At 38.3% G+C, this 576,716-nt stretch overlaps 11 protein-coding genes across 46 annotated transcripts in view; 4 read left to right on the forward strand and 7 right to left on the reverse strand.

The window, feature by feature from the left end:
- Positions 1-4,755: 4,755 nt before the first annotated feature.
- Positions 4,756-22,044, forward strand: LOC102227490 (tetraspanin-33-like). Of its 2 annotated transcripts, XM_005795867.2 has the most exons (8): positions 4,756-4,953; positions 13,697-13,754; positions 14,226-14,353; positions 14,512-14,586; positions 17,564-17,659; positions 17,918-18,046; positions 19,841-20,002; positions 21,127-22,044. In XM_005795867.2, exons 1-8 carry the CDS (start codon positions 4,858-4,860, stop codon positions 21,193-21,195), a joined length of 813 nt encoding a protein of 270 aa, XP_005795924.1. In that variant the 5' UTR covers positions 4,756-4,857; the 3' UTR covers positions 21,196-22,044. The 2 variants fall into 2 exon arrangements, with proteins under 2 accessions (XP_005795924.1, XP_023204716.1); XM_023348948.1 differs by lacking the exon at positions 14,512-14,586.
- Positions 21,299-35,888, reverse strand: ttc38 (tetratricopeptide repeat domain 38). Its single transcript, XM_023348933.1, has 14 exons — positions 35,789-35,888; positions 35,440-35,517; positions 34,102-34,183; positions 33,164-33,335; positions 30,627-30,800; positions 28,684-28,759; positions 28,309-28,428; positions 28,140-28,199; positions 28,004-28,042; positions 26,018-26,099; positions 25,560-25,725; positions 24,143-24,302; positions 23,712-23,785; positions 21,299-21,684 (listed from the first exon to the last, which is right to left on the reverse strand). Exons 1-14 carry the CDS (start codon positions 35,816-35,818, stop codon positions 21,597-21,599), a joined length of 1,401 nt encoding a protein of 466 aa, XP_023204701.1. The 5' UTR covers positions 35,819-35,888; the 3' UTR covers positions 21,299-21,596.
- Positions 35,889-37,148: 1,260 nt separating this feature from the next.
- LOC102228008 (protein-methionine sulfoxide oxidase mical3a-like) lies at positions 37,149-132,486 on the reverse strand. 30 transcript variants are annotated; one of them, XM_023347945.1, is made up of 50 exons: positions 132,358-132,486; positions 132,045-132,182; positions 91,618-92,020; positions 89,581-89,788; positions 89,357-89,473; positions 89,142-89,243; positions 87,896-88,051; positions 86,813-86,913; positions 85,419-85,676; positions 84,670-84,785; positions 84,215-84,341; positions 83,349-83,442; positions 83,181-83,210; positions 82,547-82,694; positions 79,697-79,893; positions 78,711-78,829; positions 78,536-78,598; positions 78,252-78,428; positions 76,603-76,704; positions 76,404-76,487; positions 74,764-74,874; positions 74,488-74,544; positions 74,296-74,409; positions 74,072-74,176; positions 73,649-73,759; positions 73,302-73,397; positions 71,142-71,255; positions 70,091-70,277; positions 68,950-69,050; positions 68,748-68,838; positions 65,189-65,384; positions 64,082-64,347; positions 63,721-63,813; positions 62,254-62,385; positions 61,796-61,858; positions 59,838-59,912; positions 59,188-59,301; positions 58,712-58,791; positions 56,795-58,634; positions 56,618-56,712; positions 55,851-56,027; positions 52,107-52,214; positions 50,643-50,736; positions 49,753-49,803; positions 48,975-49,025; positions 44,631-44,696; positions 43,062-43,103; positions 41,473-41,572; positions 39,547-39,620; positions 37,149-38,781 (listed from the first exon to the last, which is right to left on the reverse strand). In XM_023347945.1, the coding sequence occupies exons 3-50, from the start codon at positions 91,894-91,896 to the stop codon at positions 38,597-38,599; spliced, it is 7,467 nt and encodes a 2,488-aa protein (XP_023203713.1). In that variant the 5' UTR covers positions 91,897-92,020; positions 132,045-132,182; positions 132,358-132,486; the 3' UTR covers positions 37,149-38,596. The 30 variants fall into 30 exon arrangements, with proteins under 30 accessions (XP_023203713.1, XP_023203784.1, XP_023203775.1 ...); XM_023348016.1 differs by lacking the exons at positions 55,851-56,027; positions 132,358-132,486 and adding an exon at positions 53,523-53,573 and having other exon boundaries at positions 132,045-132,272; XM_023348007.1 differs by lacking the exons at positions 55,851-56,027; positions 132,358-132,486 and adding an exon at positions 53,520-53,573 and having other exon boundaries at positions 132,045-132,272.
- A 12,962-nt stretch (positions 132,487-145,448) lies between these two features.
- Positions 145,449-183,589, reverse strand: kiaa1549 (KIAA1549 ortholog). 3 transcript variants are annotated; one of them, XM_023350479.1, is made up of 22 exons: positions 183,402-183,589; positions 181,366-181,609; positions 169,099-171,234; positions 168,906-168,994; positions 167,910-168,069; positions 167,697-167,827; positions 166,655-166,847; positions 166,517-166,576; positions 166,289-166,434; positions 161,256-161,433; positions 160,985-161,169; positions 156,510-156,745; positions 155,250-155,359; positions 154,343-154,357; positions 153,708-153,916; positions 153,001-153,230; positions 152,752-152,893; positions 152,344-152,661; positions 149,913-149,965; positions 149,378-149,526; positions 148,228-148,382; positions 145,449-147,951 (listed from the first exon to the last, which is right to left on the reverse strand). In XM_023350479.1, the coding sequence occupies exons 2-22, from the start codon at positions 181,490-181,492 to the stop codon at positions 147,751-147,753; spliced, it is 5,223 nt and encodes a 1,740-aa protein (XP_023206247.1). In that variant the 5' UTR covers positions 181,493-181,609; positions 183,402-183,589; the 3' UTR covers positions 145,449-147,750. The 3 variants fall into 3 exon arrangements, with proteins under 3 accessions (XP_023206247.1, XP_023206243.1, XP_023206252.1); XM_023350475.1 differs by having other exon boundaries at positions 152,749-152,893; XM_023350484.1 differs by lacking the exon at positions 154,343-154,357 and having other exon boundaries at positions 152,749-152,893.
- Positions 183,590-192,193: 8,604 nt separating this feature from the next.
- Positions 192,194-284,459, reverse strand: LOC102224465 (homeodomain-interacting protein kinase 2-like). 2 transcript variants are annotated; one of them, XM_023345615.1, is made up of 15 exons: positions 284,063-284,459; positions 261,291-262,401; positions 221,141-221,264; positions 219,872-219,991; positions 217,416-217,502; positions 210,350-210,534; positions 210,099-210,261; positions 206,732-206,861; positions 205,449-205,570; positions 199,442-199,572; positions 197,254-197,436; positions 196,199-196,519; positions 195,465-195,718; positions 195,218-195,378; positions 192,194-194,107 (listed from the first exon to the last, which is right to left on the reverse strand). In XM_023345615.1, exons 1-15 carry the CDS (start codon positions 284,079-284,081, stop codon positions 193,643-193,645), a joined length of 3,576 nt encoding a protein of 1,191 aa, XP_023201383.1. In that variant the 5' UTR covers positions 284,082-284,459; the 3' UTR covers positions 192,194-193,642. The 2 variants fall into 2 exon arrangements, with proteins under 2 accessions (XP_023201383.1, XP_023201377.1); XM_023345609.1 differs by having other exon boundaries at positions 206,732-206,957.
- A 68,478-nt stretch (positions 284,460-352,937) lies between these two features.
- On the forward strand, positions 352,938-362,290 carry tbxas1 (thromboxane A synthase 1). The gene is made up of 14 exons (XM_005795770.3): positions 352,938-353,005; positions 354,310-354,440; positions 354,703-354,796; positions 355,093-355,145; positions 355,950-356,046; positions 356,152-356,268; positions 357,012-357,100; positions 357,182-357,330; positions 357,415-357,545; positions 358,232-358,564; positions 359,115-359,203; positions 359,332-359,469; positions 360,126-360,288; positions 361,126-362,290. The coding sequence occupies exons 2-14, from the start codon at positions 354,340-354,342 to the stop codon at positions 361,231-361,233; spliced, it is 1,662 nt and encodes a 553-aa protein (XP_005795827.1). The 5' UTR covers positions 352,938-353,005; positions 354,310-354,339; the 3' UTR covers positions 361,234-362,290.
- A 26,843-nt stretch (positions 362,291-389,133) lies between these two features.
- Positions 389,134-443,087, reverse strand: LOC102228515 (neuritin-like protein). Its single transcript, XM_014472112.2, has 3 exons — positions 442,826-443,087; positions 402,590-402,740; positions 389,134-391,621 (listed from the first exon to the last, which is right to left on the reverse strand). The coding sequence occupies exons 1-3, from the start codon at positions 442,881-442,883 to the stop codon at positions 391,324-391,326; spliced, it is 507 nt and encodes a 168-aa protein (XP_014327598.1). The 5' UTR covers positions 442,884-443,087; the 3' UTR covers positions 389,134-391,323.
- A 2,241-nt stretch (positions 443,088-445,328) lies between these two features.
- Positions 445,329-478,915, reverse strand: edc4 (enhancer of mRNA decapping 4). Its single transcript, XM_014471928.2, has 30 exons — positions 478,683-478,915; positions 473,269-473,413; positions 473,052-473,163; positions 472,785-472,884; positions 472,072-472,258; positions 470,747-470,894; positions 469,931-470,035; positions 469,666-469,778; positions 469,496-469,579; positions 469,315-469,410; positions 468,662-468,761; positions 468,163-468,343; positions 467,856-467,922; positions 467,442-467,533; positions 465,663-465,847; positions 464,893-464,972; positions 464,674-464,809; positions 463,409-463,698; positions 462,659-462,886; positions 461,613-461,714; positions 461,373-461,516; positions 461,118-461,154; positions 460,198-460,345; positions 459,942-460,097; positions 457,663-457,778; positions 456,520-456,685; positions 453,386-453,572; positions 452,069-452,288; positions 449,218-449,381; positions 445,329-445,614 (listed from the first exon to the last, which is right to left on the reverse strand). Exons 1-30 carry the CDS (start codon positions 478,768-478,770, stop codon positions 445,431-445,433), a joined length of 4,161 nt encoding a protein of 1,386 aa, XP_014327414.1. The 5' UTR covers positions 478,771-478,915; the 3' UTR covers positions 445,329-445,430.
- Positions 478,916-480,833: 1,918 nt separating this feature from the next.
- On the reverse strand, positions 480,834-487,554 carry nutf2 (nuclear transport factor 2). The gene is made up of 5 exons (XM_005795771.2): positions 487,446-487,554; positions 483,914-484,035; positions 483,035-483,106; positions 481,936-482,034; positions 480,834-481,571 (listed from the first exon to the last, which is right to left on the reverse strand). The coding sequence occupies exons 2-5, from the start codon at positions 484,010-484,012 to the stop codon at positions 481,458-481,460; spliced, it is 384 nt and encodes a 127-aa protein (XP_005795828.1). The 5' UTR covers positions 484,013-484,035; positions 487,446-487,554; the 3' UTR covers positions 480,834-481,457.
- A 4,504-nt stretch (positions 487,555-492,058) lies between these two features.
- On the forward strand, positions 492,059-518,941 carry ranbp10 (RAN binding protein 10). Its single transcript, XM_023350671.1, has 15 exons — positions 492,059-492,422; positions 499,132-499,243; positions 501,861-501,913; positions 506,943-507,110; positions 507,199-507,221; positions 507,933-508,117; positions 508,302-508,414; positions 508,481-508,589; positions 509,099-509,247; positions 509,325-509,532; positions 510,642-510,781; positions 511,357-511,505; positions 513,215-513,326; positions 514,441-514,595; positions 514,699-518,941. Exons 1-14 carry the CDS (start codon positions 492,221-492,223, stop codon positions 514,569-514,571), a joined length of 1,854 nt encoding a protein of 617 aa, XP_023206439.1. The 5' UTR covers positions 492,059-492,220; the 3' UTR covers positions 514,572-514,595; positions 514,699-518,941.
- Positions 518,942-575,511: 56,570 nt separating this feature from the next.
- The window catches only part of det1 (DET1, COP1 ubiquitin ligase partner), a 7,815-nt gene continuing 6,610 nt past the window's right edge, over positions 575,512-576,716 (forward strand). For all 3 annotated transcript variants that reach the window (XM_023342698.1, XM_023342702.1, XM_005795873.2), the window contains exon 1: positions 575,512-575,682. The gene's annotated coding sequence lies outside the window, so the exon portion shown is untranslated. The remainder of the gene's footprint in view (positions 575,683-576,716) is intronic.

The raw sequence follows: 576,716 nt of genomic DNA on the forward strand, positions 1-576,716 counted from the left end.
ACCTCAGCTGACCAACAAACACAACATCACAGGTAGATAAATGACAAAATAGAAATAAAATTAAGTTTAGTAAAAATATAAATATATATAAAATTGGCAGAGATATGAAAAGCTAATACTATGAATAAAAAATACCAATTTTGAAATTTAGCTGCAGCGATTTTCTTCCATCCTTTTCTTTTTAACTGGTCTTGAAGGCAAAGAATAAATGAGTTTTCAGTCTGGACTTAAACTGACAGAAAGTTTAACAGGCAGAGGGAGACAGTTTCTACCTGATGGCAATAACAAAACTAAATGCAATCAAAACAACCATTAACCATTATAAATGATATACAGTATGTGAGAATGTGGCTGTTCTTATTTTTTGTTTTTTGTTTTTTTTTTGTTTATTTTTTTTTCTGCCAGTTGTTTGTTGATTCTTGCGTTGTGTGTGAATTGTGAGACAGTTATTTTTTGTTTTTGGGCATGTGCACCAACTGATGGCACCTTTTGAATTTCGTTGTCCTTGTGACAATGACAATAAAGATTTATCTTATCTTATCTTACTGAGCCACAGTCTAGATGCCCCACAGAGGCTCTGCCCCCTTTTAGCTCAACTTTAGGGACAGATAATAAAAACTGGTCAGTTGACCTCAGGGCTCTGGGTGGGGTGTAGGGCTGCAAAAGCTCACTTTAGTAAGAAGTTCCCATAGAGTTTAAACACTTAAAACCAATAAAACCTTGAATTTTATCCTAAAAGCAACAGGGAGCCCATGCAGGTTGCACAAAACCGCAGTAATGGATTCACATCTCCTTGTTTTTGTCAGCAAACAGGCTGCAGCATCTTATCCCCCAAGAAGATAATATTTTATCTTAGCAAAAGTCCTTAAATGAAGGAAACTGGCTTTGATAACAGCACTAATATGTTTATCAAATTTTAACATAGGAACAAAAATAACACCCAGATTTTTCTTGAATGGACGACAAAAGGTCCATTCATGTCCAAGAAGGGGATCATATGACCAAACACAAAATCAGTTTCTTCCATAAGTTCAGAAGATTTGCTCTTAACCACGTCTGCACATCCTGAAGACAGTCCTGTAACATCTGTACAGCAGACATTTGTAGTTTCAGTATTTTGCTGGATTCTGGTCAGAAACTTAAACCACATAAAGCAAACAGTAAATTCTGGTTTTAGATGAGTCGATATCTCTGTTAAAATGTTTTCTGTTATTTATTGATTATGTCCTGAATATCGTCAGAGTATAAAAACTTGTGAAGTTCTAACCAGAGGTGGGAAAACTCAGAACATTGTGTTAGAGCAGCACTACGTCAATATATTTGTACTTATAAGTAAAGTTAAAAAGAAGCCGAACAAGATTTACTCTAGTAAGTATGAAGTAGCTGATCATAAGATTAGACTTAATATTATAACAATGTCATCAGACAGATAATACATTAATAAGTTTGGTATTTTAAAGAATGAAATGAAAACAAGACAAATAAAATGATTTCATAATAACTAGTTAAAGCAGAAGAAACACATTTCCAAATATATTTTTATATAAAACTTGAAAAACTAATGCTTACAGTAAATACTTTTTGTGTGAAAGTATTTCCAGTGACTGTATATAGTTTTTACTGTTTCTGTTTGAACTACAGGAAAATAACATTAATTCATCAAAGCTTGTGTAGAAACAAGAGGTCTCACTTCAGCATAAACTGTAGGTTTGTCGTTGTGTTTCCATGTACTTTAAAATTAAATTAAATTAAAATATGTTTGTTCTTCATTCAGTGCAGTCAGTCACTCACTTATTTTACTTAAATAAGAGTAGCAATACTTCATAATAATATTGCTCAAGTGTGGTAGAGTAAAGTGTGCTGTTGTTTTTTTCCAAAAGGTTACTCATGTATTGTAATTACATTACAAGAGATTGTAATGTAATGTAATGTAATTACATGAGTAATGTAATCTATGTAATCTGATTCTATCTAAACAGCATTAGCATCTGGGTTTGGACCCGTTGGCAGACAGAACTGCAAAATATGCAAAGTTCAAATGGGTTGATTAAAAACCTTGAGGGCACATCATGTTATACTAATGAGGGTTAAATGCTTTGGTTTAAATATAGAACTAGGATTAATATTCCTGTTTGGGGTACCAACACGTTTCAGAGTTACAGACAGCAGACTGAATCTCCTGACTGTCAGAAAATATTGGAAATATTGGAGATCTTCTTTATCTAAAGAAGGAGAAAAAGTTTCAAAGTTTATCCAAGTGCAGTTGCAGGAACCACAAGGATCGCCCCAGGAAAGAATAATCAGGCTTATCGTTGCTGCAGGGTATAAGTCCAGTGGAGTTTCAGCCTCAGGAATGCGGCGTCCCAGGACAGAACCCGCTTCAGAACTTCCCAGCAGAACAGAGCAACGTGTTTATGTCGTTATTCAGAGGAAGAGAAGATGAGAATACATCAGTCATTTCTATTTAGTGGAATGTGATTTTTTTTCCTGTGCAGCTTTGAAATCCATATGTTTTATTTTTCTCTCTATTTTCAAAATCAAAACCTTTACAAGAGTTTTTTTAAACATAACTTGCTTTATAACTTAAGCTGTAAATAATTCTTATATTTATTTTTAAGCAGGCAGATATTCTTGTGATGTTTTAAGATCTATTTGGCTCTTATCCAGGTCCTGACATGTTTCTTGAATATGATGCCCCATCATTGTTCAACGTCTGCTAAAGAACTGGAGAAAAAATGATTTAAAAAGCTGCAAAAAAAAGCCAACAACTTTCCCACTGATACAAGAATATGTCGTTATGTAAAGCAGAAAGCTGGACACTTCTGTTGTGCTGCCGTTTACATCCTTAATTAAGGCAGATTCATCTTGTCGGCTTATGTTTCTACATCGTCGTGTTTTCATAGCATCAATATTCTTCTCAGAACAAATTCCAAAACGGCTTTCAAAATACGAGAAGGTCAGGCAAATTAAGAAGGGCCGACTTGTCGCAGTTCAGTATCAGGGGGATAAAAGTCTGAAGTTTCTGCTACAAAGGAAACGCAGATCAATCTCATTAAGTCTTCATGTTCTGCTGGCTTGGCAGGAAGTCAAGTTTATTTCTATAGCAACAAGGCAAATCAAACACTTTACAACATAAAGCAGCTACCAAGATGAAACCAGCAATAAACGTTACATTTTGTCAAATGCCATCAAATTCATCAAGCAAATATACATAAAATATATTGATAAATGTTTCAGTTATTATTAATCAAAGGCAAATTTAAACAGGCAGGCATTTAGCGCTGATTCAAAAGAACTCAGTGTTTCAGCAGTTTTGCAGTTTCCAGAGTCGTAGTGCATAAAACTGAATTCTGCTTCTCCATGTTAGGTTCTGGTTCTGGTTCTGCTCTGCATAACCAGAACCAGAAGACCTGAGGGGTCTGGAAGGTTGATGCAACAGCAGATCTTTAAGCCATTCAGATCTAAACTAAGAAATGTTTTAAAGTCTGTCCTCTGAGCTCCAGGGCCAGTTTAAGGACTGTGGAAATATCTTCTATCTTCCTGGTTTTAGTGAGAACTCCAGCAGCAGCGTTCTGGATCAGCTGCAGCTGGAGGATTTTTTAAATGTATTTTTTTAGATCTGTGAAACACTGCTGCAGTAATCAATGAGAATAAAGATAAATGCATGGAAGAGTTTCTCTAGGTCCTGGTCAGACATTAGTCCTTTAATCCTGGAAATGTTCTTCAGGTGACAGAAGGCCGACTTTGTAACTGTCTTTATGTCATTCTGAGGATTCAGGTCTGAGTCCATCACTAACCCAGATTTCATCCTGATCTCTAGTTGCTATCTGTAGTAACTGAAGCTGTGTGCTGACTCTAGGTCTTTCCTCTTTAGGTCCAAAGATGAGAACTTCAGTTTTGTTTCTATTCAGCTGGAGAAAGTTGTGGCGCCTCCATAACTATGAGACACTCCAGGACTGAACCTCATGTTGCTCCACATGTGACTTCTGTTTGCTCAGATGAAAAGTTACCTACTGACATGAAGAAGTTTCTGCTCTTTAGGTAAGAATCGAACCGGTCCAGTACTGGACCAGAGAGTTTGACCCACTGATTTATCACTTCAATAATAAATCATGGTCAACAGTGTTAAATGCTGGGAGCCTAATGCCGCTCCACAGGAGAATAACCAGGGAAGAAAATATGTGAATATGCTTCCAGAATCTCGTCAGAGGAAATGTTAGAAACTTTAAGGAGACCTGAGTGAATCTTTAATGTGTGTTTAAATCCTGACTCCTCTGCCCTTTTCTTTTCTGTGGAAATCTGTCAATTTTCCCCTAAATCAGAAACAGAGGAACTAAACCGGATGTTTGACGACAACATGCCTGATTAGTTTTGTGTTTTTTACTCTAACTCCATTAGATGTTCCTGCTCAGTTGGCATTGTCCAGCCGGGGTCTGCTGCTGTTCTGCTTTACATTTCACAGAGTCACGTCCGTCTTCTGAAGCTGCAGTTTGTACTTTAAAAACTCGAACCTTTTAGAAGCAATAAGCTTAAGTACAGAAACAAGGAGGGGATGTAAAAAGGATCTGAAACTCTGATGCCACACAAAACAGGAGGCAAAGTGGAGCTTGAGTTGAAATGAGACTCACACTAATGGAGGCTCCCAGCTGTTCAGCTGCAGTCACCCACACACACACACACACACACACGCGCGCGCGTTTAGTGGAATCTGACCTGTCAGCCTACATGGACACCCCCACTGCACCCCGCGCCACCGCAGCCTGTAAACAACCCAACATAACACACTGACATGGTGGCTGGTCTGCACAGCGAGGGGCTGATTCAGTTAAATGTCAGATCAGAGAGAAAAAATCCAAAATGGACAGAGAATCGAATCTGAACCGAGCTGAGACGTTCTCCTTCGTCAACCCATGGATCAGATATTTCCTCTTCTTCTTCAGCTTCTTGTTTTGGGTGAGTCGAGTCGAGCTGCCGTCCCAGGACGTTTGAGACTATTTTTAAACGTAGAAATCTCAAGCTGTTAGAGTTGTACCTCTTTAAAGAACAGGTGACTTCTAGAAAGAAAAACCTTATAAATAATGAGTGAGGAAACATACTGCAGCCATGGTGGTTGGTTGCAGTCTCCCAGCTTCTCCATTACGACTTGTTTTAGCTTTACTACAGTTGGAAATGGAGCGAATGGAGCGGCGTTGACTCCCGCTGAGGCAGAAACACCTGGCAGCTGCACTGTTAGACCTTTTATTGTAATTTTTAAGTTACTGTAATTACCATTCTACAGTACCCTTACTGGCAACACTGTTGCCAGCAAGTTACTGTAATTACCATTCTACAGTACCTTTACTGTTATGATATTTCACAGTTAATTTTTACTGAGTGTGCTTTACAGTTATAACTGCATTACTGTAAATGTAGTTTATAGTATAATACAGTAATTGTATTTTATAGTAAAGCTGGTCTACTGTAAACTTGTTTCACAGCATAATGTCAGAGTTTTACTGTAAATTAAAGTTTACATTTCTTTAACATAAGAATATTTTACCATAAACCGAAAAATTTCATAAAAGAAATTTTAGTCCAAGTACTGTGAATAACAGGTATTTATTTTCAGCAGATTTGTAGAAATAAAATCCATTTACATATTCGCAATGTCATAAAAAACAATGTCACAATACAATATAATGTGCTGTAAAACAACAAAACCATAGAACACATTTCCTACATCAGAAGAACTTTTATTCCATTCGTCAAACAAAATCAGTGGGATCCATCTTGTGGAAGCTGAACTGTAAAGAATAAGACAGACAATGTGGGAGGTCATGAGATGGTCAGGAAGTTATCTACATTGTCAAATCGACAGGAAGTTGACAAATTAAGCTGAAGTGACAATGTTCACATGCATAAAATCTTTGTCATAAAGCAGCATTAAGTTGATAATTTGTTTTTTAAAAAATCAATTGGACTGAAGTGATAATAGAAGCTGCATAAAGAATGAGCAGGACTGGCTTCACTTCAGGTTTTTGGACTGTTTATGGCAAAAGCAGTCAGTCAGTCTTCAGTAATTCAAAAGATTGCGTACTACAAATGTCCCCAAGGGGACGATGAAGTACAACAATCTTTTTAGTCATTTTGTTGGTGCTGACGGATTACTGCAAAGGTGTGCCTAATAAACTGAAAACTGCATAGTATAAAAATACACCACACTTAAACGACTACACACTTATACATTTCTGTGATTTATTATGAGATGCAGCGACATCCACTGTTTACCACGGACACAGAAAAGATGCAGGCTACTCTAAAGGGCTATTGTGTAGGAATCACATGGCATTTATAAATAATCATTAAAATCATTTTAAAAAGGCTAAAGTAAAGTCAGAGCATGCAAGATAGGAGGAAAAGACAACAAAATAATAAACATTTACATTTGGTAAAATACTTACCTAGTTGGAAGTCCTCCATTCAAATTCAGCAAGTTGTTGGAAGAAGGTGGTGATCTGGGAGTTGACACTGACTACTTTCCTCTTGACAAGACTTCCCGTCTTGCGGCTTGTACCGACTTTGGCTGTGCATTTGGTACCAACATCTGGATTGATCCTCACAAAGAATCTTTTAACAGAAATAAAATATATTAATTGTATTTTTTAATGAAGACGTACAATACAGCAATCAGCTATGGTTCTTCATCATCAGTCAAACTGTCATTAAATTTAATTCATAAATGGCTTGGTGTAGAGTACTTGCCATTGTATCATCTCCAGCGTGGTGGATGCTGACTCCTGATACTCCAGATTGAAGACAGAATATGACCCAAAAAAGACAGCAAGGACGCTGGCAAAGTCATGTAGTTGCTCAGGCTCGAAAAATACCTTCTCCTCCATACTGACCATCCACCGGGTTGCAGACATCAAGCTATTTCCTAAAATAGACAAACCCTTGTCAGGCTAACGCTAGTGAGTAAAAGTACAGACTACCATAACAATTACATACATTGCTACAAAAAAATTATAGTGATAGAAAATATTCCTCTTACCAAGCATGATTACCCTTGGTGTAGTGGGTAAGGTCATTTCCATTTCAACAGACATCTTGGTGGAAGATACCTTTAAAACATAAAAGGAAAACTCTCTTAAATATGAATTACTGGTAGTAATTTATATTTAAAGGGCCAGTTCACCCAGATTACAACAGGTTTTTGAGAACCTCATCCCGGAGACTAGACTAGACTTTACCCCTACATCCTGCTACCACTCTGAAACAGCGGATGTGAATGACAGTTTGTGGGGCTAAATGCATTTTTTAAAGCATTACATTCCACAAGTGTTCAGTCTGACTTCTGCAATGGCGGTGACTCCTGTGCATGTGGGACCTGAATGCAGAAAATGTTCTGAAGGAAGCAGGACATTGCTCTATTCCACATGCAAACCGATAATTAGCTGTGTGTTGATGTTTCTTCACATGACTACAAAATTCTGTAAATTCTGAAGTACAAATGCTGCAGAATTTACACCTGTACATAGTTGCACCTGTTAGTACTGACTTAACTTTAAATTTACAGGAGCATGGTTTAAACATGTGAACAGTCCTTATATGTAACCAGGGTTGGAAATTAACTTTTTTGTCCACCTGCCACTGTGGCTGAACAAACTCAAAAAATAACAGAAACCACTTTAATGTTTTTCACCTTTGTCCTCATTTACAGACTCTTATACACTATGTTGGAGATGTAATGGTACTTTTGCAGGCTAACCAGCTGTAGCAAGCTCAAAGTTATAGATTAGGTTAGCTGCTCCTCTACATTTCCAGACTATTTTGTGGCTTCAAATATGTTTGAAGAGCTGTGTTTTTACCTGTTGTCTTGTCTTTTGAAGAGATGAAGCTATGTTAGCAGTCAGCAGGACAGAACTGCACAGCCACTTGGAGGGAAAAAGCTTGGGAGTTAAAACAAAAAGTCATCTGAAGAAAAGAAAAAAAAAGAACAATGTTAGAAATTCATCCTTGCTGACCTACGTAGCTAATCTGCACTTTTAACATTTGCAAGATCATGGTTTAAACAAATGAACAGTCATTACATGTAAAATAAAGAAAAGGGGGGGAGGATCAATTATCAGTTAAGGTTATATTGTTCGACAAAGGATGTAGCAACAATGCTAACAGACACTCAGCACTGAGCTCATCTCAACCTAAAGCCGCCCGAGGAAGATTAAGCGGCAAAAGTCAAGCTAAAACCTTCAACGGTAAAATTAGCACATTAGCTAATGTTAATTCCGAACCAGCTCAAAAAATAACAACATGATATTTTCATTTCTTTCACCTCATTTACAGACACGTAACTTATAAGGTTGCAATATACCAGTTATATAAAACACCAGAGTTAGTAACGTAAAGGTAACGTTATTTTACCAGGCTAATCAGCACAAACCAGCTCATGCTATAATGCTAAGTTATAGCATGATGCTATAAGCTACGTTAACTCCATCTAAAATGTACATTTCCAGACTAGGTTTTGGCTTCAAACAGTTTTCTAAGAAGTGGTTTTTTACCTGTCTTGAAGAGCTGAAGCAGTGTGAGCCCACAGCACGGAGACAGAGCTGCACTTGGAGAGAAAAAGCTTCGGAGTTTAAAACAAACGTCATCAGAAAACAGTTGGAAGCGAAGCCACGCTTGATGACGTAGCTAGATAAACTGCATGTTAATGTTAGCTAGGATGTGAAAAAAACAAAAGTACATGCTCTCTTTCTGCCTTAAAAATATGTTAACTACTAAAGGAGTAAAAATACAGAAACAGGGAACCACGATGAAGCAGCTATGGTGACGGTTGGAAATCAAATATAATTCTTACTGTATATTATCAGTACAGTACCACTACTGTAATGTGTAAACAGTAAATTACTGCAACTTCAAAACATACAGTAAGTTACTGTAATACTATGTACTATACCCATAATGCAATGCAAACTACAGTAACTACTTGTAAAGATGTCTTATGGTAGGGTGACCAAACGTCCGTATTTCCCGGGACATGTCCGTATTTCACGTCCTGTCCCGGGCGTCCCGGGTTTTTTTTAGAAAGTGAGGAAATGTCCTGTTTTTTAAATTACCTTCATTGGACCATTAAATTTACAGGCACTAGGGCACTGCGCACGGCGCTGCGTGTGACGTAATCCCTGAGCCGCGTCAGTGCGGGCAGCCCTGTTCTTAATCAGAAGATAGATAGCGTGGCTGTCAGTGGCCAACAACATACGAAAGCGCAAATGTATGTTTACCTACTATTTATAAAAGAGTTTCCCCGCTTTCAGACCCCCCCCCCCCCCTCGCTACAACGTGTCCTGGTTTTCCCAACTGAAAATATGGTCACCCTATTTATGGTAGTTTTACTGGGCATTTTGTGGTATTTAACTGTAAAAAATACAGCAAAGGCTAACAGTGTATGATGACCGTTGGGAATCAAATATAATTCTTACTGTATATTATAAGTACAGTACCACTACTGTAATGTGTAAACAGTAAATTACTGCAAATTCAAAACATACAGTAAGTTACTGTAATACTATGTACTATACCCATAATGCAATGCAAATTACAGTAACTACTTGTAAAGATGTCTTATGGTAGTTTTACTGGGCATTTTGTGGTATTTAGCTGTAGAAAATACAGCAAAGGATAACAGTGTGTGCATGCCTGCTGGTAGTCGTCTGAAAGCAACCGTTAAATGTGCCGCGTTCCTTCACTGAACATTTGCATGGATCTTAATTCTGCATTTTACAGACAGGTGACTCATATTTGTGGGTACGCAGCACAAACAGGAATTACTGCCAGAAATGAAACGCTGTGAGAACTGAGCTCATTCTGAAGGCCTGTGGTCAGGATGGCTTTTCATGTTTCAGGATGAAATTAAGTTATGGTTCAGAAAAGATATCAATTCACTTTATTTCTATTGCGCCATCTATTCACCATCTACAGATACTTTAACAAAAAAGTAAAACAAGTTAATCTATCACACATACATTCCAACTGATTCTAATATCAATCAGTGCATTAAGTTTAATTTATTATTGAAATGAATTGAAAAAGTTTCCATAAGGAAACCCAGCAGTGTTCAGTCCTGGATGCTGCAGCTGTAGACGATCGTTTGTGTTGTTAATATTCATACTGAGTGTAAATGGCTCTGCTCAGAACTTTTGTATGTAAAAAGGAAAAGAAAATCAGTTATATTAAAATCTGTCATTAACTGATCAAAATGAACACATTAAAGTCTCATTCCTGCTCTGTAAGCTTAACTTTACTGCAGATGAACTGTTGCTAACATCGTTGCCTTGCAGCAGCAGCAGCAGCAGGCCTGAGTCTGAATCCTGACCGGAGGTTTACCAAGTCTTCTCAAAGAGTGGATGTTTTTCTGGGTACTCCAGCTTCCTGTTACTGTCCAGAACCTCCTGGCTGAACCTCCTGTCCGTGACAGATAGGAACCCAGCTTGCCTGGGACTGTCAGGATGACATTTGTATAGAAAATAGATGGATTATGTTCGCCTTCAGTCTGCTCACCACTGGAATCTGTTTTCATATATATTCAGGATCTTAAAATGCACATAATTATGCATATTTGTTTCTCAGGGAGTGGGAAGTCTTCAGCATAATAAACTCTGGCTCGAATAACCAGGAATCTATTGCATTTACATAAATAGATATAGGCACTGAGGAGCTCTGATGACCTGTGTGTTAGACCTGAGTTCTCCAATACACACACACACACACACACACACACGCACACACACACACACACACACACACACATATTAAAACTCTATCTGCCTTCATTTTCCTCCGCTCTCCTGCTTTACACACAGACCACACCTGTCCCTCCCCTCAGCTCCGTCACACCGCGGCTCGTCCAAAGCAACACAAAAACACTGCAGCGCACCATCACTGCCATCACAGCCAATCAGCAGCAAGCGCCGCACGCCCGGGCCGTGTTCACTTTGTTTATCAGACACGAGGCTCCGGAGTGAGCGGCGCAGCCCTAATCCATCAGGCCTTTGTCCCGCGTCCCGTGGCTCAGCTCACCTCTGCAGCAAAATCCTCTGGGAGAAGCTTGAATCATCCTTTTGAAAAGGCTGAAAAACAGAGCTGGAATACAATCACTGCGTACATAAGCATGCCTCACCGCCACCCGTGTTCACACACACACACACACACACACACACACCCACACACACACACACACACACACACACACACACACACAAGCCGACCAGTGGTGGAAAACAAGACAGCTGAAAATGAAGTGGAGTTGAGGGTTCTCCTGCACAACAGATGAAGCCTCTTTAGAAAAGTCGTCCCCTTTTCAAAAGCTTTGGGAACAGAAAACACATCTCCATGTTTCTACAGCTATTGTTTTGTCAAGGTGCTTTTATTGATTCTGTATTTGTAAAGAAACTATTTAAAAGCAACAATTTCCTCCTTCAGAAGTTTTAAAGAGACATTCAAGCTTCTAATTAAACCACAAACCGAATCTTCAGACCTGCAGAAATCCAAAATGTGCTTTTCAAATATAATGCAAGTTTATTAAGGATGAAACAAAATCATTGTTCTCAAACAGACACACACCTCTAATCATCAGACAGGCTGTGGATCTGCAGGCTGCAAATAACAACCAAGCTGAGCAGGTTGTTGTTAAACGTAAGACAAAGAATCGAAGCAAACGGGAGAATTAGAGCCGCCAGCCAGAATCAGCACCTGTTTTCCTCCTGCAGCCGTTTTATCGGGACGATTATTTAAAGTGAACTATCATCTTCAGCAGCTTGCCAACATTTCCTGGAGCAGCTTTGATGCACACAGAAGAAACAAAATAATGTTTCCCCCAACCAAGACTGACCTTACCTCGGAAAAAAATCCTTATAGCCAAGTAGATTTTTGTATATTTCGCATTGCAACTCTGTGACTTTGCTTTGATCTATCAGATAAAATCCCCCTAAAAAACATCAGTTTGTTTGAAAAATGTGTTTAAAGTTCTTTAGGAAAAAGCTGTAATATTAAAAGAAAGTTTACCACCAACATGTTTCAGATTCAGGTGATAAAAACGGAGGGTCACCATTTCCAACCTTCCATCTGCTCATTTATAACAATAAAAACTAGAAGGAGTGGTTGCCATGGCTACAAAACTTTCATATGTACTTGCATCCTTTAGCTGTATAAACGCCTTGAGCTGTTTTTTATTAATATTCTGCTTCAAATCAAACAGATTTTCTTATCCTAACGTGTTTTTTAGAACCTGTTGACCCGGGTTTGAGAATTTATTCAGTCCAGTTCTTTTATTCGGTCATTTTCTGAGAAATTGTATTCTTCAGATTTTGCAATATGCCATAAATCTGTAAATAATTTCAGCAAAAAAAATAAATAATTCAATTTTTTTTTTTTTCCCCAGAACACAAAAACTCTTTCATTCATGGTTCATGGCTCGGTGAAGCTATTTCCAGTAAAACTGCTGTTTACTCTTTTGAAATAAAAATTACAGAAACTACTAAAATAACAGTGATCAAATATTTACAGACTGTGGTGATTGTTGGGATCACAGCGTTTCAGAAATGTTCTGAATTGACGTTTCTGAGTCCTGGGGAAAGCGAAAGATTTGTTAAAAGCAGCGTTCAAACTTTAAGAAGTGGAAAATGAGGGATTCTGTTGAAACCAAACCACAGTCAGGTAGACCAACAAAAACTTCAGCAACAACTGCCAGGATAGAAAAATCCACAAATAACGTCAGCTGGAATAAAGGAATCTCTGGAAAAGAAAAAAGAAAAGTGGAGTGGCAGAAGAAAGTCATTACTATGCAAATCCCTCAAATGTCCCACTTCCAAGGAGAGGAGCTCAACATCTCTGGAAAAAAATCATTTGGAGAAATGAGACCAAAATGTAACTTTTTGGCCACAGACAGGAAATCAACAAGGCTTATGATGGAAGGGGGAGCATTCCTACTGTGAAGCACGGCGGTGGACCGGTGGTGTTTGGGGATGTGTGTGCCACAGAGGCCACAGGAAACTGGATTAAAACTGATGGCAGGACGAAGGCAGCATATCAGAAAATACTGGAGGAAAATTTTCACTCATCAGCCTGGAAGCTGCTCATGCAGTTGGACGTTCTGACGTGACGGCGATCCAAAGGCCGAGTCGACCTGTGATTGGCTACGGCAGAACAGAGTGAAGGTTCTGGAGTGGCCATCAGTCTCAGCCACTCTGTTCATACAAATCAGCTCAGGAATTTACAGGAACTGGAGGCTTTAACTGAAGAATGTCTCATCACAACCAACACAAAACACTCCAAGCTCTTATTAAAGTGGAACTAACCACCAAATCAACTTTTCCCCCTGTTAGTCTAAATGGGTTATTTATGGTTCTCTCTTTATTCTGTGCAATTTTTAAATATTTTTGTATAATTTTTTTTGTTCTGTCATATTTTTGCCCAATCCTCTCATTGCTCATTTAAAAAAAATTTAAATCTGAAAGTAAATCTGTTGTGTAAAAAACAGATTTTATTTTTAAGCTTTAGTTTAGTTTATCACTAAAAATGTGGATAAATCGTGTTTTTTGTGGCTGTAGGTTTGGGGGCATTTTACCAAACTTCAGATTAAAGCTGACATTATGTCATTAGGTCATGTTCTGTGTTCAGCTGCGATGTGACTCAACCTGGTTATCTTGTGTTTCTGCAGGTTTTCTCGTTGCTGATTGTTGGAATCGGGGTTTATGCCAAAGTCCAGAAAGCTACAGGTACATTAAACAAAATCACAGATTAAAAAGTATAAAACAGCATTAAAACTAAAATCCATTAGATATGTAATCATGCTTACAGGCCTGTTTGGATTGTGTTTACATCCCAGTAAAAATAGAACAGAGATCTTGTTTACAGTCTGGTGTGAAACACGGGGTGGGGGGGTTAGCTTCTAGCTTCATCCTCCCTCCTCCCAATTCTCACATTTAATTTAGGATGTATATAGTTCATGGACAACAGAAAAGGATTAACCTGTGGCTAATCCCTGCGATCAAACCTCTGCATCTGCATAATCCTTCAGTTTCAAATCATCATTGATGGTTTCACAGCATCGGGACAGTCAGTCCAGGAAGGGATGCAGCAAAAATAGGAAACTGTTCTGCAAACAATGAAGTTGACAAGAGATTAGAACCAGGAAGTCTAGAGGATGGCAGCTTTTTAAAGGCAGGCTGTGTTCCCGTCTCTGCCAGACACGGTGCGGGACACGTTCCTCATCGACCCAGCTGTCATCCTAATTGTGGTGGGGGTGGTGATGTTCTTCATCACTTTCTGCGGCTGCATCGGCGCCCTCAGAGAGAACATTCGCCTCCTCAAGACGGTAATTCTCCAAAAAGACGCATCACTTTTACTGGCGGCATGTTTTCCTTCCAGTAGTTAATATGGCTCTAAATCTGGAATCATGTTTCATATCAAACGCTTGACAGGAAATGTGTCACTTGAGATGAAATATTTTGGTCTTTTAAATTTCTCCTCCAGTTTTCCTTCACGCTGACGCTGGTCTTCCTCATCCAGCTGGTTATAGCAGTTCTGGGCTTCTTCCACTCTGGTCAGGTACAAACCGTTCTGGAGACACTTTCTCTTTTTCCTGATGGCACTTTCAGGGCCTTAAAGCTGCTGTATGTAACTTTTATTAAAAAATATATTGTTGGTTTTTTTAACATATTTGTTAAGAGGGTTGCCATGTTGTCACAGTATAATATGAGACAACTTTGTGTACTTTCTGCTAAACATGCTAATGGTGGAGAACCAACTTGCTGTTCCAGGAAAACTGTTTCATCCACTGTCAGCAATGGTCATGCTAACTAGCTTTAGCATTTCCGCCTGAGAGCTGGACGGGAAAAGGCAGGTTATGAGCAAAGGGTGTGCAAGCATGATTGACAGCACTGAGGCTACGTTCACACTGCAGCCTAAAGTGGTCCAAATCTAGATTTTTTATTTTTTATTTTGCCTTAATGTGACCTGTATCTGATCTTTTCATGACAGTCTGATCAACACGGAATCGATTTCATTCCAATGTGACTCAGGCCACTTGAATATGTGTTCCTACATCCGATATCTGATCTTTTTAAATGTGACCCGAGTCTGAATGTCATTAATACTCGACCATCGTCAATATTCTGTGTCCTGATTCCCCAATCAGGAAAAACAACAGCCATGTTGGACCATGAAGTTGTTAATGTTCTGGCTCTGAATGGACAACAACTTCAGAATCATAAGATATTCTCCACCATTAGCAGCCATGTTTACTTCTGCCAACACTGAACTCTTCTTCTTCTTGGTGGCAGTTGGCAAAACGCTGATTATGCTCTCTATGTTTAACCTTATTGTGCATGTGTGGCACTTTCAGGTCGTTTGCCGTTCATACTGGAGATCACATAAAGCTTGTATTTATTTGTTGTTAATGACCACACCAAAAAAATTCCGATTTCACAAAAAACCCTCTTAGGGTCACGTCGGGCAGCAGGGGAACGTAACCTAAGACCCTCCCCCTCCTCGCTCTGATTGGTTGGTTGTAGTTAGCAGAGGAGCTTGGGGTTTTTTCTCCAAAGATTATCTAGTGACTGTTTCAACAAATCTAAAAAAATATTTTTTTTTATGCAAGTTAAATACTGCAGTATTAACAAATGCATTATTCATGATTAATGGATAACTTAGGAGTGTCCTTGACTTTGGTTTTTGAGGAACCAGGTTATTGCAGGAATGAATTTTTAATTTTTTAAAAACTCTTTTCCACTGCATATTTCCTTCACAGAAAAACAAGTAACAGGTTCTGTACTAAAGGTTTCTGGGTATTTGTTTCTCATTTTGATTTTTCCCTCATAAGCTACAGATTAATGCATCTCTCAGGTTTATTCTGGAACCGTGTTTCATCCCAATAGCGGCTCTCGCTTCACTTATCCTCTTCAGTAGCTTCTCCATTAAAGGTCCGCTGGGAATAAAAGTACAACAGCCAGCAGGGGCGCCGCTGCCGCACATCAGCGCACGGTGGTGATGTTCCTGGTGTTTGATGGCGCCTCTCCACTGTCAGCGCTCAGACTGCCTGCTGCTAAACAGAGCAGTTTAACAACCTCCCAGCATCCTTCCTCGCTAAATGATTCAGATGCTTCGGCACTTCAAAGTGAAACCAAATGTTCCATTTCAGCAGATCCCTTAAAGGAGACTTTCCCGCTAATGACACAGTACAACGGTGGGCTTCAAAGCCCAAGGGCCAAGCTGGGAAACAGGAGCGGAAGGAGGCGAAGAGTTGAGGAGGGGTTTTAAAAATCCTCCCACGATTCAGTAAAACTACTGCAGGATAATAGTATTTATCAACATAAACTGTTTCAACACCGTTTGTAATTTGAACAGTTTATGACGCCGTTAGCAAACAGATCAGAGGTTCATTTCCAGCTTAATGAAACTTTAAAGTTCAGCAGGTCATTAGCATATAGAGCCCCGTTAGCATTTATTATATCTGAGCAGTATTGTGATTCTAGCTGTGACATCATCAGTATGTTAAAATAAAGAAATTGAGAAATAAAATGCAAAATTCTGTGCTGCAGATTAAAATAAACCTTTAATGGACCTTTATAATCCATAAACACCATGAAGCAGCTTCATTCAGATTTATACAGATTGTTCAATCGGATGCATTTATTCACTTTCTGAGGAACTGATCAAAATTACATTACAATAACTACTGTGGAAGTTTAGGCTGTGGTCATTTTGTTAAGCTCCTTTTACTAAGAGATTGTGGAGGAAATGTTCTGGAGTGAATATTTTCTCAAGTTAATTACTGGCTTAGATTACAGCTAGAATATACGTACATTCATGTTTCTTTTTTTTTTTCCAAAGGCAAATAATTAAAAAAATCTGAGCAAAATGCTAACCTTTTTTTTAATCCCTCCAGGGGGTCTTTTGTGGGCTCTAGTGTCCCTTATATGATAGCAGGCTGACAGGAAATGGGGAAGGAGAGGGGGGAAGACATGCAGCAAATGTCATCGGGTCCGGGAGTCGAACCCGCGACGGCCGAGTCAAGGACTCAAGGCCTCCAAATATGGGTCCCGCTAACCCCTACGCCACCACAGCACGCCCAAAATACTAACATTTGAACAGAAATCCTTCAGGCTTTCAGGTTCTGGGTTGACTTGTAAATTTGCAGCACATGTTTTGAGGAGGCCCTTCAGGTGTGAATATTATGCTTCATTGTTGCCTTTATGCAGATGTAAATAACCCAAACTGTTGATGAAAGCCCTAGATCGTCATGGAAACCGGTGAATTACCCAGGAGTACCTGGCTGACGGCGAAGTGGTGGCAGCGCCGACGGAGTCTGAAATGATTCCAGTTATTATCCATCACCGGCTCTGCTGGGATCTCCCAGCATCTGCAGCAAGACGTTTTCCAGTGTGCCATTAAACCTCCTCCTAATTACCACAGGCTGGAGTCTTCTGACGCTTCACAGTTTTAAGACTTAATTTCTTTTAAGAGATGGAAATTATAATATCAAGCTATCTTTTTATTAAATCTTTTTTCTCTCTTTCTCTCATAGACCCGAGATGCTCTGGGGAAGTTTGTGAAGAAAGCGATCGTTCACTACAGGGATGACCTGGATCTGCAGAATCTGATGGATTACATCCAGAAAGAGGTGCTGAGGTTTGACACAGACACACCTGACTGCACCACACTGCCAGCTCTGTTTGTGTTTATGTTGGCCTCAGTGAGGAGTTTCCACATGAGAAGCTAAACATGCATTTCCTGCAGCTCCATGGGATTCCTCAGGAGATATTCCTGCGCCATCTGCACATCCTGGCTCCAACTGGGAGCCCGGGTTTTCCCCTCGTAGACGGCCGGCACGACACCAGACTGTTTCTAAATATACACCTCTGCTCTGTGCTTGGCTCAGTTTAAGTGCTGTGGATGGAACAACTACACCGACTGGTCCTGGAACCTTTACTTCAACTGCTCTGAGGAAAACCCCAGCTCAGAGCGCTGCGCCGTGCCGTACTCCTGCTGCTCTCCGGTTCCTGGAGAGGTGGGTTCACACAATGCAGCTTAAACAATAAACTACAAAACTGTAACAGAGTGGAATATTGGCTTTAGGTACATAAATATCAGCATATTTGTTATAGATCATTATTTAGTATCTGGTGAAGACAGAACTGTGTAAAATATGCCAGATTTCCTTCCTAACCCGGGTCTCTGCTCAGTCATATGTAACATTTAAATATAACGCCTTCATGTAGCTAAAACCAAGAGGATTAGCCAGGTTTATAACTGCAGCTTAAAGTTCAAAGTGTCATGCTGGATTAGAGTTCAGGTCTGTTCCAGGTGATTAACCGATCACTTTTCAAAAGCATCAAACTTTATCCGTACAACATGCTGTACAGTCAGTGGAAAACAGCCGCAGCTTCTTGACTGCATCATTTGATTTATATTGACCCAAAATATTTCTGCTTGTTTGTCGAGACAGCAACTGCTTGTTGCCTGGAGGCAGCAACATCACATCAGATGGAAAGCGATTTGGCTGAACCAGCCGTCCTCATGATGAATCACCTGGTTTCATCCAGGACAGAAAAACTTTCCTCATCCCAAAGTGAAATGAAATGTCTTCATAACTCAGATCATCCAAACATCTTCAAAGAATTGATGTGGCTGGTGATGCTGTGGGCCAGAAGGATCTCCTGTAGCAGTCAGTCTTGCAACAAATCTGAAGAGGCCTCTGACTGAGGACATTGTTGCTGTATGACAGCTGGATATCTGGCCATAACGTGTCCCAGTTGTTGGCTTGCTCTGCTAATCTGCCTCCTTTGCTTTTGCTGCTCCTCTTATTTTTAGGTAACCCCTGGAATATTTAAAATTCTGCAGAAAGAATGTAAATAATTATAGATTCCCCTCAAGAGCCGCAGACTCTTGAAATAAAAGCTTCTCTTTTTTTCTCAGTGTTGAAAGGCAACATGTCAGCTGCTACAAACAAAGATGATTATTTGTTCTGCTCCGTTTGCAGAGGAAGTTTGGGACAGGCTCATGTTTACCACCCAGTTGCATCAGCTCTTTGAAGAACACAGCTAGATGTTCTGACAGCTCAGCTGATCTGTGGCTCCTTTGGAAAACCGTCCAGTTAACAATGGGAACAGAAACTGTGTGTGTTACTGTCTAACTGTTAAAGTGATGCTGGTTGGCCTGACATGGACACATGCAACATGTGTTCATAGCTTAACTGATCTGCAGCAAGTGAAAGCATCACAGGCCTTTATAGCAGCACTGGCTGTGATTTCACTGGATTCTAATGAGATTTCATGTTCTGAGCATCAAAGCAAGCTGTCTACACATGCATGTGTAAGAGGTGTGTGTATGGATGCTGCATACCAGCCTTCATAGGTCCTGCTTCTGTGCATGAATGCTCAATATCGTCCCTATTATTATGCAGACGCAGCGGCGCATCATGAAGGTACAACTGAGGGAAGCTAAAGAGTTCATGTTGAGCCATCAGGCCAGTATTGATTAAACATCAAGCTGCACAGAAAACGGATCACAGAACCTACTCCAACATGGTTGAAAAATCAGTTAATTAAACGGCAGAAGAGTCGATGCAGTGCTGCGACCTGCTGGTGGCAAACCGCAAGTTCAGGCTGCAGACTGCTGCAGGAGCTTCCAGTCGCTGCTTCAGCCTCACCTGCTCCCTTCATGTTTGTTTTTGACTCATCAGCCTTTAGGTGCCACAATGACCATCTTTAGTTTTTCCAGCAGCAGTCAGAGAACGGCCCAGTGTGGAGTTTAATCAAGCATGTCGCTGATATTCTACTGAAGGTCTCTTTCTGTTCTGCAGATGGTGATCAACACCATGTGTGGTTTTGGCATTCAGACGCAGAAGTCCCAGGAAGTAGACAAGTCCATCTACTCTATGGGCTGTGCAGACAGCGCGGTGATGTGGATGGAGTCTCACCTGCTGCTGGTGGGAGCGCTCACCCTGGGCATGGCCTTACCTCAGGTGACCTCCAGCGTAATCCACCTCAGAATCAGAAACAAAAGTAGCTCTTTGGTTTTAAATAAGCCACAACGGGTCAATGAACGCATCGATGGAGGCTTGCTGGGTGGAGCGGCCAGTAATCAAGCTATTGAGCGGACCTTCTACCTCACAGGCTGGATGCTGCGTTCAAGTAGTTTCAGCAACACTTAATCAATCTGTTCAGAAGCAGCAACAGACTTTTTCTTTCTGAGGATTTTCTGAAATTTACTGATTCAGGGTGAAATTTCTGCACTATAATGGAAAAATAAGCAAATTTAATAAAAACCTGAGGAAAGGAATTATTTAAACCAGGTTTATGCCAAGAAATAACTGTAAAGTAACTACACTGTGATTTAGTGCAGGATTAGCACTATGTGAAGCAGTAATACGGTAACATTGAGTGTCTGAGAAGGGAAATGCTGACAACTCCCTCCCACTCATGGAGAACGGCTGCGCAGCACGCTTCACTCCCACAGCAATTAGTCCCTTAATATCTAAAGTCAGATTAACGTGTCGGCTGTTATCAGGAGCTGCACACATCAGATCAAACCATCACGCTGCAGGAGCGCTCACATGCTTCTGACTGCATTTCCCATAAATCCCGTTGGACCAATCGTGTCAGAGCTGCGATTCCTTTGATGTTTGGGGAAACAACACTGATTGGTCACTTTAAGAACAGCAACCTGTAATGTCAGGTTTCCACCCAGCACTACGAACAGAAACAACTTGATTAATGTAAAAATACCAAAAGTATAAAAACCTCTTAACATTTTTAACAAACTGATTTGTTGAGAAAAAGGAAAACTTTTCATATTTGGAATTATTAGGGCAAACTAGGTTTATGTTTTTCATGTTGGACTAATAGTAAAATTATTCAGGTAATAAGTTTATCTTTGCATTAGTTCAACTTTGTTGTTTCCTAGTTTTATGCTGCTGCCTGTTCTCCAAACTACTGAGGCATAAAAGGCCGAATGCAAAAGGTTTTAATGTGAAAAAGTTTAAGATGTAAATGAGATTATTTTCCTGACTGTGCCAAACAGAGCAGCAGCGTTGGTTCCAACGGGACCTTGAGACGCTCATTACTGCCGTGTTCTGATGTTTTCTAGATTGCCGGCATTGTGCTGTCCCAGATCCTGATCACTCAGATCCAAAATGAGATTGCTTCGCCGTTTTGAGGGCAGAAGGAAGAAATTCTGGTGCTGAACTCGTCCAATCAGAGTCAACACATCTAGATTACATATCCTTTGGCAAAACTGTTTTCATGCTGTGACACACATGCATAGTGCAAAGTATTTATTGGTTCTCTCTTTAACTTTTTCAATACACATTTCTATTAGTAAACATTTGCAAATAAATGTGCAAAATGCTTTGAATTGTATAATATAACAGATTTTTCAAACAATTTCTTCATAATGTCACATTCAATGAGGAATGTCCAGGGGCATGAAGCATGATCTGGTTAACGGTGTGGAGCTCCTTCCTGTGGGTTCGATGTCTCTAAACCCAAACAACAAAATCAGATTAGAGCGGCGCTTTGATGTTTTCACGTGGGACCCGCCCGCGCGCTGCTATCCTTCTAGCCGTGAAGAGCCAGCGCTTTCTGCGTGAGGCGCTGGGTCAGAGGGGAGTTGGGCCGCACGGCGTCACGCTCCACCAGCAGACATCTGGGGAAACACAGCAGAGCAGAGACCAACAGATTCAGCCAGACTTCAAGCTGGGAGAACAACTCCATCAGTAATTAAAGTGCAACATGGTGTCAGATATAGAGAAAATAGCTGGTGTTGTGCACAGAAGACGGGAGGTGGACAGTGAAGAGTAGAACCAATCATGTCCAGTAACTTAAGGTCAGAGCCCAAACGTCCTTACAACGTCTCTCCAGCTGACCATGGAAATGCATCCAAAATGGCCAAAACATTCGGTTTAAATTTAACTCCTACCTGCTAACAAGCTAATTAAGGTTTTGAAAGAATATGTTTTTCCTCATTACAAAGTGTTTATTTATAAAAACAAATATTTATAAAGTATCATGAAATCTGTCATTTTTATTTCAAAAGATCACAAAAACAATCCTGAAGAGACTGATTATGTTTTCCTGCAGTAACAGGGAACCAGTTCTGGCCAGTTAGTATAAATTACATTAAATGCCAATAGGATTATTGGAAAAAACCTGAAAGATGCTAAATGATTAGTTCAGGTCCAGACCAGTTCTGTGCCAACAAAGATCCACAGAAAAGATCTGGAATGAGAAACTTTAAAGTATCTCAGTTAGGCTGAGATACTTTGCTGTTGTTGATGCAACTCTTTAAGTGAAAGAAGCTAATTCTATAAAATATCACCCATAATTTGTAAAACTTGCATATTGTGGAAAAATAGGAAGGTTTTTTTTCTCATTCCAACCACTTTTTGTTTATCAGACATTAAATGAACCAGATGTTCCACTGAACCCAGATGTTCATTGGTTGAGACTCACAAGAATAGATCTTATAAATCTACGACATTTTGGCCGAGATAACTTAAATTAATCTAAAGAAAAATAAACAATGTTGAAACGTTTCTAATGTAATAGAAACGTTGTGCAAAGTTCTGGAGAAAGCAGATCATGAACCACCAACTCCTCCTCCTCCTCCCATATAAGATCTATTAGTTTTATAGTTTTCCTCCAGGCTGATTTGTAGCACTAATTACACCCAGAAGTTTAGTTTTAGGTTTACATGTGGTGCCAACATCTGTCCTGAGTGACGCACTAATTACAGGTGTGCATACAGGCCTCATTCAGAGCTTATCCTTGAATTACCAACATTCATTAACTGTCTGAATATAATTATATCCTGACTGCATTAAGGAATTAACTACTGCACTGATATGACTCTACATGCTGCAAATTTGATCTCATATTAGAGTTTAGAGACGATTACAGCTAATGTATGGATTTATATTTGGAACTAAAAGGATTCAGGACCTGGTGTGACGAGACGCACATGAAGCATCCACCTGTCCACCTGACAGATTAGTGAATATGAACATTAATATAAAGTCTGGATCAACACAGATACTGAAAATATGAGTCAGGAGGAGGAAAGAACACCTGGAGGTGGTTTGTGTTTTATAAGGGAAGAAAGAACTGAATCTTTTAAATGAATGAGACACAGTGGTGCAACAATTAGCTGCACTAACCCTAAAGCACTAATCAAACATTAGTTCTGCTAAACTGCTACAGTATTTAGCAGGAGCTAAAAGCTGTACTAAGCTACTTGTCAAACTTTATTCAAATAAAAAGTTTACAAGACAGCCAAGTAAATTGCACTAATTGGTTCCAAAGTTTGCAAAAATACTAATCAAAAACTTAGCTTAGTGTGCCCACCACTAACCAGAGCTAAATATATTACTGATATTCATAACTGTTGAATGTTCCCACATTTTATACTACAAACTCAAATGTATTTTGTTGGAAGTTTATGCCCAGATGACACAAAACAGAAAATTTACAACTGATAATACTAAACTATCAGAGTTATAAAAGGGCTTGAATTTCTTTTCCACTTAGCAGATCAACACAAAGTGCCAGAAAAATGTAAAGAAAGCTGGTAAAGGAAAACATTAACAATGTAAGCTGGGTTGGGTTTCTTTATGAATTGTGAACAAGCAAGTAAAAATAAGAGAAACATGTAATAAGTGGCGAGTTGAAGATTACCTTCCCAGTTTGTGATGTTGCTTGTTGTCAGACTTCATGGCTGCATGAATAAGCAGCTGGTTGAACAGATCTCTCTGGAAGAAGCAGCGGAAAAAGCCATTAGTGAATGCAAACCTCTGGCTCCACTACAGCAGAGCTGCTGCTCCGCATACATCGTCTGTTCACTGCAGGACCTCGGAGAACTCGTCTGAACATGGAAGATAAAATGCATCAACGTCCATCACAAAGATTTATTATTCATACGATGGTGCACTGCGCTCTGCATCCTCACACCACATGAAGCCCAGCAGGCTTTACTTCTGGAAAAAATTATACAACAGATTTCTAGTTTTTCCTTCAGAAAAAAACCCTGTGAGGTTAGAAGTTAAAGGTTAGCTGTTTGCTTTGTTTTTACTTTTCACTGTAAAACTTATCCAATCTGTTCACCTTACCTGAGCGTCGCTGCCACCGATGTCCACCATGCGGTAACGTAACGGGTGCAACAGCGCCACAGCTTGGCTGAAGTTGCCCTGCTTGTACTCCATCATAGCTTCACACATCGGTAAGCCTAAGCTCTTTGCCAGCTGATGCTGCTGATTGTCGCCTGGTTCCCTGTGAAGGGAAATAGTTTAGACACAGGAAGTGGAGGAACTGTAGAAAAAAACATTTTACTTTTGCAGATTAAAGAATATTCAGGCATTTTTTTCTATCTCTAAAAGAAGAAGGTTTAACATCACTTAAGGCCAAGCACTCCACACCACAGCAATGTGATACGTCAGAAGTACTAAAGCTGTAACCATGAACGCTGCTTAAGACGGGAGATGCAAAGCTGGAAAGTGATGAACTGAATACACTGCTGTAAAAAATATTCACCTCCATACAGACTTCTTTCTGTTTTATTCTTTTCGTCTCACTAAAAAGTTGGAGATCAAATTAATTTTGATACCAAACAAAAAACAGTCCACTTCATCACTCATATCTGAAAAATTAAGAAATAATTTAGACCTGACTGACAGCTGGAAGTAGGCCAAAAAATATGAAAGCAGCACATCTTAACCAGATCTAAATTATTCAATAACAGATGAGGAGCAAAGTCTAAACAGAGCAGAACCATTATCCACTCAGTGAGGAAACATGGAACACTCTCAGCTAAGGTCAGAGGTCATGTTCCCACAGCAAGACAGAGAGACTGGAGTTTTCACTGGTCCTCCGTGCAGCGATTCAACCTTTACTGCACAATTAAAATAAAAAAAATATTTTAGTAATACATTATTCTGTCAATCAGCTAAAAATATTAATCAGGCACATTTGGCAAATTCTTCATTTGTGCCTATTTATGTACAGCTAAAGGCCTTTTTGAGTCTGTACACTCAAGCGATTAATCGATTACTAAATTATTTGACAATTTAAATAATAGATTAATCATTATTAATTTCATTGTTTTAGCCCTAATAATTTTCGCTCTGATTCCTGTCAGTAAAAGATTGTTAGTGCAGCAAGAAACTGTTTGAAAACCTGAAACATTTAGATGTGACAAAACGAGCAAACAGGAGATTCTAGAATGGATCCTGTTTCAGTTCACTGGATCACAGCTCAAGATAGTTTCTTTCCTAAAGTTGTCACAGTTTTAATTTAGCAAAGACTAATTATTTTCTATAACATAAGCTAAAGCCTGTCTGTTGATAAGTGTACAGCTGTTGCAGAGGGAAGCCCCGCCCCTTCCTCCAGCCGATGAAGCTGCTCAGTCTTCCTCAGTCTTACCTCCCACGCTCTGCCTTGTTTGTTTCTGTGTTATATAAAAGTCGTGTTGCTCGAATGCAACCCGACAGCGGGGAGGTGTGCAGTGAAGAGAACTGGGACAGAACTAACCTGGCCAGTTCCTGGAGGCCCTCCAGGAGGCGCTGGGCGGCCCCGTCCTCGTCGGCCCCCAGCGCCACCATGAGGAAGTGGAGGTCGTTGAACAGCGTGACGTGGTCATCGGTGTGAGGCTGGGTGACCTGCAGCAGCTCCCGCCAGCGCTCCTTCACACACACACCTGCAACAGGAAGACGTTTCCAACCACGCATGATCCAACCAACACGGATCATTTCTGCTGCTGCACTTCCAATGTTGTTAGTAAAAATAAAAACCGATCATCTCACCTCATTAAGTCTTTTTGATTTCAGACCAAAGTCTTATTTGTGTTAAATTAGACATCACAGCTGGTCATTAGCAGAATATTAAAAAAACAACTCAATTTATTTCTGCAAAATTATTTCAATTAGAAAACAGTCAACAATATAAACATTATTTTCCATATTCTGGCGATCCCTTCATTTAACACCAACCTTCCATCTCCAGTCTGTAGAGCATTGAACAGGCGTCTACGACGTCGAGCATGGCGCCGGAGGCTTTACAACGCTTGAAAATCTTTAAATGAAATAAAAATCATCAGTATTTATATAAAGACTCTGAAGGACAGAAAAATTACAGCCAAAGGGGAAAATTACTTCCATGATGTGGCTCTTTGCGGTAACTTGGTAAAAATGTGGCTCTTGGTCTTTGTCTGGTTGGCCACCCCTGCATTACACCCTACCTTCCCTTTAGTTGAAATAACTAATAACATGTTTCAAGCCTCCTAATAACATCCAGATCTGGGCTTTGACTAGACCGGGACGTCTCCTGCCATGTTGTAGGTCTTTCATTTTCATTCAGACGGTAGAATCCTGGACGGTGGGCTGCACTGGTTCCGCTGCAGCTAAACATCCCCAAACCATGACACTTCCACCACCATGCTTTAAGGTTACTATGAGCTTTATTTCCTGGAATGCTGTGTTTTATTTAGGCCAAAAGTTTCCTCTGTTCTGGAGTTTGAGATATTCAGGTCTGTCCAAACGTCGTTATTCCAGATGTTCTGGTTTTTCTCTATGATCTCTCTGCTGAACTTTAGTCTGACCTTCATGTTTTAAATATAGAGCAAAGGTTTTCTCCACCTGTGTGGAATTTTTGGCTTTTAGGAAGGAGTAAACTATTTTATCCTCATTTTTTATACAAAAATGCAATGTAATTTTTATTATCTGTTAACTTGAAATAGCCAGATGTTTAAATATATTAATAAAAAACTTTTTTTTTCTTTTCCACATCTGTATAAATCTTAGTTTGTAATGCAGCAGAGCAGAATCTGCTGCGTTACAAAATGTTTTTTCCAGGATTCAGAAAATAACCGACGTTCGTCTCACAGTCTTCTCGTCTCATCCTGACTAAATCAGACCTGGCAGCCGACGCCGAGACGCTGTGTGGGGGTGGTTCTTTGGCTCTTACATCTTAAATTTGGATTCAACATTCATCTGCAATTAGCTCTCGACTCACAAGAGGACTACGCCTTTCTCTAAATCTGCACGCCTGGTGTTTTGATGCTCTGTGACTCAGGAAGCTGCAGACATGAATCCAGTCTGTTTGTGTAGACATCAATAACATCCTGCCGTAGTTCTGACTGGATGTTTGAAGCCTAACTTTGTCCTATTTACTTTTCTTCAGGGAAAATGGGCCAAAACAACAGATTGAACTGAAAACCGAAAAATGACCAGAAGGCTTGCTAGACACGCGTTTTGAAAAAGGAGCCAGTTATCTTTTATTACTGTTCTACTCCATAACTGCAGCCTACCTGGAGTACTGAGAAGAACACGATGTTCAGAGACACGGCTGAGGTGAGGAGGCTGATAACGGCTCCCAGAAAGCCAGAAATGGTTTTTTCTTACATATTTTCTTTACAACAGCATTCATAGTAAAAGCTAATAACCAAAATGGCTGAAGCCTCCATGTCATGTTTGAACTGATTTGCCGGAGACAAAACTAATTAAATGCAGATAAAACTGAACAGATATGATTCTAAAGAGAAGTTTGGTTTTGTTGATAAGATCACTAAGATCTCCACAAAATACTCAGTTTCCTTCTTTAATATTACTTCTAAAATGTGACTAATAAAGTGCAGTTGGTTTGATGCATGTGTGATTTTACAAAAAGTGGGTCATGATTACATTTTTATTAGCATATAAAGGCAGGTAGCTGAGCTAATCCTTCAGAGGAGATATTTTATTATACTGGGTTGATGTTTTACGGTTATTGAAAACAGCGTCAATGAATGTTGGAGTGTAACAACATCCATGATGTGAGAAAACAGCCTCATCTTTGAATTTAATAAAAAATATATTGGCTGTAATTAAAATGAGGGTCAACATATATAACATCATAACATGATATAAAGCTCAAACAGTTGATTTTTCATAACCTCCCTCCTTTAAGACTTCAACCTGAACCTGGGAACTCAAACCCACCTGGGAGTCGTAGATCTGCAGAGCAGCTTCATATTCCCCCTGCAGAGGATGAAGCAACAAAAACGTCACTATAAACTAGAACCTAAAGATAATAAAATCTAACATTTTCCTTAAATAAAGCCATGATTATCCTCACCCCCTCGATGAAGCATAAAGCCCAGTGCCAATAGTTGTGACTGGCCAGCATGTCAGACCCCTAGAGATAATAATGGCAGTTTTTTCATATTTATTTTCCAAATATTTAAACCTTAAACTCTGAATTTTCCACAATGTTCCAGATATGGTGTGATGAAAAAAAACACCACCTGCCAGTCTTTCTCTCTGCTATCCATGAAATTCAAGACTTTGTCCACCTCTGCCTTCATCTCATAGACGTGGGCCACGGAGTGGACGGCCCAAGCATCATCAGGGGTCAAGGCGAGACCCTGGAACAAGAAAGATGAATTCACACACACACACACACACACAAATAACTGCAGTCCTCACTTTAAATAACTTATTGTGAAATTTCTCAACTCTTTTCTCCTGGAGACTCTCATGTCAGCTGCTTTAAATGCATGAGGCTTTCAGTGTGGAGGGTGGACTGACACAATCAGTCAAGGCAGATAACCTCAAACACACAGCTGCTGTGTTGTCAACAAAGCGCACAAAAGAAACCCATTACCAGCAGAGTCGCTCACCTGCATGGCCACTTTCAAAGCCTGGTCGTAGAAACGAGTCTCCAGGAGGCCGAAGGAGTATTGTCCCTTCAGGTAACTGAATGCAAACAAACTTTTAGAAAATACTGGAAACAATGTACTTTTAACAGAAAAACAGACATAAAACACAATCTGATTCAGAGCAAATAAGCTTCTTATAATGACACATTGCATTATTTAAAGCATCTCTTCCCACACACTGGTAAACATGTGTTCCAATTAAATTCATAGTTCATAACAATGGAAAAATCTCACATTGAAAATCCCTCATTAAGAAACAAATATAAAATTTCAAAATCTCTGGGGCAATTCTTCACACCACTATAATTTCTAATTAAGGAAAATCTTTGACTTCCTCCATTTCTGGGATTTAAATGATACATGGGCTCATTTCTCTGGGCCCTTTCATACGGAGCCCTCCAGGGGACATGGGGATTTTTTTTTCTTTTGCGTTCCGTAAGTAGGAAAGAAATAAAAATACATCCTAATTTGGATTATTTCTGAGTTATTATAATAAATCATCTGACAGTTTGATTGTGTCTCTGTGTTGCTGGTTGACTGAATGGTTTAAAGGCCGTTTTCATGTTCAGTTCCATCTCAACCTTAACAGACATAAACATGCAGTGAATAAATCGACTTTCAACCAGTTTTTTGCACCAAAGACTTAATAATAATAAACATGTTTTATTATCATAAAACACAACAAACTAATGATGGTAGAGGGCCGCACTGGGTTAACTCGGGGAATCTCATCTGTCCGTGTATAAATCAACTCCAAACCATTTCTTTGTTCTGTCCCAATTATCGATTTATTCCATTTTGATCATCATGCTCCAAACTTTGCAAGGACTGACCGCCCCGCTCACCGTTTCCTCATAAACACAAAGCCAGCAGGTCAGAAACCTTCACATTCATACCTGGTGAGGCCACGCCCACATCGACACGCCCACCACCCAGGTGTCAAAGCCTCCTGCTCCTGTCATATCAATAATTACTTATTTCATTCATAAGGTTCTTACAGAGCCTCAGTGAAAACTTGTTTATTATTATTAACTGTTTGGTGCAAAAAACTGGTTGAAAATAAATGTATTTATTGCATGTTTATGTCTGTTAAGGCTGAAATGGAACGGCACTGAAAGCCCTTTAAACCATTGAGACTAGAACACAACAGACACAATTAAAACTGTCAGATGATTTATTATAATAACTCAGAAATAGTCCAAATAGTTTGGATGTATTTTTATTTATTTCCTACTTATGGAAAGTTTCTGTTGATATCATAGGTTTGTGGTGAACTTTCTATACTAAAGAAAAATGATATAAAACTTCAGATATTTCACAAAGAGATATTAACATTTATGGAAAACCTTCACATAACCTTATATTAAAGCAGAAAATACGGCGGCCACCGTAAGAAAGGCTTACAGGATCCAATTATGCCGCATAACTGATCAGAAGATTATTGCGAGGGAACGCAAAAGAAAAAAAATTCCCATGTCCCAAGGAGGGATCCGTAGTTTCAAAATGGGGAACACAAGAGAAAACTATTATTCAAGTTAGCGGTGGTGGACACCGCTAACTAGCCTAGCTGTGCTAACCCTGAAGCTCTAGTCATTAAGATTAGTTCAGACAACAGTAAAGCAACAACAACATGGTATTTAGTAGAATGCCAACTTCAAATCAAATTATCTGTCCTTGAAAGACTCTAGCACTAATTTCATTTTCATATTATAGTTAACATTTTCCAACACGCTTTTAGATATCATCTTTATGTGTAGATCTTGTTCTCTGTCTCCGTTTTATTTTGTTGCTATATGTTTGAAATAAAGTCACTGAAATGTGGGGAGACAAACTGTGGTTAAACTCACAGTTACAACAGCTTCACACTAAACCAGCATGCAGAACCAGTAAGCTGGACCGGCTACCTGAACAACGGCATGTGAGGCTTCCAGTGGGGCAGCACCCTGGCCACCGAGTCCCTCATCTGTGTTTGGACCCCCATGTAGAAGTAGGAGTCATGGGCGAACTTCAGAGCCAGCATGTCAGTGGGATGATCAAGCAGGATTTCCTCCCACACTTCACAGGCTTTTGGGAAATTCCTACAAGAGAAATGTGTCTCCTTGTTAGAAAGAAATCAAAAAGTTGTGGAAGACAGGAACTGTTCAGAGAACAGCAGGAGGATCACAGCGCTTTGGGGAGAAATGAGAATCCTCTGAGGCGACGTTAAGAAACCAAATGTATGTTTAACGTTTCAGGATATAATAAACGTCCAGCCGTCATAGAGTGACTGTCATGAATACTGAGTTGGATTCTGCTAATCTGGAGCGTATGACTGAATCACATGCAGACAGAGAAAGAGCAGCTTCATGAATAGAAACTATTTCCTGATAAACTATTTCTAATCCGCTCACAAGCGACCAATTTCCTGTGGCACAATGGAACCCACGTCTTATCGAACGGGACTTTAACAGACCTCAGTGGTGACATGGACTGGTGGAATACTGCACAGAGTCTCGTTTCAAAAACACATCAAGATTTCAGCAGAGAGCATGAAAAATAAACCAGCAGTTCCTGGTTTGCAGTCCAGACTTTTCTTCTTTTATTCATAAACTCCAGCATGAAACGGAGACTGCATCCTGCCCACATGGCAGCTACTCTGGTTAACAACAGGAGCTCAGGTTTCACACTCGAAAGAAAATATAAAAAATAAAATAAAAATCAGAGAGTAATGATTACCCTAGGCATGCACAATACCTTCTCATCTAAATAAATCCTTTACTTAAGTTTTAACGATGACATACTGTTGCATTTTTGATTGATTGCAGAACAGCGCCGCTCTAGTGGCAGCTTGTTGGAGCAGCTCTGTTACATTAGCTCTGATTTTGGGTTTTCTAGACTTTTGTTCACTTTTTGGTTGCTACATGTCATGGCTGCAGTTTGGATGCTCTGCAGCCAGCAGGATTTTGGTTCTCTCTTTTTATTTTATTTTGAAACAGTCATGATGTGTAACCGTGGCAACGAGGTATTGTTTTTACAACTGGGAAGAACCGTAACATTTCAAAAGCTCAAATAATACCTGAACTCTGACCCCAAATCCCAGATGAGGAGGAAGTTCAAATCTTCTCTTCCATCCATGATAATGAACAGATTTAAAGAGGAGTGGCAAAAGCAAAGGAGATGGATGAGCAGAGCTGTCCAACAGCTGATTGTGTCATCCTGGACGTGTTACCTGGAAGTTGAGCTGTTAGCATGTCATGACATCATCATGCAGCGACAACCTTCAGTCAGAGGTGTCTTCTGATTTGTTGCCAGACTGACTGCTACTGGAGATGCTTCCTGCATCACCGTCCACAACGACACTTTGCAGAAACTTTGGTCATATGAGTTACGACAACATTTCATTTGTTGTCTTTACTTATCTCTTTGGGATAAGTAAAGCAATTCTGAATAGAATTTCAACAAGTGTAATAATTATCTTGCAGTTAAAAAAACAAAACTACTAATTTGCAAACCAAGTTCTTGGTATTTTATTAATCTTGAGGATTATGGCTTATAGATGATAAAAGAGCAAAATTCACCTTCTCAGGAAATTATAAAATAATAAAACAAAGTTCCTTTAAATTATGGCTAAAAACCCACCTGTTTAAAGTTGACTTTAATAATAACCCAAACATTAATTAATATATTTGAAGATGATTATTCTTGATGATTAGATGATGGAATTTGACAAAATAATGTTTGCTGATTTCATAATTAGTTACTCTGTTATATGTTTATGGTGTGAAGAACTTTGAACTGCTTTGTTTCAAGTTTATTTTTATACAATTAAATACAAACAAGGCAGCTCAACATCATAAAAACACAAAAATACAAAGTCATACATTACATTTTGTCAAGTGCTATCATTACACATCAGAATGTTGATTAATGTTTCATTTATGATTTTTCAAAAGCAACTCTTAACAAGTGGGTTTTAGTCTAGATTTAAAGGCATTCAGTGTTTCGGCTGTTTTGCAGTTTTCTTGTCGCTGAATTGCAGGAATAAACCTGACTGCAATATTAAAATGTCAGGTCATAACCACATTATGGCTGACAATAATGGCTCAAACATGTTTATCACAGCTAATTCATGATTTAATGTAAAACTGCTTTCAGCATTTCTTCAGATCATCTTTGGTAATAAAAGTACAAATGATATAATTTGAGTAAATAAAAAAGCTTTAAAGCATTTTAGGACTTTAAATTAAACTGATAAACAGCCAACAATTTTTTACTCATTTTTTTTTTATAAACTAAAAATTATCTAGTTGCTCTCAAAATTACTAAATTGAAGTTTTAAAAATGCTACATTTTCAAACATCCAGCTGGTTCTTGGACAAACGAGGCCTCTTTAACAATCACCCTCCCATCCCTGATCGAACCTTTTTGGGTCGGACCGCCTGCAGCCGGTTCTGGATCTTACCCGTGTGAGAAGAGCTCCACAGCTCTGACATGGAGCTTCTCCCGGGGAGAAATATCCTGGCTGCTGGCGAGCTCCACCGTTCGCCTCACAGCGCTGGCCAGACGCTCGTCCAGCCGGGGGCTGCTCGTCGTGGCAACCAGCTCCAACCCAGTGCTGATCACATGACCCATAACTGTGGCATCAAGAAATGAATAAATATAATTTTTTTTTCCTTCCCACGGTGCAAGAGTCAACATGAAAAATCACATGGAAAAATCACATGAAATCACGCGCTCTTCTCAAGGTTCTGTGGTTTTGTTTCGGACCCAGAAGGTTCTGCAAACTTCCTAAAGCTTCATTTCTGTCTCTGACTGTAAACAACAGACAAAGTGATACTAAAAATACAGAAAAGGTTAAAAACAACAACTACTGGTCGATCTATACACCAGACAGATATCCTACATTTCAACAGTCATCTGAAAACCACGACTTCATGAGCTTTAATATTTAATATGCAGCCAATAACTTTGCTAAATGTTGTTATAAAAGCAAGAACCATAAACACTTCAACTAAATTTGATTTTCAGCCTGGTGCAGCTCAGTTGCTTTGCATCTCCTCTGTCTGTTTTAAAATTAAAGAACGTTTCCATAGCAACACAAGCTAAAGTAATGCGGACCAAGTAGAACCACCTTTTGCACCAATAACTTCAAGTATCTTTTTCATGTCAGAGAAAGTGTCTTCTCTTCTTTCTGAACAATAAAACTATTTAATTCAACCTGAAAACTATTTTTGCTAAAACTGAAACTCACAAGAAATGCACTTGTTGGTCCTGTGGAGCCTTCAATGATTAATCTTAGCATTAAATTTAAATCCAACGATTGGATTTTATTCTCTGGTCGACTCCCAGTGAGGGAAGGTTTTCTTTTAGTAACTTGTAAAGAATAAAGAAATTATTTACCAAAGTTAGGATCAGCTGTCTGGATAGCAGAGATACATCCTTCAATTCCTCCCAGTGTTTCATCATTTCTCCATTTCACATACTAGACAAGCAGAAACAGGTTTAACATCACAGAGCTCATTTTTAAAGATGCACTGAACTTGGGGAAGAAAATTATAATCCTTTATGTGTGCAACGACATGTAAATAGAACTAAATAGAAGAGGAATGAAATAAAAGAAATGAGAAGTTTCTGTAACCTAAAGAGAGATTATGATACTTGGTTTCAGTCCATAAACCTCTGCAAAACACTATGATCATAAATTATGTCAAGCAGCTTCCATTAGATCTCCATATTTAACTCAGCTTGACTTTTTAAGTCAAAGCTCAAAACGTTTTTATTCAGGCAGGCTTTGGACATCTAAAACTGTGGCAGCACCTCTGACCTCATCAGACCTTATCCATTTAGTTTCAGTTTTTAAGCCTGATTTTTAAAAACTGTTTTCTTTTATATACTGACTTGCTAAATACTTTGATCACCAATATTGTGGCTGTGTAAAGGACTATGTGAATAAATATTGACGGTGTTTTAATCAGTATTAAATATTAGATTATATTAAAATACAGACGGTCTGTTGGAGGTTCAGTGTTCACCGTCATCATTTCAGCTCAACAAAAGCTAAAAAAATATTTTGATGTCAACAGAAAACATTTTCAGCTTTCCAACGTTGGTTCCCATGGATACTCTAGTACCTTCACTATTATTGTGTAAATGAGTATTTTGAGTGATTCAAACATTTTTCTGCACAGTATTAGAAAATCTTGTGACGATGATGATAATATTAAATGATCACTCTGTGACCTTTGACCTGTTAGGTGATATCTTTTGTGTCCGTTGTGAAGATCTGCCGCCTTTTGACTCTGTCCAACTGGTTAAATATTAATTAAATACATTCACATGAAAAATGAAAATATGGCGCTTCAGAAAGTCAACTGAGATATCAATATTGCAGTCATGATACACTTACATGTATTCTGCAGCTCTGTTCTCAAAATATGCAAATTCATTTTTCATAATTATCCTCATCTCAGCTTATCAGTATCTTAATATATTTAAATTTATTTCTTCATTTTTGGTGGTGAAATGTGTGAAAGCACAGGTGTAGAGGAGAAACGGCGCCTCCTACAGTCAAGGCGGCGATATAATCATGTTTCCATGTAGAAAACAGATCTGCAGGTGATTACTAATTGAAACAAATTTAAATTGTCCAGCAATCTATTTTTGACCACATATTAATCATAATTATAAAATAGTCACTTGTGGGTTTTCTGTTTTCTAATTCCATGTTTGGAAGGTTACCTGTGTGAGAATGGCGTCATACAGTTTGGACGCCTCATTGCTGCTGGTAGTCAGAGGGAGAGCCTCATCTTTCCACGCCTGCAGAGCAGATAACAAAACTGCGCATCTTCCAACAGAAAACTTCCTCAGCACAAACATCCAAAGTTCAGTTCAGATGGAAAACGTTGTTGCTTCACTTTCCAGACCAGCTGACTTTGATTAGGCGGTCAGCAGGAAAGTTTAAAGTCTCTTTAACTTTAGCGACGTCCTTCAACACCGACTGCAGCTTCAATTCACAGCGAAAAAACTCTGAATTTAACTAAAATAAGATTTTTACTGTATCGGTGGTTAAAACAGTCTTAATACTCACCTGACAGTCCCTGAAACTCGATGCAATCATTCCCGACGTTTCGTCTGCAGCTGCAGAAAATTTCCAAAACTTCAAACAGATGTTTCCTTTACGGATTCCTCACCGGAAGTCATATATTGCTTCATTCGTTTTCACAATAAAAGCACGAATAAGACGCTAAAGCTGGGCAGAAATGCAATTCTTAGCCTTTCGGCCTGCAATGTAACAGTTAATGATGATATACAAGTTGATCTAAAGCAACAAACGGAATATAATAAAAGTGGCGGAGTGTGATTGCAGACCCTTATGTCTTTCTATTGGACTGCAGATAAATGCTGCAAGTGTCAGAAAAACTTTTAAAGAGCGTTTTAAACCATCAAGCAAGGTGATTTCATAAAAAATGATCTGGTGTCCACGCAAATCAGTATTTTTTGTGCATTTTTCCTTATTTGGTGGGAAGTAAAATTCATGAAAATAACTAATTTCAAGTGGGAATAAAAGGAGGGAAAAATAAAGCACAATGAATGAATGGCAGCAACAGAGTGTCATACAGAACTGGGCTCATTATATAAAGTGATGTTTTTGCATGTTGCCAACCCAAAAAACAACTAAGAGGCCCGACAGCGGTAACTGACCTATATAATCACAACAGGTTTTGTTTTCATGTGGAAGATTCATTAAGAGCTTATTAAAATCATAAAATCCTCAGTCTTTTACTTTTTATTTAAGTTATTTTTGATTAATAAACTCTATATTGGCTGTTCAAGGTAAATTTTGAATCTGACTCTGTTGCTTTTGTATTAATCAGTTTCCATGTTTCTCATTTGTTCCTAGGAGTACATTGTTGCTTTAATAGTGAATAACTGCATGAAAAATGATGCTTTGCTACTTTATTTTTTGTCTACAACAGTAAAATAATTTAGATGATTCATCCCGTTTCTCTCCCTCCCAGCTGTGAGCATCAGCACAAAAAATGTTACTTTTGTTTATCTATAACAAAATGTTTTATATGTTTTTATTAAAATATGTTATGATTTTTTACAAGTTGAATATTTTGTGCCCCTCAGCACCTTGTGGATTCTCAAGGTGCTGAGGATCCAGGATCCTCCTGGATAAAAACATGAAGCTGAAGTTATCGCAGCTCAAAAGCTCCCAGAGCTTCAGGCTCCATTTCAAATCTGCCAAAAGTCGATCAGCCATCGTAATTTCCTCCACTGGTCAGCTGACTGCTCTCATGATGTCAACAACCAAACCTCACAAAAAGCAGAATTAGCAGTTTGTTAAATTAATTTGTGACGTCCATTCACCTGTGTTTTTTTAGCCCCTCCCCACACAACTGGACCCGTCCCTTTAAGGAATCAAGAGTTCTGGCCCAAACATGTAAAAGAACAACTGCATTGTTTTATTGCATACATCTATGCATTCTAGCTACATGATGAAGCATTTACATTGCAGTCCATGTGTCAGCAGAACAGTTTTACAAATTAGGATTTTCTTTACATATGGTACAGTTTTCACACGTTAATAAATATCAGTACAATCACGTCAAACGTTTCACACGCCATTGAAAAACAACAGCCTTTAAAGTTGTGTAACTGTATCCACTGATCACGTCGGGGTTTTCAACCGTACCCTCTGCTGCACTTTTAACAGTTTTGGATTCTTTCTAACTGATTTGCATGAAGCAGAATAGATTTAAAAACTTAGTCCTACCTTAAAAACAAAAAACTGGAGTAGTGGAGTAATTAGTGTGGAAAAGAAAACTTCAAAAGGCATCTTGTTCAAATATTCAGCATGAGCCTCGATTCGTCTGTAGTGTAACCGAGAACTTCCTGTGGCACAGAGTGAGTGACAGGAACTCCAGACCTCTGCTGGTATAACGAGATCACACCGATAACTCTGCTCCCTCCACCAGCCGAACGCGTCCCGCCTCCCGCAGCGCCATCAATAGCCACCCGATAATCAAACGCGTTTCTGTAAACTTTTAACTGTCAGTGTGATTTACCGTAAAACGGCGCTTCTCCCGGAGAGGCCGGGCGTTATCGAGTCTGAGAAATGATTAAAGACACGTCAAGTTGCTCTGCTGCATGAGCCTGCAGCCGCATTACTGACACACAATGGCTTAGGAGTGCAGGGGGCTTATGCAGAAGATAATGAGATCCTGGGCACTCTCCTGTGAATGCAACAGAAAAAAGTGTTCATCTTTTAAAAGCAAACATAGAAATATAAAAAAGAACTAAAAAAGGTGGCCAGAGTTAATGAATTCTTAGTGTTGACTCACTAAACACAGTTGAGGAGGACAAAAACATGGCCGTTCAGGGCTGTGTGGTTCATTAGGATAAACACTCTGTCACTGGAGAGAAAGGCAGCTGAATGTTTCAACACACCTCTGCAGAAAATGTTGTTCAACACATTTATACACAAAAACTTTACAATTTCTTTACATCAGCAGGACTGAACTGATTCTTCCCTTTATAAAGTCTCCACACATCCTCCTTGTGGGCCCCGGGGCCTGAAAGGATCCTCTTCAAGGCTGCGATGATAAACTAGTGAATATGAACTCGGCTCTCCTCCCACACAGAGGGAGAGGAACCCAACTGCAGAGTGATTAAGTTGGACCGCCTTCAGGCGGGGATCTGGGAACGCTGCGTCAGTGTCGGAGGCAGCAGCGGCGTGTTTGTTGTGTTGGACACATATCTACACATTCAGTGCTGTAGGTGTGACAGTTCCGGATCGTTTGCTCGTGTCTATCTTCAGACAACTTGAGTGGAGTTTGCGCTGCTGCTTGACGAGACAAACCCTGTGTTTTTCTTGCTTGTGTGTCAGCTTTCAGGCCCAGTTCAGGTTGAATCCCTTAGAGAGCATGACTGCCTCCAGGTCCTTGTCCTCCTCCTTTTCCCGAAGTCTCTGCTCCTCCAGCAGGGCCACCAGGGCGTCGCGCTGCTCCACCACCTCCAGCATTTCATTCAGGATCTGCTTTTCCTGAGCCAGCTCCTTCTCGGTTTTCAGATGGTCTGAGGAGAGAAAAGTGAAAGAGATTTACAAAAACATCCACAGTTCAGGAAGTGACCAACAAACCAGGAACATCTCAATTAAGGCTGAAACTATTCATCTGATTAATTGTGATGAATCAATTATTGAAATAATTGTCAACTAATTTAGTGACTGATTAATGGTTTTGGAGTATTATACAAACTCCAAACAGGCAATTTGCTGTAAAGACACTAAAACACAGTAATTAAACCCAAACTGTACAAAACACACATATACACTTTGCATATAAGATCATCTAAATATGTTTTAGCCAAAACTCCTAAAGTGGCAGTTACAGCTTCCCCTGGTTCAGATTTACTACAGGAATGCTGCCATTTTCTTATTTTAAAAATAACTGAACTATATGTTTATTCACTTCTTTTAATGTATTTTAATACTGTATAAAAAAGGTTGAGGTGGTTAAATGAGAAATCTGTTTTGATCCTGGTTAATTGATTACTAAAGTAGTTGCAGCCCTAATCTCAAAAGATTAAAATACCAACTATAACAAATAAATGATAAGCCATTTATTTGATAAGATGCTTAAAAACTTTGAAATAATTTAAATATGTTGTTTTCAGTTCTATTTTAAATAAAATGAATTTTAATTCAATTTGATTAAACATACTTTATTGACCCCAAAAGGAAATGAAATGTTGTTTTAACTCATTATATTAAAACCAATAATATTTGTCTGCAGTATTACAGTGAGATCTCCTTCAGATAACCAGCATTCATGTTTTCACCTTCCACAGCCATCCGCTCCCGGAGCTCCTGCTGCAGCCGACTCTGCCGGTCCTCCAGCTCCAGCTCTCTGGCACTTTGACACAGAATCACAGAAGAAGAAATAAGTTTGAGGCTTTAACATGACAAAATATGATAAAAAGTTAAAAAGAAAACATATTTGATCAGCAGAGCAAATTTCAAATTATGGTTTTGAGAGTTTATTTAATAGATCAACACAAAGTAGAGAAAAACCATTTTGGAAATGAAACCTGGAAAGTGTGATGGAAGTCGAAACTTTGTCTGCTGCAGATCAATTCTCCAGCTCAAGCTCAGATTGGGTGGAGAACATTCTCCCAGCTCTGAATAATTACAGTTCTGTCATAAAATCTAATGACAATAAACTGAAGTTTGTGGTTTCAACATGAATAATTCAGAGGATGTGAAAACTTGTGCCAGGCCGTAAAAATCCAGCGGATTCCAAGCAAATTTACTCACTTGTGTTAAATTCAATAAACAATTATTAGTTCTTCAAAGCAAGACAGATGCTTGATCCAGAAGCTTTCAGAACATGTAACAAGATAACATCATAATTGAATGAATTTGTTTGATAATATAATACAGTTACTTCAGTAAATAGATAGCAAGTGGAATTGTGTTCTCATAAAAGAAAGCAGAGATTAGATAAAAAATGAACAGAATAAACCCTGACGGTTTTATGATGATCTGCTGAGCCGTCCCGGTTCAGGACTCCGGGGAAGATGATATTTATTGGCTGACAGTGAAACATCTTTATTATTATTGCAGACATTAGCAGCCGGCTGCTGAGACCTGGAGCCGTCTGAAGGCTTCGTTGATCTACAGTTCTTCTCAAACCAGAAACTTCAGTTGAGACTAATAAAACTAAAAAAATCAGAATCTGGAGAAAATTTAAACAAATCAAACACAAATTACATTAAAGCTGAAAATTTCTTCTTCTACTGTCATTGAGTTCATACATGTTCCTTTAAATAACCATATTTTTAAAAAACAATGTTGCACTTTTTTTTACTTTGTCACATTTAACAGCACATTTTAATGTATTTCTTTATTTTTAGGTCTGGACTTTGAGTAGGCCATTCTAACACATGAATCAGGTGGTTTTCCTGCTGGAAGGTGAACCTCCATCCCAATCTCAGGTCTTCTGCAGCCGTCTTCCTGCTGCAGAAAACCATCCCCACAGCATGATGCTGCCACCACCATGTTTAACCACTGGGACGGTGATTTTCAGGGGCCAAAAGCAGAGAGCCTTCTTCCGTATGTTTGGTGGTTTGTGACAAACTGCAGACAAGAAGACTTGGATTTCCCATGAGAATGTATTTTACATTCAAACCTCTTTATTAAGAAGAGATTTGTGGAGAATTTTTACTATTTTAACAATTAGGGGACATTCAAAGACAGATTTCATTAACATTTTGTTTTCTGTTGAGGAAGTAAAACAAACAACCAAAAAAATAAAAATAAAAAAATCACAAAAAAAACACATTTTTGCCTTTAATTTAATGAATGTTGTGGTCCGCAAGTTGCTTAAATTTCCCAATTTTGGCCTTTGGGGCAAAAAAAATCTTAGACAAAACTGATGTAGAGTCCCTCATAACTCTCCTCAAAATGATAAATAACAGTTCTGCTTAGCAACACTTTTACATCATGTTGAATGCATACCATTAGGCCTGTAACAACCATACATGCTTTAATTTCTCAGGTCTGAGATTGTTGAGTGGTGTTGTAAAATGTAAAATGACAACAGCACAATAAGATTTTAATTTAAAAAAAATTTCAAGTAGTAAAAACAAAAAATGAAAAAAGAGGGACAAAAAACAGTTGCCATATTCCAGTGTAAACTGTATCTTCTGTGGATGCAAAACAGTTTAATTACATAAATAGGTTTTTTTTTACAATAATTTACTTACAATATCATGAGTTCCGACTCATAGCGGACCAGGGCGTTCTTCTCCTGCACCAGCTTGAACCACTCCTGCATCAGCTTCGGGTCGTCCTTCTTGCCCATACCTGGAGGACGGGAGCAGAAGGTGAGGACAGGAAGTCACACAGACAGACAGGCAGACAGAGACAGCCAAGCCGGGTGTCCTTGCTGAGGAATGGTTGGTGGAAGGAGGAACTGACACCAGCGTGCTGAGTGGGGCCATACATGACGATGATGGCACGCAGAGTGGGGGAAGAGCCCATGGTTGTAGTGTATGTGTACACTTCTGCTTAGTGTACACACTAAAAGCAAACAACCCACATTCACCCACACACACAACCCCCTGTTGCTGCAATGTTGAGTTTGTGTTACCCAGTTTGGCCAGTGTGCTACATACAGCTGCCCCTCCTGGGAAGATTTCAGTCTTCTTTTCAAACTTAGTCTTAAAAGGTTGAAAAGAACAAGAAAATAATCAACTGCATGTTTTGAGAAAATAAAAACCACAATAAATCATTTCCAAACATTTTCCACCTTTAAAGTGACTTAGATCCATTTACAATGCAACTCAAAATAAGCAAACGTGTTAGCAGGAAACATAAAGAGCTGCTGTAAAATGGCTGCCACTTTTTGAGGCCAGGCTAATAAAGTTACCTTCACACAACAGGCGAATGCGACACGAATCCAAATCATGTCAGTGTGAACGGCCCAATATTGACTGTTTTACACCCCCCAAAAGATTCGCCCTGTGTCACGTCTGTTTGTGGGACTAAATCAGATACATATCCAATCGTTTTCAGAGCACCTGCAGTCTGAACTGTCATTTATCCGACTTTTACATCGTAGATATGATGCATTTTGTCAAAGTGGATTAGAATAGTCTAAATACTAGTCGCAACCTTTAGATGTTCAAAAGCTGAAAATTATTTAAATTTTTTTTTAAATCAAACTGAAGAATATAAAATACTAGTTTGCTTCGCACAAACAAATCACAAACAGCTCTCCAGTTTTCCAGTAGAGCTGTTACAGGAGCTGCATCACATTAAGAAGGTGGAACCAGCCTGGAAATTATTTACCGTCCTAAATCTTAAAAGAAAAAAAAATAAGTAGAGTCTATGTAAAATTTCCACAAATGTTTCACATAAAACCCCACAACTTGGAACAAAACCATTTTTAGACCCCATTAATGCTCAGCAGTTAGAGGGCAGAAAGTAAGAAATCCCATCCACTCTTTGCACCTGTTCTACTAAAAGTTTAAAATGTTCATGAAATGACTCGGCTCTCGTATTGAGTCTGCCTCAGGGGAAAGCATGGTCAGAGCCACCGGCATCATGCACTGCATTCAGAACAGCCACAATCTCCGACTTCATTCCTGCTTTGTTCTGCAAAGAAGACCGGTGTATGCAGCATGCCTGGGGAGGTCTGATGCTGGTGTGATGAAACTTTTCATTTATCTCCCTGCAGCAGGTGGAGCTAAGCAGTTTCAATCAAACACCAGAAGGGAATCCTTGATGCAGCATGACATACTTAGCTGGGTTAAAGGAGACTCTTGCAAAAAGAAAAAGAAAAACCTCGTACACAAATAAACGGCATGGCTGTGGTCTCCAGGATGGAGCTGAGCTATTGACAGAAACAGAGATGGACACAGATGAGGAAGAGCGCCTCAAACTGAAAGCAGAACAATTACCAAATCAAAACTGATCTTTCTAACATAGTCTGCATTTTTTCTTTCCTAAACCACAGAACAGTTCCACCACCATCAACCCTCAGCACAAACTGTTCAAATCTGGGACAAAACAGCAAAAACAACCCACAGAAACACACCGGTTTCCTCACACTTTGAAAGCTCAGGCAGAGTTACGTCTCACAGCTGTTAGATACAAAGACAAACCAGACGACGCATTAAATTTTAAGACTTGCTCTGGGTAAAACCTGATTGTTAATGTCAAACTGTCACAGCATGCAACTTTTCAGTCCTCAAATACACACTTGTCTGTGAGCTTCCAGGTATTCATATTGAAGAAAGCATATGCATATTTAAAGGGCACAATTCCCAACAGCAAGAACAAAAATGGGATAAATGCAGATTAACCAAACAGCAAAAAGAAACATGCTGTTAATTGAAAACATGTCCGGATAGTTTTCCCCTTGATTTGACTGCAGCGTTTCACAATTAAAGGAGGGAAATATTTTCTCAGCCAACATTTTAAATCTGCTGAGAAATACTCAAAGTTGCATTAAGTTTAATTGCTGTTGAACATTTACAGTAAAAATAATATCATTAAGCCTCATTGTATAACAGCTAAATGTGTGGTTCCAATCATACGTCGGCCATTTTGGAGGACAAGGCATAGCAACGCCACCAAGATGTTTGTTCGATATACAATTATTGACTGTAGAAATTTAAGACACTATTAGAAGATCTTTTAGTCATTTACCAGCAGTTGTTACTTAAAGGGCTGAACTTTTCACATGTTGATGTTAAGAATGTTTTTTCAGCTCCAGACGCATCCTCTGCTACAAATGATTAAGCATACCTTAAAAGAATAATTTATTATTGCATTTTAGGAAAGAAAAGGCTTTTTTATTTAAAGAAGGAATTATTTGTATTTTTCATGTATTTCTAATATTGAATAAAATAAGTTTAAATGGTTAAATGACAAAGCTGCAAAATGAGATTTTTTTCTAATTCAATTAGTTGTCAAAATAATCAATAGAATAATCTATTACTAAAATAAATGCTAGTTGCAGCAATACTTTAGATTAGACAAAAGTTGTAGATTTGCAACTATATACACCCTGTCACATAAAACCAATAAAATTCTTCATGTTTCTGGTAATAACAGTCCAGTTGATCTTTAGGTCGGTTCCCAACACATTATTTATGCTGCTATAAACACCAACTGAGGCAAACAGTTTGGACAACATTTCCTCTTTAGCATTCCTTACATCTGGTTTACTGATATGTTTAAACTTTAGCAGCATCACCACTAACTTTTGGTACTCTGACGTGTTGCTATTGTTTCTGTTAATGTGAGTAAGTGAGGTCATACATTAGGGAAAACAAAGTAACCCAGAGCTGCAGAGCCTTACGGCTGACAAGGCGACCTGCCACAACTCTGGAAACATGCGGCAAGGTGGCGTTACCTTCAGAGGAACAGCAAGGGCAGAGGGAGAGTGGTCTCCGACGAGGCATCCCCACAAAGGGCTCAACTTCCACAAGACATGGGGAAATAATGAGAGGGAGGGGCACAGATGGTGCAGAAGCCAGGGAGAAGGAAGCATGAGAGGATAATGTAGAAGAAAGAACAGGACACCACAAAAGCACAAAGAAGGGGAAGGAAGGGGTAAGAGAAGGGTGCGGTGCAGAAGAAAATATCAAGGAGAAAAGTCAACAGAGGACACAGATATGGAGGAGAAGACCAATCCCCTACAGAGAAGAGCTGGGAGAGATAAGCTGTGGTGTGAAAAATGAAAAAGGGTAAAAACACCGAAGGGAAACAAGTGAAAACAACAAATCCAGACGACCAAGCTGGAAAAAAATAAGCCTCCCGTTTGATCTTCCATTTGCAGCTCCGCAGATAAACTTCAATTAGGTAACAGCTCCCTGTCAGTAATAAAATGGGAATAGCCTACAACATATGGTCAGTGTTTATCAAAGCACATAAAATAATTTAACAACATTACTCCAGCCATTACTGATCACCAGGGTCCATGGCGTTCATACACACACTGATAATTGCTTTGTCTTTAAAGAGCCTCTCCGAGTAAATACCTGCTTCAACACGTTTAGACCACCCACACTAATGTGTTGCCAGACTTTTGAAGTTTGGAGACTTTTGAAGTGCAAATTGGGATTTATTTTTCTAATTTGCTTTCAGTGAAGAGTTTTTCCAAAGAAAAAGAGGAACGATTGTAAACAGCAATGGCTCCTTTAATTAAAGTCCAAATAATGAAGGTAAAACATGTTGCTCAGAGAATTCAAAAAGGATGCAGAGCTGATTGTGTGGGACGTAGTTAGCAGGTTTTACGGCTGGTGGTTGAAGAGTTTTAAGGCCTGAATGTTAGATAATAATGACAAGAGACTATCACAGAGAAAAAGAGAAAAGCTGCAGACTAGAATATGTGCTTTGGAAAGACTGGAGTCCTAATGGCTTTTTAATGGCTTCCTCAGATTATGCAAATATTTTTGGAAATGCATGCTCAATAGATTTTTATCTGAACAGGAATAATTAACTTATCTTAACTTATTTGATTACATTTTTATGGAAATCTACATTTAGGTGACAGAATCTAAAGGAAAACAAATAAATGGTTCCTGTATCACCTGAAGGGCTAAAATATAACACCAATAAATCAACTACGTACACTACAGACTCCGTAGCAACCGGTGTTCGGTTGTCTTGGTAACAGAGTGAACTGTGTGAGTCCTGGTTCTCCTATAGCTCAACAGTCAGTTCAATTATTTTAATATCTTCTTTGGATTGTTGTGTTTACTGGTGATAAACTGGAGGGATTCAGATATAAACTTTTTGACTTCCAAATTATTCAATGCATCCTCATTACAAATAAACAAACCTTATTTTAAGATGCACCTCTTTGGTTTGGGTTTCAAACTAATCTATATCTCTTTTGCTCTCATAATGATACTTTCACTTGTGTTCAACTGTTAACTATTTTGTTTCATTTCTAATATTTTTTTATTCTTCTTACTCTTATTAAAGCTCTGCTGTTTTTGAAGTGTTTTATAAATGATGTTGACTTGGTGCGATAGGAACCAGAAGAGAAACTCTGTTCAGCATTCATGCATAGTGCATGAGCCCAACAGTTAAATGGGAAAACAAGCTGGTTCTAAAGAGATGAAACAGCACGCCTCAGGTCAAGCGGATACAGCGAGAAACATTAAAATGCTCACCTTTAAAATCTCCACACATTCACCTGTCAATAAGCAGCGGGATGAAAACACACAAATATCGTGCAAACTAGAGGAAACACACACGTCTCCGGCCGCTCGCTGAGAAATTCCCTGACTCAAAATCAAACTACTGGCCTCTTGCAAAAAACACTGCTGAGCTCACAGAACACATGAGGAGAAAAAGATGGATTCCTCCACAAGGCGACAACAACAGACGCAACATCAAGTCTCAACCCAGACAAACAGAGACAGCTTCCGTGTTGCAACCACACTTCAGACTCAGCCGCCGCCGTGAAAGGGTTAAAACATCGATCTATCAGGACGCACAACGGAAACACTCTGGGAATAAAGAGACTGAGCAGGTATGAGGAAGCAACTGTTGGGACATAAAGCAGAACTACAGCAGCACAGAGCCAGGCCAGCAGCTTAGTAGGAGTCAGTTCATGGAGGTTATATAAGACTTTTGTAGTGTGTGCAGGGGTGTGTGTGTGGGTGGGTGTGTGTGTGTGTGTGTGTGTGTGTGTGTGTGTGTGTGTGTGTGTGTGTGTGTGTGTGTGTGTGTGTGTGTGTGTGTGTGTGTGTGAAGGAGGGCTGGGTTTCATGTGCATTTCCAATTTACATATTCTATCTTAAATATGTAAATGAATTACGGAAGGCTGAGATGAAACAAACTGGAAAGCTGGAGTAATTGGATATATTTAATCACAAGAATATAAATTTTAAAGTCAATCCAAACAGGTAGCTTAGAGCTCATGTATCAAAAATCCCCGTCGTAAAATAGTTTGATGTTTTTTATTTATTTTTGAATAATCTCTTTAAAAGATAAGGCTTGCAATTCCCTGTTTTAAAATTTAAAATGATGAAAGAAAAGAAAAGATCAATCCTATCTGTAGATCAATCCTTTCTGTCGGTCCATGACAGGATTGGTAAAAAAATAGATATATTTTTTACCAATCCTGTCAGAGGAATTATATGCATCCAAAACTCAGAGCCGTTTGGGGCAAACAGGGTTGTAAAAAGTGCATCTATTACAAACAGACCCAGAAAAATACACACATTTATGTTGCTGAGCGGGAAACCTTTGACTGCGAGGCTGTTGCATGATTGGCTGAAAGAGTTTCGACAGTAAAACTCTCCTCATGAGTATTAAACTGGAGGCTGATTAAAAAATCAGAAATTTTTTAATGAGTTTATGACAAAACTTCCTGCCTGTGACTTTGTCCAGCAGATCTCCAGTAAGCCTTAGAGGTAAGATTTTTACTGCTCATGTTGTGCATGATGGGTTAGTTACCTTCAAACTAACCCATCATGATGCCAAATGTTGAGGAATCTGTTGATCTTTCCTCCCAGCAGCTGTTAGACTTAATTAGACTTTATAACCAACTAAATCAGTGTTTACATCCCTGCTGGCATTCGTACAGTCATTTATTCTGCTTTTACTCATTTTACATACTATTCCTGCTGTTGTTGCACATCTGTTTTTCTGATACTCTAAACACTCTGTTGTCTTTTTAATGTTCAACACATAAATATTATGTACAGTAAACAAAACCTCATTTGCACATCCTGTGGATTGCGAGTATATTTCTATTGATAAATACACAATATTATATGTTATAATCTTGTACTGTATATTATTATTATTGTTCACCTTGTTATTTATATATATATTTTCAACACTTTTGGACCTTTGGTGTGATCCTACATGTCTTGATGCAGCTGTTACACCTGAATTTTCACTTTGTGGGATAATAACAGTAATTTTTACTTTATTCTACCTATAAATCTCAGCAAATATCTGCAGCATTTCACACCATAGTTGACATTTCCCAACCCATAGCTCTAACTTTAGAAGCATTCTTCTCTAAACTGTCCATAGTTGACATATCCTCAACTATGGATATGTTGAGGATCCAACTATGGATCCTCAACATATCCATAGTTGAGGATAAGTCTAGAGATAGACTTTTTTAAAAGTCTATCTCTAGACACATTCAGTCCCATGTCTGTATATCAGGAGCTTTGCACTCTGCTCAGAATTTGATTAACTGTAATGTGTTTTTATGGCATTTATTTATGGCTTTCAACATGCAATAAATTTATCAACTTCAAATGAATTTCAGACTGGGACAAAAACGAATCCTCATTGGGGAATGCCTCCTTTTCTGCTTAAAATAGATTTCTACAGTTTTACAGCTATAAGAAAATGATTTAGTGTTTTGCTTGTTTTCCTTATGCATGTTGCTCAGATTTCTGCTGCAGTCTGTACTGAACAATCTGCATAACAAGGACTGACACAGCAGCTAATCTTCTACTCCCTCATTCCTTATTCATAACCTCATGATCTTTATAAAAACAGTGTCTGATCTCTGGTGTTACAAGTGTCCCGAATAGAAACCCAGCGATGGATGAAGGCGGAGGGGTTAAGGAGCACAAATAGTGCAAAGGCTAAAAAGCCACCAGGCACTAAAGGTAGACACGTGGGGTACAAAGCTCAAGTAGTAAAACAAGTAGGGGAAGGAGAGATTGGGTTAGCTACTGGATTAGTTTTAAAGCGACAGATTTGAAATACATACCGCCCAGATGCAAGTCCAGGATTTCACTGTAATTAGAATCTCCCCAATAGTCTACAATGACAGGGTAGATTAGAGATAGGAGTTACTTTACACGACCCCAAACTGGGCATCCAAACACAAACACACACAAAACAAAAATCTTCAACAACAGCATGTCATGCAAACACACAGACACGCTGCAGCGACGCTCAGAACAAAGAGAGTTCAGCAGGACGCACCACAGTGTGTACTGTAGTGCAGGAATCAACGCAAACTTGCATTTTCCAGATATAATAAACAGAGTGTTGCATAGATTTGCTGTATTGCTGTTTATGGGGTGAGTTTGGGTTCAGTTTTAGAGTCAAATGCATTGGAGAAATTCAGTTTTAAGGTTAGTTTGGATGGCAAACTAACTATGAAAACCAGTTATAACAGATAAGCTTCAGAGGGCTCCAAACAAATCTCAGCAAATATCTGCAGAATTTCACAAAGATATTTGCAGAGACTCTTCTAAAACAGAAGAAGCTGTCAAAGTTCTAACTGGCAAACTGGATCAATCAGAAACTCTCCTCATTGAGAGGCAGCGAGAGGCTAAACATCCAGATTGAGCACAGACAAATCTATGTGGGAACACACATTCTCCTGATCGCATGCAGCGTTGCACTTTGACGATGGCACACGTGTGATGAACAAACAGAGATCAACATGTTTGGAGATGGAGAACTGCTGCTGTGTGTCACCACAGATGGAGTCCACATGACAGTGCAGTGCAACACAGAAACCCAAGTAAATCTAATACCTGATCTTCTTTTGTGCTGTTTGGGTAATGTACAAGTACCTTTATACAAGCCTTTAAGAGAGTAAAGCAGTGCACTCGTTAAAACACATTGCAACATTCGATTGTATGAATATTGGATGGGAGAAATAAATTTGGCTTCTGGAAAATGGAAAAGATTTAAGTAACTTTATATTATGCTAGTATTAGAGTTAACAAAACACTGGTGGACTCCCTGCTGCAACATGCTTGAACTAAATTTTTTTTTGTTTGCGGGTTCCTTTAAAACCTGACGGGACGCTGAGTAGCTAGCTCAGCTATTTCAAACCAAGGACACACCTGGAACATCCAGGACACCTGTGGACACTCCTGGAATATAATTCGTTTGAGCAACAAGCTAACTGAAAAGAAAATGATGATAAAGGCCCTTTAGACAGTGGAAATAATAAATTGTGTTACAGATTATTTGTCTGTGATAGCCACTTGCCAACATGACTTTAAGATCAACAACAGATTCATTTTCTGTCTGATTTTACGTTGGTAGAACTAAATAAACTGTAAATGTGGACATGTCTTTCAGCGCAGTGAGAATCATGACCACAGCAGCAGACTGTGTGGTTTACGGGTTTTCAGATATAAATGTTATTCCCTTTGGAGCATCTATAAAAGGTTTAACTGATAATGACATGAAGATAAAATGAGGTCTTGGAGGGGGAACCAGTGGGACACCAACTGTGAAAGAAGATTTAACTGTCAGGCATGAAAGAAATCCCTTTAAAATATTAATAAAAAGCAAATAATAAAAGTGGTGACAGCAATTAGCTTTCTAACTGCGATGTCAAGTCGAATTTGTGGTGATTTTAAAAGATAAGCTTGTAAAAATGAGCGAGTATGAAAGTTTAATAAGTTGTTACCTGCTTCTCCCCTCAGTGCTTTCTCCACGGCTACACCCCGCTCCTCCAGCTGCCGCTGCTTCTCCTCCACCTGCTCCAGCTGCCTCTGGATGATCTGCGCAGACATATCAAGAATTAACGGCTCAAAGGAAGGAACCAATATACCAAATATTCAATTCACATGCACTTATTTCACATATTCAAATAAATCCACCTCAAAGTACATCTCACTGCTGCTATGGGGAGTGAAGTGCAATCTGGCCCTTCATCACCACCATAAACATCGAGGAGGATCTAATGGTCCATATTGAGCCAGGAGTGGCCTTTTTAAACGGGACTTAAGGCGATTCAGAGTTTAAAAAAAAAAGCTGCTGGAAATGGGAGAAAAATTGAGCAACAGCAGCTGCAATGAATTAAGACCGAAATTTACCAGTTACCCCAACACACATAAAACGTTTGGTATTAAATACATAAGGTTGCATCTCAGTAAAAAACTAACAAAACTGAACTTTTTACACACAAAGTGATATATTTAAAGTGTTTATTTGTGTTCATTTTGATGACGAAAATGAAAAATGTCAGTTTCATAACAAAACACCAAGGATGAAGGCTGTTCAGTGGGGAATCATAAACACTACAAAAGGCAGGTCAGCAAAAGAAGCTGGCTGGTCCATGGAAGGTTTAGTGGAAGGAAAAACTGTGGAGGCAAGAGGGATAATGACAGCCCTGAAAGGATTCTGAAGCAAAACCCACTAAGCCCTTCCTGAACCATACCAGCTTCAATCACCATGGTAACACCAGCAAACCAACCCAATGTAAACTCAGTTGTCAAGATGCCAGAACCAACAATGCAGGTGAGCTGATCAAAGCAAGCTGGACTTCCTGAACACCTGAGCAGAACCAGAGGCTGGTCTGCTCCATGCCACGCTGCACTGATGCAGGAATTCATGCAAAAGGAGCCCAAACCAACTACTGAGTGCAGACACTGTTCACATTTCTGCATTAAAAATCAGATTTTTATTCCAGTTTTCAGATTTTCCTTTAATAGTTAAAATTAACTCAAAAAAAAAAGCATGGAGTGAGTGTGAAAATGTGTAAAGTCTTACCTTTTAAATTGAATTACTGAAATAAATTGCCTCTCAAAATTTTAACGTACTGACATAAACATATATAAGAATGCAGAAAGTTTTTCTGTTTGGCTATGACAGACAGTAAAAACTCAATGCTGAGCAGAAACAAGGCAAAACATCCAAACAGCCTCAGGGAAGCAGGCAGCTGAGAGCTGAGTCAGAACCCTGAAGGTCCGAATCCAAACACTTTCCTAAATAAGACACGCAGCTGAGCTCAGGCCGCAGCAGCTGAGTCACACCGAACAGCCCGTATGGTATCAAGACGCAAGAGAGAAGAGAAAAGCAGCCTCAGCTACGATAATTCAGCTTAAAATCCTGAGATGACATCAGGACAGATTCATTTTCAGCCGTGTACCTGAGCGCGATGCAGCCTTTTGAGCTCCTCCTGCTTCGCTTGCCGCCGGGCGGCTTTCTGGACTCTGCGTGTGAGCTTGGCATTCAGCTCCTCCTCTGTGTAGGTTTTCTGGTAAAGAACAGAAAATATGACTCAGAGAATCTCTTTTATAAATGTTTCAGACTGGAAGCCTTAGAAAGAGCCTGAAACTTCAGAACATCAACAGCAGGAAGGGAAACTGGACGGTGGGAGGGTGAGGCGCGGTTTCACCGGAAATCTACTGGTTTTCTAAAAGAACATAAATTTACTGAAAAACATCTTGAGGTTTGAATTAACATGTAATAAAAAAGCTTTAACACCACAATTTGCAGAATTGCTAATTAAAGTAAACTCATAATAATATGAGAATAAAGTGTTAATATTACCAAAATAAAGTCACAAGAATATCGGAATATAGTTGTAATATTGCCAGAAAAAAAAATATATATATATTAGGAGAATGAAGTAGTAATTTTATAACATCAACAACATGTTGAATGTTAAAAATTAAAATGAGGAATGTTGAGCATGTTGTAAAGCCATACTTCTGAATAAGTTTTACAAATATGAAATTTAACTCATCAGCATCAAATTACTATCAGGATTTTGTGAAAATGAATGAAACTTTTCAAAGAAAGAGATACAAACTTATCCAAGATTTTTTATCATTAAAATGTCTTTTTCTCTCATAATTTTATAACTTCTATTCTGATAAAATTGAATGTTTATTTTGCTAATGTTATGACTTTAATCTCATTCTTTTTTTAACACTTCACTGTGCCGGATTAATGATCCTTTACAAGCAAATGCAAGACAGTACCATTTTTGTAATAAATTGATTAATATAAAATTCTGTCAAATTTTTATCTTTTAGGTAATTGAAATGTTTTGATAGCTACGGCATCTTTTCCGTACTATGAGTCTTGAAAAATAATGAAATCACACATTTTCAGACTCAATAGAAACCACATATTGGACCTGCTCTTTCATAGGATGAATTACAGTTTGCTTATAAAAAAAGCTGAAATGTTCTCTTTATCAGATGACTTGTTGGGACAAGAAAAGCTTTAATAAATCAGAAGAAAGGAGTAAAGGCAGCGAGGCAGAACAAGCTGCTCCAGTCGGCTCACTGAAGTAAATCCATACGACAGATGAATATTTATGACAAACGTCAGAAGGAAGAGTAAGACAGAGATGCAGTCTTATCAGAGCGACCAGTAGAGTGAGCGTTTTAGGAAGAAGAAGTCACGTTTTAGAGCATCCAGCAGTGACAGAGCGAGCGCCGTTTATTAGTTGTGGACCAGAAACACACAGTTTGTTACGACAGGGAACTGTGCAGGAAATGGAACAGCGAGGAGTGGAGGGAGTTTTCAACAGGAACGGATGTAATACTACTACCTTTGTGGCGTACGATCTCTTGAACGCCAGTGCGTGAGGAACATAAACAGACTTGATGAAGACAAAACAGAAAACAGGGAGGAAAACAGACATAATACAGACGATATGATTAAATGGGTTAATGATTATGTTAAACAGCTCAAAATCAGAACAGTAAGGGACAACTTAGGTGGTAAAAAATCAAAACAGGCAATGTTAACCCGGGACAGCTAGACACAGAATCATGACAAAAGTATTTCTTCCCTTACAGATTTCTTCATTAAAAATTTAAATATCAACTCCCTTGTTAAATCTTGAATTATCAGTGATTATCCAAACTTTTTTGTTGAGTTTTAATAGCCAAACAGGCCTGATGAGGTAGAAGCTGCCTGACAGCATAAAGTTGGCTAAGATCTAGAAAAGCAATGCAACATATACACCGAAAAAAAAATATCAAAGAACAGATGAGAATTAAGTCATTAACATTTATTCAACTGGAAAGATTACAAGTGTGGATGCAACAATAAATCGGCCCCAATTTCCTAGATATCGAATGATTGCTGATTGGCCAATAATATGAGAAACCAATCTTATCCACGGATCTGATCTACTGCCGCATCAATCTGAAACTCAGCCGCTGTTCCCTTTTGCTCTGCAGTGAGAGCGCCGCCCAACAGGTCACATCTACTTGTGTGAAACCTTTCAGGCAAAAATAAAAAAATTTAAAAATGGTATCAGCAAAATCAGTGTCACCAGGTCAGTCTTTTTAAAATCGGTGTTCGCTCAGAAAGCTGCAATCGATGCACTCCAAGTTACAAATTTACAAAGTTGTCTAGCTGTCGCAAAAATTACTCCAACAGTCCCACATGTAAAACTCTGCAGGGCTCACTTGGTCATGGTTTACCAAAAAACATCTTGATGAGCTGCAAGACGTTTGGGAAAATATTCTCTGGGGCAGAAATAAAACTTTTTGGAAGGGTTTTATCTCAAATTACTAGCATTTCAGAAAAGAAAATCAAACCTATAGCAAAATACAGATGTGGCGTCTGAATTTGTGTGTGATCAAATGTTTCAGGGTTTTGATGTTGATCTGGAGGATGAATCAGAGATCTGCTGCCACGATGGGGATGATAATTACAACCAGAGTTTTGAAATCAGGGAACATTTCTCCTGTTGAAGTGATCAGAAGTCAGGAAGACGGAAAATATTCAGTTAACGCGACCCTTGACTGGCCTTGATTTAGCAACTTTAAGCTCAACAGCATGAAAGCAAATCCACTTCCAGATGGCTTTGGGGTGTCCTAGTCAAAGTATATACTTTAACACAAACATTTATTTTTGTGGTTATTTGGCATTAAACACGACTTGCATCCTGGAAAACTCTCAATATGGCTGAATTTAAACAATTCTGCCAAAAATCCACCCCAGTGATTTTAAAGACTCACTAAAAGTTAATCACAAGCAGCTATTAGGTTACATTAGTACAGCAGACGGTTGGTTTGCATTGCTGTGTTCTCTTATTACATGAAAACTTTATTTACTCAGCTTACGTTTACGTGGGACAACAACAGAAGAAATCTGTAGGAGAGTAAATATTTTCACAGCTGTACAAAACAGTACAAGATCAAATCGGATAGTTTCAGCTCTAAACCTACATCTGAACAGATCTACTGACAGGAAAACTGCAACCATGACAGTGACTAGAGTTCACCAGATTCCCGTGAGACACGAGGCCTGGGAGGCATGCTGCTGTGAATTCAGATCACTTTTCACAGACCGTTACAATATCCATTTCTTTCTTCTAGCATCGTCATCACAATGCAGAAAACTAAAAGGGAGCCTGTCAATAGTTCCACAATGGTTAAAAAATTCATGCCTCTGGCCCTGAACTCCACTGTGTCTCTAGAAAAACAAGGACACACACGGACTGAGCTGCAGCGGGAGAATCATTCTGAATTTCACAATTTGATGAATGCAAATCCATTGAAATGAAAGAACTTGTTCTAAAATGTGAGGTTTTTGTGAACCTCATGATATATTGCAGCCTGCATACAGAAAAAAAAAATCAGCCCTTGGAAGAATTTTCCCAACTTTTCCCCCAATCAAGCATGATTAAGATGTTAGATCTCTTATTGGGTTTCTCCAGACCTTGGAGATGGGTCCATGTCCTAATTTGGTGCCATGATTAGTTTTGGGATCTCTTGAGGAGAAAAAGGTAAACATTTCTCATTATGAGGCTTTATTATAAAAATGTTAAAAAAAACCTGAGGTGAGATTTAAAAGCCAAAACCAGGCTATGTGGGGTGAATATTTGAAACTCAGAATCATTTCTCCTTACGCTGCGTAATACCTCCTCATTGTCTTTCTCCTTTTCTTGGCCAACCTCCTTTTCAGGCTCCCTTTCTTTCAGACCCTCTTTTGCCCTCTTTTTCCTCTTTATCTCCCTCCTCCTCTCTTTTTCCAGACTCTCCTCCTTTATTGCCTCCTTCTGCATGCCTGACACTAGGTCAAAGATGTCCATGTGCCGCTAAGAGTGGAAGAAATTATTAAAACAAACATGAAAAGAAATGAGTTTTTCAAAACAAGCAGTGGGTATGACAGTAATATTCCAGTTCCTGTCATTTACTGAAGGCAGTTTAAATCAGCAGTGATTTATATTTTCTATAATAATCTGATAAAACGAGGGATAAATTTAATACTTCACTTAACGTTTTCAACAAATTCAAAACATCTGATGTTTACTATGTTTGGATTATTCTGTTGGAATAGCACCTGATAAAGTATTCACTCCCCTTGGACTTTTATATTTCTTTCAGATGTATGAACAACAGAGGAAAACTACTTTCAGTTATTTGGTGGCTAAATATTTTTTGGGATAACAGATTAAACTGACTGAATACATATGCACAATACAACCAACCACTGCTCTGTTTTGGTCAATCACTTGAAATCCCAGTAACATTAAAGTTATTTGTTTGCAATCTTCTGAATTAGTTTAAGCAGTTTAAGTGTGAACACTTTTGTCAGGCACTGTGCCGTAGTGAGTCTGTGTAAATGCTCTGCTGCCTGAGTCTTCCTGGCTTGGCAGACGGAGCTGATTTGTGAAACTTTACTCACATCTGCCTTTGATTTCTGGGACGACCTCTCCAGAACATCATCACAGGACAGGTCCGAGTCCTCAGAAAAGCTCAGGTTCCTCCGAGTCTTTAAGTCTGTTCAACGCAATGAGAAGAAAACATGAACCTACAGAATACAAACATTCAGAAACACCGGACTTCTCAACGCGGAACTGACCTGAGGATTTCCCCAGAGGCGACATCCTCTTCTTCCCCGAGTCCTGGGTGGTGGAGCTGGACGACGGCGTGCTCGGACACGACTTGTTGTCCTTCTTCTTCTTGTCCTTTTTGTAGCCAGAGAACACGGCCTTCCACAGCGACTTGTGTTTGGGCGGCGTCTCCTCGGCGCCAGAGTGCCTGCTGCCGTCGTTTTTGGCTTTCTTCTCCTTCTTGTTCTTGCGGGGTGAGAAGAGGGAGCTCCGCTTCTTGCTCTTGCCCGTTGATGATCCCTCTGACGACGCCACTGAGCTGTCCAGACTCTTGTTGCTGCTGAAGAAACGCTCAGGAACAGACTCTTTCTTTGACTCCAGCGCCTTCACGGCCGACGTTTTGGGAGATCCGGGTGACTTTTTGGTCTTTCCAGCTGAATCCGGAGTGGCGCTCCAGGCCATCTTAGGGGAGACGCTCCTGTTCAGGTCGGACTCTTTCATTTTGTTCAGCTGCTTGGCCATGGCGTCTTTGAGAGCTTGGCTCTTCACAGATTTCTCTCTTGCTCTGATTCTCTCTTCAGCGATCTCCTTGGCCTCTGGGGAAAACCGAGTGGCCCTCTGGGATTTGGAGACTGGGATTACTGGGATGTTCGGCTTACCGTTCTCCATGGCTAACGCCAGGTGCAGCGGCGGCTTGATGGCGGGAGGCGCCTGACTCTTCTTCTGGCTCGTTTCTGCCGTGCGCTCATCGTACGTCTCCTCCACGTCGTCGGCAAAAGGAATCTCCTCAACCGTCTCCACAAACGATTTCCTGACCTCAGCCGGCCGAGGTTGCTTCTTCTTCTCCCTCATTATCACAACCGGGGCGGTCTGTGGCGCTGCCTCAGGGGACGACAGTTTCCTGGGTGCGGGGGTGGGACTCAGCTGCGTCCTGGGCGCAGGAACCGGAGCGTCGGCTGGAAGCTTTTCTGTGCCGTTGCTCCAAGACGCCTGGTGTCTCTTCTGCCTGAGCACCGCCGGAGACTGGTTGGCGGGGACGGGTGGCGGTGGACTGGAGGGCGGGGTGAGCATGGTGGAGTCCGACGTGTTGCCGCTGTCACCGTTCGCCGTTAGGTTTGTGTCACTCTTGGCCGGAGCGGGAGCGATCGGCGTGATGACTTGCCCCTCCAGGGTGATGTTGAGTCTGCGTATGACGGTGCGGCCGGTAAACGCCGGCTTTGGCTCCCTGGTGGACGGCGTCTTCACAGGGGTCGGGTCCGGTATCGGGGTCTTCTCCAGGATTTTACTGCTTCGGTCTAAAGGAGAGAGGCCGAGGCTCTTCCGGATCTCTGCACTCTTCAGCCAGAACTCCTCGATGATGTCTGACTTTTTCGAGGCGTTTTCCTCAATGGAGGAGTCGGCGGACCTGAGCGGCTCGGGCGTTGAGCTGACGGGCTGTGTCCTGACGGGGGAGTCAGAGGTCAGAGGTGAGGAGGCTTCCTGGCAGGGCAAAGGCTGGGCGCAGATCGGGGAAAGGGGGTTTCCTGTCAGAGGGCAGATGGAGCGGTGGGGGAAGACCGGGGATTTAGGCGTGCGTGTTTCTGGAAGTGAAATGGGCTGGGAGCGAATCGGGGAGCTGAGCGGCGACTTGACAGGCGAGCTGACAGGCGACTGGCCAGATGGCTTCAGCGGAGAGGCGACGGGTGAGACAGGAGGGGAAGAAGAAGGGGAGACAGAGGGGAGGGTGACGGCAGGAGCGGGAGACAGGATGGGAGCGGAAAATGAAACGGATGAAGGGCTGAGCGGGTTCCTGACAGCCGGGGACACAGCTGTCTTCTCTTCCTCCGGTAAGAAGGGAACCGGGAAGAAACGGATGCCGGGAGATTTCACCTGCAGGAGCAGGGAAAGTTAGAGTTCCTGAAAAAAACATCCCATCATTTTAACTTTGTGTACGTAGAATATCTTACTGGGCTGACAGGCTCAGCCGGCGGTTTGAGGGGGGAAAGAACGATGTCGTCCTTCAGCAGTGAGCTGGTGCTGGCTGGGTCTAAAGTCACAACAGGAATGAAACCGATCATCCATTACCTCCACACAAATATAAACTATTTTAACTGGATGGAGTTAATTGGAGTTAACATGACCGACAAACACAAAGCAGCTCATAACTTTAAAACAAAAGGAAAACGATGTTTTTTAGGTGTTTATTTACAAATGCAAATTTGCGTTCAGCCCCATTTACTCTGAAAACCCTGAAACAAAATCCTGAGACGCCACCTACCTAGCACCCCCAAACAGCATTAAAACGTCTACATAATTCACTCAAGTGTATTGTTGCAATGTGAAAAATACAGAAAAGATTCAGTGATGTAAGATACTTCTGTAAGACAAAGTGTGTAAAATATCTCCAATATATCAGCGTGACTGAACAACTTGTGTTTTGTACCAATACTGGAGTCTTTCCCCAGACTTTCTGTGTCCTTGTTTTCCTCTGGAGGAGCTTCGTCTTGCTCTGACTGGTGCAGCCGAGCCTCAGCTTCTGCATCCGAAGGAATGTCATCTGGACAAAACAGTTGAAATCATTGAGGTGAATGAAATACTGACTGAATTTATCTGACCAATCACATTCAACAGGGAAGCTGCTGCGAAGGAACAAACTCAACGTTTACTGCAGCTTATGTAGAATAAGTTATTCAACTTTTCATGTTTCTGTGATTATTTGCTGCCACTGGCAAATATCTCTGCGACAGACAGGTGACCTGTCCAGAGTGACCCCGCCTCTCAACCGAAACGTTCGCTGGAGACGGGCACCAGCCCCTCTCCTGACCCCACAAGGGACAAGGGTGTAAATGGATGGATGGCAGATATTTACATATGCAGAATAAAAAGACATCCAAATGTTTTCTCACCGTCTTAAAAATAAAAAACATGCATTTTTATTCTGTGTCAAGAATGTAAATAACAGGTTTCCAATGTATCTTCATGCTTTTGCTTAACAAGCAATAATATTTTAATACATAACCTTCTTTTTATAATTCTGATATATGAAGAAGAACAGATAAATTAGCGGACATGTTTGATTCTTCGGCTCTTTACCTTGGTCCAGCTCCGTGCCGGGCTCCATGTCCGGACTGTCTGCTTCAGCTTCCAGCTCTTCATCCTCACACGGTTCTGGTATGAGACCAAAATGGAGAGAAATGAGAAATCTGGCTGTTACAGACTGACTGAAGTCAATAGTGGGTGAGAACATTTTCCAATTCCCTGACAGCCTAAGAGCCTGAATGAACTTTTCTCAGAAAGTCTGTTGCTCCAAAGATATAGGGATTAATTTGAACAAAATAGTAAAAACAATAAATCATTGAAAAAGCATGGATAGGTTTCAAAGCCAGAATTCATTTTACTCCATTCAGCACTAGGAAATTGATGTGCCAAAGAAAGGTTTAGTGCACAGATGACAGTTGCAGTCTGTCATCTGTAGTTCATGAACAAAAGAAAACCAGAGTGAACTTAGTGATGAAGATGCATGCAGACGTCCATTATGTTTGATCGAAGCAGAAGCAGAAACTAAACTGTTAAACTGTTCAAAAGCAGCATATTACAGGAAACGCTGCTTTCCCCAAACAAACCTGAAGCAAGAAAACAAAAAATAAGCATTTCATGCAATAATTCAGTCCAACCACTCCTCCAGTCATCACTTTAATGAAATGCACTAAACTAAATCTGTTCACATGAATGCATGGATGCACAGGAAAGGAATTAGTCATTCTAGTGAGTCTGATCTCAACTGAAGTTGGGCTGTGCATCAATACGGTGAGTTTTTCACTCATTCATGCTTTTAATCAGCAGATTAAAGGAAACTTCAACAGGTTCATACCAGTAATTTATGCATGTTCAAGAGGAGTTGGTCTGCTAATATCTGGACCATCACAGCAGTGTCTGATAGAAATAACTGCTGCATAAGTGAACATACAGAGGCTCTGCAAAAATATTCATATCCCTCAAACTTCACATGGTGTCACACAAACTTTTATGAATTTTATTGGGATGTTATGAGACAGACCAACTATTAACAGGGCTGCAGCTAATGGATATTTTACTAATAAATTATTCTGACAATAAGTTAGATTAAAAAACTAACACATTCTGCAGATTTTTCATTTGACCACTTATGCAAATAAACAAATAATTTAGTTCCTTTGTAAAATAAGAAAATAAACATTTTATTACCTGAACTTCAATAACAGCGCTCCTTTAGTAAACTTGGATCAGGTGAAGCAATGGATGCATCAAAAAAATCCTTCTAACATCAAACATGTGAACAGCTCAGCGCTTTCTGCTGGACTGAACATCAATACAGTGCAGGGATGATTTAAAGATTGTTTTTTCACATAACCAGTTAATAACTAGAGAGCAAAAGATGCTTAATAGGAGACTTTCCAAAATTTATACCAGGTGAAGCTAAAACTGCCACTAGAGGAGTTCTGGGTAGAACAGATTTTACAGATAATGAAGGTTTTTCATCTTAAATGCAAAAACTGTATTTTTTGTACAGTTTTGGCTTAATCATTGCTCTGATTGTGTTGTTCTTTCAGAAAACTCTGACTGTGTACTCCAGTTAATAATTATTTGATTTCGGAATTAGTTAACGATTACTTCAATAATCAATTCGTCACAATTAATACGATTAATTGACCAAAATCTAACAGTGAATCATTGGCAAGTGCTGAAAACGATTGTTAATCAAATCCCAGTAAAATCCGTTGCTGTTTGTGGTTGTAATGTGACAAAATGTGAAAAAGCTGAACACATTTGAAGACATTGGAAACGTTTTCAGAGCTCAGCAGCTCATTCTGTGAAATAAACGCACATGAAGCCAAGAGAAAGCTTATTTCCAGAAGGCAGCGGGTGAAATGAGAAGCTTGGTGAGATACAGATGCTGGTCTGATCGCTGGCTGCGGCGCTGCATGCATGCTCGTGAGTTTTTCTGCATGCTGCAGGGAAAGGCCAGCCGACAGACAGATAAAAACACAAATCCCTGTTCAGGTCTGTGCTACCTCCAGACAACGACTCCAACCAGACCCTCACTGCCTCGTGTCGGGTGGATGTGTGGGCGGGGGCTACGCTCAAACCAGAAGAACAACAGAAAGATGGCGGGGGAAATAACGGCAAAGCAATTAGACACATGGGAAAAGAACTGAGCAGAACACAACAGAACAAAGCAGAACCAAAAAATATCAAAGGAACAGATGGGGGGGGTTACATGGTGCACTGGGAGTAGGTTGGAGAACATTACACAGCAACTCTGGCTGAAACATGAAAAAGGCTCAACACAAAATTAAACATTCCAGAAAAAAATATAAAACAAAATCAAAGATGGTTAAAAATAGCAGATGGGTTAGTGGAGGGTGGACCCTCCTGTCACACAGATGTTCAAACAGAACCGCCGCGATGAGATCAGATCCTCAACATGGCGGGGACTGCGTCCGGACGACGGCGCCTCTGGGTGGGTTACCTGTGGAGGGGGGAAGAGTGGGCTCAGAACCCACCGGGCCGTCCTGGTCAGAATCCCGCCGCGCTCTCGCCAAACTCGGAATGGCGCTGGGATCCACCGGCTGGAGGAGCTGCTGGATCTGTATGTTCCTGGCTAAACGTTTGTCGTGTTTTTCAGTAATGAGACGCACAATTGGACAGGAAGATGAGCAGAAGAAAAACAAGGACAAAGGAGGAAACACAGACAAGAAATGAAAAGAGAGAAAAGGCAGAAAGAGTCACTGAGGGGGTAGAACGATCTCCTTATGGAAGAGTTACAGGAAGTCTGCATGCATTCATACGCTGCAAAAAACACTAAACTCTAAAAAATAAGAAAATTCTGAGTTAAAAAGAAATGCACATTTGTTGAACACACAGCAATGCTGCCAATCAATAAAAAATCATAACAGCAGCGCCTGGAGGAATCTGTGGAGTTTATTAGATTAATATTTCAAAGCCAAATAAAAATAGGCTTTAATAAGCAGGTTAAATGGTCTGCAGTAGGCATGGGCCGGTGTCAGTAAAAGTATCACAGATTCACAAAAAACATAAAACAGAATGTAATTAGTTGATTTATTAAAGGAAAACCAACAATTATTCCCACTGGTGCTAAAATATTATGACACAATGATATTTAAACCTGTGAGAAAACAGCTGCAGTCAGGCGGTCACATGTTTAGATGTAGTGTTGTTGAGGCTTTTTGAAATGATTGATTTTTTTACCATTATATTATTGAGTAAAACCAGCTCAAACTTGTCTACAGCTCGTTTTTTCTGTTAAACTGCAATAAAGTCTAAATTACAGATGTGTGTTTACAGCCATCTGTGCTGAACAAGGCAGTAAATCAGTAAAAGGGATATTTCAGAGTTTAAAGTATTATGTATTTTCCAGATATGTAGTCTCATTTTTTAGCACAATCAAGTGAGCTTCAGTTGTTATGGAAACGCTTTAAATATCAAAACAACTTACAGGAAGTCTGACTTTGCAACAAAGCCTTATCTGATGCCTTGAAATTGGTCTCTGTCTCTTTAAGAACAGCTTAAGACATATCGTTTGTGGCCAACTGCTGTTTTAAAACAGCTGCTCATCGAGTTGCTAAAGGGAGTTTTTCCTTTCTGTGGGTGACAGAAAGGTTGTGAATTTTTCTTTCAGCCAGCTGACCTGCTGTGTGCAGTAACATGTGGGGAAGAAGCTGTGCTGCATTACGACCCTCTCAGGTATCTCCGCTACAGTTATGACAGAACGTTTTAGCGGTTCTGATGCTGTTAACCGACCCATGCCTAGTTTTTAATTTTAAAGAAATGGAAAAACTTCAACCAACAAACCACGACAAAAACAAAAACACAGCAACAGAAACGGAGCGCCTAGAGTAGAGAAGCTTAGGAACTGAAATCAGCCAGAGTTATGTCAGCTTTCTGAAAACGCCACCGCAAGCACTTCTGTTGCTACCTTTGAATTTACCAACATCCTCTTCATCAGTGAGGTGCTTCTCCAGCCACAGACCTGACTGCAGCTCTCTGTCCCAGGGGCAGTAATCCCCCTCTGACAGCAGGGGGAGACAAACACCCAAAACAGTACACATATACACATAGGATGAGGAGGAGGAGCAGGAGGAGGAGGAGGGGGGTAAAGACAGAAAGTAACAGGATGAGGACAGCGATGAAGGTGACATTTAGACAAAACACTTCTTTTGACAAACAGCAGATGGAGCTGTGGCTTGTCTTGACAACAGTGTGAACATGATGTAAACATACATAAAAACAGGATTAGACTAGAAAAAACGACCAAATAAATAATAAAAAAAAATCACCATCACTGGATTCTTCCTCATCTTCCTCCTCCTCTTCTTCTTCTTCCTCGTCTTCCTCCACGTCTCCATCCCTGCTGGCAGCATCCGCCAGAGCTTCGTCCTCCAGCTCACCGCCTCGCAGTTTGGCGTGGAGCTCCACGGCTTCCTTCCAGGGAACGCCACCGAGGTCCGACGGGCTGGCCGGCTGCTCCTCCACCTCCGCCTCTTCCTCCACCTCTGCCTCTTCCTCCTGCTCATCCTCTTCCTCCATGTCAGACTCAGAGCTACTGTTAAGAAAATAAAGAAGCAAAGCACAAAAATTACAAACCAAAATAAAAGAAAAAGGACAATTCATCAATAACAATATAAATCACAATAGACAATTGATCAAGATCAATAGACAGTACATCTGATAGAATATTCAATTTAAAGAATATTCACTGAACTCTGATTAAGAACCTAACAGCATTCTGGGAGATGGATTTATCTGCTCAACCTCTCATTAAGCAAGGTGGGTGGCATCAACTAACTCAGACTTTATTTGCTTAGCAACAACCTAACTTGTGCAGGATTCAGTTTCATGTTTCGCCTCATAGCTGCTTAAAAATAAAAAACAATGAAATCGAGTGAACACTGTGGATAAAACAGAAAAGTCACGCCGACAGTATGCCAGTATTTCAGGTATTTAAAACAAAAAACTAATCAACAATTATCAATATTAACAGTTATCGACATCAAATGATATTAAATGCTTATATTGTGATAAGTTTTTCGCTTATTTTGTCCAGCAATAATATCGTAGCAGTTTAGTGTTGCTTCAGTCGTGAATAGCTGCATTTAAAATGATGCTTTGCTTTGTTGTTCTGTTAATAATAGTAAACTAATTTCAGGGTTTTTCCAGTGCAGAGAGAGTTTAGTTCTTTTCACAGATTACATTAGTAAAAAACCGGAGAAATTATCCCCATAGAGAAACAGTTGAAACAGAGAAGGAAACGACGTTCAAACTGCAGCGCAGAAGACGTCCAAAAAGTACAGAAACCTAAAATTCACAGCGCGTAAAAAAGAAACTAATGGCTTTAAAAGAGCGTGAATTAAGCAGAGTTAACGCTTTAATTCACAGGATCTAACCTGGAGCCCAAATCGACGTCGGTGGCTTTGTCCAGCACGCTGCTCAGGTTGTGCTCGGCCAGCGTCTCCTCCGGCACCTCCTCCAGCTCCTCCTCCCGCTGCAGGGACAGGCGGTAGTTCTCCAGCTCGATCCTCTCCGGGGTTCCACGGAGACGTTTAGCCATGCTGGGCTCCGGCACCCCGTTGACCTCCGGTGCTGTGGTCCGGCGTTAAACGCAGACCCCAGGGTGGAAACGAGCCGGAGGAAGAAAAAGAGCAAAAAACACACGGCTGAGAATCGACTGGATGCAGGAGAGGAGAAACGGCGCCATGCAGGACCAACTCCAACAGAGACAAACTGGACATGAATCAGAGTTAAAAAATGGCACATTCTACTGATTTTTCATCTAACTCCTTATGCCTTTTTAAAACATTAGAAATATGTAAATAAACAAATAATTCAATTCCTCTTTTAAATAAGAAAAAAATGTTTTATTGCTTAAAATTCAATAACTTAGCATTCCTTTAGTAAATTTGAACTGAGTGAAGCTAAAACTGGAGTTTTGCCTAAAACATATTTACAAACAAAAATAGTTTAATTTAAATACAGTATGTATATATTTCTTGTAGTTTTATCTTAACTCCTCCCCTGAATATGTTTTTTTCTTACAGTAAATTGCCCTTTTGAGACTGAATACTCCAGTTAACAATTAATAAATTACCAAAATAGTTGACGATTATCTCAATAATCAATTAATCACGAATAATCAGACTAATCATTTCAGTCTCCAGGCTTTGTTACACCTGATCTCCATTCAAACGGCTCACACCAACGTTAGGACAAACCCACAAGGACACAACAATTTCGCTTTTGAATTTATTGGATTAGATTATATTCCTACAGCAAACAATAAAAACAAACATGTAATCTTAACACACTAAAGTTATCTTATGCTACAGTTTAATACAAAAGGCTGGTGCCTTTCCTTAATCCCATCCTGAAAAGCAAACCTTAAAACTGTTCAGATCACACAAAGTGTGAATGAATTCTGAACTAAAACAAGATTCTGATGCCTCAGAACCTTGAATCTGGCAACCGAATCAACTGAGGATTCAGGAAAAGGTGCAACACAATGACACTTTCATATTGAATCCCTTATTATCTGTTTTTTTGACACTTTCATTTTAAAATTCCTTATTATCTGTTTTTTGACCATCTCTGATTTTGTTTTATTTCAGTTTTTTTTCCTGGGATGTTTAATTTTGTGTTGATCCTTGTACTAAGTTTATTCATTGTTGATGAATTGTTTAATTCTTACAATTATTAACATCAAATTAATTTATTTTAAGTAAATATAACTGAAGCATTTCTTTAAAATTAAACTATTGCCAATAAAGCTGGAATTATTTTTATATTCCTCTTTTATCTGGTTTTAATTTTTATTGTTATGTTGAAAAATACTTACGATACATTTTATCACTAAATGAATCAAATTTTCCCAATAATTTCATATGAAGAAGTAAATAATTGATTGTTAGTGAGCAAATTCCTGTTTTTCTGCGGTATAAATATCCAGTAACAAAAGACCCCATTTCTCTTTAGAACTCTTCAAAAGGGGAAAGACAAGAGAACATGTTCAAATAGGGGAGATGTGCTGATCTTCAGAAATCAGGAAATGGCTAAAATACACATAAATGTTTAGCAAATATTGCACTTCATATTACATGTAAATACTATTCAGGCAAATTATAGCCCATCTTTTTAGGAACAAAATGAGCCACCGTATGCTGATGTACAGACCTATAATACAAGATTTTTGCTGTTTTGGGACGAGGCACCAAATATGGCTGCAGCCCAGGGACCAACATCCTTCTAAACCCGGCCCTGACCTGGGGTGAAAATAACTGAAGGACTTTGTGTATTTGTTTTCAAATGATGCAAATAAAATATAACATCTCATGTAAAATATCTTACACTCTAAGCTATCTCCAAATTATTTAAGATAATAATTTGTAATACGTTATTATACCATAACGCAATTACTTTAAAGGTTAAATGTCGTGATTTCTTTATATCTGAACACCAATATTAAACTAAACCACCATTTTTATTCTTATACTATTTTATTTACAAGCATCCTACATTATCTAAATGTATCTAAAATGTAAAAAAAATCAGTTTTTAGATGTTTTTTATATATATATATTAACTATGTTTGATAACAATAAATCTCATAGATCAGTGGCTAATTTACCCTTAAATGGTTCCATGTCTGTGGACTGAGCAGCAGAGCTGAGTTTGCTGGTTGCAGCAACTTCAAACCTAACCAATGCTAACAGCTGTTGGTAGAACCAGTGTGATGATATGGGCTGGAATCTCTCATGAGAAAAGATGAGAACCAAAGTACTCAAATCTGCTGCTAGACTCACAAATCAGGCAACATTTAATGGGAAATAAAGAACCCTTTCAATAGTTTAAACTTTAAGAAGAAAGTAATTAATCAAACATTTAAATTAATTCTTTAATTAAGATAAGACATAAAGCACAAAGTTTGCACAAACCAAAAACGATACTTTTGTTTATATTCTGTATATTTTCAGCAAAGTCTTCATTATTTAGCTGCATCTAGTCCTATTTAACATGCAGAAATGTTACGCTGCACTGAGAAAAAACAAAGCTTTGAAAGGGGGATAAAAATCAGCCAATCAGAGGGCACAGCTTCCAGCACTAACAAAGCTCCCAGTTTTAAGATGCTCCAGTAGGAGAGGGAAAGGTAAAGCTCACAAAGCACTGATACAGGCACTTCATTACAGCACGGTGGGTAATGTTTAGGTGCAGAACAGCTTACAGAGAAAAGAGAAGATCACACAGCACGCATGAAAGGAAACACATCACACAAGGAGGAGGTAGAGCTAAAAAAAGAGCAGTCACAGGCTAGTGCAAGGTTACAAACACAAAACAGGGACTCTTGGCTTGGATCTTCATAAAAACAGGCAGAAAACCACAAGCAGCTGATAGTTTAGTGGGTTTTAAATTAATATGATTCAGTTAAAATGGAATACAGCTGCCTGAAGAGCTGATCAGCAGGAATCCTGATCAGCTCACCTGAATTTCTAAGCCAAGAGAAAAAGATTCATAATGCACCATTCAACTCTACGATTTTACTACAAGACCTCTACCTAACTTCCTCTGCCAATTACAAATCCTAAATTGGCAAAAGGAGATGTGGATGATGCGTCTTCAGGAATAAATTAACCAAAAAAAAAAAGATCAACATGAACACATCCAGTTCCGTTAGTAATCCTTAAATCTCCCTCAAATTAGTGAGTAGAGACTAAAACAGAGTGAGATCAAATCAAAAGGAGGTTTCATGCTAGAGGAGGCTCAGAAGGATGTTGACAGTGAAACAGCAGAAGAGGTAGATGCAGTAGGTGCAAAGGAAGGGAGAATCTAAGGGGTTGAGCGCCACCTGGTGACAAGTCCAGGACAGGGAGTAGCGGAGGGCGCGCAGAGGGACTCCCACCCCCACGGCCAGACGGCGGGACACAGCCACCACATCTACAGAGGAAAATCTGGTACCTGAGGGCGGGATCTCAGCCGAGGGAGCCGCCGCCGCCGCCCTGCTGGGGCCGTCCACGGTCTGAATCGGAGTTAGGGGCATCTGGTTTTCCTGCGATCCAGAAAACATGTGATTCTTCAAACCACAGTGTAACAACTGTCTGATTTTGTAAGGAAGGAAGACGCATTAATCAGCGTAAAAAAAATTAATAAATAGAGGCACCTTAGCTGAGACCGGAGCGGGAGAAGGAGAAGGAGCCGGCCTCTTCCTCTGGGCGTAACCAGACAGTCGGTAACAGTAGTGAGGCTTGCAGTAAAATTTCCCTGGAAGAAAAAGAGAAGAACAGAAAATATAATCACATGAAACAGAATAATGTTCTGCAGAAGGTGGACTGTGTGCAAATTAAAATAAAAGAGAAGTGCCTTTGTGTTTCAGCTCAGACCCTCAGTGGGCAGCAATCCCACAGAAAACAGTGAGAAACAGCTACTCTGTCTCACCCAACAATCTGCTGCCTGTCCGTCAGAACAATGGAAACCTCGAAGAGAGAGAAGGTCCGCGATCACAGGACCGGCAGGTTCAGGGCGAGAGCACAGACTGTAAACCCCGACACAAACAAACTAATGTTCTGATTTCTGCATTTTTAAACGTTAGATTAAAGAAAAAGTATCAGCACACTTGCTATAATTCCAGAGTTCATTGAACAATTCAACTGAAAAATAACTATTAGATGAAAAACTAACTGAAAAAAGGACATAAAAACATAAACTTTGGTGTAATTTAAACTAGGGCTACAGCTAGCGATTATTTAAGAAATTGATTATTCCATTTATTATTCGCATTAAAAAAATTGCCACATTCTGCGGTTTTTCATTTTACCACTTAAGCTTATTTTAGGAAATATTAGAAATACGTTAAAAAATACAATACTTACAATACTTTCCTAAATAAGAAAATAAACATTTTATTGCCTACAATGCAACACTACACTGTCAGTTATTTTTTGGGAAAATTGTACAGGATACATTGTATGAAAAAAAAACCCGTTTTGAAACTATTTATCAGTTAAATTCTTAACAAAAAAAAAATCTGTGATTTAAAAAGGAGCTTGTTCACACACACATTGCTCAAAACTGACACTAGAGGGCAGCAGAGTTACACTGCTTCAAACCCTGCAGTTCATCTCGTTTATCATTCTGATTTTCAAGTAATTTTGTTTTCAGGAAAAAAAAAGTTCCTTTTATTTCACCAGCAGCTGAAATATTTCCAACTGTCTCTGGGTTGGTTCAGTAACACTCAAGCCGAGGAATCTTGTGTGTGTGTGCATCTAAAATAACAGCATGATGCTTTTGAGTGTTGGCCTCACCGTCCTCCACATCAAATGCGTAGGAGGAAAGTCGCAGCGTTGTCCCGCAGTAGTCGCATTTGAAGCAGCTGCGGTGGAAGAACTTCCCCTCCGCGCTCAGCCTCTCCATGACGTAGACTCTCTTCCGGCAGAAGAAGCAGACGTCGCTGCCGCCAATGTTGACGGGGAACTCTTTCCTGAAAGAACCCTGCAAGAAAAACAGTCGCATCAGCATTTAGATGAAAACACAGAACAAAAGGGAAAGCCAGGTTATTATGAGTTCAATCCTTGAGTATTTATGTCCTTTCTAAATGAAATACAACAATGAAAAGTGACCTACTTCCATATACTTTCACCTAGAGACTTTAAAATGCAGTCATATTCTTCAACTACTTCTGCATATCTCTGCTTGTTCATATCTTTTACCATTTTCATAGAGTCCCTCTCCAATGTTTTGCTCGTATTTCATTTTCATCATGGATTTCAATGTCAGAATTCTTCTGATGCTACAGTGTCTCTCCAGCTTTATAAAAATTTGCTCATCCCTGAGCGACTCCTGCTTACATCCTCAGTTTTCATTCTTTCTCCTCATATCACACATGGAAACGCAGGAATCTGTCGGGATTCAGGAAATGTAGAACTCATTGATGTGGGCCTTGAAGATTTCTGGCAGATCACCCCAAAGTAACAAGGATTGGGAATCGGATACTAAATTGTGAAAGACAACATTTAAAAAAAAAAAAAAATCCGCTCTGATGTTTTCCAAATGTTTTATTTCCTAAATGACGCAGCATAAAGACAAAAACTTTTGACATTCCTGACACAATTCATTAATTTTATTGAGTCTTGTCACTGTTTTGCCATAAATATTCCATATTTGTTTTTTGCCAAAACAGCTCAGATTGCGCACTTGCAAAATGTTTGGGATTCAACCCTTTTGAGTATTTATGTTCTTTCTAAATAATAAAAGAAGAACAGTCAAACTGTGGGTGGATGATTTGTAATAATTAGTCAGTTGATTAAGCACAAAGGATTGCTTTGGTGTTTTCTACCCTACAGACAACATGCTTACCAAATCCCTCCTTTCTGGTACATGTGTGGGTTTGGACTCTTCCTGAGACTGAAGCTGGCCGGCTAGCTGCTCAGCCAGGGTGCTAACTCCCCCTGTGTACATCCTCACCAAGTGCTAGCAGCAGCATGAGAGACAGTGAAGAAACATTACAAATGACTGGAGGACAGGAATGGGACATGGAGAACAAAAGGGAAAAGGTGTGTGTACGAGCAGAGGGAAAAAGGGAGTTGACACACGACAGAGCTGCGTTTCCATGCTTGACTGACCAAGCGTTAAGAAGAGCTGCAGCCGCCTCACTGAACAAACGGCAAACAAAACTCAGCTCATGACAACAAACCGAAACCCAACTGAACTCCTGCACTCCTTCACACAGGTGAAACTCCCTTATTACACACAAAGTGATAAATTACCAGTAGATATTTCTGTCAGTTTTAATCATCATGGCAAAGAAAACAGCAAATTCAGCTTCTCAGAAAACTTAAGATTTACATGAAACAGACTTAAAGTAAGTATTACTAATGTTGAAATATTATGGTATAACCTACAGGAAGTCATTGCAGGCGAAGCTGTCTGTTCACAGACACTGTATCCACATTAAATGAAAGTTGAGTGGAAGGAAAATGTGGCAGAAAAAAGTGCACAAGCAAAGTGGATCATCTGCAGACGGTATCTGCATTCAGGACACGGTCTGGGCTCCTTTTGCATGAATTTCTGCATCAATGCAGCGCAGCATGGAGGCCAGCCTGCGGCTCTGCTGAGCTGCTCAGAAAGCTTTAACACTGACCTCTAGCGTTTTGGTTCTGGTGTCTCTTGTCACCACATAGATTCTATGTAGGGATCGGGTCAGGTTGTTTTGTGGGTGTTGCCATGGTTACCAGGTATTGGTACTTTTAACAGTACCAACACCTACCCTAACCCTAGTCCTACTGGGACTTAAATTAGCCCTGCCTGTGAAACTTGTCAGCAGACAGAAACACGACGTTCTTTAACATATCCTGAACTTATTTTGGACCAGAAACATCCTAGAGGAAGAGAAGACAACATGGATTATCAAATCATCATGACACTCCCCATGTTCCTCCAAAATGGGAGGAGTTTTGGCCTCTCAGCACCGTAATGCCACAGCATTTTTCCTTCCACTAAACATTCCTTTTTTTTTTTGTAAGTCATACATAATATTATCCATTTCAGAGAAGCTGAATTTTGGCTGCAAGACATATTTACTCAAATCAACAGAAATAAACACTTGAAGTTTATCACTATGTCTCAGCTTGAGCTTCACAGATGACAAAATAAATTAACAAAGTTTCTAAACAGGAATCTAATCAGTGCTTCTGCAATGCATATGGATTATGCTTCCACAGTCACTTGAAGCAGCATTTTTCACTCACACACACACAGAGATGATAAAACACACACGTTATTTGTTTCTACCTTCACAAGGACTTTGGATTGACTTCTATTCATCTCTGAACTCTAACTGTGACCTTTAGCCTAAACCAAACCATTACTAGTACATATATAACTAACAATTAACCTAACATAAACTCAATCCTTAATATTATCCATAAACAGCAACCTTGTGGAGGCCTAGCTTTACAATGTACTATTTGTTAGAAAAAATTGGCTTTACAAAGTGAGAAATGCTCAAATAAAACACACACAAACACATTTACTTAATGACTTTAACAAGGACTGAAAACCAAAAGCAAAATGGAAGCCAGTTTCCTGCTCTTAACTAAAGCTGATAGTTCATCTAGATTTGACACAAATATCTTCAGTACAATAAGATTTTATCCTATTAAACCTCTCAGATACAATTTTTATCCACTATAGCACCAGAATTTATTGCAACTGCAGAATGAGAACTGCCAGTACAGATGAATGGAACCGCTTTCTGTGGTGATAATATTTAGAGTTCAGAGCCACAGTTACAGAAAAACACAACACAATTATTAATCACAGCAACAACAATCAATGTGCAGCAGGTTGCAGCTCAGTTTGTATTTTCATTTCTCAGCAGGATGAAAGTCTGCAGTGAGTTTAGTCGTGTTAAGCCATTTTGAAGCTAACTGTGGTGATGCATCTTCCTGGAACACCAAATGCAGGTGCAGTGTGTCAGCATCAGCAATCCGTGCCCTCCAGGTGCGAAACGACTACCTGTCTGGAGCAGGCGGACGGGGGGGTGTCGGGGGGGCTCTGGGCGCGGGCCAGGTGCCATCGCTCCATAAAAAAACGAGAGGGTTTTTTCTTTGGCTCAAGAGGGAGAGAGGAAAGTTTTCATGGGTTTAGTTTACATGAAAGAAAATTGATTTCATTTACAATCTAAACTGCTAAATAGTTCCAAAAGGCGTTTTTTGGACTCTCTTGACCCGTTTCCTTCTACAAAGTTCTATGAATTTCCTGCATAGATGATCTTTGCAAAGATGCTCACTACATCCTTTTTCTGTCATCAATACGCATCAGACATTCTTCATTTACTATTTTCAGCTGAATGGGGGATTCACCTGCGGCCCGACTTGCTTGCCTTCCAACTGAAATTCAAGTTGTTCGGCTCTTTCCTGAATACTAAGCACATATATGGGCATCTGCTCAGAGTCCAGAGGCCTCACTGGCTCCTGCAGAAAAGCAATTGATTTAGTTACCAAGGGGAACTGCAGGAATAAAGCACCAAGATTCAAACTTCTCAATCAATTAGCCTAGCTTGTGGCGCAAACTGAGCCTTTCATTCATGCAGTAATTTAAAGCAGGGTGTGTACATGATGCCAAAGGATTAGTAGGCAAATACGGCACAAGCATGTCTTACAAAACTAGACTTCACTTTAAATAAACTCAGAATGTGAAAAATTAAGGTGAAACTTCAATTACAGTTTTATTTTCAAGGAAAACTGTTATTTTTCAGCACTGCAGAGGGTGAGTCTCAGTCTGACCTTTCTGGAAGCTTCAGAGGAGGACAGAGGTGACACTGGGCTCTGACTCAGGCCTCGGGTCAAGAACCACTGCTCTAAAAAGAAACGGGATGGCTTTTTCTTAGGCTTCCGGGAGACAGAGGAAGGTTGAAAGGGGAAATTAGATGTGCAGACTCAGCAGAAAAGTTTTGATCTGTGCAACAAATGAGCCCAAAGGTAGAAGAATGTCCATGCATGCTGAGCACCTTTGGTGATTTATCAGCTTTGCCCTTAAACTTGGAGATGAGGCGGTCGGCCCGCTCCTGAATACCAGGGATGTGAATGGGAGCGAGGTCAACTGTGAGTGACTGCTTCCCTTCCTGTTAAAGGAGCTCTGGTGAGACTTCAGGGTTGGCTCTAACAGGTTTTTAACATCTTATAGAGATGCAGTACTGTACCCTGTGTGTCAGAGGCCTTTCATAGTATTCAAGCTCCTCTTCCTCTGAGGGTAAATTCTTGAAAACAGAAACGAATAGAAAAGGGTTTCTAAAAACAATTCTCCCCATCTTTTACAGACAACCTGATCTCTCCACAAAGTTAACGTGACACTGACGGGAAAACACGGAGAGCAGCTGGAGTAAAGGGAGGCTAAAGGGAGGCTAGGGGAAGGTCTGCTGCAGATTTATAGCTAAGGGAGGCAGACAAATAGAAACAAACAGCAGACTTTATGTCACCTCTGAGTGAAGAGAGAGCGAGGAAGTGGAGGAGGAGGAAGGGAGCAGAATGGTTTTCTTTGGGCAGCTCCGAGAGCCCGAGCTGGACGTTTGATCTGCAGCGCTTCTGGCCTTGAAAAGTGAGGGACAGGAACAGCAAATTCAGGAGAGGAAGAATAAAACGATAAGATGTGCAAAAGTAAATAAGTGAAGAAAACAAGTCATAATAAACCAAAAGTTTATTATAGTATTAAATGCAGCAGAGCTTCTAAACCAGATGTGGGGTGAATCGACAAGTTGGATAGGAAAACAACTGTAGTGAGCTTTTAGTTGGGCTGCAACAATTACAACCAAGACTAATTAACACCAATGAAAAACAACCACACACACACACACACCCCTCACACACACAGGGATTTGTTTCGATTGGAGATCAAAGTTGCAACATTTGTTACATTTTCAGCTGCTACAGTTCTCTTTCACACCTCACTGAGACACCAACCAAATCCTTTAAAAAACCTGTTCCCCTCCTCGTCTGTGGGGGCGCTGTACCAAAAACCACTGAAGGAAACGAAGAAAACACTGAGCTCAACTTCCTTTTTCACAAAATGGAAACAAAAATAGAGTGGCGTAGGACTTCAGCGGTTGTAGGATTTTTCTTTTCTGCTGCTAGTGCCAGACGTTTGTTTTGGTTGTATTTACCCAGAATGCCCTGCGGTGTAGTCCTCTTCCTGTTTTTGGAACGGTCACCAATCTGCTTAGATTCAAACCACGAAGAATTCACCTCAAGCGAACTGAGACAAAGGTTTGTAGGCAGACCAAAATTCACTTTTTTACGCATTCACGCCTTCCTAGTCAAACTAACAAGAGTTCAGTGTGAAGAATCCATCTGATAACGCGGTGGATTTCACACTACTAATTAAATGCGACCGCAATCGGACATTTGTCTGAATGGTTTATGACTCCAAGGCGACTCGTCATGACGGACTTCCAAACAATCAATGAGCGTGTTCCCTCCTGTAAAGCCACACAGTTTGTCGTCTAATATCGCTCTTACTTCGTTGATTTCACAGAAAAATGGTTATAGAGTGCTGCATGATCAGCTGCACAAACAGACAAGGATGCAAACTAAACGTGTAATTTATTGAAAACCATTTGATGAGGAAAGATATGGCGGCCATGGAGAGCCGTCAATCTGGCAGACAAAGGGCTGGAGGATCTCTGAGTATTTGCAGCAAACACTTTTCTACAGAGTAAGAATATTAACGTTCATATACTTCATACATAAGTAAGATTAGCAAGATGAAATCAAATATTACGGCAAAGGTACGCATCTAATCATTAGTAGAAGCCAAGGCTATCCTGGGAGAAACAACCAGAGAAAAATCCTGTACTTCCAATACGTCTTGGCGCCTCAATGTGATTAGAAAGAGTCGATATTGGAAATCGTAACTGGCTAAAATCAGTATCGGCAGATCAGAGCATCACTTGTTATCGATCTCATAACAGTATTTTTTTTATGCAACTGCAGAACTGTTTATCCTTGTACACTAAATGTGCACATTCTATATTGTGCTCTACAAACTTTGATCTATGATGCATCATCTAAGGATGTGAAGAGTTTCTAAGGGCTGGAGAACTACGGCGCTAATTAACCATACCTGATCCCCTAGGCTGGGTAGCGTCTGACATTTGACCATTTCTTTGTAGCGAATGCTCAGCTTCTCCTGCTGTTGGGTGCGTCTCTGAATCAGAACAGAACAAGCACGGAAGAGATAGCACGACAGACACAACGTTCTCTCAACAAACACACAACGCAGCACAGCTTCCTCCCTGCTGGTTAATCAGATCTGCAGCTACCTTTCTCCATGCAGGGACAGGAGCCAGGCGCACTGGCTCGTTCACAGGGTTTGGTGGAGGGCAAAGGGGCAAAATGTGGTCCAGGTTGGGCAGAGAGTCCCCCTTTAATGGTCAGGCAAACATTGCAATGGCCAGAATGAGAGACAGAACAATCATGCAAGGCGTCATGGAACGGTCCACAGAGAGGAGGTGAGGAGAGGCCAGGGAGAAAACAGACAAAAAAAGAGTCACAGATGTGTGGAGGAGAAAATAAAGAGTTTATGATGATGGTGTCAACATATCAGGCAGCAGATGCAGAAGGAATGTCATACAGGAGATGAATCTAAATAAACAGAGAAAAACATAGGAAATGTGTTTGGTCCATCATTTGTAAATTATCTTGGCAAAAGGTTTAACTTGTTACTTCAATTCATTCTCAACAGGAAGAATTTCCTTAAAACTAACCTAAAAAGAGCCTTGTTTTTTTAAGATAAGGTAAAAGAAACACCCTTTCCACACAGAGTTCGGATACAGCAGTAATAAGCTGTAAAGCATGGAGATTGCATGGTTTAATTTAATCCCATAATGTGGGATTAAATTATCAACCTCAGCCAGGTTTTACATGCAGTTACAATAATAATGCCGAGATTTTAACACGGTTAAATTCTGCTTCATCAACTGATCTGAGATAGTGGAAAAGACTATTACTGTGTTAAAGTTATACTAAAACGAGTTAGCCTATCAGCGCAGCTATGAAAGCCTAAAATAACATCTCAGTGCTAAAGATGTAGCAGCTAACGCTAATGTCAGTGTCCACAGCCCAGATTTTTAAAGAAGAGCCACAAATGATCAGGAGTCACTGAAACACTGGGAAGCTGAATGATAGAAAAACACATTGCTCTAATCTGATGGTTGAATAATCTGAAGAACAGATTAAAAACAATATATAACACTGTTCTTATGTGTCTATTCAATAATTCAGCACTAAAAAGGGTTTTTGAATTGAGAATGTTGGTTATGTTGTCAGAATATGGTGTTCAATGAGAATGTGATTAATTAATTATATGCTGCAATTATTTTGGTTAAAAATGTTAATCGAGTCCCACCACTAATTTTGATATAAAATATTGACTATTTGTAGAGAGTTTTGTTTATAGAGCCTCATTTAGGAACGTCTCCTACCTTCTTTATTTACACCCATTGGATGCTTTAACGAGGTTGTGGTGAAGATAGTCTGGTGTTTTCACATTAGGTTGGGATGTGCAAAGGAATCCAAGCAGAAGCAGTTTCAACACAGGGATTTCTTATGCAGTTTTTCCCAGTTTAATCCACTCCATGTTTCCATAGGAAACCCAGGAGCTGACATGTCTCCTGTTCGGAAACTTAACCCTCCCATTGTTCCTCACATTACACATCATCAGCAGCCAGCAAACCAAAGCACTGTGAATCAGACGGTGCATTCAGGTCCAGTCAGCACAGCGAGGTCGCCCACATGACCCAGAAACAATCATCTGCTTGATCGGTAGCGTTCTGGACTTCAGCTCATTAATACCGTGGTCTACTGCACGGCCGCGTCAAACAGAAGACTCTGTCACATCAAACCAGATGTGACCATGTCCCGCCTGCAGCTGCAGGAGGATTAAAACACATCCTGCATTTTTCCTGCATACCTGTCGTTTGAGGCCTGAAGGCTGAGCCGGGGCGTTCTCTTCGAACTTGGCCAGCAGCTGGGTGGCCATCACCTTCACTTTGTTGTGGTTTCCTGCAGCAGCACAGTCCATTTTTCTCTCTGACAGGACAGCAGGGACAGACGGCCGTTCTTCCCGACAGGACCTGGAAACGTCCTCCTTTGGAGAAGCAAAATAATCCAGATTTGGTCAAGTGAGAATAATTAGTTCATTCCAGATGGATGGACGTCTGAACTAACAATCACAAGCTTCTCTGTCAGACTCACATCTTCAGACTGACTGGTTTTCCTCCTTTTGCCCAAACCGTCCACATCCTTTTCCTTTTTATCCTGTTTACAAAGTGCTAGGTGTTATTTTGGCCTGAAGCATGAGCTTAAAGATGAAGAGTTGAAAAAAGGAGCTGAAGGTGTTGCAGTTTAGGTTTTTTTTGGTGTGTTTTACCTTGGGGTTTCTCTTCCTGGAAATAGCGATGCTCTGACCCAGCTTGCTGAGGAAGGAGATGGGAGACTTTGTGCTGGAAATCAGCGCAGCTTTCTCCTCTGGACTCAGGTTGTGGTTATCTAAACAGATTCAAAGGCATAAAAGTAGATCGCATCAGAAATGGAGCAGAACACTTTTCCCACAGTAAAATTCAAGCAATTTTCACACATTTTAAGAGATATATTGAAACCTTTCCACCAGTACACTTTGGAGATAAAAACAATACAAGTGAAAAAAAAAAGAAGATAATTTTAATCCACAATTATGTGATGTTCATCACTGTTATTAATGATGTCTTGTGATAATATTCTACATTCTACAGCAGAAACAAGAAACTAAAATATAATATGCTTTGAAATGACTCACTTTGTACACCCAATTAATCTGAGAACAAATCACCAATTTAACAAAAAATAACCCAATTTCATTATACTTTAATGTTGCTTAATGTATAAAATATAAGATGAACATTAGAAATAATAAATATTAATTACTTTGAAACAATCCAAACAAATTGTTTTAAGGTAAATGAACTTCCTGCTCAAATAATATGCTTAAGCAAAAAATACAAAGAAATTTTCAAAAACATCTTTAAAAATGTTCTCACTAAGTTCAGAACTGGCATTCAGAAAATACAAATAATTTTATTAATTTTAACTAACCTAAAATAAGAAACGTTTAGTTCAATTCAACTTCGAACGGTGAGAAAAAAAAGTCTGTCTTTTTTATTAGGTGTATGTAATATTTGTTTTCAATTGTGTAGGAGGTTTTAAAATTTAGGCTTTAGAACAAAATTGGACTTTAATGGAAAACTGTGCAGTTTGAATATCAAGCACTTAGTTAGCGCCTAGTTGAAAGTATCAAGGATTTTAGCAACCATACAAACCCTGAAAACAAACGAACCAAACAAAATCAGTCACAAAAACAAGTGTTATAGTGCCACTCACCTCCAGGTGGCACTGTGTCTCTAAACATCTCATAAAACTGGCTGAGGTACATGACCATGGAGAGCTTGTCTGGCTCCACCACTGAGGACATCTCCTTGCCGGTCATGCATGGCGAAATGCCAAACTCCTTCTCTGCCACGTCGAACGCCAGCTGATTGTTCCTCTCATGGTTCTCCTCATCCAGACAGTCAAAGTCTCTGAAAACAAAACCCGGAACAGGGAGGAACAGTGAACATTGAATTGTGCATAAACAGCAAAAATCAACCTGGTCTTAATAGTTTAGAAATATAAATACCAATAAAAATATGTTTTCTGTTGCTAATCCTGAGAGATGTATTAATGATTAATGTTCGTGATTAATTTCTTTCCTCCAAAAAATCAGTTGGCTAAGTTTGGTTTTTATTGCATGTCATAAATATTACCACAATAAAATAAAATCCTTGTTATATAAACATTTAAAAATAAATAGCTTAAATATTTAGCATGCTTTAAAAATAAAATATTAATATGACTCTGTAATGAGAATAGTCAGTTTTTAATGTTGTTATTGTAAATCAGCTTTATTGTCACATTTACTGCATATAGTTTATGAATACAGTTAAAATACTCTGATGTGGAAATGTTAGTTTTTATTATTATGTTTCTATTTAGGTTGAAGTTCCAACAACTGAATCAGAAAGAACCAGAAACCAAATCAAAGAAATCAAATAGATCAATTGAAAAAAACTCCTGTTGACTAAAATCATTGATGCTGACAGATTATTACTGTAGGCATAGCAACTCTAAAGCAGCATATCACATTTAAAACTGAAAAATAAAAATTAAGAATAACAAATGATTTTAGGTGGCAAAAAGATCTCAGTAAAATCCAAATTATGAAGGAAATTTAATCCCAGTTCCAGTGATATTATCTAAAAGGCAGATGTGAAGTTGCTCAGCAGGATTCTTCAGTTCTTTGGAACCGATTCCTTTTGTTTTCAAACCCACATCGTCCTGTTTTTAAGCCGTTTCACCTCACCGCTTCAATAAATGAGAAAACAAAGAGGATTTCTGTGTTCTTGTGACTGGAACGTTGAGGCAAAACAGTAAATGCTGTGGGCTGTAAACACAAAACAAGCAGCTCAAACTTCCAGAGAGCTGAAGGATCCTGCAGTTCTCAATGTTTTTACCAGATGATCTCATGATTTGCAACGAGATTTCAAACCAAAGTTTGGCTTCTCCAACCAAGCAGACCCTCTAACTTCTCATGTGGACGAGGTGCCAGGGAGTCTGGACTAATACAACCACTGACGACGCAGCATTTCTGCACTAACTGCTGTATACTTTGTGGAAAAGCCTTACTGTAAATGTCATCATACTTCAGCCTAAAATACTCTTAACATGCATCATCGATACATCTCAGCTCCAACATGAAGTCCATTTAAAACCATAAGCATCCGAACATCACATCAGGGAGAGAGTGAGACCTCCCTCTGAACCCTCTTTACATCCATCTTGTACATGAGAACGCACGAACGCGGTTCTCTTGAACCTCTGCTCATTGCTCCGTTCCTCCCATCATCTGGCCAATCCAACGCAGCCGAGCATTACTGTGTAAAGGTCAGGTAGGACGCAGCCACTAATAGCTTCTAATGTTAATTGCAGCATAACCTCCAGAGGGTAGTAAACCCCATTAGACACAGCGGATGGAAACTGCGCTGTTTATGGTGCGTGTGATGGTGAGCAGAGTGTTTATGCATCTAAAGGCTGCAGAGGAAGGTTTGGTTTGAGGAAGACTCCAGTAACAAACCCGGTGGGACTTCGTTAGCCATCAGTTTAAAACCAAAAGCCCTGCTGGGTGATAAAAACCGTTTACAAACACCATCACTGAAGGCTGAGCACCAGGCTAACCACATGCTTGGCCGTGTTTGCAACCAGGAATAGAAGAACAAACAGAGTGAGTGTTAAGCAGCTGACTGCAGGCTCCATCAGAGCAGGAAGCCAAACTACTTAACATACTACACAGAACAGAACAGAACAGCACAAAGGCATAATACTACGCCTCAAATTAGCTACGGAAAATAGCAGCTTATTAGCCTTTATGTTAAAGGGGAACACAGTGCCATTTCATAGAATAATCATGCAACTATATAAACTTCAGTTATTAAAAACTTAACTACATATAAAATATGACTTAAAGGAAATTTTACTTTGTAATTTAATGCCATGAAATTGGGTCTCTGTTTCTTTAAAAATTCATGCTCTTTCTGAAACTCCTCCTTCAGGAAGTCATCACGACATCGCTCCTCTTAATCCTTTAGCAAAGTTTTTTACTTTTCTGACAAGTAGCTCCTATAATGAGCTCAGGAGATCTGCAGTTCCACCAGATGTTTGCTAATTGCTGCTGGCTAGTCTGAAGGAGCCGAGTGGGGGAGGAGTGCTCTGTGAGGCGGAAGCTGCAGCTCTGAGGAGGAGCTGCGCCTCGAAGGCAGGGCTAGGTCCAACCAGGCGGTTTGCACAGGTTGCTACGGAGATTAAAGGATTTCTTAAATACGCATGAAGGAATCAAACAACACTACAGGTATGTTTGATGAGAGATTAACATTATAATATGATGCAAAACTCAAAAAAGTCAATTTCACATAATCCTGTCCCTTTAAAACTGGAAGTTTTTCAAATATGCATTTGGGAACATATTTTGCTATTTTGGACAGATCAGTAACACCAAATAATAATGCAGTGGTCATATAGCATAATTTATTCACTCCTCAGGGACCTTATTAATTAGTAAGTTTGTAACAGAACAGCAGAAGAAAAACAAATCTGCCATCTTTCTTTGTCACTCTGCAGGTTCTGACTCCTGCTACTCACATGAGATCGGGTCTGTATCGGTGAATGAGGGCGCACAGCGCCAAGCCGCTCTTCCACGACATGGTGAGGTCCGTCACGCTGACGTTCCTGTATCCTTCCGTCTGCCTCTGGCACCAGTTCAGCAGCTTACTGGATCGAGCAATGGATTCTGGGAAGAAAAGATCAAAAGATAACTAAATAAAATACTGGAGTTAAAGTAGCAGGTTGAGTGAATTTGAAGGATTAAAAATGGAAAGAAATGCAATCAGCACAACATCAGCAGAAAACAATCAACAACCAGCAGAAAAATCATACGAATATTGTCATCCGCAATCCTAAAGGTAGCGTTAGTATCGATCTTAAGAAACTCAAATTTACTGACTTAAGGGGAAATGGATGCAAACAAGAAGTTAGAGGTTGCAGATTTAAGAGGGAATCTTTAAAACAAGCTGCTGAATAAATCCAGGAAGACGGCAGCATATCTGGCCGGGTTAGTGAGTCATGAAAGGAAACATTTGCAACTCGTCCACAAGGTTCTCACATTCCACCATTACCTTCACATTTCTTTCTTTATGAATACAAAGCAGGGAGGGTTTAAAACTGTTAAAACTATTAGAAAACTTGAGGAACACCATGCATTCAGACTTTGTGTTACCTTGAAACTGTTTGTCAAGCAGGTAATTGTCTGGAGTGAAAATACAGTCATTCATTATTTCATTTAAACAAAGTGATGTCTCTCTTCAACACATTGTAGATCCACTGCTAATGTTCAGCTAATTAACATAACCCCAGAAAGGAAAATGGAAAGAGAAATAATACAAACCATTCCGGGCTAACTTCGGCGTCGACGAGTTGATCACATTCTCAATTTCAATTCGGATTTCCCTTCCTTCTCCCGTGTCAATGAGGTGTCGCACCTGCAGCATAAACACTGTTGTCAGACTGCAGACTGATGTTATTACAAAATGAAGTGAAGCTTTCGTCATTTTGTCACATGACAACCACAAAATTTAAAGAGAAACTAAATCCCAAATCAATCTTCTCTTGTAGATGAATGGTCTAGATTAGTTCTTTAATGTGCTATCTATGTTTCTGTGCACACTGCCATATTTTCATTTAAACTTGTTTAGTTCTGCATTATTTTGACTCAGACAATCTCAGCGCCCTCTATGGGTCGAACAGTGTCTACTGCAGTTGAATTTTCCTACTGGTCACAACAGCATAGCTTGGTTGATATCTACATCACACAGTTCGGGTATGAAACCATCTCACTCAGACACACGCCCCCTGGTGGTGAGTCAGAAATAGGATTATCGAGTGCAGCGAACGTTTCTCAGCTTTGTACATGTAAGATTCATTACAATGGAGATTTTCTGTTGTTCGATGATTTTTTTGTTTTTTTTAATTGCTAAAGGAAGTTATGCAGAAGACGATTTTAATTTTGGGTACCAAATAGAAAAAATTCTACTCCAAAATTATCATCTGCTCTGTTTTTGACTTTCACATAAAGTGCCAATGAAGTACATGTAATTTTATGGTTCTAACATAACAAAATGTGATAAACTTCTAGGAGCTGCTACTGTAGGTCATCATGCTGAAAACATCATGAGAAATGTTTTTCAGAGCTGATTTTCTGCCTGAATGGAAAAACCAAAATTATCCTTGTGGTTTGTGAACAGTCAGACTCACCTGACTGGGCCTGAGGAAGTTCAGGCTGATGTTGGGGTAGCGTGTGGTCGGATCCACGCTGTACTGACTGAAGTTCTTACTGACATTTTCCGGTGTTGTCTGAGGCAGAAGCCGGTATATGCTCTCCCTAAAAAACAGAGCAACACAGTGAGCTATCCTGCCCTGTACTGGACCGGCTCATCTCAGTCCATTAACAAACCATTAAAGCACAGCAAACAGACATGCTGCACGACTGGGGAGCCACATTCAGGCCGTATCAGAGCTTCTTATCCCATTAGTACTCAGAGGTGGGACTGAAGCTTTAAATCACAAGCGGGTACAGTTCCTAGTAAAGCACTTAGAGATAAAAGCGTGTATCTGAAGAGGCGGCTTAGGAATGTGGATCTGTGTGTAAATCTGAACGCAGGAACAATGTGAATCTTGGCACATGTGTACGAGTGTTTCCACATCCGCACCTCTCGGCCAGAACCTCCAGAGGAGTTTTTCCCTGCGCCCAGCTCTTCACCATCCAGCCGGAGTCCATGGCTGCCAGGAAACCGCGCGCAATACCGGTGCCCATGGGCCAGAACGGCTGCAGAGAAAAGCACATTCATTTACCTAATATGGTCACAGCGCAGGAGAGGGAATTAAAACTGTCCTACAGGATTTCACTATTGATTTTTAGGTTTTCTTCCAATCAAATCACTGATTTTTGGGGTTATACTTTAGAAAATTTGGCAAGAAATTTTCTGTGATATTTTGTCCTCATCAAACATCTTTAAAAGATTTTAAAAATGACCAGACAGATTATCAGAAATATTTTGCACTTATGTATGATGCTAAATGTGACTTTTTGTAATTCGCCATAGAAGAATCAATTATGCTACCTGTAGGTGGGAGTTAGCAAACCTAATGTTTTTGACTATTTTTGACGAAAATTTGCAATAAAGTTAGAATTATGCAGTAACATGAAAAAATACAGGGATCTATTGATTTTGCTTGAATTTCAAAACTGGAGTAATTCGAAGATATACATTTTATTTATTTGTTATTTATTTATGGTAATGAATTTCTAAAACAGTTCAATGATGTAATATTTTTCAGATTTTATGGTGACCAAAGGAGCTTTTCATAAAAGGTATTTTACAATTCCTCTACCAGCTGCTCTTGTGGTTATATTTGATTATAATTGTAATTGAACAATTAGAAAACAATCGGTTCTCACCTCCAAAAGGCTGTCGCCCACTAGCGCCACCAGCAGCTTGTGGCCGTTGCGCTGGCGGACCATGGCGGCATTCTCCGAGGCGTACATGCATGTGAAGTCAAACATGGCGACATCGGGCTGGCCGTAGTGGTTGATGGCGAAGTCCAGGGTGGGCAGCTGGTGGTTGGTGGAGAAATCTGCAGCTTCACGCGCGTAGGACAGCAAGGCAGCCTGGTCTACGTTAGCCCTGGACAGGAGCAGCTCAGTGTCTGCATAGTCCTGCAGGACAACAACAGAGACAAAACGGGGAAACTTAACAACAGCAATCAGAGGGGTAAAGATTCAGACGCCTTTTTGTTTCCATTTTTCCATTGTTTCCCAATTTTGAGCAAACATTTGAAAGGTCGCAACTAAGAAAATGCGAATTAGGCGTGTTTCCATCTCTTAGTTTGGAGTTAACCAAATTACAAAAAGCGTAATATTCATCTGATGTGGAGATTACACAGGGCTGCAATAAACAGGAAGTAGAGGCTGCAAAATAGCATATACCGGTACTACACCCTGCAGAAAAGTGGAGAGAGCTGGATTTTTGGATTTTGAAATTTATCTAAATTTTGTGCCTACCAGCACTACATCAGAACTTATCCATCTAACATGTTGGTTTAGTGCTTTAACTCTTTTTTTTTTTAGAAAAGCCAAAAAACAATCACCAGCTTTCTTTAAAACATTTTTTTTTATAAAACTGAGGAAGTCATTTTGAATTTTTGGCATTTCCATCAACCGTTTCTAATGCAATACATGAAAATGTGCATGTAGAGCATGGCTATATTATGCATTAAGATGATATTTTAGGCTTTAATAGGTTTGCTGATAGGCTAACTCCTTTTATAAATATTAGATTAAAATGGGGTAGAAATCACAACAAAATGCAATGAAGTTTGGGAAAAAACGTGAAATATTCTGAATGTGTGAAAACCTTTTCAGGTAACAGTGCAGAATGCAACTTTTTCATAACTCAGATAATCATTTAAAGAGACCCAAACATCCTGACTCAGCCTTTAAAAAAACTGAACCAACTGTAAGGAGTTCTTCCATAACACACAGCAGCATTATGTGTTCACATGACGGCGGGCATTTAAAGAGTCTTTCCTGTTTCCTGAGGAAAGTGCCCAGAGAAAGGAAGCCACCGTCTACAGTGAAGACATCAGCAGTCAGCGAGCTGCTGAACCCTGTTGGCTCGGTTTGGCCATTAGACCACCGCTTGGCGAAGTCACACAAAGAAGAAAAAAAAGACAAAATAATGAAAGAGAGCCACAGGAGTGACATGTTTCTGACTGGGATTGTTTCTGCGTGTTCGCAGCTTTCATACTGGGTACAGAGGAGCAGAAAGAGACTCCAGCGCTTTGATCACTCACATGCAGAATAACTCCTTTCTCCAGCAGGCTCTGTTTTTTGGCAGTCATCACAAAGTAATGTGTGTCATCCTTGTAATACACAATGTTTTCCAGGTCAATACCTAAAAAGAGAAGAAGAAAAAAGATGGATTGACAGAAACAGAACACAATTCTTCTCCCTGCTGCCAAGGCTGCCAGTCCTGTCGTCATTTCAGGACCGGAGCAGCAATTATGGGATTCAGAGCGCCAAGGACATTGTCTAGTCAGCAATAAAACAGCAGCAAGGCTGGCAACTCTAACAAAACCCAGAATTATTCAAACTATTATAACATTTTTATTGATATCAATTTTTTTGCATGCGCTGCTTCCATAATAAGTGATTTATAAAATGAACGCCTATATCATCCTGATCTCTATTATAATACACTCATTATCATTGAGAACATTAGTTTTATTCTAGCCTTTGCAATGAAATAGTTCCAATAATTTTCTAATGATGCAAATTTTTACTCAAATTAATTTGTTAACCCTAAATAAAATCCAGAGTGACAAATAGTATTGTCACAATAACAAATTTTCCTGGACGATATATTGTCTCAGTAATTATTGATAATTGTTAATTTTGTTGTTTTGAGACCAACTCATCATAGTCCAAAAACATTTTTTCAGAAATAGTGTGTTTCCATTAAGCAAATTTAGTTTCGTAATTCCAGTTTGCACAATTAATGGTCAATAGAAACGCAGATTTTGATTTTTGTCACTACAGAGAAAAGCTACAAGTATTCATCTGCTTGATGAAGATTCTAATTTCAGCGTTTTCAGATTGAATACTAATAAACTGAATATAAATTAAATGTTAATATATCAATTATAGAAACTGATGGGTAAAACTAGATTATCACAGAATTTCTTTGTTGTTTGCCAAAATGACAGACAATGAAAAAGTCTAAGTCACCGTTTTACATGTAGAACTGGTTTCTACTAAAATGTGGAGCTGTATTACAGGATTACAGAAACCTGCAAGATTTATTCCTCCAACTTTCACTCCAAACTTCGGTTTCAAGCGAAATGTCCGCAGAAACTAAGCAGCTGCCTGTCAGTCACCTGTTGCCTCCCTGAGATCTTGAAAGAACTTCTGGTTGAAGATGAAGGCCACGCCGCTGATCTCCTCCACCTTCGCCTCCGCCGTTGTGTTCCTGTTGATGAAGTTGGCGGTGATGGCGATGGCGAGCTTCCCCCGGAACTCCTTCCGTCGAAATCCTGCAGAAACAGAGGAGTGGATCGGTTCAGCAGCCGTGGCTAACGGACCCGAACGGTTACATTTCAGAAGGAAAACATACCACCAGCTAGAGCAATTCACAAACAATATCTGGTTTCAGAACGCTTAAATGTTACCAGATGTTCTGTTTCCGGACAATGTAAACAGTTCCCAGCTTTTCACGCCGTATGCATGTATTTTACTGTAAGTGAATAGCTCAAGCGGAGGACATGGGTTCTTTTTATGGAGTCAGTACTCAGTAAAGGCTCAGCACTCAGACAGAAAACAAACAGCCACCTCAACCGTTCCTGTTCTCTTGTTGCAGGACAGCAAACACGCTGGGAAGTTTAATGTAGCAGCTCAACACAAACATGTAGATGCGCACAAGCGCTCATGAGGAGCAGAGTGAGGTCAGCTGTCCATCTGCAGCTGTAAACCAGTGACATCATAATCACTGATGACCTACGAGTCGGAGAGGGAACAACAAACAGCTCTGTTTGCTGTGTTTACTTAAAGGGGACATATCAGGCAAAATCCACTTATTTAACACTTTTGATATGCTTTTTGTATACTTTGAGTCTCCAGAAGTACAAAAAGGTTGAATTTAGTCTTCTGATGCTGCACTGATCTCATTGTATTCAGTTTGGGTCATATTTTCAGTCTGTTCAGGTCTCTCTATTCTCTATTACATATTTTGAATTATAACGTCAGTAGTTGCTGCAGAACCTCTAAATGAGATCTTGGACTTTATGCTAATCACCATTTTTATCATCCAAGTTAAAGGTTGCAGAAGCTACTAACAGATAAGTCAAACTGTTCGGTTGTTGGGGGGGTCATTCCACCGTCCCAGCAGTGCCTGCTGCTTTGTGACATTATATTAGGAAGGCTTTTAAAATGGCTCATTTTCCTGACACCAAAAAAATACTTATTGCCAAGAAACAGCTAAATGCTTGGGCTGTTTTTAGAAGCAGTATAAACCCAAGTGGAAGTACAAAAATGTGGAAAATGTGAAATTTGCATAATAGGTCCTTTTAGTGGAAGACAAAATTGCAGTACTAATGCTTTTCCTCCAGTCTGTGCATGCAGACTTGCCTGGTAGTGTGTTCCTCCTTCCATCTGCTCCAATGATGACATCGAACTCCAACTCGCTGACAGGGTGTGTCCTGGGGTGGACCTCAGCCCTCCAGCCTATCCCTGAGAACAAACAGCGTGTAATCAGATTGAAATGCATCCGCAGCGCCAGGCTTACAGCAACCCAGAGATATTTGCTTGATGAAACCGATACAAAGCAGCAGTTTGAGTCTTACTCTCACTCTCCTGGTCATCAGGCGGCTCGATAAGTCCCTTGAACTCTACGTTGACATGGATCTCGATCCCCAGCAGGAGGGCCATTTTGAGCAGCATTAGCTGAAGCTGACGAATACCTAAAACCCACAGAGAGAAAAAACAGTGTGGATTAATCTGAGCAGGCACCAGTGTCTTCATGCATGGCTCTGAGGGAAACAAGAGCTGGAGTATCAAATGCACTCACTGATATGATCGATAGCACCAGCGCAGAACTTCCCATAGAACTTCTTGGCCCCAAGGCCTCTGAGGTCGTGGATGGTGAAGGGCCAAAGGTGCAGCACGTTGTTTCTGGAGAAGGCATCCCTCTTCTCCAGGAGCACCACTCTGGCCCCCAGGAAAGCCAGCTCGATGGCAGTCCGTAAACCACATGGCCCCGCACCGATGATCAGACACTGAGGAGACGGGGAGCAAATTTACTGAGACGTCTGTGATTAACGGGCAACAAAATCCATCCACCTGGATCCATAAATAAATAGAGCTTATAGTGATACAGATTACACGGATTGGCTGTTAATTTTTCAATTTAGTGATGAATGCTAAATGAAATGGCAAAAAGAAACCATAAAATTTAAACAAAAACATTTGAAAAAACTTGCAGGAAATTTGCAGCAACTGTTCAATCAAAACAACAGCTGAGAAACCTGCTATCAGTTACAATATTTAACAGACTGAAAATATTGAGGCGCTCACCAGCTTAAATTACACAGAATGTCAAATACATTTCATAACACTGCTTATATCAAATAAAGTCAAGTAAAAAAGGAAACATTCAAAGTCAAATGTAGATTGGATTCAAATACACAATTCAAAGTTACAGCTAGTTTTTTAAATGAGAAAACTCTTTTGTAATTTTGACAGCGCTAAGACCCGCCTCCTGGTTCTGATTGGTTGTTTTGACCAAGCAGAGTTTTACTATAGATGACAGTAGGACCACATGGAGGAGGCAGGGAAGCTTCAATATGTCTCATGTTATAATGTCATGACATGGTGAAAGTTTTAATATATATGTAAAAAATAAAACTTAAAGTTATCGCCGAACCCAGAGTTGTTCATCCCTGAAAAAGGCTGCTCCACTAGGTGATAAGTTTAATTATTTTTCAGGTTATTTGCTCAGCTACCTGACTGTCACGCTCATACCGCTGATTGCTGTCAGTTGAGGCTTGCTTTAACTGCTCCAGGTGTCCCTTTTATTCAGCGCAGTGAGCCTCAATAACTCACCATTCTCCATCAGAGGCTTGGTGTTTAAGTGTCATATTAAATTATTTGTGATGATACATCTTGATGTGCTCACACAACAAGGCATTTTTCTATCACATGTATTGCAAGATGCAAACTGGACATCATTCTGTAACTGAAGGTATTAATTCAGAGGGACAGAAGACTGAAGATTAGAAATAAATTATACACAGGAGGACTAACAATATCTTAATAAATGGATCAAAATTTGTGATTATAATGCAACAGAAAGAAAAAGATCAAATAAATACTTCTGCGAGGCAATATTCTCTTCATATTTTCCAGTATTATTGCTGGTGATTTATTAAAAGTGACCTTTCACACTTCCCTGAACAAGCACAAGACAGCTTCATTAAATTTTTTCACTTAATGAGATTTTAGCCTGCTCCGTTCTGCCTATTTTCAGCTGTTTTAGGGCCTTTGTCACTTTAAATTCAAATAAGCTACTGTATAATATACAACTGCACATCTTTGAGAAACAGAAGTGGAGCCTCCTGCACAACCAATAGGAATGCAGCAAGTTGTTTCTGGCTGGTAAGTAAACTATTGAACACTTGTCTTTTCCAGCAGTCATTGTACAGCACATACAGTAGTAAAACCAGATGATGAAATGTGCCAGAGCTCAACTCGGGACTTAACATTTGGGAGGTTTTTCAAACAAACATTAACCTATTGCCAAAACACAGCTAGTTTTTTTTTACTTAAGCGCTTGAGTTGTTTTTAGAAATAGTTTAGACCCAAATGCAAGTAGAAAAACGTGCAAAGTTTGTATTTTCATAATACATCCCTTTTAACATAAGCTAATGTTCTGAAATATGACAAATAAAAAATGTTTGAGTGAAACTGTCTTCTCATCCAAAGCATGTTGCCCCGTCTCTGTGATCTGATTGGTAAACATGAGCATCTAATGATACGAGACTCTGCCTCAGGAACGTCCTGCTGCAGCTTTACAGGAACGATCACGTTTCCGGAGGTTCAGGCTCACCTTTGTGTTGGCACAGGCACGTCCCTTCTTGTACTCCTTCTGGCAGGCCCTCTTGTCTAACTTCACCCAGAGAGCCTTTGCCTTCCAGTAGTTAAGTTTGGACTTGAGCTTGTGATAGAAGATCCTGTGCTCACTGGGCTTCACCTCCAGGCGCTCACACAGCTCCTGGAAGGCCTTCAGGGTGCCTTTACATGTCGTCGCCTGGACAAAGTTGTCGAACAGAACATGAGACTGGTTGGCCCCATCTCCTCCAGTTGCACCGACACCTCCATCACCCATGGTCCAGACCCGCAGGGGGCCGTGAGGGCTCTTCACCCCCACCTGAGGCAGGGGCCCAGCCCCAGCTGTGAACCAGCTTCCCTCTGGTGGAGGGCTTTAACTCCCAGCCCCCAGCATCTTCATTCTGAAAGACACACAGACAGGATAAAAAAAAAGAGCTAAGAAAAGTTCGGTTTGTTGCAACCAGTAGCCTCATATTTTAGAGTAACAGAGTTTTCTCTGTAGTACCCAGAATGCATCACTGTAGAACGACAGTAAACGGTTTAAACCTTCTTGATGCAGAAGTTAGTAAAACTCAACTATAAAACTGAAACAATGAGTGAAAGGTCGATTCCAAACAATCACTTCCTGAGCGCAAACTGTACAAGAAGGTGAGAAAAAATTTGACTCCATTTAAGATGACATGCTGTAAAAAAGGTTTTGTAATTGACATATGGTTCATATCAATTTAGCGCATTAGCACTAGTTTCTGCCAGATAGCATGGTGGTAAAGTCATTTAGCATTAGCAAAACTAATGTTAATAATTAGCACTTTAGTGTTAGATCAACTACATATTTAGCTAGTGGTGTCCACCATCACTTACTAAAACTATTACTTTGCTTAGCTATGGTTAGGATTAGGGTTACATACATTTTCAATACCTTACAACCATGAAACTTGTGTTTCAACTCATTATCAGATTAGCAGCATCCTAAACTGTCCAAAGAGTTTAGGTTTAATATTTTTTTCTGTGTATATGACATTAATTTTGTATTCTGAATTCACGAGGTGGAAAAGATACATTTACAAGAAAACTCACTATTTTCAAGTTCAGTGGTCTTTAAAATGAGATATTAGACACTGATGCTACAGAAAGCTAAACATGAAGTACACAGACCAGTCAAAATGACTCCAAACAGAATTTAAACACCAAATTTTCAGCTCAACACCAAAAACAAACACATCCAAGAAGCAAAAGGCTGAAAACTACATTTACAGTGTTCTTTCCCGTTGGAAGCATTTAAACGTGCAACAACATGCTGCAGTTAATTCTCATGTTTTAACTTTTTATTCCTCATGGGGGCAAGACCATTCATGTTCTCTGGCATGTGTGGCTTTGCTGATACATCTGGAACGTCTCGTTGGATTTTCTGTCTGAGTGTCTGACAGGAAAAATGCATCAATACAGCATTTAAATGTCAGCTTTACTCCACAGTTAAACCAGAACAAAAGCGGAACAACAATGCAGAGAGAATGAAGGGAGAGAAAACATGAGAAAACCACGTCAGGTTGATCTGTGTTTAAAACCAGCAGCAGCTCTGCTTTGGCTTCAGTCCCTCAGGGATGAAATGCAGAAACTCGTCCGGCTTGTTTGAAGTTCATAATGGTTTTTAAAAAATGCATTGTTTCACCACAACTGTGATGTGTGATCATCAAAAAATATATAAGAGCTTTACTGATTAAAATGAGCATAAATTTGGATTAAAAAAATCCAGAATATCTGCTCATTTTTAGAAAAAGTTGGATAAAAGAGGAGAAAAATTATGCAACTCTCTAGTTAGGATGTAAAAATCAGTAAAGAAATTCAAAACACAAAACCACTAGTGATACAAAATTATTAAATTATTTTTAAAGGAAAACCCACTGACTTTAAAACTCGTATAAATTGGAAACACACTTCAGATTTCAACCTAATTTAAAGTTATCAAAATACTGATCTGAAAATAATCTTTATGATTTAATCCTCTGTGCTCTCCTCATGAGTTTGACATGCAAAGTCCAGCATGCTGAGGTAATTTATGAACATAGTCGAAGTCCTGGCTGCAAAAGGTGTTGAAAAGAAGGCGGGTACAAAGGTCAGATGAGTGCAGTGGTCAGAAGGATGAGAATGAAAATATATGCACTAAATGTCAACTTGATGCTTCGTTTCTTCTTTAAAATCCTTTTATTAGTGCATTAAAAAAAAAAAAAAAACAGGCTTCCAATAGGGGAGGAGGAAGCAAATAATGACAAAATGACCTAAACTTTTACACACCATCAGGTCCAAAAACCAAAGATCTTAAATCTAAAATATCAAACAGTGAATTTCCCACATAAAAGCAACGTACGTCCATCAGGAAGCAGCCATTACAAAATATCTGATGGGCTTCCCTCCCTCTGTTTATTCCTCATTGCCTTAATTGATTTTATTTTGTCACCTCTGTCTGGTCACCTTAGTTCATTTTATTGTTTGTCTCCAAGAGTTTTATGTATGTCTGCATATTCTTAATCACCATAAAGCACTTTGTGTTACATTTGACTGCACAAACAGACTCTATAAAAAAAACGTTGTATTGATAAATCTGAAGACGCGGTGAGTAGAAATGCTTTTGAATGATTTGGGTGAGCTGGTTGCTCATTCTGAGCACCTGAAGGAACTGAAGATGTTTCTCAGGCAGGTTGTTGTGTTGTAATGATGATGCTCCTGAGTCAGACATTAACGACAACAAAGGTGACCTGTAATTTGAAAAATAAAAGCCTCCTGCGATGGGAGCACACTTACAACAGGAGAGGGGCGTCAAGCTTTTCTGTCCTAAAAACGTCAGCAATAAAAGAAGAAATCTCTTTTGTTAGATCCAGATTTCCCTCTGTAAACGGCAGGATTTCACACATCCCAATGATTCTCCCAGGAATTACACACATCCATGTCATCCTTCACACACAGCAGCTGCCCCCTCCTCTGTATGCAAACACACACACAGAGAATGCCTCTAGTTTTGTTGGCTGAATTACATCATCCATCTACATCACCACCTAAAAATAGATCTGGAGATTAGGCCACGAGGCTGCACGTTTCACATGGCCGCTTCTGAGTCACAAGCTGCACAAACCAGACATTCAACAGATATTCTATGCAGATATTACCATGCAAATAAATTTACAGATGACTGCGTTTTGACCTGATTTGATCTTTTACTTTTTTAGGGTGTTCATATTTTTCCTTCTATTTCAGATTTCTGCTGTTTCTTTCTTTCCCTTGATTCTAATATAAGCTACAAACCTAAAAAGTTTGAGATGAAATAACAAAACACTACATTAAGTTATATGAAAAAATAATTTTACAGCAGAAAATTAATTCATCATTTGCATTGTCACATTAATGTCCTGAACAGTTCAAATCTGGACCTTTCTGGGACGGTAATAAGGGATGAACCAATATAATAATTACCAATAACGATATCCAAAATCAATACTGCTTCTATGACTCATGACCAATATTTATCAATATCATACCATATTTTTTTCAGAAACTTCCCAGACCATGTAAAAACAAACAAACCGCCTACATTGTTTCTCTGCTTCATTTTAGAGCTGCAACTAATAATTATTTTAATAATTGATCAATCTGATGACTAATTGATTAAATGGATTTTAAAAAATGGCACATGATGCATATTTTTCATTCAGCCACTAAAACTTTTTTTTATGTATAATGTTAGAAATACATTAACACGTTAAAAATAAATAAGAATATAAACCGGGTGAAGCTAAAGCTGCCACTCGAGGAGTTTTGGGTGGAACATATTTACAGACAAAAAAGTTTTTTATTTTAAATGCAAAATTTTTGTTCAGTGTTTTTGGTTTAATTGCTGCTTTGACTATGTTCTTTCAAGAAATGGCTTTTTTGTCTGAATATATCAGTGAACTCTTATTTGATAACTAAACTAGTTAACAATTATTTCAACAATTGATTCATCACAATTAATCAAACTAATCCGATTAATCGTTTGAGCCCTAAACACTCTAGAACCCTGTACTAAATCAGTATCATGGTCATATGATCAACCTCTTCCTGAAACATAACACACAAAGATGGAACAATCATCGGTTGTTCATATTGGCCCAGTTTATATATGTCGGGCTGATACCAGTATTCTAGAAGGTGACCAACATCAGCTGATACCAATGCATGATACATTGTGTGTCTGTAGTAATGATGCTTAACCTGTCAACTTTGACCTCAGTTTCTGTCTCTGACACTCAGGAAGAAGTGATATAGACAGAGAATATTCCCACACTGTTAGATTTAAAACCAAACTATCAGTTAACATGGGCTGGCATAGTTTTTGGCTCTGATCCTGCTAGTTAATGAGCACCTTAAGAACCCACTCATCATGACAGAGGCTGAGAATTACAGTAGCACCATAACACCAATTACAGAGCAATGTACCAACAGGTGTGGCCTCCTCTTGGACAGCAGGTAGGCTGTAAAAACATCAGAGTCGTTAATAACTCTCACTTCCTGTTACTGGCGGGTCATTCTGTGTGGCTCAGTTAAAACAAACCATATGGCAGATTTTAGGTTGTTACTGTAAATGAAAAATGCTACACACATAGCACTTTTTTTCTTTACCAGAAATTTGGTTCATGTTTAATTTTTGAGCCTTAAGATGAATCATCAACCGAAAGAAAAACATTGTATGTAAACGGAGTTAAAGTACTCACACACCTAAAGTCAACAGAGGGATTAAGCTTACACCAAATGTGACAAACACGTCTGGACTAGATCATTCACCGTCTATCATTATAAAACAAATCAATTATCTAAACAAAAATTAGAATTCTGTTATTTTACCTTCCAGTTAGTCCAAAAGGGATGCACCAATATAACAATCTGGACTAATATCAATAGTATTGCTTTTATAGCCAATAACTAATAATCTGCATCAGTATCACCAGCTACATTTTCATAGACCATAAAATTGCACAAATTGAAATTACAAAAATAAATTCAGCTTCATGGAAACATGCCAATTTCGCATAAACTCACCTTTATTGATAAAAGGCACATTTCTATTAGACCAAATGAGTACCATTGTCTGATACATTGTATAAATTGTACCATTTATCATTTATTGTAAAAAATGTATCAGGATAAGAATTTTGATTTATTGTTGTCTCAAAAATTGTCTATTAATCATGTAAAGATGTTATTTCTATAATTTTCTCCACTGTTTATTCCACAAGAATATCAATAAATATCTGCTAATTTGAAAATATGACTAAATAAAATTATTGTGTGCAGCTTAGTGATATAAAGAACCAGGATTTGATTGAGAATCAGAGAACGAACTAAAACATGGAGGACAGCTTCTCTCCAGGACTCACTTTGGACACCAGACTTTCAGCAGTTGCGACTTTTGACTTCAAGCTGAGTGCAAACATTTGGCAGAAATGAAGTTAGCTTCTGGCAGAAGCGTCTCAGGACCATCTGGCCTTTGAATCACTGCAGCTCACAGCTGAACACTTCAAAAATTGAGGAAGACTCCCTCCAATCAGCATGGAAGTCTGCGCAGCCCTGTGGCCTCCACTGTTCGAGTCGTTTCAAAAACTGACATATTAATGCTCAGCAGTCTGAAAACATGTTTTCAGTCAAATGAATCACTTCATTTGGTTCCCCTGGGAACTGAAGCTCAGAAAGTGCAAGAAGCATCCGGTACATGTGTTACGTGTTTTCATCTTTCTGTTTGACTAATACAAATGAAACACGGAAAGTTAAGCTTAAGTCTTTTTTCAAAAGTGAATATCTGAGACTATATTTGTATAATGTCCTGATCTTTAAAAGATGCAACATGCAGTTTTCATTAGGGGTGCACCAATTTATTGGCCAGCTGATTTATCGGTGCCGATTTCCTTCATTTTGGGAGATCGGTGATCGGCCGATTTTTACATGTGAAGCCAATCTTATACACTGATCTTATCTACCCTGTCAAAGAATCAACCGCTGTCCTCTTTTGCTCTCCAGTGAGAAAGGTTTGACTGACAGACCAGCTCACAAAGTTATGTCTACACATTTACAATTAATAATAGTTACCCCACTGTTGCCAACTCAACAACTTTCTTGCTATATTGAGCAACATTTCATAAAAAATTGGTATCGGCCAAAATCGGAATTGGCAGGTTAAGTTTTTTAAAAGGTCGTTTATCAGCCAGAAAACTGCAAACGGTGCACCCCCAGTTTTCATGATGCTGATTGTTGCCTAATGTTCTCATAGCAGCCAGATGTCTGACTGTGTCGTATTTAGTTAATAGTGTGACCGATCACACAATTTCAACAAATTACAAATTTCAGATTTCAGTGACAAATTGGAATTCGTCTTCCTATGGGAACGTAGCTTAAGAAACCGACATTAAATTACTCACAGCTGCACTCTTTACTAATTAAGTGGCTTCTGAAGTCAGTGAGTGGTTAGTTTTATTTAGTTGTGCCATAGTAGCGGGGGTTGAACATGCAACACTTTTCAGATTTTTATTCACAGAAAAATTTCTGTATCTTTAACTTTTCCCTTTTAAATCACGCACTGCTTCATGTGAGTCTATCACAATAAATTCAGTCAAAATTTACAATATATCCTCTTCCAATACCGACCAGTATTGATCCAAAAAGTAAAACTGGGAAAATATTATTAAAATGAATATTAATAACATATTCATTTTCACCTTGTTCACAATAAATCTTAATGAAATACAATGAATGTTCTGGCTGCGAGGCAACAAAGATGAGGAACAGCTGGAGAGGTGGTTAAATGTTTGTAAGCCAACGCAGGTCGAAGCCAGTTTCTTCACATTAGCTTGTGTTTTTTTCACAACATAGAGATTGTTATTTTAATACAAAAAAGTAAAGACAGAGAATTTCATTTCTCTTTAAAATGCATTGAAGTAGAAAAACTAAGCAAATCAAACTGGATTCTCAGCATCTCCAATAAAATCCTGTGTTTGCATTTGGGATCTTCAAACTCCTGCTGACCTTCTTAAAATATACCTCATATAAAAGGCTAACATCACCGCAGGGGAGACGGGCTCCAAGATCAATACTGGATCATTTCTACTTACTTCTGCTCCCAAGACAATCCGGTCCAACCCAAAAGAAACAGGTCCTGACTCGGACCGGGCCTCGTTTCATCTCCAAGTCTAACGAGCTGCATCAAGCCCCTGCTGAGCATGACGGCGTATTTAACATGGACCAGCTCCTGAAGACAGGCCCCAGAGGGACAAGCATGCAGATGACAAAGAGTCTTTCTATTGAAATTCTTCTCAGTTAAAGCTTCAACTCCACTCGCTTGAATGTCAATCCTGATTAACAGGCTTCCTGCCAGAACCTGCAGCAGCTAATTCACATTAGAAACTTTCTAAAACGTCTTTTCTTCTAGATCTATCACATGCAATGCAGCCATAAACACTGAATCTCTACAACACAGCACCACATAAAAACCTCCAGTGTTTCTTTAATATTTGGTTATCTGACGTTCATTTGAATTTTGCTATGCTTTGGTTCTATTCATCACAGAGAAAAGGATGTGTAAACTGAGATTATAAAGCAACACAAACAAGACTCCAAGTATTAGTCATAGCCCATGTATTAGTCATACATGGGCTAGGATGAGGTAAAAAGCTTTAAAATAGGAATATAATTTATGTTCCACAACGGAGAAATTTCAGTTTAACATTAACAAAGTGACAGGCAACAGCAGCAAATAGAATCAAACAAAGATAGAATATAAAAAATCATTACAAAAAACAGAATAATAAAGAATAAAATACTGTACAGTAAAAGCAAAATTTCAACATAAATAGCATTCAGTTTTTTATTACTGCATGCTCCATTTAGGAGGAATGTGCAGCTAAGTTGGTTAAATAAAAGATGCTATCATAATTGAGGTTTACTTGAAACATTGACTAAATAATACTAAAGTTGCATTCAGATCAGTTCTAGGTGAAGACCTGAAAAGATTTAAATGAGAAAATATCAAGGTAAAAATAACACACCCAGTCCTGACACAGCAGATCATTCCACAGACTTCATCTCAGTATACGTACATTATCTAAGACCGGGCACAGCGTCAAAGACAGGACAAAGCTAGATGTTCCATAAAATCCCCTTCAGCTCCTCATGGTTAGACTGGACGATAGAAAACCTCATCAGTCAGCTGCATGTTAGACACACAAAGCCTCACCCACTGTATGCTTCAGTTCTGGCATGCAATGATAAAACTACAGTACAACTAATGACTGCATCAACACACAGTTGCTTTAACAACACTAAAGGTTTGGAATTAAACCTTTAGCAACAAGGCAATTCAAAGACTCTGCTGTTTATTTTTTTTGGAATTAACTGAGATATTAAATATGTGGCTAAGAGTCAACATTACAAGTTGTGATAACACACCTTTCACCTGCCAGAGCTCATGACTGTTTACAAACATGATAAGGAAACATTGGATATACGTATGTGTTAGTTTTATTCATATTTTTGATTTAAAAAGGAATAGTCATAGATAAATGAAGTAAAAACAGCTAAACTAGTTTAGGTATATCCGATTTGCATATTGTTTACATAAGTGAAACATTCTGGGACATTTTCTCTTCGGATTTGTCATATGAAACAATTTTAGGATCCAATATAATCTGATAAGGTCAAAGTGCATGCAGGCTGCTTTGCAAAGCCTTGATGGGACATGCAACAGCAAACCATCACAAGGTCTAATCCTGTGTCATGAAGACTTGCTCTCTCTAATCTCAGAGAACGGGCGCGGCTGTGAGCAGGTCTGATGGTAAACAAGTAGCGTGTTTGTGTAGACAAGTGAAGCGCTAGTCTGACCTTTTAACCAAGGTTTAAAAATCCACCACATCTGGATACTTACAGCCTGTTAAACAACTGCAGGACTCAGGAAGGCCAGGATGACAAACTGACCGAACTAATGGGAACAAAATATTTATGGCATTTTCAAGAAAGAAAACAAAAAGTAAATCAATATAAAACACTGTTAAAGCTTTTACTTTCTCCTGGTGTATCTGAACTTCTGCTAAAAATTGAAATAAAATCCTATTTATCTTCAGCTGTCGTTACTTGTAGAACTCCAAATGTCTCAGTAGTCAATTTAAGAAGAAACCTTCAAGCAGGAATCTGGACCTGTTCTGCTTCGTTGTGTGTTATGTAAGGGCTGATCTGGAACGGGTGTTGAAGCTGACGCTGAGCCTCAGAGGAAGGGGGTCACAGAACAGAGTTTATGAATAAATATCAGTTCTGTACACGCAGCAAAGATCGATTAGTGGCAGAAACAAACTATTTTCAGCCTAATTTGCCTTGACCAGTCACCGGCTGGAAAGTCAGTCAGTGAACGCACCACACCAGGGAAGGCAGGTTTATTTGTACAACACATTTTAGCAACAAGACAATTCAAAGAGTTTTACACTATGAAAACAAAGCAAAAGAAACATTGCAGTAACAAAACATAGGAAAGGGAAAATAAAGTTGGACTACAGACCAGAAATAATGATGTTCCAGTTAGTGTTATGAACAGACAGTCTGTCAAAGTACTGCAGGAATCAGTGAGCTAAAAATTGGTTTTTAGCCTCGAGTTAGTGGAACTCAGAGTCTCAGCAGTTTTCCCAATGTTTATCCCAGATTACAGGATAAAAACTGAATGCTGCTTCTCCATGTTTGATTCTGGGAATGCAGAGCAGACCAGAACCAGAAGACCCGAGAAGTCTGGAAGGCTGATACAACAACAGGTCTTTAATGTATTTTGATGCTAAGCCAATCAGTGATTAATACACACAGATGAGTTTCTCTAGATCCTTCTGGGACCTTAGTCCTTTAATCCCAGAAATATTATTCTGGTGAGAGAAGGCCAACTTTGTAACTGTCTTTATGTGTCTCTGAAGGGACAGGTCAGTGTCTATTGCTACACCCAGATTTCAGTCTGATCTCTAGTTTCTATCTGTAATAACTGAAACTGCCTCTTTCAGGTCCGAAGATAATGACTTCAGTTTTATTTCTGTTCAGCTGGAGAAAGCTACGGCGCCTCCACATCGAACAAAATGCTTTAGTTTTGTTTGATAACTAAAATCAGTTTGATTGTGTGACTGAAACATTTGCTGTCAATTAGTGATAAGCTGAATTGAATCCTCAACAACAAACACATGGAGACTTGTGTTTTCATGACACTACCCACACTAACTGCACTAATCACCAGTTCAATAATTTAGCTTTAAAATATTTGTTACAAACCTGTTTTACAGTGTCTGCCCTCTCACACAGGAGAGCCATCACCTCTGCTCAGAACTGGTTAAAACAGACAAACAGGTCCAGAGATCTGATTACAGGACATCCGAACTTGGTCGCAAAATTCTTGAAAAACTCATAAAGGACGAGTTAGCAGAAAAAAATGCAACATAACACAGATTTTATTTCTATCTAAATGTTTAAAGAATCAAGTAATATATTAAAATATGTCACATGTCAGTAGTGTATAAAAAACAAGTGTGACCTTCCTTGCTTGAATCTTCTTCCTCTTTCCTAGACCCAGTGAGCAGCAGAGGGAGGCCAGCCGGCCGGCCTTCAGTGTGAGAACAGAGCGACTGCAGCAGGAAGGTAATCCAACACTGATACAGAGCTGCAGAGCATGCTGATAAGATTTACTGAAGAACGAATGAAAGTAGATTCCTCCTAAACTATGCTTTAATCCCTGTCACTTATTACAAGATGCAGGCGGGAGTCAAATCATACCCGACAGGTGGAGTACAGATCATGTTTAAACACTTGATGAAAACTTGCTTGGCTTGAATTCATGTTTCAGTAAATAAATATAAAGGATGGGTTAGAGAGGTCGGTTAACAGGAAGCAAGAGGAGAATGGAAACTCACAGAAGCCGAGTCTCAGAGTAATTCCTGTATTTTACTGTAATATTTAGATAAGGATTGTTACCATGAGAAATGTAACAAGATGCCATAATCACCTACATTTTTACTTTATTTGACAGTTTTTCTTTCTATGCTTATTGGAGCCATGTGTATTTGATAAAGTAAAACACATAACCTTTTCTCTTCTATCATCCCAATGACCCAACCAGCCTCTGAGCATTTTACTCACTAATGTATACAGTGGACTAGTGGTGCACCGAATTTTCTGGCCAATTATCCATCTTTAAAAAACCTCACCTGTCGATAACGATTTCGTCCAATACTGACGTTTATTTTTTTTCTACATGCTAAATACAAAGTTGCTCAGTTGGAAACAGTGGGGTGACTATTGTTACTACAGCAAGAAGTGTTATGTTGCTTCTTTAGATTTGCTACAACATAAAGAAGAAACCAGATAAACGTTTGTTCACTTTGACTTAAAGAAAACGCCTTGATGATCATTATTTACTATGATTGTGATCATTTATGGCTGCACTACCAAACCTGCCTTGATGAGAATCCCAGGTAGTTGCAGTGAGAGAACGCTGGGATCTGATAGCGGTAATTCAGACTTCAGCCCTCAATATTAAAACAGAAAGAAAAACTCTCCAGAGAGTTTGGTTTTGACTTTTTTTTGGAAAAGAACCATAACTGGGCTTGTTTCTCCATCACTCCTGCCAGAGAAGAATTTGTGACTTGTTCACATAGGCAGATAACGAGGACTTTAAGCTCCTCCAAAGACAAGCGCAGAGAATGTGAAATATGATGTGGTCTTCGGGGAGAAAAGGCCCGGCTTGCTTTGGTTCAGCACCAGCAGATCCTGCCTGAAAAGCACAGGATGTTTTAAACGGGCATGAAATGAAGACAAATTGGTTTCAACAGACTAATCATGCTGCTGCAGCTGCTGCTAGGTAACACCCTGGCTGCTCAGAATAGCACAGCTCATGCAGTAATGATGTTTTGGTTATTGTGTGGACTTCTAAACAGGCTTGACTTTTCACAGGTTTATTGAACCTCAAAAAGGAGCGTGTAGATTACCTATTCCAATAAACTACAGCTCATAACTAATGAAGGGTCGCCTGTGGGATATTTTTAAGCACGTTTTTATTCTTTCAACGCAGAGGTACAGCTGAATTTATGTTTCAATAACAATAAACTTTAGTTGATGATGTTTATCTGTTTGATCTTCTTTTGTTTCTTTAGGAGCATCAATAAAAAAACATTTTTGAAAATATTCATGCATACAATTATTGTGTATGCATAAATATAAATCAAAATTATTTTATTAGTTTGTCTTCATTTATTCTTTGAAGTGCAACTGTGTTTGAGAGGCATTATCCGATTTATGGCAAAAGAGACGGTTATGAATTTTAAACACTTTATTTAAAAAGAACAGAAAGAGGAGGAGAACGGCCTGGAATCAAATCTTTTCAGTTCAATTCAAAATTTATTTTATTGTTATTGCAATAAATAACCTAAATAATAATAAATAACCTATAAAATACCTATATAAATACTGTCTGACTGACTGCAGGTGAAATTCAAACGATTAATTGGATTAATCATGGTGAATCGATTACTAAAATAACTGTCATCTATAGTAATTGACAAATCGTTAGCTGAAGTAATTAAGCCAAAGCTGCACAAAAAAATTATACATTTTGCAATTGAGATTAAAAAAAAATGTAAAAGCTGTTCTTTTTCTGTAAATATGTTCTATTCCTCTAGTGGCAGTTTTAGCTTCATCTGGTTTAAATTCTGAACAGAAATATCCTCAAAAAGTATTTCTTTAGCTCCATATTCATCCTTTGATGCTAATAATCAAGCATTTATTAATGGAATTCAATTTTATTGCATTTTAGTTAATAAAATGTTTATTTTCCTCTTAAAAATTAACTATTTTTTTTATTTGCATTCTTATGCATTTTTTAATATCGTATCACATTAGCTTAAGTGATACAATGAAAAATCTGCATTTTGTGCAATCTTTTTATCCAATTAATCGATAGAATAATTGACTCAGTTCACAGGGACAGTTCTTTTCCTCTGAATAGACTCCAACCAGCTCGCTGCCACCTTACTCACTTTGTAGGTGAGAACCAAACATCACATCAAACAGAAAATGAGAAGCTGAAGTTTTCTTCAGACGCTTTAGATAAAACTCCGTCGTTCATTCAGGAAAGTAAATCTCCTGCTGAGCTGAAACGTTCCAAGGGTCAGCAGACTCCCAACACGTCAACAATCTCATTGGCCTGAGCTCAGGAATGCATCTGTCATACTGACCCACTTCTGACCTCAAAGGTGCAACCAACTGCCAAGTCTTTAATTCACTGCCCAGACGGGGAAAAAACAAAACAAATTTTAAAAAAAAGAAAATCACTAAACCAGATGAACCGAGGTCATCTAGTGACTCTCACACATACTTTACTGTCAGTCGTCATGTTACTGTCTGACTGGCTGCAGGTAGAATTCAACCATCTCTCATTGTTCTAGCAAACAGGACACAGAACCGGATCTTTTCACGTGGGCTGAAATAATTAATTAATTATGATTAATTGATTATGATTACCGTCATAATCGTTGTTAACTGGAGAATACAGACTCTAAAACATAAAAGAACAGCAACCTCAGACCAGTTTTAAATCAAAACTGTGCAAAGAATATTTATGTTTTCCATTTAAGATAAAATAAAAATAAAAAACTTTGTAAATCTGTTCAAGCCAGAACTGCTGAAGTGGCAGTTTTAGCTTCACCTGGTTGGAATTCTGTTAAAATAAAAATATCAAAAATATATCCTGTTAAGCATGTTTTGCTATGTAAATTTTAATCTGTGAACTGAAAAGTTCTTTCTGCATGTTAAGATGTTTTTTTTATTTTAGCTGATATGCTTCCTTTGCTACAAATTATGTTATTACATTTTACGTAATGAATGTTTATTTTTGCTCATGTATCTTTCATATTGTATAAAATAAGATTAAGTAGTTAAATGAATGTGCAGAATTGTCAGACCAATTGATTACTGTCATAACCGTTAGTTGCAGCTTTAATTTTTACATCTTTTATCTTGTTAAGGAAAAGTTAGCAACCTGAGCAGCATCCTGATGTCCTCCTTCACTCTGACTCCTCCCTGAGGAACACCATGACCTCCTCCTGAACACTACTCAGCTAAAAGCAAACCAGGGCAATTGCACCTTGATTTATTTTTATTTCCGGTAATCGTCTGCTGAGGAACTTTAACCTCGCACAGTTAACAGCGTGCCATTAGCATGCTGGTACCCACAGCTCTCCTTTTAAGGGCTTACAGAAGCCCAGACCGGCTAGGAACCGTTAGCTACACATCAGCAGGAGGAACCGCCACAGACGGCTGTTACTGGAAACACAGCAGCAGCTGATTTCAGACGACTTCCTTCCAACTAGGCTTTTCATCTAGCGGCCACTTCCAGATCCATGAGGCCGTGTAGGGCGACGGAGAGGCACAGTAAAGAAGGGACGAACGTCTCCCCTCTGAGAGACGGCCTGCCTCGTCCTCTGCAAGCTGCTTCCAACACCTACACACCAAGGCAGGCCTTTTATTTAAGTTATTCAGTTGTTAGTATAGGACAGAAGGTATAATCAGGTTGTGAAAGAACAAGAGTTTCACAAGATAACAGGAAGGCTGAATGGTAAGCAGCAAAGTAAGTCCGTCTGTTACGGAAAGTCCTGGAAGGCTTGGAAGTTTCAGATTTCAGGTAAAGATGTGACTTTTCCAGGGAACAAACATGGAGGCTGCTGATGGTTTTAATTAGGGGCGTTCCAAAAATAGATTCACGTTTATCACGACTCTCATTTACTACAACTCAGAATAGATACAAACATAAAACAATTTAAAACTTTTGTAACAGGGTGGGATGGTCTGACGTTGCCATGGAGACGGTACTGGAATATACTAATGTCCGGAAAGTACCACAACAAAGAGAAAACTACAAAAGTTAAGTGAGAGATTCAACCCATCAATGTTGAATTTAGAATCATTTTGGTTTTTACCAAATTCCCAATAAAACTGAGCTTTACATGAACTTGACCGTGAGCAGCAAAGTTCACAAATGAACATTTAGCACTTCGGAAACACTGCAAATAAGCAGAGACGAGCTAAAACTGAACCAAGGTACAACGTCCTCTCAGATAGGAGGCATGTCGTGTGATTGGTCAGAAGTTTGTTGCCATGTTTTATATATTTATACGATATGTCGCGTCAAGTAGTCCGCTTCCACCTGAATACTTTGGACGAATTATGTACGTTTATACGATTTTTCTCTAAATAACTACAAAGACTGTCAAAGGGCTAAAAAAAGTCTAGATGAAAACTGCAAAGTCGTTGTACACAGAGGAGGGTGTCTGCAGAAAGGTGGCGCTCTCTCTGTCCTTGGAGGGAGTAATTCCATCTAAGCATGGCTTAATATTTAAAAAGGAATGAAAGTGACACTTTAATGCCTCCATTTGTCATTCTGTCTTCCAAAGCAGACGGGAGTAGATAAATAGGGTTAGGGTCATTGTGAATAATTGTTTTGACTCAAACATTTATTCTGAATTGATACAAAAATCAGAATCTAATCACCAGATAGGAAACGGTTCCCATCCAAACTGCATGTGAACCCTCACTATACTTAATGTTGACCAACTGGGAAATGACTGTAATCTTTGTTATGAAATATGTCCACACATGGTAGAACTGCACAAGCAGTAATTATGAGTAATGAATTTAATAAAAACCAAGCCACTGCTGCCTCCTATTCTGTCTGCTGCTGACTCAAACAACAAGCAAACATCCTCCTCCTTCACCGCTCTCCATCCTGATCCCACTCTACAGCCAGCAGCAGACCCATCTGCCTTCAGAGACGTCCAGCTTTACGTCTGCTGCAAACCAAAACTCACTCAAATGTAAGCAAAAAGTAGAATCAATACCGTTGGTCAATAAAGCAAACACACCCTCACTCAACTGAGACGGATAAGAGTATTTGTCTGACAGAAATGCCGTCGGCTCCCGACTTTCCGCCTCGTTGAACCACAGAATGACTCTTGTTGCTGTGACATAATGTATGGACCAAATCTGGGTCAGGTAGGAGCCATTTGTTTTGCAATATTGAATCCAGCATGAAGTCAACTGCAAGGCTGCAAACAGGAAAATAAAGGCATGCATCCTTCAGGAGTTGAATCTTTGAATCAACATTTTAAAAACTCACTTTTCTCTCGTTGCTTTGAATAGGTTACACATTTAACTTGGCTTATTTAACCTTCTTATAGGTTTCTCTTGTCTAAACCATTTTATACTATTGATACCAATTTTGGCCCAATTCAAATGATTTACACAACACAGAGAAAAGAAATGCTGCAGTTTCTTTCATAAAATTAAATTTCACAGAAGATTACAGAATTTCAAGATCATCCCTGTTTAGAATTAAACCATCTGTTCCCAATCTGTCATATTTTCCATTCTCCTGTAGTAGTTAATCTTTGCATTTTCTCTCCTCATGTTCTCTCCTTATCTGTTTATTTACAGATTTCTTTGTTGTTTTTCTCATGTTTTCTTTTCTTTTTCTTCCTGATTCTGTAAAAGGTAAAGTGACTTTACCTCTGTTTTTACTACTAATTATGGCAGGATCAGTCTTTCATAGAAACTAAGGAGCCACTAAAAACTGTTTAATTAATTAAAGAAAAATGTATTCTGGAAAGACATGAAGCAGAGACAGAGGAAGAAAGAAGAGATGGAGGTGAGAAAGAAGTAGACAGCAAAACGATTACAAATAAAACCCAAAGAATTGGTGAAAGAGACATTAAATTATTTTTCTCATTATTATTCAGTAAAGTGGTTACTATAGAGACGGATACCACTGAGAAGGATGAGAACAGGAAAACGTTATATCATGAAACAAAAGAGAAAGGGAAAGAAACTGTAATTAGTATCTTCAACTACAGTAAGAATGTGACTAAATCTATATCTAATCCCACAAGTAGTACCATTTTATCCTGAATAGTTCCCCATTGTTACAAATGTTTTCCAACAAAAGTTAACTTTAGGCTAAATAAAGGGTCTGCCAAAGGTCATTTACACAAAACACAAAATGATCGCCAATATTTGCTGAAGGCTTCAACAAAACATAATTAAGCCATTTTTCTGAAAAAACTTTAGAGGTTTTAAAGTAGATCAGGGTAAAAACAGCAGCACATAATTTCAAGTTTTAAAACACTGCAGATGGCTAAGGTTTCCTCACACATCTCATCTTGGCATCATGTAAAATTTATGTTGATGCTTTCATTTGAAATAGTTTGTTCTGACATTCAACTCATTCGAAAACATGCCTATTAATCGTTACTACAGACTTCTGTCCAGCTGCTGTAGCTGTTATTGATGTAAATAAGATAAAAACTTCGAAACATTGCACAGCCTTAGAAATCAAATTCTGCTAAAAACAGATTGTTTTTGACACCTTTATGACCTTGCCCCTGCATTACTCATTTCCTATTTGCAAACACGAAACATACACTTCATATTTCATTATGAGACTGCATGCTGTCACCATGCAACACATTCCACAGGCTGTCCCATTAAAACCGTGGCTGGCAGAAAACCAGAGCAATGCACAAGACGAGACGTGCATGTGTAAAGTAGGACATGTCAGATTTATTGCAAGTGGATGCAGTTAAATCGTTAGTGGCTGCACTAAAAACCACCAGCGCGTTTAATTCGCCAAACGTGCAAAAGGTGCAGTCCACTGATCCCACGGCAACCTTAGGAAAACACACCGCGTTAGTCCGGCGAGTGGGAGGAATGTCATCCTACCTCCGAATCCTTCCGCTGTTAAAATCCACTCTTATGCGGTAAGAATACATCCATTTTCGTGGGAACGTCAGCGTTTTACGAGGGAATGAAAACAATGATGATATGAATTAGTTAGCTCCGGCCGTTGAGCCCGGAGGAGAGCAGAGAACAGCAGAGAGAGAAGGCGCAACTTGAAACTGACACAGAGCGACCGGTCCAGACCATAACGGCAACCATGGAGGGGGAGTTCGCAGTTGTTAGCTAAAAATCACCGAAGCAAGAGACAAACTTCTACAAACAGTCATTTAAAACTACAAACAAAAATTAAAATAGTCCCTATATGACGCATAAACTGTTGTCTACGAACTTGTAACCTAATGTTTTTGTTAGTAAATTGTGTCTCACCCCCTTGCCCCGTCTCTGACTTCTCCTGCATGTTTTAGCTCAGTTTAATCCGATTGGTCTCTGCCAACGTGACGCAGCACAACTGCTACGTTTGCTTGGTGTCGGAAACAAGACAGACACCCAATGTCAAAGAGAAATAATGCGACAGCGCGTCCGCCATATTGTGGATGGCAAACTCGCTTTTAATGTAAGTTTACTGATACAAAAAATAGCTCAGCAAATCAAATTTATATATCTTTCACTTAGTCTATTATTATTATTATTATTATTATTATTATTATTATTATTATTATTATTATTATTATTATTATTATTATTATTATTATTATTGTTATTGTAATCATCATCAATAATAATAATATATTTTATTTATAATACCCTTTATATAATTTTATTATTGTTTTCATTTCTGTTATGTTATTTAATTATTAAAAACAGAGCGGAATGACAACTAAACCAGGTGCAAATTGTAAAAAAAAATCTTTCTTAATTTCTCTTTGTTGCTTTTTGTTTATGATCTACATAGTATTTTTCTATTTCGTAATGATGCCTAACATATTTAGATCAGGGGTTTTCAAACGTATTTTTGAATGTAAATGTTCAAATCTGATTATAAGATAAGATTGAAGGTCTGGAGGACGAAGTCATAAACGGATCTCTGAAGAAAAATGATACTTTATGTTTACACTTGTAACTCTGATATTTAACAGTAAAGGGCAATAAGTAGTCTTTAACATGATAAAATAATTTCTTATGCCTTAACAAGTAAAGAGCCTTTCTTTATGAATTTGAATGAAAAACATTCATGAACTAGAGTTAAAGTGCACAACGGCACTGTAATATCAAACCAACTGAGGTAAATGTTAAAGATACCTGGAGTCAGGTAGAAATCTTCAGTAAAATAATCTTTTCACATGCAGATGTTTCCCAGACTTTCTCTCTGTTTTAATTTGCTTTGATAATTCGTCTCATTACATCTAAGCAGACTCCACACATTCTGGACACATTGGTTTAGAATTTTACTTTCCGCTTATTTGCACTACCACAACCTGCCATTAAAAAATAGATAATTATTGGGTGAACAGAGAAATATATTTATAAATTGTTTCTTTAACTTTTATTTTGTTTAATCTATATTTATAAATAATATCTGTACGCTGGGAGGGCTTGAAATCAAGTCAAATTCCTTGCTTGTGTGTTCAATCTGGGCCAATAAAACTGATTCTGATTCTGCTGCACTGTTATCAGGTCCCTCCCACATGGTTGTTGGTTCTAAAATAAGACTTGGACCGGGTTTGGACCGAACTGCCATTCGTCTCAAGTCAAGTTAGAAGTTTGGACTAAAGAATCACTGGTTGATAGAGCTTTAAATTCTCATCATCAGTACAGAGTCATGTTAACCGCGGTGCATAACTACACCATAGAAAATATCAACCACTTATCTTAGCAGGAAATTCAGAAAGGTGAATGTTATCAACAGAAGACCATAAAAAGGCATCATAAATCAATAAAATAATACAAATAAACTGCGTGCCACAGGGAAAATCATTTATGATGTGTTGGTTCTAATGTCTGAGTTCTTATGAGTTTTTTGTTTAAGGGTTTTTATAACACAAAGAATCTATAACTCCCACAAAATGTCAAAGTCCATTCGTCTGCTTTCACACACAGATTGTGCAACGGGTTTAAGTGAGGCTAAAGTTAGCTTCAGTGGAAGACCATAAGATTACAACTCTGGAAAATTATAACGTCCAAACAATTGCTTTACAAGGAAAGACGTTGCATAAAAATGATTTACTGTAGCGAGCCTTTGGCTGCTCCCTGCAGACAGAAATATGCGCCACTGATAAACTGCTTTGTTCTTTCTCAATCACAAAACAATCTTACATTTGTCTTCCTGCTACAAAAACATACAGTATTTTCTTTATCAACGCCTCACCAGTTTTGATTATCTAAAGAATGGAAGGAAGAGATAACTCAGAATCACTTAGTGAAGCCTCTGCTGTTTGTCAAAGGAAATGTCTTCTAAGAAAACCTCATAATCAAATGTTAAATTAAATAACAGGAAAACAAAAAGGAGACAATCAGATCACTTTCCTTCACTTTGATCAGAAAAGGGCTTTTATTTTTGTTCTCTGCTTTGATTGGACTGTTACAATCTTCTCTTAGATCAAACTCCACATTAGGTATTACAGTACATCATCATTCTCTCCTTCTTTAACTTTCTTTCAACTTGTTCATAATTTTGTTTGGTTGTTTTTTGAGACCAAAGACTTAAGGAACTTATAATCCCTCTCAAACAGTTTAAAGTTCAACTTCTATACAACCACATAGCACAACTGATACATTGTTCTAATGATGAAAGAAATTTTTCAGTGCAAAATGTCTATTCCACCTAACTGCATGAGATCAATAATAAACAATATCTGAAACTTTCATTAAAACTTTGACTAATACTTTGTTTTTTTCCATCTAATAGTTCTTACTGCATCACTAAAGAAGGATGAGTTGTAATTATTTAGTAAACGTGTTTCTGTCAACGTGATTCTTGCAGGTAAATTTTGCATTACTTCCCTGTTCAGTTTTTTTCTTTACCATGGAAAGTATTCCTGGCTCAGAGCTCAGGTGTTTAGCCGTCTCTTCCCTGTGTCAAAGCTACTGCTGATTTAAAGGGGCAGTGTCATGTAAAACCTACTTATTAAATGAATTTACATCATGTTATTCCCTCATCAAAAATATACCTTTCATATGTGTTTGAGAAATCCTTTAATCCCCATGGCAACCATTCAGCTATGCCAAACACCTGGGTGAACCTAGCTCCGCCCTCCACCTTCTCCTCAGAGCTGCAGTTTCCAAGCTTCTGAGTTTCTGCCTCAGAGAGCAGTGAGCAGCCCTTCTCCAGAGAAACTCCCCCACCCAGCTCCTTCAGACTAGCCAGCAGCAATTAGCAAACACCTAGGAGAACTGCACATCTGCTGAAATCACTCCTTTAGAAACTTCTCAGTGAAACACAGGTAAAAATGTTGTTAAAGGTTAAACAGAGGAGCCATGTTACGATTAGTTGCTGAAGACAGAGTTTCAGAAAAAGTAGGAGTTTCTAAAGAGACATAGGGCCAATTTCAAGATGCTACATTACAAAGTAAGGTTTCTTTAATTTTTAAGTCATTTCTGATATATATGTCCTTTTTTAACAACTGAAGTTAACAAAGTTACTTCATTGTGCTATGATATGGCACAACGTGTCTGGTAAACAAGCTTCCTCAGTCAGGTTCAGATTATTTTATTTCCATTTTCCCAGCTGCGTTAGTCGATTGGTTCATGGCTTTCTCCTTGAACCAATCTGCAAAGAGACAGTATAGTTGCCAAGATGGTGAGCAGCACATTGGACCATTGATCACAGCTCCTGCATGTGCACGGTCCAACCAAACTCCTGCCCAATCGGTGACAACTGGACAATCCACAACGAACAATTATACCGAAAGATTTCAGTTAAACTGGCTGCCCAAGAGTACACACACAAAATGACATCATCGCAGCCCGCACACATTCCTGTCCTAATTCACGCCTATAAAGAGAGGAAGGCACTACCAATGGAGACCCAACTGAACCAAGCATTAACCAGAGAGAGTGAAACCTGACTTTCTAGTACACTTTTGTGTTTTCTATGTGATTTTTTTTATGTGGCTGTTTTCTTTCCTCTCCACTCCAGTCAGTCCTAACAGATGGTCACAATGAGCCTGTACCTGCTGGGTGTTTCTTCCTGCTAAAAGGGAGCCATTCCTCCCCCCGTCACCACATGCTTGATCAGAATGAACTGTTTTAGTTAGATAACCTTTTATCAAGAAGCTTTGGTTCTCTGAGAGTTTTCAAATCTAACTTGAAAAAATAAATTAAAAACTGCTCAGATATGTAAAAATTAACTGTATGACTGTGTGTGTGTGTGTGTGTGTGTGTGTGTGTGTGTGTGTGTGTGTGTGTGTGTGTGTGTGTGTGTGTGTGTGTGTGTGTGTGTGTGTGTGTGTGTGTGTGAAAGTGATTAAGTCTGTCAATGTGCATTTCTCTGTGTAATGTGATTAGAAAGCAACTTGTAGTGTTATATTTTCTGCTTTATTTTATTATTTTATTGTATATTAATTTTTGTAATCTGTCAAGGGAATGCAGATGCAAATTCAGTCTGGACACAAAACCGGATCTGGATTTGACCTGCTTGTCTTGCTAAGTGCCTTCCAGTAACATTTACTGCAGATTGATGTCAAACTGAACTGTGCACCCGTATCTCTGTAAAAACAACTTGCCATTTTTTAAACTCTAAAAATGTCTTCTTATCAGGAAAATAATGTTTGTACACGCAGTCAGTTACAATCTAATAAAAAAAGGCACCAGCTGAAGCGTGATTTAAAACATCTGAACTCTAAAAGTGTTTTTAAGCCAGGAAATCCCACTGTTTCCAGAAGCACAAGGACATTCTACATATGAGGTCTCCAATCAGAACAAGCTGCCCTAGTTGGATTTGCACGGATTTGCTAATTAAACAGAACCACAGGAGGATGCAGAGAAGCAAACAGGTCTGCTTGTGTGAGAGTGACTTGGATAGAGAGAGGAAGACGGCAGATTTAAAGCAGCAGGAATGAAAATAAAGGCTAAATCACTTGCTGCCAGACACAATACATCAGAGAGAGTTTCACCACATTAAGGAAGTGCCTTTATTAGAGCAGAGCTGCTTGATCTCACCACGCCTCTGTTCACTATAGAGATCTGTCATTAAGGATGAGCGGACGCTGACTAAAGCACACAAACAAAGGCCGTCTCCCTGAGGTGAGGCGCGCCGCGTTCTCAGTAGATCACAAAAAATTCACATGATGTCACCTGCAAAATCCTTAAAGACACACCGTCGGATATTTATCTCAATAAGTAGATGCAAGTCAGTCATCTGGGTCAGCTGTGGCTGGATGAGAAGAAAGGATAGAGATGACTTACAGCATGGAGGGAAAACGGGAACAGGCACCGGATTTGAGAAGGTTTCCCTCCTACGATTTTCCTCCTTCCTCTCCGTCTGCCTCCTCTTCTCTTGCTTTTCTTTCTCACCACAGCAAGATGCTGCCTGGACCAGGGCTCGTTGTCATGGCAACCAGGGAGGGGAGCGGGGGACACACCATGTGACCAGATCTTTCTGTTTACTGATTGGCCGGATGCAGTGAAGTAATAAGGAAGAGACGAGGGGTGTCAAATCGCCCACCAGATCCCAGATTGGAGGAATCCTCAGCGAGGCAACACAAAGGCTGTCCTCTGAGGTGGAGGTGGATGAGGTGGATGATTCCTGACTGACTTCTGGACATCTGTCATGTTGGGATGTCAGTTTTATTCAGGTGTTTTCAGATCACGGTAAGTTCATCTGTTATTCTGCTGAGCAGCATATGAGGGTTCAGTGGATGTAAAAATAACAAATCTGCTAATCCATCACATTATCCTCCTACATGGGCTGCAGAGGAACACCGAACCAAACCGGATGTACAACAGTCAGGAGTACAAGAAACGGAAAAGTGACTAAAACATGAATCAGAGGGAGAATACGTACACACAGAGGACTAGGGCTGCAACCAAGATGCCAATTAACAATTCAATTCCTTTTTTAAATAAGAAAATAAGCATTTTATTGTCTAAAATGCAATAACATAGCATTTCTCTACTATGTGCTTGATCATTTATAGCAAAGGATGAATCTGTAGCTAAAAAATACTTCTATGTAAAAAGTTCAGGCCTTTCTGCTTGAAATGACATTAATACAGTGCAGGGCTGATCTGGTGATGAATATTATTATTATTATTTGATTGACCAATTAATAATAATAAACTGTGCATACTTGAAGCTGAATGTGTAGCATTGGAATAAAATGGAATAGAGTATAATTTATCTGAATTACACATTTATATTTGGATACAAACTGAACCCGTTTGTACATTTAAATGACATTTGGTGCCAAATAAATAAAACTGAATAAAATGAAATTGTATCTGAAACATCATGTTATTAAACTAGTCAGAGATATACATTATGCAGATAAATGCTTCCAATGCCATCAGTGGGCAGGGAGCTGTATTAATAAAACATGCACTACTGACTCCAAAGCCATCTGGTTCTCCAAACAGAGGCTATAAAGTGTTGTTCAGTAAGAACAGTTTACAAAATTACTCATAATTTGTCACAAAAAATCCCCTTTCAAATCCATGCTCCTACATCATCTATACTATACTGTATTTAGTGTATTTCTGTTAAATAAGAGGCCTTTAAATGTCCTTTTATTTCTTGTTTATTTAGATGAAAGATTTTTTTTCATAAAAATATAAATAATTATTGTTCATAATTCTAATTCTGAAAAAAGCCCTGATTGATATTAAATATTATAGAAAGTAAATAAAACAGAACTAAACTGGAGCGTTGAGGCTGGATCGCCACTCTGTTGTCCTTCATCCTTGAGAAAAAGATCAGTAGGTGGCAGAGATAATGAGAAACAGTTAAGCTAATAGATGATCCCGTCATGTTAACGGGCCAATGAGCATCGAGCTGCAGAGGAGGAAGAGGAGGAGGAGGAAGGGTGCGAGTGGTAGAGGAATGTCATTCATTAACATTTCTGATAAAACTGATCTCTTCATGAGCTGAGATCAATATTTATAGCACATGGAAGAAAAAAGAAATGATTTTTCAAGAAAGAATATGAGATTTGATAAGTTTAAGGTGGGAAATCATTAAATAGTTCAATATTTAAAAAACTGAAAATAAGTTTTAAATCAGTGTTTAAAAAATCTAATATAAATGACTGAAAAGTAAATTGGTAGGAAGAAAAAAGTTGGCAAACAAACTTAGCGGGTCAGAGAAAAGGTCAAGCATTGTTAGTCTGCTTGACGTCATGATTAAAACAACATTCCTAAAAAAGTCCAGTTGCATATGAGGTCAAAATTTAAGGAACTAAATAGAGAAACAGAGACTAAAAGTTTAACTGTGAGAGAACTAAACACCTTAGACACTGTATCAGATTAAAGGTTTGTTGATGTAACAAATCTGGGTTCTTCTCAACAGTCTGAGGTTTTGTTTACATGACAGAGCCTCAAAATGTTGCTAGAAAAAAACTCAGAAATGAGCAAATTTTCAATTTTTCAAACTTATACATTTCTAAGTTTTTTTCTAGAAAATTTCTGAAATTAGTCTCAAAGTTTTTGAGTTTTTTGGTGGAAATTTACTCCTCTTTTTTTTTTAATCTACAATGGCCCTAATAAGCCGTCGTATAAAGCAGCCATAAAAGAGAGGAAAAGAAACTGGAATTTGCAGGTGAAGCAAGATGGATTTTCTCTGCTTAGAAAGCCAAGAAAAACTCAAAAAAGCACAACTATAACTCCATCTTCCATTAAACTGTCAATGTATAGAACAGTAGGCAGGAATAAAAGGTTTGGATGAACACCATGAGATCGCTCTCTGTTCAGACAGGAGTTCTTCCAGGAACTGCTCCAGTATTTTAGGTAACCTGAATCAAGCCGGGATGTAACTCGAACATTTAATTTCCTCCAGAGCTATGAGCGCTAACCCTGAGCAAACACCACGTAAGTCAGCCTCGCTCTGTCGCCCCAGAGCATGATGGGGAGTGGAAGGCCTGTATGCGGTGGTAGGGGGTCCTGAGGAGAAAACGAGTCAGAAAAGTAAATAAAAAACCCACAGACAGTGGCCGAGCGAAGCGAGAGAGAGAGAGAGAGAGAGAGAGACGGGGCAAACAATGAAAGCCAGATTTCAGGAGGTCTGACTGTGGTCAGTCTGAGCCAGTCTAAATTTAACTGCATGTGTTTAGGAGACCTCAGAGCTGTGTGAGCAGCGCAGCAGCCAGCAGTGGTCAGGGCGCGGCTGCAGCAAACCCGTTTCTCACCCCGCCGTCCTCTTACTGCGTCCACGAGCTGCTCTAATGCCACGCCATAAATCCTGTCATTTCACAGAGTTACAGGGATCATGGTGACCCTCTGCCCTGTGTTAAACGTATAACACCTTCACAGTTACGAACCAAAGCAATTATTCGTACTGTGGGCTTTTAAGGGCCCGGAATGACTCCAGTTGTGGTCTGTAGTTAGAAAAGGCCAGGGGTATTTCTACACAGGTCAGTAAGAGGGACCCAAAGTTACATAAATCTGTTCCTATTTCACCTGGATTTCACTCTAACATATGCAGTGTGCAAAATGTAGACGTTCTTAGAATTAGTGGTGAGATTCAATTAAAATTTTAGGGTCTGTAATTAATATAATTGAATATATTATCAAATAAGCAACATTCTCAATTCTAAAACCCTTTTTGCTGCTAAATTATTGAATAAAGAAGTATGAGCTCAACAACAAATATATTTATTGTTTTTCATCTGATCTTCAACCGTCAGATTGGAGCAAACTGTTATTCTAGCCATTCAAATGCCTTTTTTTTTTCTTACTCATTATATAAGTGTTCATCTGGTTGGTTGTGGTAATTCGTCTTTAATGCTGTCTGACTTGCCCTGGAGGTTCCAGTAAAAGATTATTAATTAATATTAATTTGATCTCTGGTTAAATACAAAATATTTGCATTATTTAAGATTTATTAACTGTAGCTGAAAGATTTGCATCACCTCTCTTAAAATTCTTTATAAGATCTGTTCTGTTTACCTTTCACCAAATCTCAAAACCTTCCAGATGGTTGTTTCTCTTAAGACAGTTTTAAATAATATTTAATGTGTTATTATCCAAGTTTCAGTGATAATATCTCCCACAGGGCTTTGAGATTCCTGTTCTCTTGTTTTTAAGAGTGCAACAGCAGCCTCTCTGATTCCAGCTCATCTTGCACTGCACTGCAGTCACTCTCTTTAGTTCATCAGCGTTACTCGCGATGTTGGTTGTTGTGATGAAGCAGCTCCAGATCAAATACCAAACAATGACACAGAACATTCTGTGCTTCTGTCTAAAGCAGGGATCTCAAACTCCAGTCCTCGAGGGCCACTGTCCTGCAGCTTTTAGATGTGCCACAGGTACAAAACACTGAAATGAAATGGCTTAATGACCTCCTTCTTGCGTAGATCAGTTCTCCAGAGCCTTAATGACCTAATTATTCTATTCAGGTGTGGAGCAGCAGAGGCTCATCTGAAAGTTGCAGGACTGCGGCCCTCGAGGACTGGAGTTTGAGACCCCTGGTCTAAACCATCATCAGAGCTGCTTTTGAGCCTCTAGCTGTGTCGTTTTCAGCTCCGCTGCTCCAGCAGATCTATCTGATCTACCTGTGATCCGATCCGCAAATGAATAGACGCAAAGCTTCTGGAAAGCTAAGTTATTGTCAGTAAAAATACATTTTCTTTTACAGCAATCTGAGGCCCTATTTATGTGACAATGTTTCCAAAAACATCTTTCTGTTAAAAGCAACCTATTTTGCTTCCTTGAACAGGTTAGGATGGGTTAACGGGCGATACTAAACGTTTGTTACATTTTTTGCACAAAATCGTTCTTAGCTACAAACAGATGCAGTTATACAACCATACATCTTTGAAAAGCATTAGCAGAGCCTCCTGCACAACCAACCAGAATGCAGCAAGTGCTTTCTGGAAGGTAAGTCAACAACCAAACTTTTGTCTTTTCCAGCAGCCATTGTACATTGTCCATTGATTATAACTCAACAATTGGGAAGGTTTTGAAACTTCTCATTTTCCAGACACCAAAAAACATTGACTTATTGTCAAGAACTGTCTGGGTGTTTTATTAAGGGTTTGTGCTGCTTTTAGGAGCAATAGAAACTCAAATGGAATTACAAAAATGTGCAAAATGTGAATTTTGTACAATGGCTTACCTTTAAGAATAAAAAAAATAAGTTCACAACTCCACTTTTATTGACACTTCTGGCAGTTGGTGGCTGCACAAAATGAGCTTGTTAGCGTAGCTTACATGAGCAGGTGCTGGCTCTGTCATTTCCCAAAAGGCCGGTTTCTTGAACGCGACACGTTCTGCAGCGTTCACAGTGTGTCTGAGAACAGAGACTGCCTGAAGACAAAAGCTAAATGCCATTCTGTCTTGACAATGGGAGTAAAGAACATCATGAACAGATGCATCCACACATCTGACTCATCAGCATTCATAACAACCAGCAAACACAAAGTCACACTGACACGTTCCTGAAAGCCTCATCCTGTCAGGATGTTAAAGCACGTGGGTTCAAAGCAGGTTTCAAACTCAAGGTCCGTGGACCAAATCCAGCCCTCCAGATGTTTTTATGTGGCCTTCTAGCTCTAGACAAATTTTAGCTGCATGCTTAAATATTATTTATCAATCAAATCAGCAATTGTATCTGTATCCTGCCAAATTAAGTCAAGGTGTTATTTAATTTCAAGAGATAGTTTTATCAACACATTCTGCCACAGTGGACCCTTTAAAAACAGTCTTGATCTTGTGGCCCAGCATTAAAATGAGTTTAACACCCCTGGTTTAAAGCATTTCTTGACTGGTGATTCTTGTGGAGAAAACATAGGTTGTTTTCACACCAGATAGTCCTGTAGACTCGGTTTAACTGATTACCAAACAACATTTGATCCATTTGCAGCTGCTGCAGTTCTTTTTCTCTCTGCATAACAACTAACCAAACCCTTTGAGCAACCTGTTCCCCTCCTCACCTGTGGGGGCGCTGCACCAAGAACCACTGAAGGAAACAACACAAAAACCTCTGAAGACACTGACAGATGGAAACAAAAGATTTATCTTTTGTCTTTGGCTAAAGACCCCAAGTCATTTCTCCACCTAGTGCTAGACTAGCACATTTGCTTTGGTTGTATTTACCCAGAATGCCCTGCTCTGTAGTCCACTGTCTGCTTTTGGAGCGGTCTCTGGTCCACTAGGTGTTCACATATGCATCTGAGTCGCACCATAGTTCATTTCAACAAAACCAAGACTGAGGTTTGAGTTTGTTTTTCTTAGTCCGTATCAGAGTTCGGTTACACGTTCACACCTCCCCAAACTAACCCGGCTTTCTGGACTTTTATTACTGGGTCAGGAATTTAAAAATAACCAGACTCCTATCTATGTGTTGTAAATTCATGGTAGGCAAAAGTCGGGGAGAATTTCCTGATATTGACAGATTGAGGTCAATGAAGAGAGTCAGAAGTGACAACATGCAGTCGATGCCTTTTCCAACAGAACCCATTACTGGTGTCCAGTAACAACAAACTGGTCTGTGTCCAATTAGACATGACTCATCCACCTGAGGCAGATTCAAAGCCGTCACTCACTTCTCAGATCACAGCTCACAGCACAATAAGTTTTTAAAATGAAGTTCAACTATTTAAACAAACATTTCTGTACTACTGAACAACATAATGGACTCCTGTCAGGTTTCCAATACGGTTCTCCAAATTTTCTCTACTGGTATACTGTAATATTCATGAAATTAGAATATGCTAAGATTAAAAATTACAACCTTTATGTAGGTACTTTTCATTACGCACAATTTAAAAATATATATTTGTTATTAGTGTGGTGTATTATTCTAATCTTAAATATTGTATTTTTACTAAAATCATCTTAAAAGATGAAGCTACTGAAACTGTCAGGATCTGTGTTTTTCTTTGTTTATTTATTTAGAGTGTTCTGTGTCCTTAAGTCTCTTCGTTGTCCTGTCCTCCCCTTGATTGTTCCCAGGTGTGTCTCGTTTCTGTGATTACCCTCCCGTGTATTTAACTCCACCTGTGTTCCTTGTTCCTGGTCGGGTCCTTGTCGTCGTCAATGTCTAGTCTGTTCGTTGTCAGTGTGTCCATGTGCCTGCTGCTCGTTGTTTTGGACTGTGAGTTTCATCATTAAATCATTATTCATCTTACCTGGGTCCACTGCGTCTGCCTCACCACCCTTCACCGAACCACTTCATGACAGAAACGAACCTTTCAATAATATCCTAATTTATTGAATGGGTTTGTATAATTCTGGGAAACTGTGAAATTACGCAGAAATCAGAACATGGCGTTCTGTTCTGTTCTGTTCTGAGGTTGAGAGCAACAAAGTGACTTTTATAAAAATAACAATTAGGAAGGATTTTTACTGGTAACTCCTGATCCATGGGGGAAATCAAATCCTGATGAATGATTTATCTCAATGCTGTTCCCTCTGAGGTTCTGAAGATCCTGACAACACGTTCTGATTATTCTGTCTGATGTGAAACCATCTTGTTCAAACATCTTGGAATATAACATAGATCTTTCACCTATCAACACTCTCGTAAAAACTCAACTTTTACACCAATTCACCAAGGATTAGTGATGGGAACTGCATGTGGTCAGAATCTATCAGTTAAATAAATTCTTGTTGCTCCAAGCTTTAAAAATGCTCAAGTGGCATAAAGACCATGCAATTTATGCTCTGTATTCAGTAAGTGGTGTTCACCGACATTTTAGACACAGAATTGTGTGAAAAAGAAAATATCCAGTGAGTGGCAGCAGAGTGGACACAAACGTTCTGCTGATGTCAGAGGGAAATGGGCTGAGCGGCTCCAGACGACACTCAAGCAGCATCAGAACAAATAGCTACTCGCTGCAACCAAGCTACACAAAAAACATCATCTCTGAACGAGCAGCAACACGTTGAACCTTGAAGCAGCTGAACTACAGCAGCAGAAACCACGGCAGGTATCACTCCTATCAGCTAAGAACAGGAAACAGAATTTGTTAACTATTCTGTCTTATTTTACTGAACACAATAACTAATAAAAATACAATATACTGATCATTTTCTGCACTAGTAAAATGTTTCATTCCTGCATGCTGAGCAGTTCATTCCACATTCTCACATCTAATCAAACGGATTCCTGCTCTGAGTGTCAACAGACCAGCACAACCAGACACACCATACAGTCCGCAGCTGTTCAAATATTGTGAGCCGAGTTCTCCGCCCGGCACAAAGAGGGTTTGTGATGAACGACCAGAACACAATGGCTTGGAGAACAAGGATCCCGTCCCTGTGGGTCGTCCTGTACGTTACACGCTTTCATGTGAAGCTGCATCTCTGAGAAATGTCTGCCGTTCAGCTCGAGTCACGCTAAACAAATATGAGGAAACTAAAGAATAAATGACATATGATACTGTGGTTTCTAGACTTAAATCATATTTTTTCTGTCTTTCAGGAAAACAAAGCTGCTTTTGTCTTGATGTTTTCTTTGTTTTTCATTCTTAAAAAAGACGTTTAAAGCCATTTACCCATCCTGGGCCCAAAACCCAAAATCTCTGCGATTCTACGCAGCTGGTTTTGTAACTTTATCTCTTCACAGTGATTCTTGGTTGTTCTATTCAAACAATAAGTTCCCGCAAACAAAAAATCAAAGATACTAGTAAAATTATTCTGCAGCCTTTCAGCAACACTGTATGGCAGACAGGGCTTCAATTAATGATTTAGTAATCAGTTATTCTGATGATTAATCACATAAAGAAAACTGACACATTCTGCTGCTTTTTCAGAATTTATTTAAACTATTACAGTTGACGAGTTCTGGGAAAATATTTATAGACATACGTTGTTTTATATCTTAGATGCTAAATGTAAGATTTTGAACAGTTTTGGTTTAATTACCATTCTGTCTGTGTTGTTAATAATGTAGCAATAAATTAATTGTTAACTAGAAAACAAAGACCAACATACTCAGAGCAGTAATTAAGCCAAACTGCACAAAAAAATTTACATTTTGAATTTAAGACAAAATGAAACAAGTTTAAATGAAATGAGTTTAAATGAAATATTTAAACTCGTCTTTAAATATGTTCTACCTAAAACTCCTCAAATGGTAGTTCTAGATTCACCTGATTCAAATTCCTTATAAAAAATCTCATATTAAGCACATTTTCCCTCCAATTACTAACCAGTTAAATAAAAAACATAATCAACAGATCAACTCTACATTGAACTGATGTTCAGTCAAACAGAAAAGGACAAACTTTTCACATGTTAACGTCAGAAGAATTTGTTTAGCTGCATCCTTGCTACAAATGATCAAACATTCACTAAAGGCAATAAAATGTTTATTTTCTTATTTTAAAAATGAGATGAATTAATTATTTATTGTTTAGTATTTTCTAATTTTGCATAAAAAGGGTTAAATGGTTAAATGAAAATTTTTTCTGATTGTGCCAGTTTTTTAAACGGATTAATTTTCAGAATAATTGACAACTAAAGTAATAGTTGCAGCTCTATTTTTTGTTAGGTATCAAGTAAACTTTACTTTTTCAGTCATTCCACCTTAAAGCAGGTTATTTTAGAAGCTAAACTCCTTTAACTTTAAGAGAAAAGTCCAGACTACCGGACCGAACGCTCAGACGATAATCACAGCATCTGCCTCTGAATGCAGACATGAACTCAGAAAGAACGGCGTTAATTTCAGCCCGAGCCGCCGTCATAATCTTCTCACCCAGCTAGGCGTGTGTGCATAACACACCCTCAGGTAGCTGTAAATCACCTAGTCGGCCTTCCAGTGGTTTCATTTCACTGGTAACCATAAAAACGGTAAACGTCACACAGTGTGACGATCTGCTGCTGTATGCAGCAGGAGCAGATGTGGAACCAGGTCGGTTTCACTGAGGTAATCGGACTCTTCGTCGTACCTTCAGGACTAACACAAACACAAAAAGGAGAGGAGTTTCTTTTCTGCAGACAGATACGTTATCTAGCCTGAAGTTCATGTTTCTGAGGAAAAACCTCACGAGTCCCTGAATCAAACCAGAACCAAGTAAAGAGCCTCTGACTTTCTCAGGATGACTCCGGGCAGAAAACGTTTCAGGGGAAGGAAGATTCCCACAGAGCCAGAGAGGCTCCAGGTGAGGATGATGAGGATGATGAGGATGGATGAACCTCGTCCCGACCCGTTCTCCTGACGTCCGGCTCTGCATCGCTCCGAATGCCCGGCAGGAACCTGCACCATGACCCGACCGCTCTGATCTCGCATTCAGTCACGACTGTTTATAAATCCTCTGAGCACAACTGAGACATGACCGTCCCTCAGGCGTTCACTCACCTTCAGCTTCCTCTGCTGCTACACTAAAAAATCTTACCAAGTATTTCTGGTCTAGTTTATAGTGAAAATATCTCAGTACAAGATTTGGGAGCCTGTTTTAAGTAAAGTAGTGGTTCCACTGGCAGATTGTTTCACTTAAAACATGGGAAAATGTCTTGCTGTAGGTGAAATAATCTGCCAGTGGAACTACTACATTTTCATCAATATTCCTTTATCTTGCTTAAAAGTTACTTATCAGCTAGTTTTGTCTTATTTCAAGTGTACTAATATATTTGGACTAGAAACTAGGCCAAAAATACTTGGAAAGATTTTGTGTTTTTGCTTTGTGTGCTTGTCTTGCTGTATTACTTTTGTTCAGGTTTGTCTTATCTTCATGACATTTTCATGTTTTTCTGAAAAACATGAAAATGTTTTTCATGTTTAGATTTTAGAATAACATACTGAAACAATTTTAGTTTTATTTTCAAAATTTAATTGAATTTCTAACCTTAAAACAAGACCAATGTATCTGTGCGTATTAAAAAAGGAATAACGCTCGTCATTTTGTCACACTGGATGGTAGTCATTTAAGTTTCCTGAAATCATTGTATAATATCCTGAAATAACAGAGATATGAGGTAGGAGGGCCTAGTCAAAGTCCAGGCCCAGTTTGAAGGGGATTTTTCCTTATGGATAATCGTTCCAGACTGGAGTCTCTCCTGGTTGCCATGCCGCTTGTGTGACAGCTGATTCCTGTGAGTTTGGGAGCAGAAGCAGAGGAACAGGTGAAGCCCAGAAAACCTCCGCCCGGTTTGTCTCCATCTTTGTGCATGAATGTGTCACGTCCGAATGTGTGTTGCATCTATTTATGAAGATCTGCCCTCCGTATCTGACCTCCTGCCCTTCCCCCGCCGACCCCTGGCCTGTGTTGGTGTTGTTGTGTCCAACTTGCTCCTTCAGTTCTTCGCACTTCAGAGATGCCGTCTCATGTTTTCGACCTCTTCGCCCCGCGAGTCGCAGCGCTTTGCTCTCTGCTTCGCTGCTTTATGCACAAACCCATTCATCTATCTGTCATCCTTTAAATAGTGATGAGTTAGAGTGGCTGGAGACTGTATGGGGAGCAAGCTATTCAGCAAACATTTTGAAGCTAAATACTTAGCTAGCTCTGAGAAAATAATTTAGTTGGTTAAAAAAATAAATATTTAGTTTTCAAACTAAGTGTTTATTTGGAAAGTGCCATTTATAAATGAATGCATCGCATGATGAACAGGAAAATGAACCCAGTAAATAGCCCAACTTATTGATGTAAAGTTTTGACTGTGTGAAATGGTAAACACATACCGTCCTACCTGGACCCATCATTGCTTAATTTATGAGCAAAGGTCACAACAATCGGTTATAAATGACTTCAAAATAACAAGAATTTGTTTGAGGTCTCGTTTTATCTGGATTTTAGCATTAGAAATAAATCTTTAGACCCTGAAGCTTCACAGTCAGTCACCACAGCTCCAGGAACCTGAGATATCATCAGTTTCCCATCAGATCTGGTCAGAAATCCGAAACAGACAGTTCTTTGTCAAGATCTACCAACTGTATAATGATGCTGACTGGCTCAGTCTGTTATGAATTTAAAATACGACGTGAAAAACATCCACCAGCCGGGCCAGATGGATTATTTTGTCAGTGTTTAATTTTCCTCCAAAGAGTCACATTTTTCATCTTCGCTCCAGTTTAGCATCTGTCTAATCAAATGTCGCCCACATCTGTAACAAGTTAGTGTGAAAAACAAAAACACAGATTCACTGGAAAACAGAATCATCACATCTGAGATCTACCAACATTCATGGCTGCTCACCAAATCACAGCACATGCACTGCAAAAAACAATCTAACCAGGTATTTCTGTCTCGTTTCTATTGCAAATATCTTAGTGCATTTGAATTAAGACAAAACTAACTAAAAAGTAACTCATCATCAAAATATAGGAGCTGGTTTTAAGTAAATAATTCCTTCATACTGATGAAAAATACTAATTCCATTGGCAGATTATTTCACTTATAACGTGGAAATTTTCCTGTTATAAGTAAATTTGGAAGTAGTATTTTTTTCATCAATAATAAGGAATTATGTACTTGAAACAAACTCATATCTTGCTGAAAAGATAGTTGCAAGTTAGTTTTTTGGCTTATTTTAAGTGTACTTAGATATTTGCACTAGAAATAAGACATAAAAAATACTTGGAAAGGTTTGGTGTTTTTGCAGTGTGTGCTTTGCTTCAATAGAAAAGTCCTTGTTCAGTTTAGTTTTACTGACATGCATAACTGCTCTCATATGTGGTTCTACATGAAGCCACTGACGCTGCTAATGGTTTTAGCTTGTGTAGTTGCTCTGCTGGTTGTACCGGTGGACGTGACATGGTTAGAAACCTGATACAGATGTCAGATGGAGACCATATGTCCGCTCACAATCAAACATCGACCCACCTACAGCGTGCCCCCCAGAGCCTGATCTACGTTCAGAACCGTTCTCAATCATCAGGAGCCAGTCCGGCGCTCCTGACTCAACTCCTCCAGCGCCGGAAGAGCATCATGACAGACTAACAGAGGGGAAGGATGAATCAACTTCCCTGAGTTTTCCTTCCACCCATCCTTTGGAAGTTACAGCAGAGAAAACAGATGATGTCAGTGTAAACCGAAGTAATCCAGACATTCAGAAAAATCAACACAAACTACTCCATTGAATCTGAGTAATAACATTAAACGGCACAGGGAACCACTAGCAAACAGGATTACCGACATATATTCAATACTTAGCAGACTGCTACAGGATGTCTCATTTATAGAGAAATTATCTTCATGCATTAATCGGGTCAAATTTTAACCCATTTTTCCAGCCAAACTGCTTTGAGTTCAGCAGAGCAGCAGGTTCTCTGTGATGTAAACAGTTACATTTTGGTATTTTTCCAGTTGACCAATAAATTGTCCAAATGTTATTTAGCTTCAAGCTCAATATTAAGTTAGCAAGCTAAATAATCTAAATATTTGGTTAGCACATATTCAAATTAAATATTTAGATTATTTAACTTGCTAACTAAATATTTAGCTTCCTAACTGCATATATAGTTTGAAGCAAATTTTAAAAAAATATTTAGCTTACTTAAAAGCTAAGAATTGTGTTTGTAAATTAAATATTATCTTATTTAGCTTGCTAACTTAATATTTAACTTACTAATTAAATGTTTAGTTTAAAACTGTGACATTAATAAATCAATGATTACCATGGTGAAAATATGACTTTGAAAAATAAACCCCCACTTTTATTACTTATTACAGCTAAAAAAAAACAAATTGTTACTGTTGATGCCTGACTATATAACTTTACAAACAGCAACACAAAAATATGATGTTTTTTGTGTTTCAAAATGTTTTAAATTGTTTGATTTTATATCTATGCCTTATTGTAATTCCTGGCATATTTTAATTACACATTCCTGTAGTTATTGTGCAATTTAAGTCATGTATTCATAATTCTGAGTGCTCCTACTTTTATTTCTATGTGTGTCCTTAAAACTTTTAAGCTCTAAAGAGTTCTTCAACCCTTCTTCACAAACTCTCCTAAAAACATGTCTAAGAATAGAAATAAAAGAAAAAAGGTGAAAAAGTAACTAATTAATCAGAATTGCCTGGCTTATTTGGTTAACCTCTGAGCAGGTCGAACAATTACAACAAACAGAGGAGATCTGTGTTGATCTAAACTCATTTACTGCTTGAATTTCTCATTGTTCTTTCTAAAGTATCAGATTTTAATAAATAAAATAAAGTGTTCACCTGAATTACAAAGTGACTGTACTGTAAACAACAGATTTTTGAATGTGGAGCTACTGTACATTCCTATCGCAACTTTTCAATAAAGACGTTATTTCCTTCATGGGTTCCTGAAACTTTGCTTCCCTGGTCGTCTTTTCACCCACTTGTCCTTCGCTGGATGCTGAGCGCAGCAGCCTTTCTCATTACGCTGATGTCTGCTGATGAGGTCAGCTCTACTGCATCTCCCTCATCAGTAGGAACAGGAAGCAAACAGCAGCAGCACAATGCTCAGCAAAACCTGATCTTTATATCAGTCAGTCACAGGCGGGAGTTTATTTTTAAATAAACGTCACTGGTTGTGTTTCTGTGTTCAGGAAGTTATTATCCGGCCTGTGGCTGTTTAATTTTCTGAATGGTGAATCAACAACAAAACACTTGTCTTTTCCAGCACCCATTGTACAGTGCATACAGCAGGAAAACCAGCTGACCAAATATGCTGGAGCTAAGTTTGGTTGCTAGGTAATGGGATGGAGTTGCTAGGAGACGAGCTGTGCCTGCTGATTTGTGATGTTACATTCAGACGATTTTTTAAATGGTAAAAAAAACTTATTGTCAAAAAAAGCTGGTAGGTTATTCTTAAGCGCTCGGGTTGTTTATGGAAGCAGTGGAAACCAAAATTACACAAAATATGAATTTTGTGTAGTAGGTCACCTTTAAAGATGAGAAGAGATCTATATGAACATGGCTTAGAGATTCATTGATTGCAGTTTTTAAATACTGGCTGATACTGATTTTCTTTGTCTGAAAAGTTGCTAAATATAGCAACAAAGTCAATTAGTTAGCGACAATGGGGTGATTGTTGTTACCCACGCACGTACAGGCGTGACGAAGTGGGCGGGCTGTCAGTCAGCTCTCACTCACAGCAGAGCAAACGGGGACAGTGGCTGATTTTCAAGTAAGCATCAGCCGATCTCCCAAAACTAAAGAGACTGGGGTCGATTTAACGGTTGGTGTACACCTAGAATCGTTATTTGTGTTGTTGTCTACCCTTAAAGCAGGAGCAGGAGATGATCTGTGGGACAATCCTGTAGAAAAAAGTGTTTGTTTGCAGAGAGCAGCTGTGGCACAGCAGGAAATTTTCTCACTACAAATAAACGTCTGCATTGCAGAAAAAGATGATTGAAACGTACTGAAAACATTCTAGTTTTCATCTAAATCAAAGTGAAGAGGCAGCAGCTCTGCTTTGAACTTTGAACCAGGCTGCTCTTAAGGTAGAATAAACATGTTTATCATGTCCCGTCCTCTGGGAACGGGGTGGGGGCAACGGTTTGGAGACGACTGGCAGCAGCTGACAGGCAGGATCAGTGTCTGAAGTCAGAGGGCAGCTGCTGAGCAAATGGTCACTTGGTCATGAATGACAGCTATTCACCTCCCCCTTTATGCATCACATGAGTGTTACCTCCTACTCAGTGCAGCGCAGGACACAATATCACTCTGTGTCCTCTGATTACAGTGGAGCCTGGTAGGAAGGGAGGAGAAACAGATGATCTGCTTCTTTGACCTTGAGGCCCGATGGAAACAGGAGACGGGTGAGTGTGAGCCGGAGCTACCTGACCCGACGGCCACAGTGTCACTGTGCATCCAAAGCAGCTGATTTAGGCTGGCTCTGCGTCAGGCAGACGCTGTCTTCTGCTCCCACAAAGAGAGAAACATCCAAGCATCCCTGGTGTGTTTCTACCGACTGCGGGAAACACACCGGCTGTGTTTCCTGCAGCCGGTGTGACACAGCAAAACTAGAAAATGACCCAATTACAGAGCAAGCATAACCTGGATAACTGGAAGGAGTTTAAAACCCGGCAAAGATCACTGACATGGTAGCTTACCAACAAATGTTCTCAATTTGATTTAAAAAATCAGATTTTCAGAGCTTTCTAGTGAGGTTTCTAACCAAATGACAGGAACAGCTTTAAATGACAAACATCTTAATATATCTAATCCTTCTGTGTTCTCAGAGCTGCTTTTTGATGCAATAAGACAAAGATTGCATGTAGGGTTCCTCAAGGCTGTATTCTAGGGCCACTTTTATTCATAAGCAGATAATCAGACAGAATCAGTCCTAAAACATCTTTTACACTGATAACACAAAACTTTATATTTTAGTATTAAAACATAACCACACTCCGTTAGAGTCAGTGACTTAGTCTGTCTATAATACACATCAGAAGACGGATCAGAGTGGAAAAAACAGAAGTCATTGGTTTTGGTCCCACAAATAGAAGAACTCAACTTGAGTCTGGAAACTAACATAAATGCTGTAATGAACTCCTAAAGACATAAAATTTAACATTTAAGTACAACAAATTATACATATAAATCACAATAAGGGTGCCTGAGTCCTGACCAACACCGTGAAAATGAATCATCATCTCTAAGATGCTAAACGAGAGATCACCTCTCACCAGAACCAGAATCAAACAAGGAGAATCCGCACTTCCGCTAATACCCCAATCAGCTAACAGCAGAGCTAATGTATTTCTTTAGTTTCTTTAGTTCTTTAGCTAACTTTGAAAACGTTTATCGCACTAAGTTGCCCTTTCATTTATTCATATAAATTCTAAAGCGCTATTTTACTTGTTTTGTAAACTTTGAGTTGTTAGATTAGCACATTAGCTACCTAATATCTACAATTACTGCTTTAGGGTTAACGCTACTAACTTCTTAGCAAGTGGTGCATAAACACTGGGAGTTTATGTGTTTCTCAGTAGTGGAACAAACTATGTGAAAACCTGAAACATGTCTAAACTGTTAGCTTACTAAAATCAGGACTGAAAACATTACTCTTAATTGTGGTTTCCCCTTATTTTTTGTTGTTTTCTTTCCATTTTACCCACCTAAATGTTGCTTTTAATATATTTTATTCTCTTCAAAGTGCATATCTTTACCTCTTTTCAAGCTGCAAACATCCCCAGTGACTGACAGCAAAGAGGCTTTAAACAGTGGAACCAGTGCCAGTTGGCTCCTAAGCTACATACTGCAGAAGATGCCTGGATGCTGCAGTGTGTTGCAGCCAACCAGCCAATGCTGCAGCCTTGAACATATCCTGGATGATATGCAAGAGAATTGCATAATAGCAAAAAGCTCCAGTGGTAAACAAGGAGAACCACATCCTCCTCCAGCAACACCACCGCAACAAATGCATCCATCCACCAATAGGCTGTCAAAGAAATGCTCCTTTTTTCTGGCAGTCTAGTTAAAGGAACAGTACCTGGGATGTAAACAACTCCAAGACGTCAGCAGTCAGACTGCATCAAGTGCAGTCAGCCCCAGGAGAGCCTGGTTACCAAAGCAAAGCGTCTGATTGAGAAACTCATCCCAGAAATTCTTGCGCTGTGCCTCTCATTGCAACACCTCCCTCACATAAACACACATGCACTCACAGTGAATGGCAATGCGGTGGTCGGCTCCTTCCTCAATCTGTGCCGAGGTCGCAGCGGAGAGAAAGAAATCCTCTCCTGTCATCCGTCAAAGGCTTTCCGTCACGCTGATCCTATCTTTCTCCCTGAAAGCGAGAGCAGCTGGAGAAACAGAGAGAAAGAGTCAGGACTCTGTCAGGGAGCTAGCGCCGCGATCTGCCTCCTTCGGCTCATCTCCTCCCTCCCCTCATCGCTTCTCTCCAAGGTCAGTGGGCAGAGGCGCCGCTCTGACTCCTCCCTTACCCGCTTACGGGCCGGACACCCAGGCGGTAATTACCATCATGATCCAGATTAACTCCTGGGTGCTCCTGTTGTTGCTGGACGACATGCAGACGGGATTATGTCTCAGGAAGAGGGGTGGAGGTGCCGACCCCACAGAGAAGGACAAAACTCTGCAGGAAACAGGAGAGTGAAAAACATACATTCATCACACAGACACATTTAAGCTTTTATTTGTATTATTTCTGTAGTATAACAATGTAATATTGTTTATTTGATAGATACAAAAATAGATCAAAATAATCTAATGTCTGAATGCACAGCTAATTTGCAAAAATGGTCCCTTTAACAGTTGATGAAGGATGAAAAAAGAGATATAAAACAATGTACTTAAAACTATTACAATATTTAAATACAAGTTCAATTCTGGTTAATGTTTAGTCAATTCTTAACTTTTGAAATGATCATTTTAATGTCAGCTATGGTCTTAAAATCAGATGGTAATCAATTCCAAACTCCTGGTAGAGAAGTCAGTCTGTCCAACGGTTGTCCTGTGAAAAACTACTTTAGTCATGATTTGTGATGCTTCTAACAGCTCAGGTGATGCATGACTGATGCATTTATGCAACAGTTTAAAAAAGCAAAAACCAATAAAGATGTCAAAGCTCATTAGATTATAGAAAATCCATAAAATAGTACAGTGATGACAACAGATTGGCTTTTTAACAGCCTGGTTGTAAAAAAAGGTGATGTGTTTGGTTACAGTTGGAGTTGATGATGATTGTGGCTTAGAGTGAATGAAAACTTCAATGTTTCATGAAACTAATCAAATCAATGATTTGAATGCAGAAATGTTATAATATTGTCTAAAAAATAGCCACAAATCTCATTGTTAAAGAAGCCAGATGTTTGCAGCCCAGCGTATGGATGGGAAATTGAGTGGAAGGAAAAAATGCCACAGAAAATGTACCTGACCATACTGACAAAAGTACCATGACCTGCTTTTGTGATCATGCACTTGACTGGCCAGCACATTTTGCAGTGGAGGAACTATGAGCTGCTGCACTGATGCCATAATTCATGCATAACAAACTGAATATACCGTACATGCACAGTTGTGTTTATAAAGCCCTTTAATATCGCCAAATTTCATACAATACATAGATTTACAAAAGAACAATAAAGACTAATTTAACTTTGTTTTATTTTTGCCAAATTTTCCTCACATTTCAAACATTTTGCTGCTGACAATCACAACACAAATAAACACCATAAAGCAGGAATTCAGTTAAAAACAAGTGAGTAAATATAAGAAACAAAACGAACCCAAAAATGGAGAATTAAGAGACGTTGCCTTATGTGACGTCAGCACACACGCATGTGCAGCTTGTTTTAGCAGGGTAGATTTTTTTAAAATCAAGAATAAATTTACAGCAGCAAAACAAAACATGTAGAAAACCTTATAATGATAACTTGGCGACAAGCTACACGTAAAGTAGAATTGATTAGAAGTTTGGCTTTAAACATGGAAAAAGCTGGAATAAGGAATAATTAAGGGTGCTATTTTAGTGGCTTTTGGTTCACCAAATAAAAAGAAAATCGACATTTTGTGTAAGAGGAATAAAATAAACGCTACCAGTGGAGTTTAATACCTTCTGGCTTGCAGAGAGCCGCCCCCTGTGGAGGCAATTTAACGAGATTTGACGGGCCTTCAGCTGCTTGAAGTCCAGTGATGGGATGAAACAGAAGTGAAGAAGTTCAGCCTGAAACCAGACCCATATCTTACTACAGATAATAGTCACGGATTTTCTAAATTTAGGTTTTATTTTGCAGAGAAATAGTAGCTTGTTTCAGGCAACAACAAAAATGTGGTTTTCACCGAAAGTATTCGTAGATTTTATACCCAGCCATGTAGTCATTATATTTTATTACTAATACTGATTCATACAATTAAATATTTAACTTTAAGGCTGCCGTTTTAAGAAAACTAAACCAGTTACCTTCAGCAGGCCGTCCTGCTAGCATACAGCCAGAGCAGCACTCCATAATCTGCTGCCACCTGCTGGCTGTTTGTGGTAACTACCAAACCTACTTTACAGCAAAATATCTCCAAAAAGTTGATTTCACTAAAAAGTGAAACTCATAATAAACATTGATTAAGCGTGGAGGGATAAGTGATGCATAAGAGTTTGAGTTTTGTAAGATATTCGGTGACATAACACTTAATAAACGTAAACATGCGGCAAGTAGTTTTGGGGTTTTTTTAACCTTTGTCAAACAGCAGAGGGCGCTGCTGCATTCATATTTACTCAATGGGTGTAATTCATATTCCTTTATTTAATCAGGTAAACCCCGTTGAGATCTAGATCTCATTTTCAAGAGGGACCTGAGCAAAAAATTTGCAATACATAGCAACCTGGTTACAAGATAAAAAACAATTAATACATATGCACAAGTATAAAACAATAAAAACAATGACACTGTTTCATAGAATCTTGTTGCCTATCTTTAATTTTTTTTTTTAATGTCTCTTCTCTACCGGAAAACAAGCCATTTTAAGGTGGGATGTTCTCACAATCTGTGGAAAATAAAAATGAATAAAAACCAGAAAATCCTGGGAGTTTGTCTTTGAATGTGAAGATTCGACATGAAGATGACAGAAAAAGAGCTACAGAAAATAAAACAATTGAAATCTGTATTGCTTTAAATGAACCCTTAGCTTTTTCTTTATCTTGAATATGTTTATCTGTATTTGTTTTTCTTGAGGCAGAACAAATGAGGCATAACTCTGTCGTTATACAGTGTGTATGCGAATAAAGTTTAAAAAAAAACAACATCCGCCCCCCTCTCCCTCCCCCTCACCCAACAGACTTCTTGTGGCTTTGACGTGAAGCTGTGATGTCACTCATCCTGTCTATGACATCACAGGCGCCTGCCAGATTCCACAGAGAAATTCATTTGCAGTCTTCAATCTCAAACAAAACTCAACGATGGCGGGACAAAATGTATTGCTGGAGAACGTGGAAAGTTTGGAGAAGAGCTGCCGGAAGCTTGCAAAAGACAACAAGAAGCTTCAGAAAACTGTTGAAGATCTGAGGCTGAAAATTGAGCGACTGACTGCCAGGAAAAAAGATAACTGGCAGGTAGAAAATGAAAGGCTGGTCAACAAAAATGATTATTTGAAGCAACAATTCAGCACTTTGAATAGTGAATTGGACGAGGCTAAAGGGACAATTGAACAACTACAATCAGAAAGCAAAGCCCTGTCAAGCCATAATAGGAAGGTAAAATGGGGAACAATGGTAGATAAGAAATTTTTTAACAATTCAATGAAAGAGAAATCACAACAGTTGTACTGGATTGGCAAGGTGAACAAAGAGCTCACTCAAGAAATTGCTGGACTGAAATTAAAGATGGACAGACTTAAAGCCAGGGAAGAAAAGTCAAAGGTTGAGCCACAAGACAAAGAAAAGATGGACAAAACAAAGAATCAGACCCCGGAAGAAGAAACTAAAGAAGAGAAATCAAATATATTTCAGACAATTGGGAGAACGTTCATCAAAATGTACCAATCAGGGACTTTGAGGTATTGGGTGCCACCCTGGATATTTTAATTTCGAAATAACATTAAATAACGACCACAAAAGCAGGGTAAGACTCAGATGAAGCTTGAGATCAGAGGCAGAAATCTGCGGCTTCCAGAGGGAGGAACGGACATCAGAAGACCGTGACCACCGCAGGCTCCTAGGAGTCCCACAGATCCTTTCCAGGACTGTGTCTCCGACCCGCCTGCTGGAAACTATCCGTCGGACAGTCGAACCTCGGATCCAGGAAGAGCAGTGTGGTTTTCGTCCTGGTCGTGGAACACTGGACCAGCTCTACACCCTGCAGGGTCCTGGAGGGTTCGCCCAACCAGTCTACATGTGTTTTGTGGACTTGGAGAAGGCGTTCGACCGTGTCCCTCGGGGAGCCCTGTGGGGGGTTCTCCGGGAGTATGGGGTACCAAGCCCTTTGATACGGGCTGTCAGGTCCCTGTATGACCGATGTCAGAGTCTGGTCCGCATTGCCGGCAGTAAGTCGGGCTCGTTTCCGGTGAGAGTTGGACTCCGCCAGGGCTGAGCTTTGTCACCGATTCTGTTCATCACTTTCATGGACAGAATTTCTAGGCGCAGCCAAGGTGTTGAGGGGATCCGATTTGGTGGCCTTAGGATCCCATCTCTGCTTTTTGCGGACGATGTGATCCTTTTGGCTTCATCAGATCGTGATCTGCAGCTCTCGCTGGAGCGGTTCGCAGCCGAGTGTGAAGCGGCCAGGATGGGGATCAGTGCCTCCAAATCTGAGGCCATGGTCTTGAGCCGGAAAAGGGTAGAGTGCCTTCTCCGGGTCAGGGGATTTGTCCTGCCCCAAGTGGAGGAGTTCAAGTATCTCGGGATCTTGTTCACGAATGGGGGAAGAAGGGAGCGGGAGATCGACAGGCGGATTGGCGCAGCGTCTGCAGTCAAGCGGGCGCTGTACCGGTCCATCGTGGTGAAGAGAGAGCTGAGCCAAAAAGCGAAGCTCTCGATTTACCGGTCGATCTACGTTCCCACCCTCATCTATGGTCATGAGCTTTGGGTCGTGACCGAAAGAACGAGATCGCGGATACAAGCAGCCGAAATGGGTTTTCTCCGTAGGGTGGCTGGGCTCTCCCTTAGAGACAGGGTGAGAAGCTCAGTCATCCGGGAGGGACTCAGAGTAGAGCCGCTGCTCCTTCACATCGAGAGGAGCCAGTTGAGGTGGCTCGGGCATCTGGTCAGGATGCCTCCTGGACGCCTCCCTGGTGAGGTGCTCCGGGCACGTCCCACCGGGAGGAGGCCCCGGGGAAGACCCAGGACACGCTGGAGGGACTATGTCTCTCAGCTGGCCTGGGAACGCCTCGGGATTCCCCCGGAAGAGCTGGAAGAAGTGGCCAGGGAGAGGGAAGTCTGGGCCTCCCTTCTGAACCTGCTACCCCCGCGACCTGACCCTGGATAAGCGGAAAAAGATGGATGGATGGATAAATTGCTCCTTCGAAGCCGGAGTCCGATACGCCTGCGGTTTCCAGCGGGAGAGACGGACATCAGAAGACCGTGGCCACGGCAGGCCCCTAGGAGTCTCACATCTTTTCCAGGACTGTGTCTCCGACCCGCCTGCTGGAAACCAACGGCTGACGGGACGTCCGTGAAGGGGGGACAAGTGAGTAGCGTTTAAATTAAAAAGTGAGCGAACGATTGAGGGTCTTTGGGGTGTAAAACCCCATGAATCCTAGGCACTGATTGGTAACAGAAGGACTGAAAAATCCGTAACAGAAGGACGGCGGAGTCCGCGTAAACTGAAAAACCCGTAATACCAAGTGTGTGTGTGAGTGTGAGAGTACTTGGAGGAATTTAAATACCACTAGGTATTTGTCCTCATACCAAACGGCAGGAGTGCAAACGGTGAACCTCTGGTGGATGCATGTAGGCAAGAATTTCCCACCTGAAAAGGTTGAAGTGGGAATTACCACAACAGGGGATTGATCACCGTCCTGCTAAGAATTTATCCAGTCTTTTAGAGTCCACCCTGTGTTTTTAAGACTGGAACGAAATTGACTAAATTGCTCAAAATGGGAAAAGGGAATAGCAAATTAACACCGAAAGATAAACTCCAGTGTAAGGACTGGAAGTTTATGGAAAGACAAAACCCTAACTCAGTAAAGAATTTAAATAAATTGATAGAAAAATATAACTTTCAGGGCCAATTAAACACTCAAAAAAACTGACTGAGTTATAGGATGAAGTACGACAGAAAACAAAAATCAAATCAAAAAAATATGAGTAGTGAAGGAATGGGCGAGTTAGAAAAGTGGATGGAGGAGCTAAAAAGAGAGAAGAAGGCAATCAGAAAAGTTAGGATAAAACAGGAGAGCAAGAAGAGTGAAGCAGATCAGGCAGCAGAGCAGCGAGGAGCTCAGGTAGGAGTTATAAGAAAAAAGCAATGTCAAATTTATTTATATAGCACTTTAAAAACAGGCATAAAACTGCACCAAAGTGCTGCACAAGAATGACAATAACACAAATGAATAAAAACAGAGTATCAAAACACTAGTTCAATTAAATGCCAAGGAATAAAAATGAGTTTTAAGAAGCGATTTAAAATGATCCAGGCTGTGGGCAGATCTAATTTGGAAAAGTAGATTGTTCCATAGAAGAGGAGCAACAACAGAAAAAGCCCCATCTCCTTTCCTCTTAAGCAACCAAATACAGAAAGAAAATAAAAAGAAGATTTTGAAGATATAGAGCATAGATAAATAAATAAATGATTTAGTAAACAAAATGAAAAATAATGAATTATCTAAAAGCTGGAAGGAAAACTAGGTGAGAGGAAATTCATGCAAGGAGGGAGTGAGGATTGTTTTGTGGTCTGTCTGACAGTAGAGAAGTCATGATCATCGCATAAGGCAAGATTTTGATGTAGTTTTAGTTTTCTAAATTCAGAGAACAGTTTTCTCTTTAGAGTGGCTTGTTTAAGTTAGCAAATGATTTATGAGGAATGAAATAATATGGGAAGTTTTAAACGTTTCACAACTGCAAAGAAAATAATAATTTGGTATTGTGATGCCTTGAGTGGACATCCAGAGAGGTTGACAAGTAAGTGTTAAGGTGCCAACCTGAACATTATCCAGCTGAATACCTCAATTTAGGCTTTGATGAGGGGGGGGTGTTATCTTTACTTTTCCTACACACACTCGCACACATAATGCAACGAGATTGGATTTGGGGAGAAGGGCGTGATTAATTTGCCATATAAAGAAACCTGGAATGGAGTAGTGGAACGGAGTGGCAATGTAATCACAATGCACTGTAAGCTATGTAATGTGTTTTGACGCAGTGGACCAAAATCCCCGACGATTTTTAGGTCTGAAAAGTAGGACATGTCCGGGAAAAAGAGGACGTCTGGTCACCCTACCATCGAGGTAACTTCTTATGAAATGGTTATAATCCTCCTGTTTCAGTAACTATAGTTTGGTCAGTAGGCACTACTGTATTGTGAAATCTTGACCATAAATGAACTTTGTTTGGCATTGTTTCAGTTCCATACATGGTGTATTTAGCTTAGGCCTAATGTTGACTGTAGCAGGCTACCTAGACTCCTCTGTTCAAGGGGGACAGAAGCCATAGCGATAGCAATTTAGACTGAATTTAACGAATATAGGAAAGGCATGCAAGTTCAAAACCAGGTTTACAGATGCCAATAAGTTGCATTTCCCTCCCAATTCTTTTTTCTTTTGCATAATGACCAGTTGTGTGCACCACCTATTGACTGATTCACTGATTTGTGAAGTAGAGTAATCATAACAGATCTTTTTCTTCATGTTGGCCGCATTTTCTGTACTATTTATTTTTCTCATTTTCAGCACTGATCTTACTTGAAGGGAAAACTTAAGGCTTACAAAAACTTTGTATTTTCTGTCCTGGAGGGTTTACTAAGAAGCTGGTTCAGTTGTAAAGCAGGTTAAGTTAACCTTGTGCTATAGGTAAAGCACCTAATTTTCTTAACTAAATGATGCCTGCAGGTATATCTATTAGCAGGTTTAATTTTGCCTGCACTTGGTTGTGTACATTATTTTAAGTGTATTTGACAAGTTTACCAAAATATAAAAAATGTCATTCAAACTGCATTTGCTTTGTTTTACTTTTTACTTGTACTTTTCATTACATTACTTGAGTACATCCATTTTTACAGTAATTTTCATACTTAAGTACAAGAAGTTTCAGATACTTTAAGACTTTAACTCAAGTAACATTTCAGTCAGTGACTTGGACTTTTACCAAAGTCATATTTTGGAAAGGTACTTGTACTTTTACTTGACTCTGAGTAAAAGTATCCAGTACTTTATACAACACTGGATAAGTGCTTAATTTTCTTAATTTGATGATAGCTAATGACTCGTGAACACTCAAAATAAGCTGCTTTGCATGATGGGATTTTGGTTCTGCTGAGGCGTTCAGGAAGCCTGGGTTACTTGCGGCGTTCAGGTTATCTGCACTGTAAAAATAATTAGGGTGGTTAAATTTAAAAACTTGAGTTCAGCAGCTGCCTTAAAAACACAAGTTAACACAACTTGAAATAATGTTTTTTTCCAACTTAGGATGGCAAGCTAGAAAACTAGACCAATTGCTGATAATTCATTGATTAAATATGATACCATAAGTTGAAATGACTAACTATAGAACATTATTCATTCTCAAAAAATTGAGTACTCTTGTCAAGTAAATTTACAATCATATTCTATTTGAACTCAAATAATTAAGTTATACCATTTGTCTAACTAATGAATACTAGTTGTATGAACTTCATACTCCGAGTTTAAATAACTTGCAAAGTTACATTAACCATTCAAAAAAACTTGCTTTATTTTGTTAAAGTAGCAAGCAATTATATATACTTTCAACTCTCATTTTAAAGTTAAACTGACTAACTGTATTCATACCAATTCCCTTTCTGAGTTAATTTAACTCAAGAGTTTAAGGCAGCTACTGAACTTCAAATTGCAATTTAAGTAAACTAACATTTCCAAATATTGCTCACCTTCTCCACTAACAATGCCAAGTTCACCAGTTTAATAAAAATAATTACACAAAATGCGGTTCCATTTCAAATATTATACATTTATTTTTATCATTCTCTATCAAAAAAAGAGACAAGCCTTAAATCAAGCGTAAAAGAAAACATTTGTTCAAGACAATCAGAAGTGTTGACATTTATTGAAGGACCAAAACTGACAAAAACAGAAATTAATTTTTTGACAAACAGAAATATATTTTTTTATATAAATCTCAAATAAATGCATTTAAAAGGCACCAATTAAGAACTTTACCTAATGTTTTATTGTAAAAATTTTGTTTTTACCCTTTGTAGATTCATTTATGATTCTTAAATGTTTATTTTTATCCTTTTCCCCCCCAAAACTTTTTTTTTCCATAAGCTGCTTTTACATGTCTCATGTTTTTACTTTACCTTATGCATTTCTGCTTTATTATGCAAATAAGGTGGGCAGTGGCATTTTTCTAAAGTCAGCTGGCTGTGGGGACCATCTTAAGGGGGGTTGTCCTTCTTGGGCAAGTTCAACTATTGGTCAACAGATCTGCACATGGATTCTGCTCCTTCTTGTCTGTTGACCAATAGTGAAGGAGCTGACCCAAGAAAGACAGCACAACTTATTTGCAAAATGAGGCCTAATACAAGACAGAGATATGTAAAAATAACAATTAAAAAGACTTGAGGGAAGGGGACACACACAGAGACTTAAGACATGAATGCATCTATAAGTAAAGGGCAAACACATATATATTAAATTATGTGCTACAAAAATATTGTTTGTAGGAACTAAGCTGGAAAAATATCAAGGTAAATTATAAGATATGAGGTGAAGTTTTCTTATTTATTTAATTGGTGCATTTTAAGTGTATTTTATTGGTGAGTTTCAGTCCTCCATTTAAATCATACCATTATTTTAAAAAACATTCTAACCACGTTGAACAGTGGCAGTGCAAAGTCAATACAACTAGCTAGCTCTCTCAAAAACAGTCCAAAAAGTGCAAAACGATCAGTGTTTTAACAAACTCACAAAAACCCTGAGAGGTTTTTCCACAAATTCAGCACAATGCTAAATGTTTTAGTGCATAACCATTAGTATTAACATTTAGTGCATAGAACAAACTGAACAAATTCTTACAGGAACTCTTATTTAAGAAAACAAAACTGTAAACATACCAAATGTTACAGTTTGTACCTCAAGATTTTGTTTCTCAAACCATGTACTCGAGCTGAGGCCTGGTCTGGTCTGATCTTCATCACCACTCTCTGAAGAAACTCAAACGAATACTTCATGTCATTGGGTACTTGAGATTGATACAGTAGATGACACCCATAAGCATAGCAAAGCCAAGTGTCACATCTTTAATGTTGTGAAGCACAATGGTCTCCTCCACCACAACTGCCACGTCGAAGACCTCGTGTGGGACGGCCCCCAGTTCACTACCTTCACAGGCAATCAGGAGACCAACCTGCATCCCCTTCATGGCATCATCCAGAATATCAGCATGAGCCTTAAAAATAGAAAAGAAATAATGACATTTGTGTGCAAGCAAAGAATGCAAATATTATAGCAAGAAAGAGAAATAGGTAAATAGTCTTTGTAATAACATGTCTTAGTCTTACATCACACATCCTGATGACAGTTGATGGATCTTCCCCAGATATGTAGCGTGGCAAACCAAGCAGAGCAGCAACCCTTCTCCTTTCATTCGTGTCCTGCAAGAGATGAGACATGCAGTAAGACGAATATATTTTAACAAAAATAACAAATTATGCCTAGTTTTCTAGCCATCTTCAGTTCTGCTCACATCTTTTGCAAAGCAGTCCAAAATGTCTCTGAGTGGCTGCTTCTTTCCAGATTTGGTTGCTGCTTTGTAGACCTCCAGCAGTCTCAGATCCAGGCCACTGACAGCTCCACTTCATCCACAGTTTTTGCCAAACTTTAAATAATGGACCACCTGCACAAAAAAACCCATACATTTCAGATTATGGTATTTAAAAAAAAAATATTAATACATACGAATGCCAGTTTTGCCACTTAGTTAAAATAACTTGTCTAAATTGTTATCTTCACCAGCTTCATTGTCCAAACTAGAGGTTCCAAAGTTTTCAGAATTTGACCCGCACAATAACAGTAACATAGACTGTCCCCAATTTATTTTAAATGATATACCTCGATATTGGGTCAAATGAACAAGAACAGAATTCATCATGCTAGTTTAATTTATTTTAAGGTGACCTAAGCACACTCTTTAGTAACAACTAAAGTAAATTAGTAGTCATCTTTAAAATGTAATTAAATTTAAAAAAGATTTTTCAGGACCTACAGTGGGGTCCTGACTATCTGGAAGCCACTGAGCAAAGACAAACGCTTGATAAATAATTACTGTAAAATTCAGAATACAGTTTAATCTGCAATTGCCGCTGGAGGTAGTTTCCTCTCTTTAACAGTGAAATTGCATTTGTCACCGGCAACCAGAAACGGGACACAGGTGCGCACCAACACATGAAACAAAGGACACGGCTAATTACTGACAAGAAACACGACTAATTACTGACGCACAGCCTTTCCCGAAGCCGCTAACTCACCTGCAGTCAGCACGTCAATGCAAAACTTTGACCAAGCGCCACATATGTGTTTCTGGGGGCGTGTACAATACAAAAATCGTGGTAGCTGCTTGTATTTTCTCTTAAGAAAACTTCTATAAGCGCAACCGAGTAGCATAGTTTAGCTAGGCTCATCTGCATTGACTAACTCGACAATTAGCAAGCTGTTGTTTTATGTCCTGTGTTTAAACATGTAACAGAGACACGAACTTTTAGCTCTTAACATATTCTAAAAATGGATGGCATTATCAAAAAAAACGACAAATGAAGCTTACCTTACTATGACTCCAGCTCGCTTCGCATTTCAAAAAAAAGGTCCCGCCGAATTTGAACGCCTTTGGGACAGAGGTCTTGGAAAAATTGGTATTCATCCGCGACTTTGCTTTCGACGTCCTTAATCTGGTCAGGTGGTGTTCCTCTTCTTCATTTAATATGCAATTATAACTTGGATGGATAACTTTATATAGTCTGACTAAATCTTACATCATATTTAGTCCCTTATCAGATAAAGAGCGAATTTCCGGCACTATTTGTATCTCGCATTAATATTGCCAGTGGTGATCAGTTTTTATAAGATCCGGTTACCTTTTTAAAACTCGGATTGTCAAGTTATGTTCACACCTTTAAATTTATGTTTCACTGAACTGACTCACATCCTCGAGTTGAAATGCCAATAACTCAGGAAATTAAGTTGAAATTACATAACTCATTATGTTAATTGGAAGTAACTTATAGAAAAACGTTATGATAACTAATTGAGAGTATGACTTTTAACAGTGTGGATCTTTGACTCTTCTGTCCACAACCCAATGATTCTCTGTGTGGTTCAGGTTATGTAAGTTTACTGCTGTTTCCATGGTGATTAAAACAGATATCGGTACATTTAACAGTGTGGGTCAGCACTATAGTACTGCTGGAAAATAAAATTAGGATATTCATAAAGCTTGTCAGCAGACGGAAACATGAAGAGCTCTAAAATTTCCTGGTTGACATCTGCTCTAACTTTAGACCTGATTAAACCCAGTGGACCAGAATCTGGATTTCAAAATTAAATCCAAACTTTATTTTCATCTGAAAAAAAGGACTTTGAACTGCTAAATGCCAGTCTAGATCTGCTGCCATCTCGGGTTCAGGAGTGGCTTAACAGAGTGTCAGTTGTCCATCTTTACTTGATTATTCAACTTTTTTCTAGCACTTTTCCCTTCCACTCAACTTTCTAATGACATTCTTAGAGACATAAGTTCAGAAATAATGAACCTATGTGGCTTTTCTTCCTTTGTAAAACGCAATAAACAGTTTTCCCTATGACCATGTAGTAAAGCATGAAATATCCTTTTACTGAAAAAATCTTGTTTCAATTTGTAGTTTTCTTCAGCTGTAAGCCATAATCATCTAATTACTGATTATGTGTAATGAATCTATAATAGTGAATTAAAGGATTAACTCAGATGTAATTCTGAATTAAATATGCTCCACTGACACATTAAGTCATTTTTTTTATGTTTTGATTTTTTTTTTTTTAAATAACAGCATTCACAAAATTCAACCAGTGAACATGCAACGAGAATCAGATGTAAAGTTGATTAAAAAAAGAGAAAAATCATCCATCCATCCATTCTCCAAAGAGAAAAAAAATCAAATAATGAAAATTTAGGAAATGTAGTTACGGTACAAAACCAGAAGGTGGCGGCAGAGTTTGTGACGCACGCACATGGAGCTGCAACCAGATGCTGCAACACCACAATGACCGAAATGTTTCTGCCTTTCAAGCACTTTCCAATAAAATGCTTCCACGTAACAATTTCTTCCACATCCGGACCGTTTTTTTTTACAGGAGCAGTGTTGACATGCTGACTGCTCTGCTCCGTTTAACCAGCTTTAAAAAGAACATCACAGCGGGTCAAATCCACAACCCTGAAACACAAACACAAGATCAACTCCTGCTTCCACATTTCCATCTTTTATTTCACTTCAATAAATTACCTCAGCCCCCGGATAGAACACGTCAGGACGTTGCTTGTGAAAAATGCAATCTTGTAAGATTTTTAACAACTAAAAAAACAAATAAAGTAAACATAATCACATGAGGCAATTTATAAAGCACAAAAAATGACAAAAAAAGCACAGTACAGTACAAAAAGGCAGAGCAAACCTTAAATACTGTGAGAATAAAAGCTGATGGTCCAATATATAGTTAACACAGAAAAGTTGCCTGTCCTAGTTTACAGCTCATGACTTTTGAACTCGCTCTTTTTGAAACACCAGAGGTGCAGTGAGTAGTCTGCAAACAGTGCATCAAGTTACAGCCAAATACTTAATACATACAGTAATATGTCAAGTATACATAAAACCAGCCCAGAAAACTGTTTCAGGTTCCTACCAAGGCCATTAAATACCAGTCGGTTAGATATTACACAGAAATAAACAGTATAGAACTTTAACATGAAAAAACATGATCAAAATGAACAGAAATGGTTTTTATAATTGAGGAAGAAATGTTCAGTATTATCATGTATGGAAGCCACACTGTCAGGCTTGCTTGATGTTTACATCACAGTGTCAAGGCAGGCGAGGCTCAATCATGGCAGAAATACAAAAACGAGCTGCTGATGGTCGGAGTCGTAGAGTTTACATCCACTCATTATGGACAGAAATATTAACTGTCTGGGTTTTAACAGCATATTTGGAACTTTCCATTTCCTTTAAGGACTGGCGGAACATTCATCCTGTTATGTTTTAAAAACAACAATAATCAGGATCAAATTAGGAGTCAAAATTATGCATACAGGCTGAAAAATGTGACTGACTTACATTGTTCAGACCTTCAAAGAAACAGTTCTCAGATTGTAATGTCACCTGTTGAGCGAAAAAAAGCCACAGAAACTTTTTGACATAATCTAAAGCTCTCACTGCCTCAGTTAAGGTCAGAGGTCATGATTCCATATTGCTCTGTATTTGACACCCAGATGTACTTCAAAGAAATCTTCCGGAGAACATTTTATAACTGAGTACTTTAGTTTTGGAGAGAAGAAGAATGCTTATACAGGCTCTTAACCCTAAAGAAGTGAAAAAACTGTAGAGCAAAGTGGTGGCAGCATCATGCTGAGGATCTGTTTGCTGCCAGTGGTGCAAAGTGGATTGCATAAAGAAGAAGGAAGACCAAAATCTGGGTATAGTGCTGCTCAGACCTGAACCTTCAGAGTCATATAAAAACTGTTACAAAGTCAGTCTTCTAACACCTGAAGAACATTTTCAGGATTACAGAACTAAAAATCTACAGAAACTCATCCATGCATTTATCTTTCCTGCAACAGCGTCTTCACAGGTCTGCCTAAAACAAAATCAGACAGATCAGAGAACAGACTTTAAAATACTCCTGTTGGTTAATAAATCAGTGAGTGTGGTGGATGTCTGAACCTGTATGCATAATTTTGACCATATTGGATTAGAGAAGAGTTAGACTTGATGCCACTGATGTTTCGTCGTCATTCAAAACAGTTTAACTACATACAGTACGTAGTTCTTCATAGTTGTGATGAGTGGACACTATGGAGTACAGAAGCTTTTAACTACCAGAAGCTGGAAATAAAGTATCTAATTTAAATAAGATTTAAAAAACAACTTATGGTGATTTATATCTCAGTAAAACCAAAATATCTTCTCTTTGAAGTGAGAATGGTCAGAGCAGTAAAACAGAAACACTTGTTGGGCTTTTTAGATGTCATTAAGAAGAAACAGGATGAGAGGGAGAATCAAAGTGGCTCCATTTATGCCTCTTTAAGAAGTCAGTCTGTCAGAGGAGAGCATTGCTTATAACAAGAAGTTCTTCTTGTTCTAACAAGAAAACCTTCTTGTTATAAATGAGATATAAAACTCACCTCATTATAATGAGAAGGTTTTGCTCTTGATTTATTTCTAGGCACTGGCAGTTAAACACTTCCATAAATGGGGTGTTTCTGTTTGTGAAGGTAAGATTGTAAAATACAAACATGACAGAATACTGAGTCTGAAGTAGTACAGTGAAATGATGGTTCTACAGTGGAAACGGCTGGATTTATCCCAGCCTGGTCATTGAGACAGAAACACTTGTCCCATTTCACAACCCTTCCTCTCAGTTCATCTATTGTTTTTTTTCCTGTATTGAGTCTGAGGATTAGGTGAACCACCGCTTCACTTTAGCAGGACAGTTCCTCTGCTGTGGCGCTACAGGAGCTTCCATGGGAAGCATCATCAGGCGTCCAGAGCTTCAGCTGTGGTAGCTGGACACGGCCGCCTGCTTCTGGGAGAGACGCAGCAGCTCCTCTCTGATGGCCTTGATGAGCGAGGCGGAGGAGTGGGTGGGGGGCGACGTGTCCAGGGGCGGGGTGGAAGACAGGTACGCCGCCGCCGCTGACGTGTCCAGGTGGACAGGGGGTGCCGTGGGATCCCCACTTCTACTCCTGTGCATCTAGAGGTCACAGAAGGTCAAGAAGTCACACAAGCACAGAAACTGAAGGCAACCGGCAAATATTTATACATCAAATAGTTTACAAAAGAAAAGAGAACTGTTAAGTTTTATTTCCAACTAAACAAATTTGATTAAACGTCATGTTTTTAGTAAATCTGAATACAAGTAAATATAATATAACCCTTAAGCAGGTATTAGACAAACTTTTCATATTTCTTTATCGATTTGAAGCGAAAACATTCCTAAGTCTACAAAGGAAGTAGAAAAATCCCTTACTGCCTCTTTTTCAACTTCCAGCCTGGAGAAGTTGTCAGTGTGGTAGAGGTTCCAGCTCAGGCCTCCGTTCTGGCCGGGAGCCGCCCTGATGCCTGCTGGGTAGCCGTTCATGCGGCTGGACAGGCCCACCTGTGTGAGGTGATGGAGCTGGGCGCCTGGAGACACACACAGCGCAGCAGAGTCAGCTCACCCGACACTCGGTCCGCAGCACTGCCTCCAGCTCAGCTCCATGCAATCCACAGAGTCCAGAGAGCGGTCAGTCAGCCGAGCGCTTCACTCAGGACGCCGAGAGCCAAAAGACGTTTGTTTTATTTAAATCATGTGGCCATGCAGGAATAAAGTCAGCTCTTGAATAATTTAGCGCTTGTCCAGTTGGACAGCTTTGCAGAAAATCTGACTGCATTAATGTTGGATACATGAAATCGGTAAAATTAGTAAAAGAGGAGAAGCAGGACAGATGTTACTCCAGAATGCTTAACCCAAAATTATTTAAATGATTCTACTAAAGTAGTTATTAACTGCTATTGCTCAGTAAAACAGCCACACTAACTGTCGCCCTTGGCAACCATGTGTAAAATGCATAAAAATAAAATCTTAATTTATTGCTGAATAATCTCACACTGAAAAATTCTGTCATTTAATTTGAATCATTTTATTCAAAGGGAGAAAACACAGATTTTCTCTGCCGCTCTCTCCTCAGGATTCAGACGCTGCAGAGCGAGACAGAAACAGGAGAACCGTTTCTGACTTGGCAAAACATTTTTGGTTCCCAGAGGTTCAACAATTGGAAATGTTCAACTATTTAATAATTACCTTTAGCAACATTCTCAGAGGGGAAACAGGCCCACAGCATCAGAGATCTTACACCATGTTTAAAAAAACACTTCATTTTAAAGGAAATGTACAATTAATATTTCCACCAAAGGAGATGATTTATGATGGATAATGATAATGAACAACTGTAACTTGTCCTCAAACGCATTTTCTCCAGAAAACTGTGAAATTTGTATTTTTAAGTATCAGTTCTGTTTTGTTGGTTTTCTAAAATGTAAATTGAAACTTTAAAAGGTTGAAACTGTACAACAGCATCAGTAATTCATGACAGCAGGCGTGTAAATGTGTCGTTTTCAGACCTGCCCCCCTCCCGTACCTGTGGTCCCCCCCACCGGCCGCGGCCTGGCAGACGAGGGCAGCTCCTTGGCGTAAAGCCCCCTGCTGGAGAACAAGCTGTCCGGCTGGAGAGACTCGCTGAGGCCCGCGGCTTCTCCTGGTGGCAGGTAGCTGGAGCCAAGGCCCTGCCTGAAACACAGAAAATCCTTCAGTTACACCAATAATCACACATTTACTGCAGCCAAGGTGTGAATTTACTTCATGTGAAAGAAGTTATGAACTGGTAGAAACTAAAGTCCCCTTTTCACAATACGTGTAAAATTTTCCAAAATTACAAACAGATGTTTGTGTATTCTGATGATCTCTGGTTAGATCTGATCCATTAAACTCATAAATTAAAGACAATGCTTCTTTTTTCATTCATGAGGGGCCAGCTCTGTAGATGCACCAAAGGAAAACATTCAAACCGCTTAAGCAGAGAGGAGATTCCACTGGAAATATCCAACCAGACATCATTTTGGTGTCATAAAATACAGATTAAATTAAACTTATTGATTTATAGGTGAACTGCTCACCTTGGGGTCAAGCCTTGGATTGCAGGAGAGGAGACACCCAGCTCAGTGAATCTCTAGAGCAGACAAACAAGAAAACACGTTAACTGAGAGTAAACAAACATCTCAGGTAGATTTAAACTACTTGAAAATGCTCTGTGTTGCCTATAAGGATGTAGAAAATTCAAGTAAGGCAATGAAACCGGATTTAAATGTCATTTCCAAAATATTTTGTTGAAGATTTTCTTTACTACTTTTGGATTCTGCAAGCTGAACCAGAAATAACTTTTTTTGACTCGTGGTTCAGTCAGTCTAATCGGTCACCAGCTGTGAACCTGTTTGTTCTTGCAGTTCAGCTGCTGTAAAAGATTTAGGAACGCATCGGAAAAGTCTCGCCTAACCAACCGTCCAGAAAAATCAGAAACATAGGAGCAACTCAAAAAGATGCTCACACTTCCTGTTTACCACTTTAAAACCACAAACTATAGTGGATCTTATTGGAGTTTTATGCGAGAGATCAACACAAAGTAACACAAAGTAAATTGTTTCAATACTCGACTGAACACAAAATAGTTTCATCTCTTGTTCTTTAAACTGATGAATGATTTTTTTGGGGGGGCATTTTCTATAATCTATGAACGTTCTTCATCCTGCCAAATGGGATCTAATTCATCCACTATTCTGGTTACAGAAACAGAAAATTAGTAAATGTAGTTAGTCACAGTTTATTTAACAACATTATTGCTTTTCTACACTAAAGGAAATATGGTTTTACTCTTTTAAAGGAAATCATCTGTTGAAAACAGTTTTTTTGATTAAATCAGACTATTTTTGTGCGATAGTTAAATTTCTTTGATGTCTAATACTCAGTCTGATGGATTTATTAGCAGCTCAGTTTCCAGCAGCCACTTACAAATGCCTCATCTTCTCTAAATGCCTCCTACTCATGTAACTCTAGTTGGCAATGAAAGCTTTTATCTGATCCTGTCCTCGCTCTTTAAGCCTAAATATGATCTGAAAGCAGGATATCTACACCATGCATAACTTCTTTGTCTCTCAGCAGTTCCATCCATAAAATAAAATAAAGCACCACCAACATAGATTTTAGCTTACAGCAGTAATTAATGAAGACACTTGTTTTTATACAGCATAATTTCACAGAATGTTTCAGGAGGTTCCTTTACTTTCCCTTCTTTGAGAGGCAAAATGCAGATGAAGCATTTAAAGACTGTAATGCTGCAGGTCTTAAAGAGTGAACTTTATATGGCTGGTAGGGCCGTACGCTCAGCGCTCTCTGGGACCAACAGATGGAGGAATACTTAACTAATTAGTTGGCAAAGAGGAAACGACTTAAGCTGAAGCTGCAGGCTTCATGTTGTGAATGAAAGGACATGAAAGGGAGAGGACATGTCTGCTAGGGCTTGGTTGGTTGCACTTTTAAATAAGGGTCTGAATAGACAGAGAAAAACTTTTATACCAAAATATAGCATCATTACACAAGCTATGGTAATTCAAGGTCCAGACTCGGACCTTGAATCCGAGTCTGGACTAGAAGAAGGCTAGCTGTCTCTCCATCAACATTTTTTATGTGGATTGAAGTATCACGTTAGAAAAGCCTGATGGAAATGGCAAAATTCAAAATAACTTCCTGAATTTCATTAAAAGGTTTTTAAACCTGCTTCAGGTAGTTTTTGGCTTTTTCAGAAAAAGAGTTCATGAGCTTAAGGGGAGATGGAAACACGTTTGCAATGAACGCTCTAATCAAGTGGTGGGTTTGTGCCAGAGACACAAAACTCTGAAAAATTTCTATGTCCAAACCTTCAGCATGTAAGAGAGGACTCTCCATTCTTGTGAGGTTCATGCTAGTTAGCTACCTCTACTTCCTGTTTATTACAACATCTGACTGAATCATGCTTTGTCTAGTCTGGTTGATTCACATTAATTGTTGCTACAAAAAACAATCTGATTGGACGCTGGAAAAGACTACTGTTGTGTTCAAGTTGTGCTAAAACTAGTTAGCTTATCAGTGAAGCTATTCAAGCTTAAAATAGCATCTCAATGCTAAACATGTAGCAGCAGCACAGATGCTAACGCTAATGTCAGCGTCCTGATCCATGAATGATCAGGAGTTCCAGATAAACAGAGGAAAACTAAATGGATAGAAAACTATTTTCACCAATCTGATGATTAAATATAAGAAATATCTTTATGGATCAGCTCATATGTCTGTTAATTCAATAATTTAGCAGCAAAAAGGCTTTTTGAATTGAAAATATCGCATATTTTGTACAGTAAGGGATTTTTCTTGTTTCGATTATTTAAGTACAAATCCTGCAATTAATAATTAAGTCCCAACATTAGGCTTAGGATAAGCTTAGATTCATAAATATCAATAATCACTAAAAGTTGGTCAAATAAGCATGATTAAACCTTTGATTAAGATCTGACTACTTACACCAGGAAAAGGAGGCTGGTAGGAGGGGCCCCAGGCCCTGGGGCCCCGGCCTGGAGGGCTGCAGCCCTGGGGGTTGCTGTTGACCCCGGGCAGAGTGATGCCCGCCGTGCTGCTCTGAGAGGTGGGTGACACCAGAGCGAAGGCGTCGTCCAGCAGCGAGTGCATCTGCTGCCGCGCCTCCTCAATGGAGGGCTGTGGGGGCAGGTAGGGGGGCGGGGGCGGGGCGTGGCCCGGAGGGGAGGAAGCTGGGCCGAGGAAGACATCATCGGTGGGGGAGGGGCTCCTCTGAGGGGAACCGGGGCCTTGGTCCGGATCCGACTGGAATCAAAACACCAGACATTAACATGCATATGTTTGAGCGTCAGTAGAAAACTTTAGCAGATGTTAATTATGGTTATTTCTCACCACGTAGGCCACGTTGTTGACCCCAGGGCACTTCCTATAAACGGCGTCGCTGTCTTCAGTGATGAGGTGGTCTTTATCTGCTTCTATCAGGCCTCCATTCAGCTGATCCTTCAATCTCTGCTTTGGAGAGCGCCGCCCACGACCGCTGGGGAGCCAACAGACAAAAGTCCACATGACGTAAAGTCATCCTGCTCCAGCTGGATCAGACAATGATTTCAGACACAATCACTGATCAAAGACATCAGCTCAAACCTTTTCTTGGAATCCATAAAGACGGCGGGAACGGGATTATCTGGATCCAGAATCTTATCGATTTGAGTCTGTGCCTTCTGGTAGATGCGATCCTGCTCCTTTGTGTCGCTGAGGCTGCCGACCATGTCGTCCATTGCAGGGAAATCATAATGACCTTTCCTCTTGGCGCGCAGGCGAATCTTGTTACGATGATGTTCAATCTCTGACTTGTGCCTCAACGCTGCCTGGATCTGAAGTTTAGAACCATACAGACATTTCTAATCAATCTTATTGGGATTTTATGTGAAAAAACAAAACAAATGAGCACAAAATGGAAATGATTCTTGGTTTTCAACATTCATTATAAAAATCTGAAAAGTGTCCCATGCATTTGTAATTAGGCATATGATAAGGCATATCGCTAGCTAGGTGGGTGAATGGGAAAGGTGGGTGAGTAAGTAGGAAGGTTGGTTGGCAGGTGGGTAGGTTAGTTGATTGGTGGGTTAAGTTGGTAGGAAGGTAGACGGGTACATAGGAAATTTGGTTGGTTGGTAAGTAGGTGGATGGCTAGCTACATAGGTTGGTAGGTGGGTAGGTAAGTAAACTGGTTGGTTTGTTGGAAGGTTGTTAGGTAGATAAGTAAGTAAGTAGGTAGGTAGGTAGATGGGTGGGCAGGTAGGTAAGGTTTTAGGTAGGTGGATCTTTCTGTCCATCAAGATGAATTTCACCTCCTTGTTCATTTGGTTGGGATCAGACGGTTTGCCGTTGACGGGTTGGCTGTGCAGTGGTGGGACAGGCATTGGCTGCATGGCGATGAGCTGGACTTTGTTGGGAAGTCTGCGGCTCGCATCTGTGGCGCGAGACATCCGGTCGACATGTTCAAAGATGGAGGCTGACGACAGCTGCTCATTTGCAGCACCATTCATAGGTGGTGGACCTGCAGAAAGAAAGGAGGGGAAATATGACCCTGTAGAGCACAGGAATGCTAACTGCTATTGCTAATCTATAAATATTGATTTAAATTAGGGAACAGAAGCTTCAAACACAGATGTGAGCTTTCTATTAAATTGACCAAACTATATTTAAAGCATTATTTTTGTAAAAATATTAAATGTAGAGGGAATGTTGCCATGAACTAGCATGGGTCTCCATCTACAAAAGCTAAACTTTCCTTCAGACAACAGCATTAACCTTTTTCTGGTGAGGTCTATTGTATCTGCGCAGTGACTGACAGCTCAGCAGACAGTGACGGATGGTGAGAACGAACGGAGCACAGAAACAACTAAAGAAACAAACAGGCAACACACACAGACAGCTGCTGGAGGTCAAGCCTGAGCTCTGTGGGGGAAACAGAAAATCTTACCAATTCTATTCTTGCCTGTAAACCATGAAGGAAAAGAAAAAGAGTCTTAATGAGATCAAACAAATCAAGAAAAACAAAGTTAAAGATCGCTTTGATGAAAACCTAAAGTCAGGTGTGACACATAGAAGAAAAAAAGACAGAAAAAAGCCTCATTTGATAAATGGATTTTAAAAATTATGCATTTTTCAGGTTCAATGTTTCTTAATGATCTAAAATAACCTGAAATCTTATGCCTGTATGTTGTAGCGTTATGCAAGGCAATAATTGCCCCTAAAGATAATTGATTGACTGGTGGAGGATTGATAAAAGACTTTCTTTGTCTCTAATCATTTTAAAAACAAAAGCAGTTGTTCAGAGGAGCAGGAAACACCCTGATTACAGACTGACTGAACCAAAACAAAGACGTCACACATGAGCTTCACACACCTTCTAATTATAAACACAGTGGAGCTCGTTCTTAGCAGTAACAATGCAGCGAGTATTCCTGTGTGAATGATTCAGCCTGCAGTGTGTGTGTGTGTGATGGAGTCTGGCTCCCAAACACACACCCTGTCTGACAAAGCAAGCTTGATTCAATCAACAAGCTGTCAGATAAAGTAAATTCAGCCACTTTGGGTTTCCCCTCCCCATTCCTGCTCTGAACCCTTTTACACCACAAACATAAACATACAACATCTTTCCTGGTTTTTCTGCTGCTCTCTTCAGTTTTTCTGCATTCTTCACCGTCTCCTCTGCCCTCAGTCTGGCCCTCTTGTCAATCAGTCCCACCAGCTTTAACTGCTCTTTCTTCATCTGCTTATCTCAGCTCATTTTCCCGTCCGTGCCCATCCCCAACTTGTTCCTCCTCCATGTTTGGAGAAACGTTGCCATGGCCACATGCCATTTAAAACATTGATGGGGGCCTTACGGGTCTGCTTGCTGTCGCTGGGCGTGGCGTGGGCTCTCGGGTTCTCCTCAGTGGGTTCCCGTTCACTGGAGTGGTCACTCACCACTGAGTCACCGTCTGATGGGGAGATCCTGCCCAGAAAACACGCGCACACACTTACATGAATAATACAAGCCACAACAATGTGCTCTAGCGCCATGCATTATCAATAAACAAGGTCTTCCAGGAAGGTATGAGCCAGGACGTCCAACAAGTCAAAATGGAGTTAAACAGGAATACAGTCGTACAACAATAAAGTGGAAATAATCAAAGAATAAAGTCACAATATTACCAGAATAAAGTCATAAAATTATTAAAGTTGTAATAATAGAAGAATAAAGTCATACAACAGTCATAATAATATGAAAATAAAGTTGTATAAAAACAATAAAACATTCAACAACCCTACAGTGAAAATAATAAAAGAATAAAGTCATAATAAAACAAGAATAAAGCAATAATATTCCAAGACTAAAGTTGTAATACCACCAGAATGAAGTCTGGTGGTATAATATAAGAAGAAAGTTGTAATAATATGAGAATAAACATATAATATTATAAATATAGGCTTGTACAACAAACCTCGTAAGAATAAATTCCTAATAATACAAGAAAAAAGGCACAATGATATGAGAATAAAGTCATAATATCACCAGAATAAAGTGATTAAATTATGACAATAATTTGAGGAGAACTCTTGCATTAAATACACTACAAAATATAAAATAAGGAATGTTTCACATTTTGTGAAGTTAAACTTTGGTATTGCTCTTATATGTATAGAAATATTTACTCTCTTACCACATCCGCATCAAATCATTATCAGTAGATGGATTAAAAAACAATTGATCAAACGACTGAGTATTCAGAAGAAAGAACCACGGACTGGACGATCAAGTCACCTTAGATCTTGATAACTGTCAAAGCTTTGCTCTTATTAAAACAACTTTTTTTTTCTCAATATTTTTATGATTTTCCTCTGGTAATACTATAAAAGTTTATTAGGATAAAATTAAGATGTTATTGTGATGCTAATATGACTTCATTCTTGTAATTTCATTTAAAAAATCTCTTAGTCTTACTAGATCCAAAACTAATAATTGTATTAATTAACCTGCAGAGTATTTTTTTTGTTTATTTGTTATGGTGTATATGTAATTAAAACCTGAATCTGCAGCTCAGACAACGTTTAAGAAAACGTTTGTCTGCAGTCAGGCACAGTTTCCCTGCAATAGCACTGACCTTTCTCGCCTCCGGCCGCCGCGGGACGCCTTGGTGGAGGAGGCGGAGGTTTTGGATTTGGGCGTTGGGACCTCGCCGTTCTCAGATGGACTGAAGCCATCTTTAATGGACTGAGCGAGAGGAGCAGAGCCAGAGCCTGGCAGGGCGGGCTCCTGGATCACCATGACATCATCTTTACTCTGCTGGCCAAGATGGAGTTTGGCAAAATCAAAGCCTTTCACACTGGGAGCCTGTAGCTGAGGAGAAGAGGAGGATGACGTAAACACAGCACGGGTAAAGGTGGAAAGAAAAGGCGGAATAATATTCTGAGGTCATTATGGTAGAGCTGCTAAGCTGCTGTGAGCTGGATTTTACTCGCAGGTTAAATGGAGAACAAACAAGTTCCAAGTCAGGATGACACATAAATATTCCAGTAAGACTCTACATTTGCAGCCAAGACAGAAATACAATTTTAGAGCCATAATTAGGTTGACTAACTGAAAGGGTCTGCAGGAGGGAGACAGGCAGACATTAATGAATAAAGAGAGTCTGGCAGTCTGTTAGAAACTGGGGTAAACACAGAACTGAGGTGGTGGTGGGTGGGGGTTTTGGAGGGTGGGGTTATTTCTGTGTAAAGCCCTCAGGACGTTCCAGCAGCACAGGGGTAAAAGGAGAATATAAGCTCACTGTGTGCTGACAGACAGAGAAACTCTGAGATGAGATGTGGCTACCAGACTAAACACTCTTCTTAGTTCCTAAACATTCAATTGTGCATCTTAAAAATGGCTAATCTTGTGTGACACTGCTAATCCCAAGAGACGATATTTGTGTGAATGCTTCTGTGTGATGCTTATTACGTAACATGTAAGACAGCAATCTGCAAGAGGAAAAGGATTGCAGCCAAATGTTCTGATCATTAAAATCCTCACCTGTTGGCCTCCTTTGACTAAAACCTGCTGAAAGACAATAGATACTGTTTTTTAATTTAGTAGAAACTTCAGCCTAAAATATTCATGTATACAAAAACATTTCCAAGCATATTTGATTGCGATGGGTTAATGATAAACAGTGACACTTGTTTTGAAACATCAATATTTTTCTGTCATATTAGATTTAAAAACCTAAAATCTACTGTAAATTATTATATAATATAAATAGGTGATTAACTTTACATTTCCTCAACTTGAAAAATAATTATCAAATGCAAATAATATATTTTAGATTATAAGCCTTTAAAGGACGGTAAGTTTACAAATGTTGCAGCTGCTGCGTGTCTCATCCGAGCTGATCCCAAAACACTCACGATTTCCAGCAATAACTTCTCCAACTTTCCAAAGCATATCTGCTTGTTGGGAAAATACAAACTTTCACTTGCTAAAACAGTAGTGTACTTTTTTATGTAGTAGGATGTGAAAAAGTGAAAGAGTAAAACAGAGATCATGTTTGAGCAGCTTTGAGTTTACTGTTTCTGTTTATGCTGACGAAAAAGTCTGGTCGTAGCGTGAAAAGTCAAGTTGTGTGTTTTGGGCCACAGACAGACACGATAAAGAAATGTTACAAACAACTGAATTAACATGAACGTCATTTTGCAATAACTAGAGAATTTTTGCTTTCAGTTTCCATTAAAACAAATATGATAATGCTGAAACATTTCTCTAAACACAGAGGCTGTCTTAGGGTGAAAACATCTCATGCCTCACCTACAACAGACCACACACTGCATCTGCTACTGCACAACACACAACCTACACACTAACAACAAATCACAATCGGCTGCTAAAACACACCACAGTCCACACACGTCCAGCACTACAGTTCTGCTGTCGACTAAAGTCACTAGATGAGCGGATCCAGGATCCAAACAACCACTGGCCTCCATGTACCTTCTCCTTGGCTCTCCTCCCTTTAGACTCAACTTTCCTCTCTTCTGTTTTTACTCCTGATGGTTTAGTCGGCACAGCTCTGATCCTTTCTAGCTGTTGCTCTTCAGATGTCATTTTTTTCATTTTGAACTTCTTATTTTCATCCTCTTCCTCCTCATCCTCCTCTTCGTCATAATTATCTTCTTCTTCTTCTTCTGTTTCTTCTTCTTCTTCCTCTTCTCCTTCTTCTTCCTCTTCATCACTGCTCATTTTTTGTCTAGTCTTGGGAAGAGCTACTGGTTTCTAAACAGAAGCAATGACGGACAGAATGAATGGTTCCATGTTGAATATTTTTCTCCACCAGGTAATAATTTAAACCTCCAAAACTTGAACAACAACCAGATTCTGTCCAATAAAATACATCTATCACCTTTCTAATTCAAGATGTGTAAATACGCATACAGTCATGTGAGTAAATTAGGACACTCTATGGCAGTCTGGACATATATTTATGAAAAATTCCAGTGACATGAATAAAAAGTATATAAAAAATTGTCTTTTGCTAGAAGCAATTTCTGTCAGGTCATAAATTAGGACAACCCATGTTAACTCCGTCCTAAAATGACTGCAATCACACATACAGGTGAATCACAGCAGGTGTGCTCGATTAAAACATCATTACTCAGCATTTTGAAGGATGTTTGCCCCGTTAAAAACCAGAAACATCGAGCTTGGTGCTCCTCACTCTTAAAGTGAAAGTGGTGAGATTCAAAAAGCTGTCTAATGTTGGCTCATGAGTGTAGTTAGGGATTTAAAGAGTTTCTAAAGAACATAAAATGAACAGTTTTATGGCATAGAAATAGTCTAAAAGAAGTGGAGGACATTCAAAACGTTAACTAAAATGCAGAGGTTTGACTGTCCAAAGAAATATAGTCTAACAGCAGCCCACAATTTGCTAAAGAAAACGGAAGATGTGCAAAGAAGAAACATTTCCTCTGAGGAAAACATGGAGGTCCAAAGACAAAACGTTCCTAGCTTTTCCTCAACTAGAAAACAAAATTATCTTGATATATTTTGCTTAATGAGAAAAAAGCTGGATTTATGTTGTTAAAGTGACATAAAATCACTGGTTTTCTTATTGATAACATCAATATGAAAGCATTTCTAAAAGAACTAAATATTCAATGGGTGTCCTAATTTTTTAACATGACTGTATTCAACAACATAAACCACAATCACACACAAACTGTCTGACTACATAATCTACAAACCACCAGACACTACTCTGTACCTTCCCCCTTTTAACTTCCAGCTCCTCCTCTTCTTCTTCCTCCTCCTCCTCTTCCTCATACTCCCCCTCTTCTTCCTCACTAAACTCAATATCCCTTTTAGTCGGAGGGCGCGGCCGGTGAAGGGAAGCTCCTGATTCACTGAACGAAGTGGTGGACTGAGAGAAGAGCAGTGAGGATGAGTGACAGGCGATGAGTAGAAAAGACGAGGCTGTGCTCTAACCAGTCAGAGCATCTGCTCAGACTTTTCACAATAAAAGCACAGTTTAAATCAGAAAAACAGCAAGATGCAGCTGCAGACATTCAGTCAGAGTTGGAATAAAGAAGCTGTGTGGTTCCCCGAGGAAAACTATAACATCAGTAACATTATAAAAACAAACAAAGGAGCTTTTGATCAAAATAATGATATAAACTAGGCAGGAGAACAAACATTTTTATATTTTTCTGGTTATTTTTGAGATTATGACATTGAATATAAGGGACTGGAAGAAATAATAATAATAAAAAACTTTTAAATGTGATATAATTTTATACATCCTTGTTGAAGAACAAGGAGAAAACTGATCTAAATTGTTATAGATAAAAATAAGGAAACAGGGAAATTAATCTGAAAAGAAATAAATACCAGCAGAAGTAATTTGCCTTTTAGAGTAACACGAGGAGAAGTAATAATTCTCTGTAATAAAATTATTAGAGCTCTGCTCCTGCTGCATATTCATTACAAAGACAGATAGAGCTAATTAATCAGCAGCTCCTTCAAGTGACCATTAGTCACGTTTCTTTCAGGCTTTATCTTCTTCAGACACTGCATAACTTGCTGTGGCTCAAATTAAAGGTTTACCCTGAATAAAGCATAGTTAATAATTAAAAGCTTTTCCCCATTACTAATATAATTTATTCAATCCAAATGAAACACAAACAAACTCGTTAGAAAAAAAGGAAACAACGGAAAAGCAGCAACAACTTGGCTGCATTAGTAAGAACACCATTTAAATAATATTATTGATCCAGTTTCAGCATTATTAGTAGAATATTCATCATCCAGACTTTGGATGGATGAATGGATGTTGGATGCATTCATCTAATATCCATCCATCCAACATATATAGATGCTGGATGGGTCAACATATATGGATGGATCTATATACCCATATATACATCTATCCATCCAAGTAGGATGGATGGATGTTGGATGTACCTTCTGCCTCTGCTGGATGGTTGTCAGGTGGGTGGATAATAGACGAATGGATGGATGTTGGATGTCTGGATGGATGTTGGATATCTGGATGGATGTTGGATGTATAATTGGATGGATGGATGGTTGTCAGGTGGATGTTGGATGTACCTTCTGCCTCTGCTGGATGGTTGTCATGGCGTCCGGCTGGAACTCCAGCTTGTCGGTCCGGCAGAGCTTCCAGTAGAGGATGGAGATGATGATGACGACGACGAGCAGCGGAACCACCACGCCGATGACGATCCACATGTTGCTGTTCTCTGAGTCGGAGGGGGAGGACGCCAGTTTCTCTACAGCTGGAAGCAAACACCAGCAGAGCGGCAGGATGACACATGGCGCTTTAACACCAACCGAGGTAATCTGGCACAGAGAGGATACTCACGCTGAGCCAGAACGCCCTGCACACGGTAGCCCAGGATAATGGCGGCCCTTTGAACATCCAGGCTGTTCAGCAGGTTGGCGGTTTGGACAGCAGGCATCCTCTGACCATTATGACCCTCCACAAAATACACCATCTCTGCTGGATTGTCGGCACCCTCCAGCCGACTCACACTCAAAACCTGACAGAGGAGACATGCAACGATTTCAGCCTCGACTCAAGAAAAACGTGGACTTATATAAAATGTGGGTTTTTTTCTAATAAAAGCAAGTGAATTTGCATATTAGCTAAATATTTAGCTCTGGGCTGCATTTAGCTAGCTCAGAGCTAAATATTTAGCTTAAGCTAAATAGATAGCTTGCTAATGTTAACTGAATATGTAGCTTCATACTAAATATTTAGTTATATTAAAGCTAAAAATCCATTTCAGGGCTAAATAACTTGATAGCTAAATATTTAATTTGGAGCTACATGCTCCAAATTAAATATTTAGCTTTAAACTAAATATTTAGCTATCTCAGACCTAATTATAACGTTTAAGCTAAATTGTTAGCTTGCCAAATGAATATTTAGATTCAAATAAAAAAAATTGCTTACAAATTAAATATTCAAATTGAAACTATGATATTTGCAAATAAACAAACACTGAAAATATGATTTTGAAAAATTTTCATTTTGTGCTCTTACAACAGTCTAAATAACCCAAATTATTGCTGTTAATTTTTGACTGTGTAAGTACAAATGTCTCCCTATTGTTTCTTCATCTTCTTCATGTTGTGAGAAGAGTCGATGTTTCCTAAACTGTACTTCCTTCCCTTGAGTTTTTAACCACGTCAGACGGGTTTTGACATACTTTTAGCTGGATTGCAAGAAAATCTACAGCAGCTTAAGGAAAAGGGACGTTGCTAAATAGAGTATATTTGTCTGGTTTCTATTCTACACAAACCGATCACCACTCATAATGACATAGTTATCCTTTCACTTAGTTTCAGTAATTACCTCATTAAATGTTTTTTATGTCTTTTCCCTCAAATGCTACCATATTTCTTTTTATCTGTAGTTATTTTAAGCTTTAAGTATCAGTGCAGACCACAGTGAGCTTCACCACCAACCCTGCACTGTAATTAAGAAGTTAGAATTTGTTTTGTTACAGATATTTCCACTTTCAAACACAAGCAGCTGGAAAGAAGAGCTCCCAGAAGCAAACGAGCTATTCAGGGACGCAGCCTGCTCTCTAAATTAAGAATGGAATATCTGATGAAGATCCTAACGAGCAATGTGTCACAACTGCTGTGGGAAAGAATTACTTTATAATGAAGAAGGCAGTGCCTCATTGTCAGTGAAACACAGCAACTCTGAGGAGCCGAGAATTCGTTTGAAGGCAGAAAGTAAAACTCAAAAGATTTGGACACAGCATACTTTAGCAGGATGCTATAAACCCTCAAAGGAAAGTTTGAGCAAACTGAACAGTAATCTTTATTTTATGTCTGGACAAATGTTACTTTTTAAAAATGGTTTAATACATTTACTGCTGTTGCACAAAGTCCAAGATAATGTAATATACCATCTCATCTATCGATTAAAGCTTTGTCCGGCTTTCTAACCGTAGGGCCAGACAGAGATTTAAAGAGATGCAGTAAAAGCAAATGAGGTGGATTAGCAGTGCCAGACAACACCTGGTGGAGTCATCCAGGACATGTTATTGTGAAATATCGCCGCTGTTGCGGGGACGCTGAACTGTTAGCATGTCATGAGGCTGTCAAATAGCAACAGTCTTCAATCAGAGGCTTCTTCAGAATTGTTGCAAGACCGACTGCTACTGGAGATCCTCCCTGCCCACAGCACCACCATCCACAACGGCACGTTGATGATTCTTGGATTATATCAGTTACAATATTTAAATTTCCCTTTGGTATTAATAAAGTATTTTTGAACTAAATTAAATTGAAGATAGCAGTTCATAATATACAACGTCACATTTCTTCTTTTTTTTGGCACACTTAAATGTTCAATATCATCTTTTTTAAATAAAATACTTTAAGCACATTTTTAAACAAAGATTTCACTAAACAATTCTCCAAAACAACTGTGCTCTGTGCAAAACTTTCATGCCAGACCTAGATAAATTACGACAAAGTATTAAGCTAAAAAAAAATTATTATGAGAATAAAGAATAAAATTATTCCCAGAGTGCATTGATAATTCATCCAGGAGGGGACAGGAAAACCCAGAACAACATCTGAAGCTCACTGACTAAGTTAAGTCAGATTAAGCAAGACTTTTGGAAAAATATTCTGCGGACTGACAAGACAAAAGTCTAACTTTTTGGAAGATGTGTGTCCAGTTCCATCTGGTGTAAAACTAAGAGTATTTCAGAAAAGAACAACATTTAACCTATGGTCAAACATGGTGGAGGTGGTGTGGTGATCTGGTGCTGCTTTGCTGCTTTAGGACCAGGCCAACTCAACATCATTAAAGCAACTCAGGATAACGTTGGGCAGTCAGTTTGTAACCTTAAGTCTGAGCAAATTTGGCTGCTGACCCATGATGGTGTCGCATGACCATGACCTGGTTGTTCATACAGGAAAATGTGGTTGAACTAAAACATTTCTTCAATAAAGGTGTCTCAACATTCCTCCATGGCGATGTAAAAGATTTATTGGTGGCAAAGGTGACAACTTTGAAAAATGCATTAAATATTTACCTATACTTGCCATCAACAGAAGTCTCCTAGGGGGCAAATACGTATCTGATTAGATCGGCCACTGTTTAAATGATCCCCGCATTATTTTCTTTATTTGTGTGTGTGGGGGTGTGTGTGCGTGTGTGTGATTCTCCCGCTCGGCGCCCTCAGGCTCTGCTGCTGTCTGTTGAACAGGAAAGACTGACGCTCAGGTCGTGTCTGGGCAGGCGACCTCATGCAGAGTCAGTTCTAGTTCATGCACAGCTATTAGAGTGGAAAGAGGTCAGCATGAATGTGTGTATTATTGCCCCGCCGTCCCCCTCTAGTCTCCTCTTTTATCTGCTCAGAAAGCCTCATCAGGTATTTTCATGGGTGACAACACTACGCCTATTCTGTCATGGTAGATCAGGGTATCTGTCTGACACACAGGATGTGAATTAGTGTGCAAAAAACACTAAGAGACGGTCAGCTTTACACACAGTCCAGCAGTCCAGTGCTGGACTTTGTGGATGGTCAGGCAAGTTCAGAACAATATTAATTAAATAGATTTAAATTCTCTGTTTAACTATCAGGTTGAATCAGGATCATTTCTGAAGCAGAATGTTTGAAATTATTACTCCGACATCCACATTATGAACTCAGATTTTATAAAGTCAAATAAAAATATTCCTCATAACACGTCCCTTTTATCTCCGTTTGTGGCATTCACTGATTCTAAGTTTCTTTAATCTTTCATGTCTTTGAATCCCACCGCATTAAAGCCGCTACTTTACCAAAATAGACAACTCTTAATCATCTGAACCGAAGGATCCAGACTGAGAAAGAGACTAAATGAATAATTGATCTGCTGTTAGCAGGTCTGTGGCTCTCCCCAGCCGGCGAGTGAAAAAACGAGGAAAAGCGACAGAAATCTGAACCCCGTTAGGTGGAGGTTGTTAAGTGGCGAGTCTCCTGGGTAAATGGGATGCTGTTGCCATGGAGAAAAAAGCCACATCCTGCCCCCCTTTGGAGATGAGATGAGCAGGTGCAGAGAGGACCCACAAAAGATGAAGCTTGATTAGTAAAGCAGTAAGGTTTTCACTGGTTACTGCAACTCACATAATGAGTCTGTAGTCTGTCCCAGCACTCAGAGTCTCTACCGTTTATAAAGACATTAAAAGAAAACAGAGGCATGAATCTAAAATATTTAGGAAGGCTTCTGTTAGCTTAAGCATCCAGTTGCAGAGTTGATGTGTGTGCGTGTGTTTGTGTGGGTGTACGTGTGTGTGCATGCACGTGTGCGTGTGTGTGCTCATGTTTTGGTTTAGCGTGGAATAAATGTGTGTGTCCACTGCAGGATCTGTTTCCAGGAACCAGGGCTGCTTTCTGGGGCAACTATTTACCCCCATTAGTTTACACTGCATTTACCAGGGTGAAAACAGAGAACCAGACAGACATTTACCCCAGAAAAATCCCCTGGTATTGAGGTATTATGTCTTAATTTACCTTAAACTATTAGGTGGAGGTTTTCTTTGTTTTTCGTTTTGTTGGACAGAGTACCAAGCATTTCTGATTTGTTAATTTTTAATACATTTACTGCAGTTTAGAATCATCTGGTAATGATTTCTGTTAACAGTCAGATTGAATAGTTGACATTTCTTTTACAACTGCCCAGTTATTGTAAACCTTAGGATTTTAAATCATTTCTGTTCTGAGGCACAAATAAACTCTAACACAGTGCTCTTGGATCATTAAAGGGGGCATTATGAATTTCCCAGGCACATAATATCATTTTAAAGCATAATAAAGTGCCATAAAAAATCTAAGTATGTATGTTTTTGAAGAGAGAATAACATTATAACATGATACAAATCTAAAAATAGTCAATTTCACACACTTTAAGATTTGAAGTTAGGTGAGCAAGCTGCTGCTCCATTTGAGATTTATCCTCAAATGGGACACATTGCACAAGATTTAAATAATAAAACCTGCTAATGTTACAAACTTCCTTTGATTTTTATATGATTTTATATCTGTTGCAGAGTGTCATCACTGTGAAATAATCCCAAATTGGAGAACACTATGGTTTAATCTAGGTCAGCGAGTTTTTTGTTCTCCCATTATTTAAAAACAGCTAGACGTATGCACAATATTAATAAAATGACTTACTTACAGCTTTAAGAGGACTTTTGTTGTGACTTTATATAAGTTATAATGTGTAACTGCTGTCAGGAGATTTGTTGGTGAAACCTATTACATATTGTTTGTTGTTTCTAGATTTTCTTATTAAAAATCTACAAATACATAAAGTTACAGCAGATTTAAACTCATGTCTTTTCCTCTGACGTTCTGAATGAGTGCAAAGGTGCGCTACCTGTACGCTGCTGTTGCCAACAGTGGTTGCTCTTTTGACTCGTCTGACTTGTCCCATTGCTTCCCCGAGCAACAAGGCCACTCTGCGCTCCATGTTGGCTTGAAAGGTCCGTTCGCTCATTTTCTTGTCCAGAACACCCAGGAGAACTATAAACACACCAATCGTAAGTCATTTCAATCATGATTGTTTTCAGTTTATTGACTGGAGCAGAAACTGGAACTGTTGTACCTGTTCTAACCCAGGAGGAGCGAAGAAGCTGACTGGTGTTCAGCTCTGGATAATGGAAAGCTGAAGGAAAAAGAAATAAGCATTAATGATCTAGCGGGGAATAAAAGCAGAATTATTTTTCCACATTTTAGTACTCACGCTCTGCAATCTGCAGCACAGGGAAACCAATGTAGTAGCTAAACTCTACCATTGTGAGCTTCATTAGTGCGTTGCTGACCTTCGACCCCATAAGATAACCCCGAGAACCACTGACAGTGAAGGTGATGTCTACTGGTTGCCTCGTCAGCTGTTTTTCCCCATATCTGTTTGTAGCCGTAGTGATGTTTAGAATCTGAAACAAGCAACAAAATGCAAAAATTGTGAGCGCGAGACATTTCGTCTTTTAGAGAGAAACAGAAAAATTCCCATTATGACATACTGTAGTTCATTTTAGAAAAAGGAAGAAACAGAACTTAGCAGTGTGGATATGAATAGTTAAAAATCCTATATTTGTTTTAAGAGGTTCACAAAAAGCACTAAAGATCAATAGGCTCACGATTAAAACAAAAGAATCCTAAAAATCAGATGTTAAAAACTTAAATATACTCCCATAAACAGAGTGCTGCTGTGTGTCTATGTTATCTTTCTATGCAATCGGTTCATTTTAATAGTCATAAACTGTTCACACATCAGTCTGATTGCGGTTGCATTTGTTTAGTAACATGAACGACTACACAAAAAAAATAATCAGATTTCGGCAAAAAATCTGAATTGAGCATCAAGACCTTCATAAACTCAGCTATTATGAACACTGATTAATAAAGAGAGTCAGTCAATACACAAAAAACACAGCCGAGTATTGATTCAATAATTTAAAATACCCAGAAGCAGCGAAAAATAATAATTTAAAATAGAACAAGTGTCTTGATGAAATGGTTTTGAATCAATGTCACTGTGCCTGAAACTTCTGATAGACTAATATTCAATCACACTTAATAATAATAATCTAGAATTGCCCTGCTCAAGGGGGCAGTATGCTGAAATAGAACTTGCAATTAACTTGATTATTATTTTTAATTGAGTCTCACCACTTTAAAATTAATAAACAATAAGAAAAAAGATCATAAAGCTAAATTTTCTCCAAAAGGTTTAACAGACAGTTGTGAGCCTTCAGAAAGTTCTACCCTAAATGATCACTCACATGGATGGTGAAGTTGGTTGATTCCTTCGACCGACGCCATACTTCTGCAAAAGCCATGATCAAACCTTTCTCCACGCTCTCAAAGAAGCTGCAGTATCGCATGTCAACATGACCCGGGATAAACTGCAACACTGCAGCAGAGGAGTCACCGGGAGACTCAGATAAAACGTCTGCGACAGCTTCATAAGAAGATTTAAGGAGATGAAAATGCACCTGTGTGGACTTGGTACTTCTGGTCCGGTGTCGTTTGGTTAGGGGACACATACAGGAAGCGCCGGGCGGACCTTCGCAAAGCGTTGATGACAGATATGGCTGTGTACACAACTGGACCTGACACCACCCGGAAGACGAACTGTGGAGGAGGGCTAACAACCTTTACAGTAAATATAAAAAGAGAATCACTTACAGTGATGAGAAAAGGTATTTAACTCTTTGTAGGTTAATATCAGACGGAGGTCAATAATATTGAATCTATATAAACACCTACAAACACATTTGTCAGATAATTACCAGAATATGAAGGGAAAATGGGAGCTGGAAGCAAATACAATTATCAAAAATATGACATGGGAAGAGGTTTGTGGTAAGAGGTCATAAAATTATAAAGGATTTGAGTTGGAAAGGAGTTTTTTTTTACAGCTAACAATGAAAAAAAAACTAAAACTGATTCATGTTGGAATGACTACAAACAAATTGGTAACTATTTGCATATTTTCTGGGTTTGCCCAGTCTTAAAATCTTACTTACAAGGGATCCAAGGAGAAATTCAAACCATATTAAAGTTCAAATTGCCACTTGTCCCCAAATATTATATCTTGAGGTTGAGCCCATTGGGTGGAGTTGGATAAAAAGAAAGTTCAAACACTCCAAATCTGCTTAATGGTGGGATTGTAAATAATAATGAGCTCTTGGCCCAAAACGCTACCTCCCACACTTCAATGGTTTAAAAAATGTCTACATGATGGAATAAAGTAGACTTGTTTATCGACTTGCCATTTACCACTTTGTTTGGCCATAACTATTTGCTGTCTTCACTTGATATATTGATAATTTTTATTTTTATTCACCACTAGTTTGTGGAATGTGAACCAATACTGTGGAAAATGTACACTTAAAAATTTTAGTTGGGTCAAAAACAAAAATGTTTTTGAATGTAGTACTTGCAAAGTTGCTATTTATTCTTTTTGTAATGACAGATAACAATTTTACCTGCAGCTCCACTGACTTGTTAAATTCCACTTTCAGAATGTCTCTCACTTGAGATTTGGCAAATCCAACAGTCACCCCAGACGGGAAACCTTGCACAAAGCAGAAGTTTGAGGTTGTAGTCTCTCATATATGGATATTTATTTAAACTTTACACATTAATAACAGCTAGGGTGAAAACAGACTTCAGACTTACCAGTCTTGGTTAAATAAGCAGGGTGGTCAACATTGCAGAGGTACTGTCTTGATGTAGTTGATGGAGCTGTGGTTGTTTTGCTGGTAGTAGTGGTGATGCTAACACTAGTTGAGGTTTCAGCGGTGGCAGAAGATCCGGTTGTTGCCTGATGAGGGGTATTTGTGGCAGCTGGATTTGTGATTGCCGCAGCAGTAATAATTTCACTGCTCGTTGGGTTTGTGACCACTGTGGTTAGGTTATCCGCTCCGTCTTCCTCCATCACGCTCTGATCACCAAACATAACCGGAGGAACCAGAGTAACATTGTAAGACATGGATTCATTTGAAACTAGAGTCATATCGCTGGTTTGTTCAGTTGCAAATGAGTCTTGGGACATTAGGTCAGTTGCAATGGCAGTGGTGTTTTCAGGGGGTTCAGGAGAGAAGGCTACAGTTGCAGTTATGATGGGAGTAATGAGTGTAGGGCCGTCATCGAATGATTCTGTAACAAACCAATGGACATCTGTCAGAGAAGAAGACAACGCTAAATCTTCTGGTAGCAGAGATGTTGCACTTGGATGTAAAACTTCTGCTAAAGCAGAATCAATATCTATGGTGAGCGTATGTGTAAACCAGCCTGTGGTGGAAACTGGACCACCCCATACAGAAGAAGAGGGATCTAAGACGTAGGTTGGGATGATGGAAGGATCAAGAAAAGACTCAGAAGCATTGCTCAGCTGGGGAGTAATCTCTGTGGTAACTATTGTAGTTGATTCATAATGAGGCCCAAACCCTGACAGATCGCTGGAGGACTCACCCTCTGTCAGATTACCATCAGTGATGACGTCTGTGGAGGGTGGAGCCACTGTAGCATTGAGGGATATCTCAGTGACATTCTGCCTGTACTCTGCTCCAGTTTCTGAAGCATTGCTGTCCTTCGTCAGCTGAGTGGTGTAATACTCTAAGCTGTTCATGTCAGGCAAGAGGACATCTGTTGGTCGAATTGTGAAGGCATCTCCCCAGTCAATGTCTGATACGTCAGGTGCATCTGTTCCAGCTACATCAGTCGGCTGCAGTAAATTGGAAACCTTTGTAGAAAGGGAGGATGGATAAATGGATTGATGTGGAGGAACGGTAAGGTGTGGCGTCATGAGGCTGGAAGAAGATGAGACATAACCAGGGTGCCTGGAGGAAGGCGATATGCCCACTCTGGAAGGAAAGGATGTGTCGTACATTTCCGTGTCGTCCTCCATATCGTATGGGTCTGAGAGAACTCTAGTAACCAGAGAGTAATCATCATTATCCGTGTTGAAGAAGGACATTGTTTCCAAGTAGTCTCCAGAACCCCAGTCCACATTCATGGTGTTGGTAGGGTAGAAGTCCTCTGAAGGCACCTGGTTAGGGTCAGAAAAAACCAACGAGGATTGGGGGGTGATGAAAGGCACATGGTAGCCAGGAGCCATGATCTCGTCTAAGCTAGGTAGTGTGTTCATGTTCCGTTCAGATTTGTTCTGCACTATCTGGCGGCTTGAAGCAACCTTTTGACTTTCAGACTCAGACAAAGCTAGTTCGGGAGGTTCAATAGGTGGGTTGGCCACTGAGGTCACGACTGACTGCAGTTGTTTTAATGTCCCATTCTGCACCAGGCTTGAAGTTGTTTCTTCTTCATGATCAAGACCTTGATGAAATGTTGATTTTCTCAAAGCAGAAGGATTTAAGGTTGTCAGAGACGCATCAGACTGGGGTAGTTGCTTCCATCGCTTGGAATATAGAGAAAAATTATATTCCTGTTTGTGAGGATTAGTCCTAACCCCCCTCTTTTCAGTGGAGCTTGTAGCTGATGCCTCAAATCCCTGGGGAAGTCCAGTGGGGCTTAATGGTGGAGTTGTTCGAATGCCTGTCTCCTCTGCATAGACATTCCTTGGCACTACAGATTTAGAGTTTTCAGAAGCATCATGCCCTGATTTAAAAATCTCGCTGTCAGCAGTTCTTGCTTTGGAAACTGGTTCAGGGATGGAGAGCAGGGCACTGAGTGACTCCGGATTCTTAAAGGCAGTATAATGCGAGTCTGGTAAGGTGGACGGTGATGATCTTGTTGTCTTTGGAACCACTCCAAGAACTTCGACAGGGGAGGTGTGTGAGTCCAACAGAGACTCGTCTGCAAAGGAACACAGATAGTGCTTCAGTCTGGAGGAAAGTAAACCTTTGTATGCTGGAGTATTATCAAAGTATCACAAAAACTGACACAATACAACATGTCCTACATCAAAAATCAGATGAGGCATTTGTTCTTTATTTACATTTACAGCAATTGTTTAAAAAAAATCTGAAGACATTAAATTAGAAATCCACAATGAAGTTTTTCCAATACTGAATCAACAACAGGTGCCCCAAAATAGTTAGCCTTTTAAAAACAAAGGTTATGGTCATAAAAAAGAATGAATAACTAAAACAGTGAGAAATGGAAGGCTGCTGCCAATTTACATTACATATAAAATGTACAGTAATAGTCAGCATCATTTAAAGACAACAAAGTAAATCTTGTAGTGTGGCCCTCTCAAAAACAAGGAAAGGAGAACCAAAAGGTAAATGAATCTTACATATTCTTTCTCTCATAATTTTGGCTTTTAACGAATGGAAATAATGTTGGTGATTCCAACTAACCTGAAATGAGATAAAGTTGTCTGGTTTAACTTTTAACACTAAATCAAACATAATTTCCTTTCGGAAGGGCCTCAGTTACACTGCTCTGATACAGACATGTTAAAAATAGCTTCATGAGCGGAAATAGATCATAAATAATTCATAGAGATACATTATAGGCCTTTTTACAATACCATCTATGTGAAAGAGCTTATCGTGATTATGTGGTGATGCTGTATTTGTTTGTACCGGAAATCTTCAAAACAAACGTCTTCAAAAGAAACTGAAAAACAAAAACAACATGAATGTTTATAGTGAACTTTAAAGGCACAATTTTTGTTTTTGCTTGACGTTTCCATTAAAATCTAAACTGCCGTCTGCTGCTGCTCTCTGTAGCGTGGAAACAGACTCTGAGGATATTTTAATACTAACAAGAGAAAGCAGATTACCTATAAAAACATCAGAATAATTGATAAAAACTTCTACTGCATCATTTCATACAATCAGAAAGTGGCTGACTTTTCCCTAAAGAAAACTCCCGGCTTAATTATAACCTACATTGGCACCTTAATCAAGTCAGCATGCCCCTTTAGCAAAACCCGCCTGGAAGGACTTGGGAAACATCCAGGGTTTCTGTTCAAACGCTTTGCTGCTGTGCCAAGTGTTTGAAAGCAGCACACAGATGGGTATACACACACAAGTTCATATTTCTACCCATACTAGGACTTTGTATTGACTTCTACTCACTTTATTTACTACAATTATGCCTACCCCAAACACTTAACTTAACCCAAACCATTAGCAGTTTATTCCGAACCCTAATCTTGAACAAAACTTAATTTACACCATACCTCTAAACCTAACCCTTGACCCCAAAAAGCAGGGTTAACTGCTTGACTGCTTTACGACCAGGCTTGAGTCCCTATAATGCCCATCGGTTTTCAGATGGTGAGTAAATGTGCCAGAGACGTTCCTAAATAGAATTGCTAAACCAGTAGAGACATACACACACATACACACAGAAAACATACAGGGCACATAATAAAGTAATTATCCTTCAATGCAATGAAAACCATATAAATGAGAATAACAACATCTGCTAACCTGCTTCAAAAAGAACCAAAGACAAAGGAAGAAAAGACTACTCTGATGCACCATGATCTTTCTACAGGCTTTTAAAGAGGACCTATCATGCTAAATTCTTCTTTTTTTTCCTTTACACCTTTCTGTACTTCCATTTGGGTTTCTACTGCTTCTAGAAACAGTTCAAGCACACACACAAAAAAAGTTAACGTTTTTTGGCATCTTGAAAGCCTCCCAATTATGGCGTCACAATCGGCAGGCAGTACCCCTCACCTAGCAACCCAAGTTTTGCTCCGCTCCATTCATGATTGGAAGACAAGCATGTTTGGTCAACTGGTTATCTACAGAAAAAGACAACTGTCTTGTTTTTGACTTACCATTCAGAAACCACTGCTACCTCCTTGTTGGTTGTGCAGGAGGTTCTACTTCTGCTTCTGGGTCCAACTCGGGGTCATAGTGCACCATTTTACCATTGTGCATATGTCTGCTGCTCATTTATGTGAATAAAGTTTAAATAACAAGTTGGGGGGTGTGACTGGTAACAGCTAATTTGCATAAAAGTGATAGAGCACAAAAACAGTTAATTATTTAAATAATGTGTGGTTGAATGGTTGTTGCAGAAACACATATGGTTTCTAACAATGATTGTAACCATTTATGTGGCTGAAAACTGCTTAAAAACTGAACAAAGAGGGTCCGACTCGTGCAGGAGATCGCTGATGTCTGAGGTCAAGCTGCTGCTCATGACCCCAAAATGTCAGCTCTTGTAAAACACGCCCCAACGGCCACAAAGGCTTTTATCAGCAGTCACCTTTTGAGACAACAAAGCTTGGGTGAAAGGACGACAAAAATAGCCACCTAATTGAGATAATTGTGATTACTGGACTGCGATGGATGATAATAATGACTGAAGTAAGGATGACAACAGTGACACAGGCAATTACAGATTAGAGAAAGGATGCACCTTTTACTACAACATTTACTACAACAGCAAAGTCTTTGCTCTTTATTATCATTTTATGAGTCTTTTAAAAACTTTAATTTATAGCATACAAAATAGAATCAAATAACTGTTTAAATAATACCTAATTACTTCAAACTACAAAGAGAATTGATCCTGTTTTTAATAATTAATGCTAGAATGCTAAACTTGGTCAAAGTTTATTGCAGCAAACAGCAACCAGGCATACATAGGTGCTCAGCCTGGATTAGGGCGGCCATTACTGTGGGTAAAGTATGATGAAGGTCTCAGAGACGACACAGCAACACCACCTGTTCGCTGAAACAGGAGAGGGTTCCAGTTGGTTGGCTGCTCATTGTCAGGCGCAGCCATGAAACCAAACACCTGTAAGTCCACCAATCATGCTGCTCAGAGAGAAAACTGGACTGACTACTGAAGGGCTGATTTTCAAAAATGAACTTGTGCAAAAAAACTGCACTTCATTGTGAGGTATATAAATGAGATTCCTTAGCAGCATTAGGAAAACTTTCCAATTTTGGACAGATGTGAATAACCAACATTTTCCTCACTTTTCTTTTTGTTTTCAATCATCATTAATTCCTGTAAGTGTTCTGAACATCCGGATCCATATCTGCCATGAGTGGCAGTGGCAGTTCCTCCATTCAGCCAAATAGGTTTCATGCAGATTGTTAATGCACGCCTGAAATGCGACAGGCTACCAGATGTTGCATCTGAGCCCTCCACTGAGTCAAGTCAAGTTTATTTGCGCATTTCAGCAATAAGGCAGTTCAGTGTGCTTCACAAGATAATATTATGAAATAAGCAACAAATGTCACATTTTGTCAAAATCATCAAGAATAATCATCAAATATATTAACCAAAGGCAGCTCTAAACAGGTGGGTTTTAGCCTTTATTTAAAGGAACTCAGAGTTTCAACTGTTTTGCAGTTTTCTGGAAGATTTGTGGTGCATAGAGCTGAATGCTGCTTCTCCATGTTTGTTTCTGGGGATGCAGAGCAGAACCAGAACCAGAAGACCTGAGAGATCTGGAAAGTTGATACAACAGCAAATCTTTAATGTACTGTGGTGCTAAGCCGTTCAGTGATTTATAAACTAACAACAGTGTTTTAACATATACTCTCTCTTTGGAAGGATTGTAGAACTGGGTGATGTGATGCATCTTCCTGGTTTTAGTCAGAATGCCAGCAGCAGCGTTCTGGATCAGCTGCAGCTGGAGGACTGATTTTTTAGTCAGACTTGTTGCAGTAATCGATGGGACTAGAGACAAACACATGGATGAGTTTGTCTTGATATTGTTGGGACATTTGTTCTCTAATCCTGGAAATGTCCTTCAGGTGACAGGAGGTTGACTTTGTAACTGTCTTTATGTAACTCTGAAGGTTCAGGTTCAGGTTCAGGTCAGAGTCCATCACTCCACCCAGATTTCAGGACTGATTCTCTAGTTTCTAACTATAATAACTGAAGCTGTATGATGACTGTAGATTGTTCCTCTTTAGGCCCAAAAATAATAACTTCAGTTTTCAGATTGCAGCGTTACATACAGTGATGCTGTGAGAACGATTGGGACTCAATGTAAAGTGTATTGCTTCATGTTATGAAATGAGAGCGTTGAGATTTAAATTTATGCATTAGAAATTTCCAAGTAGTTATTAAGTTTCACTTGTGTCTATGGGTCTCCTGTGTGTAATCCTATATCAGGTTAAGAGGATATAGAACTTGGAGGGTGGATATTATGGGGCATTTGTTACACGTTTTTATGTCAGAAACTGATAAATTTTCAGATAGATTTTTTAGATAGAATTTTGCTCAACTTCAGTAATTTATGGCAGATAGTTTTACATTGGATGGATGGACGGATGGATGTAAACTTTGCGGAATAATATACATACAAAATGTCAACAAAAATATCTTCCACCCTGTATTTTCTCTTTTCTATACTTTTGCATACCTTGAAATAAAATGGTAATGAATTCCTCGGTCAGAGAAGCGGAGTTGTGATGTTTAATACTAAATATGTTACATTTAATGTCACAGCCAGTCACATTAAAACTATCCTAATAAGACGAGGATTTTTACTGTTAGCAGATGACCTAATTTCTGTTTTAAACACTCCCACAACAAAACAAAGCATGATGAATCCTCCTGCAGAAACTAGGTTCATTCAGGGAGGAGTGGGCCAAAGTAAAGCCAACATCAATATTATTTTAAACAGCAATTCTGTTACAATAACTTGAAACCTTCAGATATAAGAAAATAATATTTTAAACTAATCTAGATCAGATTACATTTGAACACGGTTTCCAAGCTGCTGCTGACAGAGAGCATGCGTTTTAGGTGTGAAGAACGCTTGGACACCAAGTGAAAAAAAATCTGATGATATCATTTTCTCTGTTTGCCAGACTTTTTATTGCAAAGCAAAGTAGTTTAATGGTTGTGTAATTTTGGGGGGGAGAAGGAGACAGGAGGACGTGTTTCTCTAGTAATAACGCTCACTAACTGCAACCCCACACATGGTTCTGTTTTCAGCCGAGCCCCCTTGCGTGACTGGCTCTTTTCAGCTGGCAGCGGCCGGCCGCCAATGCCGAGCAGAGTCCAACAATCAAGATACGGCTGAGCTGCTGACATTCGGTTTATCGGGGAAGCTTTTAAGATGGGAAAGATTGCATTGTTTTTATCAGTGGAGCTGAATGAGATCAAGCTCTCTGCTAAAACTCAGGCTGCTGAATAACTGAAAACAGGCTGAAGCTTCATCTGAAAACAATATAAAAAAAACTGTTAATATAGTAGTTATTAAGCACTGAAATAAAAATGGAAGAGATCAACAAATGAAAGGAGGGGAAAAAAACAAATTTGCACTTTATTTCATGGTTTGATAAGTCAGAAGAAGTTGCAAACTTTATCTTTGGTTGATTTTGACAAATATGAACCTGGGAATGGAGACCTGACTGCACGGCACAGACCTCATAAAACATTCATGTGACCCTTGTTTTGCTTTCCGGAGGGGATGCTTTGTAAGATAAGGGAATGGGTGGCGGGTGGGGGGTTAAAGAAAGAGGGGAGCAGCAAATGGGGGAGGGGAGGAGAGCGGCACAAGAGTCTGATTGAGAAAAAGGAAGAGGTGAAACAGAGAGGGAGACCACTAGAAACAAACAGAACTACAGGCCACAGTTGACTTCCCTGAACATTTTTCAGTCATTTCCAAAACTTTGGGCTCAGAATCACAAAAAAAACCTCATAAAATACATAAAATCTTATGTATTTTATGTATATACATAAGATTATATACATGGATGCCTCTCTGGAAAGCATCCAGAGAGGCGCTCATCACTCAGCACTTTGTCTCAATCCTTCCACAGGCCAGGGTCAGAGTCCAGGCCCTTTGTGTGCCGGGTTCAGTAAAGACCTCCAGGCGGTTGGAAGGAAGCTTTCAGCTCTAAAAGTCTGAGATGGGTAAAGTGAAGTACTTACTGGTTGGTTTGTAATGCATAAAGGACCAAAACAACATGATTTCGCCTGGAGGAGCTCAAAACGAGGTCGCATATGTTTGGACTTGGAACAATAAGGTCTCAAAAAAGGCTGGAAAAGCTGTTAACATTCAGCAGGGCTTCTCAGATCTCTCGTTCAAAGATCCAAAACATATTTCTAAATAAGGTCAAAGGTCAAGAAGCACTTTCATTAAACATGTTTACAACTTAAAAGTCAATCAAATGTTGCTTTTTGCTTAAAGTGGTTTGCTTTTGACCATGAGCTGCCAGCTTCTTCACAGTAAATCATAAAGAGAGCTTTGAAATTAAAAACACTTCATAGCAACAGACTGAAGAATTGTAATCACAGATTTAGTTCATGCAAGTAATTAGGGGAACATTTAAAACACTCACTTCAATTTTTTTTTATTCTGCGATCGCAGAAATTTGCACAAAATCCACAGATACCCAATTTTTTTTTTGCCCTAATTGTGAATTTATAGCAAATTTTCCACAAAGTGGTAAAAATTGTTGTGCTTAAGTGATGCTAACTCCCACCTGCAGGTGGCAGTAATCATTACTTCTACTACACTACTGAATCAGTCTTCCTTGATGTCTAGTTATAGTCTGTGATCAGTCAGTAACAAAAAGTCAAATTTACAGTTACACAAAAGTGCAAAAAATTACAGTTTGAAATCACAGTTTCCATTATTACAGTTTAAAGAAAAATTGTCAGATTGGCTCCTTTTGAGTTCTACTCTGAACCGAGGTAGTTTTGTTGACTTTCAGTTTAAGCTAATTATATCTGACATTCTGAATCATATTTTCAGAAGAAAATGAAACAATGAAAACGACTTAGAAAGTCGGAGGTTTTAACTTTTTAAAACATCTTATGGTTTGTAACTCATTAAACAAGTGACACATTTATTACTGTAAAGTATTTAAAAGTGAACATATTATTTAGTGTTTTAATTCTCAAATGGACAGAACAGCATTATTTGTATTTTCGGTTGCAGGTGCACCCAGATCTGAACTCTAATTAAATCAAGCGCATCATAAATGCAAGTTTACTTTTACATTTCCGACATCTTAGACCAGTCTGATGATAAAAATCAATTAATGCACGAATTATTACTGAGAATATACATGTTTATTAAAAAGGTACTTTATTGAAGAGAAAGTGCACAATTTCCTCTGAATGTGTTAACTAAATCCATGAAAAGCTAAATTTTACAGTAAAGTGAATTTGACACTGATGGGTTAATGTCTCCAAAAATGTATGACTAGATTTTTCTTTTAATTATTTGTTTAGCTCTATTAAAAGCTGAGATATCACAAAACTTGTCCTTAATGGCGGCCATCTTGGACGCCATCTTAGTTAAAATCTAATACTGCTTTGAGCAAAAGCAGTATTAGCAGCTAACATGTTAGTAAAAAAAAAGAAAAAAGAAAAACTGGATTGTACAATATTTATGTAATTTTTCTTCCACATATCAGTAGGGCTCAGTCAGATGTGTCGGCCATGTTGAAATTATTATTCATCCTTTGTGTCTGTTTGGTGCGTCTTACCACCTCCCAACCTGCAGACCTGCCTCCACTGTTCTCAACCGAGCCATAACGATGGCCGGGACAGACTGGTGGGTTTCGGGTCAGCGCGGGCCCGCTCAGTGCAACATTACCCAGAGTTTGGCTTCTGATAGCTTCTAACCATTGATCTGTAACTGCTCCTGGCTCTAATCAACAATGAATGGACATATTGTCATCCAAACAGATCAGATTTCGTGTGGCAACAGACCACGTTGGTAATTAGACGGGGCTTTGCTGGCCCTCAGCTTCATTGGCCTGATTTGTCAACCAATTAATTCAATGCAGAGAGGAAAAAACAACAGCTGAAGTGAAAATCAAAGTGTTCTTTGTTGAGTTGGAAAGAAATAACCAATCTAATTTTATGATATTTACTCTTAGATTACAGGTTTTTTTGGCAAAATTGGAGCTGCATGGCAAATGTTTACCTTGGTATAATAATGATATATATTAGCAGTAAGAGTAATTAAAAAAAAATTAAAAATTAAAAAGTAGCAGTAAGACGTGTAGTACACGTCCCTTAGCAGTGAGGCGGTATTCCTTTAATGATGCAAATGATCAAGCATACACTAAAGGAATGCAACAAAAAATACTAAATGCTTAAAAAGGACTAAATAAGCTCAGCCCTTTCCATTGAACTGAACATCAATGCAGTGTAGGGCTGATCTGTTGATTAGTTTTTTGATTAACCAATTAATAATTCGATAGCAAAAGATGCTAAATAAGATTTTTTATTTTATTTTTTTACAGAATTTTAGTTTTGGGTGAAGCATTTATACATAAAGAAGGGTTTTTTAGTCTTAGATGCAAAATGTAGATATTTAATAAATTTTTGCTTAATTACTGCTCTGGCTGTGTTGTTTCAGAAAATGGCCTTTTTTGAGTTTGCTTACTATTGTTAACGATTAATCGATTACCAAATTAGTTGACAATTATATTCAATAATCGATTTTTCACGATTAATCCGATTAACTGTTTAAGATAACATATAACCTATTAATAGTCAAATCAGATTGTTAATTTTAGAAATATTTGCATGGAATTGTGTGATATTTGTGCTTTTGTACGACAATAAAAATGACTTTTTGTTATTCGCCACATCGATTACAGGCTATAACTTGACATCAAGGAAGACCGACGCAGCAGTGTAGAAGTAAGAACTACTGCCACCTGCAGGTGGGAGTTAGCATCACCTATATTATCGAAATTTCAAGAGTTTCTAATTCCAAGCAGCTCCATTTAAAGCACTGCTTAACTTTCTTTTTGTATCACAAATATGACCAATGCAGTAATTGGACAACTGCAGTTAATTACATTAACGGCTGTGTTATCATTTCAGCAGAACTTTGATTCACTAATTCCTCATTACCTGACAATTTTACTGCATAATCCTGCTAAAGTGTAACAGAGCAGATTTTTTGAAAAGTGTTCATTTCCTCTGGGAGTTGCATTGATTAGATAACGTCAGCATCAATACATCTAAGTACAGAGAGAATGTCTATCAAGCAGACTCAGACATTTACTCGTGTTTAGCTCTTGAGTCTGAAAGCCAAACGTCAGATCTTTGACTTTAGCCAGTAGATTCAAAATGCAAAGTTTGCAGCTTATATTGAAGCACACCAGTGCAGCTGCCCTGCACTCCACCAACAAGGCCACAATTGTGCAAAGAGTCTTCAAGATTTGAGTAACCATGTCACATACTGATCAGAATGGTGGAGGCTGGATAAAGCAGGCACTGAGGCAAGAGAAGTAGAACCAGAACAGAAATACATCAAGATAAAATCCTAATTATTCTCAGCAAACATTAGCAGAACATATACATGCATGAATATAAAATTAAATAACAGAACAATACCTGAAATGTCCTTTAGTGGTGAGAAACAGTATGTTCACAATGCCCACCAATTTCACTAAGTTACCTGTCTTCTATAATTCTGATTCAAATAAAGAACTTTGTTAACTAAACTGTTAATCATTATTTAACAGCCTCCAACGAAGGTGATGGAAAAAAAACTTGCAAAACTGCAACATTAAATGCAATGCAGTTGAAAACTTTGGTGCAAGTAAGCTAAAAAAGTTAGTTTCACCAGTGCAACTAATGCACAAGGTTTGTCTAGAGTCCTGCAAATAGAACTCCCAAAAAAAAATTATCATATAAAAGTAGAAAAACTATACTGTAGTTTATAGTTTCTCTACGTTTGTCAATAGTTTCTCTACGTTTGTCAAATAACAAGACAAATATTTGCTGAAATATATTGAATAATATGTTTTCTTTAAACCGTTTGTGAAACTTGTGCAAATATTTCATTATTTTGTGATCAAGATTCCAAAGCAATTGTTGCTCCTGTTTTTTAAACAGTCATATTTTTGCAATTTGTTTCACATTACAGATTACAGAATGTGTTGCATGCATCAATCTGCTTATCAAACGCAACAGAACGAGCCACGTGATAGGTATCGAAACCACTTGCGTAACACAAAGTTTAAGTCAGTGGATCAAGTTTCAGTGAGTCGGAGAAAGGTGTTCTCTTACCTGGAAGAGGTGAGCCAGCAGAGATCAGCGTTACCAACACTGTTATCCCCAGAAACGCTGCACACTGGTCACGCACCAGAGCCTGGAGCATCACCGCCAAACCCACAGCGGAGAGAAAACCTGCCATGGTAAGGCGGTGCAAGCTTCAAGGCATTTCATCCGCTTAAGAAGTGAAGATTCATCACATCAACAAACAGAAGCTTGAATTACTCCTTTAGGAGCATCCTCCTCCAGAGGTCAAAGGCTGCAGGGAGAAAACAGAGATGCAAACTGAAGCTAAATGCTAAACTATAGTCAAAATTACAGCTCACTTCAGTGAAAAAGAACAATACATACAAGGTGTAGCATTTTTATAGTTTGTCAGATTAAAACCAATAATTTCAGTGAATTTAATTGGGATTTTATGTGAAAATCCCAACAGGACCGAACTATAAAGTGGAAGGAAAAGAAAGAATCTTTTTTACATTCCGTCGCCTTCCTAAAATAATGACCCAAGTCATTTTGTGCCAAGAGTGACTTTTTTCTGCCTGAAACATCTTTCAGAAAAAAAGAGGTGGAGACAATTTTTTTTTTGACAAAAAATTACAGCGGCACCAAATTATTAGCCGATTATTTTAGGAAGATGACAAAATATAAACCTCTTTACTCTGATGCCCCTAAATAAGATCCAGACCAACCAGTTCCCATTAGAAGTCACCTAATTAGGAAACAGAGACTGCATGTGTGGAACTGAATCTGAGTCTGTTTTTGTTCTGTTTTCTTTTCTTGAACAATTAATTCCTCTCATTTTGCAGCTAAAAAGATTTTTGCTTGTACTTTTTGTCTTTTAAACAATAATGATGCGTAGCTGTAGCAACAAGCGCTACTTTTTCCAACTTTGAGCAGCTGATTAGCATCTTCAAAGCTAAAATAATTATTGAACTCTGACCCAAAATCCCAGCTGAGTTGAAATGAGGACCAAAGAGCAGAGAGAGAGGGAGGAAGTTTAACCCATCTCTTCCATCCATCATAATGCACCGAGATTTAAAGGAGTGGCAAAAGCAAAGTAAGTGGATTAGCAGTGCTTGCCAAAAACTGATGATATTATCCCAGACATGTTAATATTGTCTCTGCTGCTCCTATAATGAGCTGTTAGCACATCATAATAATCATACAGCAACAGGCTTCAGTCAGAGGCCTCTTTAGATTGGTGGAAAGTCAGGCTGCTACTGGAGCTCCTTCCTGCCTACATGGAAGACAACATGCAAAAAACGTTGTCTTCCATGTAGGACGACAATGTAGGATAGTTGATCACCCTCCAGGAGGACAACCAGCCTAAGTAAGCGGACAAAGTTAAAACAGATAGTTTGAATCAAAGCATATCCATGTAAAATGGCCTAGTCAAACTCCAGACAAATTGTAAATCTGTGGAAAAATCTTTGATACTGATATTCACAAGTGCTCTCCATCCAATTTGAGGTAGAGATATTTTGGAAAGAAAAATGGGTCAATAACACAAAATCCTGATAAATACATTAAATTTGGAGGCTTTAATATTCCCCTCATTGCTGTGTTGTCATAAACAAAATTAAACATCCTCCAGCATTGTTTGTCACAGCTGAAGTTCTTCTGAACTTTTTAATTTTCCCACTGCAGCAAGTTTAGGTGAGAGCAGATCTGTTTTACTTGAACAGCATGTTCTACTGTGTTCCCCATTTTGAGGAATTATATAAATATATACAGGTTTTTGAAACAGTTTCCTGGGTTTTAAGTCATTTCCACCAGAGGTGAAACAGAGCGGCTAGCTCTGTCATCCAGACACACTTCAGCCTCCGTCCTTACCCCGTCCCGTTACTCTGAGCTTAGCCATCATGTAGCTCCTCGTGAAGCTACAAAAAGCTAATATCCCTCTTTGGGTGCCGCTGAAAAAGGCTAAGCGCTGGCTAACATCCGCACTCGGGTGATATTTCCAAAAGCTAGCTCGGATGAAACGGTTATCTCTCTTTTTCTTCCAGGAGCGGACTGTCCTTTCAGCCAGCTCATAGCTGCGCACTTACCCATGAAAAGCGAGCTCCGACTCGGACAGTTTACGTGAAGGTGGGGAGAAAATATCCTTGGAAAGAATAAAATCCTTTATCTGACGTGCTTTATGAGAACCTTGCTTGTTTTGAAGTTATTTTGGAGAAAGCGTGCTGCTCCGGACCTGATAGCTCCTTGTGATGTGACACAATTTCAGTTACCAGTTACCCCCTCGCGTCCTGATTGGCTTAGCCCCGCCCCCTGGCCGTTCTGATTCGTCGCTTGCTGATCCAGCCCCATTCTGATTGGCTGACGCTCATATCGGTCAGGTTTGTCTTTTAATATTAGGTTGGTCCTCCCGCACTGGCGTCTGCGGCTTCCACGGCAACGTTACTTCATGCAACGATGCATTAACATCTATGGAAGACATATTCGTGTCAGCTTTTAATCTGCTAAATTGGATTACCTTCCTTATGACCCTTTAATGAGTCCTCAAGTTTTTATGCAGTCCTATATTTAAACTTTAAACTCCTTTATGTTTAACTTTTGAACTCAATCACAATTTGAAGCTATATTAAAACGCAACGTTTACAAATAGTGTGGGATAAAAAAAATTAAGAATGATTGTTTATTTTGCTGCTTATTTCGTTAAACTGAGTCGCTCCAGAGAGCGGTTTGCTTTCAAAGCCTGCAGAACTTGTGCCTGGAAGTTTTTGTTCGTTTGTTAGTTTTCAATGAAATGGAGATAATCAACATAACCCCATCACGTCATTGTCATTTATTGCAAGTTAACATGTTAGTGCATGCTGACACCCAGTGGTAGCAAGGAGGTCCTACTAAGGTTTCAGTAGGCCAGTGCTCAAACTGTTTGCACCCGAATCCAAAATCGCCAAGTTAAAAGCAGTCAATGGTCATGTTTTCTTTTTCGATTAAGAATGCAAAATAATTTTATTGCAATCGTTAATTTTTGTGATTTAAACATACAATATGCCTAGGTCGTGAAAACTGACAGATGTTTTCCTTAATAAAAGAAAGGTGTATGGGTTTTTAAAAACTTTTTGGGTTGAATACTTTCTATTTTGTTGGTTTAGAAAATGTTGCCATCATTAATGTATATATTTTGTTGATACATACATTCCCACCTACACATTGGTCTGTATTAATATTATAAGTTTAATTCACCTTTGTTAAAACTTATCACATGCAGTTTCATAACAATGCTTGCACCTGTATTTTTAACATATTAGGAAGGAAGACGCCCCTGTCTACTTTTAAGACAAAGCTTAAAACTTTCCTTTTTGATAAAGTTTTATAGTTAAAACAGAAACGTTTTCCCAGTTGGGTTGAGGTTTAGGGGTAGGTAGCTGCCGATGGACAAACTGACCACTTTTCCTCACTTTCTTCTTCTATTACTCTCCAACTTGCATTGTTTTTCTGTTATTTCAACTGGTAGCGTTATAGTTTCTCTGGTCTGGCTTTCTGTTTAGCTGTGAAACATTCCTGGAGGGCGGCATCAGTTGAAATAATGCTGCCATTAACTAATTGTTCTCTCTCGTGTTGTTAACTTTGTACTTTTCATGAGCGTAGAAAGTTCTCCTGGATCAGTGAATCTGTTTCTTTTTGTGTCTCTTCTCAAACCTTGGAAAGTGGCAGATTGTACTGGGCAAGTTTCTGGTTCTGCTGGAGGTTTCTTCCTGTTAAAGGGGAGCTTTTCCTCTCCACTGTCGCCACATGCATACTCAGTATGAGTGACTGCTGTCAACAACACAATGTAAGCAATTGTGTACAGTTGCTACATCAGGAGGAGTAAATGCTGTAAGTCAGTGACTCGAAGCAAAACTTTTTAAACTAATTTGAATATTTTTTTCATTTTGTAAAGTGCTTTGAGGTGACATTTGTTGTGAATGGTTGCTATAGAAACAAACTGAGTTGAATTGGACACTATCTGAAGATCACACACCAAGGAATAAAAAAGTGGAGACTGTTGCCGTGACTTGACAGTTTAATGTAAATCCAAGACAAAGTGTGATTACATTTCTACACATATACAATATGCATATGTGAGCTTACAAATTCTCATTAACTCGATTCACCTCTGAGACCCAAAAAATGATCAAAAGTAACAGTGAATAACAAGCTAGAACATAGTTCACCACAACGCGAGCCCCTTCTCATCCTACAGTTAGTAAGGAGGACAATTAAAATTACTATTCTCTTCTATCTGATGATGCTGTTTGTCTAATAAAAGTCCTCCTGTAAAATTTACAATTGTGTCATTAGTTTTTCAAAGCCTAATATAAATTCACTCATTTTTTCTACAACGAAAATGATTAAGAGAAGCACACAATATCCTAATGGAAAAACACAAGCGCTTAGTAGCATGTAGTCAACGTGTTAGGAGGTTTAAATAATCCTCTTTTTCTTATTGTCAATATTATATTTATTTTAAAACATTCTATAAAGCCAGTAAAATATCCATTCTCATAACATACTTGATAATATTAGGCTAAGGAACAGAGTATACATAAAACGCTACAATAACAAATTGAAATAAAGAGACATCACTCCCCGATAAAACTAATTAAGAAAAGACCATCAACAGAGATGTATACTAGGAAATACTGCAGCACACGTTAGCTTCATTGACAAAGAATTAAATATCACAACATTGAGAAACCATACAGCAATAGACGCAAAAAAGGGGGTCAGGGTTTGATGCGCTCTTATTCTCGGTCCTTTAAATGTTAACTTATTATTTACCATTCATAGTTTCTAGGGAATATTTGAATCGGCCAATTTCTTCCTTCACACAAAAAAATTATTAAACGCATCAAAACTAAGAACTTTCATTACTTTCAGTCCACAGACACAACAGCAGGTATTTTCCTAACTTTTTTAGAATAAAAAAACATCTGATAAAGATTACAAACACAAGTTTTATGCATAGATAAGAAAAATCTTATATATTAAATTACATTTTCTGTTAGAATCAAATCATCTCTACTTCTACCAAAGAATCTGAAACATATTTTTACATTTTTTTAAGTGTAGTAGTCCCCAGAAAACAAAATTAAATTCGGTACCGCTCTGATTTCTGATGTAAGTTGAATATTTTCCCAAAGAAACTAAAACCGAAAAAAACCAAACCTTTTCAAATCTAACTAGCACATTCAAGTTACATGATTCCTCATAAAAAACAATAGATGGTATGTACAATAATTCTGTTATAAAATCAGGACCTACGTTACTTCAAGTAAGCAGTTATTTCTCTTTAGCAGGTTTTATACACAATAATTATAACTGGAGGTGTTGAAAAATTTAATTTGAATCAGTCAATGAAGGCATCAAACCATGACCACCCAACCCTGAATTCCCCCGAGGAATAACCAGCGAAAGGAATAGATCCAATTAACAGAATGGTTAAATAATAATAATAATAATAATAATAATAATAATAATAACATGTACCCAAAGGGGTTTGGAAAATGTTTGTGTAACTACATTATGCATTTCTCTGTGACATAACGTATCTACCTGCTCACCTGCCTTCATCTCCTTTGACCTTTGGGAAGCAGCTGCAGCTCCAGCCAGGTATTTCTACAGCGCAGGTGTTGCAGGTGTGTTTTTAACGAGCTGCGAGTCGTTTCAGAACGACTGCTGCGGCGCTGCAAGTAACACTGTCGGGAATGTTTGTCGGGATGAGCAACGCCATAAGCAGGACTGGAAGTTTGAGCGCTTTTCGACAGGAGGACGACAGAGAGATGGACACGCTGCCTTGTTTCAGTTTCCACTAATTAAAATGTCACCTTTTAAAGCTTTGGAGGTATCGTTGGTTATTTGGAAGGCAGTAGTTAACATTAACATTGCTATCTGGGAAGGCTGTACACACCTCAGCAACACCAAACATTTTTAAACGCTACTTAAGCACATTTTGGTAATTTTAAGGGCACTCTATCTACGATGATGCTCACTTTTCTGACCCTCTTTTTCCTCAGTAATCCATAAAATGTTGGTTATGTGAAACAGACAAACATATCATACAAATCGAGTTCCACAGTGTTGTTTCATTCTGGAAAAATAAGACCATTTATATATCCTAATTATGATAATAGGCAACATTACATTGTTGGTTTTTAGTGGGGCTTTGATGGAAACCAGTTGTATAGTTATTGTGCCATGCATGGGTCACAAATTAATAAAATAATCACCCACTGAGAAATCTAAAGCCATGACAGACGTGGGTGGGTCACATAATGTTACATTCGTTTTGTGCAGATGACCATGACCTTTAAAAGTATGCTTCATACATTTTGGGTTATTCATTTTTGCAGGTCTACTCTGAAACCTTTTAAAATTAGCTTTCCTACAACGACAATACAAAACAGAAAACAACGAGAGAAAAGGCATGATCATTCATTTCTGGCTTCGTTTAAACAGGTAAATGTGTGGAAGAATTCAAAATAAAAACAAAAAAAAGATGTTTTGATACGGCGCTGTGAAAAAGTATTTACCCCTTTTATTCTGTTTTTGTTTTTTAATGTTTCAGATTATCAGAAATATCTTATTATCAAAGATAACCTGAGTAAATACAAATAGAAGTTTTCAAAAGATGATTTAAAACATCATTTATTAAGGGAACATGAAATTATTTGAGCCAAATTGAAGGGTATTTGTGCATGAAAGTTCTGTTTAAATGCAACTACCTCCTCTGTGAAAGCTTAGCCCCGACCCGTGACGATTTTGGAAAAATTCCACCAAAGCAGGCAGAGCTAAGGTACGGTGAGGGGCGTGGCCAAGAGCGGGCATGAGTGGAGGGGTGTGGTCTCGACAGAAGAAGGTCTGTTGCTACCTTATCAACTTTGTCGCTATATTTACAACTTTTCAGATGCCTCCAGCAACTTTTTTTCAAAACGCGACTAGCATCAAATCTAACGACTTTCTTACTGACTTTCGACCATTAGACCCCTCCCACTTCCTACGCACTGAAGTCTCTCTTAAACAGTCATCATGCAGGAAACCGACCTGCCCACAACATCTCAACTGGACTTAAGTTTGGACTTAAGTCCAGTTACTGAGGCCACTCCAGCCAATCACAGGTTGATTTGCTGTGTTTTGGATCATCGTCCCACTTCATAAATCTAGTTAAACTGGGCTAACAAACACGCTTTTCTGCTAGGAAACAGAAGTCATGGTTCCACCCTGCAAAAACACAAATTCTTACCAAGTAATTTCTGTCTAGTTTCTACTGCAAATATCTCAGTGCATTGGATATAACACAAAACAAACGTACAAAGAATTTTTCACCAAGATATAGGAGCTTATTTTAAGTCAATAATTCCTTAATATTGATGAAAAAGTACTAGTTCCATTGGCAGACTGTCTCACTAATAAGACGTTTTTCCCATAAGTGGAACAATCTGCTTCCATATTTGGTAAGTTAGTTTTGTCTTATTCCAAGTAGACTAAGATATTTGCAGTAGAAGCACAGCAAAAATACTTTTTTTGTTTTTGGTAAATATAAGACGGGGCTTCATGGTTTTAACCTTGAACTCTCCCTTAGAGACCATTTTGACATATTTTTCCCCACTACTGTCAGTTGGGTTCTATTAAAATAATTTCTTATTCTGGTAATAATTACACAATGAGGTGGATAGTGAAATGAGCCAAAATAAATGTGGCTGATAGGCGGCCATGTTGGTTGGGACAGCTTTAAAGCTGTTCATGTTATTTTTTTAAATATTTTAGTGTGTGGAGAAAAAAAAAGATATCTACAAGGGGGTAATTACTTTATCATGGCGTCGTAGCTAAAAGTCCACAAAGAAACACCTGTGCTGTATGCATGTTAAATCCTCACACACATGCGTTTCATAGAGTGAAATCCACACTTTATGAAGCGTTTGAAGTTATTGCCTGGATATTCTGGCAATGACAAGGAGGATTGCTTGTTCTGTGCTGTGCATGGTCGATCTCGTTAAAGTCTTTGGTGCCTCCATGCTGACGGGTGTGGACAGTAGTTGTGATATTCCCTCAAAAACAGTGGAATGTTTCAGTAGTTTGATTCAGAAATCCTCCAAGTTATGCACGTGTACTCAGTCCTGAACGACCCAGAGGAAACGAAGGAGATGAAACAGAAAACAACACAACAGAGATGCCTGATGTAACCAGCAACATACCATGTAATCACATCTTCAAGTACCTGGACCCGAGGCATTAACGGGGGGCGGAAAGTACCAGGATGAAAGCCGACTCCAGAGGGCGGATTACCCAATGGATTACAATTGGGACCCAATGGTAATGGATTACCCAAAAGCAGGTTTCTGAAAGCGCCCCAGTGGATTACCATCAGCCTGCACACTTCTCTACCCTCAGCAGTGTTGCAACACTTTAGACAGGTGCACCCACCTTCACCCGGTACGAAACATCACTGTACACCAGGTTACAAAACCCAAATAAGCCCGACATATCATAAAAACACACACATGTATTTTGATAAAACGTCCACAAGAATTATTGCAACAATCTCTAAAAAATAAACACAAGTACTACAGCCATGTAAAAGAAAAGGAAGATAAGTTAAAAAGAGGAAAAAAAAATCACTTCAAATGCAAGTACTATGGCATACCAAGGAGGAGGGCAGAAGGCTTTGACTAGACCACCAGCAGTTCTGATGTACCCATGTTCATTCAATAGGGCAAATGGTTATTTGTACTATTGGCTAAATAAAATCAAGCAGCAAACACACAAAGCGGCAGCCCTATTGGTTCTCTAAGTGTTCAGGCATCCCCGCCCCGTTGGCATGGCGATATCCGTGGATTGAAGACAAATGGACAGCAGTGATGAAAACATCCATAAGGCGCCCCTTCCAGGTGCATGCGCGTCCCGTTTCCCGTCCGCTCTCTCCCTGCAGCGCCGGCGCCAACACCGTGCTCGCTTCATCAGAGCTCACAAACAATATGTCAGATACTCAGGAGCGCCACCGCCAGGTGAGGCAGCACCCGCCGCCAGGTGAGGCAGCACCCGCCGCGGCTCAGTGTAACTATCAACCTGCTCATTGCCAACTTGCAACCATTTTAAGTCCCTTTAAAGATGGAGCTTCCAACCAGCCCCTTTCCTTCACCCCACTCGGTTTCTCTTCCAAACATCCCTCTGTGCTCTGTCTGTTGAACTACCTCATGGCAACAATCACTTTCTGTCAGGCCCTTCTCTCAGACTAGCTCTTAACCTTGAAAAATACAGGTGCATCTCAAGAAATTAGCATTTGTTGAAGAAAATAGTGATTTATTTCTCTAAAGTGTAATGATTATGACTAATAGAAACTCACAAAATCAAAGGAAAGATGGCTGACTCGTTGACAGAGTCAGCCAATAAGAATATTGGTGGAAAGTTGAGTGGAAGGAAAAAGACCGGTTAAAAACATAATCTTTTCAGATAATTTTTTTAAAGCAAATTTGAGATTCATTTGAAAATCAACATCCCAGAGTCTGGAGGAAAATAGAATACACATTTTTAGCTTTTTATAGTCTAGTTTTATTTTCTGACAGGACATGTACAGTACATGGCTACACTACAAATATCTGTTTTAATAATTGCTGTATTACTGTGCTAGATTAGCCATACTTTTCCCTTCCACTGAGTTTTCTATGAATAAGCTTGGAACAGCAAAATTTCTGCGCTATATTTTACCCTTTTTGTTGTGAGTATTCATAGCAGTTTTCTCCATAATTATGTATAAAGTTTCTTTCTTAAAAGTCTGATTTTTTGGTACCTTCTAGTTTTTTAAAAGATTCAATTTTGGGTTTCATTTGCTGCAAGCCATAATCATTAAAATGAACAAAAAGAAAGTACTGAAATATAATTTTTTTCAGGTTTTTATGAACATTTTGTCATAATGTAATTCATGAGATGCACCAAAACTCTATTGTGTCTCAAACTTTATCCTGTAACCTCAAAACAACTGAGCTAACGTCTGTGCTTCCGAATTGAGACGCACGTTTTCTCATGTGATTAGCAGAAAACGAGGAAAACAGCGACAGCTTCACTCTACATCTATCTATTATATTTACATGAATTTCCAGAACGAAGTGTAACATGACTTTATCTCTGACTTTGGTAAGTACCCCAGACAAATGATCTCATGCACACAGAATAATAACAATAAAAAAAAAACAGCTCAGCGTGATTTCTGCTTTGACATTAATCTTCATCATCTGCGGGACGCTATGGTTGTGAAACAGCGAGGGCTGAACCTACACCTGGAAGAAACCTACAAGTGTCCCAATTAAGATGTGAAACCGGGGAAAACGCGTCACGCTAAGTTTAGCCGTAGTCTCTCGCGGCTTTCGGGACCCGAGCCGAGTAAACTGTGTCGGTAAATCTGTAAGGCACTACGAGGGAACGACGATCGACATCTAAAGACTTGAGGAGGATCCTGTGGAGATGAGCTACACACACATGGCTGACAGTAGCACACAGACAATCACGTTGTACATGCCTATGTTATTATAACCACTTTGTGCAATCACATTGAAGAAGAAAAAATAACAAATAACTCTATTGGTATCAAGGGAATTAAAAAAAGAAATAAAAACAGGTGCATACTGCTACATTCTATACACGGGGCCCAGCTAAGACACCTAGATCAAACTGAAGGTGGAAAAAACAAAGGAAAAAATATCTATAAATACACTAAAAGATTTGTTGTCTTCTGTTGGTTAGATTTCCAGTTCCCTCCTCTGCTGGAGGAGGAGGAGTGGGCGGGGTTTCCTCTCTTCGTTTTCACCCCACGCCTCCGCTGATTTGGAAATACTAAGACAGTTCAAGGCCATCAGTATTTTTTTTATCTTTGAAGAGCAGCAGGTTTACGTATTTCACCAAGTCCCAAAGCTTTTGGGAATTCAAACTTCCAGTCAATATCGCCCCCCTGTTCAACAGTCCCAAACATATTTAGGCGGGGGACGGGAGAGGAGAGCGGGGAAAGAAATTAAATAAATCTTAAAATGTCCGCTGTCCTCGAAACTTTCCCCACAAAACTAATGAGACGTTGCTTCTTTTGTAAAGGAAAGCAAAGGGAGGGGAAACAAAAGCAGAACTGGCCCTTTTCTGGGGGGAAAATAGTCAAAAGAAGAAAAACAGTCGGCATCATTTTTCTCTTCTCCAGAGGATCTGAGTCACGTTTCCTTCTGTTCAGTCATTCCTTCTTCAAGTTACACATGACAGCTTCATGAGGGTTGCATGTTCCTCTGTCTCTGTTCATGTCTGAGGTCGAGGAGAGGATGGGATGGAGGATGAACACTGCAAAAACACAAAATCTCACCAAGATTTATGATCCAGTTACTGGTGCAAATTTCTTAGTAGACCTGAAATAAGACAAAACTAACTTTTCAGCAAGGTATGGGAGCTTAATTTCTTAATTTATATAAAAAGTACTAGTTATAAGTGAAATAATCTGACAGTGAAAAAAATACTTTTATCATATTATAATTTATAATATAATACAGGAAAAGTGTCTTGTTCCAATGGCAGACTATTTCAATTATAGCTTCATTTTCATCAATATTAACCAGAGTTGGGTAATAACTAGTAACATTTACTTTTTGTAAATTTTACTCTTACTTGAGTAAAATTTCTGGATACCCAACCCAGTGTGAGTAACTTCACTGAATCAAGAACAACTAATAATTCACCAGACAAATATTGGCAGTTATGGTTAAAAGGTCATAAGTTATGAAATTTACTGAAAGGAATTGATTTGGAAAAATGTGTCTTTTTCCTGTTTTTGTTACTTTGTTATAATTAGTTATATGAATTATTTTTATTTTGGTCTTTAAAATACCTAAAATTCCACATAACTTTGTCGGCCTGATGATGTAATTTTGAAATATTAAATGACTGATGTAGCTTTATTACCAATTACCAAATACTCTTCTACTCTTACTTGAGTAATTTCTCAACTACTTTTTACTTTCACTTGAATAAAAATTTGTTGAAGTGGTGCTACTCTTACTTGAGTACTTGGAGATTCTACCTACAATAATTTCACATCAATAATATTAATTAATTACTGAACAAGCTCCTATTTCATGCTGAAAAGTTACTTGTAAGTTTTGTATTATTTCAACAGAAAGTTACTTGTAAGTATTTTGTATTATTTCAACAGTACTATATATTTGCACCAGAACCTAGACTAAATATTCTTGGTGAGGTTTTGTGTTTTTGCAGTGCGGGAAGCAGCATCGCTGGGTCGGGGGTCGGGCCCCTTCAGTGTCAGTCCGGCTCGTCTCTAGAGGTAAGGATACTGGTTGACCTTGGTGGGACTCAGTGGGTATCCAGTGTAGACAGTGGAGGCGGGTGAGGCGCTGATGTAGGCCTGGTGGGCGAACTGGGCCTGGTACTGGCTGTGGTGCATTGTGGGCGATGGCAGTACGCGGTGGCTCACGCTGACCGGGACCTGGTGGACGATGCTGGGGGGGTAGCTCCCGTGCTGGACGGCGTGGCGCGCCGAGCCCTGCGACGCCACCAGGTGGGCCACGGTGCCGGTGGAGCCCAGGGCGGCGGGGGCCGTGTAGGTGTACAGGTGGGGCTGGCCTGGCAGGTGGGTGGCGGCCAGGTGCGGGTGGACGCCGCCCGTGTGGGAGGGGCTGTTGTGATGGAAAGAATACGGGGCTTGAGCGGCGATGTTGGGGGTGATGTAGGCCTGCTGCCGGCGGTGTCCTGCATTTCGCTCAGCCACCATGTGCTGCTGAGCCTGAAAGAACAGAAGAACCAACAGAGTTCAGTCCTATTATACTTCCTTCAACAGGTTAGGACAGAGCTACGGTCTATACAAAACATACAAACTCATTCTTAGATAATGAGATTTTAGTCTGGTCAGTTCTGAGCTCCTGTCCAAGCTTCTTTAGGGTCTCTGTCCCGCTAAATGCTGCTGCTGGCCACACCTCATAACTCAACATTTACACTCACACAGGAAAATGGCTGCAAACAGATGCACAGCTTTACAAACATACACCTTTAAAAAGCAGAAGTGGAGTCTCCTGCACAAAAAAAAAAAAAAAAAAAACAGCTGCAGCATGTAGTTTCTGGATGGTAAGAAAACAACAAAACACTTGTCTTTCCCAGCAGCCATTGTACAGTGCATACAGCAGTTGACCAAACATGCCGGCGCTCTGCTTGGGTTGCTAGGTAATGGCACAGTTATATTGGTATTAAGTCAGGTAAAAAGCACTGAACTTTTCACATGTTGAAGGTAGAAGTATTTTTTTTAGCTGCAGATGCATCCTTTGCTACAAATAATGAAGCGTTCATTAAAGGAATGTATATTTAATTATTTCATTTTAGGCAATAAAATGTTTATTATATGTATTTTTTACTGTATTATTAGTTTATTTGCCATTTTTAATGCATTTCTAATTTTGTATAAAATATTAGAGATGAAAAATCTGCAGAATTTTTTCTCTCTGATTGCTCGTCTGAATTATTAACAACGATAAAACTAACTGACCAAATGTTGTGGCGCTCTGCTTATGTTGCTAGGTGATGGGCTGGGCTTTGCTAGGGTTGCTAGGTGACGGGTAGTGTCTGCTGATTTGTGACATTACATTCGGAAGGTTTTTGAAAAGACTCATTTTCAAATTCAAAAAAACTTATTGCTAAACTGCTGGATGATCTTTTTTTTTATTTGTATTTTTTTTAAGTGTTTGGAATGTTTTCAAAAGCTGTAGAAACCAAAATAGAAGCCCAAAAATGAGCAAAGTGTGAATTTTGCGTAATACGTACCCTGTAAATATTGCCTTGACGGGGCATAATCAAAACATTATCGTAATGATCAGTTACATTGACTGTTTGGTGTGTACTGTACCTGGCTGAGATTGAGTGGCTGCTGCTGAAGTGGGTGTGGTCCTGAGCGCTGATGTCGATAGGCCACGCCCCCGGCCATGCCTCCTGGTATGTGATTATTGCCCGCTGTCACTCCATTGGAGGATTTAAACTTGTAAGCTATATTCTGATGATTCAGTCCATCTGTTCAGTAGACAAATAAATGAATCTGTTCACCTGCAAAGCAGCAACTTTTACCTCTGTATCCGAATTATTAAAGTGGCGTTTACCTGGCATCAGCCGCTCACATTCGCTGGGCACCTCAGTGTTCTGCGTCTTCAGCGGAGGGATGATGATTGTGCGAGGGTTCCCATTGTTGTAGTTGTCCAGGATGGTGGTTTTCGTGTCGTAGCTGTTGTTGTTGTTGTGGTTGTGGGGTCGTGACTCCAGGCTGTAGGGGCTGTTGTGGCTGGAGCAGTCTGACTCTGGGGAATCATGGACCGTCACACAACTGATGACGTTCTTTCTGTGCTTGGAAGATGAGCTGCAGAAAACAGACAAAGATAGTTAGGAGGAATGTTTAACATATTTCAATTCTTAATTTTGTTCCCACTCTTCAAAATAGGAAAGAAAGAGAGCAGGCGACCTTTCAAACTGTTGCTATAAACTTTTAATTATCTTGGCTAATTTTAGTTTATGACGCATCACAATATAATCCATTTTATTTATGGTTTTCCTTGTGCGTGGTTTTTATTTCCATTATAATTTTTGTTTTTATTTGTTGCATCTTATTTGGGATATTTCAAACATCTTCTAATTCCAATGTTATGGGTTCTTTGCTAAATTAAAGTTTATTGGTGTCAAGAGGGTCACAATCAGCATATTACTTGAAAATGGTCTCAAAACAATAATGTTATTGTTTTCCACAATAATTACTGAGACATTTTAATGTCCAGCAAAATTTGTAAAAAAAAATAAATCTAAACCTAAAATCCAATTGGTGAAGGAAAAAACCCAAACGGACCCGTTGTTCTGCTTCTGGTCGTCGTCCTCTGAGTCGCTGCTGATGGTGATGATGCTGACGGCGGGGCTGGGCGTGTCGGGGATGATGATGGTCTGTCTGGGGACATGGTGCTGGTGCTGATGGTCGCGGGTGGTGCTTGAAGCCTGTTCTGCTTCGTTGGCGCCCCACCCTCCTCCGGCGCAGCCCTGTGCCGGTGGGCAGTGGGCCGCCGAGCCGTTCTGTAGCACGGCGCAGCGAGGGGGCGTGTTCTCCTTCACCCGCTTGGATCGCTGTGGCGACAGCACCATCTGGGAGGATGACACCTCATAGGTCGACACGTTCCTTGGAAAAACAGAGGCGGAGGCGAGAGATCAGGCCACCGGTGCTGAAGATTCAGGAGCATTAAAGGGGCAGGAGCATTAAAGGGGCAGTATTATGTACTTAGTGGCGTTTTATAGAACAATCAGTGTTATTTTCAGTTGTTTTAAAAATGTTGTATATTACAAATATGACTTAAAAGTAATTACATTTCATCATTTAAATTACATTTCATAATTTATAGAGACCCAATTTCAAGGTCTCTGTCTCTTTAAAAACTTCTGCTCTTTCTGAAACTCTGCCTTAGGAAGTCATCACAGCATGGCTCCTCTATCAACCCTTTAACTATGCTTTTACCAGCATTGAGCTGAGAAGTAGCTCCTTTGTTGCCCCGTTTCCACCAGGAGTTTGCTAATTGCTGCTGGCTAGTCTGAAGGAGCAATGTGGGGTAGTTAAAAGAATAGGGCTGCTCTGTGATGCAGAAGCTCGTAAGGTTGGAACCTGCAGCTGGGAGGCGGAGCTACGTCTCGAAGGCAGGGCTAGGTCCAACCAGGCGTTTTGCACAGCTGAATGGTTGCCATGGAGATTAAAGGATTCCTCAAACATGCATGAAAAAATCTAGGCAAAAATCCAGGTATGTTTTTGATGAGGGAATAACATCATAACAGAATGTAAAGCTCAAAAAAATTATATTACGTAATACTGCCCCTTTATCCCTATAAATTCCTTTAAAAAGTCTTCATCAGTAGTTTGCATACCTGGTCGACATCTGGTGCTGTTTGGTCTTTTTGGAAGAGGAGTTGTTATTGATGGATGACTGCCTCATGACATGAGCCACGCCCACATTGAGAGTCTGGTTTGATGGGAGTGTGACATGACCAGTCAGCAAGGCTGGCTGCTGCATGATGGGATTATAATGGCTCCCATGAGGATGGGAATTCCTGCAGAATGACACAAATGATGCATATTCATCTCAATCAACTAGAATATTATTTGAGTTATTTCATTTTAAGAAGCGAAACAAACATATATACATTAATTCCACATCGTTAGTGCTAGGTACACTTTTGCTAATCTTCAAATGCACAAATAGTGGAGCTACACTTTAGCTTAGCACTTTGTGCTAACATGTGGCTTCCCCTAAATTAATTTTTCTGGATAAATTCATTCTAAAGCACTAATTTACTTGGCTGTATTGTAACTTCCAGTTGAGTAAAATTTGATATCTGTTGAAGTTCTGGTTATCGATTGACGATTAAGAGCTAACAAGAAAGATTTGCTTATGTGTGTTGTTGGCGCTAATGTTAGCTAACTCATTAGCTATGTTGAGGCCTTGTTTACAAGATGAGCTCACAGTTGTAGCTCATGTCATGGCTACATCTGTGACTACCACACTTTTTCCTTCCACTAATCTTTCCATTAATACACTTCTTTCTAAGAATGATTGTCTGTGGCTTATACTCCTTGTTTTATTTTATTTCAGATTTTTTATTGGATGTAATGTAATATTTTGGTTTTCTTAAGCTGTAACCATAATCGTTAAAATTACCAAAAGAAAGCTATACAAGTTAAAAAATTTTATCTGAATTGATAGAATATATTTACTTTTTCAATTATATTTTTATTTTATTCAGATGCATGTCAAGAATCTGCAGAAAAAATGTCAGATATATCTGCAAAATAATTGTATAAATCAGTAAACATTGGCAGGAACACAGTATTTCACAGTGAAGCCAGTAGGTGGCAGTGGCTCTCTTTTCTGAAGAGGCTAAAAACCGAGAGGAGAGAGCAGAGAGGGAGGGCAGAGGAGCTGACACCAGCAGCTGTGGAGCGATAGCTCTGCAGAGGAAGTGCGACACTTTTCCGATCTTCTCTCTGAGGACTACGGAGCTGCAACTGGACAGGAGGGGAAGGAGTGGCAGGGCGGGGCTGTCTTCCCACAGACGGGCAGCCCTGAATGGATCCAAACATACATCGCCCCGGCAACCTCCAATGCATACACATTATATATCTGTACGTATATGTCCCTCTGTCCCGCTTCCATCTAGCCTCCCATTCATCAATTAACTTCAGTGACAGGCTGCACTCTGCATGGCGTCTCTATCCTCCATTTCTCTGAGGTCAACCTGCTGGTGTTCCAGGACATGTTCTCATTTCAAGATAAAGTTACTAAAGAAGCAAAGATTCCTGAGTTGATGCATCAGTTTGGAAATAAAAACAACACAAATGAACTAAAAATAATACAGTTTCAATTCACATATTATATCATTCATTACGATTATTAATAATGTCTTGTGGTAGTATTGTAGATTCTACAGCAGGGATAAAGTAAATTGAAACATAGCAACATTTGATGATTTCAAGTCTCCTCACACAACCTGCACACAAAACACTAAATCAACAAAAAGTCCTCAATTTCAATAACATTGTTTAATGTATGAAATACAATCCAACCTTTATTTCTGTTCCACAGATCAATAAGTAATTGAGCCATTAGGAATAATAAATATTAAGTAAATTGAAACAATCCAAACAAATTGTGTTAATTGTGTTAAATTGTGTTAAACACAATTTACAAAGAAAGTAACAAAAAATCTCTAAAACATATAAATAATTTTTTGTTATTCGAACTGGCCTAAAACAGGAAAAGTTTAGTCTCATTTAGACAGTGAGAAAAACATGTACATATTATACACCTCTTTATTTATGTATGTATAATAAAATCTGGTTTCAACTGTAAATGACGCTTTACAAAATTAGATTTTTAATTAAATGTCAAATAGGACTTTATTACAAAACACTGCAGTTTGAACATCAAAAATTTTCAAGGACTTTACAAGGATATCAAGAACCTTCCAAACCTTGAGAACCCCTCTTTGAAATTCAAGCATTTTCAGGGATTTCAAACACCTGCATGAATTGTGCAGAAACTACTGAAATGTTTACCTCCAGTTGGCGAGAGTCTGTGTGCTGCCCATGGAGTCTGGGATGACGGTGGCATGCTGGACGGAGGTGTGGGTGAGCTGCTGCCACGCTGGAGGCAGCAGGATCTGCTGGGTACCGCTGGGCCAGGCCTGCTGCAGAGAGAGAACCCGGGTCAGGCCAACCATTTAAAGGTCACAACAAGGAGACAGAAAACTGAAAACTGGCCAGATAATATACAAAGTGCTCCTTTAACTAAAAAATTCAATGTATTTTGCTGGCATTTGAAGTAATACTAACACATAGCAATGCATAATGTTTTACAGTAAACTAATCCTAGCATTACATAAAACATGTCTTATTACTGGGCATTCAATACAAATACACACAACTTATTTATGTTACACAGGTTTGAATATAAAGTAAAGGCCTAATTAAGCCACTGCCAGAAACAAACTGTGTTGTCAGAGGTGACAGGAAAATGGATGGAGATAAATCCAGATCAATTAGAGGTTGCTGGACCGCCATCCTAAATATAAAGACAGATATGATAGACTTCCATCCTAGAATGGCCTAGTCAAAGTCCTGACATTAATACAATAACAAAACCTGAAAACCTAAGTTCACAGATGCTCTCCTCCAATCCAAAAGAAGGAAGTCTAAAATTATGTGAAGTGTCGTGTTCAAACAACAACAGGCAGGAGCAAAAATCTGACCATTTTTATTTTTTATGTTGGTTAGCTAAAATATTTTAAATAATGTCGCATGAGAAAATGGTGGTTTCTTTTCAAAAAGCACGAGTGGTAACATTAAACTCAAACCAGAGTAGCTAGAGGGCGAATATCTGATGAAGTTTGTCAATTTGAGGGAGACATCCGTCAAGAGGAGAGCCGGACCTAATAAAGATACCTCAGATCCTTTCTTTGAGTGTGTGTGTTTCTGCGTGTGTGTGTGTGTGTCTGGGTGCGAACGTGAGCAGCTGAGTGTGTGATGCTTGACTGTGATTATGTGTGTGATGTGGGTCAAATCAACCAGCGCTCTAATTAGATTCCTACCTCTCTTCAGGTTGCTCTGAAAGAGCCTTCTTTGAATTTCTTATGCAGAACCAAAGACCTAGTGGGTGTAATCTGCCTGCAGATGTGCCATGTGTGTCTGAACACGCTGGTGGGTGGGTGTGGGGGTGTGCGTGTGTGTGTGTGTGTGTAGCACTAGCAGTTTAATGCAGCTCTATTGATTAGCACTTTAATGTCAGGGCTAATGAATTGTTCCTTTAATATTGTTTATGCATTTATTTACGACACCATCAGTATGTGTTGCAGAAATGTCTTCAGCGCTTTTTCTGCTTTGTAGTCACAGCTACATGTTTCAGATCATCAACTACTTTCACTTTAAGACATCCTAAGTAAATACAGAATGATGATTTCATTCATTTAAAGAAAAACATCCATCCAAGCCAACTAAGACCTTGTGAAATCACTTATTAACCAGGATTACCCACATTTTTGGTTCAATTTCTCATCTCAAAAAATGAATGAAAAAGCACCAGTTGGATACCAAGAAGTTGGCAAAAAGACGAAAAATGGCTGAAAAACAAAGCACAGCAGCCGTGATGGCAGTGAGATGGTCTGATGAGGATTGATTTTGAAGGACTCACATGTTCTTTTCAATTACAAGAAAGTCTAGAAGGAGATCGTTCAGCTGTCAGTTTGAGACTGCAAGTCCAACACGGAACAACTCAAAAACTACAAATATCTCTCCACGAGAATGTCAAGTTATCAGAAACCGTGGTGTTAGCTGTTGGTACTAAGGGGTACATAACCAGATGTCTACTCCAAACTGTCAATTAATGAAATATAAACTACAGTTTATATTTACTCAGGTTATCTTTTGTCTGACTTGTTGGGTGATATGCATTTATCTATTTTTAATGGACAGGCAGATTGGGTTTCTAGGCAGAGAAGCCCAATCCGCCAGTGTGATTGAACCCTTTAACCCTAACCCTCAACCCCAACCTTTCCAGATTCAAGACCAAAGTCTCAGATTTAGATGTTCTGATTCTCATCATTGTTTGATTTTGATGTTATGAAACATTTGATCAAAACAAAATAAATCTGAAACAGACAAACCATGTAAGGAGGTAAAACACTTCAAGGTGGTGTTTTTGTACTGTAATCTTTGCAGGTGATTGGTTTGTTTTTGTGTGTGAGGCAGGTTGCACAGAGCTGATGGTTGGGGGTGGAGTTGGTGTAACATGGCTGCTTTGTCTCAGCCATAATGACTGACATCTCTAATGGAACATTCTGGAGATGTTCTTTCCATCCTGACCACATCCAGGGCCTTTTATCAGCGGCCCATTAACAGACTCTAATACGACCAGCCCCTCTCCTGCTCGCTCTATCTCCATTCCTGCCACTCTGCATGCCTTTCTCACGCGCCGTCTGCGTTGTGTAACTGGCTCGTCTGCCCTGAAATGGTAACCCAGTTAAGGGGTTGTTTTCTTTCTCCTCAGAGCCCACCATCACCATCAGCGGCCCACCGCCTCCCACCGCGACCCGGACTGCCTGGGAGAAACCCTTTGTCACCTCAGGCCTTTCAAAGCCCTGGCTCTCACTCCCCAATTGTTTCCACATTTTCTGCATTCCTGCTCCAGATAAAGGTCCCGCTGGTTTCCCTGCCTCCCGGCTCAGAGCCGCTCACCCCCCGACCTTCGCTGCACCCTCTCCCTCTCGCTCCGTTTCTGCACAGCCAGGTGCTTGAGACCAACCTTGGCTTGGCTCAAGGTGGGCAAAGAGTCCGTGGGTAACAGTAAACAAGCAAGAGGCGAGCTCAGACCTCCCACTGCAGAGGAATAAACACAGTCACCACATACCCAGTTATTAGGTGTTCTGCTCACTGGCCTGTAAAAGCCATCTGCTTCAGTTAACTACTGCCTGTCTTTGTTTAACATGTGTGCAGACGGAGGTGACAAGGAACACCTGCAGGGCACGGAGGAAGAACATTACTGCAACATAAGATTGTTTTTTTTCACAATTTTAATCATTAGTTGGTTGGATCTTACGATGGAAAATCAGGCCCACAGTACAAAAAAAATAAAAAACATATACTTACAAGAATAAAGCCATAAAATTATGAGAATAAACTTATACGGAAAAAATTGCAATAATACAAGAATTAAGCCATGTGAGAATAAAGTCAAATTAGTATGGGAATAAAGTGGGAATAATAAAATTAAAAAAGTCATATTTTGAGAATGAAATCACAATGTTACGAGAATAGAGTCATAATATGAGAATAAATGCATAATAACACAAGAAAAAATCATATTAAGAGAATGAAGTCATTATGAGAATAAACTCGTAAGAGAATAAGTCATAATATTATGACTTATTATTATAATTCTCACAATTATATACTGCTCAAAAAAATAAAGGGAACACTCAAATAACACATCCTAGATCTGAATGAAAGAAATATTCTCATTGAATACTTTGTTCTGTACAAAGTTCCATTTGCACAACAGCAGGTGAAATTGATTGTCAATCAGTGTTGCTTCCTAAGTGGACAGTTTGATTTCACAGAAGTTTGATGTACTTGGAGTTATATTGTGTTGTTTAAGTGTTTCCTTTATTTTTTTGAGCAGTATATAATTATAATTCTCATAATATTATGAGAATAATGTCACATGAGCATAAAATCAAGATAATATGAGAATAAAGTCGCAGAAGTACAAGACAAACGTCAATATTATGAAAATAGTCACATTATTACAAAGAACAAACTTATACAAAATTAAAATTATAATTTTATGAGAATGATACTATTCGTAACTATTTGTAAAGTCATAGCAAGACTTTATTCTCATAATATGACTTTTTTGTTATTTTATCACAACTTTATTCCCATAATTTTACTTATTAGGCCCGAGCAGCAAAGCGTTGCGAAGGCCTATTGATTTTTATTTCCTTATTTTCTTAGTGAGGCCCAACACCCTGTCGTAGGACTGGTTGCTGAACGCGTTGCTGACTTTTTGCTGCCTCACCAGAGCTTTTTCCTGACCTCTGGAGATCCTGGGAGGCCTGTAATTTGGAGCGCCTGACTTGGAAGCAGCCATGGAGCTAATCACCATTTGGTATCTGACAGATTAACTCACCGTAGAAACACACGCACGTGCACAGGCGAGCGCATGCAGCTTCGCTCCTCGCATGCCTGCCTACTGGATGATTAACTAGAGATAAGGGAACGATTTAAACTCCCAGGATTCTCAGGGATATTTAAAGCCTGCATGGAAATTTCCATAGGGAGAAAGACGCGGAGCGGGGATGGAAGTCACCAGCAGTCTTTCTGTGCAAGCGGGAGTCGCTGCAGAGGGAGCAGCTGAAACTTCAGGACCTTTCCAGAGTGAGGAGTGAGAGCAGAGGGGGCGATGACCTGAACGCACTCAGGAAGAACCAGCTGCCGGCAGGGGCCGTGTTTTCCTCGCCCAGCCAGAGATACCACTGAGGGATTATGGGAAAAAAGGAACCCAAAGACTGAACGCAGCTGGATGTCATGAAGCTAACTTATCAAGCTTTATCCGCTAAGATGAAACAAAAAATTTATGTTTATTTCAAAAGCTGCAGCGCCTCCGACTGGAAGAACGTGAGGAGAGTGGTGCGGACAGGACAGGACCATTCAGGACATTTCATCCCAGCGCTGCGTGTCCCGAGGCTGAAACATCATCAGTGACCCCTCACACCCCCACCATGGACTGTTCTCCCTGCTGCCCTTTGGAAAGAGGTTCTGCAGCATCCGGTGCAGGTCCACCAGGTTCCGAAACAGCTTTTTCCCACTTGCCATCAGACTGCTGAACTCTTAACTGGACTGCACTCAAAAACTGGTCTCCACTTCATACCTTGCACATGTACAGAGCTAAATAACTTCTATTTTACTGTCAGTCCTGCACTTTATATTTCATATTTAGATTTATATTCCGGAGTAACCTCATAACATTAGAACCTCAAAACATTGTTCTGAGCCGTATGCAACGAAATTTCGTTCTGTATACACCCTGTGCATGCAAAATGATAATAAAGTAAGTCTAAGTCTAAATCATATTCAACATCTTCTGTTTCAAACACTTATCTTAATACCATAATACTTTTGTTTATTTATTAGGCTCCCCATTTGTTTCCACCACTGATCTTCCTGGGATCCAATCGATAAAACCCAAATGATATTCATGCAACACATAAGATCATTTCAACATTAAAATATAGTATAATAAATTTAGTCAAACATTATACAAACTACACACATGAATCCAGATTTTTTAAAAATAGGATTAAATAAAAATAACATTTCAGTGCTCCTTTAATTATAAAATCTTTTTTTTATGTGATTTATTCCATTCCTGAATTGCTCTGAGTACAACAGATTTTTGTAATTTTTATAATAAGTTTGCTTATTATAATGTTTACTATGTTTATCTGTCAGCTCTCTTAATACTAATGAAATCTCTGAACCCAATAAGTCCTAAAAAACTCATAACGCCTCATTTCATAGTTTTTCTTATTCAAATGCTTTAACTTTTCAAAATTATGTTTTTGTGCAGCGGTATTAAACTGTGTTATTATGTAGGTTTTTCTGCTCTGATGCATAAACCCAATCAACTACGACATTTGTTACTACCAGCCTTTAAAAACTGTTATGACCAAAGATCATTTTCTATGTTTATTCTAAAACATAGAATGATATTCCAAAACATATAAAGTCAATCTCAACATATGCGCTTCTTAAGAAGAATCATGCATCATTTCTTTTTTTTTTTTTACAGTCACTGTTCAGTGTAAATATTCGACTGTTTTGTAAATTGGTAAGTCTCTGTGTCTGTTAATGGGATGTGATGTTCCATATCTGTGTGTTTTATGTTCTGCAGAAGAGGAACCTGCTGTAAAACAGTAATTATGCTGAGCCAGGCCAGATTTCTTTCATCTTTTCCTGTTTAAAAATTAAATAAATAAATAAAGTTAAAATGTGGGAATGTGCCCCTCACCTGTGTGAGGAGGCCAGGTTGGATCTGCAGAGGTTGGGCACCGGGAGCCTGCGTCACTATGGGAACCGCGTTCTCCATCCTCACAGAGTAACTGGTGTGCTTGGAAGGGGATGCCTGCAAACCTGCTCATGAATAAAACACAAGCGAAGAACGTCGTAAAAATAGCAAGACAGGCGCTCAGAACGTGACAAATATTTCAGATCAGAGTTAAAATAACTCAGAGTTTATGCTTAATACATTTCTGCTTTGTGTGCTGAAATCATACAGGTGAATCAAGAGAAAATAAAATTATTATTGAAAAAATGGTTTCTTGTATCAAAACGTTAAGCTCACATATTTATTCATCACACAGAGTGAGATAATCAAAGCATTTATTTCTGTTCATTTTGGTAACTATGGCTTAAAGTAATTAAAACACATAATTCATTTTCTCATCAGATATTCACACCTTGACTGAAGTCATCCCTGTTTCTTGTAAAAGCTTTCTTTTGACACAGTTTTTCCTTCCACTGAACTTCTGCTTGTCTATAGCACTCTGTGAACTGCCAGTTTAAATCGTAATGACCTTTCATAGCTTACGCTCCTAGTGGATGATGTTAGTGACGTTGCACTCAGCAGTCCCTCACATATGAATCTAAAAAATTCAGAGTTTTCATTTGCTTGTTGTTGTTACACTGAGATGTTTCTATAAATATAAAACATAGTTCTGAAACGATGATTTCATTTATTACTGAAAGTGTAACTTTCCTCTGATTGAGCTCTAGCAGCGTTTAACAGGTAATAAGCCGCTGAGGAGAAGTTTTAGGTCACTTTTCTTTCATGAATTGATTTAATTCATCCACATTGGAGGATTTTTCAGCATTAATGGCCTGTTCAAGGCAATTCACAGCTGGATTTAAGTACGAGATTTGACTAGGCCACTCGACAATCTTTGTATATTTGTATTGTCCTGCTTCATGACCCAGATGTACTTAAGTAATCTTGAATAACTTCAGATGTGTTGCTTTCTGAGGTCTTCATTCTTCTGTTTAAATCGTTAAAAATGGTGAAAATTAGTTGATTACATTTAATTAATAAGGTAAGTAGATTTTCACATGAAGCCAGGGTGGTTAATATATGAAACCATCATTTTAAAACAACTTCTTTTCATTTTTGCTCAGATTTTCTTTGTCCTGAAAGATTCAAATGTGACAAAAATATTTTAGTTTCCTTTTTGAACCCCTGAAATAAATAATTTTCAGTGATATTCTGAGGTTTTCCCATGCTAACGTTAACGTGGTTACCTTGGAATCCCGGCGGGCAGACGATGAGCGCCTGCTGGAAGGGGTCGGGCCGAGCGGCGCAGAGCTGCGGCGCCCCCGGCTGCAGCGGCATGCTCCTCTGGGCCACAGCCGCCATGGAGGCGGCAGAGGGCTGGTAGAGTGCAGATTGGTAGTTTAGTATGGAGACGTCAGGACTGGCAAAGGAAAGGGTGGCATTGTTGGTGGAGGAGGGAGCCAGGTTGGTGGCCTAAAGGAATGGTGGGACCAAAATAAAAGTCATGAGGGTGGAGGTTCTGATGGGAATGACAGGGAGGTGGGATGGAATCAGCAGAAACAATCTGGACAGAAATAATGGAATCCAAGGGAAGAATCTGGGAGCAGGCAGAGCAGAGGAATCTTAAAATATGCAAACCGCTCATTTGATTAATTAGGTGGAGAAAAAGGATGTGAGTGGAAATGCAATCAATGCCACGGTTGCATGAATAATAACTCAATGACACAAAATCCCCTGAAAGTAAATGCAGTTGAATCATTTGAGCTGTTTACCACAGAATCGGTTTTTACTTGAATAAATTGCTTCTGGGTGTTTATTAATATTTACCATGCTGGTCATACATTCTGTTTTTGTTGTGGGCTGAAAATATGTAATTATAATGAATTTTAAAAGAAAGAATCGGTTGCACGTGTTTAAATGTATTGTGGATTTGTTTGCATCCCCAATGAAAGATAAAAAAAATTTAACTTCAAATATTTCAAATAATTCACACAAGTGCAAAATGATGCACGAAGGATCAAATGCTTGCATGGTTTCATTCAATGTCTCCAATTGCAGCGAAATAAAGGGCATTTTAGTGCATCAATAATCATTTAACATAATTCTGATCACTGATTTTTCTACAAAATCTGTGATTTTTTTACAATGAAAATCACTGATTGTGTGTTGCTACTGACAAATTTTGAAATATTTGGTAAATATTTCAAATATTTGACAAATATTCCCAATATTTCTAACTAATATTGTAAAATTAGTAACAACACACACATTTTTAAAAATCACAACCACTGCTTTTGTGGTGCTGCTAACTAATTTTGCAATATTTACGCTTACTTGATTCAAGTAAAAAATACTGCCACCTGCAGGTGAGAGTTAGAAGTCACTTAAACACAATATTTTATATTTTTTGCAGAAAAATTTCAATATCTTTCCCAATTATGCATTAGAGTGAAAAAAATGTAGCCAGATTCTTTTGTTCATGATCAAAGAAGATCATGACTTTCAAACCCAGAGAAATGTGCAGGTGGCAGCATCATGCTGAGGGACTGCTTTGCTGCCAGGAATAATTGTAGATTGCAAAGCGTGGATGTAATAAAGAAGAACTATTATATGACTTAAACTTGAATCAACTACTGGCAGCATCATGATGCTGAACAATTCAAATGATTATTTCAAAGTTACCTCTAACCAAATTGACTTTTTATTCAAACTTGTGCACCAAATTATTAGCTTTAAAAATCCCTGGAGTTTTATATTGATTAATAATAATAATCCACCCGGAAAAAAGGATTGATTGAAATGCATCAGTGAAAAGCCAAAGTGAATGTGATACTCATGTCCATGATGAGTTCATGTAAAGTTCGGACATAGTGCTAACATGAACCTGACAGAAGCAGAAATGTTTGTTATTCCCACTAAAATGTGACGTGATCTTAAAACTCAGCCTAGAGCAAAACTCTACATCAGCTTTTCACACAAAGTGTCAATCTGTGTAGAAAAGTTAGTAAAGTTAATAAATCACATGTCACAAGGTTCCTGTCTAGTTTCCATCTTGGTTACGATTGACAGAAATACATTTCCAGTCAGCTGTGATTGCATAGTTATGTAAATTTGGTAACTTCTGCGTGTTTTAAGCATTAGACGTGTAGAATATCTTCTGAGAAACAAACACTTTTAAAAGAAACATTTTTTTTCTTTTCAGATGAGGAGTTGTACCATAAGACGACATCTAATTTTAGCTTTTTGCATTAGGTGTATGTTGGAGCAGAGCTTTCATTTTTCATTTGCTCTCTTTAGAGAGTGTGATGAACATTAGGAGAGGAAAACATGATCAATATTTTTCTGTGGCATTCATCAAAACAGGCACAGAAGGAGCAAAACACAAGCCAAAAACACTTTCCAGTTCTGCAAATGAGTTGAGAAAAATAAATCAGTAACTTGAGCCTGTTTAGCTGCCCTGAGAGCCAGTTGCAAGAAATACAGGCAGGAGGAAATGTTGACGCATTTAAATCACAGCAAGATGACGTTTTTGTCGCTTATATGAGCTCATTCAATATAGTGGCGACAGAGAAGATAGAGTTGGATTTGTAGCTGGGCACAATCTGGTAAACCTTGTAACCAGAAGCTCTTGTGATTCCTGCACAAGCCAAAAGTCAGCAGTTTGATTCACAGATTGTTGGGGAACAAAGCGGTAAAGCACCACAGGCTCAACCAAACGGGAGGAAAGAAGAGAAGACAGACGCGGACGGGAGCGCGAGGAAGCCTGGTGAAGGGATTCTTAAGGCCCTGGAAGCCCAGGGATGCTGGGCAAGCAGGAAGCGCGGCTTGTCGTGTGTGTGATCAGCACTTTGTGACAATCCCACAGGACCGGGCCACAGACAGAAACTCTGGGCAGACAGATATCCAGGCACCCAGACGGAGAGCGAGGCTGATAAACTGACAACAGGAAGAATGGACCTAATGAGAGCAGAAACGGCTCATTTCTGGCAGGGAAGCTGAGGAGCTACTGATTACAAAATTCACAGTTTATAGCTTTTTAATTGGCTTTTGTTTTAGTAATTCTCAAACAAATACTCTCATATATGCTAATTATTAGTCAAGCTTCAAATTTGACAATTTAAATTTAAAATAAAGAACAATAAATCAGCTTCTCCAAAAGTATTCATACCTACACTGCAAAAACACAAAATCTTACCAAATATTTTAAGTCTATTTCTAGTACAAATATCTCAATAAATAATAAGAAGACAAAAAGTACTGGTTCCTATGGCAGATTATTTCACTTATAACATGGATAAAATGTCCTATTACAAGTGAGATAATTTGACAGTGGAACTTTAATTTTAAAGAAATTATTTAAAACAAGCTCCCATATCTTGTTGAAAGTTACCTGTAAGTTAGTTCTGTCTTATTTCAAGTGTACTAAGATATTAGGAGGGTCATGGCAGGGAAAGGTTTGGGAACTCCTGGTCTATCACATAAAATCCCAGTAAAACTCATCAAAATTTGTGGCAGAATATTTAAATATGGAAGAGGTGTGAATACTTTTGCAAGTCATTGTCATAATAAGGACACAACTGATCATTTCAGTGATCTGTCTCCTTTGACTCTCACCTGGCTGTGCACAGTGTTCAGCTGGTTGTTGAAGGTCATGGTGAGGTTGGTGGAGGTACTGGGGGCCACATGGGTGATGAAGGGCGTTTTGCTCTGGTTGACTGTGTCGTATATGTTGACGCGACGCTTGCAGATCTCCATGTTTTGGAAGCATGACTTTACGCTGCACAGACAGAGCGGGAGTGAGCTCACGTGGCGCACAACAGAGGAAACAGTGCAAACAGCAATAAAACGGAGTTTGGAGGGCGTACTGGGTGCTGTGAGGGTAATCGAGGAGATGCGACATGGTAACGAAGGAGTGGTTGAGCGTTTCGATGGGGGTGATCCTCTTGTCAGCATCGATAGTCAGCATCTTGGTCAACAGGTCAATGAACTCCCTCCGGTCTGCCTTTTCCGCCAGCATGTCGCTTCCTTCCAGGTCTGATGTCATGTTCACCTGAAAGCAGAAAGAAAACAGGGTTTGTTACAGATTTATTCATTTAAGCAATATTTAATAACCAGGAGACACAGACTTACAAGCTAAACATCTGACATGGCATATAACATAATACATAATATAGAAAAACATAGAAAAACTCTCACAGTGAGAAAAAAATTTAATGCTCTTGTCTCATTGGGAGAGTTTTTTGACTGTTTAAAAGCATTAAACAGAGTTCAGGTCTGCACATAAAGATATATTCGCTCTAGGCTTAATAAGGGCCAACAAACCACACTAAAGTACACAGTGATGCATTTTGTACAAATAATCTACACAAAACCTAAAGAGCAAAGAGGTAAAGTATGCAAATAAATAATCTTGGCATAATCAAAAATGTACAAAAAATGCATTTTCTCTGACTGATAAATAAAGACAGGAGCTATTTTGACAGTAAACCTGCATAACTTTGAGCTTCTGCTCAGACTGCAGTCTCACAGAAAGGCAGCGCTGTTGGATAATACTCCATAAATAAGTTGTCAAATTTATGTAAAACATTAATATAGTTTTCTTCACTCTAAGAACCGTTTTTAAGAGACACAATGGAAGACAGATTGAAGCTACTGAATAGCGTCCTTAAGAGAGAATCAGCTGAGTAAACTATGACATCATTTGCATAAAGGTGTACTTTAACTAGACACATTCTTTGCAGCACTACTGACAAAAGTAAACAAGAAAACACAGCAGAAAAGTAACTTAAACATCCGTCATAATGTATAAAAGGAAATCAGAGTATTTTCTTAAATATTAAGTTGGACAGTAATTTATTTTTGACTAGAAACAGAAAAACATTAAATTTCTTGTGATTTGAGGCACATTAAATTTTCAGGAAGGCAAAAAAGAAAAAGACAAAAATATTGAGGTATAATCTGTTTTGCAAGGGAGTAAAGAAATTATCCTGTAATTATTTTCTGTTGGGTTTTATATATTTCTTAATCCCATAACCTGGAAGATTTTACTGTATTTGTAGATTTTCGGTGATCATGAAAAAGCCAGCTGTGTGATTTGAGATTGTTTTTGAGAAAAATATTACTGTATTTGAACTTAGTTTTGTTGTCAATTTTCAGTAAATTCAGTGGCAGTTTTTAAAATCAGTTTTGTAGGTCAGAAGTTCACAAGATTGGTCATCAGAAATCAACTTTAAAATCTGTGATCGGTGCATCTCCAGGTTTGCACACTTCCTCAGAGCATGATTCAGGGCTCTGGGTATCAGAAAAATCTCCACCACATCATTTTCCCAAGAAGGAAGCTAATAATACACAGAAGGTCTGGTAATTTAAGGAGTGTGTCAGAGCTCAGTGATAACCTTGTTCTGCAGTGGGATTAGAAACATTTGCACTGGTATTCATAGCAGCAGATGAAAAATGTCCCGGGGCCTTCAGCGAGAATTTTATCTCCTCCAAAGACGTAAAAACAAACAAAACGGAGGAACTCAATAAACACGGCCACTGGCTGTCAGTTTCACACAGGACATCAGTTTGTGAGCAGCTCTGAAAAAGCTGACACAGCATCTTAATGTAAATACGTTCTGAGTGAAATTCTGGGAAGCTGCCTTGAAACATCAAGCTGCTTCAGCCGTAATAAACACTGCGGCCCAGGCTGTGGGTAAATACTTGGCAAGGCAGCCGACTTTCTGCTTTAGCGCTTCACACATAAGCAAAGATTGATTCGGTATGTGAGGCACTAATTCTGATTCTGAGCTACTTTTAGTGTCGTGGCGTCTGGTGAGGGACGAAGCGGAGGGCAACAAGGTCAGGATGTAGCCGCCGAGCAGACTGTCAGGCAGTGGGAGCAGGACCAGGCAGCAGACAGGCAGCCTTGTTTATTGTGACTGCTGTGGAGGAAGCAGGCTTGTTTTTCATAAAGACGCAGCGCTTATCTGCGGGTCTGCTCCAGGGTCTATCAGATGTGCTGCCAGTCAACACGGCAAATCTGATTCAAGCCCCTATCTTCATGCAGGCTATTCAGCTTCTGCAGCCGTGCCTCTTTGTTTGTCATCTCCGCTGGCTTCGATAAAGGAATAATCTGCGAAATGAGGTGAGAAATAATCACAATGTCCTCTGTAGGGAGATGACTTTGGGGAAATGTGAACAATCAGGTCCAACAGAAGTGACAAATGAACAAAAAAGGAGGGGAAAATGTTCCTGCCATCTACTGATTTAACTGAAGAGAGAAGCTAGGCATTTCCAATTCTTTAAAACCGATTAAAATCCCAAAACAGCAAAACACCACAGGCAGTCTGTGTGTGCTGCGAGGAGCATTTCTGAAGGAAAGGCGATCAGATGTCGAGCAACAGGATCAACCAGGCTGCGTCTGACATCATGGCCTGCGTGACGCAGTCCTGCCTTCAACATCATCCCAAATCCTTTTTACACAACCAGGGAGAAACAGAGGCTGAAACATAATCCCATCTTTTTACTAGAACTGGACAATAAATCAATATCAATATATAACATGATCAATATCACTGGATCTGGATAATACATCTGATAGAATATTCAATAATTTCACCAGACTCTGATCCAGAATCGCACAGCATTCTGGGAGATGTAGGCAGAGAAAAGGCTAAAACTGCTCAGCCAGGTTGGTGGCATCAACTCACAAACACGAGTGAAAAGATGAGCGAGGAGTCAGATTGCTTTTAAAAACTGCAGCATTAGAGTATGTCAAAAACAACAACAACAAAAAGATAAAACCAAAGTAAAGACTACTTATTGCAACGGTCAATTGTCCTTCTGCTTTGGAAACAAAATAATTATTTTAAACCTTTATAAATCTAAGGAAATGGAGATGTTTGGTTTGATTGTTATTTTCCAAAACATGCTTTTTAATATTTCAAGCATATAAAGTTAAGCATAGTTATTACTCTCAGGTCTAGAGTGTGATTAATCTGATTAAATTTTTTAATAGATTAACTAGTTTTAAGTCAATTCTGTAAATTTGGAAGTGAAAAAAGTGGATCAGTTTATCCTGACTAAAGACTTGTACTGATTTCCTTCCATCAAACAATCAGGCTATCTTGTGTGAGATTATTGAAGATTCCAATAAAATACATTACTGTTTATGGTTTTAACATGATGAAATGGGGTATGAACCCTTTTACAGGCAGTGCAGTAGAATGAAGACCATGATGCTCCCCTGGCCATCCTGTCACGGTTATCAGTAAAGAAACCGATGGACTGCAGATTACGGTGGATGTTTACAGTATTTCCGGTCTTCCTTCGTTCTCCACCGGACTCCTCCTGCAGTCCTGCATTTACTGTAAGCTGGTGTCTGATTTCCCTTCAATTAGATCCGCTCATGACTGAAGCCTCCACACATTTCCCACGACTAAAAGGAGGTTCATTATCACTTCCTGGCTCCCCGCCCCTCGGCCTTGCAGGGCTTTCAGCTATATCATCCATTATAAACGCAGGCACAGATGTCCACAATGCTGACTTGTTTATGCGGTCAGGACAGTGAGATGGGGTAAAACAGGCCATTTTTACCCCATGTTAGTAGCTCTGAATCTTACCTCCACATGTTTTTTTGGTAAATCGAGTGGTGTTGCAACAGAGGAAGACAGGATACAGAGCTGGAAGCACCGAAGATACAGATACATGACACCCAGGGGATATCATGCCAGCACAGGTTGGCTTCATTAAACCGTTTGCCTGCTGCTGTAAACCCAACAATCCCAGGAAGTGATACCATCTTGTCCCAGCTGACCACGTTATTCCAGACCGGCCTGACATTGGCCCTGGGCACTACTGAACCTCCGTAATTGTCTCCATCATTTAAGCAGCAACATGTGTAGGGTGTCCGCATGGTTGGTTTTTCCAGGGGCCGCTGTCTGGATGTAATCAAGATGAACATCCACCAACAGAGGAAATCCACCTACCCAAACCTTTTTATCTTGGAAACGATTATCAGGAGCTCAACCACGGAACGTGACGATGACATTTGAGTCATATTAATCATCGCTGAGCCCATTATCTACCAGCAGAATCAGGTAAGGGTGATATATACACAGGTAAACATCACTCAGGTTCTGATCCGTCATGGGAACAGAAATCTCACAACCCTACACTACAAAAACAAAATCTGTATTTTTGTCTAATTTCTTGTGCAAATATTTTATTACACTTGAAATAAGACAAAACTAATTTACAAGCAACTTTTTGGAAAAATATATTAGCTTTTTTTAAAGTCAATAATAATGTGACCAGTTCCACTGTCACATTATTTCACTTATAACAAGATGTTTTTTCAATGTTATAAGTGAAATAATTTGCCAGTAGAACTAAGTCTTTATCATCAATATTAAGAAATTATCAACTTAAACCAAGCTTCCATATCTTGGTGAAAAGTTACTTATATGGTAGTTTTGTTTTTGCAGATGAAATGTAAACAGATTTTTAATTTTATGCCTTCAGCATGCTAGCAAGATTAACATGATTGTTACCTACCAAGAAAAAATAGATATAATTTATTTAGAAGACAAAACAACAACAATATTACTCAGTGCCATTAGCACTAAGTAATATTAACATATTAGAATAATTAACGTAGTCAGTCCGAACTACTAACTGATGGTATTCAGTGTAGAATTAGTACCTCAACGGGAATTATTTAAAACATTTTTAATATTTCCTAATCCAACATGATCTATGACAAGAATAAATTAGATTTTTTATATATAGAAAACAAAACAAAATAATAGAGTTTGCATTTGTTTTCTCTCTTTAGCATCATATATTAGCATTTGGCAAGATTAGCATGTTAGCATAATCAGAACAGTTAGTTTTAGCTACTAATTTTAATAACTGATTATTGAGTGCTTAATTAGCACCTGAAACAGTATAATAATTTTTTTTTTTTTTTACATTTTCTAATTCAACACCTTCCATTACAGGAGAAATTTGACTTTTTGTTAAACATTTGTGCAATTAGTTCAACTTCCTGTTTCATGCTAACATTGTAGCATACTCCCTTAAAGTCAAAGTTAATAACGACATTCATCTGTAAAAAAAACTGTTTGTTTTCTAGAAGACATTTTGATCACTACACTCATACTAAACATGGCTGACTGCATCTTCTTCTTTCAGCAGAAACCAAGGTGTGTTGCTAACATGATGTGCTAACACCACCCACCTATGGTACACACTCAGTTCACGACTATGCATTTTGATTCACAAGTGCAAAATATTTATGGCTGGAACTTGTATCCATAGATTTTCTTTCAATGGAACTAAGTGGCCGAACCCATATCATAACACCTCCTCCACCGAGCTTTACACTTGACACAATGCTATCCAGTTATGCTCTGAAGAATTAACCATATGTGGTTTGTCCCTAAAGTGCAAATTGGCTCCAAAAAAGCCTGAGGTTTAGGATATCAGCAGCATTTAGTGGGTTTGGTTATTACATGCTTACATGAAATACAGATGAGGCACAGCCACAGCCCGCACCCAGCAGCATAAATAAGGAAACAAAGGTTAACATCAAGGCCTGTTAACCAGTCGCAGCACATTTTCAGTTTGAATGTCTGTTAGTTATTAGACAGGCGGAGAGCCATGCGGGAGTTTCAGCAAACAGCTGCTTTCATTTGGCTCTGTAAAACTCCGTGTATCAGTTGAACTCTGCTGCAGCTGGAGATCCGGCCTCAGCAGCGTAAATATTTAAAAGGATTTCATACATTTGGCAGATAATTGTCAGGACGCGATGGATCAAACCGGCTCTGGACCTTAACCTGCTTGTGTTGGACGTGAGAGGCAGAGCAGGAGAAAGCAATAGTTCTCTGGTTCGACTTGTTGTGAAGGAAGATTCCCTCCTCTGACGGGTTGCCAGATCTGGCTGACAGTTTCCAGCCCAAACACAACATAACGCCCGCCCCATTCCAAAAAATCAGCCCAATAAAAGTTATTTTAATAGTGCCACATGTAGTCATATATACACTGCTCAAAAAAATAAAGGGAACACTTAAACAGGTGTTTAACACTTAAAGTGTTTCCTTTATTTTATATATATATATTAGAGATGCAAATCTTGTTTAATGATTTGACTGGAATTAGATTTTTAGGGTTCACGATTCAATTCAGAAATGATTTTTAATTCAGAAACATGTTTTTCTATTTAGAGATTTTGTTTAAATTATGTGAATGACAAGAAGAAAAGACAGCGTAAACAAACAGGACATTTATTTTTAAAATTCAGTTCCATACCGAATCATATTTCATCAGTTTCAAATGTTTGTGCATAAAATTCTAATAGTGGTATTTTAAATTACCACTATAAGGTTAGCTCAGCTGCGTAGCTTTTGCTTTAAAAACAAATTTTAAAAAAATCAAAGAATTATTCAAAATATAATTTTACAAAATATTTAAGCTAAAATAATTAAAATTAATCTAAAATAAATTCTTGAGCTTTTTTGAATCAATTCAGAACTCCCAGGACTAGGAATTGATTAGGACTATTTATTGATTGATTAGGATTTGACTGCTGGAAGACAATAAAACTTGCGTTTTTTTTTTTGGCTGTGTCTTTTTAAATCATGATGTTTAACTGGGATTTATGTTTTGAATCTCTACGCCACAGTGCCACTTAATTAACCAATTACTAATAATTGATGATTTCACTTTCAACTGATTCTAAACATTTCAAAGTAAATTAGCTAATAAAATAAATGCATGAGCACAGCTCTTTGTCAAAGGTTTTGTGTTTTTCTGCCACACAACATCAACTATTTTCCTCTAAACATTTCCTAAAAACCAGTCCAAATGTGTTTCTTTCAGCCAAAAGTTCAAAAGCAGCCCAATTGGACAGAACCTGTCCAATCTGGCAACACTGCGCGGACAGCGTACCTGTGCCATATCATCCAAGCAGTTGAAGATATACTTGCGAGCCTCCTTGGACTTGATCCCCGTCTCAGCCTCGTGGTCTTCCGGAGTCTGCAGGAGACAAGAAGCAGATGTTTGGTAGAAATACCATCAAACTTCTCCCTCTGGAAATATACTATTTACATTTGGCTCATTATAGCCTCTTGTTGTTGATGTGCAGCAGACCTCATCCTGCCCTCTGAGTAACCCAGGGGTAACACACAAATGCCCTGCTAACAGATTGCACACCAACGCTGCAACAATACGCAGACGACACAGCGGATTTACACTGGAGCACCTGGACAGACACAAACCTGACAGGTATAAACACGCCATCATTACGTTCCAACAGATGCAGATTTACACCGACTGCAGAAATTTCCTGGCTTAACAAAAGTATTTTTAATTACAGCCAGCAACGCGCCACAGCTGGCGTTTGGTGGAAACACATGGCGAGGTCGAGTTAAAGCTCAGCCGTCGCTCTTCAAAGAGGAAGGGACAGAGAAACGTTTCAAGGACGCCTAGATTTTACACAAACCAGATGTGAGGCAGTCGTAACGAGCTGCAACGCTTTGGCGGCTCTGCTCAGTTATGTCACGATGACTTTAATATAAGGCGTTCTTCCTGAAGTTCATCATAAAGTTATTTTAAGTTTGCTTTTCTGCAATTTTACAGTTGTAGCAGAAAAATAAAAAATGAGTAAAAGGAGGAGTTTTTAGGGTTTTTTTGGAACAGAAATACCACAAACATCTAAATCACTTTAGAGCATGTTCTCTTCACATATATATAGAACTTAAAATTGTCTTGCAAAAGTATTCACGCCCTTGCATATCTGACTTTTTTACAGACGACTGAGTCACTCCTCCTGTTTTATCTGCGACTTAAAACAAGCTTTCTTCCAGGCTTGCCCTGAATTTTCCTCCATCTATCCTCTCATGTTGTGTGATCACCTTCCCAGAACCTGTTAAAGGAAAACATCCCCACAGGATGATGCTGCCACCACTGTACTTCACCAAGGCAACAATGTATTCAGGTTACTTTTCCACTAGATATCATCTTGTGCATGTAGGTTAGGTAATATGAGTGTAAAATGCTGCTTAAGAACCTAACCCTGCTTTTGCATGCTATTTCTTCACTACCAGAACATTTACACTGCAAAAACACAACATCTTACTACGTATTTTTGGTTTATTTTCTAGGGCAGGCATCCCAATACACCTGAAATAGGACAAAACTAACAATAACTTTTCAGCAAGAAATCCAAGGTTGTGTTAAATAAATAACTCATTAATATTGATGAAAATTACTAGTTCCACTGGCAGATTATTTCCCTTATTACAAGACATTTTTCCTAAGTGAAAAATTTGGCCAATGGATCCAGTAGTTTTTATCAATACTCAAGAATTATTGACTTAAAGCAAGCTCATATATCTTACTGAAAAGTTACTTGTTTTATTTCAGGTGTATTAAGACATTTGCACAAGAAACCAGATTACATTAGATAAAGTTTATTGTCCCCAAAGAGCAAATTGCCTTCAGCCAGCAAAGATCAATTGCAGATAAAGTACAAAAATACACTAAAGAAGAAGTAGACAAAAATAATTGGTAAGATTTTGTGTTTTTGTTACAACACATCTTTATGTGCTGCAGAGACGGATCATATTTGCAGCTCATTGCAGTCAAAAACTCAATATGCAAAATGTCTGTGTGGCATCCAGAAGTTCAGATGAAGCTGACGTTGTTTATTGAGTGGCCTAAATGGAGAGCAGAGAGGGCAGTGAGTGGAGCTTAGAGCAGCATCAGAGCTCCCACACAGATCCATTTTACCTTCATTACAGTCAGAACACAACAAAAGCCTCGGTTCAATGCCTCACATGTACGGTAGCAACAGATAAATGGAATAAATAAAAACCGCCACTTAATTATTCACTTTGTTCTGGGTTTATAGTGCAATATTTGTTTATCTTATTCTATTTTTCATTATATATATTTTTTATTTCATGAATAGAAATTAGCAGAGGTGGATAGATTATCCAAAGGTTGTATTTAAGTCAGAGTAAAAGAATATTTGGTCAAAAGGCTACTCAACTACTGAGAAACTGGTCAGAAGATCTGATTTAATATTTAAACTGATGACATCAATCAAATGAGAATGCAAAGTTATGTCCACATTCGGGAGTTTTAAAAACTACAAAGAGAATAAAAATACTAGAAATAAATATCATGACTACAACATAGCAGATTTAGGTATTTTTTGTTTTTCTTCATTCAGTGAAGTTACTCACAGTGACTCACAGGTAAAGTATCCAGAAATTTGACTCAAACAAGAGTAAAGATACTTTATAAAAGTAAAAAAGTACAATTTAGTGAAACTACTCCTGAAAGTACATTTCAGAAAGTTACATAAGTAAATGTAACTAGTTATTTATTTTGTTTTGTACCTTCAGTCTCCAGAGGGGATAGGTGGAATCTGGATCTCTGTTGAAGAACCTGGTGGTCTTCGTCCCTGCACTCAACAGATACTCTGCCGGAAGACCCTGCGTCTGTGAGATGTACCGAATCTGCAAGACAGAAATGCAAAAAAACAACAAAAAAACAAAATGAAGCAAATGTTTTGTAAGAACTTTGAGATCTAAGATGGTCATTTGATCGTGTAAAAGAAAAGGGAAATGCTTTCTGATGGAGGCTTGTTTGGAGGTTTAAAATACATTTATGGTGAAGATGATAGATAATGATGGAAACGCCAGGAAGGACTTAAAAGCAAATTATGCATGATAGATTTTATTACTATGTCAAAAAAAAGATAATCAGTCAGTAGGAAAGAGCAACATGGCAATGCAGAACAGCGGCTATAATAGCCTGCGAGAATTATAGCGTTTTATCTGAATTATCTCATAAAGAACAAACAGCAGCACATAAACAAAAGCAAAAGTTAGGAAAATCAGTTGTGTTTACTTAAATTTGTGCAAACCAATTGCCTCAAAAGAATCAAAAACTGCAATGTTTAAAAACGAGTGAAGCTACGTTGTACAATTTAAGAATTACAAAGCTAAAGTAACTTGATGAATTTTGTTGAACATAAATGAGCTTTTCTGCCTACATCTCCAACAACAACATTCTGTTGATTAAAATGCAAACATTAAAGCAACATGGCTTCATCAGAGAATATTTTATTTTTCAACACTGCAATCAGTTGTACAAATGTTCAAAACTCTCTTCAGTTTGCAGGTTTGCTTGAGCAGAAAGGAGTAACAATCCGAATTCACATTTTTGCCTGACCTCAATTTAAATAGGTTAACTTAAACATTTTTTCATCCAAAGGTTTACACCACTTATTTAACAAGGCAGTACTCTGTTTTTTCAGGCACTTAGTGCCATTTTGTAGCACAATCAAATAACTATGTTACCTTCAGTTGTAAAATGCTTTAACTTACAAGTCACGTTTGATATATAAAGGAAATTTGACTTCTTAATGTAACACCTTGAAATTGGGCCTCTGTCTCTTTAAAAACTCTTTCTTTTTCTGAAACTCCACCTTCAGGAAATCATCACAACATGGCTCCTCTATTAACCCTTTAACAACATTTTTACCAGAAGTAGCTCGTATGATGTTCAGGTGTTTGCTAATTGCTGCTGGCTAGTCTGAAGGAGCTGAGTCATGTTTACTTGAAATCTTTTATTCCAGTGTGTATGAAGTAAAGATGTGTTACCTGGTCATACTCGGAGGCTCCGGGGTAGAGAGGCCATCCCAGAAACAGCTCAGCTATTACACAACCCAGCGACCACATGTCTATGGCCTCACAGAACGGCAGGCCCAGGATGATCTCTGGAGCCCTGAGGGAGAACAAAACACACATGGTCAGAGATCCGATGGCTTTATTCAAAACACTGCGCGTATTAGTGGCATAACCTCACTGCCAATGAAACGTACATAAAAGCAATTCCTACGTTATAACTTTTGATAAATCAGCTAAAGTCTTCTGAGGAGCAATTTCTTGGCAGCTCATCTGAGCTGATGGACAGCAGCCTGCAGAGGTCAACAGAGGGAACCGTCAACATGTAGGAGGAATCAATGTTAAAGTATTTTAACACTTCCAAAGCTGATAATGATTAAAACACACACAGAAATAAAAATCACATTCCTGCATATGGAGCAGAGACATTTCAATTAATCTGCAGCGTTGGAAGATTTCTTCCTGAGTTGCTGAGCGGATAGCAGGAAATGTGTTTTAGACAGTTTTATAGGAGACTACTTATAGATCATTTATAATATAATCAATTTTATCTGTTTAGCTTGGACTTGTGGGAACGCTGGTACTGACACGTTTAGATGTGGTCCAGCTTCCAGCACAGATACAGAGATTATAAGACCTTCCCTTCATACAAGTCCTCAACTTTAAATCCTTTAAATGAGATGGAAGAGAGATCGCAAACCACAAAGATAAATTCAGCTGGTTCTGACTGCAAAAAAGACCTACACTGCTTTAAAAAGGCAGTTATAAGAACGACTACATATTGTGGGATTTATTCAATATTTTCATTTATATATTTTTTTCTATTACTTAACAAATCACCAATATTGCAAATTGTTGTAGCAGTAGAACTAATTGTTTGTCTTCTGCTTAAAATAAAAGTTTTTATCTTGACAAAAGATTGATGGTCTCATATATTTTAGCAGCAGTGGAGTCCAGAGCTCTTATTTATTTTGGTTTGTGCTGTCAGAAAGACGAATATACTCACATCTTCAATGATGCCCAAAATAACCAGGAGCCCCGCGATTCCTCACACTGAAGTACTTTTAAGAGATTCTCAGCCTGTCATTGCTATAGGAGGGACACTCTTAGTCCGACACTTTCTTCTTCCTGCTCTAGGTGGGATGTCGTTTCTGGGCTCCACAGAAACCTAATCTAGGCTGAATCCACTGAAACCCCTGTCCATTCATCTGTAATATATATTAACAGCATGACACGCGGTTCAAAGGAGCTCAAGGCGGCTCTTGGGAAGTTTCAAGTTCGCAATCCTGATTGCCGTGACCATGGTAACTTGCTCCCCAGTCCTGAGGACTCGGAGGGCTCTAGCAGAGTTTGGTCATGGGAAACAGCATGTTAAGGGGAGACTTTACAGAGATGTGAAAGAGTTGGAGGTAAATGAATGAAAACATTTCACACAGTTAGAAGAACATCTCCAACTGCAGCCCGCTTTCCCTGCCAGTAGTGACTGGAGTAACAACAGGCCGCGTTTTTATTGGGATATGGCTGAAACATGGAGGCTGCAGGCATTACAAGGACAGATGATTATGAGCTGTAAAAGACAGAAGGAAGCAGAATACAGTGTTCCAAAGAGGCACAGGCACCAATAAAAGGGTAGAGAGAAATGCTTTACAAACTGACACAGAAGGTGGTTATTGGGGTCTAAAGGGCAGCAGTGGAGCAGACACCAAAGACAACACTGTGGCAACAGTATCTCAGGGCGCCGTTACACACCCATACAGAGTCAACATCACACACAATGAGCTGGGACATCAGTCAAAAGGTTCCCCAAGAAGCAGAAAGTGGACTGCCAGGAGGCGATAACGCGAGGAAGAGGAGGAGGTTGAGAAAAGGAGACGGGCTGGAGATTCACTGAGAACATGGGGACAGATGTAAACGTAGCTGCTGCTGTCGGCATTTCCCTTAATTTCACGAGAAGATTCAACGCAAACCGCTCCATGATTTCATGTCCAGTTTCTGTGCAGTTCAATTACTGAATACATTAGTGTCTGAAATGCAGTTCTACAAGGCCACATGTGGCATGTTAATACTGATGTAGCTAAGGCGTAGTCCACATGTAACCATGTCCATATCTGAGAAAACAGAGAAATAGTTGTGTTTTGGCCTTTCATCCACACAAAATCTTTAATGTTACTAAAAATGATTATTTATAACAAATTTCAACTAAGTTGGAAATTTGAGAAAACTCAAAGCCTGTAGCTACTAGCTAAAAGCTACTGGCTGTTGGTTACTTGCTACTAGCAAAAGTAAATTAACATTTATTGTTTCTCTGTTTAACTTATCAGTTTATTAAATTACTTAAACTATTATTGAAGTTACTGTTTAATAACAACATTTTAACAAGAGTTTTGGTCATTTAGCTCCTACAAGTTTGGTTCTTTAGCAGCTGACTACCGTATTTCCAGGCATAAAATGGAGTCTTCTGTCCCAGGATCTTATATATCCTTTGTGTTCAGGTGAACCATGGCACAATTCATTTATTTCAGAAAATACGTCACCTTTGTTAATTGCTTACAAATGCATTACAATACAATAATCATGATACAAAATTTATTTATTCCTTCATCACCAGAATTTTTTTTTTAAGATGCCGAAAAACACAGAAACATTCGAGGTTGAGGTTTTTTTGGTTGCCCAGCCTTTCAGTTCTCTTTACTTATTTTATTGCTTGTTGAAGAACCTGAAAAAAGAGAGACAATGCCACATTTGTGATTTTTTGACAATATATTGAGAGCAATATAGTCACCTGACTGGTTGTTCTTGTGGTTTATATAAATTACATTTCTAATATTCAAAACAAACAGAAAGCATGCATGCTCTCTAATTTACAGGGGTAGGTATTTTTGAAAAGTCTGATGGATCAAATCAGCTATAAAAAAGCTGATTTGATCCATTTACACCTTTGCAAGTACTTCAGTGAAGAAAAATGCAGGGAAACTTCTGTTATGAGTCAGATTCATCTAATGAAGACTTGCAACCGAGAGGAACCTCAGTGTAACAATGTTTTCTCTTTTCTTTATTTTGTCCATCTAAAGTGTGATGCTACTCGAGTGATTTAAAGTCTGAACTCCACAAAATCCACTAAAATAAAGTGAAAGGGATATTTCCATTTCTTGCTCCTCTTTTAAATTGAATCTGTGCATGAATGTCTCGATGCTTGTGGTGACTGTTTTTATCGACGTGGATCGATTGCAGCCTGCAGTTTCTCCGGTTGTACGCTGTTACTGTGTTAAGGGTTGTTTTGTTTCCCCTCTTTCTCTGACAGATGAGCAAAACAAAAACAGAGAGGAAGGAAGGGAGAGGGAGTAACTTTGTTGTGCATGACATGAAACCACAAATGCAAAGTTGCCCCCACCAATGCACCTCTGCCCCTGCCTGCAGAGCACTGTGAAGTTGCTGCTAATGCAGGCCTATCACTGGCATGTATAAGCAATGAAGTGATGAGTGCACACATCTGCTGAGCGTATCACTACTTCTCTGTTCTCCTTTTGCTCTCTACAAGAACAGCACATAACACAGGACAATTTACCCACTTAGGATCATTTCAGCAATGGAAGTGGTTAAGTGTAGTTCATATTTACTGTTAATAAATGCTTGGTAGAAGCAGATTGGCTTCTGGAGTAAACAGATATTTCATTTTGGAGACGTAGTTGGGAAACAGTACAGTGCTGAAATTTCAGTTTCATTCAATGCCAAAGGATAAATCAAACCCACGATAATGTGGTTATCATCATGCTAAACTCTGCTTGCAAGGTTTAATCAAATTAACAGTGATGTAAAACAAGAACCAACACATTATGGAGTAAATCTGCTGGTTCTTCATAAGTTTTCACACCCTTCCCTGAATTAAAAAATAAAAACTACTGAGAACCTGATATTTAATTATCTCTATAAAACCACAGGCACCAGCGTTCTGCATTCAATCACCTGATTACCAAAGCTGATTAACAAATGAGCTGCAACATTCCCAGCTTAAGTTTTAATATTAATATTGCTCATATTTTAGCTCATCAGAGAAGAAGAAACAAAAAGGTCCTGTTCACACTAAATGTTAAAAACAGAATTCAGTGTAATGTTAAATAAAATTCATTATCAGATCAGAAATTTTGTTCATGCAATTTGAAACAGTAATTTAAATGATTCTAAAGTAAAATAAGTAGTAATTTTAACTTGATATTGTGAGTAAAAGTAATAGAGAAATGTGTCCTTTAACTAGGTGAGGGCGTTTTTTCTTTCTTGCATATTGTGAAATAATTATTTGGTTTAAATTGCAGCATTAAGTTAAAACTCACAATTCCAGATAGAAAACGTTTAACATGACTTCTGTCTTAGAAACGTTTTAAGCTACTCTGGATAATTAACTGAGCTTACTGCACTGTAAGTGTGATTGGATTGAAATGATTTTTTGTGAAATCCCTTGAGATGACATTTGTTGTGAATTGGCGCTATCAAAATAAAACTGAATTGAATTGAATTGGGAACCATTGTTCTAGACTTTGCATGTCTCATACAACACAGACAGCATGTAAACTAAGGCTAGCCAAAAGCTTTGAATGGTTCTGAATGGGCACCCAGCAGCATGAGAGGGCTCAGTGTTCGGGCTACTGCCTCTGACAGCACCAGCTCCCCACAAAGACAGGTTGGGACGGGGAGAGAGGGACCCAGTCTGCGTTTTGACATCCTCCCAGCTGGCCTGGTCATTGATGAGCCTCAATCCCCTTGGGAGACAGAGATGGCACGACTCATGAATGAAGCCTTTCTTCTGCCACCCCGGCCCGCCCCAACACCTCGGCCCGCTCGCCCAACCTCACCATCGCATCCCTCCTTAGCCGCCCCTCCGCAAGCAAAACCTCCTTAAACTAGGCCGCCGAGGCCAGGCTGTAGCGCTCCCCTCCCCGCTGCCTGTCCGCCCTCTGCTGAACTTTGCTTGGCTGGCCCGACAGCCCACACACACACACACAGACACACAGCTGACATCGCAGGCTGTGTGCATGTCAGGATGTATCCATCAGGCTGACCTTCCCTTCTCATGGCTCCAGAAGGGAGACGGATGGATCCCCAGAACCCAGCAACATTTAAAAAGACATAAATGCACAACGCGGTTATTCCAGTCTCTTGATATTGGTTTGATCTTTCTCTTTTCCATATTTAAAACCTCCATCACTGGTCCTTATACAAACATGATTTATTCAAGAGGCTGGGAGTTGGGGGTTCGGGAAAAAAGCAAAGCTCTTCAGGGTAAATAACAAGCTCAGTTATGACAAACTGCAAAAATGGTTCAGGAAGGAGCATTTTTCTGTGTTCAGGAGAAAAGACCTTTCCATTAACGTTTCTCCACGTCTCTTTGCCTGTTCCCTCCCTGCCATCCCACGCCTCGCCCTGGCTTAATGTAAAAGGCTCCTGGAGGTGCCGTGAATGGCTCCATCCCTCCCTTTGGGTTTCCATCTACATATTCATGCCCCAAAATGTTCCTCCACCGCTTCTTTGAAGAAGCACCATAGAGAAACACTCCCAGCTATAATGCATGGTGTTGGCCGACTGTGAAATCAATATGCAGAGCTGCGTCCCCTGCTGTGCACCTGTGGCCCATCAGAAGTCAGCACATGTACCTACACATGTACTCACAAACATACATCACACCTCCACTGATGCACCTGAACCTATCACTTTGGAAATGGCTATTCACAACTCAGGCCATGCATATGATGATGGGATTGTGTATAATCAATGTGTATGCAGCAGCAATGGAGTGCAGGCTGCATTTAAATTTATAGCTAGTGTTCCAGGTGGCTGAGAGGTGGAAAGAGGAGAGATATGTGGACATGGAAAAAGTTTTTACAGAGTCCTTGAGAAATGTCTCACTCCCCAAGCAGCGGCAACATTCCTGGTACTCAAGGTCTCTTGTAAAAAAAAAAGGTTTCTCTCTCTCTCTTGGAGTCTCGTTGTCAGAAGAAGGGACAGAGAAAGCGCTGACAAGGCTGCCACTGTTTCGCCTGTTAAAGTATTAGCATTCCATGTGAGTCTGGCAATACATTACAACACAGAACTGGAGAGGAGGGAGGATTTTTTTTTTGATAAAAAATATGGAGAGATCAACTTCAAAAGATGTAGAGACCCAAAGCATGAATAATTACGTGTATGGAAACATTTAAGCACCTCAAACTCAATGGAAATTCAAATACATCAAAGCATGCTAATGTGAAATATAGCAGCGACCTATGCTGATTCAACACAACCTGGAGTCCAGTTCAGCTCTGCACCCACAGGGAGTAAATTGCAACAGAGAGCTAACAAAGATAGCATTTGCACACTCAAAGGTCCTTTCTGTCTCCCTCGGTCTCTCCATCTCACATTTTACACCTCCCTCCTCTTTGAGGCCTTTTTAGATAATGAAATATTCAGCGGGCAGAGAGCCACCCTGTCACTGAGGCACACATGGAGCCGTGTTGTCGCTGTGTGCCACCGTCAGTATTAGCATGCCACATTCTCTGGCATAGCAAGACTCTTTGCCATTGAACAAAGACTGACTTTATTTTGAATAGCAGCATTTGAAGACATTAAATTTCTATGTTAACATGCAATGCATTTGCTTCTATTGAGTTTCCACACCTTGAAGTGGAGGTTTTTTGCCGTTTCAACTGCAACTACAGCAAACCCCATTTGTTCACTTAGACGTCTCTATATTGTTCCATCATTGCCTGTTGGTAATTGCCTCTTTCCCCTGGTTATTATTCTCCAGCATGCAGCTGATCCTATCAGTAATACATCTCATTTCCCCCCTTCAAACTACTGACGGCTTCTGGCACAGCAGTGCCTCCACAGTAAACCCCCACCCCTGATTTCTCGGTGCAGGGGTCAAAGGGACAAACCTCCGTCTGCCAGGTAGAGACATGAGAAGAAATGACAGAAGATGAGGAACAGTGAGATGGAGACGGTGAGATGGGGAGGGGTTGTAACAATAGAAGATAGATGCTTTCTTCATCAACGGCCACCTATAACACATTTACACACACTTACACCCCCCCCTACACACACACACTCTGTCCTTCTGCCTCTCTTGTCAAAGGGAAGAGTGCCGAGAAGGATTTGCCATTAGTAAATGATGGGTATTTGTCATACAGTGATGCTGTCACATCAGACAGCCAACGGCGAAGATTTAGGGGATGCCAGGAGGGATCTTCATGTCTCCCTGACCCTATTAGGACAGAGGACTGACAGTCAGACATTATAAGGCCAACCTAGAAGCCTCTGGACGAGGATCTCAATCTGAGGTAACCATGAGTAGCTCATCTCCGACAAACTCACAAGTCTGAAAATCACACTCTGAAATAATAACAATTGGAATGATGTTGTTTTGCAGCAGTGTAATGTCTTATATTATCTCTTATCTAATATGTAGTTAAGCTAAATTATTTCAGGTGTTCCAGTCACTTCCATGGTCACAGGTGTATGGAATCAAGCAGACTGATTCTCCAAACATTTTTTCTGTCTGCTGATTGAACAGTTGCATGACTCCCAACAAGAACAGTTCATAGAGAGGTTCATGGCCAAACAGTTGCATCCACACCTTTAATCACAAGATGCGACACGAAGCGTCAGATGCTGCGGTAGAAAAACACAACCACTGGTTTCTGAGGAGGTTTCTGGCAACTTGATCCACAGGTTTGAATTTGGTGGTTGCCAGGAGAATGCACTTTGCCAGGCTTGAAGTTAAAGGAGCGAATATTATGGAGTGGGATTGTTTTTCAGGGATTGGTTTGGCTGATTGATCCAGTGAAAGAAACTCTTGATGCTTCGGGACATCTTGATACTGTGGGGATGGTCCTTTTCTGTTCCAAAATGACTCCACACAACACATGAATCTTAGTCCATTAGGAGATTGGAGTGGAGAACTGGAGACTGACCAGCACAAAACCGTGACCTCACCCAATCAGAGCACCTTCGGTTTCTTTTAGAGCAGACGTTTGCAAATTGTGGGGTAGCTAGCCGCCTCTCAGAGAGCAAATACAGAACTGCTTCTTTATCGCTATTATTTCTGTAAACCTTTTGCTGTCCCTGTACTTGATGTTCAGGTTAAACTATCATAGCGTCACATGATATGATGCTTCAGTCCAACCCAGGAAAATATCAACTTTAAATAATCATACTTCTTTTTTTTATTTTACCTGGCCAAGACTCTGTCTCCTTACTCACTGTAACTTTAGGTTATTAAAAATATATCCATTTCATCTTGGTGAAGTTGGCTAAATGTTACATTTTCTGTTAGTTTTTTCTTCATGTCACACCTTAGAGAAAAGACTAAGGCCTAACCAATGCTCCCTTGGAAGAATGCTCATTCATATAAACACACTACAAAACCCTGAGGACAATCAGACCTTAATTTTTATAATGCCAGCTGTATTTTAAAGCTGATATATTAACACTGGGATGCCATATTAGTTCAGGTGTGTTTAAATGTGAGTACTTCAAAGCCACTCAGTCAGGATGAAAGGAATCTGCTCAAACTGATAACCACAGCAAATCTGAGTGCACAAGAGAATCAATAAGCTAAGTTACTGTAAGCAGTTGCTCCACTCGATTTGATTCTGGTATGCAATCATGAGAGAGCAGGTTTGCAAAAACTGTGAAATATGCTGTTTTCATATCATATTTGGTGGTGAAACCTTTGCTTTAAAGATGGAATTCGATTCAATTTAGTTATAGTAAAAACAAATGTCACCTCAAGGTGTTTGTAATTACTGGCCTAACCGAACGCACACTGAAATATTTTCTTGACAGTCTCTTTCTGTATCATTTATAACCTGTCTCTTTGATTGTATCTTGTGCTATCTACCATTATTATTACTAACCTGTGTAATTGACCCCCAGCAGTTGCTTTAGTCCAACACAGCTCAGAGCAATACAGAGCCTGAGTGATGGAGGGGGAAGCAGCGGTTTGGTCAAAGTGGTCGACTGCTGGAGCCACCCATACTGGATATGTGATAAAACAACAGACGGCAAGAAACTATTTGAAATGTGGCGCCGGAGAACATATAGCTCGGAGCCAGCAGGAAGCCATTATACCACCATAATGACATGTGTCTCCCTGCAGCACACAAACCTACAACCAGGCTGAAACAACACTCAGATTCAATCAGAAAGGCTGATAGGGCCAAAAGAGAAGTAGACATGGGTAGACATTTGCAAGGCTAAATATTTCCTCCTGCACCTCATCCCTAGCATGACGTGCAGTCTTACAGTACGTGGTATCTCCCTACCTTCACCCATCCCCCAATAAACCCGCCCTGTCTTTATCACTCGGATTTGACTACCATCTTCTTTCCTCCCACCAGGTCAGGCAGCATTACCATCTCCTGCCTAATCAGATTCTGCTGTGTGCGACAGGAATTCTCAGTGCCCAAGGCGTTCCTGCTTCATGACAAGCTAACAGGCTGCAGAGAGCTCCAGCAAAACCTAGCATGGGTACTTTGGAATAGAGCGGCTCCACGTCTCTTTGACCTGAAAACTGAGGAAAGACCTGCTGGTACGATTCCCGGGGTTTGGGCCTTCGATCTGCCAGCTTTTCTGCTTTTCCCTGTTTCTGTCAGTCCTTGCAGAAAACTACTCCCTCTGAGTTCTGGTTAGTTGGAGAGGTGGGTCCACTGGACACTGGACAGTCCAGTGTATAAATGGACTGTCCATTTATACAGTCCATATGTATAAATGGACTGAATTGACTTTTGTTTATAAAATGCCTTGGGATATTTGTTGCGAATTGCTGCTATAAAAATAAATTCCACTGAATTGAGCTGTCAGACAGTAAATGAGACAACAGTTTTGTTTTTCCTACTTTCATACTAAAGCAGAGATCATTGAAACTAATTGAGAATGATAAAACGGAAATAACTCGGGTAACTCAGGTGTTTGTGTTGGTGAGGAAAAGCAGCGCTCTCTCATCTTTCAGAGCAGACATTAATAAGAGCCATCTCAAAAAACAATAAGTCGTGATGACAGGTAATTAATTTGGCTAGGAAACTGTGCCCGGTTATTTGTAAGTATAGTCACACTTAATCCCCTTTAAATGACAACATATACCTCTTCTCGCTGCCATACAGACGGCGTTAATTTTCTCCCATCCCTCCACAGTCTGGGATAGACATAGAGTCATGCAACACATCATATGCAATAAATTGTTGCTTTTTTTCCCCCAAGGAAAGCAATTATTGTACAGCAACAATCAATACCACATTGCTGTTTCATGTAGCAGTGCTTTATTGTGGACAGAATGACATTATTGCTGCTGCCATGGCCTCAGTGAAGGAGACACCAAGCAAAACTGATTCCATCTACGCAGTGATTTGAAGAAAACTCAAAATTCAATACTGAATATGGCATTGTTACGTCCAAAAGAAGAAACAAGCATGGACTGTCTTAACGGGAGTTTACAGTTGATCCCAAACAAGCGGGCATTTTGTGTTTTTGTCAAACTGTGAATGACAGTTTCGACTTTAAAGTTAATTCTTCTTTAGAGAAACATTCAAGAGTCAGGAAACAGAGTCGGTTATGACATCTGGAAATTAGTGAACCTTTGCTGATCCAAAACACAACAACACAACACAACAACACTTTCATTTACCAAAACTACCTTAATGTTTCCTGAGGCTTTTGGGAAGAAAGTAGGGCTGAAACGATTAATCCGATTAATCGTTATGAATCGATTATCAAAATAATCATCAACTAATGAGGTAATTATTTAATTGTTAACTGGAGACTCAAAAAGGTAATTTGCTGAGAAACATGATACTTAATAGTAATTAAGTCAAAACTGTACAAAAGTATATATACAGTATGTACATTTTGCTTTTAAGAAACCTTTGCATGTAAAAATGTTTTAACCAAAACTCCTCAAGTGGCAGTTTTAGGTTTACTCAATTCAAATTCACTAAAGAGATGATATGTTATTGCATTTTAGGCTTTACAATGCTTACTTTCTTATTTAAAAAAGGATTTAAATTATTTTGTTTGTTTGCATCCTTTAATGTATGTCAAATATTGGATGAAACAGGTTTAAATGGTTAAATGAAATATCTGCAGAATGTGGCCAGTTTTGAAATGATTAATCATCAGATCAATAACTGATATTATCATTAGCTGCAGGCTAAGAATAAATCAGTTTGTGTTGCAGTGCATCTGCTACAAACCCGACATCATTTCAGAAAAAGACCATCCAACACGGTGGTGGTGGTGTGATGGTCAGGGCTGCATCTGTTATTCTTCGTTAATAATCTTTCAATGTGGGTTAATATGAACAATCATGTAAAAATTCCTCCACAGAAATAATAAAAAAGAAATTCCTCACCAGTTATTGCCAATGCTCGTTGGGCCAGTGGGAGACGTAACAAGTTATTGGGTTTAGGAGGTAATTAGTTTTTCACTTGAATAAATGGCACTATCTTCTGTTTGCTCTGGCTGCATTTTGTCTGATATTAAGATGCGTTTTAGGTGTGACAAAAAAGAAATCTGCAAGGAGGCAAATAGCTTTTCACAGCACCTTATTTTAGAAACCGCAGGAATAATTGTTGCTTAGATGAAACCAGTTAAATTACTAAATTTTGGTGTCAGCACCGTGAGAATGTAATCCCAAACGAAGCCTAAGGAAAACAAACATGCTTTCATCTGGGATTGTATGGAATAAAGACACCTTCACATGCCCCCTGACAGCTCCATAACTCATAACTGCCTTCTTTAACCAGGTGTTTTCCCTCCTCAGCTCATTCTGCCCAGCGGGAGGACCGTCCTCCTGGTGACACACACAACAAAGGCATTCTGGCACCCAACATTTCCTTTTGTTGTGGCATCGGAGTCAGCGGCGTGGCAACAAACTGCAGGATGATTCTCATTTTTCTTGACAGGTTTACAATTATTTCAGAGGACAAATTACAACACACTAAAATTTCCTTTTCCTAAAACTGTAGTTTTCCTCTGATGTCTTCTTTTGGAAAATAACCAGAATGACACGGTGTGGAAAAAGACAGTGCTGACCTCCCAGACACCCCGGAGCAGCCAATCAGATCACTTCTCTCTCACTCATAGATGCGCTATAATTGGCTGGAGGGTGGGAGATATCACTAGTGGGGATTCTGGTGGCGGGAAAGAGGGAGGGAGCGAGAAGCTGGGAAGGGGAAACAAAGGAGCGATGCTACGCCTCCTCTCTGCACTTTAACCGACCCGTCGCTGGAGACAGGGAGGAAATTTCCAGAACAAAAGTGTGCAGTCGTCCTGAAGGAAGCGGATCTCAGCTGACCGGCGTACCGACCCGTCACTGGAGGTCAGTACACGAAAGAGTCTGACCTGAACCGTCAAACAGGAAGCGCTCCGTTCGACGAGCGTCAGAAAGAACATCACGCCTGTAAATACTGTATGAAACGCAGCCATTAGCTGCACAAATGGATCCACAAATTATTAGATCTTCCAGCAGTAAAGAAATTATTCAATCGTTGTACCTAAATAAAAGTAGAAATAAACACAAAAATGTGCTCTAGTAAAAGAAAACATTCCACATCAACATTTTTACTTGAGTAAAATTATTTGCTTTTAAAAATACTACAAGTATTGAAAGTAAAAGTACTTGTTGAATGCATTACCTAATGCAATGGTTAGTATAGTAGTTACTTTATTTTCTTTAATGCATCAATGTTGTAGAGTCTGCAGATAATGCTTGTTTGTGTTGGATTTTTTCTCAGTGACACAGTTTATACCGGGACTTATGATTCTGTGCATCAGAGAAATGATCATACCTTTGATTTCTTTTAATTTACTAAACACCAAAACCAATTTGTGTTTTAACTGCAGTAAACATGTTCAAAGAAAAAGTTTCCTGTGAGAAAAAGGTCATTAGAGACACCTATCATTTTCACTGACATTTGAACTTCTTTTTGTCATCAACTTCACAGTTAAAAACTGTATATTGAACAATAATTTAATGTCTTTATACCATTTTAAAAACTTAGTTCTCACTTGAGCCATTTAACTTGAATAAATTATTGATTAATTTCAAGCTAAAAAATAAAAAAAGCATAATGTAACGTGGATGTACCGTGTAATCCAACACATTATAGAAATGTAGTGGAATAAAAGTCAAAAATATCCACGACTGAATCTACTGAAGTAAAGTACAGATACATGGAAAATGTAATTAAGTACAGCAACAAAGTACTACATCCCACCACTAAAAATAATGTCAGTTTTCTTCCTATTAAAAAGACAAACGTCCCCTTTTCCCAGAAGTCACTGCCCCCAGCTGGCCTCACGATCCGCAGCTCCAAGCAGACGCATTCCACATGAAGGGCCCCAGGGGGCCGGCAAGCGCTGCAGCTGGGCACTAAGCTGAGCTGTTCTCTGCCTCCCTGCACACTTTTAAAGGGGACCTATTATGAAAAATTCACAATTTCATAATAGGTAGAAATCCAAACTTCTGTTTGGGTTTCTGCTGCTTATAAAAACAACCCAAGCACTTAAAAAAACCAATCGGATTTTATCAGCCGATACTGAACCTCAGATATTGGTACAGGAAGTGAAAAAATCCAGAAATCACTTGCTGTATTCTTACTGATTGTGCAGGGGGCTCTCTTAATGCTTTTCAAAGAAGTAAAGTTGTACATTTTTGCATTTGTTTGCAGTCATTGTCATGTGTGAGTGTAAACGTTGCACTGGGGGAGCGTAGCCAGCAGCGGCTTATTTGGATTTAAAGTGGGGAGACCCTAAATCAGCTCAAAATAGGCAGAACTGACCAGACTAAAGTCTAACAATGAAACAAAAAAATCTACTGAACATGTTTTGTATCCTATCTTAACCTGTTCAAGGAAGCATAGTAGGTCACCTTAGCCATATCTATTCCATGTCCTCCCCAAACCAGAACACTTCCTGCCTTCATTTCCACATCAGAAGCTCTTCGGGTCATCAGCTCAGGTTGAGCTCAGACAAGTCGAGGGCCACAGTAACCTTGGATCAGGATGAAAACGAGCAGCTTGACTGGTAATGAATTACCACTAGATGTGCTATTACACCTTCATACGGCGGAGAGCTGCGCTCAGGTGTAATAGGACATGTTGGCAAACAGAGCACAGATCTAATAAGATCTGTGACTCTGAAGCTGTCTTGTTGCAGGCAAACAGCTACAGCAGCGGGTTTATGAAACCAACTTCATGATGCAATAAATAAATGCATGAGCCAAGTTTGAAGGCCCCGCAGAAAGAACACCCTGGTGGGAATATGAGACGAGATCATCAAAACTTCATTTCAAAGGTCTGATGATTTCACGGATCAGATACTCATAAACTATCAATCACAGGTGAGAAATACTTGACAGGTGGTTTTGTCGGGTCTCTGCCTTGACATTTCTATCACTCATTACAGAAATAAGGCAGATTTAACCACAGAGGAGCGCCCCGAGACGAAGGTTAGCTCTAAAAAATGAAAACAGAGAATCTGTAATGATGTGTGGTCCTCCTGCTCTCCTCACTGGGCCTCAACAAAACAAATCAGTTATCTGGAAAAGCTGAATTCACACACCTCACTGAGTTTAACTTTCATACATTTTTTTTCTCATTATAACAGAAAACTCTACATTTTATTGGGGTTGATGTCAAAGATCAGCACAAATGGGAGAAGAGCTGTGAAGTTGGGGGAAGAGAAAGATAGTTTTAACATTTTTTGAGGAATAAAAATCTAAAAATGTTTTATACATTCCCATTCAGTTGCTCTCAGTCAATACTTAGCAGGATTTCTGGTGCGATCACAACTGAAAGACTCTTGACTCCATCAGTGTTGCATTTAGAGTAGAGCTGCACGTCAGAATAACATAAATTTGCAATATTATGTGTCTAATATTACAATAAAGTTGTCAATTGCCTTTAAAGTGCAAACAAAAGGTTTATTAAACTAGGAGAATATATTATTTGCAATCGTGGCTTAAACATTTACAATCTATCAGATATTGATGCAAGACTTCCTTACTGTTGTGATATCACAGAGAAATTTATTTTTATTTTCTTTTTTCTATTCCTGTATTTATTTTCTCTATTTTTATTTTATTGAATTTTTAGTCTATTTAATCTATTGTATTATCAATTGTTTTTATTTCCGTTGATTTTTATTGGTTCATTTCTTTTTTCAGTTTTATTAATTTAGTTCAGTTTTTGTATTTATTATATTTTACTTATTAAAATAGATAATAGAACAAAGGTTTTTGTTTTATTATCTATTCTATTTTGCATTGTTTATTTTCTTCTTTCAGTTTATTTTCTTATTCAATTTTGTTTGTCTTTAATTTTTATTACTCATGTTCTTTTTTCATATTTTTGTTTCATCTTAGTTTAATTTTTACTGTTTATTTTATTTTTTGTTGTTGTTTTATTTCTATTTTAATAAACTTTTTCATATTTCTAAATTTCACTGATGCGTTAGATTTCACGAACTGTGCGGCTCAAAAGAAGATTTTGCCAAATTTTCTTTAAAAAGTCAAAAACGCTCAGAGCCGCTCAGATTGGACGGAGATTATCTCAGCTCAATCCGTTGACTCTGACCAACCTCCCCTGCTGATGACCTCATCCCAACAGCATGATGCTGCCACCACCATTCAAGGTAATCTGCACACAAAACCGTAAAGGTTAGTTTTTCTGTCGTCTCTCAATGATCAGATGACAGATTAATATAAGTTCTGGTCGATTTTTAAAGTTTGGTGTGTTGTTTATTAGCTTATTTGGTGACTTCTGAAGGAAACTGCCCTGCCACACTTTTCACATTATTTCTAAAATCCTGATAAATTAAAGTTTGTTAAGTTAAAAATGTGGAATGAAAACGTCTGCACAGCAGAGCGCAAATGTTTCCACATCTACTAACGTCTGTATCTGCGTGTGTGTGTGTGTGTGTGTGCGTGTGCGTGCGCGCGGGTGAATCCGACGGTACACTGTCATTCTCTGAAGTGTGTGTGTGTGTGTAAATACTAAAGGCCAGGCTGTGTTTCATAATTTCAGTAAATGCCACGCAGTATATCAGTCTAACTGCGTATGTCTGCGCCTGTTTCCATTTCTGTAAGAGAGAATGCCCTTCTCCCATCAGCGAGCCCAAATAACACACGCTTGTCTGCACAAATGGGCCCACACACACGCACACGCACACACACACACAGCATGTCTGATGAGCTGACACAGAAAACTTGATTTATTTTTTTTTAAGCAAAAGGAGGAGAAATTTCAGCAGTGGACACTCTCCTCCAGCTCAAAGTGCATCGCTGTCCTCCAGCAGATCTGTTTATTTCAGACCAGTGACACAAAAGCCACAGCGGCGCAGGCAGGCTTATCTCCGCGCATCCCTTGAAACACGGCGCAGCCCCCAAAGAGCTTCCCAGTACTCCACATGCCACTTTCAATTAGTTCCACAAAGAGAGCCTTCTGCTAGCAAAAGGAAGATGGGAGCTCATTACTGAATTCCTCTCTGCTCTGGGCTTTGAAATATAGATCAGGAGGCTATGTTTGACTTCTCGGGTCTCGGATGTGCCAATCGGCGACCACGCCACACCAGTCTGGAGCAGATGAGCACCGAGCGCCGTCTCATGGATTAACCGCTCCTCAGGTTTAACGGTCCCTGCAGCTTACCCTCAATCTCACCATCACCATCGTCTTCCTCTGTTTTTGTCTCCATTTTTCTCACTCTATTTTTAAATAGCCCAGCCCAAAGCCATTAAACACAGGAATGGGAAAATACTGATTCTAATAATCTGATGAGAGCATAAGAGAGAGATGTGGAGCAGGTATCATGTCGCACAGAGGAGCATTAAAGTGGGGGAAGCAGGAGCAACAGCGGATAAGGCAATGCAAATTCATTCAGGTACTCTAATGAAAATAAAGCTTAGCAAAGCAGCAAAGGAGGAGGCTTTTTATGGAAATGAACAGCTGTACAGTAGTTCATTAAGGTTAGTTTAGCACATTCAAATTCACTGATTAAAATATGCTTGAAGTATTTGCCAAAATGTGATAAAAGTGAGACAGAAAGCAGCAGCATGTCTGAGAATTACAGCTCAGTTTAAACAGGAAGAATCCACAGAGGTTTGGGAAAAGTATTCACACCCCATCAGGCTTCTTCACTATATGACCATAAACTGTTTTTACAGCAGATATTCACAGATTATTTATTCTAAGGACTTTAACATAAAGAATAATAAAATCATGAATGAAAAGGAGCAGAAATAAGCATAAACTTATAATATCTGACCCCTACTCAGCAGGCCATTACAGACATTTCAAACACACACACACATACACACCATGATTTAAATTATTGAGATCATTTTAATTTATCATGCGATTAATTGATTTATTGCTTATTGCAATAGTTCTATCGACAGTGATTTCAATAATCCGATTAATTGTTTCAGCCCTAATATAGACAACAAGAAAAACTTTTATTTTTACTTCCCTTCTTATATATTTACATTCAAAATGCTCACATATGTGCTTCAAACAGAAAACCTAAACAGAACACTATCTACGCTGCAGACATTAAGTTTATTCCTTCATTTAGCAGCATCCATTAGCGCCGTCCTCAGTGGAACGCCACCAGCTACGTAACAAACAGGCAGTTAATTAGGAGCTGCTGGATGAAGCTATAGAGACTGACCATTAGAGATCAGCCACACTTTCATTCAGCAATGGAAAAAAATCCTGCCTGGTTAGTCAATATCTCCCCTGCCAGTCAGTCGCTGTCTGGAGGTACAGACCAGGTTCAAGTGTCAGTGAGGCCACTGATGGAAAGAGATGGCCGGCGCGGTGGGGGATGGCTGCATGTATATTACCGAGAAGAGAGGTTATAAGGTTTTGATAGCACCTGATTCGCTTTCTATGCAAATCACAACAATCGCAGGAAATGCCTGGGCCTTGGCTGCGGTTAATTGCCACAGCAATAACAAAGGAGGGCTTCCTTTGAGTGGAGAGGCAAATTAAACATTAGTTTAGAGTTTTCTTGGAGACCAAGGGATGCTGTAATTACCTAGAAACCAACACATCAGCACTTTGCACGCCACACGTCCCACTCCTGCAGCAAAACAAATGTAGCTCATATTCTGGGAGAGAGGTGTTTTGGGAAAGGGGGGAGGAAGGGAGTAATCAGAAAGGAGGCGGAGGTGGAAAAGGGGACAGAGAGGGATAAGAGCAGGAAAAAAAGGGACAGAGATGGAGAGATGCAGGAGGATAATGAGGAGAGAATGATGGTGCAAATCACCTCTGTGCAGCAAATCAGGCATCACAATGGTCACCCGCTATTAGCATCCTGACCCCACCCTGCTCCAGCCTTTCTCCTCCCACATGGGTGAAGAAGACACAAACCAGCCTTACTTCCTGTGGAGCATTTCCCTAAATGTCACATTAGCCCTGAAATAAGAAACAGGAACAGTTGTTGGGTCCTGGGTGAGCATAAATATGCATTTCTTCTCAGTCTGATATATTTGTCAAAGAAAAAAAACTGAATTTCTAGTAAATAATGTAGTTCCTGTAACAAAATATTAGATTCAAAAATGTTTATCTGCAAAATGACCTCACTCAAAAATAAACTCTCCATGTTCAAAAAGTGTCTGAGTCAGATGCATAACACAAACAAAACTGTATGAGTGATTAGAAGAGTTTCAGTTAGTAAACATTGTTATGTTTTCTTTATTTTATATTGTACTTTGTTTTAACATTATGTAACTGAAAATATTACAATTGTTATAACTGTGAAATAACAGTAAATGATGAGCTCTATTTGATTTTCATTCACACCATTACATGCTTTTTCCATCCATCCATTTTCTGTTCACCCTTTGTCCCTAAAGGGGTCGGCAGGGTTGCTGGTGCCTCTCCAGCTACGTTCCCGGTGAGAGGCGGGGTTCACCCTGGACAGGTCGCCAGTCTGTCGCAGGGCAACACAGAGACATACAGGACAAACAACCACACACACACACTCACACCTAGGGAGAATTTAGAGAGACCAATTAACCTGACAGTCATGTTTTTGGACCGGAGTACCCGGAGAGAACCCACCCATGCACAGGGAGAACATGCAAACTCCATGCAGAAAGACCCCGGCCGGGAATCGAACCCAGGACCTTCTTGCTGCAAGGTAACAGTGCTACCAACTGCGCCACTGTGCAGCCTGACACATGAATTTTATGTTAATAAATATGGTTGAAATGGAAAAAGTGGCACTTAGAAAATAAAATGGATTTCATAGGGCTTTACAAATGGAGCACGTTGACATCTAGCTGTACACCGACGGGTTTGATCTGAAAGCTCTTCATTAATGTGGGTCGGAGCCTTACAGCGTGATCCAGAAAAACTAACAAAATGAGCTACGATAAGCACCCATGGAAACTCTGGAAGACGTCCTTGGATCTTCGACCCCCTGAGGGGAGCGAGTCCCTGGCCCAGTCAACACGGACAACATTGGGCCTTGAGCATAGCGGTGTGTCCTGGATGGCTGGTTCTGGTCTATTCTATTGGTTTGATCTACGTCTAAGGGCAGCGGCCCGGCACCCAGCCTGTAACCTAAATGTTCATTCAAAAGGTCCGTCTGTCCCTGCAGCTACACCCTGCCCTGTATTCCAATCTGAGTCCATCCATCTTTTTTCCTCCCAGTCCACTCGTTCTCTGTTTGTTGTCCTGTCTTTATTTCTTGTTTTTTTCCGGACTGCAGATCTTGATCGCTCTAACCCCAAGAATGGATGCTTGCATGCGGTCGTACGAACTGCCGATCATGCCCTGGAAATGTAATCAACCGGCACAGCTGGGTGTTTGTTTGTGCATGTATACACAGATGTGCATATAGCAGCGGCCATGTAAACAAACAAAGGGAGTTCCATTCAGTGGCGATAAGAGCCAGCTCTGGTTGCTGTGAGCTCTTGTTGGGATTTATGCTCTGAAAGCAAATCTTTTGTGTTGTATTAGTCACACAAGGCTGACCCCTGTCTCACACCAGGACATGCACACATATGCACATACACAAATCCCCTCACGTCAGCAGGCCAGACTCATAAAACATTCACTCACTAATCGGCATGAAGTAATTTGGCCTGCTTCTAAACTTTTCTTTACCCCTATTCCTCCTCCATGTTCATTTAATGGAGCCTATTTCCAGACATTTAATATCTCTCTTCCATACAAAGGTAAGCTACACCAGGGAAAACACAGCCGGCCCCCGGTATTCACAGCCGACCTCACCCACCTGTGAACAGAAAAATCCACAAATACTGGAGACTCCCTACAAAAACACTTTCAACTGCCTATTTTAATAGACCAAACACCAAATATACTCTAATATACATCAATGCGCATTATGGGAGTAATCTCAGCAGTAGACAGTAGCAGTAATATTCCTGCTCACATGGACTCAGCCAATTAGCGCCAAGGAAAATAAAGTTACGTGACGCTCCTGATGCTCAGTTACAACTTTCTGCTGAAATCAGATTTTTTTAAAATAATGCTACTAATTAAATACAACCACAGTGAAGTAGACATCAACCAAGCTGTATTGTTATAACTAATGGGAAAATTCAACTGTAGAAACCGCTATTTAAACCAATGGGGGCAGCACTGAGACAATTTTAAGCTAACTATTACATCATTTAAAAACATTAACACAAAAATGTCACAATTTGCACATAAACACAAAGATAAAACTCTTAAGGACTAATTTAGACAAAAAGTAAATTTGAGGTTTAGTTACTCTTTAACAACTATGACGCTTGGAAGTGTCATAGTTTCCATAAGTCTGTCCATACAGTACGGACAGACTTTCTATATTTAGGATGCATAAATCAAGAAATTGAGATCTTTGTGACAAGAATTTGAAAAAACAACAGTGGATTATACACAATTATTTTAAACACATAGCCAAAGAAACTCGATTAGTTTCAGAGAAAGAAAAAACAGTCAGTTGACTTAAATGTTGATTTTTTCCCAGCTGTATGTGAACAATTACCTTAATTTGCTGCAAATTCTTGAGAATATTACTTTTAAGCAAACTAGATCTACATTTATGAAATCTTTTTAAGCAATATATAAAAATACACCAGCTAATTTCAAAATCTGTGCATCGTGCCAAGGATTAGAGACGTTACGACACAAGGGCAAACTAGAGTGCAAGAGGGGCAAAGCAATGCTTCTGAGACCAGCATCAGGGATGGATTGAATTACATCACAGAGCTGCAGTTATGTAAAGTATTAGATCACAGAAAAAGGCAAAATCCTTTTTTAGTTTAACCCAATGCTTCTGATTGTGCTCACGTCTGGTCAGCCAACTTTGCAGAAGTGCAGAATATGTTATAACTTTTGCATCAAAAGTTTTGCATCTCGATTTTCGCAAAATATTTGCTCTGAGAGGCACAAACACAGGGACCCACTGTTGAGCCGGCGCTGGAGGGGGTTTAAGATCCCCGCATCCTCATCTCGAGGAATAAAGAGTATCCCAAAGAGGCAGAGGTACGCGGGGAGGGGGCATCAAAGCATGTGTGATCCAGAGGTTGTTATTCCAACCCACTGCAGGGCCTCCTGGTCCGTCTCAGGCAGCAGGGAGGAGGAGGAACACTGACCACGTCCCATCTCTGTACGCAACCGTGATTTAACCCAGCCTCCACCGCCGCCTACATCTGAAACTCTTTCACATTCATTAGCTTTCCACTTTGCATTCTAATAATTTCCATCTGACTGCGCTTGCATGTTTTTGCAGGCGACATGAATAGTCATGAGCTGCACATGCCCTCACTAAAGGACTAATTTAGATCTCCACTGGCCGCTTTTCTTCCCAATAACTGCAGGAAGAGCTTTGCAATTCCTGCCTTCTTGTTGAACTTGTTCTAAACTCCAGCTTAAAAACATTTTTCTCATGATCCTTCCCTCAATCTCTCATCTCTTGTGTAGTTTAGTAGAAGAAACTACTAGACCTTGTTTTCTTCCCTCAGTGAAAAGGCATCTCAACAGGCCGGCTATTGACCACAACCACCAGGAGAGGGAGCGGGTCAATGTGACTAAAAGCAGGGGACCATTTTGGACCACTTAACTATAATCAGTAAATGCACCGCGGTTGCAATTAGCGCAGGGCCACCCTGAGAGTGTTCGTTTTGCTCACAGCTCTGCCTGCGTTTCATTCTGCTGCACAGCAGCCTTGTAATGCAAATAGCTCCCTTCACATGCAGCTTAACAACTGGGGACAGGAGACATGCACAACTTGTTTCAACAAACTGTTTCTCCCTGATATTTAAACGTTTGGCTCAGAAATAATTTCATAGTTTTTCAGGAATAAACCTTTTAATTCTGGATCATTGGTAGGAGCAGTTATAGATAAAAAGATGCTTTTCCAGCTTTATGTGTAATGCCTCGTAAAGGTGAACAACTTTCCTACATTTTGTTACATTACAAACCTTAATGTACTTTAAATGGGTTTTACGTGATGGAACAGCAGGACACAGTGGATCATTGTGAAGTGGTTTTACTCATGAATAAAAATCTGAAATGTTTGTATTGACAAAAAAAATTTCTGTGGTGTTGCAGCAGCAACTAAAACGTTAGTTATGCTAACCCTAAAGCACCAAACATGAACAGCATGACATTTAGCAGAAGCTAATGCTAAAGCACTAATTTCCACCATGTTGACCCCCACCATGTGTCAATGACACATAATGAGTTAAAACATAGTATATCATCGCTTCAGGAAGTGATTCTTTGGATCAGACATTTCACTCATGGCTTCAGTTTAATAGTTGTTAAGCTTTGCTAACTCTGTTGCTAATTTTGCTCGCCTGTCCACAGTAGTGCTCTAGTCAGAAAACACACAGAGCATCAGCAGATTTTAAAATTGTGATGCAATGCATTCTGGGTACAGAATAAATGCATGTCTTTGTTTAATTAGCAACCTGTAAGTGAACATTCCTTTATTTGTTGCATACTTCCCATTTGCATGATAAAGTTTCTCAAAAAAACAAGAGAACATGAGATGAAACAGAAATGCTGCTTAAAAAGTCTTCACCCACTTCAAAATAAGAGCATGAATATAAACTTTCAACTAGTTGATGAACTTTAACAGTCAATAACCAAAACTTCAACACAGATTTAACTGAAAGTTTACAAAACAGCCAAGTAAGTTATGACTTTAAAATGTAACTGGACTAATTAGTTTAGGTGAGGCTAAATGTTAAAGCACTAAATGAAAAATTGGCTCTAATTCAAACAACTGCTTTCAGAAATCTAAGTAAAAGTTGCAGGTTTTTGGGGAAATGGCAAGCATGAGGGAAAAAGTCATCTAAACATGAACACATTCAACAGTTTTGTGTTGGCCTATCACATAAAATCCCAACCAAATGTATTGCAGTTGGTGACTGTAAGGTGTTTTGCCAGAAACTGTAATTTGAATTCAAAACCATCATTGTTTCTCAAAAGCAAGAACTTTAAAAAGATTCAGAAAGAAATGATAACAAGCAAATTTCAGGCTCAAAATAAACATCGGCTGGAAGAGAAATGCGACAGGTCGCTGGTGTCCTCTCCCATCTACTGATACACTCCTCAAACCATTTATGATTCACTGCACTTAGCCACGTACTCTCCAGCATTTCCCCTGTTCCTGTGAAGAAAAGGCGAACACAACAGAGAGAGGGACACACAAACAAACAGGCGGCCTTTTTAAGTGATGCTGGCATTTCTGCCGAACAGGTGCTGCAGCAGCTATGATTGATTTAAGCAGCAGTGTGTGTTTGCAATTCAAAGAGAAGAGCCGAGCACAAAGAGGCACACACACAAGCTCAAGGAGTCGGTTGAACTCTCTCCTCCTGCAGCAACGGTTGTTTCTGACTTATTCAAGAGCAGCAGAGCTAACTCAGTCAGCAGCACGTGTGTTTGCTGCGCTTGTGGCTGCAGATATCTCCGAGTCGCACACACCTGTTTGCAAACACAAAGCAGGGAACAGTAGAGTTTGACCCCATTTTCCCCTCTAACCACCTGCTTATCCTCTAAAAGCAGAGAAGACAGACACACATTTGCCATTAAGTATGAAACCATTTTTGATGTGTTTATGTTTTCAACAAAAAGAGCTTAAAATATGTCTCTTTTTATCGCTGAAATTAAATGCATCTCGCAGCCTGAGGGCCTGCTGAGTGTTCTCAAACACGCTCATGCATAGCATCGCCTCAAACATGCAGGGATATGGAGCCGTGGCGTATATACTGATGCTCTTTATGCTCACAGCCAGCTGTGACGGATGACGCTTTGAGATAGACTTTGGTTTGTAGATGTGATGATTGAAATGCCAGTCAGAGCTGCCTGCGGGACGGAGGGACACCTCAGATTGGTGGAGCATAAAGACAAACGGAGGGTTGTTAAAAAAAAAATCTGAGAAAAGGGGGACAAAGGGTAGAGGTCACTAATGTAAGATCCCCGCTGTTGTCTCAGCTGTTCTTTTCTGCGAGCGGAGCAGAAAGACGGGACATTCTGCTCAAACTTAAAGCTCTCTTTGCTTTAATACGCTCTGATTTTGGGGGGAAAGTCACACCTGAAAACCTCATCTGTGATTGTCATGTGGAGCAGTCACCATGGTGATGAGTAATGAGACTCTGTAACACCGAGGTAGGAATGGTCCGATATTGGCTTTCATCACAATATTTTGTGGTACTACTCCGATAAGGATGAAAGTGACGATAAGAACAGTTTATGATTTTACTGTATGGCACAGAAATTATAGCACCACAAAAAAACACATATTGCTGCTTTTATTTTTTCCGAGCTACAAAATCAAAATTCATTGGCAGCTTTTGGAGATTTTATTAGACAGACAAACTCAATGTTGAAAGACTGTTGGAAGAAAATAATACATCGTTTTTATATTTTCACAAATAAATATATGAAAATGTGGGATTCGGTTATTTTCAGCCACTTTCACTTTGATCTCAATAAAAAGTATTGATGCCACAAAATTTTATATTGATAGATGATTAGATGGATGAGCATTTAAACACATGGATATTTTTCCATGTTTTTCCAGATTCAAGACTTTTCCATTCTACGTATTTAACTCCTTTAATCCCATCATGGAAAGTCGGACGACGCTCCGCCTGAAGTCCGCCGGCAGCGGGATCCCAACTTCCTGTTCGCTGCAGCACAGTACCCAGCTGCTAACAGGCTGCACATGAAAGACAATTTAGGTTTCTTTGTGTAACCAGGAGCACCAGTTGGACCACAGCTCCCAGTGGAACAAAGACGCAGAGGGCCGTGGGGGGGAAAGGTGAAAGAGAGAGGTGGTGGGGGTGACAGGGTGTCTGGGCCCACCTGGGCAAACAATGGCAGAGAGATGAGAGCGTGGCTCAAGGGCCCTCCTTGTCCCCAAAGTGCACAGCTGTCGGTGGGGGCTGGAGCGAAGATCAAAACAGCCCCCGCCTGGTTCAGGTGTTGGACCTGCTCGGACCGTTTTTGGAACAAGAGCCTTGGTTTCCATGACGACTGCGGCTCAGAGAGGCTTCTTTTTAAGCGCTTGAGAAGTGATGCGTGTTAATGTGTCGCATTAATGAAAACAAAACAGACAGAAACTTGTTTTGCTCTAATAAAAGAGGCAAGGACATTTTATGGAAATGCAAAGAGGCAGCAGCTACTTTGTGTGTTTTACTTCACTTGTTTCAAAAAAGTTATTAATTTTCTGTTGTTTTTACAGGGTTTAATGAGATTTAATTTGTTGGATTTTTAAGCTTCAGCCTTGAATTGTTGCTAAAATCCAACCAACTTAAATAAATTCTACCATTTTTAACAAATATGATGCTAGAAACTAGTTGATGGCAACTTAAAAGTGTGTAATTTCTCCTTAATACTCCAAAGCTTAAAAACCATAAAAACAATCCATCTCCTCAGATGTTGCTGCAAACTGACTGTCAGCTTGCTTAAAAACAGCTTCTTTAATTTTTCCTTATTACAAGAAGGAGAAATTTTTCTCTTTAGAGTTGGCAAGCAATGAACAGGAAGTCCTTAAACCGGACTAATTAACTAATAACGAATCAAAGTTAAGATACAAAGATATGCATCAGATAAGACCAATATCTTAGCTTATGGGAAACAAGCAGCATGACAGAAAAGAAGAATGACCAGAAGGCCATAACAAGAGGAACTGACAAAAGACTGAGGAAACCTGGAGAACTAGTAAGCTAGGAGGGTGATCACGGCCATGACCTCCAGGTGGGTCTGGTTACAGACAGCCCACCCATTGACTTCCACTTCCAATCAATTCTCATCTCCCTTCAGGGCTCTGTCTGGGATTTCTCCCTTGAGCTTGATTTCTCTGGCAGACTTTCAACCAATCAGCATCAGAAGGAAGAGTTGTGATTTTCTGCGCTCTATTTAACTTCAGTCTGCCTATAAAAGGTTTCAGCTTGAGAAAAGCAGCGGAAAGAAAGCCATTCAGTCTGTGTTGGCCATACTTCCAAATATTTAACAACTAATGTCGAAACAAGAGAAAGGTACTCGTTTAAAACTTCAACAGAGTCCATGTCTCAATCGTTTCTCCACAGCTAAGGATCCAGACCTTCTGAACGAAGCAAAACGTAGAACAAGGGAAAAGTTTTTACCACAAAAAACAAGTAGATAAAAAAACAAGTAAAAAAAAAGTTTGTTACAAATGATCAAATTAAGTTTATCCAAATATATATATGTACATATATATATATAGATATACTGTTTATAATAAATATATCATGTTTATTATGTTGTCATGTTAAACACATTTTTAAAAAGTAGGCTTGACAAACTTATTTTTTTACATGAACTTCTCTCCTTCACTTACAGAGTGAATTTCAACTGAAGTAGTCTAATGAGAAGTACAGAAATACTAGAAAACCATGGCAACCCAGGATAAAAATGACTCAGAATACCAAACCTAAATGTGAACAAAAGAAGAAATAAACAGAAACAGGAATAGGAAGAAAACAGGAAGTAATGGAAACAGACTATGAAACACTTGAAATACTTAAAGGACAGAAGACAAGTGAGTATGAAGAATCTTCAAACGACATGCTGACTACCAGATGTGACTGCTGTACTTTGTGTCCAGTTAACTGTGGGCCGTTTTTACGTATTTCTACCAAACTCCAAGCATTTGTTTTGCAGTCTCAGCTCAGAGTGGGGCCCTGCTGGCATTTACCTCCATGTTCTAACACTATAATCATCTGTTTCCCCCTCAAACCTCTGTAATATGTTGCATAGCAGTTGATCCCACAACAGCATCACGCTGCTTAAGAAACATGGAGCAAGCGAGGACGCATCCTTTTAGCCAATCAGCCAGTCACATTCTCACTCATACCAATCGATTTATGCCTGTTTTCTTCCCCTGCCTTCATTTTCATTCCTTGTTTCAGTTTCAGTCTCTCTTTTTGCGTCTCTATTGCTCTTTTGGTGCCTTGCATCTTATGTGCTCAACAACCAGCTGAAGTCTGCAGACAATCTGACGCGCCTTGCTCATAAAACACAAGGATTAGGCTTTAAAGCTGACTGGCTAACCACGCAGAGAAACTTTATTATTTTCCAGTGTTACTTTTAATGAAATGTGGCCATGTAGTAGCTTGAAAAATAACAGAAAGTAAACATTTTAAGTGCCAGTCTGTCTGTCTAAAGAGAAGGTCCTGCCAAGAGAAGGTTCTTCCCACATTCCTAATGCTAATCCATTTAATATTTAACCAGGACCCAATACAGGAGTAATTATTTTTCCAAACAAATTACGCCTAAGGCTGAAACCACAAGCAATCTGATACGCCACAGCGATACATTCTCGTTCTGCCACAAGGTGCTATTAGTCATTTTAAATTATTTATCAAGCTTGGGTGAAATAGGATTTTCTGCAGACCTATTTCATGTCAAGCACTCAACTTCAAAAGAATACAAACAAGCCATCATGTTGCAAAAGGAAAAAAAAAGCAATTTTTATGAAAAGCTCCTCTGGCTCGTTTCCAGAATCCCCCGTAGACGTCCATATGCAAGTCGATAAAGGAGTGACGATGCAGACGTAAATTATGTGGAAACGGCTTTTTTTCTAGACTTCAGAGCAAAAAGTTCACCAGCGTTCAGGAAACTGACTACATCATTCCCAACAAAAAATAAACTTTGATTAATTTTTCCATTTAAATGACTCACACAGCCTCAAAAATAAATTCATAATATTTCCAGTTGGAAATATTGACCCTGGACAGGTCATCAGTCCTTCACACTCATTAACTCTTATGTTTTTGGACAGTGGGAGGAAGCCAGAGTACCCTGAGAGGAACCAGGGACCTCCGACACGATAAAGATATGTGAGGTTTAGTGTCGGCCGATACCAGAGAAACAGCTGAAGTGACTTTAAACACTTATTTTTTCAAACAAAGACATAAATGTACCAAATTATAAATTTACATGAAAACTCTGCACCAGTCCAGCTCACTGGAAAACACGAATAGCTTCACAAGCTTGGCCAAACATATAAAACCACAACCTTAGTCAGTGTAACTAGGAGTCTGACAGCCAATCTAAAACAGGTAATGAAGAAACTGAAAGTGGTAAAAACAGTAAGTTGACTAATTCAGTCAAACATTTACAAATGAACTGCAACAAACATTTCAAATGGTTCAGAAAGTGAAATTAGGAATAATAAATATGATGTAAAATAAATAATGAAGCACAACGTTGCACATTGTCACTGATATCTGATCTAGAATTTTTTTCAATATTGGTACCGAAACAGATATTAACATCAGATCGGTGCATCTCTGTTGCAAACTCCATGCAGAAAGACCTCAGACCACTGCTGCTTTTTATTCAATAAAAGTAAACTGATATTGTTGCTTTATGGCTAAATGAGTGGTGCTAGCAACAGTTTATTCAACTCATCCATCTGAAAAACAGAAACGTTTTTATAGGGCAACAGCTGTCAGCATAGAGGATCTGTACACTGCCAGCCACATTTATTGGCCCCTCTGATAAAGCCTGCATAAAAATCCTTGCAATAAATTCTTCTCTCTCTTTTTTTTACGAGTAGCCTAATCTCCCAAAAAAAATTTCATAACGTTTTTTTTTAAATATAAAAATAAGATGAATATATTCCTTTCCTAGTGATGCATTTTTAAAGGAACACAAGAGATGAAATCCCTGTTAGATGACAGCTTGCCTGTAACACTACAGGACTTTAAAATGTTAAAAACAACTGGAACCGTGACGACTGGCTGGACGAGGAACCAAATACCATCGCCATGACAACCATTTGTTTGGGAGAGATGCTAGGAAAAACTGCGCCTTGGTCAGATCAGACTAAGGTTGAGTCTGAACAGCCGAAGTTTTGGGATATGAAGTGAAGGATGAATTTGCAGAGCAGCAGAGAGAAACGTCGGCTTGTCTGCCACAGAATTAGCCAAACTATTTACCAGACATATTTGCACATTAGCAAATTCCTGCAACTGTGAAAACAAACTGTTTTGTTCTGTTGAAGACTTCATGGGAGCTTGCATGGGTCTGTGCACACCAGGCATCCTCTGTCACAATGGCACAAGGTCCAAACACACACATGAATACATAGAGCCATGGTTTTGCAAATTGTAGCTCCCTGCTGGGCCTCAGCAGATCACACTCTCTCCGTTTCTCCGCCTGCCCTCTGTCTGACTGTTGTCAACAGTCTCAGTTTGTGACTGTCCACATAACGCCACTCTCCCTGTAATTAAACTGCTTTAAATTTAATTTCCTGACCTGAAATAAATTAAGAAACTCAAGGTCCCAAAATGAATCTTTTTGCGCCGGGTCTTTATAGGCCTGGCGGCATATTTTCCATCTTGGTGTTAGCTTTTAAATATTCATGTGAGTTGGATGGAGGAGGTGATGAGGGGGTTGGAGGGAAGGTGAGGCGGCGCGCGTTTCGGTGGGGGCTGCCCCCTCTCTGGAGCTCCCTGTGGAGGGACGGCAGGGCATGCAGGAATGATGGAGGTAGGCGATCAGCAGGCAGCCTCATGATTTATTTAGACCCAGGGGCACCTGTGCCAGTCAGCCATCACCCTGCCGACCAGTTGATGCTTGAATCCTACATAAATAAGCTTAACATGTTGTTCAATGGTTAACATTAATATACAGTCCAACGTAAAACTATTCAAACCATTTTAACTTTTTTTTTGTCACATTCCAAACATAAACTCAAAGATTAAAGGTGATCTATTATGCATCCTTAAACAGGTTAGGATAGACCTATGGGTAACACGAAACAGGTTTATTACATTTTTTTTTAACAAAATCATTCAGAGATGAGATTTCAGTCTGCTCAGTTACGCCTATTTTGAGCTGTTTTAAGGTGTCTTGTCACTTTAAATCCAAATAAGTTGCTGCTTATGTGGACGTTAACATTCACACATGAAAATGACTGTAAAGACTATTCAACCGTACTTTGTTGAAAAGCAGAAGTGGAGTCTCCTGCACAACCAACAAAAATGCACCGAGTGGTTTCTAGATGGTAAGTCAACAAAACTTTTTTTTCCAGCAGCCATTGTAGCCCATACAGGTAAAGCCAGCTGACCAAACGTGCTGGAGCTCATCTTGGGTTGCTAGGTAACAGCGCAGTGCCCACTGAATATGACTTAACAATCAGAAAGTTTTTGAAACGACTCATTTTCCAGAAACTAAAAACATTAACTTTTGTTTGGGCTGCTTTTAGAAGCAGCAGAAACAAAACGTGCAAACTGTTAATTTTGTATAATAGCTCCCCTTTAACATAGGTAGACCAAAGCCAGTCGGCATAAGCAATAAATCAATTAATCGCATGATAAAATGATAATGACATTGATGGTTTCCATTCTGATTATTAATATTTTTTGAAGGGAAATTAATTGGTTAGAATTAGCGAGCCACAGCTCATGTGAAGGAATCTGTTTACAGATCTGGCCTTTATGGAACATTGATAAGAAGAAGATCAGTTTGAAGTTTGCTAATAATTCATGTAGGGATGACAGAAGGTGTTTTGGTCAGGTGAGGTTTTCAGACGGGACAGGAAGTCTGGTCAGACTTGATTAGTGTGGAGTTGTTTTGGATTTTTTTGGTGAAAATGTTGAAAATCAAGAATAATATTCCTGCGCTGCCTTGCTACAGTTCAAGAGTTTTGAATACTTCAGCTAAAAATCCCATGTCCTACTAATGACTTTCTGACTTAAATTGAAACAAGCGCTGCATTTCAGTGACCTACCAAGCAGCATTATGTAGGAACTCCAGTCAGATAAGTCACTACTGTCTTCTGCCATCATTTCCTAAACACACCACCAAAAGCTTAGGTGAGGAAAAATATCCAGTTTCAACTAAGCCGATCAATAGAGAGCGAAGAGATAGCAGCCTTAGTGAGTCTGAGTGGGCAGCGTGCTGCGTTTTATCGAGGCGGCTTCATTTCCCCCAGCCTCTTATCCTGCCTAATGTATGGAAATTGAACTAGGACGGAGAACAAAGAGCAGCATCCAGAATAAAACAGTGCATTGAACCTCTTGTCTGAGCGCTAGCAGTGCTCACACCTGTGCAGCCTGTCAGAGTGCAGCGATGGGTCTATCTGTCTCCTGCGTGGCAAAGTTCACATCCATCTTAAATAATTCAATCATTTTCATTCAGAATAAATGTGCGCAGCAGAGTTATATATGTCCTGATGCATATGCTTGACTAGCGGTAGTTAATTAGCTTTGCTGCTACATGCCTGCTGCTTGCTGACTGCTCTGTGGAGACACATGGAAGAGCTGCCCAGAGGCAAATCAGAAATGAGAAGCAGGTTATTAGGATTCTGTCATGCATACTAAGGTATTATAACTGCCATAAAGAGTGTAACAGTGAATACACAGAGCGGTAATTATCCTTTCAGGGGTCTGCCTCTTATTTGCTGCTTCCTGATAGCGATCTATGGCCTTAGCATCTACTGTAAGCAGCAGCCAGACAGCCCCAGACCTCAGCGGTCACAAGCTGAAAATTTATTAAAAAACTAATTATTAAACAAGGTGAAAGTCAGCAGAAAAACTAACAGCATTCCTGTCAGGCTGAAACTAATGAAAGCTCATCTGCGCTAGGAATTATGTGCCAGTGCTTGGGGATGAAAGTGCCTTGTTCCAGGTAGTGGTAAGGAATGCAAAACAAAAAACCATCTGCACATCCACACCTCCAGCCCTCTCTCTGCTCTCATTCCCCCTCCTTTTTTTTCTTCCCCACAGTTCAATCATGAGAATCTTCTAATAAACAACACCTGCGCTATTAGTGGCGCCGCTGCAGATAAGCCAACCTGTCTCTCAGTCCTTCTCGAAAAATCATTGCTCCTCTTTAGCAACCTGATCCCACTGTTCTACTACTTTTCTCCCCCTCCTTGGCACACACACCCCCACACACCCTTTAACACACGCTTCATAGAACAGTAACTAATAGCAATCTGATTCGCTAAAACACCCCTTGATGTTTGACGGAGTCCGGGTAAATGTGCTGGAACGCCTGTCCTGTCTGTCTGGTTGGGTGACGCTAACAACAGATAGCGAGATATCTAGACAGGTGGAGCAGAGACTCATCTTACACTCACGCAGCCCAAACAGACACCATCCAGCTGGACAGGCATCTACATGCAGTATATTTAGTCTCCTGCGTTTACCACCATCATAAAAGTCATAAAGTCCAGAGTTTATGGACTCTTGTGGCTTTTCTTTGCCTCAGATGTCACCTTTTACTGATTATGAGAATAACTCGACCACTCACGATTATTTGTGAGTCCAGGGATCTCATCCCCCTCTCCCAGAAGCTGCTGACTCATTTTCATCACAACAACTTCTAAAGGAATAATATTTGAAGCCATAAAAGTATCAATATAAATTACGATTCATACGTGATTAAGTTTATGATGTCTATAAAACGGGGTTCCTAAAAAGACTCTAGTTTTGACATTTCGAGTTCTTGGGTACTTTTAAGCTCACAGTCAGAATGATTATTAAATCTACAGAACCTGTCATCAGAACTTTAGACAGAATTTTTTAAAATTATGTACCCATTTATCTTATGAGCTTGAAGTATCACCAAGTATATTTATAAATGCCACATCTGCTGAAAAATGTCTAGTTAGAATAAAATAGGAAACATTATCAATGCTTTAGGATAAAGTAAGTTGTTATGGGCAAGTTTGTAATAAAAACTAAAAATAAGAGCTTTTTTTTTTTTTACCAAGTTAGGTTTATGTTTAGGAACGCAAACCCAAACTATTATAGTGCTGCTTATTTTATAGTTCTTTTTCAGCTGCTAGGTAGCTAGCGGGCTGCTGGAAAAATCTAGCATTTTCCAGCTATCTAGTTTAAAGCCACCTTTTTTCTGTCTGTCGTGTTTAAAATCCCCTATAGCTAGCTAGATAGCTATATCTATATTACAGAGCTAGTTAGTTAGCTAGCTATAGGGGATTTCAATTGCTGTTTAAAAATTTCCAGATTTCTACCAAAAAACAGAAAATGTATTATTTAATCTTTCAGCAGGACAATGAACCAGAAACTTTTCCAGATTTTCCAGTCACAAAATGAACGTTCCTTCTAAAACTACCTCTGTTCCCAGACTGAAATCCTGTTGAAAGCCTTTTGGCTGAACTGAAGAGGAAAGTATCAGATAAGAACCAGGACACTGAAAGATCTAGAAATACTGCATAGAGGAATAGTCAAAGTCAAAATACATATTTTTTTTACACAATAACAGCAATAAATCTTCAGCAAATACAGTGTGTTATGTGTTTTTTTTCCTTCAATACTCTCATCTGTCTGCACATGTCCGTGTCAGTGCCAGCTGCTGCCACAAGGCCTGCTCTCAGCTGGACGACCTCAGGAAACCTCACATAAACTTAAACAACATCTTGCTGCATTCCACAGATCTCATGGCCTTAGCCAGAGGAGATAAATAGGACAAAAATGTCCATCTGGGACAGGACAATAATTTCTTTATCTGGCACATGGTAAGCCTGAGCTGGAAGCTTACCTGTGACATAATTAGCCACAAGGAAGGAAGGAGAGGAGCCTCAGGAGAAGATAGAAGGGAGATTAAGGTTAGGTCATATACTGATGTAATCAGGACATAAACAGAACAGAACATGTGGATGTTTTATGAAAACTGTGTTGAAAAGCAGAGGAATCAAGAGTCCAACAGGCAGAAACCGACGACCCTGAACAGAGCTGAACCCTAAACTGCTCTTTACCTTCAGCGCTGCTTTTTTTATTTGCATGAGTCAACCTTGTGAAAAATCCATAACTCATTTGCAAGGCTGTTACAGGACATATAATGTCAACAGCAAACAATATCTGGGACATCCAAAAAGCAAACAGCTACCGCCATTAATCTCCCCGGTCGGTTCACCTCATTAAACAAAAAAACAGTCATTGTTCATAACAAGATAAACAAAAAGTCATTCAACAGGAATCAATACAGAGCAGGGATGTGACTGTGGCAAATATAAAGGATAATAAGCACACCTGGGTGTAATCTCCACCCTGTTGGTGAACATAGCTGCTATCCTATCATCTGTGATCACTAAAGATGGAGGGATGTTATCCTTTAAGCTTCTGAACTCGCTGTGAACTCTGGCCACTAACACACCCACGGTACTCATCCACCACCAGTGCATTTCTCTGGAAGAAATCGTTCATTACGGAGCACTGAGACCCGACAACACCCACTCCCCGCCCTCCACTGGAGCATCAAACCCAGGGTCGCCAGGTCCCCCCGGATGGGGTTCTGGTGGCTGATGGGTAAGTCTTTCTTTCCTGCCTTCTGTTGCCAAGAGGAAATGAAGGGATGATCTTTCCGGCCTCCTCCACTCGTCACTCCCACGGAAAACAAACAGGAATGTTTTATAACCTGCTTGTTGACTTAAAGCAACGACAGGCGACACCTGAAACAAGGACCGCAAATAACGATTATGTTCGTAATCAGTTGTTCTATAGATAATTCTGATTAATAAGATTTTTCATTTGACCACTTAAGCATTTTTATACCATATTAGAAATACATTGCAAGATAAATATGAATAAATAGTTCAATTCTTTTTAAAGTAATAAAATAAATATTGTATTTAATAAAGGGTGATGACAGCATTCTAAAATAAAATTTACAGGCAAAGGCGATTTTATCTTAACTGAGAAATGTACTGTCTATGTATTTTGTAAAGTTTTTGTTTAATTACTGCAATAAAAATGTTGTTTTCTCAGCAGATGGCCTTTTTTTGTGTCCGTGTCCTATTAGCAAATAATCGATTACTAGTTGACAATTATTTCAATAGTCAATTAATCATGATTAATGCAATTAATCATTTCAATCCTGACCTGAACATGTTGCTGTTTCATCTTGCGATTTTAAATGATTTGGGTTTCAAAACCATTCAAATGTTCCCCACTGTGGTTGAAAAGAATACAGAGAAAGGAACAGGACTTAATTCTGTTGCTGCTCACTGACAATCAGCTGCCTGAAACACAACGCTGCACTTTCCTGTTGCCAACTACAAATAAATAAAATAATGTGACAAATACACAGCAAAGGTCATGACTGCCACGGTGCCAACTGCTGTGCAGAGCAGAAAAAAGGGACATTTTTTATTCAAGATAAACCGGTTTGTTTGTTTGTTTGTTCAATGCTGTCAAAAACATGGAGGATCACGGTTTGCAAACCAAAACAGCGCCACCCGTCGCTCGGTTTTGGGTCTTGTTGTTGTAAAACTGCAGTTTGGAAGTGAAGCAATCAACTCCAGGTTGATTACGCACAAACTGAACAGCTGAGCCTCTTATTTTTGTGCTAGTCCATTAAGAGAAGAACATCAGCAAGATTCTGCACGTAAACTACAACTAAAATTAGCAGATATGTACTTCTGGAGGTTTGCTTAAGTCTACACATGAAAAGCTGGATAATAAATATGAAAACACCTTTTAAAACTATATTAATCAATAGTAGCAGAAGGAATAATTGGCGCCTTTCTGTTCAAATTGCTCATATAATGGCATAAAAAATGGCTACTGGTATGTTTACCTTAAGGTTATACCATGAGAATCTCATATCAGTTTTGTTAAAAATAAATATTATCATTAAATTTGAGGCTTAATTTGTTCTAATAACATCCATTTATTTCATCCTGTAAAAAAATCCTTCCTTTTTTAAGCATCTGTGTTAGTTTATTAGGCTTGGATTAGATTATTGATTTAACTCCTTTGGGCTGTTCTTTGAACTTCTAAATCTATTTCAGCTAAATTAAATAATAGCTTATGTAAACGCTCAGTTCATTTAAGTTCGTTTGGATTAGTTAATTGAGTAAACTGCTTGTGGGAATTGTTTCAATCTGTGAGTCTATGTCATCCTTGTGAAAATTGTCTGGTCATTAAAATCAAAGGCAACAACTGACTGAACTAAAGGAGGATTGCTTTGAGTTTTTAAAATGTCAGTTTTTAATGTGCAGAGTATATTTGCTCAAATGACACTCTTAATTATAAGAGAAAATTTTGGATGTAAAAAAGTCCATGAAGTCATGATTCCCAAAGTGGGGTGCAAGTACCACTGGTGGAACATGGGTTGCATTTAGTGGTATAAATTATTTTTTCAAGATAAATTTCAACAAATTCACTGTAACAAAAACAAAAACTAACAACTGAAGCCAACGGCAGCAAATCCAGAGAACTACTTCATATGCAAGGTAGTCATTGTCAATCTTTCCCATTTCAAAAATTTACATTTTTACTTTCTGGGTAAGAACAGAGTCATAACTAAACCACATCCTTCAAAAATAATTAGGTAGAATTATTAAGGAGGTTTTTTTTTTTTTAACTTTTATTGCTTTCACTGAATAAAGCAGTAAAAGTAGTAGCAGTATTTGCTTTGGAACTGGAACTCCAGTTCCAAAGCAAATAAGTCCAAGTTCTTCATTTATTACTGGTCCAAATGCCTTTGTGCCAACAGGTAATTCTTTATAGGAGCGGACAGAAGTCACATATGGGGTGCCTCAGGGTTCAACCCTGGGACTCCTTTCATTTAATATCCACTGCTATCACTAACCCAGTTCAAGTAATAAGATTAGTTACCATTAAGATGTCACCAGGTAAACCTGAACCAATCAAAGCAGAAGATGCTTTGGGCAAATCAATATGTGGAGGTGCCATAACTTTCTCCAGCTGAATAGAAACAAAACTGAAGTTGATACTGAAGAGGAACGATCAAGAATCAGCAGCACACAGCTTCAGTTACCACAGCTGGAAACTGGTGATAAACCCTGAACCTTCAGAGTCACATAAAGACAGTTACAAAGTCGGCCTTCTATCAACTGAAGAACATTTCCAGAATTAAAGGACTAATGTCCCAACAAGATCTAGAGAAACCCATCTATGATTTAAATAGAAAGAAAGAGATCATGTACGCGTTACATTTTTGCGCTTGTTTTACACATATCTCTATTAAATGTTACTATACTGTGAGAACTGCAGGTTTATGGAGGTGATAATTGTCAGAAACATGTTGAGAACCACCTGCATGGAGGATGGCTTTAGCTTCAGAAAGAGGAGAAGGGAGGGAAAGGATAAATAATGGAGGTGAAAAAGCAAACATTATAATCCACCAACACCTGACAGACCTCCAGAGAAAATATACACACATCACTTTTTCAGTTCGTAGCAGAATTTCAGTTTAACTAATTACAGTTTGACTACAACCTTTGACCTCAGATGTAACCATGTTACATTTTTTTTGTTCAACTATAAACTAAGCAAGAAATATTTTATTTAAACAAAGAAAATCTTTTGTGGAAAAAGAAGATGAAAATCACTGTAGTTCCAAACCTTCCTTATTGAAAAAAAGGAAACCACTTTACTCATATATTTCAGGCTCAACTGAAGAAAATTGAAAAAATTAGTCTATTATTAGCAATAGAAGCATGAATTCCTTGGAAAAGCTTTAATCATCATTCAGAGGTCCAATCAGTCCAATGGCCCGCAAATGGTCCCCGAGCCACACTTTGGACAACCCTGCTGCTGAGGACATCAAATTGACTCATGAACATCCAAAACCACCAAACGGCTCTTCACAGAGACTTCCAGCAGAAAGAAGCACAAAGCCGAGCTGAAGAGCAACACCTGGCAGTTGTGTGTGTGTGTGTGCACACACACACACACACACACCCCTGCTCTTCCATCAAAGCCAGAACCACACCTGAGCCCCAAACTATCTACTATCTTAAATCTGCCTTTGCTCAAACCGAACAAAGTTTTTCTGTAGGTAGAAATGTGAATTGGGAGAGGAATGCCGGGTCTTCCCAGGGCATCATCTGGTTCTGGTGCCGGCTCCGCTGGTGTGGATTACAAGCACATATAACGGGAGAACTCGGCCTGACCCCTCGACTCTATCCCTGGGGAAAGGGGAGCTCCTCTGCGATGGGGGCCGGGGATCTAAAGGCAGGAGGGCGAATATATGCATATGGGCAGATTGCCGCCTCACATGATTAGAGTTCTTCTTCTATGACGGAGTTTGTCTGGGATCCTTTCAGTTCTCCTCTACTGCAAACAGGAAGCCCGTTTTTAACACAAACTTCTCTCTGCAACCAAACAAAGACACCGCTTCATAAATTCCCTGTGGTCTGCTGCGTCTTTACAAGAGGCTGAGTGAGACGTGAGAAAGCTGAGCAGGACCTCCATAATCATCAAAGTAGCACCAAAACATGCTTGTTTTATCTCATTAAACACAATAAGCAGCTGGGCACTTTACAAGCCTTTGAGTTTTACTGGCCTGCTCAGGATTAAATAAGGGTTTAACAAACGCAGTAAATATGAGGAAAACACAAAGCTGGAATGCAGAGACGATTTAAGCAGCAGCAGCAGCGATTCTAGATGGTTATTAATCAGCCCAACAATAAAAACATTCCCATTAAAACAAAAAACAATATAAACGCAACCATCAGGAACAAATAAACTAACATTTTTTCTTTTCCGCATCTCCTGATAGATTTAAAACTTTATTGTTTTTACTCTATGCAGATGCCTTACAAAAGTGTTCACACTCCCTGGACATTTTCAACTTCACAACTTGGATTTTTAGTTAGAAACAAAGTAAAGCATATTTTGGAAAAAGAAGAAAAATATCTGAAAAGTGTGGCATGCCATATATTAATATTCACCTTTTCTGCAGTTACATGCCACTTCTTTTGCACAACTGGTGATTTCTCAGGATTTTTCTTTGACTAGGCCATTGTGACCATCCAGCGGATAGGTGAAACTTCACCCAATTTCAGGACTGAAACGCTTTGCAGAATTTTAGTCTAATCTGAGTAGAGCACCTTCTTGAGTGCAGACAGGGATTATTATGGTTCTCAATAATTCATCAATGTTCAGACAACTCAGGTTTTTTTAGTGCTTGACCCTTGAGGCCTTCACAGATCAGCCACATTTACTCTGATAATCAGTGATGATGGGCTAATGCGCTAACAGTGGAGCTAATTATTTGCTTAGCGCTTTAGCATTTTTGATAACTTTGAAAGTGTTTAGAACACTTAGCATTCCTCTAAATAAATTTTTATGAATACATTTTAAAGCACTCATCTACTTGGCTGTTTTGTAAATATTCAGTTGATTAAATTGAAAATCTGTGTTGAAGTTTGATTATAGACTGCAAAGAACTAATTCATCAAGTAGTTAGGTATTTATATTCATGCTCTTATTTTGAAGTTTGTTTAACATGTGCCAAAATGGCTATAGCTAGTGGCTTAGCATTAGCTTCCATTAAATAATAGCATATTCTTTAGTGGAAGCTATAATCTATACCAACGTATTAATATTTTTGTATACTGCTTTAGTTAGCATGGATGATGCTTTAGTTAGCATAGCTAACTTTTTTAGCTGAGCATTAACACAGATTTGATTAATTCTGACTGAAATCAGATCCACTGAGCATCAGAGTAAAGCAGAATAGTTTGTCTGAATACTTTGTGTTGCTCAATAATGTAAAATCCCAATAAAATACAAATCCCTGTGTGACAAAGGCTGAGAAAGCTGAAGTATCATGAATACTTTTGCGAGGCAGCGTATCTCAGAGCAGGTCTCTGACGCTCTTACCTGTAGTATCTGCTCTGCAGGTAGGTGGAGCACACTGCTTTGGACACGTGGCTGGCTGAACCAAAGTCAATGACTTTGACCCTGTAGGGCTGACGCGAAGGATCCACCAGCATGATGTTCTCCGGCTTCAGGTCGGCGTGGATCAGCCCCAGGCTCTTCAGCTTCATCAGCGCCGTGGCGACCTGCTGGAGCACCGGTCTGATGTACTTGAGCGGCAGCGGGCTGAACTTGTTCTGCTTGAGGAAGTCATACAGGTTCTGCTCCAACATCTCAAACACCAGGCACGTGTGGTTCTTGTGCTGGAAGCACTCGTAGGCTCTCACAAAGTTGTAGTCGTCTGCGCTCTCTGTGCTGAGGCGCGCCAGGATGCTGACCTCGATCTGACCCTGCCGCGCGTACGATGGGTGGTTTTTTAGGATCTTGATGGCCACTATCTCATTGGTTCCCCTCTTCCAACACTTGACCACCTGGCCAAAGGTTCCCCTCCCCAGGAACTCCAAGACTTCGTAGGTGTTGGTCATGGAGCAGAGCACCTCGTGCTGCACCAGCTGGTAGTCGCCCTCGTTGTTGGAGCCGCTGTTCTTGGATGTCGCCGTGGAGGTGGCGGTGGCCGCTGTGGCTCCGCTGGTTCCACCGTTCTGGATCATGGATGGGCCGTGCTCCTCAATGATCTGCACGCTGCTGTTGTTGTCGAGCTCTTCACTCTTGCGCTTAAGCCCGCATCGCTGGTAGGTGTCCAGGAGGCTCACCGTGCTGCGCCGCGTCAGGTTGTGGACTCCGCCGCCGCCGCTACCACCGCTGCTGTCTCCACCGCTGCTGCCCAGCAGAGAGCCGACGGCCCCCGAGGTGCTGCTGGCCGAGGCGACCACGATGTGGCCAGCGCTGGCCGGGAAGATCAGGGTCTGCTCGTAGGGCAGGGCGGAGCCGCTGAGGCCTAGAGGAGCGCCACCAGTGGCCGACACGTTCTTGCTGCTGTTGTAGACTTTGCTATGCGTGCCGTACCCTGTCATATCCCAGTTACAGCTCTGCTCCACCTTCAGTTTCTTTACGCTAAAGAAGGCACTTGACTGGAGAGTGTGAGGGGAGAACACTTGCACTTGCGAGGCCATACCTGCAAAAAGAGGGGGAAAGAAAATGAAAGCGTAGAAGTTAGGAATCTGAAACAGGAGCAGCAGCTACGAGCTTTAAATAAAAACCGTTTGAGGTCAGAGCAGGTCACTGAAACACAGAAATATTCATTTATTTCAAACAAATCAATTTAAAAAATTGAAAAAAGAATAAATCTTCTTTTAATTCCCGCCTCACTACTATTTTTCAATATACTCTTACGTCAAAATACATGTACAAAATTCTTACATTGGAAAGGATAATTTTATACGATATATATTTTCTGCACAGAAGCAGAATTCAGCTTCTATGCAGAAAATCAAGTTTGTTCCAGATTTGCACCACAAATCTGGAACAAACTTCCATAAAACTGAAAAACTGAGTAGCTGTAAATTAAGGCTAAAAACCCCACCTCTTTAGAGTTGCTTTTGATTAATAATCAATGAAACATTGACCAACATATATGATGTGTATTTTTTTTTACCCCTCCAGGGGCTCTAGTGTCCCTTATATGACAGCAGGCTGACAGGAAACGGGGAAGGAGAGGGGGAAGACATGCGGCAAATATTGTCGGGTCCGGGAGTCGAACCCGCGACGGCCACGTCGAGGACTCAAGGCCTCCAGATATGGGTCGCGCTAACCGCTATGCCATCACGGCACGCCCATATATGATGTGTATTGATGATTTTGATGATGGCACTCAACAAAATGTCATTTTTGTCACTGGTTCTCAGTTTTGTTGTGGTTTTTTTCTAGTGTTTTTATGATGTTAAGCATGTTAAGTTGCCTTGTTGTTGAAATGTTCTATACAAATAAACTTTATGTATAGAAATATTTATATATTTAACTCAATCTTCCAATGCAACCAAAGTCATATAAAAATACTTGACATTCAAAGTATTTAAACCTCTTTAAAATGTTAATTTATCAACACAAAGAGGAGATAAATCACTTTTACCAAATTATTAGCAAACAATCTGAAAAGTGTGGCAAGCATTTCTGTTCACCCATGCCACACTTTTCAGATTTTTGCACATAAACAAAAAACAAACCTTGCATTATTTCCCTTACACGTAATTCACCTTTTTCCTTCCATCAATAAAATACAAAAAGTTTGCATTTTTTCAACAATATGTGTTCACAAGAAACTCTTACTAAGATTCATATAGTGCTGGTATTTGTAAGTGAAATAACACAATATTCAGTCAGGAAGTTCTTTAGATTGTTCAGCAGCTTTAAGAAGTGAGCAGATTTAGATTACATATTGCTCATGCAAACCACCGGCTCATGCAGAGGAAATGCCTTTTCCCCTTTCTTCCCATCTGCAGACTTGTGAAAACTACAAGAGCAGTTTTTTATTGGACATTCCACTGAAGCTCAGCAACACAGAATAAAACCAGAAAAAACAGGTTTGACAAATGCAGCTTTGAAGGAATCGTGTTTTCCTGATCCTCCCCAACCCTGCAGAGGCAATTATTGGTACACAATTACTCACTTAAGAGGAGGTGGAATAAGAAACTGTAAAAACAAGAAGGGCCACTGAACTCCTGCACAAGCAAGAGATCCTGAAAACAACAAAACAAAAGCAGAAGCGAGCAGCGAGGCTGAACTCCTGGGAACAAGTTGCCTCAGAATAAGCAAAAGCTTCTCCAAGCAAACAGCTGCCCAAAATAGTCCCTTCCTTTATCTCACTCTCTGTTTTCTGCAAACACACATTCCTTTGTAACACATAAATGATTATTACGACACAAAAATGATTATCCAAGGCTTCAACATGGAGACCTGAAATGAAGAGTTTCTCTCCTGTTCCCACAATACTCAAGTAAATACTGCAGCCTTCGAATTCTGTTTTCTGCAGGTGAAATTAGCTGCTGGGAACCTTTTTTTGTTTTCACAAATAATTAAACAGCCATAGTTCTTCCAAAACAGGACAACAGTTATAATAGTTGGGCTCCATTGTGCCGCCTGAGGAAGTCATTTTTAGCCTTTTCACTGTTGATGATGATTAATTGAGCAGGAAGCTGCTGCCCTCCTCTACACTTTGATTCAATTGTTTTATTCTGCCACTGCTGACCTCTCTTCCTCCTGCATTTTGAATTTTTTATTTATAGTTTGGCCCACACTGCAAAAATATATTTGCACCAACTATTTTTCTAGTGCAAAACTAACTTACAGGTAACTTTCCAGCAAGTTATAGGAGTTTGTTTTAAGTCAATAATTATTTAATATTGACGAAAAAGTTCTTGTTCCACTTACAACATGTGAAAAGAGTCTTATGAGTAAAAAAAAATCTGGCAGTGGAACTAGTACTTTTTAAAATCAATATTAAGAAAGCATTAACTTAAAACAAGCTCGTATATCTTGCTCAAAAGTTACTTGAAAATTCGTTTTTCTGATAGAGTGTGTAAAAGAAATTGTTTAGACAGCAATAATTGGACCCCTCATATTGAATATATTAGAAATAAAATAGCAAAAACCATAGGAATATTGCTGAAAATAAAATATTTAATAAATGTAAAAGGCTTCTTGGTTATGTCCTGTTTGTCATCTTGCTCAGAAATATGAGGAAATGAAAATAAAACAGCATGACATATTAGATAAGTTACAAAAACAAGGTATTAGGCTTATAAATGAAGTATGATCTCATGAGCCAACTAAAAAACATTTTATTCAAAGTAGTAATTTAAAATTTAGCAACAAAAATATTAGAAATAATGCATAAAGCTTTGAAAGAATCTTCTTTCTGGAATTTAGAAACTATTAAAGTTAAGGCAGAGTAAATATAATTTATAAGGTTTGTTAATATTTGAACTTGATAAAGAGAAAAGTAAAGTCTAGATGTGTTTCTGTTGTGAAAATGTGGGATGAATTTAATGATGAACTCAAATTATGTGCTTTTTGGTGAGTTTTAAGAGGATTAAGATATAGAATTATAAATTATATTTTATTTAACAAATAAAGTGAATCTGAATCTGCACCAGAGTATTTGAAAAGATTTTGTAATTTTGCAGTTTGACTCCAGTCATTAGTGGTCATCAGGTGTCAAACGTCTGAAGGACAGAAGGTGTTTTATAAATGAGGGCGCTTTAAATTAGACCTTCTTCTTCATACTTTCTGTCGGTTCTTTCCGTGAAATCGACACGTCTGCGCAGCGCCGTCCGACTCCTCCAGAGAAGCAGTGAAGAACGTCCGCAAGGCTATTAGGGTCAAGGCTCTCTGCTAATCACATAAGCCCTGAAGGCCAGATGTCACTCCTTGGATTACCAAGTCCTGCGCCTGGACTTTAACGCTAAAAATAATTTGAATGATGGTTTGCGTCAGAGAACGGTGTGACTGAGCGCGCCGGGAGGATAATCGCAGGCGCAGAGTGACGGACGGCCGGTATGGAAACTGCCAGGGTGATTATGGATGGCTCTGGTTTTATGAGGCTAGCCAATCTTTGCACACAAATTCCTGCTCAGCTCTGGTCACTCATTGACCCGCGGTCAAAGAGATGCTCACCTATGCAGGTGCTATGAACTGTGGCCGATCGGCGTCATATTAAACAGAAATAGAAAGCAAGTCAAAGCAAGTAGCAAGTACATTAAAATATATGAAAATAGAATAAAGAATCAAATAAAAAAAACTGTACAGCAGAGGCGTCAAACTCTTTTTCATTTCAGGCCACATCAAGATCAAAAATGTCTTTAAAGAGCAGGTTGTGGCAGAAAGTATTGATAAAAACCATCAAGAATTTCTTGAAGTAGCAGTATTACATATTTTGCAGGCACATAGTTTGATTTTATAGCACAATCAAGTAACTATGTTACCTTCAGTTATTATAAAAATGCTATAAATATCAAATATGACAATATAGAAATTTGACTTTGTAATTTAATGACTTGAAACTGGACCTCTGTCTTTTTAAGAAATTCACGCTCTTTCTGAAACTCCACCTTCAGGAAATCATCACAACATGGCTCCTCTATTAACCCTTTAGCAACCTTTTTACCAGCGTTGCAGTGAGAAGAAGTGAGATCGCATACTGAGCAGCTCCGAGGAGTGTTTGCTAGTTGCAGCTAGCTAGTCTGAAGGATCTGAGTGGCAGAAGCTCAGAAGCATGGACACTGCAGCTCCGCATCGAAGCTGCAGGATAGCTTTATGGCACCTTATGGCTATCCTGTAGCCATAAAGCAAAATATTGAAGGAATTGAAAAGATTTACACCAAAATGTCAAAATTTACACAAAAAAGACAGAATCCTAAATAATTTATTGAGACAGTTTATCAGCATAAAAAAGTTGATTTGGGTGTTAGTCATTAACCGCCAAATTTTCCAGAAACAGAACGAACTCTCAGAAAACTGCAAAACGGTTGAAACACTGAGTACCTTTAAGTCTAGACTAAAAGCCCACCTCCTTAGAATTGCTTTTGAAAGATAATATAATGTGTAATGATGCCACTTGACAACTGCTGTCTACAACTTTGCATTTTTTGTGTGATGTTAAGATATAAAGCATTTTGAACTGCCTTGTTGCTGAAATGCACTATAAAAATAAACTTGACAGAAACTTGATTGATTGAGTTACACTTTAAAATGTGTAAAACTAAAAATAACAGTGGAAATGCATGTAAACACTTACTGGGAACATTTATGGTTATAAAGTTTTAATCTACTGAGAGGAAGTATCTCCTAAAATGCTTTTTTGTGCACATCGTATGCAACAGTCTGTCACTGAAGGAGCTCCATAGAGTTCTGCAGCCTCTGTCCACTTGTTTTTGGTTGAGATGCCATTGGTCAGTCGATTTGAAATTTTCCCCCACAATAAAAGAAAATGATCTTGGCTGAATTGGAAATTCTTCTTTGAGAGAAAAGCTAAAGGTTTCTGAATCAGCAGCAGTTCGAAAGCCTGGTGCAGAACAGAGATAAGTAATTAAATGAACCAACCGTAAGAGGTCAGATGGGTGGAATGTTATCTCATGACAACATTCACAGGCAACAATGGGACCAATTATAGTTTGTTGGAAACGGACCTCCGGTTCTCATGAATCCATCTTCACTGAACTTACAATTCCAACATATTTATGATCTCAAACCCTCCGTGTGACCTGAAATCTATGCTTGAATTTCTGAACTCCAAAGATCCATTGTTGCACTTTTACAATGTTGGAACGCCTTCAGTAGCCAAGGCTTTCCATTTAGCATACCTAAAGGAGCATTGTGAGTCCCACACACTGCAATTAAGCATACCAGAGAGGCAGTTCGCTGCGTTGAGAAGCAGCATGTTGAAATGATAATAGTCAATGTTTTCAGAGAGATTACTTCTCTGTCAGGGGTTGGTTAATCTTCTTTTTGGGGAGGATCAGCGAGGAGTGTAAGGGTGAGGGAGGGGAGGAGAACGGAGATGTACAGGGAGGTCATGAATGGCCGCTGACGGCTGCTATTTGCTGTCTTTTATTAAACTCGTTTATATTAAGTTCCTGACAGAAGCACTGAGGACAGCTTCAGACGCCACTAAATATGCAACGTGAGCAAAAATAGTCATAAAAATGAACAAAATGGCCTCAAAGATCAGAGCAATTTACAGTTTAAGAAGCAGAACGATGCATAACTGTTTCACCGGAGGAACTGTTCAATGTTCGGTCGACAACCAGAAGAGATCGAATGTAGGAACATCAGCAATCACCTGGGAGACGCCAGACTCCAGTCTGTTCAGTGTCTCCAGGCTTAGATATATTTAAACAACTTCTTCAGGCTTAATGGCTACTGACACCAAAGGAAATACGCTAATGACCCCGTCTCTCTTAGTAGACGTCGGAGCGTCATCAGGCTTTGGAGGAAAAGGGGGGTTGGTCCAAAACGTTGGGTAATGAAATGACCTCTGACTGTCTAGACAAAGCATTATCTCACCCTTTGCTCCTGTTTTCATGCACGCTTTGCTTTCTGCACTGCAAAGCCTAAAGAGAACCGACCCAGATCTCACCTGATGCACAATGTAGGTCTGTGAGGATTTTAACACTTGCAGAATATGTATGGGGGAATTTTAGTGCCATAATCCAAGAACAGAAAGAAGTCTGAAAGCAGGATTTAATGTCTTTTGTTCTCAAAACTTGTAATACTTTTGTTTGCATATTTATTTTGAAAGACTTCATGTCTTCTCAAAACTTCTCCACGCACTCACACATAGTCTCGGGACTATGGCAAAAAATTCCTCCATATGTGCTAAACTGGTGTTGCAAAGATAAAAAAATTAAATGAAGCTGACCTAATAGTTGCCGAGCCCTGATGATAGAAGGGGGAACAGAGAGCGGAACAGATGGAAAGTAGAGAAATTAGAGCTGCACCGATTGCAGTTTGCTGGTCAATCAACAGCGTTTAAAAACCTGAATATTCTGATTGTGGCTGATATTGATTTTTTTTCTGAAAAGTCGCTAAATATAGCGACGAAGTTGTTAAGTTGGAAACAGTGGGGTGACTACTGTTAGATGTGAGCTGGTGGGCGGGTTAGCTGTGGGCAAAATGAAGTTTATCACAATATTTTGTGATACTATTGTGATAACGACAAATGTGACAATAAGAAATGTTTATTTTTTAGGTAACTGTATGCCAGCAATCATAGCCTCACAAAACATATCTATCTGTGAAAAGATTCTTCAGGGCAAAAAAAGTGTGATTTGTTTCACTGAACAAACAGCAAATTGTTCGTTTATTTGAGCTTTGTTCAGGACAACATTAGGATTAGCACACAACTCTTTGGGGGGAAAGTCGACTCATGTCATCTTTCAGTGTTTCCACAGAACTGGACATTATAAAGCAAGTTTGTTTATTAACACAAAACATAAACCAAGCAACAGCTGAGGTGAATGATTTCAAGATAAAATCCAGAAACCATGAAAACTTCAGCAAAAACGTGTTTCTCCAGCTCTGCCTCAATCTAAGCACTTTTCCTCACTTTCTTCTTCTCCTACTCTCCAATTTGAATTATTTAAACTTTTAACTTTATGAAGCTCCACCCGGTCTGGCGTTCTGTTTGGCTGTCATTCCTTCCAGGAGGAGGGAATCGGTTGAGATAATGCTGCCGTTAACTAGTCGTTCTCTCTCTCCTGATCTTAACTTTTTACTTTTCATGAACGTAGAAAGTTCTCCTGGTTCAGTTCTTCAGTTTCTGTTTGTATTTCCCTCTTCTCAAACCTCAGGTCGTTCATGGCAGATGGCTACATGTCATGAGCCAGGTTCTGGTTCTGGTTCTGATGGATGTTTCTTCCTGTAAAAGGGGATTTTTTTCTCTCCACTGTCGCAACATGCATGCTCGATATGAGGCTGTACAGTGAATGACTCAATGATTTTAATAATAAACTGAACTTAATGAACTAAAATGTTTGTATGATTGAATTGACTTTTTTGTTAACAACTTGTTGAGAATTAAAGCTGCAAAAAAAGCTGAATTGAATTGAATTAAATAAATCACTGTGTGATGTCACAGCCCGTTTATGCAAAAGGTTTTTGTATTTTAAGTGGATTTTGACACCAACTCACATCACAAACATAAAATGAAACAAAAATCATTTCCAAATGATTAACATTTTTTGAAAAAAAAAGTATGGGATGTCACCTTTCAGCTCCCTTTCCAGTAAGTTCCTCCAAAACACAGCAACGATGCTTCTACTTTATCTCTAAATCTTGTGTCTCAGTTAAATCAAGCATTTCCACAGGTAGAGAAAACGCTTTAAGGAGACTGAAGTCGTTTCTAAGGAGGAACGTTTTGTCCATAATGAACAGCTCAGCCTTGTCTGTCCTCTGGAAGGGAGCTGGAGTTACACGCTGCAAACTCCCTCCTCTCTCTTCTCTGGAGGCTAATATTGACCATCCTGGCTGCTTTTTTAGCTCTTTCATCACTGCTTGTTTATGGGGCAATGCATCAGACATTGCATTGCTGGTGAGAGACTGTCATGCAGGCTGCTGCTCTTTGCTCCACTTGGATCCAACTTTCTGTCCGTTCTTTTGCAAAAAGAAGCAACCGAGTGGTAAATTTGAGTTTAAGGACGGCTCCTGTTAGCTGTAAATGTGACACTCCCCTAACTCTCCCCATTCCTGGAAGCAAACAACCCAATATATAAGCTGCTGTGTTAGCTGTGAGATAACATAATTACTCAGCGTTTGCTACGATCCACATGCGAAGGCAGAAACACACAAGCTGCAGGTGCAGAAATATCCGTGCATGTAAAAAAGCAATACTAACTCTCTCATATTGATTTGAGCACCGATGTTTCAAAGCTAACATTTGTGTTGTACCGGTGCAAAAAAAAAAAAAAAGCAAAAAGGAGCAGCTACCATCGGACAACTGTCGGTCGATAAGGAGGGTGCTATTCACATCGTAAATGTGGCCATAAAACGGCTGGAGTGAGGAAAAACATGGCCGGTGTTTACGCTGGCAGGTCAGCCTAACCAGCTGCTGCTTCCCTGGGCTTCACCACAAACTTCCACCTCACTCGGTTAAAATGAGCAGCAAACTTTCAAAATAAGGTTCATATGAGCAGCAATGAGAATAAACAGCTGTATGGGTCAATAAAATAAATAAATAAATATAGGCCTACTGATGTAATATAGGCCGTATAAAAATAAAAACTGCTTTGATTTGATTGGCGAAATAATGCAACAGGCATGCAACTGTTTTCCTGAAGGTCCTATTTATGTGTCATTCTAGTATAACATGAGATATTTGTGGTTTATTCAGTCAAACACAATGATGCATACTGAAAAAGGCAGGTGTTGGTAACCCTGTCACAATAATCAATTAACTGCATAATAAATTAAAATTGACAGATAATTTCCATTCTGATGATTAATATTTTTTGAAAGGCAGACTTCATGATATAATCCAGGGACGTCCAACATGTGGCCACTTGAGATAAACTGAGTTAAAATAAAAAGTTGTTGGTTTTGCAGCAGGAGGGAACTTTGTATGAAACGAGTGGAAACCGCTCAGAAAGCATGAACGACCATAAACCACCTGTTAACTGACTGCATTACATCCACTGCATGCATCAAGCTGTGCTGCTTTGACTACGCTGCAAACACACACACACACACACACCCACACACACGATAAGCAGCCAGACTGCTTATCATTTACACGCAGAGAGAAACACCCTTCTGTTGCCGTTAGGACTCACAACGACGGCCGAACTCAACGCGCCGCACTGAGATCAACACGAGAACCACAAATAAGAAACAATAACCCAACAGTAAAAAACCAAACAAACAGAAAAGAGGCTCAGCAGAATGGAGGGAGGGAAGCTGAGTGGTGGTGAAGTGATCTGGTCAAGAGAGGAGCTGTAATAAATCCACTGTGTTGAGTTTTTAGTCGTAATCTGAACGATGACCTTATTTGATGCCGGCTGAGGTTTTCAAAATAATGGCACGTCAGTCAGCTCAGGACAAAACCGCATGCAAACACAAAATGAGATTAAATTATGCCAATGTCCAGCTAATTGTGTTTTTTCTACACTGTTTTTTATTCAGTTATTTTTCATTTCTGTTTCATTTGTTCTGTCCACTTCCTGTCATGATGAAGGATTATCTTATCTTAGATGTGTTAGATGAATTCATTTTGGGGAAAAAATGTTAGTTATCCATCCAACCTGGCCCAGTGTGGAAAAAGGTTAAACATTTTGTTAAATCAGGCATTGACGGTTATTAACCAAATTGTCTGGAAATACGAGTTCAGTTCTCAAGCCACACTGAGGTCTGATTTCTACTAAAACCGTAGAACCAAGAATCATTCAAGCAGAACCTTTCTTACAACATGAAGTAGGCTTAAATTTACACAAGAGAAACAACAGAAGATGTATTTGCATCATTTTTTTCTTAAAATCTTGAACCAGGCATAGATTTCTGTTTTGCATAAAGATGTCTTGATGATCTTTTGGGGAAAAATTCTCTGGTCGTTTTTGGAAGCTGTGTATTCTGCTAACTCTGCTGTAAATGTACCACAGCAATTCAGTGAAGCAAGGTGGTGGTCGTATGATGGTCTGGGCTGAATTGCTGTAATTTTTGTAACCATGAATTCAGATCTTCTCAAATAAACTGAATAATCAAAACAAATTGACCAAAACTACCCGGGTTTGGAGTGGCCTAGTTGAAGTCTGGAATAAAAAAAGATTCAGTTTTCATAAACTCTTCAGGGAAAAATCCTTTTATAAATCAAAGCTATGAATAAAAACAACTTTCTGTTTGATGAGACATTCAAATCTGTTTTCACTGAAATTTAACCTCTTTCTGGTGAACTGAAGTAACTGAATCTGAGAATAAAACTGAAGAAACAATTTAGATGAAGAAAACAGACAATTGGTGAATTTCCAGATATGGGGATTAAAGTCTGCTGCAGCATCAAACAGAAACAGGTGGAATAATGCTTGCTTAACAAATTTATTGTAATCAGATATAACACACGTGTTTGTGTCTTTCCTAATTCACAGCAACTATCTGAAGCTGCCACTAAAAGAAACCACAACCTCACCCAAACGAAACCCCAACAGCAGCAGAGCTAAGCGGCAGTGGATTGATCATGCACGGCGATGACATCACTTCCTGTATCATCAAAACACAGCTGCATTCACACAGCGATCCCATCGCTCCTCTACTGTAAAAATAAACAGTCTTGAAGTGATCCTGTTCTTCTAGAAGTTGTGATCCACTCGTTTCTCTGGTCAGAAACAATCGTGGCCGACGCGTCCGCAGACAGTAAGAGTGAATGATATTCCTCAGGAAAGTGTGAATTTGGAGCTGAAGGGCTACGAAGGCGACTAATCTAAACCTTTAGTTCCGCCTCAACATTTTCATTCTGCAGGTGACTCATTAATATTCATGTTTAATAAAATGTTTTAATCTGGCTTCAGATTTCCTCTGGTGGGTGAGATCACTGCCATGTACAAACACTCCACAATTTTGCAAGGCATTTGTGCGGTGATCCTGCTGACTGTGTCTCAAACATGGCTGATGGGTAATAAATAAGTCTGGCCAACTCAGCCTCCTCCATCTGAATCAGCATGAAAACCATGGATTTAGCTGATTATATTTACAGTGTCCTCTGTCCCCAACAGCAGCACCAACAGGCAGGGGAGCGGTTATGCTGACCATCTGCCATGCATACACGACCATATCTGAACAACTGCTATAAGGAACAATTTCAACTGAATAATGAGAGCTGTGTTCTATAATTATGTACATAATAATAAACTTTTCTTTTTCTGCTTGGAGAATTTCCCAATTTAGATCTGTTGCTAAGATCTGAGATGTTTTTAAAGTCACAGTCTTACGGGAGCTGAGAAGTGTTGAAACGGAAAAAAGACGCATGGGCGAGTCAGTAATAAAATAAATCCTTAAAGGGACAGTTCAGAATTTCTGGAGCGAAGTTCTGCTAAAAGCTTCTTCCTTAAGAGTACATTCTGCTAAACTGGGCGTGTAGGCTGAAGCTAGCAGCATGTCTGACAGACAAAATGGATTTCTACGGTCTTAAAACAGAACAAACTTCGTCATATTTAATTCAAACTTTATGTTACAAATCTTTAAACTTTCCTCATATTTCCATTGGGAATTTGTTTACAAGCTAAACAGTTATTCTTTATGTGGAAATGGAGAATATTCACCCATAAAATTAGCTCCTCTGCTGCCTGAAAGTTCTGCATGAGCGTATTTTTATGAACGTAAAACTGAGAGGAAAAGATAAGCTTAAAAAAGCTGCAGCATTTATTTACCTATTTATATCTGAGCCTTTTCTTTGCACTTCCATTTATAAATGTCTGCTACTTGTTCCTCACCTAAAAGCTAATGCATAAATTAAGTATGCTAATGTAAATTAACAAAAATTTCAAAGGAGTTTTAAATGAACACTTTCCAATAAAATGATTATGTATCTCAGTCCAAATTTAGAAAAGCAGCTTACATTAGCTAAAAAAATGTTTATTTAAAGGTCCTTTAAATAATAAAGACTGTTAGCTTGTCTAAAAGAAACAAAGGAGGCTGAAATTTTAAAGCTCTCCCATTGAAACATGCAGTGGATCCCTAGAAATAGCTAAAAGAAAAACATAAAAACCTTCTGCATAAACCGTTAGCTTCAACCAAGTAATCACATTAACTGAAGATGCAAAGAGAGTTTCTGAATCTACTGAATGAAAAACTAAACTAAAAGTGTCTAAAGTGTGGCCCGAGGGCCATTTCTGGCACTTTGGACTAATTTTCCACGGCCTCCAACTGCAATTCAAAAGTAATGCAAATTTGAAAATGTTTACATCCTTCATTGCTGTGTTTTTTATGACTTATTGCATGAACAAGTTTATTCATGTGTGATTTTCATTTTATTTATTGTCTAATGGAATCACTGCAATTGTGAAATTGTGTTTTTTCGACATCGGCAGAATATAGACAATATTAATCTGCTTGAGAGACCGACACCGAAGGAAGGCATCGGAGAGCAGAAACACTCACCTGTTCTCTTCTCCTCACCGAAGCCCAGAGAAGCAAACACAGCTGACCTCGTTTACTCTGCTCTGCAGATAAAGTGACATTCTGGCTGTTTCTAAAGCTAGCTTAGCTAACGCAAACGGTAGGAGAAGGTACAGGTTGAGCTAGAAAAGGTAAGAGAACCTCAACCCCCAAACGTCTCTGCCAACACCATGACAACCGCCTCCAACCCCAACCTCCATGCCCCCTGACCTCTGACTGCACCGCTGGGGGCTAATGGGCCCCCAGATGAAGGTATTCATCTCTCGACCCCGGCTCCAATGCCTCCCTTCTTCTGTTTCTGCCTTCCTCTTCCCAGCTTTGTCACTTCTCATCTCGCTGCCATTTTCCCTCTGCGTCTGCGTCCGTCAGGCTGAGAGCCGGGCTCGGATCAAAACCGGCGCGGCGCTTTGAAGTGACGCCTGGATCTAAAAGGTGGTTTCTCCTTCCTTTATCTGGGCCAAAACAAACTTCAGCCGAGTAAAAAGACCCAGTACTGTTCTACTCTTTTCCTGTAAACGTTAAATTTATTGTATATTTTGGACAAAAAGCACGAGAGAAATAATTTGTTTTATGAATCTTTTAAGCTAAATTCTACGTCGGTGTATTAGGTCCAGTGTAGGTAGAAAAAAAGGAGGAGTAAATTTCCACCAAAAAACTCAAAGATTTTCTAGAAAAAAAAGAATTCTGAGTTCCAAAACCCAAAGATTAGCTAGAAAAAAACTCAGAAATTTTACAGGAGAATAATTTCTAAAAGTTAAAACGTTTTGACTCACCAATGTTTATCTTTTTTCTAGACATTTTCTGAAACCAATCTCAACATTTCTGAGTTTTTTTCTAGCATTTTTTAAACTTTTCAAACTTAAACATTTTCTTAACTTTTCTAGAACATTTTTAAGATCAATCTCAATATTTCAGATTTTTCTAGCACAGTTTTGACTTTTCAGAGTTATTTTTTATTTTTTTTAGATTCATCTCAAAATTTCAGAGTTTTTTGTCTTCCAGGATACACGTCTACCAGAACTTTTGTTTGGATATGCAGCAGAGATAATGATGCAGCACAGGATTGTAAGGTGTTTAACTGCAGAGAAGCTACTGAATATAATACCAGCAAATATTTGTTATTGGCTATAACAGCAACACCTACATAGGATATCAATCTCTAAACTATTTGATAAAAGTTTGAAAAATGAGTGTCTCCACTATGAGGCATAAAGAACGGGACGGAAAAAGCCAAAAGCTGCTCAATTCCACGCCTGTTGACTCTTTTGACTGCGTCGCTTCTCGTCTTTTGCTCTTTCTGCCTCCTGGGTCTGGACAGAAATGGGCTTCAGAGCTTGTCTGAGCTTTGAAGTCCTTTGGTTATCGGCCAAGCGTAACGCTGTACCTGCAGCCATCTGTGAAGGGGCCGCCAGCAGACGCCCATCGCTCCACTTCTCCTCCATGACCAGGATGGAGCGGGGGGGAGGTAAAGTTCAGAGGTGTGTTTGTCGGGGAACATGGAAGATTAAAAGTTAGAAACACCAAACTCAGCCTCATAATCTCACCGGGTTATTCAGTTCCTCTCCGTTTTAATGCAAACACCCGCCTACCGGGAAAAAACTCACAGGTTATAAATGGCTTGATTAAAAATTGTTAGCCATTTTTTAACTTCATGTAATGGTGAGGATCTGTTGCCTGTAAATGCATCTTTATGGAATTTTTCAACATTTTGTCATGTTACCACAGCAAATTTCAAACTTTTTTTTTACTGGAATTTATGTGATAAAGCAACACAAAGCAGCACATTTCCCTGGATTCTTAAAAGTGTAGCATGCACATGTATTTTACCCTATAAATGATTATTGCAATAAACAAAATTGTTGTTTATTGCAATAATTTCTGAGATTGTATTGATTTGATTGTCCTGCCTATAGGCAGGACAATAAACTCCTGTTTAGAGTCAGGAAAAGGGCAGCTGACATTCCTGCAGACCCCACACATCCTGGACACAATCTGTTCAGATTATTACCTCTTTCTGATGAACATAAAACAGTCAGAGATCAGCAGATTCAGCCTGGTCTTCCTCTTTTGTAAATACACTGTCTGGATATTTGGAAGAAGGAAAAAACTTAAATTTTTTGTTCTGCCTTCTTTATGTACTTATAGCGAGCATGATGTAGGTGAATATCACTCAGCCTGAGCTGTTTTTCAAAGAATGAATGAGAAAAATGGGCTGCAATGATTAATTATATTAATCATGATGGAAATAATCGTCATCTAAATTTGTAACTGATTAATTGTTAGGAATACACAGGCATTGGCTGAAAAAGCAGATTATCTAGCACGATAATTAAGTCAAAACTATACAAAGAATGTATATATTTTGCTCTGTCTGTAAATCTGTTTTACTAAAAACTCCTCAAGAGGCAGTTTTAGCTTCACCTGATTCAAATTCTGTTAGAAAATGATCTATTAAGCATGTTTTGCTGTCCAATTATTAATTGGTTAATAAAAAAATAATCAACAGATCAGCCTTACACTGTATTCAGAAAGGAATGAGCTTTTCACATGTTGATGCAAACAGTATTTTCAGCTGTATTAGCATCCTTTGATAGTTCACTAAAGGAAAGCTGTTTTCGCATTTTAGGTCACAAAATGTTAATTTTCGTATTTAAAAATGGAATTGAAATTAATTGTAGTATTTCAAATATTGTACAAAATATACCTAAGCAGCTAAATGAGAAATCTGCAGAATGTGCCAATAATTTATCCAATTAGTCGATTAATTGTATAAAATTATCCAATTATTAATTGGATAATTAATAGAATAATCTATTACTGATATAATTGTTAGTTGCAGCCCTAAATAAGATGTGTGAAGTTGGACTTACAGGTGAGTGAAATAATGCACACCACACTTTTCAGATTTTGCTAAAACTTGAAAACCAAAAATTATTTCTGTCCTCTTCATAATTATGCACTACTTTAGATGCTCCATCAGAAAAAGTTTGAGGTTGCATCATGAGAAAAATATCAGAAATGAAAATCTGCACTGTGCCGAGCTGAAAGGCAAAACTCTGCTGCAGAGACAGGAACGTCAAACGGACTGGAGTGACGGGACAAAACCACCAATAATGGGATTACGATCCGGGACACCATGCACTAAAAACTGGCTGGTGGTTTGGTTTGGTTTGGGACGGGGAAGGAAATGACCATCCTGGAGGGTCTGGGAGTGGGGGTCTTGATTAGAGAGAACAATAACGCTACAGTAGCCAGACCTCATCTTAACACACACACACACACACGCACACACACACACACACACACTGAAACGTGCATGGGGGCTTCCAATCTGGCTGTCGGGCTGTTGCTGAAGTGTCACATGGGCTCCATGTGTGCCGGCCAATGGCCTCTCGGCTTATCAACAGACGGGATGGGAGACGAGATAAGAGGTGGATATGGGGGGTTGGGAGGAGAAACGGGCAAAATGCTGATCGTTTTCAATCTTCAGTGTGCAATATAGTTCACATGCATGAAAAATGAGCCTGGGTGTATGAAGCACAGGGTCTATATGCAGGAGGAATCCCTCTGTAATTACCGCCTAACGGGGAAGTTAACAAAGGGCCTCATTCAGCCTGCGCTGTGAGGAGAAGTGGTAAAATGTGAACCTTTGTTTGAACCGTCGCTCTCATGCTAGATCAAAGCAAAGGATCTGTCATAAGGTACAGAGGCTCTCTACACAGCGTTCCAACAAACAGTAAGAGCTATCTGCGCTCACCGCAGAGGCAGGACAGCTCTAACTTCTTAAAGTTTCAGTCAATAACCAGCTATGTTAGCTGATAAGGTGAGCGATTATACTTCCTTTAACAGGTTCGGATAGATCTATAGGCTACACAAAATACGTTCATTACAGGCTCTGCACAAAATCATTCTTAGATGATGAGATTTCAAAATGAGGTGTTTAGGAAGTCTTGTCACATTAAATCCAAATAAGCTGCTGAAGGTCACGCCCCCCCACATGAAAATGACTTCAAACAGTTGCGCAAGTACACAACCATACACCTTTGAAAAGCAGAAGTGGAGTCTCCTGCACAACCAACAAGAATTCAGCAGGTTGTTACTGGATGGTACACCATAAAGAAAACACCTGTTTTTTTCTGGCAGCCATTGTACAGTATGCAGATAAAACCAGCTGACCAAACATGCTGGAGATCAGCTTGGGTTGCTAGGTAACGGGCAGTGCCTGTTGATTTATGGTGTTACATCCTGGAGGTTTTTAAAACGTTTCCTTTACCAGTTACGAAAAAACTTATTGCCGGAAAACAGCAACAAGTTCATGCTTGGCTTGTTTTTAGAGCTGCCTTTAGACCCAAATAGAAGAACAAAAATGTGCAAAATGTGAGTTTTAAATAATAGGTTCCCTTCAAAAGAAAGTTTTATTTCAAGCAAGAAAACCATGTTTATACTTTTATTTTTGAAACTCAAAGCAAATTAGAGATCCCACACAGATTCTAAATTTAAGAGTCGGAATCAGAAGCAGCTGTTCTGAAACAAAACAAAACGGCAGGGGGAAGAAAAGGAACGTCGCACACGCGTGACAAGCAACACGGAAAGGCTTCGTCAAAGCAGCTGACGGGTTTGAGGCTCCTTCTCTCTCATCCCCATTTTGATAAAAAAACAAAACAAAACTAATGTCAGCAGCTGATGGTCTTCCCATGAACATTTTAAAGTTGCATCTAAAATGTGTTTTTCCTTTAAAGAAAAACTGAGGACATGATCCGGACCCCAAACCTGAGCCGCTTTGCTCAAAAATGCTGGACTGACCTTTAACCTGTCATTTTAGATGTGGATAAAGCTTTGAGCAATAACACCTGAATAACACCTGAATAACGCCCATCTGCTTCCAGAATCCTCAAATCACACCTGTGAGTCGTTTCAGAGCGCAGAGGTACGCAGAACGTTAGCTTCTCTAACAACCAAGTGGGCAATACGGCTGGAAAACGCATCACAATACAAGTGATTCAATAATTATTGATTTATTTTAAATATCCAAAATGATATCTAACTAGTGACGTAACATTTCCTTTTATATTCAGTTTCCTCTTGAGCTGTTGTTTTCGTTTTCCCCAATCTTTGTTGTTTTTAAGCAGAAAATGATTGTTGATGTGAGGAGCTGAAGCTTTCATGTTAAAAACTGATCAGATATATTAACTGATCAGATATATCAGGAAGTAACCTGTTGCGCTCAGGTTTTTTCTGTTTTGTGTGAATATCTATGCTGTAACCTGTAGCTGGGAATTAGTTTACACTATAATCTGGTACAGAGCAACAAATGGTGACATTTATGTTTGAGCTATTGCTTTTTCATAAAGTTTATCATCATTAGATGTTACAGCATGATTTAAAAAAAATTTCAGCACTTGTAACATCTCAAATTTGGCTGAATAAAAATAATTCATCACTAGTTTGGTTTTGATTGCCTTTTTTCCTTCAGTACACTGCAGAAACACAAAAGGTAACTAAATATTTTGGTCTAGTTTATAGTAGACTTGAAATAAGACAAAACTAACTTTGAAGTAACTTTTCAGCAAGATATAGGAGCTTGTTTTCAGTAAATAATAAAATAAAATAAAATAAAATAAATAGTAGTTCCACTGGCAGATTTTTTAGTTATTACGAGACATTTTCCCATGTTGCAAGTGAAATAATCTGCCAGTGAAACTAGTAATTCTTCTTCAATATTAAAACTGAACCACTTTTTGAAGTTTTTATAGCAATCCTAAATGCAAATAATCTCTAACATTGATGTTACACGAAGTGCAAGTTTAACAGGAAAGAGATAAACGTTCTCATTTGAACCTGCAATGTTTCCTGCCTGGTGTATCTATCAGCCCATCTCATATTAACCGTTGAGTTATCCTCCCCCATGTGTGTGTGTTTCCTTAGTGTGGACACTGAAGAGCTAAACACACCACCCTGCTTGTCATAACAATCAGGAAGAGAGACCCTCCAATGCATTCCCTGCCTCTGCCTCGGGGTGTGGCCTCGCTGTGGCCCCACACGGCCCTCAGGGTTTTTTTTCCTGCAATTCTAATCAAAGCTAAAAAGGCTGCAGCCTTGGAGTCAGCAAGGAAGATATCAATCACACTGCTCAAAACAAGCATGAAGGAAAGAGTCTGGGAAAAGTTGCTGCTTCGGGTCGACTCTCCGAACCAGAGCGCAGCGCGTTCTCTGTTCTCGGAAACCACGAGCTAATTTGAAGTTGAATTAACACATAATGGCTGTGTGGATGGATAAATCATTAAGCTGCCTGTGATGCTGCGCGGCCCGTCACCACCATCAGCGGCAGCTCCTGACTCATTCTCCGCCTGGTTTTTTACCAGGTGGGAATGAATGAAGCCACTCTGGAATAGTGAGAGGCAGATCTGCAAACGCTGCCCAGTTCTGCAGCTGTCTAATCCTCCTGCAGACGCTGCTTGTATAGGGACTCAGACAGATAGAGACATATGCCCATGCATGCATGAGAACACAACAACACTCATATCTGGCCAAGCAGAAGGGCGGCTGGGCGAGCGGACTGGGTTTGTGTCTGAATATTAGCTTCTCCACAGCTGGAGGCTGCTGGACCCACTCCACGCATCAGACATCCATCAAGGCATCGGTTTGATCCCAGGGTGATCGCACCGCGAGCCTCCCCTTCCTGCCAGCAGGTCTGCCTCACGGCCGTCTGTCGCAGCCAGGGGAACCGAACACAAACACGTCACCAAAAAGTCCAGCCAAGAATACAAACCCAACCGAGCGCAAACTATGAATGCTTTCAAGCTTTTCATGAAAATACGGCTGATCTGATGTTAACGTCGCAAATGTTTTCACTCCCCTTGATGCATCATTCAGAGGATAAAATGGTGTGGCAAACCCAAAACTGACAAGCTTCAGTTGTAACAGGAATCTGATGTAGTGACGGACTCAGACCTGAACCTTCAGAGGCACAAAAAGACAGTTACAAAGTCGGCCTTCTATCACCTGAAGAACATTTTCAGGTTTAAAGTACTAATGTCTCAGCAAGATGTAGAGAAACTCAAACATTAGTTTGTGACTGGTTTCATAACTGGTATGATGTTTCATAATGTCAAGTAGTATGAAATGTCTTGTCCAAGCTAACTTTTGAAGAGCTGCAGAGATCAACAGCTCAGGTGGGATGGTCCGTTACCATGACAACAACTAGTTGTGCATTTCACCAATCTTTACAATTACAGAAGAGTGACAAGAAAGTCATTGCTGAGAGAATCCTCCGAAAATAGATGGATTGGCAGCATCGTGGTGGAGAGATGCTTCTATGTTTTTTAAGAAAAATTATCATTTTTCTTCCACTTTTTCAAATTTCAGTTTTCAAGCCATTGCGCAGAACATCGACGTCATCGTTCGCAACTTCTCCTGCTGTTCGCTGATTGGCTCTGTTGAAATTCTAACGAAGAAATCGAGCTCAATGGGGGAAATCCCAGATGAGAATCCTGTAGGAAGACTGTAGCCACGCTAATTGTATGAATATTTTTGCTTCTCAACCAGTTTTAAACAATCAAAGGAAGCAGTTAATCATATAGATTTGAGTTATTAGTTAACCTATAGTGCTGGTGAGTAATTGCTATAATAGTCGGTCCCATTTTATGTGAACTCCCCGCCCATCCTCAAACCTATTTTCCACCGGAGACTTTGGTCATTTCCATGGCTGCTCTCCGTAACAGCCCTCTCTAATGCCGAGGAGGACAGGCAGGGTAATTAATTCCCCCTGCTGCCTCTTTCTCTTCCCGTCTCCTCCTCTCCGCGGTGAAGGGAGAAATCGGGGAATGTAATTTACACTAATTACCTTTTTGCATAGGAGTCTCATTTCAACTTTCCTTTTCATGTCGAAGCACCAGCAGAGGTTTGCCTCAAGCTTCGACACCCCTAATGAAAAATCACTACAAAATGACTGCGGGGACATAACACCACTAAAGAAAGAGTCCCAACCTGTTTTATATAGCTCCATTTCATATACCATAAAGATACCTGCAAGGATTCACTTTCAGTCGTGAATCTTCATTCTGTTGGGACAATTTAATATGTATTAAAGAACTGCTGCTGAGTTCCTCTCTTCCCTAATGGTATTCATGAATAGGGAAGGTCGGGCTTCCCTTTAACACCAGCAGAGGGACTATAGAGTAAACACAAATTAAACATGAGGCTGCTCCAAAATAAATATGGGAAGCATCAAGCCTCATTATTTGCATGTACTACTCTTCAGTTTGCATCAGCACGTATAACTCAGTTTCCTTATACAATCAATATTTTCTGCAAAGAGAGCATCACTAAAGACTTCTGAACAGAAAGCTTAAACTAAATGAAACACTGTACAGACTTCGGAATGTGCACATTATATCCTGTTTGGTCATGCAGTTTCATGTCTTGCAGCTGGACTCATTCGTGCACGAAACAATCTGCACTGCATTGCTTTAATTATCACCCACTTTTTTAAAAATACATCATTCTTATCGAAACAGATGCTGCGTAAATGTGTGATTTTGCCCAAACGCATAAAAAATCTTCCCCATGACAGCATCTAATTCAGCGACTCAAACGCATTAGTTACAGCCACGATGCTGCAGCCATATCGACACCTTCCGTTAAAGATTCATTTTAAACAAATAGATACATGCATTCATGAAACATTGCATCCCAAAAAACCGAGAAAAGTCGTGCAGATTTTTTGCATTTGTTGCGATATAATTTGATGCAGGAGTAACGCTGGGACTGAAAACAGACGCGACCGGGACCGATCGGTCTCCGACCCGCTCTCCTTCCCTTACAGCTGGGATATAATTCCCACCAGGAAGCAACATGAGGACCGAACATCGTTTTTCACAGACAGTTTGTTGTATATTTTGCTTGTTCTGGGCGATTTGGTGCCTCATCAGCGCGATTTGACCACAATCTGACTGAGCAGCCAGCCTCCCGTTCAGCTCTAAGGCACTAAACTGTTTGGTTCCATCAACCTATTTGGGTTAGGTTTGAAAAATGTGATAAATATGATGAATGATGAGATGTTTTAGCAGAATTGTGTGATTTTTTTTCCTCCCTCTGAGCTGCAATTCAATTGTGTCACTACCGACGGGCTCCAGCCGCACAGAATAAAAACAGCACATTTCCACAGGGGAAAAAGCCCTTACCTTCGTATACAGGGGCCATCGGTGCAAGGATTCCTGTTATTCATGGCAAAGAATAAAGCGAGCTTTCTGATCAAAACTCAATAAAAATCTGCCATCTTGAAACACTGATGAGAGGGTCGCCGCGGTCTCCTGCATCACTGGCCCGGTTCATTAGTGGAGAAAATGCTCATAATTCATATCCAGGCCGGTTTAAAGAAAAAAAAAAAAGAAAGAAAGAAAAAAAAAAAAGCCGGGGTCCGATGCGAGGAAAGCGGCCAAGTAGCGACCGGGCTGCGCGTCCGTAGATCCTCACCTGCGGCGTAATTTGGCCCGAATGGAGAGCCGCGATGACAGGTTTACTTCAGCTATTGTGCGACATGTCTGTGGAGTGAGGAGTCTCTGCAAAAGTTGCAGCAGTGATCGGAGCGCAGCGAGTTTGGTGGGCAGGGAGAGAGTCGAATGTCGAGCAAATCGATGCAGGCGGAGGGGAGGCATCACCGTCCGAGCCTCAAATGGGACATTAGATTAAAAAAAAAACTAGTGGTGAAAATCCTCTGCTTTAAATTTAAAGATCAACGTTAGAATAAAAATGTATTAATCGAAGTTCATGTATGGCTTAATTAATCTTACTCAGTTATTAATTATAATTCACAATAAATGTAATCTCAAGGCTTTCTACAAGAAAAATAACTTAAATTCTGAAGAAATGCATAATTAAATCAATACAATCTGCAATATAACATAGACAGGTTCAATCCAATTACTTAAAAATTTAATTCAAATTTAAATGTAATAATACTTTATAGGTGAAGGCAGTTGGCAGAAAGGCTCTCCTGTAGCAGCCTGTGTTACAGCCAATTTGAAGAAGCCTCTGACTGAAGACATGTGATAGAAGTTCAGGATTTTGCATAATATTATCTTATTATAAAATAATGTCAAATTCAGGTTTTAATCACATTTGTACTATGTGAGTATAGTACAACACAGGGACAATAGTTTTAAATTTTTAAATAATTCGTTAAATTAAACAAAAACAACAAAAAGAGGCAACAAAAATAGAAGTAACCTGTTATCTAACAGTAATTTAAAATTCTGCTATTTTTATCTGTACCTTCAGTTACCTGTGGGGTTTTGTTACAAATGTGATCAATTTTTACATCACAACATGATTTAGGTTGTGATGCATAATTTAGGCATGCATGTTGACATGCCTAAATCATGCATGTCAACATGCATGATTTAGGCATGTTGACTAACATGCCATGACTTATCATTTAAAATATTTAAGTATCATAGATTATAAAAGATTAACTTTTAATGATAAGTAAATATCTTGTCCTCGTGTTTTAAATTTGACTTGTCCATGGTGCAAAGTGGCTGTGTTCGATGACTCTGTGTGTGTTTAGTCGCGCCTGCGCAGAGACTGGAGCGCTTCTACTGTATGACGACACGAGATTTGCACAGAATGGACTGGAATCGGATTACATCGGCTCACACAAATGTGAGTAATCTGTCATTTAGCAGCCACCCTGCGCTCACAGCAATACCCGAGCTCTAAATGAAACATGTCAGCTCGGCTCGTTAGCAGCAGAGCGGCTTCACCTCTGCGGCCCTCATTACAAACCAGGCCACACATTTAAACAGGCCAGGCTCTTCATGTCTCATTCAAAACGAACTAAACAAAAAGTCATGAAATACTTTGCTGCATCCCAGAAAAAAAACCCAAAGTAACTTTGCAGTTATTCTATTTTATTTTATGCAAATCATAGAGCTTTTCTAAAACACAACAATATAATTAATGTCCAGGCTCAAATCTTTTTACTCTAGTTTTGTTTTTTAATTATGATGTCGGCTTCAAAAAGAATAGAAGGTAATAAAAACTCATGAAAAGAAACTGTGACCAGCGTTTCTATTGAATTTAGTCATAATCACAAACTTCAATTTGTTTTCAGCACAAAATAATCATTTTATATTTAAAGTTTAAATCTTTTAGTTTGTGTTAAATATTCTGCATTTCCAACTAAAACTGTCTTCATAATAAAATATTTTCTGCACAAATAGTATCATTTGTTAGCCTACATGATTAATAAATATTTCATGTTTTGATTTGATTGGGACCCACAGTGAGATCTTTTGTATAACAACATATAAAGCAGATAATTCCATATTTAATGGTTTTTTTTTTTAATTAAAAAACCTTTACTGTATTAGTCACAGTGATGGTTGAAATTGAAAATATTTTTAATTATCCCTCAAGCTTATGTACACAAATATGACAAATAATGTTTTGGAAATGTAAAGATGCTAAGGTGCAGGCATTTTTTAAAAAAATACATTTTTAATGGACCTGACCCAGAACTTTATCATCACCATCTGACAAAAATAAATATAAAATAATTTTCGATGACCCTATTAGAGGTATTTTTACAGACAAATGCTTCTCAAGAAACAAAAGAAATATTATTTAAAACAAAAAAAACAACATAAAGTCCATCTGACAGAGTTGACACAGAACTGAAGGTGGTGAAAAACTAGTGAGTAAAAATAAATACTTGATACATGTGAAGTAATGCCATTTATGTAAAATACATTAAAATGAATTAACTGCACATTTAAGTGAGATTTGTCAACATTATCACTGAAAGAGTCACAATGTCAGTTAAAAACTCTGACGGAGTTGACGAAATGCCAAACTATCTCAATTTAAATGTTTTTATTCTGAAGGAGGCCATATTGTAGCTCATCAGGTCCATGAAATATTTACAGTTTACTAAAATTAAGCATTTAATTCACAAGATTTCATCAAAGTTTTGTAAATCGTCAGTTATGGTGTTGATACATCATGGTTGTGACGAACAACTTGGGAATAAAACAGAAGAAAAAACTAAAGAATAACATAAGCTAACTAGCCTAGCCTAGCCCTGTTAGCAAAGGAAGAGACAGGAAGAGGTCATGGGGTCCTCAGAAGTTCTGATGCCCCCAATAATGCCTGATTTTTTTTTACATTCTTTTTATGTCTGATGGTGTTGACAAAAACTTGGGACAAATTTCAATTGAGTTGAAAAATATATAAAAATGATTTTTAATTCAATTTATTGATATTTTTTATAATTATTTATTTGAATACTTATACTTAATTGTCATAATATATTATTTTAGTATTCCTTTAATTGTTTTAAACTATTATAATGTATTGAGTTCTGCTCCAGGACAAGGGATTTTACAGACACCATCCACCTACTACAAAGTTTAAAATAAAAAATATTCAGCAAACACCAGGAAAATATACATTGTTGTTGCTCACATGGCCCCGGTTAGTTTAGGCTGATATTTGAAAAAAACATATTTTGTGTGTATTTTATTCAAATTTTGTGCTTTATCCATAGGACCTGTTTTGTCCCTGTTCTCAAGAATCACTGAAACTCTAAATACAGACATGCACATGCCGTGTTTGTAGTTGCCCATGCAGAGCAGCGCCCCCTGTGAGTTAATATTTATTTATTATAATAGGGGTTTGAAAGATTTTGCATTAAATGACATGACAGGAGGAAATGGAAAATCACAAACAGTCTATCGTGTCTTTTTAAAACCTGCTTGTTTGGAGATAATTAATGTGAGCATGCTGTATTACAGACAGCCACTGTATTGCGAAACTATGAAAGTATGAAAGTGTGCATTATGTCTAAGCTGAAGCCGGATGTAACCCTGCACTTTGCACTTCCCAACAGGCTAATAGTTCAATTTCATCTTTCAGTTCCTGTTATGTGCTTTATGTGACTCTGGTAACTTAAATATCTCTGACTCTTAGTTTTTACATATTTTACATATGTAAAAATATGTAAAATATTGTCAGTTAAGCTGCCTAACTGGCACCGTTTCTCCCAATATTTCTTATCAGGATATTTTCTGAATATTTGGCCAGTTTGTGTTCAGAAATATCTACAATTTAATAAATAATGAGCCAATGTGGTGATATAATTGTGTTGGTAAGGAGGCATTTTGGAGATAAAATTAATCTACCAAAAATAACAGCATGCACAAGATTTACTGTCCTGCTTTGATAGGAAACTGATGATACCAAAGTGTTTTACATATCCTGGATTTTCCCTGATGACACAGAAGGAAAATCTGACCCAACCATTTCTGGGAATTTTGGACACATTTATATAGAGACCATATTAGACTGTGATGAAGAAAAATAGAGTCATCACCTCTGGTTTTAGTATTTGATGATCTCATTTAGGGGAAGATCATGAAGCCTGAAAAGAGTCTTGAGATACCCCATGTGTGATCTTTGGTTTTTAGATTTATAGCTACCATGCGATAAAACTTAGTCTCACTATAGCAAATAAGATCCAGTCTTAGAAACGTACCAGGAAATCTTAATCAATCATTCAAGGTAGTAAAATGTGCCTAGATGAGAACAATTACACCAAAACCCAGGGCTCATGTTCACTGAATATTTTCCGTCTTTGATAATTTGCACACCTGATCATTTGTTCCAGACACGCAGACATTTTCAGCTTCACGCATAAAGTACATCATGGAGGCAACGTCAGGAAAGCCCTGTGGTCCGCTTGTTTGGCCTGGACCAAAAGCAGACTTCGTTTGGTGCGGTTTGCTTTTACATTGTGCTTTTTTGTAAACAGATTCTAATTTGTAAACAAAGCTACACGGGTGACCATCATTGCTCCCATTGGACAGAAATGACGAGAGGCGGGACAGAGCAAAGACCCGGAAAGGAAACAAACTCTCAATCCGCAGATGGCAGATTCATAAAATGAATCTGTAAAGTTATCCAAAACCTCATGGCAGCAACCTCTGCAGCAATCCCCCTGGAGAGATTGAGTGAACAATTCAGGTCCATGCAGACCAGAAAGAAATGTATTTATACCACAGCAGGTGAAACTTTCAAAATTTAGGTGCAATGGTTTAATTTCATTGTTTATATGTAGTTACTGTGGCAACAGCCAGTGGTTTTTGTCACTTCGTATTCATCTGCTTGTGTGTGATGGCACAATGTGGATTCCATGTTCAGCTTGTTGAATGAAAATGAACTAAAAATTGATTATGTGATTATTATCACTTTAAAAATTACCAGGTATAAATTGATTATTATGAGATTTTTTTGGACCTTATCACTCAAAACAAACAAACAAACAAACAAAAAAGTTTAGCACAAGTTTTGGGGGAACTAATAAAAATTAACTTTATTGGATTTGTCTTCAAATTTTGATCACTGTGTTTTACACCCAGGTTTCCACAGAAACAGGTGTGTGAACAGTATTTATAGTAACCAGTGCTGTTCTGTGACATGGTTTTAATTCATGTTTAATTACCACTAAGGCGTGAGAATGCTTCCTGTACATCGTGATGATCTGGAAAAGGAAACTTAAACTTCTTATCCTTCACAGTTTTGGATCCATTTGATTTTCTTGCTGTCATTTGCATCATCTGTCATGGCAGCTCTCCGTATTCCCTCCTTCACAATCTTTCTCATAAATCTCTGAGCATATTGTAATTTTTTAGACTTAATTGGTGCCTGTATTCCAACTGTCCTCTGTTCTTGATTAAATAGACGCTGAGTGTTTCAGACATGCGATAGTCCAGCTCAGGTTTAACTGGTGAGAGTTTGGATGCAGAAAGAATAGTCAATGAACGGCCCATCGCTTTGAGACCTGAGTTACACATTAAAATTAACTTTCATGCCTCCTATGATCTGAATAAATCAGTAATGTCAGAAATATCTGAGTAAATAAAGTAACAGCAGGTCCCAGTTCAGCTACATATAATCTGATAAATCTGTTTTGAGATCTTTTTGTAAGAAATGCGTGTTGACATTTCTTATTTTGCTCATTTGTGCTCACTGCTCTCTAAACTAATTTCACGTCAGGAGGCCGAATTACTCCTCTGCTCCTATTTCAATGGAAAATCCACTCAAAGCTCCTGACCTCTCACTTTCTGTTTAACAGTAAAATAGCAGAGCTTTTCCTGATTCAAACCGCCGTTCGCTTCAGTCCCACAGGTCCAATTACTTCACACACCATCGACTGGCGCTTGTGCTCACTTGTAAATGGAAATTTGTCTTTTAAAAAAAGCAGAAACACTTTTTGGTACCTGTTTTGAAAAAAAATTCCAAAGTCATATTTTTCCACGTGTCATGCATAAAATCTGGCCTGTTTGTAAATGATTAACAGCAGGGAGAGTTGATTTGTCAGAATCAGGAAAAATCAGAAAGCATAAGAATTTGATTAAGATCAGCGCAGAAACAATCAGATTAATCATGATTAATCGTCAACTAATTTAGTAATCGATTAATCACTAACTGGAACACACACTCAAAAAACGTCCATTTACTGAAAGAACAACACACTCAGGAGTACTTAAGCCAAATCTGTACAAAAACCATATATACACTTTGGACTTAAGATAAAAAACTCAACAGATGTAATTTTAGCTTCACCTGGTTGAAATTCAGTTAGAAAAAATCTCACATCAAGCATAGTTTGCTATCCAGTTATTAATTGTTAAATCCATAAAATGATCAACAATTCAGCCCTATGCTGTACAGATTTAACTGAAAAACTGTTTACTAGTTGATGCCGCCCTTTAGGAGGAGCCACCCTGGGCACCTGCCCACTTCGCCCATATGAGAAACCGCTTCTATCTGAGTGAGTTAAAAAATGCAAAATTACAAACAGAAAACCCTTAAAATCTGAATCTTTAAAGGTTTTCTGTGTTGTCACAACGTGACTTCATACTTTTGACCACATGAAGAAACACTTTGTCACAGTTAAACTTTATAATTTAGCCCCGCTTTAATTCAAGCCTCTTAATGCGTTAGAATAAATCTTGAAAGAGCAGCAGAGCGGAAACACAAAACCAGTGAAAATGAAAGATGCCTATCTGAGCTGTTCTATGAATGACGGTTGTTCCAGTTATTGTACAGAAGCCGTGCTGTGGTTTTTTTGTTCATACGAGCGAGCGTGATGTTTTCCTGCCTGTGAGAACTGGTGGTTTACTCGGCCTTTCAGCAGAGTAAACACAATTCAGATCCGCCTGACGACTATTTTGGCACTGAGGACCTTTTTGATTGAGCTACAGAATTTCTTCAACAACAAACAAGGCAGCCTAAATTACAACCTAAAGCTGCAAATGATTATCCCGTATGCTTCACACGCACCAGTGAGTGCAGTTACGCGTTCTGCAACTGAGCAATTTGTCATGCCTTATAAAATAAACTGCTCCACATTCTCAGGTTTTAGGTTTTTTCTCCCTCTCTGATTGTGAAGCAATGCATTTATCAGCGTGTTCCTTCTGTGTTGCAACGTCCTGTTCTCGGCCTCTGTGCGTGTTTCAGTCATGGTTTTGGATGTTCTCTGTGGGTTTATCATTGACACGCTGTCACTGCGGACTGGAGCGCCAGGGTCATGGTGGAAGAGGTCAACATGTGTGAGCACACAGAGAAAGTTGCAGTCACTGCCATGATTTCAAGCCATAAAGTGGAAATTTATTTGAAATGGGCCGTGCTGTGACTGAAACATTTATCTTGCAGTAGCTGAGTCATTACTTGATCTTTCAATATGTTGACACATCAAATATAAACAGCTCTTTCTGTTTTTTGTCATATGATCTTTTTGCTTCACACACATTTTTCCAGATGCCATCAGCCGGTCTTCCGTCAAACACGGTTTTGCTGACACAGTGTGAGCGGTGGCATTACTGCAAAGAAATCTGCTCTGTTTACTAAATAAAGTGTGTTTAATCTCCAAAGGGGAGAATGTGACTGAATTGTAAATGTATTCCTCATCAAAACCAGAAGCTTGCCCGCTTGAAGAGCCTTCCTCTTTTTTTTCTACTCGTCATATGTTTGCATTTTTGTTTTGTTTTTTGAGCTACTGGTAAAACTGGTGTTATTACCAGCTTTCATGCATGATCTGGCTCTGTTCTAGCTGAAGCACATTTCAGAACGTGACTAATGTCATGGTTATGACGGAAAATGCAGCTCAGTGACATCAGCACAGCTTCAGGGTGGCAATCAAATGCACCTCTGTGTTTAGGTGTCAGAAACACCATAAGATAAACGGCAAATAAGAAGGTGCTAAAATGAGAGTCTGGTCTGTTGCTGGCAGGTAGGCAGCTGGTGAATGGCTGTAAAATGGGACTTAAACTCCCTGTAAAACACAATAGGTGGAGTTTAATGTATGCAAACTCAAAAAAAATCAAGTTGTTAAAACTTAAAAATGTTAGTATGTGGAAGCTGTACGTCTTCAGTTTACACAACTCAACTAACTCTACTGTAAAAACCTAATAAGTTCTCCTAAAGTTAATTTTAATAGCAGAATATTTTCAAACTTATTACCTCAAACTGTTTAGTTTTCTTTAAATTAACTTAGTAACATTAACTTGTGCAATTTTAGTGAATGTAACTTCATAAATCTGAGTATATTGTGATTTCTTTAACACCCAAATATTGATTTTATAAACTGAAACTACTTGTATAAAAAGAAAACTACTTGATTGAAACAATTTCTGCTTTTTATTTGATATTCTGCTCAAAATTTGAGAGAAGATATAGAAAGCAGTGATAGTTTGCTCACTTTTTGCAGTCAAACAAAGTTATATGCAAGGCTGCACCCCAAATCAGAGGTTTGGTGCAGTTTTATATATCCAAATGTAAATATATTTTTTAAAATCCTAATAAGAGCCATACTACTCCAAAAGTTGAGACTCGTTCTTGATTAACTGGCTGCAGAAATGAAGCTTCAGAATTTACCCTTTGACCTTAAACACCATGAAACTGATTTTTGCAACAAATTAAGTGGTTTAACTAGTGGCTGCTGCTGGTGGCACAATGCATTATGGGATACCTAGTTGGCAAATCAAGTACTTACATTTTTTTTCAGACTCAAGTAGATAAACTTATTAAGCATTTTTTATCCAAAAGTTCAAGCCACTTCCTTAAGATGCGTTGCAACAAGAAGTGAATGAGAATTAAGTTTTGTTCACTTGAAATCTTTTATTAAACAAAAGGTTTTGTTCCACAGTGCAGGTTCTTCTCAGGTTCTACCCTGACCCGTAAACAGAAGTGAGCCAGAAGAGTGGTTAAAGCGCACGTCAAACCATGTGGGCTTGATATGATGTGAACAACCTGACAGTTCGTCACCGACAGATTTCATTTGTCCTCAGAAATCCGAATTTCAAATGTGAAGCCAAACAAATTCTGATCTGGACAGTCAGAGATCCTGAAGCAGAAATTATTTCTATTGTAATACATTTGCTGCTTATTTACAACTAAAAATTCAGATTGAAGATTTTGTTGCCAATTTCTGTACATTCAATTCAGTTTATTTCTATAGAGCCATTTCACAACAAATGTCATCTCAAGAAAATCTGTTCAATCACACATATTCAAAATGATCCTGAATATCAAACAAGTTTATTATTAAATTAAATTTAAAAAGTTTCTTTCTGAGGAAACCCAGCGGAGCAGTGAGTCATTATGCACCCATCCTAGTGATAGGAAACAATCACTTGACTTTACAGATCATACATGTGGAGACAGCGGAGAGGAAAAACTCCCCTTTAACAGGAAGAAATCTCCAGCAGAACCAGAACCTGGCTCAGTATGAGCAACCATCTGCCATGACCGAATGGAAGTGCAGTTATTTTATTATCTTTTTGTGTTGTAAATTTATCCTTATGCTACAATTTTTATTCTTTTTTTTGCCTTAATTTGCATCTACATGCATTCATTTACTTTTAATTTGCTGCTGGTATACTGAAACTGGTGGAAAATTCAAGGATATTTCTATAATATTCTAATTTACATGAAAAACCTCCTGATTCATTTTCTGTTTTGGGCAGGCTCTGACCAGAAAGTAGATCATAGAGTCAAACACTTATTTTTCTACATTCTTTCTTCCTCTTTCCCTCAGCTCTGTTAAATGCTTCAGTTAACCTCATCTGCAAACACATTTCTTTCTGTTTATTGTTCGCCTCTTAGAGAAACACCAGGTTTCAGCTCCTTTATTGTGGGATGAACATTAACCACCTCACAAAAAGCACTTTCCTTGAGCTGGTGAGAAGCTGTGCATACTATGAGGGCTTTTAATCCAACTTGCTCTACTGCTAAAAGTAGTGTTATTATTCCCCTTTGACAGCGTTATTCTGCGTGCACACATGCATGCAGAGAGGCAGGAAAAAAGGGAAGGAAAAACTGTGTCCAGAACATGTAAATTCTTGTCTGTTTGCAAAGGTGAAGTTGCTGCAGAGGTTATATAACCTGCTATCAACATAAATGGAGATTAGCATGCTGTATATTTCTATGTGCATAAGTGCGTGATAGCAGCTGTGGCCCCCAGATTAAAAGTGGCATGGTTCAGGAAAGTCGAGGTCCGGAGACAAAAAGCAAATTACGCCCCCACTTTCAACTCAGATCCGCAGCAGAACAAACTAAAGGTTGTGTCCTTGGAACGCTGTGTGTCAGTGGTTTCTCAAGTGCTTCAAGGCTTATGCACCACTTTCCTGTCTAACTTTGTGTACAGCACAAACTGTTCATGCCCTGGGAAATCAAAAACCACCTCTTGTTTTCACAGAAAGAATGCCTCTCCTCTTCCACGTACTTGACGATGAATGCCCTTGCAGTCTCCCATGCTGAAGCAGCCAAACAGCGTTGCAGATTGTTATCAAGGAAAAGTTAAAATGCTTGGATGTGAACATAAACAGAATGGTTTTTTTCTTGTCCCTGACAGTGGCAGTTTCACACCCGTGTGCTGAGCAGGGTGAACCTCTGGTGAACTCTTGTGCAGTTAAAGCCGTGTGGCTGAAATAGTGATAAACTGACCCCTCCTCTCACTGTTTCACACAGACCCGTGCCAGGTCCGGTTCTGATCTACACCAGAACACAGGACACAGTGACACCTGCTGGATTCACTGATTTATAACTGATTTATAATAACAGCTTAGGGCTGCAAGGATTAATCCGACTAATCGTGACGAAAGCAGGTAAAGTTGATTTGTCAGAAGTAGGAAAAATTGTCCAGCATAAGAAGTTGAGTAAAATTAACGTCAGGGCTGAAACGATTAATCCAATTAATCATCGTCAACTACTTTCGCAATCGATCGGTAACTGGAGTATAAATACTCAAAAAAAGATCGTTGGCAAGCAATAAGCCAAAACTTTACAAAATATCAATCAATCAAGTTTATTTGTATTGTCCATTTGAGAAACATGGCAGTTCAACGTGTTTTATATAATGAAAATATAATTTACAATTGCCAGTAAAGGAACTCAATGTTTCGGCTGTTTTGCAGTTTTCTATAAGTTTGTTCCAGATTTGAGATGCATAGAAGTGGATATATAAAAAATACATTTTGCACCTAAGATTAAAACAGCTTTCTCTGTAAATCTGTTTTACCCAAAACTGCAAAAGGAAAAAAAATATATTTTATTTGTTTATTTGCATTTTTTACTGTATTTATAATATTGAATAAAAAAGGCTTAAGTAGTTGCATTAAAAATCTGTTGAATGTGGCAATTTTCTTTCTCCAATTAATCAATTAGTTGTCAGAATAATCAAATACTGAAACAATCGTTAGTATCAGCCCTATAGCGGTTGGGTCGTTATTACCTTGTGATTTGAATAATAATTACCAACAATGAGTTTTAAAGAGTTTTGCACATGCAACCAACCAGTGAAACTGCTACCTGTTAGTCAAACGTCAACATGGTTTCATCTGATGTCTGCGTCATGCAGGACGAGACATTCGAAGGTCTGAAAATAGATGAAGAGGTAAGCAGTTCCAGCTCAGGGCAGCAGATGTCTTGGCCAGCATGGCCAATCTTTCCACTCCGAGTCCTTGTAAGAACAAACTGATAGCATGATGAATGCTGTCTGAAATGCAATGCCTCATAACTCAGACTACCAGCGTGGCCCTCAGCGCTCCATTCCTCCTAGGGAGACGTTGCAGCACCTGTGACTCGGCTGCAGCGGGTTTTGCTTCCCCTTCTTATTTCTCTGAGACATTAATAAGCAAATGTGTGGAGAGAATTCAGAAGACAGGATTTTCAATTTTGAGTCGATGCAAGTCCGACTGAATGCTTCATACAGGTAGACAGAAGTAGTATGTAACTGAAGTGAAACATAAATGATTAATGTCAAGGTGGAAGTCGAGCTTTGAGCATTTCCCAGAGTTCTGACTGACAGTAAATTAAATTAATCAGAGAAGCAGCCAAGAGGGCAGAGGTGACTCTGGAAGAACTGCAGAAATCCACAGCTCAGGTGGGAGAATCTGTTGGCAGGAAAAAGTCGCTTCTGTTTCCAACTCAAATCATTTCTTGTTAATCTTCAAATATTTAGCTAACTCTACGAAAGAAGAAACCGCTGTTGAAAAATTAGAAAATGAAATTTACTGTCCTACATGTAAAATAACATGATTGGTGAAGAACTAGGTAAGGTGGCACCAAACGATTATTTTAGGAATCGGGTCTATCGATTGTTCTGGCAATTAATCGATTATTCAGACAAAAAAATATCAGGACCTGCAGAAACTACTTTAGCATATTTTATAAGCAATCAAAAAATGGTTTAGTAAATAATCCATTTAATTCATTAAATGCAATAACACGTTGAATCTCTTTGTGTTTAACTCTGATGATTGGAAGTGATTAAAATCCACTAAATTCAAATAACTACTATCAATATTTTAAAACTTGAAGTTTTCACTCATTTAAAATGACCCAAAGTTTGTACACCTCTGTGTTAAATAATCTGTAGCGTTTATACAGCATTTATATGAGCCTGTCTCTGTTTCAGGAAGGACACCAACATCCTGTTTACAATAACTCATGAAAACTGGATCTATGTTTCTGAGAACGTTTGACACGTGATGAAATGATGGCGGCTTCGTGGAAATTATGTGGTTGAGAAGGTGCAGATTTTGGTTTAATTTCTGAATAAATGTAAAACGGTTCCTGCTTTCCACAACTTTTTAAAAAACCTGCAGCATGCTGCAGTTTCAGACTGATAACATAACCTCAAGTCATCCCACTACAAGAATTTCAACCCAACAGCACAAACCCAGATGCCGCACTGTTAGGACACAACAACAGAAAGCCTCCAAATATGGCTGTGGTTACGTTACGTAGCATGAATTTATGGTAGAAATGTAAAATTAGCCTCTTCCTGTTTTCCCCCAGAACTGATAAAATGCACATCTCTCTGGAAACAAGCGGCTGGATGTTTCAGCAGCCTAACAGCTGAGTGCTGGTGATAAAATGCTCAATGTCCTGTCCAGATTGTTCAGGAATGTTGGAAGGGAGCGCAGAGATCCATATGTTCGTTTTCCACATGGCACTCTCTGGACTCTCCGGTTCCCATCTAAAGCAGCGTGTTTCATTAGGCTTGGCTGTGTGCAGCATCTGTGGGAAATCTATAAATCACAGCTGAGTTAAGTATTGAAATTAGCAGCAGGCTTTAGCAGAGATATTCGCCTCCAAATCTTAATCGACCGGTTGCTGAGCAGTTTGGTTGTCCAGTCTGCAGAAGCAATTCGAAAAAGGAACATCACTTCAAGAGACGCTTTTTTTCCTGAAAGTGATGCATAAAATGGAGGTTTCAAAGGTTTCATACAATGTAAACATCCACTAATAAAGTGATTTATTCGGATGTCTAGGTGATGTACATCCTGCTGTGAAGAGCATATTTAAAGATTTGTTGCACGTTTTATTGACAATATAAATTGTCAATTAGTATAACACACTGCAAAAACAAAATCTAGTGTTTTTGATCTAGTTTCTAGCTCAAATATCTTTGTGCACTTGAAATAAGACAAAACTAACTTAAAAGTTACTTTTCAGCAAGATATAGGAGTTTGTTTCAGTCAATAATTCCCTTCAATGACAAAATACTAGTTCCACTGGCAGGTTATTTCATGTACCACAAGACATTTTCCCATATTATAAGTGAAACATTGCAAAAGTTAGATTTCAATTCAAGTGTGAAACATAAAAAATATGAATCGCCCTCAGCTTGGAATCCTTCAAAATGCTTAAATGTCAATGAGATGTTTTGGAAAGTGATTCATTTCTGTATAAAATCATTGAAAGTGCTTCAAATTCAAACTGTACAGTTGTGTAATAAAGTGCAATCAAAAGTTTGATCAAAAGCTAAAATTTGGACATTATTTACATCTCAAACCAGATATTTTAATACATATAACAAAACACCATCTTTTCCTGACAACTAAATCCGAATTGAATTACCCAAATTATTTTTGATTCACTAAATGCCAGAAATCTTAGTGAGAATTTTTTTTTAGAGATTTTGTTTTTGTGACTTTCTTTGTAAATTATATTTAACTTGAGCACGAAGGTCATTTATCTTAACATTATATGCTTGGATTGTTCCAATGTAATGAATATTGATCGTGTCTAATGGCTCAGTGATTTTATGATCATCTTACATTTTAAACAACGATACTGAAATCAGGGGATGTTTTTTTTTCTGGATCATTCTGGTGTGTAAGTTGTGTGTGACAGAGACATTTCAAAACATAAAATTTAGCTGTATTTTAGTTTCCTTGTATAGGACGCAGAATGCTACCATAACAATATTAATAACAGTAGTTTATTTGTACTGTCTTTATCTCCAAAGTGTGGTGCTGGAAAAGTTTGAAAACCTACCTTGAAAATGCCTGAAAAGTGCTTGAATTTTATTGTGGGATACGTTTAGGAACCCTGCACCTTATTTATTATCTACTTGTTTTTTGAGGATAAGTTGCATAAATGCAGAACATATAAAACTCTCAGTTCTCAGTGAATCATGGGAAGTCTCTAAGGACCTAGTAGCACTACAAAAGGGATGAGTCAAGATCTCCAATCTTAACTGTAAACTTTATCAAAAAGAAAACCTTCAGAGCTGAGACCTGAAGTAGGCAGGGTGTCTCCCTCCCGGGCTAAATCTGGGAGCAGATACCTGCAGGCTCTGCGTCTTGTTCCACTTACCACAGGAACAGCAGGTAATCCTGCAGGCTGAGTTAAAATCTTTGCTTTAAAAATGCAGGCCTGAGAACTTGTGATATAGAACTGGGATAAACATCCTGTTTCCATCGGAAAAACCAGAGAAAGAAACAGAAAAACTGAGATGAGTTACAGTCTATGTTGCCTTATTACCTGCTCTTGCTTTTCTTGTCACCTTGAAATGTTTCAGATCATCAAACAAAGATAAGCTGAGGAAATACAAAATGCAGTTTTAAAACGATGATACTGTTTGTCAATACTTGGCGTCAGTTTCACTTGGCTAGATTAGATCTGGCAGAATCAAGAAGTTGCTTAAAGAGTAACTAACCCCAAATCAACTTTTTTGCAAATATATTATGTAGTGTTCTATTTTTATGCAACATTTTTTGTGTAAATGTGTTTAGTTCTGCATCATTTTGCCTAAAACCGCCTCAGTGCTGCCATCTTTAGATTGAATGGTGGTTACTGCAGTTGAATTTTCTTATTGGTTCTGACAATACAGTTTGGTACAACTATGCACAAAGATCATATATAAAACCATCTCACTCAGACACACAGCACCTGGTGGTGAGTCAGGAGTTAGAATAGCGAGCGTGACTCAGGTGGGCATTGATAGATGAAATTGCAAATTTGAGATTTCTCACTAGTTTGTTTTTTGAAAAATAAAAGTTGCTAGCAAGTTTGAAATGTTACTAAATATGGCGAAGAAATTGTAAAGTTGGCAACATGCTTCTTTGGTCCTGACCACACTTCTGCAGGTCCTATAAAACAAATGTTTATTAGAATATTTCCCATTTATTGTAGAATAAACCGGTTGCTTAATAATATGATATCTGAAGTATAAATGAGTTTATTATTTTCATCTGGACCGCTGACATTCAGCTGAGTTTTGGCTGCACTGCCAGCTGTTTTCCAGGCAGCTGGAAGGAAACGCTGCTTCTGGAAGTTGTTGCCGTCACTTTCTGTGCCTCAGTGTGAAACGTTAAGGTTGTTAAGCGTTCCAGCACCTCTGTGTGAAATGTTTGGGTTCTTCTGGAAAGAAAAAATTTAAGATGTTTTTCCAGGATCGAAAAGGAGCACTTGTTGTAAAACTTGTAAATATTAGTTGGCAAATCCTGAAAAAGATGATCTTTTAGTGCCAAAGTTTAATATCAAATTGAACTGCAGGTTTTAACATTTGCATGCTCAAATCCATGACACAAATGTTTAGTTTTTCTATTTTACGGATCACTTCCTATTTCACTGGAATATAAATGTAATAATTCACACAAGCTCATTTCTCTCAGCCACTCTTCAAAATCACAGAGGAGCAAATATTTACCTTCCTTCCTTAAAGTTGCAGTATGTAACTTTTATAAAAAATATTTTTACATGCTTGTTCAAACTGTCACTTTGTTGTGAGAAAGATAATCTGTGAAAATAATCAAACTCCCCTGCCTTCTCCCAGTGCTGACAAGAAACAACCAATCAGAGCAAGGAGGAGGGTCTTAGCGCTGTCAATCATCCTCCGTTTCAGTCTGAACAGCCCAATTCTGATCTTTTCACCAAAAAAATCTAATTTGTAGTACTTCCACATGTGGAACTAAATCAGATACAAGTCCAATTGGTTTCAAAGTGTCTGCAATCTGAACGCTCATGTCACATTTTCGTCTGTAGTAGCAGACTTTTATTTCAGTGACATGAGACATGCTTCATAATTCTGGACAAGATGAGTCTCCATGAAAAACATTTGCTTTAAGGCTCTTGAGCACATTTGTCTCAGAACTGCTAACAAATGTGGAAGGAGCTGTAACTGTTACAAATATACAATAACTTGAGGAATAAATAATTTTAATTCCAACTCAAACATCATGGTAAGTAGATTTTTCAGCAATGATACAATAAAGATGAGGTTTATGTGATGCTAGCTGGCTGTAGGAGATATTCAGCTGGAAGGATGGATAGATAGATAACAAAAAACACTAGTTTCTGTTCAGCTGCTAGCTAGCTAGCTGCAGAAGACATTCAGCTGAATGAATGGATGAAAAACTAGTTTTTTCAGCTGCTAGCTATCTGGCTAACTAGGAGATATTCAACTCAATGGATTCATTATAGATTGATAAAAATGCTAGTTTTTTTAAGTTGCTAACTAGCTAGCCATAGGAAATATTCAGTGTGATGGATGGATAAATAGATGAAAAAGTAGTTTCTTCTGGCTGAATAATTTGGAGATATTCAACATAAAAGATGAATAAATATATGGAAAAGTGGTTGTTCTTTTCAGCACTAGCTTGCAAGCTATAGTGGATATTTAGCTGGATGGATAGGCAAATTAGCTATCAGCAAATAGAGAGAGAGAGAGGTAGATAGATATCTATCTATAGATATCTATCTATATCGATAGATAGATAGATAGATAGATAGATAGATAGATAGATAGATAGATAGATAGATAGATAGATAGATAGATAGATAGATAGATAGATAGATAGATAGATAGATAGATAGATAGATAGATAGATAGATAGATAGATAGATAGATAGATAGATAGATAGATAGATAGATAGATAGATAGATAGATAGATAGATAGATAGATAGATAGATAGCAAGTAAATTTAGTCACGTCTGATGGTGCTGAATAAATGAGCAGGTCCTGGTGTAATGAAAGAACACAGTGACCTGGGAGAAAAGTCCAGGCTATTATTAGTTCCCTATATTCATCCTTTTCTCTAAACATTTTTCTTATTTTACCCTCAAACCAAACATCAAAGACTGAGACACTTGGAGTCTTATAGCAACAGGAAGATGCTCTGCCCTCCTCAGAGAACCCCCCCGTTAATTTCCAGCCTTGTCTCTGTTTTTACGACCATCATGACGTCAAAGGCCTTGCTTCACTTATTGTTTCTCCAGGATTGACGGAGGGCTTCACACCGGTGTAGTGCTTCCTGTAAGGATCTATAATAGCTGTCCTTTCTCCCTCCGCCTGCCCACGATCGTTGAAGTCACCTATGGTTCTGTGTTCAGAGAACGCCGCCTTCGTGACGAGAAACCTGGCCTCCTGGGGACAAGGCTGTAAATATCGCTGTTGTTCTTGGGGTGGATGGTGTGCACAATGGGGAGGGGATGCACAGTGTTACACCTGCATATGTGTGTGTGTGTGTGGGAAAGAGCACCCCACAGGTAGGGGGGACGGATGGATCCGTGTGAGTCACAGCGAGGGGACAGGTTATAGATTCACACCAGCGTCACAGGCATCCTTTGTGTAACTAAAAGAAGGCTGTATGGCAGGCCGTTTTAACACAAAATCAGTTTGACCGCATTAGCATTCCAGATAGTAGTTAAATAGGTTTTACTGGTGAAAATTAAATTGCAGATATCCTGAAAGCAAATCATGCCTAAATTAGTGATATCTGGAAAGGTGACCTATTATGATTCATTAGGATATGGCCTGTAGAAAACACTCAGATTTTTTGCACAAAATTATTTTTAGATAATGAGATTTTAGTTTGCTCAGTTCTTCCTATTTTATGCAAAAAGATGCACAATTACACAACCATACATCTCTGAAAAGTAGAAGAGCCTCGTAAGTGGTAAGTGGTAAATCAACAAAACGCTTGTCTTTTCCAGGAAATCAGAAAATATGATTTTGACCAGTGGTCCCCAAACTACGGCCCGCGGGCCAGATGCGGCCCGCCTCCACATTTGGTCCGGCCCCCTGAACAATACCAGAGTATTTTCATATATGTGCATTTTTATTTGATAAGTTGGACTTTTGCAATAAAATAAATGTTCCTTAGTAATGAACTTTATTTATTATTAACTACTAGTTAGTAACTATTTTATACATGCATATAATTGACCCTAACCCTTTTTTTTATGTGGAGAACCCAGTGTTATTTGGTTATTATTTATTTCATAAATAGTGTTATTTCCTGACTTTTGTTCTCTGAAGAATCCAGAAAAGGTTATTTGATTGTGCTTTCTGAAAAACAATACATTTTTATGTTTAGCATTCTTACAATTGTCACACTTTTTCTGTTACAAACTGACCCCGGCCCCCCATCAGAGAAGGGACAAGTTATGTGGCCCTCACAGGAGAAAGTTTGGGGACCCCTGATTTTGACTATTCATAATTAAATCCAAGATATCGTAAATTGTAATTACAGATACGTGACTCTTCAAATTATGAACCCAGTGACTTCAATTGAGATATCTTGAATTATTATTCTTACTATTCAGAATGTGAATGCAGATATCTTAAATTACCATTCTGAATTGTCGAAATGTAGTTGTGTCTTGTCAAATTCTGTAATGTAATTATGGACAGTCAGATAAAAACTGATATTGTGTTAAAAAGGATTGCCATATAGATGGAGAGGCCCGTTCTACTGCTTCCACTGAGCACCAGACTGATGACGCACATTCTTCCTGGGTGTTTATGTTTAATTTATGATTTAATAAATCACAAGCAAAAACTTATCCTTTCATTTCCCCAGTTTGCATCTCCGCTCTGTTGTCTTTCTCATCTTCTCCCTCACCTTCGTGCTTCATCATCCGTGCTTTCTTGCTTTCTTTCTTTCAGAAAGAAAAACATTCCATATTTCCTCCCACCTCAGTGGTTCATTTCTGGCTCGTGTTGTTTGTGAAGGTTCAATGGAGCGTCTCTTACCGGCCCCTCGACAGATTCCAGACTACGCGCCGCAGCTGCGACTATAGAATAGGTTTCAGGTTTGGCTCTGCTTCGTTGCAAATTGCCAGCGATGCTTTCAGTGTTTAAATAATGATCTTAGCGCAGAGTTAATGGTAGTCGCAGGAGGGCTAACAAGGCGAGCGCATTGTTGTTGTTGTTGGTGCTCTGGCTAGCGTGCGCCCATGAAGGCCTGGGTTAACAGGGACAAGAGAGTAATATGTATCCTTAATGGAAATGAAGGCTGCTTCAGGGAGGACATTACTGCGATTCTTTCATGTGTGATGTTTTGAAGGAGCAAATGTGGCCATTATTTCCTCCCGTTGATTTCTCTTGTTGCATCTTTGGGGGATGGGAATTAGAGTCAGCCGGTGCCCTTTTGTTAATGGTGTTAGCTTGTATGCAAATTGACAAAAAGCAGCACACAAATCAATGTGAGCTTTCATTTGTTTCATCTCTCTCTCTAATGTTTCCTTCTCTTTAAGCTTTGTGTTTAACTATACAGAGGTTGTCAAAACATATTTGCCCCGTATAGGCAAGTTTTCAAAGGATGATTTTATTTATTAATGGATAAAAAGTTATCCAAACCAACCTGGCTGCATGTGAATTACTGGTTGGTGACAACAGTTGGCTTCAATTAATTAAAAAAAAAAAAAGTCTTGTCTCTCCGCTCTGCAGAACGGCCTATTTAAAGGGAAACTTTTATGTAAAATTCACTTTTTACACGATTTTTTAAACTCCCATTTGCATCTCTACTCTTTTTTTTGGTGCTTGTTTTTAGTAGTAAACATCCAACTTTTTTCAGGCAATAAGTTGAAGTTTTTTTGTGTCTGGAAAACCTCCAGATTGTGATGTCACAATTGGAGGGCACTACCCCATTACCTAGCAACCCAAGCAGAGCTGACCAGCTGGTTTTACTGTCATATGGAAAAGACACATTTTGTTATTGACTTACCATCCAGAAACTTCTTATTGTATTCTTAACAGTTATTTTTCTGCTTCTGTGTCTGACTCAGGGTCAAAGATGTACGGATATAAAACTGTGCATCTGTTTGAATTAATTTTGACATGTATAAAGTGTAAACATTGAGTTGGGGGCGTGCCTAACAGCAGATCATTTGCATAAAAGTGACAAAATAGAAGCTTGAAATAGGAATAACTGAGGAGATGGAATCTCATTATCTAAGAATGATTTTGTACAAAAAATGTAATGAACATGTTTTGAGTAGTTCATAGTGGCAGCGTTCATTATTACATCTGTAAACAGAGCGCTGCTGTGCCATGTCTACGTTCTTCTTCTACGCATGCGAGTCGATTTGAGGTTGTAATCCACGTAAAATCAAAATCAGATTTCAGCAAAAAATTTTTTGAAAACTACCTTTTATACTCTTTATCTTTGTCTGATTTTAAAATATATTTGATGAAAGGTTCAATTACCATTAAAAATCAACAAGCAAATAGCAGAAATCTTTACACAGAGACTAAACGGCTGCAGGTTCATTCGGTTTTTCCTTTCCCAGAGCAAAATTTCACCAAGATATTGTTTCATTAAGGGAATAGCCGTAGACGGGGAGAGCATGCTCCATTATTGATGGAGCTCATTGGGTTTTTTTCAGTGAGCCACAATGGCTTCCCCTGATTGATCGGGCCAGACGAGCGATGATTCAACTCAGAGGAACAGACATGTAGAAGTATGAGTGATCGTCAGAGATGAACCCCCCACCGAGTGCTCACACACATGAGTGTACAGTAAGAGGACGTCTCTGTAATGAAGACAGCTCCCTGACAGTAATGAACAACATGCAGGAGATTTGGCTGTTGCACAGATGAAACAATTAATATTCATGCTTGGCTGGAAATGAAATAAATAGCTGAGATTCTCACTTGTACCTCAGTGGCTGGAATGATTGAAGAGAGCAGGGGAATTTTATCCAAATAGGTTGCTAAAAAAAAGTTGATTTGCTCTGGGAACTCTGGTCTCTTTCCAGATGATTTTTCATTTTACCACTTCAGGAGTGGTTTAAGAAAAAGAACAATGAATTTGAGATGTTGGCTCTGCCTCCAAACTCTCACGATCTTAGTCCAATCTAGCATCAGTGGGAAGTTCTGGACAAACATGGCAGATACCACAGCACACGGTCAGCCGTCCGGTACGCCCGGTCAGGGCTGCTGAACCAAAACGTCATTAGCAGGGCGGCCATATTGTTTAGCTTGATCTCTGTAGTTTTTATTCATTCTGAGGATGTTTTGCAGCCTGGAGCTCCCCCAAAATTGGTGAGACAGAATACTTTTGGTTTGTCGTAATAAACAAAAAATCATTTAAAAGTATCGTAAATTAATTTCCATTTGCATGATTTATTTATCTATTTTACTCTTTTCTATTCGTCTTTCTATTAAACAGTCTTCAGTTTAGTGCTTTGGTCTCAAATAGCCCATTTTTGAAGGAACATTTTGTTTACAGAGATTCAATTCATTTTATTTGTTTTATTCAGTTTTTTTCTAATTTTGGATATTTAAAATGTTTTCCAGTTCCAGTGTTAAATGTTCATCATAATTTAAAGTTTACTGATCTTTGAGAACAACAATATTATTGTTTATCGCAATATCTTCTGGGACAATTTAATGCCTAGCAGTTACCAGGAAGCTTGTCAAGATGAATCAAACTAAATGCAGGAGAATGTTTTCAGTAAATCTTTTAAAAGTCTTCAAACATTCAGCCAGGGAGACAATGGGCTGAATTTGTCTCCCAAAGCACATTAGTGTGTCAGAATGGCCTAGTCAAAGTCTGCACCTAAATCCAACTGAGATTTTATAACAAGACTTTAAAATTTTATGAAATTTTTAAGCTGAATTTTGCTTAAAGAATAAAACAAAACACCTCAGTCTGCAGTGGCTCATATTGGACTCAAATTTACACATTTTGGACCAAAACATGCAAATCTTCCTGGACCGTTTGATGGCTGGACATCAAACGCTGTAATTATTTAAACAAATAATTTAGGCTAAGTTGTTATCATCTGGGTATACTCAAATAGTTTAAACGAATCATCATCTTAGTTTATTTAAACTAGTAGTTCTATGAAATAAGAATATGTTGTATGAATCTGCCAATAGAAATAAATTTGGTGATCCTAACTGACTTTAAAGAGAAACTTTTTTCTGACTTAATGTCAGATAGTCAGAAAATTATCTTTTTAAACAGATAATATAAAAATCTGCTTCAGATGTATCTTCACGTTCATGTGAAATCTTGAGTCACATGTGACTCGTGACAAAGACAGCCGACACATTGTTGTTCTGAGACGTCTGAGAAACGCTCTCCTCTCACCATCTGCGCTCCACAGACATAAGCATGCAACATGCGAGTGAACCTGTAAAATAAGTAGTTTGAGCTGGAGGAGAAAACATGCACACAAAAGTTTCAATAAAACAAGGAGCGCTGTTGTTTTCCCGTCGTGTTGCCATGTTAGCTGTACCTGAGTCACCCACACAGGGCCGGTTTAAGGTCCTGCATAATTACACTCAGCTGACAGCAATTCTCTCCCGTTTCCCTCCATAAATAATCCTGCATTCTAATCTGCAGGTGGGCAAATCCACAAACAATATTATCAACCCACACGCAGTCCTGCAATAACAGGGTTTCATGATATTAATTGTCAGCACAGAGTGGTGGACTGGTAGAAAAACACCTCCACACCCAGCAGCCTTTTTATAAATGTCGCCGTTTCAACTCAACGTCAGTTTAAAAAAATCCGGGGTAAATAACTCTCTTTTCATTTGCTTAAAAAGGAAAAGCAGAGCAGCCAAGATGCCCAGCCAGATTATCTGTGTCATAGCTTATTGGGTTTTTATTGTTAAGTGCCACATAAAACAGCACATCGATACATGAGCATTGATTTGCTCACGGGTCAGTGAGCTCCCCAGATGGTGAACATGCCTGTGAACACACACACACACACACACACGCGCGCGCTGGTGGATGTGGTAGAGAGGAGGAAGCGTGAGCGGAGGTGGTCGCATGGATAAGAGGATGCCAGCATCAGATCTGCCTGAGACCCCCACGCTGGCCCGCTGGGACACCGGGATGAATAAATGGATGTGTCCAGATGGGCGAGAGAGGCAGGGAGAGAGAGAGGCGACCCCCCGCCCCACACACACACACCCCTGCACGTGTGAGGTGCATTGTCTGTGTGAGCTCAGGCCCCGTTTCACATCCTGGCTGCTGGTCACAAAGTTGTTCCACCAACAAACAAACACTCACTCGTCCTTTCACTTCTATCCAACTGAGCATTTTGCATCGACTTCCACTCATTTTAACAACATTTATGTATTTACGCCTAACCCAGAAGTTTAATCTAACCCTAACTTTAAAGCTGCAGCATGTAACTTTTACAAAAATATATTTTTTGCATGTATATTAAAACTGTCACTGTGTCATGTATGAAGAAATGTAGCGGTCAAAAACAGCCAATCAGAGCCAGGAGGAGGATCTTATCGCTGTCAATCAACCTCATGTACGCTGCTAATTGAGTGAATGGTGAAAAAACAACTCACCGCTACAGGAAAACCGTTTATTATCTGCCTTCATCAGTGCAAATGCTAACTTGCATTAGCATTCACACAGGCTGACTGGGAGAAGCTGGATCCCAGCCCAGGTTTGGGCTCCATGGGGAGCAGTAGGTCCTCATGATGAAGCATTTGTTGGAGAAATGGTCCTTACACTGTATCAAAAACAAAGACACACACATATTATGACCAGGCTTATCACAGGCAGCAGAACATTGCTGATTAACAAGCAGCGGCACTTCAGAGTCAAACAGGCCTGTCTCGGAAACAAATTTTCCTGGATGATAAATTGTCCCAGACGTTATTGCGATAAGTGATAATATTGTTGTTTTGAGACCATTTTCAAGTATAATAATGGTAATGACATAATACAAGAACACATTCTCAAAGATCAATAAACTTTCAATTCTAACATTTGATTCAGTCTGTTGCAGTAGTATGGTTTTAGCCCTGAAGGGTATTTTATGATTATTAATAAGTGATTAATAATCGCTTATTGCTCCTCTTGCTGTAGTAAGAGGAGAAAACAATAAATATATGCTGCACCTTGATTTTACTGGATGGCTAGCTCTATGGCTAGCTCGCTGTTACTGTCTCTTACTCTGCAGTTGTGGAGTCACAATGTCTGGGATCATGAGCGCCCCCTGCCATGAGGCCAGAGAACTGCCTGCTTCACCTCGAATCTGTTTTCTGCCGTTTCTGATCGCTCCTCAGCACACGATACTTACACACACAGTTGGTAACAAAAAACATTGTGCATTATATACATAAGCTAAATTATGGAAAATCAGTTCATACATTAAATGTTTTTAACCATTTTATTGCCGACGTTCAGACAGGAGGAGCATGCTCTCACAGAATGGCAGTCAGTGCAGTTAGCGAGAGGTTGATCAATCCCAGGTGAGGCTCGGCTCGCTGCTGCCCCACCGACTGATTCTGAGCATTTGAATGGAAAAATGCAAAAATTCAGCGATTTTGAAGAAAAAATAATCAGAATTGGTTAAGTTAAATGAAAAATGGGTACTTTATAGTACAAAAACATAGCAAGATAAATTATTTTATTATTGTATATTATTTTTCCACGATGACAGAGGAGACTCTGCCTCACCTGCCACCCCTGACCGCACGTCACTGGTTTACACATATGTGAATGTTTTGGTAACCCATGCACATTTGTGAATTATGTTGTATACTTACAACATAATGTATATACTTGTGAATCTTTTTGATACTAATTTAGCTCCATACCAGCAAGTGCAGAAGGAGAGAGGAGCTTAAATACTGGTGGTGGTCTCTCTATTCTTTCTGAATCGCTTGTTTGTCACTAAGATGATGAATGGAAATAAATTGCAGGTGATGAATCTGATCACCTTGTAATCTATAACTTCATCTTTTTCTACAATTTAACATATACTGGCCTCAGAACCATTGATGCTACATCAATGGTTGTATTGTCATGATAAATGAGCAGATACAGCCCTCTACTCGTCCTTCCACCTGCACCTGTGGTGCAGGAGATGCATCTTTTGGTAAAATGCTGTAGAACTGTCTTTCTCTCACTCTGTCCCTCCCAGTTTTCCTCATCCTTCCTGCCCCCGCCCTTGTTGCCTTGCTGCCTTGTTTTGAGGTTCTGGTTCCCAGAGGCAGACTGCTCATCCCTCAATAACTCCAGCTGGCTCCCTGCGGTGCTGAGCTCTGTCCTGCACCACTCAATTACTTCCCTCCATAAAGACATACAGATGGGCTGGGACATACAAACACACACACATCTCTGCAAGCACCCAATAAACACTGACCTGCTGCTGAACGCAGTTAAAACTCCACACAAAGCATGTGTTGCGTTACCAGTAAAGGCAAACATTTTCTCCCTTTTTATGTTAGAAGATAAAAACCTTCTCCTTCCTTTCCTTTCTTTGTTTCTCATTTCTTTGCTCCTTTTCCGTCCCTGGCTGTGCATCCACAGGCGGGTAATGAGAGCACACCAAAGATTGACTCACCTACCTGCTTTGCTGCAGAAAACTGCTTTAAGTGTGGCACGAACTCACCGTCACTACATCAAATTCCCCAATAAATAAGTCAGATGGAGACCAACATGCACTCACAGACAGGTACACACAGGACTGCATAGTAGTTAATTATAATTTCTAAATATCAGGTGTGGTAAATGCAATGCAGCAGATAACATGTGACTCTCCTGCAGGAAATGTATCAGCATGACGTTTCATATATAAATCAAACATTTTTCAGTTTTTGACCAAATTTGTCAGTTTGAGGCTTATTATTTCTATTTTTCATCACGTAAAACTTTAAAAGCTTTACAATAACTGGGTGTTTTTGATCCAAGTCGCAAAATGTGAAAAACTCAAAGTCGTAAAAACGCTGCTGATGTTTAAGAGTTAGGTGGACACAGAAATAATGGTAAGGTCTTAATAAAATAGTATCTACTTGATCATATAAGCATAATCTTACTTGGTTTATTTCAGACATATACCATGATATATATTCAGATAATTATTTGAAAAGCCCACTTTCTTTAAGTCTTACTTTACCCACTAGTCTTCATTTAAAGTAATGAAAATGTTATATATCTACAGTACAGACCAAAAGTTTGGACACACCTTTCTAATTCAATGGGTTTTCTTTATTTTCATGACTATTTATAAGGCAAGAAATCCCTCTTATTAACCTGACAGGCACACCTATGAAGTGAAAACCATTTCAGGTGACGACCTGTTGAAGCTCATCAAGAAAATGCAGAGTGTGTGCAAAGCAGTAATCACAGCAAAAGGTTGCTACTTTAAAGAAACTAGAATATAAGGGGCATTTTCAGTTGTTTTACACTTTTTTGTTTAGTGCATATTTCCACATGTGTTATTCATAGTTTTGATGCCTTCAGTGTGAAGCTACAATGTCAATAGTCATGAAAATAAAGGAAACTCATTGAATTAAAAGGTGTGTCCAAACATTTGGTCTGTACTGTATATACAATATATATATATATATATATATATTCAATTTCTGTTTTTTTTTTCCTTTCACAACATAGTTTCACTCTATGTGACCATTAACATCCATGTTCCACCATATAATTATTTAAAATTGCTTTTTATATCAGTTATGTATTTATATTGTTTCAATTAAATAATTAATCTGTCCCATAAATCCACTCCACTCTGTTTTTTAAATCAAGTAGTTTATAACCCATCATCTCGTCACAGATCATATCTTTTAGATTCTCTGAAAGCTCAGTGACTTGCTTTAAACATAAACAGTACAGTTTTAAATTTAACCAAATCACAAAGTTTCAATGTATTTGACTTTAATAATAATGTTTGTGTGCTTACCTTACCCTACTTTATGAAAAATGCTAATTACGCACTTTGATGCTAAATAAGATGGAAAACTAATTTTTAAAATGTAATTAGATGTATGAGCTCTTTGCACCTACGTCACATCCGCTTTGAGTTGCCACGACAGCTAGGAAAGACAAAGTCGTACTTCAGAAGCAAATAAAGCAATACCAACATTGTTGTCTTTCAAATATAGTGGGCTTTTACATTTTCATGGATTTCCAAACGATCCTGAATTAAGAAGACTTGTAAATATTTGTCGCGATAAGTTAAAGCTAACGCGGCACAGCAAGGTTTGCAGCCTTCACTTCACTCCGGATCAACTTCTTCAGCCTAAAACTATCGGAGGGAGACGGAGGGTAAATAAAGAAGCCGTTCCTGTGCCATTTCCATGGAATCACTTCTGTGTTTAGCCTGAAGGAGCAACTGTATGGGAACGAGTGAGCAGACCAGATCCAGACAGCCGAGCAACTGATCCGCCTGTACACACTGTTGTAAACACCATCCTATTTGAGCTCTTCACAAGAAACATGCAAAAGTATTAAGACAAAATAACACGGAGACCTTAAGGAACACGGCCAAATTTTGTAAAACCAACAACTTTGAACCTGGACAGTCAACTGAACTCGAACCCTGACACCAGTGCTGCCCTGCTTTTAAGCTGTGGGGCTTGTGCTTCCTCATAGTTCGGAAGCAAAAAGTCCGAAATGTAATCTCTGACACAAACCACAACAAACACACATTACAGCAATATACTTGAACATAAACACAAAATAAGATAAAAACACTGTTAGTTAGAATGAATGAAAATGTAGTTAAATAGCACATTTTTATAATGAAAATGTCTGAAAGTATTGCCTAGTATCATACGCTAAAGTTAATGTTAGTCACAAAGTTTAAAGAAAGTAAAACTCACCTTTGTATCTGTGAATGTATAACGAGGCGTGCATCTTAAAACCTTTCTCCAGCTTACTTGTTGGAGCTTCGGATCGATGTTCATCATTAATTGTTACCTTGGACAAGCCCTGCAAGCCCCTTGTGTAAAAACCCCATTTTCATTACACCGGAAGCGACGTAGCCGCTTAAACCCGAACGCGGAAGCTGGGTGCAAAGAGCCCATTGGTGGAGAGAATCGTGTTTTTCACAAAGTTCTGCAACATTAGGCTTTAGCTGCGTCAGTACTCCCCTGCTGCGGTTGAACGGTGTAATTGAATTCTGGGTTGCCTCAGAGCATTTCTGCACAAAACACGGTGACAAACTTCTGACCAATCACACAAACTTCTTCACACAGCGGTCTGAACACCTGTTAGAACGGCTTACCTTTGCTTTAGCGTGGCTCCACACATTTCCGGTGTTTCCGAAGTGTTCAGTCTTCCTTTTCCGAACTTTACAAATGATGACGTTCATGACCAGCTCAGTCTTCTTCTCGGGAATTCGGTAAAAACCCAAATCAGTCCAAATGTTTGCCTTAAAGGAAAACGGAGCCAGTTGAATTCCGCTTCCCGCTCATGTGTACGTTCCAGAACCGTGGTGACGTCAGGACGTCCCACGTAATTACAAAATAGAAGCCGACAGACAGCAGAATTGTTATATATATATATATATATATATATATATATATATATATATATATATATATATATATATATATATATATATATATATATATATATATATATATATATATATATATATAATTTTTAATTGATTCTGAATGTAGGTAATAAAATAATTGTTTATTATGCTTGTTTTTTGTTGTTTTTTTACAAATCAATTTTGATACTGGGACATTTTAAAATGATTCTGAATCGTATTATCATTTATTATGCTTGTTATTTATTTTACATTAAGCATATTTTATTATTTTCTTTCACCTGATGTTATCTTAAAAGCACTTCTCACTTCTTTAATCTGTCTGGGCTGGAACGTATAGATGTTTTTAAGCAGCTATTTATATAACCCTTCATGTGCTGATTTATCCAAACTGAAGTCAAGCATAACATGTGCTCTGTAAGAATTAAACACACACATACACGCACACACACGCACACACACACACACAATCACTCAGCCTTTTTTCTACACGCAGACACAAACCTCAGTGCATACGGGGGCCTCTACGCTTCAGCAACAAGGGAAGCAAACATCGTTTCTCACCCAGTCTGCGCCACTTACGCTCACATTAGGCGCCAACCGCTGCGTCTCACAAAGCCACAGAATGCAATCCATTCCACACAATGTCGGCAGCAGCTTAGTGTCAGACACGGAGCAACAGCGAGCCATGCACGCTGCAAACTATTTGCGTTTTTTCTATTTCCCCCTGTTTAATGTGCGCTCCTGCTGAGAGAATCCCACGGCAAATGTTGTTTACATAAACATGTCTTACAGTTTTTCTCTTTTTCTACCATTTTATCAGGAGGAACCAAGAGGTTCTGGGGTTGTTTGCGGTTCTGGTTAAGTTCTGTTTATTGCAGCGGCAGAATGGAGGAAGAGAAACATCTTTTTTTTTTTTTTTTGCTTTGGAAAGTTTGCAAAAATGTTTTAAATGGACCTTATCTCACTGCAATCTTCCTCTAACCATAGTCGGACACACTGGCCTTTGTCTTGGCGCCAGTTAGAAGGTGAATACCCAGTTTGTTCTTGTCATGCCTATATATAAAGCAGGAGAGTTGATTATGGATGCTAAGTATTTTTAGCTTGAGGAAAAGATGTGGAAGAGGACAGAAAAGGGGAAGGCGTGTGCAAATCTGCATACATGATGTGTGCTGGATGCCTGTCAGTCATTTCTGACACATGGAGTTATAATTATCAGTGTCATTAAAGTGACTCAGTGTGAGTGCCTGGCAGGCTTCTTTATTGCAGAGTTTAATCTATAACTGGTTCACATCTCATTATTAATATGGTAATGGATCTGCTTGGAAAGATTAAGGGATAGAGTGGTTGGAGAGAGTAAAAGCTATTTTAGGCGTCAGAAGTTTAACCAAAAAGAAAAAAACAACCCATCCAATATTAAATATTTGCAGCTTACTGCAACTGGTTTCTGTTTGAACACTTTAACAGTTTTATTTATTGTCTGTAAACGCAACAACTGTCCTGCTCCTTCTTGTACCCTGTAGAGAAACTGATCTAATAATTGTTCTTTCATTGCTTTTGAAAGAAGAAGGAAAAATAAAGACAGCAGCATCTGCCTTAAAACGAAAACCCTAAAATGTTCCCCTATTGTTCATTCTTTTTCATTTTAATTCCTATGAATGAAAAACAGAAGAGAAGCCAAACATCCAGGTGCTTCCTTTTCATGCCAAAGATTCATATGAATATGAAAATTCTAGAAACCTTTTGTGTTTAGACTTCTTCACTCTGATACACCTGCATCAAATGCAATGTAATCAACTTCCTGTGGGAACTTTATAATGCATTCACCCCAGCCATGTTTGGTTTGTTTTAATCCAACTCCAGTTCATATTAAACGCATAATCAAATTCTGATGCAGAGCAAAAAAGAAAACTCTGGTCCACCTACAAACCTCGGTCTTAGTTTGGTTGAAGTGAACTCTGGTCCTGTTTGAATGCCATGTGAACACTAAGCAGAACAGAAACCACTCCAAAAGCTAGAAATGGACTACAGCGCCAGGCATTCTGGGTAAATAAAACCAAAGTAAACATGTGACTGTTGCTAAATGGAGAAATTACTTTAGATAAAAAAGAAATCCTCCAACCACTAAAATCTGACACCATTCCATTTTTGTTAGCATTTGGTGAAGAAGGAAGTGTCTTCTTCAGAGGATTTTGTGTTGTTTCGTTCAGTGGTTCTTGGTGCAGGCGAGGAGGGGAGCAGGTTGCTCAAAGGGTTTGGTTTGTTTGACTCAGTGCAGTGAGAAAGAGAACCACAGCAGCTGGGGATGTGGCAAATGTTGCAATTTTGGTCTTGGAACCGAGTCTACCAGACTATCAGGAGCTAAAACATCCTAAACCGCAGTCTGTAGAATCACAAAGAGCAATGAGCACAGCAGGTCAGGGTGCAATGATCTGTGAAGTAGACAATTATTAGCTACTGTATGTAGTAAAGAAAAAAGTGACAAAGGTGGATTGGTGCTTCTTTAATATATGGTCACCACTTCTGGGTTGTAACCAAAACAACAAGATCTTCTGTCTCTGTCTCTCTGCTTAGGCGACGATCCAAAGGATGGATGGATGGATGGATGGATGGATGGATGGATGGATGGATGGATGGATGGATGATGGATGGATGGATGGATGGATGGATGGATGGATAATGATTATGTCAACATTAAAGCTTGTTGATATATCTTGAAAAATTTGAAGCATTAGTTTTACTTTTCATCCAACTTTCCAGTTTGGGTTTCTTGACTCTTTTCCATTGTCCTCATTGGATCCGTGTCAACAGCATTTAAACCTATCAGTTAACCCAGCCCCCCTTCTCTCTCTCTCTCTCTCTCTCTCTCTCTCTCTCTCTCTCTCTCTCTCACACACACACACACACGCACACACCCACACACATAATAATACACACACATATGCATATCACCCCCTAAGGTGAGAGAAATCTTGGTTCTAACATATTAGTGCACTTCATTAGATTCGTTCATTAAAGAAGGCTCACAAGTAATGACTTCTCTGCACCATGTGATTGTCAAATAGATGACAGTATTGATAATTGCATTAGTCCTGTGATGAATATGTAAAAACTGCAGCAGGAATGGGGGGTGTTTAATATCTCAGAATTAATATGTTTTTTTGTCATCTAGGCTTCAAATCCTTGCAGATTTTATTATAATTTTGCATGTCTGCAGTGTGAAAAATAGACTGGAAGATATCAGAGCCGCAGTGGAAGGAATAAAGCAGCAGAAGCAATAGAGCAAGCAATAACAGTGAAAGATAAACAGAGAGGCAGGTACTCACACATATATGCTCATCAGGTATATTTTTATACCAGATTTCTGCAGAGAAAATCTGGCTGTGATTTATTGATCAACGTTTATTGAGGTGAAGACTCACCGTAGTTTTATTCTATCATTTATAAAAGCTTGAAGGTGACATAAATGTTACGCAAGTTTAACATTAAACTATCAGTTGCATGAAAAATTTAACAAATTTTACAGTTACATGAAAATAATCTGAGTAGGAATGCAACTAACAATCATTTTAGAATTTGATTACTCTGACGACTAATCGATTAATCTGATAAAAAAATTGGCACATTCTATTGATTTTTTGTTTAAACCCTAAAGCCTTTTTTATTCAATAAGAGACATACATAAAAAGATGCTAATAAAATAATTTAAACATTTTATTGTCGAAAATGCAATAACAGCATTCCTTGAGTGAATTTGATCTGGGTGAAGCTAAAACTACACCACATATTTACAGAGAATAATGTTTTTATCATGTAAAATGTTTATTTATTTTGTAGTTTTAGCTTAATTACTGCTCTGAAAATGTTGGTTTTTGAGTCGGCATAATCCAGTACACGATTAATTGATTATTAAATTAGTTGACAATTACAGTATTTCAATAATCAATTATTCACTATTAATCCAATTCATTGTTTCAGTCTTAAACCTGGGGGAAAAAAACAAAAAGCACATTTATTAAGGGATAAATGAGAACCAAAAACAATTTGATCCTGAAAATAATCACTTGGATGGATGGACGGATGGATGGATGGATGGATGGATGGATGGATGGATGGATGGATGGATGGGTTTAGTTATAAGATTATTCCATTCTTGGTTTTGTTTAAATTCATTCCATTTTTTGTTTGCCTGATCTTGTTACATCTTTAATTCCTCTTTATTGCTATGATCTTGTAAATGCCTTTCCTGTTGAATCATTTAGGAGTGAACTCTTCGGAGTCCTGCTTTGCTCCATTGTTTTCTGTCGTTTTCTCTAAATGTCCTCAGTTACCTCTTTTTGTCTCCAAGTTTCCGTTTTTCCACCTGTTCTCTGCTTGTCATTCTCTCCCCTTTCTCCGCTCGGCCAGGCACCCTCCCAGTTTCTGCTCCTCCGTTTCCTTTGTTCTCTTCCAGATCCTCTGTTGATGTCCCTGTTGTCTCTTCATTTAAGTCGGTCTACTTTTCCTCCTCTGTCACTTTTTTTCTTTTACTTTCTTTGGTTTCATTCTAACATCTATCTGCCTTCCTCCTGTTTATTCCTACGCATAGATCCTTCTTACACCATGAAGTGCAACATTTCAAACATCTTAAATTTCTCTTTCCTTTTCAGTGATGCAGGGAGATGAATCGTGTCTCTGAACACAAAGGGTGACTTTAAAGACAAACATATGACAGAATAAACTTTTCATCCAGCATTGAAGACATTGAATGATGATAACCTTTCACTCAACTTCCTAAAATAAGTTTTGTGCTATAATACAGTTTGGAAACTGAAGCTGTAGTTCCATCCAAAGAAACACAAATATGATTAATTTATGAGTGAAATTAATAATAAAACAGAAAATTTAAAAACTAAAATATGACTTAAATTAATTTAAATTCAACCAATGTTTAAAAAAACATTAAAAGTCTTTAGACTATTTTTCTAAAGACTAAAGGGTCTCCAGTCTCATAAACAATCTTTCTCTAAAGAAGCTGGTAAGTTTAGATAATTTCAGTAAATATTGCAGAGCTGAAATAATTATTTTATCAATTATTCTGATTAAGCGGTTAAAAAAATTGGCAAATTCTACTATTTAAGCCTTTTTATGCAATATTAAAAGTATATTAAAAGATGCAAATAAACAAATAATTCAATTCTCTTAAAATAAAACATTTTAGTGCTTAAAATGCCATGATGTATTATTCCTTTTGTGAATTTGAACCAGAAGAAGTGAGCTATACTATTTTAGGCGTTTTTGTTCATTTAAATTTACACACAAAGTGTTTTTAACTTAAATGCAAAATGTATGTTTTGTTCAGTTTTGGCTTTATTACTGTTCAGAAAATGATGTTTTTACAGCAAATGGCATTTTTTGAGTATACATTCCAAAATGATTAATCAAATACTAAATTGGTTGACAATTATATTAATTAATCAATTCATCACGATTAATCATTACAGCAGACTAATATTGTCCTACTTCCTGCTACCAAAGGTCTCCTTCAAATTAAAAGCCTGTCAAGCAGTGTTTCTGAGTACTACAATACATCCTAGTGGAGAGGCTGGTTATATTTCCAGCTCTGATTGGACAACAGTTTTCAGAGTTGATGCACACACAGTTAGGCCTGGTTTAACAGACAAGATTTAAAAATCTTCGGTCGACTTTTAAAACTTAAGAGTTGACACATGGCAGGAATATTTCTTAAGATTATCTTTAGATAAAACTGACAAAAATCAATGTATAAATCTTGCCATGTGAACTAGGCATTACTATGTAGCATTTACTTCATATTTGCTGATATCTGGGATCTCTGGATGGATCTCCTGCACATGAACATCACAATTAGAGTGGGAACAATGATATTTTTGTGTGCAGATTACAGACACAGAATAACTAAAATCTGCAAAAACTTGAGCACTACTATAAAAAAACCTTTTGCAACTGCCTAATAAACACAAGTATACCTTAATACGCAGTGGGAATGGTGTTAGCATTAGCACAGAAGCTAACATTCCCTCCCCCAGTCAATCAGCACCAAGGAAATTGAATGCCGCTCATGGATTGGCTGCTATGCAAATGCCAGCGTCTCGGTCAGGGGTGTCCAGATTTTTTGTAGCATGAACCAAAATTGTAAACTCAAGAGAACGCACAAGCCAAAAATTAAAACATTTTTTACAGACTACAAACACAAGAAGTTTTATTGAAATGTTCTTTCCCACTCAACAATAAACTGAGCATGAACTATTTTAATTAAGCAATTAAAAAACTCAGATTCCTTTGTAGGAAAGGAATGAGTGAAACAAAGGGGTTTCACATGTTTTTCTTGTTGAAAGAAAGGCAACCACTTCAAGAAGATTGAAAAAGATTGTCTATTTTCAGCAATAGAAACCTGATTTAGGTCACTCTTTATTCAAAAAAGCTTCCTTTATTCAGGCAAGTTTTAATAATGTAATTAAAAGCAGATTTGGAAAAATGGAAAATCATGGTCCTATCTACCATGAAATTAAAGGGAAAGCAGAAAACTTGATTATTAAAAGATGAATGAATACTTTGTGTTTTATCCAAGAAGATCTTAATTTTTTGGGTCATATTTTGTCCTAATTGGTAAAAAAAAATCTCCACTTGAATCAATCAGCTGCGCTGGTGAGACAACTCCTGCAAACTTTCCCAGAAAAATGTGTGATTTCTTGATAGTTTTGATATGTTATTTAGATTTTAATTTAGTTTTTGATTTAATTTCATTCTTAACAGCTCTCTGATATCTTTATGCGGAGTATCTACAGTGCACATGTCCAATAAAAATGATAATATTCAGTTCATAAATCATGTATTGCTGTTTGGAGGTTGTTTTGGCCACAGGTTAGAAAAAACATGGCCATCACTGTGGAGTCGGAGGCATCTTGCTGTGTGATGGCACAAGAAAGCTGTTGCTGTGACAGACTGAGAAGGTGTTGCTGCTGCTCCTCTGCAATTTCTGAGTCTATCACTTCAGGGAAAAACGTGCAACCCATCCATCTGGCCTCTCTGGATAAAGATTCAGAACAAGCACTTTCAAATAATCGACTGAAAGCAACCAATGTTGCACTCAGATATATATATATATATATATATATATATATATATATATATATATATATATATATATATTATAAACCCTTCACAATCTGATCATTTAGATTGTGAATAAAAACAAAGGAATGTTTCTCTTTAATCCTATGCAAATAAATTTGTTATAACAGTAAAATTATATTTCTTCTAAGGCACAACTTATATGCTGTGAAATTTCAGAGAACAAATATCATGAAATGTCTAGCAACAGGAGATCTTTAATCTTCATTGCGAATTTTACTTTTATGTCCTGATTCTTAATTCTCTTTCAATTTTGCCTACATAACATGACACAGATAAACTCTTACTGTGAAGGGAAGCATTTTGAATCCACTCTTTAAAGACAGTAAACCCTAAAGGACTTAAAGATGAATTGGTGATGAACAGTTTTCTTTGACTTTCATGGTTTTATTTAATCATATGTGCTGAAATTTTATAGAATGTTTTATGTTGTTGATGTTTGTCACCAGATGCATTTAGGTTGACTGGAAAATTGCACAAATTTTAATTATTAATTCCAATTTGTATATAATATAAATATGCCAATTTTGAAAAAACTCAAGTTTTTTTGGATGTATCAAAATTAGCAAATTTCTTAAAACTGAAACTTTTTACATATTGCACTAGTCGTGATCCACAACTGGATGTTACTACTGGCGGAAAAGACAAAAAAGACAGCAGGACAATAATAGGAGGATGATGGTGCTGAATGTTTTTAACGATTTCTAATGAGGTTGGGGTGAAAAGCCTCTCAAACTTTGTATGCAGTGTATCGGGGGAAATTATAGTTGGTGATTTTATGTAAGAACTTTGGATTCAACATGTTCAAGTGACACACAAAAAACAAACCATCCTCCTCTTTCTACTTCCTGTCATCTTCTTCGTCGTTTTTGCTAGTAGTAACTGTTGATCAACTCAGCTGTTGGCATATGAGGCAAAAAAAATTTCCATTGCAGTTTCTATACGGTGATAAACCATCTCATCCTCTTTGGTTGAAAAGTGTGAGTTTTTATCAAAATTTCCATGTTTCCATGTCACGTTAAAGCAAAATCAGCCAGAAACCAAAACGCAGCCAAAACAAGTGTTTTCACCAAACGTTCACCAAACGTTTTATTACAAAAATGAAGTTGTAGAAGGGGCTCCACAGGGTGTGGTCACACTGGTAGGTCAGGAATGGGGGATCCACAGGGGTTGGGAATCCAGCCTCGGGAGGGTAGGGTGAATGGACAGTGGGAGGCCTTGGGGGCTCAGGGGACAAACAGATGACAAGGACAAAATCCACCAACCAGAGGCTGAGTTGTTGAGTTGCTCCAGGGTCATGCACAGGAGGGCCTCAGGCAATGAAAATCCAGTAATCAGAAGACTGGAGGCAGGGTCAGAGACAGGCAGGGTCCAGCAACAGGAGGTCAGACCTCTTCCTACAGCAGAACAACTAGGCAAAAATCTGTGGTCAAAAAACAGGCAGGATCAGCAGCTGTTTAAATGGGAAGCAGCACAGTGCAGGTGAGGGTAATGAGTAATCATCACAGTCAAGGTAGAGCTGAAGGGCTGAAATCATGACATTCCATTAAGCAAATTTATTTTCGCAATTTCAAATTGCGGAATCTTTTGGTCAATGGAAACGCAGCTCTTGTTTGTCATCTGTAACTAGCTGACAACAGAATTTAGCAGAAAATCATTATTTTAAACCTTTGCATATATTTTTGAATTATTGGTCATTTCCAGGAGTGGGAACCCATTGGCTTTTCACCATGTTTTTACACTGGAGTTGTGCACACTAATCCATGGAGAACCAGCAGACGTGAATTCATTTGGTTGACCAAATGAGAGCGTAAGATGGAGTTTTTGTGCAGCATCGGATCAGCCAGCCTCTCCCCCCCCTGTGTTCCCTGAATGCCCAGCAGTACATTAGCAGCAGAGCTACAGTTACGGCGCGGCAGTGCCAGAGAGGAGCCCTGGGAAGCTCCGTGTCTCTGCGAGCCCCCACAGGTTTAATGGCGCAGGCTTCTCTCAGCACCTCACTGGCTCATGGCGAGCTCTCTCCCCAGGAGCACCAAGGTCACAGTCAGACAGAGGACACAGCCGCCTCAACCTGGCTTTGTTCTTCTGTTTCTTCCTCACAAAGGCCGAGTCATTTGGGGCAAACAGCAGAAAGAGGGGGAAGGTTTCCTCTTTCTCTCTCTTTGGATGTTTTCTCACACGTTGAATGGTGTTGAAACTAATGTCTCGCCTCGTCCAAACACATATGGACGTCTCTTACCCCAACAGAATGAAAAAAAAGAAAAAATCCAATAGGACAAACTTGTGTGGAGTCAAGAGTACTGTATTGATCCACTCTGTGATGAATTCACAATTAGACTCATGGCAGGATGCCGCGGAGTCCGTCCTCTGTGTGATTGAGCCTACCCTCTTCGCCTGCACAGCCATGGTTTGGGGATGAAACATTAGGCAGGCGAAGCGGCGGGCAGGTGCTCCTTCTTGAAGACGGAAACAAAGAGAATCATTAAAGAAAGGGGAGCGAGATAGAGAAGATGGATGTTCGATGACATTGAAGACAAGGAAAGGGGAAAACACTTCAAGAAGTTGCAGGTCTTTGGCACAACACTAGAAAACCTGGGGGAAAACAGGAAATACTAATGAGAGAAAACTAAAATTAGCACCAAAAGTGAAGAAATAAGTTTTCTGATTATTTTCTTGCAATGAATCTGAAATCCTGCAACTCGTTGCTTGCTCCCATCATCTAAACCCGCATGTCTTTGCAGGGTCATCACAAGGTAACATAACAACATTAGGACAAACAACCACGCCCACACACTCATAACTAAGGAAACTGTTTTGACACCTGACCCATTTGGTCTGTTTTAAATGAACCAGACTTTATTTATAAAGTGCTTTAAAACAGCTACAAAGAAAAGCACAAAGCTTCAAATCTACAAATCTGACTTCATAATTTAACACTTTGAAATCGGGCCTCAGTCTCTTCAAAAACTTCTGCTCATTCTGAAGTTCCACCTTCAGGAAGTCATTACAACATGGCTCCTCTATTAACCCTTTAACAACATTTATACCAGCGTTACACAGAGCTAATTGCTGCTGGCTAGTCTGAAGGAGTTGCTGCTCTGTGTGGCTTGGAAACTGCAGCTCTGAGGAGGGGCTGCGTCTCGAAGGCGGGGCTATGTCCAGCCAGGTGTTTTTCACAGCTGAATGGTTGCCATGGAAATTAAAAGGTTTCTCAAAAATGCATAAAAGAATCAAGGCAACACTACGGGTATGTTTTTGATGAGGGAATAACATAGTAAAAAATAAACTTTTTGTAAAGGAAAAATAAAATCACCTCTTTATTTGCCAACATGTCTTGTTGCTTCAAGCTTCAGTCAACCAGTCCGATAAACACCCAACAAAACTCAGTAGCAGAATAAGCTGTCTGGCTTCAGCAGGGAGGATTTGGTGAGTTTTTCATGGTTTTCACCCACATACTGAACTCTGCTGCAGCTCAACCCACAAATGCATCTTCCTTGGAAATGCAGCCATTTAAAGGGAAACAAGCAGGAAGCATCATTAGCACCAAGAAACAATTGACCAAACACTAATTTACTGAAGAGTTTAGTTTTAAAACATGCAGGTGTCCATTCTGAGGGCGATGTGAAGGAATGCTGCAGTTCAATTGGGGGGTGGGGGGCGTCCTGCCAACGGGGCTGCAGCTTAATTAACTCTAAAGGAGGCAAGCTGTGGGCCGCCCTGTCGCCTTGCATATCAACGAGCCCAGTGCTTTCTGAGCACCGTCACAGAGAAGCCCCTCTTTGTGAGCCGGAGGAGCCATTCAGTGCAGGCCAGGAAAACCCGCCTCTTGTTTTTTACTCCGTTCCTTCGGTTCAAAACTCAGAGATCTGTTTGTGACCAGATGAGACTAAATCCAAAGCTCTAATGCTGGTTTTGTCAATCAAACCACAGAAGAGAGAAGTAGGAATTAAAATTCCTAGTTTTGAACAATGTTTGCTTTTGATTCTATTTTTATTGAAAAAAAATCCACAAAAATTCATGTAAAATGTAAATTAAATTAAATTAAATTAAGAATTTTGATTAGGTCAAATTTAACAGTAATCTACAAGGATCAAACATCTGCTTATTTCCACCTATGCTGCCTGTCGACTCACAAAGCTCAGCTTAACTGACTACTGACCTCTAGTGGCTGAAAGCGGAACTAATCACCTAAAATTAATTAAGCCTTTTCTAATTAGGGTGAGAATAAAAGTAATAGTCAAGGTGTTTAGAGGCCTTGTCGATTAATTTTGAGGCTCTCTGTTTTATCCCACACTGTGGGTGAATTTACGTTTCCTAAGTCAAAGCTTGACCCTGCGGGACCACAACAGGAGACATTTCTGCCCTTTATGTAACAAATGTTAGACACGGCATTTTGTGCGTAGAGTGACTCAAACTGAATGAGACATGATGAAACTCGTCCTGGAAGAACGGTGAAGGAGGTCAGACCAGAAGCTTGACATGATCTGTGATGAAAGGAACGTGGGATTATTAAATCTGGACCTGCCGCCTCCTTCAGGCCGGCTGACCTTGAGCTGCAGGCTCGGGGCGATGACCCACTGCAGTTTCATCTCTGGGCCGGGATGTTAACTCTGCTGTATGTCTGGAGCTAAATATTTCAGGACTGCATGTCTGTTTAGCTGTCAGAGAAATTTACTGTCATACTACTGGGATCTTAAACAAGTAGGCCTGGGCATTTATTCTATTGGTCATCATTTATCGAGATAAGTAAGAATTTAGATTTTTTGTTGTCACAATAAATTCCAATTAATGATGTTTAAAAACCCCAAGAGCTGTTTATATGGTTGGAGTTATTAACTTTACCATTTTCTCCACTGTTTCTTTAACAAATATTAATAAATTCGAAAATATGATTAAATTCAATTCCTCTGTTTATGATGGTGTATTAGGGCCACTGCAGATTAAAAAAGTAGGATTATAAATTTTGAGATTAATCAAGAATTTTTTAGGCAAAAATTTGTAAATTTTTGAGTTTTAAAAATCCAAAACTTTCTTCGGTAAATACAATCGAAACAAATGAACGCAGCTAGAGCTAGCGGGAGAAATGGTTCATTATCCTTAACCAAACGCAAAAGAGAAATCCTACAACCACTCAAATCTGACGCCTCTCCATTTTAGTTTACATTTCATGAAGAAGGAAATTGCGCTCAGTTTCCTGTGTTGTTTCCTTCAGTGGTTTTTGTTACAACTGGAGGAGAGGAAACTGTTTTTCAAAGGGACAACCATGAAAACAGTGAAGTATGAAAGCGAACGGCAGCAGCTGAAAATGTAACAAATGTTACAATTTGGTCCCCAATCAAACCGAGTCCACTGGACTATCAGGTAAGGTTTAGATCAATGAAGTTGATTCTGCTTCTACTAATTGTCTCAAGGGGGATGAATACAAATTCTTACCACAATTTTCTGTTTTCCATTTATGAAAAAAAAAACACAGAAAAGAAAGTAGCAGTTATGCTCAACATTTGTGTAATTCTGACATAAAATCTCAATAGGATCCCAGCTGTAAATACGGGAAGCTCTGTGTGCCATATGTAGCGCCGTGCTTTGACAGCTTCACTGTGGGAGCACCAACATTAAAGCCACACTCATCAGTGCCTCAGCTTATCAGTCTTTGGTTTCATGAGAAGAGTTTATTTTCAAAAGACAGATATTTTTCTTAAGAACACATCAAAGAAACCTGACATGCTTATCTCCATACTTCTATGTGTTGCTGAGGCCAAAAGAAAGAAAACAAGAATTAAGGTTGAGAAAAAAGCTTAAAATTGGGTGACTCAATTTCATGCCAGGTCTGGAGGAACCACGTCAAAATCCAAAAGTATGTGCCAAGAGAAATTACTTCAGCTTTCAGAAAGCAAAATCTACCAGTTAACTGTATATTTTATTTTATTTTCACAGCAGGGGAGGTAGAAAGCCTCTTACTTCAAATTCTGGTATCTTAAACTGTAAGTCATCAGTTGACAGGCCAAATACAAACAAGTTTTCACTCTTTCAAGAGAAAATGCATCTTTATGTGATTAATAACAAATTTAACTAATGTTTTATTTAATTATGTGCATGCTTCAGCTTCATGCGCCTAAGAGCACACAGACTAAAGCCTATAATAAACCCCAGCCAAGGTGTATACAGAAATGTTTCTAAAACAAATTTAAAAAAAGGGTTTGTTTAAAAAACTAAAGGTTAAAATGAATTTTAAAAACTGAATCCATAACTATCCCTGTGGAATAATTATGAGGAATTAAAACTTTGTTTTTCATTGGCAGTATTATATAAAATCATTTTTGTCTAGCTTTACATCATTCCCTCATCAAAAACTCCTTCAGACTAGCCAGCAGCAGTTAGCAAACAGCTGGTGGAGCTCATTATAGGAGCTACTCTCAGAGCAACACTGGTAAAACAAAAAGTTGTTAAAGGGTTAATAAAGGAACCATGTTGTGATGACTTCCTGAAGGCGGAGTTTCAGAAAACTTTAAAGAGTAAGAGTTTCTAAAGAGACAGAGGCCTAATTTCAACATGTTAGATTACAAAGTAAAATTTATTTTAAGTAATATTTGATATATGTAGTATTTTATTATTTTAACAACTGAAGGTAACAGTTACTTGATTACGCTATAAATGGCACTATGTGCCTGGAAAACATAGAGACTGCCCCTTTAAATGGAAAAAATAATTTGCTAAACAAATACACAGTTTTATGTTTTCTTTTACAACATTTCACAATGTAACTGTAATTCCTTGGAGATATGTTTTAGAAGAGTATAATTCTGCTGTTTCGATTTTGATTATGTTTTATGAATAAAAAAGTGACGTATAATAAGCTTTTGCTTCTACATATACTTTTTTAGTCTACACTTTGTGTTCGGGATTTAACATATTTTTTTCTACTTCTTTTCTAGTTTTATTTTGTATTTTTACTCAGCATTGTGTTTTTTTTTTCTTGTTTTAGTTACGTATGAAAAGTTTAAAAATGGCTGAAAATAATCCATTTAATTTGAAAATCTTGTATTTCCTGATTAAACTCCTAACAAGCAGAACAGAACCTGCTGCTGAATCCTAAATATCTGCGCTTCCATGCATTCTGTCCACATAACAGAAGAAGCTGTAACTCCAACACATAAAACGCTGAGACTTTTCTGGGTTTTTAATTTTTTTTTTACAGAAGTCGACCTTTTGATTCATAATTTGTGTGGGTGTGAGGATGTGTGTGGTCCGAGCCCGGCTAGCGGGCAGTATCTGCGGGGGGTCTGTGGATAAGCCTGGTGGTCTAAATCCCCACTGACAGCCTCGCCGCTCTGCTGTAGGTGTGAATGCGAACTGTCTGCTGACGGCTGCAGATGGGCTTAGCCTGTCAGGGTTTCTGCAAGGCATCCATCTCCACGGATAAACTCTGAACGAAGGTTGCCACCATGTTTAACACCATTATGGGTGGATTCGTTGCTGCTGTCATTTGCCCTGAGGATCTTGTGTCTAAATATGATGATGTTGTGCCTGTAAGGATTCGCATCCCTTGAAAATTCACACTTTTTCCATACTACAACCATAAACTTTAATGTTTTCTCTTGGGGTTTTATGTGATAAAGCAACACAAAGTTTGTGCATAATTGTGAAATGGAAGGAAAAGAAGTTTTTTATTCCAAAATAGTTGCTTGCATTTATTTAGCTTGAGTGGGCTTTTATTGTTTAATTTATCACTTATTGTGATAAATGACTTATTATAAGAATCACAATTCATTGTTGTCACAATAAATTGTAATTAATGATGTTTAAAACTCCCCAAAACTGTTCTTTATTGTCAGGATTGACAGTTTTATTATTTGTCTACAAGGAACTTCTAAAGGACAAATAAAGAAATATCTCATTGTAAAAAGTTTTAATCTGCATGGAGTCGGTTAATCAACTAATTGCATGATAAATAAAATTGAGCTCAATAATTTTCATTCTGATCATTAACATTTATTAATGGAGAACTTTGTAGAGACTTCATAATGCATTTTATTTATGCTTTCAGTTGTGTGTGATTTTTATTTCTGTTTTTGGTTTATTATGTTTTATTTTGGATATTCAAAAAATCAACAAAAACAAAGTTTTATTAGTGTTTGAGAGGGTAAACTTGCACAGTTTACTTGAAAATGGTCTCAACACAATATTATCGTTTATAGCAATAATTTATTGTGCACCAATATTAGTTATCGTGACAAGCCTAAAAGAGCAATTCTATTAAAAATCAGCAGAGATTTTATGCAAATAACCCCCAGTTGTTCCCACCACAACAGGGCGAGCAGCAGCGTGTGTGTGTGTGTAGGTGTGTGTGTGTGTGTGTGTGTGACCCTGAGTCGAAAGGGGATGATGTGTGTGTTCTGTACCAGTTCACGCTCTGTGCTTTCAGAACAGTCTTTGGGGCTTTGGCGTCCTCATCCCCAGATTCCCCAGCTGAACATAATGCAAGATGGAGCAGCAAGAAGCCAAGCGGGGAAGTTCAGGGTGGAAGAACAGGACGGTTTAAAACGGAAAGAGCAGAATAAAGAAATGAACAGATGGAGCAAAACAGCAAAGAGTACATAAAGACAACTTCTGTAAATCACAAGAAAATGATAGTTGTTTCTTTTAAAAATATCCCATAGTGCAGCAGCCTTTGCTAATAATAGTCTGAAACGTGCATCAAACAGGGTTAAGGGGTCGCAGAGCTACCCTGGCTTTCATCCCCCTTTATTGCTGTTTCTGAGCTGCAGAACGTCTGCGAAATGTCAAAGGAGGCTGAAGCAGGCAGGAGGAAAAATCAATGGAGTCTGGAAACAGTGTTTGGCTCCTGCGCTTTGTTTCCAGCACATACAAGCCGGAGCACAAACACTCAAGAACACGACGCAAACGTGCTTTGACATTTCACCTGAAAGGAGAGCATCTGAAATGTCTGCTTTCAGCTAATGCTGCTACGGTCTTTTATTTTGAAGATCACATTCAGCGGGATCCATTTATGTGGATCCATTAATTTAAAAGGTTAAAAGGTAATGTAGATGTTTATTAGATAAACACAGTCTTTAGTTTGTGAACATAACAACCTGGCAGCATATTTACTTTAGAGGACAGATGAATGAAAAAGGAAACCAATGATTGTCGTTCAGTCTGGCCTTCAGGTTGTACAGAAGGTTTCTTACATTAAAACTCTGGACACCTTTAGAAAAAATTGCTTTTTATGCACTAATTAAATATATTTAATTAAACGCCTACACACACTACTTAAGACATTAGAATAAAGACTTCAGACTAAAGACTTTAAAGCATGACTTGGTCCCATCTCTTCTATAAAATATATGATTTAATTCCACATATGGAAATGGGACAAATCAGATTTTCTGCTGTGAAAAACTCAGATTTGAGTCTCATTTGCCTGTTGGAAAGAGAAAGAAAGAAAAGGTCAAGTATAATCTATAGAAAGAGAAAATCAGATGTCTCCATCTGATTTTTATTCTTATTTACCAAATGTTTCTACTTTTGCATCTTTACTAAAAATACCTTGCTGACAGCCACCAGAATCAATCAATCCAATAAACATAATTAATCACATTTATAGAGTGATGAGGGGGCATGTCCACTTGAATTTCTGAAAGGTGCCTCATTATATTCAGTAGATTATATGAATATGACCTTTATCTTCTGCTGCAGTCATGATGACTCAGGAAGAGTCTGCAAAAATCCTGAAATGATTCCCAGAAGAAATGAGAGCTAAAGAACGCAGATTTAATTACAGCTACGGCTGCTTTTATGTGTTTTTTTTTTTTTTAACTCTCATTACATTAAAATTCCCTGATTATTTACCGTTGAAGTTTATTTCTCATTATGCACTACTGATTAAACAAATGTCTTGTCATAAAACGGGTGTGGTGGCTGTAGAGGACTAAAATGATAGGAAGTCAGAGGTGGAGCAAAAATAAAGATGCTTAATACTCCAAAAAATAAATTCTGAGGTTCAGAAACTAAATGAATTTTCAATATCAAGCAGTGAAGAGCAAATGAACCAGCTTTGAAGAATGACAACCGGTGAGCTTAAGAATAAAGACGGTGAGCTAATCAGGATTATCAGGAACAGCTGGGGAAGAAAGGAAACAGGCAAACTGAGGAAAGGAGAATAATTAACACAAAATAAACTGAACTAGACTAAATTCACACAGCACGTCATAGAATAAATTAGAAAGTCTTTATTGTTGAGCAGAGGATCAATAAAGCTGGAACAGCAGCAACAAATGTAAAGGTTCACAGAAAGACTTCTTAAAGTGTTAAAAACAATAAATAAAGAAATAAGATTAACAATAATAATAATAGTATCAGACTAACAGAAAAATGCTGTGCAGTCATTAGAAATAAATATATCGGACTCACAAGCCAAGGGATGTGAAACTGAGTTGGATCAAGTTTTCAAAAATGTGCATCATGTGTCGAACTTGATGCTCAATTTTGATTTAATTTTCTGAAATCTTTTTTTTTTTTTTTTGCATAGTTGATCATGTTTCAAACTAAATGTGAGCACAATCTGACTTCTGTGTGAATGGTTTACGAACCCAAAGCAACCCGCATGAAGAAAAACGTAGCCGTCACCCAGGAGCGCTTTGTTTACGGCAGTAAAGATGGCCGCCGCCATCTATGGATGGATTTTAAAGTTTATTCAGCAATGGGAGCCGACAGCATCGTCACAGATTCATAACAAAATGAAGGAAGCCGATAAATAGAAAACTCAGCTAACAGCGGAGCATTGACTGCAGCTTCTGACCCGGTTCTGTTTGGATATGGAGTCGGACCAGGTGTAGTGAAGTTGTGATGTGATGCGTTCACTGACTCAGACTGCGTTCATCACTTCATTATTATAATTTTCAGCCTTTGTTTACATCCAGATTTACCGTCTGGCTTCTTCTGGTGCAGAATTATGGCGCATGTCTCACATCAACAGTGTAAAAGTCGGATAAAATGCGACATGAGGTTCAGACTGCAGACGTTTCGAAAACTGTCTGATGAAATTTAGTTCTACATATGAAAATGGCTCCGATCTGATTTATTTTTGGATATAAATATCGTGACTGCGGTGAAAATGTCACATATGGGTGGCGTACGGGCGTACGCTCCCAGTGTCACATATAAATTATTTTCCATGAAAATATCAGAATTGGGTCATTTGGACTGAAAAAGTCGTGTAATAGTTACATTTGAGCAGGAAAACTGGATTTGGGCTGCATTTCCCTGCTGTGTGCATGTAGCTTTAATCACAAGGGAGGAAAAGATTAACAGGTCATAAAGAACAGAACACAAAGGAATTCACCAATATGGGAACACTCTAATGGTGATAAACAAGTATGGAAAGACCTTTTCTAACAAAAATAAACCCAGAAATAATTAAGACAGAAACACAAAACCCGGTGGATCAATGCAGTCCAAGTCAATTATAGAAAACGTAGGATTTTGGCTGCAAACAGTAAGCCACATATTGTTCCTGCAGACTTGCCTCATTTGATTCTAATATTTTTTCTAGGCCAACATGGTGTAGCTTTACCGAAGAGACAGACAAGTTGGGCAACTTTTGTTGGAAAATGTAGTGCAAACAAGCAGACTTTTTACTTTCTACTCCTCCAGAGATTTTCTCTCCTGTCTGAGATTCCCATCCACAGAGGGACTCAGGATTTACAGACGATCCCACTGACCAGGCTGGACAGGAAGAAAGCAACACGACAGGCTTTGAAGAGTTGAAATGACGACTGGAGAGCTGCTGGGCTGGTGTGAGGTGTGATGTTTAGGTGGAGGTGCGGACAGGACTGCGGTTTTTCCCATGTCACCTCAATGTGTTCTGCATTACGGACACATTTAGGAGGAGTGGGAGGAGGACCGTATATCTGGTCGTCAGGATGACAGGGAGTGAAAAACACTTTTCAGTTAGTTACACTTTTCTCTCTTGTCACTTTTCTTCACACCTTCTCTACAATTCAATTTATCTCTTTAAACCTTGATTTAACATTTGATTCTCTTCCATCTTTGATTCTTTTTATGTATATGTTGGCAAATACAAGAACTTTCTGTTTTTATTTAGTCTGACAAACTACATTTTGTTCTTCAATTCAAATTTCTACTGCTTCAAAAACAGTCTCTCAAAACAGCGCTGGTTTGTGCTAATTAGTTAATATTTTTTGGTGTCCAGAAAATTAAACCTCCAGAATGTAAAGTCACGAACCAGCAGGCACTGCCCCGTTACCTAGCAACCCCAGCAGAGCTGCTGGAAAAGACAGTTTTGTTGTTGACTTACTGTCCAGAATCCACTGGTTTTACTTGTTGGTTGAGCAGGAGGCTCTGCTAATGCTGAAGCTAACTACAATAAAATAAAAAACTAAACTAAAATATTTTTGTTTACTGAAATAAATAAAATTTATTAATGGAGGAAAAGTGTAACTAACTAGAACTACAACTAATAAAAATTAAGCCAAAGCAAAACAATATTTCACAAATAACTAATAAAAACTAGCAAACACACTCTAAAAACTAAAACTAACTGAATTAGACAAACAAAAAGTTGAAACGAATGAAATAAAACTAAACCATAGTGAAAAACCCAAATGTATGCTAATGACTTTCAAAAATGTATGGTTGTAAGTTTGTGCATTTGTTTGCGGCCATTTTTACTTGTGAGTGTGAACGTTGAGTTGGGGGCGTGGCCAGCAGCAGCTTATTTGGATTTAAAGTGACAGAGCCCTAAAACAGCTCATTCTGACAGGAGCTCCACTGAACAAACTAAAATCTCATTATCCAAGAATCATTTTGTGCAAAAAATGTAACGAGCATGTTCTGTATAAACCAGACTATCCTAACCTGTTCAATGAAGCAAAATAGGTCACCTTTAAATTATTATTGTTTGCTGCCAGTGATCCCAGTTGTTTGTTAAACTGAGCGTTACAACCTGATTACCAACAAACTGAAAACTAACAGGAGAAAGAAATAAAAAATAATGGATTTTTTGCTCCAGTAGGCGTAAATTAAACCGCTTTAATTTGTCATTTAAACGACGTTTTAAGAAGAAAGTCAATGTGTTCATCCTCCTCCTCTCTCCCCCTCCCACTCCCACCGTTTCACTCTCATTCTCACTCCCTCTGTCTCCATTTCCTGCTGTAAAGGTTGTGACACCATGACTGAGTATTTGACAAAGCCACTTTCTGCCTGGGCCATAACAGCAAACATATTTCTCTCTGCGCTCTCCTGCAGCACATAAAACCTTCCTTCTTCACCTCTTCTTTTTTTTACTTTGCTCCTCCATTCAGCTGTGAGGAGGTGAGAGCTTTTCTTTGTAATTGAGCTCTTTAAATCTGTGCAGATTGTAACATGCTGCAGCGATCAGCTAATATTTACATGACGCAATCGGCTCATGTTTAAATAATGCATCATGTAAACATAATGCAGTGAACCTGCAGCAGCGTAGGAAAACGTTTCCCTCAACAGCTCATTGCACAAATGTGCGGAGCATATTGATTCAGGTGCTGATGATAACACGGCTGCATTAATGTAATGAAACAGCCTTTTAGCCCGGAGGAAAACAATTCTTCTTTTTTTTTTGTCTCTATTGTTTTCAGACAGGATTATTTGGTGGTAAAACATAAGGAAGGCGACCACAGCGCTTGGGTGAGCAGAGTTGAAGTCTATAATTACCCAAGAGACTGAGGGGGTGAGGAGGGAGAGGTGGTCATTTAGATGGGATGTTAATTGTAATTACCGGTCTGGTGGGGATGTTGCTATGGCAACCTTAGCCACTCTTGGTTTTGGCATGACCGAGGTGGCTGCGTTTGTGTGCACAAGTGTGAGTTTGCAACAAAGGTTAAACAGGACACTGAAATGTCCAGCAGCAGCACCAGCAGCAGCACCACCTAGAGTCCAGTTCAACGCCCAGAAATCCCTCCAGCTCCACTTCATCTGATGTTTGGGTCTTGTTTGGATCCATTTATTTAAATTGCTTGGGGAAGAAAAAACTGGAAGAGTAAATTTACACCAAAAACTGAGAAAATTTTAGATCTCAGAAATTCTCTAGAAAAAAAAACAATTAAAGTTTTTAGTATGAAAAGTCAAAACTTTACCAGAAAAAAAAAAATTCAGAAAGTTCTGGATTTTTTCTTGAAAACTCTGAGATGAATCTCAAAATTAATTTTTTTTCTAGTAGGTTTTCAACTTTTTAAGTTTCTTGTTTTTCTTGAAAATTCTGAGATGAATCTAATTTTGAAGAAAATGTATAACTTTTCAAACTCAGATATTTCCAGATTTTTGCTAGAAAACTTCTGAGATTAATCTCAAAATGTCTGAGGTATCAGAAATGTCCTTGATTTTTGTATAGAAGTTTTGAAGTAAATATAATTTTTTAGCAACTTTCTAAACTCTAAAAACTCAAGAATTGTTTCTGATTTTTTTGTGGAAATTTGCTCCTTTTTTGACCCTAATAGATTGAAAAACCCTGATCTAGAGCCATCAGACATGAATTCACACGTCTCTTCAAATGAACAGTTACCCTCAGCAGATAAAGCTCATTTACCAGAAAAACAGGTTTTCAGGTTTTATTTTGAGTTGTTTCTTCTTCTAGTTTGGTTTTTTTAAAGGTAATTTTATCAAATCCTTAAACTGATCTAAATTTTATAATTTGAACAAAGTAAAAAAAAAAAAAACCTTAAACTTTATCTCTCTTCTTATACGTTTATCAAATATAATAATTTTGGTAATCTGACCTCAAAAAGCAAAAGTTTATTCTGATTTACTGTCAGATCATTTGTGTTGCGCTGCTCTCCCTGAAAAAAAAAATTCAACCTGTAATTAGAAACCATTACATAAACAATCACTGATCATTTTAATTATGATAACAAATAGCTAATTTTAAATTTGATAAAAACCTTAATAGATTCACAAAGGTTTATAAGTTTCTGAATATTATTGAAGAACTTTTTTTTTTTTTTGCTTGTTTTTTTGTCTTGTATTCTAAGTTTTTTCCTGTTTGGTTCAGGAGCTGGAACGCTGTGGGTTTCATTTTTTAAGGGTAATGAGACCACCTACTACTGCTGCAGGCCGGGACTCACTGTGAGCCTGTTCCAACACACGAATACCAATAAATGAAGATCAAAAGTTTTACCGTGGGAGATCGACTGCAGCCGTAACGATCTGCCGTGATTAAACATCGCATCTTAAATGGACCTTGAGGAACCAGCTCAACAAACACACATGTTGCTTTCACAAATACTTTCTCCTCAACCACAAATGCTTCTGGCTGCTTCTGCCAGCAATCTGGCAATCTTCATCTTCTTCCATCACATTAGGGATAAATATTCATCTTATTAAGCAATTAGCTAAATAATTTAAATGCAACCATATGTTCAATCAAACACAGGAACACAAACAGGATTTTAATATTAAACAGTGACTTAATACTGTGAAGAAAAAATAAGAGATGTATCATCTGCTACAGGGGTGTGGCCACAGGTATTAGCCCCGCCCCTTAAATCTGATTGGCCTCCATTTCTTACTTAAAAGTTATTTGTAAGTTGATTTTGTCTTATTTCAAGGGCACTAAGACATTTGCACTAGAGGCTAAGCCAAAATTACTTGGTAAAATTTTGTGTTTTTGTAGTGCACAGTTTATTTTAATCCAAGTTTGCTATGCATTTAGTTAAAACAGTAATTTTAGTGCGCTACCCTACAGTTTGTGCCCCTGGTGTAGATTCTAGACACGCCCCTGCTGCTGCATTGTAATAAATCAGAGTGACCCTCATGGTCTTCTGATTATTATGACCTCCAAGATGAAAGATTTCCTGACAGCCTTGTTTCTCCGGATGAGAAACTCCTTTCCAACCTGATTGTGCTCCGAAGAAGAGCAGCAGCCGAATTCTGCCTTCTGTCATTATGTTATCTTCTTCCTCAGTCATGACTAATTGGAGAGTTAATCAGGCGTATCAGATAGGAAAGTGATTAGGTAAACACCGAGAACCAGCGCTCATTAACGAACACCAAGCATAGTTGGGTGATGTAAACTAAATCATTGGCCTTGATTTGCAAAGCCTGAGAGTTTTAGTCACACAAACATCCGACTTTGTGAGGAATGATTGTGTTAGTCTGACCCTGCAGCGCTGCAGCAATGAGAAACATCCACTCATCTTCAGAAACCTGAGCTTTAAAGATGCCAAGACTGGAAAAAAAAAACACAAAAGTGTCACAATTTAGTTAAAAATATGTTGCTAATATGTATGAGAACAAAAACAACAAAAGATCATAGAAACAGCAATAATCTATAAAGTATTGTGTTTCTTAACTTTTATGATTTGGTTTCTCTTTTGCTTTTTGAGTTCTCACTTCATAAATATGAAGTTAAAAGATTACAAAAAGCAACTTTTTATAAAATCTGTGCAATAGATATAAAATACAAAATGCTGACTATTTAATTTTATTTTAATTCAATCACCAATGACAAGTAAATAAAAGCTAAGAAAAATATAATTAATCACAATCAATGACAAAAATGTTGAAAAACCCCCCAAAAGTTTTCAACATAGACATTTTAAAATGATAATTTTTTAAAGGATGCATCATGAACTATGAATCTATTAAATAAACCAATGAATAAATGAATAAAAATTTATTAAAATGAATAAATCCTAATTTGTTTTTACTCATCCAATAAAAATTTTAATAAAAGGAAAATATGTTAAATTACTGTAGCTCTTTTGGAGGTTTTGTAATTTTTAAAAATTTGCAATAGATGCTTTATATGTTATTTATATATTGTTACTATAAAGTATTACAAATTCTTCACATTTTTAAATTAAGACATCTAATTAAAATCAAATTATTTCCTATGAAACATAAAATCTAATCTCCTTAATTGTTCCTCTCCATAAAGTTATCTTATTCCATCAATCTAAATATCCTGCATCAGGCTCTCTCAGCCAAACTCATCAGATGACAGAAACGGGTCAGACATTGATCATAAACGCTGTTTTTTAATTCCCTTCTCCTCTTTCCCTTTGAGTCTCCGTCTTTCTCAGGTCATATTTACCGTTTATCTGTGACTTTATAAGAAAAATATCATTTTTATGTGTTTATTTACAGTTGAAGCTGTGTATTACATTGAGTTATAGTGTGAGCAGATGAATGCCTGAGTCTCACAGCGTTTTACTGCCTAGAGTGTCTTCCAGCCATGAAGGTCTGCTGCCGGCAGCGTGCCTAATAGGTTTCCATTTGGAGCTCACTGTTCTGCAGAGGAGGACTCTGCTGCTGTCACGTTTCATCAGCTCATCTGTTCTTCTTCATCTGACCTCTGTTTCTGTCCGCCTCATCCCGTCACCTGCCAAACATCCTCTGACCAGCTGCTCTCCAACCATTTACATCTCCACTTTCACCCAAATCCAGCCAGATTACGAGGCCAGGCTCTGCAGTCGGCGATGAGGTCAGAGGGAATCTTTAAACTCAAAGCCATGCATCCGTTCCTGACCCTGGAGTGTAAATATTTCACTCGATGCTGCGTGTATTTCCAGCATGTATTGATTCTCGCTGAAGGAGAGACGAGGAAGACAGCAGGAGGAGGAGAAAAGGATGAGAAATGCAAAAATCTTTCAGGTTCATTTGAAACTCTTTGTGTTTTGTTATAAAGCCAGTATTCCTTCATCCCTTCCTCTCCGGGTTGAGGAAGCAACATGGCATGTTTCTGTCATGCCTCTAGTCCCTGAAGCCATCTGAGAGCGGATCGATACTCATCGCTGTCTGTAGTTCCCTAATCACAGCTCCACTGGTGGGAGATGAAGCTGGGAAATTTTCCTTTTTTGGACTTTTTTATCCTTTCCTCATGCAGTTTTCTGGCTTTTCCCCCCTTTTTGGATTTTTCCTACAGCCAACTAAAACCCAAAGCTGCGAACATTTCCTTTACTTCACTGCAAAAACACAAAATCTGACCGAATAATTTTGTCTTGTTTCTAGTACAACTGAAATAAGTCAGAACTAATTACTGGAAAAAAAGAGAATGGAACTCCAACTTTAAAAGAATTTAGATAATTTGTTATAAATAATCAAATTACATTTGATTACTGAACTTGTTCACATTTGTTTAACATATTTACTTGGATAAACTTAATTTGATTAGTTGTATCACCTGTCTTCTTTTTTTGGTGTAACTTTTCAGCAAAACGTAAAGGAGCTTGTTTTAGTCAATAATTCCTTAATATTGATGAAAAAGTACGAGTTTCCTTGGGATATTATTTCACTTATTACAAGACATTTTTCCATGTTACAAATGAAATAATCTGCCAATAGAACTACTTTTTCATCAATAATGTAGGATTATTTTTTTTATTTAAAATAAGTTGCTATTTCTTGTTAAAAGTTACTTGTGGGTGTTTTTTGTCTTGTTTCAAGCTTAAGATTTTGTGTTTTTGCGGTGAAGGAAAGGAAATATTAGTGAGCTGCAGAAAAAGACTAAAAATGGGGGAAAATAGTTGGTAAGATTTTGTGTTTTTGCAGTGTTGCACTGTGTTTCAGCATCGTTAATATAATCTGAATAGTAGCTTGACTTTGATGAGCTTCATGCTTCATATTTCATCTCAGCTGCTGATGTTTCTGCTGAGATGTTTCACTTAAAGCAGGACTTCCCATTAGATTGCAGTATAAGCGGAGTGAGTTAATGAATTAATTAGATCCTCTTTGATCCGCCGTCATCGCCGGGCGTCTCTCCTCCGTGGTAATGACCTCAGTGATGGTTCTGACTTTAATGGGATTTTAATCGATTTAGCTGCTTTAGTTCTCTGTGCTGCTCAGGTGGGCTGGAGAACTGATCCCAAAACGTTCCCACATTCCCAACATAAACTGCAAAACATGACATCAAATCAAACCAAATTAACCTTTTATATGTGACGAGATGCAGCTAAAAATACAATTATTCTGATTTACTGATCCAATAAACATCAGCTAGGTGGTAGTTTCAACAAAGATTAATTTGAAAGTGTTGACAGATTCAGATGCCTTCAGGTTTTCTGGTCCAAGCCCATTAACCTGCCTCATTACAGAAAGTGTAACAGGGAAAAAGAGTTTTTAGTTATTAGGATGGAAACCAGAAGCCAAAAAGAAGCAAATCAAAGAAAACATGTTTGTAGTTGGAAAAATCACCAACAAGAGAAGAAACAGCAGCATTTTGTCATTTTTACTATAGCAAACCTATAATTTTATTAGGCTTTTATGTGATGCACAAACGACTACATGCTGTACTCCTTCCAGGTTTATTCAGTCCTCATGTCTGGGTTTTTGGTAAATGTTGCCACTTTTCCCTAAACATTTTTACTTTCCTAATGTCTTGGATTTGGATTCAGCTTGTCTCAGTCAAATTAACATTTCTACTTTTGATTGACTTTAAAATATTAAAAGTTTTTATTTCAAAATTGTTGTTGACATCAAATAACTTTTAAATTCTTAAAACATGTCCATTTTATGGAAGAGGATAAGGGCCACTGAAAATAAAATAATTCTGACTTTTTCCATAATTCTGAGTTTTGATCTCAAAAGATTAAAGTCAGAATTCTGAGAAAAAAAATCGGATTTATTTATTTTTAATCCTCATGTGCACCATTGCACATACAAAAATCAATATATTCCACTCTAATGTTAAATTGCTCCATTTTGCTCCACATGCAGCTGATCTTAGTCACACTTACCACCTTCAGCTTTAAACACTGTAGACACATTAGTGGCCATTTTTGTTTCCTATTTTCTTTAAATGATCAGCCAGGATTGTTTCACAAACAAGGTAAAAAAAAAAAAAATTCATTGCATACAAAGGTTCCATCCGGACCACGTTTCTAGTACGACCCGGCGCATAAGCTACATCCGCTAACAAAAGCAATGGACGACAAAGTGGCTCCTCTTGGCTCATTGGGGTTAATGTTTGCTTCTACAAACCACCTGATGAGATGCTAGAAACGACTATTATTGTGTTCAACTTATGCTAAAAGGAATTAGCTTATCAGTGAAGCTATTCAAGCCTAATATAGCATCTCAATGCTAAACGTGTAGCAGCAGCACGGACGCTAATGCTAATGTCAGTGTCCACATTTCTAAAGAAGTTTAATGGATATAATAGTATTACAGATTAAGTACTATTACAGATAGAGCAAACAGATTAAAAATAATAAATGTATTTTGTAGTTAAGCTCATATGTCTAGTTATTCAATACATTAGCAGCAAAAAGGGTTTTAGAATTGAAAACATTTATTTTGTTGACAATTTTATGTTTAAATGCAATTGACGTGATTACAAATTTATGGACACTAATTATTACTACGTATACTTAAAAGGATGGAAAGGATTTTCATGCAGTCTGGACATGAAAGTCAACATACATCTTACTTATTTGTCATATTCCAGCTGTTAACCTTTCCTGCTCAGTCTTCTGGCCGTGGTCGGAGGACACAGGGCAGTTCTTCCTCCAGGGCCGAAGTGAAGTCTACTTCGGGGTTAACTCCTTCATACGCCTTGAACATGAACCACACGGTGGCTGGAAGTTAACTTTTAATAGCGCCAGCTTACAGTTGAAAGTTAACAGACGTTTTTCCTTTAGCCACTGCTCCGGTCGTCGGCTACGCTCACCCCCCACACATACTGTCTCTTCTTCGCTCCCCCAGCATCCCGGTTCTTCTTGTTTACAGCTCGCAGCGCCCCCCTTCGGACCGGAGGACGGTTGCCACACATCTCGCTCACCTACACTCAACATACACACCACTTACTGAGCTATCATCACATACAGTGGAGGCACTTTCCGCAACACAGCAATAAAATATGAATTTTCACGCATATTCATCTAAGCTAAATACAAAATTGAGCTTATTAAGTTTGTCATGCATTACTTAATTTTACTCTAAAACTGGTTAAGATTTCAATCTAAGTATTTCAGTAATAAATCTTCCAGATTTATCTGAAGCACAAAACTCACCTCACTTTTGCCTCAGTAATTGGCTGTGGCAGCTTGGTGGGACATGTCCAGGTGTCATTAGTCCGCGCTCCTTCTTCTCATGAACCTCGGAGTGCAGAAAGCCGGCGAGGTTCCAGCAGCTGTCATAAATAAAGTCCATTACTGCTGCAGCTGCACCCTAATAAAACTTCCTCTGCTCTCACAGGTGAGGACAACCAGTCTACATGTCTGTCTGTGTGTGAAACTGCATGTGTGTGTTTAATTTAAAAATGAGACTTTGGTTCTTTACATGAGAATTTTCAATCTGGACCCAGTCTATTTCTAACAAAATAAATAGTGAACCAAAAAACCCCAGGTGGAGTCACACATTCAGGAATTATCAGTCCAAGACTTGGTTTTTGTCTTTTTGGAGCCACTGCTGAAATGTGGAAGATTCTGTCAAAAAGCTTTAAATGAAACCAGAATATTCAGCATTCACAACATGGCTGCAACAAGTCACATGTCTACAAAATAAGACAAAAAATGGTTACCAGAGTTTAATTATTTTGTACAGTTTATTTTAGAAAGTCAGACAGAGAGACGTTGGAGTTTGAGGTACGATCATTCCCAGAAAGAATTGATGGTTTCAGCAATTATGTGAAGCAGTAAAACTGCCCCAGACCATCAGGCTACAGCTGTTTTACCCCACATGAAAACCCAGCAGCAAACATGGATCACTCTTGGAGTAATTTTGGTTGGCTGGCCTCTTCTGAAGGTTTTCCACTGTTCCATTCTGGTGAATAATGTTTCTCTGAGACCCGAAGCCTTTATGGCTTCATAATATTTTCCATACTGATGCCGGACTCTCCTCTGAGTCCGCCAATCTTGTGATTTGAGATTTAGACTAAAGTTGATACATTTGTGACATTTTCACTTGAGGTTCTCTTTCTCACTGCTCTGAGTCAAACCAACCAAACCCTTGGAAAAATCTGTTCTCCTCCTCGCCTGTGGGGGCGCTGCACCAAGACTGAAGAAAACGACATGAAAACCTCAAAGAAGACTGAACTAAATGTAAACACAAATGGAGTGATGTCAAATTTTAGAATTTCTTTTTGTTTTTGGTAAAAGTTAGCACTACACTCTCACATTTGTTTTGGTTGTATTTACCCAGAATGCCCTGCACTGTAGTTCACTTCCTGCTTTTGTCTCCGGTCCGCTTAGCGTTCATATAGGCTATATCATTCGAACTGTACACTTTAGATATTGAAAATGTTTTCTCAATTTCTGTTTTCATTATTTCATTAGTTTTAGTTAGTTTTAATTATTGCACTATAAATGTCCGCCAGTCTGTCCTCTGCAGTTCCAGTGGTCAGACGGAGGCCTGGGCTTCCTGCGCCGCTGTCAGACAGCCGACATAAAGGAGGAGTAGGAGGAGGAGATCTCGGTGACTGCAGTCAGATGTCCTTTCATCTCTTCTCTGGCATGCAGACTCTAATGCTTCATTTTCCTGACGCACAACCGAGGGACTCTGCACAAAGACACATTTCTCTGTGAACCTCTTCTGTGTCTGTCGCTCTTTTTCAATTCTGCTTTAACTGGTTCATTCCTGATATAAATACAGATCCAGATCAGCTCAGTTATGCTTTTCAATTTTACATTCATCTCTTCTCCCCCCAATGTGGGCGAGAGTAAATATGTTTATTTCTGCTTTTGCTCTTTGGAGAATTCAGCTCTCTTTAAGCGTTTTTATGCTTATTTTAAACCTGCAGGTGTTTGTTTTGAATGCAAGTAGTTTATCATTTTAAATCACATGAATCTGATTGCTTTTTCATGTAATTTACATGGAAGATTATGGAGCTAGAGCTGCTAATTTGGATAAAAACCACAGTTGAGGTCACCTGAATGAGATCAGGTGTCTTTGTGTGTAAAGGTCAGCCTCTCTCTCTGCCATCTTTTCTTCCACATCTAAAAAAGAAGATTTTTTATTATTTGCCTGAAAACGCCTCAGTGCTGCCCTCTTTAGGTCAAACAGTACCTAAGTAGTTGAATTTTCTTATTGGTTACAGCAGTACTGGAAGCTGGGGTTACTAAATCCACCTCTTGTTGCTAGGAAACGGTAAAAAAAAAACAAACACTGATCATGTGACCAAATAGTTACGAGGATGGTTTCATTTAATAAAGTTTGTGACGGTAAGAACCTCAAGGTTAAGAAGGATAAACTTTTTTAGCGTACAAAATGTTTTTTTTACTGTTTAGTCTCTAGGTTTCATAAGAATTATGTTTAGACCATATTAGATATTTTTAAATATATTTTATATATCAATTGTGGCTTTGTATGAGATACAACATGAGGTCATAAACCGAAGATAAAAGTATCGCATTTTAGCTGTGAGCACAAATGAAGTCGAAATAATACACCTGAAGATGGAATATGTAACTTTTATCATTTTTTTATCACCATGTTATAAGAGCTTTTTATGAGACGCAGAATCTGTGAAAATCTCTGAGCTGCCATTAGCATCTGAAGAAATGCAACACTTTGTCAAAAACGGCCAATCAGACGAAGGAGGCGGGGCTGAGTGCTGTCAATCATCTCCATGTATTCTCTGTATTCTCAACTTACTATTGGCGGAGAAACAACTTACCATTTCAGGAAAACTGTCTATCCACCAACATTGGATATGCTAACTGGCCTAGCATTCATGGCTGTGACAGTTTTAACAAATATAAAAAACATTTTTTTAAAGTTGCATACTGGTGCTTTAAACCCCTCCACTCATCCTCACACGTGACCACGCCCCTCAGTGTATCTTGACTCCGCCTACTTTGGTGAAATTGTCCTAAAATTGATCAGAGGGCAGGGTTATACTTTAAAGAGAAGTTACTTTTTATACTTTAACCAAACTCAATAAAATAAGAACTTCCCTCATTTATTCAAAACAACAAACCAACAAACACAAAACATCTTATTAAATTAACTCATTCAATAAATGAAACCTATAAATGAAAATAGCACATCTTGTGCTTTCTTATATGTTTTATCAAATCAAAACTGGAGCAGGGAATATTTTGGCCACCTTTTAAATTATTAATAAATCTACTGGAGTTACCATCTAGGAAATCCTTCTTCTGCCGCTGTTTTCCTTCACTCACCGTAGCTGCAGATTAAATATTTAAAGTTTCCACTTTCCGTCAGTGCAAATGTGAATGCTGGAAACAATCGGGCGTCTTGTTGTGTTTGTGGAGCTGTCTACTTCCAAAAAGCCTGTTTTGTTGGCTGACTCACTGTTTACCGCACATGCCTCGTCTTTTGTCTGGATGGATGGAGGAGAGTAAGTCCAATCTCAGAAATCCAGATGCAAAATCAGGGGAAGTTCCTGCCATTATCTGCAGGAACTGTTTGTAAGCTTTAAAAAATGAATAAAATATGATTATATATTGGTCAAATTGCGTATTTAGAATATAGATTTGTGCTGATAAATGTGACGCATCCCTCAGCCAGTTTACAGGGCTGTGAAAATTCCACATATTAATGTAAACAAACAACATTTTCTGTTAAAATACATCTTTTCTCATGATCTTTGGATCTGTCTGCGTGTTCCTTCCTCTTCGCTCACAGATACCCGTCACGTCACCACGAAGAGACAAGAGAAAGGGAGAGTGTGACACAGATGCCTCCCCCTGACAGAGAGACAGACAGGCGGACGGAGAGGTGTGGCGGATCCCCGAGACGCTCCGCAGAGTTAATATCCCCTCTCTGAGCCACTGGCTACCATGAGGATCCAGGCTGACGTCAGGGATATTTCTGTCCATCTCCTGGTCAGGGAGGGGTCATTAACTCTAATGCATTATTCACACATGCTGCATCAACCTAGACAGATCTTATCTCAGCAGGGCAAAGCAACTATCAGCCCTGAATAAACACTAAACCACTCCGCATTCACACATTTAAATTAATCCGTTTCAGAGGGAATTTAAAAATAAAAGCGATCCTTGTTCCTTCACTGTGTCTGTCTTGGACGTGGAGAAGCTCAGCTGTGGATTTCTGAATGATGTTCTGAATGTCAACAGCTGTCACGAGGCTCACATGGTTAGATAAGCCCTCTTTTCTCCCGCGAACCCGAGGGAAGATAAAACCCACACGCAGGCAAACACATGCACACACTTACTGAATACAGAATGCAGAATAAACACTGATGTCCTTCCTGTCATCAAGTGCAAATATCAGGTGAGGCAAAACAGGTGCATGACCCCTCATCTCCAACGTTGTGTTTCTACGATGGTGTGCTAGGGGCATTGTTGATAGAAACAAAATGGAGGAATATATTTCAGCCAAAAACTCAGACATTTTGAGATTACTCTCTGAGTTTCTAAAGATGAAAATTTTCAACTTTTGAAACTCGGAAAATGTCCAAAAGTTGAAAATTTGCACATTTTTTTCCAGCCATCTCTTTTGCTTTTGGAGCTCAGAAATTTTCTTGTTTTTTCAAGAATTTTTCTGAGATTAATTAAAGAAATTCTGAGTTTTTTCTCGCAAAATTTTAACTTTTGGAGCTCAGAAATTTTCTTGTTTTTTCTAGAAAATTTCTGAGCTTAATCTCAAAATGTTTTTGATTTTTGGCAGAAATTTACTCCTTTTTTGTCTATGTACAATATAGTATGTTTCTAATCAATGGATAGTTATATCTTTTTTCTTTCAATGACAATAACTATCCATTGACCATAAAACTACGCCAATTAGATTATTCTCAGAAAGGCTGTAGAAGAAACAAACAAATTTCTGAGCTCCAAAATCAAAAATTTGCTAGAAAAACTCTGAAATGTTGAGATGCTTACATATATACTTTGTCACATTCTTGGACTCTGGCCTGAACCTTCAGAGTCACATAAAGACAGTTACAAAGTCGGCCTTCTATCACCTGAAGGACATCTCCAGGATTAATAGGCTAAGTTTAGTTTTTTATCATTCCTGTGTTTTTTCAGTGTCTTGCAGGTTTAGATCAGTTCATCTTCACATCAACTCAGACCAGCTTTAATGTCTGTCCAGAATAATGAACATTACAATTAGTTAGATAATTCAAAACTTTGATTTAGTTTATCACATAAAATCCTTTCACAAAGCACAACTTGAGTTTTGCATCCTCCAGATGTTACTTTCTCTTTTTCTTTGAAATAATGCCAGAAAATGCAGTAAATAAACTTCAATAGTTCCTTTGTATTTTAATTTAAATAGATAAAAATGTCTGATTGTTACTTTAAGGAAAAACACAGACAGGATTCACTGGAAGCCTTGCTATTTTTTTCTTTGCAAATGAAATTGTTTGTTCTTTGTTTTCCCTTCCCTTTCTGTGGTGTTTGGCCTGATAGGCAAATGTGCTTCCATTTGTGCTGTTCTGCAGACATGTGGCTTTGTGTTTTTGTCATTCAAATCATAATCTTTGTTGCTTTGCATCGCCATGGCGCTCGAGGCGACCCGGATAGTGAACTTGAACAAGTAATTTCCAGAGTGCAGCTCTCATCTCCCTTCTCCTGTCAGATAATAACACAGTCACTCAGACACACACACACACACTCATCACACAGTTTTTCAGACCAATTAACAAGTTGGACACTGGAATAATTATCCATGATAAAGCAAAGTGTTGACTCTGTCCTGATTTTTGTCTTAATTGGGGCTTGAAGGTCACCAATTCTGCAGAGTGTTTGATCATTGGATGAACCTCAGAACAACAGGAAGTTTGACAAAGCTTTTGATGATGATGAGTCAAACATGAGCAGAACAAATATGATAATTCGGGATCTATTTCTGTTTTGTTTTAATAAATATCTTAAAATTCGCATAAAAAACCCCCAATACATATTGCAAATGAATATTCAGGGTTTTTTGGGGTCTATATGATCATTTAATCTTTAAGTTATATCTTTTCTTCTTCTAAAATTGACAAAAATCAGTTTGAAACAAGCAGGATCTTCATTTAATGTGTGTTTTTTCAGTTAAACATAAAATTACAGGAAGTTTGACGAAGCTTTTGATGATAATAAGTCAAATATGAGCAAAGCACATTTTCACAATTCAAGATCCATTTCTGTGTTCTTCTAATAAATGTGTTCAAATTTACATTTTTACATAGACCAACATATGTTACAACAGAATCAACTGGATATTTTGCTCTATTCAATTATGTTATCTTTAAGTTATCTTTTTCTTTGCTAAAATTGCAACAAAGTAAGTTTGAAACAGGTAGGAATTTAATTTAATATGTTTTTCTCAGTTGACCATAAGATCTCTCCATTGTTTCCTGCAAATGAAATCAAGCATGCATCGTTTTGTTTGACAGAGGAAAGCAAAAATATCTGTGATCCAGAGTTCCTCAGGACTCCCTTTCCTCTGCGGCGTGTCGGCCCATTGTCTGACTGTCTCATCTCTCAACAGGCCTCATTCAAATCAGGAGTAATATGATGTAAATCAGCCTGGATGAGGCTTACAGTGACAGCAGCCGGGGCCAGGAAGCCAGGCGGTCAGTGATAGGGACGGGAGGCAGCACAATGGAGCCCAGAGCCCAAATACAAAGACAAATCGGCCATGAAAAGAAGGGCCACTATGGCCGGCATTATGTGAGGAGTAATTGGTTGTTTTTGTCGAGACGGAGCTGAATCCTTTTACACATAGACTTGAGACAACAAGGAAATAAGGACAGCAGATTTCATCAGCAAACATTAGAGATTGTTGAATTAAAGAGAAAGATTGAAGATAATTACTAATGAAAGATTTTAAAACTATGATGGCAGCGCTGTAGGATCACTTGAAGTGCATGTTTTAGGAAATCCCTAAAATTTTGACTCTATGCTGCAGTTGACTGATGTTTATTTTAAAGAGTTATGAGAACAAGTTTCTACATTTTCCCATGTTTCTGTTTGACAAAATACATTTAAGTTAATTTACTCAACTTGGCAAAAACATTCAAACTAGTTGTGCACTGATTGCAATCTTCTGGCCAATTGCCGATCACAAATCTTTTTAAAAATCTGACCTATCGACTCTGATTTTATCCAGAATATATTTTTTGTCTGAAATGTTGCTAAATATAGCAAGAAAGTTGCTGAGTTGGCAACAGTGGAGTGATTATAACTGCAAACATGCAGACATGAGCTGCTGGGTGGTTAACCCTAACCCTCTCATATCTCAAATTAAAGGACAGTGGTTAATTTTTAGACCTTTGCTTAAGTATCAGCTGGCCAACATATCAGTCCACCCCTGATTCAAACCCATATTTTTTCATGTTACAGCCACAAATCTGTATTTAATTGTGATTTTATGTGAGGGATAAAATTAAAATGATTCACAAAACCTTTTATAAGTATGTTGTGCATTTGTATTTGTCTCACCAACAAAAGTTTGAAAATTGAATTGTTTTTAATTTGCTTCACATAGCTGCTGTTTGGCTTTATTTAAAACAATTTACAACTTAGATGCACTGTTACAACTGATTTTAGCTTTCACCGAGTTAACAAGTGCAGGTGAGGAAAAGAAAAAAAGCTTAAAGAGCAACTCAGTTACTGCATAAATTGGTCCTTAAGTTTAAAAGTTTAAACTGCCTGAAATAATTTTTTCCTGGTTTGTCTCTAGAGTCACTGAATTTTGAAAAAGATTTCAGATTTGCATGAAATCTTGATTAAACTGGTCTACAACCAGTTGTTTTTTTATGAAGATGAGTGATCATGTGAACATACTAAAGGAACACAAATATGTCCAAGGTTTCATGTTGGACATATAACTCAACATTTTGATCCTTTTTTGGCTGAAAACTACGATATTGTTGCCCACGTTAAATGATGGCATAAGTCATTTTTTTGCCAAAAGTTATTTTGGCAAAAAGAAAGAAATAATCACCACCTTTATCTTGCCAATAGATGATTTAAGAAAAAAAACAAACCCTTTTGGCAAAAAAGTGATTTTTGTTATATAAAAAATGTATTTAAAAAGAAACTAACTAAAAACCAGCTCAACTTTAAGATATAATTCCATGTTATAAAATATGGAATTATTATATAATGCAAATAATAATTTGCATTATTTCTTGGTTTGCAAATTCAAGCTTCAACCATTTTTCCTTTTCTATACATTCAGCTACAACAATGACTGTAAGTGTGGAAAAGCTGAACTTTTCTGTTTGTGACACAACCTTCCCCTCAGCTGTTTTGCCCTCTTAAAGCCTGGCCTGCAAACTGATCCCTGATGGACTTTAGAAAGATTATGAATGATGCAAAATGGTCTCAGGGTTTTAAAAAAAGTTCACATTTCCAAGAAAAAGCAGCAAACACTGCTGACTGCTTGACACCGAATTCAAAAAATGCAAACATTACAGAGTTAAGCCAATGTACAGCCGTATAGAATATCTCACTCTGCATCCAGCCATACAGTAAAGTTGGACAACTTGGCTTTAGGCGGTGTGAGTGGTGGGCTGGTGGAGGAGGGGAAATGGTTTCATTTCAGACTCCCAGTGCCCTCTGGCGGTCCTCACAGCAGACCAAACCCAACCTCCTTATTTCTGACTTTGGCTCGTCTCTCCATTAATAGCTTAGTGCCGCTCCAGCTCCCATTGTTATTCCTGCCTGGCTGCATACTGAGTTGGGGATGCTGCATGTTTATCAGTCCAGAAACATTGTGCAATCCTGCCTTGTTGGAATGAAAAGAATCTCTCAGATATACCAAATTATTTTGACTGACGGTTCACGGGAGCCCAAGTGTTATGCAACCGTCGTGTGGATTCATTTATCATTATAAGAAACAAAGTACCAAGCCCTGCATGTTTGCACATGAACTGCCAGCTTTAAGCAGAAAGATTTTGACTGATTAAGAACATGTTTAATGAGCACACATATGAGCACTCTGGCTCAGTTTTGTTTAACACCTCAAAGGATTTGGATAAGTAACTGTCACTGCATGAGCATAATTAGGATGCTGAATCATGTGAATTTAAATGTCCTTATTTGCCCTGAGGCTCTGCCACTCTTCCTGCAAGACAAACTGCACTGCGCATCACGTATGTGCACAAGAGGCAGTGCTTAATGAGTAGACTTTTCTAAACATACATGCACTAAGCAGTATATTAATCCCTCGAATCATAACAATGCCACTGGAGTAAGATACTTTTTTGTTCTATTTTTCTGTTTTACTCTGAACAGAATTACTTTTATGTTCATTTTTACATTTTCCCTTTATCTCCATGTCTCAGATCAATAAAACTATAAATAAAGATCAGAAAGTCACAATGCAGCTGAGAATGTCAAAAAGAGATGATGTTACATTCAATGTTTACCCAAAGTGTACAAGCTAGAATCAACGTGTTTTTCTGTTATTAAAGTGAAGATTTACATGATTATAAATCCTGTAGGTCTGGAGTTTGGAGACTCAGAAAACCAGAATATTATGGAGGAATTTAAAAGCCTCTTTCACTAAACATTTCCCCCATAAATATCCAAAATTGGAGACGTTGATATCCAGCACAACGGTGAGCTTTCAAAAACAAAGCCAGCAGTAAGAGTTAACAGGAAGTGTCAGCTTTGCACATAAAATCTGCTGGAAATTTTCCTTTCTTTTCAAAATGATAATGGCGGATTAACAAAGGGCAGCAAATCTGTCATTGGGAGTAAAAATCCTTTCAAATTTAAACGATTTATCTCATCTTAAAATTATTGCTGGAAGTTATTCCTGAGTTTTTGTCTTTGTTCTTTGTGATCCTGCCACTGATTCGCCGCACAAACCAAATGTATTTTGGCCTTTTGAAAGTCACCTGATGGATGGCTGTGAATACTTTGCTTGCAGAATCAGAAGCACCGATCCACATGCAAACAAAAAGATGCCTCTCTGAATATTACGCATGCCTGTAAGTAGCCACACATCCATTCAATACATTCTCATTATTTATTTTCTTTTTTTGTCCATTCTGTGACTGCTGTGAGAGCAACCCATATATATTCACACTGTTATTTGTTTTAAATATTGCAAATATAAAAGTTGCTTTGTTTTTGTTTTTCAAGCTTAAATTGAACTGCTTCATGTTTTTCATGCAGACAGAAATCAATCCACCTGCAGACAATAACAGGAATCTGAAATCTATCAAAACAATGCCATTTGGTAAAATTCTTGATGTATATTAATTTCTTTCAAAAAATAAAATAGTTGTAGATTGGAATATTTTTAAAGATCTCTACTCTAAAGTGGATTGAAACTAACAACATTGATTTCTGTTTTTTTTTACATTCTTTATTTCAGAATATCATGAATCCAACATATATGCATTTGTATATTTATACATGTACTTACATAGTACAACAGAAAAGAGCGAAAGAGAGAGAAAAAAGGGCTCAGCAAACATTTAAATCAATTTCAGCAATTGATATTTCTTAGAAAGGTCCTCATGGGCTCACATGAAAGGGAGGTGCACATATCCAGTGTCTTCCATTAAAAGAGAGAGACATACTAAGGGGACTAACACAGCTTTTTATAACCCATAGCATCTTTATCCCATCCAAAGTGGAAAATATCTGGGGTCCATGCACTCAGAAAAATTTCTATTTTTACATGAAGTTCTGCTGTTTTCTTTCATTTCTGTTTTTGTAGAGACCGAGTCATGAAACAAAATGGAGTGAGAGCGCCCTCTGCAGACAAGCTGAAGAACTGCATTTGGCAGATAACACTCCTGTTATTTGCATAGTGGAGGTCACGCGTGGTTTTTTTCACTGTTTTATTGCTCCCATGTTGGAGCAGCTAATTAATACAGAAAATCTATTTGAACTCCACTTCTGACTGTTGGTATAATACAAATTATAAAAGTAACAATAGATCAAAGATGTAACTGATGTGGTGAAACAGTCTGTTTATTATTCTGAAGATAAACAATCATTATGTCACCAAGATGCAGAACTATAAAGTCATAAAACAGTGAACCGTTACAATGGTATTTTTGTAATAAAACAAAAGCAGAACAACTCGTTGAAACAAAAGCTTTTTACTTACTATGGAAAGTTTAGATTTTTAAATTGAAGAACTAAAGTTTTAGATTCTATTCAATTGTTGTCGAAAATGACGTCAAAAAACACATAATTTGCAACCTACTGATAAATAGCTTCATAAAAGGCTTCATAATAAGAATATTTATTTTATGTTTCATCCTTAGGTGAAAACACCAAGGTAAAACTGCTAAAGCTGGCATTTTAAAATTAACTTTTAATTTACAACACTGGTCAGTTCTTAAGCATATTGACCAAAGCTATGAAAAGTCACAGTTGAGGGTTAAAGAGCCACGGGCAAATCAATGCAAGCTAGAAGATAAAAACTTAAACAAAAAACAAACAAACTGCCTCATAACAATTATGAAACAACATTAGAGACGCGTATAACACCTTGTAGTTAATGTATTTACTCTATTCGGTTTTTATTTTATGTTTTAAAATAATGTAATAATAAATTGTTGCAAAAGAAACGATGAAGGAGCCTGTTTATAGCTTTTAGCTTGGAACTCCATGTCATACCACTCCGGTACAGAAGGTGGCGGTGAACATCAGAGCTCACTGTTGCGTTACGAGGTTATGGTTAAAAAGAAGAGCGCTGCAGTTTCTTAATGTTTACACTGAGAGCAGAGGACAGGAATCGGTGAGTGTCGGGAAATTTAAATATTCACTTTTAACACATTAAAATGTCATAAAGATTTTAAAGTAAGGAGAACTTGCTCCAGTTATTTATAAAGACGACTTATAGACGACATTAAAGCTCATTAGCTTCAATGACTCTGCTTAATCGATCAATTGTTTTAGTGTCACTGTTTATTGTCATAATACGTGTTTCCATTGCACAATGTTCAAATACTAAAGTTTCTAGTTTTCATATCATATTTAAAGGTGTGCTACGTCTTTATATTTCCATCTTACTTTAACTTTCAGGTGTGAAGAGAACTAGGTAGCTCAGTTTTAGAGTAAGGGCATCAAATTCAGAGGCTACGATCCTCAACGCAACTGTCCCGGGTTCGATTCCCGGCCGCGGTCCGTCTACTGGCCTGCTTCCCGTTGAACTATTAACGAATAAAGGCCACTTCAACCACAACAACATTGTAAAAAAGCTGCTGACACAGTCACACAGGGCAACAAACGGCATTGTACGTCACCGTCACTGCCTTGTGTAAAGAGTTTTTCTCTTTCAAAGGTTTTAGGTCAAAATGTCCTGATGCTGTAGTTCCTGCAGCACCAGGCTCTTCTGTTTCACAATAGGTACTACATGACCAGTCGCCTTTATGTAAACCATCAAAAAAAAAAAAAAACTGAACACAAAGAATGATGTATTTCAAGTGTTTTAATGATTCTGGTGTACAAATAATTAATTTTCTAAGAAAACTGGAATATTTGGTTGAGGAGTGGCTGAACAGAAGGAACGCAACAGTTGAGCTCATGTCCTGAACACATCTGCATGTGTTTTATTCTGCATGTGTTTTATTCTGCATGTGTTTTATTTTTTGAATGGAGGTTATCAAGGCTGTGGCTATCACTCTTGCTTCTGCACCTTTTTCCTTCCACTAAACCTTCCATTATGGTTTGATAAAGCTCTATTTAAGAAGTTAGCTCCTTTAGTAGAGAACTTCAACAACTTCATGATTGTGTCGACCATAGCAGAACATTTCTGCTTAAACTTTTTATTGGTTTGATGTAGTAATCTAATTATGAGAGACTAAACTTTGGTTTTATGATAGCTGTAAGACATAATCATTGTAATTAACAGAAATACATGGAACATTTCTTATAGTGAAATGTATCTTTACAGTATAACAGACTCAATTTATTGAGATTTAATTGTTTGGATGTTTGAATTTAATCAGAAATGTATCCATGAAAATACTTTGTAAATTGTTCTCATCAGATTATCTTTAGATTAAACATAATAACTTATTAAACTTCTTCTTGTTTCAGGTTGCAGGTAAAGAACAAAGTTTTTCCACCATGGAGGCTGCTGGTGACCTCCTGAATCTCATCAACATGGAGGCCAGCAGAATATCAGTGACAGTCGGACTGTTCCTCATTTTCCTGTGTCTCCTTTACTGGTAAGGAAGTTCCAGTATAACGTCACAGTAAAAAGGACGTGCACCCTTTCTTAAATTCCATCTTTCACGTTTTGTGTGAACTTCATTTTGATTTGATATTAGTTCAATAAATAATGGCATGTAGTGTTTGTTTATTCTCCCTTTCATGTGAATGCGAGTATAAATAATTGTAATTGAATAGAAATAGGATGTTATACTGGAAGTTTTTATTGTACTTCAGTTTCTGCTTTGATTAAAAATATCTTCCTCTCATCTTGTGCAGGTATTCAGTCTACCCGTTCTCAGTTCTCGCTCGGTGTGGAATCAAACATCCCAAGCCAGTGCCTTTTTTTGGCAACATATTCCATTTCCGTGCGGTAAGATAACCTGCTATAAAAATATAAATATCTTTAAGGGTGTACAATATTAAGAAAGATGGGTGATAATATTAAGGGATAACAACAAAAAACATGATAAATAAAGGAACAATGTATTTCTGCTTTGGGTTTATTGCAAACCTACACATTGTAGAATGAGTCGCCTATCCAGCTACTTGAAATAAAATCTATAAAAATAAAGAAAATCCGTATTAACATCAAAAACAACTAGATTTTATTTTAAAAGTTTATTCTAGCTGGCATCTCATGTCTTTATATTTCTCATGTTCTTCCAGGGTTTCTTCAGACCTCTCACTGAACTTATAAAAGCACATGGCAGAGTGTGTGGGTAAGTAATTTATTTTTCTATTTATTTATTGTAATTCCCTCACATTACTGCATTACAGTGGTGTATTAGGGCTGTAGTAGATAAAAAAGGAGTAAATTTCTGCATAAAAAACATTCAGAAAAATGTGCTTGAAAAATTTTGAGATTAGTCTCAGAAATTTTCTAGAAAAAAAACATGAAAATTTCTTGGTTTCCAAGCTTGAAATTTTTGCACTTTGCAACTCAGAAAATCCCCAAAGGTCAGAAAATTTTGTCTTTTTAAAAGAAACGTTAATTCAAAATTTCTGAACTTAGTGTCACTGTATGTATGTGTGTGTGTGTGTGTTTATGTGTGGGGGTGTGTGTGTGTGTGTGTGTGTACATATATATATATATATATATATATATATATACACAGTACAGACCAAAAGTTTGGAAACAACTGTGTGTCTAAACTTTTGGTCTGTACTCAATACAGACCAAAAGTTTGGTCTGTATTGAGTACAGACCAAAAGTTGATATATACAGCACAGACTTTTGGTCTGTGCTGTATATATATATATATATATATATATATATATATATATATATATATATATACAGCACAGACCAAAAGTTTGGGCACACAGTCGTGTCCAAACTTTTGGTCTGTACTGTATATTTTCCAACAAATTTCCATGTTTTTCTAGAAAATCTCAAAATTTCTTAGTTTGAAATAATACTAGTACGCCATTGTAGAGCATGGAATAAAAACGCAACCTAAAGTTTTTCATGTGGGTTGGTTGATCTGGAGCCTCAGTGAGGAGATGTTGTTGTTGTGTCCCAGGTATTATTTGGGCCGCCGACCCGTGGTGGTGGTGGCCGACCCCGACATGCTCAGATCAGTGATGGTCAGGGATTTCACCAGCTTCCCTAACAGAATGGTGAGAACTTCAGTCACTGCAGGCGGTGTGACTTCAAAATAAGTGAAATGACTCAATAAACTTATTATAACTCCTGTGTTTTTTTAATTTTATTTTTCTGTTCAGAAATTTTTATTTGCCACCAAGCCCACGACGGACTCCCTGCTCATGCTGAGGAACGAACGGTGGAAAAGGGTCCGGAGTATTTTGACCCCATCCTTCAGTGCTGCCAAGATGAAAGAAGTGAGAAAATAATGACGAAATGCTTTCATTCTGCAGCCACCAACTTTAATGCACTTATAATGCGATGCCAAGTAATAAACCTACATGAACAATGGATATTTTTAGTGTGGAATGCAATTTATTTACCTTTTTTGTAGAATTGCATATCTGAAAAGTGTGGCTTGTATTTGTATTCAGATCACAGAGTTAGAAATTTGTATAAAACTGTTTATGTATTACATTCTATTCCATAGTTTTGCTTAAAATCCCAATAAAATACATTAAAATTGTGGTTGCAACTTGACAAGATGCAATGAAATTCAGTATATATTTTAAACAAAATTCTGATTTGTCTTCTCACTTAGCTTTTTTTTCACACTGACATGTTTCAGATCAATAAACTAATTTTAATATCAGCCAATTTTAACCTGAGTAAATAAATTTCTTTTTGTTTCCATAATTTATTTGCACCTTAACTTAATTTTTCTAAATTTTAATTAAAATTTTATTCACATTCTTATGTTTTAATTGCTTTTATTAACAACATTTTTAAAATTTTCTGTTAGATGTGAGGAAATCTGAATTTGGTGCATCTCATCGTTTCTTTCTCATGAGTTTTTGTAAAGTATTTCCATCCCCTCAGTACTGGCAGTTACTGACGGTTTGGTCCAGAAAAGCCTCTTTCCAGGATGTGGTTTCTGGTTCCGGTCCAGGTTCTGGTCTGATCTGGTTCTGGGTAAATGTATTTATTTTTTCTGCTGCAGATGGTTCCGCTCATCAACACGGCTGCTAATGCTCTGATGAAGAACCTGAAGGTTCATGCTGACTCAGGGAATTCCTTTGACATCCACAAGTAATCAGAGCAAACAAGACTGAACATTAATAATAATTTGATCTTTTTTTAAATTAATTTGTTCTTTTTTCCTGCTGCTAGTTGTTTTGGTTGTTTTACCATGGATGTCATCGCCAGCGTGGCGTTTGGCACTCAGATCGACTCTCAGAACAACCCAGACGATCCGTTTGTCCGCCACGCTCAGCTGTTCTTCTCCTTCTCTTTCTTCAGGCCTCTCATGTTGTTTTTCAGTATGTTTTATAACTTTATCACCTTTGAATTTATTTGTAGTAGCATCATTTTTATGACAGATATCTTGCCCTTTTTTGCCACAGTTGCTTTTCCCAAAATCATGGCTCCCATTGCGAGATTCATCCCAAACAAAAGGCGAGACCAGATGAACAGCTTCTTCATCAGCATCATTCAGAAGATCATACAGCAGAGAGAAGAGCAGCCTCCCAGTCAGGTGGGCGTTTCATGCTGTGCAACAAACGGAGGCTTGGGGCATTTTCATGGAGTTTTCATGTCTCATCAGCCACATTTAGGATTTTTTTTGTGGAAGACGAAAAAATTAGTGCAGGTTTTTGTTGGGAATTAGAAGGAGATATTTTTTTACTTTTAAAAAGCAAAAATATCCCTAAAATATACGTTTGTTACCCCTAAATCCAGCAGAGTTAGGTTCTACAACATCCAAAGCTTGGAACAATTTCAAGATCTCTGACTCATTCATCATCTGACCATAGAGAAAGGACGGACCAACTGCAGATCCACCAAGACGTGAACGTCCAGCTAGACCAGCGGTCTGCAGCAGTTAGCATCCGGAGAGCCATTTGGACACGTAGTGCAGCTACATTAGACGCCTGGAGTCACAAAAAAGTTTGAATTCTGAGAACAAAAAATATAGAAACCAGAGAAATAAAGTCAGAATTCCAAGAATTTTTTTTTTTGTCATCGGCTCTAATTCTCTCCCGTAGAAAATCTAAAAAACGATAAATTGTTTTTCTTCCATAATTTTTCATAAAATCCCAGTGATATTTGGGGTTTGAGAATCTGAATGTGAGAAGTTCTGGTGGTGTGATTAACGTTTTAACAGCTTCCTGTTCTCCTGCTTTTCCTGATATCCTGAGGATTATGAGGCCTGTTTTCCTGCAGCGGCGTCGGGATTTCCTCCAGCTGATGCTGGACGCTCGAACCAGCAAAGAGAGCCTCCCTTTGGAGCACTTCGACACAGGGAACCCCTCGGAGGAGCTGGCATCCTGCTCGGATCAGGAAAACGAATCGGCTCACCAGGAGGAGTCGTCGGCCAGGCGTCCGCTGAGGAAGATGATGACGGAGGACGAGGTGGTTGGCCAGGCCTTCGTCTTCCTCCTGGCGGGATACGAGACCAGCAGCAACACGCTGGGCTTCACCTGCTACCTGCTGGCCATCAACCCCGACTGCCAGCGCAGAGTTCAGGACGAGGTCGACGAATTCTTCACCAGACATGTAAGCCTGTCCTGGTCCGGTTTGGGCTGGGCGACATGCCTAAATAAAATACAGTGTTTTCTTGATTTCTTTTCTAAAAAAGAAATTACAAATAACTGGAAATATTTTCAAAAAGTGGCTGTTATTTCAATGACTTGGACAACCGGGTATTAGGACCAGACTACAATCATTTTTGTTTAATTACAAGAAAGTAGCCATAATATTAGCAGAATAAACGCACAGTTTTACCAGGAAAATGTCTTAAAATTAAGAAAAAATCATCTTAAAGAGAAAAAAGCTTATACACTGCAAAAACAAATGTTTTGTGTAAATATCTTAGTAAGCTTGAAATAAGACAAAACTGCATTACAAGCATCTCTTCATTAACATCAAAGGTCCAAACAAATGGAAGCTGTAAAACACGATGGCAGCTCTGCCCGTAGTGACATAATGTCAACACAAAAACCTTCATTTTTGTGTGATAATATGGAACCGGCCCAGAACCAGCCCTGGTTCTGGTCCGATCAGGTCTTCTTCCTTCTGCTCTGGTTTAAATGAATCTGTTTTCTAGGATTCACCGGATTACTCAAACGTCCAGGAACTGAAGTACCTGGACATGGTCGTGTGTGAAGCTCTGCGGCTCTACCCGCCTGGCTTCAGGTGAACTGTTGCTGATGTTCCAGGATATTTACAGGCTTTATGTTGTTTATTTAAAAACATAAAGTTGTAGGAAAAAAGGCAAAATGATTCAGATTCATAAAATCTAAAAGATTTTTTTTCTCATCAAGGTTTGCTCGAGAAATTGACCATGACTGTGTGGTGAACGGCCAGATTCTCCCCAAAGGAGCGACTCTGGAGATCCCAGCAGGATTCCTGCACTACGACCCGGATCACTGGACCGAGCCGGACCGGTTCATCCCCGAAAGGTACTTCAGAATTACTGATATTCATTAGCAAGACTAACCAACATTTTGATGTGTAAATGACGGCACTTGGAAAATTGTAATGTATCAGTTGTTGATTTTTGTTTTTTTATGATGTAAAGCACTTTGATCTGCCATGTTGCTGAAATGTGTGACACAAATAAAATTTGACTAGGTTTTTTATTTTTTTAAATTTGATGTATTATCTCAACTCTCAACACTCTGTTCTCAGTCTTGTCAAGTGAAACCTGTCATCATCAGGATTAGTTCAAATTCACGTTCCACATTTTTAAAATTCCATTTGGGTCTCGGCTGCTTGTAAAAACATATTTATTAGTATCTGCAAAAAAAAAGCCGTTTAAAAATCTTCAGAATGTTACATTACAAATCCGCAGGCACGGCCCGTTACCTAGCAAACCAAGCAGAGTTTCACACGTTACCTAGCAACACAAGCAGTCCTCCAGCTGGTTTGGTCAGCTGGTTTTACCTATGTATGTGTTGCACAATGGCTGCTAGAAGAAACCAGTATTTTGTTGTTGACTTTTCATCCAGAAGCCAGTTGCTGCATTCTTGTTGGTTGTGCAGGAGGCTCCACCTCTGCTTTTCAAAAATGTACTGTAATTAGTACAATTAGTGTAATTAGTCTTCACCGTCTCCAGGTTTACACCGGAAGCGAAGGCGAGTCGTCACCCCTTCGTCTACCTGCCGTTCGGCGCCGGGCCGCGGAACTGTGTGGGGATGAGGCTGGCCCAGCTGGAGATCCGGATGGCTTTGGTCCATTTGTTCCACAGGTTCAACATCGAGGCCTGCTCCGCGACCAAGGTGGGTGGGAAAACGTTAGGCTGAAAATGAAAAACATGTTTTTTCAAAAGATTTCCAGTATATTTTATGATATTTGCATTGAATTTCCACAACAAAAGACACTAAAAGTGCTAGTAACCTGCTTTCAGATCTGTTTTTCTTATTAGTCGGCCTGTCATGATGGCTCATTTTGATGGCAAAAAATTGTCCCACAAGTTATTGTGATAAACAATAATATTGTTGTTTTGAGACCATTTTCAAGTAACAGAATGCTAATCAATAAACTTTAAATTCTAATGAACATTTAACACTGCAACTGGAAGACATTTTAAATACGCAAAATAAATAAAACAGAAACAATAAATAAAATGAATTATGAAGTCTGCAAACAAAACTGTCCCTCAAAAAAGGGCAAGTAGAAACAAATGAAGGTCAGTTTTGGTTGGACGAGAGAAAAAAAACCAAATCATGCAAATGGAAATTATTGAGCTTTTAATTTATCATGAAATTAATTGATTTATTGCTTAGCCATTTCATACGCCATATTCTGTCCTACAGAAAAAAAAACTAGGATTTTTTTATGTTTCTTTATTTTAAATCCAAAAAATAGAAATAAAATTGTTGTCTTTTTTTTTTTTAAATGACTACATTTATCTAAAATTATATGTTGTCTTTTTTCAAAACGTTGTGTGAAATTTGTAGCTCTAAACGAGATTCATTTGTCTGACCTGACAGTGAGAATGGTGTCAGATTATTCTAAAAACTACTTTGTGATTGAATGAAATTTAAATAAACATTCTAAATTGATTTAAAAAATTGCCAGTTAATAATTTTCTTGCTTCCACGTTTGTGTTTCAGGTTCCTCTTGACCTGAAATCCTTCAGCACTCTGGGACCCAAAGATGGCATTTATGTGAAAATAACTCACAGAGGAGAAGCACAGAAAGATTCTCCATCAGATGATTAGAAGCTCAGCTGTGATCCTTCTGCACAGTAGAAATGTGACAAATAATAACAGACTGGCATTTTACCTGTTAAATTTACAATAGTGTCAGTAGTTTATAAAACTTTAAATTCAATGGTTACTGAATGTTGAAAATGTTGCAATGTTGTTTATGTAAAATGAACTTGGGTCCAACAACTCGTCACATCTAATCAACGTTCTGATGGATCCACAGTTGATAGATTCTGCTTTAGAATTAATTCTAGCCCTGCCATAATTATTTTAAATCTAAAATGTGCTAGCTCTCTCAAACATGGCGGACCATAATATGAGTTACTGATGACATACAAGTTTTTCTTGATGTAAGAGATATTTCGGATCTACTTGTGTTTTTTACATACATTTTGTAAAATGTTGGAATTGAAACATTTGGTGACCTCTCTGTGAAGTTTATTATCTTAAAAGGAAAACATTTGCACAATATGAGGGATTTACTTTTGATTCATTAAAATGTTCTTGGTCAACAAGATGCACTGGAAAGAAATTACTCCTTGCAGTACTTGGATCAGTTTAAAAGATGATTTACCTGATGTTGTTTTGATATTTCTGTCATATCTGTTCTTGTCCTCTAATTTATTTTTTACTCTTATTAAAGCAAGAGATTAATTCAGAGTTTACAGAGAATGCTCATGAGCATGTTTTTTTGCATTTTCTGCAAAAATTGTTTCTATTTGTGAACTTATTTTAGACTTTACCACCAGATGGCGCCAGATTATCACAGAACCGCAGCAGCTGTTCAACAAGGAGAAAGCTCAACTTGCTTTGTGTCGGTCTGCATCAGAGAGAGTCTGCTTTTTGGGTTGTGTGGAGAAAATGTAACTAATTTTGCAATTTTGGTTCCCAGTTGAACCGAGTCTACCTGGAACACGAAGCTTAAGATTAATTTCTTCAGGCTTTTAATACCACGACATTGTTTCCTATTTCTACTGCTGATTTTTCTTTTTCTTGTGATTTTTACTGGAGAGTGTTTTGATCACCTCAGTTGGTTGTTGAATGCTACATAAATCAATCAACCAATTAATCAAAATGTTTGTGGTCATTAAGTTGATGTTCAAGGGGAATGAATACCTTTGAAAAGAATTGTAAATAAAGATTTAAAGCTCATTTTACACCTGCGACAAGGCGTTGGATGAAAAAAAAGAGGAAGAGCACATTTTTGCCAAAAAAATTGACTTTACAAATCTGAAAGTTCTTTTTTTTTTTGAGAAAATTCAGCTTAATCTTAAAGTAATCTGAGTATTTCCATGCAACTTTTTGTTTTTTTATTTTATTTATTTTGGATGAAATTTACTCCTGCTGTTTTTCAATCTTTTAGATATTCCTCTCACACGGCAGCTTGGATCTGCTGCCTGGTTTTCTCCACATGGTGTCACTGCCAGCATTAAAGTCCCACCAAGTCCAACTCCAAACTGTAAGGCAACATTTTACAAGCCGCCCTGTTTCTCCTCTGGTTCCCTCCGCGGTGGGAAGACTCACATTTTGATTCACACTGCCTGTTTTATGAGCCAGCTGATAAAAGATACATGTGCTTGACCTCAGTATTGATGTTAGTCGGCATCAGAGTGACCAGGACCGGTACAGCCTGTGCAGAAAGCAGCACACAAGTCCTGCAAGAAGCATTAAAAGTGGAGCATTAGTAATGGGAAGACAAATGTTCCAGAAAGAGACGGTAAAATTCATCTTATGATGCCAATAAAACTCCTCGAATTGGATTGAGGGAGTGAAAATGAGTGGGGGAGGAGGTGGAGGAAGACAACGCATGACAGATGGTGGGTAGAAGACAGAAATATAGGAAGAAAGGAGAGGGAGGGAAGGGCAGAGAGATGGAGCCGCAGACAGTAATCAAAATGGAAAGAGGGTGATCCAGTGCAGGAAGGGATGAGAGGAAGAGGGATAAAAGTGAAGGAGGAGCAGAGCTGCTCCTTCTGCAGTGCAGCTCAGGTCAGGGCCTCGGCTGCATCAACTCCCCCATGATTGATCGCTGCTTTGTCTCTCTGATTAAGATGCTTTGTCTGCTTTTATTGATATCTTGTGTTTTCCTCTGCAGTCCGCTCTCCTCTCTCTCGATTAAAATTCTCACTTCCTTTTTACTTTCTTCAAAGGTCAATATCATCTATTAGATGTAAATTTGCTGACTCTGGTATTATTTTCCTAAAACAAGGAGAAAGCTCAACTTGCTTTGTGTCGGTCTGCATCAGAGAGAGTCGGCTTTTTGGGTTGTGTGGAGAAGATTTGAGCAGTCATCTGCTTACTTGCAGAAACTCGAAGACATCTCAAGCTGTGTTTGAACGCGACACAAATCAGATTTTTCAGCAACAACCTGAACGGATCAATTCAGATCTTTTCTCCTGCCCAAAATTATAATTTGTGTCACTTCCATATGCTGAATTACATCTGTTTTATTTTTTAATCATCTGCAGTCTGAACAGTCATGCTACATTTATTATAATTTAGCACCAGGTTTCACAGTGTTGCATATTTCATCAAAAGTTGAGTTTGTCATTCAAACGCGTTGAATTCGTTGTTCTTCTGTAAAATGGCCGACTACAATTTCCATAAACGCTGCTTACGTTTGTCGCTCTAAAACCTCTGCGTTTTCGCTGACCTTCAAATTGGGCAAATTGAAATTACAAAAATAAATTTGCTTAATGAAAACACATCAAGTTTAGTCAAAAACTCTCGTTTTTCACTAAAAATGTTTTGCAGTAGGATGAGGTGGATTTTCACCTAGTTACCACTGGGTGTTACTACTGGTGGAAAAGTAGTAGGATAATGGAGGATAATGGCGTGTTGTTTTTTAATGACTTATGTAAACAAACTTATTCAAGTGTGATTTTAATTACATTTCTTATTTAATGGAATAGCTTAATTGCAAAATTCTTTTTTTTGACATTTGCAGAATATCAAAAAGGTTTTTGTACACATTTGAAACAGAAACACAGCTACTGACTATTTCTACTCCACACAACCCCATTTAAAAATAAAACCAGGATGTTTGTTTTAACTTCATGTTGGTGATAAATAGCATGTTTTTGGGTATTTCTGCACTCTGACATCGTCCTGCAGAGAACTCGTCTGTCAGAGAAAACCTCAGAAAGACACCAGAGCTGCACTTTCATGTCATAGTAAACTCTCTATTGATTACTACAGAGGCATAATTCTCCCTGAGAGGTTTGTATGAATGCTATACTGACACCATAGGAGATAAAAAAAATCATAAAGTACAATATGAACCTTGTTAGGATATTATTTACAACTGAAGATGAGGAATTACTTTCTCAGGGGCTATTTTTATGATATTATAGAGAATTTTCTGGTCCTGTTGAAATGTGATTTTTTTCCTTTGATTGTTGGAGTTATATGTCTGCATGCCCTCAGGTAGCCTGCAACCTTTTCTGTATGCAGGCCGACTGCCAGATCGCTTCCCTGGGGATAAAGTCCCCAATTTTACGATTAATACTACAGTAGAAATACACTCCTGATCAAATTTTAAGACCAATTGAAAAATGGCAAGAATTTACATTTTGCACTGTTGGATCTTAAGTTTCTAAGTAGAGCTTCAAAATGCAAAAAGAAAAAAAAAATCTGAGCAAGCATTTTATTGCAAACAACCATTAAACTGAAACAGGCTGTTCAGAAGCTGATCAAAGTTTAAGACCCTAAAATAGAAATAAAAGTTTTTAAAAAATGACTGTAGCGCTGCACCGTTCATGTTAACCGCCTTAAAAAGTAAATTTTTTATGAATTTCATGTTTGATGTTAATGTTTGCAGGAAGCTAAAGGAAATGTTGCTCCAAGTGAAATGATGGTTTCATCCATGTAAACAACCCAAAATGTTCTCAATTCAGGGTTTCTGCAGGTTTAACCAACTCAAATTTAAGACTTTTATAAATAAATTGCAAGAACTGACACAAATGTATAAATGAAAATAGTCGATATACATCTATGTAGCATCCTAAAGGTTGGCAACAGATGTGAACCAGCAATTACCTAGGATAGACACAAACAAGCTAGATAGCTGTTCCACGAGAAAAAAAACATAAACTACATCGAACACAAGGGATTAAATAGTTCTGCCATCACAACATTTAAGACCTGTGATTAATGTATTTAAGGCAATCTTATGATGTATTTAAGACATTTTACAGCCTTAATTTTAGATACATAACTTTTGAAGATATTTTAAGGACGTGCAGAATCCCTGTCATTTATTTAGATCAAAAGAACGTGCAGAACGGTCAGAGAGGGATGTTTCCGTGGAAACCGTCCTGCAGCAGTGAAAAATCCAGACATCACCACACAGATGACGGACGGCCTTCAGTCATGAGGGATGCGCCGCAACGTCACCACATAGCCAGCTGCTGTTCGATGCCGCTCCATTTTTCCACTGAGGAAAAAAGACCCCAGATCATGATGACACCGCCTCTACTGTGAGTAGGAAACGTTTCAGCTGAGATCTACTTGTCATCCCAGTAACGTTGGGAGAAGGAATGCAATTAAAATTTAATCAGATTAAAATCAGTTCCAATCAGTTAACTAGTAACGTCTGCTTAGACCTGTTGTAATTTGGCTGCCATCCAGCAGACGGCGCTGATGGTCATCTTTAAGTGGAGTCAGTTGATACAGAAATAAAGATGGCGGGTCCATACAGAACAGGAAAGAGAAACGTTCCAAACGGAATCCGGTGTTGGATGGAAAACGCACTTCATGCTGTTCTGTTTAGAAATATAAACTTTTGGGGAAAAGAAACATTACAGTGACAGATTGTTTTTCATCAATGTTGCTCTAAAACGAGATGAATACAATTTTCTTCATTATTTTGATCATGAAATGTTTAATTAGTTATTATATCAAGAGAATTACAGTAACTTATACATTTTCTACATATTTCAATCAAAATGTTTTGTGAACTGTTTTAGGACAGTTTTACAGTCATAGCCAATACATTAATAAAAATGTATTAAACCCACATTTATGTATTGAAAATGTTGTTTTGTTGGACTAATATAAGCAAGAAATTATTATAACAGAAATAAATGTTTACAAACATCATTCTGTGTGAATGAATCTAAATACTGAAAACATAGCAATGCTTTTCCATAATAATCCAGATTATTGGAAAGTTCTGACATGTTTATATCAAACTGCAAGTTCAGTCCTCTCAAAAATATACTTTTATAATATACAAAATGAAAAAAGAGCAAAAAAAAAAAAACCTTTGGTAAATGGTCTGACCATGAACTTCAGTATAGGTTATTAAAGAAGCTACATTACAGTTTTCCTACAAGCTGATTAGTATTTAGCAGCAAACATGAGAGTAATTACATTACAAGGAAACGGTTGTGTCCAAGAATGCAGAGAAATGCAGATATAAACCAGAACCGAAGCTGATAAAGAAGAAAAAAGTAATTTCAGCCTTTTACGACGCGCTCCATGTTTTTCTGTTCTCATGAAGGCTGCACAAGGTCAGAGAGACCAACACGACCCTGCAACAGCCAAAAGAAACATTAAAACGAGACACAAGGCAACGCTGCACACTCACACCCAAAGGCAATACAGAGAAATGGAAATATTCACTAATTTAGATACATTTAAGCAAGTGCTGGACTATTGTTCTCATCATTTGACCTGCAGAATAATCGGATATTAGTTTGACAGACCAAATTAAATCATTTGGGTCATTTAACCTGAATTCAGACCTCTGAATTTCTTTTCATTTTTTTATTACTGAAAAATTCCAAACACATAAAAAACGTATCTGAAAACAAAACCCTAAAACTTTCTTTTAATCAATCTACAATCTAATTTATTTTTCCTCAACCTTCAGATTTTTCTGACTTTTTCTCCTTCAGATGTTTTTTTTTTCCTCTGAAGAGATTAAAGATTTTAGAAATAGGCACCAAAAAGGATAAATGAATAGTTTTTAATGTTCTGAGGAGAAAATTGCTTTGATTTTCAGTGACATTCCCTTGAACTCTTGAAAACATTCGGAACAGGAAATCAGAAAGTTATCAGTGGAGGTTTTTGTTGTGCATCACGTGCATGATGGTTTTGAAGGTTCACAAAAACTATGAATATTTCATTTCCTTCTTTTTATTGAGCAAAGTTCATCTTTTCAGATCTAAACTAAAGTTCTTCATGACATTCTGCTGATCTAAATCTACACTGGACTGAAAGTGAACAAACTATTTAATATTCAAACACCTGCTGGGGTCAGAGGGTTATATAAACATAAAACTTGATTTTAGCAGCAAACATATGTTTTGCTTTTACTCTGTTATTTAGGTTTTCCAAACATCAGGTTGGTGTAAAGTGCTTTCAAATGTTTCAGGAACTCCTAATGATTCCTGGAACTTCTTTAGAAAAGAGATATCAGCATTAGCTGCTACATGGTTAGCATTGAGATGCTATTTGAAGCTAAAATAGCTTTGCTGATGTGCTAACTACTTTTAGCACAACTTGAACACAACATTAGACTTTTCCAGCATCACATCAAATCGGCTTTTGAAGAAGAAATTAACCTCCAGTGGGCCGAGAGAAGCGGTTGCTGTTGCTAATGAATGTTGCTCATGCATCAGATTTACGGCTGTACTAGAAATGCACAAATACTAAAGTTGCAGCCAGAACCCTAGTATATTTAAAAAAAACAAACAAAAGCAGAAACAATTAAGTGTGTTGACATTTTTAAGTTTAAAAATTAGTGTAACTAATTCATTGAAATTAATGCGTTAAAAGCCTTACTGCAAATATTCACTGCAAAAACACAAAATCTTACCAAGTCGTTCTGGTCTAGTTTCTACTACACTGGAAATAAGACAAAAGTAACTTTTCAGCAAGATGTAAGAGCTTGTTCTGTGTCTATAATTCCTTTATATCAGCAGATTGTTTAACTTATAAAATGGGGAAAATATTATTGTAAGTGAAATAATCTTCCAGTGGAACTAGTACTTTATCATTAATATTAAGGAATTATTTAGTTAAAACAAACTCTGATTTCTTGATGAAAAGATTTTGTAAGTGAGTTTTGTTTTATTTCAAGTGTACTATGATATTTGCACTAAAAATTGGACCAATAACATTTGGTAAGATTTTGTGTTTTTTACACATACACACCATTTTAATCCACCTTTGTGCACAAAAACTCAGCCAATAAAGCTTTAGCATCTGCTAACTCTGACCGGTGGTAGAACTTGTCATAAACTTTGTGAGTTTGACAAAACTGGGTGTTTTCAAAAAACAACAAAGAATCAAATATTGTAATAAAAGCCCCAAATTAATATATAAGCCCCATATTAATATGGTTTTGTCCAAGGATGTAATCTTGGTATGGATAGATAAACACAGACTAGATACTCTGAGCAAAGTCCCACTTCATTAAATGTGCGCTGCATCTTTAAGATGAATAAAACTACAAATGAAGGTAAAAGAAAAAATCTATGAGCAGATCTGAAGTAAAATTCTGAAAACGTATTCAAGGTTGAAGTGAAGGATAAAAGATGGAGAGCAGAAAGAAGGTGAAGGTCGGCCTAATGAATGAAAACAAAGGAATGATGGAGCAGCAGAGGGAAGCTGGTGAACTGGGATGTTTATAAAAAGGGAAGTTTGTTGATAATTACGAAGAGAATTTATGAGTAAAAGAGAGACCTTGAGCAGCTAAATCAAGGCGGAAAACAACCTCATGAACACACATATTCAGTGTCAAGATGATTTAATGGAATGGTAAACTGCCTGTGAGGCTCATTAAACATGAGGAGCATCGATCCAGCGTTCAGAGCAGCAATCAGATAATCAGCAGGGGGCGAGAGGCTGCGCATGTTGGCTTCCTCAGCTGGAAAAGTGTCGCCAGAGTTCAGTTCATCAGCCGCCGCTGAATCGGCTCGGAGTGTTGGTGTGGAGCGATGTGATGTGATGTGATGTGTGTTTTTCCCGCTGACAGTGGCCTTGGTGGCCCAGCTGTGACCTAACCTTTTCTCTAATTGACTCTAATCAATCGAGCCTGAACGGGGGGTTCGGCTTCTTACACGCGTATGTTGCAATCAGGGATTTATCTCACCATAAAACAACTTTGTTCATCAATTTTGGGAAGTTTTCTGCACAGAAATATTAGTTCTGTTAGGAAAAAAGGGATGTTTATTGTGTATTTTCTAGATATTTCACTTGTTTTCTTACTACCTACTGCCTTGTGTTGGTTTTAAATTTCCAAATTCAGCAAAATGTTTAGGAAGGAAGAAAAATATTTAAACAGCTTTAGTTTCAATATCTGCAGTAAGTTTATGATATTCAGATGTGCTTTTGCAAAACAGGGACATCCAAATTGCTACAAGGAGATAAAAGTCAGTTTAAGGCTCATTCACACCAGACCTGTGCAAATGGAAAGAAAATAAATGTTGCAGTTTTGGTCCCCAGTCGAACCGAGTCTACCGGACTCTCAGGTGTGAAAACAACCTGACATAACCAGCCAAAAAATAATCTGATTTGTTCCAAAGATATCCCCTGAATTGGGATATATTATGTGGAGCTGGACGTGTTGACAAGCAGACGGATGTCTGAGTTTTTGGTCTTAAAAAAGAGGAAAATATGGGATTCACTGCAAAAACGCATAATTTTACTTAGTATAGCTGAAATAGTTGTCCAGTTTAACAAGACATTTTTCACTTATTGTAAGTTAAGATATCTTATTCCGCTGACAGATTATTTCACTTTTAAAACTTTTCATCAATATTAACCCCTTAAAACGGCACACGGGTGTTTTGTTGACTTAAAATAAGCTCATGTTTTGCTGTAAAGTTACTTGTAAGTTAGTTTAGTTTTATTTCAGGTGAAATAAGATATTTGGAGTAAGAACTAGACAAAAATACTAGGTAGGATTTTGTGCTTTTGCAGTGTGGATGGATGGATAAAACCTTTCAATGTGACATTCACTATATTCCCAATCTTTCCTGTAGCGATCACAGAGGGAGCCTCTCGATCTCTGATCAATGCTCTCTCTCTCTTACACACACAAACACACTTACAGCTCATTCTCTCTCTGCTGCATCCAGCTGTAATGTTTTCTTCTATTTCTCCTTCATTTTCACATCATCATGTAGATAAAAAGCAGATTAGCACTTCGCTCCTTTCACCTCTGCAGATGGAAACTAAGACGTCGAGATGTGTGTGTATCTCACACACATCTCTACGCTTTTTGTCTGATTCCACATACTGCAGCAGATTTTCCTGGAGCTACAAAACGTTGCCACAAAGTCTGCTGCAGTCCAGGTACGATGCTGGGCCATGTGGGACGCCGCTGGTGTGTGTTTCTCACGATCGAATATGCAAAACAAATAGAAAAGGAGTGCAGGCATGTGTGTAACGTTTTACAGAGTGGAAACTAATGGTGCATTTGGAAAAAAAATAAATAATAAAGGCTGAGAGTCTCCTTGGTGTTTGTATGAGTGTGTCTGTGTATGCGTGTTACAAAAAGACGACTGTGATTAATTTCCCCTCTGTAGCTGCGGCTCTAATTCCCGCTTGAAGTGGGAATAGTCCCTGAAAGACTCCCAGTGGAAATCACAGTCAGCAGACAGCAGCTCTAAGGAATGCTGATGAATTATCCATAAAAAAGTGGGAGAAGAGGGAGAAGAGGGTGTTATATCAGGAGAAAATGAATGCAGGAATGAGGAGGAGAAGTAAGAGGAAGGGAAACGAGCAACAGAGCGACGGGAAAACTGAGAGTCATCCTGGATAAAATCTCACCTGGTGCTCATCTGATCCAGATGTTTTTCCTCACTGCTGGATCACAGTTGGGCTTTTTCTAACATCTAAAAGTGGAAATGTCTGTAACATTCTTACTTTTTAAAAATAATTGACATAAACATTCATATTTTTATGTATTCATGTAAATATGTTTAGTTAAATTTAAATAGTTGTGTAAAAATGTTTTATAACTTTCCTTTTTAATTCCAGCTGTACATCAGTTTTACAGATTCAGACGACCAGCAGGATTCTTACAGTTTACCAGATCTGGTTGTGATCATGTTTTTCATTTTGTCATAATTGACTTAGTTTGAAGGTAAACATTTAGTCATAAAGCACGTTGTATTGCTTTGTTGATGAAAATGTGCTATATAAATAAAATTACCTTTAATAGACAAAAAAAAACACTTAACAAATTAAATATTTTGATCTAATCTAAATATTTAGCTTGTTAGCTAAATATTTAGCTCAAAGCTAAATCTTTAGTATTTAACTAAATCTTTAGCCCCAGACTAAATGTTTAACTAGCCACATAAGCTAAATGTTGAGGTTGAAAGTCTAATATTTAGTCTAATATTTAGCTGGTGACCTAAATGTTTAGGTTACCAGCTAAATATTAGGCTTGCAGAGCTTAGCTCCAAGCTAAATGTTGCGCTAAATATTTAGCTTGCTGACTAAATATTTATTTAGCAAACTAAATATTTATCTTCAAACTAAATATTTATATTCTAGTGAGCTAGATATTTCATTTGTAAACTAAATAATAATCTGAAGTTTAAAAATTAGTTAACAATCTAAATATTTACCTCCAAGTTAAATTATTAGCTTCAATTGAAAGATTTAGCTTAGCTAGCTAAATATTTGTCTTCAAATTAAATATTTATTCAGCAAGCTAAGCATTTACCTTCAAACTAAATCTTTAGCTAGTGAGCTAATTAGTTTACTAACTAAATATTTAGTTTTGAAGCTAAATATTTAGCTTGGTGTTACATATGTTTATAAACTAAATTTGTAGTTAGCTATCTAAATATTTAGGATATAAACTAAACATTTAGCTTATTTAGCTTGTGATGATCACGGTGAAACGTTTTTCTTGAGGGATGTGTTATTTCTGACTGATTCTGCAGCATGGTTGATATTTCTTTCCTTTACACTCATTGAACGGACTTTATGCTGCGTGTCAGTAATGTAATTAAAGCACGTAGCTGGCTGCAGCGTGAATAACGTTTCACCACGTAGGTTTTGTCTCTGCGCTGTTTGACCTGGAGTCCTTGCTTTCACTCTGCAGTACTTCATTATGATTAGATTTTAAAGTTATATACAATCTGTCTTCTCTGAATAAATTATGCATCTGTAATTTGGGGTGTATCCCGCTCAGTGTCCTAGCAGCCCCAAGCTTTTAGACGTCATGCAAATTGCACAGAAGGTTATTATCTCGAGATAATTTTGCCTGTAATGAACTCATAAGCTGCTTTTAATGTCTAACGACTAGTGCTTAGCAAGGAGGGTCATGGGCAATGAGCAGAATACAGCAGATGACGTATGATCCTCCTGCATAAGCGCTGCAGAAGTGACAGGAGGAATCTGTACAGTTTGCTGCAGGGAAGTTTTTAAAATTAGCCCAGAAGTTGAAGGAAGTGCTGAGCTTTGGTTGCCAGCACACCTCTGACACTAATGTGTCGGTAACTTTACCTCTGGTATCGTCTTGCTAGGCTTTATCAGCGGCTACAAGCCCAGAGGTCACTGGTTTTCTTTTCTTGGATTAGTTTAGGGAAATCCTGATTTCTGCTGACCATAACAACAATGCTTCATCTGGTGTTAAAAGATGGATCCGGATACCACAGACTGACGTTTGGTATATTTCTGTTCTGGGAACATCTTGAGATCTCCCTGTAGCTCTTGTGTGTGTTGCAGATTTTTCTGTGGAACCAAATTATTCAAGGATCATCCTCTGATTTGCTAGCCTGGTAAAAACTGTCCCGTAGTTTACGATGGACGAAGTAAAGCGTAGAGCTCTTGGCTTGCTTGGTGAACTCTGTTGAAGTTTTCAACGATTGGATCTGATCTTATCCAATCGCTAACGTTTAGCCGTGACATACAGTACAGACCAAAAGTTTGGACACACCTTTTAATTCAATGAGTTTCCTTTATTTTCATGACTATTGACATTGTAGCTTCACACTGAAGGCATCAAAACTATGAATAACACATGTGGAAATATGCACTAAACAAAAAAGTGTAAAACAACTGAAAATGCCCCTTATATTCTAGTTTCTTCAAAGTAGCAACCTTTTGCTGTGATTACTGCTTTGCACACACTCTGCATTTTCTTGATGAGCTTCCAGAGGTAGTTACCTGAAATGGTTTTCACTTCATAGGTGTGCCCTGTCCGGTTAATAAGTGGGATTTCTTGCCTTATAAATAGTCATGAAAATAAAGAAAACCCATTGAATTAGAAAGGTGTGTCCAAACTTTTGGTCTGTACTGTATGTAATGCGCTAGCTCAATGCGATGAAGCTTACCGGAAATTGTGAAAACAAGAATCATCCCCCTGTGCAAAGAAAGAAGAGCTGAGCTGACTGACATTTTTAAGAATAAAATGTCTTAAACGTTCCTCTCACTCCAACTTTAATTGCTCAATATTTGCAGCTAACACAAGCGGCATTTCCATTTACCATAAAAATGTGCAAATTGAAATTATTGGAATAAATTTCCTTAATGAAAACATACCAATTAGAAAAAAAAAGATTAAAAAATTATCTTACAAAATGATGTTACTGCTGGCAAAAACCACAAAAAAGACAACAGGAAGTGGTAGGATGATGATGTTTGTTTTGTTGTTTTTCAGACAATGTGCAGCTGGCTGCACCAGAGCTCTCACTGTATTACACAGTTCATAAAAAGTTGTGTATCATTCTAATGAGTTGAATCCATTGTTCTTTGTTCCTCATATTTGTACACGAGGAAAGACTGAACAGTCCGGTAAATATTCAACTGGAGGAATCAAGGTCAATCGGAGAAATTCCAGGTGGAGCACTGTAGGGAGATGAGAGTCGACTGGAATTGGCCAAGCTACCGATTCAAGAATTTTTGTCTTAGTATCTCTTGGGCAAGGCAATTTTTAATTTTAAAGAATAAAGAATTTTTAATAATTTCACTGAACTCCAATCTAGAACCACAAAGCATTCTGGGGGATGTAGGCAGAGTAAAGGTTATTGTCACTAAACTGCCACAAGGTTGGGGGCATCAACTAACTCACTCACTCTTTGGTGCTTAGCAACTCACTCGCTCTTTGGTTACCTAGCAACAACCAGTTGAGTAACTTGGACAGCAGCAGATTAAAGTTTCGCCACTGTGCCTCATAACTTTTTAAATGAAAAATAATTTCTAAAAAATCAGCGTGGAATGAAAGGAGGAAGTGAGTCGAGTATCTCTGGAGGAACAAAACAGAAAAAGTTACATCACTGGTCAGGTCACTAGTTTGGCAGTATTTCAGATATTTAAAACTAAAACCAAATCAATTACATCATGAATGATGTATGTAAGAATGTGGCTGTTCTTATTTATTTATTTTTTTTACCAGTTATTTGTTCATTCTTACATTGTGTGTGAATTGTGAGACAGTTATGTTTTGTTTTTAAGCATATGCACTGACTGATGGCACCTTTTAAATTTCCTTGTCCTTGTGACAATGACAATGAAGATTTTTCTCTCTATTATCTATATCGACTGATGTGACAACTTTATATCATATTGTATCATAAAAAAATACATATTGCATCATAAGTCTATCTAAAATACTCAAAATAAAATGCTGGCGTAATACCAAAGTGCAATGCCACTTGACATAAAGCAGCCAATCCTGGAGAGCCATGTGTTTTCCTTGGTGCTGATTGGCTGTACCCTTAAAAGCTGAGAAAAAGATCAAAGTTACCTTCTGCAGTAGTGCTAAGATCTCTTTCTATTAATGCACATTAAGGTATCTTCTGTGTTTCAACTATTAAAATAAACATTTCTAAGCATTTTTGTGGGAGTGGTATCAGATATTTGTGTTTTTTAGCTATTTGCAGTTGACTGGTCTCTAAACTCTGTGAATCCCAGTTTCTCCTGTATACTTTATCAGAACTGTGATCTAAAATGGGTTTCCGTATTTTTTATGGCGTCAGATTATAAAAAATTTCCTCTATTTAAACTTTTGTCATAAACAACTGTGTGTAATTTGCAGAAGGGATTTTATTAATGCATGACTCCCACTGAAGTTTTACCATTATTTAGAAATAACACTGTGTACTCGCCGTCTTCTCTCTTTAGCAGGATGAACTCTGATCAGACCACAGAACATTTCCGTTGTTCTATTCTAACCGTGAGCCGTTGCTGAATAAATGAGACTAATGCTCTAGTCTAACACCAACATCTCCGCTTCTGATTAGCTTCTCTCCGCAAGTTCAGGAACTTCTTCAACCTGTTAGATTGATTCTTTACACACATTCAAACTAAAAGCATTAAGCTTCTCTTTGTGACCTTCAGAATCCCATTTGACTCATTTTCAACCTCCTTCTTGTCTCTAAGACACAAATAAGCATATTTTTCATATTTAATGCCATGTTGTTGAATAAAGAGCTTTTAATTTGTATGATTTGAAAGCACAATAATCATTCATTAGTGAAAGTTCATGCAGACATATGAATCTATCAATGTGATGTTCTTCAGATTTAATCTTGTTTTCTTTTTGAAAATTATTTCTCTTTTCCTGAGAGGTAAGCGGCCAATATCTGAGCGATGACCACTAAATGGATCCTCAAAGCGCTATTCAAAAGTACTCCAGTACTTTCTAATCACTATTATTAAACAATACATTGATCTCTCCTTCACTAAAGGAAAAGAGAGAATACTAACTAATTATTCCTGCTGAATGATCAGCACCAGGCCTGTAATGAAAATATGTTTGCTTACTCATCCGTCTGTCGTTTTCCTCTTACTGTGCTGCATGTTGTGGATTTGTATGCTCACTGCTCACATTGTACGTTTTTCATGTTTCCCTTTAGCCACTTGAATTTCAGGATAACAGACATTTTTCAAGATGGGTGCCCTTTTTGAGCCTTTTATTGCCATAGAATGCTGCCCATTTTATGACTTTTATGTCATGTCATATTTTTGGATTTGGCCATCCAACTCATTCAACTTTAAAATACAATATTTACAAAAATCAAATGCCAAAACTAAAACTGAGGACTCACACCAGTTTTCTGTTGGAAGGAGATGAAGCTGCGTGACAAAGACAGTAGCTGCGTTTCCATTTCAATCTGGAGAGACTCAGACGGAGATGAGAAGACAATTAGAAGAGTTTATTGACAAACAGAATTTAAAGTCTTTGGCGCTCGGGCCCCGGCTGGGGATAACGGTTATCGCAGCGTTAGCGATAGGCTTCAGGTGAGCATCCCCGATGCTGTTAGGAACGTCATCCCCCAGGGGCCCGGCACTGGTGGTGGAGGTTGAAGAAGGGTGCGGGCCTCAGGACCGGGCGAATGGAGGAGAAGGGGTGGTGGTGGGTTGAGCTCGGCTGGAGAGCGAAGGACGCCATGAATGAAGGTCCTTATCAGCTGGGACTTGGTCGATGATTGGACGTGACGTGGCTTGGTCCGGCGTTGATAGGTCGACGATTGTGGGCAGGTCGCTTCAATTAACGGGTCCCGGTGGGGATAAAAGAGTCTTCCAGTTTGAATTTGCGCCTAGGCTTCATTACAAATGTCAATATTCTGCTAATGTTAAGAAAAATAATTCTGCATTGCAGTGTTTTCATTAAATAAGAAATTAAAACCACACTTGAATAAGTTTGTTCGCACACTAAATCATAAAAAAGTGCTGCGCCATCATCCTCCAACTACTTCCTGTTGTCGTCTTCTTTGTAGTTTGCACCAGTAGTAACATCCAGTAGTTGATCATGTGACTCGTGTGATGCTAAAAAAAAGTGTTTCCACTGCAGTTTTATGAAATACACCAATTTCAATATGGACAAAAAAGAAATTTCAAAATGGCTGTGTTCCTACTGTATTGAGAAAATTTATTTTCAAAATGTCAAATTACGCAAATATGTGTTAAATGAAAACTCAATTAGAGTTAGACAGTTATTTTGATAATTAGCGATAGCTTTCACTAATTTATTTTATGTGTTTAGTGTTAGTTTAGCTACGATTCTTGTTTATCAAATTAGTGGTTATTGAATCTCAACCATTAGCAATAACTACTGCTGATTTTAATGCAAACATATATTCTCCATTACTACCATGGCGGCCATTTTGAAAAAATAAAATATATGTGATTTTTAATTTGTAGGCTATGATTTGACACCATACATGTACATCTGATTGCCAGTATTAGAGCACAAATGAATTAATGTGTGGCCATGAATAAATAAATAAATGAATAATCAGTAAGTGTGATTTCAATGGGTAAAAGTCAGTTTGTGTCCAGGATGTGTACGGTTTGCAGAGATGTTTGAATCCATTTTTCTGACACCATACCAGTACAGGTCATAGATGGAGGGAAGGTTGACACTGTTAGCCTCTCTGACACAGAAAATATGAGGAAACAACTGAAATGAGATTTTTTAAATGATTTTTATTATTATTAATTGGACTTTAAAACAAAGAATGAAATTCATCTGTTATCAAATGTTGAGTGTTTCTGGCTCCTGAACTGCTGAACTGGAGCTTCATGCGCCACTTATTGCAGACAAGAACCAATCGATAGACTTTCACAGCTCATCAGGTTTCTGGAAAACTGATATGCAAAATGTTAATTGATCCTAAATAACTGAACTGACTGGTTCTTGTGACAAAACGTGATTTATATTAGACAGATTTATCTCAACCATCATCTGCTGCTCTTTGTTTGCATTCCTTCTGTATTTGTCTGTTTCCTGTGTTCACATATTGTTATTTGTATGGAATCAGACAAAAGGTTTTGTGTCTGGAAAGTTTTTTCAGTTTCAAATCTTTACTTTTACTGCTTCACTGATTGATTTAAAATTTAACTGACTAATTATTTTTATATTCTTTTTATTCAAATAATAACATTTTAGGCAGATAAACCTCAGAAGAACAGCAGGCAGCTCCAGATTAGTGCTCCTGATGTGTGTGTGGGGTTTATCCATCGGGTAGAACTAAAATTAAACAGATTATGAAACTGAACAAATGAAAATCTGTCTTTATTAAAAAGCAGATGAGACATGGAGTTGCACCCTGGAGGCTTCCCACAGTCGTGTGGCTCATTCTCGTCTCAGCTGCGTCTGTATTTGTTCTTTGGGAAATGTGGAAAAATGAAGACTTGACATCTTAATTAATTTAAATATGCACCTATTCACACAACATGTTGGAATGTAGTCCGTTCAAATTAATTTATCTGTTTTCTCACTTCAGTTGATGGAAATTTATGTCTAAAATATAGAAAAGTTCAACAATTTTCAGATTTTATTTGTAGAAATATCTAAAAACTTTTCCTTCCGTTTCAAAAACTCAGTGAAGTTTGTAGCTGCAAAGCTTAAAGGGTGTGAATACTTTTAAAATGGACTGTATGCCAAAACCAGGGCCAGTCTAAGACTTTTTAGAGCCCTGAGCAGATTTTCCTTTGGGCCCCCCATACAACATGGCAACACCAGATGGCCAATCATTTCAAAGCTCTTGTGAGGATTTGGGTTTTCTGTGTGTTTATTTAGGTTTCTGTGTTCAGTTGAGTCTCCGTGTTTCCCGTCTAACCCTTGATTGATCCCAGCTCTGTCCTGTTTCCTTGATTTCTCCCTCGTGTATTTAATCCCGCCTGTGTCTCTGTTTCCTCATCGGGTCTTCGGCTATTGTCTCTTATCGTGTCGCATGTCGTTGCCTTTATGCCAGTTGCTACCAGTGTGAGAGTCATTGCTGTTGCTTACCTGTGCTGCCTGGATTCTATCATTTGTGACTCTTCATTAAATAATTTCTCACTTCAACCTGGGTCCACCGTGTCTACCTAACTTCACGACAAGCTATTCTATGTGTGTAGCACACACTTACTATAGTTAGCATTGTTTGTAATTAGCTTACATCGTACTACTGTTCTTATGGCTATTGGTTTTAACTTTACAGGAGTAGCGATCAAAAAATAAATAATATATTAAAATACTGAGTGCTACTTATGTGTGCTTATTATTTTAACTATTTGAAAGTAACATCAGCTGATAAACACTAAATTTAGTAATCAAGTTTTATATGTTAAATTTCCACAGCAGTTACAATTAGGCCTGTCACAATAACCAATAAATTAATTAATCGCATGATAAATTAAAATGAGGTCAATAATTTCCATTTGCATAATTGATAATTTTCTCTTTTCTCTCTTTCTACCAAAAATTGTAATTGTTTTGGTCTCAATTAGCCCATTTTTTGAAGAACAGTTTTGTTTACAGAGATATCATAATTCCTTTTATTTGTTGTTTCTGTTGTTTTGTTTATTTCTTTTGGATATTTGAAATGTCTTCTAGTTCCAGTGTTAAACTTTTATTATAATTTAAAGTTCATTGCTCCACTCCTCATCTATTAAATAGTTAAAAACAACAACAGTGCAGAATGCCACACCTGATGTCGTGTTTCTACATCTTGCTTTATGTGAGAGCAGCATTCAAGAGTTGCCCAAATGAATAAATGAGGAACTTTGACGGATTTCTCTCTGCAGGAAAAATCTTTTCTATAATTGAGGCTGCTGAAGGTTGGCTGCTCCCTGGAAGCTGGTGGAAGGAAGATGACCTTTGAAGCATTCTGCTGAGTCTGTAGATCACTCCAACATCTTCACACTCAAGCAGGGAGCAGATGCTCCGCTGGAGTGGGTAGGTGTTCATGTTATACTGTCCCGGACCGGTTCCAGTCTGTGTTTACACATGCTTGTTCACTCACTGTGTAAACTTGAGGAGCAGCAGGGCCCTCGTCTCCTCTCCATTAAATGCTGCTTATGTTTGCCGAGGCATCCGGTGGTAATGAAATATTCATCCAGAAAAAAGTAAACATCCAAATAACTTGGAGCAGCTCCTGCCTGATGTAAAGAAGATGCCTCAACCTGAAGTTCCTTCATCCCGTCTGCAGAAAGCCTCTATTATTGATCAGGATGAAGGTAGGAGTTGAGTTTTATTAGTTATTTGTTGCTTTGCAGTGGTTAGCTTTGCTAACAGTAAAGTGCTAATCATAAACATTAGTTCCACTAATGCTAAATCTCTATGCTAACATGGTATTTAGTGGAAGCTAATGCTAAAGCGCTACATTCGTCTAAGTTGATACCCATCATGTGTCAAAACAATTCAACTACACAAATTTTTGTGTGAATTTGTTTAAAAGTGACCAGCTGTGCTTCCTTTAAGAGGCTAGAAAGGTCTATGGCCTATACAAAACATGTTCATTACACAAAATTATTCTTGACAATGAGTTTTTATTCTGCTCAGTTCTGCCTATTTTGAGCTTCTTTCAGACTGACCGGAAAGGAGCTCAACGTTTACACATACATCTGTTTTAATACCTCAAAACAGATGTACAATTATACAACTGTATGTCTTTCAAAAGCAGAAGTGGAGCCTCCTGCACAAAAAACAAGAATGCAGCAAATGGTTTCTGGATGGTAAGTCAACTACAAAACACTTGTCTTTTCCAGTAGCCATTGTACAGCACATTCTGGGGGAAACCAGCTGAACAAATATGCTGGAGCTCCACTACGGTTGCTAGGTAATGGGTGGAACTCTGCTAGGGTTGCTAGGTAACAGGGTAGAACTTTGCTGGGGTTGCTAGGTAGCTTTTTTTTTGGAAGGTTTTTGAAATGGCTCATTTTCCAAACACAAAAAATATATTCAAGATCTATCAGCTTGAATATTTTTTAAGCTAAATATTTAGCTTGCTAACTAAAAGTTTGAAGCTAAATGTTTACCTTGAAACTAAATATTTAGTTTGAAACTAAATAATTATCTTGCTAACTAAATGTTTGGTGCTAAATATTTACTTTGAAGCTAAACTAATTGGAGCTAAAGAACCCTCAGGGGTTTTTTTCTCCCCCACGTTTTGTTCAGCACTGAAAGGTAAAAATTTCCTTTTACAAGGACTCTTCCAAGTTTTGGTGGTTTTGCCCTTTTTCTTGCCTGCCAGTGGTGATAATGCTACCAGACAACTGGTTGGTGTATCGATAACACTTATAATGGTCGCCTACGCCTTTTAAATATTCCCCTGAATGTATGTCAGGCATGAAACTATTTTTTTATATTAATTTCCTGACATATATATTATAGATATTATTTTGAGAAAATTTAAGCAGAACCTATTTTGAACGAAGAGCAGCTGGTTTATTCAGTCTATCGCCTCAGGTTTACACTGTAACCAACCCGTGCTTGTTTATGCAACACATGACTGTGAATATGTTATTCTTGTGAATTATTATTTCATGATGTTTTTTATTTTTCCTGTGCTTCAGTGAATGTAAATAGAGGAAAAATACGCTGCTAGAATTAAAGAAAACTTTTTCAAAACACATTAAGCCTCCATTTTACAGATTTCAATCTTTTTATTGCCGCTGACAATTTTATTTAGGTCATTATTTCTGTTCTAATTTATTATATTTTGTCTGTCCATTACTGGCCGTGTTGAGCAGTTTTCCACTTTAAGGACAAATAAATGTGTGTTACCTCTGCTGCAAGGACTCCAAAATACTCCAACTGCAGATCCTCAGGATGTGTTGTTCAGCACGGCTGCGTTGGTTACCAAGGTTGCCACAACCAGGAGATTCACTGATGTCTTTCCTTCGCCGATGTTTTTTATTCGACAAAACAGAGTTTAAAATTAGAACGTAACAAGGACACAATCAGTTTATCAGTCAGCACTGGTTTCTTGATTTTCTACAAACGTGGTAAAACTGTCTGCATGATGAAGTACGGCCCAGAAGAGGAATGTGAAGGAGGAGGAGAATAATGGGATGTACATACAGAAAAGAGCAAAAAGTGAAGCAGTAAAGGGACAGAGGGCTGGAAACAAGGAGACAAATCTAAAGACAGCCAAGGACAATGTTTCCTGTGGGAGCCCAAAATGCTGAGTGTGCCGGATCTGAGAGGAGTCGTGGCTGGTCTGATACAGCACAGATAGTTAGCCTACAGTAACGATATTAAAGCAGAGCGCTTGATGCGAGCAACAGAGCTTTGGACATAGAAAGTTCCTATTTCTTAATGAGAGGATCTTCCACTTTCTGTTTCCAACATTAAATCTGCGGTCTGGGTTTGTAAAATTACAAATTAACAGCAAAGTCATATCTGGGACCTGCCACAGCAATGCATGGAAGGAACTCAGGCTTTCAGCACTTCAGATATTGTCTGTATTTTATCACTTCTTCAGCCTGAAAATAGTCACTAATTTTGATACTTTCTTCTGGTGTTTTTGACTCTTCTCCAAAACCACCTTTGTCGTCTTGGAGTGGAGAAACCTACAGGTGTTCTCACTTGTTCTCACAACACTGTACATTTCTGTATCAGTGTTGCCACAAAAGGAGTCGAGCCAGACTAATATGGCCTCCAGTAAATCTGATATCTCAGTCTTTTCCAAAACACTGTGACAGGTCTCTCTCTCTCAGTTCCTTCAGAACTGCAGAGATCTCCATTGGGGAGAAGTATTTCCCTGGATGGTGAACTGCTGTGTGTATAAGACTTGCACGGGATAAATGATGCCTCTATAAATAGCTTTTCTTGAACCATACACCTTCGGGTCACTCTCATGTTGAGAATACTTTGGATACTGGATTTCATCCAACTATTGTTGAATCTGTTGGAGAACTTACAGATCTTATTCTCTGTCTTTTTCATGTGTCCTTTTTTCCGTCCTTTCAACATCTGGGTTTTCAGAGCCAACCCTCTGTTCCTCACAACAACCTCTGTTCCTTTCGCCGTGGTTTCAGCTTTTGCTGTGAGCCCAGCCTCAGAAAAAACGTCCCCAGCCAGGTCAGTTTTATTACTACTATTGCTGGAAATTGTTGACTATGCAACTCAAAAACAGCAGCAGTCTTTAACAGTTTAGAAATTTTTTTTATTGATATAATATTTAAATTTTAGGTTCACTTTTGTCACGGTATCTCAGACAGTTCTGATTCTTCTCTTCTGGGGTCCAACATACTGAAAAGATGGCCACTATAAAAAAAAGTGTTTTGCAGATCCTTTCACAGGTGCAACACAATATGTGACCAGGTTTTAATTTACTCCTGCACAAGTCAACATAAATAATACATTAGGTATGTTCTCCTTTTTCCCTTATCCACTGTATTCCATGTGTGTGCTGAAGGCCATTCTGCATTTTTCCTGAAACAATCAGAAACGTGGAAAGTTTGGTAAAGATTTTTAGTTTTCCCACAGTTTGTGGCACTACTTCAGCTATTAGAGAAAGTTCCTATCAGAGAGAGAAAGGTCTTTTTAAGGTAAAAAATCATATTACATTATTATCTTAAAGCCATAATTTAACGAGGCTAGGGTTTGTTTTCTGTAATATTACTAGCAGGAGAGCAATTTTTAAATGTATTTCTTCTTCTTTAAATGTATTTCTTCTCTGACTCTTGAAACAAATGATTCAACTGTCAGCATGCAGTCAATCAGCTCTCATTCATTCAGTCTTTCATTTGTTACAGGTGTGTTGGGGAACCTGCCCAGGTCATCACATAGCAGGAAGCGGACTATGGCGCAGGGCATTCTGGGTAAATATAACCAGAACAAACGTGCGAGACTAGCGCTAGCGGGAGAAATGACTCGAATTTTTTTGCCAAAGACAAGACAATCACTAAAATCTGACTTCCCTCCATTTTTGTGGAGAAGGAAGTTGCACTCTGAGTTTTCTTCAGAGGTGTTTGTGTCGTTTCCTTCAGTGGTTCATGGTGCAGCGCCCCCACAGGAGAGGAGGGGAACGGGTTTGTTTAGTTTGTGAAAGTGAACCTCAGCGGCTGGAAATGAAACAAAGTTTTGGTTCCTAATCGAACCGAGTCTACCGGACTACCAGGTGTGAAAAAGCTTAAAATAGAAAAATGTAATGAATTTGTTAATAACTAACTGCATCAACAACTCTTAACATTTTAAATAACTGTCCATTAAAAAATTGTGCAAGTACTTTAAATTACCATAGCAGAGTTCATAAACAATATGTCCGGGATTTTTTTTTCTAGGGCAAAATTTATGAACAACAAACATTATGGCTGTAGTATTTTCTTTTTCTTGTGAAGAAATGTCTTTAATGTGGCCATATCTAAAGTAAGTAATGTTTAGATATGTCCCTATTCCAACACACCTGATTAAATGGGTGAACTACCTCCTCAGTATGTTATCCTGCTAATGAATTACTTATCGGATTAAGTTGTTTTGACAAACCATGCTCTTCAGATTTCCATTAATGAGCTCCTCCTTCAGTTCTTGCTGGATATTTGATCACTCTTCTTCTTCTCAGAAATGGTTTTATTTTAGGGCTCATGCAGGGGAAACAGCCACTTTAATCCAGCGCTGACATTTCTGAACAGATGAGTGACCAAAACTGACAATAAAAAAATCACAATGTGCGACTTGCAAAGAGAGTCCAGACACAGATGAATGGATGAACGTGTTCATTTGATCCTGCATGTCGAATTTTAAATCTGTGTGGACTTGTGAAAAAATTCATTGCATTTAAACTCATGTTTTCTTATCTTGCCTTGGATCCATTGTTGTACGGTGGGTTGTTGTTGCACTCTGAAAAAGGAATGACTCAAATAAATCCTGAAAATTAATCTGGCAGCCATGGTGTTTGTTAGTGTGTTTGTATCTGGTGTTCAGATGAGGCTTTCTGTTGTGTCTGGTCACTGTTTTTAACTGTCAGCGTCTCCGGTTACTGCCAGATACCAGCATCACTCTTCTCCTAACAGTCCATGGGCCAGAGGCCAAAATTTGACATTTTTGTCCATTTCAGGTTGGACAAAAATGTCCATCAATATTTTTTGAAAAGATACATGTCTGTAGTTCATATTTTGGTCTGATAGCTCTTCCAAAATGGCAGCTGAGTCACAGATATCAGCTCATGAAGTTAACAACCCCTTTGTTTTTTGAGACTGGTATATGTCTGGTTTAGGCTGATGGTATGGGCATTTGTCAAAGGTCTGTAATATAGTGTTTGGTATCATCTTAAAGGGGACACTCTTGGCTTTCATTTAAACCAGGTTTTGAGTCTCTCTGACCAACACAGAGGCCACTAGAGCTCGTTAAACCAAAGATAATACACATTTTTCCACACCTTTTGACCAAACTAGATACATTTCTTTTATCCCAGGGACTTCAGGGACACAAGAGTTAACAACTGAAATACTCAACAGACTATTAGGAGTCAGAAAATGTTTGATATGCCTATACAGTCTGTCTATGGGAGGCGATTATAAGCTGTAATTTGCAGTTACAGACTTGGGCTATAATCTTAACTGGTTCGTTGGTGTGAGTGGGATAGTGGGAGCCGTGTTTAGAGTGTCACTCGTGTCTAGTTGTTAGTTATAGAAAAGTTAATCAGTAATAGTAGAAATGACAAATTCTGAGGTAAAAAAAAAAAAAGATTATTTCCAGATGGTTAGACTAGTATTGACAGCATAATTCAGATTATTATATTACATTTCTGCCAACAGATGATAACCTTTGGTAGCATCTACATTATACTTGCTGAGGATATTGATTTCAATCCAGCCCACAAATGAGTTCATTAAAAAATAAAATCAGTAAGATGTAACCATTTAGATTCAGCATGTAACTTTTATTTAAAAATCTATGTATTTATTAAAACTGTCACTGTGTTGTCCTGAGACCCTCCTCCTGGCTCTGATTGGTTGTGTCAATTTAGCACTGGGAGAAGGCAGAGGGGCTTGAATTTGTCTTCACAGATTATGTGAAGAAACTATGACTCAGCTGCCATTTTGGAAGGGCTATCATACCAAAATATTAACTAGAGACATGAATCTTTTCAAAACATATTGATAGACTTTCCCACACTGAAATGGACAAAAAGATGATCTGGCCCATGGACTATAACGCAGGAACTTATCTCACAATTTGAATCTGAATACATACAAAGTTTTAACTGAATTGGACCAATTCCTCTTACTTATCAGTAGGTTTGTCCGGATGGACGGACATCTTAGCTTACCGTCTTCTCTGTTGTAATATGCTGTTTGCACTTCATTCAAGTTCAACAAGAAAACAACCAAATAGTGCATCACTGAGAAGATTTCCAGAAATAAAGGAGGTTTGTCAGTTTCTTCACTTTGATATTGATTTAGGACTCAGCAGAGCAAAACTATAGAAGCTGTCACTGTCAAAACAAAATGAAAAGTACAAAATGAGCAAATGAGCTCCAAAACTGAGGAGCTAAACCCAGAAATCAATAGTTCAACGTCCCAAAATTACCCAAAATGTGAAATAGTGGTTTTTACAGAGGTTAGACTTTAGTTTCCTTTTTCCTCACATCTTACAAACATCCATTCATAGCGATACAAAACACAGGTGTATCTACTAAGAAGGAAACCTATACGTTTTTACATATTTCTTGATTCAGTAATTAAAATCAATGCAACTAGCTTGAGCCAAAACACACAACTTTAATGTAAGAGACTTAAAAATTATGATTATGATCCATTTTCAGTAAGATACGCATTTTGATTTCTAATGAAATTAGGAAATGCACATACAAATACTATCTTAAAACAATAATGCATTTTTTAAATTATATTTTCCCTCATGAATTTCCTACACTTTGTAAAAATGATTATGGCAGTAACTGCGTTTCCATTACAAATGTCCACAAAACCTTTTCAATATTCTGTAAAAGTTGAAATAAGAACATTTCACAATTGTGGTGTTTTTATAAATAAGAAATACAAATAAAATCACATGTGAATAAGTTTGTTCACGTGATATGTCATTAAAACACATGCCACACCATGATCCTCCAACCACCATTGTCTTCTTTGTCGTTTCCACCAGTAGTAACATCCGGTTGTTGATCATGTGATGTGAAAAAAAATGTTTCATGAAAAAAAAACACAATTTCAAAACAGCATAAAAACCGCCACATCCAAATGCCAAAATGATTTTATCAAAAATCAAGACATTTTTAAAATTTGCGTGTTTTGATTAAGCAAATTTATTTTCAAAATGTCAAATTACGCAAACTTATGGTCAACGGAAACACAGCTACTTCTGCAAAGTGAAATATTCCTGCTGGTTTTTCACCGGGATTTTGTTTAATTTAACATTAAAACACAGTGGGCTGCTGGTAGACTTGAACATTTGTGTGTAAATATTTCCTGCAATGTATTTTTATATTGACTTTAATGAAATACGTCAACCTCACCCTGCTATGCACTAATTTGGAAGTTATTCCTGCTCTGGAAACCTTTTTTATTCAGAATGCAAATAATTTTTAAAATTGTGTTTCCAGGTTGTTAGATCAGAAAACTGATTTGATAGTGGACATTTTTTCTACTCACTTAAGCTTATTTTTAGAAGCTTAGATGATCTGAACAAAAGAACATATTTGTTTTCCTCAGTTGTTGCAGAGTGAAGCAACAAACAGTTTCATATGTAGTCCGATTGTCCGCAGTCATAACTCAGATTACATCGCCCCCCTGATGGGACAGTGACTGATGCACTAACGCGATATAGAGTCTCAAGTGGAGCGCTGGAAAATAATTTCTCCCTCTCTTCTGGCCAACGATGTTACCGAGAACTGCTGCAAAGCAAAATCAGATCTTTTCCCAAAGAACACATCATCTCATAACAGACTTCATGAGTTTTCTCTTACAGCAGAAAATCTCATCGGAGCGAGTCGTATTCCCACAAAACACCTCTGGTTTATGATGATTAAGAACACAGCTCAGTCCACCCAGATCCATACAAACACACTCAGCCTGATTCGCAGAGTTTAGCCTCACATATGTGATTTACACACATTTAGCCTGCAGTTACAACATCTTATCTGAGCTCTCAAATTGCTTTTCCTTGGCGAGTCGGCCACTCAGGCCTCTAATTGCTAATTCTGTCAGTTTAATTAAAGTTCAAAAATACAGGAGTCTCTTTAAACCAGCCGAGCATATCTGTGGGTGAAGTCCCTCATGAGGGGAAAAAATAAAAAAAAATCTGTGGGCTGCCTCCAGTTTCTTTCTGCTTTGGTCATGAATTTGCTCTCAGTGTTTTGCTGCACCTTTGGCTGCTCTGTGTTTTAAAATCCGGGTCAAAATGTGAAAGTTGTGGGGTTCTGTTCCTCCTGAGCTTCTGCGGGACATGAAAAAAAAAGCTCGCAGCATTTTTCTGTTAAATGAAACCCTGTTCGGCATTTTTAACGAACTTGCCACTGGCAAGGTAGATGACTTCTCTAGATTTCTGTGCTTAATCATAATTTATTTATTTCCACTTTTGCCATAAGTTCTTCTTCTTTTTCTTTTTCTATACGTCTTTGTATAACTCTTTAAAGTCATCCTGGCTTTGATTATTTGTCTAGAGAGGAAAGTAAACCTACAACCTAAAGCCCCAAGTGTAAAACCCACTTGCTAAAAGAAAGAAGAGTGGATTCAATCTTCAAATAAGCTGAACGCTGTTTGCTTTCCAAATTTGCTCATCTCTCTGTCCTCCTTTAATCTGAAAGTATTTCTGATCCTCAGAATAAGCTTGCAGGGCCCAGATTCCCTCCTGAAGCAGAAAATTCACCCGGCATGTGAGCGAGTTCAGGTTCTGACCGGAGAACATACACAGGGCTGCAGTGCAGAGAAACCTTCGAGGATATTCCACCATCACTAAATAAAAAAAGGAGGAAAAAAGCAGCTGCAGTGAGCTTCGACTTTAGTACAAACAGTTCCCTGCGAAGGTTTACAAGCCCTTCACCTTTTTCTTTTTGTTTATTTTATTTTTTTTACAGGTTTTTACTTTACATCTCCAAACCTAGTTCAAGGGTCTGCAACCTTTACAATCCAAAAAGCAATTTCTGCCCTCAGTTCACCGACAAAGCGCAGCTTAGAGCCACAAAAACACAGTTTGATTTCTTTTTTAAAGTTTTAAAATAAAATAAGAAAACATAAAACTTTTGGGAAAAGATGGATGCATTTTCTCACATGGGATAATTATATTTATGGAAAACAATCTAAAAGTATATCTATATTATGCTGCTTAGTGATACTGTTGTGGAAATTTTATGCAATTAACTCCATAAAAACGGCAAAAATCAGATTTTGTCTTCATATCTATGTTTTAAAAACATTACAATGGACTTTCTGTAGTTAAAGTTGGAGAATGCAAATTTTATTTTTTAAAAATTGTTTTTTACATATTTGTTAAAACTATCATTAGGTCGTGACAGTATATAACACAGATAATCTGTGAAAAAAATTGAGCTCCTCCGCCTTTTCCCAGTTCTCCCAGTACAAACTGCAGAACACACCACTTAGACAGAAACAACCAATCAGAGCCAGGAGGCGGGTTTTAGCGCTGTCAATCACTCTCATGCTAAATTGATGACAGTGGCTAAACGGTTTTCCTGTTATGATAAGTTGTTTTTCACAATTAACACATTGAGCAGCATTGATAGGCAGCGCTAAGCCCCGCCTCCTGACTCCGATTGGTTGTGTTTGGTGCATTTCTTCAGAGAACAGTAGCAGCTCAGGGAGGAGCAGATCAATCTTTCCACAGATTACCCATGATGCCATGTTGTCAGGACAAAGTGACAGGTTTAGCAAATATGTAATAAACCTTTTTTATAAATATAAAAGTTACATACTACAGCTTAAACCAAAAACAAATAATTGACAAAAACATAAGAGACACTTTTAGAAATGATTGCAACTGCCTGTTTTAGGAGCTTAAACACTAAATACCTTTTGTTTAGTTATATTTCATTCTAATTTAGATACAGGCAGGAATCCACTGGTTCTGTATCCACACCTTTTGACCAAAAGGTCCTGCTGTAAAAATAAAATCATAGTAATTAACAGAAAGAAAAGCTTGAAAGCATCAGACTGAGTGGAATCTTTATATCCTCTGTTGATTCTCATCCCAGTGTTGAGTTTTATGCCTCCTTCTTGTCCTGCTTCACTTTATTTTCAGGAAACATGGAGTTTCTTTGTATTGCTTTGCAGACGACTCCCTGCTTTAGCTCCTTCTTTAAAAGATAAATGGTTTCTCTGTAGACTCAAATGTTCAAATCCCTCAATGACAAAGATTTATTTGAACTTTTTACTCCAAATCCTAAACTTGAATGAAAACTTGTAAGATCTTTTTTTAATTCAGTCAAAAATAAAGAAAATTCTATCATGCCAGCTTTTTTATAATAAAAAATAACAACAAATTACAACAAACTCTCAGATCTTAACTTTTCTTTTCTGCTATTCTCCACTTTGCTTTATTCGCTGTTATTTCTTTCTGATAGTTGCTCTTACTGACCCAGGTTCTGGTTCTGCTGGAGGTTTCATCCTGTGGAGTTTTTCACTCCACTGTCGCCACATGCATGCTCAGCTTGAGAAGTTGCTGTTAAATCAATCACACAATGAAGACAATTGTAAAAGTTGAGTAGATTTTGAGCCAGAACTTTTACCTTCTGCCCTTCAAAATGTACATTTTTTAAATTATTTTTGTAAGTTTGTGCAGAAATCGTTTCCTGTTCCCCAATCAGAAAGTTCGTGCCACCAGTTGTTTATTTCAAATAACCAACTTTTTATTTAAACTGTGGTTGGACACACATATTTGCTCTCATTTGTTTGTTATTTGTTTTAAACTTTGGTGAAAAACAGCAATCTTCAATGCAATCAGTGTTTGGAGCTTAGAAAATAAACTTTTAAAGACAGAAACACAAATTTCGCCTAAAATCTCAATAAGCAAGTGAATGCATCATAAATCCTAACAGTATTGCTTGTGACTTTGTCGTTACTTTTTCTGTTATCACAGTTAGGAACCTGAAGCCTTCCTGGAATCATCACATGCAAACCTATGACTGCATTTCGAAAGTGTGAGCGCGTAAAGACAAACACGTGGCTCCACTGTGCGTCTCTAAAACTGTGTTTGCAGAAGTACAGAGCATATTTCCAACAGAAACACTCATTAAGCGGCAGAGAATATTCATGAAACGGAACCGAAGTTCAGAAATGTGTTATCAAAAGGACTGTGAGGCCGTCTCAGCATGCAATTAGAAATATGCAACCCCTGGCAGAGCAGAGGAAGAAGCAGAGGAAAGTCTATGGACTTGGGGAAAGAGAATATTAGACAAAGTTTTATCTATTTACACTAGTCACATTTCTTCAGGGTAGCTATATCCAAAGGAGCAGCAGTAGGAGAGGAGCCAGTAGCAGCAGAGGACGGAGGCAGCCTGCCGGATGATCTGCGCGTCCTCTTAGAGACTCCTGGTTGATCTCCTCCTGGCTCAGGGAGCCGTGGGGGGAGATGGAGTCTGCCGGGTGGCTGTTCCGGTTGGAGCACATGTCGTAAAGGTTCCCAGAGAACTGCATCTTCTTGGATTCCTGGCGAAGAGACTCCCAAACGGCCGCTGCTTCCTCCGGACAGCCAGCCATCGCCACGTTAGCGCAGTCATGAAACTCATCCCAAGACCTGCAGACAGGAAGTAGACAAAGGTTAAAGGTGAATTTCATCTGGTATTTATCACCGAGATACAAAACATGTCACAGATTTTACATCTCAGTTCGGACAGAGCAACTGTCTCTCAGTGAACGACGGCATAGAAAGACAAGCTGTGAATTATTTCTGTCTGATTAATCAAGTTAAACGTTTTTGTTGTAATTAGCATTACCTCAGTTATCTGTCTTTGTTTAATGCCAGAACCATGAGTGAAACGTTTGTGGGGGGGAAGAATATTGTAATGACATTCTCCAGCTTTCAGATCACAAAGCAGGGATTGTGGAAGCAAAGGGGCGTGGCTTACAACATGCCACCAAGGAAAATTGGCTGAATTATTATTGCCGTTACAACCTTTGTTCATGCTGTCTAATTAATAACATTTAATTTTCTATGTTTTAAGTTATTTAAGCCTTCAGCATTCTTGCTGAATGCCAGAAGAAAAACAGGCAAAATAATTGTTTTGGGAAAATTAAAGTTACTTTCAGATCAAGCAGCAGGGATTGTTTAATGAAGAGTATTGAAACTAAACCAGAGAATCAGGCTGAGGAAGCTAATAAGAGCTGATTTTTTTTTGGTTCATATTCTGACTGTTAAAATAAAACAACTGTAAAATTTGTTTCTGTATGAGTGGGCAATCTGACAAAATCTGCACCAACTTTCTGTTATCTCTGTGTTTACTTATCTTCAAAACACAAACAAAACAAATAGAAAAGTGAGACTTCTAACAGGAAAAGATGCAGGAGCTAATCAAACAGTTTATGAGAGAGCAAAAGATTATATTTTCTGTTCTGCTGACCTCAAAGCTTCACATCTGCAGCGAGGAATATTTGACTTTAATTGGCTGCTAATTCTTCCCCTCATCATGAAAGTGTTGGATAAACTGTCTCTGAGGAGAGTTAACATGCAGAGCTGGAAAGCAGAAACAATCTGTCACGAGGAAATTATTTAGTCCTACAAAAGCTTTAAGTTGGGCTTTGATTAACAGCAACAACACACATCGGTTTCCGAACATAAGAAATCCACTCAAACATGATTTACACACAAACAAAATGAATGAAATACAGAAGAAAAGGCGAGTTTTGACTGTAATTCCAGGTTCTTAGCTGGTTCTGAATGGAAAAAAGGAGTTTATTGGGGAGTTTGGACAGTGAAGCACACTATTTCAGCAGATAATTGAATGTTTAGGCTAAAATCTTTCACATGTGGTCACAAAAACTTAATACAGATTCTCCCAGAGGCTTACTTTAAATATATATATATACTGTAGGTTTGAGACTTTATTATGGCATATTTTTATTGAATGAAGAATTGACTCAAATTCTTATTAATAAATTACCTCTAAATGCAAAAATGCTTCCTGTTGATTTTTATTCCACAGTAATTCCAGTGGATTAAATTGATGAGTAAATTTCACCTGCACCACCACAGCCCAGAATGAAACTGAAAATGAAATCCATAGCTGAAGTGAAGAGCAGAAACCAAAATCTTTCAGCAGCTTCACTTTGTGCTGGACATCTGTGTGATCAAACAGCGCACAGAAACGCACACAAACATTTACCTCTGACAGACTTTACCTCACATCTGTTCTCCCTACCGGCATCCCTTTTTAAGCTCACATACCTGCGCCTCTGCACAAGCATCTTTACAAAATTTAACAGCCTGAGCGCCCCCAATGCGGCTGCATGGTGGCTTTTATCCAAGACTTAGACACTCCTGAGGTCCGGCTCCTGCTGCAGCTGGAGGGCAACTGTTTACCCGAGCCGAGCGAGGAGGCATCTGGCTTTAGTCTGTGCAGCCATCAGGGTGCAGACAGAGTGTTTGCAGGGGGAAACGTGATGGAATCCCATTCAGCAGGGGATATTTTTTCCTGTCTGCGGGTCTGAGATGTTTCCTCAGATGGACACAGGTGGTGCAGAGACAGCAGAAACTCGGTGAGGACACTGACAGACAAGCAGCTGCTTTCACAGTAATAAAACCTCCTGAGAAAACGTCTGTTCCGCTGCGAACGTCCTGCTGCTGCTGCTGCTGACGTCCAAAAAATGCTCAAAGTCTCAGCTCACTCTGTCTTCTGCTGGAGCTTTTTTAGATCACCTCTAGCTTTCGCTGCTCAGTGCCACAGCGTAGCATTAAATTATGTTACACATCCAGATACATGCTGCTGTAATGACATGGTAGGGACGGAGAAGAAGAATCAGAAAACAGAATGTTCTGCTCTGCAGAGACGATCTGAACCCTGACAGTCGGCTTCATGTGAGACGGATAAACCGCAGCACAGCTTCTCAGCCTTAAAAGCCCAAATCTGACAGTTTTACTTGTTTAAAATTGAGGTTTATGACAAAACTGGTGCAACATTTTTCCTGATATGGACCAGTTGCTCATTTGAAGCTACAACAAGGTGCTAAAAAGTTTCTCTTGGCTCTGATAGATAAAAAATCTTTTTATACAAATGTTAGAGAAACTGCAAACTGGTCAAACAATAATTTGCCTGCCTGAAACATCGACTGACACACTTGTTGCCATTAACTGCTGCTCAGCTGGCTGAAAGAAGGCTAAAACAGTATTAGCTTGCTCAGAATAAAAATTAATGCAGCATTTTTCCATGCCTCTGAGGCCATAGAAATCTGTGAAATTATGTTGTTTTCCCTCCTGGTAGACTTTGTTTGATTGGGATCAAAGATGCAACATTTGTTCCATTTCCAACCAAAACCTTTGTTGCATCCCTGAACCTTTGGTTGGAAACGTGCATGTTTGCACAAAGCTGTAATGTCTACCATCATGGCCACTTTGAACGAAAACAATCAAAGAGCAATGCGCATGCTCTGCATGCTCTTTTGTTCTTGTGTTTTATTTATTTGCTAATTAAATAAATATCAATGTATATAATTGAATAAAATAATGATCGCTACTGTACACAGAGCATTACAAGAACAAGGAACGGCTCTCAGTGAGGCTCCGGTCGTATCTTCTTAGTAAAGAAAAGTTCAGAAGACTCGGATCGTTCATGAATGTCACATCACCATATTGCAGACTTTTGGACACAGTGTTGTCCCATATACTGTATGTAGTGATGCATCCTGTAGATGAAATCTTTTCTGAAACTGATGTATATAATATATATTTTAAATGACGTGGCGGAGATATTCATTTTTATAAAGACCAGCTATGTGTGTACAACGCCTAACTTTCATAAATCGTTTTTATTGATATAAAAACACAATTTTGTGTGAATGAAAATCAAAATGCATAAATACTATTTGTATCTGAGGGTGCCAATAATTGTGGCATTTGTGATTATAACAATTATTTTTATTGAAAAATGTTAAGCTAAGTAAATGTACTAAAAAAGGTTGAGTTTATCTCAGTTTGTCGCCTGAAAGATTCATTTATTTTAAGGTTTTTAACAACTTTTTCCCAGGGAAACCAAGAGGTGGGGGTCGCTGTAATTCTGCTTTTTATATATATTCATCACAGAAACCACATAAAGTGGAGTAATTATTCCACTCAAGGTTGATGAATTAAGAAAAACTAAAAAAACTAAAAGATAAAACAACCTTTGGGCCCAGAGCGCAGCGTGAACTGAGAGAGGAGGAGGGATGAAAAAATGCAGCTATTCTTGGTAAAGAGTTTGCAAAGCTTTCATGTTGAAACCAACACTTGAGCTGCTGTGGCCTTCGTAGACGTAACAGGGTTGCCATACTTAAAGGTAAAATACTAAATTCTCTATTTTTTGCAATTCAAACAAAACACGTGATCTACATTTTCCACTGAAGCACTAAAAGTTTAGGTTTTAAACGTCTCTGCATGCAGATAGAAGCCCTGCAGGTTCATAATCACAGTTTTGTTTGTTTTTTTTTTTATTTTGAGTTACTTTAGAATAAAAGCTGTGAAAAATATGTCTAAATAAATCGATGCGATAAGTAGTGATGGATGCTGAACTTTCAAATGTTTTGGCCTCTTTATCTGGCTCCAGTTTAAACTGTTGCATCCCCGAAGAGTTGTGAACCTGAAAGGGACTTTAAACTGCGGCAGGAATTGAAATGGAGAGCAGCGCGGTGAGCAGCAACAAAAGCATGAATGGCTTTATCGAAATCTGCAGAGAATAGCAACATAAAAGCAGGTAGAGGTGCAGCAGAGGGAAAAGATGGAGTAAAAGGAAACTCAACCTTGTATGGGAGGTTTTCTGATTACACCCAGACTTCTGCCATTATTGTGTGACCGTAGCCAAGGAAACAAAAGTTAAATTTCCACCTATTCGCCTGTTAATACTTTACAAATACTTCGACTGAAAGGTTATTAGTTTTCTCTATTTGGCATCCTGACATTTTAATAAAAAATTGTTAAGACTTTTATTATAACTACTCAAAATGTTTCTGAGCATTCTTTGATGGACTGCATAGTTCTTGTAAGATGATTTGATATTTATCCATCCACAGATTAAAAGAAGTCGTTGCTCCTCAGTAAAGAAGGTCATTTGGACTCCAAGATTGATCATCCGTATTTAAAATGAGCAGATTTCAATGACAGGGCTGAAGATATTTACTTGGCTTTAAGTAATGGACTCAGGAACAGCACAAGGCTGTTTTACATCCAACAGATTTTACTGCATGTTGCTGGTTAATCTTCCTTGAATGCTTGTTTGTAATGGAGTCCCTCAGGGCTGAGTGCTTGGACCACTTCTCTACATTTTCTAGCGATGCTCAGTGATATTTATCCAAACTAAAACCAGCAACACCAGAAGCAGCGTTTTTTAAATTTAAAGTCCAAACGGTCTACCTCTCCACATCATTTAAATCTCATCTTAAAACTCATCTTTTTCCCCAGGTTTTTCACACTAAGTGAGATTTTAAATCTTTTGTTGCTATTTATTTATCTGATTCTCCTTTAATTGCTCATAATTTATGTAATTATTTAGCTATTTTATGTCTTTTTAATCTGTTTTTGTATGTATATCTGTATAGCATTTTGGTCCTCTGTGGTTTTTTAAAGTACTTTATAAATAAATCTGGATTGGATTTAATGACTTTTTGAATCAAAACATGAGGAATGCACTTGACGAAATGCTATGTTATTTCACAATTGTTTCCTGTTTGTGGTGTTTATGATTTTTTCATGTTTTCATATTTTCATGATGTAAAGCACTTTGAACTGCCTTGTTGATAGACTGAGAATCCGTAATCAAACTGATTTGGACCAAAAAAGCGAACTCTACTGAACTCTGGTCGGTTCGAATGCATGTGTGAACGCCAAGCAGAGCAGAGACCGCTCCAACAGCAGGAAGTGGACTAAAGCACAGGGCATTCTGGACATAAACAACCAAAACAAACGCTCCTCAAATTAACCAGACTTTCTAGGCAAACTGGAATTTGATTAAAGCAGAGAAGATTTGACTTAGAGTAAGTTAGATCTAGTTTACAAAAACAGGAAGTTGAGAAGCTGAATAGTTGAGATGGCTCCAAACCAACAGAAAACAGCAACTGTAGTTATTTTGCATTATGTCTGAAGCTACGCCGTTTATAACAGCAGGATAATAGATCGGGTAAAACCTGGAAGGGTAGAAGAATGCAGAAAACATAAAGTGGTTTCTATTCTTTCCTTTTAAAGTTCCTCCTTAGGATTCAGCGAAAGGTTACTGTTTAATTCTGCTGCATCTTTTTTTCCCCCTCAGTATGTTTAGCCTGAAATATTTCCCTTTCACCTCAGCAGATCGACGGTGAACGATTGCAGCTGCATAATGCCTATTGTGAGCATAAGGAATAAAAGCAGCGCTGCACTCCTGGGACGACTCTGACAATGAAGCAGCCTTGGCCTAGATGCAAATCACAGCCTCTTATTCACTGTGCTTTTTGTGCACGAGTACCAAGAAAATGGATGGGGCGTGAGCAACGTTTGTGGATCTTTAGAGTGGAGCTACCTTCTCATTAGGTGGCTCTGATAGAAGTGCTAAAGCCATGATCCTGAGAGGAAAGAAGACGGGATGAGAAGCATGGAGGGCTGGAAGAGAATGAGAGAGAAAGTAAGACAAGGACACAGTGTGTATGCAGACATGAGAATTTATTGCTTGTGTGTTACACGCCTGCACATTAGGCAACTCACACTGAGGTGGCTGGGCTGCAGGATTAGTTTAATTGGTACCTCAAGGAATAGAGGAGACTTAACAGCAGTGGAGTGGTAGCAGGACGCGGCTGCAGGGCCATGGTGACACAGACACACAGTTACACAAGTTGTTATTGTGAGGAAAGTGTCTTTAACCAGCGCTGAACTCCCAGCTTTAATCAGGTGTCACCATTAAACCGAGCGCTGCTTCTAAAGTGGTGACAGTAAGAGAGTTTTTAAAGCTCACTAATCCACACAGAGATAATTCAGGGGTAAAACCTAACGAGCGCAGCTTCTTTATGTCCACAACAACCAGGAGTTTTTCCTGCCTCCAGAGCCTCGTCATGCATGAAGCGTGATGTGACGAGTGTCACAATAACCGCCTTCAATAATAATAATGTAAAAAATATGTTTTAAAAGAGTGGAATCAAAGTTTTACACGTCGGAAGTCAAACGAACTCTAATGTTTGTAAAATTAGTCAAAACTTAGCAGCAATAATTTTGGTTATTTAGAAGGTCATTAGAAAATAATTAGTTTTTTTTCATTATTCATATTTCTAACATGTTATTCATTCATTAGCCAGCAAAACACTGACTATAAAAGTTACTATTTAAACACCAAACTAAATTTTTAGCTCGTTAATCAAATATTTTGTTTGCAACTAAATAATTTGTAAATAAATAAATTATTACCTTGCCAAGACTAAATATTTGGAAAGCTTAATATTTAGTCTTCACACTAATATTTAGTCACAAATTAAATATTTAGCTACAAACTAAATACTGAGCTTACCAACTAAACATTTAGCTTCAAGCATTTAGCTTAAAGCTAAATATTTAGTTTGGAGTGAAATATTTAACTTGCCAACTATTAGTATTTAAACTATAATTATTTAGCTACAAACTAAATATTTATATATATAACTGTAATCTACAAACAACACATTTTGTTAGCAGGCTAAAAAGTTTACAAACTAAACTTTTAACTCCAAACTAAATATTTAATTTGAAGCTAAATATTTAATGAGCAAACTAAGTATCTAGTTTAAAAACTAAATATTTAGCTACAAACTAACTATTTAGTTGTCAAGCTAATTTGGGAAGCTAAATATTTTGTCTACACACTAAACATAAGTTTATCTCCAAACTAAATAGCAAATCATCAAATATTTAGTTGACAAACTACATATTTAGCTCCAAACTAAATATTTTGTTTTCAAACTAAATAACAGAAAACTAATGAGTCAGTTGCATCAGTAGGAGCTCATATGAAGGTTCATGAGACCAAGCTTTTATTTTGATACTAACCAAGTGTATGTAAACTTTTAAATTTGAAGAAAGTTACAAAAAAAAATCTCTATAAAAAATTCTCAGTAAATTTTCTGGCATTTTGAAACAGAAATAATTTTTTTAATTTTCTAATTAACGTGAAACAACAGAGGTTTGTTTCTGATTTAACTTTAAACAATAAGAAAAAAATAAGGTGGATGTGTCGTTTTATTCGGTGTATGTAAACGTCTGTTTTCAACTGTATGTGCGTCCGTTTCTCTTGAAAGAACTGAATATTTAATGGGATGTCCTAATTTTCTGAAATATGACTGTATTTTCGTTTTGGACTGGGAATAAATGTGATCCCTCATGAGGAGCCGAGCGCTGCTGGGGGAAAAGTTCACCAGGATTTCCTTCCTGGATCTATTCCCACTGCAGCCCGGTCTTCTATAGCTAACAAAAAAAAAACAATGTATGCATTGAACTAGATAGTATCAAAGCTCTGCATGATAATTATCGGTGTGCCCAAGCATGTTTCTGCTTGAATGCCAACTAAATATTCCCAGGAGTGAGGATCCCACTTACCTGAAGCAAAATCTGAGAGGAATTTATAATTCAGCTTCCTGGATAATGAATGTCTCTGCAAAACTTCGAATTTCAGTCGAATCAAAAAGAGAAATGGAAGCAACAACTAATTCCTGTAAAAACAGACCGCCATAGGAAACTCTACTCAGAAGAAATTCATTATGTTTCCCTTAAGGAGGCTTTGTAAATCTGAAGTAGCATCTGTTTGTCAGAAAAAATGAGAATCCTTCCAGGAGTCAATGACACACAGTGAGCAACAAAAACTCTCTGTGAATTATTACATAACTGTAATCTCTTCATGGAGCGTGCATGAGTCACAATTTCCCTTTTAGTTTTCTTACGGCTCATTCATAATGCAGCGGGAAAGAACGCTGGTCACAATTCCTGTTACGCTTCGCTGAATAAGAAGTTAACCTGTCAGCTTTGCAGCATATGCGCTTTATCAGAGCGTAACTGCAGCTTTACGCTTCCTGCAGCTGCATCCGCTCAGGTGGGATGATTAGAAACAATAACTAAAATTTTGTTTGGGTAAAAACTTTTCCATTGACAGAAACTTTAAAGTTGTTAATATCTCCTTCAGAGCACTTCTTTAGAAGATGGATGACAAAGATGTGTGTAAATATAGCGGCGAGCCGAGGTGACAGAGAGCGAGGGACGAATGATGGATGGAAAAAGGAGATGAAGAGCCGAAATATAAGGAGAATAAATGAGAAGCAAGAGAAAATGAAAGTATGTTTAACTGACTCCATCAGATTTCCAGTTTTAACCTCCAGACAGAGAGCGGAAGGTCAGATTAACAGATTATTTCTGTTATTTTCATTCCTGGAGCAATTTGCTATCATGCTCTTCATCTTTTTTTTATTAAAGGGGAAATATCTATTTTACATGCATATGGAATCAGCACAATAAAGTGACAATGTTAACATCATTTGTTAAAAAATGCCATGTATCAAATATGCCTTAAAAGAAATGTTACTTTGTAATTTAACGTCTTGAAATTGGGCCTCTGTCCCTTTTAAAGCTCATGATCTTTCTGGAGCTCCGCCTACAGGAAGTCATCACAACACCACTCCTCTGTTAACTCTTCAGCAACGATTTTACCAGCATTGCTCTATAATGAGCTCAGCAGTTCATGCAGGTGTTTGCTAATTGCTGCTGGCTAGTCTGAAGGAGCTGAGTGGGGAGGCCTGCAGAAACTGACTGTCTGAGGAGGAGCTGCACCTTGAAGGCGGGGCTAGGTTCACCCAGGCATTTTGCATAGCTGGATGGTTGTCATGGAGACTAAAGGATTTCTAAACAGCATGAAAGAATCAAAGTATATTTGATGAGGGAATAACGTTATAACATGTTTGTAACAAAATGGTTCAAAAGGTTGTTCTTACAAAATAAAAACCCTTCAATAAAGAAAATGTTTTGATTTTTAGAAATAGTTCAACAAACCCTGAACTTAATTTACAAAACAAGTCTTTTCTTTGAAATAATACAAAAGAAAAAAAAATCTATATTTGAGTTTCTGGGTTTTGCGAATAATAGAACAATAATCTTGAAAATAATTGCAGCTCCTGCAAAGGTTTTTGAGTTTGTAAAGCTTTTATTAGACCTTGTTTACTCAATATTTCAATTCATCTCTTCATCTTGGAGGTGAATTCCTGCCATTTTACTACACAAAACATTTAAATAGCAACAAAAGCAGCACTTGTGCAGAGTCCTTGAAACCTCTCAAGGATTTTTCTGAACCTGAAAACTGAATAAGATCCCTTCTGTTTTACTGACAGAAGGTTTGTACTTTGGTCAAAACATCTAACAGCCTTTATGTGTTTGCAGTCGTATCAATCTGGCGTCACGAGGAACGAAGGATCAAAGCTTTCTGTAGTGGAGGAGAAGTTTAAAGAGATGATTTTGGGCTGTTGCTCCATAAAATTGGACAAATTAGGAAAATAATTATGACTGTCAGATTAATGGTGCAGGACACATATTTTGTTCTCATTTATTTAGAAACTGAGAAATATTTATTATTAAAGCCTTTTTGTACACAGAATGAAAGCGCAGTAGTTTATCGTTTTAAACTTTGTCTTGATTGTATCATGTCAGAAACTTTAAACATCTCAGCAGTTCCATTTTGTCAATAATCTGCTGCTGTTTTCATAATATGGTAAGTTTGATGCTAAAAATTATTTTAGCTGTTCAGAAAACTGCAGCATGGATACAAAGAGGCAACATTTTGATTTGCAGTCAATGTGCCGTGTTAAGATAAGATAAGATAAGATAAGATAAGATAAGATAAGATAAGATAAGATAAGATAAGATAAGATAAGATAAGATAAGATAAGATAAGATAAGATAAGATAAATCTTTATTGTCATTGTCACAAGGACAACGAAATTCAAAGGGTGCCATCAGTCGGTGCACATGCCCAAAAACAAAAAATAACTGTCTCACAAGTCACACAAATCACAAGAATCAACAAACAACTGGCAAAAAAAAATCACAGCCACATTCTCACATACATCATTTATGATGATTAATGGTTTGTTTTTGATTGCATTTAGTTTGTTGACATCAGATGTGACGACGTTTAGGGCCAGAGAGGAGAAAAGGAAGAGTAAATCTCAGCCAAACAACAAAGACATTTCAGAACTCTTTTTTTAAATTCAGAAATCTTCAAAGTTTTTCTAGAAAAATTCTGAGATTAATCTCAATTCATTTTTCTAGCAAATTTTCAACTTTTGCAACTCAGAAATTTTCAAGATTTTCTAGAACATTTCTGACATTAATCTAAAAAAGTTTTTTTTCTGCTCTTTTTTCTATCTACAAAGGCCCTGAAATTCTGTCGTAGATAGAAACTGACTGTGAATTTATAGAACCTTAAACTTTTCTTTGCAGGCTCATCTCCAACTCTCAATATTCGGTAATGCATAATGAGCTTCTCTAGAAACAGAGATTAAGAATAATCTGAGTTTTTTCTGTAATTCATGCTTGTTTCTGAGTGTTGACCTGCAGATGGAGTGGATCTCGTGGGTTTCCTCCTCCTTGCGGGCGTTTTCTGTCAAACTGTCGCCCAGAGCCATCAGACAGCGAGCAAAGCCTTTGTAGATGGAGTGACACCTTCTGGTTGAGGCAGCAGCAACTGGACACGGACTCAACACTGGAAAACACAAAGACAAAAAAAAAACACACAAGTCAGGTTATTTTATGCATTAAACCAAACAGAAAATCAATCTGAAGCGAGACAACGTCTGATGTTCATCGAGGCGAAATGGGCTTGATTGATGTCAATCAAAAGCACAATAAAGATATTAAAGAGCACGTATGCAAAAATCACATTTTGCACATTTTTGTACTTCCATTTGGGTTTCTACTGCTTCTAAAAAACGAAGCACTTAAAAAAAAACACCCATACAGTTTTTGGTAATAAATTAATGTTTTTCAGTGTCTGGAGAATGAGCCATTTCAAAAACCTGAGGACTGCGACGTCAAAAATCAGCAGGTCAGAACTCTGACCGTTACCTAGCAACCAATGCTGAGCTCCAGCACGTTTGGTCAGCTGGTTTTACTGCTATATGTGCTGTACAATGGCTGCTGGAAAATGCAATTTTGTTGTTGACTAACCATTCAGAAACCACTTTCTGCATTCTTGTTAGTTGCATTTTAGCCAACAAAATACTTATTTTCTGATTTAAAAAAGAATTTAATTATTTATTTAATTGTATCTTTTAATATATTTCTATTACTGTATAGAAAAAGTTTAGGGGGTTAAATAAAAATCTGTATTTTTTATCCAATTAATTGACAGAATAATCCACATTTACAGCAGTAAGAACAACACAAATCCAGCAGCAGAGGTTAAACCAGACAGATGTAACAAAGTCAACAAGTTGTGCAATCATTGCTTGTTTGTCCACAACTCATCTGACAGCGCTGCTTTCCCCGTGACAGTATTCGTTAATTAATCTCTAAATTTGCTCAGCACTACAGCTTAATGACAATGCTCAGAACATAACATTTATTTTCTCATTTTCTATTTTTTCATGACATTGAGGAACTGCTTCCGAGTTCTGCATCTTTCATTTTGTGCAGCAATTACCAGCGTCTCTCTGAAGCCCAGAGCTGTTTGTTAAACCGCACACGAGACGGAGAAATTCTCGCATAGCTCTCAGATGAATATTTGAGATAATAATTCAGATTTTGTTCTAGTGTTTTTCATGCCACGCTGTGATTTGCACATGCCTTCACAGACGGCAGGTAATCAGAGCTGCTTGAGAGTGTGGGGAGTGCCGCTTGATTAACCCGGTCTCATCGTTTAAGAAGCAGCAAATGAATCCAGATCAGATCCCTGAGACGACGCTAAGAGCCGCTAAAGTGTAGTGGAAGCACCAAACTGAATCATTATTACAGATTTTACCTTTTAAAGCCCAAATCCTCCCAACATGTCAGGCTCAGCTGCTTGGATTAAATCAGAAGAAACTAAAGACAGGAATGCTTAATTTTTAAAAACATTTATTTTTCTGAACATATAGGTAGAATTTTGTAGATTTTAGAATAGGGATGTTCAAAGTGTGGCTCGGGGGCCATTTGTGGCCTTGGACTGATATTTTTGTGGGTCAAGGATGATAGAAATTTGTTTCTTTTACTTTTTATTGTTAATCAGAATTATTACCAACAAAATTTTCCTGCACTGGAAAGTATTTATCTATCCAGAGACTAAAAGCTGCTTATTTACTTTATTAAACATGGCTAAATATAGCAAGCATTTTGGAAGACAGTGACTCAAATCCTTTTTTAAAACTGAAAATACATGTGTTCAACTGAACCTAAAAAAAATTTAAAAACCACGTCTTCATGGTAACCCTGACGCAAAACTTTTCTCTTTCATTTATTTATTCTTAAAACCATTAATGTGTTCAAAACCATTTTAAAGAGACACAATTAAAGACATATTGATAGATTTCGACTTTTAGTCAGCCATTAATAACATTCATTATCAGTTCCTTTTGTAGTTTCTGTTTTTGTTTAATCATTTTTCATGTCTCAATTTTGCTTAGTATAAGTATAATTTAACTCAGCTAATTAAAATGGCAGGCGATTTGTTGATTCATCTTTCATTTTATGTAAAGAAAATATCTTTGGGGTGAATTTATATACCAACCTAAAACAGAAATCACAGTAAACAGGTTGTACACAGTCCTAGTAGGTAGTTAAATGTGATGATTTAGGAGTTTTATCCTCCTTTGGTTTGTTTTCTAATAAAAATGAGAAATAGGAAATCAGCTCAGATTCCACTTCAACCAGATTTGTTGTCCAAACAAGGAAACATACCTGCCATGTGGAAGCTATTTGTAGGAAATAAAATCCTTCTTTGAACAGAAATGAGCTCACGTTACCTGCATGTCAAACCGAAAAATTTCCAACATTCTTATTTTTTTTCAAATAGTGGAGTACGTTTGCATCGGCGGCGATTATGTTCCGGAGAAGAGATGATGCCTCAGATGGAGGACAGACATGTGATTGATAAATAAATCATCAGAAGCGTCTGCCACAACAAAATCAGCTGTCACAGTCTGGGAGTGACACTTCAAAACGGAAACACAAACGTGTGTGACTGACACAAACTTTTTGGGATTATTTCCGTCTGTTCTGCAGCCGCCACCTCTGCCATCTGATGGAGGAGAAAGTGGAAACGAGAAGCTGCCTTGGAAAAAAAGAGAAAAGTTTCTGGCGTCTTCTTTCTTTCCGCCATCTGTTGCTGGCTCCTGCCTTTGTTTGAATTCATCTCTTTACTCTTTCATCTCAAAGCTCCAGCCTGTGAGACGCAGCCGTACAGGTGACTGGCTGCTTTAATCAATTATAGTGTGTGAATAGCTGCTGCTGCAGGCAGCCTGGGGCTCAGGCTCATCACTTAAACCATCATTTGTGCAGAGATCTAAAAAGTTAACGTACCCTTGTAAATGCCAGATTTCTGAAACGAGGTCGTGATTTTTATAACTTTTTCCACCTAAAAGGTAAAAAATGTCCTGATTGTGCCGATGTTCACATGCTTTAGGTATCTTCAGTTTATAATGAAAGGATTAAAATTACAAGATAAGAAAATGTCCACAATCATCTATTATATCCACAGACCTTGTAGAAGAATGTTTTATGGTCAGATGAAACCAGATTAGACATTTTGCCATTGAAACATGGCAGTGGCAGCAGCATGCTGTGGTGTTTCTTTACATCACCTTCAGTTATTAAAGCTAGAAACTAGAGATCAGGCCTGAGGCCTGGGTATGGTGACGGACTCTGAGCAGAACCTTCAGAGACACATAAAGGCAGTTACAAAGCCAGCCTTCTATCCCCTGAAGAACATTTCCATGCAGAAGCAGCATTCAGCGGCACCACAATCTAGTTAAAAGGTCAATCTGTTGCCATCATGCCCACTTGGTTCTGCTCTGCATCTCCAGAACCAGAACCAGAAGCAGCATTGGGTTTTTTTGCTCGTCTAAACGTCCAGAATACTGCAAAACTGCCAAAAACAAGCAAACTGTGCTTCCATTACAAATGTGTGCAAATCTTTGTCTAAATGAGGAAAAAACAAAATTTTACAATGCAGGTGTTTCCATTAAATAAGACATTAAATTAAAATAACACATGATTAAGGTTGTTTACCCAATAAGTTGTTACAAATCATGTCAGCGACGGATGTAAACAGCTACATCTATCAGCCATCAGAGGAGACTCAGCTTCTTTATTCAGGCGTTGGAGCAACAGACTCCGCCTACCCAGCAGGGTTATGTATGCAAATTGTTGTGGTCATTTTACAGAAGAGAAATCAATTTATGGATTCAACACGTTGTAATTCAACACACAATTTTTATGATGCTGTGAGAGCTCTGGTGGAGCCGGAAAAAACAAAAAACATCGTCCACCTATCACTTCCTGTATATTCTTCGGCGTTTTTACCAGTGGCAACTTCCGGCTGTTTTTTTTTCTCTTTTTGTTGATATTGCTGTGTTTCCATTTAGCAAATTAATTTTCATAATTCCAATTTGCGCAATGAAAACGCAGTGAGTAAAGTGGCGACAGGAAAGACTGGGAGAAAACGCTAAAGAGTCTCTCCTGAAGACGCAGCTGCTTTTGGAGCTGATTGCTCTCCTCGGGGATGTGACGGGCACAGATGGATCATGTCATGATTAGAGAACACGGCGGCTGGGATAACGCCTCTAAAATGTGCGACTGTGGCGGCGAGGGCTTGCGTAGGACCAGAGCCTGACAGGTGAACAGCCGATGCTAATTGGGTCAGACGCTGCATCGCCGCGGCTCCTCAGGGACCTGCTGGTTAATATTTCATAAAGTCATCTTCTGTCTTTGTGTTTTACCTCGGGAACACCATCGATTTCAGAGCAGGCTGTCCTGGAGGTTGAAGATATATTGGCTTCACTCATGTACATCAAGATTCAATGAAGAGTGGAGGAGAACATAACAGCTGGAGGAAGGACAAGCTTTGGCACGTTTGGGCCTATATAGGTTAAAAAAGAGTAAATTTTCACCAAAAACTCAGAAATTATGAGAGAAATCTCATAATTTATTTCAGAAAAAAACAAGAACATGTCTGTAGTAAATTTTTTCAATTTGCTAGAAAAAAAACATTTTGAGATTAATCTTTTTTTAAAAAAAACTTTAAAATTTGTGAGTCTCCAAAACATTTATTAGAAAAAACTCAGAATAAAACTTTTCTGAGTTTTCAAAGTCAAAAGTGTGCTAGAAAATGTAATACAATTTTAAGATTAATCTCAGAAATTTCTAGAAAAAAATTGTTTTCTGCGTTAAAACAGTCAAACATTTTCACTTTTGAAACTCAGAAATGTCTAAATTTTTGTCAAGAAAAATTCTTTGCAACAGATGTTTGAATTTTCAAGGTCAAATATTTCTTTGTATTTTTCTGGAGAACTTCTGAGATTAATCTCATAATTTCTAAGTTTTTTCTAGCAGACTTAACTTCTGAAGAGTTTATTGGTTTATTGTTTTAGTCTGATATTAATCTCAACACTTTTTTTTACTTTTCAGGCTAAAACAAATTCACTTTTCATTCTAAAAAACTTCTGAGATTAATCTCAACATTTCTGAGATTTTTCTAGCAAATCTTTGGACTTTTCAAATTTAAAAATTTCCTTGATCTTTATAGAAAATTTTTGTGATTGATCTCAAAATTTCTGAGATATTTGGTGAAATTTGACTCTTTTGTTTCTCTGTAAAATGGGCATCAGACGCTGTTTTAGGGAACACATGGTAGAGAGTAACGTGGAGTAAAACTGAAAAGAAAAATGAAAAGTTGAGATAAAATTATTAAAGAAGCACAAAAGGATAGAAAAAATATTTGACCAGGAAGTAAAAATCTGAAGGACATTCAAATGTCCTTCAGATTTGAAGAATCGAGACAGAGTTTTAGAAAACTAAAATAAAACTCTTTGTGTTCTCAGAATAACTAGTTGTGTTATTTCTGAAAGAAAAAGATTTTATTTTTTATTTTAGTGGGGAAGGTTACATATTTCTACAACTGTGTATTCTCTGTTTTTATAAGTATCCAGTTTAAAATAGTTTTCTTGCTTTAAGATGCCTCTGCAGCCGTTCACAAGGTGAAAACACTCTTCATTCAGATAACTCAAAGTATTATCATGAAACGTGCAACAAAAGCAAACTTTTGAAATTCACCACATCCCACAAAAAAAGAAAAATCCAACATCAACGTGACAATGAGAAAAACGTGAAGCTGCAGCTCTGGTCCCCACTGACAATGAAGTTCTGGTCCAACAATTTAATCCGTCAGCTCTTTTGTTAAAAATGATTTCTTTCAAGTTTCTGTTAACCCAAGAGCAGCAGCAGCAGGGCTGACCCTGCAGAGCAGAGGACATGCAGTCATGGGAAAGCAGCAGCCAGGTGATGCTGGTTAAACACATTATTCATTCTTTCATACAAGCAGGTACAAATGCAAAAAATTAAAACTTCTTCATAATATAAATTTAAAGCACAAATTAATTAATAAATGGACATCAGACAGACGAGTTTCACACATTGATGCTTATTTTTGGATTTTATTTCCACTGATGTCGTTTCTTTGTGTTTTTCTTGTTTTGATAAAGAAATAAGTGCTGAAATTTATGTGCACAAATATATAGGTATAAAAAATCTTTTCAATTATATTTGTTCTACAAACTGAATAAAATTATAAGTTCATCAATCTGATTTTTTACCAGTTTGCTGCATAAACAGGTGTGTTGATACAATGTCAGGGTGGAAAGAAATCAGCAGCGTGCAGGGAGCCATTTGTAAAGTAACAGAGTAAAAATATTTAGCTAGAAACTCAGTATCTAGTTAACAAGCTGAACATTTATCTTCAAACTAAATAGTTACCAAATATTTAGTTGGCAAAATATTTAGTTAGCTACAAACTAAATATCTAGTTACCCAGCTAAATATTTATCTACAAACTAAATTTATTCAGGACAGAATATGACTGTGAAAAATTTATTTAAAAAAATTTCTCTTTATTTGCTGTTCATAATTTGTCTCAGTGGAAAGCATATTCTTTTGTTTTATTCTTATATTTTGTGTGAAATGTTGCTTTGATTCCTCTAATTAGAAGTGATGTTTCTTGATTGATCACCTTTTAACTTGTTTTGGTATTTATTGTGTAGCAAGAACTTTTATAGAAACTGAAACTCAATTTCTTAATTGAAGTGCTCTGACAAAAAGAAAAGGTTGTTAACATCACAATATCAGGTTTTGAAAATACCAAACATGGACCCTGAAGACTGACTTATGTTAAAGGGGTTTTAAATACGTATCACTGAATTAAGATCCAGTAAACTTGTGTAGATCCGTTACATTGAGGAAATGCAAATCAAGTGGAAACCTGGTAATCCCACAGTGAGCTGATCTGAACTTCGGTTTAAACGTCCTCTTCAGGAAAGAGCCGTGTGATTAGCTGCACCAGTCGGTTTTTGTTTTTTTTCCAGCCTCGGTTTTCTGAGTGCAGCTGGGAAATCTAAGCTGGGAGAAACATCTGTTTAGTTGTTTCTGGACTGGCTCAGATCAGTTTGCAGGAGCTTTTCCATCTCACCGAGGTCGCCAGGGGGGTTAACTTGGAGCGTTTGCTGCTTTAACATCACGCCTCCGCTGAACGATGGATATCCTGGAAACGCTGCCGGACTGCAAACTAGCTCTGTCTTTGTGTTTATACTGTAAAACTACGTCCTGATCGAAACGAAGTTGAAAATTATACCAAGTGTTTGTTGGTGTCGGTGAGGAGATAAAACACCAACTTTGATCCTGTTTTAAAATTATTTATTCTTCAAAAATCATCTCTCATTCATTTATTCAGCAGAGCTTTCCAACCATACAGGCAGACAGGTTTAAAAAGGAGCAGCAAAAGCAAAGGAGATGGATTAGCAGAGCTTTCCAATGGTTTAATATACTGTGAAATGTCATCTCTGCTGTTTGTCTCATGCAAACAGCAGAGACACTGTCATAAACAACACTGTCTTCAGTCAGAGGCGTTTTCAGATTTGTTGCAAGACTGACTGCTACTGGAGCTCCTTCCTGCATCGCCGTCCAAGACGACTGTGACGATACTTGGATGATGTGAGATACATTTAATTTTCCTTTGGGATAAAGAGCAACTCTTTCAAAAGTGATTTTTGTTCTAACTTGATTGGGAAGCTAAAGAGCAATTAGAAAGTGAATTTATAAGTTGAAATGTGCAAAGTAAATCTATCAAATAAATTTTTTAGTAATTAGTATTTTCTACACCTTCCTAAGTTTCCTTATTTGATCTAAGTCCTATCTGCTGAGTGATAAATTACAGAGATAGATTACTTTGATATCATGCTATATGTTGAGCCTTTGAAGAGCCACTCAGAGTCCAGACACTTTAAAGCTGCTCTAACCAGGCATATTAATTAAAAACCAAAACTTCATCCAGACGTTCATGCAGCTGGAGATGAGGTTCAGCCAAAACATCCTGGGGTCACGGAGAGACGTTTTTTATACCTTCTGGAGTCCGAGCTCCTGCGGATGCTACGACATCTACCTTCCCTTTTAGAGGGATTAAAAGGTGAAAAATAAATCATTAAGTGAGTGCAAGACATCGCAGAGTCTGCATTTAAATCATCTGAGAACCCCATTGAGAATTATTAAAGCTTTTTCGAGGCTTTCCCATTAGGAGGGAGTGAGAATCTGCCAAGGTTAGTGCAGCTGGGCGTTCACTGGCCTGAATTTGAATTAACGTCATTAACACTTAAAGAATCTCTTAAGTTTTATAAAAGGATTCAGTGAAGAGAAACTCTGTCCTGTTGAATTAAAATAAAATAAAAGGAAAAATAACATTTCAAAGTTTAGAATGACTGAAGACAACAAGAAAAGTTGATGGATAGAGTGACAGAGAGGAACAGACAGGAAATAAAACAAGTCAGAAAATGTAAGTGTGGCGCTGCAACATGTGATTATTATTATGAATATTTCACTAAGATTGCTAACATGACACCAACTCCTCTGCTTGAGGCTAAGATTGACCTTTGACCTGAAAGGAGCAAATCCTAATGCAAGGTAAGACAAGAACTAAGGAACATGGCAGGAAGGAAAACCTGCTGGATCTGACAAGAAGTTGACTAAACTGAGAGTTACTTACCCTGGAGAGGTGATTACTAACCAGGGAGCAGATATGGGATTATAAACTGGGCTGCAGCTGTGGAGATAATCCAGGGAGATACAATAATCTGAAGAGAATGACAGATGGATGAAGACACAACAAGAAAACGCAGGGGAATAAACTAAACCCACTAAAGAAACTAAATATACTGAAGGATGATGCATCTTTTCAGAATCTGCTCATCTGCTGCAGTTTATCATTTAGTCAAGGTCAAGGACTGGACCGTAAACGCAGGAAAAAAGCAATAAAATAAAATGAAAATAATTTTAAAAGGGCTTCAAAAATCCAAGACTACTAATGGTTATGATGGATTTCAATGCATTTCCAGCATATTTTAAAGTAACTATGTGGACTCCAGAAAGAAAAAAACCAACGCAGATGGTTGATGCAGATGAGACTTTTTTTCAATTAGGACAAAACTATGACACACAAACTAAATGTTCGATAAAACGCAAAGTATTCATATTTTAATAACCAAACTTCCTCTTTCCCTTTAATTTCAAGGTAAATTAGTCCATAAGCATAAACATGTAACGTTTTTAATTGCATTAGTAAAAGTTAGCTAAATACACCAAAATGTTTTCAAATAAAGAGTGAGCTAAACCATATCTTTATTGCTGAGGATAGACCACAGCTTTTCAGTTTTGTTCAACTGACCCAAAATGAGTAAAGTGGTCACCTTTCTGTCATTAGAGTTAGGTAGAAAAATGAGGATTAAATTTCTGCCAAAAATTCAGAAAATTGGAGATTATCCTCAAAATGTATTAGAAACTTTCTAGAAAAAAATTATCTCAAAATTTCTTAATTTGTTTCCTAGCAAATCTTTTGACCTTTCAAACTCGAAGGTTGGCTACTTGGAAGAAAACTAGTGGATCCCTGCATTTTTACGGATTCACCTGTTTGTGAATTTATTTTCTAAAATATCCATAAGGAAATGGAGATTGGGAAGCTGAAATACTTAGCTACAATGCTACTTAATTGTACTTAGTATTTGCAAACCAGCCAATCCAGAAGCTCCTTTTATTTTCCTTGACACTGATTGGCTGAACTCCAAAGAATCAAAATAAGGAATGTTATCTCCTGCAATTGTACCAGAACTGTTTCCACTGTGTGTATTTATACACCTTAAGATATATTTGGTGTTTGAACTATTAAAATAGGCAGTTCTAAAAAATTTTGTGTATTAGCCAATTTAAGCTACTCGGAGCCTAAAGTTTTGCTTTAAAGTTTTCTGTGATCAAAGTTGAGTTGAGAGTAAAAAGTGCAGTGCCTTTCTGGATGCGTTTGATAATGAAGGTTGTTAATTCTGACGTAAACTATATTGAATGAAAAAAACACACGTTTAACACAGACTGACCTCGAGAAACACAAAGAACATTTCCAGACGTTCCCTTTTGATGGTTTCAGATAACCTTAAACTCCATGAAATGACGATGGAGGGAAGGTCACCTGCGTTTGAACTCTGTCATTCACGTTTGTGCCGAGAGGAACAGCTTCCAGACGGGGCGTAATAACATCTTGTGTGCGTCGTGGAAAGAAAATGAGAAGAAACCCAGAGGTCAGTGTACATACACCTTAAAAAATCAAGTTACATCGATCAGACCTGAGAAATCAATAGAAAGAGATACAGTGTAGATTAAAGATATAAGACATTCGATGATGCTTTCATAAAGTTGACGCGGTTCAAAGAGATTCTGACAGCCTTTTATTTGTTGTCTTGGAAAGAGTCAGGCATTTCGACTTTAACTCTTTGCAAATGATCCAACACCCTAGAGAAGCCATGTGCACAGAATCTGTTTTCTTGGTGAACAGCAGGAAACACACAGCTGTATAAAATATAGGATGAGCTGCTGGGAAACGGGAAGCGAAGTTCATCAACTTAAAGTCACAACTCACTTTCAAACTCAAGTCTCTCCTCTTTTTTTCTTTTCTTTTTTTGGAGTGTTGACATTTTAAATAAAATATTAATAATGAAAACAGCTGTAATTTTTTATTGCATTCCTAGGCTGAAATTTTTTGGTGGTGTAGACTTTTTGTAGCAGAGTGCTTCTACATGTCAACATATCGCCCGGTGGCTTCAGAAAGCTACTGTAAGGTTCTGTAAAAGTACTCAGCATTTTCAAATGTAAGTACACTGCTCAAAAAATAAAGGGAACACTTAAACAACACAATATAACTCCAAGTAAATCAAACTTCTGTGAAATCAAACTGTCCACTTAGGAAGCAACACTGATTGACAATCAATTTCACCTGCTGTTGTGCAAATGGAACTTTGTACAGAACAAAGTATTCAATGAGAATATTTCTTTCATTCAGATCTAGCATGTGTTATTTGAGTGTTCCCTTTATTTTTTTGAGCAGTGTACTTCAGTACTTTAGTTTTTGACCGAACAACATTTACTTGTAGTTGAGTAAGATTTGACCATGAGCATCGATATCTTTACTCAAGCACTGAAGCTGAGCACTTTGTCGACCTCAGTTGAACTCTGATGCGGACCAAAAAAATAAACTCTGGTCCGTCTACTTGGTTTCAGTTTGGTTAAAGTGAAATCTGGTCCAATTCGAATGCATATGTGAACGCCAAGTGGCCGCTCCAAAAGCATCAAGCGGACTACAGTGCAGGGAACTCTGGGTAAATGTAACCAAAACAAATGCTACTGAGCTAGCGCTAGCAGGAGAAAGGGCTTGTTGTCTTTTACCAAAGACAAAAGAGAAATCCTCTGACTGATCAAATCTGACGCCACTTCATTTTTGTTTACAGTTTATGAAGAAGGAAGTTGTGTTCAGTGTCTTCTTCAGTGGTTTTTGTGTCATTTCCTTCAGTAGTTCTTGGTGCAGCGCCACCACAGTTGAAGGGGGGAACAGGTTTTTTCAAAGTGTTTGGTTGGTTTGACTCAGTGCAGTGAGACAGAAAACGGCAGCAACTGAAAATAAATCCTAGAAATATGTCGGTGTTTGATTATCTATTAAAGTGTGACATTACTACAGATCTGATTGAGGAACCAGAAGAATATCTAGACTTAATAATAAAGAAAAAAATCTACCGCAGTTTCTGCTGCTTCCTTCAGTCACACATCATATAGTGGACCAAAGTCTAGAGCTACAGCAACAACTCATGGATAAGTGATCAAATATGTTGGGCACTTTCTCTTAAAGTCCGAGGACCAATGGAGAAACTGCATGTTGACCTGCTGACCGAGGGAAGGTCGCATAACCAAGCTGACATTGTTAACGTTAGCATAGCTGCAGCTAGATGAGGCAGAATGTTAGCTAGCATGGACATTAGTGTTTTGTAAGAGCAACCTTCTGTGTATGGCTTTACATTTACGCCACCATCCTGTCTGCGTTAAATGAGCCACACCACCAGCCAATCACAGGCAGGTCTTTTTTCATCCAATCAGATTATTTTTGCAAATACTGCTTGGATAAACAACAACCAATAACAACCTGCAAATCCAGAAACTGCACCAAAAACCAGGTATTACTATACAAAACAGTAGGATTTATATTTAACATATCAAAATTTAAAACAATAAATAGTTGAATTGTGGAATATTTAGGTAAATTTATCATTAATTTATTTTACTTTGAAATGTGGCCAGTAGTACATGACTTGTTTTAAGATCCACTAAATGGCTGAAGTGCAAAATATTAATATTAATTTTTTATCTTTTATTTTTTTGCACACAACTAACAGCATACAATTAAACCAGCATTAACATATATTATTCAGTATTTCCCAGTACTGAATTCAATGTGTTTATTACCCAACAGACATGTATTATTTACAAAGTTTTTCATTTTTTAACATTTATTTTATCAAAGACAACAAACGCAGCAACGACTCAGAGGAGGTTGTTGTCTCTGAGCAGAGGAAGTTTCTTCACCGTCTTTGGAGGAAGCGGATCGCCTACGGAGCTCCCAGCTTGTTAAACATGGAAGCTAGCAGGAGATCTGTCACCTTCAAGGATCAGAGTGTGTCACTTTTGTTTTGGGAATTATACTTCCAACACCAAGTAAATAATTGATCTTTATTCTGTTGATGCGTTCAGAATTACCCACCACTTTTTTAGGTGGCTAGTGTCACGTTGGACTCCATTTTGCCTACAGAACAGAGAAAGATCTCATAAACATTGCTAAAAGGTTTTGGTTCATCAGGTGGAATCTCCGTTTCAAATTTCTTTGATTGTGAAATCGCAAAAAACTGGCAGGACTGTTTGGTGTAATTTGGCCCCCACACCACCGGGGGGCACCCAAGAACAAAAACATAGAATGACAAACTAACAATAAATAATACAAGTTATTTGTATTATTTATTGTTACAATCATTTGTATGTTATTTATTATATGTTGTATGTTGTATGTTATTTTTATAGTTGGTGCACATAAGTTAATATCTGCCACTGTTAGTGAAATATAAGATAAAAAACTTGTTTACTTGTTTACTGTAAATTTAGTGTTTGTCTGCTGACATTACTTTCTAATAGTTAAATGAAATAACTACACACCTAAATACCACTCTGCAATCCAAAATGTATTTATTTTTAGTTCGCTACTCCTGCGTGGTTGAAATCAATGTAAGCTAATTACAAATGATGCTAACGATAGCGGGTATGTTGCCTAGGAACGATGAAGCATCTGATGTTGATCTGTTGGTACAGGCCCCAAAATGGCTTGAGCCGCCCCTGGTCAGTACATAGATAAAAACTACTTTGATTTTATTGATAAAATATTATTTAAGTTCACAACTGATATCTTGAGAGCCCATAAAAAGTTACAGTGGTCCAGATGTGGCTCCCAGACCTTCAGTTTGACACCTGTGATGTAAAAAAAGGAGGTAAAAACTCAGAACTCCTCTCATTTCTGCATGCTTCTCCCTCCGAGCGTGCTTGTGTTTTGGAGCCTCTGGTTCTCCTCCACCACTGCCGGTGTTTGTGCGACACTTTGTCTAGGATCAAGCGAGTTTGTTTGTGAGTGGGTATGAAAATACATCAAAGTTGTTCGTCTGCCCCCCCGCCTCGCCTTCAAAGTGCAGCGCTGACCCCCCACTGGCTGCACCGTGTTCAGGAGGCAGAGCGCTGCCGCCGTTTTACATGAAACGGACTCGCAGTCGCCCTGCTGTCCTCAGGGAAAACAACATGGATGGCATCCAGAGCATAAACACACACACATTAACACAACACTGATCTATTCAAGAGTCTGGTCGAGGTGGGGCTGGCAGGATCGCTGCTGACTGGACTGAAATGCTGCTGATGCCTGCTGCTACTCACAACACACACACACACACCCGCACATACACACACTCCGCTGGGGAGAACATTCACATTGATTATACCTGCAGCTATTTTTCTTCAGGTGTCAGTTCATGCATGAATGATGCACATGGCTTCTCATGACCCCCCCCCCACCACCACCACCTATCTCCTCCACACACACTCTCTCAAACACACACACAGCGTTATGCAGTGAGTGTTTTCAATGCGACACTACGGTAACTTTCACTATGGAGACTTTGACGCACGTCTTCATTACAACATACATGCAGAAACTAACGATGGGACTCTGAGAAGCCTCATCGCGTGAGACGCAGCCGCCCACTGAGACAGTGGGAGCTGTTTATATCTAGACTTATGGATGCACTGTATGTATGAATGTATGTATGTATGTATATATGTATGTATGTATGTATGTATGTATGTATGTATGTATGTATGTATGTATGTATGTATGTATGTATGTATGTATGTATGTATGTATGTATGTATGTATGTATGTATGTATGTATGTATGTATGTATGTATGTATGTATGTATGTATGTATGTATGTATGTATGTATGTATGTATGTATGTATGTATGTATTTATGTGCATATATATGCTATAAGGTCATGAAAAAGGAAAGCAGCATGAAAACAACTTCCACCCTTTGGGATGGCATTTCTCAAGTTACACCAGTCAGTAACATCAAACCCAAGACAGAAAGAAAATCTTATTTCTAAGAGTCAAATTTTCAGCTTGTTTTTCATTCATTTATAAAAGTCACAGTTTCAACCTAAGTATTTAGTTAGAAAGCTAAATATTTATTTGTAATCTACATATTTATTTGTAACCAGCTTCCAAACAACTATTAGTAGTTGCTAGCTACTATTTAGCTAGCAAGCTAAACATTTAACTTTCTGCTGAATATTTAGCTTTCAAAAACTATTAGTAGTTGTTAGTTACTATTAAACTAGCGATCTAAATATCTAGCTAGGAAGCTAAATATTTAGCTAGCAATCTAAACTTTTGGCTAGCAAATATTTAGCTTGCTAACCAAATATTTAGTTGGCAAATAACTAAATATTTACTAAATTAGTTAGCAAGATAAATGTTTAGAATCAAACGAAATATTTGTTAGTGAGCTAAATACCTAGATTGCTAGCTAAATAGGAAGCTAAATACTTATCTCCAAACTAATTATTTAGTTAGGAAGCAAAATAGTTACTTATAAACTAAATATTTACCTTCAATCTAAATATTTAGCTAACAAATATTTAGTTTGAATCAAAATATTTAGCTTGCTAACAAAGTATTTAGTTAACAAACTAAATATTTATTTGTAAACTAAATAGTTAACGTCAGCTAATATTCAGTTTGAATCTAAAAATTAACTTGCGACATAGGTATTTAGATTGAAAGAAAATATTTCCCTAGAAAGCTAAATATTTAGCTCCAAACTAAATATTTAGTTAAGAAGCAAAATATTTACATATCTGTCTTACACATCTAAAACTGGTTTTTAAGCCATCGAAGGAAATCTTATTGTAAATTGGTACCAAAATATTTCCTAATGAATTAAACTACAACGACTTAATAATTGCCTGAACAATAAATCTGTCAGTTCTACGTCAGCGTGTTTAGTTTTCTTGGGTTCAAAAGTGAACAACAACACCTTATAATTATCCCGGTCCGGTTTAAGCGGCTCTGCGGTGAGACTGGCCAACCGGCTCTACAGTACGTTTCCATTAACACCTCGGTGTGAGTTTTCCCTGTGCCTGTTATCTCTGTAGGGGGGAATCTCAGAATGGAGTGCAAATGAAAGCAAAAGGGAAAGGAAGGAAAGAAAGGCATCAAATCAGCAGGTCGGTCATTAGTGAACGGCTTCAGGTGACTGACTGAGAGGAGAGTCTAACCTGTGGGAGGCGGCTGAGGCTCAGAGAGCTTTTGTGTGAAACTTCAGGACTTGTTAACATGAAAGAGAGACGAAGGGGGAGTTTTGGTTTTGGTAAACTTAATTCTTTGCTCGTTTGAAGTTTCATTCTGAAGTGTTGAAGTTTCTCCCACGCAGGACTCTTTCCCTCCTCCTCACATGACAACTATTTAAATTGAGGCTCATGTTTTATCCACACAGGCTTAAAATGAATGTGGCCTCAGGAGGCACGCTGACGTCACCGCGCCACAACGCCTGCTGCACCAAACGTTGGAGGTTTTGCTGCTCTGCATTCATCTTGCATTAAAAAAACTGGATTCATTTTTCATCTCTGAATTACATTTAGTGTTTAGCCTTTTATATCATTATAACAAAACCTTTTATAATGCTGCAGAAGAGTTAAAAATCAACCTGCATTCTGTTCAGTGGGTTCTTAGTGCTGAATCTAAAGATTATTTTAGTAATCGATTATTCTGACGATTAATCGGACTTAAAAAAGCCGCATTGTGCAGATTTTTCATTTAAACTCTTAAGCCTTCTTTTACGCAAAATTAGAAATACATTAGAAGATGCAAATAAACAAATAATAAAATTCCTTTCTTAAATAAGAAGCTCACTAACAGCATACCTAGTGTAAGCTTGATCATCTGCAGCTAAGAAATACTTCTACGGTTCATCACTGATCTGTAGATTTTTATTTTTGGATTAACCGATTTATAATTGAAAAGTAAAAAGGTGATTAGTAGAATAATTTTTTACAGGATTTGAACCAGATGAAACTAAAACTGCCACTTGAAGAGTTCAGGATAGAACATATTTACAGAAAGGTTTTTTATATGCATCTTATTTATATGCAAAATGTTTTTGTTTTTTGACCCGTTTTGGCTTCATTGCTGCTCTGAGTTCTGTTAGCAAATGACCTTCTTAGAGTCTCTATATTCCAGTTAACAATTATTTATTGTTTATTATTAGCTGGCCTTTACACCCAGCTGCTGTTCCTGGTGTCCATCATTAAAACACACATATACAGTAGAAATCATTCAAATATATCACAGATGACAGATTTAACCTACATAACAATAAAAAAAAAAGTCCAGAAATGTTATTCAGGTAAAACTAGTGATACTTCCTAATATCAAAGTATTTTCTCTTATCTTATAAATTTTTTCCCTCCAATAATTCAGTTTTTTACCTTTTTGACAGTGTTGGGCTGCTTTAATTTTAACGTTTTGAATACGTTTATTTCTCTAATGATTTGTATTAAGCACTTTAGAAATACAGATTAATTGGTTGGTTGATTAATTGAGCTGCTTCTTAACTCATTATTGACAGATTTTTTGTATTTATTCCCATAAACCAAATGGATGTGTTCACAGGATCCCCGGTTAATCAGATGGAGGAAGCTGAAAGCGCGCTCAGTGTGAATAATCGATGCCGGACTTCAGTGGGTTTGATTTGCCTCAGGCGAGGCCTCAAACCACGACTCCATGTGTGAAGGTAACAAACATGGCGGTCTCAGTACTAATCTGCACAGATTCAGGTTGTAATGCCAACATAATTAATTTATACATACTGGACACCTGATATCCACAGGAGTTAAGGGCCACAGCCACCAACCGAAGTCCGAAATACTTGAGACTCTCTCTAAGATGAAGGCTTGGAAAGGCAAATCTTAAAACATCCCTGAATTTATCATATTTTCCATTCAAGAAGCCAGACATTCCCTAATTGAATCAGTTTTAATCAATAGTTTTCAAAGCTTTCTGAAAGTCTTCTTTTATTTTCTGTTTTTTGAATCCATTCTTGGAAACAACATTAGCTGGAGGACAACAGAAGAGGTACTACGTCCAAAAACACGAGTTAAAAATGTACAAAGAGAATTTCAAACGTCCTTTCAGAAAACTTCAAGACTTATTGATCAAGATCAATTTATAGGATGACAGGAGGATCTGACTACATGGGAGGAAAATGTTTGATTTACAGCTTATTCAAACCAAAAATAAACCAAAACGCCATGATTGTTTTGCTTTTAAACAAACATCACACAAACTATGTTTCTGTTCACGTCAGTTTTCTGATTTCTATCTAAGCCCCCAAATTTTATATAAAAATAAATGAACAATCATCAATACTGTAAAAAAAATAAACTGAACTTAGAGGTTTAGCCACTTTTCTTCTACTACTCTCCATCTATGCACCACCTCCAAACACTGATGAGCAGTTACTGTATCGTTTATCATTTATTGGAAAAATTTTATTTTTGTCTCAATAAATTTCCAATAACAATATCAAATAAAAAACAAAATTGGTAGTATTATCAGAAATATTATGTTTACCATTTTCTCCACTCTTTGTTCCACAAGAGCATTAATACCTATCAGTAAATTCAAAAATGTGACTAAATGTTGTTACATGGAGCTGTTTAGTGACATAAATCACACAGCATCAAAAAGGAAACTATTTTGAATGCAGTAACAGCCATACAGTTACCTAAAGAAGAATCAATAAATGTCTGTTTTATCATCATTTTTATCACTATTACAATATTATCACAAAATATCTCAATAAAATTCAAAGTTTGTAGTGAAGTATCCATAAATTTTTCTGAGGAACAAAATTAAATTATTTACTGAAAATCCTGAAATATCTCAAAAATTTCAAAAATCAGCTTGGAATTACTATTGGTTGGCGTTTCTAAAACAGCCAATCCAGGAACGCCATTTAATTTTCCTTGATGCTGATTGGCTGAACACCAAAGTGTGGTGATCTTTAGCTGTTAGTTTCTTCTGTACTGCTAAGATGGTTTTCACTGAGTGAATGGACTCTTTGCACCTGCCGCGCTGACGTCACAACCGCATGCGCAAATGCAGCTCTCTTTGTTTTTGAGTTACCATGACAGCTAGAAAAGACAAAGTCTTATTTCAGACGCAAATAAAACAATATTATGCACTTTGTTGTCTTCCTAATATAATGGGCTTTTAAGTTTTCATGGATTTCCAAGCGGTCCTGAATTAAGAAGACGGTGGCTTGTAAATAATCGTCACTACCAGTTAAAGTTAACGCAGCACAGCAAAGTTTACAGCCTTCACTTCACTCCGGATCAACTTCTTCAGCCTAAAGCAGAAGGTAAAGGAGCCTCCTGTGTTATTTCCATGGAATCACTTCTGTATTCAGCCTGAAAGAGTTTATGGGAACCAGAGAGCAGACCAGAGCAACTGGTACACACTGCTGTAAACACCGTCCTGCTTCACAAGAAGCATGCAAAACTATAATAAAACAAAATAACATGGAGACCTTAAGGAACACGGCCATATTTTTCTAAAAGCAACAACTTTGAACCTGAACCGTCAGCTGAACTAGAACTCTGACACCAGAGCTGCTCTACTGTTAAGCTATGGGCTTGTTGTTCCTCAGGCTACAGAAGCAAAAAGCCTGAACCGTAAAATCCCCGTTACTTGGTCTCTGACACTAATGACAATAAACCACGTAATATACTTGAACGCAAGGTAAAATATTGTCCGTTAGAATGGATGAAAAATGTTTAGATACTTAAATCGATTCCATCGATTATGTTAAATATGGCAAGCTGTTTTACGTACGTGTACATATTAAACCGCAACGTTGTTGACACACAGGTAGAGAAGAAGCGGAGAGACTGTTTAGCCAATCAGAATGGAGAACACAATGCACGATGCAAATCCGCAAAGCAGCGAGACGGTGACAGGTGAACCGCGATATGACGAGGGTTCACTGTAACAATATTCTTTACTGTCCCACAATTTGGCAGCAAAGTGAGAGGAAATAGACACAAAGGTATAAATACAACTAAAAACAGAATAAAGAATAAAATACTGTACAGTAAGGGTAAATTTGATCATTTTTTTAATGGATGATTAATAAACCGAACTGAATCAAATTAACCTGAAACAATCTAAAAAAGAAAAGTCAGTAATATTTTTTTAATAGGAACTACTTGAGTAAACAGAATAAAAATGTAAGATTAGCTCAGCAATCATGTAAAACAGTGGCAGCTTCATCATATCCGGGTAATTAGTTTGAGGGTTTCACACTGGGTTTATTATTGGTGCCATTATCTGAATGAAATATCTCTTGTCTCCTTTCAGGACTTCATCAAACTGAGTCATAAAATGAAGTTCTTTAAACAAATGGCTGTTTATGAGGTGTCAGATAATTCAGAGCGAACCTCAGCAGAGAAAGTGAACGTCTCTCCTGTCTCTGCCTGGTTATAAATACCATTAACGCTGTGAAGACTCAACCGGGCATCAGCTGGATGCCGAAGAAGTTAGCTCTCCTGCAGACAGATCTGCTCTGACCTTAATGCGCTCTGTGCATTAGATAGCTGGCTGGAGTGAGAGCTTCAATACAAACGAGGTGGAACTTTCCTCCAAAGCAGGGATGAGATTAAACGACTTTATGTGAGGAGTTTTGGTCGGATGAGGCCTGTGATCACTAACTAAACTGACTTTAATAGTGATGAGTTCTGAAGGCGTGTGTGTGTGTGTGTGTGTGTGTGTGTGTGTGTGTGCGTGTGTGTGTGTGTGTGTGTGTGTGTGTGTGTGTGTGTGTGTGTGTGTGTGTGTGTGTGTGTGTGTGTGTTCTCTGGTTTGAGATAAATTGGTAAAATTGGAGCTTGTAGTTGTAATTTTTTTAATAAAAAGAAGAAGGTGACTCCTTCACAAACAGCTGGTTTCTCACCTTCCAGTTACCTCTGCATGAACTTGTACTGCAGGTAAAACTCTGTAGGTGACTGGACCGACTGCTGCTCAATGAATATTCATCTATGATCGCCCGTTTAAGACCCCAGCAGGAGATATTTTTTATAGCTTGAGAACCGGTGGGACACCTAAATGGAAACATCTCCCTATTTTCCAGCAGGAGCAGCTAAATCCTTTTATTCTGGCAATAAGACGCGGTGAAAATCTGTTCTATCAGAGGAAACATGAACAGCAGAGTCAAGAGGATTTCTCTGCAGCAGAATAAAACAACGTGAAGTAATGGTTCAAAACCTGACACTGCCTCCCCACACACTTTTCAAGTGTTTATGCTAACAGTTTCTGTTTATAGTTAGCAGAGTGATCAGCTAATAATCTGGGATTTACTTCAAGCTAACATTCATGATGTTTTCACACAGTACACTCGGCTTGATTGGGAACTAAAATTGCACATTTGTTATGTTTTCTATGTCAAATAAGCCAAACATTTTCAGAAACCTGTTCCCCTCCTCACCTGTGGGGGCGCTGCACCAAGAACCACCGAAGGAAAAGACACACAAACCTCAGAAGACACCGACTGCAACTTCCTTCTTCACAAAATGTTATTCTGCAAAAACACAAAATCTTACCAAGTATTTCTGCCTGGTTTCTATGGAAATATCTTAGTATATTACAGCAACAGTGTCTTCAGTCAGAAGCCACTTTAGATTCACTGCGAAAATGACTGCTACTGGAGATTTTTAAAAATCACTATAAACCAAACTTTGCATTTTTAATTATTGAATTTTGAGGCCCAGCTGTGGTTAAATCTGCCCGTTTTGGCTCTGTTGTGGATCTCCGGAGGACTGGATGAGGTTCCTGCGGCCTTCTCCACCAGGGGGCGTTCAGGAACATCGTAGTGGGCGTGGTCGGCGGATCCTACCGGCACACCTGCTGCCACTTACCTTGTTGGGAGGAGTATTTCAGGAGGACATCGTCAACACTCTAGTGCCAGAGTGTTAGCTCGTAAATGGTAGATCCAGTTTATTGCTGACCTCAGACCACCAGCTCTGTTCTAAAATTCTGCTCTTGTGGCCTTGCCTCAGGTTTCGTTGCCGCGGAACTGCCGGCATTCTGTCCGTCTGGATTCCCAGTAGCCGGAAGAATCATCGAGACCACACGACCTGATCCTCCTTGGTTCCCGAAGAGCCTGTCTCACCTGTCCGCCCTCCAACGCCGCAGTCACCCGTCCTCTCTGCTCCAACCCCTGATCCACCGTGCTGCCTATCCCTCTCAGCTCCACTTTTTCCACCAGCAAGTAAGGCCTCGAACCGCTGAACTTCCGTTTCCCTCCCGTCACTCTGTTCTCACTTCTGTGTTCCTCTTCAGGAAGACCATTGGTCCGGTTCTGCCCTCCCGAGTGTCACATCCTGGATGTCTTTCACATTTTGCACCGTGTTTATAATAAATCATTGAACTTACTTTGGTCTCTCTATGTGTTCTGCGCATGTGGGTTAATCGAGTAAACCAAAACATGACAGGCTCCTGTCTAAACGGGTCCTATAGGGTTGGTTAAATGTCTTTAATAAATCCATCTGTTTTGGAAAACTGAGAAATTTAAAACTAAGCCAATAGTCTACTAAATCTTTTCCAAACCTGTTTAATTAGTGCAAACACAAACTGCTGATCAAAAAGATCTGCAATAAATGGTAGAAAGCCACAATGGAATAAGATAATTTTTTATTAAATTCAGTTCAAACGGCTTCTAGAGTCTGAATAAAACGATGAGAAGATTAAAAATGATTTCAGTGTCTTTGGTGTGTAATAAATGTTGCCATGGTTAGAAACACCAATGGTTACATTTGAAACTGCGTGTCAGCAGTACATCTGTAGCTGTTTCTTTTTTCTCTGCGGAAACATTTCCTGAGAAAATCAATTCAGCTCCACAGCAGGAAGACCCCGGCTGTAGGAGGGATTTACCTCATCATTAAAACCAACACTGGCTCGTTACAAAACCGGCCAAAAGCTCTCACCGACTCTCAATTTTTACATTTAGTTAGGGAGCATTTGAATAAAGTCAAAGCAGCATTTAGCCTTTATAATCCGACACAGAGAATGCTCCAATTTTGATATAATTTAGTCGACAGGCAGACCAGATGCTGTCTGCTGGTTTAGGTGAGCTAATTAATCCAGTGGCGCTGAAAAGCACTCGTTTACAGAACAAAGGAGAGTTGTGTCAGTAACTTAGTGCTTTTCTTTCTGAAATTGATGCACTTTCACTCAGTTTTTGCTGTAGTTCAGAGCTGATTTATGAAGATTTCAGAAATTGATGAAATGAGATTATTAGTTCTCAAAAATTAAATTTTTCTGGACTTTACTACGTGTATATTGGTTTTTATTGCTTCTAAAAACAGCCAAAGTGCTTAAAAATGAAACATAACCAGCCAGTTTTTGGCAACAAGTTAATGGTTTCAAAAACCTTCCAGAATGTAACAGCACAAATCGGCAGCTGTTACCTAGCAACCCCAGCGGAACTCTGTTTGTTACCTAGCAACCAAAGCAGAGGGCCACCACGTTTGTCCAGCTGGTTTTACCGTGGTATGCGCTGTACAATGGCTGCTGGAAAAAATAAGTGTTTTGCTGTTGACTTACCATCCAGAAACCAGTTGCTGCATTCTTGTTGTGCAGGAGGCTCTACTAATGCTTTTCAAGTTGTATGGTTCTATAACTGCACTCCTGTTTGCAGCCATTTTCACATGTGAGTGTAAACATTGAGTAAAAACAGCTCATTCTGAAAAGATCTCCGAAAAGGCAGAAGTGAGCAGACTAAATCTCTTTATCCAAGAATGATCTGGTGTAAAAAATATATATGAATATTTAGGCCACTGACCTTTCAGGAACAACTTCACAGTGCAACGCTGGAAAATGTTAAAAGGATAATAGAGGAGCCATGTTGTGATGATTTCCTAAAGGTGGAGTTTCAGGAAGAGCAGCAGTTTTTAAAGAGACAGAGACTCAATTTCAAGGCGTTGAATCAGGAAGTAAAATTTCTTTTAAGTCATATTTGATATATATAACATTTTTATAATATAAAGTGGCACCATGTGCCTGAAAAATACATAAAACTGCCCCTTTAAGCTTCCTCTTAAAACTTGTAGAAAACCTTCCCTGAGGAGCTGAAGCTTTTGGAGACGTAAAATGCGACAATAGACCAGTGGATTCTACGGTGGCCCTGAAGTGCAAACCGTAGTGCAAGTCGTAGTTCTGCTCCGTTAAACAACTACAAATCTAAAAACACAACATAATCAAATATGCAACATTAATCACAACTACAAACTAAGAAAACAAACAGCATTAGGACTCCTTTAGCAATGGAGCGAATATTAAAGAGGGGCTGATCCATGTTTTATAAAAGCTGCTGCACAGTAAACAGTACTAAACATATTGTCCAGATTTTCTGTTTCCACTGAACCGGCCACGCCTTCCAGTCAGGTCTGCAGCACTGAACTCACGTTCGCCTCTTTTCTGGAGACACTAGATTCTTCTGGGAGGTCCCTGATGTGAAAAGACTGCAGCGCGGCTGTAGGGTTAGCTGTGCTGCGTCTCCAGCAGGCGATACTGTATATGTCTGTGGCATTCGGATCAATAACTGAGTGCAAACTGCTGGAGCAAGAAATGGGAGTAAAAAAATATTTAAAAAATGTTGTTTTCTGTAGCAGCAGAGCTCCATGATCCCCTTTTTTCCACGTTGTTCTGTTTTGCCGTTGCTAATTGATATCCTTGTTTGCAGTTTAATCCCAACGTTCGCAACAACCAGCAGATAAAATCCCAGTTTGGTGAAGGATTTACTGGGAAGCAGAGGTTTAATAAGGCTCTGTCTTGGCTTTAAGCTGCTGGTGCATAGCCAATTACACTGACTGGCTGACAAACTTTTATTGCCAGTTGACAAACAAACATCGAGAGCGTGATTAAGGTGGCCGGAGCCCAGACGGGCCAACACCGCTGCTAGCAAAGTTGGACGGATCGCAGAGAATGTGAGATAAACCAGACTGGTGGTTTTGTGACGACGCTTCTGCTTTAATCAGCTGCTCTGGAAGAAAACCAAGTAATTAGGAGGCAACCGAAAATGATTAATAGTGTTAAAGATCCTTTCAGTTGAAATGATTAAAGGAAATTACAAAGTGATGAGATTAAATCAGCAGAACTGAATGTTGAACATGAAGAACCATCCGTCCACTGCAGACATGAGACGATATCTGTGTTAAATTTACTCCAAAAGTTTACATGAGCTGCAGTTTATGAAAAAGGAGAACATTAAGATTGGAAGTGGCTCTGGAACAACGGCGGATTAGAGGGTCATTGTAGACAGAAAATGAAAAAAGGAATGATGAATTTCTGTCAAAAAACAAAACATTTTTTAGATGAATCTGAGAAATTTCCTGGACAAAACAAGAAAATTTCTGAGTTGGAAAAGTCAAAAAATTGCTAGAAAAAGACCCCAAAATTTCTAGATTAATCTTAGAATTTTTCTACAAAAAACATGGAAATTATTTGAGTTTCAAAAGTCAAAACATTTTGACTTTTGGAGATTTTCTGTGGTTCAAACTCTGGTCCACCAACAAAGATCGTTCTCGGTTTGAAGTGAACTGTGGTGCAGTTCGAATGCAGACATGAACGACAAGCGGATTGGAAACCGCTCCAAAAGCAGGAAGTAGACTACAGCGCAGGGCATTGTGGGTAAATACAACCAAAACAAATGCATTAGCGGGAGAAATAACTCGAGGTCTTTTACCAAAGACAAATAAATGCTACTCCATTTTTGTTTACATTTTGTGAAGAAAGTTGAGTCCAGGGTTTTCTTCAAAGGTTTTTTGTTGCTTTTTAAGTAGTTGTTGGTGGAGCGCCCCCACAGGCGAGGAGGGGAACAGGTTTTTCAAAGTATTTGATCATTTGACTAAGTGCAGTGTGAAAGCGAACCACAGCAGCTGGAAATGTTGCCAAATGCTCCCAAATTGAACCGAATGAACCCGACTATCAGCGAAGTAAAATGAAGTGAAGTAAAATAAACTTCCATGTTTGGAAAAGAACACAGGCCGTTTTTATTTGTGCAGAATCACTGTGGTGAATATGTATGATGCCCGGTTTGAACCGTGGCATCACACGTGGAAAATGAAGCCCTCCTGAGACACACACACCCACACGCACACACACACACACAGAGGATGATCTAACAGGAGCAGTCCTCTGAGTTGGAGAGACTGAAGCACTTATCCAACAAAACACAGTGAGCGCAGAGACGGTAAGAAATTATAAGAAAGGGCGAAAAACTGGGATGAAAGTTAAAGGAGGCTCTGGGGAAGGAAAGTGCGATGAAAAGAGAGAGAAGGGAGGAAGGAGGAAGAGGAAGAAGGACACCTTGAGGAAAAGTATAATGACTGTGGTGAGTTAGATGTGAGCTTTCAGCCCAAAGTTAGTGGACTGTGAGAGGAATGGACAGAAAATTAGACAAAGATGTTCTTGTGCTGGAAGCATCTGTCAGTGTGAGTGGAAACACAAAGAGGGCAGCGATGTGTGGCCGTGATTGTTGCTGCTGATTTCCCTGACGGTGCCGCTCTCCATTGAGCGGGCTGACAGCAGGAGCGCTGCCGGTCCCCTCGCACCGCCGCCGGGGCGATTAAAAGACCTCGGATCAAACGCCGTTTGTTGGGGAATATCTGTGTGTACAGAACAGTGAGGAGGCGTTGCAAACACAAACACACCTCAGTGAGAGCCGCGGCCCCCAGGAGGCCCGGCATATCATAATACTCACTTTGGCATGAAAGCTTTTTACATCTATGGAAGTGTTTTATTTAGGAGAGACGCTCCGGTCGGTCCAGGACGCAGACTGATAAAACAAATGGTTCTGCCACAAGAGACCCGGAAAAGGAGAAAATTTCTACAAAGAAGCACAAATACGTCAGAGAGAGAGAAAGCATTGATCAGTCTTTCAGCGCCTGATTTCCTATTATTAAATCTGAGCTGCTTTTTTTCTTTAAAAGAAGAACAAGTCAGTCTTCATGGTGGTCCAACAGAGATGAGGTCGATCTGTTCCTATATCTACAGCAGCGTATTTGGGCCATTGTAGATGTAAAAGGAGTCAATTTTGACCAAAATCTCAGAAATTTTTTAATTAATGTCAGAAATTTTCCAGAAAAAACTCTTTAGTTTTTGAGTTTCAAAAGTAAAACACTTTCAACTTTTGAAACTCAGAAATTTCCACGTTTTCCTTGACAACTTTTCAGATCAAGCTCAAAATTTCTGAGTTTTTTTCCAGCAAATTTTCAACTATTCCAGGGTTTTTTCTAGAAATTTTCTGAAATTAGCATCACTACCACTGTAATCTGTATATTTTTTGTAGAAAATGTTGGTCAAAGATCTTTGCTTTAAACTACTTTTGGCTCAAATATAAATTAGGACAGATGGAAACATGCTTGGTAACGTTAAATGCACAGGTTTCCACTTATTTTCTGGCCTTCAGCAAAGTATTTCAGCCTGAAACCTCCTTCCAGGGAAACATGACTGTCCTCTGCAAGATGGCTCAAACCAGGCAGCATGTAAATGAATCCATGCAACACTTCTGACCAGCGTTCATAAACCTGGGACCTGGGGGGGGAAAACACCATCGGCCATCAGCTGGTGCATTATTCAGCCTAAAAGCTTGTTAAAGAGAGCTCACAATGGAGTTGAATGAAAGATTGATGAGTTTTAAAGCAGTTTAGTTAGGCTGCGTTATGTAAAGCAATAAAGGAGAGGCAGAATGACGGCATGTAAAGGCAGGAAGGGAGAGGAAGAGCGGACAGCCGAGAGGGAATTACACCTGAGACACCAACGAGGAACGAAGACAAGATTCAAAAACGCAAAGAATGCCAAATAAACACAGCAAACATTAAGCGATATTATCAATGAATTAGTTTCTCTTTGTGGTTTCAGTGATTTGAAATATTATTTTTCCCAAAATACAGACCAGCAGCCAGTGGATTCATGTCAGCAGCTGGAATGTTGCCTGATACGAGGGATGCACCGATTGCAGTTGTCTGGCTGATCGCTGATTTCTGATCTTTAAAAAATCTCACCTGCCAATTTTGATTTTGGCAAATAATTTTTTTTTGTCTCTAAAAATAGCAAGAAAGTCACGGAGTTGCCAACTGTGGGGCAACATGACCTGGTGGGCGGGGCCAACAGTCAAACCTCTCTGGACATTTTTAGACTTTTAATGAGGTAAATAAGAACGAGGAATAAGATCAGCTTCACATAAAAGCATCGGCTGATCGCCGATCTCTAAATATTAAGGGATTTGGCAACAATAAATCAGCTGGCCAATAAACTGATGCACCCTAATACGTCGAACATTAGACGTGTTTCCATTCACTGTATAATTTCACAAATTAGAATTCTTACAATAAATAAATTTTAAGAAAACCTATTTTTTTGCTAAGTGCGAGGATGAGGTGGTTTTTCATCTGTATCAAAATTAGTTAATTAAACTGCAATGGAAACACTTTTTTCACATCATTCCAGGCATGTGATCGACACCAGGATGTTACTACTGGTGGAAACTACAAAGAACGATGCGTTTCTGTCTGAATTGATCCTGAAAACGTTTCTGACGCAAACTGAAACATCAGAGATGCGATCCTCCATAAAACAGTTTGTTTAAGATTCGTTCTCACTGTAAATCCATGCAGCTCGTCTTCTCTCCTAGACCTGTGTGTGTCAGAGGAAATGAACCATGGAGTAGCATTAAACCAGCAGCACACACACACAGCTAGCATGTGAGGAAGACAAAGTGGGAGGTATATTATGGTGGACGGAACCACTGACCCTCCTGTTGAGTTAATGAGCTTTTATTGACTCCAACACCTGAAGTCGCTGCTGTAACTTATCACAGTTAGCACCTCACTCCCCAGACACATAAAACACTCCAGGGCGTAACACACACACGCGCGCAAATGATCAGTTTATGTGCGCAGAAGACACACACACACTCGTTGCTGGCAGTGCTCAGGGGTATAAAGACACAAGCAGGATTAGATAGTGAGGATTACAATAAAACGAGCTGCAACTGTTTATATTAAACCTGCAAAGTGTCAGAAAAAAATAAACAGTGGAGTTTTTGGTACGAGGATGAAACAAAACATAACTAATTTCTCTTTATCTTTTTAAATCCTAAGTGTAAAAAAGCAAATCAACATATTAAAGCAGGAGCAGTTTTTATGTTTTTATGCTCTAAAGTGAAGAGATGTTTATAATTAGTGGTGGACCTCAATTTAATTTCTTAATCTAGTTAATTAAAGGGTCTGCAATTAATTACTTGAAAACTATAAAGAAAATAATCAGGATTTTTTAAATTTAATCTGTTATTTAGGGGTTTCAACCATTTCAACCAGTGTTTCAGGAACTTCACTTTTCTAACAGTTCACTTCATCTGGCTCTAATAAATAATTACAATTTTAAATACGTTTTGCTGTTTTGACTCCTAAGAGTTGCAACAGAAAGTGTGAACTGTTAGAGGAAATCTACCTCAAATTTGATGTAAATTGAAGATTTGTTTTTCTAAATAACACCAACTTTTAGTGACACGACACTGAAATTCTCTGCAGCACCTTCCAGAAAAACATCCCAGTTGATTTTCCTATTAAATATTTTTTTTCTTCAACCAGCAGGAAAGTCAACAACCAATCCTTCCCAGGTGACTTAATAAGACAAAAACTTCCAAAAAACCCTCAGCAGCATCTATTATAGATGACACATCTCCAACTCTCTGTCTTCATCCGAATCTCAAAGGTTCACATTTAAGTCAAAATGGAAAGAAGAAATCACCTTTTTTCTGGTTTGTTAAAAAGATTCAAAGAGAAACAACATCTGATTCACAAGGTTTTCTAAGGAGTTTTATCTGTGAACTGTAGGAGAAAAGCTTTAAAAGTTATGTTAAGGTCGCAAGCTATTAAATTTTCTGTAGATTTCTGAATGTATGTAGGAAGATTTCCTTGTAAACACCTGAAACAGACGGTCGTGTCTTCCTCAACCTTCAGCCCTTAGTTTGATTTTCTCATCTGCTTTCTGTTTGCTTCTTCTTCTCTGGTCGGTGTGCGGTTCATCTCCAGTGGACGGTTTCAGAAGGAGGCTGCGGTCGATTCCTTTCCTCTTTTTTCATCTCAGAGCTTCAAAGCTCTGCAGAAACCCGAGCTCTGTCCACTTCACCTCCTCACAGCCGAGCTGCGTTCAAGAACACGCTCCGCCACGCGTGGGCTGCTGCAAATGTGTTCAGCGGAAGAGAAATGCATGTTTTACTGAGGCTCCGTGCATTTTTAATCAACATTCAGTCATTTAATACAAACCAGCTTAAAAAACTTTTTACAAAGAAGCCTATTAGGAAATATGCTGTATAAGATGGGTATCGCAAAGACCAATATGTGAGATTTAAGTGTCATTCACAGTGGAAATAATTTAAGTTTTAAGAGATTTAAATGTTTATAAGTTGATGCGTATAAGAGGGGCAGAAATCATAAGACCTTGTATCTTCTATCTGCCCCTTTCCAAGCAAATAATGTAAAATTGTACGTCAATTGGACATAATAATTTGTTTTATTTTTTTTTTCTTGCTTTTACTTTTTGTTTGTTCAAAATAAATAAATAAATACATTTCTGCTGTGATCTGTGGCAGAACACACTAAACACTGGAGGAGCTGCTAAAAATATTAATAATAATAATAATAATTTCTGCTAATTGTGATGAATTTCTGCCTCCAGCGAATAAAAACACATTTAAAGAATAGCTGAAGCCCAAAAGAACCTTTTGTGGTAGATAAGCTGTATAAGTTGAGCCTTAAGGCAGCCATCTTTATGTTATGACATTTTTGTTTCAAATTGTTAAATTCTGCAAAATGTGACTTGAAACCGTCTCGTTGCTGCCCCCTTTGGGTTGGACGGTGGCCACTGCAGCTGGATTTTTCTATTGGTTACAACGATACAGCTTGGTAAAACTATTTCACAAAGGCCTTCTCACTCAGACACGCCCCCCAGTGGTGAGGCAGGAATTACAATAGTGAGTGTGGCGAACGTTAATAGATAACAGAGAAAAAGTCACTACATTTGTCACAAGTTGCTCTTTTTGATAAAAAGTTGATAGAGGGGTCTGAAAAGACACTAAATATCAGAATAAAGTCGTTACTTTGGCAACAGTCCTTTCCCCTTCTTAAAGCTGCAGTGTGTGACTTTTATAAATAATAATTTTTTACTTATTTGTTCAAACTGTCAAAATAAAAATAATAAAATTGAGCTCATCTGCTTTCTCCTATATCTAACTAGAGACAACCAATCAGAGCCAGGAGGCGGGTCTTAGCACTGTCAATCACAGTCCATGTGGCGCTGCTAATCTCTGCTGCAGCTAGCATAGCCTGTCATGAATGCTAAGGCTAGGCTGTTTCTCCTCCACTAGCACATTTAGCAGCGAGTACATGAGCTTAATTAACAGCGCTAAGACCCGCCTCGCGGCTCTGATTGGTTGTTTTTGGTCGGGAGTGTTTCATTCCTTCATACAATAATAGCAGCTCAACGAGGAGTTGGAGGAGACTTATCTTTTCACATATTATGTGTCTCATAACAAACGGTCACAGAATAGTAACAAATATGTAAAAGTCATATATTTTATATATTTCATTTATTGTATCGGTCTGTTGTAGTAAAGAGACCTGAGCTGAAGTCAGTAAAAATCAGTCAAAACTCTTCATGTTGGATCTTGTTGAGAATAAATAATTCTGTTTTCCTTCTATCTCTGTTAGCTAGTTGCTAAGCTAAAGCTAAGCTGAACCTAAAGGAAATGACATGTCAGGAAATGCAAACGAGAGCTCTGCTTTGAGGAAATGACACACTAGGGAACGCCCTCTTTGGGGCGTAGCTTAGACAGAGGCTAACAAAAGAAGTTACCAACTGTCTCCATTTTGACTGTTAGCTCTTAAAGGTAGCATGTCAGAATGGACCAGCTGTATTTTAGTATTAATAACTGGAAATCATAAATTCATCTCACTGACTCTTCTTCAACCTCATACATCACGAACTTAACATGGAGAACGGATGATTTTCCAGTCTTATTAATCATTCAGGCGACACGGAGAGGCAAAATAATCTTCATATTTTTGCAATATGAGCATTTATGCACCAGAGGCCAAAGCTTTTTACCTGAACTTCAATGCTGCTCTGTTTGTATGATGAACACATTTTACTCTAATCTGGACATGCATTGCTTTCACAAACTCCATCTCGTTCTCCGCCCGTTTAGCAGGATGCCTGATTACATTTCACTGATGAACATCATCATCTGCAGCGACACGCCTCCTTGTCTCCGTTTATTTCCTCCTATCAAACTCTCACCTCAAACCAAAGTGGAAAATGGATTTACAGCCTCACAAAGTTTGATACATTAGCCGCATCTCTCTGCTCTTGGCAGCTTTTAGTCAAAGTTTCCAGAGGTGGAGCGCGTTGGCAGGGCCTTTTGTGTCGGCTTCAGATCACCTTAAATTGAATTGTCCAGAGGCTGCGGCCGGTGATCCATGATGCTCTGTCTTTTTGCCTGACAGCCTTGATAAATCCAGGTCCTGATCTCTCTCTGCTTTAATCCATGAGACGTCGCTCAGTTTTCCTTTGTGTTGTCTTCATGTAAACAGCTTCCATCCAGAAGGACGCGGTTCCTGGAAATCCCCTTTTGTCCTTAAAAACAAACGAATTATTTTTTAAAACAATTCGTGAGTGCACAAGTTTGATTTTTTTTTTTTTTTTAACCCAACAGTACAGACTCAAATTAATGTGTTCACCCCAATAGTATTGCATTAAACTGCTCTTAGTGATGGCTGCAAAATGGAAAAATTGGCAGTTCTAACCCTAAAGGATTACCTAGTTCAGCTAACGCTAACCCACTGAACAAACACAGTTCAGCTCCAAACAACCTTCAAGCTCCCATGTCACCGTTTCATTTTGTTCCTGTAAGGTTCTTGTTTTAAATAAAGTTATTGGGAAAATGTGAGAAGAGGAAATGGAACTGCTGCTGGTCATAAGCAACAGCATCAATATAAACGTCTAACTACTTGAAGTACTAAACAGTTGATAACTGAAGCTTCAACAAAGATGTTGAACTTTATTAAACTGAAAGCTTAAGAAGAAATGTGCTCATCTACTGGCGCATTAGTGGAAGTACTAACCCCAACTACCACCTGTGACTAGATGAGACTTCCTCTAAAATGGTTTACAACATTTAATAGTCCAAACACCAAACAAGCACAGTGGAAACCATAAAAAAACAACAGTTGAAATAAACCATAAAATCCCCAAAGCTGAACGTGAAACCTCAGATAGTAAATAGATAGTTTCTGGTTCCTTGTAGGTGAACTTAAGTCAATAAAATTTTCTCTGCAGTGATGGAAACATGCCAGAGTGAATCCCGCTGACCTTGAACAGGCGTTGTTTGACTTTTTTCTTAATCTGACTCTCTGTGTAGTTTGCCTTGTGGTTCTACTGATCTGGTCAGCAGGTCACCGTGTGATTCACCAGCTGCTGTTTCAGCTCTGCTTTCTTCCTTCCAGTTTGAATTCCTGCTTTAAATGTTTCAGCTTCCTTGAACTTTGAGCACTGCAGGACCTTTTGTTTACTCCTTCATTCGATGCCTCTGGACTGCATGAGGCTAAAGTACCGGTTCGCTTTAGTTATCATGTTGGGTAGTGAAGTTAGTGAGCAGAAATGGGTCTAATGAGCAGAATAAATGAACAGGAAGTGAGAGAAAATGGCTGACAGACTTCACAGGTAACCAGGGAAACAACGACAGAAACCAACAGAGCACAAACCAAAACCAGATTCAAGCAAAAGCTGGCAAAGAAATTCACAAACATGAGAGACATGAACAAAATACGGAAACAATTCAAAACAAAGCCAGAACTGAGATTCTCAAAACAAATACAAATAAAACATTAGGAAGGTAAAGAATGAATTTAATGAGGCGAGGAGGAAGCGAGGAGGGGAACCGGTTGTGCTCCAGGGGTTTGGTTGGTTTGACACAGTGCAGTTAGAAGATGAACCGGAGCAGCTCAAAATGTAACAAATGTTAAACTTTTCATCCCCAATCCAACCAAGTCTACCAGACTAACAGAGGTGGAAACATCTGATGAATGTAGACAGAGGAAGCTAAGAAGAAATGAACCACATGTCGCATGTTTCACGTTATTGATGTAAAATGCAACACGACCGTTCTGACACCAGACACTCCCAAAATTATGGGATATGGATCCGATTTCATATGACAAAAGGAAGTGGCAGAAATCTGAATTTTTGGGGGGAGAAAAGATCAGAATTGGGCCGTTCAGACTGCAGTGGAAAAGTCAGATGTAGGTTGCATTTGAACGTAGCTATAGAGACACACAGAGCAAACAAACATGTACAAACACTTCTCTGCAACCTTCTTACAGTCTGATGAACCCATATCAGCTGATACCTGGACAGCAGTCAGCTGCAAGACACAAATATTAGCTTGTGTACAGTTTTTTGCTTTCTATGTGTGTGTGTGTGTGTTTCACCACTTATCATTTAAAGGGTGATGGGGGTTTTAGAGGAAGATGAGAGGCACACTTAAAGAGAGACGGGGGAGGAGATGAAAGGAAGGATGAAGATGTGACATAACAGGCTGAAGGATGAAGGCGAAGAGGAAGCAGGTAGGATGCATCATGCACTTCTTCCTGCAATTATCCAAACATCTAATGAGCCCAGAGCAACAACATGCATGCAAATCTGCAGCTACATGTCAGAAGAAACTGTTAAAGTTCACAGGAAGGAAATAAAATAATCAAAATGTGATTATTGGTGTATTTTGATTGGATTCTTGCATACAAAACTTCTTCAGCATTGCAGGTAAAATAGAACTATTCAACAAAGACTCTTCAGCCTTTAAAAGGCTGGAGAAGCTGTCTAGACTGATTGGAGGGAACATAAAGGATACAATATTTTTAATAACTGCATATAGTTCTGCTCATTTTGTTCAACCTTGGAAGGAACAAGCTGCTGCTGAAAACACATCAACTTCTGTCTGGAGACATTCAGTCTCCAGACAGAAGAAAACTGAGACAAATAAAGAACCAAAACTTTTTAAAACATTAATTTCTACTGAAACTGGGTCAGAAACTACATTTGCAATGCAGCTTTTCTGTCCTTTTTATGAAGAACTTGATGGCCTGGAAGATATTTTACTGTCCTTCAACAGAGTCATGCTAACCGCTAAGCTAACATTTACTCATAGAAGCACACTTAAAAACAATTTAACTGAAGTGAATTGAGTTTTAAAGAATATTTTTACATCACCATTATGTTATCGCCAACTCTAAAGGCAATATTTTTTATGTGTGCTAAGTGTCATGCTAACTAAGCTGGTAGCTAATTTGACGTGTCAATTTTACTGTGCCAAGTTTTAAAACAGTTAAATTTAATATTTTATTAAATATTTTAGTCGCTCTTGCATAAGGCAGCTGTTTATATAGCTTCTTTCTTAACTAAACAACTTTTGAGTCACTATGCTAACTGCTAGCACTGCAGCAGCTAAAATGAGTTGTTCTCTTTAACCAAAACTTTTTATTAGTTTTCTATATAATCTGGTTTATTCGGATTGTTTATTAAATAAAGTGTTAGTTGTATGTTTTAAGTCATTATTATGTCGCAGAGTTCAGTTCAGAAGAATCAGAATCAGATTTATTTTGCCAAGATTGTGACTTTGATTTTAATTTCTCACAACATACAGACATAATAATAATAATAATAATAATAATAATAATAATAATAATAATAATAATAATAATATATATGTAAATCACACATGAATAAGTTTGTTCACGCAATAAAAAAACATGCTGTATCATCATCCTCCAACCACTTCCTGTTGTCTTCTTTGTGGTTTTCGCCAGTAGTAACATCAGACTGATGATCACATGACTCAAAATGTGAAGAAAAGCTTTTCCATTGCAATTTTGTTTCCATTGCAATAATGCTATATGGTCAGTATAAACACAATGATGAACTTTTTAATTACAGTCCTAATAATACGAGAATAAAGTTATATTTCCAAAATAAAATCATAATTTTATGAGAACTTCTACATAAAGCTGGATTAAAAAGAAAAATATTGAGAATCTTGCTAAGTTATACTTGGTTTCAATTTTTTGGAAAAAAAAAGTAAATATTTTAACACATCAGCATCAAATTATCATTAGTTTGAGACAGATCTTGATCATTATTAAACATAAAATAATGTTTTTCTCTTAATCTTATGGAATTCTTCCGGCAATAATAATAATAACAGAAAATAATTTTTGGTCATAATAAGTGTAGATTTAGACTTGAACAGTATTTATTTCCTGAATTAACCAGTTTTAGTAAATTCATGATGAAAAGGGACAGAAAGAGGACAGAGATGAGCGAGAAGGAGCAAAAACAAAATGATGAAAGGAGCAGAGATGAGAGAAAGTTTGGATTTGTAGGATGAAAGTGTCTGGAGAAATACAGGAAAAGGAAGAAGGCAGGCGGTTTTTCCAGTGACTTTTAAATTGGTTTTAATGAGGATAATTTTTTTACTCCTGTGAATTAAATCAAAACATGTCAGAGCTGTAAAATATCTCCATATAGATATACATGTATAACTTTTCTAAAGCCAATAACTGTGTTTAATTTAATTTCTTTCTTTAAATTCAGTAAAACTGCATCAATTTCAATCAGTTTTGCTCTAAAAGTCAGACACTGTGACTGAGTGTCTCCTGATAAACAGAAAGCAGCAGCAGCGCTTCCTGGTCAGGTGGGTTTTGAAGATCCTGCAGAGCAGCAGAGGGACAGATGTGATTCATTTATCATTTATTTCCATCAGTGGGAAGTTTTTTCACTTCCATCGTTTTATCCCGTGGGAAACTGATCCATGTCTGCAGCAGAACGTCAACCACTAAATTATAGATGCTAAAACTGTTGAAATCTTATACATTTTATTCTGATAAATAAATAATCAAACATGATGCCATGTTTATGCAAATTGCGTTTTTTTTTAACCTAATGTGTCCAGTAATTGTTGCTCACAGTTAAAGAGGCTCAGGAAGGAAACATTATTCTCTTAAGAGAAAGTTTGGGAGAAAAATCGCTGATCAAAGTTCAGTTGAATTGTTTTACAGAAATTCACTAGAAAAGTCTTAGACAGTATTGGGGCTGCTGTAGGTGGAAAAAGTAAGTAAAAAAATTACAAAAAGTTGTAAATTTCTACCAAAATTTCAGAAATTTTCTTTTTTTTTCGGAAAATTTGAAAAGTTAAAAATTTGCTAGAAAAACTCAAAAACCTTTGTGACTAATCTCAGAAATTCTCTGAAAATTCTAGAAAAACATGCAATTTCTGAGTTTGAAAAGTCAAAAACTTTTGACTCTTGAAAATTAAAAAAAATTTTCTTGAAAATTTCTGAGATAATCTCAAAATTTCTGTTTTGTTTCTAGCAAATTTTTGACTCAAACTGAGAAACTTCCACATTTTTTCTAGAAAATTTCTAAGATTCATTTAAAATTTATAATTTTTTTCTGGCAAATTTTCATCTTTTAAAACTCAGAAATGTCCACGTTTTCTTACTAGAAAATTTGTGAAATGAATCTCAAAATTTGTTGAGTTTCTTCCAGCAAATTTCCTTGTTGATCTCCATAAAATTTGTGGGTTTTTAATTCCAACATTCCCATATATTTTGGCAGAAATGTACTCGCTTTTACCCCTGATCTACGGTAGCTGTCATCGTATAAGTCTGATAATAGTTAATTATTTATGTTTCTATAACTGATTACTGAAATGGAAAAACCTAAATCATTTATAGTACTGACAATAGTTGTTAAACAAATTGCTCTATACCGAACATGACTTGAAAGAAATTTGACTTTGTAATTGAACGCCTTGAAATTGGGTCTCTGTCTCTTTAAAAACTCCTGGTCTTTCCGAAACTCCGCCTTCAGGAAGTTGCCACAACATGTTTATTACTAACAAGAGGGAAAACATCCAAATCTACATGTCAATGTGTGAAAAAATAGCAGCAACCTGTTAAAAAGTAAAATGTAGTTTGTTACACCTGAGTTCACCATCAAAAGGAAGATTTAATGAAGACGTTAAATCGATTTCACCACGCCTCACTGGAAAACTGTGTAAACATTAACATGTTCTAGATATGAAAAACATGAATTCATAAATTATTTTTAAATATGTCACATAAACGTTGAGATTCAGTCATCACCTCAAATTCTGCAGAACAGACACCAAACTAAACCCAGCAAACCCTTCAAATTACAGCTGCAGCCTGGAGAAAATACTCGCACACAACGGACTGTTCATTCCAGAGCGAAAGGAAATCAGAGAAATGGGATTCCAACCAGGACCAAGACATAAGCAGCAAAAAAAAAACCAACAAAAAAAAACACACTAACATCATTTTGTCCCAAAATCTGCAAATGCTGAAAACGGCGTATTTAAACAGGAGCAAATTTCCACCAAAAAACTCAGAAATTTTGAGATTGTTCTCAGAAATCTTCAAGAAAAAACAAGTAAATTTTAAAAATTGGCTAGAAAAAATAAGGAACTTTTTAGATTAATCTCAGAAATTTGATTTTTTTTGTTGTTGTTTTTTCAACTTGGAAATTTCTGAGTTTCAAAATTAAAAACTTTTAGACTGAAAATTTTCTGAATTTCAAAGGTAAACAATTTTCTAGAAATTTTGAGATTAAGCTCAGAAATTTTTGAGGAAATAAAATGTGGAAATTTCAGAATTTCAAAAGTAAAATAATTTCTTAGTTTCAACTTTTGAAACTCAAAAATTTCCAGTTTTCCTAGAAAATTTATTAAATTAATCTAAAATTTTCTGAGTTTTTTCTAGCAAATTTGCAATATTTGAAACTCAGAAATTTACTTGTTTTTCCTTAAAAATTTGAGATTTTTTGGTGAAGATTAACTTATTTTTTTCTACCTACAATGGCTCAACTACACCGTCTTACAAACCAATTTGTCCATCCAGTCCAACAACAACAATGCATTCAACATAAATCAGTCAAACAGTCGTAAAATCTTAATCAAGAGCCTGGTAGTTTCTGTATGAATGTTTAAAAGAGACGTCATTTAATTTCAGCGTTTGTAAGAAAAGCAAAACCGTTCAGGTGCATCAGACTGAATCCTTCCCCTCTGCTTCCCTCACAAACACACAAAACAAGCAAATCTGGCGTTTTGTTCAATGTTTTCACAAGATCTGGCAACCTTTCGGTTATTGATGAGGGGATTTACGTTTGGGACGAAAGAGGCGATCAGTAGATGAATCTTAAAGCAGCCGAAGCTTTCTGGAAGAGGAGGAACGACGAGTTTCCTGATAGTCAGCAACAACAACACAAATTTCACAGCAGTTATTTTCAGAGTGAACTTCGTTTTGTCACCATTTATCTGTTAAATGCCATCATTTACTGCATGTATTTAGCCAGTTTTCAGCATCATAAAGAGATGTACGGAAGTCCGAAAGTGCCGCTTTGGTTTTTTTTAAGTATCAATAAATTAATCCTTTAATAATTCCAGAAATATATTATAATATTATAAAAACTGGAAGCAAATAAAGTGGTGATTTATATAAATATTTAATTATTTATCTTTTAATAAAACGTATTCTTGAAATATATGTCAGTATTGTTTCCTAATCTAATTGTTATTCAAGTCAGTGGGAGGAGGTAAAAGTCCTATGTGTTAGCCAATCAGGTATCAGGGTCTATTTAACGAGTCATGTTGGCAGATGACATTATTTTATGTTCTTCAAGATCAAAACAATAACAAAAATACTTAGTGAATATAATTAACTTCCCATTATTTAATGAATATGTTCTCCCTATTTGTTTTATACTGATGTAAAGATTGTAGTAACTGATTTACTAAGTGATTAATTTGCCATTTTAGGTGGCAGGTTCATAAAAAACTGCAAGAAATAATAGATTATTATGTTGTCTTTTTAAATACATATATCAGTATTGTTTTCTAATCTTATCTGTCATCCAAGTGACTAAGAGGCTAAAAGTCCTGTGGGTTATTCAATTAGGCATCGGGGTCTAATTAACAAGCCATATCTGCAGCTAACATTATTTTATGATCTTCAAGAACAGCAGCAAAAAATATGTAGCAAAAATAACTGATAAATATATTCTATATCTTTTAATTCTGATGTAATAATTAATTCCCTCAACAATGAAATTTTGGCATTTTCGGTATTCCGTATATTTGCGCAGCGAGGAACATTGTGAGCAGACATAAAAGAACAGTCTAAACTTAGGTTACTTTTGGGTAAATATAATTTTTATAGCCTCTTCTGAATTAAATGGAACATTCATGACTTAAATAAACTTTTAAAACGCGAGTAAAATTATTAATTTGCCATTTAGGTTTGCAGATTTATAGACGAAGCTTCATCCTCCTCCTCTTCCTCCTCCAGCTGCTGCACCAACAACCGTGAAGCACCTGCAGCTTTTTAACGCGGATCGCTGCGATGAAGCTCCCAGATCAGATCAGCCCCGCTGCGGAACCGAACCGGAACCGGTTTGGTACTCACTGAGAAGCAGAGCAACAGGCAAGAAGATGAGGCAGGCGGAGTTCAGCAGAGACGCCATGCCGAGCCGAAAGTTCGTCCTCCGGACCCACAAGTTTCAGCTTCGGTCCTGAACTCCAGAGTGAGTGTGTTCTTCAGGAGGAAGAAGAGGAGGAGGAGGAAGAACGACGGCTGGTTACACTGAGTTCTCCTCCTGCAGCTGCAGCGCTTTCTCCGCTCTGAGAGCCTCCGCTGCTGCTCATCCGCTGAAAGGAGGAGGAAGAGGAGGAGGAGGAGGAGGAGGAGGAAGGTCTACAGCAGAGTCCCTGATGAGCTCAGATGCTCTGCATTAACAAACTGACTCACGTTCTCCTGGATTTCTGCCGGTTGTTCTTCGCACTTTCGCTTTTTTTCCCCTCCATACCTTTCAGTCAGCGATACAATGGAGAATTATTAGATACAAAAAGCGAGTAAATTTGAGCCAAAAACCCAAAAATTTTCTGGAGAGGAACAAGTTGAAAATTGGCTAGAAAAAAAATTTATTTCAGACATTTTACAATAAAAAAAAGGTTGAAAATTTGCAAGTTTGCTAGAAAATAAATTAAATTTGGGGATTCATCTCAGAAATTTTTGAGGAAAAAACTGAATTTCATGTTTTCAAAGTTGCACATTTGCTACAGAAAACTGAGAAATTTTGAGATTAATCAAAAATTTTCTGGAAAAACAGAAAATTTCTCAGTTTGGAAAGCTGAAATTTGATAGGAAGAAAATATTTCAAATATTCTGGATTTTTTTTTTTTTTTTACATTTTTCCTGACTAAAAATGTTCAGATTTTCTAGATTGCAATTAAATTTTAAAATTGGATACAATTAATCCAAGAAATAATTTCTGCGGACATTTCTGAGTTTGAAACGTCCAAATTTGTGAGCAAAACTCTCAGAAAGTTTGATATCTAAAAATTTCTGGAAAGAAACAGGAATATTTCTGAGTGTGAAACGTTCAAGTTAAAAACTAAATATTTAAGATAAATTTTTATCTTCAGAACCAAATATTTAGTATACTATTTAGTTTGACACTACATATTTAGTTTAATAAATAACTATTTATTTAGCTAAATAATTAGTTAAAAGTTAACTAAATATTTTTAACTAAAAAATATTTAAGCTAAATATTTATCTTCATCCAAAAATATTTAGTCCAAGTAGTTAACACAAGTCAACTAAGTATTTAGCCTAAATATTTAGTTAATTAAATATTTAGCTAACTAAATATTTTGTTAGCAAAAACAAAACTTTTAAACTAATTTAGCTTTTATATATATATTGTATGTATATATTGCTCTTTAAATACTCAGAACCTGTAATATTTAATGAATGAATGAAAAATTAACCTTAATCTTTTTTCATTCTTTTCTTTTCCAAATTACTGCTGTTCATTTTTTACAGTGCAGCTCCAAAATCAGAATCTCATAGAAAAGTTTAAAAACTGCAACAACAACAAAATCTAAATAAAACTAAAATCTCGCAGGTTTATAAAAAACACAAAAAAAAACAACATTTTTTTTTCTCTTTTATTCCAAAACGTTTGAGGGTAAAACAAACTATAAACAGAGCCATCCAAACCGGAGGAAACAAACACAACGGAGAGAAAGAGGAAGAAAAATGTCGCTAGTAGTCGAAAACAGAAGAACAGAATCGCCGCTTCCCTGGTTCTCAACCAAAATGTTTGTCAACAGAAGGTCCAGGTTCTCCTCTGCGGTTCGACCTTAGCCGCCATCAGGAACGGATGAAACGCGGTAAGGCACTTTCCAGACGGGTCCCACGGATCCCAAACACCCCAGATGATTTTGTTTTATTTTACAATCCAAATCTACCCTGTGAGTCTAACAGCTCCGATATTTAACAGAAATCTCGGTTCATTCTGCAAAACAAACAAAAAGAAGGAACAGGATTTCTTTTCTGTGGCAAACAAAGGGTCCAAGTGAGTGCTGCCCCCTATAGCCTAAGAGGAGTAACTGCACATTCAGTTCACAAACATCCTGATGATTTATCAGTAATAATCCCGTTTAAGGTTTTTTATTAATATTATTAAGCTACTCTGGGATTTAAAGCAAGTATACATGGCTTACAAATACTAAATGCTCTTTATATAAAAAAACAAGTGGTGGACGGCGATGGATTCCTGAACTGCTCCTGATTTTAAACGAATAACCTTATTAAATCCTGAAAAAGAAAAAGGAATCATCTCCATGAACATGAGCGGATTCTCGAGTTGGGGGCGTGAATGTCACCTCCAGCCAATTAGGAAATAACAGGATGCCTCCGGAACCCGGCGTGCCTGCGGTCGCCCTGATGGGCTGCAGGAATCGCTGAATTCCCCGTCGCAGAAACAACAAAAAAAGGTCAGCTTTTTGCTCTTGAGGCGACATTTCCAGGCCAGACGTCTTCGCGCTCGAAGGCGACCGGAATGTCAAACCTGTCCTGATTATCGGCGTCCAGCGGAGGGAGGAACTGAAAATCTTCTCTCTTTTTTTTTGTATTTAGTTGGGTTTTTTAGCGTAAAGATCAGGAGGCGGACGTTCCCTGAAGCTTCAGCACTAAAACATTCGTTTGGAGGTCGCCTGCAGGCCTAGTGGTTGACGACTCCATTCAGCATCAGGAGCAGGCCGCGCGCCCGCTTGCTGAGCGGGCTGTGAGGGTCCTGCTGCAGGAAGGCCAGCAGTTTAGATCGGACCTGGGCCAGAACCGACGACATGTGATCTCTGGTCAGCGGCTCGCTGTGGTCCAGATTCATCACTGCGTCCTCCAGGTAGCTGGGAGAGGAGGATCAAAGGATAAAAACCAACATTTCAACTTTTATAGTCAGAATTTAAACTTTTAAAATCATAGTTTCAACTTACAAATACATAATTTTGATTTTTGAAGTCAAAATTGTGAGAATATAATTTTGACTTTCAAAATCATAATTTTGAGAATAAAAGTAGTAATTTAAATTTTTGAAGTCAAGTTTGAGAACAAAAATAATTTCAACATTCAAATCCATAATTTAGACTTTTAGTCATAATCTCAACTTTCAAAGTCATAATTTCAAAAATAAATCCTTATTACAAATTTGAAGGTCATCATTTTAACTTCTGAAGTCCTAATTAGGAGATAATTATACTACAGGTCTCATAATTGTGACTTTAAAACTTGAAATTATGAGTTTTGATATTTGTTTTGACTTGATGAGGTTTTTTTTCTTCTTTCATACTACAAATGTACGTCCATAATATTTACATTTACATAAAATAATATTTGTTTTATTCCTGGTTGAATGAAGCCAGTTCTGAGTCAACCGTCTCACTTTATGTTTATCCCAGTTCATCCTATCTTCTCATCCTCCGTCGCTCAACATTTAACTCCTTAATTAATCGTTTCGGGTCGGACATCTGGTGGGACGGTGTCGGGTTTCCGCTGCAGACCCATTAAACCGACGCGTTGTGAAACGGGCCTGTAACCGCGGCGGCGCAGACACTGAGCTGTTAATAACTCATCTGCTGCGTTTGTGCCGCACCTTTAAAAACACACAGCAGCGGCTTAAATTGCCGCTCCGTATCGTCCGGCGCGTTACGACCCCGCTGAGATCACCATTTCTGAGGATAACGACGCTCTCACGCCGTTTACGAGCTGCTTCCAATCAGGAGACGCCTTCATCCGCACAGGTTGTGATTTACAGTCACACACTGATCGCCTGCTTTCTGTCTCTGCAGCACAAGAAAAGGCTTCAGAAAATAAGCCAAAGTTAAGAATAAAAAGAAGCCGCACCCCGCTGCCTTGAAAAGTGTGGGTGCAGGAAGCTCTTTTCTTTTCTTTTATAGGACACAATAAAGCAGAGGAGAACAAGGACGGAGCGGAGCAGCAGAGAGCAGCTAAAACCCGGAGCTAGCTCCCCGGACAGCCGTGCAGCAGACGGAGCGGCGTGATGGGGTCAGCACTTTACCGCCGCTCCGCCCACAGGGGGCGCCGCGTAACGGCCCAACTGTGGAGATCAAATGTGAGAAAATAATTTAGTCCGAAGGCTGAGGGGCGTTTTATCGCTGAGTGGGAGAGGAAGGGGCGGGACGAGTTTTTAGAAGTTATAATTAAGATGTTTCTGCAGGTTGAGCTGCAGCAGTTCAGATTAGAGACCAGCAGGAGGATAAGAGGAGAAAATTAAAACATTAATGTGAAGAGAAAATATTCAAGAATAAAAAGAAAAACACTTTATACCAGAGAGTACTGAGGCCACACCAGGAAATATAAATGGATGACAACAAAGTCATAATATTTTGAAAATAAACTCAGACAAGAATAAAGTCATAAAATTACAAGAACAAAATCTGAATGGGAATAAAGTCATAATACCAGAATAAAGTTGTAATAATCTGAGAATAAATTTGTAATAGAGTCGCAAAAAGATTTGTAATTATACAGTTATACATCTTTGAAAAGTAGAGGTGGAGCCTCCTGCACAAACAACAAGAATGCAGAAAGTTATTTCTAGGCCTGTCGCGATAAACGATAAATCGATTAATCGTACGATAAATTAAAACTATCGACGTCATTTCAATTATCGCCACTATCGTCTCTTCCACCGTTTTTCTCTTTCTGTTGATGACACCGAATGAAAAAAGGCTCAACTCCGGTGCTCTCCACTGACCCTCCCTTCCTCATTTCCTCAGTGTAAAGCTCAGCGCACACAACACGATCTTAGAGCTTCGGCCGATTGTCGGCCAATTTTCAAAACCTGACAGACCACACATTAGCCGACAGAAATCCTAGGTATAACGGTTCGATCAGGTTCGGTCCTGCCCTGTGGTGTCCAACAATGGGCACAGAATAATGGCTACTAGTCCAGTGAACTAATTTTAAAACCAGGCTTTAATCAATGCTTTACTACAATCTACCTGCAATGCATGTGGCTAGTGTCAGCGTAAAGTCCTGACTGAATGAAAATCATTATAACCGATTTATGTCACGTTAACGAAGAACAGCTGAAAAGTTACCGGGTTTATCAACTGCGGTAGCAATTTCGCTCCAACTCCTCCCCTTGTCATTTCTATATTCTTTGCATGTTGAATAAACATTAATGTTGTTTCCACGTATCATCTCCAATGTTCGCTGGACCTCTGGTTGCGCCGTGTCAGCTGTTTGGGATTCCCATCGGTAATTTCCCCTCAGAAAGCACGGAGGAGAATCCGCGCTTTCTGATTGGCTACCTGTCACATTCAACAGGCTGCGTTAACGATCCCAGTCGACGATCTACCGTAACACACCACACAATCTTAGAAAGACCAACGTTTTAAGATTGTTGTATGGGGAAAATAGGAGCAAAAAATCATGTAGTGTGAATTATTGCATCAGGTAGTCGATGTGCCCATCTTCTCTATTTAAATCTAATTATTACTGAAGGGCAACATAATATACAGACTTCATAATCTGCACTCTTTTGGTTGAATGCAGTATTTATTTACACTTTGGCTTTATGTTGTTTAGTTTTTATCAAGTACTTAATGGAGACTGAGAATCCATTTTGTTTTTGGTTGTTTTGTTTATTTAGTTTATCAGTTCCAGTGTTAAATATTCTTTTGAATATAAAGTGTATCTATCTTTGGCAGGAAATCACATGCATTATTACGTCATTTCCATTAAATCAGTGTAAAAAGGTCTTCAGACAATATTATCGTTTATCGCAATAGTTTTTTTGAGACAATTAATCGCTCAGCAAAATTTGCTATCGTGACAGGCCTAGTGATTTCTGGATGGTAAGTCAAAAACAAAACTCTTGTCTTTTCCAGCAGCCATTGTACAGTGCATACAGCGGTAAAACCAGCTGACCAAACATGCTGGAACTCAGTTTGGGTTGCTAAGAAACGTTCAGAATTCTGTTGGGGTTGCTAGGTAACGGGTGGTGCTTGCTGATTTGTGAGGTTACATTGTGGAGGATTTTGAAACAGCTCAACAATTTATTGGCAAAAATCAGCTGGGTGTTTTTTTCACTAAGAAGTACAGTAGCTCCTATAATGAGCTCAGCAGATCCAACAGGTGTTGGCTAATTGCTGCTGGCTAGTCTGGAGGAGCTGTGCCTCGAAGGCAGAGCTAAGTTCACCCAGGTGAATAGTTGCCATGGAGATGAAAGGATTTTCAAAACATGCATAAAAGAATCAAAGCAACGCTGCAGGGAATCACATTATAACATGATGTAAAACTTTGTTTAATTCTGCCACTTTAATCTAAACTTGTAAAGGTGTAATTTAAACAAAAACCAATTTATTTTTCTTTGAAAGTTTCCTTTTTAGTCATCTAGTGACCAGCATAAGGAATACAGACCCCCTTAGACCAAAACCATGCGTGAAAAGAAGTAACTTGAGCTGAGATCGGTTGTGTCTCCTCACCTGATCTTGAGCTGGGAGCGCGTGGCGAGGTTGGAGGACAGCTGCTGGATCAGCGACAGCAGCACCGGCTGGCTCAGGGGGCATGGCGTCTGGCCGAACACCTGCTGGGAGTCGATGGTCTCACACACGTACAGAACCAGGTTCAGGTCCGTCGCAGACAGAGCCTGCAGCACAACACAGCGGCAACGTCATTCTGCTTCCTTACACAGATATTCATCCCATCTGACAACACAGATCTGGTTGGATGACGACGCCAGGTTTGCAGAACTGGCCGCTGGGAGGATTTACCAGCATTAACAAGAACCAGTTCAAATATTTACACACAAGCGTTTTGGCAAAGAGGAAAGATCTGGATAATCTCAACCACTGATGTTTTCTCAGCATAAAAGCCTTGATTATTCAACAAGTTACCCAAAGTGGGAAAAAGACTTTTTCTTCTCCTTATCAAACTGGTTCCAGTGCAAAAAACCCAGTTTGAGAAAGATGCCATGTACCAGTTGAAGTTTGCACCCAAAGATTGTAATTAAGTAAGAGTATCACTACTTCAACATATTTTTACTCAAGTAAGAAGAAATTACTGAAGAGTAAAAAGTAGGTGTGTCTGTATGGTAAGTTTTTGGTTAAACATGTTTTTCATTCAGTGGAGATAAAACCTTCAAGGTAACATTTGTGTTTTTAAATATTATTGTATCAATTAAATCAAAGCTATTTTATCTGCATTGTATCAATGTGAAAAGATCTTCCATATTATTTAACTTTAAGTAGTAAAAGCAGCTTTTTAATAGTTAAGGTAGTTTTATCAAAGTTTTCGCCCTTTGAGGACATTTGTGATCTTGTTGTGGCACAAAATGAAAGTGAGATCAACATCCTGCTGCATCATATCAAAATATACAAAAAAAGATAAAAATCCTTCTTATAAATCTGTCCTACCCAGAACTCATCAAGTGGCATTTTCCAGCTTCACCTGGTTCAAATAAAACAAAAGAAAATCTCACATTAAGCTCCTTTTGCTATCTAATTATCAGTTTATCCAAAAATGTATCAATTTATCTACAAATGATCAAGTGTTCACTAAAGGAGTGCTATATTATTGCACATTAGATACTTACATGTTTATTTTCTTAAAAAAGGCTTTGAGTTATTTGTTGCCTTGCAACTTTTAATGCATTTCTAATAGTGCATGGAAAAGGATTTTTATTTTTTTAAAGAAAATTAATCATCCAGATAATTGATTATGGATGTAATCATTAGTTGCAGCTCCTGGCTGAAGGGAACACAACCATTTTTAACCCCTATTAGAGATGAATGAGTCGAGATTTTAAACATTTATAGAGAGGATGTTTCCCCGCCGCAGCAGGCTGAGAAATGACAGGAAAAATCAGCAACTTTAAAAACAGATGAGTTGTAAACAACTTCCAGAAGAGCTGCAAGAGGAAAAAAACAAACAATAAACAAAAATAAAAACGCCAAGCTTGTTCACAGGTAAAAGCATTTCCAGAAACAAAGCAACACAGAGGGAAGAGGAGACATAAAACTGCAAAAACAGAAAATAGTAAAAAGTATTTCTGATCCAGTTTCTAGTGCAAATATCTTAGCACACATAAAATAAGACAAAACTAACTTATAGGTAACTTTTCAGCAACATATATGAGCTTGTTTTAAGTCAATAATTACTAATATTGATGAAAAAGTGCTAGTTTCTTTGTCAGATTATTTTATGTATATCATGGGAAAAATGTTTTGTCACAAGTTTAATAATCTGCCAATGGGAAAGTTACTTCATCAATATTAGGAATTATTGACTTAAATCAAGCTTTTATATCTTGCTAAAAAGGTATTTAGAACTTAGTTTTGTCTTATTTTAATAAGATATTTGCAGTAAAAACTAGTCCAAAATTTAGGTGATATTTTGTGTTTTTGCAGTGAATGAATCCCTGCTTAGTGTGTAAATTAACCGTTTAGCCCAGTGGTGTCCAAAGTGTGGCCCGAGGGTCATTTGTGGCCCTTGGAATGAGTTTGTGTGGCCAATGACTGCACCTGAAAATCGGTGCAAATTTGGCAGATGAAACAGATAAATAATTTTAGGGTGAAATTTCCATTTAGAGTTTATATTGTAAAATGAAAATGTCCAACACAAAGAATTATTTTTTTCCCCATTAGCAGATCACAGCCACAAACATCCAGAAACTTTTACTCTGAAACACACTTGGCCTACAAACTACAAAGGCTTAAAAAGAAAATTCTGGTTTTTATTGCTGGATATGAACCAAAACCAGACAAAATAGAAAATAATTGGCTCAAAAAGTTAAATAAATGTAAATATTAAGGCATATTTCAGACTAATGTTGGTTTCTGTAAAAAATTTAACTTGTTCAGTTTATGGTTGTGCAGTTAAAGGAGTGAGAATTCACAATAATAGTATTTTTGCATTTTTTCAATGGAGAGAAAAAGATCATTTTGGTCCCTGAGGAGTTTCAACTTGTGGATTTTGCCTCCCACAAGTTGCAAACCGCCGGTTTAGCCCATCAGAGAGACTGTATCTGACAGGGTTTGGTTGACAGAATATTACATCTCTTCATAACTTAGTTGATTCGCTTCATTGTTCTATCAGTGACTTTTTTATCAATGCGGTTCATCTGCTTGATTAATGTATGATGGGATCTGGATTCTGTTTAACTTGTTGAATATTAGTTAAACGGCATCAAAATTAAAGGCATCAAAATAGCCTATGTCAATAACTTTTAAAATCTAATGGATAAAAATAGAATATGACGGAATATTTTTGACGCTGTCAAATTACAGACAACAAAAACGTCTAGTGTGACCTCTGGTGTCTGGGTCGAGTCGGTACCTGCTGGAAGGCCTGGTTGAGCTGGCCCTGCTGGAGCAGCTGCAGGATGTTAGCCTGCTGCGACTGGTAGTCGAGGTGTGCGGTGGGGACGGGTGTCCCGGCGGCAGAGCGCATGGCTTGCATGATGCTGGAGGTGACGACGGCCTGCTGCTCCCTCATCGCCAGGCTCACCTCGCCTTTCACGATGCGCTGCAAGTGGCTCAGGATGGACTCCTGCAGACTGGAGGAGACACAGAGTTACTGCCTGAATGCGGCGCTGTTAGCGCAGTAGCTAGCTCTTCTGCTCAATCTATTAACTACTGAGGCTGGGAAATGAATTGGCAAACAAGAGACCATATCGAATTTATGCTCTTACATTAGTCCCACGATGGAGTTTTGTTATTTTTACTCTGCAGTTCGTTACCACACATTACCTCCAGCATAGATAAATATTGCTGGACAATAAATTGTCCCAGAAATGACAGTTATAAACAGTAATATTGTTGTTTTCAAACCATTTTCAAGTAACGTAAGTGGCATAATAATGTAAGAACACATTCTCAAAGATCAACAAACTTTACATTGTAATGAACATGTAACACTGGAGCTGGAAGACACTCTAACTATCGAAAACAAATAAACAAAACAACAAATAAAATGAATTAGGAAGTCTCTGTAAAGAAAATTGTCCTTAAAAAAAGGTGAGTTAAGACCAAAGCACCAAACTGAAGGCCAATATCGGTAGAAAAAAAAAAAAAAAAGATAAATCATGCAAATTAAGTTATTTAGACTGTTTTAATTTATCATGTGATTAATTGATTTATTATTTATTGCGACATGCCTAACAAATGTTGCTGGACGACAAAAAAAACAAGCAGTTTTAGACATGTAAAAATAAGTTTAAGTTTAATGAGTAAAAACAGGAAATCACCAGGTTTGGAGTAAAAAAAATTATTTTGTCTCAATGTAGGTTTTTTTTTTTTAAACTTCTGTAAATTTACTTAATTTACCAAAAAAATATTGTCCAAAATCGGAATCGGCAATTGGAAAGTAACAATTAATGCACCTCCATCTAAAAGGTTCATATAATGTATGAGGCAAAGACAATTCTGGTGAGGGATAAAAAAAATTAAAACTATTTTATGTTCCATCTTCATTTTCTGTGATGCTTACACTTCCAAGTGTTTGCTTTATTTTGGTATCAAGACAATTAAAACAAAGTTTGTAATTGCTGAGAAAAACTAAATTAAATATGATTATGTTGTTTCAAGCATACTTCAGAAAACCCTAGGAGTGTTTTTAAAGGCGGCGCGTCCCGATCGGAGCGCAGGTACGTACTTCCCCACCACCACCTGCATCTGGTGCTGGACCTCGGCTCGTACGGCGGTAGAGACGCTGCTGGCCAGCTGATCGGTGCAGCTCTGGAAGCCGTCGATCGTCTGCTGCAGCTGGCCGATCACGGGGTCCCGCGCCTCCTGCTCCCTCTGCTTCCGGCTCTTCAGGTGGGCCTCCAGCTGCTGGATGTCTGCAGAGAAAACACAACTTAATAAAAGAAAAACACACTCCTCTCCACTCAGAGCAGGTTGTCATGGTAATGCCGAGTGACAGGACTCAAACTTTAGCGTTTTAAGGTTAGCTTAAGCTAATAGATGCTTCAAAGATTTGATGAATTAGGTTTATTAGAAACATTTTTAGTTGTTCGGGTGTTTGAAATTAATAAACTACACAAGAAAACTTTTTAAAAAGTAAAAGTAAATAATATTTTATCCTAAATCCTAAAATAAGCTGTAATAAAGAAATGTGAAAAATATGTCAAACTTTCCTAATTTTATATCTTATTTCATTAACTCTGATAAAACTCTGAAATTCTGCGTTTTTACATAAATTTACATTCAGATGGGGACCATTAGTTTTGGTTTATCACTACACAATTTGCATTTTTTTAACCCACAAACCATTAATCATTTTTTAATTTTAATTTTATGAATCGTCTTTTAATTACCAAGAGACAAAACATGCTTTCTTAAATACAAAAAATAACAGCAGGGCTTTTTCATAGCTTTGTCTTGGCCTTTAGATCCATTTACTTAAAAAATAAAAATGTATAAAAATATAAATATAATAAAAGATAAAATATAATTTTACTTAAAAAATAAATACATGAATAACAATTAAAAAAATAAATAAAAAATATTCTCTTTTTAAAAATACATAAATAAGAAAAAACAAAAATAAATAAAGATCATTTGACTTCAAATTTTACTGGGTTTAAAATTGGGCCCAGGGTTCTTGAACTGGGTTTAGATGTGAAACAAAGCATAACAATTTCTAATTTTTGTTTTACTTTTAGTAAAGAAATTTTGATCACTTTTTTTTTAAAATGTATATACACCAGTCTTTAATTGATCATTGCAATAGATGAACTCTCGCTCTGCACAGCCTGTTTATAGCTTTTGTGTCCTGTTATCTGCCAAATGATCTTCTTTATATGAAATAATTGCAATCATATGATTCAGTAAGCGTTAGCTGTGTCAGGCCTGAAGTGATGCAGCAGTTCTGATGCTAATGCTGCAGCTCCAGTCAATATTTAATCACTCCACCCGGACTACATTTAAATAGGAAGATGTATGCACTCTCCATCTGTGTGGATTAAACTTCAGAGACTGCTCATAACAGACGTTACTCCATCGCAGGATCTGGTGTCACCTTGTCTTCCTCCTTTCTAGCAAGAATTTAAAGCTGCAAGACATCTAAAAAAACTAAATAGATAATAAAAATAACGGAAAGAAAATCCAGTCAAACGCGAGACTTTACTGTAAAACGGAGGAAGTGTTTGACTCTGCAAACACGTGGGACGCTTCTCTGCACATTCAGACAGTTTGAGTCTCAAGGCTCCAATCTAGGCGAACCTAAAGAGAAGATCTGCTGTCTGTGTGCTCAGACGAGCTGACCCCTGACACCAACCAGACGGAAAAACGCATAGAACTTCAATACAGATCCTGAACTGAACACTGAGGATAACAATGCGGGTGGAAAAGCTTTTTTTTTTGCCAGTACTTTATCAGCCACATTTTACGACTATAAATAACAAAAAATAAGCCTGACTGTGAATTTATGGCAGATATTTCAAAGAGAAAAAATGGATGTGTTAAAGAAAATAGAAATATTTTCCCCCATTTTCTCACTCTATGCTCATTCAGACCTGGAAAATACTTCAATGACCTTCAATGACTGGAGCCCCAGTACAGCAAACAAAATCCAGACCTGGTTGACTTTGATTGCCCCATTGAACAATTTTTTAATTTTCACCTTTTGGCAAAAAAAAAAAAAAATTCTCCTGTTGGCAAACAAAAGTTAGGCAAATTGTAATCAAATAGGTCAATTTTTTCAAAAAATAAAATTAAACAGCCTAAAAAAATTGTACTTGGTTTGTCTAAGGTCTAGCTAAAATGGGGAAGAAAAAATAAATACATATATATACTGTGTGTGTGTATATGTGTATATATATATATATATATATATATATATATATATATATATATATATATATATATATATATATATATGTTTAGTTAGAATACCAGTTAAATTGTCTTAGTAATAATTTATATAAAAAATATTATAATTTTTCATGTTGTTTATAAATATTGGCTAGAGACTCTGACAATATAAAGTTGGATAAAAATTAGTTGATATATTTGGTTAAAAATACTGGGTTACTATGTATTATATACTAAAATATTGTTGGAAAATATCTGAGTTTTAAAAGTACAGAAATCTGTTTGTTTAGGAAGTTGGTAATTATATACAGTGTGTTTATTTTGTGGTTAATAAAATAGCCGTAGCTGCTTTTGTGCTTTTCGTTTTGAGATTTTTCACCTAACTGCCTGCCGCTAACGTTCATCACTTCAACAAATGTGAGTAAACTACCCTTAAAGGGGCTGTGTCGTGTTTCCAGCCATTTTATAGCACAATCAATTAACTATGTTAAATTCAGTTGTCACAAAAATGCTGCATATATCAAATATGACTTCAAAGAAATTTAACACCTTGAAATTGGGCCTCTGTTTCTTTAAGACTCCTGCTCTTTCTGAAACTCTTCTGGCTTCTCTATTAACCCTTTAACAACTTATTTACCAGTGTTAAACTGAGCAGTAGCTCCTACAATGATGGTAGCTCCATAAAGTATTTGCTAATTGCTGCTGGCTAGTCTTAAGGAGCAGGGGAAGAGCTGTGACTTGAAGGCAGGGTAAGTCCAACTAGATGTTTTTCACAGCTGAATAGTTGTCATTGAGATTAAAACATCATAACATGATGTAAAGCTAAAAAATTTTTTAAAAAAGTTGATTTTACATGACACTGCCCCTTTAAGACATTGAGTGAAATTGAAAACGTCAATGTAGAGATGATGCCTTTCAAGTGGAAAGTTACAGATTGTGAGCAGTCCACGGTGTTAATCTGTGTGGCCTTACAGTCCTGCGTGCCCTGCTTGAAGCTGTCGTTGATCTGCTGGAACATGGACTGGCATCCTCTTTCAAACACGGGCAGCACTGTGCTCTGGAAGACATCTTTGTAGGCGGCCTGGATGGGGCCCTGCATGGCCTCCGCAGCGGCCCGGCCCATGGCGTCTGTAGTGTTCTGATCCAAACACGCGACAAGTTAGAACTAAACCAGGGGTGTCCAAACTTTGTGCCACACAGGCCAAAAGTGTTGACTCAAAAACCAACCTAAAATCCAGCAAATGAAGTAGCCCAATTTTTGTTATTTTAAATTTTTTCAAATGTTATTTATTGTAGATTTTTATGACAATGTATTAGGGGCATTGTAAATAAAAAAATAAGTTAAAAGGTTGAGTAGATTTCTACCAAAAAAGTCAGAAATTTAGTGATTAATCTCAGAAATTTTCTAGAAAAAAACTTAGAATTTTTCTGAGCTTCAGAAGTCAAACATTTTCGGCATTTTAAACTCAGAAATTTCCAAGATTTAATGCAGTAAAACTGCGACAGACTGGCAACATGTCCAGGGTGACCCCGCCTCTCGCCCGAAACGTTCGCTGGAGATCAGCACCCCTCCTGGCCTCACTAGAGACAAGGGTGTTAGAAAATGGATGGATGGATGTGGTAAAATTTCTAAGATTAATCTAAATATTTCAGTTTTTTTCTCTACAATGACCCTAATTCACCAGATTTTGCACATTTGCTGTATTAAAAGGGCGACATCCACTTTTCAGTTTCTTTCAGGCTCTATTAAATAACTTTATTTTCAGTAATAAGAGAATTTGGGTCTTTTTCTTTGAAAGCACTTGCTCATCCAGTCACGTTTAATAAAAATATAAAAACTGATTTGCGTGCAGCAAATTTGGCTTTTAAGGAAAATTCTCTAGATACACATGGTTTTACCTTTTCTTAAAGCTTGGTTATAAAAACATGAAAACTTTGTAAGAGAATTATGTTGGTAATAATTTTACCCTGATTACAAATTAGAACTCTTCATCTGCAAATGTGCATCATTTTTGAATTGCAGTTGAGGGCCACAAATGGCCCGCGAGCCGCACTTTGGCCACCCCTGAACTGAGCAATAAGAGGTGATGAACCTGCAGAATTTGGTCGGCCTACCTTGGATTTGACCACTTTGATGACGATGTCCTTAATCGTGACCTCCACGGCGGCCATCTTAGCGGCGATCGAGTTGTTCAGCTGCCCCGTCACCGGCTCCAGACTCTTAGAAATGGCTGGAAAATATCAAATAAAGTGAAAGTAGGGGGAAAGATTAGCAGGAGCATGTCTATAATTAGACGAGCAAAAAACGACTTTTCTACTCTGAGTGCGAGGCGGGGAAATGTTTCTCCAGAGACGGTAGCGTTTTAGTCCGACACACCTCAGCGCTCTTTGCTATATTTAATTTTACTTATGCTCAGAATTATCTCAAGCATTAAATAACAGCATCATTTATTGATGCGCAGCCTGCTCTGCACTTTGACTCGGAGCATTTCAAAGTGACAAAGCAAAAAAGCAGCTCATCAGTGACCATGTGAATTTATTTTAAATACTTCCTGGATGCAGTTCATTATCTGCTGCAAGATTAATGTAAACATGCGCTGCCATCGGCTAGCTACGATCGGGTTCTGGAGGGAAATCTGGATGTTGCTCTTCTGGTCAGAAAACACTTCAAAAGCACAGATTCCTGGTGTAAAAACAAGACGGAAAAAAAACAATGACTAGAATAAAGCTACAAAGCGTTCAAAACAAACCCTGAAGTTACAGCTTCCTTAAAGTCTTAAAAGGCCAGAAAACCAGAACATATCTCTCCGACTGCCTGGAAAACAGTAAAATAAAAAACTGCTGTATTTTATCCAGGGCTGGGTTATACAGATTTAAAGTTTATCACAACATTTTGTGCTTTTTGTTGTCTTTAAAAATTCATTGATTTTAGACTCACAATTACAAATACTGCTTCTTATAAAAGCAGAGGCTGCTTCAATGCACACTTAGACAAAGCAAACTGCAACTTTGTGACTTAACTGGAATTTATTGATGCCATAAAAACAGCAAAAATACCAACTATACTGCTATATTTTAGGGTTTGCAAACATAATCAGTTCCAGTTTATTGAGATCAAGTCGTTACTAGTCTTCATGTTAATATTTTCAAATAGTCTAAACAAGATTTTTTAAAGAACTCAATTTGATCAATTAATCAAATTTTTGGCTTTTGAAGATTTAAATTTTGGAAAAGTTGGATTTTGTTTCCTCTGCCGCAGTTCTTTTCATGGCTTATGGTGATGTCAGCGCGCCCAGGGCAGCCATCATTTTTGTCGGGCGTGTTTTACAGTTTCTACTTATTCATACTTTAAACGTTAGGGGCACACTGTGATTTTTTTCCTTTAATTACGAGAATAAAGTCATGATATTACAATTATTATATTACATTATGCCGCCATGCGCAGTCGGCATCAGAAAGGAGTGGGAAACCTAAGTACTAGAAAATAAAATATATCTTACCTGACAATTGTTTCCTGAATAAGTTTTCTAATACTTATATGCATGTGTAGTGGAGTAAGTTTCCCTTAGTTGATGTTGCGTATTGGAGACTACATTATCTGCTTTTTGCTACAAAAAGAACAAAAAAGAAAGAAAAAAAAGCATACAAAAAAAACCTGACAATTGCTTATATTTTAATTGGTTTGGATGCAGCAGGAGGGGCTTGCATAACTGCACGCAAATTTATATTTCAAGCTTGCAAAGTTAGGCATAGTGATTAATAATTAAACTACTAGATAAATTTTTTTAATTATTTGACTGTTCTACTATGGATCCCTTGCAGCGTGTCGTCGCGCATGCAAGATCCCGGCCCCAGCTCCCTGCTAGAGGGCAAAAAGTTGCTGGCTGACAGTAAATAGCATTGATTTTAGCGCTAAATCTTAAATGCATGCATGATATAAACGCTGTGCTTTGCTACAAATTATCAACACTAACATGACTAGATAAGGTCAGGAAAAAGTTTTAATTAGTGAGGGAGAGGGAAGTAGTTCAGTTATGCTACCTTGACTTTGACATCCATAACATGTAGATGTGATGTGGAATTCAGTGTGTTTTGGTTCAGTTACACAATAAATTAAAAGGTGACCTCAACACCAACTTAGAGAGATCATCAGTAAAGCAGGTGTTTAAATTAGCTAATCAACCACCGTTGTGTTAGGTTAGCTAATAGCAGTGGTAGCTAATCTAATCACAGTGATCACTTATTAATAATAGTGAAATAAACATCGAGCCTGAAAACATAAAACTGTAACGGACTGAATGTTCTGTTCTTTGTGTGGAAAATGTTTTTGATGTTGGATCCAGAAACATAAAGTGGAGTTGCGGTCAATCGCTATGGCACAACGATTAGCTTACTTTGTGGAACTGCTTTCTTTAGCTCCTCTCTCAGGACTTTGTCCATCCTGTTGGTCAGCGCCGTGCTGAGGGCGTGGCTCAGCTGCTGGCTCAGCTGCTCGTGAAGCTGTTGCTGACGGCTCTGATTCTCGGCCAGAGCTCGGTCCAGTCTGCGCTCTGAGGCCACCGAGGGTCAAGGCTCAACGACAGACAGACAAGCCTCACAGCAAACACAATGCAGCGCCTCGTGCTAGAGGAGGAAACACGTGGAGGATACGTTCCTGCTCCTGGTGTTTCATCAGAACGTGCTCCACCTGCGCCATGATGGTTCCCGGCATGGTCTCCACCAGAGAACACAGATCCGTTAGCTCCCTCTGCTGGCTGCGCAGAAGCATCAGGAGCTCATCCTGAGTCTCTGTGTTAAACTGCAGAACACCAAATAGGAGTCTGTAGTTATTTTGTTGTATTTTTTTTCAAAACTTGACAAAATAAGAAAGTTTTCAATTCAAAAATCCTTTTTGATGGTAAATTTAGGCATATGACCATAATCTGTTATATGGGTTATTGAGCCATCAGCTTGGTGCAAAGTGTTACTCTATCCACTCAGCTTGTGGACTGTGGACGCCGACATTACCGTGAGCGTCTTTGCTACTGCTACATGGGTAGCATTGAGATGCTATTTTTAGGCTTGAATAGCATCTCTGACAGGCTAACTCCTTTTAGCACAACTTGAACACAATAATACTTTGTTTCAGCATCCAATCAGATCGGTTTTTGAGGTAGAAATTAACCCTACTGGGTCGAGAGAAGATGCTGCTGATGGACCAAAATATAAATTTAAGAGAAAATTTTAGTATTTTAAGGACAAAAATGACAACAATTCATATAAGCAACAACAAAATAACAAAATCAGACAACATAAAATTTTTCCAAATCAGTTTCATAAGTTTTAAAAAACTTAAAATTCAACAAAAACTGCAGGTGTGTGTCAGTGTCTGGTTAAAACATGTTTGTTTTTTATTTAGTGGGTAGAAAACCCAGAAATTTTACTCAAGTAAGACCAGGGACACTTCATAATAAAATTACTCAAGTAAAAAGTACAACAGAGTAAAAATAGTCCTAAAACTATATTTTTTCAAAGAATTTACTCAAGTAGATGTAATTAATTAAATGTAACTAGTTACTAGCCAACTGTACCTGACCGGGATCCATGTGCCTGGGCTGAGAAGATTCACTGGAAATGAGAGAAAACGTCCCTCAAAATGTGTAAGCAACATTTAAGACAATCATTATCAGTAATTAAACTAAATTAAATTTATTCTGCATTTCCCTAACTGCTGCATCAATTTTTATTACAACTTTAGTACCATTTAAAGAGAAATAAGCAGTTTTAAAGTCAAGAAACAGAGAAATAATCAAGCAGACATTTTGCTTTTTTAGTTTCGAACATACCTGTCATCTTTCTTGAGTTTCCTCTTGAGTTTCGGCGAGGCTCGTGGCGAGCTCTTCCAGTCTTTCACCGGCATCCTGTGAGAGGAGCGAGAGCCGCAGTTCCCAGAGGACGAAGCCAGGCTGGCGATCTCGTCATCAGGATCGCTGCACACAGAAATGTCAAAGTTTCAACAGCGACCGCAGCTTCAGAGGAAGCCTCTGTAATCATGTAGTGAATGAAGCTGAGCGACTTGGGGTCACCTCTGGTCAGCGCCGACATCCTGGCTGTCGTTCTGGGGGAGGTGGTAGGAGCGCCGGTGGTAGGGAGAGCTCAAGCGGCGCTCACTCGACTCCTCTCTCAAACTGCAAGACAGGTGAAACAATTAATTAACGAACAAAACAAAGTTTGAAGTTTTTATCTTTGGGCCTAAAGAGGAGTGATCTAGAGTCAGTTATTACAGCAAGAAACTACAGATCAGGCTGAAACCTGGGTCTGAACCTTCAGAGTCACATGAAGACAGTTACAAAGTCGGCCTTCTATCACTTGAACCACATCTCCAGGATTAGAGGACTAATGTTGTGAAGCTTTTTTTTTTTGAAGAAACATGAAAGTCAGATGAAGATAATGTGTTGCCAAACCAGCCAATCAGATATTTGAACCCAATAAGAGACTGAAAGAAGTTTATCTATAGTGCAGTGATGGACTCTGACCTGAACCTTAACGACCACATAAAGGCAGTTAGAAAGTTGGCCTTCTGCCACCTAAAGAACATTTATAGGATTAGAGGACTAATGTAGCAACAAGATCTAGAGAAACTCATCCATGCGTTTATATTTAGTCGCATCGATTACTGCAGCAGGGCCTTCATAGTTCTGTCTAAAAATAAAAAATCAAGCCTCCAGCTGCAGCTGATCCAGAACGCTGCTGCTGCTGTTCTGACTAAAACCAGGAAGATAGAGCACATCACCCAGTTCTACAATCCTTCCAAAGAGAGAATAGATGTTAAAACACTGTTGTTAGTTTATAAATCACTGAACAGCTCATCGCCACAATACATTAAAGATCTGCTGTTGTTGTATCAACCTTCCAGACCTCTCAGGTCTTCTGGTTCTGCTCTGCATCCCCAGGACCAAACATGGAGAAGCAGCATTCAGACAAAAAAAACAACTGTTAGGCTGTGAATCCGCTGGATTCACAGACTTTGGGAATTAAAGTGATGGAAAGAAAAATCCTGTTTTCTGTCTGATGAGCCATGTTGAATTTAGTTTTTCATAAAGATTGAACAAAGAGAATGAAACAGACTGACCATTCTGCCAGCCCGTTGTCCCTGAGGCTGTTCCTGGTTTCCCTGGTGATGTCTGGAGCCGCTGGCCATGACGTGTGGCTAACGCTGCCATCCAACGACCCTCCGCTGACCCCAGCGTTTTCCTGCGACAACGTATTCTCCAGAAGAGATGGCTTGTTACCGAGTCTGGACTCCGAGTCGTCTGCCATCGGCGATCCTTCAGCACCTCCGAGTTCAAGGGGCAACAAACTACAAGAGGAAAGAAAACAAGACTGGTTCTGGCTTATTATGATAGACATTAATAATAAACAGGTTGATGATTCCTCCTGTCTCGTTTTCAAACACTTGAGTTTTACAAAATATCTTTGTTGGAATTTTTAGTCATGTTTATTTTTCCTGGATTTGTTCTTCTGAAATATTTGAGTTTCAAAAGAGTGAAAGAAACACAAAAGGAGCAGAAGAAAGAACAAGGGAAAGAATGAGAAAAAAAATAGAAAGTGAACAATGAACAAGAGAAAGAAAGTGAATGAAAGAAAAAACGAACAAAAGAACAAAAGATTGAAAGAAACAATAGTAGTTAGAGTGAAAGAAAGAGCAAGAGTTAAAAAGAGAGCAAACAAGCTGAAGAAACGAACAAAAGAACCAAACAAGCAAAAGAAAATCAGAAACAGCAAAATAAAAAGAAAGGAAGAGCAAAAGAGTGAATGAACAAACAGGCGAAAGGAAATCAATCAATCAATCAATCAATGAGTGCTGCGTGGTTGCTTGTACCCGTTGTTGGTGGCGGCGCGCGGCGACGTCAGGAGGTGCAGAGCACACGCAGCAGAGGCCATGCTGTCTGTCTGCAGCGCAGGAAGCTGCAGGGCTTCCAGGCCGTGGCCGCGCTGCAGCTGCAGCGTTTGCGTCGCGATCTCCGGCATGTCCTGCGACATCACGGTGGAGGCGGAGGAGATGACGTCTGGCGAGCGGGCCCGGCTCGGCGAGGCCAGTGGCGGCAGCAGAGGAGAATCTGGGACCTGAGGCGAGTCGAGGCCCAGAGGGCCGCTGGGGGAAGCCAGAGTCTGGAGGAAAACACAGGAAATGTGTTTATCCTGATGATCAGTAAGGTCAAAAAGTAAATTTCTCATCTCCTAAATAAATTACATTCTATAAAAAAATTAATTAATATAAATGTCCTATTAAGAACCTTTTGCAATTCAAACACTAATCAAATAATAAAAAATAATCACCAGAGCTTTTCACATGTTGATGTTAGAAGTACTTTTAAGCTATAGATGCATTTTTTGGTACAAATGATCAAGCGTTCACTGAAGGAATGCTGCTATTGCATTCAGGCAACAAAATATTTATTTTCCTACTTAAAAATGAATGGTTTGTTTGTCTTCATTTTTATATAGTTTTAAATTTTATACAATAAGCTGAAGTGGTTAATCAAAAAATCTGTACAACCTGGCAAAAAAAATGTGTTTCCCATTAATCATTAGAATAATCAATAACTGCAATAACTGTTAGTTGCAGCCCTTTGTGTTTTGCAGCTCAAGATCATATTACTTTTATATTTGCAAATGCAGATTGATGTATTACCAAAAGCTTCAAACAAAGACGTTGAAAGCATGAAACTTTTCTGTAACTAACAACAATTTCAGTAATGGATTATCCTAGCATGCTGTTAATCATCCCTTAGTGATTAACAGCATAAATCAGCTAAAACAATTTACCACATTGTCCAGATTCTTAATTTAACAACTAAACGATTTTCATACAATATTAAAAATACATTAAAAAATGCATTTAAACAATTAACATTTCTCATTTAAATCTCATTTTTAAATGAGAGAATTAATATTTTATTGCCTAAAATGCAGTAACAGCGATTTTTTTGTGAAACTGAACTGAGTAAAGTTTTGGCTGAAACACATTTACAAAGATGTTTTTTATCTTAAATGCAAACATTTTATTAAAACTTTTATAACAGGAATTTTCTCTATTAGAAAGTGAAATCTGAGATGCAGTCAGGACTCGGAGATATGTCTTACCTGCAGATTCTCCAGTCCAGGCAGCAGAACTGCAGGTGCAGCCCTTGGACTGCTGGTGGCGACAGAGAGTCCCAAACTGCTGCCGCCATTGTTGTTTTCTCCTCTGATGGGACTCTGACTGACATCATCCATGGCTCTGCAGAGAAACAAATCACCAGAAATCATATGGAGGAAGTGCTCTCTGTGATAAATATCAATAATATTCACAAAGATCCTCACCTATTTGTCGAGTCAGAGTTGCTGCTGATGGCTGTAACAATAGTCAGACTGCTGGCGCTGCTGCCAGGAGACGCAGGAACCTATAGAGTCACAAAATGTTTGTTATGCTGTCAAAAATATGCAGTTACAAAGAATTATAAATAACCAGAGCTGGGTAGAGAACCCAAAAATTGTACTCAAGAGTATCACTAATTCAACATATTTTACTCAAGTAAAAAGTAGCCGTCCAAGAAATTACTTGAGTACGAGTAAAAAAGTATTTGGAGAAAAATCTATTCAAGTACTGAGTAACTAATCAAAACATAAATGAATTCATATTTAAAAATTACATCATTAGATGCACCAAAACAGTCAGCTTTGTATAAATATTAATTTAAAGACCAAATCAAAATAATTTGTATAAATACTATAATTACCAGACAAAAGAAACATTTTTCCAAATCTTGTTTTTTTTCCTCTTCAAAACAAAACTTATAAAACTTTAACAAAAACTGCAGGTATGTGTCTAGGTCTGGTGAACTTTTGGTTAAAGCATGTTTTCATTCAGAGAATAGAGAATTCAGAAATTTTATTAAGAGTAAAAAAAATAAAAAAAATCTAATTTAATAGTAATACTTCATAATTTAATTACTCAAGTAAAAGTAACAAGTACAACGTAGTGAAAATACTCCTAAAAGTACATTTTTCCAAAACGTTACTCAAGTAGATGTAGCTAGTTGCTCCCCAACTCTGCAAATGATATCCTAAAAGTCTGGAGTTACAATCAGTACCGAAGTGCTTGGTGTCATGAAGGCGTCAGGAGTCATCAGCTTGGGCATCGGCCCGCCGGATGGTCCAGAGTTAGACAGGAAGTCAGAGGGAACAGGAAGTGAGGGGATCTTCCTAAGGTCGGACTGCGAGCCGCTTCCAGAATCTTTGTCGGAGCTGTGATCGGTGAGATGGTCTGGAAACCCAGCTGGGAAAAACGAGCACAAAGCAGAATTAAAGACAGAAAACAATCTGGACTGATATCATTCTGATAACTGATATTTACCAATTAAATTAAATTTGTTTAGAATGGGAATTTAACATCCTAAATTAATTCATTGTAAAGATCTTAATCAAATTTTTTAAAAACACAATCAGATTTGTATTTGTGTGTTTCTGGCAAGGTTGTAAATATGACGCACAAACTACATCTGCTAACAGCAGCTGTAGCGGTTTCTCTCAGCCCAACGGGGTTAATTTCTGCCTCAAAAACTGATCTGATTGGACGCTGAAAAAGACTAGTTATGTTCAAGTTGTGCTAAAAGGAGCTGCGAAGCTATTCAAGCCTAAAATAGCATCTCAATGCCAAGCATGTAGCAGCTAACGCTAATGTCAGCGCCACAGGCCAGATTTCTAAAGAAGCTCCATGAATGATCAGGAGTTCCTGAAACATTTGAAAGTACTTTGCTCCAATCAGATGGCTGAAGAACCTAAATGACAGATTAAAAACAATAAATATCTTTGTTGTTGTCTAAATTGTTCAATGATTTAGCAGCAAAAAGGCCTTCTGAATTGAAAATGTTGATTATTTTTTTGATATGTGATTTTCAATTAAAAAGCAATTGATCAATTACAATTAACTCAATTAAGGCACCATTAAATTATTGAGAGTAGTAATAGGCTAGGGAAATATATACAATGTATACAATATATGTCATAGTGGCAACTATTGCATATAAACCCTGTAAATTCTAGATACCAACAGGTACCATAGAATTGCATAAAATCCGTGAGGGACGGCGGAGTCCCTGCTCGAAATTCTGTGAAAGAGTTGTACGGAGCTTTGTGCCAGAAGCCCATTAAAATGCTGTGTACATCGTTTTAAACTGTGTGATTGTGAGCGTGAATAAAAATAGCAACAGGTATTTTGTTCCATATAACACGGTAGGAGTGTAACAGGTAAACCTTTTATGGATGCAAACTTGACTAAAAACCCACCTGTTTAGGATTGTATTTGAAACGTAATCAATTACAAATTTATTGATGGAACCTGACTTAATGTCGTGTTTTGATTGTTGATTCTATGTTGCTTTATGTTTCTGTGTTTGAAATTATGTAAAGCACTTTGAAATGCCTTGCTGCTGAAATGTGCTATACAAATAAAATTTGATTGATTGATTGATATAGTTAACATATGGTTTCAGTTAACAGAAACATGATGATGTTAATGCTGATGTATCTGTAATTAAAGCTGTGAAGCAATGCTGAACAGAAAGTGAAAGCATGTAGGCTTTACATAAACATGAGGATTTACTCTGTTTGTACTGACAGGTTTAAAACAGTGAGTAGATAGACAGACAGACAGACAGACAGACAGACAGACAGATAGATAGATAGATAGATAGATAGATAGATAGATAGATAGATAGATACATCCATCCATCCATCCATCCACCCATCCACCCATCCATCCATCCATCCATCCATCCCTTCCTTTCTGCTTCATATATTAACTAGTACTGACGGGTCCATCAATCAGCAAACTTAACCTAATTTAACTGCAGAGTTCAACATTCACTTACCAAAACCATCTTGGGAGTCAGAGTGGGGAAGAAAACCTGACATATTGAACCCGGCGTTGGGCTGAAACCAGATCTGTACGTCCTGCAAACTCCTAAAACACAAACATGGAGACAAACACATTCAGGGAAACGTTGATTTAAACCTTTTTTACTGCAAAATCTACAAAGATTCATCTTTACAAACAAATAAACACTAAAATAACTGTTTCTGCAGTAACTTTGCTGATTGATTTTACATAAATAACTGTCACTAGTTACTGTTCTGAATTGAAAAAGTTAATAGCTTTCAAGCATTTTACTGTTTTTGGTAAATGAATAGTCACATTTACCAACTTTGATGTCATTTAAAAATTGTAGTTTATTCTTTTACCATCAGATTAGCCACATCCTGACAAACAGTGGAAGAAAACTTACTTTGTGTGAACACAGTAGAGTTTAATTTGGATCCCAGATTTGGACTCTGCAGGTCCTTGAGTGCCCTCTAGTGGAGAAAGCAGGAGAAATCAGGACCAATGAGTGTTTGTATTTAACATTTTATTCCACATTTTCTGGTCAAAACATTGACCATTAAGTGATGCTAATTCCCACCTGAAGGTCTCTGTTCTAAAAATCTGAATAATATAAAGGAGCCAATGTGTTTGTTTCTATTTCATCTGAAAATCTTTCCAACTCAGATTTACTGGAATGAATGCCTCCAGGTGTGGATGTGGAAAGTTCCCACCTGTCGACATGCTCTCGCTCTCCTCCTCCGCCGGCAGAACCTCGGTGTGCCTCAGGCGGCTGTGGGTCACGTCACGCACCCCGAAGCTGAGCACAGGGTGGGTGAGCAGGAACTCCGACACGGCCGTGAAGCTCGCTTTGCCCTTCTCCAGGTCCTGCCGCAGCTCCATCACATAGAGGACCTGAAGGAGGACGACATGGATTCACTATCAGGCGCACATCACATCACATCTGTATCAGCCCCAATATGGTAAAAAAACTCCAGATCAGGTAGTAACTAGCTACATTTACTCAGCTACATTTACTGGAAAAAATACTTTTTGCAGTTTATGTTTCACCATGGTAGTCAATCTATTGTTTCAGTTTCTTTATTATTTATTTTACATTGGCTGTTTCACTCCTAGCTGCACTGACGATTAATCAATTACTAAATTAGATTATTTCAATCGATTAATCATGATTAAAGGTTTCAGCCCTACTTTAAACACTACACCACTCACCTTTCTTTGCACATCAGTGAGGATCAAGTATTCAGCAGCAAGATCTAAACTGGCCTTGAGACTGGGAAGAACCGTAGAGTTGAATGGATCTGGAGAAAACCTAGAAGAAGAAGAAGAAGAATGGATAGCATCTGTACAATAGATAGAATAGAAGAAAAATTTAAGCTTTGCACATTGTATTTTTTGCTTTCAGGAGCTGCACTTGGCCTGTCATGAAACAAAATTTGTTGGATGATAAGTGATTCCAGAAGTTGTTATAAATGATAATATTGTTTTGAGACCACTATAAAGTAATATAACTTTAAGAATGTGTTGAAGAGCACATTTTTAAAAATCAATAAACTTTAAAACTAAATGAACATTTAATATAGAAACGGGATGACATTTTATAAATAAAATAAGAGAAACAACAAATAAAATTAATTATAAAGTCTCTGTAAACAAAACTGTCCTTCAAAAAAAGGAGCTAGTTGAGACAAAATCACCAGACTGAAGACTTTTATCATCCAGGTTTTTTGGTAGAAAGAGGAAAACGATAAATTAGCAAATGGAAATTATGGAGCTCATTTTAATTTATCTTGCCATTAATTGATTTATTAATTATTGTGACAGGCGTAGCTGCAAGTAGGAAAAACATCTGTTGTTTAAGTTACCTGATGGTCTGCAAGCAGGTCCAGGAAACTGTACACCAAAGCTTCAACTCCTGGTTCTGGTCTGCTCCAGTTATCAGAAACCTCCAGAACGGAACCCTTCAAACAGATAAAAACAGGAAAAAAACATCAGTCAAACTCCAGACAGAAACTCAGAGGAGCAAAAACGTTTCAGTGAACTGACTCTGGATCCTGCCGTTTGTGGTTGTCACAGAAGAGAAGACAGGAGAGCGGACGTCCTTCGTGAGGTCGGAGTTCATGGAGACATCTGGACAACAGAGCGGGAGCAGAAATGTAAACTGGATCAGCAGCAAAATGTTGCTGGTGATCAGTAGTTAACTCCCTCGCTCCTACCTGGGCTTATCTTGTCCTCCTTCTATGTAGATCTGCCAGAACTTGATGTAACCGTCGTGGCTCGCTGTGGCCAAAACGGTCCCATCAGGAGACAGAGCACCTTCACTAACTCTCTGCAGGAGCACAGAGAAAACAAAAAGCAAAAAACAAAGTCTTTTGCCAAATAAAAATATCTCAAAACATGTATTTGTATTTGAAATATTTATCTTCTATAAATGCTCTGGTTTTGTGCCGTGACTTCCTGGAAAATATAAAATCCAGATACCTGTGTGTGTCCTTTGACTATAATGAGGCCATCTTTGATTTCTGAGACATCAACTGGCCAACTGCTGTTATTGGCTCTCAAAACTTCAAGGTCCCAAACCTCAGCCTGGAAAAGGGAAAGTTCACGTAAACAAAGGAAAATGGAGAAATCTGAAGCGAGTTGTTTATTTTCAACTAACGTCGATGCAAACCTATGGAAGTCCATTTCTGCCATGAAAGAAACAATAAAAGCACAACAGGAAGTCACAATTATGAATGTTAAAGTCATAATTTTTACTTTCAAACTCATAATTATGGGATAAAAAGTCACAATTATGAGATTCAAAGTCAAAATTATGAAATAAAAGAACGTAATTATGAGATTTAATGTCATAGTTTTGAGATACCCAGTCATAATTACAAAAATAAGTCATCATTTTGAATTTGAAAGTCAAAATTATGAATTTCATTCTTGTAATTATGACTTTGTATCTCAAAACTATGACTTAATATTTCATAATTTTGACTTTAGAGAGAACATCAAAATTTTTACTTTTAAATTTGAAATTATAACTTTTATTCTTGTGATAACTTTAAAACTCATAATTATAACTTCCTGTTGTGCTTTTATTTTATTTTTTCTTTCATGGCAGTAATGGACTTCCATATAAACTGCAAACTCTCAAGTTTGGCAGACTCTCTTTGTTAAGTTTTTAGAAATTTCATCCTGTTTTTAACTACTGTAATATTTCAATTAGAATCAACAGAATAGCTGCTGAAATGTCCTGGATATTTTCTGTGAGGTAGGATTTTCTGATTCGGGTTCAGAGCCGGTTACCCCGTCCTCATGCAGGAGAGCCAGTGTCTGGCTGGTGTCATCCTGGTTCTCCTCGCTGTCTTCCAGGATGTACGGGCACCAAATGAGGCGTCTGTGGGAGTTCAGTGGAGCGTCTTCTGGACGCTGAATGTGAACCACTATCTCATCCCTGTTTGGTCCAGGTTAAAGAAAACTCGAGGGAAGGAAAACATCCATCTCTGCTGTCACAGAGTGTAAGATTTAATCTTAAAGATTATTTAGTGTTATTGGGGCAACATTAAATAAAAGTAGATATCTGGCATTTGACACACAGAGGTAACGTAGTTTACTAAACTAAACAAAATACAAAAACTGGAAATAAGAAAACATTTTTTGTTAACTGAAATAAATAAAAATGCAAATTAATGGGAAAAAACTAAAACAAACTGGAACTATTTTGTGAGTTTATAAAACTAACTAAAACATACTGAAATCAGTTATAATACCCTGTGTTTTTCTGTTTGTGAATTTATTAGCTTTTTGAACTGATATGAAATACATTTTTTTCCCCACACAAGCAGTTTAAGTCATCTACTGCCAAATTACGGCATTCCTTAATAATCCTGGAGGCGATTTCGCTAGTCTGGGAAATGGTGAAACCTGTGATAAAATGCCAGAGTCAGTTGGTTGTTCAACAATAACTGAATAAATTTTTTGAAAATGGCATCTTCAAAAAATACACACTGCAAAAACAAAATCTTTCCAAGTACTTTTGGTCTAGTTTCTAGAGCAAATATATTAGTACACCTGAAATAAGATAAAATTAAATTACAAATAACTTTTCAGCGAAATATAGCATCTTGTTTTAAGTCAGCAATTCCTTAAAATTGTAGAAAAGGTATTTGTTTCATTGGCAGTTAATTTCACTTATAGCAAGACATTTTTCCAAAGTTATAAGCAAAATACCTGCCAGTTAATATAGCAATTTTTCAACAATATTAAGGAAATATTTACTTAAAACAAGCTGCTATATTTTGATGAAAAGTAACCAATAAATTTGTTTTGTCTTATTTTAAGTGTAGTAATATATTTGCACTAGAAGCTAGACCAAAGCTACTCTGTAAGATTTTGTGCTTTTGCAGTGTAGCAGTTTGACCTTTTTGAATTCTGCACCTAAAAATGAACCAAAGTATGAAAAAACGAAAATTACAACCATAACTAATAAAGACTGAACTAAAACTAAACAATATTTACCTAATATAAACTACCCAGCTGAATTAGACACATAAAAAGTCACAACAAAATAAAACTAAACTATATTGAAAACCCCAAAAGGTAGCGTTTTTCGCTGCTTCCTGTCAGGATACAGTATTTTGCTTCTCGTGAGCGTGAGATGCCAGACCATCAGGTTTCCCGCCTCATCCACACAGCCCAACAGAGAGGAGTCGAGGTGGGCGAAAGCGAGATCAGTGACGGCGCCGGTGAAGCCCTTCAGCAAGGAGCGCTCGCTGAAGTCCAAACTCAGCACGCGAATCATAGCATGGTTGTTGGCTCCTGAACAAAAACAGGCAAAAATCAACCAAAGAATCTGAATCCATGGAGGAAAAATAGCTGCTCAACTCTTCATATGAAGTTGGGACATTGTGAAAAACATAAATGAAAACAGAATATGATGATTTGCAAATCCTTTTCCATCTAGATTAAATTGAATTCACTACAATTATGGTGTTGACACAGATATTGCAAATATTGACTCACGTGCTTCTAGTTGAAATTGTCAAATGCTCCAAACAAATTGGTTTTTGGAACGTTTTATGAGCGTATATTTGCAAAAAGAGAAAAAGTTTTTCCATTTGAACATTACATATATCGTCTTTGTAGTGAATTTAATTGAACATAGGTTGAAAAGGATTTGCAGATTATCTTATTCAGATTTTATTTATGCTTTACACAAACGTCCCAATGAGAATCTGCCAACAATATTCATCTGTTGTTTCTGCGTCCAGTGGTAAATAAAATGTGCCTGACATTTTATCTTTTTATTAATAAAAGCAAATTAGTCAAATATTTCTTCTCTCACCTCTGATGGCGTAGGCGACGAAGGAGTTGGACACGGCTATCAGTCGGCCATAATAATACTTATGCTCCCAGTCATACTTGGCGACAGGTTGAATTTTAACCTGAATGACGAGTTTAAATCAGATAAAAATACAAGAAAATAGGAATAAATAATCATAACTCCAAAATACTCTTAAGTTTTAATGAGGACAAAACAAGAGTGATCTTTCCTCAATGAAAACGACTCATGAGAGCAGCAGGATTTAATGCGGTTCTGATCCAAACTCACCTTGTTGCTGCCCCGCGCCTTGCTGTTGATGCCTGAGTCCTGGCTCGCCTCTATCTCCACATTGTTTAAGACGATGGGGATGCAGGTGCTCCCATCATCACCAGTCAGGCAGCTAGAAAACAACAGAAAATATCAATTTAATTTGACAGGCAGCTTCCATATCTTTACAAAAACAAAGACAAAATGGTTGCCATAGAGATGAAGAGGAGCCACTCACATCCTTTGGCTCTCCTGGACGCTGACGTCCGTGGAAATGGGTCTGGTGGATTCAGATAGGCTGCTCCCCAGTAGTCCTGCTCCCAGTAAACCGTTCAGCTCTCCGTTGAAGGACAGTTTTCTCTGATCTTCGCTTGGTTGCATATCTGAGAAATACGATTAAAAGCTATGTTTACTTCAGGAGGAGCAAGGAAGCAGCAAAAGCGACCTTTTTCTAGAAGTTCTGATCCGACCCAATTGGAGAACCGGTTGGCAGGTAATTACTCTAAACACTCGATTCCAGCATTAGTTTCTAGCTGGGGAAACTCCTTTGGTACAGAAGAAACATCATCTTTTCAAATATTTCTCCTCACTTTCATTCACTATTCAATAATTATTACATTCATTTAGCATAAATGGTGTCTCAGACTTAGGCCTGCTGCAATAAACAATAAATCAATGAATCACATGATCAATTAAAATTAGCCCAATAATTTCCATTTGCATGATTTATCGTTTTCTCTTTACAAAATCTGGACTTCAGTCTGGTGCTTTGGTCTCAACTAGCCCTTATTTAAAGAACGATTTTATTTACATGGACTTCATAATCCATTTTATTTGTGGTTTTTGTTGTTTTATTTATTTTAAATATTTAAAATGTCTTCCAGTTCCAGTGTTAAATGTTTGATCAAATATTATGCAATATTATGGCATTACCAATATATTACTTGAAAATGCAAGAATTCAGGATGTGCCCTGGTGGCGGAGGGGTTAGCGCGACCCACATTCAGAGGCAACGTGGCCTCAACGCGGCTGTCGCGGGTTCAACTCCCGGACCCGATGACGTTTACCGCACGTCTTCCCCCCTCTCCTGTCAGCCTACTTTGAAAAAGGGACAGTAGAGTCCACAAAAAGACCCCTTGCGGGGTGATAAAAAACAAATAGAAAATGCAAGTATTCAAGTATTTCTTTATTGTCATACCACCTTGCTTCTCTGTGTACAAAATTCAGACTCAGGTCCCAGATTAAGAAATTTACTACACAAGAATAAATAAATAAATAAATAAATAATAAAGTAATTTATGTGATGTACAGATGTGTGTATGTGTGAGTGAAGCTGAATTATGTGCAGCTTGAGTTCAGGAGTCTGACAGCTGAAGGGAAAAAAGTGTTCCTCAGCCTGGTGGTCTTGCTCTGTATGCACCTCAGCCTCCTGCCTGAGGGGAGCGGCTGGAACAGTCTGTGTGGAGTCCTTCATGATGAGCAGCACCCATCATACTGTGGAGGAAAGGCTGCTCCCCACAGTCCTCTGTGTATCCTTAACCAGCCTCACCAGCAGAGCAGCTGCTGTGCCACATGGTGATGACGGTGCAGAGGACGCTCTCCACCACACAGCGATAAAAGCTCCTCAGGACTGAGTTCCGGAGTCCAACTCTCCGCAGCTTTCTGAGGAAGTAGAGTGTGCTTGTGTGTTTATGTCTTATAAAAGCGCAGTTGCAAAAAGTGAATAAAGTGAGACAACGTCGCTGAAACACGTCGTTTGGCCTTTCACAGTCTGTATTTTGCGGACTATATTTTGCGGTGCGGAGCGGCGAGGAGACGCCGGGGAACCGTATCTGACGGGGAAACGCGAATCGACGTAACATGTTGGCCAGGTTTTCGTTAGGCAAAGAACGGCATAGTTCTTCATCTCTTCAGAAATACTGAGCCTCAGATGTAACAAATCCACTTTGTTATCCAGTGAGCGGACATCGGCCAGAAAGACAGCTGGGTCAGCCCGCCTGCCCGCCCGCTTCCCCCTCCTCTCTTTTCGGGCACGTTCCGTTTGACCGTTGCTGATGTTTATGTCATAATAACTGCTAAAAAAAATCACCACAGTCCTCTATTTTGATTTTTAAAAATATGTAATATATATGTAATATCTATCGAGTCAAATTTTATTTAATGTCCACAGTTCTTGTGAGATTTTTGAAGCAGTGTCGTCCACGGCGGGCCTTTTTTCTGGTCATGTCTTGCTAGTTACGCTAGCTTGAGGAGCAAAGCGACTTCATAAATTTGACTGGCAGCCAATCATAAACGAGAGCATGGCGAATAACATTTTATGTAGCAACCAGTTCATTTTGAGAAGATCAAAACTGATTGTTAAATGATGATTTCATCTACAAATGTAAAACCTAGATAAGAAAAAATAAATATATATAACTGTTTCCACCATCTGTTGTTATGCATGTCTTATTAAATTAGTACAACCATTAACACAGAAATATCGGACTTTCCTATAAACATTTCAAACTCAAATATTCTCCAATCGGTGTTACTAACCTTGTTCCTTTATCGAGTGAAGTTAAAACTGAGTTGCTTTTTTATCCTTTCTTTTGTTATTGCGGTTAGCCTGTTCAAGTGGAACTGCTTCCGTTACCATAGCTGCCTTAACAAGGAAGTTGCCAAAATAAAAGCATATAACCTTAATGGAACTTGGCCTTTACTTTTTAATCAATTATTGTAACTTATATTTTAAAATAATGTTTGAAAAAAAAGATTAGATTTTTTATTTTATTTTTTTTGTTTCTGCATTAACCCCCCCTCCACACAGCTGTAATATGCAAATACATCTAATAAATTTAGAATACAACGAAAAATTAAATATTGGAAACTCATGGCGGCACACCTTAATCGGCTAATTAACTAAAAACCTGCAGAGGTTTTCTGAACCTCTACCACTATGTTCACACTGCATATGTAAGCTCAACTCAGATAATTTTCCAGATAGATTTAGAGGTGAAAAATGTGAATTTTAAACTACTTTTATTACTGCAATAAAAGTAGCTAGCAATATATATATATATATATATATATATATATATATATATATATATATATATATATATATAGGCCTGTCACAATAGCAAATTTTGCTGAGCGATTAATTGTCTCAAAAAATTATTGCGATAAACGATAATATTGTTTGAAGACCTTTTTACACTGATTTAATGGAAATGACATAATAATCCATGCGATTTCTTGCCAAAGATAGATACACTTTATTTTCAAAAGAACACTAAACAAAATAAACAAAACAACCAAAAACTAAAATAAAATGGTCTCTATTAACAAAAAACGCACTTGAAAAAAAAAACTAAACAACATAAAGTAAAAGTGGAAATAAATACTGTATTCAACCAAAAGAGGGCAGCTTATGAAGTCTGTATATTATGTTGCCCTTCAGTAATAATTAGATTTAAATAGAGAAAATGGGCACATCGACTACCTGATGCAATAGTTCACACTACATGATTTTTTGCTCCTATTTTTTCCGTTACAACAATCTTAAAACGTTGATCTTTCTAAGATTGTGTGGTGTGTTACGGTAGATCGTCCTCCGATCTAAATCAGGGATTTTCCCCGACTGGGCGCTTTAACGCAGCCTGTTGAATGTGACAGGCAGCCAATCAGAAAGCGCGGATTCTCCTCCGCACTTTCTGAGGGGAAATTACCGATGGGAATCCCAAACAGCTGAAACGGCGCAACCCGAAGTCCAGCGGACATTGGAGATGATATGTGGAAACAACATTAATGTTTATTCAACATGCAAAGAATATAGAAATGACAAGAGGAGGAGTTGGGGTGAAATTGCTACCGCAGTTGATACACCCGGTAACTTTTCAGCTGTTCTTCGTTAACGTGACGTAAATAGGTTCTAATGATTTTCATTCAGTCAGGACTTTACGCTGACACTAGCAACATGCATTGCAGGTAGATTGTAGTAAAGCATTGATTAATGTCTGGTTTTAAAATTAGTTCACTGGACTAGTAGCCATTATTCTGTGCCCATTGTTGGACACCACACGGCAGGAACGAACCCGATCGAACCGATATACCTAGGATTTCTGTCGGCTAATGTGTGGTCTGTCAGGTTTTGAAAATGGGCCGACAATCAGCCGACAGCTCTAAGATCGTGTTGTGTGCGCTGAGCTTTACACTGAGGAAATGAGGAAGGGAGGGTCAGTGGAGAGCACCGGAGTTGAGCCTTTTTTTTTATTCAGTGTCATTAACAGAAAGAGAAAAAGGCCGGAAGAGACAATAATGCCGATAATTAAAATGACGTCGATAGTTTTAATTTATCGTACGATTAATCGATTTATCGTTTATCGCGACAGGCCTATATATATATATAGTTTTAAGTCAAAATAGACAGCAAAAGCAGGGACTGTATAATCTTTTACACTCAAAGAACCATAAAAAAATGTGTGTTCTTGTATTTCTGCATTATATTAATATAGCACATTTCAACAAAGGATCAACTAGTTTAAAAAAAGTGCTGAACAGTACTAAAATGGATCAGACTGAGATAAGAAATAATAGCAAAATAGAATGAAAAACAAAAACAGAAGTCAAATAGAACAGAAGCAACAACAAACCAAGTCACACTGAGACAAGAGAAACTGAAAAGTCTACACAGGGCAGCAGGTAGGTAGACTCCCTTTATATGTTTATTTTTTCTCATATTGTGTTTGTAGTTGTCTAATATCTAGATTATCGTTGCAAAGTGTTGACTTTGGCAAATGGCAGATCCTGTTAAATCTGTGTTTTTAGTACATTTGATTTTAACATTTGAATTTCAACTAAGATATGAGCAACTCGCACCGAAAGTGAATTTATTTAATGTATTCTGTCCATTTTTGAATTAAGATAGAGGATATCTCAGAACCTGCACTAAAATATGGTCAATTTTCTTTGGTTGAAGCAAAGAATCTATATTGGTCTGATAAATAAAAATGTGCCTAAATTCATAACCAATAAGTATTTTAATCTTGTGTGTTTTTATGTGCATTTCTATTTGTTCATTAATCGGCCATAATTCCAATACTATCGGCTATTAATATTGGTCCAAATTTTCACACTGGTGCATTTCTATTAATCTCCATGCATTCATTTTTTACATAATTGAGAAACTCTAAAAATGAGTGGACAGGTGTTGTGAATTTCCATTATTATAGATTTATTTACTGTACTTTTCCAGCCAATCAAGAAACTCTGTGAATGACGCCAATTATCCAAGAATTCGAGTTTACCACAAATACGTTTCAACATATTTCAAATGGGTTTAAATGAGTCTAAACAAAAAATAGCTCTAACAAAATAATAATAATGGGGGGAAAACTCAAGTATTTAAATGTTTTGGCAGCAGGGACACATTTCTACCAGAAAACAGACTGAGACACAAGCTAGCTGCTAACAGGCCGAAGCAGAAACGATTCTCAGCAGACTTAAAATGTACAAAATAATATATTCACTGCTATTAAAAACATTCCCTCCACTGCGGTATTATGTCAGCAGCTAAAGAAATGCCCGCTGGGTAAGCTGTGCTGCGGTAAACAGTGAGGTCTAACCCCGGGTTAGCCTGTGCGGCCTAGCCGTGCAGCGTCCCCCACTTACCGGCGCTGCTCCCCGGACGGTCGAGCTTCAGGATGTCCCGGAGGTGCTGGGTCGCTCCCTCGATGTCTATGTTAGAATTAGACGCCATGGGTGAGGGGAACTGGGGGGGATTTGGGAAAACACTGAGGGAAAAATATTGTTTTAATTCGATGCGATGCTGTCACAGTTCACCCAGAGCAACCGTCCAAACTTCCGTTCTGTCCGTGCCTTCCGTTCCGACTGCTCACACACTCTCTGCTCATTGGTTCCTACCTGAAAGTCGTCTGAGGCCAACTTACTATGAGGATAGCGCCATCTACTGTACAGTCATGTTTAAAACACATTGTCATTATTTTAGCAGAGTTGTAATATTACTAAAAACAAATTCTGACATTTAAAGAGTATTGGTCAGCATTCTGGTGATTCTATTTACATATTTAAACAGATGATGCTTTCTTTTAGCAAGGCAAAGTTAAAATTACTTTACTTTCCTTTACTTTAGAACAAGTATTTGTGGTCTACTTCAGAAAACTAAGTGTTTAGATCTAGACGGTAGAATAATTAGAAATGAAAACCTGTAACCTCTCATATTTTAATGTTTTTTGCACAACAGCTAGAATCAGCTACAGATGAAGAACCTAACAATTTTACTTATTTCTATTTTCATAGAGGAAAAAAAACATGCAATTTCTTACAGAATCAGGTTTTCAAGGGACGTCCTGGTAAACAATTTATATTTCATTTGTGACTTCAGTTTCAAGACTATTTACGTACATTTGTATTCCCCTTGTGAACGATTTGTGTTATTTTAACAGAAAAGAACTTGGTGCCAAAAGTTGTAAAGTTAATCTGCTACATGCTCTGGGTTTGAGTTGTGCAGAAGTTTTGCTTCCTATAGACTCTGTAGTTACCCTGATGACATGAAGCATTAAATTAAATTTCTTTTCCAGCAGTTATGCAGTAACTTTTGTCCTTAATGCTCCTCCAAAGGTTACCTCATATTTTGAGGTAATAATCGGACCTTTAGTCTCTTTCCTCATTCCTACAATTTAGGGTTTAAAGTTAAAAAGAAAAAGTCATTACAGCTTTTCATCTGGTATAGCGCATAAAATAATTCAATGTTGCCCCTCCCCCACTTACTGATTGCTGAAAAAAATAAAGACTTCTGCACTTTTTTGTTTAGATTTCAAAACTACTTTATTCAGTTCCTAAAGAGGAAATGAATATTTAATGAGGTTTAGTTGTTTTAAATTTCTATACAAGTGTCAATGTCTGGTTTTAACAATTTTAACAGATTTTTAATATAATCTTATGGTGATTTAATGGGCCAGACTTTAAAAGTTATTAAAAGGGCAAATTTTGTGGAATCTTTAAACTTTTTTTTTAATGCCTATATTGCTTTTTGTATTGTACATTTTTCCCTTATCAGGAAAATTGGGATTAATATTTTGGGATTTTAATTTATGTAAGCAACATTAAAAACTTTAAAATTAATAAGTTATAGTACTTAAATCCAAGTACTATAACTTATAGTACTTGGATAGCAGTAGCTCCAGGTTAATGGACATATTTAACCCAACATGCAATAATTCATACCTGCTTATGAATAGCACAACTTTTTAATATACTTCAATTTGCCTTAGTAGAATCTTTCTGTAGTAGAAAAGGAACCAAAACTGACTCTGGGTCTCACATACTTTTAAATCCGCCCCTGGTTTTTAAATATAAAGTTTGTTTTCCTACCAGGATCAGTAAGTAAATCTTTATTTGGTCATTAACCTCTTTAAAGTTCATTAAAATGATGTGAATTTCTCTTAGCTTAGCTTGACCGTTCAAAGCTAATCAGGTGATTTATTGGTGCATTTTACTAATAACTATGTAAATAAAAGTAATTTTTTAAGTCATATGCTATGAATCGTTCTGTTTTTATATTTTTACTTTAAGTAATCATAATCATGTAACATTTCAGTGACCTCACAGCTATGACAGCTGAAGCAAAACCTCTGGAGATTGGAAGTCTTTATTGGCCACATCTGGGCCAAAGAAAGTGCCTGAAGCCAAACAAATAAACAAGCAAAAAAAAAAAAAAAAAAAACTTCAGTACATCGGCTCTTCAAGTAATTTCTCTGGTGAGGAAACCTGTTCAGAAAATGACATGGAGAGACCACACAGTTAAGAAAAAGTGTCCAGGTTTTATTGTGTATCGTGGCTGTAGTCCTTGTCGACTGCCAGATGTTGAGTGAAAGAGAAGAAGAAAGAAAGAAAGAAAACAAGATGAACGCTCGTCCTCCAACATCCTTTGGTCTGCAACAGCTAAACCTGGCAGCATGAATCACGCTTAGAGGAGCAGAAACTAAACTCGACTCACTAAGAAGAGCTAAGGTGAACACATGAATGGGGCGTCTCAAATCAAACCTGAACACGGATCTACAGAACCGAGTCAACAGCAGAGCAGAACGGGTTAGAATCAAAGCAGAGCATGAGTTAATGGCATCGATCGGATGTTTGTCCTTCTGGTGGCTTGAGTGTAGATACTGAAGATCTCCCAGCGTCATGCAGATCGGCGGAGCGGCAGACAGGGGCGTCTGATTGGTCGGCCGGCTTTCAGCGAAGAGGCGTGTCGCGGTTCTGCTGGGCTGGAGGAGAGGAAACCCACCTGGACGCGGGTCGGTGATTGACATCTAGGGTCCGGCGTTTTTGCTCGTTTGTCAAGCGGGCCTGAATGAGACGGAGGTAGGGAGGAGCACTTCCTCTGTCTCAGGCGGCCGCCCCTGCCCGCCGGCGCGGAGAGGCGGCCTAGCCAAAGTTGTGGATGGCCAGCCTGAACATGTCATTGGTGCACACCCAAGCATCGTTAATGTTCTTCAGGATGAAACTCTGATGGAAACCCATGATGGGGTCTTCATCCGCCTGCAGAGAGAAACCAATACTGAGTCACGTCAACGACAAACAACAACGCTAAGCCTGTCGCAATAAATCGATTAACATTAAAACAAGCTCACTAAGGCAACCTGACGTGACCCAGATCAGATTTTTTGCCTTGATGTACCTGATCTTTTCAAACATGACCCGATTCTGTATGGCCAGGTCGCTTCCATCTGACCTGAACGTCTCTATTCTGCGTTCTGACACGCAAAAGAAGGAAAAACAACCATGGCGGACTATAATGAGGATTAAGTTGTTAATGTGCCGGTGTGAGCTTGCAAACACTGAGCACTTCTTTTTCATGGCAGTTGGCAAAACAATGAGAAATACAGACGACAGGTGCAGTTACCTTTAGCTGTCCTACGACCATACTCAAGATGCAGTTGTCTGGAGTTGGCTGGTGGTCCTGCGCTGTTATACTATGCGCTATTTTTGTGAAGGGGAGACTCTGGGAAACACAACAAAGCAGAAATATAAACAGCTGGGTTAAATTCAAGCATGAAAACAACAATAACCTGCAATAAAATGACACAAGGAGTGGAGAATTCCTCAAATAATCAGTGAAAATAGAAGATTAATACACCAATTAGTGAATTAGTTTTTGCTCAAATATTGCAGAATTACACAAACTTGCATGAAAATGTCAAAATTTGCACAGAAATATAAAGAATAGCCCCGTTTAAGACTGATTGTAAGAAAAAAAGAAAAAAAAGGTAATTTTCAGTTAGCTATAAGCTGGAGTATGTAACTTTTCTAAAAAGAATATTTAGGGGTTTTTTTACATGTTGACTTTAATATGAGACAGAAAAAATGTGAAAAGATCGATCTCCTCCCCATTGCTACTATTGCCATCTGAAGAAATGGAGGAAAGGCTTAGCGCTGTCAAATAGCCTCATGTAATTGCTGCCAAATGTACAGTTTTTCTGTAACTTAATGTTACAGAAAAACTGTTTAACCATCATACGTGGCTATGCTAACTAGCTTTAGCATCCATGGCAGCCTCCGAATGAGCGGAGCGTACACAAGCTTGATTGACAGCGCTCCTGGCTCTGATTGGTTGTATCTAGTTAGCACTGGAAGAAGGGAGAGGAGCTTTATTTTTTTTCACAGATTATCCGGTTCATACCGTACTGTCATGACATAGTGACTGTTTCAACAAAAACGTAAAAAATATTTTAAGAAAAATAACAAACTGCAGCTCTGTTTCACCTGCATAGAGCTTGACTGCATTTTGTCCAGTCAGAGCAAAATCCTACACAATTAACTCAAGGCTTGCCCACATGAAATATTCTGACTCAGTGAGGCCCTAAAATGAAATGATGTTTTTAAAAAATGCTTTGATCCTTTAACGTTATGAAAAAGGAGGCTTTTCTTATTGATCTGCAGCATAAAATAAGAGTCAAAGTTTTTCTCCATTTCTTTAACCACAAGTTACCATGAAAACTCACAGTGAGCTTCTCAACAATTGCTATTTTTCCCTGGTAGGGCTGTCCTTCCCATGTAAGGCATGACGTATCGATCTGAGAGCAGAGAGGAAACGAACGTTAGCTGGAAAAATCATCTGTCTTCATGAAAAACAGTCAATCCACACGCAGAACCAGTCTGACATAAATCAAATACAAAAAGGTTACAGCTCTATTAAAAGTGTTTTTACAGAACCTAAAGGTTAACCTCGCTGCAGCTGAAATTAAATATTGTTTTGGTTTTTATTCATATTATTATTTGGTATTTTCTGCCAATATTGAAATTTTCTTACTATTTCTACCAAACTTAATTTTATTTTCTATTTCTCTACCTGTAATGTTGTGATTTTTGTGAAACACTTTGGTCAGCTGAGGTTGTTGTAAATCTTCTACATACATAAATATTTGCATGACTTTGACTTGAAAAGAAACCTCAGTAAATCCAAAATGTACTTTTCAAATAATTAAGACAAAAAAAAGGCTTCCAAACCAATAACTGGCTGGATGCTAACTGGTTTACATCAGTAGCTGAATTTTGTTTGACCACATAATTGTGCAATTTGACATTTCAAAAAGAACTTTGCTCAATGGAAACGTGTAAAATTTGAGAAAAATTCACATTTTTTGATAAAACGTTTTTGTGGTGTTTTGATAAGGTGGTGTTTTTGGCAGTAGACCCCTGGGCTAGGGAAACAAATCCCAGCCGATCAAACAAATGAGTCCAGCTACATTTTCCTATAGAGTCAGGTTGGTCAGCTGCTTCACATTAATCATGGTGAATAAACTACATTTAAACAATTTAAGTTCAATATTAAAGAGAGTCTGAAAATGATGGATGACAAGCAGAACCCAAGTTTGACTCACATATATTGATCCGAGCTGCGATCTGTCCGAGTCGAACATCTGGTAGTAGTGCTGCACGAAGCTGGAGCCTATCTGCTCCCACAGAGGCTGCTCCGCCATCTTGAATCACCCTGCAACACACACTGGGCGGGGGGGTCACACACACACTGGTCAACCCGGATAAAAGCAACAAACATCTGAACATCTCAGTGAGCCACAAGCCAGCAGCTGTTTCTGTGAAGAACGCCGCCAGCTATTAGGAAATAATCACAACGTATGTGTATAGGTGAGCAGATACACTGAACACCGAGGGCGGCTGTGCTTTAGGTGCATAGCTTTATGGACGAACCGCAAAATTTATTGTATATCATCCTGGTCTAAACAAATGGGTGGCGAAGCGCATCGTGACGTTACATGGCTGGTAGATGTGATTCTGTGTGTGACGAACGAAGGTGTCAAATCCCATCGCTAACATGGAGACAAAGCTATAAATGGCTGGGAAAGGTGAGAGTTAGGCTATTACATTTAATTGGATTTAAATTCCCTAAAAGCTGGAGTATAAACATTTTTTATAAGTGTATTTGTGAGTCTGTCTCTTTATTATTACATTTAATATAAGTTGAGGTTTCTGTATAACTTTTCTTCAGGTTAACTTAGCTCCGTTAGCTCTGATTTCTTCTTTTTCTCAACTTTTGTTCTTATTAGACAATTATTCCCTCTGGTTTTGGAATTTAACTTACTCTTTTTTTTTAACTTTCAGACAGTTATGATGCGCAACCATGGCTACAAGCTATTGTTTTTACAACTGGGAGCAGCCAATTAGCATATCAAAAGCTCAAATAATAGCCTGAACTCTGAACCCAAAACCCAAAGGAGGAAATGAGAAATAAACTATCAAAGAATGCTCAAATCAGGGCTGGTAAAATAATTGCAACAAAATATCAGAAAATCCCAGAGGGAAATTTTCTTCCATCGGCAGGAGAGCTACGGCTTCAGAAAACATTTATCATCCAGCAGGACGACGAGCCGAAGCATCCAGCTAAAACATCACAGAGAGAGTTTGAAGACAACGAGGTGGAGGTTCTGGAGTGGCCTAGTCAAAGCCCAGACTTGTTCACAGCTCTGGGCTGCAGTGTCCAGATGTGCAGCTTGACTGAGGATATTTTTGAAATAACTTATTTTATGTTATAAGTTATAACATAAAATAACTTATTTTATGTTATAACTTAACATAATTTGAATTTAATCATCATTATTGTGTAAAAATCAATTTCATTGACAATAATGAAACTGAAAATGTTTTCAGTTTCATTAATGATGTTGGACAAAAACAAAATTTTATTAGTAATGATCGATTTATGAAAGCAACAAAAGGGTAAAACATCAAGGCAGTGAATACTTTTTATGTGCTTTGTGTTATTTATTCGAAATGCTTAGAAACGGTAATAAGACACTGAAATAGTTCTGCTGACTTCCGGGTTCCTGAAGGTCACAAAAACGTGACATGAATTTATCACAATTTTTAGAAATACTTTCATCACCATATTATTCAGCACAACAATAAAGGATGCTAAAATTGTTAATGTTGTTCTAACAATGAAATATTGCAAATAATATTTGGATTACTGTGATAAACAAGATAATTTAATTCTAAAAAATACAATTAACTCAGACTGAGCTTAAGGAAGTTTATTGTTGAATAGAAATTCCTCATTATGATGATACGTTGTAATTTTTGTTTCTTTCATTACAGGAGATAAGATGATCCTTTAAAACATTGCTCATTTAAAAAAAGCAGTACCCTAACAGAATGTCCAGTTTCACCAAAACAGAGACCTTGATGTTTAGAAATATAGATAAACTTTATATTCTCACTCTACATCTGTCACATTTTAGCTGAGTAAGCCGTTTTCCATTAGCAGGTTTGCAAGCATTCCTGCAGCTTGGAGGAAATGACCAGATAATCTGATCAGGAAGTCCAGCTCTGACCTGGGATGAACCCATCGGCCCGGTGCAGGTGAGGGAACAAGTTCAATAAATCAGGATAAAATTACAACTTTTAAATTAAAATCTAATCACTGAAATGTTGGATTGAACATTTTAGATGCTTTTTTTATTGTCATGGTAACTACGACCACATCCACTCATTGACTTAAGACTCTAGACTTGGTGCACACAATTCTACTTTTAACTGCTGTATTAAAACTTGTGTGTTTTCAAATGAAGACTGACCTAAATTCTGCTTTTGTTGCTGAGAACAAACTAAATATTTTTTCAGTTTTCTTCAATCGAGCCCAGAATAATAACACAGCTGGATACACTTTAATTAACAATCTAAAAACAATTTGAAGTTTTGGATCTATGATTCCGCTCCTACAAAAAATTGATTTGTATAAAATGTGTCATGCTTAGTTTATTGATGAGAAGGTAAAAAAAAAAAAAACATTTTTGTGATTTTAGTTTTTTAAAAATTAGATTTTTTTGATGCCAGAACTTTTGAACTGACAATTTTAGCCCACCAGACAAAAAGTCGTGACACCCCAAGTCGTGACGTCTTGGTTTTCCAATGTGAAAGAGTGAGTTGATCAGATAAAGATAAAGCACCAAAACACCAGCAGAGACATGAAATGTTGTGCTACAAACAATTTGTCAATAATTTAGAACATATAATGAAATGTACATAAAAAAACTGATCTTTCTTCCCAATAGATAGTCAATTTACAGTTTGGAAACATATTGAAAGATGTCCGTTTCATTTCTATTTTTTTCTCAATAGCACTTTGATCAACTGCGGTTATTCTAACGTTCTTTATAAATAAAGGTAAGATTGGAAAATTACTTTTTTGTTTCCTTTTTACAGAAAACAGAGACACATACCGCAATATTGCATGCAAAACCGCAACACATGGCTTTAATTAGTAATTCTCAAAAATGAAAATACACATTTGTAAAACCAAAGCCCTAAACTGACAGCACAGGTCACGTGTTCTCAGGTTGTTGCTGGAACAATCTAAGCGCGCTAAAACATTAGGACAGGACCCGCCAGGACCCGCACACAGAGGGACAGAAACGCAACAAACCCACAGTTTGCGGTATAAAAAGCAGAAGGTGAAACAATGCAGCGGTACCGATCAGTGGTAAAAGCTCCTCTTGTTTAGTCAGTTGACGTTAGCCAAGTAGCCGCTGCTAGCTTGTGAGGAAACTTGTCTGTTGATCCAGACTTCCCCACCCACCAGCTCATATTAGCCGCCCGGGAAATAGTTTTTCCAAGGCGTTGGCTGACAGACTTATTGGGGTTGGTCTTCTCACTGCATGCTAAAAATACCCAGACCCTTCTAAAGTGCGGATACCTCCTGTGGGCCCGCGTTTATAGCCCCCCGGACCAGCTACCCGACATAGGCGTGCCCGACGTTAGCCCCTTAAAACCAGAGGTTATTAGCCGGTTTGACTGGCCGTAGTATCCTTAATTAATTCAAACGCCTGAATAAACTCATGTGTCTTTGTTTTCACGTAGGTTTATGTCCAGTGCATAAAACAAATGACATAAACTTACCTCACTCTAACGCCGAGGCCGGCTGCACGATGGCACAGTGCAATGTCTCCTACGCTGCGAAGCCACGCAACCGAGGACGCAGCCGCCGCGGTGCAATGTGGTCGTTGTAGTCTGTCTTCTTCGCACCTTTGGCGCTCCTATGGCAGCTGACACTCAATTTGTTGTATTACCGCCATCTACTGGATCAAACGTTTATCACAGATCTATGACAGGTTTCCCTTCTTTTTGTTCTTCTGCTTCTTGTGATTTGACCTTTTATTTGACTTGCATCCAAAAAATATTTGCAGTTGTAAATTTGATACCGAAATTTACTCACTGCTTCCTTAAACTCTCCTTTGTGATTTATGAGCGATAGATTCAATAAATATATGCTGTGCCATTTCAAAATTGCAATAATCACAAAGTCCTGTTCCATGTTAAGCAGCTACTTTAAGTGATTTATTAAGACGTGTATGAGCTATTCTGATACGTGTACTATTGATTCTAGTTTCTATGACAGATTTCTAATGATCTAATCTTTTTTTTAAAAAAGGGAATATATTTTCTCTACATTTAACTACAGTTGACTGTAATCCTCTTTTCATTTTTATATTTCCTTCATATTATAACCATATTTTCAACTTCTTCAAAACTTAAATGATTAAAGTCACCATTAAGATGCTTCCAAAAGATAAACCCCACTCAAAACCATCTATGTATTTTATTCATTCATTTTGAATAGTTTTATCATTAAATCAACATGTTCTTTGGGTAATCTGAAGTAACATCATATTAACATCAACTGATGGAAAAACAAGTGGTGCATTAGTTGCTTCTGTTTAATCTGTAAAGTGCTGCAAATAATCACTGTTGTTATTAATATGATTATAAAGTTCTTGGTAAAGCTGATGAAAACTATTAATTATGCCTGCAGAGTGGAGTATAACTGAAACAATTAAGTACAAATTCATTCATGAGCAAAAAGAAATGGAGTTTATTATAACATGTCAAGCAGAGAAAATATGTTAACTTAATAGCTTGGAGAATCTTTTTCATCTCTGCAGAAAAGGTCTACAAATATTTAGCTAATCCTGCATATGTAGAGCTATAAAAAAGTAGCTTAGAGATTTCATCTGTTTTTGACATTTTGTCACACTTTAATATTACAAATCCTTGCATTATAATATCAAAGACATCCTGAATAAATACAAATGAGGAAAAGTAAAACAAACAACAACACTGATATCTATCAGTCTGGAATAGCTGACAAATTTATATTTCTAAAGCTTTAAGACTCCAGAGAACTACAGTAAGGACCATTAAACCTCAGTTAGATGAAAAAGACACCCCTGCTTTAGATTATAAAAACTAAGATTATCTGAATCTTCTGCTTCATGTTGGAGTCATCACTGCTGTTGTCAGCTTGGATCTGACCGATGGTCACATGTTCATCTGGTTCTTCATGTGACTCTGCTGTCTAAACACACAGCAATGATAATTAGTCACAGATTCAGACACAAAGAGCTTCTTACAGCCCTCCCTGTTCAAACCAGCGGTGGACATTTGGTTGAATCATCAAAACAGTTTGGAGGAACAGAAATAGATTCATTTTGATAAAACATCATCAAAATGAATCAGTTCTTCTTTGTGGTCTGACTGCACACACTGCCATATGTCCATAAAAAAAACTGCTTTTGAAACAGGTAATTCATCAGTTTATGGACAAATGTTGGGATGAACTACTATTACTACCACAGGACAGTAAATAACACCAGTGTTGAAAATCCAAGCAGAAAGAGTAAAAATGTACCTGGAAAGCAGCTGAAAAATGACTTGGTTTGCTCCTTTTGTGGAGCGCCAGCAGGACTTCGTACTCAGTCCTGAAGAGTCTTTATATTAAAAAATAAAACAAAAAAGCATTAATGTTATTGTCAAGATTTAGAGAAATTGGTTGTTTCCATCTGTATTTGTTTGTCTCAATGACAAAGAAATATAACTATATTTACCACTATACAAACATATTCTGTTTTTGCTTTTTTCACAGTTAAATGTTTCAAGTTTCAAGTTATGTATCAGACAAAAATAATCTGAGTGAATAAAAAAAATCTGTTTTGAAATGATAATTTACTTTATTCAAAAATATCCAGACCAGTCAAGCTCTGCGCATCTGGCCGACCACCGATCTTTAAACAGCCTGATTTGCCGGATCCGATTTTGTCCATCATCAATTGTTTTTGTTTGAAAAGTCACTAAACTCGCAACAAAATTGCTAAGTTGGCAACAGACTGATTTTCAGACTTCATCAGTAAATAAGATTATTTGCTCAATCACCAATCTCCCAAAATTAAGGAAGTCAAGGACATTTTTTTTGGTGACACCTTAAAAAATACAATTACTCCCCTTGTAATTTTCCTTAATCAACTTTTTGAGCTTCAGTTTCATCAGCAACAGACCGGCTTGATTACTGCTGGACCAGTCAAATTATTTCTAGTTTTGAATAAAGATGTTTAATGACAAACTTTTCTACATACATATAGCTATATCTCTTTTATAATAAGAAACACCATCAAAATACAATCTGACTCAATGTGTTTTAACATTTTTAAAACAAGCACAATAATGTATTTTAATGTTGAGGAACGAACAAGATGAAGACATGAAATTAACGATGTTACTGGCCCAAAATGTTTTCATATTCCTTTTGTGACAACAGGAAGAAAAGGCTTGTACATTCTGAAAGCACTGACTACACAACTGAAGATGTTGCGGTAAACCTGCAACCAGAGCACAAAAAGACGTGAGTTCAAGACAAAGAGTCTTGAAAGAGTAAGACATTTCCTCTGGTATTTTTTATTGTGAACTGAAACTCCTCACCTCTGGTTTCAGTTCCTGAATTTGTAAGCTCATTAACAACCAACTTCTTTTCTTTATCTTTCTTCTTAAGGAAAAATTTGTTCCAATCTCCTGGACAGAGCCTTTTTGTAAAGTATGGTTTAGTGTTGGTAAAATTAAATGAATGAAAAGAAGGAAACAACAGGTTGTTGTTTCGGAATAAGCAAATCACTTTTGTTTTTACGACTTTGGTAAAAGAGGAAGATTAACATTCTTACAATTTAAGTGCATTATACATATTTTAAAAAGTTTCTTAGCTTTATATGTTGTGTTTTTGCTCTGTTCAGCAGGTTGTGCCCAAAGACTGAACATTGTAGAACGGTTTCCATGGTGACGATAAAAGACCCCCCACATAGCTGTCCGTGCGATGCCTGACCACTTTGTTTATTTAAATTGCGCAGTAAAAACGTATTGTTTCCTAACCTATAAAATTCTCAGCAAAATAATCTGAATATCAGGTACTTACTGCAAAGACCAGTTTTTAGTATGTTAATAAATCTTTCCTTGATTTATTTTTTATTACATTTGTCAAAGAATACATAATTTTAACCATACTCATTATAATAATCATTATTACAATTATTATAGTCATTGCTGTTGTATCTGTTGTTATTTACGTATAAATTATTAATTTATTGCTATTCGTTATTTTTTAGATATTTTTTCTTTAATATTTTAGATTCTAAACATTTTTTTGTGTAGTTATGTATATCATTTTCTTATTTACTCATTTTAATCCTTTATTATTATCAGAGGTGCGGAGTAACTAATTGCTTTTACTCAATTACGTTTACCTAAATAACTTTCTGGAAAAAAATAGTTTTAATAGTAGTTTACTACACCATACATTTTACTTGTGCTTGAGTAGTACAATATTGCTATATTACTCTTACTTGAGCAAAATTCCTGGACTCTACCCACTGTTAGTAATTTCACTGAATGATGAACAAACATATTTTAACCAAAAATGTACCAGATACAGACACAAACCAACAATTTATGTTAAAAGTGAGACTACATGTTTGAATGCAAGAGTTATTTTTTCTAGTTTTTATCTACTGAGCCTGCTGAGATATGTGTAATGTTTGATATTTTAAGGACTAATTAAAAAAATAAAATAAACACATATAAATTAGATAATTATGAAATAACAAATGTAGATGCAAAAACTCATTGTGTTTTCTGTACCTTTTTGACTTTCTCATAACTTTGTGCCTTTTGTCTGTCTGATGACGTTATTTTTAAAAATAAATGTTCTGAGTAGTTTTACCAAATATTTTTTTACTCTTGCTTGAGTAATTTCTTGAATGGCTATGACTTACTTTTTCTTAAGTAAAAATATGTTGAAGTACTAGTACTCTTACGTGAATGCAATTTTTGCCTACTTCTTCTCCTTATTATTATTATTAGTAGTAGCAATATCAATAAAATTATTAATATTATTATTATTATGCCACTTAAAAAAACCTGTAGTTCTAAGTGGACAATAATAACCACAACAGTATTAATAAAATAATAATAATAATAATAGTTATTATAATTATAATTATTATAATTATTATAATTATTATTATTATAATTATAATTATTATTATTTAAATTAAAACTACATTTCCTAGCATGCTTAGTGGAAGGTCCTGAATCACAGCCACACTAGCGGAACTTTGTAGTCCTTTCTAGACGTCGCAACAATAAAATAAACCTCGAGCTGAACTACATTACCCATAGTGCGTAGCTTCAGCACATTCAGTACATTCTGCTTATCCGGGGATGTCGCACCGCTGCTATTTTCTCCCTACAGTCCCTCTCACTATCAGCCCACAGCTCAAGCGGACTGACACGGGTCTCTGGCTGGAAACAGACCGAGAATAGGACGCCAACCGGAGGCCAAGAAGAAAAAAAACATGGCCGAACTCGGCGCAGGGAGCCTGCCGTTGGGAGAACCAGCTTTTAGCTACCAGCAGGAACAGGAGCTGAACGAGCGGCTGAAGCGGCTCTACCCGGCTGTGAACGAGGAAGAGACCCCTTTACCCCGATCCTGGAGCCCCAAGGATAAATACAGCTACATCGGGCTGTCACAGAACAACCTGCGGGTCCACTACAAAGGTTAGAGGGCTGCCTCATCCCGGATGGGTCTGACAGTTACAGCGGAGAGAGGTCTCAGCTGTAATCGGTCACTGTGTTGTTGCGGAGGGGGCTCAGAAACACACACACACACACACACACACACACACACACACACACACACACACACACACACACACACACACACACACACACACACACACACACACACACTCACTGTATGCGATTATGGTGACTCTATATATATGTGTGTGTGTAGTCCTGGTAAATCTAGCCTGAGCTGCCTCTTCTGTCCTTGCTTTGTTACTCAAACGAGCACAGGAATTCCCAAACGGGTGACAGCGAACTCGCTAACCCTGACAGTTGGTTTTATGAGCAACCAGATGAAATTAACACTCAGTACCACGTCATTCTTTGTTTATTTACCGTTCCCACTGCTGGAAACTGGCTGGCCATCTCACTGTGAGGAGTCACTCTTACAGAAGCATAACAAATGCTAGCACAAAGCAGCCTGTTAGTGCAGTGGTGTAGCAGCCCTGTGGCTAACACAGCCCCTGCCTGTTCTTTCTGGGTGTTATTCCTCTGAAAACAGAGCAGCTACAGGATGGAAACAAGCCAAACTTGTTGTCAGGCTCTAACAATGCGGCTCAGAGCTGCTTGGGTTTTAAACAAACAAAGCCGTTAAATAAACATTAAAGATAATGGCATTGTTGCGTTTTCTCGCGTGATTTCGTTCTGGAAGTGTTTTCCAGAAGTCTTGGCCTGGAATAAAGCTTTGCTGCTCCATGAAAACAGCCTCCAACTGTGGCAGAGAGGAGGCCTCTGCGCAGCACACCAGGCCAAGTGTACCGATCATGTCATAAATCTGGTGTATGGACAGCAGTCTGGCATTTTTAACAATAACACAGACTAAACGGTCCAGAAAACCCGTCACAGGTCTCCACAAGCTGTCATATGTATCCTAAATTATAACAAGATGATGTCTGTATTCTGTCCCCTTTGAATGAAAAGGGATGTACTTTTTTGTCAACATGCTTACAGTACTTTGAAAAAGTTCCTCCAATACTGCCTTTTGCATGGATGGAGCTAAATTGAGGCCATTAAGTCTGGGGAAAAAATGAATATATATATATATATAGTTTCATATTTTTCAGTGTTCAAACTTCTGGGCTTGTTTGCTGTGCACAAAACTTTGTCGATAGTCTACTAATATTGAAAAAACACAATTTCGCAATTCCTGTGTTTAAGTTAAATGAGAAACGTAATTAAAATCACATGTGAATATGTTTGTTCACTCAATAACTCATTAAAAAACATAAGGAAGTTGTGTTTTTTAACATCATCTTCCTACCACTTCCTGTCGTCTTTTTCATCTTTTCCACCAGTAGTAACATCCGGTTGATGATCACATGATTCGTGTGATGAGACAGTGTTTCCATTGCAGTTTTGTGAAATGCGTCCATTTTGATACAACCGGAAAAACCACCTCATCCTACCAGAATGTATAAAAACTTGTAGTTTTTCAAAATTGACGTGGTTCCATTGAGCAAATTTATTTTTGTTGTTCCAGTTTGTGCAATTTTACAGTTAGTTGAAATGCAGCTAGTGGGAACTGGAAATGTCTTGAAAAGGCTCTCAATATTCAATCAGGAATATTTTGCTGTAATTCCACAACACCCTGTGGTCTGAGGGCCCAATGCATACAAACAGGGCTGAAATTGTATGAAATTTAAAAATGGTTTTGAACTTTTTTCTTTTCAAGCTTGAAATCTTTTTTTTTCAATTTAGAAATTAGTTTTCAGTGTCAAATCTTCCTGTTTTCCAGTTCCAATTTAAAAAAACAAAACAATAATTTTGAACTTTTCCTAGTTCTTTAAAAAAAAGTATATTTTTTAAATATCTCAAAAAATGTAAAAAAAAATTTTTACAAATATTTCTCAGGTTCCAATCTTTCTACATGTAATTTGATGGCTTTTCTGGTCTTAGCCTGCTTTATGTTGTCAGAGAAAGTATATTAAAGAGAATCTATTTGATTCTGAGAGCTATCAGTAATTGAGCTTTGGTGTTGGCAATGATCTGTCACCCAAAACTGTGATTTATCACAGTTAAATCATGGCTGACAACATCTATGTTCACAACCTGGAAAGGTATTTAAATAAATCCTACCATCAGCCAATCACAGAGACATTGTTTTCATCCAATCAGGTTGAAAAAGATCCAGTCACAACCAGCAAATCAAAATACAGCAGCAAGTGGCAAAAATTGTAAAAACAAAATAGTTGCATTTAAGAAAAACACAGTAGATCATAACATACTTGAATTTAGTTGCATAAGAATATATAGCTACGTGTACAAATTGTGCTTATTTTGTGCATTTCTTGAGCTAATATGTCAGGTTGAAAAATATTTAATAATTTCTAGTGGATTTTTTGAGGTAGAGAGTCAAAATAACTCAAAAGCTCCGGTTTGGTTGCAACATTTGTTAGATTTTAAGCTGTTGCAGTTTTCTTTCACACTGCATTGTGTCAAACAAACCAAACCCTTTTAAAACCCTGTTCCCCTCCTTGCCTGTGGGGGCGCTGCACCAAGAATCACTGAAGGAAAAGACACAAAAACATTGAGCACAACTTCCTTCTTCAGCAAATGCAAATGTGAGATTTTAGCGGTGTAGTTTTTCTCTTTTGTCTTTGGTAAAAGACCACAAGCCATTTCTCCTGTTAGCGCTAGGCTAGCGTGTTTGTTTTGGTCGTATTTACCCAGAATGCCCTGTGCTGTAGTCCACTTCCTGTTTTTGGAGCGGTCCCTCGTCCACTTGGCGTTCAGATATATATTCGAACCGCACCAGAGTTCACATCAACCGACCTGAGACTGAGGTTTGTAGACCGACCAGAGTTTACTGTTTTGGTTCGGTCACACATTCACACCAACCCAAACAAAGCAGACTTTCTACGTAAACTAACTTTAGTTTGCTTAAATTCAGTCATTTATATATTCCATTGCCCAAATCAGGCCATTCCTTCTGAGGCATCAATTTGTTTAGTCTGTGGATGTATTTTAAAAAAATTATAATTTTAGTCCTTATTGTAAAATATAGACTGACTATAAGATTTTGTAGCTTAGTGAGAACAAATATTTATATAATTTCTTTTTTGTATCAATAAAAACTAATCCTGATGTACAGCTTCAGTCAGTTCTGTTGATCCTGGTTGCTCTTTGTAGAGGTCAAGAGAATATATATCTAACCTGCTTCCAAAAGCTTTTCTGAGAAATATCAGCTGTTGAAATGAAGAATTTCCCTGGCAGATGGCCCGATAGAACCCTCTGATCAATTAATGAATAATTAATGGGCCCACTGCTGATTAACTGAATAGATTGTGGTGCATCACCGTGTATTTTTATAGAATATAATGTGTCCTGAAGTATGTGCACATATCAAAGGGATCTGTGGGTAAAGATAAATCATGCCACTTCATGTTGGGCGTATGTAGGCCATTGAGTCTTTTTGTCTGCGAGGAGTGTAGAGATTAGGTGACACTGCACATTTGTTAATGGATGACACATAAATGAGTCTTTTTCTGGACTGTGCAGGATATTTTTTCTCCGCCTGGTTCCTCCAGCTCCTGCTCTGTTACCTCACCCTGGTGGTTTGGATGCTATTTTGACCGGTGTGCCAATTTTCTCCCTTCAAGGCCACACAAACTCTCTACCTAGACTCACTGTGCACAAGCATTCATGTTCAGTGGAAAGTCAAGAGGACATAACGATGTCTTAAAAACCAGTAATTATAACATAAAACAGACCTTTACTGTATGTCGGTGCTTAGCCACTCAGTGATTTATAAACTAACAGAAGAATTTCAAAGTTTATTCTCTGAGCAGCAGCGTTCTGGTTCAGCTGAAGCTGTCTAACGTTTTAGGCAGACCTGTCAAGACACTGTTTCAGTAATCACTGCAACAGTCTTTTAATTCTGGAAATGTTCTTCAGGTGATAGAAGGCCGACTTTGTAACTGTCTTTATGTGTCTCTGAATGTTCAGACCCAAATTTCAGGCCGTTGTGTTGCGGCAGGACTACTTGATGTCGTATTCCTGTACATATATTTTGTTTTTGTGTCATGGGACTTTTCTGTCAGTTTGAGTCATAGTCAAGGCGGTTGAGGCTAGCGCTAATTAGCTGCTAATTCACTGTTGCAAGCTAGCTAGCGAGCTAGCTTTCTTGCTTGTGCCATGAGTAAATGCAAATCTGTTGCCACTGGTTCACTTCCCTTGCCAATCCAACATGGTGCATTCTGGGTAAAAAATAAAACCCTTTAAACTTGGCACTATAGATGAACGATATGAACATGTCTCAATTTTGACTTTATAAAACTTGCAGATACGTTGTCCCAAACATGGCATCCAATCAACCAATAAAGGTGTTGCAATGGCCCAGTCAAAGTCCGGAACTCAGCACTGGAACTTAAGAGAGCTGATTGATGATTGATAACTTCAGACAGAAATGCTCCTTCAAACAGATAAATAAATAATTACGCAGGAATTGTGGTTCATCTCTTTCGGTTAAGATATTATTCTGATTTCATGATACATGCAAAAATTACACAGCCAAGAACCACAAACGCCTCATAAAATCTTCCCTTCTTATGTTTCATTCTGTTGACCTACTGTATCAGGGATGAAATGAGAGTTGGCAGATTGCTGCAGGTTGCAGCAGTCAGTAGGGGTTGGAAAAAAGCTTGTGGCAGCAGTTGTGTTGCAATCTGCTGCTGCGTATTTACAGCATTGAGCATCATCACCCTAATGCAGCTTTTTTTTTAACTTGGCCTAGTAACTTAGTGGGTCCCCAGAGCTCAAAACCCATTAAACAAGATAAAGATGAGATGAACATAGTGGGAAGTTATCCTGGAGCGTCTGAACATCCCTGGTACTGACGCTGATGATCTATGGTTTGGTTCACATGATGATGGGTTCAAGCAAGAACACATGAGTGAAATTTAGCCTCTGCTAACCCAGTTTTTCTTTCTAGACTGCAACTATTTAACTCCTCACATCCATCCATTACATGATGTCTAGATCCGCTGGCTGATTCACACAATGTCCGCAAAAGGAGAACAGTTCACCCTTCTCAACAATCTGGGAATCTGTGAAAAGTTGTTAGGATGTTATTCTCACTTTAAGAGATAAAATAAACAAGTAAAATGACAGTTGTTCTATTTTCCATTTAGTTGCATTATAATTCTGCACATTAATAGCTGACCAATAATTGTCTTCTTGGAGAGAAATGGCAAGTTTACCCTGTTGAGGGTGATATATTATGCTGTAACATGTTATGTCATTGACAGATGGAGGGTAAGAACATGGTTGAATTTAGCGTGTTAGCATTAGCTTCTGCTAAGCACCATGTTGGTATCACACTTTAGCGTTATCAGATCTGATGTTTGATTAGTTTGTTAGGCTTAGTGCAACTAGCTTTTTAGTTAAGAGCTCCCACCACTGCATTATTTCCTCCATGGCAAAAAGTTTGGACACCCCTCCTCTATGGGAATCACCTGGTTGGACCTAAAATCATATTTTCTTTCTATCAAACTGGGATATATTTTGGTGTTGTTCATGGAGTCAGCTAAAACAAATAGGACCAGCTTAAAACTTTAAACGCAACCTTGTGTGATTTTTATGTTCCCGTCCATATCAGGGTTATATTTTCTGTCACTTTGTAAATGTCTCCTCTGATGCCTTCATGAGGACGTTATTCGCTCCTCTGCTGCTCAGGCAGAGGGCAACACTCCATCATGTTGTACTTTTTCTTATTGAGCTGATAGATTTTGCTCTTTCACCCAGCTGGTAGCCAAAGATAGAACCTCAGGCGCGAACACAGATATTCTAGTAAGCATGATGTTGTTTCAGAGTTTAACCTCTTGAACTCTGACCTTTGGTGAAAGAGCGGACGTTTCTGATGCACCTAGAGTTGTTTGTTGTAGTTATTTCTCCAACATAATGGGCTCTGGTAGCAGAGAGGAAGCTCATTATTTCACAGTTTGACTCCTCATCATGTTTTCCAGCATCTGAATTTTAAAAAACAAACTTTGCCATTTTGTTTCATCCGAGCTGCTGCGACAAGATGTGTCGGCGTCCTATAAATAGACCAGATGGATATTGGTGCAAATATAGGATTGAACATTCATCGGCTAACACACCATGCGAACATGCCTGGGCATGCTACTCACATGCACAGGCATGTTCTAATAACACACTTTAGTTTAAGAGGTCATGGAACAGGCAGTCTGGTTTGAAAAGATTTGACACATTTACAGTTTAAAATGTTTTGATTATTTGCATATTAAACTGTTGACTCATTAATGCTTTTTTACATTATTTAAAATAATTTTTACAGTGTAAATTATTTCCTTTTAACCCATTGACACAAAACTTGTAGTTATTCCTTGTTTAATTATTTGTTCCTTCAATTGAGCCAGACTTTATTATAATAATTTGTTTATCTTGATTAGTTGTTGTGGAAGTCCTGAAAAACGATAAGAAAAACATCATGCCTGAGTGTCAGCTTTAGATCAGGTGTAAATGGAAGCATCATGATTAAAGCTAAGGTGGAACATTTTTATATAAACAGAATGATACTTATTTTTCCCCTGCTTATTGATTTCATTGTGAATAATCATATTTTTTTGCCTTCCAAAAAGTGTTTCTGCGTATTGCTAATAATTGTTTTTGTGTTTTGCAGGCCATGGAAAGAACCATAAGGATGCAGCGTCAGTGCGAGCCACTCACCCGATCCCTGCCGCCTGCGGGATTTACTACTTCGAAGTGAAGATTGTCAGTAAAGGTCGAGACGGGTAAGCAGAAACAAACAAACTTCTGTTCTGAGTTACCACTGGATGGTTCCTGTTGTGGAGGAATTTTTTTACAGATCAAATAAAGACGGTGGTCGTCTTCACTTTATCTGATATATTGATGAGTATATTAATCAATGCTACAGCTGGTTTTAATCAAAGGCAGGATAAGGGAGGAGCTTGGTCATGTGACGGTGAGAGAAGCAATCACAGCGTTGTGGTGATTTATTTATGGTTATCCAAACGTTATTAAAATATCAGTATTAGTAAATATCATTGGACATTGATATCAGCCTGAATTTTTAGATCGGTGCATCTTTAGTTTTTACACTTCAACTCTGCTTTTTTCACTGCTGATACTGTGATGACTGAGTGTTCACAAATGTGTCCTCCAATAATTTTTTTATGAAAGAATATTAGGGCCACATTAAGAAAATAATTAAATTAAGAGAATAAGGTTATAATATTATGAGAAAAAGTAATAGTATTGCAAGAAAAAAGTTGTGCAAGAATAAAGTCATAATGTTACGAGAATAAAGTCATGAAATAGTAAGTCAAAATAATATGAGAATTAAATTACAACACTTGAATAAACTCATAATACCAGAGTAAAGTTGAAATAATACGAGAATAAAGTCGTAATGGTATGAAAAAAAGGCAAAATATGACGAGAATAAACTCATATTAGAAGATACAAGTCATAACAATGCGAGAAAGAAATTGTCATAAGAGAAAAAGTGGTCATACTAAGAGAAAAAAAAAGTCACAATAAAACGATAAAAAATTGTAGTAATATGAGAAAAAAGTTGTAATACGAGAAAAAAATGTACGGCTTTATTCTCGTAATTTAAAAAAAAAGATCTTAGTCTAGCCGTAGCTATCCACCATATTTCTTTTCCAGCTTTAAAACAGCAGCAACAATAACAAAAGCCAGTCCCTGCAGTTTGGTGGGTTCATTGTCTCTGCTTGTCGTTTTAGCAGAAATTTAACCTTTACATCATCTACAGTTGAAGCGAAAATAGGACAACCCAAAAGTTGGCAGATTTAGCCGTAATCTCTTCCTCATCAAATCCGACAGGACAAATCTGTCACTGGAGAGTCCATGTTAACTAAAAATCCAAAGCTTCTTCCCAACAGAACCAGAATCATCATAATGTGGAGGCTGACCCAGTTATGTACGGAGAACAACGCACATCTGGGTCAGCTGGGCAGGAGGCCGGTCTACGCTGCAGACACATAATGAAATATTTAATATTTGTGGGTTTTAGGCCTGTTGCTCTTTCCAAAAAGGAAAAACTGTTGCCTTTTTGTAAAAATAATCCTTATCTCTCTGAACTGTTCAAATAGTGATGATCAGTACAGAATGAAACAGTATATTTGTTTTTAAACCATGTTTATTCCCTATGTTTGTATAGTCAGACATTTTCTCCCCTTGAATTCCTGTTTTCAGTTTTTAAAGTTAAAGACCGATGGGATGCAATTAAATTTGTACTCGAGTTTAATGCTGTGTATGTAATTAATTAACATTTTAATCAACAAAATAAGTATTTTGTAACATTTAAAAACTATTTTTGTTTCTAAATTATTGAATAAATTGGCATATGAGTTGAACGACCTACATATTTGTTTATTCTGTTATTCAGGTTCTTCAATCATCGTCATTCATGTGTTTTTTGGGCAGCAGCTATATTGCCCCCCTACAACAGAGTATTAGGGCCAGGCTAAAAGCTGGCCCTAATTTATTATTAAAAATAAATAAATTATGAGAATAAATTCATAATATTATATGAATAAAGTCCTATTAATATGAAAAAGTGTTATTACATGAATAAAGTCTTAATAATACAAGGAAAAAGTTGTACAATAAAAGAAGGGTTAGGGGGTTAAGCTTCTAATGTGACATAAAAGTAGCATTATGAGAATAAAGTAGTAACAATATGAGGATAATCGTCATAATATTAGGAGAATAAAGTAGTAATTTTATGATACCTCTGACACAAAAAACCTGTTACCTGTAAATTAAATATTATCGCTGGTAACATTCTACTTTTATTCTACAAATATTTAGATTTTATTTTCATGGTATTATTACTTTATCTGTAATAAAAAAACTGCTTCCACAGCTGCTTGTGTTAAATAAGAAGTCATCACAGAGCTAATATTCTGTGTACAGATTGTTGAATTTACCACAACATGGATTTTGACTTTCTGAGTTTATCTGAAGTCATCCTCCACCCTCCTTTGGTTCTGCAGATTCATTGACTCAGTTGCAGAACAAACCTTCGTCTTCATGCAGATATTTATGTCAGGAAGTGATGACCTCAGAGTGTGCCAGATGCAACGCAGTCTGTGGCTGGTTTCACTGAGCAAAGAGCTTTCCCCAGGTCCTGCTGTGAGAACGCCAACAGACGCTTTTAAAGGTGTCTCCGCTGCGAACGCCGTCACTTTTCATGTTCGTTGTTTCTCATGGAGGCAGCAAATACGAGCAGTCCAAAGACGTCACTGCTCAACGTTCCTGCTGAATCTTTTCTGAAATGTTTCCCGGTTAAAATGCGGCAGGAACAAGCTGCTCTGGGTCTGTACGCTGATGAATTAGTAAAATCTCTCTTCCTGTTTTCAGGTACATGGGCATCGGTCTGTCTGCACAGGGAGTCAACATGAACAGACTGCCTGGTGAGTAACTCCTGAATTATGATCACTAGGCCTGTCACAATAAGCAATAAATCAATTAATTGCATGAAAAATTAAAATGAACTCAAAAATTTCCATTTGCATGATTTATTGTTTTTTCTTTCTCTTTTTCTACCAAAACTGGATGATAAAAGTCTTCGGTCCTTATTTTGAAGGATAATTTTGTTTCCATAGACTTCATTACTAGTTTTATTTGTTGTTTCTGTTGTTTTGTTTATTTGTTTTGGATATTTAAAATGTCTTGAAGTTCCAGTGGGAAATGTTTGTTAGAATATAAAGTTTAATGTCTTCTTGCATTATTATACCACTATATTACTTGAAAATGGTCTCAAAAAGACAATATTATTGTTTATTGCAATAACTTCTGGGACAATTTATCGTCCAACAAAATTTATTATCATAACAGGCCTAGTTAGAACAAATGTATTGATGAAAGATAAACCCGAAGGTTATGTTCCACAAACTTGCTGCATGATTTCATAATCTCATTGTCTCAGCATATTATGGGCTCTCTGGGTCTGAGCCAGGATTTCAGCCACTTTGGCAAGAAAAACATCCTCTGCTTTTGTTCCTTTCTGCTCCCTCACATTACGCCATAATTACAAACAGAGTTTGTCCCTGAAATCTTTTAATTACTTATTGGGCTGTGACTTCATCAGCTCAGATTACAATTGAGCATTGTAGCCCAGACTTGTGGCGAACTCTGGGAAGGTTTTGAGCTAAAATAAAGCTGTTTTCTCCAGAGAGGTAGCAGAGCCTATAAAATGTATAAAAAAGAAAAAAAAACACTGAGAAGATCAAATTCTGGATGACTCTAAAAATTAGACGTCAGCGGTGGATAAAGTGGTCTAACAGCAACGGAGAGAACATGTCAGGGCAAGTCACCATCAGCAGAGGTCACATGGATGATGTGGACTCCAGTGTGACTTCATACCGGTCTGATTATACACAAACTTTTCCTCTAACTGCTTGGAAAATTTTACTTTTGGTAGAAATGACTTTAAGGCCCAAATGTGAGCAACCGGCCAGTCAAATAAATTAGTTTGGTAAAATCAGTAAAGTCAGAAAGGGACCAAATTAAATAAATATATTATTAAATTGTTAATTAAATGCACCATGAAATAAATGTTTAGTTAAATGTTTAAATAATTTATGTAAGCAGGATTTTTAAAGCTTGAAGATCAGTGTAAGCCCCGTCCTTTGACTTTATGAGTTTGAGAGCTACATGTATGGAAGGCCAAAAGGGACAACACTTGATATATTTTTACAAAATCATTAATTAATTAAATGTACCATGAAATAAATAAATGCTTAAATAATTTATTTAGACATGATTTTCAAAGAATTGAGGCTAAACTAGTGGAGTTCAGCAGATCAATGTTAGCCCCGCCCCTCGACTGTGATTGGTGGATTTTACAAATTAAATTATTTCCTGGTGACGCTGCAGTTATGGAGGTCAAAAGGGATCAAATTAACCAACTACATAATTAAATCATTAATTGAATGTACCATAAGATAAATAAGCATTCAATTAGTTCAATAATTTATTTAAGCATGATTTTCAGAGAATTGAAACTAACTGGAGTTCAGCGGATCCAGTTTTGGCCCCGGCCCTTGACTTTTATGTTTCAGTTTGACAGATAAAATTATTTCACAGTGATGAAATATGTATTTAGGCCCAAAAGGGACAAAATTAATCAAATAATTATAATATAATTAAAGACAATTAAATTTACTACAAAATAATGATTATGAGAAATGTGCTTCATTTATCAAACTGACTCAACAAGAGGTGCCAAACTCTAGAAGAAAAAAACTAGATTTGCTTAGTTTCTTCTTCCACGCAGTTGATTTTATTAAACGCATCATAAACAACGACATAAAACATCTGAGGGGAAAAATGTCCATCTAATAAATCTGATCGGTTTGATCTACGACTGCCGTTTGTTTCCCACCGCTGACCTCTGTGTGTGATGCTGCTGTGGAGGCCTGCCCATTTCATTAGCATGTTGGAGCAGTGAGCCTGGCTTTAGAGGCAATATCCCTGTCAGCAGATTAATCTAATACCTCACACACACACACACACACAGAGAGAGAGAGAGAGACAGTGGTGTATTCACATAAGGACACACATGGGGAGACGAAGGACAATATGTACCGAAGCTTAAAGGAAAACACCGCTGCACAATGGGGATGTGAACACAAACAGGTTAAAACTTCACTGCATTTTCACAGGTTCATATTTGCACATATTCAAGTATGCAGCTAAAATCTGCCCTGTCCAGTGACCTACTTTCCCTAACCCTGCTTCGCTTTTTGTCAACAACGTGCCCACAGCAGCTGAGGTGGAGCGCCGACCGCTCCGCCGATGGCTTTGAGCTCGAGTTCGCTCAGGAGGAAGGAGAATTCCTGCAAAACTCGATTTGGAGCCAAACTTTACGCAGAGAGGGGAGCCTGATGTGTTGGCAGACCGAATAGTTTCCTCGTGCTGCGCAGAAATCAGACCCGCTTGTCCCGACAACAACGAACCAGTCTGAGTGTTTCATCAGACTACTCTGGATGAAAATAACTTTCTGGTTTAACTAAAAAAGTTTAATTTCAGGTGGAGATGTGTGTTGGTATTATTTATTCATTCAGCCATCAATTAAGTACAAGTCTAAGTCTAATTATTCTTGGTACTTTAAAAATGCAGCATTTTTCATAATTGTGGGAATATTTTACTATCTTTCAGTTCTGATTTGTGGCTCAACAATTCAATTCAAAATCGATTTTTGATTCAAAACAAAGAAAGGGAGAAAGAAAGACTTTTAACACTTATTTTTCAAGCATGCATTTCGATTAATCATTCATTTTGACAAGTTATCGATTAATCGCATAAAAATTTCTGTAGATTATTCATTAAACTTCTTAAGCCTTTTTTGTACAAAAATAGGAATAGATAAAAAAATGGAAATAAATAAACTGATTTCTTAAAAAATTAAACATTTTATTGCGTCTTATTTTCAAGTTAAAGCAAAAATAAAAAACCCCCAACACTTTATTTTTTATTGAACATGCATTATTACTAGGGAAAATAACGATTATTTTAGTAATTCATTAATTGATTATTCTTATGATTAATTTGAACAAGGTGAATATAAAAATGCCAAACATATTGACAGAAAAAGGTTATTATTTTATCTTAAATGCAAAACTTATATTTTTTGCATTTAATAGTTCTGGCTTAATTTTCAGCAAGTGACTTTTATTTCCGTCTTCAGTTAACAATTAATCAATTACTAAATCAGTTGACTTTTATTTCAATAATTGATTCACCACGATTAATCCGATTAATCATGTCGAGCATTAATTAAGATATCAATATTTTACACCCTAATAAACTTGAACATAAACAGAGTTTAAAACTACACAAACCACAGAACACATAGAAACACAGCAGAGAGAAAAACTCTCAGGTTATTCACTGAAAAGACAGAAATTCAGCTTTTACTCTATTTTTAATCATCAAAGTGAACACTGTGTCAACTTCTCCCCCGGAAACATTGTTTATCTTACTTTTTCTGCTTATTTGAAGAAAAGATTTTGCTTTCATATCATAAAATTTAACAATTTCCACTTTGCAGATTCTTTTTTTGTCTAGACTGCATCAAATATAAAAGCCTCTTCAGTCCACAATTTTAAAAATCATCAAACAAAATAAACAATGATGAAAGTCGCTTACATTCAAGAAACAAATGAAAAGTTGTTTCTATTTTCTGACAAATAGGACATAATTCAGTTGCATCTTTTTTAATCTTGGGCACAAAACTGTTAATACTCACTCTTTCCAAACAGCATCTATCCTTCCACGAAACTTTCCCTTATTCAACCCTTGAACAGATATTTTATACAATATTTATCATTCAACACATAAAAATCTAAATTTTAAGTAAAGAAAGATAAAAAAAAAACAGAGCCAAAAGAACAGAAAGAGTGGAAAAGAACAAGAGCAAAAAATAGATAAAAAATGGTATTAAAAAAAGAGATCAAAAGAAGAGAGATCAAAAGGAATAAAAAAAGATCTAAGGAAAGAAACAAAAAGCTGAAATTTTTTTTAGAAAAGAGTGAAAAGAGTAAGAATGGGAGAAAAAGAAAAAACGTGAAAAAATCACCAGCAAAAGGGCAAAAAGGAGAGCAAAAAAGAACAAGAGTGAAAAATCAATTGGTTCTGGTTCTGGTTCATGGTTCTGGTTCTGGTTCATGGTTCTTTTTTCTGGTTCTGGTTTTTAGTTCTGGCTCTGGTTCTGGTTCATGTTATTCCTGTCAGCAGCGACACCAGTTTTTTTTCCGCCCCCCTGCTGGCCATCCAGTGAACTGCAGGCTGGTAGAGAGAGTTTGTGTGAAATTTTGATAAAAATCTGGGTTGATGAGTAACCGCCTCCTCACTCCTCCTCCTCCTCACTCCTCCTCCTCCTCACTCCTCCTCCTCCTCACTCCTCCTCCTCCTCACTCCTCTTCCTTCTCACTCCTCCTCCTCCTCACTCCTCCTCCTCCTCACTCCTCCTCCTCCTCACTCCTCCTCCTCCTCACTCCTCTTCCTTCTCACTCCTCCTCCTCACTCCTCCTCCTTCTCACTCCTCCTCCTCCTCACTCCTCTTCCTTCTCACTCCTCCTCCTCCTCACTCCTCTTCCTTCTCACTCCTCCTCCTCACTCCTCCTCCTCTTCACTCCTCTTCCTTCTCACTCCTCCTCCTCTTCACTCTTCTTCCTCCTCACTCCTCTTCCTCCTCACTCCTCCTCCTCTTCACTCCTCTTCCTTCACTCCTCCTCCTCTTCACTCTTCTTCCTCTTCACTCCTCTTCCTCCTCACTCCTCCTCCTCACTCCTCCTCCTCTTCACTCTTCTTCCTCTTCACTCTTCTTCCTCTTCACTCCTCTTCCTCCTCACTCCTCTTCCTCCTCTGCCTCCTCTTCCTCCTGCTGTTGGGATCCAAAATGTAAAATCTGATCCTCGTCTTCCTCCTCTTCTTCAGGATGGGACAAGCACTCGTACGGTTACCACGGTGACGACGGCCACTCGTTCTGCTCCTCCGGGACGGGCCAGCCGTACGGGCCGACGTTCACCACAGGCGATGTGATTGGCTGCTGCGTCAACCTCATCAACAACACCTGCTTCTACACCAAGAACGGCATCAGCCTAGGTTTGTCGCTCGCTTGGCGCGGCGGCGGCAGCGGCGGCTTGGTGCCATTTCCGAGTTTCTCACCGATTCCTCTGCTTTGTTCCCGCAGGTGTTGCCTTCACGGACCTTCCTGTGAGTATCACAGCCAATCAGCTCCCGCCAGGCTCTTCTTCTCTGGTTTGATGTTGCAGGAATTTAATATAAAGAATCCATGAATGCAAGATTCCTAAAAGCTGGAGAAATACGGATTTCACTCCTTCAGTTTCTTTCTTTGTTTCACTCTTTCTCTCTTTTTTCTCCTCTTTCTTGTACTTTTATTTGCTGTTTTTTCTTTCGGTCTTTCATTTTTTCATTCACTTTTTCCTCTTTTGTACTTTTCCTTTGTTTTTGTTTTCTTTCTGTATTTCTTTTGAATTTCTTTCACTCTTGCTCTCTTTCTCTTTGACTTTTTCCTCTTTCTTTTGCTTAATTTCTTTTTTCTTTTGTTACCAGAAACTTATGCTTTTTTCTTTTGCTCTTTCATTCTTATGTTGTTTTACTTTCTTTCTTCACTCATTTCATTCTATTTCTTTTCACTATATTATTTTTGCTTTTTATTTCTTTCTCTACCCTTTGTCTTTCTTCTTTTGCTGTTTTTCTCTTTCACTCTTTGGTTCTCTCTTTTTTAATTCATTCTTCTTTCTTCTTTTGCTCTTTTTTGCTCTCTTTCAATCTTTCTCTGTCTTATTATTGTTCTTTCTTTGTTTGTTTTATTCTTTCTATCTTTCTATCTTCCTTTCTTTCTTTGCAGTTTATTATTTTATTTATCTGATAAAGTCTGATTGCTGTCTGAATCTCTCCCAGCCCAACCTGTACCCCACCGTGGGGCTCCAGACGCCCGGAGAGATCGTCGACGCTAACTTTGGCCAGCAGCCGTTCGTCTTCGACATCGAGGACTACATGAGCGAGTGGCGGGCAAAGATCCACGGGATGATCACCAGCTTCCCGATCGGCGAGCGGCTGGGGGAGTGGCAAGCCGTCCTGCAGAAGTAAGAAAATCACCTAAAATTAGTTTCATCCTGTTTTTTTTAGACGTGTTTCAATGTGATGTCCCTGCTGGAGGACAAAAAACTGCTAGCCAACGATGACTATTGGTTGTTTAGCGTTTTCGTGTTAGCAGACAATGGTGCTCTGTTTTGTAAACCAAAGCGTATTTTCCTCTGCTGTGTTCAGCATGGTGTCCAGCTACCTGGTGCATCATGGGTATTGTGCGACTGCAACAGCGTTTGCCAGAGCCACAGAGACCACGATACAGGAGGACCAGACGTCTATAAAGAACAGGCAGAGTGAGTGAATCGTCCAGCGTGAGCCTCCATCTCGGTTCCTGTGTGAACATCAGCTCTGTTCTGCAGGAATACAGAAGCTGGTTCTGGCGGGTCGGGTCGGCGAAGCCATCGACGCCACCCAGCAGCTCTACCCAGGTCTGCTGGAACGCAACCCCAACCTGCTCTTCATGTTGAAGTAAGTCCGCTCCCAGCTGCAGCTACGGCAGGAAAATAAAATCTCAGATTTCCGATTTTAATCGCTTTTTTTCGATTCACTTTCTTTTGAAAAAAGAAATTACAGATGACAGAAAATCTTTTCCAAAAGTTCCTTTTATTGCAATTATCCCTTGTATAAGATTAAAGCTTTATTCTCGTATTATTTTGACTTTATTGTCATACGACTGTATTCCTCTTATACTATGACTCTATTCTTGTAATAAAATCATAGTATTAGTAGTTTTCCTATTATTCCATCGTAGCGTTGAACTGAATTCAAAGTCCAGATAAAAGAAGCAGTAAAACAAGATGGCTGCCCTGAGTGTGCTGACATCACTCTGAACTATAGAAACCCAAGGAGTGCATTGGTGAACCCCCCCCCGATTTTTCATAAATTAAATCTTCATCATCCAAAACTTAGATTAATCAATAAAATCAATTTATAAAATCCCAGTACAACCAGTAACCCCAGTTCACGCTGCCCTGCAGGTGTCGGCAGTTTGTGGAAATGGTGAACGGGACGGACAGCGAGGTTCGCTGCCTGACGGTTCGCTCCCCAAAATCCCAGGACAGTTACCCCGGCTCCCCCAACCTCAGCCCGCGGCACGCCGCCAGCGGCACGCACGTCCACAGTGGAGGTACAAAAACACACACACTCACACACACACTCACAGGGCGCTGAGAGAACCAGGTGTGTGTTTCTGCATCCCAACAGGAGCGGAAAGCCCCACCTGCAGTAACGGTGTCGCCCCGCCCAACAAGGCGAAGGTTCATGGCGGCAGCAGCATCAAGTACCCGAGCGCCTCCTCCTCCACCTCCTCATCCAGTTCCTCCTCCCCTTCCTCCATAAACTACTCTGAGTCCAACTCCTCCGACTCCACCAAGAGCCAGCCGCACAGCGCCAACAGCAACCAGGAAACCAGGTAGCAAGACGTTTAAAACTCCTGTGGACATAAAATGTCAGATTTTCGATTTTTGTTCATATTTAAAAAATCTTTTCCTAACGAAAACCTTGGAGAACACACCTGTTTGATGTCTCAACTTCTTCATCCATCCATCCATCCATCCATCCATCCATCCATCCATCCATCCATCCATCTTCTTCTGCTTATCCGGGGTCGGGTCGCGGGGGTAGCAGCTTCAGAAGGGAGGCCCAGACTTCCCTCTCCCCGGCCACTTCTTCTAGCTCTTCCGGGGGAATCCCGAGGCGTTCCTTCTTCAAATCCAACAAAATTGTTGTCAAATATTTGTGCTACATTTATGCAGCAAAAATGTTTGTTATGATTTTAAAGATACTAGTAAATATTTCCACAGGTCATGAAAGGTCTTCAAATCAGACAAATTTGGTGCTAATCAACTTGGCTGCGTTTATACAGCAACATTTTTTGTTTGTGCTGCTTTTCCTTTGAAGATATTAATGAAAGTTTAAAGGTCAAAATGTCCATCAACGCCAAGCCCACATTATTCAACTCAGACAAAATTGGTGTCAAATAATTGTGCTGCTTTTGTGCAAAAACTGTTAGATCCACTGTCAGATTATTTCACTTATAACAATTTTTCCCATGTTCTAAGTGAAATAATCTACCAGTGGAACTAGAACTTTTTCATCAATATTAAGGAATTATTGACTCAACAAGCTCCTGGTTCTTGCTGTAAAGTTACTTCTAAGTTAGTTTTGTCTTATTTCAAGTTTACCAAGAGATTTGCAGTAGAAACTAGAGGAAAATTACTTGGTCAGATTTTGCTTTTTTGCAGTGTATGTTCCTTGCTGTTTGTTGTTTCATATTTTTGTCATGGAAAACACTTTGGATCGCTGAAGTTGTTCTACACAGATAAACTTGACTTAAAAAATATCCTTTAATAGATATTCATTCAAAATTAAACATTGCTTTGTGAATATAATCAGGGTATTTGTTACTCGACTGAGTCTTAGAGCCTCTAAATGGTTTAGTGGAATGAGTCTTCCAGTTAATTCCTGTCGTCTTTAACAAACTGGTTGTTTTAACCCCGGATTTGTTTGCGTTTGTGCCAGCGACAGCGAGATGGAGATCGAGGCGGAGCATTACACCAACGGCGTGGTGGACGGCTCGTCGGCGCGGATCATGAACGGCACGTACCGACATGAAGAGATCCTGCAGCCCGACGACAACAGCATCTGCAATGGGGTCACAGGTCAAACCACGCCTCCTCATGGCATCCTGGGTGTTTTCTGCTGCAGGCATATGTAGTGCTTCAAGGCTGGAACGGTTTAAACAATTATCAACTAATTTAGTAATCGATTAATCATTGACTGGAGTAGACAAACAAAAAAATCAGTTGTTAAGCCCTTAATACTGCTGTTATATGTTGAATCATTCAAACTTAAACACCCAAGTTAAAATGATAGAAACTTGTCGTCATTGTTTTTTGGTTTTGTTTTGTTTTCACTGTAATATTTGCAAAGTCTAACAATTTTGCCTTTTGTGGTTTTATCCATGTAGTGTCACCTCACTCTTTGATAGATTCAAATATAAAAACTGAAAAACAATAGCAGTTAATCAAAATCAAGATTTATAGTAGAAATAATAAACCTAAAGTAAAAGGATCTATTAAAAATACAAAAAACTAATGAAAAATCTGCAGAATGTGCCGATTATTTATTTTGTTGTTGTTTTAAATCTGATTGATTGATTATTCATCGGAATGAGTCATTTATCATTCAACTGATAAATGAACGGATTACTGAAATCATTGCATGTCGCCTGCAGACGAGGGCCGCAGGAGCAGCAAGCAGCTGTGTGGGGGGAACCAGGCGGCCACAGAGAGGATGATCCAGTTCGGACGGGAGCTGCAGGCGCTCAGCGAACAGCTGTGCCACGACTACGGCACCAACACCACGCACAAGAAGATGTTACAGGTAACCCACCTGCAGGAACTCACCTTTACCTTTTTTACTGACAAAAAAATATCATCACAACACATATCCCACATTTTCTGCTTTTTCTTGTGTGTTTTTTTTTTTTTACCTAAATCATCAAAATGTTTTAGGAAAGTGACAATATGTAATTTCAAAATTAGTCTATTTTTTTTACTTCACAAATAGTCGCTAGGATAAAAAAAAAATACATGTAAATATTTACAAAATAACAGAATATGTTTTGTGTGTCACAGAAAAGGTAAAATGGATAAATAAATATAAATCAGTTACCAAGTGTAAATAAAAATACTTAAATACATAAATGAAACAAACGGCTGTAGTTAAATAGAACATGTCTTCTTAGTGTGATACAGCCAAAAAAAATAATATCACAATATATTTTTTAAATACCCCAATAATGATATTCAATATTTTTTGCTTTTCTAAATATTTTATTTGGCCAAACAAATATGTAACTTCAAAACAAAAGATTTTTTAGCTTGTCCCATCCTTTTAGCTTTCCTTTAACTTTTCCTTTCGCTAGAATATAACAAAAACGTATATAAATATATGTAAAATCACATTATAGGTTTATTTAACAGGTCTGCATGTAAATGTATCTATGGATAAATAAATGTAAATGTATTTAAATATATTTGTAGCTAAATGAATTGAAACGCACACTAATTTTGGCCAATAAAAACAATTTAAAATCAGTTACCATGTGTAAATAAAATACTTAAATATACAAATGACTCAAACTGCTGTGTCTCAGTAAAACATTAGTTTTACAAGATGTTAAAAAGTGTTTCCCCTTCATGTTTTTTGAGGACTCAAAGAAGTGATTTTGAAGGTTTTTAAACAAGTTGATTAATGAAATGAGCTAAATAAAGAATAAACTGCTCAGTCATACAGGAATAATGGAGTCAAAGTGAACCAAGTCTCATCGTGGTGTTATGACTTGTTTTCACCACTAGGGGTCTCTGCTGACCCTGAAACAAAACGATAAAATCACGTAAAACATGAAAACGTCTATTTAAAAAAAATTCATATTACATCCTGCAAAATGAACTAAAATTGCTTTTTATATTTTTTATGGTTAAAAGAATAATTTAATCAAATTCTGTCAACAAATTGTATGAAATATGTAAATGGTGTAGGATTTATTTTTCTTTATTTCTTAAAGAGCTGTCTCTGTTGCTATAAAGTGATATAGTACTCTGAAAGCAAAATGTTTGAGGTTCAGACGATGGAGAGGAAAGGAGAGAAAACAACCAATAAATAAAAACGACACCAGATTTACTTCTAATAATAAATAAAGTTAATCTAATAAAATTTTTCTTTAGTCTTTTTGATTAAATAAAACTTCCGATAAACAAAAAAATGACAGTTTCCTCCTAGAAGTACAGTTTGGAAATGCAACTAAAAGAAAAAAAATATTGGACTTTAAAATCTTTCACGATGAGAGCTGATTGGCTGCTGGTCTAATTGAAGGAGCCAATCAGGAGACAGGAGGCAAACGTTGGTTTAATGAGGAAATGGAACTGAATAAATCTGCCTGATGCCACCTGCAGACCAATTCAGCCGCTGTGATCGATCGCCTCTCTTTCTGTGTGTGTGTGTGTGTGGGTGTGTGTGTGTGTGTGTGTGTGTGTGTGTGTGTGTGTGTGTGTGTGTGTGTGCGTGCGTGTGTGTGTGTGTGTGTGTAGGATGCATTCAGCCTGCTGGCGTACTCGGACCCCTGGAACTGCCCGGTGGGCCAGCAGTTGGACCCCACGCAGAGAGAGTCGCTCTGCTCCGCTCTCAACAGCGCCATTCTGGGTAAACAATCAATTTCAATTCACACCAGTTTGATTTTTATCACCAGTTATGATGCAGCTGAATGTTTATTTTTCTTTTTTATAAAATTATTCTGAGTTTACTTTTATTTATTTTACAATTTCTCAACATTTTAAATAAAATGTGTAAAGATAACTTTTATCCTTGTGCCTTTTAATTGGATCTTCTTTTTTAAAATTAGAACAAAAAAAAAAGAAAGACCTTTTGTAAATTATTTTTCTTAAATTGTATTCAATTAAATTAATTGAAAATAAAATGAGCCAATACTTTAATTATTAGTAATGTTAGTGCTTGTTTAGTTTTTTTATAGAAATATTATGAATTTATTGTTATTTTTATTTGAATTATGAATAACAATTACTCTAATGATGGTAGTAGTTGTAATACTATTATTATTATTATTTTATTATTATTGTTGTTGTTGTTACTGAATAATATTAAGTAGTAGTAATAAGTATCTTATTTAGTCATATAGTAATTTAATATGAAATACTATTAATGTTACTAATATAATAATAACATCATAATATTTATTATTATTAATGTTATAGCAATAATAATATATATTGTTATAATTATTATTATTTTATTATTGTAATATAACTGTTCTAATAAAATAATAGTAATGATAAAAATCTTAGTAATAGTCAAGATAGTATTAATAATTGTGTTATTCACTTTTATTCATTATATTATCAATGATAATGATTACTTTCATTATTACTTCTGTTATATTTTGAGTTATTTAGATATAAACACAAAAATTAAGATTAAATAAAATAAATTTTCATCACTGTTTTTTATTTTAGTTTTCAGTCTATTATGTTTGCAGTCTAATATTTTTTTGTTTTTGTTTACTCTAATATTTTAATATTTGAAAGAAAAATTAAAACTTAAAAACAAAATCCATCAAAATCAAAATGCATAGTAAAAATAAACTTAACTGTTACATTTTTAAGCTGAAAAGGAAAAATAATAAATTTATCAAATAAGCAGATATTAATTGAATAAATAAAATCTACTGTTTATTAACTTATTTTCAGTTTCTGACCGTAGCAGCTCAGAAAACGTTTAATAAACAAAACTTCCCGTCCAGAATCCCAGAACCTCCCCAAGCAGCCGCCGCTGATGCTGGCGCTGGGCCAAGCCACCGAGTGCGTCCAGCTCATGGCCCGGGTCCGGTCCGGTTCCTGCTCCTTCGCCAGGATAGACAACTTTTTGCACTAGCCCCGCCCCCCCCGACCCGGTCAGGTGAGCAGAACCTCTGGAGACAAACCAACATAAAAACAGGAAAATCCAGCCTGGATCCGCTCCAGACCTCACCTGTACTTTACCTGGATCTGTCTGTCGTCAGGTAACTGCTGAGCAGCACTGAGATGTCCAGCTGGTCGTTGCCATGGCGACGAAGAGGCGAGCATGCGTCTGATTGGATCAGAGAAGAGAAGGGAAGGAGGCTTCCTATTTAATTTAGTATTATCAGATTTAATAAATGTGTGACACTATTTAAATATTATTATTATTATTATTATTATTCAGTTTATTTAGCCGTTTTTTTTTTAGTTTTTTTTTTTTTAGTATTTTTGTCAGTTTGTTGTGCTCATCCTGGAAAAACTAGTCATATTCCCCCCTTTTTTATTTTGTTATTATTATTGTTATTTTCTTTTGCTGTAATTTCTGTCGTCGATTTTGTTGTTTCTGTTCTCCCGGATCTTTCTGAACCAGAACCAGAACCCATAAGAACCAGAAATAATTCAACCCAAACCGGACGAGCTTTAAATGCTGAGCAGCGTAAAAATGAGCTTTTAGCGATTTATTTCAAATGGATTTTACTGCAAACAGCGATAATGTTTAGAAACATGAATTTAACAAAGTAAAACAATTTAATTAACATTGGGTCGAAATTATTCATACAGGCTTTAATTATTCATACAGGCTTTAATTAACGAATAAATCAGCTAATTTCAGCTTTTTTAGCAACTCAAACCTCAAAAATATGTTTTTTTCTGCCGTTGTGTTTTTTTAAGCCTCTTTTTTTATGAAGTTTCTTCTTTTAATCATAACCCAAACATTTCCAGGCCCCACAGTATGATGCTTCCCCCTCCTTTTGTCTCATTTATCGCAGTAAGAAGCGGTAAAATGTAAATTATTTTATTTTAATTTATGGAAAATACCAATACTAACTCAGCCCAGCAGAGGAAGAAATTGATTTTTCTTTCCATAAAGTTTTTAAAAAAATTTTTTTTATAAAATTGAAAGATTCAGTGAAAGTCTGGCTACTTTCTAAATCTTCTTTTGGACATTTAAAGTTTTAAATCTTGTTTTTAAAAATCACTGCAGTTGCTTTGTTGCATTTTCATCTCGGAAAATGTTAATAAATCATCAAAAACAAGAAATAAATGCATCATAAATAACTAAATTACGCTTTTTAAGCAAATTAAAACTCAATCACATTTTTTTTTGCAATCATGATTTTTTTAGAGCCTCTTTTTGATAAAAAATTATTCTTTTAATTATAATTGAAACATTTCCAGGCCCCGCAGCATGATGCTTCCTCCTCCTTGCTTCTTTTTAATCCAGTTACTGCAGTGAAACCGCTCAGTTTTTGTCTCATTTGAACTAAAAATAACTTTTTCCCTGGAGTTCTCATACCGGCGGCGTTTTTACATTTAAAATGTAAATTATTTAGTTAAATGAAACAACGTTGCAGAGGGAAAAATGGCGTTTTAATATCTAAAAATTTGTTTTTTCTTTTCAAAAAGTTATAACAATCAAAGATTCAAGTAAAGCCTGGCACATTTCTAAGTCTTCTTCAAAAAAATCACAGCAGTTGCTTTATTGTATTATTATTTTGAGTTATTTTTCAACTTCTGACGTTTAATAAAATAGTCTGTGAAACTTTCCCATTCGCCTTGTTAGCAGGAGAAATTATTCCCCACAAGTTAGAAATAAGAAAGCATTAAACCCTGGTTGTTGTTTCTGATTAAAGTTAATGTAATATTCCTGAAAACTTTCCCAGAGAAACAGGAAAAAGAACATCAGCCGTGTTCAGAAAACATAATTGAAGGTCCTCTGCGGCGGCGATCACTAACCGGGAGCAGAGAGGTGTCGCAGCCTTAATTTCACTGTAACAAGCGCCGCGCCGGCCAATCAGAGAGGTGGTTGCAGGTGGCGGCGCCGATCCCCGCTGCACCTGCGACACCTGCCCTCGGGGTCGAGTCCTACTCTATTATCAGCATAAAGAAAATCAGTATCAAAGGCCGGCTAACAAGCACAGTGTGCGCACGTCGGAAAGTCGAGTTTCATTACCGCAGGCTTCGCTTTCCCCCCTCCACACTCTGACCCGCTGTGTGCTCCTGCAGTCGCAGCTAGAGCTTCAAATAAAGAGGTGAAATCATGTGACAAACAGGGAAGCCTGTAATTTTAAGGTGCACTTTGTGATGATTAAACCGCAGCCTTTCTTTCACCAGCCTTTTGTTCCAGAGTTCGGCTCGATTTCTGTGCAATAAGATGAAAGTTTTCCTCCTCTGCGCGTTCGCTAACAAGATTTCCCTCCACTTCCTGTTTCAAAGTCAACAAAGCAGAGAGATAATCCAGATTACGTTGGTTTGTGAGTTTAAATTCACCTCCAGTTTGAGCTTTTTTGGATCTCCTGAAGTGGCGTTCAGTGGAGTAGCTATTAGCAGTCAGTACCTTACTTAATCAATCTGAATTTGATAAAATAACAATGTTGATGCAAACGGAGACCCTTGTTGTACCTCATTTTAGCTTTATTATACAGCAGGTTTATTATATTAGCAGGTGATAATCCTCTATATTTAATAAATTATTTTGTTTACATTTGTAATATCGACATTTTTTGCTCAGGGTCACAAAATTGGCAAATTTAAACTACTGGGGTGCCACAAAATTAATTCAATTAAAGATTCAAAAATTTATTTATTGTGATTTTTTAATCCATCTTGAATAAATCAAAGCAAAGAGATAATCCAGATTAACCTGCACATTCTTCATTTAAGTTATTTTTGAGCTTAAATTCATCTCAAGTTTGAGCTTAGTTGGATCTTCAGAAGTGGGGTTGAGCAGAGTAGCTTTTAGTAGTCAGTACCTTACTTAAAACGATCTGAGATTTTGCAAAATAACATGTTAATGCAGTTGGACGCCGTGTTTGAAGATTATTTTAGCTTTATTATGCGAAATTAGTGGGTGATAACCTTCTATAATGAGTTAAATTGTTGGTTCTACATTAATGGTTTCCAATGTTTGACCCCAACTTTTTAAATTTCTGGCAACCCACAAAATTCATTAAATGAAAGATCAAAAATTAGGTTGTGATTTTTAGTCTTGATATAATTAACGATCCAGAGCATAAAAAGAGCTTCAGACTTTCTTTTAGTTGCATTACTAAAAGAAAAATAGACAATTATCCATCCATTGTTTTGTATTTTGTCGGCCATATTTTCACCATTCCTGACTTGTGATAGGGGACCGGACAAAATCATTTCAAGTGTCACTAATGGCCCATGGGCCACACTTTGGACACCCGTGGTTTACATTGTCTCAGACCTTTTGGTATCTTATTATTGCTTTGGAAAGTGAAGAAAATTCTCAACCCAACACTTCCTGTCACAGGTGCCAAAACACTGACGAAAATTGTGCTAATTTTCAACACATTTGTGCTGCAAGTAGAAAATCAGTTGAACATAAAATCAATTAGGAATTATTTTCAGGTATTTCAAACTCCATGTCTATTATAGCTTCATAAGGAATACCAAACAGCAAAAAGTCTAAATTTCTCCAATAAAAACTACAAAATATGTCTTTTAGATGCAATATTTGGTGTGTGTGAAATATGCATCAACAGGCTTTTTCTCTGGATTATAGCTAAACTCTTTCTAAAGCATTACTGTGCAGTTATTTTGATTCTGGCCTTTAAAAACGAGGATATCAGAGGGTGATAATCCTATAATTTTACATCAGTCTGAAGCCAAAGACTGTTAGCTTTCCTCTGGAGTTGAGCGAAAAATCAATTAATCCATCAAAATTTTGAAAATCTTTGGAATTTACTGCAGTAATAATCCAGATTAGAGAACCTCACTTCAAAGATCCAAAGTAATCCGTTATGTTAGGCTTCCTTAAATGTTCAAGTAGGTGATAAAACACAAAAATGTGATTTCAGCCTCTCATCTGTTCCTGTTTTTATTTAAAAGCAAAGCATGAAGTTCACTATGACTTCCTCAGTTTGACCTCTGACCTCTGTCCTACCCTCCATGCTCAAACTGATCTGGCCATGCAGTCGAGCGATGCACAAATGACTTCTACCTTCATTTTATTTTGTTTTTATTTCTTGGGGGGAGACTTTTGAGTTTTACCTAAATATATAAAAAACGTAAAAAAATTTAAAAATGAAAAAAAAGAAAAAAACATTGTGAAATGAGTTATTATCTACTTAGCATGACTTTAAAAACTTTAAAACAATAAAAAAAGGAAAAATGATAATTGTAAAAAAAAGTATTGGAAACATGTTTAAAGATAAATATTGTACTCTGTTTAATTTTGACAGAATTATTTTTATTAAAATACATCCATATGCATATGAATCGTGTCCTGTTTTTATTTGCTGCATAAAAATTCACTAACTAAATTTTGTTTCAATATATTTTTGATTGATAACCAGAATCAACTAGAATGTCTGTGATTAAATTAAAATTAAATTTTTTGTAAAGAAAAAACGTTGTGATTAATTGAATTAAAGGTTGGGTTTCCTGCTCAGTGAGGTTGCACTGCTGCAGATAAAAATATATTTTTTCCCATAATTTTAGCAGGAGAGGAAATAAAAATGAAAGTTGCTGATTGACTGAAATGACATCTTGTCGACAGGAGGGGGCAGAAAAGAGCTGCAAATGATCCAAACAACCAGCTGCGTTTATCTTCTGTTTCATTTCTGATCACTTCCTGTTGGAGTCGCTAAGTTTTATCTCCATCCATCCATTTTCTAACACCCACTTTATTCTGTTAAAACTCCCACTTTATTCTTACATTACTTTATTCTTTTGACTGCTGAAGTTGATGTTTTTAAATTTCCAGGAATCCGGTGCAACGAACTGAGGCGAAAGAAACCAAATTTCATTAAGTCCTCTGCTCGCTTTTTATTTTTTTTCTTTATTTATTTTTTTTACATTCCTCATATTAAAATGTGATTTCTGCGCCTCAAAGATGGACGCCAGAGGGTTAAAACCAAGCAGTAAACATCTTCTCGCAGTCCCAGATCAGGGGTTGTAAACATCGCAACACCCACACTTTACCAAAGCCCAGACGATGCATATTCATAGTTACATACGAGTCATTAGGGATGTGTTTTATTAGTCTATCCCTCCATCCATCCCTCCATCCGTCCCTTTTTGCCTAAACTGTAATTACTGGGAGGCCAATGGAAGGATGCGGCCCCCGCCTGCTCTCAGCCAGATTGTAATGGCTTCATAAGCGCCGCTGATTGAATTGATTGCCGCAGTCGGAGTCTGGCTGAGACGTACAATGGGGCGGAATATGCGCATTAATCAGCTCGGCCTGCATGGCTCTCGCTTTTATTTCCAGGTATACAGGTGAGAAATGTACACAGCGCCAATCGTAAACAAGTCACGCCGCCGGCAAACACGATCTAACTTTTCCCCCGCCACGCAGGTCTGCGGCATCCAACGTCGAGCAGCAATCAAGCGTGTCTGGAGGAAACTTCCTGCTAGCTGTTTCACATTTACCAACCAGAACAAAACTTATTTTTTATCAGGAATTTTATTTAAATACAAACAAAACGACCTGGAAATCAATCATTTGTGGTTGTGTAGTACAAAAACATTAATTAAACCCTGAAAAAGTTGATAGTTTTAAGACATTTTAAACAGTTTTTAACAGTGGCGTATACAGAATATTTAAGGGTCATGTGCTCAAGTGGAAAAAAGGGCACCCAGTGCGGCACATCAAACCACGGGTAGCCTTAGCGTGAGATTTTTTCCTTGTTTACATCTTGAGCCAAACACAATGTCAGAAAAAGATCAGAAGGACATTTTGGTCTACAGCACAAAAAATAAAATAAAATAAAAAAATTCAGAAGGACTTTTTTGTCCCCAAAAGGAAGAAAATAAGATTTAAGGACTTTTTTTGTCCATAGAGGAAAAAAAAGAAAAAATTTCGGAAGGACACTTTTTTTTAGTCCAGAGGGGAAAAAAGGCAAAAACGTTTTACTTAGTTCTGGTCCAAGCTTTTAAATAGGAAGTTGTCTGAATAGCCAAACTATTCTATCAATGCAATTTCTTAAAGCAAAATTCTTGTAATATCTTTTATCTTTATTTTATTGGAGTATTTATTTATTCCTGAGTTCATTCTGGGCGAGTCTTTCACATATAGACAAAAACAGGAGAAATTTTTCCAGCAATAATCTTTAAACATGACTTTAATAAAACAAAAACTACAAATTCGAGGTCCATTACATGTAAATAACATCTTTTATTATTATGCAAATGTCATACTTTTAGCTACTTTACATCAGAAATCAAACAAAAGAGAATAAATAAGTACAGATAAGTCATTGGAGATTATGAGGGTTCTTTATTGAAAATACTTGAGAGTTTATAAAAGTCACATGTTGATTTACAGAGATTTCCTTCATATGTCGGAGATTTCAAACCAGGTTTGTGGTTCCCAACATTCCCAACGGATAAAAATGTCAGATCAGACGGGAAACTTGGTGACTATCTGATCAACAAGCTTTTTTATTCTCTTTTTTTTGGAATATTTATATATATTTGGCAATTTTACAAGCAGAAACACAAACTTACCCGTAAGCTGCCAGTAGGGGGCAATATTTCAACACTAATTTTACAAAATAGCATTTATTTTCCCAACAATATTAGTTTTTTAAAATTCTTAGACACCAATATTAGGTAAGATTTGGCTACATTTTTTTTCCGATTTCATTCAGAAACAACAGATATAAAGTTTCTATTACATGTTTTTGACATTTTGTTTACCTTTGAAAGCATTTTTGAGGAGTTAAACTTAATTTCCATGTTTTACTTGTAAACTTGTTTTAAACCTCCACTTGTTTGTTCCTTCAGACATTTCATAGTTTATGCTATCACATGTTAACACTCCTGTGTAAGCAGGATAAACCTGCCATTAGCTTATTAATTATTAGTAAAATAGATATTTTCATATTGTGAACATGATCAGGTTGTGAACATTTATTTGGTTTTACTTTTTTTAGTCCCATTTAGAATCTAAATTTATTTCACTGGGATAACTGGTTTGTGTGCTTTACCTGACAAGAATTGCCAGTTAACTTACAAGAATTAAATCTCTGATTTTTCACAAATTAAACCTTCAAACACAAAAAATATGATTATTTAATCAAATTGATTTATGGTCTAAGTATAAACTCAAGAGAAAGAAAAAAACAAAACAAAACGGTTTTAAACTCTGATCTGTTGCTGTGTGCCTTTTGTGATGTCATCAGCGACACGTGTATGTGAAGACTTGTTTTGGGAATTATCAATTTTTATATTGACTAAATAATTTTTAACAAATTAGCTAAACTAATACAAACTGACCATGATATGTTGTTAATGGTGACAAACTACATCAAAAGTGAGTCTGAAGACTTTTTCTGATTTTCATGTTATCCCTTAACACAGTGGCACCCAGGGTGAAGAGCCACATGAAAACCAGCCCAACGTTGGCTGGATGTGAGAGGAAAACATTCAGATTATTCGTTAAACTTTCCACGCTGCGTTTTGAAGCTGCAGCGTCGGTTTCTGAAGCGATCATCATCTTTGTGGAGGAGTGGGAGGAGAAACGTTTTCAGACTCCTACTGATGGAGGAAAGTGTTATTAAGATGTTCTCAGCCACCAGTAAACATACGTTACTTATAAAAACAGGGGCATTCAAGGCAGACATAATAAATGCAGGGGGCTGATTATAATTGTATAGATGCAGTTAGGAGGAAGAAAAAAGTCATAAACTGAATGGGAAAAATGGACGTTTGGGTGGGAAACACTGAGGTAGACTGTGACTTGTTGTCCAAAAATGTTAATTTACAACAACAAAATCACTAGTCTTCCACAACGTGTCACACTAGTCAGTTTTCACCTGTGAAAAAAAAACTGGATCTAAAATTAAGCAATAAGAGCAAACATGAGAGCGAGTTGAAGCTATTAGTGCTTCTAATCACATAAACACGTAAACAAACGCACTCGGCACCTTATGATGACTAAATGTGTTTGCACTTTATTTCATTGCATTCATTACATGAATCACAGTTTCTTCATTCAGTCATCACACTGTAAACATCCAGGGACATTAAGGCACTTGGGATTTGCATTTGTTGATGCAAACGCCGGCATACTGTACAGTGGGAGAGATGAATTAATTTAGGAGAGTGTGATAATAATAATGCGCCGATTACTGCGACGCACATGCGATCACACGCAAAAACGGAGGTCCGGTCTGAGCCGCGGCGCTTTAATAAAAACAAGGAGAGGAAAGAAGGACAGCGGTTTAATCTGCTGGTATTGGTTCTCCAAAGCTGTGCCAATAAAACCGGATCTCTGCAGGATAAAGAGGGAAAAAGAAAAGGTGAGGTCAAGAAAAGGAGGGAAGGAAATGAAAACAAATACGGAAGAGCAAAAAAATGGTGTTGAAACAAGAACTGGAAGGCAATAATGTGGGAACGTATATAAAATTAGATTTAAAGAAGGAATAATCTGCCAGTAGAATATTGAATTTTTCATAAATTTTAAGAAATTATTGACACTAAACAAGAGGGAAAAAAGCACTCAATGATCTGAACAAGTATTTTTGCATAGTTTCCAGTTCAAATATCTTATCACACTTCAAATGAGACAAAACTAACTTACAAATAACTTTTAAGCATCATAGCAGCTTGTTTTAAGTCAATCATTCCTTAATAATGACTATAAACATTATGAAGGCAGATTATGTCACTTATAAAAAGACATTTCAAGGATTCATGGATTTTATTTACCATTTTATTTCTGCAGCGAAAATTTGTTGACGCTCAAAAAAGATAAAATAACTATGAATAAAATCATGTGACTGAAATAAATTGTCATAAGTGATGAGTAAACACTTATAAATACAGTAAATAGAAATATGTACAGAATAGAAATAGAATGTGAAGAATAGGAGCTTTTACAGAGTCAATGATTCCTAGATATGGATGGAGAAATACTCGTTCCACTGGCAGATTATTTCACTTATAACATGGAGAAACAGGTGAAAAAATGAATTTCCCAGTGGGACAAGCACTTTTTTTTTAATCAATATTTATGAATTAATGATGTAAAACAAGAAAGTTACATTTAAGTGTACTGAGATATTTGCCCTATACACTAGATAAGCTTTTGCAGTGTAGGAAATGACAGAAAAAAAGTGAATTAATGAATATTTAAATGAATGAGCAAAATCAGCATAAATAAATAACGATAAAAAACAGAAAACAACAAAATCAATGAAGTGAAGGAAAACAGAGCAGAAGAAAAAAGGAAATTAAAGTAAAAACAATGACTGGATATAAAAATAGGCAGTGTGTGCAGGTTGTGTGGTGAATGTGAAATCTCCTGTAAATGAATGATAATAGCCTGTTTAGCTGCAGCTCGCCTACAGCGTTCCCTGCCCCAACCTATTTCCTGCTAATATCACCTCACTGAACTCCCTTCCTTTCCTCCTTTAACGCCGAAAATCAATTGTTTCTTCCAAACAAGAATAGAGAATAAAATAATAAAAAAAAAACATCTCTGCTGATTCCTTCGCTACATTTTTATTTCTCGTCTCATAAATTTCTTTTCTTTAATTGTTTTGATTGAGACGTCTTAGTGGCAGCCATCTTGCTCGGTTTGATGGTTTTAATGCGACTAGAGCAGCAGTAAACACAGTTACTGCGTTTTTCTGACTCAGAAACACACACACACACACACACACACACACACATGATCAACCTGCTTGCTGATTTTAACAAAGGTCTGTGACACCGGGACATTTGGAAGTAGATGAAATGACCGACAGGGTCGGGGAGTGCAGCACTCCATGCTCTACTGCGCGGGGGATAAGAGCTCTTAACACACACACACACACACACACACACACACACACACACACACACACACACACACACACACACACACACACACACACACACACCCACACACACACACACACATGCACACATAGCTTTTTAGCTACCTCCATCCTTGCATCAGTACCTCCCCGTTCATATCTGCTCTCCCGAATCTTTCAGTCCTTTCACTTCCAGTCCCAAACCCATTAAAGGAGCTGAAGCAAAAGAGGCTCCTCAAGTTCTTCATATATAATTTAAAATTCTCCTTCAAGAGGAGAAAAACTTCATGTTTCACAGAAACATTAGTTCTGCTGTCACTGGTTTTATTCAGACAAACGTGTCCAAAAGCAGTTTTACAGTTCTGAGTTTTTCACTATGTTTTAGTTTTATTTTATTGTGACTTTTTGTTTTTAGTTAGTTTTAATATGTTTGTTTGAAACAAATATTGTTGAGTTTTAGTTTAGTTTTTACTTGTAGCTTTAGGTTCCCCCCCCCCCCAATACTTTGGTTAATTCATAGTTCTCACGTTATACTTCTGTGAACTTTGTAACTGACAGCCATCTTGGCAGGCAGTTGCTATGGAGTTGCTATGACAACAATAAGCAAGCCAGAAGCTTAGAACTAGCTCTCACCTCGTTCCTATCTAACTGATAAACAATGTAAGTACATTACAACTTTTACTCAATTATAATTTTTGAGTACTCTACCCACCTCTGTGTAATACTAAGATAAATATCAGTGATATTTACTGTAGTTCTTACTGGCGAGCTAGCAAAATTAGCTTAGCTAAAGTAATTTTAATCTGCTAGCTTAGGCGGACATGTAGCCTACGTATTTGTTACGACATGTACTTACTGTGCCAATCACCAGAACCGTGTTACTCACACATAGAGTTTGTACGTCCTTTAGAAAGTTGTTTAAATATTGATTGTTTGCATCTATACGAAGCTTTTCTATGTTCTTAATGTTCACTAGCTAGTATCGTAGTCAAGTTGGCCACATTGTCTGACATGTTTCCATTCTCTATGTCATACGGGTCGATTCCAACAGCAGTCATTTTGTTGATATATATTTCTATTGGTAAAGAGTGTCAGTATACTTTCTTTGTGTTTGTCTCATGGTTCTGCTATGCTTGGTGCTGCGCTGACCTACCAAGATGGCGCGGATCAGTTCCAGTTCAGACTTGTGGGAACGATGTTTAGTGATCACATTCCCAATCAAACTTTAGTTTTTCTGGTGATATGTCCTTTTAAATCATGACGTTGCATTGGGATTTTTGTTTTATAATACTATTACATACTGACACTTGATTAATCAATGACTAATTATTGGTGAGCTCAGGTTCGACAGAATCTAGAGATTTCAAAATAAATTAAATAAGATAAGTGCAATAACACTGCCTTTTATTAAACGTTTTGTGGTTTTCTGCCACACAGACACAACTAGAGTTTTCCTCTGAAACATTTATAAAAACTTGCTGAATGTTGTGAAAAGCAGCCTGAATTTTAACAACCTGCCCAAAGCTGTTTGGTTTTTTCAGCCAAACATGTTCAAAAGCAGCTCAATAAATTATAATAGATTTTGTTTTTTCTTTACACTCTAGTTTTATTTCATTGTTTGTCTAACTAAGTTAGCTTTAATTAGCTTTTAGAGTTTGTTTACCTGTTTTATTAATTCAAAAAGGTCAAAGTATTGTGATTACACACCGATTGGCTAATGATCACTCAACAGAAGACACCATTTTCCAAACTGTATTCAATTATTGTTGAACAACCAACTGACTGGAGTTTTCTCACAACTTTTGCTGTCGCCATTTTGTGAACTAACACAAGTCGCCAGGAGGAGCGTGGGGATGAAGTTCAGTGATTTGACGACAGCTTACGCAAACTGCTTGTTTCAGCTCAAATGGTTAATAAATAGATCCATAAACACAAAAATAAAAGATGCTCTGTGTATGATTTCAGTATGTTTTAGTTAGTTTTGTTTTCCCCCATTAATTACTGTTATTTATTTAAGTTAAACTCATCATATATTTTTTTATTTCATTAATTATAGTTAAATATAATAACCTTGGTTTAGAGTAGATGGATTTCCATTTACCATAAGATTGTACAAATTTGAATTACAAAAATAAATTTGCATCGACACGTTGCAATTTCAAAAGACACAGTTTTGCGCCAGGATTGTGGTTTTTCAAACGTATCAAAATAAGCAAATTTTGCAAAAAAACTGCGATGGAAACATTTTTTCCACATCACGTAAGTCACATGATCAACAACAGAATGTTACTACTGTCGGAAATGATGAAGAAGACGACAGGAAGTGGTAGGAGGAGGATGATGCAACATGAGTATTAATGACTCATCGCGTGAACAAACTTATTCATGTGGGATTTTAATTGTGTTTCTTATTTAATTTATATATCACAGTTACAAAATTGTGTTTTTTCTACCTTTCCATGTCAAATATTCTTATTAAATACTTTAATCATTTCTGGAGATATATAATCATAACATTGCCTAAGATGTAACTCAATTTAACTTTTTTATTGAAGAAAATAAACAATTTTATTATATTATCTTCTCACTATTAATGGATATTACTCTTGACTGCTTTGAAAGAGAGGTTTTAATCTCAATGGGTAAAAATAAGACTAAAGAGAAAAAAACAAAAATAACTTTTCTTTCAACAGGATCAAATCGTAGCTCAATCCAAAACGCACTAAGGAAAAGTTGTTCAATGTGTAATTTAAAATTCCACTTCATATTTCACAGAAATTAAGCAGAATATTTGTATTTCTTTCCACCCCCTGACATTTATGATTGATGTCTAAAATCAAAGAGGAGGATAAATGGATTTCTCTGGTTTCCGTGATAAAAACGAGCCTAAAAGCCTTCGATGACTGAGAAATTACAGCTCTCACAAGAAAACTGTAGTAAAACCCTCAAGTTTTCTTCTGTAATTGGTTTTCACATCCTGATTGCTAACTATCTAAAGCTTTTTGCCCATTATGAGGTTTCCCTTTTTTGCTCTCGCTGGTCTTCATTTATACTCCTCTCCAGAAAAAATAAAAATAAAGACAGACAGACACAGAGTGTCGTGCGTCTTATCCTTCGGTGTCATCAGGCTCCAGCGTTGCCAAGAAACTATCGTAATCACTGGACTTGAAAACTGTTTTTGTGAGGTTCGTTAAGTCAACAGCGGAAAACTGTCACAAACAAGACGATCTGTGCTCCAGTTTGAATTTTTGTTAAAAGCATACTTTGCCTTTTTAGCCTTTTAAAGTCTTGTGTTCTCCACATTTTGTTTGTAGAGGGATTTAAAAAATAATTTGAATGAGAAAAGCACAGCTACATGACATCATTTTGCAAAACAGTTTATTTTATTTGCTAATATTAAATCAAGAGACGTGGGTTGCTTTTAGCAGAAAATTTAAAAATGTTGGTAAAAATTAAAAGTGACCAGTCACATAACTGATAATACCTGACATGTTTCCTGGTGTCTAGATGTGATTAAATTGGCTGCAGCATTGCTAACGTCTTGCTTACGCAGAATTTGAGATTATTTGTAGCCTAGAAGAAGATATTTCACAATGTATTTCATCATATTGCTGGAAATAATGACAAAAATTAATTACACAAAAATCACGTTTTGATCTGTCTTAGGCCTTTTACGTCACTTTTTAATACAGTTTGTTTTTAAGTCACGTTTCTGTAAGTTTTTGCTACAGACTCACCAAGAAGAAAAATATATATTTTTATAGTAAACAAAGAACCTTTTCAAGTTCAGAAATGACCAAGAAACTATCGTTTATTATTGTTTTTTTTTTCTCGGCAATAACTTTATTATTGTCCCATAAAAGTGAACGGAGATGTAGCAGTGTAACCGCTAGAAAACAGTCAACATATGTGTAGAAAGTTTCAAACAAGTCCGTGTCCTAACAACTACACTTGACAGCGCGATCTAGTTGAATCACGTGATGTTGGTTTCCGTCTTCGTCACAACCATCATGTTGCATTTTATCCGATTTTATGACTATGCCAGTGACCGCGGATGACGTCACGGTGGCCCGGATGTACCGACGTACAGACAGCGCAGACAGACGGAATGGCGACATCTGAAAAGCCTTTGAGGACAGAAGGTGAGGATGTCCAGGGAGTCTGAGTTTAATATTGGTTGGTAAAGTGAGGAGAAACTTGTTGGAAGGTTTTTCTGGCTACGGACAGTGTGCTAGCTAGCGCTCGCTAGCACTAAGCTAACTGAGCCTACCTTGCCAATTTTCTGCTCGGCAATCGGTGTAGATAAAACATATTGATTCATCTATGCTCTGCAGTTAGTTTTTCCAATTAAATATCAATCGGAAATGCCTGTGAATCGATTGGGTCTCCCGTCTCGTCATGATGAGCAACACTGTGAGCAGCTTGATGAGTTCAGTTATATTAAACTGTTCTTCATCTTGAGTTTATTTATTAACAAACGACAATTAGTGGGCATTAAATTGTACATATTAAAAACCTAAATCAACGATCACAAACAAAATAAGACGCACAGATGTTTCCCCAAAACGCAGCTTACAGCTCAGAAGGCTGTTCAGCTGCTCTAAATGTAGTTTGATGTTGTTTTGCTATCAGTGCCAGGCTGTCGTTCCTTTTAACAACTATCGATCCATAGGTGGTGATGTCTATTATTACTTCCGTAAACAATGCGCTGCTGTGTGATGTCACAGTCTTCTTCTGCGCATGCGGGTTGCTTTGGGGTCGTAAAGCTTTCGCACATAAGTCTGATTGCGGTAGCATTTCATCGTATTTCAACAACAACAAAAAATAGTAGTTGAGTATCAAGACCTGCGGTGTGAATATAAACTCTAGTTTACGAGCTGTACCTGAATGCAGCGTGTTGGGAAACTCCAGAGATTCTTCTTGACCTGTGTCTCATCATTTGTACAGTATTTAGGCTTACTGGATGCGACACGTAGCTGGATTTGTACATTAGCAGATTTTCCTCCATTATTTGTTTCTAAAGTTGTTTAGGTGAGCAGTTAAAATCAGTGCTGGTCTACAAACCTTATCAGTGTTTAAAAACTTTATGGATACTTCCCTGTTTTGCTTAGTTTTGGTTTCAGTTTTTAAATTAGTTTGATGGTATCTTTGTCCACTTAGTTCTACACATAAACATTTTGTTTGTACCCAGATTTTCAACAACGCTGTCTCTGAACCGAAAGGCCCAAAGATGATTGTTTATACCATAAATGTTTGTTTACAGTAGCTGCGTTTCCGTTGACCATAAAATTGCACAAATTGTAATTCTATTGTCACCTTTATTCCATAATTTACAAATAAGTCATTCAGTCATATTTGAGTTTGTTTACAGCCTCATGTCTTATGCAACCACTTCTGTCTGATAGACGTAATATGAACAAAATTTACTGTTTTTTTACTGTTATTTGTGGTCTTCCTAACGCATAACTTTCCTTCATCTCTTTGAAACATGTCAACTCATCTCTATTTGAAACTTTTTGCAGTTTATACAATCATGCAAATAAATTATCTTAACAGTGTGTTTTGTTTGTAAAAACTGCTGTTTTTTAACTATTAAGCCTTAATTTCAAAATAAGTCACTTTGGTCATACTTTAATTTATTTACAGTCTCATATCCTGTCATACAAACAATCCACTTCTGTCTGATAGATGTAATATGAACAATAAGTTTTTAATTCTTCATACCTGTGTGGTCGTCCTACACGTAACTTTTCTTAAATAGTTACAGTAAAATATTTCTGCTGTTTTTATAATCTTGCAAAAAAAAGAATATCTTCACTGTGTTTTGTGTTTGTAATAAATTATTCCGAAATGTACAAATAAAGCCGCCTCAGATGCTACCGTACAACCAGTCAACCTCTTCTTTCTGATAGATGTATTATGTAACTTGCTTATTTTTTGACTTTAACCTCCATCTAAACAGTTTACCTCCTCTGCCCAACTTCACCACTGCCTCATCTTTTTGGGTTAAGATAAAAATGCGGATTGTTTCGGGTCGAACTCGCGCAGCCACCACTTTGCGCCGTGTCGAGTTTTTCTGCCTCCCCTCCCCTCTCCTCTCCTCTCCTCTCCTCTCCTCTCCTCTGAACGCTGCTGTCAACAGCCAACAATGCTCAGAATGACAGCTGCCTGTGCTGGCCCCGAAACCGCCGGCAAGTTTAAGTTACAGGGAGCCCATTGACTGTCGACGGCGGCGCCGGCTGCCTGGGCTGGCAGGCCACAAAGCCGCAGCAACAATGCGTTTGCATTGTCCAGGTCACAGAGCTGAGCAGGAGAGTGACAGCGCAGGGCGAGCTATGAGTTCATTAGACCGGCGCTGCTCTCCTTTCCTTTCCTTCTCAGCGCTCATTAACATCCAGCGTGAGCCACTGAGTTACACGTATTAGCCGAGAACATTATCGATGGCCGCACGAAGACATGCGGTCTGGTTAAACCTACCAATACGGTTGCACACATGCAGAATGACACATTAGGCATTAGCTCCACGTCCAGCATGCATCTAATTTTCACATTTAAAAAAAAAAGCATATTAGAAAATAATGGGCTCCCAGTGGCTCAGAGGCCTCACTGGCTGCGTTTCCATTACACTCTTTTTTCTATATTCTGCTAATGTCGAAAAATAAAACATGATTTTGTAACTGGATCTGGTTCTGGTCAGAATATAATAAATTACAACTAAAAATGTCTTGAATGCAGATGAGAGGTCTGTCACAATAAATAACAAATCAATTAATTGCATGATCAATTAAACAATCTCAATAATATCCATTTGCATGATTTTTCTTTTTTCCAAAATTAGTGTTTTTGATGCATTGGTCTCAACTAGCAATTTTTGACAGACAATTTTATTTACAGAGACTCATCATTCATTTGATTTGTTGTTTCTGTTTTATTTATTTTGGATAAATGTCTTCCAGTCCCAGTGTTAAACGTTCATTAGAATTTAAAGTCTATTTATCTTTGAGATCTTGCATTATTATGCCATTGCCATTATATAACTTGAAAATAACCTAAAAACAGCAATTTTATCGTTTATCACAATAACTTCTGGAACAATTTATTGTCCAGCGAAATGTTATCGTGACACGCTTCTCAGTCGATGACATTTGGGACACAAGATTATCTGTCAGGGCTGTCAACATTAACGTGATTAAACTGAAAATTTTATTGCGTTAATATTAGATAATGCAGATTAATCAAACATATTTTAGCTCCTAGTTCACAGCAACGCAACAAATTACAACAAAATATATCTTATCTGTCAGTTGTCTCCTGAACAAGTTTGCTGCTATGTGTATGCATGTGTTGAATTAATTTTCCCTGAGTTGCTGTTGAGTTCTGGGAGGTGACATGACCTGCTTTCTGCTTCTAAAAACAAGAAACAAACTAGAACACATAACTGTTTGCATTTTAATTGGTTGGTTTGTGGCAGAAGGAGGGGTTGCACAGTAGTGTGCACATTTATATTCCAAGCTTACAAAGTTAGGCTTTGTGATAAAGCGCAACTGAAAAAATCTGATAACATTTTTTAATCGATCGGCAGCACTTGTATAGATACACATTTCAGGCCTCCCACTGTAATAACTCAGTGAAACGCATAATAATAAAACAAGCTCAATAATTTCTATTTTTCCCTTTTTCTACCAAAAACCTGATGACAGCAGTCTTCAGGCTGGTGCTTCTCAACTAGCCTTTTTTTTGAAGGACAATTTTGTTTACATAGACTTCATAATTAGTTTTATTTGTTGTTTTCTTTATTTATTTTAGATTTTTATCATTTCTTCTGGTTCCAGTGTTAAATGTTCATAAGAATTTATGGTTTTTTGATATTTGAGAATGTTTTCCTGCATTATTACACCATTGCTATTAGGCTATATTACTTTAAAATGGTGTCAAAAGAACAATATTATCGTTTATCGCAATAATTTTTGGGATAATTTATCGTCCAGCCAATTGTGTTATTGTGACAGACCTACATATATACTGTATAACTATATCTGCTATCAATATGAATTTCATTAGAGTTTGAGATTTGGGCTTTTTTTTGGGAGCTGCGCTGGTTTTACGTTGCTTTACGCAGGAAACTGTCAGATCTGGCAACCCTGGAGGACTCGGGACACACTGCAGGAGAAAAGCCTGGGGCCATTATTCTCCCAGCTCTGGTCCAACAATTATGGGTAGCTTGGTGAATAGTTCGATGTCATTAGAGAAGGCGAAATTATGCTCTCCACTTGGGAAGGAAGGTCCTTTCACGAAATAACCGGGAGAAGACAGTAGGGTTCACAATGAAGCTGTGAGTGTTCAAGGACAGCAGGCTTTCATTTCTCTTTTGGTAATGCTCTATATTAGACTAATGTTCAATTAGGTTGTCAAGGCCTGTTGAAGAAATTTAATTCTTATACAGTGGAGTGGGTGGAAGCAAAAAAAAAAAAACCCTTTTATCGTACTCCATATCCAACATGAATAATTTCCCTTAACATTTATGTTGCGCTAATTTAATCATTAGCTATTTGCTCACGATGATTAATTCAAATAGGTTCAGATTTAATATTAATGATGTACATAAAGAGAGCTTCTCCAGAGCCCAAACAGTTTATTTTAATTCATGGTGCCACTTCATATGGACTGCGCCGCTAACGAGGCGTCAATGCAGTACAGCGATTTTAAACGAAGTTGTGCTGAGTGCAGGTGCAGCAGACAAACTCACAGATTAAATCCTCAAATCCACAGAGTTAAAGTGGAAAGGATGCAGCGTCCGCTGAGATTTACAACAGAAATCTTCTCCTGAATCACTTTATATTTACGCCACAAGTGTTACTGAGTCCTGAGTCGCATGAATAAAGGCGTATTTCCCTCCACAGACACTAAATTAGCTTCTCCTTTTATTCTGTTGTTATTTTTTATTCTTCAAGTGGATTACAGCATATAATCTGATTAATCGATTAGTAAAATAATCTAATTTAGTCATCGATTAATCATTAAGTGAAGTATAAAGACTTTAAAACGTCCTTTACTCAAAGAACAACATATCCAGATCAGTAATTGTATTGTACTTGTACTATACAATATTATACCTTATCTATAAGTGAAGTTTAAGTGTTTAAATGAAAAATTTGCATAATGTGGTGGTTTTAAAAAATCTGATTAATCTATTATACTCCCGATAAACCGATTAATCGTCAGAATAATCGCTAGTTGCAGCTCTAATGTGGGCTACATTTACATGGATGCAATCTGTCAAAAAGAACCAATAGATACAATAAAAGTCTACACAGTTAAAATACCAGATTCTTGTAATTAAAAAGGTGTTATCTTAATTTTATTTTCAGTTGATTTAGGCTGGGTATGTAAGTGAAATATTAGCGTTGAGTTTAGGTTTAAAATGCTTAAAAACACAGACTTTCATACAGCTAGACAGTTTTCTGGAGCCATGTGGCCTCCAGGACATTTTGTCTGACTCCTAAAGCTCATTATTTGGGAACGGTAAGGGCTGGACTCATAAACCTAAATGCCACAGGGCAGGCGTGGCAGAAATAGGCTCCAGTTGACCGAGAGCGGGGTCATCCTCTACGATGGCTGCAGCAGTTAAACCACACGGCCGGGTCTGATTGGATAATGCGTCAGTAAAAAGCTCCATTTAATGTTTTTGTAGCCTTTACTGCACCATTGGGAGCCTCTTTGGGGTTAAGCTCTTTTTAAATCTGTAAATATTGTTCGTTTAAAGATTTTCACCTTAGTTTTATTGTTGATTTAATTGCAGGAATCTTGAAAATTCATTTTAAGGTCTTTAATTGTCTCTGTATTTTTATTATTACACTGAAATGTTTAAGTAAATGTTTCCCTCCCACCAGCTGAGGCTGTGCAATCAGAGATCATCACATTCACAAACACAGCCTTTTATTTTCCACAAATTTCTTTCTAATCTCTTAACTTTTGTTTTATTTGTGTGGTACTTACTACCAGGGCCGGATTTAAAGGATGTAGGGCCCTGGGCTGGAGTCAGTTTGGGTACCTTATCCATTAGCAGGTATAAATTAGGTTTAATGCGGCATTTCTCTATCTTGTTCCCCCAAAAAACTGTACTATAACCTAATATAGTTTAAATTGTATAATTGTACAAATCACTTTTTCATGTGACTGTTGTCCTAAAGAAGCATTTTTCAATTAGTTTTTCAAGAGAAGTATTTGTGGGGCTATAATTGCTGTGTCATGCACTCATCCATAAAATTACAGAAAAAAAGAATAAATAGTTATTTTCATTTTATTGTTATCACATGAATACCTCAAGATACTGCAATAAAATCTGAAGTCCATATTGACCACCCCCAGTTTAGGAACATTTTATTTAAAATTTTTGTTTGCATAATTTTATTCTCCTACGTCCAGCTGTCTTTTTTTGGTTTGCTGTAAAATATTTGCTGCTTAACGTTTGTTTTAAATCTGGAAATAAACCCCATTCTGACCCTTTATGCATCCGTTTTTTGCTTTTGTTCTCCGTTTTCTCTGCTGCCTTGCTTCATCCTCTCACCTCACCCAGAGTTCCTGTCCTCCCACCTCCAGCTCATATTGATTTTTTGTTAGAGAAAGTGGAGCCACGGATAATGGCCACTGAGCGGAAGTGAGCAGAGCCGGACGCGGCCACTTCCTGCACAGCATGGCGGTCTCTTCATCACCTGGGTCACTACTCCTGCACCGGCAACACCTCTCCAGTCTTTTTAAGGTTTTTTCTCGCGTTCTTTTTTTTTTTTTTATTCGTTCCTAGAGATGTTTCTAAATGCCAGAAAGGAAAGCGACAGGCCAACGAGGGGTTGCAGTAGGCTGATCATTAGCAGTACCCTGTGGTTGACTTCAATTAGCCTGCAGAGACATCGCTCCGCAGCAGAGCGTGTAGTCAGGTGGGATTCACTGCTCACATGAGTGAAATTTAAGGTTTGCAGAAAGATATAGACCAGCAATTAAAGCTAAGGTGTGATTGATCCGTAAGTAAAATCAAGGTCAGTAACGCTGATACTGATACCGATGCATTTATTTAAGTTTGCTATATCATCAAACATCTGATCTTTAGGTGTCAAAAAATTATTTGAGCAAATAAAATATTTTTTGAGGTACAGTTCAGAAACTAGAGATGGATAAATTGATCCAAAAATGTAATTATTATTGATATCAGATTGATGCTAACAAAATAAGATCGATACTTTAGTTTAAAATTCCCTCATAACATGTTTTTATTTTGTATTGTGGTTTCTCATTATTAATTTTGCTTCAGTTTGCTCTCAAATTAATTGTTTTGCATTTTATATTTTAAAAATACACAAGCTAAAGTATTTTGTAGATAAGTATAAACCTTGTCCAAATTCTGTCCTACATTTGAATAAACTTTTTCTAAGGAAAAACCACAAACTTACATAAAAGTACCTGTAACAGTATTGGTTTCGGATTGGTACCAAAATATGCTGTATTGCACACCTCTGTCAGAAACTGAAAAATAAAAATAAAACAAAATTTCACGAGGGAATCTGAAACTAAAGTATCACAACTGTAAAGTAGAATTGAACAAACTAAATCAAAGGAAGAACGACAGAAAAACCACAACAGGTCAGAAGTTTGGTGACGTATCAAACTTAAATTAAAAGTATTGCTATCGGTGATATGGATCCTGTATTTACTTGGTACTGGATCAACAACAAAATATGCAGTATTGCACACCTCTATACGAGAATTTACAGTACAAAAATAAAACAAAATCTCAAGAGGGAATCTTAAACTAAAGTATCGATCCTACGGCACTAGTATGTGCACTAATCATGTTAATATCTTGGTAAAGTATTTTGCTATAATTATGTCCTAGGTTTGAACACACTAATTCTTAGGAAAAAACACAAATATACCTAAAAAGGTCACAAGTTGGATGACGTATCAAAAAGTATCAGTATCGGTATCAGCGATAAAAGCCCCCTTTATTTGTATTGGGAATTTTAAACTAAAGTCTCAATCTGACCACATTGGTGTTGATCCGATACTGATACAAATATCAATACAAATATTGATATTTGTATCAATATTAGTAATATTTTCAATTAATTTGCCCACCTCTAGTTACAGGATTTGGATAAAAATCTTAACCCGAAACATTCAGCAACAGTTATTAAGAGCCTTTTCAGTTGCTCTCTTTAATCTGCACTCCAGCAAAGCTGCAAATAGCCCCTATTTGACACAACAGACTCTTTACAAACAGTATTTTGATTGCTGTTAGAGCACGAACGGCAGAAATGTCACAAAGCAGCGCAGACAGTTGAGGAGGAGGGAAAAATAAAATGGCATGATGGAGCAATGCAGACAAGATACAGAGACAGAAAAATATCAACAAAAAAGAAAAAACCAAGGAGTACGACTGTGAGCGGGGCGAGCCAATCTGCTGCAAGGCTGAACAGACAACTGTGGGATTATCAACGAGGCAGGCAGCAGATGATGATTGTTGATAATGTATGTGCATGTGTATGTGTGTATGTGCATGTGTGTGTGTGTGGGGGGGCAATTATGTATAACTCCCCCTCCTCCTTCTACCCCCTACGGCGGCCCTGATGGGACACAGCCTTTCATTTGCTCATTGCAGTAATTGGTGTATGTGAGTGGGAGGTACATGTGCTCAGCTCCCCCTCTGCGTCTGTCAGAGAATTAGAAAATGGAATTCACCGAAGAGTGGCGTTGGTCGGCCGTCCTCGTCCAAGATGACACATTTTCATTATTCGCCCTGCGACAGAACAGATTTCTCCATCCTCTGGCCACCTGCATACATTATGATTTGCAATTCTGAAATAAATTTTGCTTAAGTAGATTTAAACAAATGAGGGGGAAATTAATAGATTCTGCTATTATTATAGTTTTTCTTTGGACATGTCACTATTTATAAATTAAAACAGCTAATGGAAATTGGTTTACAATTACCTTGCCTGAATAATAAATTTCCTCTCAATGCAGAAGTTGCGATTGTATTTTTAAAATATTTAGAAACTCCAGTAAAGTTACCTTTTACAACATAACGGGTATTCAATTTTTATATGAAACCACGTAAGCATATATTTTGCTCTGAAAAAAAAAACAAAAATCCATTATTTGTCAAATCAGATTGTAGCGAACTTAAAAATAGAACCAGGTTAGATTTAAAATTAAGTAAAAAAAGAAATCAATGTCCCGATGGTGATTTTAGTTGAAAACTTTTAAAACTGGTGTTTTGGACCAGTGTAGCCATTGCATAAAATTCTGAAAAAAAGTATTTATCAACCTCTATTAACTTGCTACAGGAAAATGTAATATAAAAACCATAAAAGAGTACTTTTAGATAACATATTGCACCTTCTCTAAAACCAAACTAAATAAACCAGACAACTGTAGGCTACATTGTTGATGCAAACATTTAAAATGTTGACATTTATTCAATGTGATGCAGGCATTTGACTGATTTCTGTCTGTCCCAATCGAGTAAACAATAAAACAAAAATAAGTAACACTGCCACTATGAAACGTTATAACATGGCTTCATACACGTAAGATCACAGATTCCTGCTAGAGGGCAAAAAAACCGCTCACCAACAGTGACCACCATTGGCTTTAGCTGGCAAGTTGTCAACATAACACGCTAAATCTTATCTGTATGCATGATTAACTAAAAGAAAAAGGCACATGGAGTTTTGCAACTAATTGTCAACACTATGGCAGTTAAATAAAGTCCAAGGGTATCACGTTTCACTAGTCAGCAAAAAGTTTCAATTGAAAAAAAAAAAAAGTAGGACTGTTATGCTAGCCCGGCTATGAGAACCTTAACATGTAGATGTGCTGCAGAAATTTGTGTTTTAGTTCAGTTAAAAAAATAACTCACACCAACTCTGACAGATTCAATAGTGCAGCTAGTCAAGCATCGCTGTGTTCAAATCACTTATTAATAATCACAAAATAAACATCAAGCCTGAAAACATAATACTGTAACGGACTGGATGTTCGTGTAGCGGAGCTGTTGTTAAGCCTGTCACTATAGCAACGGGTCTGTGTGTAGCGGAGTAGCCAAGACAGAGAGCAAGACAAAAACAAAATGAGTGGCTTTGAGTTGTTCTTCAATAGGTTTTCTGTGTTATTTTTCCATTTGTTGCACTAAATTAATAAAACCTACATCTCCAGATTTCATTTTAACAGATTTGTTCAACCACAGCAGCGCAGCTACAGATGGTAAGTAAAAGAATCTGCCCTTTGCCCTTCATGTTGTGCACATTCTTAATATTCTGTCTGTAAACCATAACATACAATGTGTATATAAATATATATTATATATGCTCATATGTAAATAATACAAATACTAATGGTTAATATCTGTTATTGGCCAAAGCAGCGATACTAGTATCGGATGTCAAGATTTTTCAGCTCTATTTTATATTGGATGGGATTTTAAGTTTAGAAATAGTAATTATCAAAAAATGTGTGGTAGTTTAATTGCTTTTTGATAGCTTGATTAGCATTACTATTGAAACTCGAAAGTGACAAAAATACAGTTACATCACGCTAAGTTTATTTCAGAAATAGATAGTAAACTAATTAACTTTTGACAGTAGTGCAGCTAGTTAATTTTGAATAACAGCAATAACCTGTAATTTCAAAATCATGTCAAGTATCAAACAAAACGAAAAATATAAAGAAGTAATTTTTTCAGTCTGAAGCAATATTCAAGTTTAAATGCATTTATTAAAATCCTGGACATGATAAATAATATTTAATCCTTTGGCAGGCTGCAAAAGAGGGACTGAAAAACTGTGTGATCTCCAGTCATGGCGCGGTAATTGCTAAGGGGAAGAACAGAGAAAAACAGCCAGACCACTGACCTCTCACCGAGGGAGCATCCTGCACATGGCAGCCTTAGCTGAGGGCTCGCCGCAGGGGAACAAACGGCCAGAGACAAGGAGGCGGTGGGCAGGAAGAGCAGCGCGATGAGGCGGAGAGGTGAGGGGCGCGCTCAAGAGTCGAGGTTATTGGGTTACGGAAAGGACCGGGAGTGGAAAAAAACACAGAGGAGAGAGGCAAGGAGCAGGTAGGAGGAAGAGGAGGAGAGGTGAGGGATCTGGTGTGAGCAAGAGGAGAGAAAGGAGTGAGAGCGAGAGGAACGAAAGGTGTTATGCTGGGATTAAAGCTGAAATGAGCATATGGGGAGGGTGGAAAACATATAGGGGGAAAAGCAGCGGAGGGTAAAAATCTTTTATTGAAAAATTGCATTCAACTTTACGCCTCTGGAACCAACCGAATATCTTAATTAAATGAAGCAAAATCAGATCAACTGCAGGTGTAAATCTACCTCAGGCTAGTTTGGTTTCCTGTCAGCTTGCAGTAATTGTTTACACCGAAATAAACTCACAAACAGGTGGAGGGCACCTCAGACTGCAACCGGCTTGTCAATATGGATTTGTGTGGATACTTGTAAAGCGGACAGCTCACTGAGCAAGCCCAAGTGCTTCCTGTCAATATTAATTATCTCGTAAATATCATCAGAGGAAGCCACGTGGAAAGCAAGCCAGGGGAGAACCAAACAGGAAAATGTGAGAATGCTGAGGAGATATGTTTTAATGTCAGACGTAGCTTTGCTCATAACGTATGAGCTGTATATTAATACCAAAGGAGAGGTAATTTTTGGGGAGGCTTATGTTTGTCCTTTCAGGTTTATTAGATAGTGGGGGAGGTTGCGCCAACAGCATGGTGCCTTGTGAGGATGCCTAGTTAAAGTGGAAACTGGAGGACGGAGGGATGAGGTAGGACTGGGCAACAAATTGATTTGATCAATTAATTAAATTGTTTTTTGTAGATTTAGACTCAGTTCATTTGGGGACCCAAATTGCAACATTTGTTACATTTTCAGCTGGTTCACTTTCACACTGCACTGTCAAGACAATCCAAAACGATTGAAAAACCCGTTCTTCTCCTCGCCTGTGGGGGCGCTGCACCAAGAACCACTGAAGGAAACAACATGAAAACCTCTGAAGAAGACACTGATCACAACTTCCTTCTTCATAAAATGTAAACAAAGATTTTAGTGATTGCAGGATTTCTCTTTTTTGTATTTGGCTAAAGACCACGAGCCATTTCTCCGCTAGCACTAAACTCGCATGTTTGTTTTGGTTGTATTTACCCAGAATTCCCTGCGCTATAGTCCGTTTCGTGCTTCTGGAGCAGTCTGCGGTCTGCTTGGCGCTCACATATGCACCAGAGTACAATTCAATCAAACTGAGATGTAGGTTTGTAGGCAGATTAGAGTTCATATTTTGGTCCGATTGTGCATTTACACCAACTCATACGAACCAGATTTTCCAGGTAAATGGACTGGAGTTGGATTAGCGGACTGAACAAAGTTGGTCTGAATTCAACCTTAATCTTTGAAAATCTGGATTTTTACATTTTTTTTTCCACCAGTGCACTCTGTAGGTTTCTATAGCGCCAAGAACAGCCATGTTGTTTTCCTGGACTTTGAATTCAGGTCAAATCTACGAAGTGTGTTAGGACGAAGTTACAGTATTTTTACTTACGAGAGTGAAGTCACAATATTACCAGAATAAAGTTATAGGAGAATAAAGTCATATGACAATTGAGTCAACATGAGAATAATGTCAGAATATTAGCAGGATGAAGTCGTAATTTTATGCTAACTCCTACACAAAACAAAAAAAATATAAAATGAGGAATGTTGAGGAGCTTGTTTTACTTTGGTATTGGTTTTATAGCTAAGGAAATACTTCATCTTTTAACACATCAGAATCAAATCAGTAGAAGGACTTTGAAACAACTGAACTTGCTGAGCTGCTCACATCAGACCTTTGTAGCTTTATCCAAGATTTTTCTTATGAAAGTAACTTCCTTGTATTTTTAGGATATTATTTTGCTATTACTAGCACTATATTCTTGTCACTAATATTGTTATAGCTGGCCAATGCCACGCCATTGTTCAACTCACAGAGGGGATGGATGAATTATAAGCCACTTTTAAAAAATGTTTTCTGCTGTTTCTAACTCAATTTTTTAGAAAAGAAAACGAGAAACAAAATAGTTTAAAACCGGAAATCAGATCTGGTATGAAAAAAATCTGAGATTTTATATTTAAGCCACGTCGCTCAGCTCTATGTTGAGGAAAGGAGGCGAAAGGTTGTTACGAACAAAGGCAAGGTGAGTAAAAGGAGGGAGGAAGGGGAAAGTGGTGGCAGGATCTGCAAGTCGAGGAACCGTAGCTGGATTCAACACGGTTTCTCTGACCAAGCCTCCAGCGCTTTCCTCTCAATCCTTTTCCTGTAATTTCCTTCTGCTGCTTTGTACCAATCTTTCCCATTTCTTTCTATTGAACATGTCCTGCTGTAACCTTGAATTTAAAAACTGAAACTGCACACACACATTTTACACATTTTGCAATTTTGATCCACACAGAATTTGAAATGATTTCTGTGCAGTGGGATATAAATATGGAAAGGAAGGATCTTAACTAAATTGAATTGTACTGCCCTGTGGGTTTGTATTTGTGTTTATGCAATTGGGTATTCCCATTAGAAACAATAATGAAAAACGTAAACTAGAAAATATTTTGACTTGTGTTTGAGTACATAACATGATTGAAATTAGGTTATTTTTTGTGCTGAAACAGATGAATAGAAGTTTACTGGTATCCTGTGTAGCATAAGAAAAATAAAAAACTAAATCACAGGCAAAAAGCGGCACAAATTGTGTTATGCGACACACCAGTCACATAAATAACTGACTTTTCTGCATTCACAATTTTTCTCTGATTGTTTTTTAAACAAAATTACACATTCATTTTGAGTATTTCAGATTATAAGACAGGCAATACAATATTTTTAACCGGGAAATATGATGCAGCTTTCTCTATTTTCTATGCTTGTCCTGATAATACTTTAATTTGTTTTTGGTATTTTGTTTTAAATAAAAGCAATGCAAAAGTTAAAACGTTTAACATTAATTTGGTGTATTTTCAAAGTTATGACATCTTTTTTCATGTTCCTGAAAGATATGGGTTTGAAGGTCCAGAAATTAACTTTTCTTGCACCCAACTTCACAAAACAGGATTAAGGATTTCATGGTGCGTTCACACCAGCCTGGTTTAGTCTGCTTTAAGTTAGTTTGTTTGCCTAGAAAGTCCTGTTTGTTTGGGAAGGTGTGAATATGCATCAAACTCTGATACAGACAACAAATGAGAACTCTGGTCCGCCTACAAACCTAAGTTTGGATTCGGTGGAAGTGAACTCTGGTGCGGTTTGAATGAATATGTGAACGCCAAGCAGACCAAAAGTAGGAAGCAGACTACAGCGCAGGGGATTCTGGGTAAATACAACCAAAACAGACGTGTGTATCTAGCGCTACTGGGAATAATGAGGTAGTCTTTTACCAACAACAAAAGAGAAATACTACAACCACTAAAATCTGATGCCACTCCATTTTTGTCTAGATTTTGTAAAGAAGGAAGTTGCGCTTAGTGTCGTCTCCTGAGTTTTTCATGTTGTTTCCTTCAGTGGTTCTTGGTGCAGCGCCACCGCAGATGAGGGGGGAACAGGATTTTCAAACTGTTTGGTTTGTTTCACACAATGCCGTTTGAGAGAGAACTACAAAATCTGGAAATTTAACAAATGTTGCAATTTTGGTCAGTGATGTGACCAAAACTGTTAAAAATCACAAACTATCTGTCTGGAGGTACAAACGATCACAGATGTGAACAAACTACAAAGTTTGTTTCACATGCTATTTTTTAAATGTCACTACATGGCTCTTTTAAAAATCCTTTTAGTTTTAATGAAAGCTGTACTTACTGCTTTTGTGAATTTTTAAAATCAATTTTTCAGATTTTAGTTTAAAGGAGCAAAAATAGAGAACAATGTCTAACATTTTAACTTCAACGCTGGTCATATTTGACCTTTAACCTAGATGACAACTTGATGTCCCACAGAGTGACATGATATTAAGAAAAAAAAATCCTCTCAGAAAAAGCCAAACTGTTTCGAACAAAGACTCTGTACACACACACACACACACACACACACGCACACACACCAGTTCAGACTGGGACATCAAGACAATGTTTTTGCGCTCCTGCTGGTTTCCACCGGTGGCGACAAGCACCTGTGCGTTTTGCGCAACAAAGGTTCCTAGCAACAGTTGTTGAGCAGAGATGCACACCTGTTTGATCTGCCTGGACCCTCTGTGATAAGTGGCCTCGGTTACCATGGCGACCAGGATATGGGATGGATCCATGTGGCGCTATTGAATGGCCTTGGATTATAAACACACGTATACAGGCAGACGCAGAAACTCATGATGACACACACGCATCATGCTTGAAGGAGTTTGTCACACACACACACACACACCTACACACACACACACACACACACACACACACACACACACACACACACACACACACACACACACACACACACACACACACTCACCTCAGAAACAGCAAACAAAAAAAGGAGGAAAATCACACAAACCAGCCGAAGTGGTACGTCTAATGAAGCAGTCGGGGCACGCCAGGTTTCACACCTGCATGCAGACTCGTAACAGGCATCACACTTGAGGAAACTTGCAAAGGAAGGTCTCACATTCGGAAAGAAATAGACACACGTAGGCTGACTTCTAGCACTTCACAATGCAATGCGTGGAGAATTTAAAAAAAAACCACGACAAGGCGGCAGATGGCCGACATGCTAACAGTTACTCACAGCGTGCAGGTGGACGAGGAAACGCTTTCCCGTCTCTCTCTAGCGCGTCGACCTTGTAGAGAAAAGCGAGTCGTTACACCGCAGCAGTCATTCACACAAAAATAGATGAACAAGAAAATACATAATCGTGGGAGCTGTTAAATTTTCTATAGCCTGAAAGGCGGAATAGAAATGTGAGCATTGAAACGCAATCAAACACGAACAACGACGCGTGCTGCTCTGTGAGTTTTCTCTTTTAAACTCTTTTAAAATTGAATGGTAACCAATTAAGACACCCAGTACTATAAAGTGGTTCTTCTCTCGAAGTTCTGCGTTTGTGCTTCAGGTGCTGCACAGGTTTCAAGCATTGACATGGAAATGATGTCTCTGTTGTTTCTGTTCAGTTAATTTCATACATAGAGATGCAGCATACAGGCCTCCCTGCACAAATTAAAACATAAATAAATGGCTTTTGTAGTCTCTTGATGAATTAAGTTAATTATATTTTTGCTAGCCTGGTTATTCTGGGAAACTATTACATTTAGCAATGTGTGTTATTAGTTTCCTCTCTTATGATAAATCAGTCGGGTAATTCTGGTTTTAAAATATTGTTTAGGAATCCTCAATGTGTTGAACCAAGCATATAATGTTTTTTTGTTTTTCATTATAGTTCAGTTTTATTTTGTTTTTTACTTTTTGTCTAATTCGACTTGTTCTATAAGTTAAAAATTGTTTTTATGTTTTCTCATACCGTGGCTAATTTTCAGGTGCAGAAAAAGGTCAAAGTATTGACCTTTTGCATAATCACAAGTGTATTGTGATTATGCATGCAATTGGGTAATTAATACTCATCAGAAAGGACCATTTTCAAAAAATATATTAAATTATTGTTGAATTATTGTTTTCTCTAAACTTTTACTGTAGCCATTTTGCGAACCAGCATACATTTGCTGATATAAACTGCTTGTATTGGGGGAAAGTTATTTTGCATAAGTTCAAAAGGGGAATAGATTCATAAACACAAAAAGAAGATATTATAACAGTAATGTGGTTCTAGTTCCTCATAGTTTTTCCCCATTAGTTTTAGTTAACTGTATTTACTGCTGGTTCTGGAACGTCCAACAGGAAAACAGCAGACTCTTTCTAAGGAATGATGAAGTCTCACATACGTTTGTCTTACATTTAATTGCTGAACTTTATGAAAAAATATCAACTATTCTGTCTGTTAAGATATTTTAGAAAAATTACAGTTATTATTTCACTGTTAGTTCAACATCCAAGCATTAAAAACTTGAAAATGAATTTTTAGTCTTTTTTTTTTTTTATTATTGTCTTGAGAAATATGGATTTGGTGTCTGCATTTCTCCAAGTTTGGAAAACGTTTGTTGTTTCAAGTTAAAAAAAAATGGACCAATTTTTACAGAATAAAGCTAAGGACTCATTTTAAAATTAAAAAAATATTTATCCCAAAGTAAAATGAAATGTTATTGTTACTCATATCATCCAAGTGTCTTGAGAGTTGTTGTGGATAGTGACGCTTCGGCCTGTTAGTTTGAGTTAACTATGAAGTTAATCCTTTATTTGTGTTAATCCGTGTTTTTCTTAATGTTGACAGTCTTTTGTGAGGGCTATTGAAATAAATCCTTTCTTATCGCTGTGCAGAGGAGGCAGCCTGACAATACAGATGTTACACTTTGTCTGCGAACACACAGCCGCGTCTTATCATGACTCACAACCTGCATGTAATGAGGAGCTGCGCAGCATTTGCATCACATTTTACTCAGCGCCGGACTAAAACGGAAAGCAGCAGCACCGGCGGTTGACAAATAAAGGGATCGTGTGGAAAACCAGACAAGGGGAAGGGGGTCACGAGAGAGCCATCCGGGTCGATCCGTACGAGCAGAAATCAGTCACGCACAGTTTGAGCTCATCAGGCAGTCGCTCAAACGAGATAAAGTGCAAACAGACTTCAGCTCGTTAATCTATTTAGTTTCTCCAGTCTCATTTTTGCACCATTCGCCGTTGTCCCTGCTGTTTCTTTTCCACTCGTCACAAGTGGAACGTTGGACCATCTGTCAGTCTTGGATTTAATTAGTATGTTCATTGAAAGCTATATACCTGAAACTGTTTTGACGCGTAGGATTTAAATAAAACTGTTCCAAAGTGTGGATTTGAGTTGTGCATCACGATAGCGAGAAACCAACGAAGATGCTTACTGCACATATCTGCTTAATTTTCTGATTGAATTCCAGATGTTGTAGTTAATGAACAGTAGAAAAGAAGATGCAGAAGTAATTGGCCTTTCTTCAAGAAAAGGTCATTACACCAAGTGTGACAAGCTAATCTGAAAAACACTTTTAATGGGAGCCAGATGATTATGAATTTTGAAGTTTAGGAGTCTTTATTTTAATGATGTAACGTTAAAGTAGTGTCAGAGTTTTTCTAATTTTCAGGTGTAATTAACTGAGTTTTGAATATGTTGGTGCTGAATTTTTAAAGCAATTCTGTGCAATATTTATGTGAGGAGCAAAAATAAAGTTGCTGAAAAATAAATTGCTGTTTATGCTCTTGGTTTGCTAAAATTGTACATCAGAGATTTAAGTTGGTTGGCGTAGTTTAGCTTGACTTTATGTACAGTTTTAAAAAATATTCTGTCAATGTTAGACTGGAAAATTAGATAATTTATCTCCATATTTAAGCTACTGTAGAACTACTAACACAATACTCTACAATCACTTTAATCACACACTTAAAAACTATATTTCAGAGTTTCAATTTTTTGTTTTTCAGCAAAGAAAAAGAAAAATGTTTCTCATAGGTATGCTGGTTTGGTCCAAAACAGAATCAGAACCACAATCAATGGAAATCGGGTGTAATAAATTAGTTCACATAAATAAAGCAAATAATTTAGTACAACATGGGAATTGCCAAGTTTCAGGGACATTTACAGTACAGTCTTGTTATACCATGAGAAAATGCAAAGGTTCTTTGTAAATCTGTGAATATGATCCTCTATCATATTCAAACTTTTTGTTTTCCTCCCAACACACTTTCTAATGTCCAATTACAATAAAAAATACTAAACAGATGGACACCAACAATTGACTAATATGTTGGTTGTAACAAAGTTACAAGAAAGATTTGACCTTCATATTACAAGTATGAACAATATTCCAACATGCTAACATGCTAAATGTAATTACATTAATATGACTAAAAAAACACCAGTTATCACAGAGACACCGACAAAAAACAAGATTGTACAACTTAAAATTGTCAGGATCTGTGTTTTCTGTGTTCATTTAGAGTTTTTTGTGTCCTTGCGTCTCTTCGTTGTCCTGTCCTCCCCTTGATTGTTCCCAGGTGTGTCTCGTCTCTGTGATTACCCTCCCGTGTATTTAACTCCACCTGTGTTCTTTGTTCCTCGTCGGGTCCTCGTCGAATGTGTGCTCTGTCTTCCGTGTTTCTGTCTGTTAGCGGTTGCTACCGGCGTCGAGCCCTGGCTTCAGCTCGGCCGTGCGGCCCGTTCCTAGAGTGTGTTTACCCTTCATTAAAGACATCCTTTTCATCTTACCTGGGTCTACAGCGTCTGCCTCACCAACCCTCACCACACCTTATGACAGAAGGACCCGACCAGGAAGTACGGTGAGGCACGCGTTTTTCTTTTCACCATGGACCCGGTGGAGTTAAAGGAGCTGACGGACACGATCGGGGAATATAAGGAGGCGATGGCCAAACCGTACGCTGCCTGCAGACGGCTCGGTTTCGCCATCCGCTTGGGGCTCCTACTGGACTACTGGGTTCCTCGTTTTCCGCACCAGGGGTTGGTGGAGTTGCAGAGGGAGGCAGAGTGGGAGCGTATGGCGGCTCTAGCCGTCATGGCTGGCGAACCTCTGCCTCCCAAGCCGCACAGTTTCTCCGCCAGCCCGGATCCAGCTCCAGCTCCGGGACCAGCACCCCCAACCGGTGCGGCCGGCGCACCCGGGGCCGTTTCAGCCGGCGTTCCAGCCGGCGCACCCGAGGCCGTTTCAGCCGGCGTTCCAGCCGGCGCACCCGAGGCCGAATCAGCCGGCGTTCCAGCCGGCGCACCGCAGGCCGAATCAGCCGGCGTTCCAGCCGGCGCACCCCAGGCCGAATCAGCCGGCGTTCCAGCAGGCGCACCCCAGGCCGCCCGGAGACAGCGACGTGAGCCGCCGGTGGACCCGGCCCCTCGTCGCCTTCCGGAGCTGTCACCTCCGCAGCCGGTTCCAAGGCTTCGCTGCGGCTCGCCTCCGCGGCCGGTTCCAAGGCTTCGCTGCGGCTCGCCTCCGCGGCCGGTTCCAAGGCTTCGCTGCGGCTCGCCTCCGCGGCCGGTTCCAAGGCTTCGCTGCGGCTCGCCTCCGCGGCCGGTTCCAAGGCTTCGCTGCGGCTCGCCTACGCGGCCGGTTCCAAGGCTTCGCTCCGGCGCACCCGAGGCCGAGTCAGCCGGCGTTCCAGCCGGCGCACCCGAGGCCGAGTCAGCCGGCGTTCCAGCCGGCGCACCTGAGACCGAGACTCCCTGTGTTCCTACCGAGACTCCCTGCGTTCCTCCAGAGACCCTGACCTCCAGCGTTCCTCCAGAGACCCTGACCTCCAGCGTTCCTCCAGAGACCCTGACCTCCAGCGTTCCTCCAGAGACCCTGACCTCCAGCGTTCCTCCAGAGACCCTGACCTCCAGCGTTCCTCCAGAGACCCTGACCTCCAGCGTTCCTCCAGAGACCCTGACCTCCAGCGTTCCTCCAGAGACCCTGACCTCCAGCGTTCCTCCAGAGACCCTGACCTCCAGCGTTCCTCCAGAGACCCTGACCTCCAGCGTTCCTCCAGAGACCCTGACCTCCAGCGTTCCTCCAGAGACCGAGACCCCCAGCGTTCCTCCAGAGACCGAGACCCCCAGCGTTCCTCCAGAGACCGAGACCCCCAGCGTTCCTCCAGAGACCGAGACCCCCAGCGTTCCTCCAGAGACCGAGACCCCCAGCGTTCCTCCAGAGACCGAGACCCCCAGCGTTCCTCCAGAGACCGAGACCCCCAGCGTTCCTCCAGAGACCGAGACCCCCAGCGTTCCTCCCGAGACCGAGACCCCCAGCGTTCCGACCGAGACCCCTTGTGCTCCGACCGAGACCCCCTGTGCTCCACCAGAGACCCTGCCTCGGGGGGCTCGTCGTCGCCGTCTGTGGGCGGCCCCCGGGACTCATCGCCACCTCCAGCGCCGCGGACGGCCGCCGGACCGCCTCCGTGGTTCCCGCCTCCAGCGCCGCGGACGGCCGCCGGACCGCCTCCGTGGTTCCCGCCTCCGGGGTTCCCGTCTCCGTGGTTCCCGCCTCCAGCGCCGCGGACGGCCGCCGGACCGCCTCCGTGGTTCCCGCCTCCAGCGCCGCGGACGGCCGCCGGACCGCCTCCGTGGTTCCCGCCTCCAGCGCCGCGGACGGCCGCCGGACCGCCTCCGTGGTTCCCGCCTCCAGCGCCGCGGACGGCCGCCGGACCGCCTCCGTGGTTCCCGCCTCCAGCGCCGCGGACGGCCGCCGGACCGCCTCCGTGGTTCCCGCCTCCGTGATTCCCGCCTCCAGCGCCGCGGACGGCCGCCGGACCGCCTCTGTGGTTCCCGCCGCCGCGGACGACCACCGGACCACCTCCGTGGTTCCCGCCGCCGCGGACGACCACCGGACCACCTCCGTGGTTCCCGCCTCCTTTGCCTCCGCCCACCCTGTGGGTAGTTTTTTGTTTGTTTATGGACTCTTGGCCCTTCTTGTGTTTCCGCCCACGATGGTGGGTAGTTTTTTGTTTTTCTGGACTCTGGCCCCCCGTCCAGCGCCCCTCCGCCCACCCTTGTTGTGTTTTTGTTTTTTCTGGACTCTGGCCCCCCATCCGGCGCCCCTCCGCCCACCCTTGTTGTGGTTTTTTTTTTGGGCGTCTGGTAGCCGCCCTTGAGGGGGGGGTACTGTCAGGATCTGTGTTTTCTGTGTTCATTTAGAGTTTTTTGTGTCCTTGCGTCTCTTCGTTGTCCTGTCCTCCCCTTGATTGTTCCCAGGTGTGTCTCGTCTCTGTGATTACCCTCCCGTGTATTTAACTCCACCTGTGTTCTTTGTTCCTCGTCGGGTCCTCGTCGAATGTGTGCTCTGTCTTCCGTGTTTCTGTCTGTTAGCGGTTGCTACCGGCGTCGAGCCCTGGCTTCAGCTCGGCCGTGCGGCCCGTTCCTAGAGTGTGTTTACCCTTCATTAAAGACATCCTTTTCATCTTACCTGGGTCTACAGCGTCTGCCTCACCAACCCTCACCACACCTTATGACAAAAATGTATAGCTACAAATTTTTGTGTCAAATTAAGATTATGTGACTTAAATATGCAGTCAGAAGTTTTCTATCCACAAGCTAGCATTTTAATTCTCACAGTAGCCTGTGGCTAACGTGCTAATAGCGAATAGATGGTGTTTTATTTCACTTTTCTGATGAATATTTGGAAGTACACAAACATATGATATATAATGTTAAATAAAATTCAGTTTTAAGAGATTTAACATCTGTCTATGCAAACTTATATTGTGAAAGTTTTCCTATCAAGCTAGCACCGCGCTATTGGCTAACGGAAGTCTGTGTCTGTCTACTTCCTTTTCCGCCATGTTCAAAATGATTTATTTATAGTTATAGGGTAGAGCTAGTTGTTTAATCGTTGAGTCCAACCACTTTATTTTTGGCTTCTTAAATTAAATACATAGATCAAATGTAGTTTTCAAAGTCATCAAAGTTTTTGTACAGTTCCTTTACACCATATTTGTGATGCGTGTACTTTATAAAGTAGCAATCACTCTTCTATTTAAGTGTTTCACGTTTGTTGGGTTTGCCTGCAGACAGTATATTTTTCTCAGGTTTATTTTTGGTTAAGACAAAAAAAGTTTTCCTTTCAATCGGTACATCTCTTTCTCTATGCAGCCTAAAAATATTATTGAACATAATCATTTGACCTTCATGCTGGTTTGCCTTAGATGGTTCAGTCAGATGTATTAGATTTAAAAATATATTTTGAAGTGAAAATGGACAAAGGTCTTTTTTTTTATGAACCAGAGGTTATTGCGATAAACGATAATATTGTTGTTTTGAGACGACTTTTAAGTGTTATAACAGTAATGGCATAATAATGCAAGAACACATTCTGTTCCACTGAACATTTAATGCCAGAACTGGAAGATATTTTAAATATACAAAATAAATAAAACAACAGAAACATCAAATAAAATTAATTAGGGAGTCTCTGTAAACAAAAATGTCCAAAACACCAAACTGAAGACCAGTTTTGGTAGAAAGAAAATGGAAAACAGGAAAACAATAAATCATGTGTGTTACTTTCTTGATGTAACCCCATGTTTATTTCCCAGGAACAGTTACAAATATATATGTGACGTAATCACCTTCACAGATTAAATAAGTATTGAAATATGTTGCATTCAATGCTTTACTCCTGACTAATTATCAGTGTGATGTCTGTTCAATATCTATCTATCCCTGGATACTTATTTATCCATTACCTGTCATTTAGATTCTGATTTGCCTCATTGTTTTGTTTCATTTAGAAATGATTTAATGAAATTAGAAACACAAAAGTAAGACCATTTTAACAGACTTCAGAGCAAAAAAGAAAAACCCTCTTAAAGGCAAAACTCAACGTTTCTTAGATTGTGTTTAAGCCGCTTTGAGAAAATCAGATAGGCTTGTTTCTTTAAGACCCCTCGCTTTTTCCATCAGGCCTGATCATTTCTTTTTGTCTCGTATCCTCTGCTTTCTTTCGTCTGTTCCTGTCTGCTTCCCTCCAGCAAATGAAAAGGCCACATCAAACAATGGATTTAGCTTCTCCCTAAGTGGACGAGTGGAGGGGAAAGCTGCTGGTAAACGAACGTGAGCCTCAACCAGGTGCAGAAGATACGTACAGGTCACTGGGCATTTTGGGTTTTTATGGTTTTATACATCAGAAATTAAGTCTAACTTGGTTCTTATAATTTGTTATCTTTTAAAGCCACTTTTTTTTTTTTTTTTAGAAATGTAATAAATTAAGTGACACTTAAATGTTTGCTGCTCTTTTTTTTGAGTAGTTGTGTGATTTTGATTAGGGATGTACTAATAAAAAGAAAAATCCTGTAAAAATATAAATATTTGTTTCACAAAATATTGAAACTTATTACACTTTTGTATTAATTATTCTCTAACTCAAACTTTAAAGTCATGTTCCATAAATTAGAAGTATTTTTTTAAATAACAACCTTTAAGCAGGTATTAAACATACTTTTTTTCATTAAGTGCACATTTCTGTTATGAAATATAGTTTTGTTATTCTAATTTGACTATAAGCAGAAATTATCGTAATTAACAGAAATAAAGACTTTCAGACTTCCACCTGTGTGTAAATAATCAATATAATGTGATTTACTTTGTACTAAAGTTCCTGAAATAAATTTACTTTTTCAATAAAATCCAAATTTATTGAAAAAGAAGTGAAATATTGTAAAAAGCTACAGATTCAAAAATATTTATTTAGAAACCATAAAAATGTTTTCCACTTTCCTGTTAATTTAACTTTTTTAACTTTAATTAGAATGCTCAAGTCTTTTATGTGTCCGATTAAAACTACTTTTTAAATTTAACAACCTTTAAGCAGGTATGAAACATTGTTTTCAGTAAGCGCACATTTCTGTTTTTAAAAATAGATTTGTCAATAATCTGATGGAATAATTCTGAAGCTTAATTAACAGAAATAGAGGCTTTCAAACATCTGGGTGTAATTAATGGATTTTAAGTTTTATTGTGATATTTTTGGGTCTATTGTGATAATGATAAATGTGACTATAAAAACTATTTATACTTTTTTTATGTACTTTGGCTTTGACTGCAATTCAGATTTTTATCAATAACTGCACACAGTAACTGCATTTAATAATATTTTATATAAAATAATATATAAAGAAACATCGACTTAGAATGTTTTTTATAAATATGTCATATTTTATATTAATCAAACATCAACATCAAATTGTTTTCTATTTCCACAGTTTTTGGTCTTTTTCTTGTCAGAAACGTTTCCATTAGTTTTTAGCTTGATGAATTTCACTGGCAGCCAATCAGAAAATGACATTTAGTTCAATTTAACTTATATTTTACTGAAAAAAAGATTTTGCTTTTTTTTCTCATCTTCCCTCCAACTGAGACCCGACTTTGAAAAAACCTTTACAATACAAATAAACTTGATTGATTGATTGATTGATTGATTGATTGATTGAAAAACTGTAAAAAAAAAAAAATGTTATGGCGATACATTTTGCTGGACTACAAATTGTCCCAGAAGTTATCGCGATACACGATAATATTGTTGTTTTGACACCATTTTCAAAGTAATGGAATGATGATGCCTTAAAAATGCGAGAACACATTTTCAAAGATCAATGAACTTTAAATTGACATTTAACACTGGAGCTGGAAAACATTCTAAATATCCAAAATAAACAAACTAAACAACAAATAAAATGAATTATTAAGTTTCTGCAAGTCAAACTGTCCTTCAAAAAAGGTTAGTAAAGACCAGAGCAACGAACTGAAAAGTTTCATCATCCAGTTTTTGGTAGAAAAACGATAAATCATGAAAATAGAAATTATTGACTTTGTTTTAATTCATTGTGTGATTAAATGATTTATTGATTTTTGCGACAGACCTAACTGTAAAGCGTTTTATTTTTGTTTTTTTTACATAATTGCTGCACTTTATTTTAAAAATTATTTTTGTATCCTCTGTTTTGCAACTGAAACTACTCAATTTCCACGCATGGAATCAGCATTTCACTCAGCGAATCAGTGAAATGGAAGTAAATGCGTGTCAATCCCATCGCAGTTCGCCCTGCAGCTCGCTTCTTTCTTTCTATCTCTCTTTCTTTCCGGGTAGAATCGAAGAGAAAAGCTTTCCAAGGCGGAGGCAGGAGAAAGGGAGCACCTTGTTTTCACAAGGAGGCTTTTTGAAGTCGGGCTGAAAGAAATCTGAAGCTGCAATAAATCGACTCGAGACGGCGGTGGAACTGATGCAATGTCAGTCACTTGAAGCTGGAGAAGCAACAGGAGGCAGGAGGAGGAGGAGGAGGTTAGCGGCGAACAGAAGGAGGAAGGAGTGGAGGAGCAGAAGGTGCAGGGCGGAGAGAGTCACAAACACACCTGGCTGTTGATTGTGATTTCTGTTCAAACAAGGCTGACAGCTGCCACAAACATCTCCCTGCTTAATATGACACACATTTACTCCCACCTGCGCCGATAGCCTCCCGCTTTATGGCGCCCTGTTATCTTTCTTTCTGCTCCTCGGCCTGATAAGGCCGCTGTGATTGACCCCCGCTCGCTCTACAGCATGACAGCTCAATCACTTATCAAATCAAGATGTTGCCTCGTCGCTGGTGATGAAATACCAGCCAGATCATCCTCTGTCATTCCTCTGTTTAGCCTCAAATAGATGTAGCTTCTGGAGTCACTGCAAAACGGTGGGTTCAGGTTGCAGTGTCCTTTAGTTTAAATGCAAACATATAAAAGAAAGTTTTTCCACTGGTTTGGTTGAATGTTAAGATCAGGTTTTTTTCTAGTTTTCGGTAGTTGGCATATTTAGAAAAATAGTTTTGGTGCCCGGATCCCCCAAAAAACAAAGAAATATATTATTCTGTAATAAAGCTCATGAAATACATTTAAACCTTTGCCAGCATTACTTGTCATTATCTTATACATTTGTACTCTTCGTTCTAAAAAGTGAACAAAAATTAACAGGGCTGGATTTAGAAGAACCAGGGGCCGGGGCAGGAGCCAGTTTTGGTGCTTTATCCCCCCGCCAAAGAAATGCATAAAAATTATGATAAAGTTCCTGAAATAACTCAAAAGATTTGCCTGCATTACTAGTCGTGATCTGATTTGTGTACTTATTTCTTTATTGGACTGATTGGCAGAACAATCATAGCCCCACAAACAAATGCTGCTCTTGAAAAACATTTATAATACACTTATTTAGGACAAATTACTGGAGTTTTTTTCACTAAACTCTATATATTAACTGCATTTAGTCACGTTTTCATATTGTACTTATTGGTATTCTTATTTAACAAGTGAAGAAATTTGTAAAAATAGCAATCCTGAACAGTTTGTGTTTTTAAACATCAATTGGAATTTATCATGACAACAATAGATCAATATTCTTAGAGCAAATGCATCACGATAAATAATAAACGATACAATGTTGGTCTCAAAAATATGTGCTGCAGTGTAAGACTGAAACGATTCACCGGATTAATCGTGATGAATCGATTACAGAAATAATCGTCAACTAAAGTTTGTTTCAGCTTTATGTTAATTTCACTGGATGAAATCTGTCACAAAGAACCCAGCAGGTACAAAAAGGTCTACACACTCTGGTAGAAATACCAGATATTTGTAATAAAGATAAGCAATTATCTAACAGGTTGAATTAGGAAATATCCAATTAATTAATAATCGATTACTAAAAGAATCGTTAGTTGCAGCCCTGCTATAAAGTCATACAAAAAAACACCACCACTGCTAAAATCAACCCTTAAGTTTGTAAAACACGCATAGTACAAAATAAAGAATAAAAAATAAAATTGCTTCCCTCTGAGAACTTGTAGCCCTGGGCGATTGCCCCTGTAAGCGCTTTTTAAAGATTGATCAAAGTACTAAATGCTGCAGAAATGGCAATTTTGAAATAAAATGAAAGAATTGGGAGATTATCCTAAGGTTTCCCAAAGTAGTACTTTGGTTGTTTCCGGTCTTTCCTGTTGATTTTTTATTTTTTTTTACGTAAATAAAGGAACCTGACCTGCATTCTGTTCAGATCTGCTGATCATTCATGTGGATCAGGAAACTAAAACGAATAAATCAGAACGGATTTCAAACCTCTTGCAAACCTGAACGCCTTCAATTAAAATAAAGAACATTATTCCATCCCAGGAGCCCGTTGTTCTGCTCTAATCTCCGCTCTTTATTCCCTTTTGTGTTTATTAAAAATCAAACTGTTGCCTCCAGTTTGTGGACAGTCTGGTGAAGCTGATAATGACTCAGGGTTAGGGGGAAAGCAGAGGGTTAGTTATGCATGCAGAGGGCGTTCACTCACTACTATATAATTCAGAATGCTTCGCTTTTTCCTCCCCATCCTCCACAGAGAGCAACAATCGCGACATCAAATGCACCCACTCTTTCATGCGCATTCCTGCTGTTTTCCCCTCTATTTCTGTCTGTCGGTGTCATCCTCCCTTTTCTCCTTCCACACACACACACACACACACACACACACACACACACACACACACACACACACACACACACACCCCTCTACAGCAGCAGTTGCACATTATGGAGTGGTAACCAGGCAGCATCTAATTGCAATAATTGGAAGAATGTACCGAGCGGGCCTGTTTGAACACCTGTTAGCGCTGAATGTCTCTCATGGCTGCAGCTCGTACGCGCCGTGTCACACCATTTGGTGCGCGTGCATGTGGGTGCATGCATTGAGGAAGAGGAGGAGGGGAGGAAGGGTATGTAAATATGACACGCTGGCTGCGCTCCAGCCCCGCGTCTCGCCGCTTCCAGAAGGAGACAGGCGAACAGAAATGAATAAAATGCGTGATGCGTCTTCGCGCCTTTCATGCTGTCAACTCTCCGGCTACCGGAAGTCTCTGCCGCGGGGACAGATGCGCGGAGCTGTCCGCCCGCGCCGGTGCTGAAATCTCCCCAAACGCAACACAGCACCAGGGATACAAATACAGAAACTAATCTACTAAAAGTGAAATTTCAGGTTTTTTTAATAGACTAATACTTCATTTTCACCTCTCCTGATACCGACACACTTCTTCTCCTAATTCTTCTGTTTTTAATAGCTCCTCTCTTCAGTCCAGGCAGCAGCGGAGGAGCTCCAGTCAACATGAAGCTGTTGTCATTTTAATCCGTAACGACGCGTTAATTTCCTGTCTAATTTCTGATTTACTTCCTTTTTTTAAATAAATGTTCGGAGTTTGATTTGTGAGTGTTTGCTTCTTTAAAATGGAGCTTTGGATGAACCTACCTGTTGATATGAAAGGTCCGGTCCGCGCCGCGTCCTCACCAACATCTAAACCAAAAGAAAAAAACTGTTAAGAACATCGTAATGGGACCAGATTTGTCACGCTGTTGTATCTCCAAACACTCCCCTCCGTGGGTCTCCGTCCGAGCTCACCTGGCTCCGGTCGGTCCGGAGCTCCGTTCCGGGTTGGAGCGCATGGAGAGCCGCGGCGCGTCCTGAGCGCAGAGATCAAGCCTCCGGTGCGCTGCTGGCTGCACCTTTTAAAAGCCTCCGCTGGACCAATAGGAGGTCTGTCAGCGTGATGGGACCTGACGTCACCCTTCCCTCACCTAACAACCCACCTACCCGCCTCCTCCTCCGCTTTTCTTCAACCATATAAGAAAAATGACCACATTGCCTCCTCGGAATTAGAACAAAAAAGCGCTTTTCCCTTCCATTTCTCATACATCTCGGTTTTCTGTGTGATTTATTCTTTGTAGACCGGAGGCAGGTCAGGATTTGGAGGTGACTCCAGGTGAAAATAACAAAAACAGACTCTGAGTTATCAGCACCAGATGAGTAAAACAGACCCAGGTGGACTACAGACATATTCAGACATATTCAGCAGCAGTGTGATGAGTTATCCTCACTTTGGTTCAATATTTGAACTTTTATGACGTTTTCTACAATGATAATTAAACGCTTTGAACTCTGAAGAAGAAATATAGGTGAGTTTTTTTTTTACTTTAAAACCTGTTTTAATGTAACATTTGCTTCACTAAACTTACATTCCAGATATCTGAAATTAGTTTCTGGCGAGGTTAAGTTTATTCTTATAGCGCATTTCAGAAACGAGGCAGTTCAAAATGCTTTATGTCATAAAAACATAATCAATAATCAATTGAGAAACACAAAATAATTTTTGCCATGATCAATACGCATCAAATATACCGATCAGTGTTCCAGTTTTTATGAATCAAAAGCAACTCTAAGCAGTCTAGATTTAAAGGAACTCAGTGTTTCGGCTCTTTTGCAGTTTTCTAGAAGTTTGTTCCAGATTTGTGGTGCAAAGAAGCTGAATTCTGCTTCTATGCACCACATAGATGCAGAGCAGAACCAGAACCAGAAGACCTGAGAGGTCTGGAAGGTTGATACAACAACAGCAGATTAACCTTTTAGGCAGAAGCGTGAAGCCCTGTGACAGTGCACTGTAAAAAGGCAAAATCTTACCAGGCGTTTTTGGTTCAGTTTCTGCTGGACTCAGATCTGACCCTTGAGAGACACATAAAGACAGTTACAAAGTCGGCCTTCTATCACCTGAAGAACATTTTTATGATCGAAGGACTAACAATGTCTTGGCTTTAGAGACGCTCATCCATGTGTTTCACATTGATTACACTGCAAAAACAAAAATCTTACCAAGTATTTTTGGTGTAGTTTCTTTGTTCACTTGAAATAAGACATGTAACTTCTCAGCAAGATATATTAGCTTGTTTTAGTTCAGTTTTTAAAAAAATATTTATAAAAAAGTACTGCTTTTATTGGCAGATTATTTCACTTAATGTCTTGTTATGTGTGAAACAATCAGCCAGTGGTACTAGTTTTTAATTAATATTATAGCAATCAATAATTGACTTAAACAAGTTCTCATATTTTGCTGAATAGTTACTTGTAAGCTAGTTTTACCTTATTCAAGTGTACTAAGATATTTGCTCTAGAAACTGACCAGAATTACTTGTTAAAATTTTGTGTTTTTGCAGTGTAATCAATGAGACTAAAGACAAACTCTCTTCTTTTTGCAACATTAGTCTTTTAATCCTGGAAATGTGTGCTGACTCTATACTGTTAATTTTTAATAACTTCAGTTTTGTTTCTGGACAAAATCTTTAGATGTTGCTTCAAGTGGCCATTTTGTCAAACAATTGGATTTAAGTTCCATCTGACCTCCAGGGGAATTTTAATGTTTTGTGGTTTTTAACGTTTGTTTTAGAGTAATGGTTTCTTCCTTTCAGAGCGACGCTTCAGCCATGTTGGACCTGAACTCACTGTGGATGATCAGGATCTCCTGCATGTTTCAGCCAACATCAGCTTTTTGCTTCTGTTCTGGGGTCGATATTCTAATTATTATTGATTATTTGAGACACACACTATACCGTTTTTAATAAGTGTATAGCATTTTTTATCAAATTGTAAAGCTGCCCTGTATTATAAAGTCTTTTATTTTTAATTATTTTTTTTACACCTGGAGAAAACAGTTGCATTCTGAATTTCAAAATGATTTCCATCAGTATTGAATCTCTCAAATCTGGGAACAGATTTTAGCTTTAATCGTAAATATATAATGTATGCTACTTTTACTGACTAAATATGATAAACTGCTGGATTTAAACACTTTTTTCTGTGATCTGAACCCTGTTGACTCCAGCTCTTCAGATTGAAGCAGCGTTATGTCTAAAAGAAAATCTGAACAAAACAAAAAGAAAGAAAGAACTGATGTTACGTTTGGGTTGAACTCGAACTCGCTCGGCAGATGACAGCTACACATAATCTGTCACTGTGTGGCTCCTCTGACAGAAGCGCTCAAAAGGAGATGCATTTTCAAACACAAATGAGCAATTTGTTAGGCCATTGTGTGCATCATTGTACTTTCTAATTTCCCAGACTCAGAGGCCCATTGTGGGGAAACTCCATTGTGTTGTCGAGTGCTTTTTCTTTTTTCTTTTTCATTTTTTTCTCGGTTGCTGTTGATGTTTTCTGGCCTTTTTTTCCCATGTGTGCAGCTTTTCAGACGCGCTCATAAAAACACTCACAGATGTTTGTGCAGGGTTTTCTTTGGCCTCCTGTCCATGTACAAACCCGGGTCAAGTTTGGTCCCATTAATGGGAGAGCGCAGGAGTGTGACAAAGGACAGCAAACAGCAGCGATGTTTCGCTATCTGTGAGCCGAACTGGCCGTGTTTACAGCTGGTTCTGACAGGTCCAGCAGGTTCTATTAGAGACATGAAAAGAGAAACAAAACGTCTAATGATAAAACCTTAGTTGCTACACTTTATGGGAAAATATTAATTAAAATCGACAAATTAAATCAACCTAATGTGTTTGTATAGCATATTTCAGTAACACGGCATTTAATGAAAACATTAAAACAAACATCATAAACACATAATATTGTCAACAGTTGTGAAAACCAATAACAGAAAATCATGAATAAGCATCAACTATGTTGCTCAATGTTCAATTTATTATGGCTCAAACGCAACACTAAACAGGTGAGATCCAGTCCAGATTTAATGAACTCAGTGTTTCAGCTGCTTCATAGCTGAAACACTGAGCTTTACAGTTTTCTGGAAGTTTGTTCCAGATTTGTGGTGCATAGAAGCTGAATGCTGCTTCTCCATGTTTGGTTCTGGTTCTGGGGATGCAGACAAGAACCAGAAGACCTGAGAGGTCTGGGAGGTTGATACAACAGCAGCAGATCTTTACTGTTTTACACTGATCTTTCAGTGTTTTACTAACTAACAACAGTAGTTTAAAGTCTATTGTCTCAGTGGAAGGACTTTAGAACCGGGTGATGTGCTCTATCTTCCTGGTTTTATTCAGAACTCCAGCAGCAGCGTTCTGGTTCAGTGCAGCTGGAGGATAAATTTTTCAGACAGACTTGTGAAGACGCTGTTGTAGTAATAAATGTGACTAAGATAATGGAAATGTTCTTCAGGTGACTGAAGGCCGACTTTGTAACTGTCTTTATGTGGCTCTGAAGGTTCAGCTCAGAATCCATCACTACTCCCAGATAGAAAAACGCTTTTTGGATTCAAATATCTGATTAGCTCATCTTCATCTGACTTTCATGTTTCTTCAAAAAAAGAAGAAAAATAAAACCCAGTTGAACCCTGTGCTGCACCGTGTGTTAATAATGAACGAGTTAGTTAACTTACATAAACAATGATGCTGCTAAAATATTTCTATTCCCAGATTCTGCTTCACATTCAGCAGCAGCAGCTCTGTGTTCTCTGTATCCTGTCACACCTGAAGCGCTGCAGAAAGAGTTAAACAGAAGTGTAATCCCACACACTATTGAAACTATTCTTATTTATCTAACCTAGATCGTTTCACAAACACATTATGATGTGCTGTTAAAATGATTTTCCCTTTTGCAGCTTCATTATTTGGTATCAGATTTATCCTCAACAGTTCAGACTGGAGGAAATTCACAAAGTTACCAGAGGCGTGAAATCCAGAATTTTATCTTCATCTGTATATTTTTAACAAATAAATATCTCCTCCAAAAGTTGCACTCTGGAAGGAAAATGTTTGCAAAGTGTGCCCATATTTACTGTAATTCACAAAAACTGCAACATTTTTAGTTTCTCTTTCACAGTGCATTGTGTCAAACAAACTAAATCCTGTCAAATATCTGTTCCCCTCCTCTCCTGTGGGGGCGCTGCACCAAGAACTACTGAAGGAAACGACACAAAAACGTCTGAAGAAATCACTGAGCACAACTTCCTTCAGCTCAGAATGAAAACAGAAATGGAGTGGTGTCAGATTTTAGCGGTTTGAAATATTTTTCTTTTGTTTTTGATAGAAGACCAAGCGCCATTTCTTCTGTTAGCGCTGGTTAGCTAGTGTTTGTTTGTTTGTTGTATTTACCCATGATGCCCTGTGGTGTAGTCGACTTCCTGCTTTTGGAGCGCGGTTCAAACACTTACTTTTGAACCGCACCAGAGTTCACTTTTTTGCACATTCACATCTCCCCAAGCGCCTGGATTCATTTGTTTGTTTGATTTCGACGAGGCAAAGAAACTGAAGTTGGATTAAACAGAATTCCTCAAGTTGCAGTTTTAGCTTCAGTTTGGTTCAAATGCGGTAAACAAAAAATGTCAATGTTAAAAGTATTGTTTTTAGCTGCAGATACATCCTTTGATACAAATTATTGAGCATTCACTAAAGGAATGCTGTGTTATTGCATTTTAGGTAGTAAAATGTTTATTGAAATATTTGTTTATTTGTATTTTTCACTAATGTATTTCTCATATTGATTTGAAAAAGGCTTAAATGAAAAATCAGCAAAATGTGGCAATTTTTAAATCTGATTAATCAATTAGTAATGAGAATAATCAATTAATAAAATAAGCAGTTAGCTGCAGCTGTAATTAATACCACATAATCTACAATAAAAATGTGCATCAACTAATAATTAACTTTTTAAACTCTGATGTTAAAACACAAACTTTATGAGGAACTGAAACATTGTGACGTTTGTGGGATAAAATAACAGGAAAGGTTGTGAAATATTTTAGTTTGATGTAAGTTTTTATTTAATTTTTTTGCCCTGCTGCTGTTATTTCCAGTTTCTACGACCTGCAGTGAGCTGCAGCCGATAAAAATACAATCAGAGCCGTTATTCAGAGGCAGAAACAGCTGGCCGTTCCTCTCACGAACGAGAAGAAATTTGCATTTGCAGCATGTTTACGGAGCTGCAGGTCAGATTATCTCTGAAGCTCCTGCATCTGGTACTCCTGTAATTACTTTATGGAAAAATTAAATATATATTCACAAACTGGAACCTGATCTTGTGCGTTTTTATTCACCTTGGTGACTATTTTTTTTTTAGTTTAGAGGTTTATAAATAGGTTTAAAGGGTCACAGAGAGGTTCTACCAACCTCTGTAGTTTAAAAACGCAACTAAATTAGAAAGACGGGAGACTTTTTGGGAAATCCATCATGAATAAAACAATTTATGTTGTTTAAATTCTGATTTTGGTTTTAAAGTGATTATTTTTGTAAATTCATTTTGGTTATATTGATGTACAAAGTAAAACACTTTTTACATTTACATTACATTTTATGTTAGAAAAACACAAAGTAGATGTGGATAAAAGAAAAGATTCAAGGTTTTCAGTATTGTTTTACAAGGAAAACTGAAAAGTGTGGCGTGCATTTACATTCTGTCCACTTTAGAAAATAATTTGTTGAGCCCATTTATGTTTCAGCTTCAGCTGTGGTTCTTTATGGGTTTGACTGATTTTTGTTGCAGATTCAGCTGTGTAAAACAGCTCAAGCTCAGACTGGACTTTGACTAGGCCGTCCTAATCTATGATTCCAACTAATCTTAACCATCTGTTATATTTCTAGTTGTATGTTTGGGGTAGTTGTCCTGCTGGAAGGCAAACCTCCACCCCAGTTTCAACAGGTTCTAACAGGTTTTCCATCCCCAGAGCATGATGCTGCCACTTCCGTGTTTCACAGAATGAGTTTTGTTAGTTTGTTTTGCTTCTGAGATATGGAAGTTTATCTTAGCGATGGTAAGGGAGAGTTCACAATCTCACTGCAGCAGCAATTATTTCAGCAATAGGATAGATTATTTCAGGGCTTTTAAACATCTTCACCACAGATTTACCTTTTCAGAAATCAGTAATTTCACACAAAAAGTGCATTTTTGACCTAATTATTTTATCTTCTTCTCTTTTTCAGGGTTCAGTATCTGCTAACATGACATGACAAGTTATTCTTACTTTTTACTCTCTTCAGACTCTAACGTACAAACTGTCAGCAACTGGATCAGAAACCTTTTTTTTTTCACATTTTATCTGTGAACTGTGAAACTGTCACAACACGGTGACAGTTTCAGCAAATATGTAAAAAATATATTTTTTTATAAAAGTTACATACTGCAGCTTTCTCAAGGAAAAAATATTTGTTTTGGATTTATGATTTCATTCTTACATAAAAATGTGATTGTTTATTTATTTGTTCAATTAAAATAAGTTTATGGTTAGTTTATTGCCAAATGAGTAAAAACAAAAAATCAAATTTTTGTTGATTTTTGTTTTTAATAAAGCAGTATGTGTTTTCCAAGGATTTTATAGCACAATCAAGAAACTATGTTAGCTTCTGTTGTTATAAAAATGCTATTTATATCAAATACAACTTAAAACAAAATTTATTTTCTGATTAACGCCTTGAAATTGGTGCTCTGTCTCTTTAAAAGCTCCTGGTCTTTCTGAAGCTCCGCCTTCAGGAAGTCATCTCAACATGGCTCCTCTATCAACCCTTTAACAGCGTTTAACCAGCATTTCACTGAGACGTAGCTCCTATAATGAGCTCAGCAGTTCCACCAGGAGTTTGCTAATTGCTACTTGCTAGTCTGAAGGAGCTGAGTAGGGGAGGAGCTGCACCTTGAAGGCGGGGCTAGGTCCACCCAGGCGTTTAACGCAGCTGAATGGAGATTAAGGATTTCTCAAACATACATGGAAACACTCCAGAAAATAACATTATAATATAGCGTACAGCTTAAAAAAGTAAAATTTACATAATACTGTGGCTTTAAAAATGATATTTTTGACTAAGTGTTTGAACACTCCCCTCCTCTAAACCCAAACTCACGGCAGGTTGGGCCTCAAATCCCCTCGTTTGACCACAGAGCCTGATCGTAACCCTAACCCCGGTTAGCCCACGCAGCCTGCAGCCGTCTCATTTCCTGCATGTGCCGCATGCACAAATCCCTGCAGACGGTTTCCTGCTGTCATTAGTCAGCGGTCAGATGAGCGTCCGGTAACGTGAGCGAGGAAAGGCCGAGTCAGCTCGGCAGATGGCCCTATCAGTGCTGGGTAAACCAGCGGCCGGCGCGGCTGTGTTTGGCTTAACGGCCTATAAGTAATTCATTGTGTTCACTGAGAAGGAGCATCTGTCGACCCCCATCGTCCCCTGGAGACGCACATGCACACACACGCAGTTATGCATAGATAAACATACTTACATGAGTGTTTAGTCACATGCACAGAGCGCAGGTAAACTCACACGGAGCGGCTTTCAACCTCATTTGCAGTGGCCAGTGCAGGTGGCTGCAGAATAGGGACAAGTCTTTGTTCCATGTGACCCACTGTGATCAGATAACCTCCACTGATCTCAGTTAATACTTACTAAAACTCATTTACCCGATAACGTGGAGGCAGTTCTGGTTAGAAAAAAAAAATCATCTCTGCAGCTGCAGCTCAACGCCTGAAATATCCCCTTCCATCAGCTTCTGATGTCTGTTTTATTGAATAAACTGTTGTACGATCACACCTCGCTTTCATCAGCGCTGTAAACAATTTAACTCCTCAACCCAAGCGCTGTTATCATAATGACATGCAAACGTTACTCCTTTTGACACAAACATCAGCTTGGATTGCGTTTCTTTATTCACAAGCATGGCTGATAACAGCCGCAGGCATACAGAGTCATTATAAAGGCGACAAGGATGATTTGCAAATTAAATCTGGTTTGTGGAGTTTTATACTCGTTCTTGTGAGCAAATAATTTGTATTTATATAAGATTTTATGAAACTGGGAGAAGTAGGTGAAACCTAAAAGCTTCCTGAGGTTTTTGGGTCTTTTGGTTTCCACCAAAAAAGGAAAAAATACTGAACTTTTTCACTGCGCTAATCAAAACCAATCAAATTATGTGTCTTTATGCCATCATTCAGTCTTCCTTTCATTTGGGGTGAAGTGCTTTAGATTAGATTTATGCATATAGCACACTTCCGCTAATATGCTAATGCATTAATAGCAAAGCAAATTTCTTGGGTTAGCGCGTTAGCGTTTTTGCTAACTTCAATTTAATTTACTTGGCTGTTTCATGATCTTTCAGTTGAATAAAGTTTGACACTTTTGTTGAAGTTCTGGTTAAGAAGTCAAGTGGTTAGACGTTATTTTCATTCTCTTATTCTGAAGACTTTTCTCAACATTTCTTCTCTTCACATTCTCTTGTTTTTTTTATTTGTTTTTCAAAAAATCTTTATTTTACAACATACAACTGAACGACTGAGGTATGCAGAAGAATGCAACACTTATGAACAAACAGCCAGTGGGGTCAAACAAATACATGCAAAAATTCACATATGAGTTGTTTTGAAAGCCTCTTCAAGTTTTAATAAGTAAAATATTACTTACAATAAAAGGACCTATTTTCCAAACCAATGTTATAAATTCCTTAATGAATAATAATTGTCATAACTTCGTATTAGGAAACAAATAAGTAGAAAATTGTGTATTGAGTCACTGAATTGTCATTATTTAAATTATACACTATTTTTTATAATCAATTGCAATAGAAATAGAGAAAAGAAATAAAAATACCCTCCTGGAAGTATTTCTTTAGCATGTGAGCAAATGAGCTAACGGTACGGATAGCACTGGGACAGATTGTGGCGTGACACAGTCAACATTGTTGAATTTAGCACTCTATAGCATTAGCTTCCGCTAAATGCCATGTTGGAGTGGCATGTTAGTGTTAATGGTAGTGGAGCTGATGTTTTGATTAGTGCTGGTCACTGATCTGTTCCAGACAAATCAAGTTGAAAATTATATTTTGAACTAACAGGACTGTAAAGTTAGGTACGTACATGCTTAAACAAGGTAACAGTACGAATTGTGCTTCCAAGACAAACCATGCTGACCATGCACAGTCAGCATGGTTTAGCATTAGCTTCCACTAAATGCCATGTTGATTTTAGTGCTTTAGCATTAGCTTCCACTAAATGCCATGTTGGAATACCACTTTAGCCTTAGTGGAACTATCATTAATGATTAGTGCTTTGTGGTTAGCATAGCTAACGTTTTAGTTTGCAGTTGTCACCACTGGAAAAGGGCAACATGACCATGGAAATAATAGATGAGAGAAGTGAAAGAAAATGAATATCTCTGCTAAACATCCTAATGTTCCCAATGAGCACGTTTAGCTGAGAAACGTCCGACGTCTTCAACACAAGAGAAGTTTCTGTCGCCTGATCGTCGATCACAGACCTCAGTAATAAAACACAAAATTCAGCTTGGGAGAATTTTAAACAGCAGCTGCTGCCATATAATGCATGACGCGAGGGGGACAGATGGAGGGCGGGATATTATATACTGTAACATGTGCAACACCGCTCGCTTTTCAAAGTTAACGATACAACATGTCAGAGTTACTTTTTTACAAATACCAGTTCCAAATACTGCCAGTGGCTGATGGACGTGTTCTTAAAGCGCGGTTGTTTCCTTCGGCGAGCACTCTGCCAAGGGAATAATAACAGAAAAGTGGCCATCACTCTGCTTTTGAGCTCACACTGTCAAATGGCAGAAATTACAGGGCTGCTTTGCTCTGGCTGCTGAGACTCGGCTGTAATGTGCAGAGCCGCTCAGTCCCCCACCAAGACCATTCGCCCCTCACTGAATTGGGAAAGTGAGAGGGTAGCAAGGCAAGTTCAGCTGACCTCTTTTAAAAAGCCCTTCCTTTAAGCATGGTCTCTTTTACTTTTGGGAAAAATGGCAAAATAATTGTCATGATTTTTTTTATTTATTTATTTCATGCGCCTCACCTGAGTGGAGCGGAAAGTTTGACCCCGCAGAGAGAAGTGGACCCGAAGTGTGATGGCGGCCTAATGTCTGCTGTTTGTTCTGCACACAAACACAGAAAAACGCCCGTAAATGCCACAGCCTCTGTTTTTATTCCCATTATGTTAAAACGTGGAAACGCATGAAGGGGGTCAGCGGCGCACCAACATGCAGAGACAACGAGGACGAGTGTCCTTTTGACAAAAATATTTTGTTAATTGTGCAATTTCTTGCTCTTTTCATAAATATAGTTCACATTCTTTATAGAAACACTGCAAAAACACAATTTTAGCAAGTATTTTTAGTCAGGTTTCTGGTGCAAATGTCTCACTTGAATTAGAACAAAACTAACTTCTTTAGTAAGATGTAGGAGCTTGTTTTCAGTGGATAATTACTTAATGTTGATGAAAAAGCACCAGTTCACTTATGAAAAAACTGTGAAATAATCTGCCAGTGGAACTAGTACTTTTTCATCAATATGAAGAAATTATTTACTTAAACTCCAATATCTAGTTGAATAGCTACTTCAACTAGATATTACTAGTCAGTTTTAATTAGTTTACATCTACTAAGATATCTGAACAAAAACTAGACCAAATATTCTTGGTAGTGTTTTGCAGAGTACAGTGCTGTGAAAAAGCATTAAAGATTTCTTCTGTTTTTAGCTTATTGCTACACTTAGATATTTTCTATCATTAAATTAATTTAAATGTCACAAAAAAGCTATTTAATTGGAAGAAAATGCAGTGTTATTGATTTTATGACGGAGACCTAGGGGCTTCTTCACACCAGTCCTGTTTAGTCCGCTTTAATCAGACTCCAGTCCGTTTGTCTAGAAAGTCCAGTTAGTTTTGTGAGGTGTGAATGCGTAATCAAACTCCGGTCCATCTACAAACCTCGGTTTCTGTTCGTAAGAAGTGAACTCTGGTGCGGTTTGAATGTAAATGTGAATGCCAAGCAGACCAGAGACTGCTCCAAAAGCAGGAAGAGGGCATTCTGGGTAAATACAACCGAAACAAATGTGCTAGCCTCACGCTAACAGGAAAAATGGCTTGTAGTTTTCTACCAAAGACAAAAGAGAAATCCTCCAACCGCTTAAATCTGACACTGCTCCTTTTTTGGTCACATTTTGTGAAGGAGGAAGTTGCGCTCAGTGTCTTCTTTTGAGGCTTTTTGTAATTTCCTTAGGTAGTTCTTGGTGCAGCGCCCCAACAGGCGAGGAGAAGAACAGGTTTTCAAAGGGTTTGGTTCATTTGATGCAGTGCAGTGTGAAAGAGAACCTCAGCAGCTGAAAATGTAACAAATGTTGCAACTTTGCTTAAGAAATCAAATCGAATCCACCGAACTATCAGTTGTGAAAACTCCTGATATTTATTCTCAAAAATGCGAGTGGACCAATTTCCAGTCACCTCAACTGGCAACAAGTGTTGTGTTAAGCAAATGTTTTCAGTCTTTAGCTGTTTTTATAAATTAGCGATGGAAAAATATGAAGGCCATACATCATTTTGCGAAATTACAATTCACACACCCAACCACTATGTGCAGACATGCAGAAATTTACACTTTTACGCAAAAAGAACGTTGTGGAAGAAACTACATCAACCAATCGCAAATCAGTTTGACTTGCCGACTTCTGATCGTTTTACTTGGAGAAATTTTCCCTGATTTCTAAACTTTGTCTTGTGATTCTGGTGTCCAGTGCAGATTTATCCTCCAGGTCAACATCAAAACCCTGAAGCATCTAATTAACAGGCGCACAATTCAGAAGGAAGTTATGAGATATCCTGCAAATTGTTTCTAATTTAGGTGCAATGGTTTTATATCATTGTTTGCTTATTGAGGTCACTGTGGAGAAAACGTTTTGTGTATTCACAACTGCATGGTGTAGATTCTCTGTTCACCGTGAATATGAATACAACAAATTAAATATACTGATATTACAATTAAAAACAACAAAAAGTAAAAACTGATGAACATAAAGGAACAAACTCAGCTGCTTTCCCCCGTCGTCTAACATTATGCCTCGCCAGAATATAATTGATATTGAAAATGTTTAATATTTAGCAGGAGGCCTCCATTAAAACAAATCGCACAGACAAAGAAAAACATATATATATTCACAGCTTCCTGAGACTGAGAATTTATTTTAAGCTAAACTAAATAACAGACGCCTGGAGGAACACAGGCAGAGAGAGAAGTTGAAATTAATGATACTTTGCTGAAAATGCGCAGATGGTTTTTTTTCCGTTTTTTAATAAATCAGCAGCAGAATTGGGAAGATGCAGTTCCTGTTCTCCAAAATGATTTCGAAATGTGTTGGATTTACTGGAAAATAGAGGAAATTTCAGGTGAGTTTATTCCAGGGTTGCAGTTTTTCACTCGCAGTGCAGAAAAGCTGATTTATTCTCATTAATGTGTTTTTTATATTACCTATATCTTTATAAACACCCCCACGCAGTCAGCCAGGACACAAAGAGCACATTATTAGACATTATACATCAGCATGTTTATTGTGTCTAAATTAGATTTGTGTTTGTTGTAATAGGGTTAGGGTTACCCTATAGTTAACCCTTACCCAATTTCTTCAGACTTTGACAGAAAGTCAACTTTGCCTTATTGGTTGATGTGTGTTTTATTCCAGGAATGGATTGTGTTTCAGGATGTTACAGGACAATAAAGGGAAATTTCTAATTGTAATAAGTTATATTTCATGTTTTTTTTAAACTCACTACTATAAATTAGGTTGAAAAAAGGCTACAAATTACATCAGTTATAAGCCCTGTAAAGCTTTTCCATAGTGAGTTTTGATGATTACCTTTAAATACTGTAAAATGTCATTTAAAAAAATGATGTATAGTTATTCTTATTGTGTCTATACACTTTCAAAATAAAGTTCTAATTAAATCAGAGGCTAATAAGCAAATTTTTGGATTCAAGCATCATTAGTTTATATTTTAATTGAATTCCTTTGTGTCAAACACAATGTAACGTTTATTAAAACTTTATTTTTACGTATTTGTTGAAACTGCACGTTTTTGTACTTCCATCTGAGTCTCCTCAGTTTCTAAAAACAGTTGAAGTGGTTAAAAAACGTTTTCCAGCAATAAGTTAATGTTTTGGGGTTTTTTGGTGTCTGAAAACAAGCCGTTTCAAAAACCTTCTGAATGAGTACTGTCCCAGCTGAACCCAGCCCGTTACCCAGCAACCCCAGCTGAGCCCAGCCCGTTACCCAGCAACCCCAGCTGAGCCCAGCCCGTTACCCAGCAACCCCAGCTGAGCCCAGCCCGTTACCCAGCAACCCCAGCTGAACCCAGCCCGTTACCCAGCAACCCCAGCTGAACCCAGCCCGTAACCCAGCAACCCCAGCTGAACCCAGCCCGTTTCCCAGCAACCCCAGCTGAGCCCAGCCCGTTACCCAGCAACCCCAGCTGAGCCCAGCCTGTTTCCTAGCAACCCAAATGGAGGTCAAGCTCCAGCGCTTGTACAGTTGCACAATTGTGTATTTGTTTGCAGCCATTTTCACGTGTATGAAGTGTAAACGTTGAGTTGGGGGGCGTGGCCAGCAGCAGCTTATTTGCATAAAAGTAACAGTACGCCCTAAAACAGTTCTGATTTAGAGCAAAAAATTTAATGAACGTGTTTATTTTTATTATCCTAACTAGGTAAACTTTAAACACCAAATGACATGGTGAATTAGAGGCTATGATTGCTCAGCAGGTCTTGATGCTCAATTCTTATTTCTTGCTGAAATTTGTTTTGTTTTTTTCCTGTGGTGGTTCATACTACTAATTAAATTAAATCAGACTTCTGTGTAAATGGTTTGCATTGATGTCACACATTATTACTGCCGTACATTTTATGACAGTTATAATGGCTGCTGGATTTGGAGTCGGACCAGGATTGGTGAGGTTGGGATGTGATGCGTTCACAGACATGGACTGATTCCATAATTTTGTATTATTATAATTTTCAGCCATTGTTTACATCCAGATTTACCTTGTCTGACTTCTTCTGGAGCAGAATGACGATGACGGAAAAGTCGGAAAAATGCAATATGACCGTTCAGACTGCTTTGAAAACTATCAGATATGTATTCAAATTAGATAGCTAGATAAAAGTGCAACAAATAAAAAAAAATTGTGGGTGAAACGATCAGAATTGGGCCGTTTAGTAGCAGTATCATCTGCCTACAACTTAATTAATAAATCTACAATAGATGCATCAGAACAGACCAAAAATAGATTTTTTACTTTACAGTTTCATCTCCAGTGAAGATGTAACCTAAAAAATATTGCAGGACAGTCTCCGGACAGAAGAACATTGTACAAATCAGAGACTACACCCTTTCAACCAAAGTGGCTTGTGACTTTTTGGGGTTGCATTTATTTGAGGAAATTACTATAATAAAAAATTCCAGTTTCCCTGCTCCAGTCTTGTCCTCTAACTCACTGACCTGCAGAGAAGAACAGGAAATAAAAGCGTACTTTAGAGGTTTCCGGACCTCTTCCGGCTCTGGTCCGTGCACGACTGAAACACAAAAAGCTGCATCTTCCCGTCCCTCTCTGCCCCCCGTGGTTCCTTCTTCCGCCGAGAGGCTGCCGGACCATAATGCATTTGTGATCACAGTAATTTCTCTGTAAAAAGCAGAAATCTTCCACTGTCACAAAAAGACATGAAAAGTTCAGGTGCATACGGATTGGAAAGTTACAGTCTAAAAACGTCCTATTGTGCTCTGAAATTACGCTGGATGGAAAAGTTAAAAGCTTTTGTTAAATGCCAAACAGAACTGTCTGCGATGAAAAGATGGGGGAAGAGAGGAAGTGGTAAAACAATGCGTCTTGATTTGCTTCCCAAGCTTAGAATAACCTTTTCTAAGTGCCTTTTTTCTATATAGGAGCTTCACACTATATTCTTAATGCAAATGCTCTTTTACAACAAAATTTTTTTTATAATGATGATAATCACTGCAATTCAGGAGCTTGTTCTATGTTCAACTCCATTATTCACTTTTCCAAAGCACTTTGGCCTTTCTCCTTTAAACTTTTAAAACATGGCCTTCCTGCATTTCTTCCCTCTGAGCCCCTGAAAGGAACTTAAAAGTTTTCCAGCGTCTCCATTTTGCAGGAAAGGGTGCTTGGACCTGAGAGCCTGCAGTCAAGAGCAAAATGTGTTTCACCTGCGAAAGAGGTGTGAACACGGGCAGGAAGAATGGACAGCGTGCATGTTGGGTTGTGAAAAGCCCTCAAGGAGGAAAATAATACATAAAAAAGCACCTGTGTCTTTTTGAAGAAAGTGCTCAGATACAACTCTGTTCTTCACAAGCTGATGCTAAAAGCTAAGGCGAGCGTCCGGCGTGCCAAGCGGCTTATTAGAGGGACAATAACCGCAGAACAACCGCAGGACAGTGCATGGTTCTCACCCTGTGCAACACACACACACACACACACACACACACACACACACACACACACACACACACACACACACACACACACACACACACACACACACACACACACACACCTGCACATGTGCATACAGACCACCTGCGCGCATGTGCACGCCTGAATGCAAGCATGGAGACTCGCTCGTCCACGTGTTGAGGCGAAGGTTTAATCAGCTGCAGATGAAAAGGAAAATGCCATTAGATTTTTAAAGTGGATAATTTCACATTCTTCTCTTCTTTCATTCCTTCATTTTTCTTTTCGAGCTCGCCTTTTATGCCCGATACATGTGCTTTTATGGAAAATTGCAACATTTAATCGAGACTCTTCGGTCAGAGATAATTGCGCTAAGAACCATTAGGGCCTGTCCAAAACCGATGAACTTTTTTCTGTTTTTTTGTCTCCTTTCTTTTTGCTGAGATGTTCCCTGCCTGTGAGAACATGCTCCACAGAAAGAGGATAATCGTAATTTAATTATCTGCCATTATGGGGAGCAAAACGCATGTCGCCTCCGGGTCGCATATGCTGCATGGTGTTATAAACAAATCAGTTAAATAAATTACGCTAAACAAACCAGCCTGTCATATACACTCCAGGTACTGCAGCCAAAGGTCTGTTGTTTATTTCTGATTTTTTCCTTTTTTCTTTTTCTCCCAATTTTACTCAAAGCAATTGTAATCATATTGAAAGTTTTCTGGGGCACTCGTGCTCCTCACCTGCTAACCTCCACGCCCCCCACCTGATCAGTAAATTGGCATCTCAGTGAGATCAGCAGGTGTAAATTTGCCCTACATTTTATTTCTCCCGTTTTTGGCCACAATGAGGTTTTTCCTGAAGCTTGAATCTCATTAATGTTCAGTGCACTGTGATCCCCAGAGATTCATAATTCACTAGTTGCTCTCGTTTTTACATTAAATATATGTAAAATATTGGGAATTTCAACACAAAATTCAATTTGGATTAATTTACATGGAAGGTAAAACGTCAAATGAAGTTGGGAACATGGAACTGAACGCACGTTTTCCACCTGATAAGATTTGGTTCAGATGGGAACCAAAATTTCAACATTTGTTATATTTTCAGCAGCTGTGGTTCTCTTTCTCACTGCACTGACTCAAAGAAACCAAAACCTTTGAGCAAGCTGTTCCTGTCCTTACCTGTGGGGGCGCTGCACCAAGCTCTACTGAAGGAAACAACATGACAACCTCTGAAGAAGGCACTGAGCGCAATCTCCCAACGAAGTGTACATAAAAATGGAGTGGCATTGGATTTTAGCGCTCCTTGAGCCATTTGTCCTGCTAGCACTAGCTACACATGTTTGTTTGGTTGTATTTACCCAGAATGCCGGGCTCCTTAGTCTACTTCCAGCTTCTGGAGTGTTTAGTTTGAAGCTAAATACTTCAAACTAAGCTGAATCTGACTTAGCAAGATTCAGCTTAGTAAATACATAGTTTGAAGCTAAATATTTAATATGTTAACTAAATATGTCGCTTCCTAAGTAAATATTTAGTTTCAATGTAAGTATTTAGCTTGGAGCTAAATATTTAGTTAGCTAAATATTACAAAACAAAGTGAAATGATTTTCACTGTCACAACAATCATTTTTTTCAAAGTAACGGTGTTCTAGCTCCATTAGCATTTCCAGTAGCAATAGCTCGTTAGCTGCTTGTCTTTGATGTTCCTTTGATGTGTCCGGTTCAGCAATAGCTGGGCTGAGTCCGGTCGGATCGGTGATGTCAGTACCGCAGGCAGTACAAATGTTCTGGAGAAATGCCCCGGTCCAGATCCGGCTCTCCCACTGCGCTTTCCTTTCTTTCATGTGGGAAATTATCCAGATTTCCCTCAATTTTTATTTTTATAATAGTGACACAGTGTGGCATTATCTAAAATTACACCAGTCAACCTAAACAACGACTCTAAAGTTAGTCTTCCTGTGTTTACCCTGTAGATTCCAGAACAGAATGGACCATTATGTGTCATCAACCCACCGGTGAAAAAATGGCGACCTCCATGGCTGAAAAATAGAGCAAAAGTTGCACATTTTTGAAGTAATTATGAGTTTTGGAAAACCACAAATAGCTATTTTTAGGTTATAGGAAAATTGCAACATGTTTAGGCCAACATGTTCAACTAATCCTGGATCCTTTTAACAAAAATGGTTGCAAATATATATTTTTAAATTTTCTCTTTACTCTTTTTCCACCCTCTAAAGCTTACATTATTATACTTTAATTCCGTACGCTAGGAGTGCTTTAATATCAAGCTTTTTGTTTGTGCCCACAATTTTGGCTAATAAACCTGACTGAGTTTGAATTCACTTTCGATGATAAACTGTAATACCACTTCCTGTCTGTAGCCTAGGTGGTGGCGCTGTGACCCGGAGTCTTCTTCTTCGTTTCCTGTCCGCTTCCTTAACAACAAACAGAGCTGAAACTCCAGATTCTCTCGGACTCTGGAGAAATATGGTTCATTAGCGTTACATTTGCACCTAGTTTTGGATTTTATTAGATAAATTACCCCTGAGGTCCCAGTTTAAGCGGAGTGAGATGCCGAAGATCTTGAAATTGACTCATTAACGGTAAGCTTTTGTCGAAGTTAAGCCTCATATTCTGCTACAATTCATGAACTTGGAGGAACAGACAGCAAGTCAGTTCACTCAGGCAGATATTAGATTGTAAATTAATTTGTATTTATTGTCAAATTAGAGAAGTATTGTGTTTATGCTGAGTGTTTAGGGGTAATATTTAGCTAATGAATTACAAAGAGGAGCTGCAGCCCTTCACATTTAGCCAGTTTGTTTCTTTTAGCTCATGAAAGATGTTTCTATTTCCTTGTTTTCATCTCTTTTAGCCTGAAATGCCTTTAATAAAGTAGTTTTTATTGCACCATTTGGTCTAAAACATGTATTTATATTCTGAGTTTCATTAATTTAACCAAAGACGTTCTGCTGTTGATGGAAGAGTCACATATTTGTTTTATTCATTGCTATTAGCTTCACTCTGTCTCTGTATGTTTTGACTGCTTTTATTTTATATTTCTCTTGTTTGTTTGTTTTTTTAGTTGTGTTTCAGATATTTGAAGACAACATAAAAAAATCTTTGCTTCCTGACATTAAATCAGACAAGGGTTTGGTTTTATTTTATAATACCAAAATAATGACAGAAATAATTCTTTTATTATTTTTTTTTTAAACTTAATTTACATTTTTTCAGTATTTAGTAGAAACTCCTTTGAAAGTGTGACTCACCAGAGTTTACTGACATTTTAGCTACAAAATGTCAGATTAATATCTGTATCAGTCCCAATATTGAAAACATTCTTGATCAGGTAAAAGTGACATTGTTCCCCATCCATAAGGGAAGATCTATTCAGTCTAATTCTATACTTTGAGCTCTGAGCAACATCATGTTTTATTATTTATTTTACATTATATTTAGAATCCCTAATTGCACTTTCTGAACCATTTGAAAGAAGGTTTGTTACAGTTTATGTTTTACCAAGGTATTCAATCTATTGTTCTTTTGTTAGTTTCTTTATTATTTATTTTACATTAGCTGTTATTCTCCTAATTGCCCTGACTGAATAAATTAAAGTTGTCTTACATCTTTAACC

The sequence above is a fragment of the Xiphophorus maculatus genome, chromosome 2 (assembly GCF_002775205.1).
Source record: "Xiphophorus maculatus strain JP 163 A chromosome 2, X_maculatus-5.0-male, whole genome shotgun sequence".
NCBI classification, from domain to species: Eukaryota; Metazoa; Chordata; class Actinopteri; order Cyprinodontiformes; family Poeciliidae; genus Xiphophorus; species Xiphophorus maculatus.

What these genes read in the sequence shown, in the direction of transcription:
- tbxas1 (XM_005795770.3), top strand. Translation starts at nt 354,340, where the DNA reads ATGGAGGCTGCTGGTGACCTCCTGAATCTCATCAACATGGAGGCCAGC. An exon ending in ACATATTCCATTTCCGTGCG is followed by an intron (nt 354,797 to 355,092) that starts GTAAGATAACCT and finishes ATGTTCTTCCAG; the next exon opens with GGTTTCTTCAGACCTCTCAC. An exon ending in GTGCTGCCAAGATGAAAGAA is followed by an intron (nt 356,269 to 357,011) that starts GTGAGAAAATAA and finishes TTTCTGCTGCAG; the next exon opens with ATGGTTCCGCTCATCAACAC.
- LOC102227490 (XM_005795867.2), top strand. Translation starts at nt 4,858, where the DNA reads ATGGACAGAGAATCGAATCTGAACCGAGCTGAGACGTTCTCCTTCGTC. An exon ending in TGGATTACATCCAGAAAGAG is followed by an intron (nt 17,660 to 17,917) that starts GTGCTGAGGTTT and finishes TGCTTGGCTCAG; the next exon opens with TTTAAGTGCTGTGGATGGAA. An exon ending in GCTCTCCGGTTCCTGGAGAG is followed by an intron (nt 18,047 to 19,840) that starts GTGGGTTCACAC and finishes TCTGTTCTGCAG; the next exon opens with ATGGTGATCAACACCATGTG.
- ranbp10 (XM_023350671.1), top strand. Translation starts at nt 492,221, where the DNA reads ATGGCCGAACTCGGCGCAGGGAGCCTGCCGTTGGGAGAACCAGCTTTT. An exon ending in AACCTGCTCTTCATGTTGAA is followed by an intron (nt 508,590 to 509,098) that starts GTAAGTCCGCTC and finishes GCTGCCCTGCAG; the next exon opens with GTGTCGGCAGTTTGTGGAAA. An exon ending in TCTCAACAGCGCCATTCTGG is followed by an intron (nt 513,327 to 514,440) that starts GTAAACAATCAA and finishes CTTCCCGTCCAG; the next exon opens with AATCCCAGAACCTCCCCAAG.
- LOC102228515 (XM_014472112.2), bottom strand. Translation starts at nt 442,883, where the DNA reads ATGGCGTCTCTGCTGAACTCCGCCTGCCTCATCTTCTTGCCTGTTGCT. An exon ending in GCCTGTTGCTCTGCTTCTCA is followed by an intron (nt 402,741 to 442,825) that starts GTGAGTACCAAA and finishes TGTGTTTTCCAG; the next exon opens with TGTTGAGTCCGTGTCCAGTT. An exon ending in GAGATCCACTCCATCTGCAG is followed by an intron (nt 391,622 to 402,589) that starts GTCAACACTCAG and finishes TCCTGTCTGCAG; the next exon opens with GTCTTGGGATGAGTTTCATG.
- ttc38 (XM_023348933.1), bottom strand. Translation starts at nt 35,818, where the DNA reads ATGATTGCATCGAGTTTCAGGGACTGTCAG. An exon ending in ATGACGCCATTCTCACACAG is followed by an intron (nt 34,184 to 35,439) that starts GTAACCTTCCAA and finishes CTGCTTGTCTAG; the next exon opens with TATGTGAAATGGAGAAATGA. An exon ending in GGCCTCCAGGAACTGGCCAG is followed by an intron (nt 24,303 to 25,559) that starts GTTAGTTCTGTC and finishes TTCCCTTCACAG; the next exon opens with GGAACCAGGCGACAATCAGC.
- kiaa1549 (XM_023350475.1), bottom strand. Translation starts at nt 181,492, where the DNA reads ATGGCAGGTTTTCTCTCCGCTGTGGGTTTGGCGGTGATGCTCCAGGCT. An exon ending in TTGGCAACAGCAGCGTACAG is followed by an intron (nt 161,434 to 166,288) that starts GTAGCGCACCTT and finishes CTCCTCTGTCAG; the next exon opens with GTTTTGAGTGTGAGTCGGCT. An exon ending in GCCGGTGGGGGGGACCACAG is followed by an intron (nt 148,383 to 149,377) that starts GTACGGGAGGGG and finishes GTGTGTCTCCAG; the next exon opens with GCGCCCAGCTCCATCACCTC.
- LOC102224465 (XM_023345609.1), bottom strand. An exon ending in GAGCCTCCGAGTATGACCAG is followed by an intron (nt 219,992 to 221,140) that starts GTAACACATCTT and finishes TCTGTCTTGCAG; the next exon opens with ATTCGGTACATCTCACAGAC. An exon ending in ATCCCCTCTGGAGACTGAAG is followed by an intron (nt 217,503 to 219,871) that starts GTACAAAACAAA and finishes TGTCTCCTGCAG; the next exon opens with ACTCCGGAAGACCACGAGGC.
- edc4 (XM_014471928.2), bottom strand. Translation starts at nt 478,770, where the DNA reads ATGGCGTCTAATTCTAACATAGACATCGAGGGAGCGACCCAGCACCTC. An exon ending in GAGCGAGAGCATGTCGACAG is followed by an intron (nt 467,923 to 468,162) that starts GTGGGAACTTTC and finishes TTTCTCCACTAG; the next exon opens with AGGGCACTCAAGGACCTGCA. An exon ending in GAAACACCAGGAGCAGGAAC is followed by an intron (nt 460,098 to 460,197) that starts GTATCCTCCACG and finishes CGGTGGCCTCAG; the next exon opens with AGCGCAGACTGGACCGAGCT.
- nutf2 (XM_005795771.2), bottom strand. Translation starts at nt 484,012, where the DNA reads ATGGCGGAGCAGCCTCTGTGGGAGCAGATAGGCTCCAGCTTCGTGCAG. An exon ending in CAATTGTTGAGAAGCTCACT is followed by an intron (nt 482,035 to 483,034) that starts GTGAGTTTTCAT and finishes TGTGTTTCCCAG; the next exon opens with AGTCTCCCCTTCACAAAAAT. An exon ending in TGGTCGTAGGACAGCTAAAG is followed by an intron (nt 481,572 to 481,935) that starts GTAACTGCACCT and finishes TTCTCTCTGCAG; the next exon opens with GCGGATGAAGACCCCATCAT.
- LOC102228008 (XM_023347945.1), bottom strand. Translation starts at nt 91,896, where the DNA reads ATGGGTGATGGAGGTGTCGGTGCAACTGGAGGAGATGGGGCCAACCAG. An exon ending in CACTCTTCCCCCCTCCACAG is followed by an intron (nt 61,859 to 62,253) that starts GTAACCCACCCA and finishes GTTTGAGCGTAG; the next exon opens with CCCCCGCCCACACATCCACC. An exon ending in CGGCACGGAGCTGGACCAAG is followed by an intron (nt 59,302 to 59,837) that starts GTAAAGAGCCGA and finishes TGTTTTGTCCAG; the next exon opens with ATGACATTCCTTCGGATGCA.